Source organism: Lissotriton vulgaris, chromosome 5 (assembly GCF_964263255.1).
Source record: "Lissotriton vulgaris chromosome 5, aLisVul1.2, whole genome shotgun sequence".
Classification (NCBI taxonomy): domain Eukaryota; kingdom Metazoa; phylum Chordata; class Amphibia; order Caudata; family Salamandridae; genus Lissotriton; species Lissotriton vulgaris.
Genome location: NC_141693.1, coordinates 1,070,887,748 through 1,071,464,463, shown reverse-complemented (window position 1 = coordinate 1,071,464,463; position 576,716 = coordinate 1,070,887,748).

The window sequence follows — 576,716 nt, the reverse complement described above, 5'->3', positions numbered from 1 at the left end:
CAGTTACTGCCCAATTTGACAGGGACCCATCACTGAATGAACAGAGTGAGACATATGTGTTGTCTGTCACACTATTCCTCAATGAGCAATCTTAAGCCTGTAGATTGCAAAACACAGACTGTTGTAACCTCCCACTGGTATAGCCCTCCCCGGTTCCCCCCTCCTTCCCCTCCCTGGTTGGTACCACCTTGTAACGTCACTGAAGGTGGCATTAGAACGTTCCCTGAGAGAACTCAGTGTCTTACCCAGTGCCTGCAGCTGGGGATGTGCCTATCTTATTTTAATAAGAAAAACAATAAAGAAGTATTTCTACTTATCCCTTTGTGTAGTGTCACATTACTACACAATCTTACTGAATGCGAGGGAAAAAATTGAGTCCAAAACTAATGGAGGTGATGAGGCTGTGTGTAAAATTGGAAACAAAGGTAGAGAGGAAGTTAAGAAGAAGGTGGACGGATTACAATGCTTTAGGTGTGGCAGTGCCAGCTAATAATATGACCTGCAAAAAATGCAATAGAAAAGGGCGCTTTGCTAAGTTTTGTAACGTTTTTGGTCCAAAGGTGCATATGGTAGAAAATCCAGAAGAAGAATGGGCGGAAGGGAAAACCTTTATCTTCCAAATTAAAGATTCTGAAACTGAGGAGGATATTCTTTATCCTAGTTGTGAAATAGGCTTGGATGGCCAAAAATTTAAAGTGTATGCAGATTCATGTTCCCCTTTCACCTTAATAGACACAGAAAATGCTAGAGGAGAAATTTGGTGAGGGGAGATTAGAATTGGAGAAAGCTGACATTTGTCCTAAAGGTTATAATAAAGGTGAAATTAAATTGGAAGGTGTTGCAAGAATGAGGATAACATTTAAAGACAGGCACACAGTAGGCAAGGTGTATGTGGCAAGACAGGGTTCATGTTTGTTAGGCTGGAGGCATCAGAAGGAGTTGGGGATCAAACTAGATCCGAACAATCATGAACAGGTTATGTTGATAGAGCAACCGACCATAGGAACAGCCTTGTTGAAAGAATTTTCTGATGTTTTCAATGAGAATTTAGGTTTATTGAAGAACTATATGAACAGAATTGTTTTGAAGGAAGGGGCTGTCCCTGTTATGCATAAAACACGCTCCATTCCTTTGATGATGAGGGAGCCATTAAAAGTTGAAATTAATAAATTGATAACTCAAGAAGTTATACAGGAGGTTGAGTGTTCAACCTGGTTGGCGCCCATTGTTATCACAACTAAGGATGGGGGGCGGAGTCTTAGGTTGTGTGTGGACCTCAGGTCTTTAAATGCCAATATTCTAGTGGACAGGCACCCATTACCAAGAATAAATGAGATGTTGAGTACTATACATGGGGCAAAGTTCTTCACTGTTTTAGACTTATCCTCTGCGAATTACCAGATCAGGCTACATCCTGATTCTCAGCTATTGACTGCCTTTACCACCCCTTTTGGCAATTTAAAATTTTTGAGAATGCCATTTGGTTTGGCATCGGCAGCCTCAGCATTTCAGAGGGCAATGCAGCATGTGTTGAAAGATTGTCCTAAAACACTGTGCTTCAGGATGATGTATTGATCTATGGTTCCAACGAGTTGGAACACAACAGCAATGCACGCACTGTGTTAGAGGAGCTGAGGAAAGTAGGTTTCACGACAAAGAAAAGCAAATGCAAGATTGGTGTGTCATCAGTGGACTATCTGGGGCATACAATTTCAGAAGAAGGGATAAAACCTAAAATTGATCTTGTGGATGCTGTAAGGAGTGCTCCTGTTCCGTCTAATAAAGAAGAGATAATGGCGTTCATAGGGTTGGCAGAGTACATGTCAAAGTACATTAGGAACTTTGCGATGGTGTCACAACCTATCAGAGACTTGGTCAAGAAGGATGTTGAGTTTATTTGGGGTCAGGAACAGAGCACAGCTTTAGAGGAAATAAAGAAAGCAATAATTTCTGCGCCATACATAGGAAAATTTCAGGTGGATAAAGACACAATACTTTTCACTGATGCTAGTGGCAGAGGAGTTGGGGCCACGTTAGCTCAAAGACTTGGTTCTACAATCAATGTGGTGGCTTTCGCCTCAAGGACACTTACAGAGTCAGAGCAGAATTACTCAACATTGGAAAAAGAGGCCCTAGCTGTGTTTTGGGCAGTTAAACACTTCAAGTTCTATGTGTGGGGCATCCCTTTTGAGATACACACAGACCACAAACCTTTATTGTCGTTGTACAGTAAAAAAGAGATCGAGAGTATGACGCCCAGGATTGCCAAATGGTGTATAGGCCTACAAGGGTACAATTTCAAAATGGTGCATGTCCCAGGTCCTCAAAATAAAGTTGCGGACTATTTGTCAAGGGCCCCAGTAAGGGAGGAAAGGAAAGAAATCAAGGAAAAAGACTTTGTAATGGACTTAAGACAGCCAGCTATTGCGATGGATCTGTGGAACACTGAGATGGGTAAAGATGACGTAATACTAAAAGTCAAGAAATTGGTCGTCGAGGGTTGGCCAAGCAAATGTAAACATTTGTCAGAGGATCTGCAACCGTTTTGGAATGTTAAAGATGACCTGTCTACTGAATGTAATAACTTGTATAAGTCTGGGAAGATTGTTCCCCCTGCAAGTATGTTAAATCAAATTTTAGATCTTGCTCATGAAAGACACTTGGGCAGAAGTTTATGTAAGGCAAAATTGAGAGCTGAGTATTGGTTTCCGAAAATGGATCAGTTAATGGAAGAGAAGGTTAAGGAGTGTTATGCGTGTGGGCTCAGTGATAAGTCTAGGACAATCAGGCGAGCACCCCTCACGCCCGTGCAGGTTCCTGGAGTACCCTGGGACAAGTTGGGGTTGGACATCACAGGGCCCCTCCAAATTAAGAGTTCTCAAGATGCATACCTTCTAGTACTAATCGACTATTATTCAAATTGGATAACACATAAACTGGTTCACACCATTGACACTAAGGCTATAATTGGATTTTTAGGAGACACCTTCTGTAAAGAAGGGATTCCCTCCACGTTAATCACTGACAACGGTGTGTAATTGGTGTCGGAGGAAATGAAAGTCTTCCTTGCTGAACTGTCAGTCAACCATGTTCGTACAACCTTATACTGCCCTAAAGCCAATGGTAAAGTAGAAAGAGCCAATAGGATGTTGAAGGAGTGCATACAACTTGCTAGGAGGTCAGATTTATCAGTTAAACAGGCCTTAAAAGACATGCTTTGGTCATACCCTACCCGAACACCTAGTCTCAGCACAGCTTACTCCCCCTTCGAATTATTGAGAGGGAGAAAAGCGGGGTCCAAGTTGTCTCCCAACTGGTTATTCCCCAAAGAACCGGTCAGAGTGAACAAAGAGGATTTCGGAAGGGATGTTGGGTCACTTCAGGACAAGTACAAAAAATGGTACGACCGAAAGTGGGGAGCCAGGGAAAGGGTGCTGAGAGAGGGACAGTTGGTGCACATAAGGAAGCCGGATGGCTTGGGTAGAAAAGGAGATAAGTACTTTGCGCCTGAAAGAATAAGAGAGGTGCATAAAAACATGGTAACCTTGGAGAATGGAAAGAAATGGAGTATGGACAGAGTAGCCCCGGTGAAATCCAGTGCTGAACTTGGGGTTCACAACCGTGCTGAGGGGAGAGAAGAAGTGTGTGATCAGCACAGTTTGAGAAGAAGCACCAGGTTCCGCAAAACCCCAGAGTGGCATAAAGATTTTCAAAAAATATGTGTCTACACTCCAGAAGAGTTTTCCCTAGCCACGTATCTATGTTCTTATACTTGATTGTGTTTTCCTGGTGGGAGGAAGAGGTGTTGTAACCTCCCACTGGTATAGCCCTCCCCGGTTCCACCCTCCTTCCCCTCCCTGGTTGGTACCACCTTGTAACGTCACTGAAGGTGGCATTAGAACGTTCACTGAGAGAACTCAGTGTCTCACCCAGTGCCTGCAGCTGGGGATGTGCCTATCTTATTTTAATAAGAAAAACAATAAAGAAGTATTTCTACTTACCCCTTTGTGTAGTGTCACATTACTACACAATTCAGAAAAGGGGGTGGTGATGAACAGAGTGTCTGAATTAAGCAGACCACTCTTACCGAGTCCAAAGATCAGGGATTGATCCATCACCGTTATTTATCTCACTCCACCATCCCAGCTCAGAACCTGGCTATATGCAAATCAGTCTGTCCCTGGCCCAGTGCATCATGGGAACAGGGCAGACTAAACTTCCAAGCCAATTCTTCACCAGAAAGGAGACAAGCTACCGGGGACCGGTTTCTGGCATTTCAGCCGTCTTCGGCCCGGCTTGCTTGAATCCTGATGGTGCAGTGAGAAAGGGACTCATGTCTGAGTATACCCTGCCACACCTATAGTGGCCAAAAACGATTCAGAAAAGGGGGTGGTGATGAACAGAGTGTCTGAATTAAGCAGACCACTCTTACCCAGTCCAAAGATCAGGGCTTGATCCATCACCGTTATTTATCTCACTGCACCATCCCAGCTCAGAACCTGGCTATATGCAAATCAGTCTGTCCCTGGCCCAGTGCATCATGGGAACAGGGCAGACTAAACTACCAAGCCAATTCTTCACCAGAAAGGAGACAAGCTACTGGGGACCGGTTTCTGGCATTTCAGCCGTCTTCGGCCCGGCTTGCTTGAATCCTGATGGTGGAGTGAGAAAGGGACTCATGTCTGAGTATACCCTGCCACACCTATAGTGGCCAAAAACGATTCAGAAAAGGGGGTGGTGATGAACAGAGTGTCTGAATTAAGCAGACCACTCTTACCCAGTCCAAAGATCAGGGCTTGATCCATCACCGTTATTTATCTCACTGCACCATCCCAGCTCAGAACCTGGCTATATGCAAATCAGTCTGTCCCTGGCCCAGTGCATCATGGGAACAGGGCAGACTAAACTACCAAGCCAATTCTTCACCAGAAAGGAGACAAGCTACCGGGGACCGGTTTCTGGCATTTCAGCCGTCTTCGGCCCGGCTTGCTTGAATCCTGATGGTGCAGTGAGAAAGGGACTCATGTCTGAGTATACCCTGCCACACCTATAGTGGCCAAAAACGATTCAGAAAAGGGGGTGGTGATGAACAGAGTGTCTGAATTAAGCAGACCACTCTTACCCAGTCCAAAGATCAGGGCTTGATCCATCACCATTATTTATCTCACTGCACCATCCCAGCTCAGAACCTGGCTATATGCAAATCAGTCTGTCCCTGGCCCAGTGCATCATGGGAACAGGGCAGACTAAACTACCCAGCCAATTTTTCACCAGAAAGAGGACAAGCTACCGGGGACCGGTTTCTGGCATTTCAGCCGTCTTCGGCCCGGCTTGCTTGAATCCTGATGGTGCAGTGAGAAAGGGACTCATGTCTGAGTATACCCTGCCACGCCTATAGTGGCCAAAAACGATTCAGAAAAGGGGGTGGTAATGAACAGAGTGTCTGAATTAAGCAGACCACTCTTACCCAGTCCAAAGATCATGGCTTGATCCATCACCGTTATTTATCTCACTGCACCATCCCAGCTCAGAACCTGGCTATATGCAAATCAGTCTGTCCCTGGCCCAGTGCATCATGGGAACAGGGCAGACTAAACTACCAAGCCAATTCTTCACCAGAAAGGAGACAAGCTACCGGGGACCGGTTTCTGGCAATTCAGCCGTCTTCGGCCCGGCTTGCTTGAATCCTGATGTGCAGGAGAAAGGGACTCATGTCTGAGTATACCCTGCCACACCTATAGTGGCCAAAAACGATTCAGAAAAGGGGGTGGTGATGAACAGAGTGTCTGAATTAAGCAGACCACTCTTACCCAGTCCAAAGATCAGGGCTTGATCCATCACCGTTATTTATCTCACTGCACCATCCCAGCTCAGAACCTGGCTATATGCAAATCAGTCTGTCCCTGGCCCAGTGCATCATGGGAACAGGGCAGACTAAACTACCAAGCCAATTCTTCACCAGAAAGGAGACAAGCTACCGGGGACCGGTTTCTGGCATTTCAGCCGTCTTCGGCCCGGCTTGCTTGAATCCTGATGGTTCAGTGAGAAAGGGACTCATGTCTGAGTATACCCTGCCACACCTATAGTGGCCAAAAACGATTCAGAAAAGGGGGTGGTGATGAACAGAGTGTCTGAATTAAGCAGACCACTCTTACCCAGTCCAAAGATCAGGGCTTGATCCATCACCGTTATTTATCTCACTGCACCATCCCAGCTCAGAACCTGGCTATATGCAAATCAGTCTGTCCCTGGCCCAGTGCATCATGGTAACAGGGCAGACTAAACAACCAAGCCAATTCTTCACCAGAAAGGAGACAAGCTACCGGGGACCGGTTTCTGGCATTTCAGCCGTCTTCGGCCCGGCTTGCTTGAATCCTGATGGTGCAGTGAGAAAGGGACTCATGTCTGAGTATACCCTGCCACACCTATAGTGGCCAAAAACGATTCAGAAAAGGGGGTGGTGATGAACAGAGTGTCTGAATTAAGCAGACCACTCTTACCCAGTCCAAAGATGCTGAAATGCCAGAAACCGGTCCCCGGAAGCTTGTTTCCTTCCCAGTATAAGAATTGGCTTGGTAGTTTGGTCTGCCCTGTTCCCATGATGCACTGGGCCAGGGTCAGACTAATTTGCATATAGCCAGGTTCTGAGCTGGGATGGTGCAGTAGAAAATATTGCTGTTAAAAACTATAGATGTTAAAAATATTGATTTAAAAATATTAATGAAATAAAATATTATATATTAAATATATAAAATATTAATATATTCAATACAATTGATTATATTTAATATACATTTTAACTAAATATAAAAAATAAACGTAATTTAAAATATATATAAACATGCAAACATAATAATGTATTAATATAAATATATTTTCTTTAGAATAATTTATTAACCATTTTTTATTGATTTTTAATTTAAATTATATAAAAATAAAATATAGACACATATCGATAATTTGAAATATAAAAACATTCTATAATTAATTACAACATTAAACTATTAAACCAAAATTAAAACATACATTTCGCAATAGGGAAACTGTTGAATAGCAGAGGGATAACATTTACTATTCCCACTCCAGTCAGTGCACAGTAGGGAAAATATTAGATAGCAGATGGGTAAAAATGACTATTCCCACTTCAGTGAGTGCAACAGTAGGGAAAGTATTAGATAGTGGAGGGATAAAAATTACTATTCCCACTCCAGTGAATGCTCCAGTGATTGCAACAGTAGGAAAAGTGATGGATAGTGAAGGGGTAAAAATTACTATTCCCACTCCAAAGAGTGCAACAGCAGGGAAAGTGTTAGATAGCGGAGGGGTAAAATGTATTATTCCCACTCTAGTGAGTGCAAAAGTAGGAAATGTGCTGGATAGCAGAGGGCTACAAATTACTATTCCCACTCCAGTGAGTGCAACAGTAGGGAAAGTATTGGATAGCAGAGGGGTAAACATTACTATTCCCCCTCCAGTGAGCGCAACAGTAGGAAAAGTATTGGATAGCGGAGGGATAAACATTACTGTTCCCACTCTCGTGAGTGCAACAATAGGGAAAGTGCTGGGCAGCGGAGAGATATAAATGATTATTCCCCCTCCAGTGAGTGCAACAGTAGAGAAAGGGCTGGATAGCGGGGAGGTAAAAATGATTACTCCCACTTCAATGACTGAAACAGCAGGGAAAGTGCTGGATAGGGGAGGGGTAAACATTACTACTTCCACTCCAATGAGTGCAACAGTAGGAAGAATGCTGGTTAGAGGAAGGGTAAAAATTATTATTACCAAACCAGTGAGTGCAACAATAGGGAAAGTGTTGGATGGCAGAGAAACAAAAATTGAAAAACTATACAAAATCCTAAAAAGAATTAAACAAAATTTTAAAAATATATGATTAAATATATTAAACATATAAAAAAACACATCTTATAATATTAATTACATATAACAAAAAGGCACATATATTATATTATATAAAATAAATTAAGAAATACATTTATAAACAATATTTATTTAAAAGGAGAAAATATTAACCAACAAACAAATTATTTAAAACATACATTTATTCATTTTATTTCCTACCCTACAACACCATACCAATAAAAAAGACTTCTACATTTTTATTTAAACGTATTTCCATAATTAACATAATTATTAATGAATGTAAAAAATATTAATAAAAAATATTTTAAACATTCATTGAGTACACATTATTTAGCATTATATCCAAAACACACACCTAATATTAATTACACAATTACCATATTTAATTACTAATTAATTCATTTAAATTAATTCAAAACAAATTAATAATTCAGCAGTAAAAAATAAATTACTTCCCATCCTTCCCACCATTTACACCTATAAACACCACAACACACACCTAAATTTAATTATACAATTACCATCATTAATTAGTTAATTAATTTAAATTATTAACAACGAATTATTAATTATTCATAATACATTAATTTACACTTTTAACACTATAACATAACAATTAAAAAAATATTAATAAATAAAAAGTATTCAATACATTTTATATAATTAAATTACTTCCACCTAATTCCTCTATAAACCCAAAACCTGCTTCGGAACTAAAAATGCAAATTTCAAATAAAAAAATGATACCTACTAAAAATAGTCAATACATTTTATATAATTAAATGACTTCCCACCCTATTCCCCTATAAACCCTCAACCAGCTATGCAACAAAAGACGCAAAATTCAAATAAAAAAGAAATTAATAACTACAAAAATGTTACCACATGTAATAAAAATGCAAGCAATTCTTATACAAAAAAAAACATCACACACATATCAAATATATACTAAAATACATAACATTGATAAAAAGTCAATATTTTTAATAACCATATTTATGCAAATGATATTAAACACCTCGATATTTTTTAAATCAATCTTACTTACCTAAAATTAATATTCTTGACCACAAGAATTTGTCTGTCGATATTCCTGACATACATGCAGACAGGCCTCAGCAGAGATAACAAATTAATTGTTGTGGGCTGTGGTGTTGTGGGCTGGGCTCTATCTTCCAACAATAGGTCAGAGTATGTTTCAGTGTGGGCATAAAATATCGCCAATCAACTTCTTCAGGACCACACATGAGTATTGTAATTGCATCCAGGGGCGGGTATGGAGGGAATCAGAACCAACAAACACAATCCAAAAGTCTGGAGAAAAACTTTACATTTATGGTGGGTTCTAAGTGTGAGCGCAAAATTCGTTCCGCTCGCAGATTTCGCGGATTTTCGGTAAATCCGCAATCCGCGAACTCCTGCGAATTTACCGAAAATCCGCGAATCCGCGAGCGGCAGATCCGGGGGGCAAAACTTCAAGCCTTCAAGCTTGAAGTTGTTGTAACTATTTTAGGATGGCGACGACAAGCTGCCAGCGCCATCCTAAAATAGTTACTAGGTTAGCTTCAACAGGAAGCATTAATAGATAAAATAAAGCAGGTGCTAGAGCATCTGCTTTATTTTATCTATTAGTGCTTCCTGATGAAGCTAATTTAGTAACTATTTTGGATGGCGCTGGCAGCTTGCCGGCGCCATCCTAAAATAGTTACAGGATGATGGATGGCCAGCTCACTCAAGGGACCCCTGCGCACATCGGTGTGCATAGTAACACACACATGGCCGCTGGAACTAGTTGAAGCTCAAATTCAGTGACTCATTCATCAGCCCAAAAACAATCGTAAGCGTCGTCGAGGCTGGGAAGGTGTGCCTTCTTCCCAAATCTACAGTCGAAAATCAGCTGTGATGATGGATAGAGGCCTTTGTATCCTTGACTTTCACGAGCGCAATCCTCGTGCTGTTCCTGTGACCAGGAGCTTTTTTCTCTTGATCTGCTGCTCTGATCGGTCTCTGACCTTTTATACACACAAGAGGCATGTGAACTCGCATGGAAGCCCCGCCCATTTGGCCCCGCTCACACACTCGCGGTGTGCACCATCTTCCCGCCATTTACCCACTATGATGGACAGCTCACTCAAGGGACCCCTGCGCCCTTCGGGGCGATTGCATAGTAACACACACACATGGTCGCTGGAACTAGTTGATGCTCAAATTCAGTGACTCATTCATCAGCCCAAAAACAATCGTGAGCGTCGTCGAGGCTGGGAAGGTGTGCCTTCTTCCCAAATCTACCGTCGAAAATCAGCTGTGATGATGGATAGAGGCCTTTGTATCCTTGACTTTCACGAGCACAATCCTCGTGCTGTTCCTGTGACCAGGAGCTTTTTTCTCTTGATCTGCTGCTCTGATCGGTCTCTGACCTTTTATACACACAAGAGGCATGTGAACTCGCATGGAAGCCCCGCCCATTTGGCCCCGCTCACACACTCGCGGTGTGCACCATCTTCCCGCCATTTACCCACTATGATGGACAGCTCACTCAAGGGACCCCTGCGCCCTTCGGGGCGATTGCATAGTAACACACACACATGGTCGCTGGAACTAGTTGAAGCTCAAATTCAGTGACTCATTCATCAGCCCAAAAAAAATCGTGAGCGTCGTCGAGGCTGGGCAGGTGTGCCTTCTTCCCAAATCTACGGTCGAAAATCAGCTGTGATGCTGGATAGAGGCCTTTGTATCCTTGACTTTTACGAGCGCAATCCTCGTGCTGTTCCTGTGACCAGGAGCTTCTTTCTCTTCATCTGCTGCTCTGATCAGTCTCTGACCATTTATACACACACGAGGCACTTGAACTCGCACAGAAGACCCCCCCATTCAAAAAACCTGCAAAATCCGTGAATCCGCAAATTCGCAGATTTTGCAGATCCGCAAATCCGCAAATCCGCAAATTCGCGGATCGTGGATCCGCGAAATCCGCCCATGCTTAGTGGGTTCACATGTGTAGTGCCATAACACATAGTGGAAAATAAATAATGTGTGAAAAGGAGAGCTCCCTCTCCCAGAGAATCAATAGGCCAGTGCAAGGTGTGCTCTCTGTTCTATTTACAGTGCACAGAGTGATTTTAAACAAAGAATAAAAAGTAAATGATACAAAGAGATCAAGGAGAAAAAAGAGCATGTACCTCATGCTTTCTTGCAGTAACACTAGATCACCACATGCGCCAGTGCACTTAGCAGTGTAGAGGCACTTACTAAATTTCCACAAAAATGTCCTAGGTCCTTAGGTGTGCTTCTCCATATAGGTCATATCCAGATTCAGAGGCGCGGCCTCACTTTTGTTATAGTGCAATGTCTCCCTTGGGTGCATCTCCGCACCCAGTTTCATAGTTCAATTAGAAAAGAAAAAGATGCACTATTAGAGTTAGATCTTCTGGGTGTGACTTGCTGAATTATCAAGTAAGGCACTATATATCACCTTTATCAGGTTCAAAGTAAGTTGTAATCATATACTTGTAAATACCATAATTCTTGAGATTCATATCAACTTTACAGGCTCCTAGTTTAAATAGGGGATGTCCAGGTAGTTGAGAGAAATAATTATTTTTTTCAATGAATAAGAAGAAACAGAAACCGGTGGGTTACTAAGAGAGAGTATGGGCATGTATTATAAAATTCTCCCGATTCGTCAACATTAAGGGGCCGATTCAGATGTCCGACGGACTCAGGTCTGTCCGACATCGGTCAGGAGCCGTAACCGACCAACCTGCTATGGTCGAATACAGCCCTGCAAGTATAATGCGACCGAACCCTTTTCGATCGTACTCATATACTTCACAATGGGAACATGCATGCATCCATTTTGAAATGCAGGGGTGCAGTTCATCCCTGCACCCTGTGGCTGGCATACCAAGGTGCCTGCCACTGGGTGCAGGGATCAATGGAGCGGCACCATAGGCGGCCTCACACCCAGTTTTCGACTGCCTTTTCGTGCCTGACACACCGGCACGAAAAGGCAGTGAAAAAATGCCATCCAGAAATCCAAGTTGGATTCCATTCCGACTGAGCCCATCGGAATGGCTCGGTCGGAAAGGAATCCGGCCGACATGTTGTGATTCAGTCGGAAGGGCTCCGAACATGGTTCGGAGCCTTTCCAACCAAAATCAGAATTGGCTCCTATATGGGAACTCAGATTTGAAGGTCCAAGTAACTACTGCTGCTCCTAATTAAGATAGAGAACAAAGTTTATGTGCACCCCCTAAATATTGTCTCTGCTGTAACATGCAGAAAATGGGGAAAATATGTGTAAGTATTGTTAAAGTTTTCACATAATCAGTCAACGTATAGCTAGTAAAAAGAGACAAATGTAATGTAGGAGAGTACCATAGGTGCATCCCCCCATCCCCGTGGGGGCCCGCAACAGGCCCCCAAGCAAATCCCTGCCAGCAGTTCCATTGCGGCAAAGCCGCCATGGAAAGGCCTTTAAAACCATACATCCTAATATGGATTGCGGTGCCTGCTAGGCACCGCCACCATATTGCACCCCAGCTTTGCCCGGCCAATAATCAGAACGATTTCCGACCGGCAGAAAAGCGGATGATGCTCTGTGCATTCACCCCGATACCCCCTGCCATTATAATATGGCGGGGTAAATCGGGTTGCGTTGGTGGGCGGATCGGCACCGCCTGGCCGGTGGTGGTAATCCGCCCGCCATCCTAAGCAACCTTTATGTCTCAAGGAAGGGTATCGAAACGTGTCACTAACGAAAGATGGCATAACACTATGATATTTTTATTTACTGAGCCCATTTCAATGTAAAATGCTGTACTAGCAGCATCTCTCTACAGCATCATCTTACCTATTGCAGTATACAGATATATTCTTCTTTCACCGACAGAAAGCTCCACAGGGATAATGGTGACAGGTGTCTGGTGTTCACAGAAGTCTTAAAGACAGCTGGCATCCGAACTGACAGCTCTAAGCATGCAGTCAATCAATCAGGGATTTGAAGAGTGCACTACACACCCTGTAGGGTCTCAAGGCACTGGGGAGGGGGATTGGGCAGCTCTGAGGTCATCCGAAGAGCCAGGTCTTGAGATCTCTTCTGACGGTTTGCAGTGTAGGGCTTTGTCTGATGCTGAGGGGGAGTTCATTCCAGGGCTTGGCCGCAATGTAGGGGAAGGATCTGCCTCGCGTTCTGGCTCTGAGGATGCAGGTGACATCGGCCAGGGCTAGGGCAGCGGAGCACAGGTTTCTCTTGGAGCACGGAAGGAGATTGTTTCATTGAGGTATTTGGGTCCGGTGTTGTGGAGGGCATTGTAGGTGTGTGTGAGCAACTTGAAGTTCACACTTTTTTAGACGGGGAGCCAGTGGAGGTTTCTGAGGTGCTGAGTGATGTGGTTGTGTCGTAGGATGAGGAGGACTAGTCTGGCCACAATGTTCTGGACGGTCTGGAGTTTGTGAAGGAGAGATTTGTTGACTCTGGCGTAGAGGGTGTTTCCGTGGTCCAGTCTGTTGGTGATGAGTGCATGGTTGATGGTATTCCTGGATTTGGGAGAACCATTTGAAGGTCTTGCGGAATATGCAGCGGGTGTTGAAACATGTGGAGGATACGGCAATGATCTGTTGGTTCATGGTGAGAGAGGAGTTGTGTATGATGCTGAGGTTGCGGGCATGTACCGTGGGGGTAGGAGGGTTTCCGGGGGCAGGGGGCCACCAGGTGTTGTCCCACATGGAGAGGGTGGATCTGGGGAGAGGATATCCATTTTCTCAGAGTTGACCTTCAGGCAGCTGCTCCTCATCCAGGATGCAACATCCTTCATTCCTTCCTGGAAACTGGGCCTTGTGATGTTGGTTTCTTTGGTGATGGAGAGGATGAGCTGGGTGTTGTCGGCGTGGGATACTATCTTGAGTCTATATTAACTTACAATAGTTGCGAGGGGGACCATGTAGGTATTGAAGGGCATGGGGCTGAGGTAGGATATTTGGGGTACCACGCATCTGATCTCCGTGGGTTTGGAGAGGAAGGGCTGGAGTCTTATTCTCTGAGTTACGTCTGAGAGGAAGGAGCAGATCCAGTCTAAGGCAGTTCCCTGTATGCCGGTGTCATGGAGTCTGGCGGCTAGTGTGCGATGGGAGATGGTTTTGAAGGCTGATGAAAGGTCTAGTGCTATGAGGGCTGCAGTGTGACCTCGATCGAGGAGAGTGCGAATGTCGTCCGTGGTGGATCGGAGGGCAGTCTCATGTGGCACGTGCATGAGAAAGGGAAAGGGAAAGGGCCGTCACTAGGCAAATTTGATGCCATCTTAGAGTGGCCTCTAAAGATTCACCTGACAGGTCTAGATAAGATACATACTACTATGGCAGGATAAGAGATGATAGCTCCTATTCTCGTGAGTACTATAATTGATGAAAGACAAAATGTATATATTTGGATAAGGTTGTTGCATGTATTCAAACTTACATACAATTGAACAAATATCATCTGTTCAAATTAATGAAAAGTAGTACTGTATTGGTTTGTTAAGTCAACACATGACACCAACTAGTACTGGTACCACTAAGTGGAGGTACTGTGAGAGGTACTTTGTTTACCAACTATCATCCATAAACTTCTCATAACAAATTCGCAAAGTTCTAGTAGTACAATAGAAATCTGAGAGTGACCTGAGCAAGTCATCTAGTTGCTAGGGATGGTGTCAGATCAATGCAGTAAAACGTACAATATTTCTGCTCCAATGTCTCGTCTAAGAGTAGCTGTAGCTCCCATATACGGTAAATGCATTTCAAACTACCAGGTTAAGAGTTTGTCAATCAGACATCAGCATATGAGTTTCACCGATTCTAGTGTATGTGTCTACAAAAGGCAACATACTGTTGCCCCAAGTTTGTACATAACAGTAACATGACTCTACTCAACAGAGTAAATGTAATCTATCTAAAAGCACTGGGATCAAATGGTTTTGCAGAGATTTTATAATCTATCCTGCGATGGTAAAGTCCCCTGATCATGGTGAGTACTTATCTAACCTAACTAGATGTTGAAAGTCATGGGTTATGGGCCTTTCCTTATGATTTCTTCATTCAACCCTTCTTTGACTGTATTGAGGGAAAATATCCAAAAGGTCTCTCTTTCTTTGCACACTCCATCAAGGTGCGTTCTAATTTCTGTTTCACCTTTTCCAAAATCAGCCATTTAATGTCAATTTCTGAATGTTTTAGGGCCATGAAATGGACCAGTGGGTCCGGAGTCTTTTTGGTTCTAGTCGCAGATTGTGTTCTCCATTGCGAATACGGAATTCCCTCCCTGTCTTGCCTACGTAGCCCAAACCACAAGGGCATCTGAGAAGATAAACAATGTTTTTGCTTCTGCAGTTTTTCATATCTTTTAGTTGCCCAGAACGTTCATGATATTCCCATTGGGTTATGACTTGTGCTGTTTCACATGCGTGGCATGTGCCCCGTCTATGGTTCCTTTTCACCAGTTGGGCATCACCAATAGTCTTTTGTAGTTGTTCTGTTTTGGTACTTAGTCTTGAATGTATCAGTTTTTCACTCAGATTTGCATTGCACCTGAAGGCAAAAAAACGTTTTTCCAGTTCTGGATCCTCTTCATTGATGTTAAGTTTTTTCTAGATTCTTTTAATTTTGAAGTTAATGCTTGAGCGGTTAGTGTCACAAATTAGCTTTTCTACATTCTTTTTGATCTTTTCTTGTAAGAGACTATCTTCGTTATAATATCTTTCTCTCTTAAATGCTTGTTTTATCAGTTGTCTCGGAAATCGTCTCTGTAATAATCTAGTCATGAGTTCTTGTCCATTTTGAATATATGTCGCTATTGTGGTGCAATTATGTCTTATTCAAAGGAACCCACCAAATGGGATAGAGTCCGTTTGCCTATTGGGATGGTAATTAGCATATCGTAACACAGGATTGCGAGCAGTAGGTTTCCTGTACAGACTTACTTGAAAGAGACCTTGTTGTTTTGAGATTCAAATATCCAAAAATTCTACTCTGTGTTTATTGATGTTAGCAGTAAACTTCAGGTTGTTGTTACTAGAGTTTACCCATCCGAGGAATTTATCAAGTAATTCTTCTTCTCCTGACAATAAGAAAAATATATAATCTACGAACCGTGACCATCACCTCATGTTTTCACAGAAAGGTGCTACTTCATTGTTTTCTCTCACACTTATCCATAAATATATTTGCAATGTTGGGGGCACAAGATGCCCCCATACTGGTATCTTTGATTTGCCGATAGATGTTGCCATTAAATTCAAAATATTGTTGAAAGGGACAATTTCTAGGCAGTCACTAATGAACTGGTTAGGCCTACCCCCTGGTGTTCGTGTCATAACATCCTGTACAGCTTTTAATGCCTCCAGCTATGGGATATTAGTGTACCGTTGTTCTATGTCAAGTGTGACCAACATTTCTTGCTAGGGGTTAAATACTTTGTTCTCAATTTTCAAGATCAGATCTCCTGTGTCTCTAATGTAGGAAGCATATAGTTTAGTCAGAGGGCAAAGAAAAGTATCACCACATTTTGATAAGGGTTCCATGATGGAATGAATAGAGGAGATAATCAGACAGAGTGGTGGATCTACTATGTTTTTATGTGTTTTAGGAACTCCATAAAGCACTGTAGTCACCAGGTAATCTTTATTAAGGAACTCATACTCCTTCTTGCAGATTTCTCCATTCTGTAGCGCCCTAGAGGTCAGTTGTTCTATTCTAGTCTTCAGTTTCTCAAATTATTTAGTTGAAGCTCTCTTGTGGAATTCTGGAACTTCTAACATACATTGTATTTTAGTTATGTATTGTGCAGTGCCCATAACCATGATTCCTCCCCATGCCACGCTGTTTAAGCGTGACATGGTCTTTTTTTGCAGACTGTGTAGTGCTGTGGTCTAGACTTTTGTTAAATTTTCTAATGCTGGCGGGATGTGTTTGGTAATATTGTTAAGATCTTTCAAGTTTGCTTTTTCAGAGATAGATATTTCTCGGCTCACCATTTCAAGGGTGGATGTAAAGATGGATTTAGATTTGCATCCTGAGAAGTTTAGCTCTATATTCTCTATAGCATTATGCATGAAGTATTTTTTTAATTTGATATTTTTGAAGGATGAGAACACATTCTGATTAAGCTTAAACACGTTGTGTTAGTGCTAAGTAAAAAAGATAACCCCCTCATCAGCAGCACACCTTCTTCCTGGCCAATCTTAATAGATAATACATTAAAGATTGGAATAGGGATTATCTTTAGTTTTTTGGTGGCCTCCAGTATTGATGTTTTTGGGTCATCGGGCACTGACGTTGAGGGTCTGGGTGGAAATGTTTCCCCTGTCCTGTCTTTGATATCTGTTTCTCCCTCTGTTGCTGCCTCTAGCTAAAAAAGGGGACTGATTTGAATAATGTTGTTTTTGTCCTACTGGAGCCCTATATGTTGTGTATGGTCTACCAAATTCTAATGAGCAAGGGCTGTCATCTTCTGAACATGTGGAATAAGTGTCAGAGAAAGGGATCAAGGTTATCTTCTTCATCTTTGTTGAATCTGTTGGCCCAGCTTCTAGTCTCCATTCTTAATAGCAATTAGGTTTCAAGTAAGGGTATGCCTTCTCTTGTGTGTACCACCTAATGTCTTTTTTAAGTTTGTCTTTTTTTTTCTCCATCAAATATTCTTCAAAGTCGTATAATTCCCCATTAATCTCTTCTAGTTTATTTTTTGCTTCTTTTAGAGCTGGTGTACTTTTCAATTTTTCCTCTAACTCAAGAATTTCCTTGTTGAGTATGGCCGCCACTTCTCTAGCTGTTTCTACAATTAAGATAATCCATTCTCTTGCACATCTATTGACAATACGTAACCACCTTTCCAAGAATATTCAGATCTCTACAAAAAATGTTGGAGCATATCTGACTCTAGGGCCATATCGGATAACTCCTGCCCTGAGATACTCTAACATAAATTGTGCATGAAATTCTGTTCATGAGGCAATTTTCTTAAGGTTTACTATTACTCTACATTTGTTATAACCACTCTCTTTTCTATATTGGTATTTGTCCTATCAGCGCTTTGAAGTACTTATCTAGGATTTGCATAGGGTTCGCATCTCTATATATAAAAATGTGGTTTTCTTTTAATATTTAAAAAACTACTGAACAGATGAACATCAAATCACTAAAATCACCCTTTATGTGCCAGGAGCTAGCTTTCTGCCAATTTGGGGTAATTCTATTCAGCAGTTCTGGCTGTAGTCATATCTAAAATCCCTATGGGAATTAACCTGGGAATAAAACTTTTTATTACCCACCCAAAAAAGTTCCCATGCATAATAAGACCCACTGGAACAATTTTTGGAAAATTTTGTGAAGATTCGTCAACCAGCGCCAAAGATATAGGCAAGTCAAAAAATGCTTTTTCTATGGAAAGTAGGTCCGAACTATAGATACCTACCGGCGACCACTGAAAAAACAAAGGTTACAGGGATGTTATAGTTAGAAGACCAGAGACATTTCGCAGTTATAGTTACATGAGCTCGTTATAACTTACGCCGCCTCAATGCACTGCTTCTGACCTTACATATTACATCACTCATGACATGGTCAGTGAATGTCTATGTTTTTTAATGTTATTTCCTAACTCTAACATCTCTGTAACCTTTGATTTTTTAAGAGAATTTATAAAATGTTAAACATTTTATTTCCGAACTGTAACCTATAACCTTTGACAGTGAGTGTGTGAGTGATTGAGTGCTTGAGTATTGCAGTAGGTCTGTTAGTGTGTATAAGAGTGTCTTCATGGGTCTGTCAGTGGGTGTCTGAGTGTCTGAGTGGGTCTGGGAGTGGCTGCATAAGTGTCTCACTGAGTGTGTGAATAGGTGTGTGAGTGTTTGAGTATGTCTGTGAGTGGGTGTGTGAGTGTCTGAATAGCTGTCTGAGTGGGTGTGTGAGTATCTGAGTGGGTACCTGATTGGGTGCATGAGTATCTGAGTGGGTCTGGGAGTAGGTGTCAGAGTGTCTGAGCGGGTTTGTGAGTGACTACAAAAGTATTTGAGTATGTGTATGAGTGAGTGCATGGGTGTCTAAGTGGGTCTGTAATTGAGTCAACAAGCCTCTGAGTGAGTCTGTGAGTGGGTGTATGAGTCTGTGAGTGGGTCTGTGAGTTGGTCTGTGACTGAGTGCATGTGTCTGGGAATAGGTCCGCGACTGAGTGCGTGAGTCTCTGAGTGGGTCTGTGAGTGAGTGCATGAGTGTCTAAATGGGTCTGTGAGTGGGTACATAAGTCTCTGAGTGGGTCTGATAGTGAGTGAATGACTTCCCAAGGGGGTCGGTGAGTGAGTGCTAGAGTCTTTCCGTTGGTCTGTAAGTGTTGAGTCTCTGAGTGGGTCTTTGAGTTGGTGCGTGAGTCTGAGTGGGTCTGTGAGTGGGTGCATGCGTTTCTGAGTGGATCTGTGAGTGAGTGCATTAATCTCAAAGCAGGTCTGTGAGTGAGTGCTGTGTTTCTGGGTGGGTATTTGAGTGGGTGCATGAGTCTGACTGGGTCAGTGAGTGGGTGTGTGATTGTCTGAGTGGGTATGTGAGTGGGTACATGAGTCTCTGAGTGGGTTTATAGGTGGCTGTATGAGTGTCTCACTGGGTCTGTGAGTGGGTTTCTGAGTATATGCTCTGTGTTTTGCCCTCTTCTGCTCTGTTTTCTGCCCTCTTTTTTTGATTTTTTTCTGTTTGTCTTCTATCATCTGTTTTGCCTTTCATTCTCTTTTTTCCACCTTCTGCTCTGCCCTTTCTGCTCGATTGTCTGCCCTCAGTTTTGCCTTTTCTGCTAATTTGTCTGCTCATTTTTGGCCCCGGGGACCCATTCACCTGGGGTTCAGCCTTAACTGGCTGAAGGAGGGTGGCCACACGTCCCCCCCTCCTCAGGACAATATTGTCCCTGAGGATCCCATCTCCTGGGGCCGACATTAACATATATATATGTATGTATTGAATGGGGCAGAGGGACACACCCACCCCCCTCCTTGAGCTGATTTTGGCCGAAAGGACCCCATCCATGGGGCCTGGACTTAACCGAATGGGGGCATGGCCCAGACATGTGTTTCACGTGCCCTGGTTCCACCCAGAGCACCCAGTGTGCTGTGAGACCATGGGGGGCCTCAAGGCCCCCACAGTCCCAGTCTGCTCCCCGCCCCCAGCAAGAGCCAGAGCATGCAGGGAGCTTCTGGAAATACAGCTTCCTGTGTGCAAGAGCAATAGTTTCATCTCTTTACCTGCCCACAAGTCTGCGAGCATGGAAAGAGATGAAACCTCCACTTTCAGCAAGTGGGAGTACTTTGACAACTCCCACCCGCTTGAAGCAGAGTGTTTGATTTTGCTAGGTAGGAGCTGCCAAATCTCCCACCAAGCAAAAGCAAACAGCTATATCCCAGGAGTGGGCACCCTGGGATGTACCATGAACTGGCCATAGGGGCGGTGGTGATCCCCAGGCCCATAACTGGCCCAAGGTTGGGCGCTGTGCGCCCCCCTCCTTCTGTTTTCACGAGCCGGTCCCTGGAGGTTTTAGTCCCCAGGGCTTATATGGCCCATCATTTTTTATATTAGTGTGTGTCTTTGTGTTTGTTGCCACAGCCTAGTTGTGCTGCCTGGGCAATCTTTGATGAGGAGGTGGTGTCAGTTCGAAGCAGGCATTAAATTGTATCAGCCCTTGACACTGCTGACGTCTGACTCTTACGAGGACCAGGGGCACTACAGGCTTCCATAGTCTAAGGAATGCACCGAAAGGGCAGATAGAATTTGATGCCTGATGAGAAGAGAACTTCTGTGTGAACATATATATTTTATGGGATTGCCTAATTAGGGGATTAAAAGAGAGTGCAGGAAGGAACAAGATACAGCATTCAAAATTGATTGTGCTGTTGGTATGCCTAATAGGCATTGGATTTACAGAGGTGATATATGAGGTTTTAGTAGTGGACAATGATTGTTGAGTACCGAACTGGCAGTTGAAGATAAGACTTCCTGCGATTTTGAGTTCTGCCCTGAAGAAGTCCCATGTGGATAGGGACGAAACGTGTAGGCTGTTTTATTCTTGGATTTGTCATCCTATTTTATCGTAATATTTGAGTAATTCTTGAATAAAGATGATGAAAAACAATATGATTGTGTGCTATATGATTAATAGAAATCGTCTGCTGTCATTTGCTCTAGTACAGTGTATAAACTTTGTGATTTATAAAAGATCACTTTTGCCTCTTTTATGAAAAGTTTCACTGTGCTCCTCAGCATTGTGAAGTTATTTTATGTAATCAAAGTCTATGTCTGAAGTAGTTTGTTTTACTTTTACTTTGCACTGCTGCCTTCAGCTTTTACGCAGCCTGCTTATGTGCTTGTAAGAAAGAATATATCACTTAGTTATCAAGTTATACTTCTCTAACTATCTTGACCATTAGGGGGAATGCTGCCACGATCTACATTGTCTACAACAACCTAGATAAACAATAGTAGCAGGTAGTTACTAAGTTAACTAGTTCAGTTCACTACATACTAATTGTCTTACCTGAATATAGATGAAACATTAATAGGGAAGGTATCACAACTTCGCAACTGAGTTAGTGGGCTATATGTTATCAAAGATTTACAAAGAATTGGCACCTGAGTACTACAGGATGACACAACGAGAATGCCTGATAGGACTTAAACACAAAAAATAGCAATAATAATAAGTTTGGGCTAATGTCGAGCTAGTAGTATTAATTACCAAATCCTCGAGCTATAAAAAATGGATTCAAAGTTTATAGTGGACAAGCTTAGGTTAGGGGTTTACAGTTACCCAACACAAGGCCTGAATGATGATGTTGGTGACTGATGTTCTTCATTCTATATCTAAAATATGGATAACTTTTCATGCAAGGGTGGGTAAATGGGGCCAATATGGGCTATTGCTTAATAGATCTTGCAATAAGTTGGTATTTGATTTCTGTTTGCGTGGAGAGAGTAATTTCCTTTCCCTGATATTTTGCTCTTTAGCTGGCCGCCATCTTGCAAGGGATGACGTTCCAGCCTATTCCCTCTTACACCTCTGGGGGCTTCAAAAACAGATGCAGGTCAGAGTGAGCAGCAGATACTTGCTCTAGTAAGTCGCACTCCGACTTTTAAATATTACAGCACTTGCACTTTAGAGGTCGCTTTTAGTTTGTAAACTGTATTTTATTCTTACTTGTGGCCATTACCTGTTTGGCAGTCCAATTTGGAGCCCAATGCTTTTGCTGATTTGCTGCTTCCCAATTGGGAATTCCTGTCCTCCATCCCTTTCTACTGACTCTCCGGTCCGCCGCAGGCTTCCATTTGTGCGGAGAGAGTCATTTCCTTTCCCTGCTATTTTTACCTTTTGCTGGCAGCCATCTTGCGAGGGTGACAGTCCAGCCTTTTCCCACTTCCACCTCTGTGGGATTCAAAAACAGATGCAGGTCCAAGAGCTCAGCGGACATGCATAGCGGGCGCGCCAAAGGCAAGCTCGTCTGCACCTGTCCGTGATCGGACCGTGTTCAGCACCAGCCCCCCTACCAATTTATCCTTAGATATCCAAGCCCAAATGAGTTATTCCAGGGATACCCTGTTAACACCTAATTCCTCATGTGAGCATTGCACTGGCCTTCAATTGTACTCTCTGTGGTAATGATGGCATTAAATGTCCAATCTGTAACTTCTCTCTAACTTGTATGCCTATCACTCCCACACACTCAGCAAAGATAACTCCAAATACAAAGAAAATGAGCTACAGTTGCACTCTCATTATTACCAGATCACCTGCTTTAGAGTTTGCAGACTCCATCGAAATTCAGAGTATCAATCTAGCTTTTATCACTGAGACCTGTGCAGACTCAACATCTAACCCAGCCTTACTAGTAGCATTACCTGCAGGTTTCAGGATATACAGACATGACCGCCCTTTAAAAAAGAGGAGAGGTGTTGCAATTATATTGAGAGAACCTTTCAAAGCTATTTTTTACATTCTTTCTAATGTGCCTCTTTGCGAATATATTTATTTTAAAATTGAAGTAAACATCCACTATTCTTTTAACGGACTCCTTTATTCAATCCATTGGCAATCTTATAGAATATAAAGTGGACTCTATAGACTTCACTATTCTAGGTGATTTTCATTTTCATATGGAAAATTATCTAGATTCAGATTCCACAATTTTACTGGATCATATGGCTGGGGCAGGTCTAACACACATTGTCCAGGATCTCTCACATATAGCTGGTCATCTTTTAGATGGCATTTTCACAGACAACCCTCAGCTCCATTGGCTATTCTCCCTCTCCTTGACATGGTCTAACCATGAGGAAGTCATGTTTGAATTAAATTGGCTATCTAAGGTAGAATCAGTCTACCCAAAAATGTGGAGCATTACGAAGCATCAGTGGAGTATCATTGATGCTGAGCAGCATAATGCATCCCTTATCCATTCAACTCTTCTTGTCTGCCCTGATTTAGACATATCAGTTTGCAACTACCATCAATGGTTGTATACATCATTAACTCAAGTAGTCAGAGCAACAAAAAAAACCAAAGTCATAGGTCTAATCCCTTGATGCTTGGTTCAACGATGACCTTAGTCAGCTAAAACAGGAATGTAGAAGAGCAGAACTGTAAATAGAGACTTGAGTACAAATCAGCTGATAAAGAGTCTTATAAAATCAAGTTGCTGACTTATAAAAAGAGGATCCTTTTAGCAAAAAAGGAATACTTTGTAACCAACATAGAAGGAGCTAGGAATTCTTCTGAGGAGCTTTTCGCAACTGTCCAAAAATTATCAAAACTTCCAGACTCTAAGAACTCAAACACAAACCAACAATTTTGTAATAAGCTAGCACATCATTGTCAAGATAAAGTAAAATCTGTCGATGACTCTCTCCGACACTTTAATCAAACCGATAACATAAATGGCAGATTTCCTAAGAGCGCTCTCAATGTCACCACATTATCTCACTTTGGGCCATTGACGGTCGAACAGACACAAATGATACTGATACAGATCAAATCAGGCTCTCTAATGGACCCCTGTCCTGCCATAATTGTTCATCTGGTCCCGAGGGTGAAAGACACTCACCCCACGACCATTTTTAACAACTTTTTTGAAGCAGGTTATTATCCATAAGACTGGAAGGTAGGCTCCATTTTGCCATTATTAAAAAAGACCCATCTAAATAGGGATGACCTCAATAACTACCGACCTATCACTCGTTTACCATTTCCTGCTAAACTGGTTGAAAAATTGGGTAATAATGAACTGAGGACCTTCCTAGACAAATCCATGTGTCTAGACTCTACACAATTTGATTTTCGTAGTCACCATAGTACTGAGTTGGCACTGATCACAGCTACAGAAGAATTCAGGCAAACCATAGATAGCGGAGGCAATGCAGCTTTGATCCTTTTGGATCAGTCAGCCGCATTTGATACGGTCAACCACACTCTCCTAATTGATCTCCTTGAAACAGCAGGGATCAAAGGTAAAGGTTAAATGCAGCTCTTCTATCTCCAAAGACCGTATCCAGGCGGTCCCTCTTGGTGATTTTACCTCACAGCCCTTTTCTTTGTTCTATGGGGTCCCCCAGGGCTCATCTTTGAGCCCCACTTTGTTCAACTTGTATGTGACCTCACCTGCAGACCTGATCAGATAATTTGGCTTCTCCCTAGTCTCTTATGCAGATGATACACAGTTTGTTGTATCTATAACTGACAATCCTGGGGACATGGCAACTCAGTTTCACAACTGCATGCTCCACATCAGGAAGTGGATGAGCAGCAATTGTCTGACACTGAACTCCTCAAAGATTGAGGGGATGCTATTCAGCAGCAATCCATCTTTCTGGTCCAACAACTGGTGGACCCAGGAACTACGTATTTTGCCTACCCCCAGTGACAAAGCAAACAACCTTGGGATTTTTATTGACACTAACTTATCCTTTGAAGGACAGATAAATCATATCACTTTCTCATGCTTCTTCATCCTGAAAAGTCTAAGGAAAGTGTTGCCTTATATCCCAGCACCTTTACAGAAGAGGGTGGTTACAACTCTTGTCTCCTCCAAGGTCGACTATGGCAACGCTCTCTTCATCAATATCAGAAAGCGTTTTCTTCCTAAACATGAATCAGCGTCCCAAGCACAGATTCAACTACACTGGTTCCTTATTGATGAACATATTCAATTTAAGACACTCCAATTGGGCTGGGAAAGGCTTCATTGTTTACACATCTAGGCTGTGAAACTCTCATCCAACAGAACTTAAAATTAAGACAAACCTGTTGGATTGTAGGAAACATCTAAAAATCTGCAAATAACTGTCTTTTCCACATCCTCTTAGCTTTATTGTCCGCCTAGTGCCTAGATACCCATGGGTGATTGTTGCTTTTTATACATTTTACTTTCATTTAATTGATTTCACCACATCCGCCTCATCAAGTGTGTGATCCAATATTGGTGTAAATTAAGCCACCTAAATAAATAACACAGCCCTGGGAAGACAGCTAGGGATTTGATGAATGGATGGGAAGGGAGTTTTGGGGAACGGTTTGACAAAGACAAACACTGCACAAGGACAACAGTCATCCGGGTAATGAGCAATGAATGGATGGGAAGGGAGTTTTGGGGAACGGTTTGACAAAGACAAACACTGCACAAGGACAACAGTCATCGGGGTAATGAGCAAAACATCAGTCATCATCAATCTGTTGGGGAAGGAAACAAAGGAAAGATGATGACAGAGTACAGATAAATGCATTGCAAACAGTCCTTCTGCCCCAAAAACCCAAGTTAACAGATATCTAAATGTTCTTTCTTCTAGGTTGGAGAGTGAACCCACCGACCCAGTTCTCCAAATATGATTGTTCAAAGAAAAATGACACTGTATTGCAAAATTAGATGGTGCAATGCATTTTTCTTGGGAATGTCTATTCTTCTTTGGTGCCTGTCCGGACTGGTCCGGTAGTTAATTCTGTTGATCTCAGCTTTCACCTTTCTTCTGTGTAGGAGATTAGAAGAAGGCCTGTGGATTGTGAAAGGGAAAGTGTATTTTAGAGTCAAGGAGAAGGATAGAAGAAAGGTAAGCTTCAAAAGAAGTGTATCAAGGCTCAGAGGCAGACCAAAAAAAAACAAGTTTAACTTTTGCAACAAGTCCAACACACACAGACAGTCACAAAACACACACACACAGCAGCATTTCACAAACACACCTCTCTATAGTCCACATAGATGAGTACTAGGCCTCAGACTCTTGGTTTACCTTTGAATTGAAGTCAATAACATCTTTCTTATAGCTGATGATGTCGTAGTACTGCAGCTCCGGCCCTGATTCCTTCCATCTTCCTCCTGAGTCCTGACTCTGAGTAACTCTGAACCAGAACAGTCATCGTCATGACCCGAGCAAGATAGACATGTAGTGCACTGCTTTTGATGAACAAGCAAAGAAACAGAATTGCAGTGTTTTCCATAGGTGTTTGTTTGTTAACAAAAGTGACTGTTCTGCTCTCTGAAGAACCAGAAAAAAGGAGAGTACCCTGCAATTAAATCTGGCTAAGTGTGAAAGGACTGATCACTTCAAGAGAAAAACATGGTTTCCCATCATTCAGGCCCCAAACATTGCAAATCAATAATCTTCAAAAGAAATTTCCGGTATTAAGGTTCAACAAACCCTCCTTCACTGTCAGCTTCCACACCAATCATCATTCACAGTCACTCGATAATCTGATCACTTATTGGTGCAGTGGTTACCTGTTCCAATCTAAGCACAGAGATAGGTACACTATCTCCCCTTTAATGCAAGCAGCAGATTGGAACTTGTCAGTCTTGTAAATCAAAGGATTGTCTGGGGCACCCATCCTAGATCATGAAATAAATTGAAGGATCATAGGAGTGAACCCTAAAGGTTAATGAATTTTCGCTAAGCAGGTTTTTAAAGGCCAATCACATCCAGGGAAATAATGATTGCTCAGCACTTAGGCCGCAAACATTGCAAATCAATCATATCAGGCAAGTTCCCACATTACAGTTTAAGACCCTGCCTCACTGCCTGCCACCACATGAATCATCAATCATCACTCACACAATCACTCACACACCTTTGCAATAGGTGTAATTTCCTCTTCCAATCCAAGCATGGGTAGTTTAGGAATTAGGTATTAATTTTTGATGCAGCCAACACATTAGAATTTGGTGTCAGGCAGTCTTGTAAATCAACGATCTTCTGGGGCAGACCTTCTAGTGCTAACTGATGCACAAAGGCATAGGCAATAGGCATGCAAGGGGGGCAGGCATTGTCCTCAATGTCATGAAGGAATTGTGGAGGCTTCTTTAATGCACACTGGTCCAACTGCAATCCAGCAATCTATGTGTCTAAAAAAATGGTGGGGTAGCGTAAATCTGACATAAAAATAACAATGTTTCACTAGCTATTTTTGTTTTGCGTTTTAGAAGTTCAACAAGAAATCATTAAAAAAGTTTTATATGGACACTGGCATAGTTTTACATGGACACTTAGTACGGCAAGTAGAGTTTGTCCTCAAGCTCAGATGAGTTAACCAGAAGTTGATTAGCAAACGCATTTGACTCAATTTCGGACCAATTATCCTCTTTCTCCTCCTGTGCTACTGTTTCAGGAACGGTGTAATAGTGTGGTATAAAATGTTAGTTCATTTTGATCATAGTCATTCTATCCACGGTTTTAGGAGGAATACTGGTCCTTCTCACTGTAAAAACGACACCAGCTGCACTGACCACACTCTAGGCAGACACACTGGCAAAAGGACAAGCTGAAGGACTGGGTTCCTTTGGACCCAGCGGTGCCAGGGCACAACACCTGAAACCTTCGTGGGTAACCTGCTCCGGCGTACAAGTCACAGAGACACGGGACACTTCCTTCGGCGTCAAAGAGTCAAGGTTTATTTACTGCAGGGAACACAGAAGTCACAGGAAGTACATCGAGTGTAGTTCGGGGAGACTGCTTCAAATTGTATTTGTGGATCGCTCCTTTTATACAGTTTTTACCCATAGAATAACATGATACACAATAGTTTACAACCCGGTTCCCACAAGTCGCTCTCAGAGGGGTCGCTTTGGTCACTTTGAAACACATAAGGTCCGGAACATAAGTGCGGAAACATTTGGCGGTTCCCAACTGTAAAAACCCATCTTCCCACCATTAGCAAATTCCAATCAGCAGTAAAGTAGATCGAAATAAGAACGAAGACAGGTGTAGAGGAAGACGGAGACAGTGGGGAGATCGGAAAGGGTGTAAAAGGGGAGTGTCGAGAAGCACGAGATACAGGCATCAAAGGGACGTGCCTAATGAGATGCACGGCTGAGACAATAAGCCCGTGCGGCAAGATGAGCCTCGAGCGGCGCCATCTGCCTTACAGTAGCATCCCCCTCGTCATAAAGGCACTTACAAAGAACATGTGTCTTCCGCCATATCTTGGGAGTCCCAGGGTCGCGAAGCGGACAGCGTCCGTTCGCTGGCTACTTGAGGGCAAGAGACAAAATGGATGCCGTATCTAAGATGGAACCCGTGGGTACAGATGACAAACCCACGTAACAAACGAACGGTTTAAGTTAGCACAGCGAAACTGCGCACACTTACTAAACTCGCCATTTGCGGTTCATAGATACTAGACTCGACCATATCCGTGCGAGTCGAAAACACCACTTACAATTGTCACGGAACCTCAGACGCTCCTTTTGCCCTCATGTAGGCAAGCACTAGTCGGAATCATATTCGATATTCATCAGACCATCAAGATGTCGTTGTAGCATAGCTCTGTCCGATCGAGTCCCCTTGGTAACAGATGGTTGTCTTATACACGTTGTAGCACAAAGGCCACATAAGGCAGGACCACACTGCACACAAAGGCAACAGGTGAACAGGAACACTACCACAACCCCGATGATCATCAGAATCTTCCAACCCCAAGTCGACACCAGGCCCCAAAACCAACCGAGTAGCGTCCAATCCCCTACATCCACGTGTATGGATTCGGAGATCTTGTGCAACTTCGAGATGGCTTGATAGACAGTAGGAGCATTATCTGGGATGAAAATGCAACAGCTCGAATGGATCACTTTACATACCCCACCGCGATCTGCCAAGACAACATCTAAAACCATACGGTTTTGTAATGTCATAAGTCTCTCCGCCTGAAGTTCTGTGGTGATATTACCAAGGGCACTGGCAGTAATATTAGCTGTCGATTCTACCACTCGAGTCAAATGTCTCAGGTTCCTACTATTAACCATAGGTCCCCAAAACGGGAGGAAACCCTTGAAAAAGTCTCCTGCCTCTTGACCGGCAGTATCCTCTTCGCTAATTACGCCTCGTACAACTCTAGTCTTATGATAATCGGCATCTACAGTAAACGTCGGAGGCAACAGATTTGCAACGAAACATGAGCCCATGAAGTCTGCGGGCAACCATGTGTATGCACGATCATGACAGATAAAGTAGGTACCCTTGGCAGCCAGAAACACCGGGGTCGGGGACATTGGCAGAACGTAACTTTCAGTGCAAGCACTTGCTCCAAGTGAGGCTTGCGAGCCACGACCCACAAGACAAAGATTACCAGTGTGGGGTACGACCCATATTGGAAGCGAGCTTTTAAACTGCTTTTCATTACTGAACATACTATATTCCCCTCTACTTAGGACCCTATAGGCTTGTACCTCTTCTTTAGGGATGAGAAAAGGATCATGGATCTCATCTTCCATATCCTCTATTGCCATCGATAGCACCCACTGATACGAGGTAGGACCAGAGTTGGGGGAACGTTGTTCTGGAGTGGGGTGGAAACCCAGTGCGCTTCGAAGCATTGTTTGGAATGCTCGAGCTGACCCTTGGGAACTATACGGTAACACCAGATATGGAATTCCCTTACCCGTAGTATGTGGCATCAACCCACACACCCAACAATTAGTAGTGTTAACCACTAACTGATGCTGATGGAGGAGCTGGATAAAGGAATTATTGCGGAATTCTACACGTCTAGCCTGTTCGTGTTCCGGTAACATGTGAAAAGAATGGGGAGAAGCAGTAGAAGTAGTAGAAGTATGGTTAGGGTAAGGAGTAGGAGTAGGGGTAGGAAGTAGGAAGTAAGACATAGTGTAATACACCCCACCCGCCACAAATGCAGAAGCAGTTAAAAACAATAAAAACAATTGGAATACAAAACATTTAGTACGACTGAGTTTCTGTAGCTTGACTCTGTATGCCTGAGCTCCTTCCAAATCATTCAGCTTCGAAAATGCCATTTTCCTACGACCGTCCGCAACGTTTCTTGACGCACTTCGTTCTGTGCAGCAATAGTCAATCCCCAGGAGTTCCTAGGAACCGACGGTCTTTAACCTAGCGTCAAGACCTACTGTCCAGAAGGAAGTACGCGCGCGGCCCTACGGCCCTCAATACACAATATGTATATATTATTTAGCACAATATTTCTCAGCTGTGGAAGGAAAAAGATACAAGGAAGAAGCTTGATATATATATATATATACAAAACAATTTTCAATGATACGAATGTTCAAAATTGATCATGGGAAACGAAGATATTGCAGTTATCAATTTCAGCAAAGCAAGCAAATTTTATTTGTCCTTAGTATGAGATCTCAAAGAATATCGATGTTTCCCGGGACGTGTCTGCTCTTCAAACAAAGGATCCGTTGAAGAGACAGCGTCCTGCTGATCAATTCGTTGGTCTGGTCTTGAGTCTTTTGCTGACAAGTATTCAACAGTGGCTTTCTGCTGCGCTGAGGGTTCCTCAACAAGCTGTGCGTCGCTAAAAGGTACAAACGCCGGCAATGTTTCTGTTTCTGTTGACGCAATGCCTTTCCTTACCCACGGGTCTGCCGGCAAAGGAATAGGGACTCGCTTACAATGGGTAGCATGTACCCAATTCTTCCGCCCCTCAAGACGAACGGCAGTCCTCGTGGCCAGGAGCACCTGGTAAGGTCCGGTAAAGCGGGGGTCCAGATTGTTTTTGCGTGAAAAATTTCGGGCAACCACCCAATCCCCGGGCTGGAGCTGGTGGCCTGGACCCTCCGTCTGCGTCGGCAAGGCGTCGTAAACCTGTTGATGAATTAACCTCAGTTTAGCAGTCAAGTCATGTAAGTAATCAATCAACATCGGAAACTCAAGATCAGAGAATACACCTGGCCTAGGAACCCCCCACACATTCGCAGGACGGCCGAACACTATTTCATAGGGACTAAGCCCTATTCGGGAGTGTACAGTCGCCCTAGTTGACAGTAATGCTAGAGGCAAAGCATCAGGCCACGAAAGTCCAGTCGTAGCCTGAATCTTCGCTAGTTTTAATTTAAGGGTGCCATTGTATCCTTCAACCAATCCAGCTGACTGGGGATGATTGGCGCTATGGAATTTCTGATTAATTCCAAGGCCCTTACACACACTCTTCATTACACTACCAACAAACTCACTTCCGTTATCTGACCACACGACTCTAGGCATTCCGTACCGAGGAAAGTATTCCTTCAGTAGGATTTTCGCAGTAGACAAAGTAGTATTATCCTTGAGGGGATAGGCCTCGATCCATCGGGAGAATGCGCAAACCACAACCAAAACGTATTTTAGGTTATTGCATCGCTCCATATGGATGAAGTCCAACTGGATCACCTCAAAGGGATACGAAGGAGGAGCAAAACTGCCAGGAGGAGTTGGGGTTCCTTTGCCAGGATTGTACATTATACACACCATACAATTCTTCACCAGACGTTCAGCACACTTAGTAATTCCATCATTCTTCCACACATCAGCCAGCAACTTGCAAATACCTTTCGCGCTAATATGTGCTAACCCATGTGCCATTTGCACAACGGCCAGTACATACGCATCAGGCAACATCCATCTTTTCTGATCTGACAAATCAATCCAGCAACCATTCACATCCAACCTTCCCGTACTTTCTTTCCACTTCATTTTTTCAGTGTCGGTGGCCTCATTCTGAATTGCTTTCACACTCTCTATGGTATTTTCACACATACTCGATTCTGTAGGCCACCTAACCGAACTCGTCACATACATTCGAGTGCTAAGGTTCCGGGCAGTCTCCTTAGCAATCTCGTCTGCGAACGCATTACCACGACCAACATCATCCGTCACTTTACGATGCGCACTACACTTAACAATTGCAACCTGTGCAGGCAAAGTTAATGCATCCAAAAGATCGTTCACAAGCTGGCCATGCTGTATTTTCGTGCCATGCGACGTCAGGAAACCACGTTCTCGCCACAATCGTCCAAAACTATGCGCTACACCGAAAGCATACTGACTATCGGTGTACACATTCACACGTTTACCTTTTGCTAATACACATGCTCTAGTAAGAGCAATCAGCTCTGCAGCTTGGGCAGAATTCTGATTCAATCTTGCAGTCTCAACAACAGTATTCAATGTCACCACAGCATAAGCAGTAGTCACATCACCATTCGGCAATTTAAAACATGACCCATCCACATACAGGATGCCATCCGGGTCTTCCAATGGGGTGTTTTTAAGGTCCACACGACCTTTTGTTTCCTCCTCTGTCCGCAAGTAACAGTCATGTTCTGTTACTGCATCTGACTCTGCACTAATTGGTAACAAAGTTGCCGGATTGAGGACATTACAACGTTTTATCTGAATGTGGCTTGCCAAGAGCGTCAATTCGTACCCAGACAACCTCGCACTCGTCAAGTGCTGAGTTTTCGTACGATTCAACAGAGTATCGACTGCATGCGGAACCATCACCGTAAGCATATTATCCATGACCAATCCTGCTGATTGTCGGATGGAGACCGCAGCTGCCGCAGTTGCTCTCAAACAACTCGGTAATGCTCTAGCTACTGGGTCTAAGGTCGAGGAAAAATATGCACATGGACGTTGCTTACCACCAAAAGGTTGCGTTAAAACACTCAACGCACAACCTTCCCTCTCGTGAACATATAACGTGAACGGCTTACTGTAATCAGGGGTACCTAACACAGGAGCCGAACACAATGAATCACGCAGTTCAGAAAAACTGTTCTGACATTCTTCCGTCCATGGTAAAGGAGTAGAAACATCCTTACACGTAAGAGCCACCAATGGTTTCGCTAGCAATGAAAAATTAGGAATCCACTGCCTACAGTACGACGTGATACCTAGAAAGGCACGCACATCTCTTTGGGTTTGTGGCACAGCCATGCGCGCAATCGCTGCAATTCTCTCTGGGGTCAATCTCCTTCCCTCCTTTGACAATAAGTGACCTAGATAGGTTACTTCTTGACAACAATATTGGAGTTTAGAAGGTGACACCTTGTGATTCAACTCACAGAGATGTTGCAGCAACGACACTGTAGCAATTTTGCAAATGTCCTGAGTATCAGCAGCCACCAATAAGTCATCGACGTATTGGATTAAAGCCGCACCAACCGGCAACTTAAACGCATCTAGTTGACCCTTCAAAGCTTGACTGTAAATCGATGGACTTTCACAGTAGCCCTGAGGAGCGCGTTTGAACCGGAAGCTACGTCCACCAAGAGAGAAACCGAAAAGGTCCCTGCTCTCTTCGGCAATCGGGATGCTGAAAAACGCATTTTTCAAATCAATCACCGAAAACCACGAAGCAGTAGCTGGAATCAGAGTCAGTAGCGCCGTGATGTCAGGCACAACAGGGAATTGAGGAACCACAATTTTATTTACCTCCCGTAAATCGATAACAAAACGATAAACAGGCGGTTTGGTAGGATCAGTACGTTTAAGAATGGGCAGTACAGGACTATTGCACACGTTTCCCCGAGTTTCTTCAATGACATCTTTCTCGATCAAATCATAGATGATCGTTAACAAAGCTCGTTCACCATCAAGGGAGATACGGTATTGGGGAATACGTGGCAATCGCACATTAGATTTCAACTGAACAACATAAGGGGAGATATCAAGTAGGCCCACATCATTTGGACCCGTCGCCCACAAAGACGCAGGAAGAGAATCCAATTCCGGTGGAAGCTTATCGAGAGACAAGTACATGGGAGAGACTACTCTCTCTCCGAACGTAAGCTTTACACCCGCAGGAGAACAATACAAAGTTGCATACAAGCGTTTAAGCAAATCCAGACCCAAAAGATTTTCGCCACAACCAGTAGACAAAATCAATGGAGCTTCGAGCTCACGAGGCCCAATTTTAAGGGGCAAAGGGCGCGAAACTGGATTGCTAACGGGGGCGCCAGAGAATCCAACGGAAACATTTGTTAAGCCAGACAAAGGTGCGCCAGGGAGTTTCGAATGCATGATAGAACTTTTCGCTGCACCAGTGTCCAACAGAAAAGGCTCAACGACGCCCGATGTAGCAACTGCGACGTAAGGCCCTCTCTGATCAACCGGAACTGATACCACTCCCTCTCCTTGTCTTTGGCTGTCCTAGTAATTACTATCGTCAGTTCCCTGATCGACGTAATAATCGTCTACATTATACTGCGCAGATCGTCCTTGCGATGATCCACGTTGATCGAAACAGTTATTAGGATTTGATGAATTGTCAGAACGGTCGTTCTGAGCACCACGACCTCTACCACGTGATGCGTGCTGTGCACCACCACGGCCTCCTCTAGACGAATTACCACCACTACGGTCATTTAAAGCAGGACAATTGAATTTAATGTGTCCCTCCTGTCTACAATAAGCACATTGGTTGTACCCTAATGAAGATCTTTGGAAAGAAGAATCATTACGCGGCTGCGATCGATTCGATTGCGACTGCGATCTATTCTGCTGAGGCGCATTCTGATTAGAACGCGGCGGATATACTTGTTGTAACAACACTTTAGTTTTTAGCTCTTTTGTTTTTTTATCGGCACGGTCATTTTCCTCTTTTTCTCTATTTTCGTAATATTGTGCCGTAGCCAATATCTGAGCTGAGGTAGAAACAGCCCACGCACTTTCTGAATTTTTCAATTTATGGCTCAAGTCGGGCAATAAGTTCGACACGAATTTATCTACAAACAACCTCTGTCCACCCTCAGTACCCATATCCTGTCCACTATGATCAACGAATGTTTCCTCGAACCTCGTAAAGAAGTCTGAAACACTCTCATCTTTCTTCTGCTTACAGGCTGACAACTTGTCCCAATTTACCCTCATAGCTGGCATAAGCGTTTTCATTAATGTAATGATTCGCTGGGGAAGAAGTTCAATCAACTGATCGGGTTTAGTAGCAGCCACTTGTCCCGCGTCTGCCGCTGTAATGGCAGCCCAATCACCACCTAATTCATTCGCATGATCTTGGTGACGAATCTTGGCCCATACCGGTTGCGGTACGACATTGCCAAACAACATGTCGATATCGGCCAGATTCATTATCGTAGCGTCTACGAGCTGCGACAATTCCTTGTAATATCCAGCAGGATTTTTGCGAGGATCAGGCAAAGTTTGTTTCACCTGAAGCACTTCCGATCGTTTCCAAGGGAGGTGTATCCACACTCTCTGGAAATGCGCCGCCACTGGAGCATTAGCATTAGTATTATCAGCGGGTACCCAAACCGGCGGAACTTCACGCATAGGATATTGGCCAGACCCATCTCCTTTCTCAATGTCCTCAACAAACAATGCATGAGGAATAGGAGCGGGACGAAAAGATAGCAACCGCTCAATAGCGCGTCGGACATTAGTGTCGACTATCAGTCCAGTTGCGAACTGAAGCCGAAGTTCAGACAGGGCGGACAGCACCTCGTCAGGCGCAAAGGCCACTATCTGATCATGTAAGAACTTGCACATTTCATCAAACACATACCTCTGAGTTGGTATGTTGAATTGATCAAACGTTTCGAGGACAACACGTGGTGGATTTCTAACAGGGTTTATCATCCAACCCATCGCCATATTGTATAGCGCAACACGTTCTCTATTACCAGGAAGCTGGCTACGTCTCTGAGGACCATCAGAACCAGCAGAGCCAAAAACAGGTCCGAGCGACTGGAAGAAGTTTGTCGCAAGGGGAGAATCACGATTACGAGTAGAGGGAGAAGAGTAAGACACAGGACTAACAAGAGAAGGAGTAGAAACATTAGCAGCAACAGGGGTTAACAACACAGGAGCAGTAGCGTGAGCAGTAGCGGGAACAGGAGTATGTGGAAGCGGAGGAGCAGTAGGAATAGAACCAGGCAAAGGAGCAGGAACAGTCGGAAGAGCGGGTGCAGGTTGAGGAACTGGTGGAGGAATAACAGGTGGAAGAACAGGTACGGCAGGGACCACAGGAACTGCGATACCCTGTACGTACGGGGGTGGCGACTTCATAAGATAAGACATTAAAGAATCCTCAACTGCCTCTTCCTTCTTATCCGACTCCGTAGGCAAAGCAGGATAGCATTTATCTATGGACATACGCTGTAGCCTCTCAAACACTTCCTTATCCTTATCCTCCTTATCACGCTGAAACTGCTCAGCTTTCTTCACTATGGTAGCAACATTATCTCGCTCACCACGTTTATTCTGTCTGATCTCTTTCTGTCGGGCTTCTTTGCGCCACAACCGAAAGGCATCAAACATAGCCGGCCTAGACTTGCGTTCGAACAACTTTATTTCCAAATTATCTAAGATCGACGCTTCGAAGCTACCGTGAGGTGGCCAACGAAGATCGCCGTCTTTCTTTGTATATTTTATCCAATAATCGTTAAAAGCAATCGGGCCTAGCCCATGTTTGCTATACAAATCATAAGTAGGAGTTCCAACCGGAGGTATCGGACACGAGTCCTCCAGCAGGGAATCCGCACCACAAGGTCTAAAGCAACTGAACAAAGTACTGCGACCAGGCATCTTGCACACTAGCCGAGTTTCACAAACTTCAAGGGTTACGGGATTTCGGGATTTACCAAGTCCCAGTAAAGAACAAAACCCTCGGTCTTTGGCGGCTGCAGTCGTCAAACAAATACAACAACAACAAAGTACGCTAGCAAAGTGTCACCGACAAAAACACTCACACAGCGTGTACAACAAAGACACCCGCTAAAGTGTCTACAACAAAAACACTCGCTAAAGTGTTTACAACAAAGACACTCGCTAAAGTGTCTACAACCAAGAACTCTGGGAGCGACCCACAAATACTTAACTCAAAGATCAATGGCGTCCTCAGGAAGGCCCGTCAATCGTCTCGCTATACCAAGGTCTACGCCAGGCGCCAAAACAGGTCTACAGTCAGGGCAGCAGTCCGTCGCAGCCGTTAGGAGGCGGGAATCTTCGCGGGAAAAGTCTTCGGGCCACTTATTTCGACAACAAGATCGATGAAGCGGGGTGCACCTTCCCTCGGAGATTTCACACGAAGTTCCTCACGATCGTCGGGCTTGGACCGGTACCACTGATGCAGCCCCACGTTGGGCGCCAACCTGAAGGACTGGGTTCCTTTGGACCCAGCGGTGCCAGGGCACAACACCTGAAACCTTCGTGGGTAACCTGCTCCGGCGTACAAGTCACAGAGACACGGGACACTTCCTTCGGCGTCAAAGAGTCAAGGTTTATTTACTGCAGGGAACACAGAAGTCACAGGAAGTACATCGAGTGTAGTTCGGGGAGACTGCTTCAAATTGTATTTGTGGATCGCTCCTTTTATACAGTTTTTACCCATAGAATAACATGATACACAATAGTTTACAACCCGGTTCCCACAAGTCGCTCTCAGAGGGGTCGCTTTGGTCACTTTGAAACACATAAGGTCCGGAACATAAGTGCGGAAACATTTGGCGGTTCCCAACTGTAAAAACCCATCTTCCCACCATTAGCAAATTCCAATCAGCAGTAAAGTAGATCGAAATAAGAACGAAGACAGGTGTAGAGGAAGACGGAGACAGTGGGGAGATCGGAAAGGGTGTAAAAGGGGAGTGTCGAGAAGCACGAGATACAGGCATCAAAGGGACGTGCCTAATGAGATGCACGGCTGAGACAATAAGCCCGTGCGGCAAGATGAGCCTCGAGCGGCGCCATCTGCCTTACAGTAGCATCCCCCTCGTCATAAAGGCACTTACAAAGAACATGTGTCTTCCGCCATATCTTGGGAGTCCCAGGGTCGCGAAGCGGACAGCGTCCGTTCGCTGGCTACTTGAGGGCAAGAGACAAAATGGATGCCGTATCTAAGATGGAACCCGTGGGTACAGATGACAAACCCACGTAACAAACGAACGGTTTAAGTTAGCACAGCGAAACTGCGCACACTTACTAAACTCGCCATTTGCGGTTCATAGATACTAGACTCGACCATATCCGTGCGAGTCGAAAACACCACTTACAATTGTCACGGAACCTCAAAGCCAGGTACTTTATTGCCAGCCTGATGAACTCTGGCCATTTGTGCATATTCCTATAGTAATACATCAATGAATTTTGACCCACATACCTCTTTTGGATCAGCCAGATAATTCTGGAACATCCTTTGGATGGTCATTGGTGCTGCCTCTTGCGCAACCGGTTTTGCCATCACCTCTGCACTTGACTCTATTAAGTCTAAGTCTTTCTAAAACATTTCTTTTCTCTTGCTTCTCCTGTTGTCTTCTGGACTCTGGAGGGGCCCACTCCATGTCACTATCATCATAATGGAAGTGGTGCTTGGAAAAAGTGGTGGAGTAGTACCCTTCCTTTTCCTTGCTGGAGATCTGGGAGCCAAAAGAGGAGGTTCTTGCTCAGAAGGAAGTTCAACTTCTTGTTCTCCTCCAACATCAGGAAAATGTACTATTGTTGGCTGTGGCTGCTGTCCACTTTGCTCTGTTTCCTGAAGTGATTGTGTACTACTTTGTGAAAGGGAAAAATTATATTCGAAGTCACTACTCTCAGCTTCCTTGCTGGAGGTCGGTGAGGCAGGCACAACTTTGCCGAAAAAAGCTCTAGTAAGTACACCAGGAGAAGAAATCTGATTCTTCTCCTTCCCACTGGCCACTCACTTGGTAGCATATTTCTTTAGGGCCACCTTGAAGCTCTTAGTTGGCCGTGGCACTTAGATTCACAAGCTGAAGAAATGCCCGTGTTGCATAGTAGATCTCACATTACGTCATGCACAGGTCATCTGATGGGCTTTACTGTGGGTGATGTCTCTTCTCTTGTGCACCTAAAAGCTAACAATCAAGAAGAGCATCAGTGAAGCGAGGTTTTATTGCTGTTCAATTAGTAGTACAAACAAACAATATCATTTAGTGTGGTTACTTAAGTTATTATAAATAATTAGCAATACAGTGTAACTATCCATTTGTACAACCACACCAACATCAACTATTATGGTGTACACTCAGAAAGGATAAGAAAGAGCAACAACAACAACATACAGTTTAACTGTTTGCTTTATGTGCCTCAAGTTGGGATAAGGCACCCAGGGACATGCAGGTGACCATAGAATAAACAGTAGACAATGAATGTTGTTGTGCATCTAGAGCAAACATGGAGTTGATGTCAGATGTTAGGAAAATGTGGAAAAAAATGAAAATGTAAAATAAATTGTAAAATGTACATTAAAATCAATTTAAATAAAAAAAATATTTTACAAAGTTAAACAAATGAAAACAAAAAAACGAAAACAAGTTAAAAAATCCCTAAAATTTTAAAAATCTAATTTTGTTTTAATAAATAGGTGACATTATCCTCAAGCATGTAATTTTATTAAGCTGCTATATCAGCCATCCATGCAAGAAAACGGCTGCCAGAAAGTGCCACATGGTCAACGACAACGCTGAGCAAAAAGGAATGGGGAACAAAGAGAACACATGCAGGCCTATTGCAAAAGCACACTGGCTACCTACACAAAATGGCTGACAGCTGCATGGTCACAACAACAAGCAAGAAGGCATAGGGAACAAAGAACACATGTAGGCCTATGGCAAAAGCACACTGGCTGCCTACACAAAATGGCTGCCAGCCACATGGTCACAACAACAAGCAAGAAGACATGGGGAACAAAGAACACATGCAGGCCTATGGGCACTGACTGTACAAAATGGTCCCTAGCCATATGTCATGGGGAATAAAGACAAATGGTGGCCAATGGCAATCTCACTCATACCCTGGACACACAAGGGTTGCATGGATTGGTAACACAGAAAAAATACTATTTATTCAGCAATGCCAAACACAAAAACTAAATGAGCTAAGACATTTTCAGAAACACACATCTTCTAAAGGCATCAAATATAACTACCCCACATATACACTCCTAGCAGAAAAAACATGAAATACCCCCAAAAACAAATTTTACAATTGAATACAATGCCATCCATGACCTGACTGATGTTACGATTCAACAAATACCACAGAAACAGTTGTTTCATGCACCAATGATTAGTACTTGGCCTAGTGGCTGGAAGGCCCTTTGGCAGACTTGGCCACATAGTGAATTAATTCAAATTGCAAACTTATAAAAAATATGGAGAAGAAAATATACTGAACTGTGCAACATTTATCCTTTACAAAAGAAGATAAATTACATGCATAAAATAACTAGGCCCATACTAAAACTGTAGGCCATCCACCACAATACATTTTAAAAATCAAATAAAAGTACAAATGAATCGAGCACATGCCCTAAAACAAACAAACAACACCTCTATACACCATTTTTTCAACGTACTTGTGAAATCACAAATACAAAGCCCTTTAGTCCAATGGCATATATGCAGCAGACAAGGAGTGTGATCCATCCAGCTCCAAATCCCAATACAAAGTGACCAGGAGAGGGACAAAGCACTGGGTGGAGCCTGCTGGACAGTAACAGGCAGTTGGATTCTCTGGGCCACTTCCTTCTTGCTTGAAAAAAAAGTTTAAAAAAAAGGCTTCTCACACAAAAACAACACTCCAATGGCCAGTTGGAGAAGAAAGTCCTTTCCAAAACCCTCTCAGCTGCATCTAGAGCACAAAAGCTGTTCAAGCGCTCCTTTTGCGATTGGTACTAGAGTTGCGCCGCTGTTGCCAGAAGCCGTGCAAGCGAGCGATAAGTCATGGGAGCTCTCTAGTGGTACGAAGTCATGTGCACACTCGCAAGCAGCCCAAGAGTATCTTGGCTCTTGTGTGTGAGTGCCAAAACAAAACTCGAGGGCGCAAAAGGAAAAAAAAACTACGCTTCACACCCAACAGTTGGAATTCAGGAACTCCATGTTCCTCCGCAGAGCAATGGGTGGAGTTTAGAGATGTTAAGTGGTTTTAGGGGTTTACAGATGGGTGAAATTTAGATGTAGAAAGGTATTTTTAAGGTTCTGGAATGGTGGGAGGTGTTTAGTGTTCAGGGATGGGTAGATCAAATGGGTTTAAAGTGCATTTATCGAACAGGGATGGTGGACTTCAGGAGTGAGGGGGTTTTTAAAGGTCCGGGATGGATGGTGTTTAGGGGTGGTGTCTTTTTTTAAGGATCTGGCATGGGTGTTGTTTGGGGGTGAGGGGGACTTAGGGGGCAAAGTTGTGAAGGGGCAGGACTGAATGGTGTTTAGGCATGGTAAGGGGTCAGTGAATTAAAAGCACCAAAAGTAAATGTTTGACAATATAGAAGATATACATCTGAAGCAATGTCCCCTGTTGTAAAGCACTGAAATAAATACCTCAGACAAACATATTTCGGAATGTAGCCATTGCATTTATATCTAAAAAGTAGGCACACAAAAGCCAATTTAAAAAAAGACTTTCTATGAATTGATTTCTATAAAATGGTAAATGTCATTCATCCTGGAAATTTCCATTAAAAAGTTTTAATTAAATTGTTTCTCGGTAAAGGCATCCTATGAAATAGTTTTTCTTTGAAATCAAATGCAAAAAAAAGTATACACAACATAGTACATGCAAACTATATTATATACCCTAATACTGCAGCAGACAATACTTTTAACATTAATATTATAGTCAACAATATAAAATATATATTTTTTCAGCATTATGAAATATTTGTTATATTCTCCATATTTTGGTTTTTTTGGTCAAACTAAAATTTTGAGTTGATTTTCAGATACCCTGTCTTGAACCTGGGTTAACTCTTCTTTAAGGTCAATTTGATGAGAACTAACTCAAGTTTTTGCTGCCATCTCAAAAACTTTCATTATAGAGCTCATAGCCCACATCTTCTCGTCATGCCATGTAGACGAGGCTCTACTTTTCCCTATTTAGGCCTATTGTAATACTTTGAGCACACAGTTAACACTTTGGATTAGTTGAAGGAATGGTCACTATATTGTTTGGTGTGGATAGATATCCCAATTCTACCTTACATTGGATTTTTACAACATTGTACAAATGAGTACTGATGCAACTCTTGGCGTAGTGAGAGACACGTTGCTTAAGAGATTATAAGAAACCAGATTGTTAAACAGTAAAGAAGTACTGATGTTAGTTGTGACTGAACTTCAGCAAATCTAAATAATCAGTTTCTGTTGTGCTAACTACTTTCTGTGATGTATCACTGGCTTACGCCTGGTGGTTTGGTACATGCAACAAAGTATTCTTCAGAGAAAGCTGCAAGAGGTGTATCTGCCAACTAATCAATTTTACAGGTAAAAACTATATAATTTAAATATGTTACCAATTCTAAACCAACTTCGTTAGAGGGAAAAAGTGCAACTATTTAAATGACACTGAAATGAAGAAGCTAGGCTATTAGCAGTTAATAAAAAAACATTAAAACCGTCTCAAAAGAAACAGTGGGAACTTTCACATCTAAGTAAGTTAATGGTGTGGTTTGTTATAAGCTGGTGGGTCACCTTGGTCCAAAGTTAGGAAGGACAAAGAAAAAGGCACCGTTCCCAGCTGACCTGCAATGGAATAAGGTCAGGAAGAGCTGATGGTTACTCAAAATAAATGTTTATTCTTCCTTTGTATTTTTCTAGAGGTTGAAAATATTCAGTGAAACAAATTTGGCAGCTGGAGTTGGAGTCTCTGTCAAAAGTGTAAAGTTCTTTTGGATTTTACAGAAGTTTGGCTATCTCCAGTGGGTCAAAGCTGAAAGCTGTAGAGGAAAAGGGGGTCATAAGGCCATACATTTCGTTTCAAGCCCTGCAGTAGTATCAAATGTTACAGTAAAAATTTAATAGTGGGATAAATCTAAAATGTAATGAGCGCAGTCACTTCATTGTTGAGATGCTTCAGTGTCTTGTTCTGGTACTCCTGAGATGAAAGGATCTTACCGGACTAAGGCCATTGCTGGTATGGAAATCCATTTTCACCAAGATGGAAACTGCATTTACCAAAGATATCATCAAGGACTGTTTACTCTTGGATAAAGCTCTAAGTATTCCATGGTTAAAATATGTAGCTTCGACTGTCAAGGACCTGTTTGACATGGATTTAAGTAACGACCCCACCTGTTTGAATTCTCTAAGCAAACAGGAACTAAAAAATGACTATCTTAGGGCGAAATCGGATGTGCGAAGTTATGCTACTAGAGAATATTCCACACATATTTTTCACTTGTCATTGAAAGATGATAGCCGTGGTATTCCTATGTACCTTAATGTCATCCACAGACAGTCTCACCAGTTTGTTCTCTCAAGACTGAGATTAGGTATAGTACATAACCTGGTTGCCTTCCCAACAATGAAATCTCACCCAGTTACTCCTTGTCCGTGTGACGGTTCTACCAAACAAAGCACATCGCACTTTTTACTACTCTGTCCTTTGTATAAAGCGCAACGCATTTGTTACCTCAAGCCTATGTTCCTTAAATATTCTATGTATACCACCGGTAACGCCATGAGGCTTCTTTTTTCACTTTCAAGCCCTGATATATGTTTTTTTACTGCCACTTTTATTCTGAAATCTGTTAGAGCTAGACTTAGTATGGTTTTCCCGTAAATTTATGTGCAGCGACCCCCACACCATGTGACAAGGTTATCCCTGTTTATCATTTTGTGAATCCTGTATATGTAATGTTTTTAACTGTATACTTTTATGATGTTTTTTTTAAACATTCGAATAAAGTTATAAACTGAAACTGAAGTCTGTCATTTCATTTAAAAAAGGTCTGCAACTTACTCTCTGATTCTCCAAATACCCGAAACCTTAAGGAAAAGTCTTATTAGGAAAGACACCATGGGCTAAAATTGTGGGAATGCTTCAAACAACTCTGAATTAGCCCCGCAGCAAAATGTTTAGTTGTTTCTAGTTCCTGGGTTTTTCTGTAGCCAGCTCCAACTCCCTCAGGCTACAGTGCCTTTTTCACTACCCAGAGAAAGAAAGGATGCTTCATATTAGCTTGCCACTGGTCTATTGGCTCTCTCCCCAAACAGACACAGCCTTTTCTGTCTCAAGAACAGTCTACACTCACCAGATTCAGGACTCACGTGAAAGTACAAAAATAGGTTACGCCGGACTGGACCTGGAGCCCTTTGCCATTGTGGGTTAGTAATAGGCTATTGACCTAGGCACCTGAGCAGTGTTTCAGTCAGATTTTCAACTTAAAACTAGATACAAAGGGGCAGATCTACAAGTCCCTTGCGTCTCTTTTACGCCGCCTTCGCATAACTTTTGTGACGCAGCGGTGGCACAAATCCAGTACCATGGTGCGGGGTACTTACAACTTGATGCATCTGGGAGATGCGTCACGTCGCATCTGGGAGATCTGTCACGTTGTAAAGCCCTGCAGCACATGTAGGCGTTCCTGCACAGGGGGGAGGCGTTCCGGTGCAGGAACACCTCCTAAAAGTGGCTGAGTGAAATCTACAAGATTTCACTCAGCCACTTCATGCTGCGTCAAAACCCTGCGCCTGCTTGAAGCAGGCGTAAGGATTGATGCAGCATTTACAGGATAGGGCACCCCCACGCCTTGCTGGAGCTGCATCGTACTTGCGACGCAACTCCTGCAATGCGCCGCCTTTACAGCAGCAGATGCGTCACGTATCTGTCCATTTTTGCCCCATGGTGCGTCGCATTGTAAATGCGGCGCATCCATGGTGGCGGAGCCGTGACGCACAATAACTGGCGGATCCCTACCGATATGCAGGGATTAGCCAGTTATTGTAAATCTGCCCCAATATTCTCTCCACCTTTTGCTATTAGCCAGATGAACATTCTTTAATCTTCTTTTTTGTTTCTTGGCAGCTCCATCTCTGAGAGTGTATCTCAAAAAGCTTTAAAAGGCCTAACCAAGTTTGTGGTTGAGAACTGCCTCCAATCAAATAAGGTTTGTGCAACTGCTCATCTGATATTTACAACACAGTGGCCCACTTCTTGTTTCAGAAATGTTCTTTGTTATTACCCATGTTCCTGCATGATTTGTATTGTAGCATACCAAGATATCAGAAGCTTGTTTCCCACAGCTCTTTCCAAATGTCATCAAATGACCACCCCTCAAGACTCATCTCTCAAATAAACATTCTTCGAAGAGCTCTGCTGTTGCAGGCAGGATCCTCCTACACAAAAGGAGCGAGCGTGTGTGCCCTTTTTAGAGGAGGATCTATTCTTTTTGTGGAGAATGGGCTTTTTGAGTCAACTACGTGCACACCTTTGAAGAATGAGACTCGAGGAACAGGGATTAGCACTTTGCGAGCGCTTTCGCTAAAGTTCAGGCAAGCAGTATGGCGACTTATCAAACTGTACATATTTATCTGCAGCCTGTGCATTAGAGGTCAAAAATATATAGTTAGGCGAAAATGTTACACTTTATAAAATCCTGTCTGTTGGATGCTATGTACCCACATGAGCTTTTTAGGATCTACTGTCTTTTTAGATGCAAGTGGCTGAGTGATGGCCTTCAAACGTACACCTGCGATGTAAACATTGTGCAGCTGCCCATCATTTACACATATTTACAGGTGACTTTGCATTCTAAGTGCATGGCAATGGGTCTTCTGTAACAAAGTGTATTGATAAGCACATGTTCCATACGTTTTTACCTATAAGTGGGAAAACATTTCCTCCAAGCATGCATCAGAGATTTTAACTTTTTGTAGCTGTGTGAAATGTATGCACACCTGTGTAGCTGAATTAAAGTATGCAGCTGGGCTCACATTAGCAGTCCCAAGCTACTTCAGGGTTCAACACCAGACACCCAGAGCCCAAAAAGCAAAAATATGTATTTCTGTGAAAAATGTTGATACCATCTTAACTTTTTTTCTTTATTGAGCCTCGTCTTTACAGACTGTAACCATTATTTCTAATTCGACATGCATTATAGGTCTAAGGGAACACATCAGAGTTACTCTGTCTGCAAATTTGCTAAATCTGGGTTAATCTTCTACATGCGTGTTATATGCCACCTGGCAGTTCTGTGCCTCTGAGCCACCATAGTTTTGTAGGAAATTATTGTCATATTATTGCCACATGCAGCTTAGAGCCGATGTTTGTCTGAGTTAGTGCTTTATTTTCAGACAGCACAGCTCAGAAAGAGAAAGAGGCAAAACTAGCTAATTGTTTACCGAGCTTCACTACCTTCAAATAAAGCACTGAGAGAACTATCACGTTGAGAAAATTCACATATTTGCATAAAACAGGCGATCCGCTTTGAGCTGTGTCTGCAAAGCAGTGCTTAATTTGAGCTGGCGGTTTCCAGTGCTCAGCACCAGCACTTAATTGTCAACACTGGCACTTAAAACAACCTGCCAAATGGTGGTGCTGTTTGTATAACTTAGTGATGAACCGAAAAACAGTTGTTCATTAATTCAACATTTATTCAAAATGACTGATACCTGCCTCCCTTTCCATTTTTATAGCTTTTGAGTAGTCTACACTGTCACACATAGAGTGTGATGGTTAGAAATGTTGCCGGTTCCGTCACTGATGATGCTGGCTGAGAAAAGGGGTGGTGCAAACTACAGTGGCCTCTTGACGTGGGCCCTGGCACTTACTTATGTATATATTAATGCTGATGCAAAGTCCATCACGATACCACTCTTTGTATCACATTTTAATTTTAATTTAATTTTTTGGGGGCACTCGTTTTAATATCCCTTTTACATTATAATATTTGGCAGTGATAGCTTTATGTTGTTTACCAGAAGTGGAAGCCAGCCCCCTGCTTTCCCCATCAGTAAGGGTGTGAGAAGTTAAAGAGAGGGTTTCTGTGACTGACCACACAGTTTAGTAGGTTATCATTTTCCACAGGGAAGACCAAGTTACACTGAGCACCCTCTTTACAGTTCAAAGTCGAGGAACAGACATTCTTATTTGTTTCCAAATTCGAAAATAAACTTATGGTCGTTTTTCACCAATTTCAACAATCAATTAATTGGTAGTAAGGCTTCAAAGCATGGATCCAAAACCGTGTGTGATACTTTCAAAGTCTTTATTTTGAACACATTAAAACGTTTTTTTCCAGCTTGGCTCTGCCGACACGTGTTTCGCCCTCAGGGGGCTTTTTCAAGGCAATCTAGATAAAGAGGCACTTATTTTCAAACAGTTCTTGTTGGGCGTAGCCGGTGCGTTGTAATAAGAGTCCTATTGATTCCAATGCTGACAGCTAAGTAAATACAGGTGCAGGTTCCAGTTATATTGTCAAAAAGATCCCGTAAGTCACTGTGTGGAGATCAATTCTTTATGTCCATGTAGTTAGCGATCCCGTAGACCATGATAAGTCTTGCCAGTTCAGCTCATTTCTCCCCGATCTCCACTGCTGGACGCTCTCTCTGAGAAACGCTACCACCAACATTATTGTACTAGGTTATCATTTTCATTGAGAACGACTCAACTCTTTGGACTATTTAAATATGACTATTTCATTTACCAGTCTGAGCTCAAAGGTCAGGAAAGTTAGGCTTTGCTTGTCTCGTTTTCTCCGATTTTGTGCATTGATATGTATCTATAAACAACATTGCTTAATAATTTCTGAGAAGGAGGGACTTGATGAGACAGACACTTTGCTGTGATGACTTTTCCTATTGCATATGTGAGTGTGATAGTAGACGTGCATTTCAATTAGAGAGGAAGAGGGGAATCCATATATGTCTAATACCTTATTATGCAAAAGAGCGTAGGCAGCAGGTATTGAGCTGTCCCTTGGAGAGAGGCGAAACATTATTGGAAGTAGTCGGATTATATTGAAGTGAACCACCAGTGTCCTCAAATCATCGATCACACGTGACAAGCAAACTGCTCACAAAAAAGTAGGAACACACACAACTACCAATAAGAAATCTATAAGTATAGCAATAATTAATGGAATGTATCTAGCTGGGAGGAATAGAAAAACGACTTGCTAGCTTCTACCGGAATATATGTAAAAGCTTTGCCTTATTACTGATTAACTAATTGTTTGTTTGGAGATTCTCGTAGTTCTTATCCCAGGAATGCTGGAAAATGTTTGTTAGTGTTTGTGTTTTAATAGACTGCTGCACATTAACAAAACAAGAATAGGGTATTAAAGATTTGCACTAAAATTACATAAAGGGGGTAGCATATCAGCCATTTCTCATGCCATACCAAATTGTCTAACAGAAGCAGGCAGCATCTCCGTTTCCTACTCGGTCAGTGTCAGGTACTTTTATATTTTTAGGTATGCCGGGCTAGGAACAACATTCAAAGTTCTCCTTAAATACATTTCAGTCCATCCTGGTTTTTAGGGAGTAGGATGAGACCTGATGATGAAGCATTCCTCTACTAGAGTGGGTGAGGGTCTTCCAAAGAAAAAAGTATTCTTTCTTATTTCACTACAAGCAGTGATTCTTTTATGAAGTAAATCTGCACACAAGGCAGGGGAAACACGTTTGTGTTTTTGGTTTAAATAGCAAGACTGTACCCTCCTTCCAATATACTGAAGGTCTTTCTTCCCTTCCACAGAGTAGGATTTATTGTTCATTCTGCTGCAGGTTGTTTGGTCTGGGCCTGTTCCCTTTTCTAGGCTGCAGCACAAGCCGCAATAAAAAAGGGGATGTTTCCAACTACCTACATGGCGGTCACATCTTGGCGGGTGCAACTGCCGACTACATGTCAGTCAGTTTCCAACCAGCAGTGATGGCGGTAGGGCAATAGTCCAATCGCCATCATAATTAAGCCCAAACTCTAGTTCCATTAAAAATTCTTTAGTAAATGGCAACCTATTATTTTTCAGGTATCCTCTGACTTGACCTCATTGCCTAGGTCCTCTGCACATGCTGTAATAGAAAAAATGTGTGAATGCAAGATGATCAGGTGCACCTACAGATGACATGGTCTACAGTTTCGAAAATATGTGACCAAAGAACATATGTACAAAACGTTTCTTCCTGTTGGAAACTGTCCGAATCGCAGAATTGACCCATTTCTGACTACTAACAAACAATTTCGAATTTACATACCCAAATTGCGATTCCGTAACCCAATCGCAAAATGGTTTAGCAACTCAGTATTTGGAAGGTATCCATTCAGAATACAGAATTGCTGTGGTATGTATGGATGAATTACAATTGCAAAACATGCATATTTTAACAAGGCACGGGGGGCTGAAGAGCTAACGCCCGCCACACCGCCATGTCAAGACACCAGTACACCGCAGGCCGATATCACGCCGGATGGAGGTTGCCGACCGCCCGGCGGCTCTCCGTTTTTTCATGCTGTGAAGTCAGCTGCGATCAAATTGACAGGAAAAAACTGCAGATTGGAGTCGGACCATGGCTCGTAGATGAGCAGAAGTTGAAGTATTTATGGGCATGATCTCTCAGCAACTTGTGATGTCTATGAGGATCATGAAGCTGTGTGCTCGCTTTTCTTTGCCATTTCCCAGGATATCAGCAGCACCAAGACAAAGGAGGCCGAAAAGATTCATCTTCACCTGTGACGGCCTCCAGGTTTCCCACCGGGGGGGTAAGTGCGTGTGCTCTGCTTAATCTTTGGCAAAGTTGTAGCGCTATCTGGTAGAGGGATGCTGGGGATGGCACTTTGTCCAAGGCACTACTGATAAACTATTGATAGACTATAAAAAGTGGATTTTTCAGAGGGACTAAATTAGGGGAGTATGGTTTGTGCAATAAAAAAATACAAAGTAATTCCACAGTCTCTGGAACTGCTACAACTCATTTTGAGGTTCATGCCCCCACGCAACGGACTAAGAAAGTAGTGGGGCAAGCCACAGCACGAGCAATTCACACTGCATCAGCCTTGAAAAATGACACTCTCCCCTGTGATCTTGGAGACTGTGAAGAAGGTGCAAATATTAGTGAGGATCATCATCCCATGGAGGGGGGCATGGAGACAATAATTTTCAGTCCCAGGCAGAGTGCTAGCAGCACAGAATTTATTTCAGCTATGCTCACTAAGACCTTAATCCAAGAATCAAGGGAATCTATCTTGAAGCCAGAGACTGCTCCTTTAAAAGAAGTTTTGAAGTATCCCCTCTTCGCAAAAGTGAAACAAGGCGCAGGGCCAAATGCAGCTCCCGCGATTGATCAGCTCAAGAGGGCGGAGCCCCCGCAACCTTCACAGTCCCTGCAATCTCTGCAGCCACAATCCTATCTACCCGCTTTTTCCTCCGGAGGTAAAGTGATGGTGTTCCAACCTCTTATATCATTTAATGAGTCAGCTACAATTCAGGACAAATTAGTTCCCGAGCAGAAAGATTCAGGAGGTGGAAAGACGCAACAGGATCGTCCTCTTCCAGACAGTGAGACATTCAGGGGAGTCCCCCATCTACCATGCAATGGGATGGTAAGACCATATTAAATCATAACCGGGAGGAAATACGGGTTTTGAAAGCCTCACAGACCATGGATATTGCTGCCCCACATGCACGTCTTATAAAATTGAGGAGACGGTTGCCCAGATTCCGGAGAGGTTAAGAGACGCAAAAGGAAGGAACTTGCATTTAGAAGATCAAGTAGTGAGTCTACAGGAGAAGACAGCCCCTATTCAGAAACAGAAATCTTTGATGGAATAAAAGTTGGAGGAGATAGAAAATCATTCAAGACATGCTAACCTGTGCAGTGTGGGGGTCCCAGAAGGTTTGGAGGGACACCAAACGCTGCAATGGGCAAATACTTTCATAAAAACATATATGTCTTCCCAGAACACTCCAGTAATCTCACACTTACAAGAGTTCACCGTATATCTGCGCACCTGCCTCCAAATTTAAAATATCCACGTACAATCCTGGTGAAATTTGGAGACGACAGGGTGAAGGAGTTAGTGCTATCCATAGCTATCAAAGAGAAACAGTGCAGCACTCCTAAAAATACCTTTCTGTCGCATGTTCTCTGATATGTCTGCTGCAGCAGCTAGGAAGAGGAATGAATTCGTAAAGATGCTTCATCTCTTCAAGGCGCAAGGCGCTCGAGGAATGACTGCATAGCAGTCAAAACTGAAAATGCTAATAAAAGGACATGTATTCTGCGACGTCTCAGAGGCTCAGAAATTATTACAGAAAATAGTAGATAATCCATAAGTAAGGAGGGAGTGAATAGAAAGCAGACTATGAGATTTTTTGGCAATCCAAGTCTGAGAACAATGGTCATACTTGGGGATTCCCCCCCCCCCCCCCCTCCCCAACAGGGATTAAAGGGTTGAGGCGTACTGTATTATCTTATAAGGATCACAGAAAAGTGGATGTGCCCTACTCAGATAATTTCAAATTGGTGAGGGGGATTTAGTGCCATTAGCGTAAGTCTGTTTTCTAATGTTTTCAAGGGAGCTCTATCTTTTACCTGGTGTGACATGGGGGTAAGGAGTAGGCTGCTCAATCTGGGCACAAGATACAAGGTACTCTGGGGAGGGACGCATTTAAGGTGTTAGTGGGATGGTACACCACTCACCAAGGCTTAAGGGCGGGGTGATGGGCTAGAGTTTGGGGGCACATGTTAGGTGGAGGGTAAAGGTGGGAAGAATGATAATTATGGATCCAGGTTCAAAATCATTTAATTCATACAGTAAAGACGGTAGAACAGAATATTAGCCTCGACTAAGGGGGGGCCAATCAGCAGCAAGGATCTCTCTCCTCTATTAGTTTATTGCAAGCTATAAGTGTGGGGAAAAAAGGGGGGAAGTGTACTTTCACATTGTGTTAAAGGATACAATCTCACTGAAGTAGCTTCTAATGGAATATCATTATAAGTAATTCTCCAAAGGTATTGTCTTTCAATGCAAATGGGCTCAACAATGTTAAGAAACTTCAGGCAATAGAAAGCTGGATCTTTGCCGAGAACTGTGCAGTGATTTTGATCCAGGAGACTCACATCCAGGCTGCTTAGTTGTTGGGATTCTCGATGTTTAAAAACTGGGCAGGATATAGAGGATTCTAATCCTCCCAAGCCGCTCATTGCGGCACAGCTGTTTTTCTGTCAAAGTGGGTGGGTGGAGAAGTGTTTAACAGTGCCAGCTGTACAGAGGGTCGCTGGTGCTGGGTTAGCAGCCTGGTCAGGGGATACCTTTAAAAACTTGCTAGCTTTTATGCTCTGGTGGAAGATAACATTACTCCATATGTGAATTTGTTCCTATCGCTTATGCAAAACTCAGAGGGGGGTGATTATTGACAGAGATTTTCATCTGCTGCAGGACCCAAGAGGGGATTCCTTGGGCAAAACAAAAAAACAGGCAAAACCAAATTATCTGAGAATTATTAGGAACTTCAAGGATATCCTTGCTTTAATTTATCCCTGGAGGGCAGCATGCCCCGCAAAAGCTGCACATACTTGCTTCTCTGGGAGGTTTTGTACCACTTCTCACATAGATCTTTTTTTAATTTCTCAAACCTTTAAATATAAAATGCAAACCTCTGTCCCTAATTGTTTCTACAATCATGCAGTGCTCAGTCTCGAGTTCGAAGTGATTAAACCTCTGCTGGACCCTAAACAATGGGTGTTAAATAATCAATATTTGCAGGAGGAAGGGAGGATACAAATCCATAAAGAGGTTAGGGAATTTTGGGAAATCAATGATAAAACCGCATCCAAGGGTATTGTGTGGGATGCCCTGAACGCATTCATTGGATGGAGGATAATAAGCAAGGATGCAGAGAATAGCCTCAAAGGCAAAAAACAAAATCAGTTTTTAGAACAAAAGGTACAACAAAGCTATGGTAGGTTTTTGAGGAACTCATCTAGGGCTAATAAAAAGTGTTTGACGCTGCTAGACCCAATGAGTGACGCATTCTATGCTAAATGTGCAGCACTGAGTCAGATGCACCCTCAACAAGTGTATGAAGAAAGCAATTTTACTGGCATTTTTTTTTGCATGGCAGGCACAGGAAGAAGCAGCCAAGATTCGAATAGATGCCCTGAAATGATCAGTCAATGGAATTACAAGTAGGGATTCAGTGAAAGTGGGGGAAATTATGTTAACAATAAGCAAAAGGGTCCACCTCAAAGGGGGTTTATTTGTATGTATCCTGATGTTTCTGGAATACACACATTTGTTTAAAATACCCTTCACACACCAAAAGGGGCCCTTGGTGTCATGCTTCATCATCGTGGTCTTCCCCCCCGGCTGCCGGACGGGGCAGTGCTACGACAAGCGACTACGCTGGAGCACCTTTTTAATGTGGGTGCTATGTGAGTGAAATGGAGTGAGTGTCAGTGAGGTCAGGAGTGATAGGAAGGTGATGTTAAAAAATACCTCGCCTAGTGATACAAAAACTATTTAATAAACACTGGCTGGTATTGTTAAAAACGTGGAGTCGGAAAGGATAAGCGGGGTAATGAGCTTACTTTCCTATGTGGGTCGACATGTTTCGGGGCGCCATGCCCCTTCGTCAGGACCGGGGTTAAAGATTCCCCTGTCACTCACTAGAGAGTCGCCACAATGGGTGTATTTACAAAAAAAGTGAAGATAAAGGGAACTATGTGTATGGATATAAAATTAATATTCTAATACACATCCCTTACTAACAAGATACTCATGTAGTATGCTTATTATGATGAGGAACAGTGCCTCATGGGCCAACAGTAGATGGAAGGGTATAAGGGGATCCAGTCAACTCCCAGCCTCGTTGTGCTTCCTCCTCCGTCCGTGGCCTCGGACCTATATCCATACACATAGTTCCCTTTATCTTCACTTTTTTTGTAAATACACCCATTGTGGCGACTCTCTAGTGAGTGACAGGGGGATCTTTAACCCCGGTCCTGACGAAGGGGCATGGCGCCCCGAAACATGTCGACCCACATAGGAAAGTAAGCTCATTACCCCGCTTATCCTTTCCGACTCCACGTTTTTAACAATACCAGCCAGTGTTTATTAAATAGTTTTTGTATCACTAGGCCAGGTATTTTTTAACATCACCTTCCTATCACTCCTGACCTCACTGACACTCACTCCATTTCACTCACATAGCACCCACATTAAAAAGGTGCTCCAGCGTAGTCGCTTGTCGTAGCACTGCCCCGTCCGGCAGCCGGGCGGGAAGACCCCGATGATGAAGCATGACACCAAGGGCCCCTTTTGGTGTGTGAGGGGTATTTTAAACAAATGTGTGTATTCCAGAAACATCAGGATACATACAAATAAACCCCCTTTGAGGTGGACCCTTTTGATTATTGTTACATGTGCATGAGGAGGACGTGCCCACCTCTGTGCCACGCGGCACTACCTCTTCGTCCCTCCTTTTGATCTCCCTACTGGAAATTATGTTAAACCATTACAGACATATTTATTCAGTTGATTGATAGAGTCTCTTTTGAAAGATTTTTAAAAGATTGCGATATTACAGCCTTAACTATTGAAGAAAGAACTGATGTGACTCGGCCCTTCTCTAAAGAGGAACTGGTGGAGAATATTAAGAATTTTTCCAAATCGGAAAGCCTGTGGCCCAGAAGGATTTCCTATAGAATTTTTAAAACTTTTTTCAGATGTTTTAGTTAATCCTATTTTATCTTTACTAATTGAATGCTACAGGGAGATGATACACCACCTTCTTTCTTTAAAGGAAATGTTGTAAGTTTCCTGCAGAAAGATAAGAAGGCTGAGGATCCTAATTCGTATCACCTTATCACACTATTAGATAGAGATTATAAAATAGTGACAAAGCTGTTCACAAATAGATTTAGTTCAATAGCTGTGGGTTTGATTAATTTAGATCAAAATGGCTTTTTAGCAGGAAGACAGCTCGGGACAAGCACTCACTATTTGGCAGATACTTTGGATTACTTTGCGGTGAATATTATACAGGCCCTGGTGTTTCTTCTAGACGCTGACAAGGCTTTCGACCTCTTGGTCTGGGAAACTTTATTTAATATTCTTACGAGATTTGGTATTCTATCCCAGATCATTGGGCTTATATATAATATGTATTGTAAAGTGTAAGCTGGTGTCATCATCAATTCAGTAGAAGTGGGACAAACAAAGGTACTGAGTGGCACAAGGTAGCGCTGCCCATTGTCCCCCATACTTTTCGTCTTTTTATTGAGCCACTAGCTAGAGCAATCGGAGCAAATAAGAGCATCCCGCCTCCACTCCCACAAATGGATAAGATAAAATTATATGCTGATGACATCATGCTAATTTAGGATAGTCGGAAGGAGACTCAAGAAAAACTCTTTGAGATTTTCGCTCAATATGAGACACTAGGAGGGTATTGAATTAATAAGAGACAGACAGAAATAATAATGTGTGGGTGCACTCCCGATGTTGTACTTTTAATTTTAGCAGTATGTGTCAACTGCCAACCAAAGCGATATTTAGGCAAAAGGTTCTCTTTTAAAAGTGAGGATTTGTATGACCTTAATTTCTCTCCTCTACTTATAAAAGTACAACACTTATTCTCCCAGTGGATCTCTCTCCCTTTGACTATTCTAGGGAGAGATTCCCTAATCAAACTGTGGGTTCTCCCTTCATTTAATTCCCTATTCTTGGCTGTTCCTTGCGTCTCAACCACCTCTTTTTTAAAAATTGCTGAGTCCATGTTTTCATCTTTTATCTGGAAAAAAAAACACCTAGAATTGCGGGTAACACTTTATATGACTCACATGAGAATGGAGGGTTGGTGCTCCCCAATTTTAGAGATTACTACTCTGCATATTTTGCACAGTAAAAGGTACTCAAGGGTATTTTTATAACTAACTTCATGCAGTTGATTTTTAAAGAGTGTAATATTCGAGACGTACTATAGACAACTAAGTTATGCAAAAGAGTATGCTATAACAGCCTGTAGTGGCTGTTTTAGAAGCTTGGGATCTCTATAGAAGATACACGATTACCCAGATCAATGCAGTGACATACCTAGCTGCTTTGATATAGGACCAGCGGGGAAGCTCTCACCCGAACTTGTTCAAAAGTAGCGTAAAGCAGGAGATTGGAAAATATCTGACTTCCTCAGAGGAGATAGATGGCAAAACTCAGGGGAAGTAAGACTGTGTATACAGGATGACTTTCTCCTCTTTGGCTCGTTTAGAAAGTTATATTGGATTTGGATCTGGGTCAGATCCTTAACAACAGACAGGTGGCTTTTGCTTTAAGTGCTGATGGGGCTTTGAAAAGGCTAGTTGAATGGAAAATAATGCTTTTAGTGTGTAAGGATTCAGAAAAGGGGGTGGTGATGGACAGAGTTTCTGAATTAAGCAGAATACTCCTACCCAGTCAACAGATGAGGGCTTGATCCATCACCGTTTTTTAGCTCACTGCACCATCCCAGCTCAGAACCTGGCTACATGCAAATTAGTCTGTCCCTGTCCCAGTGCATCATGGGAACAGGGCAAACCAAACTACCAAGCCAATTCTTTCACTGGGAAGGAAACAAGCTTCCGGGGACTGGTTTCTGGCATTACAGCCATCATCGGCCCGGCTTGCTTGAATCCTGATGGTGCAATGAGCAAGGGACTCACATCTGAGTATACCCTTCCACGCTTATGGTGGACAAAACGATTCAGAAAAGGGGGTGGTGATGGACAGAGTTTCTGAATTAAGCAGAATACTCCTACCCAGTTAACAGATCAGGGCTTGATCCATCACCGTTTTTTAGCTCAATGCACCATCCCAGCTCAGAACCTGGCTACATGCAAATTAGTCTGTCCCTGTCCCAGTGCATCATGGGAACAGGGCAAACCAAACTACCAAGCCAATTCTTTCACTGGGAAGGAAACAAGCTTCTGGGGACCGGTTTCTGGCAATACAGCCGTCATCGGCTCGACTTGCTTGAATCCTGATGGTGCAATGAGCAAGGGACTCACATCTGAGTATACACTTCCACGCTTATGGTGGACAAAACGATTCAGAAAAGGGGGTGGTGATGGACAGAGTTTCTGAATTAAGCAGAATACTCCTACCCAGTCAACAGATCAGGGCTTGATCCATCACCGTTTTTTAGCTCACTGCACCATCCCAGCTCAGAACCTGGCTACATGCAAATTAGTCTGCCCCTGTCCCAGTGCATCATGGGAACAGGGCAAACCAAACTACCAAGCCATATTTTTCACTGGGAAGGAAACAAGCTTCCGGGGACCGGTTTCTGGCATTACAGCCGTCATCGGCCCGGCTTGCTTGAATCCTGATGGTGCAATGAGCAAGGGACTCACATCTGAGTACACCCTTCCACGCTTATTCTGGACAAAACGATTCAGAAAAGGGGGTGGTGATGGACAGAGTTTCTGAATTAAGCAGAATACTCCTACCCAGTCAACAGATCAGGGCTTGATCCATCACCGTTTTTAGCTCACTGCACCATCCCAGCTCAGAACCTGGCTACATGCAAATTAGTCTGTCCCTGTCCCAGTGCATCATGGGACCAGGGCAAACCAAACTACCAAGCCAAGTCTTTCACTGGGAAGGAAACAAGCTTCCGGGGACCGGTTTCTGGCATTACAGCCGTCATCGGCCCGGCTTGTTTGAATCCTGATGGTGCAATGAGCAAGGGACTCACATCTGAGTATACCCTTCCACGCTTATGGTGGACAAAACGATTCAGAAAAGGGGGTGGTGATGGACAGAGTTTCTGAATTAAGCAGAATACTCCTACCCAGTTAACAGATCAGGGCTTGATCCATCACCGTTTTTTAGCTCACTGCACCATCCCAGCTCAGAACCTGGCTACATGCAAATTAGTCTGTCCCTGTCCCAGTGCATCATGGGAACAGGGCAAACCAAACTACCAAGCCAATTCTTTCACTGGGATGGAAACAAGCTTCCGGGGACCGGTTTCTGGCATTACAGCCGTCATCGGCCCGGCTTGCTTGAATCGTGATGGTGCAATGAGCCGGGCTGACGACGGCTGAAATGCCAGAAACCGGTCCCCGGAAGCTTGTCTCCTTTCTGGTGAAGAATTGGCTTGGTAGTTTAGTCTGCCCTGTTCCCATGATGCACTGGGCCAGGGACAGACTGATTTGCATATAGCCAGGTTCTGAGCTGGGATGGTGCAGTGAGCTAAATAACGGTGATGGATCAAGCCCTGATCTTTGGACTGGGTAAGAGTGGTCTGCTTAATTCAGACACTCTGTTCATCACCACCCCCTTTTCTGAATCGTTTTTGGCCACTATAGGTGTGGCAGGGTATACTCAGACATGAGTCCCTTGCTCACTGCACCATCAGGGTTCAAGCAAGCCGGGCCGACGACGGCTGAAATGCCAGAAACCTGTCCCCGGAAGCTTGTCTCCTTTCTGGTGAAGAATTGGCTTGGTAGTTTAGTCTGCCCTGTTCCCATGATGCACTGGGCCAGGGACAGACTGATTTGCATATAGCCAGGTTCTGAGCTGGGATGGTGCAGTGAGCTAAATAACGGTGATGGATCAAGCCCTGATCTTAGGACTGGGTAACAGTGGTCTGCTTAATTCAGACACTCTGTTCAACACCACCCCCTTTTCTGAATCGTTTTTGGCCATTATAGGTGTGGCAGGGTATACTCAGACATGAGTCCCTTGCTCACTGCACCATCAGGATTCAAGCAAGCCGGGCCGACGACAGCTTAAATGCCAGAAACCAGTCCCCGAAAGCTTGTCTCCTTTCTGGTGAAGAATTGGCTTGGTAGTCTAGTCTGCCCTGTTCCCATGATGCACTGGGCCAGGGACAGACTGATTTGCATATAGACAGGCTCTGAGCTGGGATGGTGCAGGGAGCTAAATAACGGTGATGGATCAAGCCCTGATCTTTGGACTGGGTAAGAGTGGTCTGCTTGATTCAGATACTCTGTTCATCACCACCCCCTCTTCTGAATCGTTTTTGGCCACTATAGCTGTGGCAGGGTATACTCAGACATGAGTCCCTTGCTCACTGCACCATCAGGATTCAAGCAAGCCGGGCCGACGACGGCTGAAATGCCAGAAACCGGTCCCCAGAAGCTTGTCTCCTTTCTGGTGAAGAATTGGCTTGGTAGTTTAGTCTGCGCTGTTCCCATGATGCACTGGGCCAGGGACAGACTGATTTGCATATAGCCAGGTTCTGAGCTGGGATGGTGCAGTGAGCTAAATAACGGTGATGGATCAAGCCCTGATCTTTGGACTGGGTAAGAGTGGTCTGCTTAATTCAGACACTCTGTTCATCACCACCCCCTTTTCTGAATCGTTTAGTGTGTAAGGGCCCTATATCTACCCAAAAAGTGCTAAAAAAAATGGGAAAAACATGAAGGCTTTGGAATAGCAGACAACATGTGTGTTAGAGGGACCAATTGGCGATGGATGCTTTTCTTTTCTAAATTGCTTTTATATAGAACCCCAACTTTTTTAACATATTAACCCATATCTCCCAGGTAATTGTCCCCGGTGTACAGGACATTCCCTGGCAAACTTGAAGCATGTGTTCAGCCACTGTTCATCTATACAGGGATTCTGGACTGAAATATTTCAGTATCTTGTAGGTGTGGGGAAGGTCAATCTGTCTCCAACTACTTGTCTCAGAGCCTTGGGCTATGACCCGGGACTAGGCTTGCCCATTAAGTGGGTAAAATTTGAATATATTGCAACAGCCATAGCTTGATCCCTCTTACTCCAAAATTGGCAAACACAGATAATTCTGTTGTAAACGTATCTAGGACGCTAATTAAATATTCCCGATTTATGCCCTTATGTGGTTATAACAAATCATATCCTTATAAAGGCATAAGAATCATATCCATATTTAGTAATAGCCAATGCAGTCCAAATACGGCAAGGCTACTTTCTTAGACTCCTAGAAAGTACAACGAGTTCTTTAAACAAACCAAACCTCCAGCAACCTGGGAATTCCCCATGCTTTTGTTTTGATTTGTCCTAGAACTCCTGCGAGTCCTGAAAGAACTGCCAGTTCCTAGTGACGGTTCTTATTGACGTCTTATGTCGACCCTTACGTCAAAGACGGTACCTTCCAGGTATAAATATACCAGCATTTGCCTTAAGCAACACACGGTGGTTTGGAGCAGAGCGGCTATCTACTTACCCGAAGCCGAGCAGATGCGACTGCCGAAGGAAGCTGTCCCTCCCATTTGACGCACTGAGAAAGATGCCGTCTTTTCTCCTGCCGAGAAAATCCAGCTCCAGTGTTTCCAGTCACCCTTGCGGGTTACTGGGAGATCGAGTCCTGAGAACGAGATTCAAGACCTCCTTCATTCTAAAACCAAGGTACAGAGCTGATTAGACCCTTAGAGAATTCTTGATTCAGATTCTTGGCAAAACTAACTTAACTTAAACTGCAACTTCCTTACCCTTCCCACGTACTAGGCGTAGGGTAGGTACACTGGGGTAGGCGTATTTAGAAGCACCAGTTGAGTACGTTTAGTCAACTTTTATCATTGTATGTAATTGTATATATTTTATCCGTTGTAAGTATCATATGGCTCAGAAACCATATCAATGCTTTTACAGAATTTTTTCATAATACTCCTTTTACTGTACGCACTTTACTTTATGACAAGTATTGCAATTGTGGCGATTCATTTCTCTTGCATGAGAAAGAAGACTGCTCAATAAATAACACCTTTTATTGAAAACGCCCGTCTCTCTATTTCTCTGCACTCTGGTGAAACTAAGTATGCACAATTGACTGAGTGAAATAGCTATCCATTGTTTTCACACGACTCTGGAGATACACTCCTTATTCTGGAGGGAGCAAAGTTGTCATATTTATGCAGTTGTCAGAAGCTAATCCCTTCTTGTCTAATCAGGGAAGTTAACTTCTCCCTGTTCATTCGAGAACGTTTCTAGTGACCTCTGAGCTAGCTGGCATACCTAATTAAGTCTAACATATTCAGTAGAGACCTAGTCAACCTCAGTCCTACGCCTAAACTGCTGTTTATGTTATTCCAATGCGCAGAGCCTATTGGGAATATAGGAACTACACTACAATTCCATTAATGATGGATTGGCTACAAAAAATGTGACGAGTTAGAGCTAGTGAACAGCTATATGCAATACAAACCTGGGGAGTCAGGAAATTCGAGAAACTCTGGGGACAATTTTTTTAATCTGAAAATGTAGGAGTAGTTTGAAAAGGGGATGATCAAATAAGTCAAGCTTTTTCCCCCTGCCCCTCTGCGGGCAGTATATGAACTATTCCCCATCTCCTTTTTATTTTTTGGGGTTTTAAGTTAACTGCATTCATAGTATTTATAACATTCCCCTTTCTGATGATATTTTCCCATCATAAGATGGGATAGCCTGTGTATTTACTGTATTTATATAATATGAAATGATATCTGTATTGAAGATTTTTATCCTGATGAATGCTTACTGTACTTTATATCTACAATATTGCAACATCTGAATCCAAATAAAAAAATAAGAAAAAAAACATATTTTATCAACACCTCAAAGGAGGTGGTAACCCACCTCCAAAAATTCCTATTTGTGAATTTTGAAGCAAATATTTTTTTAAGGGAAGGCAATGGTCCTAATAACTTCTCCTTACTCATGAAAAATTAAACTTAAATGTTTATTTTTTGAAAGGTATTAAAAAAAGATTGCTTTTTTTTAAAAAGCAATCACAGACACAGTAGTCTGCTGACCCCAACAGACCACCATCCCTATAATGGCTGCACTTCCTAATGGGTCGCAAACAATGACCTACCTTATTATTATTCATGAGGTAGGTCGATTTATCACTATTTAATAGGAACACATATTTTTACATTAGGAAGTGTTATGTTCTGTTATGTTAAAGTGACTTGTAAAGTGCATGGCTACCCTGTCAGATTTCTCAGCGCTGGCCTCCTCACCAAACAAGATAGCTCAATCTATTAAATTGTATTATGCGGATGGAAACAGCCAGGTCTTGAAATTAAACCGAAACATCATATTATGCAGATGGAAATAGCCAAGTCTTCAGGTTCTTCCGAAATACTGTGAGCGATTTTGAAACTCTCCATGAAACTGGCAGACCATTCCACAATTAAGGGCCAAGATACGCAAAAGACCAACCACCCTGACTGGACTTCCTGAACTTGAGAATCATGGCCAGATCAAGATGGCTTGAACCCAGAGATCTTAAATACAGTGGCCCTGTATTATCATGGCAGATATGCATATATCATAAGGTCTTAAATTGGACCCATAGCTCAATATGTAGCCAATGCAGAGTACAAAGCAAACTAGCTGTAGAAGTAAGCCTAGGTGGACAAAGAAGCATACGGTCTTGTGATTTCCTAATTGCACTTTGGTAAGAATACAAAATGGGAAATCAACATCCCTAAATTTTGTACATATGGCATAATTAAATATATATATGTGGACAAATGCAGGCCTAATTATGAGTCTGTTGTGCCTCGTGGTGGGGGGGAGGGGCAGGTTTCGGAGCATCACATTACAACCTTGGTGATCCTGCTGCCCTGGAACCACCAATTCCGCCAGGGAACCACCGTTCCCTGGCGATAGCGTGGCAGTCAAGAGGTATCAATATGATTGGCGGGACCACCGCAGTTCCGTCAAGCATATTACGATTTTCCTCACTGCCACTGATTTCATGGTGGTCTTTCCTCCATAAAAAACAGGGGCTGTGAGGAAAGAAAGGGGGCTGTGCCTCATTCCATGTGGATGCGCACAGGGCGACACAACATGTGTACCCCTGTGTGCATGAATCCCCAGTTCAAGCATGGAATGGACTTCACAGTCATGCCGTGCTGGAACTTCCTTTGATGTTCCTGTTGTGGTGCCTATTTTATAGGCACCGCTGTGGGAATGCCAAAGAAGTCACCCGTAAATTACTAAAAAAAGGAATTATAAAACAGGCGGTTCTCATAAGGGTTTGACAGTACGGTGGCCGGGTGGTCCAGCCGCTGCACTGTAAAAATCATAATCTACCCCTAAGGGCATCATCTGCAACAACAATAATGCGATGGATGGAATGCTGAATTTAAAATATTAACCACTGGCAATCGCTCAGGCTGCACCCAAGTCCTGAGGTGGCATGATGGGCAAAATTCTTTCTGCCAGTGGCTTAGATTAATTCAAGCATTCCATGCATCACCTTTAAACATGACACACACTCAGCAAATCTTCAGTACTGTGAAGGATATAATGTATCGTAACATATCATAACATAAGGTAGCATGGCGTAACATAGCATAACGTAATGTAACATTACATAACATAACATATCCTTGAACTACCATATTTGGATAGCAGACAGATGCCAATATTCACAGTGCCACCAGTAGCACTTCTAATACAAATCAATCACAATAGGAGATTCCCTGATTTGGTTTCACCCCTGTGAAAACCAGGATTATTGTGTGAGTATGGACTTGCAAAATTACTGTAATGTAATATCTGCACCAAAATACAGTTCGATGAGAAAACATAGGTAAAAACCCTGGTGGCAATGCCAAAGAACAGTTGGCTTTTCGTGATATAAATGTGTGCAAAACATTTAAACAGCAGCATAAAACCAATATTTAAGTCAGAAGACGGGAAAATAAAATTCACAATCAAGATAAAAGGCGAAAATGTTCAAAAGAAAAAACTAAAAGTGAAATGGTCATTATCAGATTAAAGAAGCCGGATATAAGATTTGCATAGTTTTAAAGTCAAAATGTGCCAATAATTTGCAAGCCAACCACGGTGGAGTGAGAGGCAGGTTAAATATATACGTCCACCCCATTCTTAAGTTTTATTTTTCCGCTTTGAACAAATTATAGAGTCCAGTGTGTTCTGAGCAGCAGGTGATGGGGAGTTTTTCTTTAATGGGCTACTAGCCAGTCATTCTTGATTCCTCATTTAAATTCATCAAAATTGTCCTAATCATTTAAACCCTTATTTTTCAAGATTCGTGGCCCCTTAGAATGTTTATAGAACCTTGAATTCTTGAGAGACATGTTGTCACGCATGTCAGTGTTATAGACACATCAGTCATTGAGGCTGGTTGCAAGCCAAAAGACTCTAAGGTACTGACTCAGTAATTTATAACACTCTTGCTGCTGCTCTGCTGTCAAAGAGGCAGAGATTAGACTTCCATCCAATGAGTAATCTCTCGTTGAGTGACAGTTCAGGATGAGGCTCACTCTCCTTTTTTCTCACCTCCATCTGGCACCATCAACATGGTATTGACAGACCTGCAGCACTAGGTTTTTACTAGGAGCGTTCCTGTCAATTATAGTTGACATTTTTCATTATGTTATACATCACCTTTTGATGTTTGATTGGCATGGTTAGTATTGATTACATGTATGTGTGGAGTCTTACATACTACCTATGTAATGCTACCCTCTTTGACTGATTGCAGGACTTATTGACCTCCCGCACTCACAACTTATGTTTTCTTTGGCTGCACATGTTGGGTGTGGTGAATATTTTGATAGGATGTCGGTGTACATAGTCAGGTGGTTCACTGGAGAATGGTCTTCTGCATGTGTATGACTAGAGCAGCACATTATGGATGAAAACTGTTGTTTCACTTTTCTCTGTGTCTTGTGTTTCCCTAATGCAGGTGAACAACGATATGTGTATATTAATATCCCAGGTGGGAACCACTGGAGTTGTGTTTTATGTGTACTTCCTCACATTAGGAATTTTTGACAATTCCGCGTTCTCTGCGGAACGCAAAATTACCCAAATCCTGCAAATTCCGCGAGGAGAACGGAATTTACCGCCCAGGCCTAATAATTATTTTGCTTGATGCTGAATTTTAAGTACAGAAGGAATAGCAATAATGCTTGCCTCTGAATTTCATGACCTTAAACATTGGTGTGGGAAGTGACGGGAAGAGGGGCATGGATTGGGAGGATGCAGAGATCAAAGACATTTTGAGTAGGAATGCAGCAACACATTTAGCAGGGAGAGGACTAAAAGCAAAGCCTAACCAAGAAATATGGTAGCCAAATCATGATCAAGGACAGAAAAGTGAAAGTGCAATGCTCTCATTGGACAAGCACAGCTGCAGTTCACATCTTATACAATAGCAGGCGAAGCTGTTCAAGGCACGGCTCACCATAGCAGAAAGTCGTGACAGGGCAGCAGATTAATGCTTATACATTGTGGGTGCAACCATGTCCAACTGAAAGCGGCTAGTGCGGACACCTGCTCTTGTCTCTACTAGAATGAACACTGCGAAATCTCTACATATACGAATCCCATTAATGAGATATGAGACACTCAAGCTACATTGTAATTTTAAGATAGGTCACTACCTGTCTTAAAATATCTCTGAGTCACTCAGTGGTGCTGCCGACGCTTAGCAACAGCGGTTTCTTGGAAACATATGCAGAACGGGGACTAGACTTTACCGCACTTAAATACTGTGAATGTTACTAACATAGATTTCGTGACTTTGTTTTCGACTAAAGCGCATTAACGATTCATTCAAAGATGAAATTACATAGCACTATTTATGCAATATTATTGCATGAGAATAGAAAAGATAGTGGGAAAAAGGTGGTTTATTATATTTTTTTCATTACTTGTATGTAATATAACAGTGTTTCTGATCCCCGCGTCTGAAGCATGACAGATTCATCATGGCGGCGCCTTTACTTTAGTTAGACCGCACGTTCTAGGAAGAGAGATCTAAAAAGAGGCAAAACTGGGCGCGTATGTGGTCACTGGCCAGCATTTCGATTTCAGAAGCAGGCGCTTTTGCGGGTTAAACATCCCTAAGAGTCTAAATTAGCCCACCATACGTCAGGAAATTCCTTGTGATATAACTCATTGAAAACAACCCAGAATAATGTACCCTGGTAACTGGCCTCCTTTTCGCCATCCGCTGCTTCCCAGTTAAGTTTGCATTACATAGTTACTTACATGCAGATATCTTTTCCACTGTAGAATGTATGAAATTGGGGTTATTTACAAAGGTTTTGCAATGGCACAAATCATTGTTTCAATTTACTTAATTATATAAAAGGCAGCATTCACGGATCAAAAGTGAGCAACACTACTCAAGGCAACCTGCGCAACCTCTAGTAAATAGCCCCAAAAGTGTATGCCAACCGGCTATAACCAATGTTTGAAATGGAAAAATAGAAGTGCCTGTACTGATATCAGGGGTGCTGTGTTTACAAATAACTTATGGATTTAAAAGCACCAGCTGCAGCTTTCCTTGTGCGTCCAGCAGTTTTTAGGCAAAATAAAGACATCAAGATATGTCTGGTGATTAATGTTTTTGTTGGAGAGAGATGGAGTTCTGTCTAGTGGCAGTTTTGACTCATCAGAAAGTGGAGCAGAGGGTTAATGTGTCTGCAGCAAAGAACGTGTGCCATGAAGATCCCTGAATTGTATTTTATTTTGATAACTCAGTGGGTTACTGCTTTTGTCACATCTTTTTGTCACTTGCAGTTCATAAATTACAAATCTGATGTAGCACAGTGACATATGCAGGCCCAGCTCCTCCAATAGGGCGTAGGAGCGCCGCCCTACTGCTTTCTCGCAGTGCGAGAAAGCCAAAACATAAAATGGTAATAACGTTTGGTTATTACCATTTTATGTTTCTTTGTGCATCGCGGGCGAGCGGGTGGGCGTTGCTGCCCAGACAGGGCAGGAGTGGTTTCCCCACTCCCGGCCCTCTCTGGGCTCCCAAACCAGTCAAGCACACTCTGCACTTCTCAGCCTACACGGAGAACATGCTATCCCCTCGAGCCCCTGGCTTGGAGGCGTCCCGACCAATTACAGCACTCCACTGGAGCATTGTGATTAGCATAGGGGAGGGGAGGGAGGCTGCCTGCTTTCTGTTCCTGTTGGAGACAGGAAAGCAGGAGCAGTGAAGACTCAGGACCTGGGCCGGCAGAAAGGTAGGCTTTAATTTTTTTTTTATCATTGTCGCTCTCCACGCGCAATTCTTCCTCCCCTCGCGAACTCACACCAGCCCCCGCGAACCATGCTTGCCGCTGCTGGACATATGAACTGTTATCAAAGAGTAGCATGAAAACAGAGTGCTTTAGGTTAGAGCGTTATTTTTCCTCAATCTTTCATTATTTTAATGTTTGCACAAACGATTTGTTTGGAAAGAATATAAAATATATTCTTTATTCTTAAAGTGGACCCCAACCATTGTGGAACATTTTAAATCATGAGTTTGTGCTTCTCCAGACCAAACACTCTTAGCATATACTGCCTACTAGTATGGATGGAATGTTAATCCTACACCTTGTAATTCTCCTTGTCTTATGTAGCATGTCCTATAGACTGTTTTACACATAGTAGTCACTGTCTCAGTATAATGTGAGTGTGATGTATTGTGCTCTGATAAGCATAGCGCTCTGAAACAAACTAAATGCATGTGAGAGAGAAGCAATTGGGAGAGAGGGGCACTGTTGGAGAGTGGTATTGAGGGAATCAGTGGAAATTGAAATAATTTGGGCTGGTACCAAAAAATATTGCCGCACCAGGTGCCACCATCGCTAAGGTCAGCCCTGCTTATACCAGAGTACCTACTTGCTTCTGAAAAGTGTTGCTACTTTTCAGTTAAAAGTATTGCACCTCTGCTAAGAAGTGCAGGTACTCATCGTGTCAAAATAAAGTGCAAGTACTCATTACCTAATTGTACCAAACCATTTGTATAAATGAAAGTGTATGGGCAGCTCTAAACAAACACGTTTTGGCAATGTAAATAGGCCTGGATTATAAGTGAAGGTGTCTGGATGCTGCCATTCCCACTCTTAGTTATCCATCCCTCATTTCACTCAATCACTGGGTATCCATGCCCTCAAAGTTTTTTTTATGATGTTCATTCAGCATTTGGGCACCAGACCTTTCCATACAAAGAGAGTAAGTAACAACAAATATGTGCATTTTAGGGATAGCAAACAAAGGCACGAACTCCAAAAAGTGAAAATAAAGAAATTGTTTATTTTTAATGTTAACTCTGGCATGGAAAGAAAAATATGTTCTCTTTACTGTTGTAATGCAATAAATGCCTTCATGTTCAAACCAGCAGTACAATCCCGAAGTGAAAGCAATAGGTATCTGGCTTTTTTAAGGAATTCTAGAAGGTTGCCAGCAACGTGCCCAGTCACATAGCGTTCGGAGTAGGTGACATCACGTTACTCCAGAGGCAATCCTGAGAGACTCTTGTCTTGCAAGTCGAAGAATCTCATGATCACAAAGGTGTCATCAGTATGGGTGCCTTGGTGACCATGAGCTTCTTTTAACTGGTAATCAAAGGGCACTAAAAGGGCTGCATTTGTTATTGTGTTGGAGCCTGCAATATATCTAGCCTTCTAAATTCCTCTATGGAGACATCCAGTCTATGTGACCTTGCCAACCACTAAGGAAAGTGACAATGTACCCAGGTAGCTTTGACCACGGGGCTTTATAGTGTGCCTTTATTGAGAGACCAATATTCACTGCAGGGAGGGTTGGCTTCTGATTTGAGCTCCAGAGCACACATTACTCTTCCATGTGGACTTCCTAGTTTGCCTGTGCTCTTCTTCGGAATAAGCTTGCGATTCAAGTCTGATCCAACCAACAATTGAGGGGCAATGGATCAGCGATATAAAGGGATAAAAGACATGTGGCAGTACATCAGTCCTCTGATTTCACTCTGGGTCCTTCATCCTGAGAATAGGATGAAAACAAGCAGTGGCTAGTTCTTTGGAGACAGATTCATGTAACTTCTCCAACATTTTTTTCCAGGCTACTTGTGAAAGAAGAATGCATCCAGAGGTCATGCCCAGGTGCGACTCCACAATCCCAGCTGCTTTGCTTCACTGAACCGCTCATTAATACCACAACCCAGCATCAATCTGCAAGTGTGCAGACCTCCAGTGAAACCAATAGGCATCCAGGTGTGCATCTGTCTTTTCCTTCCATTAGGATGGGCTCAGTCACTCATCATTGCATTTATGTATCTGTTCATCCACACAGTCTTTCATTCTTGCATTCATGACAGTGCCTGTCCACAATACCAGGCATGTAAACACATTCACAATTTATGAAACAGGGTGCCTGATTTAGAGTCTGGTGGGCAGGTTACTCCGTCACAAACGTGGCCAATATCCCATGTGCCCTATTTCTATTGGCATTGGATACAATTTACTTGCAATATGAAGGACATTATATTTGTCATAGTTGTGATGGAGTAACCCATCACCAAACTTTAACCCATACCCATAATTAGTACACCCATTTAGCATTTGATCCTCAAGGTAGTGAACCATAATAACAAACCAATGCCCTGCCAGTGCTTCCACTTTTAAATATAAAGAGGATTTGACGGATGCCCTCTGTTATACTGTGTTTTAGTTCTCGTTTGTGTGACTTCATGGACTCTAAAACACAGCCAGCAGTATATCTTTGTAGACCTGGCAAGGCCCTTATTTAGAAATTTTCAGCAATTAAAAATATTAAGATTCATTGTGAATGTTGTAAATCTGTCATCTGCAGGATTACCACCAGTAATTATCACTGCTGTACTACTGCATGATGGTTGTGATCCACTTACTGAAATTCTGCATGTGGTAACCCCACTGATAGTGGAAATTGACACCAAGAACAACTTAACTTTCAAATAATCAGGCATCTGCTGAGTTATTAGCTCTACCAGTAGGGGAGATACAGATGCTTTTATGAGCCAACCTCTTCTACTGGAACCAGAAAAAACTCCCAAACAGACATCTGTGCCGTAGTAACTGGTGGTAGAGGGGAGATTTGAGCATCACCAGGGCTACTGCTTTAATTCTTTCTTTGTCACCTTGGCCTGTCTGTTATCCGTTTCAGTGAAAATATGAAGTTGTTATTGTTACATATATTGTGTGACTCTTTATGAAGTTCCTAAGATTTTTTCAGAGCACAACATGTGTGATGTCAGAAGGTCAAAGGTAATGTGATGTTTTCAGGGGATCAATGATTGAGAATCGCAGGATGCACAGTTAAGAAAAGGTAAGTGAACGATCCAATAATTTCAAACATTTTTCTCCACACTTTCTTATTCAATTTATGCTGTGACTGATCCAAGGTAATTCGTTTATTTCATCAAAATATTTCCATATTCGTTCTTTACACAAGTTCAATGAGTGACTGCACAGGCTTTACTCATGTTAATTACACATAGAGGAGCATAATTACGCATAATCCAATGAGAAATATTCTGTCCCAATGCATTTCAGGCATGGCTGCCCTTCCTCAGGCGTTACTACAATAAAACCATATGTGTCAAAATCACACGTTGCTAATAACGATTGATTAAACCATTTTTTTTAAACAACTTTACCACCATGTATTGCTGCACAGACACTCAATGAACATGTGTACAGAATGAATATGGAAATGTTTTGTTGAAAACATAGATTACCTTGGATTACTCATGGAATAAATCGTATAACATAGTGGACTTACTGACTGACTGACTGATTTGTCTTATAAAGAGCACGAATGCCTAGGCGTCTTGGCGCTGAGGTGAGAGGATGCCGAGGCCCATGCTGATTAGTCTGCGAGCTTAGGGAAAAGCCATGTCTTTATTTATTTTCTAAAGAGAATCCTGTTCGGCTGTATTCTAATCAATGTGGGAAGGGAGTTCCACAGTTTGGCTGCACGATAAGAGAAGACCTTTTCCCCCACCTCACTCTTTTTATCTTCGGGACTTGGATTGGTCCTGTATTTGCTGACCTAAGACAGCGTTGTGACGAGTATCGAGGGAATAGCTGTTGCACTTCTGCAGCTCCCCTTTCATACAAAGCCTTGAGTACGAGACAGAGGGCCTTGAAATCCACTCGCTGCCAAACTGGGAGTCAATGGAGCAGTTTAGTACTGACAGAGGTTGGGTGATGTTTAGGGAGATCAAGTAACCAAGTGAGAGAATGGACACTTGTAACTACGTAACCGTAGGTTGAATTGAATCACCTTCATAAACGCTATGTTAACTATGCGGTGTATATCGTTTTTCGCCCCACATATGCGTTATGGCATTATCATCAGCACACGACGTCGCTGCGGGTGTTGGTCAGGACGAGGGCTGTGGATGGGCGCCGGCCGATTTTGACTACAACGGCCTGCTGGGATACAGTGCCCACACCCTCCTCCAAAGGACTCATAGGACCTCCAGTCCAACATCATTGACACATCTAACTCAGCACTTGGACTGAGACAGTACTCACAGTAAGGGGGCACATTCAATCAAACCTCCGAAGAATTCCTAAGAAATCTGCATTGCTGTCGCCCGCTAGTACTTACATAATATCTTAATAGTGTCGGGAAGAACCTAAACAATAGGACATATTGTAGCTGGCAAGGTGATCCCAGGACCACGCTTCTATTCTCTTCTCCCAGGCACGCGACGTCCGACCAACTTGAAGCCCTGAAGAAGTCCCAGTTTGGGACGAAACGCGTCGGCTGTTTATGTTTGACTAAATGTTTTGAATAAAGGATTTGCAGAAGAACTCCAACATCTACGAGATTGATCATTATTATCACAACTGTTACAATTTCTGTGGTGCACCTTTGCTGTTGTTTGCATTATCATTGGGTGTCCAAATTTGTGCTGTATGCCAGCCTCAAGCCTGAGGCAACCTCTGGTATGATTAGTAGTGTCCAGAGATGTGAGGGCACCCCCAAAAAAAGCAGGAGGAAGAAAACATGTGTCTAAAAAGCAAGACTTCACTGCAAGAAACTTTTAATTAACAATGGTGAGGTTTTGTTATTAAAAGTAAGTGGGTATAAATGCAGATCGTGTTACTGGATCTCTTTATATCACTTTTTGACAGAGTCAACATGTTTCAGCTCCATTTCGCCCAGCCGGGTCTACGGAGCATTCGTCAGGACAGACAATATAAAAACAAATCAGTTACTTACACTACTTGTAAAGTACTCAGTGGTGTTATTATTATACACTCTGTTTCTAGATAGGCCAAGTTACCTGAAATAGAAGAAACAAACATAAAGATATGGGGGTATAGGTTCAGCACTCTGTATAAATCTCCATTTGAGATATCTCAAAATAATTGTGCCAATATTGTGCACTCAATTCATCAGAGCAGTCCCATTAAAGAGTCCCATTAAAGACTACCGTGTTTATTACTACACTTTGAGGCGATAAAAATATTGCAATCTAAAGATGGTGCATTTCGGTAGATAGGTTCTTATTATCTAGCAAGGTTCTCTTTGTGTGTCCCTATACGTGGTGTTCGCAAATTACGTTACTGGTCTAAGCGATTATAATTCTAATTGTGTTCCTCTATGCACATCTTGTGTTTAAATATCAATTGCTGTGTTGACAACGCGGTAATAATTCCGCGCAGGTAATGACGGCTCAAGGTGATTAGTAATGTCACCCTCTTTGCCCTCTTGGTTATTAATGTTGATCGATCGTGAGCTTCACGGGTTTGTTCTAAGTAAAGCCCTAGTCGGTTTCTCACTTAGGTCGCTTTGCGTGGTTGTAACTATCTACACTCTAACGCATGTGTGGCGCTAATAAAAAGAGCGTGTAATTTACCTTTTGTTAGAAATCTACGGGCTTCAGCAGGGAGCGTTAGGACACTCTAGTCCTCAGCTAGAAAAGGAGAAAAAAGTCGGCATTAATCTTACCGCTCGATAACAGAGCTGTGAGTGCTTTTTGATGCTGCCGTTCTCACCCGCATTCAGGAAAGTTTCCGCGTCTTGTGCTGGCTCTGCCCCTGGACGTCGGAGACTCGTTTCCTGTTCCTTATCTATTGATGACAATAGAAAGGGACTACGGGTGTTTTTCTATTTTCTAGATTGCAATATTTCTATCGCCTCAAAGTGTAGTAATAAACACGGTAGTCTTTAATCGGACTGCTCTGATGAATTGAGTGCACAATATTGGCACAATTTTTTTGAGATATCTCAAATGGAGATTTATACAGAGTGCTGAACCTGTACCCCCATATCTGTATGTTTGTTTCTTCTATTTCAGGTAACTTGACCTATCTAGAAACAGAGTGTTTAATAATAACACCACTGAGTACTTCACAAGTAGTGTAAGTAACTGATTTGTTTTTATATTGTCTGTCCTGACGAATGCTCCGTAGACCCGGCTGGGCGAAATGAAGCTGAAACATGTTGACTCTGTCAAAAAGTGATATAAAGAGATCCAGTAACATGATCTGCATTTATACCCACTTACTTTTAATAACAAAACCTCTCCATTGTTAAATAAAAGTTTCTTGAGGTGAAGTTGTGCTTTTTAGTCACATTTTTTCTTCCTCCTACTTTTTTTGGGGTTGCCCTCACATCTCTGGACACTATAACTCATACCAGAGGTTGCCTCAGGCTGGAGGCTGGCATACAGCACAAATTTGGACACCCAAAGATAATGCCATAACGCATATGTGGGGCGGAAAAACGATATACACCGCATAGTTAACATAGCGTTTATGAGGGTGATTCAATTCAACCTAGGGTTACGTAGTTACAAGTGTCCATTCTCTCGCTTGGCTATGTGGTATATTGAATTGGGGAACTGAATGGACTAGAATTCCTCCTCCCTACCTGTTGTTTATAGGAAGATCAAGTAGCACACGAGCCGCTGCATTTTGTAGGGACTGCAGTTTGGCAATCTGGCCTTTACCTGCGCCCAGGTATAGGGCATTGCCATAGTCGATTCTAGAGAGAACCAACGCCCCAACTGCCGTTTTCGTAATAGTTAATGGAATGAACGGCAGGATTTCTCACAGGATTTTTTACGTGAAGAAGCAAGCAGAAGATACCTGATTAATTTGTTGCGCAAACTTTAGATTGCTATCAAACAAAAAACCAAGGTTTCAGGCCTTGGTTACGGGAACAGGACAGTTCCCAGCCTCAGTGGGCCACCATAATTGGCTCCATACCGAAGGCTTCTGCCCAAAGTCAATAACCTCAGTCTTTTCAGTATTGAGCTTTAGAAAGTTTGAGTTCATCCATGCCATAACTTTGTTTAGACAGTTACAAAACCTGACAGCAGTGGTGTCCAGACTTTGAGTTACTGATACCACTATCTGCGTATCATCTGCGTACGAAACAAGTATTAGACCATGATCTTTTATTAGTCTTGCCAGAGGTGTAACATATATATTAAACAGTGTTGGAGACAACGCTGACCCCTATGGGACACCACAAGGGAGACAAAAATTTGCTGACTTAAGTCCATCCCAATATATCATTTGATCTCCAGAAGCCAAGAAAGATGTTAATTGGGTTGGAGCCGTCTCTCTAATGTCTGCTGTCCTCAGCCGCCGTGTCAATACCTTGTGGTTCACAGTATCAACCGTAGCTGATAGGTCAAGCATGATGAGGTCGGCTCTTCCCCCGTCCATCACTTTGCGGATCTCTTCAGTGGCCATGATGAGGGCTGACTTGGTGGAATGTCGGGATCTAAAACTGTGTTGAGTGCATTAAGAATATTATTGCCGTCTAGATAGTCAGTCAGTTCCAAATTAATGGCTTTTTCTAAAATTTTAGAAGGAATCGGAAGACAAGATTTTGGGCGATAATGTTTCTCTTCCATGGGGTCCAGAGTGGCTTTCTTCAGAATAGGCCTGATACAAGCCTTTTTCCATGGATATACCCCGGAGCGGATAACATCGTTTAGGAGGGGAGTCAGGTGAACACTGATTTTCTCGGGAACCGAGTGCAGTATATAAAGAGGGCAGGGATCCAGGGGTGAGCCGGACTTAGTCTGTGATAGCGGATCTGTGACTCGCTCTTTAGCTAATAAAGGGAATCAAACTAGACTGCAATGCATTAGAGTTTCCTCTGACTGAACCCCCCTTTCCCCTGCGGAGACAGACACTGTCTTACGAAGTTCGTCATAAACTATCTGAACTTTATTTTGGAAGACAACAATGTTTGATATTTATTTGATGGTGCATATACTTTTTCTTAGCTGTGCATCCTACGTTGGGATGCCGGTTGAGGTCCCAGTTGTTTAGGAATCATATCAACGTGCAATGACAGAGCGCACTTACCATGACGGCATGCACCAAACACTGCCTTGAGCCTCATACAAATATAGAAGAATGGTACCAGTGGAAGTGCACTAAACCCTTTCAGAGTAAATCTTTTGCCAGGCCCAAACCTTCCTTTTTAATACATTTAAGTCACTCCTAGTGTAGTAAGACTTGTAGTATCAAGCTTCAAAAGTCCCACTAGTAAAAAACTCCTAAATTCATTTTTCACTACTGCAAGGCCTACCTCTACCATAGGATAACATTGGAGTTACCTTATTACATTTTATAAGTGGAATTTAAAAATTGGAGTAGGTAAGCCCTTTATGTTTGGTGTCTCTTGATTCACGATTTACATTTCTAACTTATGGCAAAGTTGGATTTCAAAATCTAAAAATGCCACTTTTGGAAAGTTAGTATAAGAAAAAGTGAACAACCCAATATACCCCTGGAGGCCTGGCAGTATTATAGTGGGTGAGGGTGCCTACAAGGTATTTTCTAAAGCACACATAGTTTAAACATGCAATATACAAATGATGACAATCTTCATTCATGCAGTCACTTGCATTAAAATATTTTAGAAAATCAATTCAACTCATTTGTGCTTGAACTGAACTGTTAGAAAAAGATCTTACACAGGTGTAAGTGTTTTTAAAGAATTGAATTTATAATAAGAAATCTTTCAAAGGGTACAAAAAACGAATACAAATGTCCAAGTGAAACTACACATAGCAACTGAGGTTTCCAGATCATTTGATGTTACAAACACCTCTTGGTCACTAGTGCGGACACCTCTTTACAAAAATATAACAGGGAAATGTGACTGGTTCAACAGTCAACAGATCTTTGAAAACAACAGTTCAATGTGAAAGCCGGTTCAATTTTCGACGTTTCGGTCTCTATTGTAGACATCCACTAGTCCATCTTCAGGACATAAAATGTAAGTGTTGGATGACCCTTAACAGTTTGTGTGGACTGCTTCAAGTCATGCTCAAATCCATAAAGAATTTGATTTGAAATTGGGACAGGGGCTATCAAATAGCACCCACTGTGTTTAAACAATAAAAGCAGGCAACTTTGATTTAATCTGAGCCCGACGATTTCTTTATTAGGCTCTGATGTGCCCAGAAAAATAGCTTGTGTCTAGAAACTGGATGGGCCCAGCATCAAAGAACGTACCTCTGTGTTAACAAAGAACACAACAGTACGTTTAATGCTTTTATTGTTGAAACAGTTGGTGCAAATTGATATCACTTTTCCCAATTTTGAATTGTAGGCACTATCACCCACAATTCTGCTTTCAGAAAGTTGGCATTTTATTGCTTTAGCCATTTGGTACTTGCATGTCTCTGAGTCATATGACTGGATGTGGTTAACCGTTGGAGTTTGCGTATTTCTCCTAACAAGCCACATACGACGGGGAGTTTAGGTGAGACAAGATGGGCCATCACTGGCAGGATGGCAGAGAGGAGCTGGGCCCAGTCCCTTCCTACACATGAATAGGCTGTGTCCTGCTTCCAAAAAAAGGGCTGCAATCCCCCTGTAGATAGCCTGGAGCCAAGGCCAGTAATGAAGGGCATCTGTGCACTTCAAAGGCATGCCTCTTGAAGCTTCTCCCCACTTCAAAGGCACAACTGGGGATAAATACTGGACCTCAGACACCAACGCTTTAGCACACTTCTGGTCCTGTGGATACTCTGACAGAAAGAAGGACTGCAGTGCTGCTACAAGGACGGCTACTTTGCTGGACTGCTGCTTTGAACGAACTGCTGTCCTGCTGACCTGCTGTATGCTGCTCTCTTGCATGGATGAGAATATTGGTGTCTGCATCTCTTTAACCCAGAACCCAGAGTGACTCTAAGGGTTAACTGGCTGGCCTCCTGATCTGAAGCATTAGGGACATAACAGTCTGCCATCTGTGAGTCTATCCGGCCAAGTGGTGCCCCACTGCTGTCCGACACAACCCGGAGTAAAGCTGATGCATCTCCACTGCTGCATGGATTGGACACTTTGCAATGACCCACATTGCCTCCAGAGCCCACAGCGCCTATGCAACTCCTCTTGCTGGATGCAGCCTCAGCTTAGACCCTCACATCCCTCATTGAAAGCAGTCTCAACCATAACGCCTGATTGTGCATCGCAGTCTCACAGCTTTTTGTAACTGATGCATTGCTGCGACTGCGCACCACATCATCAAATTCGAATCCTTTCAATGCTCTGCAAACTAGGATTTAATGTACTTTGTTGAACTAATCTAACTGTGTAGCTATAGCTGGCCGATGCTCCATCACTGTTGATCTGAACTTGTGACTTTGTCCTTGTCCAGCCCGACCAGAAAGCCAAAGTTGGCACTTTGAGCTTTTTGGAGCTATTTTCAATCAAATATTTAAAATTGCATATCTCTGGTGCTGCTAATTGGAATTTTGACATTTTGATCCTGTTTTATTTATTGAGAAATACTCTATTTTTCTAACCTATTGTAGGAACCTTTTGTGTGGTGTTTTCACTTTGCTACTGTTTGAAGTTTTGCACAAATACTTTACACACTGCTGCAGGGTTAAGTATGATTCCTATGTGCAAATCTACATAGGGCTGGCTTGTGCCATGCCCTGAAAAGGATTGTGGTTGCCGCATGACAAGGGCTGTCACTCTAGTAAATGAACAACCACATTTCTCATAATCTACAAAAATTAATTCTCAATGGATTTAATAATAGAAAATGTACTCTCTGGGTTCGATATTTAGGACACACAATTCTTGTCTCTGGTATCTATGTGCATGAGATTCTTGTCAACATCCAGATGATTGAGATGTAAAGGCTTTGACTAGTTTTCTGTGCTGACAGACCGAACAACTAAAGCAAATTCACCCATTCCTGTATATGTTCATGCCTGGCCAGTTGATCAGCAGGTATGCTGGCCTAGGAGTCTTGCTGAAAGTGAGATCTTGTGAGGGGTTTTAACGGGGTGGACCCCAAGAACAAAACACCTTTACCATGTCCCTGACTCAAAACTTCATGCACTATCAATGTTTTGGAACTAGTGCATTGCAACCCATTAATGCTTTGATTGACAATCGCATTTTATGCAGGTTTTACCTATGGAAATTTCATTTCTGTGTTTGAATTTGTTTTGAATCTCGAGTGGTGAATTGTTTTCTGTTTTTTGGTAATTTTTATATGAAAAAGAACTACCTCGACCATTCTCTTCCAGAAAGTGAGATCTTGGGCAAGAAGTTGCAATAAAGTAACAAGATAGAGAGACAAAGGGACAGTTTATGCTCCCAGGCCTTTGCCTAATATGTGACTTCCCTTTCGTCCAAAAATGGATCCTAGTGAAGGTGTTCTTCCTCAGTGGAATTGCAGCTGAACTTCCTCCTTCATATTCTGTTATTCAGTTTAAGAAAAAAATTATAAGTTCATGCAGAAACTAGATGCCATAGGTCTTTTAAGCAGCCCTGGCGAAAGAGTTTGGGTACAGCAGTCACCAAGCTTAGTGTGCATCGTCCATTCGAGCAACATGGTACAAGACAATGTTTAGATAATTTAGATTTCTCTTTGAAAACAGTTTGACCCACAACTGTGATTAAAAAGATGCCATAGAATGGAAAAATCTTAGCCTATCACTATTTCCATTACTAATTATGTTATTATTGCAGCAGCCAAGGAAAGAGGACTGGTTGGCATTCAATATCAACATTTCTGTTACAAGGCAAGTTTATCAGGTCGTGATATTGCATTTATGATACATGACATGTTTGCCCAGAATGTTTTGATTACTTGCATTGGTACTCAGGGCAATCCTTCATAGTAACACTTTAGCTCTGCGATGCACTGATGGCTGACACCAAATAAAGTTACATTAAAAGTTCATGTATTGACAGTACTAAAACAAGTATTCTTGCTGGCACCCCCAGAGGGGACAATTTATCTATGGACCTACTTAAAATTTACATGCATGCCCAGATTTAGTGTTTAGCGGATTAGTTTCTTGATCACAAACATGATAGATACCCCCTTCACATTATTACAAGTGCCATAGAATATAGGCACTTGTAATAAGTTGGAAGGGATATCCGTCACGTTAGTGACGTACTACCATCAAACACTCTTTAAATCAGGCCCTTAGTCTTTTATCTGTTGACACTTGGTCATAACACAGATCATAATCGAGCTCTTCAATATTTGAGAAATCGATTTGCAATTCATTGTTAAGTCCTCAATAGGTTTTAATCCTTCAGCCCTTCAGTCCTCCCGTTTCTTTTTTTAATATTTATTTTTATTAACAAGAGGAATCAACGTCACAAGGCATATCACAGTACATTATTTTTCCCACCACAAATTCGTTAAAGTCCTCCCGTTTCTTAAAAGAGTGTGGGCTGGTTCTTAGTTGCTTTATCCTTGTCATCGCTCCAACTTATGACTTCTTGCTATAAGAAAAGTAGCAGTGTCCTCCAATGTCAGATTGTAGTTGAAACCGTTTTATTCTAATTTCCGTCATACTGTACAGCTTGTGCAACTATTTATTCGCCTAGATTTGAGTTTGTAGTGCCTAAAAGTGACTTACGAAGTTGAGATTTTCTCTAGTATATTATATGACTTGAGAAACAAGCCACAGAGACACATTCCCTCTGGTAAAGTGTAAAGATTAAGCAATTATTGGTGACGAGGGAAAACTGTCCTTCCTCTGTACTAAGGGTTTTATGATCATCCACATTGGACCTGTCTGACCACAGGGTAGCTAATCTCCCCAGTGACTTCTGAGTGGGGCTGTATCCCACAATTCAAACCCCCTTGATGTGCCCCAAAAGAATGGAATTATCAACCTTATCAAAGGCGGCTGAAAGGTCTAGCAGGTTCAATGCTCGGGTGTGACCTGATTCCAGGCTCAGCCTTAGCTCATGGAGGATAGAAACCCTCATCTGATTCTGTGCTATTTCAAGGACCGAAACAAGTTTGTGTCTCACTTAAACAATTATTAGCCTGTTGGTGTTCACAGAGGATCCTCGACACATACTTTTCCAGAACTTTCTCACAGTCAGCAATAAGTATATTATAGTATATTATATGACTATATAGTATGTAGTATGATATAGTATAATATATGACTTGAGAAACAAGCCACAGACACACATTCCCTCTGATAAAGAGTTGAGATTAAGCACTTGTTGGTGAAGAGAAAAAAACTGTCTTTCCTCTGTACTAAGGGTTTTATGATCATCCACATTGGACCTGTCTGACAAGAGGGTAGCTAATCCCCACCAGCAACTTCTGAGTGGGGCTGTATTCCCCTTCACCACATGTCTCCTGAGTTGGAGAGGATCCTCACATTAGAAGATCATTCAGCGTACCCTTCCCACACAAACAGAGCATATTCCTATAACTCACAGGTTCATGACAATCATATCAACTAAGTAGGTAAGGCACTTATTATATCTACAGCCATTCAACCAGTATAGAAGAACTCTCTTGCATGTGAAACCAATGCACATGCATCTTCATTCACACCATTGATAACATTGCCGCCCATTGCAGTGTCCCATGCTCTTTCCCTAACAATAGTGCACCATCCCCTGTGTGATCCTCAAGAGCTCAATAAGCCACTTGTGATTTAAATGACAAGGTCACAGAAGAGGCACTAAATGATTGACAGATATTTTGAAAAGCATGCCATGCCGAAATGCTGGTTTTGATCTCCTGTCTTTGATGGCCTATATGAACCACAAACTTCTTCGCAACCTAAAAATCTGCAAGCAGTGCCATATCTGTATCACGCTCCTCACCTGGCCAAGAGATCACATTTTCAGAATTTTTCCAAATCTTACCTAAAGATAATTCTCCCTCTCACAAGATCAGGGCTTTGAAACAAGAACCTCACATATACATTCACATTGGCCTTTGGAGCCCCGGACTCCTCGAGGGTCGTCTGCTGCCCTCTCCAGCCCGGGACTCCGCCGTCTCCACTGGCTCGTAACTGCTTGTCCAGCTGCCCACCACCGACCCGCAAGATCTCCTCGAGACGAAGCTGCCGCTCCCCTGACGCTGATGGGGACATTATCAACTGGGCACTGCACAGGAACATCAAGATAAGGGTGGCCCCCTGCCCCCGTCCCGTTACAGGGGAGACTGCCGCTGGAGGGGACTGCGTCAACGGGGCTCTGACTGCATGATGTACAAGGTAAGGGTGGCCCCCTGCCCCCCCGTCCCGCTATAAGCGGAGATTGCTGCCTGTCTGCGTCGCCTGAACTCGCCCGACCCCCACCTCTCCCCAGCATCTGGACCTCTCCTGATCGTTGCGGCGATCCTCGCCCGTGCCCCTGGGGCACCGCTGCCTTCTTCCGGGTGCTCGCCTCCCGCTCCGCTCAACCCCAACCTCACTGATCCTACCTGAGGTCCCGGGGAGCTTTCACCTAAAGGCGCCCCCAGCAGCTTTCTGGCTCCATACACCACGCGAGCTGAGCGGCTGCGAGGCATGCAAAAGAACTGCTCGGCTGCCAACTTGGAGCCCCTTATTGACCCTCGAGCACTGCATTATTGTGTATCTGCGACGTGCCGCAAATTGACACTCCTCAGCTGCCGTACCTCTTCATATTCCCTTAAGGCTGCCTCTACAACCTCGTGCGCCCGAACCCACCGAAATATAAAAAAAATATATATATACTTAAGCTATTAAATAAAAACAGATAAACCCTGCAAAATGCACTCAAAATGGCAGCCCCTGGTCAGTGTCCATAGAAAGGGGACTGCTTCCCTAAACTAACAAGGTCCCCTAACTGGACCTCAACCAAGCTTGCTCTCAATCAGCCACAATTAAAAGAGGACTACACAATTCCAGCCTCCAGAAACTGAAAGAGGACTGCGCAACCACTAGCTACGGAAACAGAAAGAGGAGTGCTCACCCCTATAATATTAGTGCGGCCATCTTGTAGTGGCACTGACTGTCTGCAGTAACTGTAAGAGGACTACGTAACCACTAGCTACTGAAACAGAAACAGGACTGCTCACTCCTTCAACCTTGGGGCGGCCATTTGGAAGTGGCACTGACTGTCTTCATTTGTTTAACAACCAAGACAAGCCATTACACTCCCATCAAGCACCGCTATCTTTATGGCCATGTCCACTATGACTGTCGCTCACTGATTCCCAGGTCTCCACGAGTGTGCCCACTCCAAGCCAACATGGTGGGCCCTGGTTTAACTGCCTTTGAGTCAATCGCTAACACCTTGGTCTTCCCTCCAAACCTCTCAAAAGGCGCCTCAAAAGCCTTCAAACATCTCACCCTGAAAAACCACCCCGAAACCCTGATCTCAGACCTTCGCTTCTGTGCGGATATAGGCCTCACCACTAATGACTTTGTTTTCTACTCCAGTAGAACACCCGCTTGGCGCAATACCTTTTCTATACTCCTTAATGTACGCTCTTCTAGGATCATCCCATATGGCACCAAGCTCACAATAGTCCCATCAGCAACCCTTCAAGCTGCCCTCACAATCACCCTCTACAAGAGCGGCATTGTACTGATCCAAGCCTCAACAAAAAATCTTGAAAAATTCTCAGATCTTTTTATCACTCTCCGTAACCATGTCACCGGTACACCAAACAACTCACGGCCCAACCTTACTCCAACACCCCTGCCCAACATGGAACACCGCAACCCCCTCACTACTCCTACCAACCTCCTTAACATCTCGGATCGGAGACCTGTGATCCCACCTGTCCATGATCCCCAACCCAACTTGGAACACCTCAACCCCCTCACTAATCCGTCCAACCTCCTTAACAACCCGGCCCTGAGACCCTTGATTCTACTCGTCCTCGATCCCCAATCGGATTCCACGGCTCCCATCTCAACACACCTCTTACACATCAAGTCTCCCACAACCACCCAAGTGAAATAAACCCTGGACCCTTGGTCTCCTCCCGCCATGCTCAACGCTCGGACGCTAAGACCACTACGTCATCTCCATCTTGTCCTGTGGCAAATCAAGCCAGTCCCGCTAACACCCAAGTCATCCTCTCTACGACCCCCAACACAGCCCTCCCTTGCCCTATAACAACCCCCTCCTCAGTGACTCCTCCTGTAGCAGTTCCAGCCAGCCCAGCTTACACCATAGCCCCCTTTCCATGGTGCCCAACACAGCCCACCTTTGCCCCCCTATCCCCCTCCCCAGCGACTCCCGCCGCTGCAGGTCATACCAGCCCCACTAACACTTGCCCTCCAACCCCCTCCTCCTCAGTGACTCTTCCTGTAGCAGGCCATGCCAGCCCCACTAAAACTATAGCCACCCCATCCACAGCCCCTAACACAGCCCACCCTTGCCCCCAACCCCCCCTACCCAGCGACTCCCGCTGCCGCAGACCATGCCAGCCCCGCTAACACTCAAGCCACCCCCCACGACCCATTGCACACCCTCCCTCACCCTCCAACCCCCCTATCCGCAGTGATCCACTCTCTGCACTCCAGAGCCTCCAAAATAATTCAGAGCTTCCACTCCTCCATCCTCGATCTTACAAACCTCCTCCACCTCGCCGAACTCTATCTCTCAAACCTCATGCCTCAGCTGTCCTCCCCTCCTATCCCAGAGCTTCCCAAACACCCTCTACCGACAGCCTTGAGACATCTCCGCCCCGCAAGCACACTAGCTGCCTATCTGATGAGGAAACCCTTGACCTCCCCCTCTCCTACAACCTTTCCCTCCCCATAACTAACTCACAAGACCTCATTGAAAAGGAAATCCAGGATCTTCTCAATGACCATAATGCAGCCACTACCCCTCTGTGCCTGCCTGTTGCGAGTGCCGCTTACCCCATCTGCACAGTCGCTATTGACCCATACAGATCAGCCCCCCTCCGCAATAGAAGGGCGATCACAAATAACCTTGCTCCCGTACCCCTATCCATCCCGACCTCTGCTACTACCCACCTCACTGATCTGTCTGGGCTCTTAATCAACTGCCGTTCCGCAGTGAAGCATGCAGCAGATGTCGCTGCTCTCATTCTGAACAACAACGCAGACGTAGCCATTCTAACAGGATCATGGCTTAATGAAGCATTATCCCCATGCCTCGATCTCTTAATCCCGCCCAACTTTAACATTACCAGACTAGACAGACCACAAAACAAAAAAGGTGGCGGAATCGCCTGCATCCATTCGCTCTAACCTCCTTGTCACAGAGCTTCTAACAGATTCCACTGGTTCCTGCGAATACCTAGCCCTCTCAGTCTGTAGTAACACCACCCACCTATGTAAGCTACACATTTTTTACCTCCCCCCAGGCACTAACGAATCCTTCACCGACTACACAATGGAAGTCATCACGACCAAGTACTCCCCCAACACTAAAGACATTTTCCTCAGCGACTTCAACCTGCACTGGAATGACCCCAATGACCCTCATGTCAACAACATCAAAGACCTCATGACTGATCTTGCCCTGACCCAAGCTTTCCCCCTCCCAACCCACTCGAAAGGGGCCACTCTAGACTGGATCATTTCCAAGGAGACAACCGTCAAACTCATATCGATCGACCCTTGCGACTGGTCAGACCACCATGCTATCACCTTACTGCTACCTGGCACACGCAGGACATGGACACCACAACCGTTGCTCCCTAAACGCTGGGCCAGAGACACTAAAAACCTCGACCTCATTGAACTTGAGATTCGCTGCAAAACCGACCCCACCCCACCACAACACCTTGGTCAGTGACCTAAATGATCATTACTCTGCTACAATGTCGAACATCTTGGATGACCTAGCCCCTCTTAAACTAAAAAGAACTCAAGCCAAAGCTAGAAACCCATGGTTCACTGGTTCCCTCAACGATGAGAGGAGATCCCTCTGACAAACCGAAAGAATATGGAGACAGCACCCCTCGGCAGATCACCTAAAACTTCTTCGCCAGGCCAGAAATACTTACAACAAGAATATCATCACCTCTAAAAAGGAGTTTTAAAGACCAGAATTAGGAAATGCCCAGAACAGAACTCGCAAACTCTTTGAGATGGTCAAACTGCAATCAAACAAACTGTCCAAAACAACAAAAGAAACCCCCAAGTCTCTCATCTCCTCCGAGGAGTTCTCCTCGTTTTTCGCAAACAAAAATAAAGCCCTAGATATCGAACTCAAGACCGCCTCACTTCCCCCTCAGAACCTGGACCTTCCAATGTCTCTCCCCTTGCCGCCATGGTCCACACCGAAGAATCTAGCACACTGGTCCGAATTCACACCCTATGATGAAGACGCTGTCGCTAAAATCCTCTCAACCCTGAACCCTAACAACCATTTCAACGACCCGCTCCCCTCAAACTGTCTCGCGACCGTTGCCAAATCCATTATTCCCAGCTGGACTGCGATAATCAACGCCTCTCTCCGACAGGGATCAATACCGGCCTCACTGAAAGCTGGCCAAGTCCTCCCCATTCTGAAAAAGCCGTCTTTGGACCCAGCCTCCCCAGACAACTTTAGACAAATTTTCAACATTCCTCTCTTGGCCAAAGTGCTGGAAAAGTGTGTCCAAACACAACTAAGTCACCACATCAACAACTTCCATCTACTCGACGACTGCCAATCTGGATTTAGACCGGGTCACAGTACTGAAACCACCATGCTCCACATTATCGATGATGCTCTCCTAGCCCTTGACCAAGATAAAACCTGTCTCCTGATCCTCCTCGATCTATCCTCCGCCTTCGACACGGTCAACCAGGAGATGCTACTCGAACGCCTTAAACTGAGAATGGGATTAGATGGTACAGTCTTCGACTGGTTTAGATCCTATATTCAAAACAGATCCCAGAGATTCTTAATCAACGGCGAACTATCCGCCCTGCCATGGTCACGGTGGGAGTCCCGCAAGGATCAACGTTGTCCCCCACCCTCTTCAATCTCTATCTTGAACCCCTTGCCGAAGTCCTTCGCATTGCAAATATCTTTTTCCATATGTACGCTGATGACACTCAGATCTACATAAAAATCTCTTCCCTTGCGGAGATCCTCACCTTGAATGAGGCCCTGAAGCTGACCGTCAGATGGCTATCCTCAAACCAACTTAAACTCAATGCTAAGAAAACCAAGTTCCTTTAAATCTCCCCGCCCAAGAACAACCCTGAGATCAAGACATGGATTAAAGCCATCACTGCCTTAAATTGTTCTCCAACCATTGTGGATTTGGCCAAATCTCTGGGAATTACCTTGGACCATAACCTGAACATGCGAGACCATGTCAACGCAATGGCCAAATCTGCCAGATTCCACTTGAGCTACCTATGGAAATTGAAACCCTTTCTGGATGCTCCTGACCTAAAACTCACAGTCCAATGATTAGTTATTTCTCGCCTGGAATTTGGTAGCTCCACCATCTCCGGCTTACCTAAGATCTCGCTAGCTCCCTTAAAAGCCTGCCTCAATGCAGCCGCCAGACTACTTACAGGCTCGAGAAAATTCGATCACATCTCTCCTCACTTGAAAGCTTTGAACTGGCTTCCCGTCGAGGCCAGGATCTACCTCAAACTGGCATGCATCACGCACAAGGCCTTACACTCTAACTCCCCTGCGTATCTTGCACAGAAGCTGTGATATCTGGAGGAAGCAGAAACTCACGATCGGCTAACACCCTCCTCCTACGGCCTGCACGCTTTAGGAAAACAAAAACCTACAATCGAGCCTTCGCCGGTTCTGCACCAAGAATCTGGAACTCCCTCCCTCCGGACATCAGATCAATCCCCTCTTTTGCACACTTCAAAAAAGAGGCTAAATCCTTCCTCATGGGAAAATTCCTCAGCTAAACCTGCTCCTCAGCTACCTAAGAGACTATTGGCTAAACTTGCTCCTCAGCTACCTAAGAGACTATTGCCTCATCCTGCGACCCTGCACAGTACTCTTATGATTTCCTGCCTATTGTATGACTTGTGTCCCTGTAAAATACCCCGATGTATAGTTTCTCGTATCCCAAATGTGCAGTATTTGTTGTAATCTCCTGCCCACCTTATGACCCCGCAATTCTGTAAGCTCTATGATGTACAGGTTCCTGTAATTTACTGCGCTCTATACTACCCTTTGAATATGTGAAGCGCTCTGATACTCTCACGGGTCAAGTTCGCGCTCTATAAAACCTTAAAATAAATAAATAAAATAAATAAATAAATAATAAATAGATCAAATTAACAGATTGTCACTGGTTTTGAGTGGCTCACATTTCCCAATATGAATGAAGTGGTGAAGCAGAAAAGCAGGTTTATGGCTTCTGTCCTGCGGAATCCATGAAGAAAATGTCTATAGATGTTTTAAACTTGGTCCTGAAGGACGGTGAATACTTCCAGACAGCCTTGCAAAGGACCACATTTGTTATTATTTATTTATTTAATTAAGAAGGAACAGAGAGCTTTTTAATCAGATATTTTATTACACAAGAGGCATGCTCTTACAAGAGGAGTATTACTGTCAAAAGACAACCCATGCATATGTTCCCTTATATCTCCTGAGTGCATGGATTATTGACAGTTCTTAATTTGAGCCGGGGCTTTCCGGTGCTCTGCACTGGCACTTAATTGTCAGCACCTTTGGTAATCTGCCACATGGTGGCATGGTTTATCTTATTTAGAGATGAGCGCAGCAGCAGTTGTTTTTACATTCAACATACATTGAAAATTATTAATACCCCTCACCCAAGCCCTTCTAATAGCTTTGGTGACCAGGAATAGTCTGAATTCTCACACTAGTAGGAGTATTATGACTCATAGGTGTGATTGTAATGTCACTGGTAGTGCTGGCTAAGGGGTAATGGTTAGGGCGAGCTGAAGTGGTTCCTTGACGAGGGACCTGGCATTTATTTCTTTGCAAATTAAGCACTGACGGGCATACATTAATTCCAGTACGGGTTCAGACATTCACCTGCACACAATTGCTGGCACCAACTAATATGGTTTTGCATACCTTTTAGGGCCTATTCATTTGTTTCTGTTGCAAATAAATTCAGGACCATAAAGAAAGATCGTGGCAAGCCCTACATTTTGTGTTTCTGCTCACCAAAAGATATCTGTTGTTGGTAGCTGGCCTCTGGTGGTCTTTTCAGCTGGTCAAAAGACCATGCTAATTATAATAATTCACACTTTTAGACAAACCTTTGAGTGGCAAAGGCAAATCAGCATATGTGTCCCTTGCAGTTGTATTGAATATAACAATACTTGTCAGGCACAGGTGTACATAATGACCTTGGCTCACACTTGCGATACTACTCCTGTTTTCCAGACGGTTTGAACATCATGGGGGATATTCTCAAGTAAGTGTGATAACCATCGCAAAATAAACTTAAACCAATTTTCAACATTGCGTTCTACCATCGGAAAATAATGCAGTGTTAACTAAGTATTCAGAACACAAAGGCTCGATGCGATAGGCCCCCGATAACGCGTCAAATGTCTGTGATAAAATCAACGCGACACCACAAAAATGCAAAACACAAATGCAGAAAAAGTAGTGATCAGGCCAAACGTGATACAAAAAGCAGCAAAAAGCAGCGAAAGGCTTGGAAATCCCATGTGTCAGGCAGGAAAATGCACCATAAAAGCAGAGTAAAAAAAAGTGAGATGACAACTTACGAGCACAACCCCACAGCTGTGACGCAGAACAAATGACCATTGTCCCACATTAGATAGGCATTTCCACACAAACAGCCACAATATACATTGACATGCATTCAGTATGTAACCTGTGCCAATGCGGAAACATACATGGAACACACTGTTAAATTGCATCTCCTCTTCACATTGCAGAGGGAAAATCAACACCCCTGCACATTGACGTGTCATGTCCATGATCAAATAATAATGAAAGCATGGACTAATGTAGGGGCAGTGACTCCTTCTTACGAACACGTGGCCCATGTCATGGGACTTGAGTCTCAGGGTGCATCCCTGCATCATGGTGGCACATATCAGAGCCCAAAAGAAAAACTGTTGTGACTTGTAGGCCACAAATGACATCCAAAATGGAATGAATTGAGACACATGTGAAACGCTGAATAGTGGGATACCATAACAACTGTGACACACAGACTTGGCAGTTCGAATAAGTGACACCCTAAACATCATCACTGCACAGAGGTGACACACCCACAATCCATTAACAAATTCCAAAATTGTCAGCACTACATGTCGCACCCACACTTGTCTGAGTGAAGGGCCTGTACAGATGATTAACATGCACGCAGGGAATGTGTCTTGGAATGCATGTATTTACACATGCTGTGCCTGTGATTAGTGATCGTATCGTATTGTCCTACTATTGCTAAAGACCGTTACAATGTGACGTCAACCAGAGAAGAAATTGTCAATGATATAGTCCCTATGGGCTATTCCTGTAGTTGCTGCAGTGGGGTGTGGTCCACCTGCCTCATCTTCATCATCATCATCCAATGCATCTGGCACTTGTATCCATGGGGCTTTGCTGCATACACATATGGTGTGCAACACACAACATTCAACGATCATCTTGCATACGATGTCTGGTCTGTACAGGAGCCTTCCACCTATGACGTCCAGGCACCTGATACATGACTTCAACGTGCCAAATGTGTGATCCACGATGCCCCAGGTACATTGGTGGGCCAAATTGTACTGCCTCAGGGCCTGTGTGTTCGGGGCTCAGAGGGTGTCATCATCCAAACGAAGAGTGCATATCCTTAGTCACCTGTGACGGTGCAGAGAGACATGAGTCAAGAGTACATACTGCATGATGTGTTGGCAGGCTCACTGGTTCATAGTTACGTGATTTGTGTGACTCAGTGATTTCTGTATGACATGAACTGTTTGTTGCAAATCAGCGGCATCAATGTGTCTTACGTAGCCTCACTGCTGCTCCTCCCTCCCCCCCAGGCATAGTCACTAGTGTGCGCAGCGTGGAGGTATCACTTGCACCTCTACGGCACACCGTTGTCATGACTGTCTGCACATGTCCACACGCCTGACTACGACACAGTGATGATGTGCGCAGAAGGTGGTCAGCCACGTGTGTGTAGGCCCTTTGTAAGGACAGGGCTGACACAGATGTAGAGCACCTGCCTTCCTGAACTCGACATGCAGTTGAGGGTAGATCTTTGGCTCATGCTGCGCTAACAGTGACACATACAACAGTTGGCATGTGTGATCCCTAACCCCAAGTGGGCATGCCCTCCCCCATGTATCCCTTTGGCCGAACACGCACACCGGGGGCATGCCACATAGCTACATTGTTGATTGTGGGACGGGTGGTGTAGACACTACAACAGAGACACACGCATCAGCCGCATCCTTGGCAAGGCCTACCCTTAACCAGACCTTGATCTACGTGTGGAGGATCCACACACCTACGCTGTACTGTCGTACGCCTGACTACCCAGCTTACGCTCACAGGGAGGTATGACACGGTTACATGTCCCAGGTCTAAACCACTGCCTGCGGTGACATGGTTGTGCCCGCTGTACACAGCACAATGTAATGTGGAATGGCCCCAGTCCCTCATGCATACATAATGACCACACAGACACATTGAGTGAGTTTGTGGATTGGCTATGGGCACATGCGCCCGGCCGCTTTTATTGCCAGGGTCACATGTCCAGTGACGCCTGTGCTGGATGGGCGTTGCGTAGTGTAAGCCACCACTCAGGGGTTGGTTGGTGCTGGCAACAGCCACAACAAAGATCAGACAATCCGCAGTACAAGGTATGAACAGCAAGGGTCCCTAACTTGAGCAGCACAGAGTTAGTGTCCCCGGATGCACTGCGGCCGGCACAGGCACTCCTTCACTGGACGGTGACTTGCGGTGCACTGAGGTAGGGCCACACAAGCTGAGCGGGTCCTTGTCGATGTCCAAAGAGAATGTCACAGAGGATTGTGGGGGACAGTGGAAGGGGTCCTTCCAGGGCATGATGATGAGGACATAAGCAAGCAGAAACAGGCAAATGGCGGAGTTGAACGCTACAGATTCCTTTTTTCCACCATGTCAGTATCAGCTGCATGAAGATGAAGACAACCCCCAGCCAGAGATTGACGATGAATTTCAGGGCACACAAACAGTAGCACCAAAGCTGAAAGGGGATGCAGTCTGCGATGAGGCCTGTACAATGACATGAACTCTACCATGAAGAGAGCAAGACTCAGTTCAAATTGTGTGATCTACTCCACCGCAGTGGTCAGCAGTGGCCAACAGCCACGCGTGGTAGGCCTGCCCTGCACAGAGTAAGTGGCACCAGTGAAGTTGTTGGTAGTGTCCCATCACCTCCATGAAGGTGAGCTTATTCTCCTCCTCCGGACTGAAGCGCATCTTTCTCTTACTCCTCTCGTTGCGTACTGTAACATGAACACTGCCATGCAGAAACCAAAACTCAGTTCAAAAAGTGTGACCTAATTGGCCACAGTGTCGGCCAGAGGCAGTGGTCAGTGCAGGTTAACTGCTGTGTATGCCGTTGGAGTATGTCAACGAGAAAGGAGTTGTGGGCCTGTGTGGCGGAGCCCGTGATGGTCTGAGGAGCCTGCCAAGGTCGGGGGCCTTTGGCTTGGAGCTTGCAGCGGCACTTGGTGGACCCTCTTTGGCCCATGCTGGTGTCGGCAGGTGAGCAGTGATGCCTGGATGCGCAGGGGTGGGCATGACGGCTTCGGGGATCAGCGGCCTGGGTTGCAGCAGGCGCACTGCATCGCAGGCACCAGAGCTCACAGCGTTGGTCTTGTGGCTGGGTGAGAGGTGCCGTCCTGGTTGGGATGTTGGCCATTCTGGAAGAGAACCACGCTCAGGGCTCCATGCTTTTTATTCACACCTCTATGCTAGCCTGGCGTACACCGGGCCAGCCCACTCCACACACACTTACAGGGGGGATGTAACAAGCTACATTTCCATGATCTCTCCCATTGGCTGGGGTGAAATGGTTGCGTCCACTGTCCACAACACTACCACCACCAGCAGTGTATGTTGACATGGATATATCGTGGTCTGCATACTCCAGTCCGTCCAGTACATCCATGCCACACTTGGCATTGTGCGCAGTCTCATTCATTGATCACATCACCTATTTCACAAAGGCCTGGTTCCCTCCTCTCCCCACATTCTGCTAATGTGTAGCTGAGGTGCCATGCCGTTGATGGCTCATGTACATCGTTAGCCCAGGTTCCCACAGTAAGTTGGCTGTCTTGTCTGGTGGGTGGGCATGTTGTTTGGCATGTTGTATGTGACTTTGTGACATGTGCATTCCCAGAGTTGTGAATTGCATGATTGTGTATTTGAGGTGTGTGGTGTGTTCATTTGGTACTTACCAATGAGTAATGCATTTCTGTAGGTTCCAGTGCTGGTTGATGATAGACTGTCGGAACATGTATGAATCATGCACACTGGCTGGATAGTTGGAGATGACATTGGTGAAGAGTCCCAAGTGGTCCACTATTGCCCGCATATTGATGGAATGTGTGTGCTTTCTGTTGCGGTAATTATGTGCAGTGTCGGCAGGGGGCACAACTAGGACATGTGTGCAGTCAATTGCCCCCAACACATGCAGGAAGGCAGCTATGGTGTAGAATCGTTGCTTGGTCTCCAGCTGTTGCTGCTCAGTGTGGGTGAAGTATAGGTACTGGGTTACCAAGCTAATGATGGCATCCAGGATAGGTTTGAAGAACTTTGATAGGGCTGGCTGTGAGACTCCTCTGATTCTGGCTGTTGTTGGTTGGAAGGTACCAGAGGCCAACAGATGCAGCACAGCCAGCAGCTTTGTCTGCGGAGGGATGTTGGTTGTTCTCTGTGTTGGACCATCAGCCTGTGGGCTATGATGTTTAGGATGCGGAGGATGGTTGTCCTTTTGTGCCTGTAGTTGGCAATGACATACTCTGGTGTTTTAATCTGTGAGGCTGGTGCATTTTCTGAAGGTTCGCGTTCTGTGTCTGCCTGCCTCTGTGGTGGTCCGGAGGGTGCAGGGGACCGGGGGTGTTGCCCTTTAGGTGTGGGTCTGGACTGAACTCCCTTGTCTGGTGCAAGCTGTCGTCCAACTTTACACCAGGTCAGGGCAGGTGTTAATTTCCTGCTGCTAACATGCCTTATCGCCTGTTTTATGTTCTTATCATCGATCTGGCTAGTCGTTGAAAATGTTGCGGAGAGGTGCTTTTGCGACTTTTTGCACAGGAACGCCTACTCTGCATCTCATTAGCGATAGTTGCTGTGGTCATCTGTGGTGATGTGTTTTTGCGGCTGTTATTGCAGGAAAACTGGTGATATGGGCTGGTATCACCAGCTTGTGAATGGGACTATAAATTTATCACCACTTTAGCTGTTATAAAGTGCCATTAACTTGGCCATAACTCCTTGAGAATATGTCCCCATAAGTAATCTATCAAGGATTTGAAGGATCTATTGCTTCTGCTTGACTAGCTAGGAGACCGTGAGGTTTCAAGTGTTTGATTAACAATACATGAACAAATGAGAATTACCATAACCCCCCATAGACTGGTGCACAGATAATGGTTTGCAAAATTGCAAATTTGAAAGGCCACAGCATGTTGTGCAGGTGGTATCCTTTATTTTAAATTTTTTTTGTTATTGAGAGTTCCCTTTACGGTATTCTATATACATAAAGTGCCTATATAATTCCATATTACTATAATGATCTTAACTCAAGTATACATAATTAATCAATGCCACGGAGGTCTGTCCCGCTGTCTCCCTGTATCACTGGCAGCTTCCTTCTGATTAGGACTAAGGTGCTGAGAGCTGCGAGGTGGGGCCTCCCGGAGACCGCAGAAGCCCCTGAGGCCGTTTAAGTTAAGTTTAAGTTCAAGAATTTGTATAGCGCACTACTCACTCAGAGGGTCTTAAGGCGCTTGAGAGAATGATCGGTGCGTTACTTATCAAAAAGCTAGGTTTTTAGATGTTTTCTAAAGGAGAGGTGGTTCTGTGTAAGACGGAGGTGAGTGGGGAGGGAATTCCAAGTCTTGGCCGCTAAGTAGGAGAGGGATCTTCCTTCCATGGTGGATCTATGGATGCGCGGAATTGCGGCGAGGGCTTGGTTGGATGATCGTAGTTGGCGGGTAGGTTTGTAGAAGGATAGTCGGGTGTTGAGGCATTCTGGTCCTAGGTCGTTGAGGGCTTTGTGTGCGTGGGTGAGGAGACGGAATGTGATTCTCTTGTTTACGGGAAGCCAGTGGAGGTCTTTCAGGAGACCGGAAATGTGGGTATGACGGGGGATGTCCAGTATGAGTCTGGCTGAGGCGTTTTGGATGCGTTGGAGTTTTTTCTGTAGTTTGGCTGTGGTTCCGGCGTAAAGGGTATTTCCATAATCCAGTCGACTAGTGACAGGTGCATGGGTGACTGTCTTTCTTGTTTCGGTGGGGATCCAACGGAATATTTTTTTGAGCATGCGTAGGATGTTGAAGCATGAAGATGAGACGGCGTTGACTTGTCTGGTCATCGAGAGGGAGGAGTCTAGGATGAAGCCCAGGTTACGTGTGTGATCTGTAGGTATGGGTGCTGTACCCAGGGCCGGTGGCCACCATGAGTCATCCCAGGCAGAGGGGGATGATCCTAAGATGAGGACTTCTGTTTTGTCCGAGTTTTAAGTGGCTGTTCTTCATCCAATCGGCTACTTCTTTCATTCCTTCGTGTAGATTGGTTTTGGCGGTGTTTGGGTCTTTGGTGAGGGAGAGGATCAGCTGGGTGTCGTCTGCGTAGGAGATGATGTTGAGGTTGTGTTGTTGCGCGATGGATGCGAGGGGACTCATGTATACGTTGAAGAGGGTGGGACTGAGCGATGATCCTTGTGGTACGCCGCAGATGACTTCAGTGGCCTCTGATTTGAATGGGGGGAGGCGGACTCTCTGGGTTCTTCCGGCGAGGAACGAGATGATCCAGTCCAGAGCTTTCTTTCCATTGTAGATCTTCAGCTTTTCCTCGTTCTGCCGCGGCTCAAGGCAAATGGATTACGTTGCATGCCGTCTCACCGGCCATTCTTCAGCAGCAGCTGTGTGTATTGCATCTCAGCCATGAGAGAGGATGCGTGCAGGAGGAGGGTGAGAGCTGGAGCACTAACAGATAAGTGCATGGGCTACGTCAGCAGACATCCACTGGCCAAGTGTGCAAGTGGTGTTCTTGGCATTTTTTTAAACTTTTGTTCTTTTGAAGATTCCCTGTGAAGATTTCCTGTGCCTTTTCATTTCTTATAACAGGTTCATAACTGAAGCACTGAGGTATTGAGCTCTTGAATAAAAGGAGAACAAAATCACATTTAGGAATGCTTTTAAATGAGAGAAAATTAAAATGAAGTGTTAACTTAATGATCAAGTTAAGTCTTCATTTATTTTTTTTTCCGTTTCAAAATGTCACATTTACAAACAGCAAGCATCTTGCTCCCAGTAGATGGTAGACACAGTGCCATATTTATAACTGAGTAATACAGTCATTTTCTTCTAAATGGGAGAAATTGAAAGTGAAGAAAATGTTTCTATAACACATTGTCCTACATTTGTTCTCTACTTTAAATTAAGCCAATGAAGTCCTAATTGTTTTATGATGCAGGTTTTTTCACATTCTTCCTCACATTTAAACAAATTACTGTATTTTCCTGTTATGAAAATGGCACTATGTCTGCAGGCCACTGGGAGTAATATGTCTACTTTTTGTAAAGACGTTTTGACATGGGAGAACATTTGAATCATTTTATTTAATGGATATAAACATAAAGTTAACTTCTCAGTTGAATTATATCTCATTTTATAAGTGTCACATTTACACATAGAAGGAGTCTTGCTTCCAGTGGCTGGTAGGCATGCTGCCATATTTATAACTGAAAAATACAGGCATTTTTTTAAATGTAAAAATTTGAAGTGCAGCAAAATGTTCCATCAAAAGCATACAAATATTCCATATTAGGAACAATTCTTCAGAACATTTTTCTGCACAGTAAATTTCTCCCATTTACAAAAAAAATGGTTTTATGTTTGTGTTGTACATTTAACTGTGTCACATATGGCGAAAGGAATGTCCTGTGCCACAAGTACATACGACGCGGGCTCTCAATCACCCATACACATATATCGCATTTATTCACACACATGTTCATACACCCCCACAGATCATGCACTCATTGACACACATGGCAGCCCTATCATAGTACCACAAGTCACAGTATTTTGTTCAAACTATAACATTGGGCTCCATGGACATCAGGTTTAAAGTCAATGAAGCTGGGTGATTGGGTCTGGTAACAGTGCACACATTACATGAGCTTCAATAGCTCACAACGATTTTCACTGATTAGAAGTAGCTTTCATTACAGAAAATGTTGAAGACTCCTGGGTTAGACACTCTCTAGAGTGAATACTGGTGCCCTAACGGTCACCATTTTGGTTAGATTAGTAAGTTGCTACTAGTAGCATAGAAAGCATGCCATGGGCCCTGGTGCAAGCGAACAAAATGATCCCTTCAACTGCTGTTGGTGTAGCAAAATACAGCATTATCAGGATTCAATGAGCACCTCAAGTACTGAGAAAAAACAGGTGGCAAACAAAATAAAAGAATTCAGAGCATTTTGGATGAAAAGGTGCAATGGTTGCATAGCATATTTAAAGCTGCTGGGCTCTCAATTAAGCAACTGCTGGCCTCCCCTTGCCAATCTACAACTTTTCTCTAGTGCTTCCCCTCATGGGGTTGAGTGCTAAGTCTCATGTGTTTTTCCTCTCGAATGTAAATTTCTCACTCACCCATCTCTCTTGCAGTCCTTGTCCTTTAATTTAACATTTTCCTTTGTTAGTATCGTCGTTAACATCATTTTTGCTAGATGTAGCACACCCATCAATAAGCATTTATTCAATGTACAAACTTCTAATCAGTTGGCATGCTGAGTACAAATAGATCTATGAGATTCCTTTCACTCAATTGCATTAGGTAAAGATTTACAGATGCAGCAAGCAAAGAATCTAACAAACTTGTCATCAGCATGACTGTGAATCACTTCGAGGGCAGCCAAATAATATTTACCAACAAGTGTGGGGGGTACTCCTAGTAGTTTAAAATGCGAGTGTGGTCTTTATAAAAACTGTAGCGTTAAAAGTTTAGGGCTCAGAAAGAATGGGATCCTGTTACATTTGGAGGGAATTCTGCAAGGCAGACAGAAAGTTTCCTTTTTACCAAAGGGCACTCAGCATTTCAACTCAAGAATAGCTCATGAAGAAAATCTGGCTTTGCTACTTGGTCACACAATATGTTTGCCTTTTGCTGGATTCCATGTTTTCGCTGGCTTTAGAACTCTGTGCACTAGCTTTACTAACCAGTGGTAAAGTGCCTGTGCTCCCCTTTAAACATAGATGGGAAAATGATGTTGACACTCAATTTGAATTGTAATTTAAAACCCTCTTTAAAGGTAAAGTTGGATTTTAAGTCACAATTCTGAAAATACCACTTTTAGAAAGTTGGTATTTTCTTGTCCTAACCATTTGATGCTTGTTCCTTGTGTCCTATGACTTTGAATAGCTTGGCAGTTACTCTTTGTGAATTACTCCCAGACAAAGATTTACACAAAGGAGGACTAGGTGTTGGCAGAGTGAGTCATCCTTCCAGGATGGTTGGGGTTGATCTGTTTCCTGACCCACTTTTTTTCAAAGTGCTGTCTCCAGCACACACACAAAGGGACTTGACACCAGCCTTTTGTCAGCACAGCATACTTGCAGCCTTGACAAGGGAACAGAAGAACTTTACAGAGCCAAATGTGGTGGTAGTGTAGGGAGTCCCCCACTTTAAAGAAGGGCATCAGGTATAATTATTGGATCTCTTGACCCGTTCATCGAGTCACTTCTGGACCTGTGGAAGACTCAGAGGATGGATTGTGCTGCTGCCCTGCTGCCCTGTTGATGGAAGGACTGCCCAGCTGTCTGAGGAAGGAAACATGGACCTGATCCTTGAATTCAGGATGACCAGAATGATTCCAAGGGTTAGCTGCATAGCCTCCTGTTCTGAGCTACATGGACACAACAAGCTCCAGAAGCCTCCCTGCAACTGCCCAGCTGACCTGATGCAACTAGACCTGCCTGAACCTGCAACTGGACCTTCCTGAGCCCTGCTGGCCTCTTTTATATCTAACTTATCCCCAAGAGGTGGGCCATTGGCTGGCATCAGAGTGCCCTCCTCTGAAAAAAGGCAGAAATTGTAAAGTTTTAGGCTGTATGTGACTGCAAATGAGCCCATTCACCGTGAGAATCTGTCCCCTGCGACGACCGCCATCTCAAAGCTCTGAAGAACTGGACTCTTCTCGCTACAGCGGCCTCCAGCAATGACCGGCAATGTGAGATCTGCACTTTGCACTACAGCAGTGACAGCCTATGGTGACAAACACAAAGCTCCAGCTATGACCATCCGTGACGCCCGACCAGACCTTCATGCTACAGCGATGACTATATGCAATGCTCTCCCTGCTCCTCGCAACCTCTTCCACTGTGAACTGGACACCTCACACCGCACTTTGAAAAGGTAACTTTTCAGTGGGACTAACCTTGCCTATTGCTGTTGGCCTGAACATATGACTGTTCTCCAGTGTAGCATAACCAGATGACCGTGAGTGGTGCTTTGTGCTTTTAGGCGCTATACTTTGCCAAAAGTTTGAAACTGCATATATCCGGTTCTACTGATTGGATTTTTGTTGTTCTGGTATCTTTATATTTATTAAAATTGACTCTATTTTTCTAAATTAGCATGACATTTTTCATGTGTTGTGCCTCACTGTATTACTGTTTGTGTGCTACATAGATACTTTACATATTGCTTCTAAGATAAGCCAGTCTGCTTTTGAGGGTTAAACACAGGTTAATTTAGTGACTTTTGTAGTTCACCCTAAAAGGGATTGCTGTTGCTGCTCACTCCCTCAATCAAAAAGCTAATTTCCTACAAGTACCAATTGGATTTGGGCTGGACTCTGCTGGTGTCCTCTACTGGAATGAGTCCTGGGCAGTAAATACTGTTCCTGAGGTACTGGGATCCTTAGAAGTGACCCAGAGGAGATGCTTCAGAAACTCTGAAATGTTGAGACTTAGACAATGTTTAGACTTCCAATACTCTAAGCATCAGTGGGACCTTGTGGCAAAGGTGTTCAAATTCGATGCAACTTCATTGTATACATCATCTGGCTTGCCCTACTGGAGAATTTTGAGCTCCCTAAAAAAGACTAGGGGTCTAATTATGAGATTGGCAATCCTTAGGACTGCCAAACCCACAGTGGTGTGGTAGCTATCGCCACACTGATGGCCCGACAGCCATATTACAACTTTGGCAGCTGGACTGCCATGGGACCCCCGCAACTTCCAGGGATCAATGATCCCTCGGCGGTGCAATGGCGGCCTGGTGCAGCAATATGCTGGTGGTAGAGATGTGGCACCACGCAGCATAAGATGACTTTACAGACCTCAAAACTTTTCATGGCAGTAATCCTGCCATGAAAAGTGTGCTGTTGAGGAAAGTAAGGGAGCCCTGCAAGGCACCCTGGTGCCCAGTGCATTAGGATGCATGCAGTGAGACAAATGGTGTGCTCCCCTGTGTGCATGCACCCCAGTTCCTGCACATTCGGGACTGGTCCATGCCATGCAGGGAATTGCTTTGGCGCTCCCTCAGCGCTGCTTTTCAAAGGCTTAATTACGAGCCTTAGAACTGCACCACTGGGGGACTGCCAAAGCACTGCCTGCCAGATCATAAGGAAACTCGTAATCTGGCAGGCGGTGGTCGAGTTTGGTGGTGTGGGCGATGGACGCTGGTGTGGCGGCCCACTCCTAAGTCAAAAGGGAACTTTTTTGATCTGGGCGAACCCACACTACATTGTGGTCGGCCTGAAATCGCCTAGGTTCCCATTGTTGGCTCTTAATGTTTTTTGGTGCTAGTCTTACTTAACACTTTAAAAGTTCATATCTCTGCTTCTCTTTGGGATTTTGGCTGTTTGGTGTTTTGACTTTATTTCTGTTTTAGTACTGAATACTTAACACATTGCCCTATGCTAAGCCTATCTACTGTGTACCATAGGTACCAGAGAGTTGAGCTCGGGTTAACACTGACAAGAGTTGTGATATTGATAATTCAGGTGTGGAAATACTGATGCAATATTTATATGCTCCTTATAATTGAACATCTGTGAGACTGGAACCTTGGCGTATGACACAAATCTTTGAGAAGATCAGCTAATTAACTTTCCATACCCAATATAACTAAAAGCAACATATTTCTGCATTACCTCACAGTAAGGACCTACAGTAATAAAAAAAAATCTAAAAATTGTTCTGCTTATTACAAAAAGACAGTTAAAAGGAAGTGTTTTAGGATCCATTTTATATAAAGAAGTAATAATCATTTGCTACCTTGATGCACTAAGTATGTCATTGGCCCATTAAAGGTGCAGGACTTGACGCATACATGCGTTTTTTAAGCAAATTCCTTCGTGCATCTTTCAAAGGAATTCGTTTTCCCATTCCTCATAGACTTTTCCGTGAGGATGAAAATGCGCAGTTTTATGCCTTCCCTTGGAAAATAAAAAGTGAAATCTCAGAAGTTCATGTGGATTGTCAATTGCCCCATCACCAGTGAATTTGTAACAAAGCAATCAGCTGTGAAGTATGTTTAGGGTGTAATGCACTGTAAAGTGAACATTATCTTCCAGGATGAAATAAGGCACAGTAGATTGTATAGCTTGTTTCTGCTGTGGAAGAAACAGCTAGGTATCAGCAGCCCGGATAAATGATCATGTTTGACTGTGGTGTCAGTGGTAGCTTTTCCGGTATTTGCGGCCATAAATAAAGCACGGTTTATGTATCGGATGTGAAGAAGTACGGTGGAGCACAGCTGTTTGTCTGCCATTTTGAGAGGCACCATGCTGAAGGGAACTATACAAGCGCATGGGCCGATGTAACCTTGTTTTGTGCTGGCAGCCTCTTAAGAAACTATCCATATTTTGTTTCCATTGTGTTGTAGCAGAGAGGGTGTGAGAACTACGAGATTACTTATGCCACCAAACCTCCCATTGGTACCTCATGTGCATTCATCATTTCATGCTTCACAGTCAAGTTGTTCACATGACAACATTAGCCCCCTCAGTGCATCCTAAGATGCGGGACGTCTATAAATGACCTCAGGAGCTTGTCCCCTCAACTTCTCGCTTATGGCAGCATTTAGTAGTGTTTGGGATGAAGTAGCTGCATGCTGGGGTTATGGCAACTAGACTGGGGTTATGGTTTCCAGTAATGATCTCAAATATCAAAATGATCTTTGGCAAAAGGCTGAGTGTAATCAACTTTGGAGGATTATTCTTAACTGACCTAAAACCGCAAATCCCTACATACACATTCACCATTTTATACAAAGAAACGATTTTAGGGCTGATAAGAATAATCCTACAAAGGTGATAGCAATCAGTCTTTTGCTAATGATTAGACAGATATTTGTGATCATTACGGGGAACTAATGTTTACGTGGTTCTTGATCATGTACACTCATGAAAACAGAAAAACTATTTGCGGATATTTTGCTGTGGGGCAAACAGCGACACACTCTGGACACCAGTGTTTGCCCAGCGGTGATTGCCATTTGTTTATGGTGTTCCCCTGCCCTGTACCCTCACTGCACGGCCCACCCTGCCCACTGGCATTTCACCACTGTGAACTGCAGGGCATGCCGCAAAATGCCTGTCGGCACAATAACGCTGTAAAATGTCTGCATTACGCATGGAGGCCCTCATCCAGCTCCAGGAGTTCAGAGAGGAAGTCTAAGAACCCTCAGGAATCTTGTAGTTAAGACGCTGGAGGCAAAACGTCTTTGAAGTAGGATTTATTCTTCAGGCTACGTGGTTGTGGAGTACGCAAGGAGCGTTGCCTCCACCAGCCACAGCTTCAGTAAAAACCAAAGTTTTGAAGCCTAACATTCTTTTCACACCTAGCAACATAGGAACATTCTAATAGAGCGTTCACCCTAAAAGTTCAACCTCAAAGTAATACTTAAAGTAGCATGCACAATGCATCAAAATACATTTTGAGACATCATGCCAATACTGCAAATCTTTACTTCTCACCAATGACTGGAGACAGTGTACACCAACCATACATCCTTCCACAAGTCTGAGTGGCAACTCTGGACCACAACCACGACCCTTCTCTTTGCCAATATTTGCCCAATTTTTGTTTCACCTTTAGGGGTCAAGATTCTTTCCAACTAGCCTTCACCCATCATGGTATGAGCCCTTGTGAGTCTCTGTCAGAAGAAGGGCCCACATGCCAAACCTGACGGTCCCCTTCTCCAAGGTGCATGAGTCTTGCACAGGAGTAGCTTTTAAACTGACTGTATTTAGAATACCTTGAAGAGGTCTTCTCTGTCAATAGTGTGTGCCAAGACCCTCATGTCTAGACATATCCATTTAACTAGGTATCAGCAAATCCCAACCTGAAACCAGTACACAAAGCTGTCATATACTGCCACCATAACGTTTCATTGAGACTGCTGGAACACTGGGCTTTACGCTGTTAGAATCTTGGGGCATATTACCAAGCAATAGCGATAATTATCGCTATTGCTTGGTTAGAGACAAAAATTTACCGCTGAGCTGCGGCGATTTTTACCGCAAATAAACCTTTGTATTACCAAGGTTTATCGCAAATGCGATAAAAATCGCCGCAATGCATGAATATCGCTGAAAAATCAGCGATATTCATGCATTACCGAGCTAATGCTCTTAGCCCCATGTTATCCACCTCCCATTGGATAACATGGCTAAGAACTGCTCAGGGCAGGTGTTAGCTTTTGGAGATATTCGCGCTTAGCGCAAATATCTCCAAAAGTTGGTAATAGGAGATAGCGATGTTAGCGACTGTTTTCAGTCGCTAACATCTTGGCACGCTCACTTTGCATATCATTAGTGATAAATATCACTGACATGCAAAGTGGGGCCCAGGATGGTCGCTATCTCCTACTAGCTGTCGCTAACTGGTGTTAGCGACAGCTAGGTAATAGGGAGATAATTTTATCTCCGCTTTCTTGGCTTTTAAAGCCAAAAAAGCGGAGATAAACCCCCTTGATAATATGCCCCCTTGTCTTCCTTCGTCACAGGTTATACTCTATATTTATTTTATTTATTGAAAGTGTTCTAATTGTTGCAGTTGATAAGATGTTATAAACAATATTTTAAAATTGAGCATTTTGAGGCGATGGCGAGCCTTTTGATCCTTTCTGTATTCTTTTTTAACCAATAGCACAGAAACCATAAACAATTAGTGATCCTTAACTACATATTGAGTAAAACATTGGCAGACCCATTTTACTGTGGTATGTTGTTGCTTTATTTGTTCTGTGTTTTGTGCATTGCATAATTGTAACTTTTACATTACATACATTTCCACAGTGTTCTTCTATTCTTTGTTCATGCCAAAAAACAACAACTCATGCTGGGTATTACATTGCAATGCAACTGTTATAATTTTGCTTTACATGGCTGGTCAGAATTGTTCTCTCATAGGTGGGAAAATGCGTCTGGTTACTTAATGAACATTAAAAAACATTGTTTTTTAGAATTAAAAAAATACTCACCTGGGTCCATCTTAGTTTTGATCCTAAAGTATTAAGGGGCATATTTATGTCAGACTTGCGACACGTTTACGCCGCTGTTGCGTCACGCAACGGCGCAGAAACATGGCGCATCCCTGCGACCTATTTACAACGTGGCGCATCTAGGCAGATGCGTCACGTTGTAAAGCCCTGCGCCACATGAAACCTGCGCCAGGTTTCATGTGGGCCTTCTGTCGCAGGGCGGGCGTTCCCTCGTAGGAAAGCCCCGTAAAACTGACGCAGTGAAATCTACAAGATTTCACTGAGTCAGCTTTATGACGCTGCTGGGTCAAATCCTCACGCCTGCTTGAAGCAGGCGTAAGGAGTGATGCACCACGTTATGTATGGGTGGCCTCTGTACATTGCAGGAGTTGCGTCGCGCTTGCGACGCTACTCCAGCAATGCGCCGCCCGTACACCACAAGATGCGTCACGCATCTGCCCTTCGTTGCACCATGGTGCGCCGCATTGTAAATGCGGCGCATCTGTGGTGCCGCAAGGAGGGAATTGCGTGACGCATCAGTTCTGGCGCATCCCTGCTGATTTGCAGAGATGCGCCAGAACTCATAAATCTGCCCCTAAATAGAGAACCTCTATACTCTGGGCGACGACTTGCAATGTTGTTGTATGTAGTTTAACAAAGAAGGAGCTCCCTCTTGACCTATAATTGCTTAGACCATAGGAGTTACCTCTCAAACATAGGGCATATACCAACAATCTACACAAGATGAAATTATTTTCTCATTTTATTTCATTTTTAGTTAAAAAGTCTTTTTTTCCCCTTTTTTTATATCATAGTTTTCAGTTTTGTCAATAATAAAAATATATACATTCTGCACAAAGGCTATAAAGAAAATATTTTGCAACACAATAAAGTTGTGAATATATGTTCTTAGTTCCTCAAATTCATGTAGAACACAAAATCAGGCTTCGTCCATTGTACTGCCTCACAAAGGGTAGAAATATTCTAATTTAAACATGGGTGCATTTAACTTTGGGTTTGGCAGAACGTAGAAGTCTGTATGTTAGCCCTGCACTTTCTCACTATGAAAGAGAACTAATATGTTGCTCCTAAATGCTTTATAATATTGGTTAGTGCATAAATAGTCACGGAGAGGGAGTTTTTAAACATCACTCCAGGAAACACTGGGTGTAATAACTTTTTATCCCAGGATTTCTGCAACATGTCTATTTTTACAAATGCAATGTATTTGCACAAAGAATTATATCTGACATGCAGAAATTCGCTGCATTGGGGATTGTAGGACTCTCCTTAATGTTGACATCGCAATTTTACAAGAGTTAGTTCCCCCTTATACATTCTACAAATGCTCTCGTTGTAGGCATCTACACTACTAAGATACACCGTTCTATGAGGACTGAGAACTGATTTTTTCCAAAAAAGACTTTTCTCTTTCTATCCTATTATTGGGTATCACACTGTGTCTTATGGGATATAAGGTTTCACTTGTTGGTGTCAAGTTGGATGTACCTTGTGTGTGTGTGGTGGTCCATACTGTTGTTTCAAATGTAAATTATTGCAGACTATGTATTATAGGGCATATTAGTAAATTATTTCTTTTCTCTGTGCATATTGTTCCAGATTCGCACCCCAGGTTCAGAGATCCTATATCGTTTTGTCTCTGTTTGGTCCTGATGAAGGTGGTCCCTAATGCGGCTTTGCCACCGAAACGCGTCGACCTTCCTTCTTCCTTTGAAATCTAAATGACTTTGGTCATTAATTGGACTTCAGTTTCAACACTATAGGAAACTTTTTTTGTGTTATTTCTGTGATAGGATGGATGCTTAGGAGTATGCATGTGGTGTATGTGTGGCTCTGTACCTGGATGTGCACATTCAATTGATTTTGTGTTCTACATGAATTTGAGGAACTAAGAACATATATTCACAACTTTATTGTGTTGCAAAATATTTTCTTTGTAGCCTTTGTGCAGAATGTATATATTTTTATAATTGACGAAATTGAAAACTATGATATAAAAAAAGGAAAAAACTGAAAAAAAGACTTTTTAACTGTAAAAATGAAATAAAATGAGAAAAAAAATTCATCTTGTGTAGAGTGTTGGTATATGCCCTATGATTGAGAGGTAACTCCTATGGTATAAGCAATTATAGGTCAAGAGGGAGCTCCTTCTTTGTTGTTCTTGATATTGTTTTCCCCTCTCCTCCCTGACCTGAAAGGAACTTCCAGAGGGGTTCCCCCTTCCTTACTATGTTGTATGTAGTTTATAAATTGTTTGCCACGCAATTATTTGACGTGTATTGTAAAGAACATTTGCACATTTAACTGATTTTGTGCATTTTCTCCGTAAGACAGTCCTTCGCTGTGGTATTCAGCGTAATGACTCTTTTCCAGGTTTCGAAGTCTATCTAATTCTTAAAGAAAGGTCTACCACTTCAGCTTCCTTAACAATTTGCACGAGAGAAAAATGATATTTCACAACATAGTGCGGCACTAAATCTTTTCCTGCATCGCAAATTTCCTTTTAGACTACAAGCAATGTACAATAGACTGTAATGTTCCAGAAAGTTTTTTTGTATGGGATGTTGGGGTCGATGTAGTAAAGGATTTTGCGATTGCAAAATCACCAGGGGGCATATTATCAAGGAACGGTTTTACAATTATCAACGCTTTAGCGCAGGAAACTGCTGCTAAAGTGGCGATAATGGACTTGATAATATGTCCTTGAGAATTCCATTAGAAGCCTATGTTCTGGTGTTAACATGGGCTTCTATTGGAATTCTCCACAGCATATTATCAAGCCCATTATCGCCGTTTTAGCGGCAGTTTTCTAAAGCGGCGATAATTGTAACGCCGCTCCTTGATAATATGCCCCTGAGTTTGCAACCTCAAAATTCCTTTTTGGAATGTATAAACCCTTTTTTATGTGTCGGAAAGTGTCTTTCCATTTCATGAAATGGATTTTGCCACCCATGTGGTATCGCAACTTAGAATGGGTGTGAACCGTTTTATGTCTGACCTATGGGTACCTTTATTTCAGGATTTTGGGCAACTTGTAATTTCTGAAACCATTCCATCATCATGTATAGAGACTTTCTTTAATTGATATGCTATTTTGGGGTGGCTCAGTTGCGACTCTTCTTAATCCTCGTTGGATGCAACAAATAATCTTATGATGGAAGAACAGGCAAAGCTGCTGTTGCTAACAATTTGGTTGCCACTTACTTGCATCAGTATTTGTCTATGTAAGGTTATTCGGACAGTTGTCACTCTGTTGAAGGATGAATAGTTTGCACTATAAGTGGTGCAAGTGGGTGGGGTAGTGTATTCTTTTTTAGTAGACAATGCATGCAAAATGAAAGGATTTAAGTTCTAGAACTATATAACAATTCTGCATCTAGTTCCTGATATCTTTGAGGCGCTTAAGATTCCCACATTGACCTTCCAACCCAACGCTTTCTATTAATGTTACAGAGTCATATGCGTGGTTTTGGAAATGCAAGCCCCATCTTTGGATGCTGGCAAAAAGTTGGCAAATATCCTCATTACATAGCTATGGGGAGGGATGAACAATCTGGAATGCAGAAACCAGCCAACTGGAGAAGAAAAAATGCCACATTTTCACTGTAGTACTCTGATTGCAGGAAAGCATTTAGAGTACTTCATAGACCTGCTTTCTGGTGCCATTGATGTCAGCCTTTCTGATATGGCTAGGTGGTTCACAGTCTCAACCTTGAGTCAGGTCAAAGTATAAATAGGAGCATTTTGCTCTGGTGCTGATGTCTGGCTCTGTCTGATATTTTCAAGGGTATCTACCATGCAGATTTTGCCCTGTGTTTAATTCAGCAAGTTATTCCTATCCAGGACCATTTGTAACTGCAAGAATATCAGACTCTCCGTTAATGTACTCGTTATGGGAAAATCCAAAATTGGATGTGGCCTGTTAATTTGAGTCACATTAAAGTTAGAGGTTGGTGTCATGACTGCTTTCTCGAAAGATCTTGCATTGGATTCCTGTTCAAGCGAAGCATTAATGAAGTTCATGATATATGGTACTAAGGAATCAGAAACAGAGTGCTCGCTAAACTGGGACTGGACCATACATAAATTCTGTAAGTTTATATTTTATTGTCTGACTAGAGACAGTTCTTTTAGGTCTTCATCAGTCACCAGATGCTGGCATCTCTTTTTTCTGTGGCAGGCCATCCACCAGAGCCTCCCTCTCCCAACCGGGATGGGAAGGACTCATCAGCACGTACCTTTGTGCTTAGTGGGCCCAGTAAGTTGGTCCTCTGACATAAACATTGAACTTATCTGGTTGTCCTTCGCCCTTTTCCTCCCTTTCCCGAGTCAACTCTGAGTCACCCCCCTTGACCACTCATCTAGCCAGTTCGCCATCCCTGTTTTATTAGAGAACCTACATCTGAGATCTATGTTCCTGACCCTCCTGATCTTGTGTGCCCATTCCATGAAGTTCGCGGGATGAAGAAACCCACTTCTTACGGAGCTCTCTTCTTGCTAACAACACCAAATACATTATTATTGATTTATGTTCTTTCCTTAGGCATATTGGGGTCTCATTCTCCCGCTCACTTCTGGAGCCCAAAGAATACCAGTGATGGCCTTAACTTGACTTCTCCATCCAGTACCTCAGAATGGACTTTATCCACATTTTGCCAGAAGTTCTGGATATTGGGACACTGCCAGATCATCTGAACATCATCTGGTTACTGTGAACCACATTTCTGTAAATTCTTCTTCACCCGGTTGTCCAATGCTGAGAGACTTTTCATGGTCCAGTACACTCTGTGTAGGACAAATAGATGGTTCTTCCTTAAGGGGGCAGATTTCACAGTTTTATACAAACTCCACATAGATACTTGCTATTTACATTTTATATTATATATCCTTGGCAGGTCCTTCTTCCAAACCTCCTCCGGCAGTCTAAAGTCACCATCTAGAGCATCTAGGAAGGCCCAATACCATCTCACCACCTCTTTTTTCTTAGGGGTGCCCTCAAGCAGTTGCCATTCCAGAAATGATTTTGCCCCACAACCCACCTTAAGACTTTTTGCCCATCTGGTTACCTGATAGTATTTAAATCTGGAGAGCATGTACCATGATTTCTCTAAATATCTTCCCATGACAAGCTGTTTCAACAAACAGTCCTGAGTGCCTGGGGAATCCTAAATGGGGGCCAGATCACTGTAATATGGTATCCTAAATATCGACCTGATTTGTGTCCAGAGCCTGACCACCATGCCAGCCACTTTCAGCTTCACCTTCTTAAAGTGCTTACCATCACATATACGACCTAGAACTGTAAAGCAACATATTGTTGTTTTTCCATTGAAAGGCCCAATTATATAGCTGAGTCCTTCTTGGCATCCCTTCTTCCTTTTCTTTCTCTGCTTTCTCCACACAATCCTAGCATCCCGTGAGGCAAATATATAAAACTGCTAATCTCGCTATATAGTTTATTGAACCAACATTTCTTAAAACGAGTCCCGGGGGCATGGCTTAGCACAGGCTGAAGATGGCCGTGCTGTGAGGGGGCTCCGCCAACCGTCCAAACCCACGACTATCCTGTTAATGATCCGGTGATACCCGTCAACAGTTTGTAGGACCAGAGCGCCAGCGGAGCCCATCCCGTCGGTTCCGGTGTCTGTAGTCTGTACCATCATGAGAAATCGTTCCCAGAAGCTTCGGCCTGCTCCAGGGCCTGAAGCCGGAAAATAAAGTGGAGAGCCCTGCCATGCAAGGAGCTCCGTCTTGCCCGTAGCCACCCCGCGGTGGTGAAGTGCCTGGGGAGCAACTGCGAGGATCCCTACCCTGAGTGCCTTGGGTGGGATCCAGGTGGCTGGACTGCAGGACTGCGACGGAGGCGGTCCCGACTGCGAAGCTGCCCTGGAGCAGAGCTCGAATTCCTGATGGCGGTGATATAGGACGCGCCCGCTGCGAGGAGCAAGATGGCGGCTTCGCGTCTTTACTGAGGGAGCCTCCTGTTATCCCCGCCCTGTCGGGACGTGCATTTGCTCCTGGGACAGTAAGTGCGAGCGTTGGGGACCGCGGCTTGCGCCCCCTGCCAGCTGCACTCCCCCCAGGCGAGATGCTCTGAAGTGAGTGGGGGCACATTGGCTCAGCACGCCCGAGACCTGCAGATGCAACCAGTGACTTTGCCTGCGAGTGCCCTGCCAGAGGATCCGGCGTGAGGGTTATCTGGTGTCTGGGGGCCCCGCACCTCAACCTTTGTACTTTGAGCAGGTGTTTCAGCCGGATTCAGCTGGTCAGTGTGGCTAGCAGCGCTCACCCATCCACCACATCTGGGGGCTGCGTCCTGTGTGGATAACTGGGGTGTGGGCACACTCCATTGTTGGCAGAATTGACTGTGGGTGCGGAGCTTCTGCTGCCCCCCCTCTGTCTGGGACTCTTGGATGGTGCCTGAGCTAGACACACCTTTGAGTTTGCCTACTGCCTGCCTTGACTATTGGATTTACTGTGGGCTGACACTTTTCCTGGGCCATGGCTCCATATCCCCTCATGCACTGACAGCTGCAGAACTAGTGTCAAACTCTCGGGAGGGGTCTGTGGGACTCACAGCAGAGGCAAGACAGGATCCTGCTGGGACGCACCGGAATAGCAGTGGGGTGCATGGTGGTATACCTGGTGGACGCGGATGCCGCGTGGTGGTCGCTGGGGGCTGCATGTTTCTAGAGGGGGTGCATCCCCCACCTGCTTTGTCCTTGCCCTCCTCGCCCGGCCGCAGATAAGACCTTGAAATGTTTTCCAGAGACGCTTCACCGCCTACTGTAACTTACCTGCTGGAATGGTGGGGCACAATCAATGATGGAGCGCAATAAGACTACGCGGAGCCTGTGGCCCCAAGACCATGCAGACAAATAAGCTGGACCGCTACACTACCCCCAAGGATGTGCAACAGACCCGGGCACCCAGGGACTCTAGATCAGGGGAACTGAGAGAGGAGGAGCAAAACATTTCGCTGAAGGATGTTATGGACGCCATCACTGGAGTCAAGTCTTCTTTAGACACTGTGGCAATCGAGGTCAACCTCATTAGGGCTGATATGGCAAACTGATCGAGAAGGTCAAGCAGGTGGAACTCACGACAGCTAGCCTTGTTGACGATGTCTCACAGCTCCAGGGGGCAGTTAGGGAACTCCAGGACTTTCGCAAATTTACCGACCTCAAGATGCATGACTATGAAGGCCATCTGCATCGGAATACCCTACCCATCCTTGGGGTTCTGGAGAAATTGGAGGGGCACCCACCAGACCTTTTCATTGAACATCTCATTCTAAAACATCTGCAACCCAAGGGCCTCAGTAAGTTCTTTGTAATCGAGCGCGCCCACAGGATCCCGGGTGGCTGTCCCAAACCGGGCGCTCCACCGCAGCCCATGTTGGCGCGGGTCTTGAACTTCCGCGACAGAGATGTTATCCTCCAAAACTCCAGGGCCGGTGCCCCCCTGCGCTATGAGAATTCTGACACTTCCTTTTTTCCGGACTTTACCCAACGTGTACAGCGACAAAGATGGTCGTTTATGTCAAGTAAGCGTGTCCTCAGAGACCAGAGAAAGAAGTATTCCATGCTGTTCCTTGCCCGTCTCCGGATTGAAGCAGATGGGCGAGTGTGGTTTTTAATCAACCCGAAGCAGTGGCGGACTGGATCGAGAGCAGAGGAGCGAGAACTTCGGTGGACCAGGGAGGGGGTGGCACCAAAAGTAGTCAAACGGCCTGAGAGGTTGCCACCACCGTGGCTGGGCTTGTACTTTTTTGCGCTGTGCAGTAGGGGAGGGGAATGGGTGGTGGGCTTTTGGCTTCTTCGTTGATTGGTAAATGAACTTATTTGAATGTGTAATGTGGGTATACTGTAGATTTGTTGGGCTGGGGCGGACTTTGTCTCCCCCCCTGGGTTTTCTTTTTCTCTCTTAAATCTTTTCCAGGGCGACAGACACTGTGCGCATTTTTCATGGGCAGTTCAAAGCCCGGAGGGCAGGGAAGCGGGCGGGGGGTTGTTGGGTGGGTTTGTTTCCCTTTTTGTTCGAAGTTTTGATTACGTCAGCGACTGCATTTGACACATTGAGTGGGGGAGCAATGTGGCACCCAGTGAATTCCTTAACATTTGAATATGGCACAAGTTGGGGTAAGTGGGGTTAAGCTGTTGAGTTGGAACATCAATGGGCTGGGGGACAAGATTAAGTGTAGTGTGATTCTCCAGTGTATTAAACGCCAGGACCCAGATATAGTCCTACTGCAAGAAACCCATCTAGTCAGAAATACATGTAGAACGTTACACATAGGGGGCTACGTCTCACTGGCTCATGCAGGAATCACCACGGGCTCCTGGGGGGTCGGTATATTGATGAAAAAATCCTTTCCCCAAGTGGTGCAGGACACCTGGTCGGATGCTAGAGGGATCATGGAAGGGTCACCCTGTCACCTTTCTTTCGTTTTATGTACCCCCGGGCCTCCAGGCGACCACGTCCAGGGACTTGGATGTACTGCTACTAGGGGTCCCGGAAAGTCTTTTAGTGGTGGAAGGGGACTTAAACTCAGTGGTTTCTGGGGGTCTAGATCAATACCCTCCACGTGACCTCCCTCGCTCGCAGAATTGGCTGCCCGACTTCCTGGACTCTATGGGACTTGTGGATGGGTGGAGAATCTTTCACCCTGACACATTTCAGTATACCTTCCACTCTGGGGCACACAGGAGTCTCTCCAGAATTGACAATTTTCTCTTACCCGCATCCCAGGTTCCTCATGTCCGGGAGGTTAAACACCTAGCTAGGGGTATCTCGGATCACTCACCGGTGTGGCTTCAGTTGACGCTCAGTCACCAACAGGTGGGGTTGGTGGCCCCCATCAATCCATGGTATTCGTATGATCCCCGTATTTGGTGAGAACTCCTCACTGCCATTGACAATAATTTCATTGAAAATGATGGCTCGGTAGAATCCCCCCAGGTGCTATGGGAAGCATTTAAGACAGTGATACAGGGTCAGGCCCTTTCCTTAATCTCTGGGAAAAAGAAGGAACAGCACAAGGAGTTGATGGCATTGGAGGCGGAGGTGGGAAGACTGGAAGCAAATTTGGAGATGACTTGAAAAAACTACACTGGCTCCCGGTGGGCAAAAGGATCCAGTTTAAGGCACTGTGTTTAGCCTTTAAAATCCTTTAAACCGCCTCTCCCCCAATGCTGTGCCCCCTCCTGTCGGAGCAAGTGAAAGAAAGGGTGGTGCACTGCGTAAATTCAATGGGGGGTATTGGTTTTTAAACAAAGTTCTGGGTGCGCTGCCAGGGTGGTGTTATCCGTCCAAACACCGATCTGTCATGGAATAAGTAGTGTATGCAGAAATCTGCCAGTACATCCCCTGATTAGGCACTCCGGGGGTGATCAATGATTTGATTCATAACATAATTGAACGTTTGATGCTTTTATTCAGCGTTGATTAATCAGATGTATTCAATATGATATTAGTTGCATATCAATAACAGCGTAAGTCCATACAGGTAGTTCTATGAACATTAGTCTCCAATGCATTTCGGGCAGGAATGCCCTTGGTCACGGAGCGCTGTGGAGGAAGGCAGAGTGGACTGGGTCAGCGAGTGTTCAACAAGTGGTGGTTCCAGTCTTACTAGTGCTATAAGTGAAGTAGTGCGACACCGGGTAGTTCAAGTGAGGTAACTAGTGCTCGGTATACTGCGTGAGGGTGGGGGTTGTGAAAGGAAAATTAACTCGTGCGATTACAAGTGACGCGCATATCAGTAGCGAGCTAGGTTGGGTGAAGGCGCAAAGCGGGGACTTACTTCATAGTATCGGGTGGCAGGGCTTGCCGTCCGTGTTTTTGTAGAAGATGCTGCAGGGAGTGTGGGTGAGTGAGGGCTGGTTAATGTAGCGCGTTGGTATGACGCGGGACAGATCACTAAAAATAAACAAGGGACTTATACCGGGACGGTAGAGGGGCGGCCATCTTGGAGTGTGGTGAAAGTGACGCGCGGATTGCAGCGTGGGGGAAGGTAAACCAAAGCGGAGCAAGTAGTAAAAAACAGTTACTACATTACATAAACAGATGCATAATCAAAACCATGAGTCAGTTGTTGGCATTACAGGTAACAGCTGTATTCAATACTGTCATTAAGGCCGTACGGCTTCAAAGTCTGTAAACAATAGATCCATTCCAATTCTCTTTTTAGCAAAAGTTTATGATTGTCAATGCCTTCACGTTTAGTTAGAATTTCAAGTACAATAAATTTCAGTTGTGCAATAGTATGACGTGACTCAGCAAAGTGCATAGCGACATTGGATTTCTCAACTTTCAACCTGATGTTGGACTTGTGTTCGTTAAGGCGAGTTTTTATTTTGCGTTCAGTTTTACCAATGTACAACTTCCCGCAGGGACATTTCAGCGCGTAAATCAAGTTCATGGAATCACAGGTAGCGTCAACTTGAAGCTTGATATTGTGACCTTTCATAGGATGCTGGATATTATTGCCTTTGATGACACTATTGCAGTGGTTGCAATTAAGACAAGGTTGAGTTCCACGGTGTTGAGTGGTTGTTTCCATTGGTTTAGAGAGGATCTCTTTGATGTTCCTACTTCTGGTGTGAGCAAATAAAGGTGGTTTCTGAAAAATGCCCCGAAAATCAGGTTCCATTTGTAAGATGGGCCAGTGTCTCCATATGATCTTTTTGTATGCAGGGCTAGCAGTGGAGAATTTAGAGACTAACACCATACGTTGTTCTTTCTCCTTATCTAATTTCAAAAGGCTGTCTCTTCTGGTGATTTGATCAACTCGGGTTTGGGCTTCACACAGGGTGTGCTCAGGATATCCTCTGTTGTGGAATCGTTCACGCATTTCATTAATGCGCATAGCATATGTACGTTCATCAGAAACAATGCGTTTGACACGCAGCATTTGTGAAAATGGCAGGTGTTGCTTCAAGGACCCTTGGTGGAAGCTAGAAAAGTGCAAGGTGTTGTTGCGATCTGTGTTTTTCCTATGTAGATCAGTGATTAACCCCTCGGGTGTGATCTTAATATGAACATCAAGGAAAGAAATCTCTGTGTCGCTGATTAGCCATGTAAGTTTGATTCGTGGATCTTTCGTGTTGACTTCTGTAAGTAGTTGGTTCAGTGAATCTTTAGTGTCGGACCACATAAAGAACAGATCATCAATGTACCTGACGTACATTTTGGCATGGTCTTTAAACTTGGAATTGGTGTATACGTATTGTTATTCAAAGTTCTCCATGTATACATTCGCATACGTTGGGGCAGCGCAGTTTCCCATCGCCATTCCGGATAGCTGTAAGAACCATTGGTTGTCTAGCTTAAAGTAACTGTGGTAAAGGATGAAAATCATAAGTTCCATAAGGAAGGCCTGCATGGGTGTGTTTATCTCGCTGTTAAGCAGGATCTGTTCAATGGCTTCAATGCCACCAAGGTGTGGTATCGAAGTGTAGAGAGAGCTCACATCTGCGGTGCAGAGAATCAGTGGTTGTGAATTGTGGACTTCGATAGTTGATAGTTTCACTAGAAATTCAGTAGTGTCTTTGATATAACTTGCTGTTTTGACAATGAGAGGTTGCAGATACTTGTCAAGAAATTTGCCTGTGGTCTCGTGTATTGATCCCTTCGTGGACGCGATCGGTCTAAAAGGTGGGTCCATGAGGTTCTTATGTATCTTGGGACACATGTGAATAGTGGGGCTTCTTGGATGTTCAAGTAACAGGTAGTTTTTGGTACGTTCTTCGATGGTACCAGCTTGGTGAGCTAGATTAACAATATCCTTAAGGATGTTCTGAAACTCCAAAGTGGGATTTTTGTCAAGTGCCATATAGGTCGTGGTGTCCTGTATGTGTTCCAGTAGTTTTTGTGTATACATACTAGTGTTCAAAATTACTAAAGCGCCTCCCTTATCGGCTTTGACACATTTTATCTTAGGGTTATTAGCCAGAGATTTGAGCGTGTCTCGATCTTTGTTGGTAAGGTTGAAGGCTCTCCTTGGTGCTTTGTAATTGATCTTCTGCAGGTTGTTACGCACTAGGGTTTCGAAAAGGTCAATACATTTGTGGCTGCTCGGAGCTTGATAAGTGCTGGGAGGTCGTAAACCTTTGAGTTCATCCTCTCTTGTGCTAGTTGTAACAGGTAGTACATTGTCAAAGAAATGCCGTAGTCTTAACTTTCTAGTGAACTTAAAAGTGCTTACTTCGAGTTCCAACAAGTTAGTGGTGGTAGTCGGAATGAAAGATGTGCCTCGTTCGAGTAGATTCATTTGGTAGGTAGAGATGTTAGTGTCTGAAATATTAATCACTAGACAGTCTTTTTTGGTTTGAGGTCCTTCTTGGCGACCGTGCTCCGGGTGTTGGGTGGACTCTTTTCTTTTTCTTTTTGCCTGGCTCCGCCTGAGTCTTCGAGTTCGTCCGTGTTCACCTCTAAAAAATGACTCGTTGAGGTTTGCTCTTGGCTGGTTGCTGACGTGCTAGCTCTTTCAGTGTTGGGTGTTGGTCTAGTATCAGTAGTGGGTTTTCTAGATGTTCGGCTGGTTGTATCGGAGTCTGAAGATGATGTGTCAGTCTGGGTGTTGAATGGTTTGTTGCGTCGTCTTTGGGCGTAGACATCAGCCCAGGAATAAACTTCATCAAGCTTGTAATCAAGCGTGTCCCGGCGGAACTTTCTAACTTTGCGCTCATTGATTTCTTTCGAGGGTGTTTTTGATATCATCTAGGGTTGAAGTCATCTCCTCAGGTGTGAGCAACTTTTCATTTCATTATCAATTTCTTTGATCTCCACTTCCAACTCTTTGAGTATTCCAGCCAGTTCTTCAACGATCAATAGTATTAGGTCAAGACTGCATTTGTTCAATATTCCGTTCCATTTGTCCAGAAAAGTCTTCGAATTTTTGCAGAGAGACGGCTTCAAAGCTATGCGTAATCCACGTGGGATTCTGAGTGTCCGGTGGTATCGAAGTAATGTGCTCGCATGGAGCTTTTGGTTAATGTGACGTTTGGATAAGTAAAGTAACTGTTTAATGCATTGCTCCTTATTACGACTGGTAGTGGTAGGGGTGATGTCTTCCTCAATCTGCGAGTAAATGCGTTGTTTTTCAGATTCATCATAGGCCAATGTGTGGGCTCTGGCTTCCGTGCTTTTACTTATTTCCTCGAATTGCATGTTTCAAGTCGTGCAATCCACCTGGGGGCGGAAAGTAGTAGACGCAAGTGAAAGAAAGGGTGGTGCACTGCGTAAATTCAATGGGGGGTATTGTTTTTTAAACAAAGTTCTGGGTGCGCTGCCAGGGTGGTGTTATCCGTCCAAACACCGATCTGTCATGGAATAAGTAGTGTATGCAGAAATCTGCCAGTACATCCCCTGATTAGGCACTCCGGGGGTGATCAATGATTTGATTCATAACATAATTGAACGTTTGATGCTTTTATTCAGCGTTGATTAATCAGATGTATTCAATATGATATTAGTTGCATATCAATAACAGCGTAAGTCCATACAGGTAGTTCTATGAACATTAGTCTCCAATGCATTTCGGGCAGGAATGCCCTTGGTCACGGAGCGCTGTGGAGGAAGGCAGAGTGGACTGGGTCAGCGAGTGTTCAACAAGTGGTGGTTCCAGTCTTACTAGTGCTATAAGTGAAGTAGTGCGACACCGGGTAGTTCAAGTGAGGTAACTAGTGCTCGGTATACTGCGTGAGGGTGGGGGTTGTGAAAGGAAACTTAACGCGTGCGATTACAAGTGACGCGCATATCAGCAGCGAGTACATTCCTAGGAGGTCGCTTCGCTCAGAGGGACAGCATCTCGCGATCATCCCTCGTATCAAACTGGCCAGAATAGGCGGCCGATCCTTTAGCTTCCTAGCTGCCAAGCTATGGAACAGTCTTCCGGAATCCATCCGTAGCCTGCAGGACCTTCTGGCCTTCAGAAAGGCCATCAAAACCCATCTCTTTCAGTAATTGCTTCTCTCTCTCTGTGCCCCTAACTCTCTGCTTCAGTCTTCTCGCAGCGCCAGGACGCCCCTTGGCTGGGGCAGCCGCGCGCTATATAAATTACTACAACTATAACATAACATGACGTCATGCCCGATAAGCTCCACCTTCTTAAACTCAAGCAACAGGAGTAGAGGGCACAAGCACCAGACAACGCAAAGGCCGTGGGTAGAGCGGTTCAGGGATGGCTGCACGAGGTGTGCGATAAGGCCGGGAAACTGCTGGCCTGGTTGGATAAGAAGGAGTGGGCAAGCAGACTAATACCTTGACTCCGAGGGCAAGAGGCCGACTCTCTGTCAGACCCGCAGGCTATTGTGGACTGTTTCGCGGCCCACTTTAGGGTAGTATACACCTCGGTAGCCCTGTACCCTATAGACGACTCCCCCTAGATGCTTACCGACATTACTCTGCCCAGACTGTCGGAGGTCAGCGACATGTCTAATGACTAAATAGCAATGGCAATACGGTCGCTCAAGCCGGGTAAAGCCACTGGCCCGAAGGGGCTACCAATTGAACTGTACAAGCTGAAAAACAGACAAATTGGCCCCATATCTGAGAATTATGTAGGGGGACTCGAGGCAAGCGGGCGTTTTGCCATTAGACCAGTGCATTGCCACAATAGTTAATATTCATAAGGAAGGGAAGCCCAGAACTGAGTGTGGTTCTTATCGACCGATATCCCTGTAAAATGCAGAGCCCAAGATCCTGGCTAAGCTCCTCGCTACTCGCCTCTTGACAGTGATTGGGACTTTGGTCCACCCGGACCAATCCGGTTTCATACAGCACCGCAACACAGCACTGAACCAGGCAGGGTCCACGGGGTCCTGGGCAGGGCAACTTCTATATTGGAACCGGCAGTGATAGTTTCTCTGGATGCAGCTATGGCCTTCGATACCATCGAGTGGCCGTATCTGTGGGCCGTTTTGGAGAAGCTGGGGTTTGGTCCTGAGTTCATTCAGTGGGTGCAGCTACTATATTCCCAACCTATGGCTCAAGTGGTGGTTAACAACAAGAAATCGTTCGTCTTCGGTCTGGGTAGAGGAACCTGCCAGGGCTGACCCCTGTACCCATTGTTGTTTGCCCTGGCGTTGGAACCGCTGGCTGCTTGGATACGTCAGGATCTAATGATCAGGGGTATGCGCTTGCCTTTGGACTGGGAAGACCGAATCTCCCTTTACGCGGACAATATCCTCCTGTATTTGAACTCTTCTAGGAGATCCTTGAAAGTCATCTTGGATATCTTCACGATATTTGGAAGATACTCCGGTTACTCCATAAACTGGTACAAATCCTCCTTGTTTGTGGTAGCGGGCGAACCAATAATCCCGGCACAAGGGGGCACACTACAAACCTGACCCGAAGGGTTTACATATTTAGGAATCTTCCTCTCTTTAGATTCCTCTCTTCGCTACTCCCGTAACCTCCAGCCCCCGCTGATCCAGCTGCGCAGGGATATCATCAGGTGGAAGTCGCTTCCACTTTTCCCTTTAAGGTAAGGCCACCGTTTTTAAAATGAGGTTCCCTACCCCGGTTCATTTACGTCCTTCAGAATTTCAATGGATCGATACCCGTGTCATATTTCCAAGAGGTTGAGGGTCTCCAACGGGACCTACTAAGGTCCAGTAAGCCATGTATCGCCCTCGGCAAACTGTCCCTGAAATGACAGAGGCATCAGCCTCCCAGATATCAAATTGTATTACTGGCCGTCTCACCTGTCCTCCATTAATCACTGTACCTATGCTCGGCCTTCCGACCTGGGCTATAATATGGATAGGGGACTCCTCCCCGGAGGTACCTTCAGCAGAGCCATTTACTCTAGGCCCCGGCACTATCCCCTTACAGGCCCCACTAAGCAGGCTGTACACATTTGGCATGCAGCTACTGCCCTCCTGGGTTGGAAACCTGTAACGACCGGATTTTCAGACCAGATATCACCAGCTCACCAAGACACCACCAATCCAGCCGAAACGTAACCCTCTCCCTCCCCAGAGCCTACTTACCACAGTGCCTAGGTACCTTCCTGGGGAAGGGTAATTAGCAATATACAAGCTCATATCATCAAAAACACCACTAAATCTATAGGATTACTAGGAATACTCACTGATTACTAAGGAATTCCATGTCACATCCTATGATCTCACCTTATAATCTCACGGCAATCTAGCCCAGACTATGCTACTCTCTTCCTCATGGTGGAGAGCAGTTCTAATGCATCTACCATTACACACCGACCACAATCGGTGCTCTTGCAAGCCACAATCATGCGGGTATACACATTGACCACAATCAATGCTCTCATTAATGCCACTCTCTCTAGCGGCAATCTCACTACACACCATATCCTCCCGGTGCTCTCACAAGCCACAGTCATGCGGGTATACACATTGATCACAATCAATGCTCTCACTAATGCCACTCTCTCTAGCGGCAATCTCTGTCCTATGAATACCTTCAGCGCTCTCTCTGTTGGGAAGTTTCTCTATATGTTTAATATCTACTGAGGGTGTCTCATACACAATAATATCCCTTATGTGGCGAATAGGAGATCCAATCCTCTCACACAAGAATGGCCAAATTTTAGCATTCAGAGGTTATCTCCTGACATGATCTACACACAATCTTCCATGCTCAATTATCTGCAGCGAAGGGAATGTCACATCCTTCTCCTGTCAGCATTTGGGTAAAAAGAAGGGTTAGCTCTGTCCTAGAAGATAACAACCAAATGTAATTACTATATGCAAAGGTTATTCTCTGATTTAGGCGCTCCTTCTCCCTTTTGATCCATCAGTTACCATTACAGCATCTGGCTAGTAGAAAGGTTAGTCTTATCATGAATAATAACACTTGCACAGCTGTTCACTAAGAACTGGGGTCCCTTTATAACACAATAGCAAATTATAATATCACAATAACTAGCAATCTAGACATAGCCTGAAAAGTAAAGGGAAATAGACACATCTAGGGAATACACAGATCTGCGGGGTCTCTTTATTAGAATGGCAAACAAGAAAGCTTTATTATCAGATTACTAACACATTCACATATAGTTGAAAGAATATTGCTGCAGATAGCCAAGAGAAAAACACATTCCTTCGATAAGAACCAGTCTCCGCTGGCTTTTCTCTAGCACACAACAGGCGTAACATTACCTTTACCCTGCAAGCGCCTCAGTCAGCAGAGGCAGAAAGCAAAATGGAGTCTCTCTGGTTCTGGGCCTTGTAGGCCCGAAAGGGATGAAATAGACACATAGCTCTATCAAAGTAGATACACAAACCCTACCAATAGATAATATAAAGTCAGAACTACAGGATCCACCCTCTGCTATAGGCCTTCAGGCCTGAAAATGATGAAAGGGCACATAATTATGTCAAAGCCAATAGGCAATAGATGGATTAGAGTCAGAAATAAGGGATCTATCATCATATAAAGCGGCTATCCTCTAGTTTATGCTTCTAGGTCTGAAAAGAGGCCTGAAAAGGACCAAAACAAGCTAAGAATAGGGATCTAGGATGGTAGCAAGCTAAAGTCACCATCACTCAGAAATAGAACCAAAAACCCGGTCACGACAAAACCAAAACTAACGCTTGCAACACCACTATGGGACTCCGAGCAACTTGGTGACCTGTGGACGAGTAAGGGTTTCCACAAGTGGGATCTCATAGGTATTGCATTTATAAGGGATCTGTGGGACAATTCTGACATCAAGTCTTTTATAGAACGGCAGCAACAATATAACATGGCCGATTCAGAGCGCTTCCGATACATACAGGTTCATCACTCACTTCGCACATACCTACAGCCCAGGACCGCACTCTGGATTCATCCCCATTGGAGGATAGACGGTTAGATGGTCATCTCCCTGACAGCACAATTTCTCTGATATATAAAAAATTGGTCAACAATCTCTCGGATCCTCTACTGATCCTCTGAGAGAAGCGGACAAGGGATGGCATAGAAATGGACGATGAAGAATGGCAGGAGGCAGTCTCTTCTCCCAAAGTCGTAGCAAAACCAGTCCACCTTCACCTGTTCTAACTAAAACTTCTCCACCGTATTTATGTGACAGGGCCTCAATTGGTACGAATGGGAAGGGTAGAGGAGGGTGCCTGTAGACAAGGATGTGGCCAGCTGGGGACTTTTTTTCATATAGTTTGGGAATGCGCACTGATTCAGCCCTACTGGTGCAATATCTACGATACTATCAATGCTGTCCTGTCGATGCAGCTCCGTGTGGAGGCCCGTCGGTGTCTCTTAACATTTGGGAGCCGACTGATTTAAATGTTTGCCTGACGCAGTGGGTAACACTGGGGCTTATGCTGGCCAAAAGGAACATCACCCAGCAGTGGGGGCTCAGGTCCCGCCTACAGTAAAGGAATGGGAAAAAGACTTGGACTGGGCAATGTTTAGAGAAAAGACTGTGTATGTAGCACGTGGTTGTCCCAAAAAATGGTCTTGTGTGTGGGCCCCGTCGAACTCCTATCGTGAGGAAATATGATCCCCCGTCACCCTAGACCTTCCATCACGTATTATTGTATTTTGCGATATCACCTACTGTACCATGTATACCTATCACGTCGCTCACTCTGTAGTGCCATGCAAGTGCTAATGTTTGTTTTTCTTAATGAAAATGTTTTACAAATAAAAAACTTTTCTTAAAAACATAGTTGGATTGAGTTACAGAGGAAAGTAAACTTGATTAAAATTCACTTCTTGACAACATTAGTTCTACCAGATGTGGTTAGGGAAAGATTCAGCAAGGTTCTCTTGATCTCTCTTGTCTCTGTCATCATTTTCTTAAAATGTACCTGTGCTAACTACTCCAAATCATATGTCACCTGGATCCCTAAACATCTGATCTCTTTCCACAATGTAATACCCTCCCATGGCATTTTCCATACAATAGTTTCAGTTTTGGTGTCATTAACCAAGTACCCCGATATCTCACCAAATGTCTTTATAATTCCCTGTATAATGGTATAGGAAATAGTCAGTTCCAACGTCAAAAAACATTAAATCATCTGCATACAGGGCCACTTTCTTCTCCCAAGCATTATATGGAAAAGGGGCCATGCTTAAACTGTCCCTCAACATCCTTTCCTATGGCTCTATGTACAAGTAAAATAGAAGTGGGAACAGTGCACAGCCTGTCTTGTGCCCCGTTTTTTGATCTCACTTGTCATTCTACTCAAACTTAGCATGCGTTCCCTATAAATCAATTCCACTGCCCTGCGGAACCTCTCTCCATGGGCATTCTTCCCAAATATTGTGTGTGAATACTGCCAGCTCACCCTGTCAAAAGCCTTGGTGCATCAAAGGTCAAAATAATCAATGGGAGGTTTCAGACAGTTGCCATACCGATGGATCCAATCAGCTCACATGTTAACTCATGCAGGTGCCGCCCACTGATTAATCCCTTCTGATCTTTGTGTACTAAACTGCCAATCACTTTATCTAGCCTTTTGCCAGGATTTGCTTAAAAAGATTATATTCACAGTTCAGCAGGGAGCATGGTCTGTAACATTCACAAAGCTTAGAATCCTTTTTTAGTTTTAGAATGACACTTATTATGGCTTCATTCCATAACTGTGGGCGGGACATTTCCTCCCATAAAAAAAACTCACCTTCACTTTGATGAAAAGCAAAAGTATCACATCTTCTAGCTCAATATTAAACTCATTAGGTAGGCCATCCGGGCCAGCCGTCTTACCACTTTTACCTTCCCTCAAAATCCTTCAGAAGTACCTCTTGATTCAGGAGATCTGAAGCTTATTTCCCTGCGCGCAATAGTAATTAATATGAAAAGTAAAGAAGATTTAATTTTCCCCAAACCATGTTTAGCTGCATTTAATGCCCCGAAAATAATTAGGGCTAGGCTTACCTCCATATTGGTCACATTAATTTTATTCAATACTTCTCCCACCTCTTGCCAGAAGGCCGGGATAGCTGGACATTGCCAAAAGAGATGTACGTCATAGGCATTCTCCAAGTTGCACTTCGGACAGCTTCTTCCCTTACTTCCTCTCATCTATCTTTGCCAATTTCATGGGTGACAAGTAGACCCTCAACAATGTAAATAAATGATTGATGAGCAGATTTTACTGATGCCCATAATGAGGTAGCCAATACTTGCCATACTTATGGGACATCGCAGCCTGGCATGTCCTGCTTCCAGATCTCTTCCAGAGGAATCAGGTGAGCCTTGCCACCCTGTACTAATGCCCAGTACCATTTGGGGACTTCTTTCCTGTATTTCTGTGTGTTTTGCAACTCCTTTTTGATTTCTGTTTCCAACCCCAAATTTAGCTGAGATCGTGCCCAGCTTGCCAACTGATAGTACTTGGATCGAGACAACTTATAGTTTGATGATTGCGATAAATAAATCCAAGGAGCCAAGCCATTTTGTTCAGTAAGTTGGCCCTACCTCACTAATCCAGACTTTAGCAATGGGGTTCCTGGGGATCTCCAAATTGGTGCCATATTACTGTAGTAGAGGTTCTCTAGTATTCTCCTAATTTGTGAAAAGTAAATTAAAAAAGAACTGGAGAGGGCCATTAAAGAAATACAGGATAAGATTGCACAAATAGATCACACATGCATGGTAACATAGATGGGCAGCTGGATAATAAACTAAGAAAAACAAAGGAGTCACTAGCAGCCAACATAGAAGTGAGAGTAAAAAAGAGATAGGAGGCTAACAAGCTAGCAAATTATGTATACAGTGAAGGTTGTGGAAAGATGCGAGCTTGGAAGGCGAGGCAGGACCAGGTTAGAAATCAGGTCAAGGAAGTGGTTAACAATACAACTAAAGATAGATGTACTGAAGATCAGACAGTCAGGGAGGATTTTCTGGTATTTTTAAAGACCTGTACATGACAGAAGATATAACAGTGTCACAATCAGAAATTAGGGAGTGGTTGCAGCAAGACAAACTTCCACGCCTAGATAAAAACCAACAGGAGTCCCTTAATCGGGAGATTATGATGCCAGAAATAGAGAACGTCATTAAGGTTTTAAAGAATGGGAAAGCTTCTGGTCCCGATAGTCTACCCAATAAATTGTATAAAGTTTTACGGGAAGAACTTACTCCCTTTTAGGGTAAATTAGTAAATAATATATCACTATTATGCCCCTACCTCACCCATGTGGAATGAAGCAGTGATAACTTTGATATGTAAGTCAGGGAAAGATAGTAAAAAATGTGAATCGTATAGGCCAGTTTCATTACTCTTCACAGACTATAAAATATATACAAAGATTCTGGTGAAAAAATTGGAAAAGGTATTGGAGGCGTTAACAAACATAAACCAGAAAGGTTTTATGAAGGGACTGCAGCTCTCAGACTTAACACAAGTCCTAGTGTGTGCAAGAGTCATAGCTACGGTTATGGGGGCTCCTTTGTTGGCCATAATTATAGACGCTGCCAAAGCCTTTGATCGAGTCAGTGGGCCGTACCTTTATGAGATAATTGAACTGAATTGTCCTGGTGGGAATTTTCTTTCAGCAATTAAAAGCATATACTCAGCACCCACAGCTAAGGTATTGGTCAAAGGTCTATTAACTTCACGTTTTTGGAGAAACATGGAAACCTGTCAGTGTTGTCCGCTGCCTCCGCTATTGTTTAATCTGTATATAGAGCCTCTCGCAAGGAAAATTAGAACAGAGCAAAGAATTCCACCATTCCAGTACAGGGACTGGCAAAAAAAGGAGGCTATGTATGCCAACGACTTAATAGTCTTTACGAGCAACTTGGAGGTTTTATTACTGGTAATTTTGGAAGTAATGGAAAGTTTCGGGAGAATTTCAGGATATTTGGTAAACTAAAACACAACTGAGGCTATGACATTCCAGAACATCCTAAACATCTAAATAAATCAGAAATCAGGTATTTAGGAATCCGTGCTACGAAGGATGTAGAAAAAAGGCCTCTCATTAACTTCAATTGACTAATGTAGGAGTAAAAAAAACTATTACAAATTTGGGCCTCTCTTCCAATTTCGATTTTTAGAGAGGGCTAATGTAATTAAAATGACGATTTTGTCAAAATGTACCTTCATGTTTAATGCTTCTCCACTATATTTTAAGCTAAGCGTGGTTTAAAAAATTACAATGTCAGCTTAGCAGTTTTATATGGGACTGCAAATCGGTGAGAATAGCATGGAAAAAAACTCAGAAAAAAAGATGGAGGGGGAATAGCGCTCCCTGATTTCCAGGTTTTTTATTGGGCCTTTTTTTAAAAAACTGCCAGATGTCTGCTGATGGATGTAAATGATATGCCGATATGGTACAAAGCCTTGGTATGGCACTCATCAGGAGAAGCAAATCACTTCTTATTTAAATTCGGTCACCCAAAGTTTTAAAATAAAATATAATTCAAGATCCTAATAGCAGCATGTAAAGTCAGGAGATCTGATAAGCTTGTTTCTAGTCTTGGGAGTGGGCCCTCCCATAACCAACCCTCTACAGCGTTTTCAGGAGCACCAGCTGTTCCCTGTACATGTCCTGCTAGAAAGTGGCAAATACCTCTTTAATAGGTTGTTCTCTGAGCACAATGTTTCGGTTATGCTATCTTTTATCTCCCCAATATGGTTTCTCATATTTGCCACCTACATTTTTCATGCAAGAAGATTTCCACACCCCTCCCCAATGCTCATAATGGGTTAGGTTCTTCGACTTTCATTTGCTCAGCCAGATCCCCTCCAGATGGCTGGCTAGGTCCTCTTTCACCTCTTGCAGTGTACCCATGCGTATAGTACTCTCTAAAGTATAATTCCCTGTTCCAAGTAACATACCCTGAGTTACAACTATTCTTGCCTCAAACTTCTCCAGCCTATTTTGACCTCGTAATTTTTATAGACCACTATACTCCTAATCTAACCCCTTATGCAAGCCTTAAATAAATTCCAGACTACTTAAGGGAGCGGACCCAACAGTCAACCTACAAAAACATTCTGGGTCCATCCTCAGCAGTTGAGTGATTTAGCAGTAACTTCCTGTCTAGTGTCCATCTCGGGGGTCCACTCTTCCCTTGGGACTATCTCTAACATGGCTGCAGAATGGCCTGGTAGATGTTCCGGTAAGTGTACCATCTTCTTGGTTTTGTTCACAATCTTGCTATCTACCAAAAAATAATCAATATCAGAGTGATGGCCGTATTTCCTATTGTAAATGTAAATTCTCTCTTGTTACCAACTATCTCTCTCCATATGTTGTTGAAACCAAGATATTTCATCATGAGTCTAACGGCGGAGCGATATTGGAACTCTCATAACTGTCCTAGCAGTGGATTTATCCTTTGCAGAATCTAGCAGAACATTAAAATTGCCCCCTAAAATTATAGGTATCTCTACCTCCAATAAATTGTATTATAGAACCTGCATGGCAATAGGGCCATCTAAATGTTTTCCATAAAAACTCTCAATTTGATACCAGGACCCCTGAATTGCCACTTATATCCATCACCTACCTTCCTCCATTATCTGCCTTATACTCCCCCACCCTTGCTTGGGCCAAAGTGTTAATTAAAATGGCAAACCCTATCTTGCAACATACTTGGTCCGCACACTCACGCACACTAATTCTTCTCTGATCCTTGAATATCTCAATACATTCCTTTCTCAGCAAACATGCTTTTTGTAGTATTATATTCTGAGCTCTCACCTGTCTTAAGCATTCTAAAATCTTCCTTCTTTTCCTTCAACCCTGAGACCATTAACAGTCCAATTCAGAATCCAAAGTGGATAATCTCCATTCCGGCCTGTCCTCTCCCTATCCTAGTTTGTTTCTTCCAGCAGTGCCTAAGAAATGAAAACAATGAGGAAAAGGTACTTTTTTCCCTATGTGCTCCGCAGCACATACCCCCAAGCTTCTAAGCCCCTCCCCACTCTTCCACATACCTACCCACTCCACCTCAAGTGTTTACCGTACCACCGAGTTAACCCATCCTGGGGAACCCTTCCTATTACTTTCCCTGGGTAACTCCTTGGTTCCCATCTGAGGTTCTCTCTTTCCTTTACGAAATTCTCTACTTGCACTGACTCTCTTAAATTGCGCACATCATTTTTAAGTATGACCCTTAGGGTTGCAGGAAAATTAGGTTTGGCAGAAGCACCAAATTATCGTAACTTGAATGAATTTACCCAACTCCCATTGCCTGTCCTGGGTGGCCCTTGAGACATCTGATCTGACCAATCGTCTACCTTCCTTTGCCCTCCTTTAACGCTGCTATCAGAATCTATTATCTGAGGAAGTAGGTATTAAAGCTTACTAATATCTTCCTTGGAGTTTTACTATTCAGGTCTCTCTTAAAGGGATCCTGATGCACTCTTTGAATGTCAGAGTCTAGATCTAGAGTAGAATTCAGGAAGGGAATAGCCTTCCTAATAAGATCTACCACAAATGCCCTTATGTCGCCTTCTGCTCCCTCTGGAACATACAGTAGTCTCAAATTATTGTGTCTGGCTTTATTTTCTAGTGATTTCAGCTTTTCTCAGATATCCCTATCCCTCAAATACAGGACCCATATTGACTTAAAGTCAGACTCTCCCTTACCCCTCATTGTTTCTAGTGAATCCTCCTTTTTTTTGTTTTCTGCATACGTGTATCTATCTTTCCTTCCAGCATTTTGCTTGCCCCCTGAATATTCTTAAGATTTCTCCTAGATATTGCACATTTTCATTTGACCTGCTCCATCATATTGGCCAGCAATCTTTCCTCATTACTCTGCATAATAGGTAGGTCAGTTTCAGGTGAGGGATCCTGTGTGCTAATACTTCCACTATGTTTAGGTGTTAATCTAACTCCAGTCTCCAACTCAGGTTCCAAGTGCCCCAGCAAGAACCCTCCAGAAATTCCCCATCTGATATCTCCGATGGTATTTTAAACCTATTTACCCTACCTGTTCCTTCAGTGGCCTTGTACTTCTCTCCTTAGTTTCGGGGACTCTCTCTCCTTGCTTCTTTTTCCTCTACTTTGATGTAAGTTGTGGGTGGTTCTATAATATCCTCCCCCTTTCTGCTGGCCTACAACTGCTCTGAAACTGCATTCCTGGCAATAGGTGAATCCTTTGCTGACAATCCTCAAATAGGATGTCAGTGAGTTTGCCTTTACTAGTGTTTTTAACTGGGTTATTCAAGCCCAATGCTGTAGTGTGGCTTGCACTCAGCAAGTGATCTGCTGCAGGTGGATCTAATGAATTCTCTGATGATGTCTCAGGGCAGATGTTAGTACCGTTACTGTTAGATGGCATACCAAAATCTGTTACATTATCTAATAAAGAAGCGGTATCTGAAGCATACCTCCTTGCCTTCTCAGAGCTTACAGTTTACCACCTAGCTAACCCTTGTTTCACCTTCTTTGACCTGTGCAGCTGGCCCAGACTATTTTCCCTGTCCAAATACTCTTAGTCCCTACTGAAGCCACTGACCTTTTACTTGTTTTTCTTCTAAATGAAACCATGGTGCCTCCAAGATCTTTATGCCTTTTCGATCTGGCCTACGTGAAGACTGAATGAGCCAGTCTGAACTCCTTGCTTTTCTCATTATTTTGAGCCATCTCCTAAGTTCCTGGCTTCTGGAGGGTGCTAGTAGGCAGCTGTTCTGTGCAGACAGTGCCTACAGAGCATGAGAAGGAGATGCAAGCCAATGCTCACTGATCCCTCCCCGGGCCCACCACCAACTCTCTCCACACTACTGCCACTTCATGTGCCTCTGCTGGACTTTCCTTGCCTGCTCGTCGGCTCACTCAGAAACATTTAGGAGGATGACACAAAGAACCTCGGCCATGGCCATTCCGAAAGGAGGAGAGTTATGCATGGGGCTAGCTACTCCACCTTGTAAAAAAATGCAAGCTACAGAAATGTCAATCCCAGCCTTGGAGAGAGAGGAATCTCCTTCACGGAGAGCTATGACACCTTGTGGTGAAAGCCAGAGATTCCTGGAAGCCACAAAGCAGATCCCCCTGCTTTTGACCGTAACAATAACCATCAAGACAAGGAATGTGAGGACCATGTACGAGACAGTCAAGACAGCCAAAGTGGCAGGGGGATTAAAAAAATTACAATCTTGACCTGTTTGGCATCAGCGAGACCAGATGGACGTAGTCCACACAGAAAAGGAGGAATGCTGTTGTATTATCGATGCAAGGAAGGTAACGCCCCACATACTCAGGAAGCAGCAGTGATGCTAAAACCAGAAGCCAGCAGAGCTCTGATTGGATGTGAAGCCCATGGTCCTAGAATTATCACAGCAACCTTCTGCTAAAAAAGAGAATGAACATTAATAATATCTAGTGCTATGCACCCACAAATTACATCAAGGAAGAGGAAAAAGAACAATTTTACAACAGGCTCCAATCCATCCTGGAGAAATGCTGTGAGAGAGACATCACCATACTTCTGGCAGACCTCAATGCCAAGAGTGGAAGTGACAACTCTGTGTACGAAGAAGTCATGGGCAACCATGGCTTTTGTGACCTGAACAACAATGGTGAAAGGCTTGCAGATCTCTGTACCCTGAACAGTCTGGTGATAGGTGGTATTGTATTCCCTCTGAAAAAATTTGCAAGCCAAGATGTGTGTCACTAGGCCATTCAACAGAGAATCAGATTGATTATGTCTGCATTGCCAAGATGTTCTGGAGGTCCTTGCAGGATGTGAAGGTGATGAGAGGAGTGGACATTGCGTCAGACTATCACCTTGTTGTGGCCAGGATTAAGCAAAACCTGAAGAAAGCATGGATGAAACCGACAAACCAACACCAGGGATATTACACCACCCTCCTCAAAGATGCACAGAAACTAAGTGAATACTCAGTCACCTGAAGTAACATGTTTCAAGTCCTACAAGAACTAGAGGATGACAGAGATCCAGTAGAAAGTTAGTGGGAGAAGATTAATTAAACAGTGACATCAACCCGTCATGATTCCAGAAACATCAGTATGAAGAATGAATCTGTTCTAAGACTCTCCACAAAATCCAAGTGAGAAAGGAAATGAAAGCTACACTCAACACCAGCCAAACAAGAGCAGAAAAAGCAAAAATTCAAGGCGATTACACCAAAAACAACAAGGAAGCAAGGAGAAGCTTAAGAACAGATGAGCAAAAATCCATCAATGGTTTTTCCACAGAAGTCCAGGAAGCAGTAAGCCATGGAAACTTGAAATAACTATAAGCCATCGCAAGGAAACTCTCTTGCAGATACCGCGGATGTATGACAGTACAACACGATCATTTTGATCGAGGTACTTTACATTGCGTATTTTACAACGCAAGTCGTTACAACGACTTGCGTTGGAGGGCGCTGGATTGAGGATTAATATGATTTTCTATTCCAACACCAGCCCACGTAACAGTAGGGAAGGTGTTGGAATAGAAAATCACAGTATTCTTTAACCAAGAGTACCATCCAGCGCAAGTCGTAGTAATGACTTGCGTTGAAATGGCTGCGTGGTAAAGGTTGTGCGGTATAGACACCGCATTGTAAACTATGTTTCCCGATACAGCAAGCCAGAAAGACCTGTAAAGCTTGGATGTAAATCATGGGTAACGAAGGACAACAACAAAGATGGGTGGCGCCCTTTGAAGAACTGCTGAACTAGCCTGTGCTGCTGTCTCCACCAGACATACAGTCAGCTGACAAGAACCTGCCAATCGACTGCAGCAGACCAGCCAAGATAGACATACAGCAAGTCATCAAACATTTGAGAAATGGGAAGGTAGCAGGACATGACAACATTCCTGCAGAGGCACTGAAGGCAGTCAATGAAACATTAGTAGACCTGCTCCACCTCATGTTGGGAAGGCTCTGGGAAGGGTGTCATCAGATTGGAAGGAGGGTTGTCTGATCAAGATCCCAAAGAAAGGTGACCTGAAAAAACTGCATAAACTACAGAGAGATAGCTCTTCTTTCAAACCTAGGGAAAGTGATAAACAGAGTCATCCTGAACAGAATGATGGAACAAGTTAATGCTCAATTATGAGGGGGAACACCTATCACAACGGATATATGACGGTACAACGCGTACCGTCACAACGCATACCTTTACAACGCGGCCGTGACAACGCAAGTCGTTACCACGACTTGCGTTGGGGGGGCGCGGATTTCGAATAGTTTAATTTACTATTCTGACACCAGTCCCCGTGGACCCTAGGGAAGGTGTTAGGATAGTAAATTAACTATTTTTAGACCTTGAGCGCCCTCCAGCGCAAGTCGTGGTAACGACTTGCGTTGTCACAGCCGCGGTGTAAAGGTACCGCGTTGTGAAAACATCGTTATAAACGATGTTTACCATCACAACGCATGCGTCACATTGCATGTGTTTACATCGCAAGCGTCCGACGCAGTCCATTACTACGCAGCCCCTTACATCGCATAGGCTTTTACAATGCATGCTTTTAAAACACATGTGCTGTAATTGTTGTGGAACGTGGGCTTTTGGGTGTTCTCCGGAGATTCAGGGCTGAGTCTCAAGAAAATTAATGCCAGGCACATTCACTCATTCATCCTTATAGAAAACTGTAGGGACAATATTGTGATTCTCAGGATGGCTTCTTGTCACCAGTTTGATGGCTTCTTGTCACCAGTTTCAGCTGTACACTGCAGAAGGAGAATGCGGGCAGGTCCCAAAACCGATTTAACAGAATAAACATCATTGTGGTTTTTAGGTCACAAAGTCCTCTTAAGACGGGGGCCTCCAGGGGATTGGAAGTGCAGTGGTTGCCTGGGGGGGGGGAGGGGGGGGGGGGGGAGGGAGATTCACGCATCTACAAAGCGTAATATTGGTGGATGCCCTGCACGTGCACATTTCCCATAACCTGAATGCACCGCAGTGCTCGCCCGGAACAGCAGCAGGGGGTGAAAGATGGCTGGTGTGGCTAGGGGTGGCCAGGCCCTGAATCCCTGGGTGGCTGCTTGCTATTAGAATGATGTTGAGTGACAGACACTCAACCCATTGTGGCCAGCTCTCCCGAACTGAATAGGTGGATGATACAGTGAAAGTATCATGCCCAACCCAGGCAATAATCCCCAATAACCAAGATTCCTGCAGCATCACACTATCAAAGTTTATAATTAAACTAATACCCAGGGTACTGGGCTGAAGGAGCCCCCTGTAGCTCGAGCCCCCCCCCCCCACATCGTAGGGGCTGCGGGGGCCTTTGTTACTCCCCTGGCACCAGGGCGACAGCTGGGTCACAGTCCTGCAAACAATGTTGCTGTGCTGGAAGCCCTGTGTGCGGGCTTTGCACAAGGGAGGCAGCTGGGTTCCCAGCCCTGCAAACTATGTTGCTGTGCTGGAAGCCCTGCATGCCCGCTTTGCACCAGAGAGGCAGGAGGGTTCCTAGAATAGCAAACGGTGTTGCTGTGCTGGAAGGCCAGAGTGCGTGCTTTGCACCAGAGAGGTAGCCGGAAAGACATAATTGGATATGACGTATGCAGTGGGGGCCGGTGTTTGGAGGCAGGATCACGCTTTTGACAAATAAAAAAAGAAACGGTGGTAGGGCGCACAAAGAACGACTTTCGTCGGACATTATGAGTTGTATTCACTTGCGCTTTTACATTCTGCGATATCATGTACTCGGCAATAGGAATCCCTGTTTCTGCGTTGCGTTGTTAAAATTCACGATGTAATAGTGGTTGCGATGCTTTACACGCGTGGTAAAAGCACGCGTTGTAATCGCATACATACATCCAATTATGAGACCAGCAAGCAGGTTTCTGCAAAGAATGATCCTGCACAGACCAGATTGCAACACTGCACTTCATCATTGAGTAGTCAATGGAATGGAACTTCCTCCCTATGTCAACTTCATTGACTATGACAAGGTATTTACAGCATAGACAAAGAGACCCTTTGGAAACTCCTCCACCTCTATAATGTGCCAGATACGTACATAAACATCATCAGGAACTCTTACAAGCGAATGAAATGCAAGATAGTGTGTGGAGAACAACTTACGGAAGCCTTCAAAGTGAGGACTGGAGTCCACTAGGGTTTTTTCTCACTCATTTTCTCATCTTGCTGGTCATAGATTGGATCATGAAGACATCCACAGCAGGAAAAAGAATTGGAATCCAGCGGACAACTTGGATGCAGCTCGATGAGCTGACTTTGCAGACAACCTGGCCCTGCTCCCCCATACCCATCTGCAGATGCAAGAGAAGACCGACAAAGTGGCAAACACATCAGCACAACTTGGCCTCAATATCCACATGGAAAAATCAAGGATCTGAAGACTAACACAGCCATCAAAACTGCAGTCATTCCTGCAGGAAATGCACTGGAAGAAGTTGTAGCCTTCACCTACCTGGGCAGTGACATGGACAAACAGGGTGGCACAGACGCCAATGTCAAGGCATCAATCAGCAAAGCATGGGCTTCCTTCATTCCGCTAAAGAAGATCTGGAGCTCCAATGACCTAACACGGCAAACCAAGATCAGACTTTTTAACACCAACGTAAAATTGGCCATTCTGTGTGGAACAGAAACTTGTTAGACAACAGTGACGAGCACCAACAAAGTCCAGACCTTCATCAATACCTGTCTGAGAAAAATTCTCTAAATACACTGGCCAAACACCATAATCTACAATGGTCTGTGGAAGCAGACTTTCCAACTCTCAGCTCATGGAGAAATTATGAAAAGACTCTGGGTCTGGATAGGACACACCCTCCACAAGCCTCATCAAACACCACCAGGTAACCCATCATCTGAACCCTTAAGGGAAAAAGAAAAGAGGAAAGCCAAGAAACACCCAGCACCGAGGCCTCAAGGTTGAATGCAAGGAGATGGGTTACACCTGGAGTCAGATTAAAAGATAAGCCCAGGACAGAGATGGCTAGAGGGGTAGTAGGAATAAGTAAAGTAAGCAAATAAGAACTAGGAAGGAGGAAAATACCCTTTCATAACATAAGTGAGCACTCAAAGCATGACATAGTTCCTGTGCTTTCCCTTTTGCCTTCACTAGATGAGCCTTCTCGACCAGCCACTCTAGCTAGCCACCATGTTCCCCTAGACTCTAGACATTCTTAGCTGTTTACCTGAGCTCATGAGATGAACACAAAATAATATATGCACAGGGTCAGTCTTTATTAGCCAGTGTTTTTTGTTTTGGTCAGCATCTTTTAGACACTACTTGAAGATAGATTCATTCACATCTTATGTATCAGTGCAATAGGGGGATAGCTCTTCACAGTAACTCTGCTGCTATTTCTGGCTAGGTACGAGTTGTATGGTGTCATCTAGTCTCCGGGTATGACAATAAGGAAGGCATCCTTCTTTATGCTCACACAGCGGCTGCACTCCTTGGCCAAACCTTGCTCCACTCAGAATCCTACTCCCCCACAGAGCTACTCTGCCTGAAGAATAACACCAGTGCCACTCACTACACAAATGGCCTATTTGGGGTGGGAGCTAACATGACAATATTAAAAAATACTTCAAAACCCCCCACAATTTTCTGTCACTGCTCCTTACATATCATCAGCACACAAGAACAGTGAAACTGTAGAATTCAAAGCGAAAGGGATCAAAATAGAGACTGGTTAGGCAGAAGGTGGGCCTGATTTCCAGAGTCAGCTTCAGTCAGCTGTTAAAGGCTAGCACATCAGGGGGCGGACAAATGAAAGACTCATTTATATCAGCCGCAGCCGGTGCAGGTTAGAGTGGTGGTGCGGTTCTGCTGGGTGGGGGGGATTTCGACGGATGATGATGATGATGAGGGAAACTATTTATTTAATTTTTGCTCATCATCGTTCGTCAATATCCCCCTCACCCAGCTTCGTTGACCCACCGCTCTTACTGTATGGGTCGCGGCTGATTTATATCCATTTCAGTGTTACTCTAGGTCCGGCTTTCTTTTTTGTTTAAATATGTTTTAATGTTCTTTATTTAAATGTTGTTAAACTACCGATAGAATATGCATTGATAGAAAGCGTTTAATTCTCGCCAATCTTAAATAAACATTGGTTCTCTTATGAGTGAGTGAGGTATTTATTCTCAGTTTACTTAGAATGTCTAGTTGTTTTACTTTTTTGATCAGTCTTCAGTCCATGGGCTGTGGCTGCATGACCACTCCTTCCATGTACCAGTGCTAGTGCACATGACTGCCTCCTTGTGTATGTATGTTGTGGAGGGGAGGGGGGGTATATTTTCAATCTAGCCTCTTCTGGATTTTCACCTTGTTACATAATATATGAGTGGTGCATGAAGAACAAACTCCTCTACCAGTAGACCGAGTATATCTATCAGATGGAGAGGGCTAGACCAGGGTAAGACAAAGAAGGCTGGTCTGCATTTGATGACATGGTGCTCGGATCTTGTGAGAAGAGACTTGGGTGGATGCTGAAATTTGTTTTCAAGTGTCTATCCGGTTCGGCCCCTAAGGCAAGACTACAAGGTTGGGACAGAAGCTACTAACTAGTCACAGCTTTTCTGTGTGCAGTATCTTCTTTAATGTGCCGGAATCTTCTGGAATCGGACTCTCTGCAGCGAATTGACCTGTATATGGAGGTATATTACTCTAGTATTCCTATGCCCTGTTCAGTAACCTTCTTGCACATGAGCATATATTTTCATGGGATCAGTTGAATTAATTAGACGTCTGCTGACAAGTACTCAAGAGCACTATACTTGCCCTCATTTTGCATTTTATATCAGTAGGTGAGAGCTTTTTTAGGAAGTGGTCGGGCAAGTGGATGAATACTAAAGCGATTTAGGTAGATGAATGTATCCAGTACTTCCATCCATGCACTCGCTCATTCGTTATCTATGCACCCAATAATACACCAGATCTGCTTTCAGTCACACATATTTTCACTCATGCATTCACTCATTCATCTATTAACTCATTCTTGCATTCACCCTCTTGCCCATTTTCAATATCGACCTAAATACAAACGCACACACATCCACTAAAGGAGAGGCACTTTTATTTGGGAGCCAGACCTAGGGCCCGATGTAGGTCACCATTTACCGGCCGGTATCGACCGAATCGGCCGTTACCGACCGGTAAATGGGTTTTCTTGATGTAGGGGGCCTATTTTACCAATTCGGTAAATTTACCGAATCTGTAAAATACCAAATCGGTATTTTTACCGAAACGGTAACTTCTATATGTAGGTGGGACTCTTATGAGTCCCAAAGGCCTGTCAGATTCCAATTGGGTGGTAAAATACCGAATCCAGGTGTGCATGCACATGTGTGCATGCACACCTATGCCATGTGACAGACAGACATGCCCTTAGGGCATGTCTGTGTGCCCCATGGCACACATGCCTGTATTTGGGGTGCTAGAGGGTGTCAAAGTGACACCCCCTACACCCTTGCTGCAATCGGTATTTACCGAATCGGTAAATACTGATTCGATAATGCCCATTGATTCCTATGGGCTGCAAAGCCCATAGGAATCAATGGGCATTACTGATTCGGTATTTGCAGAATCGGTAAATACCGAATCTCAACGATTCGGTATTTACCGAATCTGAAATACCTACATCCCTCCCCCTCCATTTTACCACTTCTTAAATACCGAATCGGTATGATTCGGTATTTAAGAAGTGGTAAAATGAATTTACCTACATCTAGCCCCTATTGACTTAAGGTTGTTGAAAGTGAGAGTGATTTTAAAACATGGAGCAATATTTCAAAGGAGATCAGGCTTAGATAGTCACCCATAAGAGGAGATCAGTGGCTTACTTTTTGCTACATAGGCGGATTTTTCAGGTCACAAGCCAAAAGCAAAGTGTCCTTTATGGGTAACATTTTGGTGAATGCTAGATTTCCCATCACCCCTGTTGGTAATTTAGACCAGAAGCACACTTGACTGAAAGGTACTTACCAGACTCCGCGAAAATGAGTATCTATGATATCTTGAGCATCATGAAAAGTCCTTACTCTCAAGTATTTAAATGAGCTTGCCTCCTATCGTAAAGGATGTCTACAAGGGATTTTGTTTGTAATATGTTTGTCCTTTTCTTTCAATTTGGTGAGTTAGTCATGTACAATCAAACTCAAAAGTCTCCACAGAGACAACCACACTAAATGTAAATTACAAATACACAGCACACGGAAGATCCTATTTGTACAAAATGAATTTATATATTTTTCAAATATCAAGGTTGGAAGGGGTACATTTAAAGGATCGAGGTATCAGCAAAACAGAATTATGAAAATATGCACAAATCAATTTAGACACACAGTTCATAACCTAAATCAGCACCTGAAATAGTAATAAAGCAAATATTATCCAAAAATGAATAAACATTACTGATGAAACAATGAATTTCTCTGGAGTTGACGGGGAAGTCGACGTTTCGGTCTGTGTGGCATCAGTCCATTAGACCATCATCAGGACAATTGTTTTTTTGCAAGATAAAACCCCTATATGGATGTAATACAATATGTTATAGTTTCTACACATTTAACATAAAAACATGCATTCTGGTGTCAAGAGATCACATTTGTGCAAAGCCCAAGTGAGTACATACAAACTAATGTATCACCACCTTCACCCTTGTGCCTTAACGAAAAAGGAAGACAAGAGAGGACGGTAAATTCTTACTTCTTAATGCAATATTTAAGCAAAAATCGATAGGTGTAGCCCTAGTTCAGGGTGGCAATCAAGACCGCGTTTCAGTCACTGATGAAACAAATCAAGAGAGTGATTATTAATCCACTGGTCGGTGGTATGTTATGAAGCTTAACAAGTGCTGTAAAAGCGCATACCTTATGGTCTAACCAAAGCAATTTATGGTTAGGGGAACCAGCATCAAGTCTTGGTATATTCTTCAAGTGTGGAGTTACTCAAAATTCTGTGAATAAGTAACAATAGAACGTCAATCAGAACACATTCATGGACTTCATCAATTACAATGGTCTAAATAGTACGGTCAATACTCTAAAAGAAGGTTTGTTGGCTAAATACCTAAAATACAAAGAGTATTGGGTGGCGCAAGGGTGAGACAAAAGATTAAAAATATTTACTACCAGGTGTGTCCATTGTCCTAATCCTGGCAAATCCTCCCTACGAAAAAGCTGCTATGATGACTTAGTTACACACATGCTGCTTACGCAAAGTCAATTTTCAACTCCAAACAACATTTGTGGAGATTTAGAACAGTGAATGCCATATATATAGTCAAGAAGACTGTTTGACACTTAGCCAAACATATATTATGGTCAGACAGTCTGATAAAGAGATGCAGCAAAGAGAGAACTTATCCATATCTCTTTAAAGACTTTTATCAACCTCAGGGCCCTCACCAGGGTTCCTATCAGGGTCCGAATCAAGGACAGAGAATAAGGGCGACCTTTTCTTTCACTGACTCGGATACTGATAGTGAGAGAGGGTCTGAACAACAGTATAGACAAGCCCAGGAACAATGGCCATCTACCTTTCGACAGGCTTTTTTAGGGCAGGACCGAAGATGCTTGGGCCAACCATCCAGACAAAGAACATCGAGGAGAGGATGGTCCCGCAACCAGTACACCCCGGGTTACCGGCGGACCCGCAACCAGTACTACGAATGGTAGAAAATAACAAAATCATTTCAATCTTCAATCTCTCTAAACATCATCTATCAGCGGTGGAAATGACAGTATTCACTGAGGGGCTTTACTTTGTTCCCAAGAATAAAAGTGATTTATTTCTAACTAAGTTAGAACTTTACAAGTACTTTCGATCAGTTAGATTCCCAAACAATTTTGCAAACAAAATTGCCCCAGCAAAATTTGACACTACAGTCTACATCAACGTTCAACTTTCTTTCCTCTTAATGGTATGGTGGCAAAAGAAATAATCATCTTCTAGAATGCTGTCCTTACAGAAATAGACAATCTATTTAAGAAATCCATCTATGCCAAATACAATCTTTACAAAGATCAACAGCTAGCTCTCAGACATTTACAGACTTTGACTGAAACTATTGTGAAGCCGGCTGATAAAGGTGGGGGAATTGTCCTATGGGATGAGATGCCTATAACACTGAGTTTCGTAAACAGATGTCAGTCGAAGCACATTACCGTAAGTTACCCTGCAATCTAACAATTCGTTTAGAGAAAATGATTGCTGAGCTTAGTAAATTTGGCTTTGATGGAGGGTGGCTTAGTGAAAAAGAGCCTATATTTTTGATTACTAAATCATCAACAGTACCGGTTATTTACATTATGCTGAAAGTACACAAAAATGCCTCCCGCCCACCAGGCAGACCAATAGTGTCTGAAGGCAATTCCATTTTAAAACCTCTAGCCCAGTATGCAGACTTTTTCATCTGTCCATTTGCTACCGAGGCAGAGAACTACATTAGGGACACTACCACCATTATCAATGTGGTAAAAACTCTTCCCTTTGATGCCTCTTGTGAACTCTTGGTGTCAATGGACATCGAGAGTCTGTATACTAATATCCCCCAATGTTAAGTTCTTGTCATCTTTGAAAGCCTTCTTGATAGTAGACCAAGACCACATGCAGTTCCAACAGAATTTATAATTGAGTGCATCAGGATATCACTATGTGAGAACTTCTTTCTCTGCGGGAAATCATTCTTTCAGCAGTTGAAAGGAGTAGCAATGGGTGCAGTGTATGCCCCGGACATAGCTAACATTTACGTGTCCAACTTTGAGAATAAATTCATTTATGATCATTCAAATCCATTCATGGCCAACGTGAGATTTTGGCTACAATATATAGATGATATTTTTTTCATATGGAGAGGCAATATCGAGCTCCTGACAGATTTCCATAAATGGATCAATTATTGATATTCGAATCTTCAGTTCACTCTAGTCCATGACAGAACCAGTATGTATTTTCTTGACATTTCCAATAAAGTGGGTGTAGACAATACATTATTTACCACCCTTTTCACCAAGCCGACAGCAAGAAATACTTTATTAAAGTACAATAGTCATCATCCTCAAGCTCTCAAGGATGGCCTCCCTTTTGGCCAATTCCTCCTGCTCCGGAGGAATTGTTCCAGAAGGGTAGACTATTTCATTGAAGCGAAAAAACTGAAGGATAAATTACATGCTCGTGGATATCCTAATACATTATTGAAAAAGTCTCTGAAGAGGGCTTGGTACAATGACTGTCAGGCTTTGCTTCAAGTTGAATCTAAAACATCCACACCCCAACTAGTATGAGTCACCACCTTTGGTACTGCCACTAATGAAATCAAGAAGCTAGTCAAAAAACATTGGTCATTACTTGCCAACCTACCAGAGTTGGTAGAAAAACCTATTTTTTCTTTTAAAAGAGGCTCCAATTTGCAAGATCGATTGGTCCACATCTATAGAAGTACAGAGAATAATTTGATTGATAATAGGGGACAGCTTAGCCCGGTGATTGGACATTACAAGTGCAATCACTGTACAGCTTGTCAGTGTACGAAGAACCTTAAATCCTTTCAATTGAATGGCAACAAGATTGTGCTTATATGTTTCTCCAATTGCAACACTTCCAATGTTGTTAATTGTATTCAGTGCCCTTGTGGCCTCAAATACTTTGGCAAAACGACCCAAACAGTCAAAAAGTGGATACTGCAACATCAGTCTAGGGTACAGTGCCAGACTGAAACTGCCCAAATAGTTGAACATTATGTTCAAATGAAACATACTGAGAACGAAATGCTGTGGTGGGTTGTGGAGGTGGTCAAACCCACAATCAGACAAACAAATGTAGATAGAATCATTACAATGAAAGAGCAATGCTGGATTTGTCGTGCGGACACTGTGAGAAATGGGTTGAACTCTTCTACGGAATGGCATACCCTAGCATGTTTAACTTGACTTCTGTGCTCCGTTTATGGACACGTTATCCAAAATCAGTAATGCATTCCTGTAACTACGTTGATTTAGGATTATGAAATGTTTGCATCTAACATCTCTGATTAAGTTGATACCTATACCATCTGTATTTTCTCTTTACGATGTATTTTCTCTCAAAATGTAATTTGGCTTCTCAAATGTAAGTATTTTTACTACGGTGTGAAATTGAAATCGTCATGAGTCGATTTTGTTAATCATTGAATATATTGTGCATGACTACAATACATTGAATAACAATGAACAAAATTATGTTAGACTTTATGCACTTCTTTGTTATGTGTAAACAAGTCCAGCAATTTAAATATCGAAATTCTCATCAGTTGATGCTGTGCCGCATTATAAAATATGTCTATACACTTCTGTTTTTGCCTCACGTGGTTAACCACAACTGGGCTAGTTGACTACTCAATCCATTAAGATTACGGATTGAAGTTAATTCAGAATCGATGTATAGGTGCTCTATCGCTTCTTTATATGTAAATATTGAAACTCCAATTGAATTGCCTATTATGGAAAATGTATGGATATTATCATTTGTGCATCTCTCAACTGACAATTTCACCACCTTTGTGTTTTTTAATCTGTTGCTAATTCGACAAACATTGCTTTAGTATGTAAGTTGACAAGCGGTATTTATACCTTTCTCAGCACTTCAAAATGGCCACCTTTGTCTCCTGAATTGGAAATAACTGATCCCGGTATTCTTCAGTGTTAGACCTTTTCCGCTTCCAGGTTAGTGTATTTAAAAAGGAAAGCGCTGGTTTTGGTACTTTACAGGTTTGGATTCTTCCTTTTGCTAGACCTTATCGTGTTTGAATTTCGCTTGAAAAATGTAAGTATATCCGGCGTTACGACTAATTATATGCGCTTGGTTGCTTTATCAAACTTGGTTGTTGTGTGACAACGAGGAGCTGTGCTTGTCTGGTTAAACTTTGACAATATTTTAAATGAATCACGCTTTACAGTTTGCTATGTGTTTTATCATTGCAACCTAGCTTAAACGCCTCTCTAACCTTGATTGAGTTTCCGTGAGTCTTTTTGGTTAAACTTCGACAATATTTTAAATTAATCACGCTGCATAGTTTGCTATGTGTTCTATCACTGCAACCTAGCATAGATGCCGCTTTAACCTTGTCAAGGAGAGTAGTCTCGAAGTGTTCTCTTGCCACGACTTGCACAGGAACAGATGGTTGCTTTTTTCCCAACTCCACCTCTAGGATACTCAGAGCCAGTTATATAAAACTTGGCCCTCAAGAAACCCAAAGAGGGAAAGGGGAAGTGGATAAAATAATAAATCAAGAAGAGACTGCTCTGGATCTGTTGTGTTCAGCTTCTTCTGTAGACGATGTCTTTTGATCTATCATTGAAGTCCTAATGCACATAAACAGGGAAAATGTAGACGTCTTCCTACTCTGACCAATCTACTCTATATCGTTACCTCTTTTCTTACCTAACAATCCAGATTCTAGCGCTACTCTTCTTCTTTATCTTCCTATCTTCTTAAGTTCTACTTTTGTGCTTCTGAAGATTTAATCTGTAATATTGATTTGATTAATTCTCTTTTAAACATCTAATTCTCTCTATCTGCAATTCTTATAATTTATCTTACCTCTTTTTTAAAGCACCTTAAATTATTAATTATATTGTAGAGCTTGCTCTGGTAATTACGTTTCTTTAGTTAACCTTGTCTTCTTATGTCTTTCAGGAATCTCCTGCAACTGTTAATATTGCTCTGGTAAGTATTTACCTTACTCTGTACTCTCTCTCTCTCTTGAACTAATTGAGGCTAGGTTGTCCTTGACTGTCTTTTTTATGAATTGCCTTTTTCCAGTGATAATTCTTATTAGTAACCTTTTTCCTTGTAAGCCTCTAGAACTCTGTAGCATTTAATGTTACACAGACAAAATATTGAGTTTTAAATTTCGATATACAATTATATCGAAGTTTAAATATCGATGGGACAAAATATCGAAGGTAAGTAATATCGACAGTCTTAATATCGATATTAGTATGATATCAGTAATATCGAAGTTTTAAATATCGATGTCAATAATATCGAAATAAATAACTTCGATGTTACTAATATCATTTTTTAAATAAATTTAGTGTATATTATATTGTATTTATTATGTTTTATTATTTATTTTTAATTTAATTTAATTAAATATTGTCTTTTACTACTGTATCGGGTAGTGGGTTTATAGGGGAATAGGGTGGGAAGTAATTTAATTATGTTAAATTAATTATTAATTAGTAGGAACTATTAATTAATTAATTGAGAATTAATTTTTAATTAATTTTAATTAATTGATTAATTGATAAATATGTTCTGTAGCGGGTTATGGGTTTATAGGGGAATAGGGTGGGAAGTAATTTAATAATAATTAATTAATTAATATATGTTTGTACATATTTTAATTAATAATTAATTGGTAATTAATTTATATTAATCAGTTAATTAATTAATATAATTTTGTATATATTTTTAATTATTAATTAGTTGGTAATTAATTAATATTAATTAGTTAATTACATTAATTAGAGTAAATATTTTTATATATAATTTTTTGTTATTCTTAATTAATTAATTGGGAAAAATAATATTAATTATTAAATTAAATTAATTACAGCTAATGTGCTAATATATTTACTTTATTGGTAATTAATAATTAATTGGTAATTAAATAATATTAATACATTTTGGGTAAAGGAGTATTTTTAGGGTTCAGGGTCAGTGTTCAGTTTTTGAGTAAAGGGGTATTTTTAGGGTTCAGGGTCAGTTTTCAGTTTTTGGGTAAAGGGGTATTTTTAGAGTTCAGGGTCAGTTTTCAGTTTTTGGGTAAAGGGGTATTTTTAGGGTTCAGGGTCAGTTTTCAGTTCTTGGGTAAAGGGGTATTTTTAGGGTTCAGGGTCAGTTTTCAGTTTTTGGGTAAAGGGGTATTTTTAGGGTTCAGGGTCAGTTTTCAGTTTTTGGGTAAAGGGGTATTTTTAGGGTTCAGGGTCAGTTTTCAGTTTTTGGGTAAAGGGGTTTTTTTATGGTTCAGGGTCAGTTTTCCGTGTTTGGGTAAAGGGGTATTTTTAGGGTTCAGGGTCAGTTTGGGGTTTTTGGGGTACAGGGATATTTTTAGGGTTCAGGGTCAGTTTTGGGTTTTTGGGGTACAGGGATATTTTTAGGGTTCAGGGTCAGTTTAGGGTTTTTGGGGTACAGGCGTACAGGGTAAAAATATTTTTTTTTACATTAAATCAATAAAATGAAATTAAAAAAAAAAAATCATTAAATTATTAAGTGTTTTATTTATTTTAAATGTATATGTATTAGTTTTAATTTTGTTTTAATATTTTTATTTGATATTTGTAAAATTATATGTATTTTAAAATTATTTTTACATTATTAATAATACATTTAAAAAAACGATATTTTTAATTTCGATATTTTTGTACTACGATATTATTTTTTCGATATTTTTGTACTTACCTTTATGAAGATATGACTCCGATATTTTTGATGTCGATATTTTTGTGCCGATATTTTTGTATTTCGATATTCTGTCTGTCGATATTATGTCAGACATTCGCATTTAATATTGTCGATTAACAACTGAATTCGAAAAGTATTCTTAGCTAGATATTTGCATGCATGCACTTATCTGTATCTTCTCTTTCTCCTTCTCACTAGGCGACTCGATATCCTGTAGGACTCTCCATCAACCTCGATGCTGTAAGTAGATACTCAAGACTTCTTCCTCTGTTGTTCTCACTCTGGTCGCATCTCTGGTAGCGCAAGATCGTCTAATTATTTAAGTCAGGAATTCTTTGGGGTTTAACTCTAAACTCTAGGGCCAGAACAGAATTTAAATGGCATTCCGAAAAAGCCAACCGTCTCCTTTACAGTATTTAGTGAAGTGTGCATTACAATCTGTACGCGCACTCCACCAAAGATCTTGCACCTGGAAAAACAAGCAATGACTAGACCGCTAACTCGTTATTCGAGTCGGCGGCCATCTTGCAATTCCGCTCGTGAACCGCGGAGCTCCAGCAGCTGTTCCGAGTGGTTCTTTTCTGGTTATTTTGGAAATGCTGATCTCCCAGGACACAAACTGCGTGATTTGGTTTCGTTAAGACCCCGACAGTTCTAACAAACCTTGATTAAGTGTTTGTGAGTCTTTTTGCTTAAACTTCGATAATATTCTAATTATTCACACTGCACAGTCCGCTCTGTGCTTTACCGCCGCAGCTGAGTGCAAACGCCTTTTTAACCTTGGCCCTTGTGGCAGCAAGCATCTCTAGATTCTAGATGCACATTAGGTAAAAACTGAGGTTTTTTCAATTATCCGTGAATGTTAAGTTTACCAATTTCTGTTATTTCAAGTAGGCTTTTCCCTCAACTATATTGTGTTCTATACATACATATAATGGTATTGGGAACAACATATGCTCAAAACTCAATGACATTCTGATATTTTGGCTGACTATAGTAGGCAGTTGTTCAGTTAACTTCCTGCCATTGATGTAAACATGAGCCCCACTGGTCTTTACAATTATGTTTTGACTTGACCTTTCAAGTCTACCTGAAATATTCTATTATATGACAAACAAACAGACTGTCTGACCATATTATATGCTTAGCTAAGTGTCAAACAGTCTTCTTCACTATATATAAGACATTCACTGTTCTAAATCTCCACAAATGGGGGGCGTGGCCAAGATGGCGGGCTGAGAGGTCGCACTCGCCGAGAGCTCCCGGACCCCTGAAATCCTGCGCCGCTTGTAACTGCTGATTCCCCCCCGGATCACGCGGTGACTGAGCCTGGAGCCCCCGGTGGAGGTGTGGACCGATTGTTGAGCCTTGTTTGCCCCGTCGGGGGTGAGATCCTGCCCGAAATAGCCTTGGTCGGAGCCCGCTGAGCGGCCTGTGGGTGAGCCGGGAGCCGCAAGACCCCCGGGCTTCGGACCCTGACGGAGCGCTCTGCCGCCTATGAGAGGCCCGCTGCAGTGCCTGTGCTGTCGAAGTGGGAGCCGTCGGTGACTTCGCGAGCGAAGCGGAGCCGGCCAGCGGCGGATGCAGGGAGCGGAGTTGAGCGGAGGGGATAGGCGGAGGCAGAGCCGGCATCGAACTGCTACGCTGGTCCGTGGTTTGAAGAGGCTCGTCCTGAGCGGTCGCTCCGGCCGGTCGTTGGTGGTGGAGTGGTGGCATTGTGCTCCGGGAGCGGATCTTTTCCCGGGATTGCTGATACCGGCAACCATCGCCTCGTGAGCCTGCCTACCGGCTGGATTTCTTGCTACCGGACCTGAGCGGAGGTTAGGCCTTCCATCTTGGGCGTTGGCCTATTGATATTGCAGGGCGGCCATTTTGTGCACCCCGGCCTGGCGGCTCGGCCTTCCTAGTGCTCTTGGTGTGGCGCTGTCCCCGTCTGGTGGATAGCTGCGACGGCACGGTTGCCCTCTGTACCGCACGGAAAACCTCGGCGTCCCCTACACAGCTGAAATGTCGAACGCTAGAGGACAGAGAAGGGGTGACCGGACCTTGCCGGACATGCTGGGGCGCGGCGCCCTGCGTAGTGGGGGCACTCAGCCCACCACGACCTCCCCGGCCCCGGCCAGGGGTGCAGATGGCGGAGAACCCCCGGTGACAAGATCATTTCTTGAGTCGCTCTTCAGTACCCTGCGGGAGGACTTTCAAACGCTGAAGCGTGAAGTGGCCGGGGAGGTCCGTGAAGTACGGAGAGAAATGGACTCCCTGGGGGAGCGTGTCAACACCGTGGAGGAAGCAGGCCACTCTAGAGACGAAGAGATCACCCATTTGCAGCAGGAGGTCCTGCGGCTGCGGGAACAACAGATTGAATTGCAAGCCCACGCCGAGGACCTCGAGAACCGGTCCAGGCGGAATAATATCAGGGTCCGTGGCGTGCCGTCCGGTGAGGAGGGTGAAGACGTGACTGCATACCTGGTGGCCCTCTTCCGTGCAATTCTGGGGGAGTCGGAAGACTTTCGGATCCGTGTGGATCGAGCACATCGGGTGGGTCGCCCCCGCAGAGCCACGGCGCCCGCCCCGGACATTTTGGCCTTCCTCCCGGACTTCCCCCTCAAGGAGCGAATCCTCCGAGAAGCGCGTGGCCAGCAGCCTTTCCGCTTCCGAGACCACCCGGTGGCCCTGTATCAGGACCTGTCTACGGTCACGCTGCAAAAGAGGAAATCATTCAAGATCGCTACCGACTTCCTCCGGGAGCAAGGGACACAGTACTCTTGGGGGCATCCTTTCCGATTGATTTTTCGATGGAACGGTACTTTGCACCAGCTCCGGTCCCTCCAGGATGTCTGCGCGGTGTTGGGCCTTACAGCATCTGATACGGACACCCCGGCACCACGTCGTAGACGAAGCACTCGTGACGGATGGCAGCAGGCGGGAGAGAGGAGCTCTCCGCCTCCGGAGCGACCGGGCTCACACACGATTCGGGCGGACATGGCGGCTGCCATCCAGGAGGCCTCCAGAGTGGTGGCGAATGGTGAAGTGGCCCTGACGGCCTGAACTTACTCCGGGGGGAGTCTGCTCTAGCTTTTTCTTCTTGCAGGTGCGGGGATTTGGGGGGAGGGCGGGGAGGAATGGCGTGTGCAGGAGGTGGTGGCTGGACGTCCACTAGACTGATTTACCACAGCCTTGTCCGACAAGGACCGGACTGGGACAATGTCTTTTCTGCAAAGTTTGAGAAGTGGGGTACGGGAATGGGACCGGCGGGGGGATGTTTTGCATTTGGGGACTAGCGGGGGGTTTGTTGTTGGGAGTGGTATGGATCTGGACGTGTGGGGTCCCGGGGGGAGGGGGGGGCTTTTCCAGTTGCGGGGTGTTGGGGTTCGGGGACTGTACTGTGCCATGGGGATGTTCGTAGATGCTCTGTGCTGAGGCCTTGTGTGGCGCCTTCCGTGTTTGCCCGCTGGGCTTTGCTTCTTGATGTGTGCTCCAGTGATCCCCCTCCTTGATGGCTCTTAAAGTGATTACTTTGAATGTGAAAGGGCTGAATAACCCGGTTAAAAGGCGGGCTGTGTTATCTTTGTTAGAGAACTCCCAGGCGGACGTCTGCCTGCTGCAGGAGACCCATTTGCTGGCTAGGGACTGCTCTAGGATGCGTACCCCCAAGTTCCCCATGCAGCTATTCTCCTCTAGCGCTTCTAAAACGGCAGGGGTGGCGATCCTGTTCTCTAGGGGGTTCAGGGGAGAGGCATTGCACAAAATAGCGGAACAGAAGGGGAGACTTCTGGCATATAGGATCAAGGTGGGGGGTTTAGTACTGACTGTTGGCACTCTCTACAGCCCCAATGACCGTCAGGACCAATTCTTGCACAGGGCACTAGATGACGTGGCGTCCACCTCTGATAGGCACATAGTATTGGGGGGTGATTTGAACCTAGTTTACGACGCGGCAATGGACAGGTCTGTGCAGCGGCGCCACCAGTTGGGTGAGCTCTCGAGCTCGATTCGCACTCGACTTGAGGAGCTGGACTTGCATGACATGTGGCGCCACCTCTACCCCACCACCCGCGCATACTCCTACTTTTCACATGCTCACAGGTCCTATGCGCGACTGGACCATCTACTCGTGTCGGGTCCAATGCTCCTTCTGGCTTTGAGCGCGCAGATATGGGGGTCCTCTCTCTTTCCGACCACGCACCGGTGGAGGGTGCTTTCACTCTCCCGCCGATGGTTCGGCCGAGAGGGGTCTGGCGGCTCCGAGACACGCTTTTGCATAGACGGTCGACAGTGGACCAGATCCGCGCGGCCATTTTGAATTTCCAGAGTGTGAACGATAACGAGGACACCTCTCGCGCGACACAGTGGGCAGCCCTGAAGGCCGTGCTCCGGGGCGAATTTATAGCTATCTCCTCGGCTGAGAATAAGGATTGACGGCTCAAAAGGGATGAGCTTACCCGGCAGGTGAAGGAGCTGGAACAGGTTCATCATAGGACAGGGGCCCCCAGGGTTTGGAGGCAGTTGAAGGCAGCCAGAAAACTTTTGGCCGCCCTAGACATGGACCGGGCGGAGTATGCGATGCTTCGTCTGAAGCACAAATACTACACGGGGGGGATCGATGCGGGCGGCTCTTGGCCAACAAACTCAGGGTGCAGCACCAACAGCACCGAGTGAAGGAACTGATTGACTCGACCGGAGGCTTGGTCACGGCTGATGAGCAAATAGCAGACGTCTTTCGTAGCTTTTACGCTGACCTCTACACTGGAGAGGCCCCCTCTGCCCAGGCTGAGGTGGACTATCTGGATTCGGTGCCGCTCCCGTCGTTAACGTCAGATCAGGCTCAGTATCTGGAACGTGACATCCGAGTCGAGGAGGTGATTACGGCGATATCCCGGCTCAAACAGGGCAAGGCCCCGGGACCGGATGGCTTTATCCCTCTGTTTTACAAGACCTTCTGTCAGGAGTTGGCACCTCTGCTGACCCGCCTTTTCAACACCTTTGCGGAACCGGGTGCGATCCCCTCCGAATTTCTTCAGGCCACGGTCTCCGTGATCCCGAAACCGGGCAAGGACAGGACCGCCTGTGGGTCCTACCACCCGATCTCGCTGCTGAACACGGATTTGAAAGTGTTCACCAGCATATTAGCGGCACGCCTGGCACTGCACCTCCCGGGCATGGTTGATCCAGATCAAGCGGGCTTCGTGCCTGGCAGGCAAACTGTAGACAATACAAAGAGGGTGACCCACATTCTCGAGAAGGCCTCCAGGATCCCAGGGGAGAGGATGCTCTTGTCTATTGACGCGGAGAAGGCTTTCGATAGGGTACACTGGCCCTACCTAGAGAAGGTCCTAGGCAAGTTTGGGATAGGTGAGAAGTTCCGTCATCTGATCTTCAACTGTTATCGGTTCCCATCTGCAGTGGTCCGAGTGAACGGAGGCAGCTCTCGGCCCTTTCCCATTGAACGGGGTACGAGAAAGGGGTGCCCACTGTCCCCTTTGCTCTTTGCCCTATACATGGAGCCATTTGCTCAAAGGGTTCGGCAGAATCCCAACATTGTCGGAGTCAAGATGGGTGAATTCCGTCATGCGATTAGCCTGTACGCAGATGATGTCATTCTGACATTAGATGACCCGCGGAGGTCGCTACCGGCTTGCATTGCGGAATTGGACTTATTCGCCGAGGTGGCGGGCTTCAAGGTAAACTTGGGGAAGTCAGCCGCCCTTGACATTTCCCTTGCTAGCGCTACCAGAGCGGAACTACAGAGGCTTTACCCTCTGAGCTGGTCCAGGGACCGGATTCCATATTTGGGGATCCTGTTGGCGCCTTCCCTCCCGGCAATGGTCACGGTCAATTATGCGGATTTGAGCACGAAAATCAGAGAGGAACTTGGCCGGTGGGACAAGGGCACGTTGTCGCTGCTAGGCAGGGTGGCGGCGGTGAAGATGACCCTCCTGCCTCAGGTGCTTTACCTCTTCAGGGCGTTGCCGCTTCAGCCCCCCACGGGGTGGCTCGCGGAGACCCAGTCGGCCATCGCGCGGTTTGTATGGCAGGGCCGTAGACCGCGGATTAAGAGGAGCATCCCTACGCTGGCGCCTGACTCTGGGGGGCTGGGGATACCGGACCTGCGGAAATATTTCCAGGCCGCCCAACTCCGCTATCTGGTGGAATGGAGCCGGTGGGAGTCTGATAAGCATTGGCTGTTCCAGGACCAAGCGGTGGCGGGTAGGACGCTACAGGAAGTACCATTCTTGAAGCGGGCCCATCGACCTCCCAACCTCTACGCGTCTTTGGTGACGCGGGTCCCGCTTCGGACGTGGGACTCGGTGGCCGTTAGGCATGAGCTTACTTCCTTCCCCTCTCCCTTTACGCCGCTCATTGGCAACCCGGACTTCGGCCCCGGGATGGAGAGCAGCGCTTATGAACGCTGGCGGGCGGCCCGCTGCTGCGCCTTGTATCATTTGTACAGCCCTGAGGGAGTTGTCCCCTTCCAGGATTTGCGGCGGTACTATGGCCTCCCAGAGACGGAGCGCATGCGATACATGCAGGCGCGTCACTGGGCACTCCAGCCCCAGGTGCGCGACTCGGCAAACCGGGAGATCACGGTATATGAGCGCTGGCTAATCACTCGCACGTCGGACGCTAAATTGATCTCAGATTTGTATAAAATGCTGCAGCCCCCCTCCTTCCATATTCACATATATTATGTAACTGTTTTGCAGTATTTGCTGTATCACACGCACCGATTGTGCGGATCCTGTGGTTTATCTTTTTTTTCCTATCCTGCTGTTTCCTACCCCTCCCTGCTTCAATAAAATACTTTAAACATAAATCTCCACAAATGTTGTTTGGAGTTGAAAATTGACTTTGCGTGAGCAGCGTGTGTGTAACTAAGTCATCATAGCAGCTTCACCGTAGGGAGGATTTGCCAGGATTAGGACAATGGACACGCATGGTAGTAAATATTTTTAAACTTTTGTCTCAGCATTGCGCCACCCAATACTCTTTGTATTCTAGGTATTTAGCCAACAAACCTTCTTTTAGAGTATTGACCGCACTATTTAGACCATTGTAATTTTTGAAGTCCATGAATGTGTTCTGATGGACATTCTATTGTTACTTATTCACAAAATTTTGAGTAACTCCACACTTGAAGAATATACCAAGACTTGATGCTGGTTCCCCTAACCATAAATCGCTTGGGTTAGACCGTAAGGTATGCGCTTTTACAGTAATTGTTAGGTTTCATAACATACCACTGACCAGTGGATTCATAATCACTCTCTTGATTTGTTTCATCAGTGACTGAAACACGGTCTTGATTGCCACCCAGAACTAATGCTACACCTATCATTTTTTGCTTAAATATTGCAATAAGAAGTAAGCATTTACCGTCCTCTCTTGTCGTCCTTTTTCGTTAAGGCACAAGGGTGAAGGTGGTGATACATTAGTTTGTATGTACTCACTTGGGCTTTGGACAAATGTGATCTCTTGACACCAGAATGCATGTCTTTGCAGTTCACAACTTTTTTAATGCACATGGATTCTTTTTTTTAATGTGATTATTTGAAAGTACAATTAAATGTGTAGAAACTATAACATATTGTATTACATCCATATAGGGGTTTTACCTTGCAAAAAAACAATTGTCCTGATGATGGTCTAATGGACTGATGCCACACAGACCAAAACGTCAACTTCCCCATCAACTTCAGAGCAATTCATTGTTTCATCAGTAATGTTTATTCATTTTTGGATAATATTTGCTTTATTACTATTTTAGGAGCTGATGTAGGTTATGAACTGTGAGTCTAAATTGATTTGTACATCTTTTCATAATTCTGTTTTGCTGATACCTCGTTCCTTTAAATGTACCTCTTCCAACCTTGATATTTGAAAAATATATAAATTCATTTTGTACAAATAGGATCTTCCGTGTGCTGTGTATTTGTAAGTTACATTTAGTGCGGTTGTCTCTGTGGACACTTTTGAGTTTGATTGTACATGACTAACTCACCAAATTGAAAGAAAAGGACAAAAATATTACAAACAAAACCCCTTGTAGACATCCTTTACCGTGAAATTGTTCATTGCCCAAGCGTGCAAGGGTATATTGGGTTTCCCAGCTCTCTAAACATGCCTCCTATCGTAGCTACAAAATTATCGGCTATACAGCTGGTTCTTATTTGTCCTGCCAGATAGGAAATGCACATGTTTTCCTCCAATTAGGTGTCAGGCCAGAGACCCAACTAAATTTCTCTGTTTAATGATCGCAGAGGGTAATTTCCTTTTCACTCCTATCAAATAGATCAGGATATTTTATTTTATTTATTTATTGTATTTATTTTATTTAAAGAGTTTTATATAGCACTGGCAAGACCCGAAGGTATCAGAGCGCTTTACATGAGAATCAACAATGTAACAGAAAAAGTTCAACAATTACACAATAAATCCCCCAAAATAGGCAATGCAATTAGGAGAGGAGAGAAAGGAGAGAGAAAAATAGTGGAGGGGGCAGGGGAGGTGAGAAAAGGAGGATAAGGGAAGAGACAATACGGAGAGATGAAAAGAAGTCTGTCTAAAGACTGACTGGGTAGGTGATGACCAAGGAGGGAATCCACAGCCCATCTCCCCTATAGCTTAACCAGGTAGCTCCATCGGGCATCAGACAAAATAGTTCAGTCTCAATACATTGAGACGGGGAGAAAGAGAGACATAAATAGAGGGAGGATGCGGGAGGAGATGACAGGAGGGACAAGAGGAAGTGCAACAATGTGGTTCAACAATATAACAGAAAAAGATCAACAATTACACATTACATCAAACAATCAGGAATACATTAGGAGAGGAGAGAAAGGAGAGAGAAAAGAAGTGGGGGGTAGGGGAGGTGAGAAGGTGAGGATAAGGGAAGAGACAACCGTAGAGACGAAAGGAAGTCTGTCTAAAGACCGACTGGGGCGGTGACGACCAAGGAGGGAATCCAAGGCCCATCTCCCCTATAACTTAATCAGGTAGCTCCATCGGGCATCAGACAAAATAGTTCAGTCTCAATACATTGAGAGAGGGGAGAAGGAGAGACAAAAATAGAGGGAGGATGCGGGAGGAGACGACAGGTGGGACAAGAGGAAGTGCAACAATGTGGTTCAACAATATAAAAGAAAAAGATCAACAATTACACATTACATCAAACAATCAGTAATACATTAGGAGAGGAGAGAAAGGAGAGAGAAAAGAGGTGGGGGTAGGGGAGGTGAGAAAGTGAGGATAAGGGAAGAGACAACCATAGAGACGAATGAAATCTGTCTAAAGTCCGACTGGGTAGGTGATGACCAAGGAGGGAATCCATTGCTCATCTCCCCTATAGCTAAACCATGTAGCTCCATCGGGCATCAGACAAAATAGTTCGGTCTCAAATGTCGAGGGAAGAGGTTCACAGAAAAACAGGGTGGGGACAAAGGGCGGGGCAGGTGAGGGCAGAGCACAGAAGCTGGAAAGAGTAGGAGTGGAGAGGGGGGAGGGCTGGGGAAGGGAGAGGGGGAAGATAAGGTCAGGAGAGACGCAGGAGCGTTTGCCAGAAGTCCGGCTGAGTAGGTGATAGTCAAAGGAGGTAGTCTAAAGTCAATCTTAGGGTGAGGGCTGGTTGCGGTCCGAACGGAGGCCAATGATTTAAGACCTGGGGAGGAAATAGTATTGTGGAAGGTCTCAATGAGGTGACCAATTTGAAATTTGTCAGGGGTGCCCCCAATCTTCCCCTCGGGGGGGGGGGGTGAAGCCCACTAGATGCCAGGGATTTTTTGACCAAATTTTAATTAGGGTGGGTGCATTGGCTTGCCCGTTTTGGGCAGCCGCCACCCTAGTTAAAATTTGCCCAAAAAAATCCCTGGCATCTAGTGGACTTTCTGCACCCCCTGAGGGGCAGATGGGGGCATTAGCCCCAAATCTGCACCCGGGGGGGGAAAGATCATTAGACGCAAGGGATTTTTGGGGGGCAAATTTTAATTAGGGTGGGGGCTGCCCAAAGCAGGCATGCCAATACCCCCTCCCACGCTAAAATTACAGCCTTTCTGCCACCCCTCAGGGGCAGAGGGGCAGTAGCCCCATATCTGCCCCCCGGGGGGAAAACAGACCACTAGACGACAGGGATTTATGGGGCAAATTTTAATTGGAGTGGGGTCATTGGCATGCTTTTTTGGGCAGCCCCCACCCTAATTAAAATCTGCCCCAAAAAATCCCCGGAATCTAGTAGGCTTTCTGCCCCCCTGCAGGGCAGATGGGGGCATTAGCCCCCAATCTGCCCCTTCGGGGAGTTAAAAAAGCCCACTAGTCGCCAACGATTACGCTGGCTTTTTTGTGCGTGGGGGTGATGGCTGCCGATAATGTGCATACCAATGCCCCCATCCCCCCAGAAACTAGCCACAGTGTTTCTGCCACCCTTGGGGGCATAATTGGGAAACCCCAGATGTCCCCCCCGGGCAGCAGAAAGCTGACTAGGCATGGAGTTGTGCATAGCAATATGCCTACCTGTGGATTTTGTGCCTTAGCGGCACATAGGGAAACCTAGCATACCTGTACATTTTGGAAAACTACACACCCAGGGAAATCCAGGATGGGGTGACCTGACTGGCTCTCACCAGGTTCTGTTACCCACAATCCCTTGCAAAACTTACAAATTTGTCAAAAAAACAAATTTTCATCATATTTCTGTGTTGGAAAGTTCTGGAATCTGCGTGGGTCTACAAAATCCCACCCACCCGTGTTCCCCAAAGTCTTCAGAGAAAAATGGTACCTCACTTGCGTGGGTAGGCCTATTGCCCGCGACAGGTAAGGGTCCAAAATCTATTGAGGCAACATCAAAATTACCTATCACAAACCAACCTGGTTTTCCAATGGTGGTACCATGAGTTTTTGGCCCGGGGCTTGGCTGCCATCTAGGGAAACCTACCTAACCCACACATTTCCAGAAACTAGACACCCGGGTGAGTCCAGCGAGGTATGGCTGACATGGGTCCCCAATCAGTCTCCTACCCAGAATCCCCTGCAAACATCAAATTTTGCCCACGATTTTACTTTTTTCTCACATTTCTGTGTGGGAAAGTTCTGGAATCTGCTTGGACCGACAAATTTCCTCCCACCCAGTGTTTCCCCAGGACTGCCGATAAAAATGGTACCTCACTTGTGTGGATAGGCATAGTGGCTGCAACAGGACCTGGCCCAAATCATACTGTGGAGAATTAAAAATTACCCATAGCAAAACTACCTGGTTGGGGGGGGCATGTGAGATTTTGGCGCGGGGCTCAGCTGCCATTTTTGGAAAGTACCAAACCCAAAATGTTTTATTAACTAGACTCCCGGGGGAGTCCAATGAGGTATGGCTTGCGTGGATCCCCCAACGTTTCCTTACCCAGAATCCCCTGCAAACCTCAATTTCAGCTGAAAAATTCACTTTTTTCACACATTTTTAGTTGGGAAAGTGTGGCATCACCGGGCTCACATAAATTTCCTACCACCCAGCGTTCCCCCAGGTCTCCCGATAAAAATGGTGCCTCACTTCTGTGGGCGGTCCAAGTACCCGCGACAGGGAAGGGCCCCAAACATAGTGAGGCAAAATCAAAATTGCCTATCTCAAAACCATCTGGTTTTGCAAGGGGGGTCACCTGGGTTTTTGGTCCCTGGCTCGGCGGCCATCTAGGGAAACCTACCAAACCCATACTTACCCAGAATCCCCTGCAAACCTCAATTTCAGCTGAGAAAATCACTTTTTTCACACATTTTTGGTTGGGAAAGTGTAGCATCACCGGGCTCACACAAATTTCCTACCACCCAGCGTTCCCCCAGGTCTCCCTCGATAAAGATGGTGCCTGACTTGTGTGGGAGGTGCGAGTACCCGCGACAGGCAAGGGCCCCAAACGTAGTGAAGCGACATCAAAATTGCCTATCTCAAAACCACCTGCTTTTGCAAGGGGGGTCCCCTGGGTTTATGGCCACGTGCTCGGCGGCCATCTAGTGAAACCTACCAAACCCACACTAGACACACACTAGGCACTAAAAATGCACTTTTTTCTCACATTATTGTGTGGGAAAGTATGGTATCACTGGGCTCACACAAATGTCCTATCACCCAGCATTTTCCAGGTCTCCTGATAAAAATGGTGCCTCACTTGTGTAGGAGGCCCAAGTACTCAAAACATGCAAAGGCACAAAACATTTTGAGGCAACATCCACATTGACTATCAAAAAATGCACAGGGCCAAAAACCCAGGTGACCCCCGTTGCTAAAGCAGGTGGTTTTGAGATAGGCAATTTTGATGTTGCCTCACTACGTTTGGGGCCCTTGCCTGTCGCGGGTACTTGGGCCTCCCACACAAGTGAGGCACCAATTTTATCGGTAGACCTGCGGGAACGCAGGGTGGAAGGAATTTTGTGTGAGCCCAGTGATGCCACACTTTCCCACACAAAAATGTGTGAAAAAACTGATCTTTTTGTTTGCAAGGGATTCTGGGTAAGTGAACGATGGGGAATCCACGTAAGCCATACCTCCTTGGAAGGCCCCAGGTGTCTAGCTTTCAGAAATGTGTGAGCTTGGTAGGTTTCCCTAGATGGCCGCTGAGCACGGGGCCAAAAACCTATGTGACCCTCCTTGCAAAAGCAGGTGGTTTTGAGATAGGCAATTTTGATGTCGCCTCACTATGTTTGGGGCCCTTGCCTGTTGCGGGTACTTGGGCCTCCCACACAAGTGAGGCACCAATTTTATCGGGAGACCTGCAGGAATGCTGGGTAGTAGGAATTTGTGTGAGCCCGGTGATGCCACACTTTCCCACACAAAAATGTGTGGAAAAAAAAGATTTTTTTCAGCTAAAATTGAGGTTTGCAAGGGATTCTGGGTAAGGGAACGTTGGGGTATCCACGCAAGCCATACCTCCTTGGAAGCCCCCGGGTGCCTAGTTTTCAGAAATGTGTGGGCTTGGTAGGTTTCCCTAAATGGCCGTCGAGCATGGGTTCAAAAACCCAGGTACTCCCCTTGCTAAAGCAGGTGGTTTTGAGATGGGTTTACCTAGGTGGCTACCGAGCCCTGGGCCAAAAAGTCATGGGACCACCCTTGCAAAACCAGGTCATTTTGTGATAGGCAATTTTGATGTTACCTCAATATGTTTTGGGACCTTGCCTGTCACGGGAACTTGCGCCTCCCACACAAGTGAGGCACCAATTTTATTGGGAGACCTGCAGGAATACTGGGTAGTAGGAATTTGTGTGAGCCCGGTGATGCCACACTTTCCCACTAAAAAATATGTGAAAAAACAGATTTTTCCAGCTAAAATTGAGGTTTGCAAGGAATTCTGGGTAAGGAAACGTTGGGGGATCCATGCACGCCATACCTCCTCAGAAGCCCCTGGGTGTCTATTTTCCAGAAATGTGTGGGTTTGGTAGGTTTCCCTAGGTGCCGGCAGAGCTAGGGTTCAAAAACTACAGCTAGGCACTTTGCAAAAAAAGTGTCATTTTTCACTGCGAAATTGAGGTGTGACCATGTTGCCTTTTGCGCCATTTCCTGTCGCAGGCAGTAGGCCGACCCACACAAGTGAGGTACCATTTTTCTCAGAAGACTTTGGGGAAAGCGGGGGTTGAAGGAAATTTGTGGATACACGCAGATTCGAGAACTTTCCACCACAGAAATGTGGGTAAAATGTGTTTTTTATGGTCAATTTTTTAGGTTTGCAAGGGTGTCTGGGTAACAGAACCTGGTGGAAGGCAGTCAAGTCACCCCATCCTGGATTTCCCTGGGTATCTAGTTTTCAAAAATGTATAAGTTTGCTAGGTTTCCTTAGGTGCCGGCAGAGCTACGGTTCAAAAACTACAGCTAGGCACTCTGCAAAAAAAGAGTCATTTTTCATTGTGAAATTGAGGTGTGACCACGTTGCGTTTTGCACCATTTCCTGTTGCAGGCACTATGCCGACCCACACAAGTGAGGTACCATTTTTCTTGGAAGACTTTGGGGAACGTGGGGTGGGTGGAAATTTGTGGATCCACGCAGATTCCAGAACTTTCCACCACTGAAATGTGGGGAAAATTGTTTTTTTGGACAATTGTTTAGGTTTGCAAGGTATTCTGGGTAACAGACCTGGTGGGAGGCATTCAAGTCTCCCCATCCTGGATTTCCCTGGCTGTCTAGGTTTCAAAAATGTATAGGTTTGCTAGGTTTCCATAGGTGCTGGCAGAGCTTGGGTTCAAAATCTACAGCTACTTTGCAAAAAAAAGGACATTTTTCACCGCAAAATTGAGGTGTGACCATGTTGCGTTTTGCGCTGTTTCCTGTTGCAGGCACTAGGCTGGCCCACACAAGTGAGGTACCATTTTTCTTGGAAAACTTTGGGGAACGCGGGATGGAAGGAAATTTGTGGATATACAAGATTCCGAAACTTTCCACCACAGAAATGTGGGGAAAATTTGTTTTTTTTTAAAAATGTTTAGGATTGCAAGGTATTCTGGGTAACAGAACCTAGTGGGAGACAGTCAAGTCCCCCCCTCCTGGATTCCCCAGGGTGTCTAGTTTTAAATAATGTATAGGTTTACTAGGTTTCCCAAGGTGCCGGAAGAACTAGGGTTCAAAAAGTACAGCTAGGCACTTTGCAAAAAAAAAGGTCATTTTTCACTGCGAAATTGAGGTGAGACCACGTTGCGTTTTGCGCCGTTCCCTGTCGCAGGCACTAGGCAGACCCAAACAATTGAGGTACCATTTTTCTCAGAAGACTTTGGGCAACGCGGGGTAAAAGGAAATTTTGGATCCCTGCAGATTCCAGTACTTTCCACCACAGCAATGTAGGGAAAATATGTATTTTTGGACAAATGTTTAGGTTTGCAAGGGATTCTGGGTAACAGAACCTGGTGGTAAGCAGGCAAGTCACCCCATCCTGGATTCCCCTGTGTATCTAGTTTTCAGAAATGTATAGGTTTGCTAGGTTTCTATAGGTGCCGGCAGAGCTAGGGTACAAAAACTACAGCTAGGCACTTTGATAAAAAGGGTCATTTTCACTGCGAGATTGAGGTGTGACAATGTTGGTTTTTGCGCTGTTTCCTGTCGTTGGCACTAGGCCGACCTACACAAGTGAGGTACCGTTTTACTCATAAGACTTTGGGGAATGCAGGGTCTGTAGAAATGTGTGGATCCACGCAGATTCCAACACTTTCCACCACAGAAATGTGGGGAAATGTGGCTTTTTTGACAATTTTATAGGTTTGCAAGGGATTCTGGGTAACAGAACCTGGTGGCAGGCAGTCAACTCACCCCATCCTGGATTCTTCTGGGTGTCTAGTTTTTGGAAAAGTATAGGTTTTCTAGGTTTCCCTAGGTGCTGGCAGAGCTAAGATTCAAATTCGACAGCTACACACGTCGCAAAAAAAGGGTAAATTTTCATTGTGAAAATGTGGTGTGTTCACATTGGGTTTTGAGCCCTTCCGGTCAAGGACACTATGCTTATCCACACAAGTGAGGTACCATTTTTATTGGACGACTTAGGGTAATTCAGATTTGTTAAGCTACTGTTATTACCTATTGAGTTTTTATGCATTTCTGACTTCCAAATAAAGACATTGTGTAAAAAATAAGTCATTTTGAAAAATGACCAATAATTCTCATGCCAGTATGAGTATTCCCAATTTTGAAAATGTGCAAATATGTACTGTTTCTAAACTTTCTAAACTGTTTCTAAACTTTATAATTTGTACCCATTTCAGAAATACATAGTGTCTTTCATACCGAATTTTCCATGTACATATTTTCACACAATAATTGCTATATACCTGGTACATAATAAAAAGCCATTGCAAGTTGCTACTCAGTTTTTGACTCTGAGTTCATCTGGTTCTTGGTGAACCTACAAGTCCTATAAATCCCCACAACCAGGAAGGTCCAGTGGATGTAACGGTATATTGCTTTCAAAGAACTGTCATAGTTACAAGAAGTTACAGATGAAAACGTTGACACAAAAGGCTGCTTTTTTCAACAAAATTTCAATTTTTCCAATATTTAACTGTTAGTTTCTACAAAGAACTCTTTATGGATCTACACAAAAGACCCCTTTCTGAATTCAGAATGTTGTCTACTTTTCTAAAATGTATAGCTTTCCAGGATCCATAATTACTTTCATACAAATTTTTACCATTAACTGGAAGGAGGTTGACAGCAGTAAAAATAGTAAAAACAGGCTATGTCCCAGAAAAATGCCAAACTGTGTAAAGAAATGTTGGTTTTCTGACAAAAGACTGTCATTTCCTAAAAGCTGGTAAAATGGTGACTTCAGCCCCACAAAACCTCAGCGCCTGGAACCCAATCACCACCGAAGACACCATCCGCCTAATGAACTCCATCCACTCTGGCTCGCCAACCGACCCCTGTCCCCACCACATCTTCAACAAAGCAAACTCCATCATCGCACCCCATCTCCGTGATGTCATCAACTGTTCCTTCGACTCTGCTACCTTCCCAGAAAGCTGGAAACACGCCAAAGTCAGCGCCCTCCTGAAGAAACCCACAGCAGACCCCTCTGAACTTAAAAACTATCGCCCCATATCCCTCCTCCCATTCCCTGCCAAAGTCATTGAGAAAGCCGTCAATAGCCAGCTCGCTGCCTTCCTTGAATCCAACAATTCCCTCGATCCCTCACAGTAAGGCTTTCGAGCCAAACACAGCACCGAAACCGCCCTCATCGCAGCTACAGACGACATCCGAACACTACTGGACAATGGAGAAACTGTGGCCCTCATTCTACTCGACCTCTCCGCCGCCTTCGACACTGTCTGTCACAGCACCCTCATACAACGCCTCAACAACATCGGCATACAAGGAAAAGCCTTGGACTGGATCATCTTGTTCCTAGCTGGGAGAACTCAAAGAGTCCGACTTCCCCCATTCAAATCAGAGGCCACCGAAGTCATCTGCGGTGTACCACAAGGATCTTCACTCAGTCCCACCCTCTTCAACGTTTACAAGAGTCCACTCGCATCCATCGCGCGTCAACACAACCTTAACATCATCCCCTACGTCGACGACACCCAGCTGATCCTTTCCCTCACCAAAGACCCTAGCACCGCCAAAACCAATCTTCACGAAGGCATGAAAGAAGTAGCCGTATGGATGAAAAACAGCCGCCTAAAACTTAACTCAGACAAAACGGAAGTGCTCATCCTAGGATCATCCCCCTCCGCCTGGGATGACTCATGGTGGCCTTCGGCTCTGGGCACAGCACCCATACCCACAGACCACGCACGTAACCTTGGCTTCATCCTAGACTCCGCACTCTCGATGACCAGACAAGTCAACGCCGTCTCATCCCCCTGCTTCAACGTACTCCGTATGCTCAAAGAAATCTTCCGCTGGATCCCCTCTGAGACAAGAAAGACTGTCACCCACGCACTGGTCACGATTCGACTAGATTACGGAAACACCCTCTACGCCGGAATCACAGCCAAACTACAAAAAAACTCCAACGCATCCAGAACGCATCAGCGAGACTCATTTTAGACATCCCTCGTCAAGATCACATTACCGGCCACCTGAAAGACCTCCACTGGCTTCCCGTCAACAAGAGAATAACATTCCGTCTCCTCACCCACGCACACAAGGCCCTCTACAAACTAGGTCCCGAATGCCTCAACACTCGACTATCCTTCTACACACCCACCCGCCAACTGAGATCCTCCAATCAAGCCCTCGCCGCTGTTCCGCGTATCCAAAGATCCACCATGGGAGGTAGATACTTCTCCTACTTAGCGGTCAAAACCTGGGACTCGCTCCCCACTCACCTCCGCCGTACACAGAACCACTTCACCTTCAGAAAATAACTCAAAACCTGGCTATTCGATTTTTAATGTACCCCCCCCCCCCCAAGCGCCTTGAGACCCTCTGGGTGAGTAGTGCGCTATATAAATTCTTGAACTTGAACTTGAACTTGAACCCTTGTTTGATAACATTTGCAGGGAAAAACCCAGACGCTTTCATTTGTGTTCCGTTTTTCCCATTTTTCTGAGAAAAAAAACATTTTGATGTATATTGGCTAATTTCTGGGACCCCTCCAAGGGAATCCACGAACCCTCGACTATCCTTCTACACACCCACCCGCCAACTGAGATCCTCCAATCAAGCCCTCGCCGCTGTTCCGCGTATCCAAAGATCCACCATGGGAGGTAGATACTTCTCCTACTTAGCGGCCAAAACCTGGAACTCGCTCCCCACTCACCTCCGCCATACACAGAACCACATCACCTTCAGAAAATAACTCAAAACCTGGGTATTCGATTTTTAATGTACCCCCCCCCCCCCAAGCGCCTTGAGACCCTCTGGGTGAGTAGTGCGCTATATAAATTCTTGAACTTGAACTTGAACTTGAACCCTTGTTTGATAACATTTGCAGGGAAAAACCCAGACGCTTTCATTTGTGTTCCGTTTTTCCCATTTTTCTGAGAAAAAAAACATTTTGATGTATATTGGCTAATTTCTGGGACCCCTCCAAGGAAATCCACAAACCCTGAGTACCTTAAGAATTCCCATGATGTTGGAAGAAAAGGACGCAAAATTGGCATGGATACCTTATGTGGTCAAAAAGTTACAGGGGCCTAAGCGCTCCCTACCCCAAATAGCCATAAAAAGGCTTAGCACAGGAGGGGAAAAGGCCTAGCAGCGAAGGGGTTAATTGGAGAAGTCACAGGGAGGCTTCAGGATACACTGAAAGGGGGGGAGGTAGGAGGGATGATAGTGTTAAAATGATCAGATAGGGAGTAGAGAGAGAGGAGAGAAAAGGAGCATGAGAATGGATGGATGGAAAGAGAGATATTGTGCAAGTAGACCAAAGTATCGGGGCAGATTTATGCATTTCTGCCAAGGCTGCCTCTGGTTCCTCAGTCCACACCAATACAACTGGGTCAAGTCTCGTTGGTTAGACTATTGTGGCTATGTGCTGGTCAGCCATTCAACATGGTGCAGTCCTGACCTTGCCCCAGCTCGCTCATCCGGCCACTAACAGTCTGCAATGAAATAGGGATGGCAACAATCTCATAGCTGTTTGTGTACTGCTGTGGGAGAGCCCCCTGAATTTTCTTTGCCCAAAGATGTGAAAGTGGCTCATGTCAATAGTAGATTCGGCATTGACACGCTCCTGCATCTCACTGATAGAAACTACAATATGTGTGCACACATACCACATTTCCCAGAAAACTGCAGCAGCCTGCCTCCTCCATACCCGTCTACCCCCTCCCACACACACACACACAAACACATATCTATCCTGCCTCCCATGACCTGGGCTGACCACTCCCCTCAGCTCACAGCTAACAGCTTACATAAGTCTTTCCTGCTCACATTAAAGGCAGGCAAGAGATTTTCGATTTCTCTCTCTTTTGCAGTATTACATATTTTATAACAAAATAAGAGGTGACAGTGAAACAGGGTCTGTTGAGTAATAATAGGCGAGGAAATTGGCATTCTGTATAGCTATTTGTGGTCCTAACGTGTAATCAATTTCTATTAATCTGGGCATGTGTTTGCATTACCGTTAGGGACTCAGCAGCCTCGATGGAAGTTATACGAAGCAATGTTAGTTTTAAAAAAGTATTAGAACAACGATTTCCATGTACCAAGGGCACAGTGGTATAATTAAATATCAACAGCACGCGCTCGTCGTTTCATTCTAATGATAAGGTTTGTAAAAATGAGAAGATGAAAACGTGCACTAGTTAGCTTGAGTATATAATTATCAAAAGCAGGAGCACCCAAACACGACTGCGATGCAATTAAGGTATGAGTGATTATTTTTCTCTCTTTTATTTCTACCTACCATCAGCATTAGCTTTCTGCCAGAACTCATGTGATAATTGCCAACAAATATACACAGAGGGCCTTTGAGTCTTTGGTTTATTTCAATCAGACTCCTTCATGGCTTCACGACAGCCACATTCACATTTGGAATCAGACGAGAGCAGTAGTTCATCTTCAATGTGCTGCTGCCATTGCAGTGGCCTGCTGTGCACCGTATGATATTGCCCAGCATCTTTAGACAGCAATGTGAGACGTTTCTGTAGGATTATATAGATGTCAAGAACCTGGGCCAGTCTTTGCTTCTGGCAGAGCCCTACCTGCTCTCCAAGCACAAACACGGGATTCTGCTGCTCAGCCCATGGCAGGGACCACTGCCGCTTGCTGAAAAAATGCCCAAGGCCGCTTGCCCTTGATATTTGCGGGCCATATGTACTGTGGTGCAACAATACGGAACGCCAGTTCGAGGGGGGCCCCTCTGACTTTGTGCAGGGGCAATGGGGCCCCTGGCCTTAAAGTTCCTGATTGAGTCTGGAGCGTGGTCAACCTCCTCTGTGAACTTTGCAGGGTAGACCTTCAAGTTTCAAAAAACCACTGCATATGTACTTTGCTTAGTTCAAATGGCCGAGGACATGAAGATATTGAAATCTTCCCTCACGTGCAATCACTCCAGTGGCACACGAGATCGTGTACATAGGAAATTGCCAAAATACACGTTGATGAGTTAGTAGAAGGTGAAAGTGATTCATCAAGTCAGCTGGATGTCCTCCTCCAAGGGCTGTCATTTTAGTGAGTCTTCGAGCAAGTCCTATTTTGACCTGTTTTCATAGTAGGCGCACAACGTGACATTCACTCCTCCCAAACTTCTGTCAACTTTCCTCCCCGCTGTGCCCAAGGACTCTCCGAATCAGGGTATGTTGTCCAAGTAAGCATGGGCGAATTTTGCGAATCTCGCGTTCGCGAATTTTGCGGATTTGCGAACTCGCAATCCGCAAAATCCGCGAATTCCCGCGAATGTGCGGATTTTTTTTTTTGTGTTCGCGCGTGTTTCTGCCAGTTCGCGAGGGTTTTTACAATTTCGCAATTTGCGAACTTACCTGTCGGGTCGCAAGTTTTGCGAACTTGTTGTTTCTACGTGTCCAGCCTGTTTGGGACACTCTTCTTCATCACTGCCACTCTCTGTCACCACTGCCACTCTCTGACTACTCATGCCACCCTCTGGCCCACCCATGCCACCCTCTGTTTCATCACCACACCCTCTGGTTGTCCAGTGTACATTATTTTCGGCAAAGCACACCTTCCCTGCCTCAAGTGACCTGAATTAATTTGGGGCTGATTAATGTGTCACAGAATATTTTTTTAGCTGGCACCTGCTTCCTTAGTGCTTCCTGATTAGTGATCTTTTGCACTTGCTAAGTGCTTTCATTGTTGCAAAATTAGTTACAACACCTGCCCTGCCCCAACTGACAATAATGAATTAGGGGCTGATTAATGGATTTTAACTTCCAGCCTGGCTCCTGCTTGTCTCCCTTAGCTGTAATTCAGGACCTTTGTGGCATATGTGTAACTATTCTGAGGTTCAGAGCAGGGTCACATAATAGTTGCAACTGGCAACTGAACTCTGGAGGGGCCCCTCAGGAAGCACTACAGGAAATGGCTACTAATGATGAGCCTGAACTTTTGAACCTGGTAAGTAGTTTCAGTTTTGCTAAGATCGTATTTCTGCAATTTAGCACTTACTCGCGGGGTGCGAAGTTGTACTGGCAAGCCGCGAACTCACGCGAACAGTGCGAGCAAGCCATAAAATCCGCTGCTCGCGGATTTGCGGATTTTGCGGGAGATTCGCGGATCTCGCGGATTGCGAATTTACCGAAAATCCGCAAAATCCGCGAGCGAAACGGATTTTCCGCCCATGCTTATGTCCAAGGCGTAGCTTTTTTGTTCACATCAAACCATGCAATCCACCACAAACCAATACGAGAGTAAAAGTATCCTACTTGGATATACAAAATTATTCACAGCATCAAACTTTAGCGGCATCAACATGTCAAAGGCAGTGAGGAAATGAGGCACAACATTACATTTGAACTTGAACTTTGCCGTACCCTTGAACTTGACCCTGGCCATTTTGCCCCACCAAGCACCCACTCTGCTGTGCACATTGTGACAGCAGGCGCCAACGCGCTGCAGTAAACAGTTGCACGACTTAAAATCCAGAGCACCGCATAGTGCACCGGCCCACCGTGGTACCAGAACACAGGCAGCCTCCCCAAGATTCTACTCAGTCCATATGTTGTGGGTTAGGGCAGTAGAGTCCAGGACCACCAGCAGTTCAGTCCCTCCTCCCCGCCTACCCTCTGCATACATCAATCCTAGCCCCTCCTGGGGTCCATCCAGTCGCTGAACCTCCATTGCTGTGCATCCCCCTTTCTTGTTAACTGTCAGTACTCCGCCACAGGGAGAGAAGCTCCGTGGCGCACTCCTCCTTCCCCCCTGGCGCTGACTGTCCTCCACAATATCCCCCAGTACAGTCTGGATAAAGAGCTCCTGCCCTTTTTTTCAATAGATGGACCCTCTTCTTATGGAACAGTTCCTTTTTCCCTAGCTGGAGCAAGTTGTATCGAATTGTACTCATCGTGGAACCAGCTAATATTCGTTTTATTCAATGGTTCAGCTTCTTTACAGATACTTTCATTGCCTTCACCGGAGCCCCCCCCCCCCCAGCCCATACCTCCCACGGTATTGCTTCCGACCATAACATTGATGTTGTCGGTAAGTATTGTCTAATCCTAGACATGGCTGCGAACATGGCCTCCCTCACCCCTCGCCTTCCCAGTGGCACCATATCATTCCGGCCAGCGTGAATGACTAAAATGACTGGGCGGGGAACTGCTTTTGATTCTATTGATTGTTCAAACCGACCAAACAGATCCTACAATCTTTGACCCCGCACCTGATCCAATGGTGTGCAAACCCAGTGGCCCCCTGTGCTTCTTCCAGACTGGATCCGCAGAATTACTACTCTGCTCTGCGAATAAAGGAATGCCCACACCAACGTACATGTACAGGACTGCACACATCAACTGAAAGAGAGAGAGAATTGCTGTTATGCCATGGTAGGCGGGACCCTGGGCATTGTTCCTCCCTCTACACAAGACTTGGTCGCACGTACCGCTCAAAAGATGCTGACCGCCATCGACCCACCCTTTTGATTGCTTGTGCTGGCAAGCCCATCAATGCCGCTGTGGTGGCTGCCCCTATGTAAAATGAGTTGGAGCTAAACTGTGCTGAATCCTTACCCAGGTAGGCCAGCGCCAGCATACACACCATAGTGAACTGGTATCTCGTCAGTGGTGCCCCATCCCTGTGTACTAGAAGCCTGGTTGAGGCCACTACAGGTCGTCCTCTTAGTTAATCCATTGCCAATGTCACTGAACAGTACGCGGTGTCATGCACAACATGTAATTTCACCCATGCACCTTTCCCTAGCCGGTCTGTTTTTGACCTCCTGACCCTGAGATGTATTGCCCCTATCTCCAGGACATGTGCCACACCGAGCCCCCTTCACACTTCTTTGACAATGCTACCAACTCTGAGATGCGCAGAGCACCAAAAACTGCCAGCACGTATGCAAACCTTAATAGCTCTACCTCATACTGAGACCGGCAAACCTGCTGTAAGACCCCTAACATCCCCCCCAGCCTCTCCATGTTTATAGGTCGCCAATTATCCTGTACGCACGGTACCATGCGTTCCTACCCTCTGATGTCCTTTTGTACACTAAAGTCCTTGGTGGGATCCCCCACCCCTTTTAACCCGGCAAAGAAGGCAATGTCGGACAGATGGTGGCGCACGATTTCCTCCATCCTTTTGTCCCACCAGAAAACCCAGAACTCCTTCCGGAGTGAACCTATCTGCTTCATCGTCATACATCCCCAACGCCTTCTCGTACATACGTATTGTCTAGGGGGCCAGCGATGTTGCAATTAGGTCTGTGGCAATGGGGCACCAAGCCTCCACAACTCCTCTGGGAACTCCACCATCACTTCGTCCACTTGTGGCTACCGTGCCCTGAACTCTGCCAACTTAGATTGAGGTAAAGCATCAGCCACTGCATTATCCCTACCCGGTACATGTTTGGCAGTAAAATGCACGTTATGCAAGAGACATAGGCGAATAAGAGTCTTAAGCAGTGTCAGCACCAAAAGGCATTTTGCGCTTTGATTATAGATTTTTTTTTTTTTTATTAATTTGTAGAGCGCTCTGTCACCTAACAGGCATCCTGGCGCTAGCCTACTCAGAGTGCAGTATAAAAGTGTGCCCAAAAAGCTGACAGCAAACTAAGCTTTAGGGAACAACCACGTTTTAGTCTCCTTCTAAAAGGAAGGAGGTCACTGACTTGTCTCAGCTCCAATGGGAGTTGATTCCAAAGTCTAGCAGATGCTATACCAAAGGTTCTGCCACCCTATTTAACTTTCCTGAACCTCGGTATCTTAACCAATCTCGCCGAAGAGGAGCGGAGGCTTCTAGCTGGAGTGTACCACTCAAACTTTCTCTGCATAGAAGCAGGCCCCAACCCATGCAGGGCTTTAAACACTAGACAAAGGGACTTAAACTGAATTCTCTGTCTAAACGGGAACTCGTGCAACTCTGCAAAGGCCGAAGAGGAGGAGGACCTTCTAGGCTAACCTAGGGCTAGCTTGGCTGCCGTTGACTGAATCCTCTGAAGTCTATCCAGAAGAAAATTAACTCTAACAGAAGGGCATTGCAGTAATCTGCTTAGAATGGTACTGCGTGCCACTAACGCCGTGCATGAGGAGGCACCAGGCGATGATTGCCATGACCGCTGACATGCTCTCTGACCCAAAAATCATCCTGGTGTTTGCTATTGGTGCCACCCAAATGTGTAAGGCGACAATGATGGAAAACAATTCTAGAAAGGTAACTTTGCGTTTGATCCCAGACGCAATCCATTCCCCTGACCAATGCTGCATGTACCATAACTCTGCCTCAAACCCAATGCTGCCTGCCACATCCATGTAAAGGATCCTTGCTGTTCTGTGCTGGTGGCTGCCACAATAGTGTTCCATTGAAATTATTTAGGAGCCTCCTCAACGTCTCTAAGACCTCTCTGACCTCTGCAGAGAGTCTTGTGTGGTGGTGCTTTGCTCGAAGGCCAGTCATTGCTTGTGCTATGTTCTTTGAAAAGACTCTCCCCATGGGAATCACTCTTGAGGTGAAGTTCAATTGCCCTACCAAGACTTGCAGCTGATGCAGAGTAACCTTTCTGGCCGATATACAGGTGTTAACCACATCCCTGAGCGCCCTCACCTTCTCCTGTGGCAACCTACACTCCCCTTCTACCATGTCTATCTCAATACCCAGTAAGCACAAACATGTTGTGGGACCTTCCATTTTGTCCTCGGCCAATGGAACCCCCAATGCCTGTGCCAGCTGCTGGAAGCCCTGCAGCGCCATCCCACATGCACAGTCACCTGGGGGACCCATGAACAAGAAGTCATCTAGGTTATGCACCACATCGTCCAAAGCCACCAAATCCCTCACTGCCCATTTCAGGAATCTGTCAAGTCTCAAACACTGAACATGCTTTGGAACACCCCATTGGCATGCACAAGTCAAGGAAGTACTGATCCTCAAAAGTGAAACCTAGCAAGCAAGCATCTTCCAGGTGGACAGGCAGAAGTTAGAAGGCTGCCTCAATGTCTGACTTGGCCAGTGGTGCCCCCCTGCCTAATCTCTGCAGTTTTGCAATGGCTTCGTTAAACGTGGTGTATCGCACTGTGCATAGTGTCTGGTCTAACCCATCATTTACGAATAGCCCAGTGGGGTAAGAGAGTTTGTGAATCAAGCAGAATTTGCCTGGCTCTTTCTTTGGAACCAGCCCTAGGGGCGAACACACCAAGGATGTGCACATTGGAGAATTAAAGGGCCCTGCCACCCTCCCTGCCCACATCTCTTTTTTTATAACCCTGTCCTGGACCAGCTCATGCTGTTGCACAACTGAGAATTGATTCTTGGCTGGGACTGAAGTAGGAGGTGCGTGGAAGGGCATGCGGAACCCGTCCTTGAAACCGCAGTACAGCATGTGTGCGACCTTGCTATTTTTATATTTGCTGAGTAGATGCGTGAGAACATGAAGGTGAATTGGGAAAGGGAGCTTCACAGTACTAATTGGGCTGTCAACCTTTAGGGGTTGTTGGCTCTCTCTGCTTCCCCTGATTTTTAAAACACTTAAACTCTGGGTGGCCTTGCCCTCTGCAGAAGGAGCAAATGTGTTTAAACTTACATGCTGTTCCCTTGCAACATTCCTTCTTGTTGTACTGCCAGCAGGCCAGTTTTTTCTCTCCCCAACTTCTGTTGAAGCGAAAGGACTGAGAATGCCAAAAATTGATCTCCCTCTGGTCCTATGCTATTTTTGGCAAACCTCTTTCATCTGCCTGAACTTAATGACGTACTGCATCCACGCTGACTCTTGGAACTCGGAGGCCGCCCCATGTATGAAGGACATGTACCCAAAAAATTGTGGGGCTAACGATGGGGATTTCTCAGTCAAAATTGCTGCATAACACCTGTCACCCAGTTCCTCTAGGACCACCCAATCCACACCGTTTTTGGCTTTAAATCACTCTCCTTTCCTACTCTGGGCCTACTTGTGACAACTCCTGCATTGATCAAGTCGAAGACGTTCACAAATTCCCCCTTGTGAATCCTCTCTTGCGTCTGCATAGGTATGTTCCATGTAATTGCTGAAGGAGGGGCCAGCACCAGGGAGGAAGACATAAATATCAATGGGGTCACAATGGGAGTGTCCCACACTCACCCCCAACGTCGCCACTATGGGATAAGGTTGAGCTGCCCCCAACCCCACAGTCACTGGCATCCCCCCAGACTGTGACCACACTTGTGCTGCCACTCCGGCTTGTGCTTCTGTCACCGTAAATAGTCTGGGTGGTGGTGGCACTGCGGCCCCCATCATTACCCGGAAACTGGTGGCCGGCTGTGCTCCCCGCTACTTGCAACCCCCCGACGCTCCTGCCAACAGTACCAGGGACTGGTGGGTCGCAGAGCTCCCTGACGCTTGTGTCACTGCTGGCGCTCCCTCTATCTGTGGTGAGCCCACAGATGCCGCTGTTGTTGAGATCGCCATTATGCTCTGCCCCACCGTGCCCACACTCATGTTAAGTACTGACCCCTGTACTGTGGTGAGCAGCCATGCCCTGACCAATTGACTCACCCACCACTGTGGCTACTGATTCAGGTTGTGTGCTGTGCTTGCCCTGTTACCCGTCCCTATAGCAAACTGGGACATTCCTCTGCCGTTTTGGTTCCCCGTTGTCTGGTCGTTGCTCAGGCTTGCGCAGCCAGTCAGTCAGAAAACTTTATTGGGTAAACATAAAAGTTGACCGTAAAAGTACAATGCACAATCCAACAAGTACTTAATCTTAAACTAATATACAAATGCGATGCTCGGATTTACAGAATAATGTTTTTACGGCCTTTAAAAATATATTTTAAAAAAGCAATTTTAAATTCATCATCTAAGATTTGTAACGCTAAAAATGCAGGTCGGCATTGTCTCAAGCCAAGTTTTTTCAGTACCGGATAATCCATTTTCTTCTTGGCATGGTATAAAATTTACAAAAAAACAATATATGTATAGTTGACTGTGCCGAGATATCATCGCAGGGCAGTTACATAAGATTTTTGACCAGTCATTCTGTTCCAGAAACCTTAGGTGTCTACTAAAATAATAAGTCTAAAACGTGATAGCAAAAATGTGTCATAGTCTCCAGATGCTAGCAAGATATATGGTTGTGTTGTTGGAGTTGCCATAATAATATAATATAATAATATAATGGTTTGAACTGTTGATTTACACCTTTCTATGATGGTTCTACCTTTGCCCAAAAAACGCAAAGTTCTTTCCTGGAGACTTCTCGGATAGAATCTGAGTTGCTAAAATATTCTGCATGTCCAAATGTAATAAAAAACATTTTTGCATACCCTAACCATCCTATATATTTAACCCCATCAATCCACAGGGCGTCCTTCAAAATGTGGCGATTAAAAAAGTTTCATCGGCAGACCATACTTAATGCCAAAGGATCTTAATAATGTCCTCTGAATAGGGCATACCTAATTCAAAGTGGCAAACATGTGTTGAGGTGCTATCTGGCATTGCCAAAAGAAACCTGAAAAACGTATTTTCTACCACTTGTAATGAGCCTACATTAGCATACCCCCATATTCCTGCGCCATAAGTGGCAATAGCTACACACTTGGCTCTATAGATCTGAAGCAGTTCAACCGGGGGACGTTTTCCCAATTTCTTCATGAAATTAGATAAAGCCATAAAAGATTTAATAAAAAGAAGCTTTCTTACTTTCACCGCCTGGACCCATGATTCTGTTGGCTCAAATAAAATTCCTAACTAGGAAAAAGTTTTAGTGCGCTCAATCGCCTTTGATTCTATAAAAAGAGTGTTAATTTTCTTATTGCTTCCGGCCCCACAGTTCATATTAAATGTTTTAGAACAATTTATAGTGAGGCCCAATTTTGACAGAAAGTTCGCAAACGAAGTAACCACCCTTTGGAGAGCTAACGGCGTACGGACCATTAATACTGCGTCATCCGCATACAACAAAGAGGGGTCTGGACGATTTGCTACTGTTGGCAGATCCTTGCACTCCTGGATCAAATTTGTTTTTAAACCTTTTATATGAAGTGTGAAAAGGAAAGGAGCAAGGATACATCTTTGCCTTACACCTTTCATCACTCTAAAGTGCTTGGTGTATTCTCCATCCAGCCCATACCGTACCCTTGCCTGGGCTTTTGAAAGAAGCTGTTTTACAAAAGAAACTATTAAAACATCCATCCCTAACCCCTCTAAAATATGCCACAGCTTGTCGTAAATCAGACAGTCGAATGCCGCAGTCAGATCAACAAATGTTAAAAATAACTTATCCCTTTTTTCCTTTAGTGTATTTATCTAAAAGAATATGTAAATTAAGACCCTGTTCAATTGTTCCGAGGCCTTTGCGGAAACCATGTTGTAGATCGCTTATTATTACATGCTCCTCCACCAAAACCTGTAGCCTATCCAATATAATTCCCACGTTGCAGGAACGCCATGAGGTCTTTCAAGCCCCTCCAGGGACTGGGGCTAAAGAGCAGGGAGCAGATTTGTCCAGGGACCAGCAACAAAGGTCCAGTGCTCCTTTCTCGGTCTCCCCAGCAAACTTCTGCAGCGCTGCCTCTATGCCCCTTTGTCACCTTCCAAAGTTCGCTCAGGGTGTGGAAATCCTCCTGGGTCGCGGACTTCCTGGGCTTTGAGTGTGCGCGTTTCATCGCCTTGTCTTGGAACCTGTTAGTCAGAAACAAAAGACATATATGTTAACACCCCGTCTGAACCCCCTGCGAACTCTGTGTCACATACAACCTGCCTTGTGATTAATGCTAAAAGAGTACACCCTTTCACCCACTGAAATGGTCCTCCGCCCCATCCACGCCGCACTCATAATCTGCACGAACCAACGTCACCTGTGTGCCTGGACATGCCCCTTTTCGCAGCCCTTCATACCGCAGCCCTCTCTCCACATGTTACAGCCCAGGCCCTAGTAATTAGCCCCGAAACCCCAAGCGTATCCCCCAGTTCTACATGCATCAGCGCGACTGGAGCCAAAACCACTGCGCTTTCATAAATCTCACCAGTGTGGCCGCTTCCCCCTGCATCGTTGTATCCCGGGCTGCCATCATCGCTGCGATCATTATATAGCCAAGGCCACAATAGATATCAAAAAAGAGTACCACAAATTAAATTTAACAGTAATCCAATACACTTGCATAGACAGGCATGGTTCACCGAACAAGCTGCTTTGAAGGCAAAGATTACAGCACAGTTAGGAGGAGCTAGGCAGTGGCACTCGTCCGCATAGCTTTCAAGCGACTTGCACCGCGAGCCACATCTCTCCTGTCCACGGGCTCGCCCCCCTCTAACGTGGCCCCCCTCACAGCTACAACATCACCTCTACGCCTCAATGAAAGCAACCGCACCTAGCCATTACCTCCGCCACTCACATACAAGTGCGGCCCGCTCTTGCAGCGTCCTTATTATCCTCTGTCTTCAGCTTCGGCCGCCTATTTTTTTTAAAAGGAGCCTGAACCCTCAATCTTCTGATTGACATACCGGCGGGAAAGTCAGATGCATAACAATCAGGCTACACTGTAACCAGATATCTAACCCAGGCCTCCCTTACCTGGCTTCCCTGCCTCTGTAAGGGGCCTTGCTACTCCAGTAAGGCAAATTTATCGCATAGCATTAAATCCTGCCTTAAATGTCTTGCTAACTGTTGGGCCATCATTACCACCGCTCTGAGAAAGAGGGTGCGCCCCCTCATATTGCAGCAAGACCTCACTTACTAACCAAATTACCGCCACGCCCACAGCATTTCATTACTGCGATTCTCGGAGCAATGTGAGTTAAGAAACGCCTGCTGGGTCTTTATTTCAGAGATGTGATTTTAAACTACTACCTATTACTAAACGTCCCATTATGTGGGCAACACACTACGCCTAGGCCCCCTCCAACCTACCATGCCACACTCCGCAAGCCACCAACTGGAAACCTCCCTCCTCGTAGACAACGTGCCCCTGCAGCTTGCCAGAGGTCGAAGGGGACAAAGGGGTTCAAACCCCTGGGGAGCAGCCTGAAATAAGCTACGAGGAATTTCCTGCAAACCCCAATGACTTCACCTGACGCCTTCTCTGTCCAGCCCCCCCTTCTATACTCCGGCAGAGGCTCAGCCCCGTGGCGCTACTAAGGGCGCCCCTCCCCTAGGCCCGGGGGCGACTGTTTAGAATAGCTGGCTCTCTCCTTCAAATTTATATGGTGCATATGGAGGCCTTCCAATTTTGTGATGTGTATTCATTGATGCAACTTGTCTTGTGCCATTGATCTATCTCGCTTCTCACAGATGTGTTCTCACAGTGTCAGTGGTTGCGCCTATGACTTTGAGATTGGGAAATCAGTGTAGCTAGCCTCGAATGCACATCATCTATGGCCACGAACCTCTTGTTGTACATCTGTCTCCACCCACTGGACCTTAGAAAATTCAGGGTCACATGTACTAAACTTTCACTCAACGCTGGGCAGCAAGCAACATTGCTGCGCTGCGTTGCGCGAAAAGGAGAGAGAAGACATGCTTCATATTTACAAAGATATGGAATAGAGCATTCATGGGCTCACCTTGAGCTGGTGCACTATGTTCAGCCCAGTGTCAACGCAGGCACTGTTGCACCATAGTGCGAGGCTGCCTGCACTACAGGTACAATTGTTTCTGCGCAGGAAGGGACACCTTCCTAATCAAAAACAACGTGTAGAGCATTTTCCTCTTTCCGTGCCTGCCTTAGAAAGCAGCCGGCATAGAAAGTGGAAGGAATGAGGAAATATAAAAATATTTCTCCTCATTACACCTCACTTGAGAGGGTGTAGCATTTTGACTTATTCCCAGGTTAACAAGTCTTAGTAAATCTGGTAATGTGTCAAAAATCCATGGGTGGAGCAGTGGAATGCCCATGCTCCACCCATGGAACACATACCAAGTTGAAATGTAACATAACATTGCAAGCATCTGCCTTGAGTTACATTTCTTTACAAAGCCACACAAGGCCACACAAATCAGATCCTGTGTGCCACTGAAGCCTTTGTACTGTCCATTAGGTCGCCTTGAATGATGCAAGGACAACACAAAGGCTTTAAAATTTGGGCCTCAGTCCCGAGCATAGCACTCCCACATCTATCCACAGGTGGGTGTTGAGGCTGCTTGTTTACTGGGAAAAATATATTTTGGCTGATCCCTCTGTAGTGCACCACGATTTGTTTAAATATTGTTCTCTTCTTCGAGGTTGGTGTGCTTTAAAACATGGGCATGCTTGCAATAGAAGGTTCCCTTTAAGGCTGGGTTAGAGAGTGTAACGTTGAACTTAGTCCTGGAACCTGGTGCAGGAAACAACCTTTTCCTGGATAACCTTCACTAAAAGCAATAATTAATGCAATTAGAACTCCGATACGTGTTGTTGTATGGGCTGTTTCATATATCTAAAGTAACCCCCATATATATTATGTACAAGGTTCCCTTCTATGCCCTCATTTCAAGAGGAACAGAGTGATCTCTGTTACTTTTCTGACCCAGAATTGCCCCTTACTGAGGGTCCAGATGATTCCAGATTAGGGGAAATAATGTAAATTCAAAGATTATGAGGAATATCGTGAAAATCCTCCCAGTAAAAATTAGATCAAGTTTGCAAAAAGTGTGTATGCAATTTGTGACCACTTTCTGCGGTCAGTAAATTAGTACATTTTGCCGTGTGTTCCATAGTTTATTTATTAGTACAACAAGTGTTAGTGTGTAAATGAGAAACCACACACGATCAAGTCGCGGCGTCCTTCGCTAGCTTCAACAGTCTGTCTATTGTTTAAAAGTAGTAACTTTTCTAAGGCTCTCTCAGATAAAACAATTGCAACTTAGCTGCTGAATTTTGCTATTCTTTTCTTTGAAGCTGCACTTGGCACTGAGTGTACTACATCCAATGCGACATAATGTGTAGAAACAACATTGGCAATTATTATAAGTGACTGAGTGGCTGTTGTGGGTGGGGTGCTTTTAGTTGGCAGTGAGTGTCCAATGGAAGGATTTCAATTCTAGATCTATTTACTACAAGCAGCCAATCATTCCGAATATTTTGCTGATATTCTTGAGACAAGCTAAGGGACTCCTAAGCTGACCTTCCAACCCAATGATTTCTATCAATATCTGAGTGTCATCTGCGTCTTTTTTTTAACTGCAAGCCCCATCCCTGGGTGGCAGCTAAAAGTGGATGAATAATTACATTAAATAGATATTGGAGGGATGAACACTTGGGAATGCAGGGCCCAGACAACTGGAGGAGAAACAGAAGTCCATTTTTCACTGTATTCTTCCGATTTCAAAGAAAGCGTTTAAAAATAGTTCCTAGAACGTCTTAGTGGTGCCATCGATATCAGCCTTTCCAAAAGGGCCAGGTGATCCACAACTTTATCTAATCACCAGAGCGGTAGCCTTCTATTGAAACATGCTCATAGTTGGCGATAACGATGGTAATCAAAAATATGGGGGCATATTATCAAAGACCGGTGTTAAAATTATCATCGTTTTAAAACGCCGATAATGGGCTTGATAATACGCCGTGTTAATTCCCATAAAAGCCCATGTTCTGATGTTAACATGGGCTTCTATGGGAATTAACAAGGACGTATTATCAAGCCCATTATCGCCGCTTTATCGGCAGTTTCATGCCGATAAAACGGCGATAATTTTAACACCGGTCCTGGATAATATGCCCTGTGGCTGCTTCTGAAATAATTTGTTGTTACGTGTACCTATATTCCTCCTCAAGAGGTAATCATTTTGTATAAAAAGGATTCTCACCACACATCATTGTGGCATGCTTTTCATTGAGCCCTTGTCCAGAATGTACACACATTAGGATGGGCACAACCTCATTTGAGGGAACAGTTAAGATATTGTTCTAGACTGGCGATCTATGGTGGTAAACTTTCCTCTGTGAATGCTTTATTTTAATTACATTAATCTTAGGGTCCTTTGGCAAGGATAAAAACAGAGTAAGATGCTCTTGGGGGGTCTACATGGGTCAGATGGTTTTATCTGCCCATCCGGGTCACACAGCCTTCAACAGGATCAAATAGGATCTCTATGGTAAATTGCATGGGCTAGCGGGAACCACCCACTAGAGTTTGGCACGTCAGGCTGTCTGCTTTAAAGTCCTGCTTTGCTTTATTCATGCCATTTTCAGTGCTGCTTTGGGTCTGGTTGTCTCACTTGTTTATTATGTTTTATTGATCAATAAAACAAAATTATTAAGCTACTTATGAAATATTTGTTTATAGAAACAGTAAATTATTTTCAATCTTAAACATTGCTTTCCTTATGAATTAATGGATTTTCTATGCTCAATACACGTAATAAATTGTCTAAGAGAGCTGTTTTACTTTTTTTGGTCCTCTTTCAGTCCGAAGACGGACCTTCTGGCAAGACTTCTTGGCAGGGACAGGATTGATTGGTCACAGCTTTACTGTGTGCATCATCTTCTTTCATGAGCCTGAGCTTTCCCAGAATACAAACCTTTGCAGGGAACTGAATTATGATCTGTATGTTTAGGTTCGTCGCTAGTATTCTTGCACCTGAGGATATATTTCCATGTAAGCAGTTCAATTTATTAGTAGTCTGCTGGCAAGTGATGAAGTGCGATGATGTTTTGTCATTTGTAGGGGTGCATCTCAATCATGGATACTCCGCACCCGCATATATTCTCATTTTGTATTAACTTTTGACCATTAGAAGGGGTTCAGTAATAACACGTGAAACTGTAAGTGGTAGGAAAAGTGTTGGGCTATGTAAAGAGACAACGTAGCCTTCATGTGAGCATAATGAGATTTATAGTATTTGAAGTCATTTGCCTAACAGAAATGCTAATATGTAATGTGTTGTATGATTTAAACATGCACCATATTCAAAATTGCACATAGTTGTGACTTAATTGCATTTATCTTTTAGACTTCAGTAAGAATGTTCGCAGTTAACAATGAATTTGATGTGCTTCTGTGAAGTGATGAGATGTAAAAGCCTAAATGAAATGTTCACCTACGCGTATTTGAGAGGCCTATGTGTTTCACTCTTATGTTGGCCGATTTCTGTAGGCCTGAAATGTATTTTCCCTGGGGGCTCAGTAGTGAGGGTTTCAGTGAAACCTCATGTGCATGTTGAATCTGTTCTGTTCTCATGCTTCTGTTGCAGGTGGAGAAAGTCTTCTTGTGAATGTAGATTGGTAGATTGGTAACTGGAATGTAAAAAAACCTTTCCAGCCCTAAAAATTCCTTACTACCCATTTCTGAGCTCTAAAAATGTTTTATTCCCCCTATCTACTTCCCTTCCCTAAGCCTAAATTACATCTTGCTACCCCCATCCACTACTTATCCTTGAATCCTAAAATATTTGTACTACCCCTGTAGAATATTTATTCCTGGATGCTAAAAGTTTCATACCACCTCTATGCGTTACCCATCACTAAAATGTAAAAAGTATTAACTACAATTATAAAATCCCCATATTTAATAATTTAATTAAAAATAAATAATCTTGTACATAAGTGACCAAAAAAGTATTTAGTAAACAACAATGTGGACAGACCCAATAGGGGATCCAAATGCAAGGATGACACAATGTCATACACAGGAATCGGGAAATAAACAGTGCTTTTTTAGAAGAACCCTCACCCACCAACCTAGTTGGTGGCATGCTTCATCATTGGTTCCCCAGCTGGGCTGCCGAATGCAACCCAGCTGTGCTGTGACACCTAAATTACAGCGGAGTGGTTTTTGGGTTTTTTGAGTGAGAAGAGGGTGCTAGAAGTGTGGTTTAAAAGTACCTCTAGGATGCCCAATAACTACCTTTATTCTCGAAGTTCTAGGGCATGGTATAATACAGAGCGGGGATGTTGATTCACTCTCGTCTCAGCTGATAGAGAATGGATACCCGGAAAAACTTATCTGCACAGCAAAAACAAGTGCCAGAAACCAAAACAGAGAAGGATTGCTGGAGGTAACGCAGAGGTCATCTGCATCCGTACCGCTTACATGTGTGATCACCTAAAACACAATCTCAAATCAAGTGTCCAAGATCATACACGCACATTGGAGGATTCTGGGAAGCACAAAACTTGACTGGGACAAACCCATGTTCTGCTATAAAAGAGCACGGAGCCTCAAGGACAGCCTGGGGACCACCAGTCCACAGACACAGGAACACCCCACCCGCACTGTTCTGAATGCATGGGGCTTACCCAACGTGACTGCCCATTTTCCCGGTGGTAACTGCAGTGTATGTTACCCTACAAAAACAGTGAAATCTCTAACCCTGGAACCACGAAAAACATGGCAGATTACTAAACATACAAATTGCCTATTCTGCAATGTGATCTACCTCATCACTTGCCCCTGCGGTCTCTGCTTTGTTGGCATGACCAGTCGCAAAAAAAAGTCTGCATCTGTGAACATAGGGGCAATATCAGATGTAAATGGAGTACAACCAGGATGACAGACCACTACTTGGAGACAGGACACACAACCACGGAGCTGAATTGACTGGTCATTGAACATCTGGACACCAGCATCCCCAATCTCCAGAACCATCTCTTTGAGAAAGAGCAATGGTCTACCGTCTGTCCACCAACAGAAACAGCCTCAAAGACAACATCCCCTGGAACACACTGGATAACCCATGAAATTAGGCCATCTTCAGCCTGTTGATTGCACCTCATATGGCACTTTTTAGGAAGCATCCACACACCTTGGATACAAGCATGACCCGTGCTTGTTTAGCTTTCTCAAAATTATATGCTGTACCTCAGAGCCCCGCACCAGTGCCCACATACACACACATCTTACATCCTATGAGACAGCAACCCCCTGGTTTAGGACATCGAACTATGTATACATTTTGGCTGCTGTCAGTTACGGCTCCATTGATTAGTCTAACACCTCTGTGGTTACCCTGATCAATACACCCACTGCCGCCTGTCATGACTTCTATCCTTAGTTTAACACCTTCAGTGATGTCCCTGGTCTTTGCTTATGTTATGTTATTGCTTTTTGTATAGCGCTCGACTCACCCGGGGGCATCTTGGCGCTGTCTAGCATTTTTTCTGTGACTGAAAGGGAGCAAATGAAACTAGAATAGGAAAGCTTTAAGCTGTTCCCTGAATGTGCTGTAAGTGTCCATTTTTCGAAGGAAATCCGTTAATTCATTCCAGTACCTTGGAGCTAGGTACGAGAAGGATTTTCCTCCAGAGCGACACAGCCTTATGCGTGGAATTTGAAGGAGATCTTGTGCCCCTGACCTCAGATTTCTATGAGGAACATATTTGTTAAGTCTCTTTTGGAGCTCTTTGGGGCCTCTTCCTTTAAGTGCTGTGTACGTGAGACAGCAGATCTTAAATTGTGATCTTTTTCTCACTGGAAGCCAATGGAGTTCACGCAAAAGTGGAGTCGATGCAGTGCCTGATGGGCAATTCAATACAATTCTAGCAGCAGTATTTTGAATCACCTGTAGTTTGTTCAGCAGGGTCTCTCCAATCCCTGCCAGCAAAGCGTTGCTATAGTCTAGACGGCTAACAACCATAGCCTGGACCAGGGTTTTACGATGAGTAGTCGGCATAAAGGGGACGATTTTGCGCAACAGACGCAGGCTGTAGTAGCATGCACTGGTTGTTGCAGCGATGTGGTCCTTCATGGATAGGGTCTGATCTAGTTTCAGCCCTAGGTTTTTAACACATTGGGTCGGGGCTGGGGCTGTTCCCAATTGGGCAGGCCACCAGTCATCCGACCAACTAGCGGTGGCTTTGCCCATTAGCATAATATCAGTCTTGCCCGGATTCAACTGGAGACACTTCTGCGTCATCCAGTCGGAGATTACAAGCATACCTTTGGCAAACGGTGCTTTCTCAGCTACTATGTCCATGCCGATCGGGAACATGAGCTGAATATCATCTGCATAAGAGATGATCTCAAAGCCCTGTTGTTCTGCAATCCTTGCTAGAGGAGACATATAAATGTTGAACAAGGTAGGGCTTAGACAGGAACACTGAGGGACCCCTCTGTCCAAGCTGATTGGGTTAGAAAGATGTGAGCCAAGCCAAGTTTGTGTTCTGCCGGACATGTTCCAACAGGTTGTGTGTTTTATCTATCAACCATCAGTTCTGCTCTGCTCTCTCTAAACATGGGCCTTTTTAAATGACTTGTTTACGCAGAGCCCCATTTTTCCATGCAGGCAGGGCTCATAATTGTGATAGATCAGTTTAGGTGACATCCATACTGCTTGTGGTTACAGCCTCCATGTGAATAGACTTTCAGTACCTCACTGCTCCCCCCCCAAACAAAATCAGGCCTTTTCAAATAACAGGTTTACGCAGAGCCGTGTTTGGCATACGGGCAGGGCTCATAATTGTAACAAATTGGTATTGGTGACATTGTAACAGATTGGTAGGGCATCGTTCCATACCACATGTGTTAACAGCCTTCATATGTGTGGGCTTTCTATGACGTTCTATACCCCAGTCATACACTGCCTTACATTCGCCATCTTAGTAAGAAGGCAGTTATACGCTCTAGTGCTCCCATTAGGAGCACCTTCTGATGCAGCTGCGTCACCTGACACTACGCAGGGCATGGCCACGTCCCCAGCCTCTTCCGAGCAGCTCTTAAACCGGGATGAAACTGCACTTTGATACCATCAGGATCCTGTGTAGGACCACAGTAGGTATCGCAGGTGTACGGACATTCCTGACAAAGTAAGTGTCTGAGCTTCTACAAGCTAATTCTACCACAGTCCTCCGACAAATTTCCTAACTCAAGGGCTCATTCTTCATACCTTTCTCTCTCGCAGTGTGTGACTACAGGTGTCTGCCCGCTCTGGGATCCTTATCAGCTGCATATTCCCTGTAGCCCTCGTAAGCCGCCTTTCTCCTGCCATTTGTTGTTTAGATAGGCCTACTTGTGCCGCATACTTTTTAACTAGATACGATTACCTCGACCATTAGCTCTAGATTTAGTTGGCATTTCTCCTTTTTGACAAACTGCACTTTTTTGTTTTCTAACTATAGGCTGATACATTATATTTTGGCCTCACCCAAAACAGCGTCAGTTGCCATCACGTTTGTTTCTCTTCACAATGAGGCATGTTTAAGTGCACTTCTCACTTAGTGTGATTTTGCATACACAAAGTGTATTTTGCATGCCTTGGCGTGAAGTGTTTTTTAGTGAATCTCTCATGTCGACTGGGTGGCTGCACTCGAATGATAACCACCAGCACCTTTTCACAACCCATAGAAAGTGACTGCACAACCTCAATCACACCCATTTTATTTGTATATATTTTGGATGTCTTTTTATGCTGGGCTTTGTTTTTCAAGATCTCATTCCTGATGGTGGAATCTGTAAGTACAGTAACTTCACTGCACCACAGAACACCTTAGCACGTGTGCTGAAATATACTATACACTTTTTCTGGTTCAGAAGAAAGCCTCAGCATCCCTGTCGAGGCTGAAACATGTCGACAGCTTAAAGGGGCATAAAGAAGACCAACTATATCTTCACAACATCCCCACTTTGTTTTTAACTGTGCCCTAGAGCCTTCCAGAATAAAGGTAGGTATTGAGCATCCTAGAGGTACTTTTAAACCACAATTCTAACACCCTCTTCTCACTCAAAAAAACAAAAACCCGGTCCGCTGTAATTCAGGCGTCGCAGCACAGCTGGGTTGCATTCGGCAGCCCAGCTGGGAACCCAATGATGAAGCATGTCACTAGCTAAGTTGGTGAGTGAGGGTTCTTCCAAAAACCCACTGTTTTGTCCCCATTCCTACGTATGACATTGTGTCATCCTTCCATTTGGATCCCCTATTGGGTCCGTCCACTATGTTGTTTACTGATTGAATCCAGGCAGAAGGATGTTCCCTTTGTTTTCCTTGCTCTCCCCTTGTTGTTACTTATAAAAATATTGATTTATATGGAATTATTAGTTCTCAGTAAATATTTACTTTTAATTTATAACTAACTTTAATTACTATTCATTTTTATAGAGCCATAACGTTTAAATATTAATTAATATTAGTCTGTATGTATAATGCATTTATATACATATACATAACAGCAATGGTGTGTGTTTGTGTGTGAAGGACCGCATATACAATAGAAACTTCTCAATCAAGAAAAAATTACTTACCCTCACAGCCATCAAATCTTCAAAAATCAAAGACACTCTGAGTTTCATTGAACAAAGGCCCTTCCCACATGCCTCCATGCTTGTTTTTTTCCTGTTCAGAGACTGGAAAGAGAATGCACTAGTTTTCTGTTCTATCTTAGACGTGATTGCATGTTTTTAACAGTCTTATTTTTTTTTTACCGTACTACACTTACCGAGGGAGGGTGTTTTGTGTGCTCTCTGCTCCCCCTGTGGCTGCGCTCCTCGTACATGTATTTGACTGGAGCAGGGAGCATTACCTGCAATTCGCGGAGGAAGAGCAGTTTCAGCAGCACTTGATCCCTGGTGGCTTTGTCTTCTGTGTACACTGCTGCAGGGAAGCCAGCAGCCCATTTTTGGATGGCTTTCAGAGTCTTATTTCTTGGGGCTTTGTTACTTCTATTTGGGTGTTCCTTTTGCAGTTGTGCTTTTAGCATGGCTCACTTTTGGCTTGGCTGGCTGGATGCCAGGGATGTTCCTTTGGGGCCTTGCTGATAGTTCTGCACTTGCACCTGATTGGGCTGCTTCTGCATAGACGCTATGCAAGGATTGGTGGAGTTGTACTGCTTTTAATGTGGTTCAAGTTGCTTTAATGTGCCTCAGACCACTAAGTGAAATAGGAGGGTATATGGGTTTATTCGACTCCCCTGTAGGTTCATTTCTGGTGTATATACTTATGGTGCTGTGTTTTGGTCCACCTTGTTTGGGTGTTTTTGACCTCTGTGTGGCATTCTCCAGGAACATTCTGGCTGAAGGTTGGAGGGATGTAGATGCCCATGGTATTTTGTGATTTTTGTTCGGACTCCCACTAACGTTCTTTCCGATGGGGTCCTAGATTTGTCTCTTTCTTGTTGTCTATGACTTTTTCCTCCAGGTTATACTGGGATGAAGCATTCTGGTTCATATCCTATAGTGCCACATGTTGGAGCTAATCTGTGGTGAGCTTCTGCAGCCTCTGCTTTTGATCTGGGCCAGTACATATTCAACCTCTGCCTCACATGACTTTCTTTCAGTCTTTGAGCCACTGTTGTCTGTCTTCCCACCTGGGGTCCATTCCACCTACGACTGACTCCTTGGTGGTGTTGGCATGGGTTCAATCAATCAATCTACCAATCAATCAATCAATATCTTTATTCGATTTTTTTTTTGTCCAGATCATAAAAGTACGTACAAATAAATACCATAAAACTTTTAAAATACATCTCAACACATTTTGTTCCTTGACTGTGCCCCCTTCTACACAGATATACAATAAATTCATGTGTGACACGTATAAGAAGAGACAATAAATTAAAATGTGTTTAAATATGGATTTTGTACAAATGTATAACATGTCTTAAAAAGTAATAAAAACAATGAACAGATAGTTGGTCCTACTGGTCCCTTGATTCATTAATTAATGCACCGCATATTTCCTTTTACGCATGCATGTCCATAAAAAGGATGCTACCGCAAAGCAGACAGATGGGTTCGGGAGTGATTTCAGAAAATGTAAAGCAACCCGGCAGTGACAAAATTGATGGTTCTTTAAAATTGGAACAATAAATAACTTACTTTCATGAGCATACATGCTACAGAGAAATACCAAGTGCAAATCATGTTGTGGTGACTTTGAGTCACAAGGCAGAATGGTAAATCGGAGTGCCCCAAAATTCTTCCCGGGTACCCCAACATCAACGGGATCAAATTTAATCGAAAGAGCAAAAGGATAAACTTGTGATGAGAGAATGAGACCCATACTAAATATGAGAACTCGGCCTCCTTGATTGGGGGAGTTAGTTTGTACATTATGACAATCTGTGCTCCATGGTTCTTCTCTCTACAGTCAAATTGGGCCCTTAACTTAAAAGTCTCAACCAGCCTCAGCTTGGAGAAGGTCGGATATGTCGTTGGTACCTTAAAAAGATTCAGCAAGCCCTGGGCACTAAATTCCTGCTCAACATAGTCTAGCTATTTTAAACAAAGAAGGGAGGTAGAGTACAAAGTAGGATTCCTACTCCACGGGCACTGATACATAAACAAGAAGAATCCTACTGCTAGTGAGAGGAAAGAAGGGGAGGGGAAGCACTCAGTGTTGTGTAAAATACCCCTCACACACCAACAGGCCCCTTGGTGTCATGCTTCATCATCGGGGTCTTCGCACCCCACTAGAGGGATGCGGCACGCTGCGACCTACGACTACGTGGGAGCGTTGACAGGTGTAAACTATGTGTGGTGTGTGTTGATTGTGAGTGATAAGAGGATTACATGTGAGTAGGAAACGTGGTGAGGAAATTAAAAAGTACCTGGCTAGTGGGAAAAATGAAAAAAACTTTATTTCGTACCCCTAGCTGGTGCTATTAAAAGGTGTGCAGAAAAAGACGAGGTTGGTTTGTCTTAATTACGGACAAAACCTCTGGTGTGCGTCGACATGTTTCGGTACGTGTGTACCTTCTTCAGGACGGGGCACAACTCCCAACCCTACTCACGTATTTCTAAAAAAAGGGGGGTAATTATATTTAATAAAAAGTGAAATCACTCCTTTCAAGTTGGCTACAATGTGCCTACAGCGGTTCTTGGGATCATGTATTTACATGTCCTGCAAAAAAGGAAAAAACCATTAGGTTTGGTTACCATGAGGTATTGGCTCAGACAGGTGCAGTCACCTGGAGCCCCAAACAAAGAACAATCTGTAAAGGAAAAGACATACTAGACACACAACACATAGGACACACTTAGGTTTTTGTACTTATTGTTTTTCAGACATACTCGTAGTTTTTGATGTCTACTGCATCATGAGCAAGTCCTGAGCATCAAGGTGGGTAGGTGGATCCACAATCTACAATGATAGAGAGGTGGACTCAGTGCTGTTACTTATATTTACTTCTTACCTCATCCATCTACCTAGCGAGGCTGGATTCTGTGTGGAGAGAATACTTACGAAATCCGCCTGTATCGGCCTCCTTCTACCACCCCGTGCTGCTCCGCCGTGAATGAATTGCGGACGTGTTTGGTGGTATTTAAAGAGAGGCTAGGTGTGTTGTCATTGGTTAATTGCCGGAAGTCACAGGGAACATGTATGAAGACTATCCGTTTTAATTAACTTCGACATGTGACCTATTGGTGTTTGTTCATTACCGGAATGTCCATGTATGGTCTTTCCGTTTCTTGGCCAATCATGTGCTATTCATGGGTCCGGCGCTGAGCAGTGAACAGAAAAGGGGAGCGCCGTTGTTTTACACGACTATGTATCATGTGTGCCTGCGCATGAGTTGTATCCCATTGGTGTCTATGCGCATGCGTAATAGCCGATTGGAGGTAGTGCATGTTTCAGAGATGTGATTTTTAGCGTTGGCCCTTGTGGGCAGAAACCAGCCGTAGTGGTCAAGTGATTTGGCTCCACGGTATGTCATCGTTTAGTCCCGTGATATGGGTACCAAGGCGGAACACCCAACATTGTTCCTTCTGGAACAGGCCTGATTCCGAAGGCAGTCGCTCAATGACAGTCCAGCGAAGATCATTTATGCAGTGCTGTAGTGACAGAAAATGTGATGCCATTTTGGTTGTTGATTTTTTACAGCGTATGTTTGACTTATGTTCACCAATTCTTGTTTTGACCGGTCGGGTGGTCATGCCTACATATTCCAATCCACATGGACAGTTGATCAAGTATACCACGTTTTTCGTGTTACAGTTTGAGAACTGGCGCTGTTCCCATGTCATGCCATTCCTGAAGGTGAGGTTCTTGCTTTTCTGAGTCTGGTGGCAGCAGCTGCAATCACCGCATGGGAAGTGGCCCTGTACATTGGTCGGATTCTGTCTCGCAGCCTGGTTTTCCCGTGGTCTGGTATGGACCACGATGTCTTTTATGTTCTTGCCCCTCCGATGCGCATGCATTGGCTTCTCAAAATTGAGGTTTCCACAGTTCAGGATGCCCCAATGTTTTTCGATCACCTTTGACACCTGGTTCGATATTGTGGAGTAGGTTGTCACGCAGATGGGTCTCCTGTTCATATCCTTCTCTTTGGGATTTTCCTCTATGAGAGCCTCCCTATGGTTGTTTTTTGCGCGTTTCCTCGCTTTTTCAATGGTCCTTGTTGGGTACTGCCTTTCCACGAGTTTCATTGTTAGGTCCTTTGCCTGACGGTTGAATTCACTTAGTTCCGTACAGTTCCTCCGTAATCTCAGAAACTGTCCGTACGGCAGATTTTCCCTCAGGTGTCTAGGGTGAAAGCTGTCATAGCGTAACAGGCAATTCCTGGCGGTTGGCTTGAAGTGGGTGTTACTTTTTAGCCTTCCATCCTCGCTGTAAATGTTCAAATCTAGGAAGACCATCGACTTATTTGAAAAGGTGCTAGTGAATTTCAGATATTGGTTCTGGTTATTTAGCCAGATCACAAAACTCTTAGCACTGTTGGCATCACCGTTCCAAATGATGAAAATGTCATCGATGTACCGTTTCCAGATGCCAATCTGGGAACGGTAAGGATTGTTCTCATGCAGGATTTTTTGTTCTTCAAGATGGTGGACGTATAGTCCTGCCAGGCTCGGCGCAAACGTGCTTCCCATACTTGTCCCATGGGTTTGTAGATACAGTGTCTCTTTATACTGAAAAAAATTGTGTTTCAGTGCCATACTGATACACTCCAGGACTAGATTTCTTGGTGTTTGGTATTTCCACGGTCGGCTAAAGAGTACCTCCTCGATTATCTCCAGTGTCTCCTCGTGGGGCAAGCTTGTGTATAAACTTTCCACGTCGAGACTTACTAGGAGCTGCATGGTTGGGTCAAAAGGTAGGTCCTCCAAGAGTTGTAGGACCGACTTGGTGTCCTTGAGGTATGTATTTGTGGCTTGTACCATAGGTCTGAGGAAAGCGTCAGAGAATTTTGATAAGGGTTCCAGGATAGACCCAATGCCAGACACAATAGGTCTCCCTGGTGGGTTGTCAAGATTTTTATGTATCTTGGGGATACAATAGAAATATGGAATCCTGGGATTGGGTTGCTGTAGGAAATCAGCTTCCTTCTTGCTGATCCAGTCGTGGGCAAGTCCTTCTTCCACCATGCCACCAATTCGTGTCCGTAGTCTTTCTGTTGGATCATTATCCAGTTTTCTGTAGTTCCGTGGGTCAGACAGAAGACGTAGGCATTCCTTGTCATATGCTTCAAGTGTTTGCAATACGATTGCTCCCCCCTTGTCGGCAGGTTTTATGACAAGTTCACTATTAGCTGTTAGTTCTCGAAGGGCTCTCTGCTCTTCTCCACTCGTATTGTGGAAGACATTTCTTCCTTCGATGTTCAGTTTGTTAACCTCTGTAACCACCGCTTTCTCGAAGGTTAGGATCTCCACCGGTATGCTTGTATCTGGAGGGGTGAAAGTTGATTTCAATCTCAGACCTGTATCGGTTTTGTCTTCAGGGAGAGGTTTATCCTTAAAAAAGGCCTGCAATTTCAATTTCCTGAAGAAATCTTGTAGCTCCACATTGAGTTTGAAGACGTCCGGTTTATGTGTGGGGACATATCCCAGTCCTTTATTCAGGATGTTTTTCTGCGTGGTGGTCAAAGTGATTGGTGTGAGGTTCACCACTAGGTCCCTTTCTTGCTGGTAGACGGTTGGTTCGGAAGTGACCCCGTCATGCGCCGGGTTGTTCGGGCGTTGGGCTGTTCTTGATCTTCCCACGCTACGTTGTTCCCTTTCCGGTTCTTCCCGCGTGAAATCTGGCGCGCCCCTAAAAAAGGCTGCTGTTGACCTCCATAGGGTTGTTGTTGTCCGTAGAAACCATCACTGTATTCCTGGTTCCACATTGGTCCGAACTGGAAAGGGTTGAATTGAGGTGGACCCATGAACGGTTGGTAATGGTTTGGCGGTTGGAAACCTCGCCATCCCCTTTGTCTAGGGAATTGTTGGCGTCTTTGTCTCCATCCACCCCTCCGTTGTTTGTTCCCCTTGTTTCCACTCGAGTTGGAACCTGATGAGCCGGTATCTGAAGTGTCGCTATCTGCGTCCCCAAGATACATAAGAATCTTGACAACCCACCAGGGAGACCTATTGTGTCTGGCATTGGGTCTATCCTGGAACCCTTATCAAAATTCTCTGACGCTTTCCTCAGACCTATGGTACAAGCCACAAATACATACCTCAAGGACACCAAGTCGGTCCTACAACTCTTGGAGGACCTACCTTTTGACCCAACCATGCAGCTCCTAGTAAGTCTCGACGTGGAAAGTTTATACACAAGCTTGCCCCATGAGGAGACACTGGAGATAATCGAGGAGGTACTCTTTAGCCGACCGTGGAAATACCAAACACCAAGAAATCTAGTCCTGGAGTGTATCAGTATGGCACTGAAACACAATTTTTTTCAGTATAAAGAGACACTGTATCTACAAACCCATGGGACAAGTATGGGAAGCACGTTTGCGCCGAGCCTGGCAGGACTATACGTCCACCATCTTGAAGAACAAAAAATCCTGCATGAGAACAATCCTTACCGTTCCCAGATTGGCATCTGGAAACGGTACATCGATGAAATTTTCATCATTTGGAACGGTGATGCCAACAGTGCTAAGAGTTTTGTGATCTGGCTAAATAACCAGAACCAATATCTGAAATTCACTAGCACCTTTTCAAATAAGTCGATGGTCTTCCTAGATTTGAACATTTACAGCGAGGATGGAAGGCTAAAAAGTAACACCCACTTCAAGCCAACCGCCAGGAATTGCCTGGTACGCTATGACAGCTTTCACCCTAGACACCTGAGGGAAAATCTGCCGTACGGACAGTTTCTGAGATTACGGAGGAACTGTACGGAACTAAGTGAATTCAACCGTCAGGCAAAGGACCTAACAATGAAACTCGTGGAAAGGCAGTACCCAACAAGGACCATTGAAAAAGCGAGGAAACGCGCAAAAAACAACCATAGGGAGGCTCTCATAGAGGAAAATCCCAAAGAGAAGGATATGAACAGGAGACCCATCTGCGTGACAACCTACTCCACAATATCGAACCAGGTGTCAAAGGTGATCAAAAAACATTGGGGCATCCTGAACTGTGGAAACCTCAATTTTGAGAAGCCAATGCATGCGCATCGGAGGGGCAAGAACATAAAAGACATCGTGGTCCATACCAGACCACGGGAAAACCAGGCTGCGAGACAGAATCCGACCAATGTACAGGGCCACTTCCCATGCGGTGATTGCAGCTGCTGCCACCAGACTCAGAAAAGCAAGAACCTCACCTTCAGGAATGGCATGACATGGGAACAGCGCCAGTTCTCAAACTGTAACACGAAAAACGTGGTATACTTGATCAACTGTCCATGTGGATTGGAATATGTAGGCATGACCACCCGACCGGTCAAAACAAGAATTGGTGAACATAAGTCAAACATACGCTGTAAAAAATCAACAACCAAAATGGCATCACATTTTCTGTCACTACAGCACTGCATAAATGATCTTCGCTGGACTGTCATTGAGCGACTGCCTTCGGAATCAGGCCTGTTCCAGAAGGAACAACGTTGGGTGTTCCGCCTTGGTACCCATATCACGGGACTAAACGATGACATACCGTGGAGCCAAATCACTTGACCACTACGGCTGGTTTCTGCCCACAAGGGCCAACGCTAAAAATCACATCTCTGAAACATGCACTACCTCCAATCGGCTATTACGCATGCGCATAGACACCAATGGGATACAACTCATGCGCAGGCACACATGATACATAGTCGTGTAAAACAACGGCGCTCCCCTTTTCTGTTCACTGCTCAGCGCCGGACCCATGAATAGCACATGATTGGCCAAGAAACGGAAAGACCATACATGGACATTCCGGTAATGAACAAACACCAATAGGTCACATGTCGAAGTTAATTAAAACGGATAGTCTTCATACATGTTCCCTGTGACTTCCGGCAATTAACCAATGACAACACACCTAGCCTCTCTTTAAATACCATCAAACACGTCCGCAATTCATTCACGGCGGAGCAGCACGGGGTGGTAGAAGGAGGCCGATACAGGCGGATTTCGTAAGTATTCTCTCCACACAGAATCCAGCCTCGCTAGGTAGATGGATGAGGTAAGAAGTAAATATAAGTAACAGCACTGAGTCCACCTCTCTATCATTGTAGATTGTGGATCCACCTACCCACCTTGATGCTCAGGACTTGCTCATGATGCAGTAGACATCAAAAACTACGAGTATGTCTGAAAAACAATAAGTACAAAAACCTAAGTGTGTCCTATGTGTTGTGTGTCTAGTATGTCTTTTCCTTTACAGATTGTTCTTTGTTTGGGGCTCCAGGTGACTGCACCTGTCTGAGCCAATACCTCATGGTAACCAAACCTAATGGTTTTTTCCTTTTTTGCAGGACATGTAAATACATGATCCCAAGAACCGCTGTAGGCACATTGTAGCCAACTTGAAAGGAGTGATTTCACTTTTTATTAAATATAATTACCCCCCTTTTTTTAGAAATACGTGAGTAGGGTTGGGAGTTGTGCCCCGTCCTGAAGAAGGTACACACGTACCGAAACATGTCGACGCACACCAGAGGTTTTGTCCGTAATTAAGACAAACCAACCTCTTCTTTTTCTGCACACCTTTTAATAGCACCAGCTAGGGGTACGAAATAAAGTTTTTTTCATTTTTCCCACTAGCCAGGTACTTTTTAATTTCCTCACCACGTTTCCCACTCACATGTAATCCTCTTATCACTCACAATCAACACACACCACACATAGTTTACACCTGTCAACGCTCCCACGTAGTCGTAGGTCGCAGCGTGCCGCATCCCTCTAGTGGGGTGCGAAGACCCCGATGATGAAGCATGACACCAAGGGGCCTGTTGGTGTGTGAGGGGTATTTTACACAACACTGAGTGCTTCCCCTCCCCTTCTTTCCTCTCACTAGCAGTAGGATTCTTCTTGTTTATGCAACATAGTCTAGCCACTGACTCCTACTGTGGTTATCCTTCTTGAGTAGGTCTGTAATAATCCTTTGGTTAAGAGGGACTGTATCCCTACACCAGATCCACCACCACAGCAGGAGGGGTGCTAGACATATTGAGTCAGTAATATAAGGACAGGCTAATTATATATGAGAAATGTGGTTTGAATACGATTGTGGAAGGGAAATTGGAGATTTCAGAAATTTGTTTTCTGCTGTTTGCAGGTGCTATCTGTTTTTTTTGGCGCCTGGTTATTTCCTCCTTAGCTGGGGCTGCTGGGTTGGGGTTCTGGAGAATCCAATTACAATTTTCACCAAAAAATCAATACCTTCTCAGATTCATCTGACCCTGACTCAGACGGAGAAGGCAGTCTGAGCTACCAAGAAGATGGACTGTACAACCCCCAAACTGGTCATATAAACACTCGCCAGTCTTTTTTAGGCCAGCGCAGTGCGAGACGGGGCCATCCAAAGGTCGGATTTCAGAATCAATCCAGGGACCACTACCAGAACCACCAGTAGCCCCAGGAACCTCATCAATACCTGGAAACCCGCAACAAACAATACTGGAGGCAAGGGATGTGATACCCATATTTAATGTATCCCCCCACAATTTGACAGCCACAGATATGTCCCTGTTAACCAAAGGACTCTCATTTGTCCCACATTCCAGGGTAGATCTTTTTGAACTATACTAGGACATTACTTCTTTCTTTAGAAAGATTAGATAAAAAAAATTCAAATATCGACCAATCAGAAGAAGATAGCAGAGTAAACAGTATAGTGTCTCTCCCATCTACTTTCACCCCGACATTGGATCAAATAGGCCCAGAAACTGCCATATTTTAAAAGGTAGTTTTGAATCGACTAGAACAAGCCCTCCGTTTTGTCCCAAAACCAAGATAAAACATCTAAAAAGAGGAATACATCTCTCTAAATGCACTAAAAAATAATAAGTCCATCATTGCAAAAAGTAGTGACAAAGGAGGCGGCATAGTTCTTCTAGACTCCATCAAATATGAAACTAATATGCTAAATATGCTAAATGATCCTGTCTTTTACAAAAAAATGAAATTAAACCCTACAGATAGGATCATTAAAACCATACAAAAAATGACCACTAAAGCTCTGCAGTTGGGAATCATAAATGAGAAAGAGCATGCCTTCCTGAATAAGTCTGAAAAGAAAGTATCCTGCATATATGGGGTGCCTAAAATACATAAAAACCAATGGGAGCCTCCATTTCGTCCCATTGTTTCTACAATAGGCACCCCACTTGAAGCAATTTCCAAATACCTTGACAATGTCTTGAGACCATACATTCCCCTAACATTCTCCTATATCAAAGATACAGGGGATATAATATCAAAGGTGGAAAATCTCCCATTCAACAAACATACAGATGTCTTAGTCTCCTTAGACATTGAATCATTGAACGGCAACATCCCCCAAGCTGGAGTTATTGAGGCGACTATGTGGTTCATTGATGAATACTGCATACCTTGCTCTAAACCTTTCATCCAGGAATGCCTCTCACTAGTCCCGAAAGACAACGTTTTTGAATTTGGAGCAAATATGTATCTTCCTCTCTAAGCGCCTATGGTTAGCCTGTCTCCCCTTTTGCGCTGTCACCAGATTTCTATTAGGAATACATGACCTCGCATGTAATACTACGCAGAGACCCTGTTCTACCCCTCGCTGTTATCTGTTTTACATATAGAAAAATGTGCAGACATTTTACAATGCACATCGCTATTTATTCCCATACAAATGTATGCTAGGTGGACCAAACATAGCCAATTTGATAGTAAGCATCTTTCCCTTTAAGAGAGGGAGTTCCTTATTCTCATACCCACTTATCAAGCCAGGTATATAAGCAAATCAGAATCGCCCTTACTAAATTTTTCGCGCTAGACGAGCTACCAGACGCCATCGCCGACACTCTCGCGAACTTCCAAACAGGTATGTGAATGATCACTGGACTATGCGCCTGTCCAATTAAGAGAATTTACCAGCCACACTAGTTTCTAACTGTGTATCATCACCTCCCCCTTTTTCTAGAATATCACAAACAGTTGGAATTGCGTACCCGTTGTCTTGTCTGAAGATATACTACACAGACAAACCTAAGCTATATGTCGTTGACGCAACCTGCTTTACATATCCCCAGGTAATATCTTGCGATAATACGCATATGAGTGTTTATTCAAAATTACTTTAATACTAGGCGGTAACACTCGATCATTATCCTGTTTTTAGAAAGTCAAGAGTACATAATTCGCCCTCAAGTTTGTTGCCTCATCACGGAAGCAAACGATAGCCGTGTACCGATAACGCTTTTCGTTTATCGTACTCCTAGGTAAAGCTTTACGACATCATGCAAATGAATGCTTTCTCATAACCATACTTATATCAGTATATAACACCTTATGACCATCTTTTTCAGGTAACTGAGAGTACGAAAATGTTTTTAAATTCATAGTCACGCCTTAAAGACAAACTTCAGCCACACGCCGGACACTTTTCTTGTTCGTTTCAACTCAGGTAAATCCCGCGGTATTATGCAAATGTCTGTGTATCCATTATCATTCTCCCGCGGGAACTACTCATGGTAGCCCTTTACTCTCATTTTAGAAAACTCTGACGGAAAGCCAAACGAGTTTGAAGGTGTTTCAAGCAGCAATTTTTCTTAATTTAAAGACGCTCTGAGGAAGAATAACCAGAATTAAGTAGGTATCTTCAAGTTTCAGCCTCAGAGACATTTGAAACCCAACTAAGCAATTTTAAAAACCATATGATCTCTAATTGCTAGTTTCTTTGTGAACAGGACTATAGACTACCCATTGAAAGCCCGTGACCCTGTCGTTTGTCCCCCAGCGTGAGATCAAATTTTCGCCTAATACTAAGGTAATCTCGGTAACGAAAAACAATGGGGTCCCAATTTATAAGTCTATACATTGACGAGTGAGGGCCTGCACTACATTCTAATGTTGACATCAGATAACCACAGTAAAGCATAGTAATTTGTACATACACTTACGCATATTAATAACTGTGATTTTTTTTTTTTTTTTTTAATTAAGTTCACATACAGTGATAGAAGTCTCATTTAAACTCCCTGTCCGGATCCACAACATTAAATTTCCTTCTCAAGTCAAAGTTAAGTCACAGTATTATAGATAAAGGCTTAACTAATTAAAAGAGAACGTTTTCCCTTCTTGTACTATAATATTGCCCAGGGACTCAATAAATTCACGAACAATACTCTATCCTATGCACCGAAATGCAATATAGGAATCTTATGATTTATAGCATCTAAATAGGCCACAATAGAAGCATTGGTTATAGAGAAGGGATAACTTTAAATTAGGATTAGATATAAAAACAGCACCAGCACCACCTGAACCTACTGCTCTCTCTTTGATCTTATTGTGTCACTTTTTCGCTTTCATGTGCTCATCGATATCTACACTTTAAAATGTATAATTTTAACATTATGCCTTGAAGAACTGTTTGTTAACTAGATAATATGTTAAACTATAGTGGTGTATCATGTTATTTTTATCAGACATCTAGCGAGAGATCCTAATACAACTATGATGTATTAAACACATTGCACTACGTAACACAAGGTTGGCATTTTTTAAAAACTATTATCTGTTTATTTTTAGAAAAATGTTGGTATCGTCCTCATGAAGACACAAAGCACGTGTCGAAACGCATAGAAGAAAACCATCTCCTCCGTTACATCTTTGAGAATAATTGATGTCCAAATATTCCTTGAATTTTATGTATCAACTAGAAGGAAAAATTACTTTTAAACATTTCTTTTAATAATTTAAAAAAATGCGTCAATGAATATGTTCATGCCAATTTTTAAATAATTCAAATTAAATCAATTATGCTATCGTAGTACTTTGTTGTTTCTCTCTTTATTGTATTTTTGCAAGATATTATATTTTGCCTGGGTTTATATTCTTGTTTCAAATTGGGTTGGGGTTCTGGTCCATGTGAGCTGGTTGTATGACGATCCCTCGGAAACAAAGACCGCAGGGGAGTTTTCATCGCGGTCATAACGGCAGTCACATCGGCAATTTTGTCATCGCACGTTGTTGCGACACAAATGCGGGCATTTAATTGGTTAGCGTGTCACATCTGCGACTTTACATCGCGCGACATGACAACGCGATGTTTGAGCCCACACGTTTAAAATATTGTCATCCAATGCGTGATGCTTCTGCCCTCTGTTTCAATTGTTTCCCCCTTTTTTTCGTGCCCTTCTGCCCTGTTTCCCTCGTTTTTCGTGCCCATCTGCCTTCTGTTGCACTCGTTTTTTGTGCCCTTCTGCCCTTTGTTTCCCTCGTTTTTCGTGCCCTTTAGCCCTCTGTTTCCCTCGTTTTTCGTGTCCTTCTGCCCTCTGTTGCACTCGTTTTTCGTGGCCTTCTGCCCTCTGTTTCAATTGTTTCCCCCTTTTTTTCATGCCCTTCTGCCCTGTTTCCCTCGTTTTTCATGCCCTAATGCCCTCTGTTGCACTCGTTTTTCGTGCCCTTTAGCCCTCTGTTTCCCTCGTTTTTCGTGCTCTTCTGCCCCCTGTTGCACTCATTTTTCGTGGCCTTCTGCCCTGTTTCCCTCTTTTTTGTGCCCTTCTGCCCCCATGTTGCACTCGTTTTTTGTGTCCTTCTGCCCTCTGTTTCCCTCGTTTTTCGTGCCCTTCTGCCCTCTGTTGCACTCGTTTTCATGGCCTTCTGCCCTCTGTATCAATTGTTTTCCCCTTTTTTTGTGCCCTTCTGCCCTCTGGTGCACTCGTTTTTCGTGTCCTTCTGCTTTCTGTTTCTATTGTTTTCCCCTTTTTTTTCGTGATAATTACGCATCACCAGGCCCGAGACAGAGAATGCTTTGCCTCCTTTGACCTTGCTACAGTCGATGCATAGTAGCATTTTTATTTTGAAGCCTTAATTCTTCGCTTGCACAGTTAGGAAAAACCGGATAAGCCAGCTAGTAGGGATAATGGTGGAGGACAAACCAATAATGCGCTTTTACATCTAGCAACTAAGTTTAGGTCCATTTCTGTCCCAAATGGGGAGTCAGTGAACATGATATGTTATGGAAAATCAATATAATTAATTGATCTGCAGCATCTCAAGCCCATTGGAAGCAATTTAGTTGAGTGGTTGCCAAACACGAATACGGTAAGCTGCTGGTTAATGTAGAAAAATATGTTTGCACTGGAAAAAAACTCCAGCTCTCTCTTTCAAGTAAGGCTATGCTTACCCTGCCGAGGTTTGTCTATGTATTGCATAAGACACCATATGAGGTACCGTGTATGTTCTTTGAAGAAGCTAGGTCACAGAACGCGTTCCCTATCATACAACAATGCAGCACCCAGGACTGCATCCATCCACCCATACAGCCATCCATTCATCCATCCGCCATCCATTCATCCACCCATCCATGCATCCATCCATACAGCCATCCATTTATCCATCCGGCATCCATTCATCCACCCACCCATGCATCCACCTATACAGCCATCCATTCATCCATCCACCATCCATCCATTCATCCAACCATCCATGCATCCATCCACACAGCCATCCATGCATCCACCCACCTATCCATGCAGCCATCCATACAGCCATCCATGCATCCATCCAGCCAGCCATACACCCACCCATGCATCCATCCGCCATCCATTCATCCATCCGCCATCCATTCATCCACCCATCCATCTGCCATCCATTCATCCACCCATCCATGCATCCATCCATACAGCCATCCATGCATCCATCCACCTATCCATGCATCCATCCATACAGCCATCCATGCATCCATCCACCTATCCATGCATCCATCCAGCCAGCCATACACCCATTCATGCATCTATCCGCCATCCATTCATCCATCCGCCATCCATTCGTCCACCCATCCATCTGCCTTCCGTTCATCCACCCATCCATGCATCCATCCATACAGCCATCCATTCATCCATACAGCCATCCATTCATCCATCTGCCATCCATTCATCCATCCATCCACCCACCCATCCACTCACCACACACACATCCTTCCATCCATCCTTCATCCATGCATCCATCCATACAGCCATCCATTCATCCATCCGCCATCCATTCATCCACCCATCCATGCATCCATCCATACAGCCATCCATTCATCCATCCGCCATCTATTCATCCATCCATCCACCTACCCACTCACCACACACACATCCTTCGACCCAGCCTTCATTCATGCATCCATCCACCCTGTCATCCGCCACCCATTCATTAAATCTGACATCTGCGCCATTATAACATATCTAGCTCTGCGTGGCTTTTCCGCATCCATGCATCCATCCAGCACCTACCCATGCATCCATCCACCCACCACACAGCATCCATCCACCCATCCATGCAGTAATAAAAATGTAATGTAGCGCTGCACTTTTAATTCTAGCGAGTTGATAGGAGGCTTGAACCCTGGTTGACAACACCTAAGTCGGCCGTGCTATTCGTCAGACCACATCCTCTCACTGTCCTCGATGCGGTCATTTGCAGATATATGTTAGCCCGTTTTTAGTAAAAGGCCATTTGCTTCTGTTCACTTTTTTTTAAAAGTTTTGTTTCACCCCTTTTCCGTTTTTTATATATATAATATTTATTAGCCCGTTTGTTACTGTTTCGTTTTGTATAATTGTAAATTATTGTAAATGAAAAATTTTGTGTCACCCCTTTTCCGTTTTGTATATATAATATGTATTAGCCCGTTTGTTACTGTTTCCGTTTTGTATAATTGCTAATTATTATAATTGTAACATAGATGTTCGCCCGTTTCCGTTTGCATCCTTAAAACCCGTTTCAGTTCTGTTTTTAGGAAAGTCGCATTTTCTTGCGTTGTAATGGCATGTTAACATCCCATGCGTTGTAATTGCATTCGATGTTAATGCCATCGCGCCGTTGTAGCATGCGCACTAAAAGGCTGCGATGCCAACGACAATGCGATATCGCACCGCGATGTATTTACATCTATGTAATGGGTGTTTCCATGTGAGCTTTCCCCATGGCATCTGGAAGTGGTGCTGAAATCATAGGTTGCCCTTCCGAATCCTGTGTTGTTTCGGGGTGATTTGCATGCTATGATGCCGCTTTTAGCTGTTACCAAGTAGTCTTTGGCTTAGTGGATAATGCATAAGCTGTAGGGGTCTGTGTTTGACCTCATGGTCACACGTTCAGATCCTGGCGGGTACCGTCAGCCTTTCATACTTCTGAGGTCAATAAATTAGGTACCATTACATTGGGTCCCTGTAAAACATAAGTCATCAGTGCAAAGATATCCTTCTGGGTGATCGTGTGCTTTAAAAATACACATTATGTTAAATTTCCAACACTCCCAATCTTAAAAAAATATTCTGTTTCCCCCTGCAACAGTTGCAGGGACTCTGCATGTTGTGTCAGCCTGACTCTGTGTTTCCATGGTCAGTAGTTCCAGCTGGGTTCGACCTGTGAGGCCATTCATCAGTCTGGCTGTCAGAATCTCTCTTATTGGGTGCCCGTGTTCTGCCCCAGTGTTGGTTTGAGGAAACACCATTCTCATTGGGTACCCACTACCGGGTTGCTTTAGTAACACTGATGGCAGTTCTGCTTCCCTCGTGGGCAATCACTAAAGTGCCACCTGCATAAGAGAGCTGGGGTGCTACTCTGTTAACATATTTGTCCGCTTACCTCATGGTTCCCTCCTGGCATTTTTGGGCTTTGGGGCTCTGCATGGATTACTGAACGTGTTGCCTCTTTGGTGACCACTTTGCAGTCCGTCATTCCTCTTGTCCTGGAGGCTGACTTTGGCTTGGTTGACCCGGTGGTTGTTTTTCTTCTTTGCGTCCTTTCCTTGCACCCAGTCATTTATTTCACTTGCTGCTCTATACTCTATTCTTTCCACATCCAGAGGTCATTTTTTAGTCTGTTGCCTGCTCCTTGCACCTTCTCTGGGTTTTGGCTGGGGCTGGTAAGCTGCTTCAGGGGTTCTCTGTGTTGCTAGTCCTGGCCAATTGTTTGACTTACACTTCAGCTCTTCCACAGTTTCTGCTGAGGGTGGAGGCGCTGGTTGCTCTGCCTTCACTGTTGTGTTTTGTACTGCTGCTTGCCCCATTTTAACTGGCCCGGTTGCAGTTTCTCAGAGTGCTATTCAGCGCTTGAGGTGGGGGGGAGGGGTTTTCTGCACTCACATCAGGGACTCTTGGGGCTTCTCTTGTCCCCGATATCGACTCCCCTCTGGGTAGGTTGAGATGCCAGGGGTTGAGGCTTCCACCATTGTGACGGTTCCTTGGGCTTGTTCCATCTGTGCTCTCTCTTCATTTTTCTGTTGTCCCATTGGGATTCCGCCTTTGCTGATTGGTCTCTCCATACCATTCTAATGGTCTGACTCAGGATTTGGGTTAGTGTCTGTTCAATCCCTCCTTGGTTTTGGGGGTTCAGTTTGACTCCCTCCTCTGTTGTTTTCTCTCACAGTTGATGGTCTGTTGGGTTGGGGCCCCGCGGGTTCTTCATTGGTGGTGGTGCACTGCTGATCCTTATGGGACAGGGTTTTTCCTCTTTGGCAGGGGTTACCTGCACTTTTAGGAGTCGGTTCTGGTGTTTAAGGTCCAGGTGCGGGGGTCAAATTGGCTTTTTCATCCCAGTCATCAGGGGGTGTTTGTTGCTTTTTGGAGGTACAAGGGGATACTTGGTGCAACCCTCTTTTTCATCTGGCATCCCTGAGGGCTGCTTCCCTTCGTGCTAACCTGTTTTCTCATACCAGCTACTTGTGCGGCAGTCTCCCCTTCTCTGTCCGACCCGCTCTAGCTAAGCCTTCTTCAGAACCATTCTATCTCCTATTTGGGGTTCGTAGATCAGTCTCTTTGCCTCTACCCCCTTTGCCCTGTTTCCAGGGTTCTTTTCTGAGGTTGTTTGTGTTCAGGCTTGGTTCCATTCTGTTCCCCTCCTCCAGAGCGGCTGGTGATTCAGGCAACAAGGATATCAGGGTTTTTTGACGGCCCCTTTTTTGGTTTTGCCGCTTTTCTTTCCTCTTTTGCTCCTGTTTTACATGGGGACCATTGTCGGATTCTCAGGGATCTCATCCCTGCTTTGATTTCCTGTGCTGTCTTTCCCCCATCTCCGTCCATTGAGTTGGCTGCTTGGCTGTTGGGCATTTTGCATTGGAGTTGTTGGGGTACACTTTCCTGTTGGCAACAGGTGTTCAGTGGTTTCATTGTATTCTAGTCTACATCTTTAGTTTCAATGGGGGCTCCATTGTGTGGTGGTTCATAGGGTGGTCCTGTTTGCAGGGAAACGGTCCTGCCTCTTAAAGTTTAGGGGTTGTTCTCTGTTGCCTCAGCCTCTCCATCTTGGCTCCTTTGTGGGCTGCTTTATGAGCTTACCCGGGATCTGGAACTCCTCTGGTTGGTTTGCTTTCCTCATGGGGCTATTGTTCTGGGGTCTTAGCTTCATTGCTCATTTCTCCAGTTGTTGTTTTGCCCTGGGACTTGCCTCCCATTCTTCTGGATCTCCAATTGTTTGCTTTTTGCATTTTGCTTGTGGTTGGCTCGCTGCTGTAGTCCACTCGCTGGCTTTCTGTTGGCCGGTCCTTCGCCTCAGGGTTTGGGGAAGTTGTAACTTCACTGGTGTCTTGTCCCCATTTACGGCTTCTGCCCAGTAGATTAGTTCTGATGTTGGATCCGGCCTGTGTTCTTCCAGTTTCTTGGTAGTCCTTTCCAACAGAAGCTCCTTCCTATTTTTCCTGGTGGGGGTGTTGGTCAGGTCTTCTCCTCTTTGGCTTTTCAACAGCCTCTTTGATTTCACCTTTCTCCTGTTCTGTTTGTCGTTTTTGGCAGGTTTTCTTCAGAGTCTGAGTAGCTCCTTCTCCTCTCCGTGAAGGGGTTGGCTGCCTTTTGTCAGTCTTGTGGATCCTTGGAACTGGTTCTTTCTGTCCAGGTTCGCTGGCACTTTCACTGATTAGTTTTACCTTCCTGATCTGAAGCTGCAGGAGTTTCTCTCCATGTATTCTGTTGGGTGGACTCTTGGTTGTCGCCTCACACTTTTGTTCAGCATTTTCTGCTGGATGTGTTGCATGCTTTGATTGATGCTTTCCCTGTGGGTGTTGTGTCGGCAGCAATTTCGTAAGCTTGTTTCTTGTAGTTGGATTTCCGACAGTCTTTGTGTTAAGCTTCTTTTTTGATTCAAGTTTGTTAAGTCCTCTTGGAAGTGGGGGTCCTTACTGCTTACCGCTGCCACCACATGCTCGAGGCGGGAGTCCCCATCCCCTCGCTTCAACGTTAGGCTAAGTAAGGACACTCTTTGAGATAGCCCTGCTCACCCCCTCAGTAGCTTGGCACAGGCAGCCATATCTACAAGGCATGAGTGTACAGTATGTGCAACCACGCTCAAAGTAACCCAATGATGTCGCCACAAATAGACTTCACACAAGTTTTTATAAAATGAGTATAAACTTTATATAAGAGGTTATACGATATGACCGCACAATACAAAATCAACATACAAGAATGGGTAAGTATTCTTTCTGGTGGTTTGGTAGGTTCTAATCCCAACCACTGCTTCTATTCAACAGTTAGGCTCACTTCTAACCGTTTCCAAAAGGTTAGGCCAGTCGTATTGCTAGAATCACACACGTTGCAAAAGAAAACAAATATTGCAATGCGTATCAATATGTACTGTGCAACAGAGAAACCATGCCATACATAGCGCCACCTTCATGTACTTTGCATTGCAATAGAAGGAATAATGCAATGCGTATAACTACCAGCATACCCTATACCAGGAAGAAACAAAGCTATACGTCACGCTACAATCCTGCACTGTGCAATGAAGAAATAATGCACTGCGCAACGTTATAATCAGATACTGTGCAATGAAGATTTAATGCAACGCACCACGTTACTATAAGGTAATCTGCAAGGGAAAAATAATGCAGTGCGTAGTGCACCAAGCATGTAGTTTGTCAGGCACAAAAGAGGTGCTTCCCACTCCTGCCCCAGTACTGGCCTTCATTGGGTCAGCACGGGCCGAGATCCGAGCCGAAGCAACAGGCTCGCACAGCTGACAGAGGCGAGAGGCCGAGAGAGTGTCCCTCCAGGCCTGCATCCCACCCCAGGTGGTGATCCACGTTACCTGGGGGGGCATGACCCTACTCTCCTCTCTGACATCAGCGACTTGGACCTTAATCCAGATCCCCGTCATGGGGTGTGGCTAGCTCGGATCGGCGGCTCAGCTCCTCTGGGGCTGCCTGTCTGGCCCGCTGCTGTTTTCCTGCGAGGACTCAATGACTTGGCCCTCCTTCCGGCGGTCTCAGTGAGAAACAAGACCCGCCCTCAGCACTGTGAAGACTTTTGTTCAAATTCGGTGCACACCCTACCGAGGCACTCCTCTCCAGCGCCTCAGGTTGCACCTCGACACGCACACTGCACGTCTGAGACTCGCCTCTTCTCTGGTGCTCATGATGACCCTGCGCTCTTCACCAGCACCTCTGCTTGCACCTCGACATGCACCCTGCGCGTCAAGTCTCTCCTCTTCTCCCGGTGCACGCGATGACCAGGCGCTCCTCACCAACACCATGGCTGCACCACGACACGCACTCCACGTGTCCGAGTCTCACCTCTTCTCCTGGTGCCCATGATGACCAGGCACTCCTCACCAACACACTGACTTCACCACAACATGCACGCTGCGCGCCTGAGACTCACTTCTTCTTTTGATGCACGCAACGACCAGACGCTCCTCACCAACGCCCTGGCCTGCACCACAACACACACACATCGCGTCTGAGTCTTACTTCGTCTCCCAGTGCACACCACGACCAGGCGCTCCTCACCAACGCCTTTGCCTGCACCACGACACGTACCCAGTGCGTCCGAGCCTCAGCTTACTCCTGAGTGCCAACGATCAAAAGGCACAACTTCTGAGGGTTTTAAGCTGCAAAAGCACACACACATCACATTGCTTGGGACTTCTCCGAAAACCTTTATGATCCTGTATTTCCAGACAGGGAGCCAGCTCACCTCGGGCCTTTGGGGTTACAAGACACAGCACAAAGCACATACTTCTTCTAGCAGGGGGATCCAGCACCTCCAAGCACAGTCCCAACAGCCTCTCCTTTGGTTAGAACAGCAAACTGCAGACCAGCCCCATATCACAAAGCAAGGATTGGTCTTTCCACAGCAGTCTCTTCAGTTGCTCCTTCTTTAGCAGAGGTTCTCATGACCACAGAATGGGTCCAATCCTTTTCAATCCCAATCAATTTCTGTTTCAGTTCAACATTCAGGGGGTTTGGCTCCTATAGTTATACCCCTTACTGTCTTTGAAGTTCATTTGTGCTAAGGGGTCCCTGACCCCTCTGTAAATCAGTTCTGGGTGTCTACCTCCCAGAGTCACCTCTCTCCCTTTGATACTGGGGGTCTGGATCCTTCATCACTCAGCAAGAGATGGGTCAATTGGTTTACAGCACCAGCCCAGGCCTTTTTACCTCCCTGGCTTCTCCTTCCTCTACTCTCCAGATGCAGGGCAGCCTGGTGCCATCTCAACCCCTCCCTGGGTCAAGACCTCTCCCAGCTCCTCTCACCTTTCAGATCCGGACAATCTACATTTCAGCACAGACACACAGAAATGCCTAAAGCACAAACCTCAGCCACTTTCTAAAAGAGTGGTTTCTGAACACACAGTGACAAAACCACCTTCACAGAAAGATGTGTTATGACACTGTGAGTTCATACATACTAAAATTCACCTCACCATAATAAACTTACAGGAAACTAGGCTAACAAACACAACACCCAGCCTCCCCCATTCCGTCCTATGGGTGGGATGGCCTTTCAGCAGTGAACAAGGAAATGGAGTGTTTTTCACTGTTAGGACATAATACACACCTTAGTATATATCCTGCCTTTTACCTACACTGCACCCTGCCCAGTGATTACCTGGGACCTACCACAGGGATGCCCAATGTGTATGCAAAAGGGAAAGTCAGGCCTGACAAGTGGTTGCACTTGTCAGGACAATATGCTAACTTAGCATTCTGCGCGCAGGCCCTACTCCGCAGGCCTGAATTAACTAGCCCTGGCACATACAGTGCACATCACTAGGGACTTTACTAGTAAGGCAAACATAACAATCATGTCCAACCATTTACCCTTACATTTTACATAGGGAACACTTGTACTTTGACACTGATCAGCAGTGGCAAAGTACCCAAAGCATCTAAATTGGTAACTCTGTCAGGAAAACGGTCTAGGGGGAAAGCAAAAAGTTTATGGAACCTTAGCCAAAAAGGCCAAGTCCTACAAGTCATCATATTGTAATGGCTGGGACGAGGAGGTGGTAATGTCCCATTACATACCAGTAATCTTCATTACCCCAATTAAGGTCCTCCTTGTCCTTGTCACTTCCTCACCTCCCCTCATTTTTGTTTTGTCTGGTCTTGTTACTGGCAGACATAGAGTAGGGTGGGAGGGGACTTTGTTCAATGAAAATAAAAAAATACTAGAGTGTTAGGGTGTCTGTTGGGAAGCTGGACCTCCTCATATTATAATGATTGGGACGATGAGGATCTTAATCTGTGTACTGAAGCTTTGATCATGGGTAAAGTGCCAGTAAATCGTGCTTCCCTATAACCAGGAACGTGTAAGCAACATAGACAAAGACGCAGAGCAGAATTTCACTGTAGTGGAGTTAGCAGGCATTTTAGAATATCATGGTAATGTTCACTGCCTATGCTAGAGTCAAGAATATCAATGTGTGACAGAAATCAACTTTGACCCATACATTTGCCATGTGGAAAGCTAATTCACAGAGTATTTTTACAACCTCATCACTATTATGACCAGTCAATCACATATTAGTGTAATCAATGTAACATAAAGATATTAGGCCCAAGTGTGTTCAAAGTCTTATCTTCAGTTGAGTCATGCCCACCAGACTTGCCGCACTCCCCATCTTCCTATATAAAAAATAAAATTGTTATAAGTGGCAAGCTTTCCAAAATACCAAAAAATACGTCTGCTAAAAACACAGTATATCCTGGAGGGGCGACAGAGTCTGAACACCAGGCAAGATGGCCGCTTCATCCAATCGCTCTGTATCACGTCAGAGCTTTCTCTTCATAAAGGTGGGGCATCGGAGATAGAGCAATATCTTCCTGCAGAGATTTCTTTCAGGAAGCTTGAAGAGGTGAGCAGGATGCCCTCCATGCAGCTAAAAAGAGTGGTATGTCAGTCTAATGTATATGCTTCTGTTCTCCACAATTAGAGAGAATGCAGCCGTCATTTTGCTTCCCCTCAGCATGTCCATGTGGACACACCTCTCTTCTTCACTTTCAGTGCAGTGTTTTGTAAGGATATTATTCTTTTTCTGATTTGCTACAAATATTTTCCTCAAATGATAGAGTATTCTCTTGTTTACCTCTTAGGTGTAATATTTTCCATACATTACTCACGTGACCAGATAAACATCTCACGACTTCTATGGTTTCGATTATTTTTTTTGTCTTTTTTTGCTTCTCTCTCTACATGAGTATAATTTACAGTGAGACTTGGTGTTTTCCTGAGGACAATGAAATATTGTGTGTTTTTTTTCAATGTACTCTATGTTTATCATATTTAGCCGATCTCTCAAGGGTGATGCGTAGTGGCTCTTCAATGGCTGAGAATCCCACTTCTATGAGCCTCATGCCTTCCAATATTCCTGAATTGTCCTCCACGGCTACACCCAAATTTGAAACCCTCAAATTTATTCAACAAACAAATTAGCCAAGCAGGATCCACCATCTTCTGTGAAATCGCACTCTCCCATTTCGATGGAGCTTTATTGGATGAAATAAGAGATTTGAGACCATTTGTGGAATAAACTGATACTCAAATTCAAGCCCTTGAGGACAAATTGTCCAACATAGAAGTGAGAGTTTATTCATTGCAACAGAAAATTTTACAACACATTCAAGCCGCAATAATTACAACCACAAAATAAGCTCATAGAAAGCTCAGCACTCCCAATTGTAGAGCAGAAGCTCATGTTTTGGGAGTGCTCACAAACATTGAGATCATTCTGTAGGGACCAAGATTCCTGACCCCGGCAGATATTAGGCCAGTCCTTATCAAAAAGTCTCAAGGGAGGGGAAGCTGCTGTTCTCCTGCAGCCCCCCATGCTTTCATTGTGTCTTTGGGGGTGACCAAGTCATCCTGGGGCCATAAAAAGGTAAGAAAATGAGGCAAATGAGGATGCTATGGGGCGCTTCTCCAGGAGCGGGCAATACTTAATGAAGGCTCTCACACTGCGCCAATGCTTTGTTTTTGCCATGCGGCAAATGAAAAGGTCACCATTCTTTAAAATGGCATAGCAGGGGTCCTCCTGGGCCAAACTTGACAATCATGGGCTCATTGTACTCCTAGTGGTGAGTTAAAGCCACCAGGGGCAGTTACAGCAGACTGCCTCACCTCAAAAGCTGTGTAATCCACACATAGCTGGTTCCCCTGGTTCCCTGCACCAGCCTTTCTCCTGGTATTTGACTCTAGGCACAGAAGTCCTGGGATTTCCCCCAACGGACTCTCAGGAGGTGTAAGGAGTCAGTGCCACTAATACCTGGGTTGACCCCCTGGCCCTGAAGTCAACTGGACAGAGACATTAGTCCTTTCTGGGCATCTGCAGTTTTCTTTCCAGTTGTCCATTGTGGCCCCAGGGGCTAGCAGCAAAGAGAGGGACTCCCCCTTGTGGAGAGGTTTTTAAAGGGGAGTTGAAGATTTCAAGAAGCTAGACATCTCTGGCCAATCCTAGGGTGTCATGTCTCCTATGCTTCCCTGTCCCAAACTTCCTGCACAGCTTGCTGGGATGGTTCAAAATGGCGTCATCCAGGAGTCCCTAGTTACATCTCCTCCAAGGGCCTCCTCTCCACCCCTCATTGATATCATTGCCAGGGCCTTTCTCGCTTAATTTTCAAATGGGAGCCCTCTCCTGTTTGACTCCAGAGGTCTGGGCTCTATCTTTTGTTCAGTGATCTCGGGCCAATCCATCCCTGGTGCAGTGTGACAGCTGATTGATTTATGCAGATCCTTCAGCCCCACCATATTCCTGCTCAGGAGCTGAGTGAAACATTGTTAATTGCTCCCTTTGTGTGGGGAGGCCTGTGTTCCTGCTACTGGAGAGCATTAACCTGGCACAACAGGGTGACAAAAGACCTGGTTTCTGATACTGAGCTGAGCCAGAGAAATATGACATTTCTGGGTGACCCCTAAATTGTGCAGATATATTTTTGGAAATTGGAAATTAGATTTTCTTGCACAGGTTATACCCCATTTCGATATGTTACTGGTCTCTGTAGGCCAAAGGGAAGCAAAACTGCACTTGAAGGCAGTTTTATCCGCATGTATATAATAAAGTTTCACTACAGACAAAATAGTAAATCACACTGACTTTCCCTATTAGTATACATTACCTTTATAAGGCCTCCCCTTTTGTCAATATCTAATCCGACAAAGTCCTGTCTGTGCCAGAATACCTGTTAACAAATTCCTGACTGCACACAACAGTAGTATTCCACGCGCAGCCAGCATGTATGTGCGTGCACACCAGTGTGTGGACATTCTCACGTGTAGCCAGTGAAATGCCCCTTATCCTTGCTGCGGCCTTATCTTAAAAGGGAAAGTCTGGCGGTAAACACACAGAGTCAATTTGCCATTTAATTACAGTGGATAAGAAACATGTAGTGAGACTCACCAACAGCAAAAAAAACAAAAAGCAAAATATCCAGTCGTACTGAATAGGCAGATCATAATTGTACCACAACACGTTTATGGTCTTCCGGAAGGTCTTGTGGGAAATTACTCTATTTTCTTATTCAAGTTGTTTTATACCTCAAATAGTGGATTAACCTCCATTAACCTTTCATAATACTGAAATAGCTCACCTTTTAGAGCATGTTCCCCAACTAAATGCTCCCTCAGCTAACAGCTCAAAGCACAACTACATGCTTCAAGTGCTCGTTTCAGCCTGATCCACCCATGCTTATTTAAGGTCACTTATCAAGATAAGACTACTGCATATGATAACCCTGCTGATCTCAAGAGCATTCTAAGACTTCACTCCTCGTCTAATATGGACACTTCTGGATCCTCTACTTGTTGATGTAGCCAGGTGTTTACTGATGTTAATTTGCTTAATTGGGCTCACACTCTCATTGTTTGTGTTGTTTACTTGCACTTACATTTTTGTTCCCATTACATTTATTCTGTTGACTGTCATATTCTAAGCTATCTACTATATTTCTTCACAGGTTAATTCTGTTTCTTTTCCGGATATTATCACTGTTTATGCTTTGTCTTCATCCCGTGCTGTCACCAAGCCATCCTTTTATTACAAGTCATAAGGTATGCTCTCTCAGTCGCCATTTACTTTACATGTACTGTCTTTTCTTTTTTGATCCTATTGCCACCTATCTCTCTATATAGCCAATTATGATCATGACTTAGTTTACTTGCAAGAGTCTTACTTATCAGAACAATACGCTTTAAAGCTCAAACATGGTTGGTTGGGCTCAGTTCTCGTTTCTCCAGCATTTCATAGGAAAAATATGTCGCAAACATTTTTAATATGCCATTGTATCCCAAGAATCTGATAAGGAAGGTAGATGGCTTGTAGTCAGACTTATTATTATTAATAATACCCCCAAACAGTTGTCAATGTTTATGGTCCTACCCAGACACATTACAATTTTTGACCTGAGAAGTCTAAAAAAGCTTTCAATACAATTGAGAATTTGTTGTTCTTCAGAATATCGATCCTTTTCTATACTGCCATTCGAAAGTTACACTTGTTCCAGAAATAATGCACAAACAATTTCATTCCACTATGATGCAGGGAGCCCTAATTGACTCTTGGCGACTTTGTAACCCCTTGGCACAAGCATTTCTTTTTTCTCTCCCGCACATGGTTCCCTTACTAGACTCTGTCACATTTTTGTTAGCAAACCACTATCTCAGAACATTGTTCAGCCTATTGGGATTTCAGATCATGCCCTAGTATTTACTGACTTTGACTTAATCCCTCTTCTTCTCAACTTGCACAGATGGAGATTTAATACTGTGCTAAAATACCCTGTATTTTCATACTCTTTTATTTACTTTGCTGAAGAGTTTATGTGCAACTCATAAGGATTCTCCAATTTCTCCTCAACTCCTTTTGGATACTTTTAAGGCTGCTGCCCGAGGATTTATTATTGATTTTGTTGCCTAAAAGCGGAAACAAACTGAAAAAGAACATAAATCTTTACTTTATGATATAAAACATTTAGAACATTAAAATTATTCTTCTAAATCTGGAACTGAATTAAAGAACCTCATTCAAGCAAAATCCCAATTCAAGAAATTGCCTACAGATAATGCTTCTTCTATGCCACCTTTATTACAGTGGGCGTCAAAAAACATGTAAACGTTTGGCTTATTTAAAAGTTAAAAGACAGCTTACCATATTGACCACACAGATCTACCTTTAGGTCAGCGCTTATTTAAAAATAGTAATATTCTAACTCAATTTGTCATTTTTTACCAAAATCTATATACTCCCGAGAATGATCCTCAACCTTCTCATAATGATTCTTATTTAAATGATACTCCTAGATATTTTCCTGCAGACCTTTCTTTTTCTCATTTGGTGACAGATATATCCCTATTGGAAATACTCCAAGCACTTTTCTCCCTTCAGAGATGCAGGACTCCAGGTCCTTATTGTCCCACAGTAGAATTCTTCCTTCATTTCTCTAATCTGTTAATGCCTACAGTATTATGACTTTTCAGTTTCTTTTTGACTAATAGAGCTGCTGGGGGCACTTCTCATGAGGGCACTCTTTGTCTCATACATAAAGAAGGAAATGACCCATGTTACTGTAAAAATTACAGATCTATCTCTCATTGATTATAAATTATTTGCCCAAACCTTAGCCTTATATCTAGATGCCCTTCTTCCCAAACTCATCAGTGAAGAACAATCAGGTTTCATCAAGGTTCAACCAGCTTAAGACACTACTTGATTTTCTGTTAATGTCCTAAAGAAATTGTTTTATCTTCCTAATTTGTTTGTAACCATCACCATTGATGCCGAAAAACATTTGAATGACTTAACTGGTTCTTCTTGCTTAAATCTTTAGCATGGCATGGTTTTGGTCCTAATAGTATTTCTCTTTTTTACTTCTTTATCAGACCCCAAGGGCTTTGATGAATGTTAATGGCAAAATGTCCCACTATTTTCCACTTCACTGTTGTGTTTATCAGGGCTGTCCTGTATCCCCAATTTAATTTATTCTAGCTAGTAAACCTTTTCTCACCCAAATTTGTACTACCTCCTTAATCTCTGTTTTTTCATTATGGGGGCCTGCAACTGAAATTTTTGGCTTAGGCTGATGATATCCTTTTTTTACTCTCTAATGTGGATCGTTCATTATGTAATTTGCTCAAGGAAAAATCATATTCTGTCTTGGGCTAGAAGGTCAATACAGATAAAAATGAAATTCTACCTCTCATTCTACCTCTCGCGAAATATTGTTTACGCCACTTCTTTGGCTCTCTTGGGTTCCAGTGCAACTCATCTAAGATTAAATATCTGGGTATCTAGTTTACAAACTCTATCAAGAAATCTGTATTGCTAAATATTAAACAAGACTTGGAAAAGGTTGAACATCTCCTTTTAACTTGGAACCTTTTTTTCTCCCTTGGCTGGTCTGACTAAACTCAATCAAAATGATGATTACCCCTATTATATTATATATTATTCACATGATCCAAGTGGAAATCCCAGATTCATTCTTAAAAATGTTTTTGTGGGGTTAGAAAACCCCAAGGATATCTTTATCACACCTCAAGAAAGTTAAATTATAAACTTTCTGGACTTTAGACTATATCATAAGGTGTTCTACTTAAAACAGGCAGTGTTGTGATTGTCTAATTCTAAACCGCAACTTGCACCCTTATTGCTTGATATTGAACGGTCCTTCTTGGCTCCTTTTTCCCCTTTGGTAGAAATTTATTTTTCCTCCAAATCCGTTCTAACTTTACCAATGTTTAACTACACCTGTTGTTTGTTGAAGTCATGTTTTCAATTGAACATTATCACCCATGATGAGTTCTTGCAGTCCCCTCTCTGGTACACCAAGCTCAGCATCAATAATAATAAAAAGGGCTCCCGTTTTTTTGGTGCTTATTTTTTTGACATTTCCATCTGTATTTATCCATATTTATTTTTTGCTAGTTTTGTCTATTTATCTATATTTAGTTTGGGTTTTGTGAAAAAATGAAGCTGAAGCTAGTATATTTCAACATTTACGTATCAGATGAGAGTGCTTGATCGCCTGGTTGGTGTTCTTGAGATGAACACCCAAACATAGTAAATCAATTCACTTACTGACAACATTTAGAATCACTCGAAAAAAGAACTCAATTTATGTTTTTATGCACATTTAAAAATAAATACAGAGAGGAAAATAGATGGCTTTCTGTCAGTAAAATGGAAAACAGAGAGCCTCGATAATCAACCGATATTTTGGAAATCCTGGAGACAAAAAGGTGTTATAAAAGTTGGAGACTTATTTTTGGATGATTCTTCTATGTCTTTCCTTCATTTTCAAACATCATGACATGCCACCCAGCTGATGTCCACCGGATCGCGACTCTCTGTCTCAGGTGGAAACTGTATGCGATGATTCCGGAGACATCGAGATCGGTGGCATACCAGTGTGCCAGAATTCGATCTGCGATGGTGTACTCCGATGGTGCCATCATTGTTGAACATGGAGTACTGCCTTGAGCACATTTGTCATCGGTATTTTGACCAAGTGTGATTCGGCTGCGACACAAAATGGAGGATTGAGAGCAACGGCCCCACTGACTCATTGGGAGGCACCTGGACCTTTGAGAACCCTTTTGAACACTTATTTCACAAGGATTTGCCTGGATACACCTTCCGGTTAGGCATTTGTACCAGTACTGCCCCATTTTAATGCTCTGCGGTGCTCTTGTTGTAATGAAGCCTTACTCTAAGATGGCCGCTTGAATGCAACTCTAGGACTGGCATTCCCGAGTGCAGCAAGGTTGCGAAGAGGTGACTGTGCTTTTGTGCATCCGTTGTTGATGCATAGCAAATGACTCACAAGGGGTGCCTCTTGGGGGGTCCGACTCCGGCTGCCTGAAGAATCATTTTGTATATGCTGCCTGATCCTAAGATGGCTGACTTGTGAAGACGAGACAATATTCCTGCCCCTGGTGATCCCCAGTGCTGCAGTTCTGATGAGGGTGCACTTGTACTGTGACAGCGCTTGAGTCACATGTGGAAAACCCCAACTCTGACCAAATGGATTCAAGTTACAACTCCAGGGTGAATTTTGAGGCTAATGTAGGCTGATTCTATGATGGCGCCGAAGGCTCAGCCCTGAGCATTGTCGAGGATTCATCCAGGCTCTATACAGGCGTACGGGAGCCTCCATTTGCTTGTGAGGCCCGGCCGCTGTGTAAAAAGAAGCTGCGGCTGCAAAGGGAAAACAGGACATGTTAGCCCAGAAACACTAGTAACGGAAAGCAGAAGTGAGCTGTCCCATTCCCCCCTGCCTCATCTTAGTTGTACGGTGCATTCAGGATGGCAACAGGGAGCAATTAAGGGTGGCTGTCTACACCTGGACCCCCCGCACCTGGTCCCGGACCCTCGGAGAAACAGTGTGGGGATGAAGGGGGTCAGGCGAGAATACACTCATGGAGGAGGATGCCTGACTCTAACATGGCGGCCAAGTGAGCCACAATCATGAGGAGGCAGCGGATGAGGGATCTCAGAATACCCAGGTTCCTGTCCTTGACATGGCCTCCACACAAACGGACTAAACAACTAGGCTCCAACCTACTATCCCTCACTCTGAAAAACCTTACATCACCCACCCCCTTCTTGATTCACCTGTCTGCAGCTAATAGAGATGCCCCTCCAACCACACCGGACTCCATGGACTGACTCATCTAGTTTACAACAGCGAGGTGAGGGGTGCTCCCCCCACCATCCTCCCCCTCCAGGCTCTCCCATAATGACATAAACTATGTGATCTTCTTCTGACTATTAAGACCTAGCTAGCTGACCAATGCCTGTGGAGCTACCTGTTAGCTAAAGAAGAGATGAATTGTGGACTTCACCCTCGGCCGTCACCTACCCAGCCGGACTTTGGGTAGCCTTTCATTTGTCTCTATGTTGTATCTCCCCCCTACCCCTTTAACCTCCCCCTACAATTCTACGCTCCATTTATATCACCTTCTTATGCTCTTTATATGTTTTTTAGCCGAGACCTTGCTATTTGGCCGATGCCCGGTGGAACAACCTGATAGCTAAAGAGGAGATGGGCCGTGGACTTCCCCCTAGGTCATCACTTACCTAGCCAGACTTGGGGAAGACTTTTCCTCGTCTCGCCATCGTATCTCCCCTTACCCCTTCACCCTACCCCCTTACCCTTACACGCTCCATTTATCTCATTTTCTATACTCTTTAAATGTTTTACTAGTAATCGGATATAACCTGTTTCCTGGTGTAATTTTTGTAACTTTGTGGAAAGTCATGTAAAGTGCTCTGATACCTTCGGGTCTAGCAAGCGCTATATAAAACTCATTAAATAAATAAATAAAAATAAATAAAGTATTTAATTGTCCTCGCTCCTTCCTAACCACGTTTTTCTTCTACTCAATATTATCTTAGATTCTATGCACTCAATGCAAGATGTTATGACTACTTGAAAAGATCAGTCAGATATTTCTGTTATTTTAACTTCCACTCAAAGGCCTGGATACTCCTTCCAGTTAGGCATTTGTACCGGTACAGCCACATTTTAGTGCCCTGTGGTGCTCTTGTTGTTATGAAGCCTGACTCTAAGATGGCTGCTTGAATGCAACGCTAGAACCAGAGTTCCCGATTGCGGCGAGGTTTACGAAGAAGTGATTGTGCTTTTGTGCATCCGTTGTTGATGCAGAGCGAGTGACTCACGAGGGGTGCCTCTTGGGGGGTCCGACTCCGGCTGCCTGAAGAATCCTTTTGTGTATGCTGCCTGACCCTAAGATGACTGACTTGTGAAGAAGAGACAGTATTCCTGCCCCTGGTGATCCTGAGTGCTGCAGTTCTGATGAGGGTGCACTTGTACTGTGACAGCGCTTGAGTCACATGTGGAAATCACCAAATCTGACCAAATGTATTCAAGTTACAACTTTAGGGCGAATTTTGAGGTTAATGTAGGCTGATTCTATGATGGCGCCAAAGGCTCAGCCTTGAGCATTGTCAAGGATTCATCCAGGCGCTATACATGCATATGGGAGCCTCTATCCACTTGTGAGGCCCGGCCGCTGTGTGTAAAAAGAAGCTGTGGCTGCAACGGGGATACCGGACATGTTCTCTTGAGCCGAGAAACACTTGTAATGGAAAGCAGAGGTGAGCAATCCCATTACCCCCTGCCTCCTGTTAGTTGTATGGTGCATTCAGGATGGCAAGAGGGAGTAACTCGGTGTGGCTGTCTACACCTGGACCCCCCCGCCCCTGGTCCCGGACCCCTTAGAGAAACAGTGTGTGGGTGAAGGGAGTCAGTCAAGAATACACTCATGGAGGAAGATGCCTGACTCTAACATGGGGGCCAGGAAAGCCACAATCATCAGGAGGCAGCGGATGAGGGATCTGAGAATACCCAGGTGCCTATCCATGACATGGCCTCCACACAAACGGACTAAACAACTAGGCTCCTACCTACAATCCCTCACTCTCAAAGCCCTTACAGCATCCACCCCCTCCTCGCTCCACCGGTCTGCAGCTAATAGAGAAGCCCCTCCAACCACACCGGACTCCAGAGACTGGCTCATCGAGTTTACTAGTGAGGTGAGGGGTGCTCCCCCACCATCCTCTCCCACCTGGCTCTCCCATAATGACATAAACCATGTGATCTTCTTCTGACTGTTAAGACCTAGCTAGCTGACCGATGCCTGGTGAGCTACCTGTTAGCTAAAGATGAGATGGGTTGTGGACTTCCCCCTCGACCGTCACCTACCCAGCCGTACTTTGGGCAGCCTTTCATTCATCTCTACGTTGTATCTCCCTATACCCCTTTAACCTTCCCCCTACCATTCTACGCTCCATTTATATTGCCTTTTTATGCTTTTTATATGTTTTTAGCCGAGACCTTGCTATTTGGGCGATGCCAGGTGGAGCTTCCTGATAGCTAAAGGGAAGATGGGCCTTGGACATCCCCCTAGGTCATCACTTACCCAGCCGGACTTGGGGAAGATTTTCCCTCATCTCGCCATCATATCTCCCCCTTACCCCTTCACCCTACCTCCGTACCCTTCTAAACTCCATTTTTCAAATTTTGTATACTCTTTAAATGTTTTACTAGTAATCTGATATAACCTGTTTCCTGATGTAATTTTTGTAACTTTGTGGAACGTCATGAAAAGTGCTCTGATACCTTCGGGTCTAACAAGCGGTATATAAAACTCATTAAATAAATAAATAAAAATAAATAAATCATTTAATTGTCCTCGGTGATGTCATCAGTGATGCCACTGACCATGTCATGAATGACGTAATATGTGACATCATCAGCAGTAGATTGCGGGTGTGCGAGTTACAGTTAGTACAACTAACTATAACGGAGGAATTTCAATGGTTTTGTACGAGTGAAATGTCCAGCTAACTATAACACCCCTGAAACCTATGGTTGTTTCAGTGAATTTCTAAGGTTTTTTAAATGCTAAATCCTAACTATAACATGTCTGAAACCTATGGTTTCTTCAGTGAATTTCAAAGGTTTTTTAAATGCTAATTCCTAACTATAACATATCTGAAACCAATGTTTTTTTCAGTGAATTACAAAGGGTTTTTCAATGACAATTTTTAAATGTATTCATTGTTATATTTATTTTTTTGATACTGATTTACTACATTTTTTTAAACTATTTATTTTTAGACATTTTTTTAAAATTACATTATGATTACATTATACACTACATTACAAAATATACTTTCTCAGATAAATTACTTTAGCTTAAATACTTTGCAAATAGGCAATAGACTTTTAAGTACAGTAGTAACAGTTGTTGCAATGGGCAACACAATTTCCAAACACAATGCAACATTGAGCTCATTTCTAGTTAAATGCAATTAGTTACTTTATGGATTACGTTTCTAACCACAGGACTGGATCCTACATTCAGTCCTGGGGCATCTTCTGTAAACAGTTGAGTAAAAGTGTTTTAGTTACAGTAGTGATTTTTTAGGAATATTTTTGTATTTAAAAAGTTGTATTTAAAATGTTTTCACATAGAATCACCAATATTAACCTATGGGAGGAAATTCACTTAGCAGGTAAGTAGTGTTATCGTTACTTTTTCTTACTCAGTGGTGGATCCTGGACAAAGTGACGCATCTACCTAGATGCGTCACTTTGTAAATATGACTGAATAAGGTTCATTTTTTACAGCACTGGTGCGTCACAAATAGTGACGCACCGGTGTCGTAAAAGTGACGCATGGCCTCATAAATGAGGCCTTCAGTCTTCTAGTCATGCATCATATTAAATATATGACGTATTATGTCGCAAGTACTTACAGATACATCAGTATTTCAGATGTATCTGTAAGCGCAAAAGTGATGCATTGCTGGAGTGATCACAAAAATTATGCAACTTCAGCAATGCATCCTTTCACATGGGGCCAGGCCCATGTGAAAGGGCCTGCATCAGTCTTACGCCTGCTGTGAAACAGGCGCAAGATTTGGACGCAACAGCGTCATAAAAGTGACGCAGTGATATCTCATAGATTTCACTGCGTCACCTCTATGACCCTTTCTTGCGTCAATATGTCACTTTTGCATACAATACACCTGACGTAGGTATAATGTGGCGCAGGGGTTTACAAAGTGACGCATCTACCTAGATGCGTCAATTTGTAAATATGACTGAATAAGGTGCATTTTTTACAGCACTGGTGCGTCACAAAAAGTGACGCACCGAAGGCGTAAAAGTGACGCATGGCCTCATAAATGAGGCCTTCAATCTTCTAGTCATGCGTCATATTAAATATATGACGTATTATGTCGCAAGTACTTACAGATACGTCAGTATTTCAGACGTATCTGTAAGCGCAAAAGTGATGCATTCCTGGAGTGTGTCACAAAAATGATGCAACTCCAGCAATGCATCCTTTCACATGGGGCCAGGCCCATGTGAAAGGGCCTGCATCAGTCTTACGCCTGCTGTGAAACAGGCGCAAGATTTGGACGCAACAGCGTCATAAAAGTGACGCAGTGATATCTCATAGATTTCACTGCGTCACCTCTACGACCCTTTCTTGCGTCAATACGTCCCTTTTGCATACATTACACCTGACGTAGGTATAATGTGGCGCAGGGGTTTACAAAGTGACGCATCTACCTAGATGCGTCACTTTGTAAATATGACTCAATAAGGACCTGAGAGCCCCGGACCTAATTTCAAGAAGTCCCAGGGGTGGAGGTCCCCGGGGCTGGGGGGGGTTTGAGAGTCCCCCGCACATAATTAAAAAAAGGCCGGGGGGTTGGCGGTCCCCGGGGCTCTTTACATAAATATTGCCCCCGGGATTTGGCCCCCCGGGGACCAATTACCAAAAAAGCACGGGAGCCCGCGCTTCGGGTGAGTTTTTTATTGGCAGGATCCACGCATCCTGCGCGGATTTTCCTGATTTTTGTAGAAAAAATAATAATTTTTTGGGGCCTTGGGGGTCCTTGTGGGACCTCCTGAACAGGCCTAGGGGATGAGGGTGTTTCTACCCTTCCCCCTTTTCGCGTTTTGCACATTTTTTATTGAGGTTTCTTGTGCCTCAGTTCTACCGAGGCACAAGATGACTGCCAACACTCCCTTCACTTTAAGTGTTGACAGCCAAAATACAGTTCATGCACGGCAGGGTGCACGGATCCTCCGAGGCCATAGATATATATGTACTTTTTTTAATTGTTATTTTCTCAGGAACTACTGAACGGATTTACACAATTTTAGCAAAAGGCGCGAGTCTTAACTGAAGATTACCTCTTTGCCAAATTTGGTGTAATTCAGTTCAGCAGTTCAGGCTGTAGCCGCGATAAACGGTTCCTATGGAAAATTGCATTGGGAAAACACGTTTTGGGACCCCCTTTTTTCTCGGCCCCCGCTTCATGACGTACCCCGAGACTTTCCTGATAGGAGCAGACAGGCGCGGCCCACCAGTTTTGAAAATTTTGCGAAGATTCGTCAACAGGCACGAAAGTTATTCCAAATAGAATGTTGCAGATTTCCTATGGAAAATAGGTCCTAACTAAAACTACCTACTGGCGACCGCCAGTAGGTAATATATACATATATATATATATATATATATACACATACACATATATTACCTACTGGCGACCACCAGCAGGTAATATATGACGAATCTTCGCGAAATTTTCAAAACTTATGGCCCGCTCTGGTCCGCTCCTATCCTGAAAATCTCGGGGTGATTCGACAAGCAGGGGCCGAGAAAAAGGGGATCCCAAAACATGTTTTCCCCATGCAATTTTCCATAGGAAACTTTAATCGCAACTACAGCCCGAACTGCTGAATAGAATTACACCAAATTTGGAAGAAGAGGTAGTCCTTGGTTCACACTCGTGCCTTTTGGTTAAATGGTGTAAATCTGTTCAGTAGTTTCTTAGATATTAAAGGAAATATATAAATATACATCTGGGGGGAGCATAACAACATATCTCATTGTGAGATCTGATTGGCTGTCAGCACTTTATCCAAGAAGTGTTGTCAGCCATCTTGGGACCAATATACATGATAGCACCTCATTAAAAAGCATTGCAGTTAATAGAAGGTTTTAAGACTTTAGTTACATTATAAATCATTTGTTGATGGTACCATACTCATTTTAGGAATTGCGTTGTGTTGTAGGGTAATTTTACCATGTGAAAAAAGCCTGCTGCTGGGATATCATGAATCATGTTTGAGAGAAATCTATTCTCTCACGCTTTTCCCACAGAGGTTTGGAAGGTGATCTATAAGCTAAACTGAGAGCATATTTTCTGTAAATTCACATCATCTTTCTCAGTCATACGAGAATGAAGTCTGGCATTCTCAGTAAAACATGTACATCCAACAAGGGCAGAGACTGACAGTATGATAAGTGCTGCAGAAAGACAAATTAGGTCACATTTTGAGTGACTTCTCAAATTCTCTTCTATTTCATTAAAAACAATTCTGACATGCAGACTGAAACATGTACTTTCAATACCAGCAGCAGACCTCCCTGGTGAGTACTAGCTTTACTACAGTGATCTAATGAGCAACTAGAGTGCTAACATTTAGAATTCATGGCAAATGTGTGACACACTGAAAGCATTTCCTACTGAGGAGACTGTAGTAAATGAGGAAATAAGGAAATTTCATAACAAAGAAGTCTCCCAAGATGGCCGCCAGAGACAAAAGACCCTAAATGTAGCACAAATATCACCCAGATGTAGCCCAAGTATAGCCCCATGACAGAATGTCCCAGAGTGTTCTAAAGAACAACTAGAGCGCTAAAAGTCTTACTTATGACAAAAGCAAAGGAACAAAATGAGGGGCTTCATTTTGCCATAAAAATTATGATTAGTGCTACAGAAAGAAAAATTAGGGCACATTTTGACTTCTCAAATCCTCTTCTATTTCATTAAAAAAATTCTAACATGCACTTATTATAGCCCACAACTCAGGACTCCATATCCACTGCAGCATCGGAATCTTCCGGTGCTGGAGGTCCTCTCTTGCAAGCGGCAGTGCGTTTCCGGGGCTGGGCAGAAGTTTGCAGAAGTAAGGTCTCCAGCCATCAAATAGCCCACATGGGTAAACTGAACTGTATTTTATTTTTACAATTGCTGTATGGCACCCACTTGGGTAATAGCACATGTGGAACTACGAGGCCTTTGGCACGCCAAAAAGCGCAGGACCTGGCAGCTTTATCACGGAGTCCGCATGAGCCAAGACTTTTGTAAGCCAGTGATCAAGGGTGAAGATGCTACCCGAAACACGTTTGGCATTTACTTTTATTTGAGGAAGGAGCTGACTCTGTTAACGTACCTGCTACAATAAATGGATTACAAAACTCGTTTGTGTGTGGCGATTCCATAGGGGCAAACGATATATAAAATATAAATCAACACTTATCCTTCCAGTCAGAATAACAAAGGTAGGGCAGTCAATGCTTTCCACAAAGGTTTATTTGCTCGGGTGAGCTCACACCAACAACTTCCGCCTTCTACAACTTAAATGAAAGCCATTTTGGAAACTGTATTTATATCCCCACACATATTCCTGGGCATGACTATATCATGGAAAGGAAAGAGTTACACATATAATGCCCAAGTGGGCTAGAGGTTACATATGACATGAAGTTCATTTTTCCCCGCCGGATCCAGAACACAAGTAAAAAATGTTTTTGGGAAAAATTAAAGAAAAATAAGCATGTTAACATTTAAACATACATTATAGGGTGATAAAGTCCTCACTCCAATTACACAAAATTAACTCAATGGGTTGGATACATTTAAGTATTACTATACCCATACTGTTTTTTGTAGACTACTTGATATATGTATGTCTGTATGTGTGTGTATATATTATATATATTCACTGAAAAAAGCATAAGTTTCAGAGACGTTATAGTTAGGTATTAGCATTTAAAAAACCTCTGAAATTCACTGAAAAAAACATAGGTTTCATAAGTGTTATAGTTAGATGGACATTTCACTCGTACAAAATCATAGAAATTCCTCCGTTATAGTTAGTTGTGCGCCCACAATGCGCTGCTGATGATGTCACATATTACATCATTCATGACATGGTCAGTGACATCACTGATGACATCACTGATGACATCATCCAGTGAATGTGATTTTGCTTGGAATTTAAATATCTATCATATATATATATACCAATCTGTATTGAAGATTGAGTGGATATATAACTGTCTGGATGGAGGATTTAGTAGCTGTCTGTTTGTTTAAGTGAGTAATTAAATGTGTCTCACTAAATATATGGGTTAGTAACCAAACTATGTGAATGTGTGTATCACTGTCTCTGTTGTCGTATAACCTGCTCCATCAATTGGTCACTAACTACCTGAGTGTCTATATTAGTTATTGATTAGTTGGCTGAGTATTTGTAAGGGAGACTTGGTGTATCTGTGGTTGGGCGGGGGAGTTGTAACTGTATGCATAGATGTGTGAGTGGTTGATTGTATAGGCATATGGGTTTAGGAGTTTTTATGGAAACAGTTGTTTTGTTGTCTGAGTGTGTTTTTTATTTGTGTGTTGGTAAGTGAATATATGTGTTAGAGGTACATCTCCAATAAAGTGGAAAAATAAAAGGCATTGTATACGAGAGTTGGTGTATATAAATAAGTATACATAAGAGTCAGTGATTGTGAGAGTAACTGTATGAATGAGTGTATAATTGTAATAGTGATTTTTTAACATAGTAACTATGATTTACTATGTGTATGTATATATCAGGTGTTGTGTGTATAACTGTGTAGGTGAGTAAATATAAGTATAATTAATTCTTTTCATGAGTGAGTAGCATCACTGCATAACCAGCTAGGATGACTGCTGATGTGTCAATGTCTATATAGGTGTATGAGTACATTTGATATTGTTACCATTGATCAGTGACTGCATGTATAAGTGATTCTGTGGGTGAATGGACAGTTGTGTGTAGACTTAGGAATCAGTGAGTGCGTATGTAGTAACTGGTATGTTTGTGTCAATGCTTTCAAATATGGTACTCTGTATTTTACAGCTAGTGATCAAAGGTTATACTAGTGTGTCATGAGGTGTATCAGATTGTCACGTGGATGATGTCATCAGTGATGTCATCAGTGATGTCATTTGAGATGTTATCAGTGATGTCATCAGCGATGTCACTGACCATGTCATGAATGATGTAATATGTGACATCAACAGTGCATTGTGGGCGCGCTAGTTATAGTTAGCACAACTAACTATAACGGAGGAATTTCTATGGTTTTGTAAGAGTGAAATGTCCAGCTAACTATAACACTCATGAAATCTATGTTTTTTTCAGTGAATATATATATATATATATATATATATATATATATATATATATATATATATATATATGTACTAGCAACCCGTCCCGACGTTGTCTGGGACCAATTAGGCTTCAGGGCCCCCGCCCGCCCCGACGTTGTCCGTGGGTCCCCCGGAGCCTTGCTCCATATATTGCAGTATTATACCTCTATTTTTACTTTGTATGCTTTTGTACCCTGCACACGTAACTTTTTCCTCCTGTGATGCACTGTTTGGCTCACTTTTTTAATGCTCCGTTTGCTTCCTCTTGCTACCTGCACACGTCACTTTTTCCTCCTATACCTCTATGTTTACTTCCTACGCTTTTGTAACCTGCACACGTAACTTTTTCCTCCTGTAATGCACCGTTTGGCTTACTTTTTTAATGCTCCATTTGCTTCCTCTTGCTACCTGCACACGTCACTTTTTCCTCCTATACCTCTATGTTTACTTTCTACACTTTTGTAACCTGCACACGTAACTTTTTCCTCCTGTAATGCACCGTTTGGCTCACTTTTGTAATGCTCCGTTTGCTTCCTCTTGCTCACGATGTACGCTTTTGTAACCTGCACACGTAACTTTTTCCTCCTGTAATGCACCGTTTGGCTCACTTTTGTAATGCTCCATTTGCTTCCTTTTGCTCACGATTTTAATTTTTGCTTAATTTTTCCACCGCTCACCGCTCCTAAATCAATAAATAAATAACCTACCTCATCTGCCGCTCACCATTCCTCCCCGCCTGTTCGCCGCTCCTCCACGCCTGTCCGCCGCTCCTCACCGCCTGTCCGCCGCTCCTCACCGCCTGTTCGCCGCTCCTCACTGCTCCTCCCCGCGCCATGTCCGTCGGTCCCCCTCGCGCTCTGGACGCCGCTCCTCCCCGCGCTCCTCACGTCGGGCACGCCCGTCACGGCCGGCGCTTCTTCCAAGGGACTACTTTTTTTTCTGTAAATTTTTCAAATAACGTATTTTTATTAACTTTATATAGCCTATGTCCATCTGCACACCCTGACGATTAGAACGATGTATCGGGTGTGTGGATTGGCGCTGCGGTTCCCGAATTTACCCGCCTCAAAGGTTCAAAGTTCTTACTTTATAATAGTAGTTTATAGGAAATTAAAACTAAGAAAGATGTTCCTGTTGAACAAACATAAAACGCATAAACCACCTAGCACTAACGCAGTGGATGGGGCTGAACCGATCATGATGTCAGTCAATGAGTATGAGCTGCAGTGTGACTTAGCAGACTTATTAAGAGAAGGTGATCTCAATGGTACCCAGGGGGAGGACAGTGTAATAAAGACCAATACCCCGGGGAACACTCCATTCAGGCCCAAGTCAACATATAATCCGGTGATGACACATGACAATATTGATGTCTTTAGTGACTTGGTATCAGCAGAATTTAAGAAGCTGCACAGATTAACGATGAACAAGAATAAGAACAATAAAACCAAAAATAATGATGCATTTGGAAGCCTAATGAAGAAACGTCAAAGTAACAACAATGTGGTGATTAGGCAATCAGATAAGGGAGGTAACATCGTCCTGTGGCCAATGCATCTTTATTTGGAGGAGGCGTTGAAACAACTCAATGACAGGCAATGCTACAGCAGGAGTGACTGGCAAACAACAAGAAGTGCCTGGGAAAAATTTAACACCACATTTTATGCTTGGAGAGGTCAGGGATACTCAGTGGAGATGAACTCAAATTTCTTAAGACCAATCACCCAATAATCCCGGTGTTTTATTTGATCCCGAAAATCCACAAAGACCGGATCAAGCCACCAGGGAGGCCCATTATCTCGGCTAGGGGAGGAACCTTTGAGAATGTGTCCCGCTATATTGATCACTTTCTCCAAGACTTTGTAAAAACGTTGCCATCCTATATAAAAGACACCATGGACTTCTTACAAAAAATCAGTACTATAGTGTGGGACAGTCAGTATTTGTTGATCACACTAGACGTGACTGCACTTTATACCAATATTAATCATGCTGACGGCATGAAGGCAGTGACACATTTTCTAAACAAGAGACCTGTGTGCATGTTGGAACACAACAGAATGATCAAGGAAATGTTGGAAATATGTCTAACTAACAACTACTTTTTATTTCAAAAGCAGGTGTTCCAACAATTGAGAGGAGTCGCGATGGGGGCCTGCTTCTCCCCCAGTTACTCATGTTTGCACATGGGGCTGTGGGAGGAGCAGGTCTTGGGGATCGCATTTGCAGAGGTCATGTCAAACAAAGTGGTGTCATGGTATAGATTCATAGACGACCTCTTTGTAATTTGGAGAGGGTCATACAGAGAAGCTGAACAATTCATCTCAGATATTAACATCAATGATTTGAATCTACATTTTACTGGTATGATTAGTGAGAACAGGGTCAATTTCCTGGATGTGGAAGTCTATGTGGAAGGTGGCAAACTCCAAACCAAATTACATTGCAAGGAAACTGCAGGGAACACAGTTCTCCATGCGTCTAGCCAGCACCCAGGGCATCTGATCCAAAGCATCCCCTATGGGGAGATGCTTAGGATCAGAAGGATATGCAGCACAGATGAAGCATGCCTGAGTTCACAACTAAACAGCAAACACAGGTTTATGGAACGAGGCTATTCAGAGGTCTTGGTCGATAAAGCGATGATGAGAGCCAACAAAACAAGTACTCTGCATGGCCTTGAAAATATAGGGGAAGAAAGAAACAAAGCGACAAATGGTGGAGGTGGGCAACCTAGATTGATTACTGGGTATAGCCTCCAACACAGTTCAATACAAAAAATTGTTCGCAAGAATTGGCCGATTATCATGGGGGATCCCGTGATAGGTGAAACATTGGCCAATCACCCAGCCATTACATATAGTCGGGCCAGGTCGATGAGCGACATGTTGGTCAAAAGCATCCCAGAGGTGGAAAATAAAAACAACTGGCTTGTGCAGAGTAAAGGCTTTATAAAATGTGCAGTGTGCAAGGCTTGCACTTTGGGGAAAAATAAAACCGTCTATATGTCCCCATTCAGTGAGGCACCGATTGTTATCTCTAAAAAGATAACATGCAAATTAGTTTTTGTCATCTATGTGTTGGAGTGCGTTTGTGGGCTCCGCTACGTGGGTAGCACCAAGCTACAGGTCCACAAGCGCATTCTCCAACACATGAGAGCAATTAGTAACAAAGATGAGACCTACCCTGTGGCAATACACATTAACTCATGTCACAAAGGAGATCTAAATTGCCTCAGCTATTATGCTGTAGTTATGGTGCAGCCACTCCGTAGAGGAGGTAACAGAGAAGCACAACTGAGGTTACTCAAGGCCAGATACATTCTGGAACTGGACACCAAGACCCCCAATGGCCTCAATGCGACTGAGGATCTGTACACAGGCCTGTAGAGGACACTAGTAAGAAGGCATGTGCGCATGATTATATTATTTAGTCCAGAAAGAACTAGTTGCAAGAGATAATGTTGTAAATTATCATTCAAAACAAACAGAAAGCTGCTGTAAGGAAACCATTTTAACTTTTAAGAGAATATTTTTTCACTACGGGGAACCACACTTTTTCCTATAAATGTACAGGTGCACAGGGTGTGACATGATTAATGGGCAGTATAGACGCAGTTATCCACATTCTAGTTCAGCCCACTTGGGCCTATATATGACCAATCCTCCCTCCGTGTCCATATGTTAAACCCAGTAGGAAGTAATATCTGTGGCGTAAAAACATTTTTTTGCACAATAGATGACAGAATTTGCACAGATGCTTTCATCAAAAAACTTTTTTAAGAAAATATCAATTTTAAGGTATTATTATTCATTATTTTCTGATGGTGGTGTGTATATATATATAAAATTACATTGTAACAGATATTATTTAATGTTTGTACATTTATATATACGTGTATTTATCTATCTATTTATTGCGGAAATTGCAGAGTACTTATTTATTCTGGGTGGTTGCAATCAGGAGGTTGGAAGTGTAAATATGATGAAATGTATACAGTTTTAAAGTAACAATGCTGAGTATACTGATGAGGATTTCTTTTAATAATGTGGAAAAGGCGGAAGTATGTTGTCTATGTCTATGGGCCCAGGGTCAGATGACCCCCTGTTTGCACTTTAAAGTCACAAGGTGAAATTGACCATGTCATGTGATGTGATCAAGGGCTCGAGGGCCCGAAACGCGTCATGGCGGACTAGAGGATGCATTGAAATAAAATAATTAAGCAAATTCACCTAACTGGGTCCGATTCGTTCTTTTCCACCCCCATGGAGAATAGATGGAGTTCTTGGAATATATATATATATATATATATTACCTACTGGCGGTCGCCAGTAGGTAGTTATAGTTAGGATTATTTTCAATAGGGAAATCGCAACATTCTATTGGGAATAACTTTGGCACCGGTTGAGGAATCTGCCTGAAAATGTCCTCAAATTTGCCTCGCGGCGCTCCGGTCCTTCCCTAACAGTTTGGGAGGGATTCATCAAGCGGGGGCCAAGATAAAAGGGGGGGTCCAAAAACGTGTTTTCCCCATGTTAATTTCCATAGGGCGGTCGACCTCACTTTTAGCCCGAATGGCTGAATGGATTTCCACAAAACTTGGCAAAACTGTAGGGACTGGTAGCCCGATGTGCCTTTGCTATGTCTCAAGATATGTGCTCCAGTGGATTTTGAGTAATTTTGGTTCAAAAAAATATATATATCTATAAGCGCGCCCCGGTACGCGCACCGGGCGCGCTACGTGAGTTCGCGAGCGGAGAGCTGATTGGCTCTCGAGTGTCTGTCAACATTCCGGAGCGGCCGCCATCTTGTGTCTCGGTAGGATCGAGACACAAGAGGTGGCAAAAACAAAGGGGGAAATTAGCAAAAGGGGGCAGGGTAGACCCCCCCTGACCCCCTAGGTTTGATGTGGGGGCCATAAAAGGGCCCCGCGGGGCAAAAAAAATATTTTTTTTTTCGATTTTCGCGGGGGGAGCACCCGGTACGCGCACCGGAGAGCGTACGGGGGAGCGTAGCATGGGGAAAACTCAGTTCATTCACTGCGTCACCTCTACGACCCTTTCTTGCGTCAATACGCCCCTTTTGCATACATTACACATGACGTAGGTATAATGTGGCGCAGGGGTGTACAAAGTGACGCATCTACCTAGATGCATCACTTTGTAAATATGACTCAATAAGGTGCATGTTTTACGCTGCTGATGCGTCACAAAAAGTGGCGTACCAGTGGCGTAAAAGTACAAAGTGACGCATCTACCAAGATGCATCACTTTGTAAATACGACTCAATAAGGTGCATTTTTAACAGCACTGGTGCGTCACAAAAAGTGACGTACCGGTGGCGTAAAAGTGACGCATTGCCTCATAAATGAGGCCTTCAGTCTTCTACTCATGCGTCATATTAAATATATGACGTATTATGTCGCAAGTACTTACAGATACGTCAGTATTTCAGACGTATCTGTAAGCGCAAAAGTGATGCATTGCTGGAGTGTGTCACAAAAATGATGCAACTCCAGTAATGCATCCTTTCACATAGGGCCAGGCCCATGTGAAAGGGCCTGCATCAGTCTTACGCTTGCTGTGAAACAGGCGCAAGATTTGGACGCAACAGCGTCATAAAAGTGACGCAGTGATATCTCATAGATTTCACTGCGTCACCTCTACGACCCTTTCTTGCCTCAATTCGTCCCTTTTGCATACATTACACCTGACGTAGGTATAATGTGGTGCAGGGGTTTACAAAGTGACGCATCTACCTAGATGCGTCACTTTGTAAATATGACTGAATAAGGTGCATTTTTTACAGAACTGGTGTGTCACAAAAAGTGACGCACCGGTGGCGTAAAAGTGACGCATGGCCTCATAAATGAGGCCTTCAGTCTTCTACTCATGCGTCATATTAAATATATGACGTATTATGTCGCAAGTACTTACAGATACATCAGTATTTCAGACGTATCTGTAAGCGCAAAAGTGATGCATTGCTGGATTGTGTCACAAAAATGATGCAACTCCAGCAATGCATCCTTTCACATGGGGCTAGGCCCATGTGAAAGGGCCTGCATCAGTCTTACGCCTGCTGTGAAACAGGCACAAGATTTGGACGCAACAGCGTCATAAAAGTGACGCAGTGATATCTCATAGATTTCACTGCGTCACCTCTACGACCCTTTCTTGCGTCAATACATCCCTTTTGCATACATTACACCTGACGTAGGTATAATGTGGCGCAGAGGTTTACAAAGTGACGCATCTACCTAGATGCGTCACTTTGTAAATATGACTGAATAAGGTGCATTTTTTACAGCACTGGTGCGTCACAAAAAGTGACGCACCAGTGGCGTAAAAGTGACGCATGGCCTTATAAATGAGGCCTTCAGTCTTCTAGTCATGCGTCATATTAAATATATGACGTATTATGTCGCAAGTACTTACAGATACGTCAGTATTTCAGACATGTCGGTAAGCCAAAAAGTGATGCATTGCTGGAGTGTGTCACAAAAATGATGCAACTCCAGCAATGCATCTTTCTTACCCTTCCACACTCCCGTTCCTTTTCTACATTTTCTTTGAATATCCACATTCCCCATGTTCACTCTCTTTCTCCTTACTTTCCTTCCCAACACTCACCTTCTTTCAATCCCCCTACTTCACTTCCTTTCTCCTCTCATACCTTTCTGTTCTTTCCTACTCATTTTCCTTTCCTTTATCAATGCACTCCACTTCACTTACTCTTTTTCATTTTTTTAAGAATATAGCTCTTTGATGAGAATTGGAGGTAGTTCTGAAAAGAACTTTTTTTTTCTTCTTTTTTCTTTTTTTAGAACAAAAACAAAAACAGGGAATTGGAAACTGCTCAACAGGAGCAAAAAAAAAGAAGATTAGGGCTGGGAATGGCAGCGATGGTTCTCCAATGCTCAAACCATGAGCAGAACACTTTGCTCCCCATAGCAAAGTAGCTGATCACAGTCTCTGCATTTAAGGACGCCTTTGTTAAATGCAGGCAGAATGTTCGGAACCAGCTCTTGTGATCTCCCCCTCACCGATGTTGTTGGTCCTCCGGTTGATGTAGAGGTCCCATCACTGGGAACTTCTTGTGCCAGAGCCCTGATACTTTCCCGGGCAAAATTCTGGGGGTGCCTCCTCTCCACATGGCGAATCATTGTGGAGTTCCCAAAAGAATATTTTTTAGTGGGGTCACCCCGTGATAGGACTGTGTGACAGATCCTGCACTCCACTTTTGGAGCATTTACCTTCTTCTGGTCATCAGGTATGGAAAAAAAATTCCAGATGAAATGTTCTTTGACTTTTGGCTGAGGAGGCTCTTCATCGTTTAATTCATTGGAGTCATCTTCACTGCTGGATGGTCTGGCAGCCAAGATATCCAACAAAGAACCGAGAGCAAAAAGGCAGGTCTTTCAGTCACAAAAGTGAGAGAAGAAGTGAAGGAAATGGGTGGGGATTTCATTCTTTGTAAAAAAAACTGTTAGCAACCAATGAAAAGTGTTATTTTAAGGTCACATGACTTGACGCGCTTACGCTGCGCGCACCGAAGCGCTTCCGGGGGCGCTAACGTGGCGCGAACGTAGGCGCTTCCGGGGGCGCATACGCGGCGCGAACGAAGGCGCTTCCGGGGGCGCTTACGCGGCGCGCCTAAGTGACGTTTTGATAGTTTCACGGAAATGCTAAATCATTTTCATTTCTTATTCAAAAATACTGCTTTTATATGTATGGTACTAAATGTCTTGCATTATTATTTACTTTTCATTCATATTTTTTTACACGAACGCAAGTAGTGCTCTGGGTGCGCTTTCCAGAGAGCTTACCGGTGCGCGCACCCAGAGCGCCCCAGGAAAACATGATTAAAAAAAACATAAAAAAATATTATTATAAAAAAAATAATAATAATTAATACTTACACAAAACAGCAAATTAAAAAAAAATCGTAGGTTAGAAACTCGATAAAGAAAGGAATTAGATTTTAAAAAACCTTTGAAATTCAGTGAAAAAACCAGAGGTTTCACAATCGTTATAGTTAGGAATTAGCATTTAAAAAACCTTTGAAATTCACTGAAAAAACCATAGGTTTCACACCAGTTATAGTTAGGAATTAGCATTTAAAAAACCTATTAAATTCACTGAGAAAACCACAGGTTTGACACCAGTTATAGTTAGCTGGAAATTTTACTGACATAAAACCATTGAAATTCCCACGTTATAGTTAGTTGGACTCACTATAACTTGCGCGCCTTCAATGCACTGCTGATGACGTCACATATTACATCACTCATGACATGGTCAGTGACATCACTCATGACATCACTGATGACACCATCCTTGTGACAGAGTGACAGACCTCCTTTCAGTGTAATGTAACCCTTGAAACACATATTCAAAAATAGAAACTAACATTTTCAAAAAAATGGAGATACCCATACCAGTTACAACAACCAATTCAGTAATTCAACCAACTATATACACATCCACTCATTCACCAACAGTTCTATATAGTCACTCATACATATACTCACTCATCATATGTAGTGATACACTTATACATCCTGTTACACACCGACAGTCATCCAAAAGTTACTCGCACACATACTCACACATGCAAATAAACTATTGAACATCCATTTATTTGCATATACAGCTATACACCCATTACCACCTTACTACTAAGGAAACTTACACATACTTACTCTCTAAAACAATCACTTATAGAAAGACATACTTATTTCAACGGGAACTCTTACAATCTCTTACTCTCACATATACTCACTTATACACATCAATACTCACATATACTAGATTAAAACAAATTTAGTTACTGATAAAGACACTAGTGAGACAGTCATTCACTCACTAACACACACATATACACACTCATCCACCCATACAGTCCTGCACATATGCTGTCTTCAAAACACATACAGTGAGTCAGTCATTGATGCATCTATGTGCTAAGTAATACCCCCACCAAACCATACAGACACTCATACTGATACTAAAAAAACATCTAATAACCCATATAGACACACATGCAGCTACTCACCAACCTATGCAGCCACTTATACACAAAGTGAAACACTGATACATATATTTAAATGTTTAAACATTACTCGCTAATATATGTATTCACTAAGATACACTTAATAAGCCAGTTAACCAATCATTTTCTTTAAAACATCCATTTAGACACTTACTTAAACATTTATTCTTACATCGACCTTTTTCATATAATATAGAAAAAATATTTATTTTTCAGAAAGACACACATTCACTGGATGGTGTCATCAGTGATGTCATGAGTGATGTCACTGACCATGTCATGAGTGATGTAATATGTGACGTCATCAGCAGTGCATTGCAGGCACCCAAGTTATAGTGAGTCCAACTAACTAACTATAACGTGGGAATTTCAATGGTTTTATGTCAGTAAAATTTCCAGCTAACTATACCTGGAGTCAAACCTATGTTTTTTTCAGTGAATTTAATAGGTTTTTTAATAGGTTTTTTAAAATGCTAATTCCTAACTATAACTGGTGTGAAACCTATGGTTTTTTCAGTGAATTTCAAAGGTTTTTTAAATGCTAATTCCTAACTATAACGATTGTGAAACCTCTGGTTTTTTCAGTAAATATATATATGTGACCAAGAGCCCGTGAGCTCGAAACGCGTCGTTTGTTTATGCCCAAATAAACAACCTTCTGAAGTACCTGATGGTGTGGCTTGTCATCCTTGTTCGGAACGAGAGGATTCTGTGGATATATATATATATATATATATATATATCTATATATATATATATATATATATAGATATATATATATATATCTCTATATATATATATATATATATATATATATATTTATATATACCCATATGTATTATACATTCACTGAAAAAACTAAAGGTTACAGGGCTGTTATACTTAGGAAACAGGATTAAAAAAACCTTAAATAGTCACTGAAATAAACCAAAGGTGACAGGGACGTTATAGTTAGGCTGACATTTCACTCACACAAGACCAGAGAAATTCAGCAGGTATAGTTAGCTGAGCTAACTATAACTCGCACCCCCGCAATGCACTGCTTAAGATCTCACATATTACATCACTCATGACATTACTGCATAGGTGATAGGTTTACTACAATGGTACTCTCTACTTAATTACATGAGTGCATGAGTAGAGCCTGAGAGTTTCCTCCGTGCACGCGTGTGCCTCAGTATTTCAATGACTGCATGGGTTGGAAGTGGGTGTTTTGATGGCTGCAAAGGTTCTAGACAAATGTTATAATGATTCCAAAGTAACAGCCTTGTTAATTGCATAAGTCAATAATTAGTACCTAGGTGATTAGATGAATGTATACGTAGTGCCTGCATACTTCAATAAGTACATAATTTCTGCCTGCCTGATTGCAAGAGTACATGTATACTTTCTGGAAAATTGAAATAGTCCATGGATAGTGACTCACTGATTTAATGACTGCTTAAGTAGTGGCTGGGTGATTCCATGAGTGCCTGAATACTGACTGACTGACTTATAAAGTACCTTCATTCCTGTTAGATACATATCAATTGTCACTATATCTCTTAATCATTGGTTATCTCCTTCTGTCATTGTCAAACTATCTGTTTTAATTTAAACATGCTTTTCTTCTGAGCTATGTGTCAGTGAAATCTAGGTATCAAACAAGGCCCTCTAGAAACATACATTGCTTTGCTAATGAGTGTGCAAATGCATCAGAAAGTTTCTAAAATGGAAAACAACATTTTGAAACTTTTCAAAGCACAAAACCTTTTGTGAATAGCATACCTACATCATTTCTAAAAATATGTCTTCTGCTTCTAAAACATATATTCAGCATATCTCAAACAAAAGTTGCACTCACAATGAACCTAGCACAAGAACTCTCAAGGCATTCTGCACTATTAATACCGTATTTTCTGGCATATAAGATGACATTTTAACCCATGAAAATCTTCTCAAAAGTCTGGGGTCGTCTTTTACGCCGGGGGTCGTCTTATAAGCTGGTATCATCAGTTCCAGTTTGGTTGACAGCTTAGAAAACAAACAGCATGGCAGCTCCCATGGGTTTATTATCTCATCCTTCCTTTCAGCTTTAGAGTGATTTAGGAAAAGTTTAATCCACTTGCACTGTTTTATGTTTACATGTTTGATGACAAACAGTCTTATGTTTATAAGTGACAGTTTTCCTACTAAGTACCTGCATGTCATAAGCACTTGAATTAAAATGACCATATTACAATCAAATCTGATGTGTTTTAGCTTTTATTTGCTGTGCGTTGGAAGAGGGGTAGTCTTATACGGCGAGTATAGCCCAAACCCTATATTTTAACAAGAAAAGTAGGGGGTTGTCTTATACGCCCAGTCATCTTATGCGTCAGACAATACGGTTACTTCTCAATTTTAAACAAACCATGTTTAAAGAAAAACACTGCTCTCACCATATACATGAGATTTTCATCAGCCTTACTGAACAGAGAACACCATGTAAACCTATATCAGATTTCTTAATTGATGTACAGCTTCAAGCCATCTTTCCCAAAATATATACCTCTCTGCATCTTTAAGCAAACTTAAAAGTCCCACCATATATATTGCTATGTGCAAGCACAAAAACTATATCTCACCATCTAAGCATATGCAAAGTGGTCATATAAGTTAAAAATCACATTGACAAACACTTCCCAATATATACCTAACAAGTATTTCTTCCTTCTAAAATATATACACGCAGACATCATGTTCTCATCTTTTATTTATCACTACACTATTCCAGTTTAATAATGTTACTAAAAGTACTACAACTCCCAGAATGCAAATGACAGATGTATCTATTCTTCACATGATGTTTAGACATTTAAAACATGCTTAGTTCCTCATTGCAACTTTCCACAAAACTATATAGTTATTTTTCAATAAAATACACAATGTAATAAACAGGAACTAATTCACTTTTCTTGTACTTCCCAAGGCCAAAATATTCACCACTAACCTCTTAAACACATACCTTCTAATAGATACAGATCACCTCATATATTTTTTCTCATCACTGTGATACTCCTTTTAATCAAATTGCCATAGACATCTTTATTTCTAATGTACATTTTTGAAACAATTGCAAAGTTATATGCATACCACAGAACTCAGTTAGTAGATTATATTATTGTTTTAACTCTTTCTGTATAGTTTGGAGACTGTTAAGAATTGTAAAAACTAAGCACAAGAATGGTACACATCTCTCATACAAAGCAAGTCTAAAACAGCAACCTCTTCAACTTTCCACTCTATCATCATGGGAAAGTCAGCAAATTAAATCATGTCTTTCATTTTAGACTAATGCAGCTCCACATGTGAATGGTTAGCATCTATGAACCTTTTCCTCTCTTTCGAAATTAGGTTTCTGTCGCTGTGTTTCCTGATGTTTTCGCGACTTGTGTGTAGACTACCTCATCCATTTATATTCTTCTATTGTAAAGCGCTCTGATACCCTCGTGGGTCACGTTTGCGCTATATAAAACTCTATAAATAAATAAATAAGATAAGATCATGTTCACAAGCTTTTAGGCCCTCTTGGTGCCTAATGAATGTATACAATGACTGTACATCCCATGTCACAACACTATATATTTTGTCCCATACAATCTAATCAATTGTTTGTAGAAAGTCTGACGATCATTCAGAAACAATGGCAATGAATCTATGAAGGGATAAAAATAATGATCAACATACATTGATGTGTGTTCCAGCAAACTTCCTATGACCTAAACTATAGGTCGACCTGGGGGATTGTCTATACCTTATACACCTTCGGCAATAAATAAGGGCTGGAAAAAATAAATTCTCACTTCTCAAACATATATATTTATCAGAACACTATGGTCCCTCATCTCTCCAATTCTTTAGCAGGTTCTGGTATCTCTAGTATGGTCCTTGTGGTATTCTTTGTTAATTTTCCTATAAGATTGGGTGTCCCCCAACTGTTTCTGAACTGCCTTCAGATTCTTCACCATACCCTAAAGCACCTAATCCATGTTTTCTGCCAACTGCCTTATTGCCTAATACTGAGACCTGGTTAAGAGTCTTCCTTTGTTTGTTAAAGGACTGTCTTCTCATGTGTTTGATTTCCTTATTTGTAGGTGATGCTTCAGTTAAAATGTGTGATTCTGAGCGACAGTAGGTTTCGTTTGCTTATTTTGACTTGCTTTTAAAACAGGACCCATATACAATGGTTTCAATATGTAGGAGCCTTTGTTTGTAGTGTCATCCCCTGACCATACCCCAAAGTGCTTCTCAGTGGACAAGAAGAAGGCTACTCTTGTCTTTGAGCTTGGCCCCTGCATGTTAGAACAGGCTTGCTGTTACTATTGTGTCTTGGTAAATTTGTCGCAGCGCTTCTAAATAACTTAAAGTGAAAAGAAGAAAGGATAGAACATTTTCAAAATGCATCCATCTGCTATGGACTACTGTTTCCATCGTGGGTAGGCAGACGTGGGCCAGCCCTGATTCTGCGGTACTAATTGAATAGGAGTTATAGAGCAACAAATAGACGAGCAACGTCTTTCAAAATATTCTACAAAATGTATATTATATAGTCCCGGTCATCTAAAATTCTTACTTTAATCTCATTTCATATTTCAGTGTTCATGTGAATAAAAACCGTAATCTATTTACATGATGAAAAAAACTCTTTTCCGCTGGAGTAGGAAGAAACCCCAAATTGCATTTACACTATTGCTCTGTTTCTGCATGCCTGCAGCCACTCTATAAATGATGTGTGCTTTATTTTCCCTCGCGATTGGTCCCACTGTATGAGCGGCAATGCCAGGGATGATTAAGCATTAATTTATATCTCTATATGAATTCCCTGCCAGTGTTAATCTGAACTTTTTAATAATAGGACTGTTTATTTCCTGGGGCTTATATAGATTCATTCCCATTGCTCGTTATTTATTAATCCAAAAGAATGTTTCCTAAACTGGTGTCTGAAAGTCAAATTCATTGGAAATGTAGTTTAATGGAAAGAATACGTGCGTTTCTGTGTGTTTTACAGTTGGCCATAGCCTGGAAATCAACCACAATGTACTGGTGCAGTGTTAAAGAATAAGGTCTAAATCAGCATTCCACTGTAGAAGCAAGAAAGGAAAGCTGGGTGACCTAGGCCCGGGATAAAGGACGTGTTACCTCTGACTTGAGTGATCAACAGAAAAAGAGCTTTAAAAAGCAGTACTAGAGAGAGGGGTTGGTTCCTCCTACATGTTCAAGACTTAAATACAGCATTTGAGTGGGTAGAAATTGTGTACCACTGCAGAAAAAGAATGCTTGTATTACACTTGTTGCTTTGTGGAAAAGCTCATGGAGCCTCATTTATGAACCCTTGCGTCACTTTTACGCCGCCGGTGCGTCACTTTTTGTGACGCACCAGTGGCGTAAAAAATGCGCCTTGTTGTGCCATATTTACAAAGTGACGCATCTAGGTAGATGCGGCACTTTGTAAACCCCTGCGCCACATTATACCTGCGCCAGGTATAATGTATGCAAGGGGGGCGTATTGATGCAAGAAAGGGTCGTAGAAGTGACGCAGTGAAATCTATGAGATTTCACTGCGTCACTTCTAGGACGCTGTTGCGTCAAAGTCTTGCGCCTGCCTCACAGCAGGCGTAGGACTGACGCAGGCCCTTTCACATGGGGCTTGCCCCATGTGAAAGCACGCATTGCTGGAGTTGCGTCACTTTTGTGACACACTCCAGCAATGCGTCACTTTTGTGCTTACAGATACGTCAGAAATACTGATGTATCTGTAACTCCTTGCGCATGAAAAGTGACGCATCGTTGTTTTCACGCAGCGATGCGTCACTTTTCATAAATGAGGCCCATGATCTTTACAGTAGACCGGACTTGGTTACGTACGGTAAAAAGCCAATGACATGATTTGCTGGAGACCATAGATCTGATTTCTTATTATGAACATGTATGACAGAAGTAGCAGACCTGTCTCATTTACCATGAAAAGCATATGTAAAAACAAATAGCCCTGTCAGAGGGCACTGTTATTATATTGTGGAAAGTGTGTGCTCAGGTATGTATTTTTTAGATGGAATCACAGAGATTGCAGTGGTGGATCTCTTCTTTGATCACAGTTCCCAGACATTACGGCAGCCATCATACACTAAAATGTATGGACTTTATAGACATTATGTGCGTTTGATAGGTGCTTGCTAACCCGGGCGTAGTTGGCGTAGCAGGACTATGCGGAGGTCCATGGAGTTGGGCGCAATCTCTGTGGAACTCTGCGCCGCTCCACCACCCGCCTTCACCCCCGCTATTAACAATTAATTCTACATTAATCAAAAGTAAAATAAAAAAAACACTTACCTGTACTGCGGTGTCCCGGGCTGCCCTTCTCCTCTTCCTCGCCGTCTTGGTAATCCTTGCGAAAACTGCACATGCACGCGCGCTCGCAACATGTGCATTTCTTCTTAATATGGGTGTTGGAGGGGGGGCTGGCCAACTCCCCTCCGCTGCGGAGTGTGTGGAGATTTGCCTACTCCGCATTCTCCGCGGAACAGGCAAATCTCCACACAATCCGCGGGCCCTTAGTCCTTGCTATAGAGCATGGGTACTCATAGTACGGCCCGCGGGCCGGTGTCGGCCTGCAAGCCTTCCCTGGCGGCCCGCGGACCTTGCAGACAATTTACACGTGTTAAAAAAATAAATAAAATTACAGTGTCTGCAAACACTGGGGGACGAGACTCTGCTGCTCCGTGGGGGCCCGGGCATTCTGTGATAGTCAGAGTGGAGCTGCAGGAGCAGAGGCGTTAAGAGGTGAAAGACAAAAGCCTCATTAACATACAAATGGTCTTTTAAAGACCTGTGAAGTGCTCCTGCGGCTGTGTGTGCGCCCTGAAGCTGTCTCAGCCCGGGCACAGACAGGCAGGGAGAGATGAAGAGGGTGACAGAGGGAGGAAGAGGGAGTGACAGAAAGGGAGGAAGACAGTGGGAGAGGGAGGGAGGGAGGGAAATGAGGGAGAAGGAGGGAGAGCGAGGGAGGGAGGGAAAGGGAGACAGACAGAGGGAGAGCGAGGAAGCGAAAAGGGGGCAGGTAGAGGGAGAGCAAGGGAGGGAAAGGGAGGCAGAGAGAGGGAGAGCGAGAGAGGGAGGGAAAGGGACGCAGACAGAGGGAGAGCGAGGGAGGGAAAGGGAGGCAGAGAGAGGGAGAACAAGGGAGGTAGGGAAAGGGAGTCAGACAGAAGGAGAGCGAGGGAGGGAGGGAAAAGGAGAGGGAGAGAGAGCGAGGGAGGGAGGGAAAGGGATGCAGAGAGAGGGAGAGCGAGGGAGGGAGGGAAAGGGAGACAGACAGAGGGAGAGTGAGGGAGGGAGGGAGGGAAAGGGACGCAGACAGAGGGAGAGCGATAGAGGGTGGGAAAGGGAGGCAGAGAGAGGGAGAGTGAGGGAGGGAGAGAAAGGGAGGCAGACAGAGGTAGAGCGAGGGAGGGAGGGAAAGGGAGGCAGACAGAGGGAGTGTGAGGGAAGGAAGGAAAGGAGGAAGGAAAAGGGAGGTAGACAGAGTGAGAGCAAGGGAGGGAGGGTAAAGGAGGGAGAGGGAGGGAGAGCGAGGGAGGGATGGAAAGGGAGGAAGAGAGAGGGAGAGCGAGGGAGGGAGGGAAAGGGAGACAAACAGAGGGAGAGCGAGGGAGGGAAGGAAAAGTAGGCAGAGAGAGGGAGAGCGAGGGAGGGAGGGAAAGGGAGACAGACAGAGGGCGAGCAAGGGAGGGAGGGAAATGGACACAGACAGAGGGAGAGCGAGGGAGGGAGAGAAAGGGAGGCAGACAGAGGGAGAGCGAGGGAGGGAAGGAAAGGGAGGCAGACAGAGGGAGAGCGAAGGAAGGACAGGAGGGAGGAAAGGGGAAGCAGACAGAGGGAGAGCGAGGGAGGGCAGGAAAGGGAGACAGAGAGAGAGAGAGACAGAGAAAGGGAGAGGGAGGGAGACAGAGGGAGACAGACGGAGACAGACAGAGGGAGGGAGACAGACAGAGGGAGGGAGACAGACAGAGGAAAGGAGACAGACAGAGGGAGACAAGCAGAGGGAGGGAGACAGACAGATGGAGACAGAGAGAGGGCGACAGCCAGAGGGAGGAGGAAGGCAGAGGGAGGAGGGATACAGAGGAAGGGAGACACAAGTGGGAGACAAAGAGAAGGAGAGGGAGGGAGACAGAGAAAGTGAGAGGGAGGGCGACAAGGAGAGGGAGGGAGCCAGAGAAAAGGGAGAGGGAGGGAGACAGAGAAAGGGAGGGAGACAGAGAAAGGGAGAGGGAGGGAGACAGAGAAAGGGAGAGGGAGGGAGACAAAGGGTGACAGACAGAGGGAGGGAGGAGGGTGACAGACAGAGGGTGGAGGGAGGGAGGCGGGTGACAGACAGAGGGAGGGAGGAGGGTGACAGACAGAGGGAGGGAGGAGGAAGGGGGAGGGTGACAGAAAGAGGGAGGGAGGAGGACGACAGAGTGAGGAGGGTGAGAGAGTGGGAGAGGTAAGGAGAGAGAGAGGGAGACAGAGAGGGAGAGGGAAGGAGAGAGGGAGACAGAGAGGGAGAGGGAAGGAGAGAGAGAGGGAGACAGAGAGGGAGAGGGAAGCAGAGAGAGAGAGACAGAGACAGAGAGAGGGAGTAAGACAGTCAGAGTGAGTGAGACATAGGGAGTCAGGGAGAGAGAGATAGGGAGAGAGAGGGAGTTAGAGGGAGTGCGAGGGAGTGAGACAGTCTGAGTAAGACAGAGGGAGAAATAGGGAGAGAGGTAGGGAGGGAGAGAAGTTGAGAGAGAGGTTGGGAGAGGGAGATAGAGGGAGAGAGAGAGATGTGTGTATGCCGGGTCTGGTGACTCAGTGGACGAAAGTGTCCGCTGCAGGGACCTGTGTTCAACCTCATAGTCACAGTTTTTTTGTTGCTCTAGCCCCGCCCCCTCCCCCACTGACCCTGCCCCCACCTGTAAATTTGGCCCCCGAGAGAAAGTTTGTGAGTACCCATGCTGTAGGGGAACCCTTGCTTTATACAATACTGCTCATTTAGCAATGGGTGCACCTGCCAATGGGACTTTTCTAACAAACATTTGTTTACAATATATTTTATAGACAAAATGTGTTTTGAATTCGTTTGATGTATCACCTTCCTTCTTTTGACTCTTATGTACTACAAATAATTTCAGGAAACGGTTCCAATTTGTCAAGTGGGGCTACGGTTATTTCCTCACGGCTGTTTCCCTTACTAAATCCCTTTGTTTTCAATTTTACGTTTTGGTATTTTTGTTTTTTGATTTTCGGGCATAAGCTGTTTTTCATTGAGTAATTTCCTCAACCGATTTAGGAGTTTCCTTATCCCGCCTACAGGCCTCAAAGTTTTTTTTTATGCAATTCAAGGTTTTTGATGGCGCTAAGCTATCTTCCCAAAATCCTTTTGTTTTCATTCTTTATGTTTATTATTGGTATTTCTGTTTTTTACATTTTGGGGATAGCCGATGATTCTTTGAATCATTTCCTCCTCTGACATATGAGTTTCCATACCCTGCTTAAATGCCCATAAGTATTTATTTCATGCCACTTACTACGTGGCGCAGAGAGGCCTTTTTAAATTCTGATATAGCACGCTGAGCGCCCTCACCGTTTTGTTCATCTTCTGACATTCTCTGACTCATGCAGAGGCCTTCTGGAGGGCACGCTCACTGCTAACAGGTCTCTAGCTCTCACCTGAATTTTTTAGATCTTTTTACGTACAACTCAATTGTTCCCTATGGGTGAGTTCAATCTATCCCTATTTTTCGATTAATTTGTCTTTGCCAATTGGTAAGTGCAATTCTCTTCATTATATTTTCCATTCCATAGATGGCTGATTGTCTATTTTTTCGTCACTGGTTTGTGGCCTTTTTCCTTAAATGTGTCATCTTTTCACAGATTACTTTTATCCAATCTGGCGTACTGTGAGTATTTATATTTCCTTTTGGTTAAGATTAATAGTTTGTTAATCATTCATTTTTTCAATTTTTACTTAAGCATATGTCCATTTTCTCTCCTGATTCCCTTTCATGATTGACGCTCCTACACATCTAAACTAATCTCTGTCCTGATGATGTCCCGTTCACATCTTTGGGTTGATGCACCGTTGACACTTCCGACATTAGGAATATAACTCTAATTTTGTCAGATTATTGAGATTTTGCCTCCAGGATTTAAAATAGTGTGCTTTTTCTTTGTTGTTTCTTGTCCAATTTAAATACATCTTGTACAGTTTTCTCCTTTCATTTACTGTGTGATCACTTAAGCACTGAGCACAGAGCACTGATTACATTGGAATATGATACATTTTTCATCAAATATATGTAATTATTTCGATAAATAGTGTTCCTACTATCATTTTGTTTGATAATTCATGCTGGGGTTTCCGTTGAATGCCTTCAATTTGATATTTATTTCATATGCATTTTCCTTGGGATACTCTTTTCTACATTTATACTGTATTGACCCTAGTTGCAGTTGCTCATTGGGCTGCCCCTGTTGTAACACTCTTTACTTTTGCCATGTTCTTCCCCGAACTATTTGGTGCCTGCTGCCTGTATCCTGGTTCACATGATTGTGAATAGCTTGGCAGTTTGCATTTATGTATTCCCTCCAGACAGTGAGACAAACGGGGACTAAATGTTGGCAGGATGGGCGCGTCTGCAAGGATGGGTGTTAAGGAGCTGTTCTCTGTCGCACTTACATTTCAAAGGGCTGCCTCCAGCACAGATACAAAAAAACCTGATGCCAGTTTTTGGTCACCCCAGACTCCTTGGATTGTTGGCAGGGGAAGGGAAGAACTAGCCAGAACTAGATGTGGGGTAGGTTGGATGCCACTTCCATTTTAAAGGCTGGCACAAGGCATAAAAATTAGACCTCCTGAACCTCCTCATCAGTACACAGGATACTACAGAAGAAGGACTGCCTTATGTCCTAGAGGACTGCCCTGCCCTGAGGCCTGATTTGTTTTTCAGAGACCTGGCCTGCTGCTATCAGGGGTCTACCATGTCCCCAGAGGACAGTCCTGCTCTCTGAGAAGGAATACAGGAACTGCTCCCTTCATTACATAATAACCTGAGTGTCTCCAAGGCAGTGGTGGCCGCCACATACAAAAATTCGTGGGGCAGGGGTGAGCAGGAGGAAGCACAGGGGAGGGGAGACCAAAGCAATAATAAAAATGTTTTTAAAAAAATAAACTTACCTGCTGCCGGCCGCTTACCGCATCTCGCCTTGGTGCTGGGACTTCCTTGTCCCAGCAGACACTGTGACTACGTCACAGACTCCCTGTCCAATCCCCACGCTGCACAGAAGCACGGGGAATGGCCTGAGTGGGCTAGAAAGGTGCTCCACTCAGGTCAGAGAGTCTGTGGAATTTCTCTAAACCGGGTGTTCAATACCTAAGTGAGCATTTGTGTTGTGGTTGGCATGCGACAGCCGGCCAAACACAAATTAGCACTTAGGGAGTACAAATAGCCCTACTCCTCCCATCCCAGGCCTCAGCCCTATCCCTCCTTGGATATGCTGGCTGAGCCAGCAGCTTAAAAATAAAACGATATGAAATATCGGGATTGGTTTATTTTGCTGCCCCTGCTCCAAGGATCAGTTGGCTTATCTCTGGTTCTGCGCTACAGAGGCAAACAAGATTCAGAGGCCTCCAAGCAACTGCCAAGCTGATATGCTGCAACTGGGCCTGCCAGGACCTGCCGGAGCCCTGCTTACCGCTGCTAGAGTGAATCCATGATTCCCAAGAAGTGTTTCCTCAGATCTTAGACCCTTGGCTAGCATCATAGTGCACTCCTCTGTGAAGAAAGGTGAAATCCTGAAGTTTGGGGAATTCTAAAGTGGGCCTGTTCACGTTGAGACTCGGTTGCCTGCGAAGTCTGCCAATGTGAAGTTCTTGTGAACCTGACTCTTCATGCTATTGCTATAGTGTAGTCCCGATATTCTCAATAGGCTCTGCGCATTGGAATAATATATCCTGCAGCTTAGACATAGGACTTAAGTCGAGTAGGTCTCTGCCGAATATATTAGACTTAATTTTGAGTGCCAGCTAGCTCAGAGGTCACTAGAAACTTTCTCGAAAGTACAAGAAGGGATTAGTCTCTGACAACCATATAACATGACAACTTTGTTTCCCTAGAATAAAACGTAACTCTAGAGTCGTGGAAACAATAGACAGTTCTTTCACTCAATCAGATGTGCATGCTTCGTTTCACCAGAGTTGCTCAGAAATAGAGAGATGGGCATTTTCAATAAAAGTATTTATTGAACAGTCTTATTTCTTAAGCATAAGAAATGCACTGCTACAATTGAAATGCTAGTTAAGAAGTACAATGCATATAATACAAATAGTATTATAAAATAGAACTGTAAAAGCATGATATGGTTTCTATGCCATAAACATAGAATACATAAAATGCATAAAATACATACAGTGATAAAATAGTGGCTAAAAGTACTCAACTGGTGCTTCTAAAATACGCCTACCCCGGTGTACCTAACCTATGTCTAGTACGAGGGAGGAGTAAGTGTGGTGTAGATTAAGTCTAGTAATTTTCTGCCAAGAATCTGTTCCAATAATTCTCTAAGGGTATAAGCCGTACCTTGGTTTTAGAATGGTAGAGCTCTTGTATCTCTCTCTCATGACTCAATCTCCCAGCAGCCCGCAAGGGCAGCCTGGAAACACCGGAGCTGGATTTCTCAGCAAGAGAAAAGACAACGTCTTGACTGGGCAAATGTAGGTATATTTATACTTTGAAGGTGCCGAGTTTGACGTAAGATTGGACATAATATCGTCACCTGTGCCTCAGTTCCTTGAAAACCCCAGGAGTTCTTGGATAAAATATTCAAGCAGGAGGAAGTCCATGACTGCTGACGGTGGGTTTTTCCAAGAAATCGTTGTGGATTCTCGGAGTTTAGTGGAAATAGCCATGACGTATTTGGGCTGCATAGGCTAAGACTAAATAAGGTAAGGATTCCTATGCCTATATAAGGAATGGGTGAATTATACCTATATATGGGCATGAATCGGGGAAAATTACACTAGGGTCCTAGATTCCTACATAACACCCACTCCACGATTATTAAGTTCAATAATACCTAAGCACTGAACATATCTAAAGCAAAGTGTTCACAATCCCACCCCAAAATAAAAAAAATGCATTTGAATAGGCTTGTTCACATGAAATGAGTATATACTGTATGCAAAAGTCATAGGCGTCATCTGAAATCAAGCATAAATCATGAGCATGTATTCTCTCATTAAATAAAACGAAAGTACATTTATCAATTGATACCTGAAATCTGTTCCATAGCATAAGTTTTTAACTGTGTTTGTTTTCGAGGTTGAAGCCAAATATTGTCATTTTAGGAAGTTCAAACACGAAATCTTGTTCTCTAAGAATAGTTCTACTTTAAGCAGATAATGCTGTGCCAAAAGTTCTATTTTAGGAAAAAAGTTCAATTGGTAGAAGGGTATGTTTTTCAAAGTGAAGCCCGAATTGCAGAGTTCAGGGAAAGTGGTGTGAATTTATCAAGAGTTATCTTCAGAGTCAGGAGAAAACATCAGATCGTCTAGGCTGGCAAAGAAACTATTCACCATTGTAGGTGAAAGTGGAACTACTTCAGTTAGCAGATCAAAACTGCAGAAGTGTGGATCATCGCCATCAGCGTTTGATGCATTAGCAATGTCCGTAGTAGATGTTACCTGTATGCCTGTAGTTTCTCATATCCCACCCTCAGTTATACTTGCCGGTGAGACCTCAATAAATGCTGTCATCAGAATAGGCAGCCATTGGGGGCAACACGATGCATGAGCCATTACTGGACCAAGCAAAGCGTCAACATCCGATGGCAGAACTGTTGGAAGTGTAAGACAAATGTCCAACATACATTCTTGTCCGTAAAGCAGGCATCGAAGAACAGGTAAGATGCAATCTTGCCAGATTGGTCTGAACGATAGAAACCAGGTTGTGTTCAGATCTCTTAAACGAGCCAAGCCAAGAATCCTCGAAATTCTTTAAGGATACCTCATGGAAAGGAGGCATTGTTCCATGGTAGTGTTTAAGATTTGACTTAACATTTCTGCGAAATGTACTGGGCAGTTTGTTGATAATAATGCATGTATCTCTGCAGAAGACCTTGCTACTCGCAGATCATTTGTTTTTTTAGACGAGGTCAGTGGAACATTTTTTTTTGTAACAGAATGGCTTTCATTCGGCTTAAAGTATCAATTTTTATAGAAGAAATATTCAGTGAAGGCCATAAAGCCGTCTCCCTTCCTGTCTCACTTTTTGGATACAATACTTGCATACAACAAGTGACTGTGGATGACACAGTTACAAGATAACTTTTTCCTGGCAACATGCCACAACAGCTGTGATCATTGAGCTTTACGTAGCTGCCATTGGATAGCTGCCTGAAAATCCGTACTATCGCTGTGGAGGGTGAACCGTGCTGGTGGCAAGAGAGGTTATTTGCAGAACCGTGCAAATTAATACCCTGGCACAAAAGTGTACCACTCAGTGAGATTTTACAATTCTTACCACTAAGGAATACTTCATGTCCCCCATTCCAACATTTGTGTTTGTATGGTAAAACCCAGGTCGACTTAATGTATTCTTTACCCAACCTTTAATACAGGCCCACTGGTATATGCTCCAGAAAATACTGAAATAGGAAAGACGTGACTGGTATTGTAATCGTACCATGAATTATCCATTCAATGACAGGTTTCTCAGAAACTGTTAATTGTAAACTTTTGAGTTTTTCAATGCTCAGCACCGTATAGTCTGCTCCTCTTTGTGCCAAAGAGATTTGTTTATCTGTAAGGTCAAATACAGCAAACAATGACGTGGTATAGGTCGATGGGTACAACTCTGTTCTCCCTTTTACCAGCAAGGGGAGGTAGTAAAACTGATCTTGTTCCGTGGATGGCCAAGACAGGTACTGCTTTTCTGTAAGAAGGCTAAGCGTGAGCGCAAAATCCGTTCCGCTTGCGGATTTCGCAGATTTTCGGTAAATCCGCAATCCGTGAACTCCCGCGAATTTACCGAAAATCCGCGAATCCGCGAGCGGCGGATTCGGGTAGCAAAAGTTCAAGCCTTCAAGCTTGAAGTTGGGGTAACTATTTTAGGATGGCGCCGGCAAGCTGCCAGCGCCATCCTAAAATAGTTTCAACGTTAGCTTCAACAGGAAGCACAGGAAGCACTAATAGATAAAATAAAGCAGGTGCTCGAGCACCTGCTTTATTTGATCTATTAGTGAAGCTAATTAGGTAACTATTTTAGGTTGGCGCTGGTAGCTTGTCGGCGCCATCCTAAAATAGTTACAGGAAGATGATGGATGGACAGGTCACTCAAGGGACCCCTGCGCACATCGGTGCAATTGGATAGTAACACACACATGGTCACAGGAACTAGTTGAAGCTCAAATTCAGTGACTCATTCATCAGCCCAAAAACAATCGTGAGCGTCCTCGAGGCTGGGCAGGTGTGCCTTCTTCCCAAATCTACCATCGAAAATCAGCTGTGATGCTGGATAGAGGCCTTTGTATCCTTATACATACAAGAGGCACTTGAACTCGCACAGAAGACCCCCCTCTTTAAAAAAACCTGAAAAATCCGCGAATCTGCAAATTTGTGGATTTTGCAGATCCGCGAATCCGCAAATCTGCAAATTCGCGGATCGTGGATCCGCGAATTCCGCCCATGCTTAAAGAAGGCCCAAATTCCTTCTTTACCACGATTTTCTCCCTGACCAGATCCCCAATCTTTGGAATCCAGACAGGCCTTGCTTGGACCGGTGGTTTTATTTCAGTGGGCGTTTGCTTCTGTATTGTATTACTCAGACTTCTTCTTGTTTCATTTAAGTCCTGTAAAACAGTCAAACGATCTTTAACATCAAAGGGTTTTAGTTCTACCACTTAGACTGACAATAGAGGTCTTCGATTATCATTCTAGTTCCAAACATTAGTTCATACGGAGTGACTCCACCCAGAGAATTTCTTGGTAGATTGTTAAGACTAAGTTGGACACTTATTAAATGTTTGACCAACCGATCACCCGGACCTAATACCTTAGCTGTTATGGATTGCTTTATGTCACGGTTTTTTCTTTCCACTGCCGCATTACCCTCAGGATGATAGAATACCGCAATGCCACGCCCAAGCTAGCCATGGCCTCCTTGTAAGCTTGAGGACCCTGGACAGAATGTAGCATGCCAATTGCGTATGTGCCGATAAAGACTCGCAAATCGTTTATAACAGTTCTGGCGTCAGCCGAGCGCTGGGGCCACATCCAAATAAATCTTGTGCAGGAATCCACTGTGACCATGATATATTTATAGTTACCATCCCTTTGTAAGGGACCACAGTGGTCCAGATAAACACACGCTAGCGGTTTATCTGAAATCAGGAGGGGCATCTGTGCAGGATGTTTCACTGTTGACACTTTTATTTTCTGGCAGATTTCACAATCTAGAACATAGTTTCTAGTTTGTTTCCTCATGCACGGCCACCAATATCTCTGTTTTAATAATGATACTGTGGCGGAAATGCCTGCGTGTGCAGATGCCAGTCCTTCATGTGCTGCTAAGATCAGTCCTAACCTATGTTCCATGTTTGGAATTGCCATATCCCCCACTACAGGGATTCGAGCAAAGGGAATATTATTCGCATCAGTTATATATGAGTTTTTTATTGGAAAGCCTTTCGGAAGTGTCTTACCACTGTCTTTAACTGAAGCAGTGACAGCTTGCATTATGTCACTCTCTATTTTTGTTTTTGACCGAGTAATCACAGCTATGGAAGCCGTTTGTACAGCAGTCTTCCTAGCTTCATCAGCCAATCAATTCCCTGCAACGTGAACGCCATCACCCTGATGACTCAGTGTATGAATCACGTGAGTCTTTTGAAGTTATTTCTGTAAAAGAACTATTTGTTCCCAAAGCATTTTGGGCCAGATGTAGGTAGGCTTTTACCGGTCGGTAAAAGCCTTTGCCTATGTAGGAGGCTATTTTACCGATTCGGTAAATAACAAATCGGTATTTACTGATTCGGAATTTACCGAATCATCATTTACCGATTTGGTATTTACTGAATCGGTAAGTGAGATGTAGGAAGCACATCAAACAGTGCTTCTGGGCTCAAAGGATTTGTTATTTACCACCAACTATTAGTTGGTGGTAAATAAGGAATTCCTATGTAACTGCATAAATATGCATTCACACCTGTGCCATGTGACAGACATACATGCCCTTAGGGCATACATGCATGCCACATGTGCACACCAGCACTAATCAGGGGTGCAACAGGGTGTCAAAGTGACACCCTGCCACCCTTGAATTTTTTCGTATTTACTGAATCGGTAAATACCGATTCGGTAATTGACATTCATTCCTATGGGCCTCCAGGCTATCTGGCTAGCATGCCTCCATTAAGCTAGCACAACAACTTGTACTCCAGAGTGCATAATGCCTTACTCATTAATGAGAAGTCATTTATTTTTATTTTTCCACTTAAAGTGCCTGTTTTGTTACTAGTAAAGCCTTTAAAAACAAAAAAATCAAATTAAAGTTTTAAAAAAAATCTGTTGTTATTCTGCCTTAATTCTTTTCTTCCCGACAGTCAGTGCCTTTTATGGGAGGCATGTGTACGTCCAAAATAAAATTAGCGCTGTGACTCTCCTAATTAAAATCACATCAAATTCCAGTTGTCCTAGAGGACCAGCAATGTACTGCTACTGTACCACCTATTACTTAATTTTAAATTTAAAGTGTTTGCATGTAGCATCGTTTACAATTTGCCTGTTTTCTTTCTGTTTTTCCCGATATAGCTACTCCTGCTGGTCCACCAGCACCCTCCTCTAGGCAGAAGAATGCGGCCCTGCTGCACTCGCAGAGGGTGGAGACTATCCACTCTGAATACCCGCGGCTGGTGGCCCTGGAGGATGAAGAGACAGATGTAGCTGCCTCTGACCAGGGACCCAGTTCAACAAGCTAGTCACAGCCTCAGCCTCCTGGCCACTACATTTCTGGCACCACTGCCAGCTGTCAGGGGCCCTGACTGTAACTGCTGCCACCCACTCCTGCTCATTCAGGCAATTTAAGCTTTGTGGCCTGCAGCTACTCAACTGCATTGAAAACCGGCTAGGGAGTATAGAGCCTGGACCAGCTCTAGACCCATATGGACAATACCCTCTTCTAAGCGATTTTAAAAAAAAGTTTGTTTGGTGGTAGGGACTTGTGGGTGGAGAGTGTGGGAAGGGAGTTGGGACTGGGTATTTTTTCTTGGACTTTTGCTTGGACATTGGTTGGGGATGGGTACATTTGTTTGAGGAAACAGGTAGGACTCTTGTGGGTTGCGACGGTGGGATTTTTGTAACATTAAAGGGGAACATTATTTTACACACTTTATGCCTGAAGTAGTCATTTTGTGTTTTACTTTTACTTTGCATTGCTGCCTTTTTGCCTTTTTGCAAAAAACACAGTTGATGGACAGAATGTAGAACAATGTCATACATTCACCCCAGTACAAGGATATGGGCCTAAATCCATCGTTTTTTTGCACTCCACACCACCCTGGGTTAGACACTGGCTAAATGCAAATCAGCTCTGACACTGTGCCTCATGGGAACAGTCCAGTCCGAACTACCAAGCCATGTCTTTCCCAGACCGGAATCAAGCATCCAAGGACCGGTTTCTGGCTATCAGCCTTCATCAGCCTGGACAGCTTGACTCCTTTTGTACCGCTTTTGCCCGCCATAAGTGTGGCAGGTTATACTCAGACGTGAGTCCCTTGCTCACTTTGCCACTGGATTCAAGCAAGCCGGGCTGAAGAAGGCTGGAATGCCAGAAACCGGTCCTTGGAAGCTTGTTTCTGGTCCAGGGAAGACATGGCTTGGCAGTTCGGGCTGCACTGTTCCCATGAGGCACAGGGTCAGACTGATTTGCATATAGCCATGTCTGAACTGGGGTGGCAGAGTGGGCTAAAGAACGGTGATGGATTAAACCGAGATCTCTTGACTGGGTGTGAGTGTCTGATTGATTCAGAGGCTCCGTCCATCACCAACCCCTTTTGTACCACTTTTGGCCGCCTTAAGTGTGATAGGGTATACTCAGACGTGAGTCCCTTGCTCACTTTGCCACTGGATTCAAGCAAGCCGGGCTGAAAAAGGCTGGAATGCCAGAAACCGGTCCTCGGAAGCTTGTTTCTGGTCCAGGGAAGACATGGCTTGGCAGTTCGGGCTGCACTGTTCCCATGAGGCACAGAGTCAGACTGATTTGCATGTAGCCATGTCTGAACTGGGGTGGCAGAGTGGGCTAAAGAACGGTGATGGATTAAACCCAGATCTCTTGACTGGGTGTGAGTGTCTGATTGATTCAGAGGCTCCGTCCATCACCAACCCCTTTTGTACCGTCTTTGCCTTTTTGTGCAGCTAAATCTGTTCATAAAAGAGTATACCTGTTAGTTATGGTTAGTTATATATCCTTGTTTTATTACCCTCTTTAACTATCTCTGTAACTGTCTTAACCATTAGGGGGATGCTGCCATGACCTATATTGCCTACAACAACCTAAATAAATGATTAGTTATCTGCAGTAACAGTTATTTAGTTACTTACTAAGTATGTTTTATGCAAGGGTAGGTAAATTGGGCCAGCCTGGGCTATAGATTATGTAATAGAAGATCCTGCAGTGAGTTGGTGTTGCTTTCATCACATCCGACTCATCAAGTGTTTGATCCATTTATCGTGCTATTTAAGTAACACTTCAATAAATCACACAGCCCAGGGAAAGAGGGTTAGGGGTTTGATGAATGGAGAAGAAAGTGGATTTGGAGAAAGTTGTGATGAAGACAAACACTACACAAGTTCAAGTGCAAAACGCAGCGGCGCGTTTAGTTCTAAGGCTCCCTAAGAGATCTCCCTCTAAAGCAGCGCTTCAGGCACTGCATTGGCTCCCTGTAGGTAAAAGGGTGGAGTTTAAAGCTCTTTCCACATGTCACCGCATTTTGAGCGGCAAAGCTCCGGTTCCGCTTCAGAGTCTGGTGACCTGGTACGAGCCTACGCGCAATCTTCGCTCCTCCCGTACTGGGCTACTGAAGGTTCCGAGAGTAAGGAAGGCCCGTATGGGAGGGAGGTCTTTCAGATACCTGGCTCCCAGGTGTTGGAATGCTTTGCCTCTGGAATTGCGCCTGGAACCATCTGAGACCACGTTCAGAAAAAAACTCAAAACCTATTTATACAGTAGGTAGACGTCTCTAAGGGTGGGTTGGGCGGCTGCTTCCACTTATCATAGCGCGGGGACACGCCGGTGCGCGTAACCAGGCGCTTTATAAATGTCCAATAATAATAATAATAATAATTTTTCTGGGCGATGAGAAGAACATCATTGTCATCAATCTGATGTGGAAGGAAACAATGGAATGAGAATAACACAATACAGTTAAACGCATTGCAAACAGTTCTTCGGCCCTAGAGACCCAAGTTATCAGATATCTAAATGTTCTGTCTTATAGGTTTGAAAAAATCTAATAATGCAGGAGTGAACCCACCCAGTTATACAAATATGATTGTTAAAAGAAAAATGATACTGTATTGTAAAATTGGGTGGTGCATATGCATTTTCCTCTGGAATGTCCATCACTCTTGGTTGACTGTCTGGACCAGTCTGGTAGGTAAGCAGGATTGTTGAGCTCAGCTTTTGTCTATCTTTCATGCATGTGATGAGAAGGCCTGCAGATTGTAAACAGAAACTGTATTGTAGAGGGAAGGAGAAGGACAAATGGAAGGTAATCTTCATGAGGAGTGTACTAAGAAGACTCAGAGGCAGAAAAAAACCAAAAGGACTCAGAGTTTCACTTTTGCCACCAGTTCAACTCACACACTCATAGGGATTTCCCAACTCAATGCACCTCTCACCATTCCACATAGCTGAGTACTAGCCCTCAGAGTCCTGATTTCCCTTTGATGAGGTAGTCCCACCCTGAGGTTTTCATCTTTCTCCTGACTCTGAGTAACTCTATCCCAGTCCATACTCGAGCAAGATATACATGTAGTGCACTGCTTTTGAAGATCAAGCAAAGAAACATAATTGCAGTATTTGATATAGGTTAATTAAAGTGACTGGTCTGGTCTCTGAAAAACGTACAAAAAAGGAGTGGGCACTGCAAGTGAATCTCGCTAAATGAGAAAGGGCCAATCACCTTATGGAAAAATGATCACCCAACATTCAGGCTCAAACTTTGCAAATCATCTCAATCAAGCTTACAAATTACAGCTGAACACCCTCCCTCATTGTCTGCCACCACCTGAATCATCAATCATCATCCACAATCACTCATTCACTGTTGCAAAAGTTGTAGTTACCTCTTCCAATCAGAGCACTGGTAGGTTAAGTCATAGGTTCACAATTGTATCTCTGACACAGGATGCACATTTGAATTTTGGTATTTGGCCTCTTGTAAATCAATGGTCTTCTGGGGCAGCCCTGCTAAATGATGGAACAACGATTAGGCATGCAAGGGAGACAATCATAATCTCTTCTTCACTGCACACAGGCCCAAATGCAATCTGGCTAAATATGAGATAAAAGAATGGTAGGGTGCATAAGTGTGACACAAACATAATGTTTCACTAGCTACTTTTTTTGCAAAGAAAGAGAAATTATAAAAAAATTAGATGGTGGCACTATCATACTCAGTTTGGGAAGTAGGGTTTGTCCTCAAACGCAGGTGGTTTAACCAGCAGTTGGTCAGCAAACACACTTGATTCTGACCAATCCTCTTCTTCCTCCTACTGTTCTGTTTCAGTAACGGTGAATTGTGTGGTATGAAATGTTGGTTCATTTTGATCATAGTCAATCTCTCCAGGTTTTGAGGCAAGAGACTGGTCCTTTTCACAGTAACACCTGTACTAGCTGCACTGAACACATGCTCAGCAGACACACAGGCTAAAGGACAAGCCATATCCTTTATTGACAGCCTGCTGAGCTCTGACCATTTGCGTATCTTCCCATACCAATACATCAATGGGTTTTGATGGTCGTTGGTGCTGCCACTTGCTCAACCTCCTTTGCCATCACCTCTGCACTGAATTATTTGGTGTTGTGTTAACCAGTAAGAGATTTTTTCCGAACAAAAGTTGATGGATTTAACACATCATTTGTTATAACAAAAAATTAAAAAATGATTTGATCATTTGATCACAGCGAGTCTAACATGTGATCTGGTAAAATAATTGTGGATTGATTATCAGTATTGGCACTTCCTATTGTTTCTGGCAATAAATATATTTGCCTAGCCCTGATGATTTAGTGCCAAAACCCTCTTTGGTTTAGCAAATTTAGAAAGGGGGCGTTTTCTTGTACCAACCATTTGGTGCATGCAGTCTGTATCCTGGGTTACATGGCTAGATGTAGCTTCCAGTTGGTCTTTGTGTATTGCTCTCAGACAGTGAGACAAAGGGGCATAGGTGTTGGTAGGATGGGCCATCTCTGACTTGATGAGAGGGAGGAGTTGTCACCTACCACAAGTTCACATCAGAGACATTCTGAGGGCAGAGCAGGGAGGCAGTACATCCAAGTGCCTCTGGGGGTTGAAACCTTCAGACCCTTTTACTTCAAAATGGGCACCAGGTATAAATAATGGACCCTTACTTCCAACTCTTCAATACACCCCTGTTTTGCGACCCTACGATTGAGTAGTTAAAGGTTTATTCAGCAAAGTAGGATGCAAACAAATGACGGCAAGCACCCAGCATCAACAGTGAACTTGAAATGTAGCTAAGTTTCCCGGGTAATAGAACCAGGAGAAAAGCAAGAAATACAGGTTGCATTCTTTAAATGAAGAGACCCGCTAAGCACATTTCTCTTTCGAAAACAACAAAGTAAAACAAAACTATTGAGGAACCAATGGTAACACATTGCATGCCACAGTCTGAATATCACAAGATATCCCATTGACTAGTAAGAATTATAGAAATATCACTTTACAAAAAATAAAATCACACATGTTAATTACAGATATATTCTGGCATAAACTTAGTTGGAACACTGCTCCTCAGCTATCCTTCAACTGCACACTTAAGGTCAGACTATTTACCATGTGAGGATTCATTGCCCTTGTTCCACATTCCCACTTTAACCTCAGAACACTTAGTAACTTTACACGTCTTCCACCAGTGCCACCTTCCACATACACGACATTGCCATACACCTACAACACTTTCTTAGGCTCCGGCCATTTATATGAATTCTTCTTGATGCCAGTTCTAATTCGTACTATAACCGTTTCCCCTCATTAAACTAATTACTTCTCAAACCTGCATTATGTTTGTGAGTATATTTCTCTTGGTATGTTCCACTTTCAATCTCAAACCACTCTTGTCAAGATTAACCATGTTTGCTGTGTTCATCATGCTGATACAATCACTGTGCACACCACTCTGTGAGAAATGGAGTCTCTTTGGTAACAGAATGAGGAGTTGTTCTGTAACTCCATTAGATTTTCCTTACTTCCTCCTTCCAAATTAAACCCTTTGCGAAAGCTAACTGGATGCACTCTCCCAACACTTGATTAAACCTCTCAACTAAACAATTGTTGGGAGGATAATACATATGGTTTTTATATGTTTCATTCCTACATGTTTTAGAAATAATTCTAAGTCATCTCAGGCAAACTGTGGACAGATGTCTGTGACCATTGTCTCCAGACACCCTTCTCTTAGAAATATATCCGTACAAAAGGTATGACATTGTAGGATTGAATGTCCTTGACAAATGCTACCTCTGGCTATTGTGAATGATAGTTCATTAACAGAAAGGAAAACATACTTTCGGGTTCAAACATTAAAGGGTTCACAAATAACTATTGCAACTTTATCCCAAGGCCTCTTAAGAAACTTCAGGGCATTAATGAGTGTTTATGACACTTTGTGTGTTTTGTCACTGCAGACACATGGTTCAAAATTTCGAACATATCTCTCAAACTGTTTGACCATACCAGGCCACCAGAAATACTCTCTGGCTTTCCTTTTCATTGCTGACATGCCCCCCATGTCCTGGATGCAACATTCTAAAGCATAAAGTTAATGGAACAACTAGTCTATCACATCCCATGACTACACACTCCACTACAGACAACTCATCCCACACTGGCAAATACTCACACAGTTCTTGCTAATCTTCTTGAGTCAACTTCTCCCAGTTTGGTAATTTGTCAATGAGCAATTTAAGTTTGCTTCATTAGCCAATTCTTTTGTCCACTCATCCTTCAATATGGCTCCCTACATGGAAAATCAATCTCCGCCAACACCCAGTCATCTTCGTTCCCTCTCATGTCATCCTCAAACAGCAAACGTGAAAAGCAATCTGAGTTTACATACTTGTGACCTGGGACAAACGTGACACTGAAAATATGTTCCTGCAGTCTATGTAACTACTTAGCAATGTGGGGAGTGGCCCTTTTCACACCATTTGTGGTGAATAAATCAATAAAGGGACGATATTGAGTCCTCAGATCGAAATGTGTTCCCCACACAAAAGTCCTGTAGTACTGCACCCCCACCAACCATGTTAAAGACTCTTTTTCTATAACACAATAGGACCCTTCAGCACCCATTAATGTATGTGATGCAAATGCAACAATTCATTCCTTTCCCTCATGCTCCTGCATTAATACACTAACTAGACCATAGTGACTAGTGTCTGTCAATAGAATGGACTTCTACGCTGGATGGAAGGGCACCAAAACATCAGTCCTCACTATTGCTGTTTTAATAGTGTAAAAAGCTAATGGGCAATCCTGTGACAAGTCAAATGCTATTCTCTTCTTCATCAGCATCTGCAACAAATGCGCTTTATCAGGAAAATGCTCTACTTATTTGGAGTAATACTCTGCGAGAACAAGGAAAGATCTTAACTGTTCCTTATCTCTTGGTGATGGGGTCTGTTTAATTGCCTCTATTAACTTCAGCTTCAGCTTGATCCTTTGTTAGACAGGGAATGCCCTAAATATTCTTCTTCTTCTTTCAGGAATTTACATTTACCTAGCTCCACAGTCAATCCTGTCTCTTCCAGCCGGCCCAGTACCTTTTGGAGCACTGTGTCATGCTGTACTTCAGCCTCACCCCACGGCATAATATCATCCTTGAATACCAATACCTTGGCTACCCCCTGCAGCACACTCTACCATGATCCCCAAAACACAGTGAATACAGAGGTTAGTCTGAAAGGCATGCATAAAAACTGATACGCACCCTCAGGTGTAATGAACAATATTAAGTGCTTGTATTCTGGGTGTAACTGTACCGGATGGTAAGCACTGCAGAGACCAATGTCATTAAGTACTTTGCCCCACTTACATTTTTCTGCATCTCACTGATATTTGGGAAGGGATGCCTATCCACCTGAATGTGTTTATTCACAAACCATAGATCCACACACATGCAATTCTTTCCATTCGCCTCCTTTGCCATCACTATCGGGCTCAGCCACTTGGATGCTTCTTTTGCTTCAAATGGTCCTTCAGAGCATGGACATTTCAACTCCTCAAATAACTGCTCCCTAAAGGTCTACGGCATATTTTGACATTATGTACCCTCAACACAGCCCCTTCCTTAGAAACTATGCAGTGTTTGAACTTCTTCAAACACCCCAACTTCTGGGAAAACAATCTTGGATATTCATTTTTCCATTGCTCAGAAGCCTCGCACAAAGAACATAGGCTGAGTAAGGATGCCGCAGTTGCCAGGGGTGCCTTGAGGAGACCCCAGTGAGGAGCCCTGTTGCTTTTTCTTTCCGGTGAGGAGCCCTGTTGCTTTTTCTTTCTTCCGCATTTCTGACATCGGTAGGGTTGCTGGAGTGGACAGTGTGTGTCCCTCCCGCCTTCATGGGCATTTGTGTGAAGGGAAATACATACTTGTTTGTTATTGGCTTGACCGGCCCCTTTGGCCCAAGTCCTCACTTTTGAAAAGGGCAGTGCGGGCGAGCCCAGGACGGGGTCCTAAGTGCATTATCGCCATTCCCAAAGGGGGGAGTGGAGATTCCTGCACTCCACGTTGAGTGGACAGTCACTGTCCACCTAGGGTGATGAGTACTTTTACAGGCCTTGCAGGATATGTACAGTGTTGGTAGAAAATGTGGTTATGCCTATGATCTTGCAACATGTGCACAGCTGCAAGTGTTTCCTATGGTACATTGTAGATGGTATTTTCTGCCTAAAGGTGATGTGCTAAGTGTACACTTACCAGTAGTTACTTGTTATCTCCACTACCTGTGAGTTGTGATGCTATGACAGTGGCCTGATTGGCCCTGTGGTGTTTTTAATCCCTGTAAAGTCATTTATGGATAATACAAAGGCTATTTTTACATAACCTTGTATGGAGTATCTTTTGTGCTGTGCCTAGTGTGTCAATGCTGTGTGAGTGTGTTAAGCAAATGCTTCATACATGTCCTCTGGGATAAGACTGACTGCTCATGCCAAGTTACCAAGGGGGTAAGCAGGGGCTATCTTCAGCATGTAACTCTCTTGCCCGGACTAGAGTGGTGGTTTCAGCCTGGCTTAGGCACATGCCCAAGCCAACCAGAAATCCCATTTCAAACCCCTCCCCTCTGCACTACATTCACATTACTTTCCTCTTACATGTTTTTGTCACAATTGTCACTTAATTCTTTCACATAATGGGATGCATTCTCAAAGGGACGCGTAATGGATATGGCTTTCTTCAAAGCAGAATCCTTCATTTGCAATAATTTCTCCTGAATCTTGGTGTTACTAGTCCTGTTTATCATCTGATCCATAATTATTTCTTCTTGCAAGTCCTTAAACTTGCACGAAACTGACAACATTCTCAACACAGCCCATACTGCTCACTGCTCAATAGATTTACGTGGTTGTTAAGCACATGAAAATAAACTTGTGACATTCCACTACTATGCCTAATGTTTCCCAAAATGTTCTTCCAATGCCTTCATGGCCATCATATATACGTCTTCGGAATCCTCATCAGCATCTGAACCTTCTCCACTTTCATTCTCATCAGCCTGAGGAATAGGTAACAATTTAAGGACTTTCCTACCTTGAAACCTAAGACTATGCTTTAACGTGGCAAACTTCCTCTTACTCACGGAAACGTCCCCACCTATTGCCTAATGCCTATAAATATATTTTGAGCTGCCCTTTCCAATCCTCCCACACTATTACCAGGAACACTGGATCCTGCAAGAACACAGGAGCTGTTACCATTTGCAAATCCATGTTGGAAGGGAAAATAAAAATAAACAACCAGAACCGTCAAAACACTATTAAGACTAATTATTCTCTTTTTCTCCATTTAAAAAAATAAGTAGATACCAATGTCAAAGGCACTACTGAACACAACAAAATAAATAATGGAGTCACCATTCCCAAACGCTCTTCTTAATCCCATAAAATAGACTTGTTTTCACATTTTGTCCATAAGAGCTGGCTTTCTGGTCCCTTCGGTTTTCAGAAGTAACACTCTAAGAAAAGTTCTCTGATCCTTTGCTATTATCTTTAAAAGAATCTGGGGGTGATGAGAATGGCTGGAGCAAACAAATTCTCCACTGAACTCTTTGTCCTTCTTCACTTTCGTTAGAAAGACAAAATGTAGTCATTCTTCCCTGTCAATGATATTCAATTATTTTGCTTTGTCCTTGTTAGGAATTGGATTTCTGGTTGGCTAAGGCTTGCGCCAAAGCCAGGCAGTAACTACCACTCTAGTCAGGGCAAAGGAGTTACACCCCCTTGGTAACTTGGCACGAGCAGTTAGGCTTATCCCAGAGGCAATGTGTAAAGCGTTTGCACAATACACACACACAGCAGCAACACACTAGACAAACCATAAAAAGGAACTCCACACAAGGTTATATAAACAATAGCTTTTGTATTATCATTAACACATTAGAAACATAATCACACATTTACACTGTGCCAACTGGCACTAGGTAATATTCACCGGGGATTATATACAGGGCCAGGCCAATCGGGCCACGGTCAGAAGCATCAAAATGCAGGTAGTAAATATAAGACACAGCCAGTAATTACTGATACAATAATGACCTAAGCATTATCATGTTAGCATTAGACATCATCCAAAAATACCATAGCATGACATTAGGCATAACCACATTAGGCCCAAACCTCATTAGCATAAACACATTACACATTATGGTATCACCAACATAAACAACACATAATGCAATCACCTCCTAAGCATAAACACATTATGCATTAGGGATCACATTAGGGCCTTGCTCCCTACGAACATAGAACTGACCCCAGGCCATCTGGCCTTTCGTTGGGGCTCAAATGCCCTCTGTCCAAAAATGTCAGAGCTTCTAGTGGGGCCTTCCATATGGCCTTTTTGCTGCCTATGCAGCCAAAGTAAAGTGCACACTGCGCTGGGGTGTGGGGTGCTGATCACCCCTTACTTAACACAGGAAAGGGCCTCTAAATGTCATAGCTTCCTGCGCTCTAGCAGGGCAGCTGGGAAAGCAGCACTGGCACTCACTGGGACTCTAAAACACAACGTACCCCCATGTTGCAGCTGCCCGCAGTTGCGGTGTAGCTATAAAGACCAACAAAGACTGGCACAACCATTGCAGCTGCTCACTCTCTATCGCGGTATGTCTGTGGCCAAAACATGAGCTAGGGCACCAACTGTGCCTGGGGAGCACAAGAAAAATGCTCCAGACTCAGTCCCCACTGGCAGGAAGAAGGCACAGCCCCCTCTGAGCCACACTCACCGAGGCTCTCTGGATTCGCCTCTCTCTATGAGGTGGCAAGGGAGCTCGTAAGGCTCCGACTCTTTTTGGCAAGCCGGGGGGCTCCCGCTCATACGGTTTGTCTGATTGCCCTGTTACGTTGCCTGCTCTCCGGCCGGTCGGCTGCTTCATGGATTGGCCCTGCCCACTGTCAGGCAGCAGGAGCCTGGCTTCCGGGTCGCCTGTCTCAGGTTGGGGAGGTGATTTTTGCAGTGGCTCCTTAGTGCGGGGTAGGCTTCCGCTTCTCAAAAGTCACTCTACAGGGGGTGGACTCCCGCTACTGGAGTGCACAAACAGTAGGTCTCCCATTATGAGATTAAGCATTGTGTGGGTGGGCTCCTGCAGAGAGCGCACCGTAATTCGTGGTAGGCTCCCGTCAGCAATGCATCCATGCGGGGTGAGCTTCCGCCTCTACCAGCAGCAGTAGTGCGGGGTGGGCTCCCACTCTTCTACAGGTGTGCCCAAAATGTGGGGGAATCCCCACCCAAATCGTCACAGCCCAGGGCTGCAAAACAAAATGCTCCCCTAATCCTGGAGCATTAAAATAAAGATGCTGTGCTCCTCTTCAGGATAAAACTTAAGAGCTCACAAGGTGCTAAGTCCAAAGTCCAGGGCATAGTTCTAGGGGCACAAGGATGGGCCCAGGCAGGCCCGCACAAAGGGCCCTTCAGCAGGGAGGCAGTCCCTCGTGGCGGTTCCTCCTGGAGTCCAGCAGCAGCAAGCCCCCAGCACATGAACAAGCACACCATTTCCATGGGGTCACAGTCCCAATATTTATACTAACATCTTCTTTGTCTGCCCTGGCATGCAGCTTGGTGGAGAACCAGCCTGAACTAGTTCTGGGTGGTCTTGAGCACTTTGTTGACAAGGCTCCTCTTTCTCTTTGTCAGTGGGAGGGGCTTGTCATCAGACACACCACAGGGGAGTGGAGACAGCATTCACATAGGCAGGCACAGACCCATTCAGGGTCAGGGGACTACTCCTCCCACAACACTAAATGCAGATGCCCTATTAAGCCTAGCGCTGACTCACCCTGCCCCTCCTGGAGCCACACACATTTCACCAGCCCCTGTCACTCCAAAGCCAGACATGCAATCCACATTAGGCAGACAGACACATAGCATACAGAAATGTGGCATTTCTAAAAAAGTTATAATAAATCAGCTCACACCATTGCCCAGCATTTATTATTCCTATTCCAACCATACCAAACTCCTCTCATATCAGGAATTACCACTGAAACACTTATCAGGGAATCCCCAATGCATTCCAATGGGAGGGAAGCCCCATAGCAGTGTGAAACCAAAATACCAGTTTGTCACTACCAGGACATGTCCCACACTTAAGGTAAATGTCCTACCTTCTACCTACAATACACCCTAGGAGAAAGGCAAAACGTGTAGGGATGACCCTGCAAAAAGGGCCAAGTCCAACAGTCCTATTTCATTTTCCACAGGCCAAGACAGTAATAAAGAGGAGGTTACGAAACAGTCGCTGGCTGGAAATTAAGCAGGTGGTTCCAGAGTCCAACAGCTCACTAACACATATACCTTGCTCCCTATACACAGCTTACTGTCACTTGTACCATGCTCTCTTCACCTGATACCAGGTAAACTAAAGCGATCTAGACGATGTGTACATCCCCATGTCCTCTGGCACCTAACACTGCAGCTTTACACTGCTTAGCACTTCCTGTGAATGCGCTTGCTGCATGCACTCCCGTTGATAGTCACGCTTGATTTCATGTCAGAAGCAGGCCATGGCAAGGCAAAATGAGGTACACCAGTTCTATGCACTCTGGTAGCGCATGTGGGGGCCTGAAATGTCTTGAGCAACTGCTGTAGAGTGCAGTGCAGCTGTTAGAAGCTGCACTTGTGCTGACTAGTCTATTGTGCTGACAAGGGGTATTTTGTAGTTAAATTAAAATGAAGCAGAAAAGGTTTTCCACCACGTTATGGAGCATTTACCTCAAATAGCGCAATACAGGCTCTCAAGCTTTACTCTCCTCATTGAAAGCATTGTTACCAGTGTCATGAAACATGTGCCCATGCAAATCACACCATTGCTCTCCCAAGAGCAACTCTGTGGGGTCAGAACTTCAGTGGTCATTTCACAGGTATCCCATCCTTGTCACCAGTTTTTGAGAGCACACGGTGGAGTAGTGAAAGATTTTTCAGCAAAGTAAGATACCCATGACTGACCTCAGGCAGAACGGCATCAACACTCAACTTGGAATGAAGCTACGTTTTCCAGGTAACAGAACCATGAGACAAGTAAGGAATGCAGGCTGCATTCTTTAAATGAAGAGATCTACTAAAAATAACACTTTTAACCTGTGGAAAACTCAGAAGGACTGCTATGCTGCCCTGCTGCCTGAGTGAAAGAACTAGACCTGCTTCTTGAACCCAAAACAACCCGAGTGACTCCAATGGCTAGTTGACTGGCCTCCTGATCAGTGACTCAGGGCCATAAAAGGCACTAATCACCTTAAACCCGGCGGATGTCGGGGTTAGTGCTGCAGTCTCTGGTGGGCGCTAGACTACTTAGGGCACAGAGCTAGCGCGAGGGCAGTGGATGTGGCAGGCGGTGTGAGTTAGACGCTGTCAGCTCCTTTTAATTTACAATAATTTTGTTTTTTAACATTGTATACTGTGTTTTTAGATCACAGCTTGCTCCTTACCTCATTGCCTGTAAATCTCCCGCAGCCAGGTCCGACACGGCTTGTGCCGTTTGTTCGGAGGGCTGGCATGGAAAACTCCTTCTACACTTCTGGCGGATGTCGGGGTTAGCGCTGCAGTCTCTGGTGGCAGCTAGACTACTTAAGGCACAGAACAAGCACACGTGCAGCGGACGCGTGCCAAAGGCAAGCCAAAGGCAAGCCCGTCTGCACCCATCCACGCCCAACCGGGCCCAGGGGCCATAACCCCTGCCCAAATTATCACAAAATGGACTGCCTACTCCTCATCCCAACTCAACGCTCTAAGGCCCCATGGGAACCAAGGTTGTCCTTGTCCCAGTTTTTGCCCCAATTGTAAATTTTTCTTGGATTCAACTCAAATGGGCCTTCACACTTGTGGGCTTTACAATTTGCCAATCTCGTGGCCCCATTATTCATGAACTCATCTAATTTCTCTATCTTGGGAGATCTAAATTTACATCTCGAAGACACTCAGAACTTGGCTAGCAGCAACCTTATAGCTGATTTAGCTGCCATGAATATCTTGTTCTGCAATTCAGGACCCACGCATAGAGCCGGCCATTTACTTGACCCTATCTTTTCTAACCTTCCCCATATTCACTGTTCTCCTGCACTCCCCCTACACTGGTCTGACCACTTTCTTTCTAGTTTTAGTATCACTCCCCCTGCAGCCTTAATGACCCCCAGCGCAATCTCGAACATTTACATAAGAGACTGGAAAAAGTTAGACATGAACACCTTCAAGCATGTCTTGGATGCTCTTCTTCCCCCAGATTTCACCAAAACTGGAGATGTAGAAAACGCATCCAGAATGATTGACGTCTGGCTTACAGATGCCATTAATGTCTGTCTCCCCCTGTCTCAAAAAAAATTTAATGACCATAAAATTCCAGCTCCCTGTTTCAATGAATCGTTAAGTGTAAGAGATTGGAACGCAGTTGGAGAAAAAATTACTCCCTTGAGTCAGGAATTAACTACAAAAAAGAATTAAAATTATATAATAAGGCATGCACCACTGCCAGGGCAAGCCATGTCGCCAAAACTATTTCTGAGGCCTCAAATAAATCTAAAACGCTTTTTGCACTGGTAAAAGAGCTTGGGGGCTCCAAAACCGTAGCAAAACCACCCCCCCTGAGCAGCAACCAACGTGAAGAACTTGCCCTATTCTTCACGCAAAAAAAAGAAAGCATCTATCAGGACATAGCCAAACAGCATTGCATCAAACCTCAGCTTTTACAATCTCCCACACTGAACATCACGAATTGCTTCACATCTCCTCAACCGTCTCACAAGCAAGAATGACTGAATGCATGGCCTTGTCTCAACCAGGAGACCCTAACCAAGGTTTTAGGCAGTTTAAAATCAGGTTCCCCTAATTATCCTCTTCCCATTTCAATGCTTAAACAACTGGACATCACCCAACTTGCTATGATCTGTAAAACCCTTGAACTCTCCTTATGTGACTCCATTGTCCCGGCCAGTTGGAAACATGCTATGGTTTCACCTCTACTGAAAAAACCCACAGGTGACCCTAATATCCCTTCCAATTTCCACCCATCTCTCTTTTGACAGTCTTCTCCAAGATTCTTGAGAGGCACATTCACTCCCATCTGGCCCAGTTTGTTGAGGCCAATTTCATACTTCACCCTTCACAATCTGGTTTCCGTCCCGGTTTCTCCACCGAGACAACTCTGCTGGGAGTCATGGAGAACGTACGCCAGCTCTTAGACAGAGAAGACACAGTGGCACTGATTTTACTCGATCTCAGTGCTGCATTTGATACCATCTCTCACACCATACTCATAGAGACACTAACCTCTATGGGTATAGGCGGATCTGCCCAGAGCTGGCTGGCTTTATTCCTCACTCACCGTACATTTCAAATTTTCTCCAACACAGCAACCTCCAAAACTCATGCTTCTCCTTATGGTGTACCCCAGGGCTCTGTACTCAGTCCCCTTCTTTTTAATTTATATGTCAAACCATTAGACTAAATAGCGGAACAAGAAGGTCTTATTCTTTTTGCCTATGCCGACAATTCCCGGATCGCATTCTCCCTCTCTAAAACTGACCAAGGCCCTACAACCCTCCTGCAGTCAGGTCTGAGAAAAATTGCCGACTGTATGAACCATAATGTACTAAAACTGAACAGAAGTAAAACAGAAGTTTTAATTCTGGGTCAAAAACATGATCTTTGGAGTTCCAAACATTGGCCTTCTGAGATGGGCACTCTCCCTCGGCCTTCCGACTTTGTCCGCAACCTAGGTTTTATCATTGACAATGCTTTGACTATGCAACATCAGGTAAACAAGGTTTCGTCCATCTGCTTTACAATACTGCGATGGGTTAAGAAAATTATCTGGATGTTGAAAGCGACACCCAAAAATCCGTGGTCCATGCCTTCATTACTTTGCGGCTGGACTATAGAAATGTTCTTTACCTTGGAGCTAACAAGACTGTGACAAGACGTCCAGATCCAGTCACATTTCAGGAGCCCTCTGTGACTACATTTACTCAGGGTGGAAAGTCGTATCAAATTCAAAACCCTGAGCTACATGTTCAAGATCAAATCGGGCACAGCTCCCCGGTCCCTTCAATCCCTTGTCCATACCTACACTCCCTCACGTAACCTGCGATCCTCTTTTCTAGGCTACTTTTTTGTGCCCAGAATCAGATTTGCTTGAATGGGAGGCAGGTATTTTGCGTACTTAGGCCCCACCCTTTGGAACTCCCTGCCCTCGAGCATACGGACTGAAACCAACTACGTCTGTTTCCTGAAAGCCATTAAGACCTGGCTTTTCGACCAATAATCCGCCAGCTAAAGGCTGTATTGGTGATTTTCGAGCACTCTGCCTGTCTAGCGCCGGGAAACCCTTCTTTTTTTTAACATAAATTTTTATTGAAATCATTGCAGAGTCAAAATCTGTGTACAATCGACATGGTCAAGCAAAGTCAAGGTACATTTACAATAAGAAAACATTGCACAATTCAGTCCAATAGTCTAGTCCGGTTCATGGCCAATTCTACTCTGGGGGATTCACAAAGTTCACCCCGGTAAATGTTCCAGTGGCCCCACTTCTTGTCCCACTTCGCAGGGCAGCCACGAAGCTTGTAGACAGTTTTTTCGGCCAACATGCACCTGTCCAGTTCAGCCATCCAACCCACCACCAGAGGTCTATCGGCAGCACCCCACTTCATTGCAATTGAACACTTAGCAATTAGAAAACTCAAAGCGGCCCATTGTGTCTCTAGATCGTTCAGGTCCGTGGCACCCCAGATATTGAGGACAATTTCTTTTGGCGACAGAGAAATGGGTTTTCCCTGTGAGTCTCTCATTTTTTGGACAACCGCCCCCCAAAAGCGTTGTATTTCTTGACATTCCCATAATATATGGTAGAAGGTGCCAGTTTGTCCGCAATCTCTTAGGCATCTATCATCCTCCCTCCTCCCGATTTTGGCTAACAGAGTTGCAGGCATGTAGGTCCTGTGTAGGATCTTCAGTTGGATCAGTCTGAGTCGGTGATTAATCGCCACTTCCCTGGGGGACATCAAGGCCGCCTGCACTCGTCCTCTTCCAGGTCACCTAGGTCTGTTTGCCATTTATCTCGTAGGGGCTGAAATGTATTTGGGAGGTTATTTCAGAGCTTACGGTATTTGGAGCAAATGGCCTTTGTCGGGAGGGGTTCTGAAAGTAATCTATCCTCCAGGGGGGAGGCCTCGGGCAAGGAGGAAAGATCAGGGACAGCGGAGAGGAGGGCATGTTTGATCTGGAGGTATCGGAAGGCCTCAGTTTGTGTGAGTGCGTATTTGGTTTGTAAGTCTGCAAACGTTAAGAGTTTGCCCTTGTGTATCAGGTCTCCTATTGTTGAGATGCCTATTAAGTGCCACTTGTCGAAACCCAGCTGGAAGCAGAGGGAACCAAGTTGTTGTGATGTCCACAGCGGGGTGGCTTTAGTGAGTTTGTTTGACCAGCCCAGGCGAGCCGTGGCTTGATGCCATATTGCGACTGTGTGCGCCATGGAGCCAATGTACCTGTTTTTTTTTGGGCTTACTGTATAGAGCCCCGAAATATCCCTCCCGTCCAGTCTGATATCTGTCAAGGTGGAAGGCTGGGTCATTGGGTGAGCCGTGTATCCAGTGGTTAGTAGCCACCAGTTGCGATGACCAGTAATAGAGGCGCAAGTTGGGGAGTGCGATGCCTCCGTCATACCAGCTCATTGTCAGCTTTTGAAGGGCAATACGGGCAGCCCTTCCATCCCACAGGAGAAGGCGGAGATCGCTCCCCACCGACCTGAAGTAGGAGTCGGGAATCGAAAAGGGGCAGTTTTGGAGGGCATACAGGAAGTGCGGGAGTGCCAACATTTTGAACAGGGCTGCTCTACCTGCGAGGGAGAGTGGTTGGGATCACCAGTGTGCCACGTCGTTGTGTAGTCTACGCAATGGGGCGAGTAGATTCCGATCGCGAAAGAGGGTGGGATCCGAAGTGACAAAAATGCCTAAATATTTGAAGCCCTCTTGAGCTACCAGTAAAGAGAATCCACGGGGCAGCAAGGGGGGGTGTGTAACATGTATAGAGCCGATTTAGCCCAATTGATTGATTAGCCTGAGTACTTCCCAAAGTTAGTAAAGACGTGGAACAGACTATTGATAGAAGATTTAGGGGAAGCTACATAAATTAGGATATCGTGTGCACAGAGGGAAATCTTGTCGGTCACTTCGTCGTTCCAGCGGAGGCCTATGATGGAGGCATCAGTGCGGATCCACTGGGCAAGAGGCTCCAAGGTCAAGGCAAATAACAGCGGCGACAGGGGGCATCCCTGACGGGTCCCTCTGTGGGGTTTAAATCTTCTGGACATATGATTGTTGACCCGTACTTGGCCCAGGAGGTCCGTGTATAAGAGACGCACCCATTGGACAAATTTAGGCACAAAGCCAAATCTAAAAAGGACCTCAAATAGATAGGACCACTCTATTGAGTCAAACGCCATCATGGCATCGAGGGACAAGATAGCAGCGTCTTCCTGGACATATCGTTGTCTACTCAGGACATTGTTGACTCGGCGCAAGTTTAGGGCTGTGTTTTGCCCTGGAAGAAACCCCGATTTGTCGGCGTGAATTAGAGAGGGAAGTATATCAAGGAGACGGTTGGCCAGTAATTTCGCCAGAACCTTGGCCTCTGAACTAATCAATGAAATCGGCTTATAGGAGCTACATTTGTTGGGTGGTTTATTTGGTTTAAGAATGACGACCACAGATGCCAGCCGCTGATCAAGTGGAAGGGAGCCAATGTCTCGTCCTTCCTAGAACATCTTTTGTAGGTGGAGGACGATTCCTGGGGACGTAGCTTTTAGGAATTCAATCGAGACCCCGTTGGGACCCATGGCTTTACCTTATTTGATGGAAAAGATCACTGATGTAAGCTCATCCGCTGTAATGTCTTCCGAGTTATAAATCGCCCCGGCCGTATAGATGTGTGCCAGGTGGTCTGAGAAGGTCTCCGCCACCTCCTGCGGGTCAGAGGTCACAGATCCATCTGGACGTGTGATAGAGGAAACCCATCTTGCCCCCTGTTTGCGATGTTCCAGCCAGGCCAGCATTTTCCCGGCTCGGTCACCGTGTTCATATATTCGATGGCGCGTGTTGAGCAGCCGAGCCTGCGCCTTTTCTTGTGCTAGAGCTCGATAGTTAAGCTGTTCCGTGCGGAGTAGGCGAGCCGACTCCGTCAAGGGGGACGCGTTGTGGGCCAACTCCATCTGGAGGAGGTCTGATTCGGCTTGTAGGATCCGCTCATTGTGTTGCCGGAGGTAACCTACTTTGAGCGATAGAGACCTGCCCTTAATGACCGCCAAATACGCCAACCATAGAGTTATTGCCAATTGAACCCAGCCTATGTTTTCAGTAAAGTAGAAGTCTTTATGTTCAATCAAGTCCTCTTTGATATCTGGAACTTGCAAGATCCAGGGATTAATGATTATGGGGCCACGGGTGATTTGATGATAATATGTCAGTTCTACGCTGATGGGAGAGTGGTCAGAGATACCACAGAGAAGACCTTTGGGATGGGTAAAGAATCCAATATCTGCTGTCAGGCAAAATAAGTAATCGATACAGGACATGCTATTGTGTGCAATAGAGTGGTATGTGAAGTAGGGAGAAGTGTGGCTCACTGGTTAGAGCAGGCAGACCCTGAAGCAGAGGTCAGACCCGGGACCAGGGTTCAATTCCCGACGCGGCAGGGTCTTGAGCTCAAATGTCCATGGACTCGATAATTCTCGCTTCGGTGCCTGACCTAATCATGGGTTCACACTCTGCAACTCTGGGCATTAAGCTTGCTTAATCTCCACAACGGCCCCCCCGCGGCGGGATGCCTGGCTTTCACCTTGGGGCTGCCCTGTAGGGGCTATCTCACAGGGAAAAGCCAGGACGGGTTCCCAAGGCAAGCGCGGAGATACCCCTTCGGGGGTCGATTCAGGCGCTATATAAGAAACATAATATAATATAATATAAGGGGATAGTGGGATGGTGGGATCTCCATATATCTTCTAAACCCATGGCATGAGCAAATTCAGAAAGGTCCATGGAGGATTTATGTGAGCGGCGTGTGGGTTTTCTGTCGAGGTGATCGTCCATCGTTATGTTGAAGTCGCCCCCTACGAGGAGCATGCCCATAGAGAAGGTTGCCAGGCAAATCCCTAAATCCCGGAGGGAGTCCTGGCACAAAGTCGGCGGGAGGTATACGGATATAAGATTCAGGGGACGCCCCTCCCAAGATGTCTCGACCGACACAAATCGGCCCAGAGGGTCAGAAAACATCTTTATGTCTGTAAGTGCCAGGGTTTTTCGAACCAGGATCCCAAAGCCGCGGGACCCAGATGAGAAACCTGCATGTACCAGCAGTCTATATCCCCCTCTTTGGAGTGCCTGGCATGTGTTGACCACCATATGCGCCTCCTGTAATATCACTATGTCGGGAGAGTGGCGTCGTAGGTATTGAAGGACTATACCACGTTTTATTTTATGTCCTAGCCCATTTACATGCCACAACATGATGGTGAGGGATCTAGACAGGGACTGTGGATTAGTGGTGGACGCCATGGTGGAGGTACATATGTAGCAAAAAAGGCAGGATGTTTCATCTCAAGTGAACGTGAGCAGTAGGGGCAAGAGGCATCCGGACCCCCAGGGGCCGTGAAGTCGCTAACTGTGGAGAGAAAGTGCGCCACGCCACCGCTAAGTCTGGCATAGAACCTGGACTGTTGCAAGAAAGGACTCTGCTAAGGACAAAAGTTACAACAAACAAAAACAAGAACAAACCCTCCCATCCCCCCAACCCCATCCCAACCCACCCTGCCCCCTGCCCGCGAACTTAGAACTATCCACTCCCCAACTAGGCAGAGTGCCTGTCGCCCTCCCAAACATGAAAGCGGTACTTGGTGAACCGTAGAGGCCCTCCCCATAGAGCATCATAGTATAACAAATATTAAATATCATTTCGAAACCAACCTGTATACTTTGATATAGCATAAAAGAACATAACATACGGTTTGGATGAGCGTCTCGTCCCGTGGAAACAACAGGACCACTTATAGAGTCTAGGAGCGAGAGTCCCAATGCATTGTCCACAGTGTTACCGTCCCAATCAGGCCAAAGGCAGCCCTAGGCAGTGTCTATCACAGAGATCGTCGTCCATCTCTCCTGTATGGATAGTCTCACTGATCAGCTGGTTCTCCCTCCGGTGGACCCCTCCTCGATCCTGGGGGCGGTTGCGACGTTCACTCGTTCCGGCGCCATCACGGTTGTTGTTCGGTTTTCCGGCTTGGTGCCAACCTTCTAGCCATTCCCAGGCCATCTCCGGAGACTCGAAAAATCAAGCCTTGCCTTCTGCTTCCACACCGAGTTTTGCGGGGAATAGCAAGGAGTATTTAATGTCATTATCACGCATGGCTTTTTTTACCTCAAGGAAGCTGCGTCGTCGGGCCTGCACCTTTACTGTGAAGTCTGGGAAGAACGTGATATGTGCATCCTCCAAGCGTAGAGGTCCTCCCTTGTGGGCCGTCTGGAGGATGGAATCCCTGTCACAAAAATTGAATACCCTTGCTATAATGGGGCGCGGTGGAGCTCCCGGCTTTGGGCGGCCTCCGGGGGCACGATGGGCCCGTTCGATGGAGAAGTATGTGGAGAGTCGTTTAGGTTTAAGGTGTTTTTGGACAAGGTCCTCAACGAAGAGGTCCGCCGCCTGCCCCTACATTCATTCCGGAACTCCTAGGATGCGAATATTGTTGCGTCTTGATCTACCTTCGTAGTGATCCAGGAGTTCTCCCATGAGGAGCTGTTGTTTTTGCATCTGGGCCATCTGTTGTTGAAGAGTCGACACGTCGTCAATAAGGGCGGTAGTTTTAACCTTCACATCTTTGACTTTAGAATCCATTTTGCGGAGGTCCGCACGCAGGAGAGTAACTTCAATGTTGACGGAGTCTATGCGCGTTTCCAGGGAGGTACGTATGCCAGCGATAGCCTCCATCACGTCTTCAAGCGTAAGGGATTTCGTCGCAGGGGAGGAAGGTGCACCTGGTTGGTCCCCCTCGGAAGGACGGTCTTTACTTTCTCCTTTGGACGCCCAGGTGAATTTGGTAATTTTGTTTCTGGGTGGTGGGTCGGTTACTCCTATTACCTGCCATCATGAGGTCTCAGGGTGTGGAGCCGGCCCTTGGGACCTATAGTGTTCAGTCGTTAATGGCCTCCCAGGTCTAGCCCAAACAGGAGCAAGGAACTCTCAAGATTAGGATGGCAGGGTGCCCACGTCGCCGTATGGACCGCGCTGGTCCTCCCCCGCCAGTTGATGTTGATCGATCAGGGTGGATGCGTGGTCCTCGACCGCGCGTCCAAGTTTCGCAGGACGACTGGTTTCAGAACCGACCAGGGGGTCAGTGGCGTGCAGCAGTACAGACAGTGTCCTTTGCCGTTGGAATCACACATACGACTGGGCACGCGTATCCTGCTTGGTAAAACACAGTCAGCGTCGTTATCACCGGCAAACAAGACTTATAGGGTTTCTCATCTGGCAACAATCTTATTTCACCGTCCACAACTGGGCAAGGCTGGTTTAGCAGGCTTCGGCACAGGCCCAAAATCTATATATGGGGCACCCAGGCAGATCACCACACAGTCCAGGGGGGCCACAGTCACGAACCAATGGCCACTCGGCGCACCCCAGGCAGCATGAGAATGTCTATTTAGGGTCTGGTGTTCTGCCCCATTGGAACCTATCCAGGAGAGTGCAGCGGACCCTAGCGCACCATCGGCCCGTGGTCTCTCGTGGGGCCCGAGTGTAGTCCCTGCAGCGCAATATCCATCAAGGCCCACATATTAATAGCGAAGGCACTAGAGGGGGGCCTCTTGTACAGCAATAGGGGCAGCAGGTGTTTCCTGCCGAGGTCATCCAGCCGGGGGTGGGAGAAGAGAGGCCTGCAGCAAAACTATTGGAACGAGTCCCGGCGGTAGGCCAAGAAGCCGGGGACTCCCGTACTCACTGCGGCCGTCTGCGTGGGCAAGTCAGGTCTCCCTGTCCCGAGGCGTCGCTGTGTGGTGTAGGGCAGGTGGGAGTAGCCCTGATCACGTCCGGGAGCCTCCTGAAGCACCGACAGCACACAGGACTCGCGGCACTCCGGTGAGCGGAGCAGCGCAGACATTTCTAGGCCCCTCGGCGGATCACAAACGGGCCGCCATCTTCACATGCGCCGGCGTGGGCTCCAAGACGGGAGCGATCTCCAGCAAGGCACGGCAAAGCAGCCGGGAACTGCGCTCGTTGCCAGGTCAGTTCTATCTTCGACCCCTTAGGTGGTCGCAGGGGTCGGAAAAACAGCAGTCGGAGTGATTTAGGGCAGATTTACTGGCGAGCGCGGAGGAGCCGGTCTAAAACACGGCCATTCCTCACGGCTGTAAGCCATGCCCCCCGGGAAACCCTTCTTGGGTAGCTGTCCCGCTCAATAAAATTGATTAATACATAAATAAATAAACCCAGCACCTGGACTCTGTCTTCTGGGAGTCCTATCCTCAAAGAGGTGCTACCACAGTCCTGGATTCTTGGAAGTTGGCCTGAAGGGGCTCTGTCAGCCCAGCTGTAGTCCTGTAGGCAGAACTGCAACAGCATGATATATCTCCTCTGAGCTACTCTTCTGACCTGCTGCATAAAAATGCATTTCCAAAGCTGGACCTCGCATCACAGCCTGCAGTCTCCTTGGAACCACCACTGTGCAATGCATCCTTGATACAGGCCTTAGCATCTCAAGACCCTCGTTGACGGATTGCAAATGGCAGCCCCTCAGCTTCTCTGGAACTGCCGGTGCACGATGCATCTTCAACACAAGACTTTGCATCTGAAGCCCCTCGTCAACAGCATCCTCAATGACAATGCAGGACTCAGCACTGTAGACCTGAAATTCCTAGAACCGCCACTACATGATGCATCCTAGACGCGGGGCATTGCAGCACTCCAAAACCCAGATTTAAGGTACTTTTTTTCAAGGGCCTAACTGAGTCCCTGTATCCAGCCCCTTCTTTATTGTGCTCGGCCTGAACTTGTGACTTTGTCTCAGTCTGGCATGACCAGATATCCACAGTTGGTGCTTTTTTGCTTCTAGACAGTATTTTCATTTAAAACTTTGAAATCTCAAATCTCCGGTTCTACTATTGGATTTTTTTTGTCATTTTGGCTTCAAATAATGTATTTAATTTTACACTTTTTTTGTAAATTAATGTGAGATTTTCCTTGTGTTGTGTTTTCACTTTATTACTGTTTGAAGTCCTGCATAAATACTTTACACATTGCTTGACTGCTTTTTCCAAAGATACCAGAGGGTTAAGCACAAGTGAATATTTGGGTTTGCTTGTGTTTCACCCTTACAAAGATTGTGTTTGCTGCTTGAGTGGAGTTTCACTAACCCAATTTCCTACAACTACCCATAGAATGTCTCTCTTCCTCCAATGCAAAACAGCTCCTATTGCTACCTTGCATTACTTTTAGGCAATTTTCCAGGGCGCTTTACGTTTTTTGCTTGAAAGTAAATAACAAATCAGCACTTGTTTTCATCGCTTTTGGTGACCTAACATGAGCTCAAAGTGTTGATAAGTCTGGCCCCCCATTTCTTCAGGGGAGGAAGAGTAACAGATTTGTTCATCTTGAAACATGAAAAGGAAAAATACTAAATAATGCATATGCACTTTTACCAAACCCCTACACTGGCGTCTTTTCACCTCTTCCATCAAGGCACAGTCTGAAAGTTAGATCCCACACATGTATGCCTTAGTAAATACGACAATCACGGACTTCTTCTGAAGTATGGTTAGAGGCACTGTAAAATAAAAAATTGAGAAGAAATTGTGCTGATCTTACTGTCATGCCTGTAGGAATATGATCTTCTGCATTTCTTGTGAATTAGAGATGTTTTTATGCATCATAGAAATAATAGTATTCAACAGACGTGAAGAGACAGAAAACAAAAAAAGCATCAAATAGACAGAGAAAGAAAAATGGAAAGTAATGAAGAATAAGGAAAATGATTACCTTTGGGAATGACAAGAGAAGAATTGAAAGGTAGAGGGTGCAACACAAAGGAAGGCTTAACCTAAGAGGGATGTGAGGAGAGAGGGGTAGAGAAAATGTAAGAAAAGGAAAAAAGTAAAAGAGAGAAGATGAGAAAAGAAATAGGATATAAAAAAAAATTGAGAAATGAGATAGGAAGGAGGAACAAGAAGAGACTATTGTGGAGGGAAAGGTTAGGGTGTTGGTAGAAACGATAAATGGAAGAAATGGAGAAGATAAATTAGAACTGGGTATAATAGAAAAGAAACAATAGAAATGATAAAATTATAGTGGGTAAAAATACAAACTATTAAGTGAATATAGATTTAAGGCTAAAGAACCGATGGGAATTGAGGGTGGTGACAAGTAGGAGATATGCGAGGAATGAAAGAATGGGAAAGAAAATAAATAACATGGTATATGAGAAAGGAAGTAAGAGCAAAAGCTGAAGAGAAACATTAGAAGAAAATGGAGAGGAAATTGAGAAAATACTAGATATAGGAGGTGATGAGTAAGAGAAGGTAAAGACAAACGAAAGAGAAGGAATGGGTGAAGAGGACGTGATAAGTTGAATAAAGCAATGAAAGTGAGTAAAGCAAAAATATGGTAGAGGGGAAACACAAGAGAAAACTAAGAGGATTCAGGAAGTTACATGTTAGAAACAACTAACTAATGTGTATGTGTGTCAAAAGATCTCTTTCCTTTGAGGCACTTGGAAAAGAATTTCTCCAAGGTCTAAAATGTCTCCTACATTTCAATAATTGTGGAGTTGTTAATTACACCCAATGATGCACCCAGAAAGTAAACCTTTTTATGCTTCTTTATACACTACAAGCCTTATTTTAAGTCTTGGCGAGGTCATTAGAAAGATAATTTCAAACCATAAAATGTGCTGTTTAATTCAGCGGCATTCAAGCCTCCTTCTTTAAATCAATAATGGATTCATGGCTGATAATTGTATTCCCGCTCTACAAAGCCAGCTCTGCTAAAGAAATTATTCTGGATTCCTGGAGATGCTTGCTATTGGTCCTTATACATAAAAAGAGTTCAAATCGATCGCCTCAGAATTTTCGTCTTATTGGATGTCGATGGCAAAGTACCATCAAAGTTACTCTTAAAAGTGAGCCACTGAGAAAAAATAAATTCCCTTTTTTCAAACAAGGGGGCATATTCTCAGGAAATTATCGCCGAGTTAACGGCACTTTATCGCAGCCAAAGTCGCGATTCAGTTATCACCCGAATCACAAGCTGGTGCCAACAGCCCAGAGCATGAGTTTACCCACGAAAGCAGCCGCAAAAAACATCACCACACACGACCCCAGCAACTATCACTAATGAGATGCAGAGTAGGCATTCTCGTGCAAAAAGCCGCAACAACACCACTCTGCAACATTCTCAATGACCAGCCAGATCGGCGATATGACCACAAAACAGTCGATATGGCGCGTTTGCAGCAGGAAACTAACACCTGCTCTGACCTGATGTAAAGTCGGACTACAGCCTGCACCACAAAAGAAAGCCCAGAGCCACACCTGAGGGGCAACAGATGCCATGGAGCCACTGATCATGCAGGCCGACACCCAAGAGAGCCACAACACCCAACGCCACCACCCCCAGGATCCCCCTCCCCTGGCCAAAGACATGCCACATCAACTACACAGTATCATGTACCAAATAATCCGCCTGATGTCGTACAATCAAATCTGGTGACATGCATGTGTCATCACAAAAATGAGCATCACACATTTACCTTTGAATCAACAAATGAAAATGTATTCAAATAAACACAGAACAGAAATGAAGACACATGGCGGCTTCCCTCAGGACAATCCGTAGGTCACAGCCTGCAAGACAAAAATCATGATGAGGTGTGTCCTGCGCACATCAAGGGACAGAGAGAGAGTGAAGGAGAGCGAGAGAAAGAGAGGAAGAGAGAGAAATAGACAGATAGAGAGGGGGAGAGAAAGATAGACGGACAGAGAGGGGTAGAGAGAGATAGACGGACAGAGAGGGGGAAAGAGTGAAAGACGGAAAAAGGAGGGGAGAGAAAGATGGACAGAGAGGGAGAGAGAAAAAGACAGACAGAGAGGGGGAGAGAGAAAGACAGACAGAGAGGGGGAGAGAGAAAAAGACGGACATAGAGGGGTAGAGATAGAAAGACGGACAGAGAGGGGGAGAGAGACACAGATAACAGAAGAGATGGACAGGGAGAGAGAGTGCTGACACTGCGCACCCAGGGCTCACTGCTCACCTGCTCACACTGGTGTGTCTCCAACCGCGTGCCGGTATGTAGTGCAGTTTACCAGGTCCCACATCTGAAACAGATCTATCATCTGAAACCGAGTCCGGATACATGAATTGCACAGGGCATACAATTGCACACAACTCAATCGCATCTCCGCCCCTGCGCACCCAGGCAGCTGGACTCAAGCCCCTCGCGCCATCCAGTGGTGCCTGCCCGCCCCTATGCACCCAGGCTGCTGCACCAGAGCCCCTCCTGCCACCCAGTGGTGCATGCCCACCCCTGCGTACCCAGGCAGCTGCACCCCAGCCCCTCCCGCCGCCCAGCAGTGCAGGCCGGCCCCTGTGCACCCAGGCCTCACTGCTCACCTTCCGCCACTGGCATGCAGAAAAGAGGGCCCACCGCGTGCCGCTGCAAGCCAAAAGCCCAGGCTCCATGTACATGGCACCCTCCACATCATGCAGCCCTACTCCGCATGCCACAAGGTCTTACTTTTGATGCTGCGTCTTGATTTTGCCATGGCAGAGGACATACCAGTGCCCCGGGCATCATCACTGGTTGCGCACCCGCTCAGCCCTTGAGGTGCCACTAACTCTGTGACCTGCTAGGAATGCCACGTGGTGGTAAGGCCTCGCTGTCTGCTGGCTCAGGCCTACACTGCCGTGCAGCAGGGCACACGAAGCCTGAGCAGTCCAGACCACCAGAAAGGTGCATTATCGCAGGCTCCACATCTGCTCAGCACTTAAGGTGCCCCTACCTTAGTGCACCTAAAGTCGACGTCGCAGCCAACCGCAGGGTATCCGGTGCCACCAAGTCTGTGCCTCGCAAGTCATGGACCCTCTATGATTGGGTATTGTGGTGCGGATTCCATCATGTCACCTCCGGACCAGGGGGAATGTGATTTTGCAGGCCCCTGTGCCCCCATGCCTACATGCACACTATACAGATTCACCCCGAAAGAGGTTGGAAATGGCATCGAGCACGTGCGCCTGGCCCTTTTTATTGACAGAGTCACATGTCCTGTGACTGGTCTGCTGGATGGGTGAGGTGTGGGTGTAAACCAGCTGTGAGGGAGTGGCTGTGGTATGCTGACAACGAGACCTGTGATTTGCAGATCACTACATGGAAGTCCGAGCAAATACAGCTTTGTCATCCCCCCTGTGTGATTAAGCGTAGTGGGCTGGCCTGTCGTATGCCAGTGCAGCGTAAGGGTATAAACCCTGACCCCGGGGCTCTGGGCGTTGTTCCATACAGGGCTGGAAAAGGAAGTAACGAATGCTTGTGTTGCTGTTGTCATGTCTGCGCAACCCAGACAACATTCAGCAATGTGTCACCCTGTGACCCAAGTCCAACGACATGAGCCAAATGGATGTAAGAGAAATCCCCGACCCTACCTTCATCCATACTACCACACTTGAAAGACCATAGTCACAACACATATGTGTGATTTAGAATGTTTAATGCACATTCAGTAGAGTGTTGCATCTGGAGCAGTACAAGGCAATGCAAAACCCACTTCACAATGTTGGCCCGTGGAGGGCCAGCCAGAATCCTTCAGGGAATGACAAGTCAGAAGGAAGAGGAAAAGTTCAGTCCGCATTCTGATTGCTGTGTCATTGGTGATCAAACAGAATATGGCAGTGCATTGCGAGGTCCCAGGTGAGTGTCGCAAAGTGCATCGGGGGACAGTGGAAGGTGATGATGCGAAGGGCAGAACCAAGCTGAAACCAGCCATATGGCAGAGATGAATGCTACTACGTCATTCTTACCACAAAGAAAGTTTCATACTTGTACATTATCAACTCACATTTCCTTGCAATGCCACTTGTGATTGTCCAGTGTCTACACCCAGTGGGCACCAGGTGTGTCCTGTGTTCTGTTGTGGATGTGTTGCGGTTTGTGCCACATTGTTGTCAGTGTTGATGTGCTCTGCATGTCATGTGTGTGTGCTGTATTTTGGGGGAGTGGCCCCTCCTGATCTTATTTTGCTGCCCCTAATCCCTTTCCTGCGATGTGCCTTTGACTTCTGTGCTTATACAGTACCGAAATGTTGCATACTTGGGTGCATTGGTCTCTTGGTGGTAGTTAAGGCCTGGGGCATGGTTTGTCCGCAGATGTGCTCAGCATAACTGTGCATGTGTGCCATTGTGCCCATATCCCCCGTCCTCGCAGTCCCTGGTCATTACTCACCCTGCTGCTGTTGTGTCCGGTCATGTTGAGCAGTGTCCGGTCCCCGGACTCCAGCCACCGTCTCCTCACTGATGACTGTAGACTCCATTTCCCCCATCTAGTCCAGCTCCTCCTGTGGCACAGGACGCCCAACACCAGTCTGCATTGCTGCCTTTAGGTTGTTGGCGAGTTTCAGATTGGTTTTGCGCTTGACGTCATTCCAGCAACTCTTGACCTCTTCCATTGGCCTCTTTAGCACTCCCACTGCATTCACCTTGTCCATGTTAGACTGCCATAGTCCATTTTTGGTTGCCAATGACACAGTGGAGGTGACAAACAGTTGTTGATGGTGTTCGACCACCTCCGTTATCAGGATCCTGTTTTCCTACAGACTGAAGCGCTTCTTCCTACTCTTCTTCTCCTTGGCCTTCCCTGACCCCGAGGTCCCAGGCAGGTCCTCTAGGGAGCTAGTTGGGGTTCTGGTTCTCCTTCGTACTTGCTCCAGCAACATCCATTGTGCTTCGCTGTTGTTTGGCATTTGTTTGTCAGTTTTTTTCTATTTTTATGGTGATTTTTGCCGCCTGACGCATGTGAATTGCAGGCCTGTAGCAGGTTTTAGCTGATTTTTGTATCGCGATTGGCCGCATCGCATCTTTTTTGTGTCATGCTTTGCATTTTTGCGGCGTGGCATTGATTTTAACGCGGACATTTGACGCATTATCGGGAGACTACCGCATGGTACCGCTGTGTTGAGAATTCTTTGTTAACACAGCGTAATTTTCCCGCAATAGACAGCGATGTTGGAAGTTGCGTTCAGTTACTTTTGCGATGGTTATCACACATTCTTGAGAATATGCCCCAAATTTGTTAAAGGATGTAGTATTGAGGACAATTTACTTACACTTGCAACTCTATTGGGGAATACTTTGGGTCAGATGTAGGAGCCCTAATACCGGTCGGAAACAGCCGATTTTGGCCGTTTCCGACCGGTATTCGGGTTTTCAGATGTAGGGGCATGTTATTTTAAGAATCGGTAATTTTACTGATTCGGTAAATATACCGATTCTGTAAAATACCGAATCGGTATATTTACCAAATCGGTAAATCCATATGTAGGTGACACTCCTAAGAGTGCCACAGGCCCTTAAGAGTCAGTATTTTACCACACAATCCTATTGTGTGGTAAAATACCGAATTCAGGTGTGCATGCACATCTGTGGATGCACACCTGTGCAATGTGACACACAGACATGCCCTAAGTGCCACATGGCACACATGCCTGTATTTGGGGTGCTAGAGGGTGTCAAAGTGACACCCCCTGCACCCTTGCTGGAATCGGTATTTACCGAATCGGTAAATACTGATTCGGTAATGCCCATTGATTCCTATGGGCTTCAATGCCCATAGGAATCAATGGGCATTACCGAATCGGTATTTACAGAATCTGTAAATACCTAATCTTAACAATTCGGTATTTACCGATTCTGTAATACCTACATCCCCCCGTCTATTTTACCACTTCTTAAATACCAAATCGGTAAAATTCGGTATTTAAGAAGTGGTAAAATAAAATTACCTACATCCAGGCCTTTATCTATTAAAGAGAACTTGCTTAGCGTGGCCTTTATTGATTTCTCCACAGCATCTTACAATGTCAATAGGGGTAAGCTTTGGGCAAACCTTAATGAGTGGAGCAATCTGCAACCCTTGCTGGAGGCTATCATTGGTTTATATTCAAGTAAGCATGGGCGAATTTTGCGTATCTGGCGTTCGCGAATTTGCGTATTTGCGAACTCGCAATCCGCAAAATCCACGAATTCTCGCGAATTTGCTTTTTTTTGTGTTCGCAAGGGTTTCTGCCAGTTCGCAAGGGTTTTGTACCAGTTCGCAATTGCGAACTTACTTGTAGGCTCGCAACGGTCGCGACTTTGTTGTTTCTACGTCTGGTTCATCATCACAGGTTTACAGCACCCTCTGTTTCACCACTGCCACCCTCTGATTCACCCATGCCACCCTCTGGTACATCACTGCCACCCTCTGATTCATCACTGTAGATTATGGGGGGGAAAAGCAAGCACACCTGCCCTGCTTCAACGGACATGAATTAATTTGGGGTTGATTAATGTGTCACTGAATTTAAACTTCCTGTCTGGCACCTGCTTCCTTATCTGTATTTTGCTTTCTGTTGCAGTGCAATTTTTTTTCCCAGGACCTTTGTGGCCCACTTGTAGCTATTCTATGAGCCTGCTATGAGGGTCAGAGCAGGGTCATAGAATAGTTGCAAGTAGGCAACTGAACTCTGGAGGGGCCCCTCAGGAAGCACTATAGGGAATGGTTACTAATGATGAGTTTGAACTTTTGCACCTGCCGAGTGCTTTCAGTTTTGCAAAACTCGTCTTTCTGCAGAACAGCAACTGTAATGCCCCAAACAAACATAGGCAACTGAACTCTGGAGGGGCCCCTCAGGAAGCACTACAGGGAATGGTTACTAATGATGATTTCTAATCCAAAAGTGATCCAAAGAAAGTCAAAAAGGCCTCAAATCCAAAAAAGTGCAGGCAAATGTCAACCTGAGGAGTTATTCTGATAAAAATCATCATTTTCCGAAGGTTTATGCTGCTTGCTAGTGGATTTCTTGTGCAGAATTGCAAATTTTGTAATTTCGCGAGTGCGAGATTGTTGCTGCCCGCCGCATCTACATGTTCGCAATTGCGAACTCTCGCGATGCGTCGCCCAACTCCCGCAGCAAGATCCAAAATGGCGCAGCACTCGCAAAAATATCGAGAAAAACAACTCGGCAAACGCTGAATGACGGTAAGTGAACGCTGCGTGCGAATTTGCGGATTTTCGGTAAATTTGCAAGAGTTCGCGGATTGCAAATTTACGGAAAATCCGCAAAATCCGCGAGCGGAACGGATTTTCCGCCCATGCTTATATTCAAGCAACTGAGGACTTATGTCCATATGAGGCAGCTCAGAGAACTTTTTTACAGACAAAGGGCTAAAGCAAGGTTGCTTACTGACCCTTCTTCTTTTTAGTCTATATTTTGTATGCCTCTATAAAACCCCTTTCCCAGAAAGAGTCTGTCCACCTAAGTAAACAGAAGAGAAGGTTATCATTTTACAGTATGTTGAAAATACTATTTTGTTTTTTTTAACTGGAGTGCGCCTCCAAAGGCAAGTAGATCATCTTACAAAATACTGTACGAGCAATGATGTTAAAATTAACAAGACTAAAACAAAGATCATTGTCTATGACAGAAAAAAATGCCACAGGCTAGTAGAAAATGAGTCCATTTACTTGCTGCAAGTATCCCGGGTGTGGTTTGAGGAGAGGGGAGGTGCAATACGGCACAAGACTTCAATTAGAAATGCTGCTGCCTTACTAAGCATAACATTATGCCATCTCCTGAAAATGTGTCATGTCTTGACACAAGTCAACTGTGTAAAGTAATGGAGTGCAAACTAATGCCAACAATTTTATATGAGATGGTTGTGTTTAAAGATAAACTGGGGGACTGGCATGAGATAATACATTGTAAGTGCCATCGCCAAGCATTCAGACACCCTCCTGCCTTCTCATAAGCCCAACTAAGATTAGAGTTCAGAGTGACATGTGTCAAAATCTTATTCAGGGGGGTTTATTTCCTATTGCTGTGTGTTAAGAGCTGACCCAGGTACTCTGAAGTTTCATCTATGTACCATGCTGAATAAAGGTAAAAACTGGAGTATTTATTTGGAAAGGGCTATAAAAGAAGAATTAGAAGCAAGGGACCTTTAGATGAAGAAGCTTACTGGTAAATATTGAAGATTTATGTAAAAAATAACTTAAGTTGCTTCCCACATTATATGAACAGCAGAGGGTTCCACATAATCTTAAGCAACCCTAGCCACTGGAATGGAAATAGCATTAATGAGGTACCATTTAGGGCTGATTCCATTAAGAGCATTCTGGTAGGGCAGGCTGGGGCAAGACTCAGACCGTTCCTGATGTTTGTGTGGAGAAAAACCATAGGCAGAGTCATGTTAATTAAAGTTTGCCCCTGCAAACTATATACCTCGGAAATAATGGCTGAAACCAATATTCAGATTCTTATCTATTAGACTTTCCAGATAGCAGTGGACACCTGTCTCATGGGTAAATCAGACCAGTTGATGTCCCGCTTCCTTATTAAATTTGTTTATAAAGAATTGGATAATTGCGACCAGGTACTGTCTTGATTTATAAACACAAATGTTTATATCAATTTATCTATGATGACCGTTTTAATGAATTTTGTGTATTTGATGGCACAACTGTTTCGGTCTGGTTTTTTGTGTAATTTTTTTTTATTGAAGCCGGAGTTTAAAAACATGAACATATACATACTGCACCATTATACTATAAAAGAAGAAACAACAACAAATCGCATCTAAGACAGTATAAGCAAACCAAATTCCAAATATGTCCCAGGACCACGAAAAACATTTACACAATAAAAGGCCATTGATCGAATCTAAGACCGCAACCTAATCCACAACAGCATAAAAACAGAGTCTTCCACCTCCCCTAGCTTTAAACAAAATAGGTAACCCCATATTTTATTAAATTTCTTAGTGCTTCCCATCTGTAGTGCAAAAATGTATTCACTTTTCTTAACCCATCTCATCTTCTGACCCCACTCCAGGACCGAGGGGATCAAATCTGTATGCCATTTTTGCAAAAACAGCGATCTTGCAACTGCCGTTGCTATATACAGTAACTTAATCATTGGGTCTCTGAAGGGGAGATCCGGATCAAAACCAAACAAAATTTGCCTATCGTTCACTTCCAGCTGGATGTTACATTCCTGTTTTAAATAGGCAAATAAGTCTACCCAATATTCTTTAACTTTTAGACAATTCAGCATAATATGTGACCAATTGGCAGATGGAAGGTTCATACAACGAAAACATTGAGAAGACTGGTTAACATACATCTTCAACAAGTAGCAGGGAGTTCGATACAATAACCATTTGCTGAAGAACAACATCCTACGCCAGTTTGCCCCTCTCAATGAGCTAAAATTAAGCCTATTGATGGTTAACCAGATATGGCGGGAAATATCACAATTCTCATGTTCTGCCCATTTTTTATTGCCTTTAACTAGAGATCCACCCCCTTTACGGTCGCTAGATATTTCTTCCAAGCACCTGGTTTCCTGTCCGATACTCTAACCAATAATTCATCAACTAGCTGGTTCTGGTCCAATAAAGAAGCAGCATATATTTCCCAAAAATATTTTTTAAAAATACCATAAGAATTAGTCAAGATAAAATCATTTGAGATTGATTGGGACATTTCTGCTACTGTCACTCAAATGCCTTTCCTCAAGAAATCCGACACTCTCCCCAGACGGCAGTGTGCACTGAGGATCCAGGGAAGATTGGAAGCATTATGCCTGCCCATTATGAGACTCTTTATGGTAAACTTCTGATGGTGGAGGACCGTTTACTTGAAACATTTCTCCATGAAAATCCACCCTGAAGCTTTCCGAAATGGAGAAAGGTTCTATGGTCAATCCCTTTTCACTTAAAGAGTTGGAGGAAGTAGTGAATAGTCTACCTAATGGTAAGGCTTGTGGTCCAGATGGACTTCCCTCTGAATTTTATAAAGTTTTTTTTGAGGCATTGTCAGAATGTTTTCTTTTTTGATTAATTCTTTGTTAGAAGGAGGGGGAGTTTCTGAATCTTTTAGACAGGGGAACATTGTAAGTTTTGTGGGGAAGGGTAAGAACAAGATGGACCCCAATTCTTATCGTCCGAATACGCTGTTAAATTCAGATTACAAAATTGTCACCAAACTTTTATCTCTGAGGTTTAACAGGTGTGCGGCGAAGCTGATCCATGTGGATCATAATGAGTTTCTAGCCGGCAGACTATTAGCCACCAATATCAATTTTTTATCAGAGGCTTTGGATTACTTTGAGATTCACAAGATACCTGCCTTAGTTTTATTATTGAACGCCGAGAAGGCTTTTGACCTTGTGGTTTGGGAGACATTGTTTTAAATTTTACAGTCTTTTAATATTCCGTTGCAAATTATATCTTTAATCCGGAATTTGTATGAGAATGCTGTAGCTAATGTAATCATCAATACGGCTGTGGCAGGATCCTTAAAAATTAAACGTGGCACAAAGCAAGGGTGCCTTTATCGCCAGTTCTGTTCGCCTTTTTCATCGAGCCCTTGGCAATAGCCATTCGGAACTGTGCTGATATTCGCCCCCAATTCCATCTATGCCAAAATTAAAATTATATGCAGATGACATCATGCTCATAATTAAACCAACAGTTGAGGTTCAAGCCAAAGTCTTCAAGTTGTTTGAGGACTTTGAAGCATTAGGCGGTTATCCGATAAATAGAGGAAAGACCGAAGTGTTACAATGTGGGAGGGTAGCCTTAGATCTGCACCCCAACATCTTCAATTAGGTTAGTACAAACTCAAAGAGATATCTGGGGATTTAATATTCCGAGTCAGTTGACGATTTATATAAATTGAATCTTGTTCCTCTTATTAAGAAAGTGCAGGGGCTGTTTTCTCGATGGAGTATGCTCCCTCTGTCCATCTTGGGACAAGTTGCTTTAATTAAAATGTCTGTTGTGCCGTTATTTAATTTTTTGTTTTCTTCAATACCATGCTCTTTATCAGGTTCTTTTTCTCTCAGTTTGAGTCCATGTTTACAGCTTTCCTCTGGACAAAGAAAACCCCATCTATAGCACTTAGCACTTTATATGAAGATTTGGACCAGGGAGGATTAGCACTTCCAAACCTTAGGGGTTATTATGACACCTATTTTGCACAGTATTTGAATAGATTTAAGCCTCCACCGCAACCACATTTTTATTGTAATAATTTCATGAACTTAATGTGTAAGGGCAGCCAAATCCATTCTCCCCTGCTAATGTTTAGATCTCCGAAGCTGGTACGCTATAAGTGTCTTCATTGGTTTTTAAAAAAACTGCAGGCTTTCTTCAAAAAATATTCTATCCCAGCAATTAACTCAGTTAATTTATTAGAAGGAATCCTGCCCTTGGCAGAGGTAAGACAGCCTTTCCATCTGACATCAAAATGGGCAATAGCTGGGTATACTAAACTGTTACGGTCTTTTGTCAAACAATTATTTTTGCCAATAATTAAATATTTTCTAATGTGCATTATCTAAGAGAAGGCCCTATTGCACTTTTTGTTCTCTGGCCTATCCAGCTGAAATCATGAATGCTATCTGTGATAGCTTTTTAAAATGATGTTTATGCATTTGAAATGATTGCACTTTTGGGGGCATATTCTCAAGCCCCTATCGTCATGGGAACTTCACTTTTTTTTTACGTTCCCACGGTGATAGGGCCAGCGCCCTATTCTCAAGGCAGCCTTAACCCACTTAGCGTGGCTTAAAGCCACATTAAGTGGCTTAACGCTGCCTTGAGAATAGGGTCCCTTTCACTGTAAATCTAGCGTGAAAGGGGGCGTGCAGTGGGTGTTGAGGTGGGCGTACCAAGGCAACACCCATTGAATTTGGCGCTGCCACCTATTATCAAGAGCGGCAATAATACGTTGTAGCTCCGAACTTAAGACCAGACAAATCCTGGTCTTAAGGTGGCGAAACAAGGAGAAATGCTTAATTTCTCCTCGCTTTTGCTATTTCCATGTGTGCTGCCTTGGGCAGCACACATGGAAATAGCAAAATGCCATGGTTTGTGTATGTACAGGAAGGTGTTGCACCATCGGTGGCGGAGCTGTGGCGCACTGTGGCGCATGTTAACTGGCACATCCCTGGGGATGTTAACATAAATCTGCCCCTAAGTGTTTAGGACATATTTTGGTTCTGTTTTTTGGTACCCCCGTGTAGTGGAAACACGATAGGAATTTTTCAACAAAGCATTATAAATGACTTCATGTTCAAATTTAGCATTTTAAAAAATCTATTTTTATGTAGCTCATACTTTGCCAAATGCTGAGACAGCACCGTACAACATAACAATATATAGTTCGAAAAAAGCAAACGATAACCTAACACAAATAATCAACAAAAAGTGGAACCATAATTTAAAAATAGAAAACAAAATACTTAGACAATTGCCTGTGGGGTAAAAACATGTTTAAGAAAAAAGTGCTCAGCTCTTTCCTGAAAGCTAAAAGAGAAGGAGCAAGTCTCATAGGGAGATGAAGTTATAAAAATTGAAAATATAATCAATACAAATGGAAGAAGACTGTAAAATAAAGCAAAATATCTCAAGGTTTATTATGTTAAAAAAGGGGTAAGGTGATCTGTCCATTTTCAGTGTCATCTTGCAAACAGAAACTCTGAAATAATATCTACACCTGTAATGTCCGTGGATCAAACGTGGAAACAAGGCTTTGGTGGCACATCACAAAATAGTTGAAAAGGTTCCACTGTAATGTCCAAAATGTGTTAAATTACCTTCATGCCTAAAACCTCCAGCCGGCATTTCAAAGGAAAGGAAGTGCTTTGACACTTTTTGCCCGCAGTTTGCTGGCATGTGAGTCTGTGCGTAGGTTTTGTATTTGGAGAATTTAAAAATCTATTTGTAGTTTTCTGGTCATTTTTTGCTAAAGGGATAATGGCAGTTCTCCTGAAAGCTCTTTCTGTTCCTGGAAACACTATGTTGCATTGAACCTTCAAAACCCATTAATCCAAATTATATTTTCTCACAAGACCAGCGCTGCTTGCAGATTGGTTTAGACATTATTTGCACCAAAGTATAGAGCCTAGTTAGAGGCAATAAAAGAAAAAAATACGATATTTCAAGAACCACCATTTAGGGAATTTTCGGTAAAATTTACCAATCTAACTGTAAAAAAAATGTGTCAAACATTCCTTGGCCGCCCAAATGAAATTGGAAGGGCAAAACGCAGTGAACATCAGACTGTCTTCATCTCAGTTGCAGGCAGCGTTTTTCGACTTTTTTACGTGGACTAACACGGTTATTATATTTCTTTTTAAATCCACACCATCCAACAGAGTGCAGCTTTCGAAGGTTTAACTAACAGTGGGACCTCTTTTTCATATGAATGGAAAAATATGTGAAAGTCAAGCTAACATTTATGTTGCATGAAATGAGGGCTTCATTTGCTAAATAATGAGGGCCTCATTTACAATGAATTCTCGTAGTGCAGCAGAGCAAGTGTTTTTTCTGCGCTCCCCAACGCCAGTTCGAAAGGGCCGGAATGCACTGTATTTACAAGATAGGGTGCATTCCTGTCCTTTCTGCCCTGCACCAGCGTACAATTGGTACCTAGCGCCAATGCAGGCAACTTTGCACCATGGTGCAAAGGGGTCTGTGTAGTTGGCAGGATACTTTTTATGCAAGAAGAGACACTTTTCTGCACAAAAATAATCCATGGAGGTTTTTTTCTCTTTCTATGTGTGTTGCAGAATGCAGCACACATAAAAAAAAGTACAAGCACCAAAAGCGAGTGACAGACGACCGCACCTGCAACCACCAGCTCGAATTAAGCACCCCTTAAATGGTTGAAGAGTTGGAGAAGCTATTCTACCACCTTAGAAATTGGTACATTGTTGTTTGTCACAGGAACTTGCAAGGCATGTGGTGCTTTCGGCTGCAAATATAGCAGCTTTTAACATATTTAAAGCAAACATCTAAAGAAAACACAATCGTATAGTCAAAAAAAATAAAAGATAACATGGTACATGATAATAAAACAGTCAAAGTGGAATGCAACACCAAAATTGCGGTACAGCAATAAAAAGCACTTTGAAATAATGCAGCACAATAAGAAATCACCACAAAAAAGCAAGAGAACACATCATCACCACAACACAGTGCCAAACAGCAAATGTGTACAAACGTTCTTGTCACACTAGAGCACCACTATGCTATGATTACGTTTGGTAATCCCCATGACTCTTAGTCCTACTCGTCCTCGACCCAGTCATACTTCATGTGTGATGACCGGGTCGAGGACGAGGGACGTAAAGGTAATAACATGCTTTCATAGTTTTGTGGTCAAAGGTGTTTCGAGCAATTACTATCTTCATACCACCAGTCAAACATGTTTTGAATCCAACCCCTATAGTCTGCCACTGCTAGCAAAGGAGTAGGGTATGTGGAGATCATGGACATTTATGGTCAAATTCTAAAGCAGTGTAATGTTCTCTTATCTAACCATAATGCCACACAGGTAAGGATTTAGGATATATTTGTAAATGATTGTCTTCAATGTAACTGCTACTCCCCCATTCTTGGTGTGTGGGAATAGGACTTATACGGTTATTTTCCCCAGCACACTTTGAAGGCCTGTTTTGTAACCAACATTTCTGTTCTTCTTGCTGGAACAATCATTCCAGGAGGAAGTGTCCAGAGTCAGTGCCCACCTTGAACACATTTGCAAGATATTTTCGGAGCCTACCAAAGTTGGACTGGTGTCATGTGTTCCAGAAATTCTATAGGATGATATTCGCGAGAATTGGGAGGGAGTAGGATGCACATTCAGCATTTCAACACACCTGTTGAACATCCCTGACTAGAATGCATAGTTCTTTCCCGCCCTATCAACAGAGCGCACATACTTTCTAGCTCTCACTAACAACCTCCCGATCCAAGAAAAGCAGTTCCACCAATTCTTATATCATTCACGAAGTACATCTAGCTCAAAACACCACTTGCGTCCATAATAGGACACTTCAGATATGTGTTGTAGATTGAGCTAACACCTTTCATGGCCTTCATGCCACTGCTGCAGACCTGAAGGCAAAAGGTGTCATCTTTTCAAAATTAAACTCTGTAACAGCTTCGGCCATAGCTCATGCAAAGAGCTGATGGCAGAGAGAGGGAAAGATGAACTGGGGAGAGGTTATGTAATGAAAATCAATGGCGTCTCTCTGTTAATAAACTGCAGCAAGCAAAGTTACGTTCCAAGGTGATGCCAGCTCTGAGTGTGCTAGTATACGCTTTAAGCTTTAGATAAGAACAGCATGACTCTGCTTTGTCGTCTCATCTCCCTGACCTCGAGGCGCTTTGAAGTGCGACCCATACCTCCTAATCATGTGCAAGACTAACCATAATGTGCTCACAAAGTGCAAGTCGCCCCGCGCCCGCCCTGCTGAAACTGCATTCCAGCCATTCACAGTCCCGAGAGTGACAGCTCCTGGCTATGGTGGTTTACCAGGACGTGCCGTTTTTATTTGCAAAGTTCCAAGAAACAATCAATAATGTAGTTGATGAAGCTCGACATCGTGATGGCCGCTCGGTAGCTCGGCTTCGCCGGCCTCCCTGCCCAAACTCATCTATCCTACCGCCCATCCTGCCCAAAAGCGATAACATTTTATTGATGAAGGTCTGCTGATACTTACCACCCGTTCTGGTGGCTCCGGCGTTCAGTGGGTCCGCAGCGGCGTCCTCCCAGGAAGTGCGGCCTCCGTGGGGTGGAGACCGGGGCCTTGCCTTCAGCGAGTAGCCGGCTAGACGGTGTCGGTGGCGGCCTCGGGTGGAGGATGGAGGCCGGCCGGAAGAGGCCATTGTGCGAAAAAGCCGCAGGCAACTGAACGCGCCTGGGACTACCGTCCGGTGATCCAGAGGTGAGGTGCAGCAAGTTGTGTGTGGGTGACGCCGTGTTGGTGGCTCCCCCCTTTGTTGCCTTGCCCGGCCATTCCGAACTTCATCGCTCGGTGGCGGAGAGTGGCTCCAGCGGAGCGGTGGCGCCGGCGGGTCCCCCTCTTTTGGCGACCCTCATTTCTGCATCGAGGTTGCTGTTTGGGTGCTTGAGGGGGATCCCGCGGGGGCCCTGCTTGTGAGCCCGCCCCAGGAGTTTGTTCCGAAAAGACGGCGCTGTAATCGCAAAATGGCGGCTGATGCCGTATGCTGTGGAACGCCCCGGGATGTCGATGCTGTACCTCTGTACTGTGCTGGGGCCTGCACTGGGGAGCGCGAACCCACGATTGGCGACGTCCTACGAGCGCTGAAGATTTGGCAAGTGACCTTGGCCGGGATTCTTGTGTGCAAGACAATGTGGTGACCGCCATTACTCCCGGGCCGTCCCTCAGAGATGCGGATGGGCCCGAGGTGGTTGCTGTTTGTTTCCCGCATTTTGTTGGGGGTAGCGATGTCTTGGTTCGCATGCGGAAACATTTGCTGCTGATCATTGACACTGGTGTACATGACTGCCGTAAACAGCTTTAGCACTACCGTCGGCGGAGGAGATCCCATGGGTTGCTTCCATTGGCCGTTCAGCGGCTGCTCCACGGCCTTTTCTCTCCGCTTTGTTTTATGCCCGCTATTTCGACATACATCGTGGCGATAGCCAAGAAAGGACTGTGGTGAGCCCGGTTCTTAATCCGGAGGACTGCTGTTCGGTGCACGGAGTTATGGACTGCCCCAAATTGAGATGATTTGTCGAATCCTTAATATGTATGGCTACCTGAAAACTTGACAGTTTCGTTTTGGGCTGCACTAATTGTTTGTATGGGCGGGGGGTGGGGGCCGTGCGCCTTGTTACATGGTATCCTCTCCCCTGGCTTTCCTTTTTCCCTTTTTATCTGTTTTCTTTCCCTTTCCCTATATTATCTCATTCTATATTTCGGGTTCATGTTTAGGGCGACAGACACGCTGCTGGGAGGGGTAGGCCATAGCCTTCTGCAGGGGTGCAGGGTGGGGCGGGTGGATTGGGGTCTATTAGATAGTTACTTGTTTCTATGGCTCTTTTGTGTCCTTTTCTTGGGTCTCCATGAATGTGCGTGATTCCCGCGGGGTGAGTGCCTGGGGGGGGGGGGGGGAGGATTGGGTATTCCTATATAATATGGTACTTTCAGGTTCTGCTTATCCTGACTTAGCCGCCCGCCCCTAAGAATGTTTGCTGTCTGGATTGTTGATCGCCATTATCGCCGTGGGGCGGGTACAGTTACGTGGAGTCCCCTTTTCCTTTTTTCTAGTATTTTCGTTTTCTTTTACTCTCCGGGTTGGGCTGTATAATGATTGCAACTTTATCCGTCTCACTGATAATTTGACTATTATGAGAGTGATGCTCTGCTTGTCTTTGGGCACATGAGGTTGCGGGTGGACACTGACCGAAGAAGAATTGCAAGGGCATCTATGGCTGGAACGCTTTCGACTATTCTGATGACAGATCTATGGATTCCCTATTATAATGTTGTTGGTTCTGTTCCCCGCCATGTGCACCAGGACGCTTATTATACAACCGATCCTTTATTCTTTTAACATAAAATTAACCTTCTGTGATACTGTGCCGGGGGTTACACTCAGTTAGCATTATGGACTCGCAGCATTGTGTAGTATTGCGTAACCACTCCGTACTTTTTATTGATATTGGTGCTTTCCAGTTTGTTCTGTGGCCGGCCTCTGGGTTGTAGGCCCGTATTTGTATGCAACCATCTACACAAATAAAGGTTTTCAAAAAATTTAAAAAAAAAATAATAATAATGTAGTTGTTTAGAAATAGGTTCTTTAGATAAGGGACTAGAGGGCACAAGGAAAGCGCACAGACTGTACAACAAATTCCTCAACCATTTTGAATTATACATTGCAGTGCAACCTTTACAAAATGCAAGGCCCCAATTCATATACATCACCCCTGCCTTCCCCAAGGACATCAGCGAGATTATTGGCAAAGTCATACACTTAATGTCAAATAACCCTCTCCAGCGTAGGGGGAAGGGGAAGACCAACAGTTTGATAACACCAGGGCACTGTTCCTGCAAAGGTACTGGACACTAGATGAGGTCCCCTTAACATCAACATCTAGGCATCTCAGGATTAGGGCAGAAATGTCCAGGACCGCCAGAAGGTCAGTCCCCACCTCCTACCAGCTCCATGCCACCTCAAATCCACACCTCGCCGAGGGGTCAGTCAATTTTGGGGTATCCGCCTTTTCTCTGCAGGTAGGAATTCCGCCGCAAGGCGATGAGGTAATTGGAAAACTCAACCCTCACTTCAGCTACTGGACTGCCTCAGCTGTGGCTCCTAAAATTGTGCTCATGAACAACTTGTGGCCCCGGGGAGACAGATGCACCCCATCCCTGTGAAACAGCTCCCCCTTTAGCTGGTGCCCCTCCGACCCATACCAACCACAGTATCTTCTGACCACAATATTGAATCTCCTGGGAGCCTCTTTCTCACCTTAGACAGAGCTGCAAATAGAGCTTTCTGCACTCCTTGCCTACCCAAAGGGACCATTTCATTGCCCCCGCCATGAATAACTCGAATGTCAGACGAGGGAATGCTCCCTGCATTGCGTGCCAATAGAAGGTGGTCAAACAGATTTTATAATTTGAGACCCCTGGTACTCAGCCAGTGATGCTTGACTCCTGCCACCTGCTGAGTCCTCTCCATCCCGGACCCTTGAAACTGCTCACCTGCCCGGTGGACAAAAGAATGACCGCACCAGCAAACGTGTACCAGCCTGTGATTTGGGGCTGTGACAAAAGACCAAAAACAGTTATTACAGGGATGAGCACCATGCTAGGCAAGGTGAGCATGGGATGGGGGTGAGGGGAAGGGAAGACAACATGAAGGAAGGGTCTTATCCTATTTTAGGCAAATGAGGCTTGACGCAGTGATCAAAGCACATGAATATCCATCGTCCTTCCCCCTTTATGGCCTGAGGTGAAAACCCCAATACCACTGCCATAATGGTCACCCCAATCTGGAAGGAATGGGAATTAAAGTGGTCTTTCACCTCCCCCAATGTGGTCAACGCACATTTGCACACCAGTGAAAACCGGAAGCAAGTGAGTGGGACCTCATATCCATGCAACAGCCGATCAGGATACCTGAGCAGGGGTTGCCAGCAGAGATAGTCCTGCATTTGTGCCACAGTACGATAGGACGTACCTGGAGCTGCAAAGAGGTGCACCCATACCCCCCTTGCCCAATGGATCTGTTTTGGACCTCTTTATCCTAAGCCCAAAGGAGTCACCTGCCAATGAGATGTCTGAGACACAAACCATCGACATCGGATCTCCCCTAGATGCTGCAACCAACTTTGCGATCCTGAGAGTCCAAAACAAAGCAAGCAAGTAGGCCAGGCTTAATTTCTGGGTCTTATATTGAGATGAGCATACCTTCGACAGTACACCAAGGATGTGGGACAGCTGTACCATGTCTATGAGGCTCCTTCAGTCCTAAGCCACTGGGGTCAAGTTCTTCCATCCCCTGATTGCCTTCCTTACCCTCACCCTCACATCCTTTGTAGGGTCCCTCACATCCTTTGTAGGGTCCCTCACACAGTTCAGCCCCGTTAAGAATGGCATATCTAAAATCTGACTCCTGACAAGGGCTACGGGTCTGTCCCGCTCCCTCTGTTTTGCTAAGAACTGCAACATGCCCTCAGAACAGAACCGCTTGGGCACTTATCTTGCATCAAAGGATGCATAATATGCTCACCATGCTGCCTCATGTGCTCGCTTTTGTGACGCTGCTATCAGGTCTGGGACAATGGGGCACCAAGCTTACACAAGTACTCTGGGAAGTCCATCATCACCATGTCCATTTGTGACCTTTGCTCTTTGAACTGCCAACTGAAAACGGGACAAGGCCTCAGCCACTGCATTTTGCATCCTAGGTACATGCTAGGCAAAGATATACACATTTGATTTAAGGGAACTACAGATGAGGGCATTAAGCAATGTTAGAACAAAGTGGCAGTTAGCACTTTGATTGTTAATAGCTGCTACCGCTGACATGCTATTAGACCAGAAGCTATCCTCCTGTTGGCCAAAAGTGCTACAATGATTGGAAAAAGTTCATGGAATATAATCTTCTTGGTGAGCCCGGAGGCCACCCAGTCTGCAGGGCAATGCAATATGCACCACTTACTGCCCAAGACTGCCCCAAAGCCCACAATTCCTGCTGCATCCGTGTACAGGGCCAGGTCTGTGTTGGATTGTGCTGGTTGACACCACAAGAGAGTACTTTAAAAGTCTACCAGGAAACCGTTTCAGATAAGCAAATATTTTCTGACCTCATGGGTGGGACAGTCTAATATGGTAGGGTGACCAGAATTTTAAAGCCAAAAACCGTGACATTTCTCAAAAATAGCTGAAGGACTACAGTTTTACTTCAAGCGAATGCATACAGTGACAGAAGTCCTCAGCAGAGAATTACAGAACAGGCAGTTAGAACATACATAAAATGCAATTTTTTAACCCAGTCGCTTGCCTGTCAATTAAATTGATTTCTTGAAACAACTGCTAACTATCCCTGCTTTGTAAAGTATAAAGTGAGCAAAGACAGTTCCCAACAGGTATTATGCGAAGACAGTTTTAGAAATGTATGCAACATGCATTACAAAGAAAGGAAAACCAAGGAGTCAAATGCTTTTCAGAAAGGGTAATCTTATTTACAAAAGCAAAAGGAAAAAACTTTCAAGGGTCAATACAGTTAAAGCAGCACTGTACAGAGTGGATCTTGTGACAACCCGGTGACACTTGGTGCAAGTGCTATATACAATCAGTGACAAGTGAGTGTGCAAGTGTTAAAAACAACAGCAAAGGCGATGCATTAGCCAGGGTATAAACATCAAATAATGGCTCCAACAGAGACAAGTTGCAATCACTTGAAACACAATAGCGCATTCAGTGCCTGCAGCCCGCTTGACAGCAGAGCCCCGGTTACGGCCTACAGCCCTGATTAAGTCAGGCCTTGCCAGTATTACTCGCTGCCCAGACGGAAGAAACAATCAGTAACTTTGGACCATTGAGTTTCTAAAACAGGATTTCAACTACGCCTTCCTGCCTGAGCTTAAGTCACTGTTCCCATCGACAACCCCGTCCTGATGACGATCCCGACTAAAGAGGATCGAAACGCCGTCGACTAGACAGCTTGAATTTTACGACGCATATCACGTCTTGTGCTCCCATATAAATAATTGTGTTTCAAGTGATTGCAACTTGACTCTGTTGGAGCCATTATTTGATGTTTATACCCTGGCTAATGCGTCACCTTTGCTGTTGTTTTTAACACTTGCACACTCACTTGTCACTGATTGTATATAGCACTTGCACCAAGTGTCACCGGGTTGTCACAAGATCCACTCTGTACAGTGCTGCTTTAACTGTATTGACCCTTGAAAGTTTTTTCCTTTTGCTTTTGTAAATAAGATTACCCTTTCTGAAAAGCATTTGACTCATTGGTTTTCCTTTCTTTGTAATGCATGTTGCATACATTTCTAAAACTGTCTTCGCATAATACCTGTTGGGAACTGTCTTTGCTCACATGATACACCCATCCCAACGAGGTTTATGGGTCTTCTCCTGTTGTTCTTACACTTGCAAAGTATAAAAGCACCTTACACAGTTTTCAGTCCCCCCTCTCTAAAAACCGGGACAAAAGCTACATTTCATGAAATCTGCCGGGACAGCAGGTGAAAAACCGGGACGGTCCGGGCATATCCAGGACGCCTGGTCACCCTATAGTATGGTGATGTTTGGCCCGGAGGCCGGACATGGCTCTAGATATATTTTTGTCGAAAGCCCTTCTTATGGGAATGACCCTGAGAGCAAAACTCAGCTGCCTCATCAAGACCTGCAGCTGGTGCAATGTGACGTTTTTGCCCGCCAGGCATGTATCAATGGACGCTCGAAAGTTGGGCACCTTATCTTAGGGTAGTCTACAAACCCTCCCTAGAGAGTCTATTTCTACACCCACGAAGAAAATTGTAGGTGCTGGACCCTTAGTCTTGTCCACTGCCATTGGCACCCCAAACGCATGTATTAGCTTGCTGAAACCCAGCAGGGCCTTCCCACAATCCAGAGAGTCAGGTGGTACCATGAACAAGAAATAATCCAAGTTGTGCCCTATGTCATCTTAATCCACCAGGTCCCTTACTTCCTACTCCAGAAAATGGTGAAATGCCTCAGTGAGTCCATAGGCATGCACATGCCCACATAGTATTGCCCTTGTAATGTAATGTAATGATGTCTTGAAAAGCGCATGAATCACCCCACATGGGGTATCTCCGCGCTGTAGACCGCTGGGGAACCCGTCCTGGCGTTTCCTGTGAGATGGTCCCTACTGGGTATCTCCAAGGTGAAGCCAGGCATCCCCGGCTTATGTGGGGGGCCGTTGTGAAGATGAGGCAATCTAATGCCCAGAGTTGCCGAGTGTGATCCCTGGCTAGAGTAGGCACAGAGGCGAGAATGATCAAGTCTGCTACCCAGGTCCACGACCCTGCCGCGTCGGGAATTGAACCCTGGTCCCGGGCCATCCTCTGCTTCCGGGTCTGCCGCCTCTAACCAGTGAGCCACACCACTCCCTTCAAAGGCGAACCCCACGAGGGTAGAGGCCAATGGCAAAAAGCAGCTTCAATGTCTAATTTTGCCATCAATGCTCCCTGCCCTAACTTCTGCAACTTTCCAACAGCCTCATCAAAAGAAGTGCACCTCCCACTCCAAGGCTCTTGCTCTAGGCCATCATTAACTGCTGTGAAGTATAGTCTGTGTATCAGACAGCACTTACCCAGCTCCCTCTTTGGAACCAGCCCTACTGGGGATCAGGCTAAACCTTGAACCAGTGGGGTATCAAATGGCCTTCCACAATTAAACTGCGGTGCTGTCGTGCTCAGTTACAAGCCACACAGCCCAAAAAATGTGCTGAGAGCATATTGGGAGTTTAAAGAGAAGCATGGGAGATAATTAAGTGAAGGCGTCACATAGCTGATTGTGGCGCTGTTATGTTGGAGAAGTGGATTGTAGTTGTAATTGCACTTGTTTGACGCTTGTTTTGGGTTTTTAGGCACACAGCTTAGCATAAGAGACTCACAAAAGTTACACTTTTTTCGCAGATTAAATCGTTCTTCGATTTTGGCTCATTTTGTAGTTAAAACGTTGGATAGGCGGTATTATTTAATGGGCTATATTCAGTTTAATTTTGTGCTTTTTAGGATTGTTTTTGGAATTCACATTAAGATACAGTAAAATGCCATGTAAGTACACCAGAACACTGATGGTTTGCTTTTATATCACAGCGACCCCTGACGAAGGGCACATTGCCCGAAATGCATTGGGTGAACAGGTGTATGGTTACTGAGGATGAAAAGTGGATTCTAACCTGCTATCATAAAAGGCCTGGATGGGCATTTATGCTGCATTTTAAAGTTTTTAATTACATTGCCTCCATTGTAAATATGAAGACTACAGCTGAATAAATATACATAAATATGGATTACTTTGCATTACAATGGTTACTTGGATTCATGCTGTGTTGATGCTATAGCAATTTTTTTTGGCTGTGTGGCTTGTAACTGAGCGTGATGGTGCAGCACTTTACTTGTGGAAATTTGATGCCATGCATTGGGACAGAGCATGGATCAAGCCTGCACTCCGGAAACAACACCTTTGAGCATGCCATAAATCTATTGAACTGAAACAAAAACGGGTGCGCACTCAATTACTCGTCTTTGGTATCAAATGGGCCTGCCACCCTCCCAGTCTGCACCTCCTTCAGTATCTTCTCCCTGGCTATCTCTGGCTACCGGGCCACAGACTGCTAGTTCCTCGGAGGGGTGAAGGCGGGTGAGGCACTTGAGGAAATGCATAATTGCGCCCTAAACCCGTAAGAAAGCAGGTGTAAATCGTGTCTATATTTGTATTTACTCAGTCGGTGTGTCAGTATGTGGAAACGAATAGGGGAATGGGCCTTGGCTAGTGGGTTGAGGGTGTAAGTGCCACTTGGGGTTGGAGTGATCTCTTTGCCTTCCTTGTTTTTTAAAACACTAAGGGGGTCATTAGGATGACCGGTATGCGGAGGTATTAGGATATGCCCGCCACAGTGGCGGGCACATCCTGCATGTAAAGCATTGTGGTGGGCGGTGCTCTCAGCACCGCCCACCACAATGCTTAAAAACACTTTAACATTTGCATAATCAAAGCGGCAGGCACCGCGCGGTGCCTGCAGCTTTGATTATGCAAATGCAGGGGGGTACCACAGGTACCCCCCCCGTGTGCACCCCCCTACTCTTCTTCACTCTGGGGGCCCATGCGGGCCCCCAGAGTGAAGTCCGCCTGCCTTCCGCCACGGAAAGACATTGCCTAAAGCACATATAGCAAACACAAAGTAGCTGTGGGTCAAACAAGCACACTCTATCGACTAGACATGTAACTGACTTGGGAGAATAATGACACTAGATCAGCTAGATACTTTCCGTTTGTGAAAAATACCCATCAGTTTACGACCGATACCGCCCTTCTCATCATCTGGGATCCTTCTCACCAGGAAGGGTAATAGCTCGTGCCCATTCAAACATTGATTTCGGTTATTGCAATGGGTATCCCAGTGAGCTAAAAGTATATGGGCAAGTGGAAGTAACTATACAGCAGTGCGTGAAAAAATGTGAAAATAAGAAAGATAGTGAATAAAGTTAAAATTGGAGAGAAAAGAGGAAAATATGTTTAATTAATACCTCTCTGCTTCCAAGACAATAAAACCAGTGCGATAATTTAGTAGTTTAAACAAATATCTACTATATAAAGTACAAGGTCAACATGTTTCTGCATTTAAGTGGACCCAAGTCGGCGTCCGCTGCATTCTTCAGGACCAAAAGGATCGCTACTGCTCAAAAGAGGTGAAAAACGAATTAAAATAAATGTCACCTGGGTATTTCATATGTTTCCATTCTCTTTCCTAATCATGTTTCATCCAGATGTGCAGGATGAACGAAGTCAGATACATGAAAAGACAGACAAAATATAAACATAAAATCATTAGTGTTTGGATGGCTGCTGTTTGCCAACTCTTTACCAACTTGGAGTGACTATATACCAATTATTGTTTCACCCAGGGTGTTGATTATTTAAACACCCATGTGTCATTCAAATAATGGCCTCTCGCTTACCTAATTTGTAGGAGAGAACAACTCCACCTCACCTGGCTGTGGCGCAGGTAAATGGAGCACTGCTCTAATAGAGAAATATAAAAAAGATGTAAAAAAAAGAGAGTTAGGCAATTACACTAGTAGTCACAGACTACACATCCACACTCACTGCCAGTGCACCTATACTGGCTTGTCCCCAGGTGTTCTGCCGTGTAATTACCCGGAGGTGTCCCTCAGTTGGTAATATTACACTGGTCCTATTACACTGGTCATCTAGTCGCGAGAACCAGTCAACTGGACTGAACTGATATCTATGGCCTCTCTGATGATGTAGAGCTGACCCCGTTATTGTACTCCACACAGGGCTGAAAGGAATACCTCTCCTGTCAATACTCAATCATCCCCCTGCATTCACTTAATCCAAGAGAACACGTTTCTTATTTCTTATTTCAGCATTGTGGTAGTTTTAGCCCGTCCATAAAGAACTTATTCATGATCGATGACAAATGGCTACATACCAGGGCGGTATTGTGGATTTGTATTTTATTGCCGTGATAGCCTCAAACCTGATGTCGGGAGCATTAGGTCGCTCCTCTACCGACACCCTTCTGTGCCCATGGGTCGCTCGTGCACCAAGCCTGCAACCACAATCTTACCGTGCAGTTAGAACTAATCCTGTAAGCTAGCTCACCTGGCCGTCAGTACTCCGGGCGTCCCTCTGGGCCGTCTCGGGGAGGTACCGGGTCAGCCACAAGCTTCATGTTAAATCCTGTGTTGTGGCGCCGTGTAATGACGTCACTCGCGACAATAGCGCGACCCGTCCCGAGGGATCATGGGACATGTAGTTGTAATGTCAGATTTGTTCGAGGATTTCGTGAAATTTTAAAATAATAGACTATCATGCCTCGTTGTGCTGAGCAGGTTTGTCTTTACTGTCATTCTTGATATTTAGCGATACTTCAGGGGCTTCAAGTTGTAATATATAAATTCAGATATGAAAAAATATATTAAAATAAATAAATACATGAATAAAAATGTGGATTTGAAAAAGGGGCTGCACTTATCCAAAGTACCATGAATAATAGCTCCCCGCTTTTTAGCCAACCTGTGGGAGACCCCAGAAGAGTTACCCGCATTCTGGCCTGATATAAATTTGATATTAAGCAGGCCATGTTTTTTTTAAAAAACATCAACAATGCGACCTGTCCCTGAGCCTCATGGGATCGAATCGTTAAATAAGTGCAAGTTATTAGTGTGGCATATATGCTCAGTGCTAGAGCACCGTTGAGTGTTATGAAATGACCCCTCATCCCAAAGGTTAGTAGATCATCAAGGGCCATCAAAACAGGATATGTGTGAATGTAGGTTAGTTGTTTATGATTTGAAAATACAGATTTCATGTGTCATGTGGACGGAACCACAGTCTCTTACTCACATAACATTTGATTCTGAAAATCATGACATGGTACTCGATAAATTGTGAGATAAATATAGAGAACTCTATTTATTCATTTATGGTGTCAACCTCTCATACCATGATGTTATATAAAGGGGAATCCCCTGTCTGTGGATTACAGGGACATCCAGGGGACGTCTTCGTTCAGTCCTGTTTTATCTGATCTCAACTTATATATCCATGTTTGTTATTTTTTTGAAAGAAATGTACTCACATCAGTGACCTGTTGTGGAATCAAGGGCTGCTCAATGACTGTCCATTCAAAATCGGTGTGTAGTGTAGTTCCTATATTCCCAATAGGCTCTGCGCATTGGAATAACATAAACAGCAGTATAGACGTAGGACTGAGGTCATCAAGGTCTCTACTGACTATGTTAGACTTAATTAGTTTTGCCAGCTAGCTCAGACGTCACTAGAAACTTTTTCAAATGTTCAGGAAAGGGTTACCCATCCTGATTTAGACAAGAAGGGATCAGCTTCTGACAACCAAATATCATGACAACTTTTCTCCCCCAGAATAAAAAGTGTATCTCCAGAGTCGTGTGAAAATATTAGACAACTATTTCACTGAGTCAGTCGTGCATGCTTAGTTCCACCAGATTGCAGAGAAATAGAGAGAAGGGCGTTTTCAATAAAAATATGTTATTTTACTGAGCAGTCTTCTTTCTCATGCAAGAGAAAAAATTTGCCACAATTGCAATACTTATTGAAAAGTAAAGTGCGTACAGTAAAAGGAGTATTATGAAATAATACTGCAAAAGCATTGATAAGGTTTCTTAGCCATATGATACTTAAAACCGGATAAAATATTTACATACATAAAAACATTGACTAACAAACTCAACTGGTGCTTCTAAGAGACGCCTACCCCGGTGTACCTGACCTAAGCCAGTTTTAGTTAAAGTTAAGTTATTTGCCAAGTATCGGAATCAAGAATTCTCTCTAAGGTTTCAATCAGCTCCGTACCTTGGTTATTGAATGAAGGAGGTCTTGTATCTTGCCTCTCAGGACTCAATCTCCCAGCAACCCGCGAGGGTAACTTGGGAACACCGGAGCTGGATTTTCTTGGCTGGAGAAAAAGACAGCGTCTCTCTCAGTGTGTCAAGGGGAGGGGCGGCTTCCTCTGGCTCTCGCATCAGCTGGGCTTCGGATAAGTAGATAGCCGCTCTGCACCACACCGCCGTGTGTTTGCTTAAGGCAACATTGGTATATTTATACCTGAAAGGTGCCGGGCTTGACGTAAGGTTGGACATAAGACGTCACTAAGAACTTACGGTTCTTTCTGGACTCCAGGAGTTCTTGTGCCAATCAAATCAAAAGAAGGGTTTTTTTCTGGGCTGCTGAAGACTTGGTTTGTTTAAAGAATGCGTTGTGCTTTCTAGGAGTCTAAGGGAGTAGCCTTGCTGTGTTTTGGACTGCATGGGCTATTACTAAATATGGATATGATTCTTATGCCTTTATAAGGATATTATTAATTATAACCACATAAGGGCATGAATCGGGAATATCGAATTAGGGTCCTAGATAGAAATACAACACCCACTCCACGTATTAATGTCCATCATTACTAAATAATAAGCAATATAAACATATAACGATGCATGTGTGTTTTCCAACCCACTCCAAAATACATAAATTGCATTTGAAATGGTGTATGGTTTATACACGAAATTGATTATTGGTACTGTACGCTTTTCAAGCAGGGGTATCATTCAGTTAAATGCATATATATATCAGCTGAATGAATTGCAAAATTACACATGAAATGGCTCTGCTTGCAGAAAAGAAGGTTGACACCACTTCATCACATATTTATACGATATTGTACATGTGTTAGAGGCTGAGGTAAATATTTTCTCTAACGTCTCTATTAATAGAAGCTCTGTTCTCTAAGAATAGTTCTACTTTAAGCAGAGTACCATGTGCCAGAAAAATAGTAAATGTTTTTGAAGTGAAAGAAAAAAAATTTTGCTTTCAGGGGAAGGGAGAAAAAAAATAGTCCCCAATGTTTTCAGTAGCATTGTTTAACAAAACTGAAGGCCGAATTCAGAGTTCAGGGAACACTGTGTGCTTGTTGTTTAAAAAAGTTATTCTCGTTGTTCAGGGGAGAACATCATATCAGACAGGCTTGCAAAAAATTGGTCAACAACATCAGGTGAAAGTTTGACCAAGTTCGAAAATACTGTAACTGTGCAGTTTGGAGCGTGATTGCTATCATCGATTTTTTTGGATCAGCAATGCTCATAGAAGGTTGTACCTGTTTGGTGCTGCTTTCCTCTCGTACTTCACCGCCACCTACTCATAATGGTGAAGTCTCAACGAATACCGTCATCAGAATAGGTAGCCGCTGGGGGCAACACGTTGCATGAGTCGTTACAGGGTTACAGGACAAAGCAAAGCGTCGATATCCATTGGTATTGCTGATGGTAGTGTAAGACAAAGTACAACACGCATTCTTCTCCGCATAGCAGACATCGAAGCACAGATAAGATGCGATCTTACCAGATAGGTCTGAATGAAAGAAACCAGGTTGTACTCAGATCTCTTAGCTGGGCCAATCCGAGGACCTTAGTGATACGGTCTCGGTATCGTATTACTAGGATCGTTTCTTCCATCGTTGCTGGAGTCTTGTCTGTGGATTGGCTTGCCATATCGGAGCAGAAGGAACAAAAATAAAATTCCTGCTACGAGTCCCCAAATTAAGGGTAGGCCGCCAAAGACAGAATGGACAAAATTCGGGAAGATGCCCAGAACTGTTTCAAAGTGTGCTAACAGTCCCAAAAAAATTGTCTTAAACACATGTGCGATGCAACTGGTATCAGACATGTTTAAAATTTGGCTTAACATTTCTATGAAATGCACGGGGCAATTTGTCGATAAAAGGGTATGTATCTCTGATGTTGTCCTTGCAACTTGCAGATCATACGTTTCTTTGGACGACGTCAGAGGCACAGTAGTCTATAAAAGAATAGACTTCATTCTGCTTAAAGTATCAATTCGAATAGAAGAATAAGGCCATATTGCCGCCTCCATGTCTGGATTGCTCTTTGGATACAATACTTGCATACAGCAAACGACCCTGGAAGTAACAGTAACGAGATAACATTCTCCTGGCACCATTCCACAACAGCTGTGGTCATTTATTAAAACGAAGCTTTGGTTGGAGAGTTGTCTGAAGAATGGCTCTATCTGTTTTGCAGGAGTGCCTTGCAGGTGACATGAAAGGTTATTTGAAGACCCTTCGCAGGCTCCATGCAAGTTAATACCTTGACACAAAAGTGTACCGCCTAGTGATTTTTTGCAATTATTGCCACTAAAGAATACCTCCTTTTTCCCTTCACTATAACATTTGTGTGTGTAAGGTAAATCCCAGGTTGATTTGATGTATCCTTTACCCAACCTTTCATACTGGCCTGCTGGTATATATTCTTGGCAATATTTAAACTGGAAAGTTGTTATCGGAATTGTAATTGTTCCGTGTATTATCCATTCAATGACAGGTCTCCCTGACATTGTCAATGGTAATCTCTCAAGTTTTTCAATGCTCATAATCGTATAATCTGCTCCTTTTTTTGCCAAACTGATTTGTTTATAAGTAAGGTTAAAGATAGAAAATAATGACGTTACGTTGATTAGACGCCATGGCACGTAGCCTGAACGTAGGTTTTGCAACGTCCAGCCAAGCTGTACAATAGAACGCAATTGGGACTGACCATGTTGTAACATTAGTAAGTATTGCTCTATTATATCAAAGGCAGATGACACAATACTGTCCAGTGAATATATTCTGGAAGACACAGTCATTAACCCATTGTCCACAACAGAAAGTGATTTTTCCAAATTTATTCGATCAATTTCTCGTATTTTTTCTGCTGTCTCAATTTGCATTACTTTCCAAGCTTTGTTGTATCCAGCGTATATACCGGCCGCTATGAAACGTTTTTGATGCTGTTTGCGAGGTCCCATTATGAAATCTCGCAAGTCAGCACCTTCTTTAAGTAAAGTCAAGTGTTGCTTCATTTCAGCCAGTGTGGATTTCTATAGCCATTCAAGGCATAATTTCCCTACACTGTATGTTATAACTATCTCTGGATGTTGTCTATTTTGAATCCCTGTCTTTTGTTCAGGAATCTATCTTGACTGTTGTTTGTGTCCGTGGGCCAGATCAACCATTTTTTCCAATCAGGATTTGTTCTGTTTTGGTGAAAAATATGGGATACTTCTATTTCCACATCTGTAGTGCTATTGCTATCAGGGTTGGGCTTTGCAATAGACAGTTTATTTAAGTCTATTGTCTTAGCGAAACCATGACAAGTAGTTTGTTGAATGGTATCATTCAGTGGAGAAGTGTGGCTTAGGGGTTAGAGGTGGCAGACCTGGAGCTTGAGTTTGGCCCGGGACCAGGGTTCATGTCCCCGCCTCGGCAGGTCTTGGGCTCAAAAATTCCACGGACTCGTTAATTCTCGCTCCGGTGCCTTCTCAACTCACGGGTTCACACTCTGCGGCTCTGGGCAATAGCTTGCTAAATCTCCACAAGGGCCCCTCGCGGTGGGATGCCTGGCTTTCACCTTGTGGATACCCTGCTAGGGTTATCTCACAGGGGAATACCAGGACGGGTTCCCTAAGCAAGCGCTGAGATGCCCCAGGGTAAGTTGTGTGCTATATAAGTTTCATTCATTTCATTTCATTTCATTCAGGAATATTATTTGTTTTGGGATCATGCTGGCTCTAAATAATGCTTCTAGACCTTGTACCTGCCAGTCTTTTGTACCCCAGATGGTTTTTGTTTCAATGTTATTTTTCCAAAATTCAAAACCAAATGTAGACATTTTGTCATAAAATGTCTCAGAATAAATCAATTTAGTATTTGTCAACATTGTTTTCATTCCTGTTTTGTTTAACATTTTAAAATAAAACGTTTCTGGATCACTATCGTTGAACCCTGAGAAGTATGGACATTTCTCATAGAATGTCTTCGAGCTGCCTACTGGCGGAGTTGGACAATGTTCCCATTGATTGTAATTAAAAACATTTCTAGGTTGCGCAGATTTATGCAAATAGTGATGACCATAGTGATTGTAACAGTATAATTCCTCATAATTTGATGAACCCGGTAAATAATCATGTTCTGTGAATTTAGCTGACATTACCAAATCTGACATCATATTATTAATATTTTCAAAGTCCCAATCATCAGAAAAAGAACTTGGTATCACAAAGTCACTTAAGGAAACCTTAAACTGGTGTAGATACTTCAAGAGCTCAATCGGGCCATAAATATCATAGTAAGTTTTGTCCCATGCTATACCACCAGGTATTGGATTGGCTGTGATGTTCACTGATGATAGTTCTCTTTTCTCGATGTGAGAGGATCTATGAGACTTTAGGACCAAGTTGATGTTCTGACTTGCTGTGTCCATTGTACTATATTTTCCATCAATGAATCAATCCCAAGCATAAAACCATGATAAACCAAAGCAGGAGGAAAAGTACACCTAACACAGTCCAAAATTCAATCCATGGTGAAATCAGATATGTTTCTTTTAGTTCGTGAAAAAGCTCGGTAATTTTTTCTTTGAAAGGTTTTGTTGCTGGCTTATCTCCATGTTCACTTGGATCATCGGAAAAGTCATCAAAGTTGATAAAATAGCCAGATGCTGTTCTGTCAATTGGTGGGATTGCTTCCGGATTTGCATTGATCTTTCCATTTTCCTTTGTTATGTTTGTACATTCTGATTCTACATCGTTGTAGATTGGTGTATCGTCACAAATTGTTGCAATTTGGGTTTCAAGAGGCACAAGTTCCATGGCTTTGTTGCATAGTCCCTTGTTATTTACTGCACATTTATCGAATGTAATTAGTCTCTAAGTTTGAACCTCTTGGATTGTAGCAACGTTTGGTCTTCTGCTATTTCTTGGTAGTCCACTGGGCCTGCTATTTATTATCGGCCACATGTTTGTGGTTTCACCAGGTCGATGGAAACAATTCTGTTTTTCTTTTTACCAGCAAGTGGCTGATCTTGTTCCGCTGACAGTTAAGACAGGTACTGCTTTTCTGTAAGAAGGCCCAAATTCCTTCTTTACGGCGATCTTCTCTCTGACCAGATCCCCAATCTTTGGAATCCAGACAGGTTTTGCTGGGACAGCTGGTTCTTCATTGGTTGTTGGCTTAGATTTTGTGTTACTTAGACTCTTTCTGGTTTCATTAAACTCCTGTAAAATAGCCCAACGATCTTTGAAATGAAAAGTGTTTTCTTCTACCACTGCAGACTGACGATCCAGATCCTGGATAGTCATTCTAGTACCAAACAAAAGTTCATACGGACTGAACATTTTTAGAGAATTTCTTGGCATGTTATTAAGACTACTTTGGACACTTATTAAATGTTTGACCCATCAATCACCCAAACCTAATACCCTTGCCGTTATAGATTGCTTTATGTCACAGTTTTTTCTTTCCACTACCGCATTTCCCTCAAGATGGAAGGAAAAAGAGTACCGTAATGCGATGCCCATGCTGGTCATGGCCTCTTTGTAAGCTCGAGAGCTAAACGCAGGACCCTGATCAGAATGTAGCATGCCAATTGCGTATGTGCCGATAAAGATTCACACATCTTTTATAACAGTTCTGGCGTCAGCCGAGCGCCGGTGGTCTACATTTTTAAGTTAATTTTGTCTTAATAATTATGGGGACGCATTTCTCTGGCTGGATTTCTGCATTATAGGTCGCCTGATGCTTTCTAATAAAGGTGTCCTGGGAATAGTTTGGTCCGGTTCACAACTGCATTCTCTGTTGCAGTCTGGACAATCCATTGCAAACTTGTAAATTTGCAAGCTCATTCCCGGCCACCAGTATTCTGATTGTAATTCTATTTGAGATTTCAAGATCTGTTGGTGCCTCGGACCCAGTCCCATGTGTGCGTCTTCAATCAAGAAAACCCTCCGGTTCATGTTTGGAATTACTCTATCCCCCACTCCAGGGATTTGAGCAAAAGGAACGGAGTTTGCATCAATTATGTATGTATTACTGAGTGGCTAGTTGAGAGGTAATGCTGCATAATCGCCTTTTAATGAGGCTTTTACCGCCAGCATGGTTTCTCCATCTATGTGTTTTTCTGAACGCTTTTTTGTGGCTACGGAAGCCGGTTGAACCGCTTCCGCTGTGGCTCTGTTAGCCAGTGAATTCCCTGCAACGTGAATGCCATCAGGTTGATGACTCAGTGTATGTATCACGTGAGTCTTTTGTAGTTCTTTCTTTAAAAGAACTACTTGTTCCCAAAGCTTTTTATGCTTTATTGTGGCACCTGTGTCTTCTTTGTAACCGTTTTCGCTCCATATCTGCATGTCATTGTTGTATGACTTGACGCAGTAATGTGCATCGCACACTATTATGGGGAATTCGCGATCGGCATTTTCAAGCGCCATCTTTAAAGTTCTTATTTCAGCTCGCTGAGCTGAACAGTTTCTGAGTGATTCAGTTTTGGAAATCATTGGTTTGAATTTACCAGAGCGCCAGCGACCTTTAACAATCGTGCACGCTGTATTGTAGGATTTTTTCTCTACATCGTAATGGTGTGCAAATCTGTCCATATAGATTATACAGGTATAATGTTCGAGAGACAGAATTTTGATTGACAGAGAATATTCTTGTTTGTATTCTAGATCATCTAGTTTTTCAGTTTCGGATCAAAATAGTATTTCAGGTCTTCTGTAGCAAGAGAATTTTCACATTGTATCCATTTTGGATCTAATGCAACTGTATTTAGATTGCGTGGACTTGTTAATGCCTCAAGGGCTGATTCTGCTGTATAAACAGTTATTCTTTTGCCTTGGGCTAGGGATCTTTCTCCTGCTACAGCAGTTTGAACGGCTGTCAGAATTTTTTCTGTAGAACTGAATTTCATTTCAGCTTTAGTGTACAAATGTGATTTGTATGCAATAGGTACCGTTTCTCCCTCATTAGAGGTCAGGTACGTGAATCCGCATCTTCCTGGGATGACTCAGTTTACAAGGTTGCGTACGTTGTCGCGAGTTTGCAATTTTGTTTTAGTTAACATGTCTGTTTGCAATGATCTCAAAATTTCTGTGTGTTTTTGAGTCCAATGTATTGGTTTGAAATCAGGTTTTATTAATTCATAGAGAGGTTTAACCCTCTCCGCATAATTTAAAATGTATGTCCTACCGAAATTCAGGAAGCCTAGTATTGATTGTAAATTTTTCAGCGTTTTTGGTGCGTGGAGTACTGCACACTTCTCTAGGAAGTTGTCTGCCAGGCTTTTGCCTTCACTTGATAATTCATATCCTAAAAATAGGACTGTTAGATGGGCAATTCTTGACTTTTTAAAGTTGAATTTGTAACCCTCTGATGCGAACCCAAGTATTATGGCGTTCACTCTCTTTAAGTGAGTCTCCAGGTCATCGTCTGTAAGATAGATGTCATCGACATATGATAATGCCTCATCATCATATATTTGTAGTAACTCTGTTACACTTGCTGAGAATAATCCTGGGCTATTCTTGAATCCCTGTGGGAGTCGGCAAAAACATTTTTGCGACCCCATTATTGAGAAAGCGGTTAAATACCTGCTTTCGGCTGCAATGTTTTGACAGAAGAATCCATTACAGATATCTAATGTTGTTTTATATTTTTTGCGCACAATGTTATTCATTAGTGCTGCACTGTGTGAGTTTTGTACTGCAAATGTTTTACAGCAGGAGTTTAGGTGTCTGTAGTCCAAAACTAGGTGATATGAATCGTCTGGCTTGGAGACAGGAAACAAAGGATTGTTCATTTGTGAGGTGCATGTTTCAATCACCCCTTGATATTCAAGTTGATCTAAGATATCCCTGACTTGCTTTTTAGCTTCTTGTCTAACCGGGTACTGCCTTTGTGCAGTAGGTTGATTTTTTTACCTGGATTTTGTGAGGAGGAGAGTCCTCATCCCATCCTACATGATTTTTGTATAATGCAGGGGCTTGTGCCACTGCCCATTTTCTTGCCAATGTGTATTTTTTGTGAATCGGAATATGATTTCAGAAGGCAGGCATAATCATTTCTTCGCCATGAGGGCATTCCCTGACAAACCCTGGTGGCCAGTCTTTTTTCTGCTAGAAGGATGTCATAGCCTTTAGAAAGTTTCTCCCAAAAGAGACCTTTTATTTTCCTTGTTTTATCTCCCTCTATGAGTAATGTTATTTCATATAGTTTATGGGGCACACTGACTCGTGTGTCTGCAGTTTCCACTTGAATGTATTCATTCGTGTCCACTGTCTCCAGAAGATTCATTAGGACCTTGCGAGCTATTGTCACTTCTGCTGCGCTGTCTAGCATTGTCTGGGCCCACTCTCCGTTTTTCAATTGTGTCCTCAGAATCCTCGGCATGTTTAATTTTAATACTTGCTACCTTCTTTCTCGGAAATTGTGATTTATTACTTTGATGAGCAGGTTCTTTGTCTTTGGACTTGACGTGCTCTTCCCTGTGTTCTGACCGTCCTCTTCTTTCCGATTTCTATGAGGAAGATCGAGAAAGATTTAGTGAGAAGGAACGAGAGGGACGTGTATCAATATCTTGATATCTATCAGGTTTTCTCAATTTATCCCTATCTCTGAGATTATATCTCTTTTCAGAGGGTTCCCTTTGGGGAGACTTGTCTCCTCCGTCAGGAGATCTTTCTCTCCGTTGAGGAGATCTTCCTCTGGACTGGAAACGTTTTTCCTTGGGAGTGGATTGTATGTTAACCTCCCAACCCTTTTTTGGATTATTTAGATTATTTTTAATAAATTGTTTTTTAGGATTTTCAGTTAATTGGAGTTTTACCGGTTTCCCGCCCAGACTTTCTCTTCCTAGCTCTTCATAGGATTTTTCTACGATTCTGGCAAGTTCAAATGGTTGGTCTGTTATATCTGTTTCCTTCAACTTCTGGAGGTACTCTATATCGTCCCTTGCCAATTGAACTAATCCTCTATATGCCTTTGTTAATTCTTTTAGGTTAACTAGGAGTTCTTAGCTTGACATGGTTTCATTGTCCAGGTGTGTTGCGTAGCTGGCTAGAACCAACCACGTGGCTCCTGGTCTACCTAGTGGACCGTGCCTGGTGATGTGATTTAGATGTTTTAGGGCGCCTTTAAACCAGAGCAGCTGCTCTTGGTATGTTAGTGGGATTTCAATGTCCACGAAAGAAGTGTATATATCCGGAGGTTCCTCTATTTTGTAATAGTGGAAGTCTTTTGTCACGGCTTGTGCTGCTGGAAAATGTATCCATGCATAGAATACCTCTGTCTGCCAAAACTCATGTGCCTCTATCACGAATATGACTGTACCACCTCTTGGTGATAGTTCATTTTTTATAAGTTTAAGAGTTATAGTTCTTCTTTTGTTGACCAGAATGAGTATAGCATTCGGATCATTTTCTTGGATGGTTGTGTCATCCGCTAGGAGTTGAGCTGCTAATGCTTCTCTATCTCTTTCTTCTTCACTTTCTCCCATTTTACTGACAGAAAGTTTTGTTGCAGATCAAGTTTCAAGGAGACAAAGATTAGGTGCACAATATTTTGGAACACTGTATCCTTCAACGTTGACTAAACCAAGAGCTAATACATAGGATTCTCATCCTACTAAGTTCAGGCGGATATTAACCTTTCACCCACTCCAGACGTCTATTGGAGTTTTTACGGGAGAAAGGGGTCTGTGTGAAAAGCACGACTGAGTTACTCTAGTGTCTTGCATTAGATTATTGCTTTACCAAACATTGGGCACCATGTAGTGTAGTTCCAATATTCCCAATAGGCTCTGCGCTTTGGAATAACATAAACAGCAGTGTAGACGTTGGACTGAGGTCATCTAGGTCTCTACTGACTATGTTAGACTTAATTAGTTTTGCCTACTAGCTCAGAGGTCACTAGAAACTTTCTCGAATGTTCAGGAAAGGGTTACCCGTCCTGATTTAGACAAGAAGGGATTAGCTTCTGACAACCATAAAACATGACAACTTTGCTCCCCCGGAATAAAGAGTGTATCTCCAGAGTCGTGTGAAAACAATAGACAACTATTTCACTCAGTCAGTCCTGTATGCTAAGTTCCACCAGATTGCAGAGAAATAGAGAGACGGGCGTTTTCAATAAAAGATGTTATTTTATTGAGCAGTCTTCTTTCTCATGCAAGAGAAATGAATTGGTACAATTGCAATACTTATTGTAAAGTAAAGTGCGTACAGTAAAAGGAGTATTATGAAATAATACTGTAAAAGCATTGATATGGTTTCTTAGCCATATGATACTCAAAAACGGATAACATATTTGCATACATAAAAACATTGACTAACAAACTCAACTGGTGCTTCTAAGATACGCCTACCCCGGTGTACCTGACCTAAGCCTAATACGTGGGAAGGAGTAAGTAAGTAGCAGCTTTAAGTTAAAGTTAAGTTATTTGCCAAGTATCGGAATCAAGAATTCTCTCTAAGGTTTCAATCAGCTCCGTACCTTGGTTATAGAATGAAGGAGGTCTTGTATCTCGCTTCTCGGGACTCAATCTCCCAGCAACCTGCGAGGGTAACTTGGGAACACCGGAGCTGGATTTTCTAGGCTGGAGCAAAAGACAGCGTCTCTCTCAGTGCGTCAAGGGGAGGGGCGGCTTCCTCTGGCTCTCGCATCAGCTGGGCTTCGGATAAGTATATAGCCGCTCTGCTCCAAACCACCGTGTGTTTGCTTAAGGCAAAGTTGGTATATTTATACCTGAAAGGTGCCGGGTTTGGCGTAAGGTTCGACATAAGATGTCACTAAGAACTAACAGTTCTTTCTGGACTCCAGGAGTTCTTGTGCAAATCAAAACAAAAGCAGGGGGTTTTCCCAGGCTGCTGGAGGCTTGGTTTGTTTAAAGAACGCGTTGTGCTTTCTAGGAGTCTATGGGAGTAGCCTTGCCGTGTTTTGGACTGCATGGGCTATTACTAAATATGGATATGATTCTTATGCCTTTATAAGGATATTATTAATTATAACCACATAAGGGCATGAATCACGAATATCGAATTAGGGTCCTAGATAGAAATACAACAGGTGGGTGCATGGTCTACTTCCAGAAAGTGGTTAGTCAAACGAGTAGCCTGTTTCCGGCATCCAATGGTGCTCTTATGCTCGGAAATGCGAGTCTTCATTTTTCTAGTTGTCAAACCCACATATTTTAGGTGACACGGACAGGTTATTAGATATATCAGGTTGATGCTGTTACAATTTGTGAAGCGTCTCTGCTGCCAAGGGCGGTCACTCCCTACATCAATGCTTGTAGACTTAGAGGTTTGTGGGCAAGCAGCACAGCTTCCACATGGATAATGTCCCTCTATGGCTGGCAGATCCCAAAAGGTACCCACTGCACGGGGAAGGCTGGTCTTGGGTCTAGTATGTAATAACTGGTCTTTCAAGTTCTGACCACGCTTGAAAGCGAACAATGGCATTGGCAAGTTGTCATTACCAGTATTGAGGATGGCCCAATGTTTTCTCACAATCTTTTGTATGCTTTTTGAACGTGTACAGAACGTATTGACGCATGTAATGTGATTCTGCTTCTCTTTTGGGACTGCTGGCTCTAACAGTGCTTCCCGGTTGTTATTGGAGGCTCTCTTCTTAGACCGACGCACCAGATGCTTAGGGTATCTTCTAGCCACTAGATGTTTCTCCAGGGTTTCTGCATGGTTTTGAAATGTATCTTTGGTGGAACAGTTCCGTTGTAGCCTCAAAAATTGCCCATAGAGCAGACTGTCCCTCAATGCCTTGGGATGGCAGCTGTCATAACTCAATAAAGAGTTACGGGCCATGGGTGTGCAATAAAGTTCTGATTGCAAACCCTTGGGAGTAACTGAAATGAGTAGATCGAGAAACGCCATGTGGTGTTTGTTAGATTCAACTGTGAATCGTAAGAAATCATTTCTATCATTCAGCCACTCGTGGAACTTGACAAGATTTTCCTCCGTCTCCAGCCACACCACCAAAATATTGTCAATGTAGCGTTTCCAAAGACGTAAGGAGCTGTAATGTGGGTTGGTGGGTGTGAGTATGTGGTCCTGTTCAAATTTATGCACGTAAAGGTTAGACAGGCTGCGGGCAAAAACCCTCCCCATACTGGTCCCAGGTGTTTGCAAGAATAGGGTGTCCTCAAATTGAAAGAAATTATATTTCATCGCCAGGCTGGCAAGACTCATGATCAGAGACACTGGGGTGATGGAATTCAGTTCTCTTGCTAACAAGAGATTTTCTATGACATCTAGAGTCTGGTTTTGTGGAATGGATGCATAAAGAGACTACATCGAACGACACTATCAGATCAGTGTCAATGTCAAATTTGATTTCTGGAAAAATCCTAAGGACGTCTTTGGTGTCCTGCAGGAGCGTTGGCATCTCTCTCACCATTGGTCTTAGGAAGAAATCCACGAAGGTGGAAAGTGGTTCTAAGAGAGAGCCTATCCCTGATATTATAGGGCGTTCTGGTGGTGGTCGTTGTGTTTTGTGCACTTTAGGGAGCACATAAAAGTACGGCATGGTGGGATGTCCAGCACATAAATATTGTGCTTCATTAGTTGTCACCCAGCCTTCAGACAATGCCTCTTCTACGATATTGCCTATGGTTTTAGAGAGCCTCTCTGTAGGATCCACAGCGAGTGGTTGATAAGATCTAATATCATTTAGTTGTCTCAGGCATTCCTCCCGGTAACTACTGGTGTCCATTAGAACTATTGTTCCACCCTTGTCAGCTGGTTTTATGGTTACGGAGTCATCACTGGTGAGGCTCCTGAGGGCATCCTGTTCTCTCTTGGGAAAGTTGACAAATGGTTTGTGGTTCTCTTGATAGAGTCACTTGATGTCATATTCAACGGCTTCTTCAAAGGTCAAGACCTTAGCTGGAAGTCCCGTCGCAGGTGGATTAAAAGTCGAGGGTCTCTTGAGTCCAGTGTTATTGTCAATGACATTATGATCAGATTCATCATTATCCTTTTTAGCAAAGAGGAAGTGTAGTCAAATTTTTCTAATGAATTTTACCATTTCAATTTGTGTGAGAAAAGGGTTCCCAGAGTTTGTACCAACAAAGCCTAGTCCCCTGTTCAGCACTTTCTCTTCTAGAACAGTTAATGTCCGAGTGCTCAGATTATTCACGAGCCTGCCCCTAAATCAATGTTTGAATGGGCACGAGCTATTACCCTTCCTGGTGAGAAGGATCCCAGATGATGACAAGGGCGGTATCGGTCGTAAACTGATGGGTATTTTTCACAAACGGAAAGTAACCAGCTAATCTAGTGTCATTATTCTCCTAAGTCAGTTACATGTCTAGTCGATAGAGTGTGCTTGTTTGACTTTGTATTTGCTATAAGTATTGTACTTGGGGGTTGTAGCTGTGGCCGGTCGGTAAACATCCCCTTGGACCCTTCTCTTCACTGTTTTGTTCACATTGCCTAAAGCACTTCATAATATGGCTGGCGGTGTCTAATAGACACCGCCACCATATTATTCCTTTTCCGCCCCGGCCGCAAGGCGACCGGAGCGGAAAAGTGGCGGGCGGTGTTTTACTCCGCTGCGGACCCCCACGATTGTAATATGGCGGGGGGATTAAGGGAAGGATGTCTGGTGGATTGCCCCCGCCAGGCTGGTGGTAGCTACTGCCAGCCTGGCGGGGGCAATCCGCCCGACATCCTAATGGGCCCCTTAGTTTCTGGATGACCCTGGGCTCCACAAAATGAGTATAAGTTCTTGAACTTACATGAAGCCCCTCTAAGGCATTCCTTCTTATTTTACTGGCAGCAGCACCACTTCTTGTTCCCAACATCTCTCTCTGCCCAAAAGAGCTGAGGTACCTCTCTTGCGGGTACCACCATGTTGAATTCTGCATGCCAAATATCGATCCCCTTCTGGTTCCACACTACCTTAGATCTGATCTCCTTTATTCGTCTGAATTTAGCATCATACTGTAACCAAGCCCTACCCTGGAATTCGGAGGTCGCACTGTGTATCAATCATATATGCCCTGATAATTGTGTTGCTAAGGAGTAAGATCTCCTCTGTGAGGATTTTTGTTTATATCAAGAAGCGTGTCACCCAGTTTTTCACGGACCACTCCATCCATACCCTCTTTGGTTTCTGCTGAGCCTTTCCCCCCGATTTTCCCTTCCCATGGACGACACCCACATTTGTTAAATCAAATAGGTCACAAATCTCCCCCTTTTGGTTCCTTCCCCTAGTCTCCACAGGTATGTGCAATGATATTGCTGATGGGGCGGGTATAGTGGGTGTGGCCGTGCCGTAGAGGAAAGGGCTGGATTTGAATAAAGCATATACCATGCTTCCGCACGCAGGGGCTGCAGTTGTCCCAGGTTGGACCCAATCCTGCACAGCTATTATGTTAGGCCCCCTCACCCACCACTATCCTGTCAGTCATCAATGCTGGTGCTGCCCCCGATACTGGCACAGATGACTACCAGGGCACTTGCACAGCTGAATCACTAACCATGTTTGAATTAGGCGGGAGGGGCGTGCTCCGAAATTTGATGTATTTATTAAATTGTTTACTTACCCCACATTACCCATATTCCAATGTTTAGCACCCCCCACCCTGCCCCTCCCCTGCTCTACCTTTCTGCCCCACAGAACTTCCTCCACGGGCCGCGGCTGGCCATGGCTACTTACACGGTGGTGGGAACGACTTTCTCACAGGGTTAGTATTTCCCTGAGGCGTCGAGAATATCACCACATTACATAGCAACACAACCTCTACATTAGCATTGTATACAGGCTCCATGGTACCCTGGCCTCCCAGGCCGGAGGTTGACAATCGCCCTGCAGACTCACCCTCTGCCGTGTGTACTGCTTGTGACTGGCTTCCAGCCCAGGCTGTTGGGGCTGGAAGGTCATTGTTGTACTGTGCTGGCACACTCCTATGCTGCTGATACCATGATGGTTGTAGCTACTGTTGCTTTCCTGGGTCATTCGACTCCATCTTTAGGGCTCAATCATTGCCATGAGTTTGTACCACCTTCCTTATCTCACCAAAATAGTGGAGTTACTCCTGTGCGGCCCAGTTATCTTCAGATGGACGCCCATGTTTTGGTGCCCGCTGCTCATGCTAGTCAGTCATCTGATTTGTACATTTAGTGGCGATGCTTCACGGTTTTGTTAAATTCACTCCTTAGTAAAAGTCATATTTGTTTCATTTCCAAGGGTTGATTTTCGTACAACAAACTTCATAGCGCAATATCAACCCAATGTCGTGACACAGAAACTGGCGTCTTAACAGTGCTTGCATATAAACCCATGCAAACTTTGTCTGTGCTAAAATTATAAGTTAGCTCTTTTTGTTTCTGCTGCCTTTGTGACCCAGTGTCCTTTGCTGTCAGTGATACTTAGCTAACAGCATGGTGCCAGTAACTATGGCGTCATCCCGCAACAAACGAATTTACTTCACTATTTCCCGGAGCACAGATTCATGGAATACCACAACTTACTACCTCGCCCTCTGTTATTTCATTGTTTCTTTCATTTCACATTAGAATGTTCTGGAATATATCCATCTATATAAGACAAGCAACCCTATTCTGAGAGATACGGTCAGGAAGAGCTCAACAACCACTAGGTCATCTACAGCTTGTCATTTTTCTGCACCCAATCTTCAATCTTTGATGTTTGCAATAGAGAATGATATACAAAAATGGCCCTTTCAAACATTTTTGTTTACAGTATTTTCCCTAGTGCTAATCCTTCACTAAAATGTCTGGGGCAGCAGAAGTGATATCACTCCCACTATGACTTCATGACTCCACATGAAGTGCAGTCATAAGATCTTTGATGACATCACAATCATTGAAGTTAATGAAGTTTAGAGAAATTTATATATATATATATGTGTCATCCTTGACGTTGTTTCCCTTGTCTTTTTGCCTCTACCTCCTATATTATTTGACTTTGTGCTGGATTTTGTTTTTGCTGGTTAGGTACTCTGGGCACTTTTTCACTGCTAGTCAGTACCACAGTGCAAGTGCTCCTTGTTTAAATTGTAATTTGGATTGCTGCTCCATAGCTGGCATATTTGCATTACTGCTAAGTCCCTAGTAAAATGTACTTTGTCTGCCCAGGGCCTGTAACTAAATGCTACTAGTGAGTCTGCAGCACTTATTGTGCCACCCACACAAGTAGCTCTTCAAATGTGTCTCAGACCTGCCACTGCAGTGTCTACATGCGCACTATTTAACTGCCATATAGACCTGGCAGGTGTGCCCACTTGCCAGGTCCTAAACTTCCCTTTCCTTCCATGTAAGGCACCCCTAAGGTAGGTGCAACGTGTGCCCCATAGGCATGGTGCAGTGTATTTGGAAGGTAGGACATGTACTAATGTGTTTTAGATGTCCTGATAATGCAATATGGTGAATTTAGTTTTCTCACTGTTGAAAGGATTAGCTCTCCTATAGGCTATCATTGGAGCTGCCTTGTTGCATTGTACAAGTGTCATTTAAAATTGGGAGCAGCTAAAGATTTAGAGTTTGGGGTGCCTGAGCTCAGAATTTCATAACACATCTTTTAGGAAAGGAAGTTTTTAAATTGTGTTTTTGAAAATGCCACTTTTAAAAAAGAGCATTTTCTTGTTTAAACATCCTGTGCTTCTACCTGCCTGCAGAATCAACATCTGGTTTAGACTGACAGGGTCTTTTTTGGCATTCACTCGAGACACTCACACAAAAGTAGCTGAGGTGTGCCCTGCTTATGCTGATGGGTATTCCTGGGCTAGAGTGGTGGTAGGAGTTGTCAATAAAACCTGAATAGGCTGTGGCTGCCTGGCACAATCATATCTCAACCCCCTGTGCTATGGCTGGACCAGGGAGTATAGAACTGGTTTTACTGAGCAAGAGAGACTTACAAAGACTTCAAATGAAAAAATTAAGTCTGGACTAAGAGGACCGTGCCAAGAAAAGAACTGAAGAGTTGCCAGGAGGACTACTGACCCTTTGCTGTGAGTTGCTTTGCTGGGTTGGCATGCAGTTGCTGCTCCTGTCTATGTGCACTGGCAAGGACTGGACTTTTGCCTTACTCTGGTATCTTGATAAACAAGATTCTCCAAGGGCTTGAAGTAGAGCTTTCCTCCTGTTAAGAAGTCTCAGGGACACAAAGACTTCACCTGCAGCATCCTTGAACTCCAGTGTCGGGAGTTCTGACCTGCCTTGTGGTGCTAAAGCCAGTTCAGGGCCGTTGGAGGTTGATCCTGCTGCAAAGGACTTCACAGAATTGAAGAAACCTACAAAAGCAACACTTGGCCCTTCTTGCAACTGCATTTCTCAACACAGCACTGCCGACTTGGAGAATATCTCAATGCACAGGCCCCTGTGGCCAAAGAAATCACTGCAGTACCTGTCAGCAGCTGGAAGAACCACTGCAGGCTGAGTTCAACACACTCCATTGGCTGCCAACACTTCAACCAGTAAGTGTTGGCAGCCATTTGGGACTCAGCTTCAAGCCGAGTCCCAGAAAAAATGTGAAAGAAATAAAAAAACAGGGGCAAGGTTGAAATACCCTGACCCTTTAGGCCTCTTGGGGGCGTCAAGGGCCAGAAAAAGCGTATTTATTTCTAAATATTTCTGTGGGGTGCACGTATCCCACCAACAATTAACAAAAAAAGAAGCATGGGCTTCCGCGCTTCATTTTGAATCGGCCCCCAGGTAGGCCAGGTCCCAGGGGGCATTGTAATAAAGGAGGGGGATGCACAGCCTCCTCCTGGGGCTAACTGATGCCGCGAGGACCAGCTAGGACCTATAGAAACAAAAATGGGGGCTGGCCTGTATGGACTCCCCTGACACCCTGGGGTACGCCATCTCCCCGGACTTTAAGTTTAAAGAATGTTGTGGGACGCGTGGAGCCCCGCAACCCCGGTAGCTGCCACCTCCCTGGTGCAAATGAAGAAATGCAGGGAGCCTGAGCTGCCCCTGCAAGCCCAGGGACTGCCACCTTCTTGCAGCAAATATAACAAAAGAATACAGGGGGCCTGTTGCAAACCCCCGGGGACCACCAGCACCAACAGGGCTTTAAATAAACACATTGTGTGGGGGACACGTGGATGCCCCAGCATTCCTGGGGACTGCACATGGCAAATAATTTAAAGAGATGCCAGGTCCCATGCAGCCCCCCACAGCTCCAGAGACCGTATCCTTGCCTCCTGGGTCTAAAGAAAACATGGGAGGGGGGCCAGGTAGACCCCCCTCGGAACAACACATGACCCTGGGGGCTGCCACCTCCTGGGGCATTAACTCAATGAACTTAATACAATGTGGGGCCCGCACGGGACCTCCATGCAGCCCTGAGGACTGTTACCTCCACAGGGCAAATAATTTAAAGAAATACAGAGAGGTCCACATGGTCCCACGTAGGCCCAGGGACTGTAACCTCCCTGGGGCAAATATAACAAACAAATGAAGGGGGTCCATCATGGACTCCCTTTCCAGGGGGTCACCATTTCTCCGGGGCTAAAGAAAACATCAGAGGGTTGCCATGAGGCACCCCTTCTGGAGCCTTCCATGGCCCTCGGGTCCGCCAATCCCCAGGGCTGGCTCCTGCAAAGTCCTGGGAAGCCATCACTGGGACATTGCAGTTTGCTCTGGCTTGGTGGGAGCATCCCACCAAACCTCAGCAAAATGCTCCACTTTCAGCAAGCGAGAGCTCACAAATGCTCCCGCTTTCTGAAAGCAAAGCATTTGTATGTTTCCCTGACTGCTGCCAAACAAGCAGAGCAACATACAAATTGCTTTGAGATCTAGGGAGCTGCATGTTTACCATCTCCCTGGATCTCAAAGCAATGGCGGCTCCCCAGAAGGCAGCGAGCTGGCAGCGATTTTGGGAGCTTTGAGGATCCCCCGACAATCCCCAACAGAGAGGCCATGCTCTGGGGGATGGGATCCCTGGGGAGGAAGTCAGCTCATAGAGGGGGGTGTGCGGCTCCACTCCCCATTCTAAAAAGGCCTGGCACCTCCCCTAATGAAATAAATTAATAATAAAAAAAGACCAGAAAGTCGCTGGAGGCCAGCCCCTTGTCTCCACCACTCTCGAAATGCGCCTCCTGATGCACCTCTGGTTGGGGGATGAAGTCCCCTTGGCTGCTGAGGCTCCTTGGGGCTAACAAGCCCCTTGTTAACTCCAGTACGCCCCACAAATGGGGTTTCTGAGATGCCTTGGGAGGCCATGCCCACTTTCTCCACCACTCTGTAAACTCACTTCCTGTCACACTGCTGGTTGGGGGACGAAGTCCGCTTGGCCCCAAACGGTCCTTGGGGGCCAGCAAGTCCTCCTGTTTTCTCCAGTAAGACCAACACAGCATGATTGCTGAGAGGACTTCAGAGGCCATGTCGCCTTTCTTCAGAATTCTGGAAATGCACCTCCTAGTGCACTGCTGGTTGAGGGATGAAGTACCCTTGGGTGCTGAGGGTCCTTGGGAGCCAAAAAGCCCTCCTGTTTCCTCCAGTAAGTCTAACACAGCATCATTGCTGAGAGGACTTCAGAGGCCATGTCTCCTTTCTTCAGCATTCTGGAAATGCACCTGCTGGTGCACTGCTGGTTGGGGGACGAAGTAATCTTGGATGCTGAGGGTCCTTGGGTGCCAACAGGCCCTCCTGTTACCTCCACTAAGTCCCACAGACTGCGATTGCTGAAAGGACTTTGGAGGCTATCCCTCTTTCTACCCCAATCAGCATACGTGCCTTCTGGTGCACTGCTGGTTGGGGGGTGTAGTTCTGGTGGATCTAGAATGTCCCAGGTGGGCCAATAAACCCTCCTGTTACCTCCAGTAAGTCCCACATAGCGGAATTGCTAAGAGGTCTTCGAAGGCCATGTCCGCATTCTCCACCACTCTGCAAACGTGCCTTTTGGTGCACTGCTGGTTGGGGATAAAGTCAGCTTGAATGATTGGGGGCCCAGAAGCCCTCCTGGTACCTCCAGGACGTCCAACACAGCAGGATTCCTTAGAGCTGGTCGGAGGCCCGCCCCCTTCCTCCACCACTCTGCAAACACGACTACTAGTTATAAAACTATAGAAATTCACTTGAAAAACCAAATGGACATTCTAGTTATGCTCAGATTTCACTCGTACAAAACCAATGAAATTCAGCAGTTATAGTTACCTGAGTTAACAATAGCTTATTCCTCCTGCACTGCACTGGTTATGACCTCACATATTACATCACTCATGACGTGGTCAGTGACATCACTTATGACATGACTGATGGTATCTCAAATTACATCAATGATGATATTACTGATGACATCATCCACAGAACCACTCAGACACCCACTCACACTCCCATACAACCTCTTATATTCCAACTCACATACCCACACATTCACTTATATACCCATTCACAGACTCATACCAGTATTCAAATACCTGCTCACTCATCTATAGAGCTGCTCTTGCACTCACGCACTCACTCACTCACTCACTCACTCACTCACTCACTCACTCACTCGTACAGTCACTCAAGCAACCATTCACTCATTCATATAGCTACTGATGCAACCAGCCACTAACTGATACAGACACTCATACAGCCACACACTCAGCCATAAGGCTACTTACATACCCTCTTATTCACTTATACAGTCACTCACACACCCACTCACTCTTCCATGCAGCATCTCAATACACCCACTCACTCACCCATACAAGCGCGCACACACTAACTCACACACCCACATAATCACTTACATACCCATTCACACATCCATACAAGTACTCACACATCCGCTCACTCACCCATACAACTATACACACAGACACTCACTCTCCAATACAGCCATTCACACACCAACTCACTTAATCAAACACCCATTCAAACAACCACTCACTCACCCATACAGCCACTTACACACCCAGTCACTTACTCATACAGCCATGCAGACACACACTAACTCACCTATACAGTCCCTACACAACTAGCTACCCATCCAGTGAGTCAATCGCACTGCTACTCACTCTCCCATACAGCTACTGACACACCCACTCACTCACCAATGCTGTCACTCACACACAATCTCACTCACCCACACAGCTATTCACACACCCACTTATTCATATCCCATACAGAAACTCAAACACCCCTACAGACAAGGATACATATAGTCACACAGCCACTCACATAATAAACACTTACTCACATGATGATGTCATCAGTGATGTCAAATGAGATGTCTTTAGTGATGTCATCACTAACGTCACTGACCATGTCATGAGTAGTGAAATATGTTAGGTCATAAGCAGTTGATTGTGTAAGTTATAGTTAGCTCAGGTCATTAATGAATCAATCGGTAATCTTATAAAGCGCGACCACTCACTCATGAAGGTTTCAAGGTCCTTCCTGAATTGCGGCAGTGATGGTGATTGTCTGAGGTACAGAGGCAGGGAGTTCCAGATCTTTGCAGCAATGTAGGAGAAGGATCTTTCTCCAGCTGTGGTCTTGCCGATCTTTGGGATGGTTGACAGGGCCAGTTGGGGGCGTTAAGCTGTCTCGTGGGAGTGTAGCAGGAGAGGCGGTGGTTGAGGTTTGCAGGTCCAGCATTGTGGAGGGTTTTATAGGCATGCATTAGAAGCTTGAAGGGGATTCTTTTGTTGGCCTGTTGCCAGTGAAGGTCTCTCAGGTGGCTGGTGATCTGGATGGTCTGCAGTTTTTGGGGGAATTTTTGTGTGATGCCGGCATAGAGAGCATTGCCGCAGTCGAGCCGGCTGCTGAGGAGCAAATTATGATTTTCCTGGACCAAGTGGGAATCCACTTGAAGAGCTTACAAAGGAGGCAGAGCATGTTTGTACATGGAGAACGAGGAGTCCAGGATGATGCTGAGGTTTCTTGCAAGCTCAGTGGGTCTGGGGGGAATTCTGAGCACAGCGGGCTGCCACGAATCATCCCAGGTGGAGAGGGAGTAGCCCAGGATGAAGACTTCAGTGTTATCTGAGTTAAGCTTGAGGCAGCTGTCCTTCATCCATGTGGTGACTGCCTTGATGCTGTTGTGGAAGTTGCTCTTGGCAGCTGTGGGTTTGTCATTGTCTGAGTTAAGCTTGAGGCAGCTGTCCTTCATCCATGCGGTGATTGCCTTCATCCTGTTGTTGAAGTTGGTCTTGGCAGCTGTGTGTTTGTCAATGAGGAAGAGAATCAGCTGGGTGTCATCGGCATAGGAGACGATGTTGAGTCCATGGCTTCTGACAATGGCTGCAAGTGGGGCCAAGTAGATGTTGAAGAGGGTGAGGCTCAGGGAGGATCCCTGTGGCACTCCACAGCTGATCTATGCGTGTTCTGAGTTGAGCAATGTAAGTCTGACTCTCTGCATTCTCCCAGTGAGGAAGGAGTAGATCCATTCTATGGCTTTGTCATGGATGCCCGCATCGGGGAGTCTTGAGCAGAGGGTGTGGTGGGAGACGGTGTTGAAGGCGGGTGAGAGGTCCAGGAGGATAAGGGCTTCAGGTTCTCCTTGGTTGCAGTGGGTGTGAATGTCATCTGTAGTGGCAAGGAGAGTGCTGTGGTTAGTTCTGAAACCTGATCATTTCTACAAACTCAGAGAGTTGGGCTTTGAAGGCTTTCTCAATGATTGAGACTAGGGTGTCGCTGTCTCTGTGCTGGAATTAGTGAATTCTTTAACTATGTCAAAAAGTTCTTTGCTGTTATGTGTGTTGGGATTGATGCATTCTTCATTGGCTGCTTTTTTTGTTGTTCTGATGAGGCTGTGGTGTGCAGTGATGGAGTAAGTAAGTAATCTTTATTTAGCATAGTTACTTAAAACCATTGCAGTGTAAAAATGATTTAAGAACAGAAAGGATAAAACTACAGTTTTAAAAGACTCAAGATTTTAAAATTTAAAATGTTCACATTTCCTTATGACCGATGTGCTTGTAATTGGACTTAATATTTGTAAGTTGTTGCTCAGTGTCCTCATGAGCTCATAAGGTCAGTGAAACAGTCAGCAAAGTTATGTCAAGTCGGTTGGATTGGGGCAGTTATGGATTGAGTTTTTTGGCATCTTTTTCCCAACTGCCTTCAGGAATTTTACAAAGCTGCAGTTCAAGCCAGGGTCATTAGGATGAAAACATGCAAGGACCGCTGCCCTTCTAGTGCGGATCCCTTGCAGATTGAAGTGATGTTTTAGCCAGCGTTTCCGTTCGTCTCGTAGTTTTTCACAAGAGCATATCAAATGCAGCATGTCCTCCTGTGCCAAGCCGCATAGCCGACAGAGGGGGTCAGCTTTGATTTTGAGCCAGCGTGGGAGGTTTTGAGTACAAGGTAGCAGGCCCAACCTGTGCCTTAGAAAGCACATCTTGACACTTTTGGAATAACCCTCTGCCAGATAGCGCTGTTGTGCATTAGTTGTGTACGAATTCAGAGTCAACCAGCCGTGTGTTCTCTTCGAGAGGGTTTCCTTATCTTGCAACCATGATTGTAATTTGATTGATTTTTTTACCAGTTTTTTAAAATTTGTATGACTTGTTGGAGTATTCCAGAGCTGTTCTAGACCTGTATTCGTCAGGCTGCCCGTGAGGTACTTAGCTGCTGCTGAGGAAGGATGCTGTTCTAACTCCTTCCACAGATGTTCATTCAGGGTTCCTTGTTTTGATTTCCTCACTTTGTCCCAGGCTATCACGTTGGCTCCCTGCCTTGCCAGGAGTTGTTGGTCGATGCCAAATTCGAGCCTGATTTGAGCGGGTGAGGTTTGCTTGGGTAGACTGAAAATAGTTCTGTAAACTGCTGTTATAGTATTATCAAGGATCTTGGCATCCCTTCCTCTAAGTGCCTCACTCCCGTAAGTAATTGTTGGAAGAAGTTTAGCACGAATTACTTGCGTCAGGGGTAACAGGGATGGGCCGGAGAGTTTGTGATTTAGCGCCTTCAACGAAATTGCTAACGAAAGACCTTTCCCTCGTATGCTTGATCTCTGAACCGAGAACTGCCCACCGTTATCGATCTTCACTCCTAGGTATTTGTATGTTGGAGTTTCTTCGATTCTTGTCATGTTCCAATGCCATGATGTTGGTTTCCTTTTTTTCCTGCTAATGGTTATTGTTTGGGTTTTCCCCAGATTTATTGTAAGATCGTTCTTACTTGAGTACCTTTGTGTTGCGTCTAAAAGATGTTGAAGTCCTACCTTAGTGTGGCTTATTAAGACGATATCGTCTGCGTATAGTAGACAAGGTAGCTGGAGCCCTCCTAGTTTAGGGGTGTGGGAATTGCAGCCATTTAGTATTGGGACAAGGTCACCTAGGAATAGGTTAAAAAGCGTGGGGGCCAGGACGCAGCCTTGCTTTAGGCCCTTATTGGTCTGTATGGGCCTTGACAAGGCGGATCCATCCCCTATTTTTATCTGTACCCAGGTCTCTGTGTGCAGGTTGATGAGCAGATCCAGCAGGGGTCTCGAGATCCCCCAGTCGTTCAATTTAGACCACAAAAGCTTCCGATTTACGTTATCGAAAGCGGCCTTGTAGTCGATGAAGCAGAAATGGATGGGCATTTTGTTAGATTCTGCTTTGTCTATGAGCATACCCATGCTCAGGATGTTCGTCATCGTGCCTACTGACTTAGCGAAGCCTGTCTGGTTGGCAGGGATTTAGGATCTCTCTGTAGCCCAGGCTGTCAGCTCTTCAAGAAGGGTACCTGCAAAGTATTTTGCCTCGTTGTCAATTAAAGCCACCAGTCGGTAGTTGTTTGGGGCAGCCTTATCTCCTGCCTTATAGATTGGGGAGATGATAGAGCCCCTCCAGGACCTTGGAATGATGTTGAATTGTCGTATTTCCAGAAAGAGGGGTTCCAGGGCTGCTGCCCAGCCTGGCACATCTTGTTTGTAGAGAATAGTAGGTATGCCATTTGGCCCTGGCGCTCCCTCCTTTCTTCCTTTTTTGATTTGGTGCTGGATGGTGCTTTGTAAGTTCGACAAGTTCACAATATCATTTGGAGTAAAGCATTCTGTGGGCCTTGTGTCAATAATTGATGTATACTTTTTATAGATGTCAGGCTCGTAATGTTGCTTGTTCCCTTCAGTCTGACTAAAATGGGTGCCAAGGAAGCTAACCCAGATTTCCTCCGAGATGTTTGAGGAAACCCCGTGATGCGCGGGTCTTATGAATGCATTTATTGATTTCCAGAATCTTGCTCCATCGTTCCGTTTAGTATCGGAATGAAGTCTCGCCCATAAATTATCCTCAGCTGATTTGTTTGCTTCCCATTTTTATTTTTTTTGTGTTGATTTTAGTTCTCGTAAATGATTTTGCTTTACGTTATCCATGGGTTTCCGCTGGAGTTCTCTCATTGTGCGGTAGATTAGAGTCTTTATGTCTTTATTTTCCCTTGGTCTTCTCTAGAGAATTTGCAGAAACTTGCGTCCTCCAGTTGTGACTGAAACTTGGGTCTTGTAGCATACTTAGACATGGTGCTTGTAAAATATTCCCATTTTGTTATTTCACTATCCCCAGAGTGACTCTCGAAGTGCTGTTTTGCCCTTTCCACTAGCGTTCCATCCATTGCTGATGAGTATTTGATTTTTTTAAAGTTGATGGTTTGGATTGACTCTTTAGGCGCTTTTGATCGCTCAAAGTTTGGCTTTATGATCTTGATGATAATTTCTTGGGGACAGTGATCACTTTCCCCGCTACAGCCAATCCAGTATGATGTTAAAAACTGGAAAAAGGGTAATGATATAAAAGTATAGTCTAGAATACTGCTCGTTTTTGTTGAGTGAAAGGTTGCGACTGGGGGATTATCTCCAGAGGTCCTACCGTTGAGGGCCCTAATATTAAATTTTTCCAGATCTTCTAGTGTCCTGTTACCTAGCTTGGTTTTTTTGGATCACTGAGAGGTTGCTTGTGTTGGGATGTCCCAAGTTGCGTTTTGTATTAGTTGTTCATCTTCCTGCGTCTCGCCCATGAGGTTAAGGGTAAAGTCCCCGGTAAGAACAACATTTGGTATGGATCTTTCCCTTATATGTGTCTCCATGAGGCTACAGAGGTCTTTAATTGCTTTCCCTTTCCTTCTTGGGTTGATGTAGGCATTTATTAGAAGGAAATCGGTTTCAGTATTGCCTTGTTTGAGTGGCATGCAGATTTTTACAGCCAGTGCGGCTGTAGAGGATGGTCCATCTTCTGTTGCTGTCAGTACACTTGTGACCAGTATATAGGTTACTAGGCCGCCTTTGGAATGCCCATATTTAGCCGTCCTACTTGAAGCTGCGTGAAAACGTAAGTAGCCATGGAGGTTGGGGGGGTCTGCGAGCCATGTCTCTTGGAGTGCCACTATGTCAAATTTTCTGATGTAATTAATAAAATCTGAGTCAGTTATTTTGGAAGCCAGGCCATTGATGTTCCATGAGCATATTTTTAATGAGCCGTATACGACTTCCTTTGGCTTGTGGCCAATTTGTCATTCGTTGTTATTTAGAGTTCTGGCAATCCATCCTAAGTCGAACATTTGTGTGTGTTCATCTACAGTGGCTCCAGTGCTATTGATGTGTAGATCGATTTTGTTGCTCCCTGGTCCTACCGCTCCTCTGAGGACCGAGTTTTTTAGAGTATTCATGATAGCTGGAGCTGCCGCTTTTTCCACCGGGACAAGTATGTCAGGGTACCTTGGTTTGACATAAGGCTCTATTGTGATCCCCCAGTTTCCAAAGATGTCAGCCTCGGCAATTATTTTTTGTGAAATTGCCAGGGTTCTCCAGGTTGCTTTTGTTTTTTCTTTGCCTGTAGCCTCATCGACTACAAATTCAATGGATTCCAGGTCAGAGCTTTTTAATTCTGTCAAGGATGGAATGTGGGATAGCAGCCTTAAGATGTTACCTCTATTGAGAGTGTCGTGTCTTCCTTGCGATGTGTAGTCCGGGTTAAACCAGACAGTGCCAGTTGAGTTTTTTCGTTCTCCCGCTGTTGCACTCTTTGTTGTTGGTTGGCTAGGTCCCATGAATTCTACTTGTCGTGTTGAAGTTGTTTCCAGTTGGCTGGTGGTGGGTGCAGTGACTCTTAGCCGTTGGCCGAGTAAAAGTTCATTTGGTACGAACGGTTCAGCATATGATCGTTCGTCAGGCCGTCCCTTAACCTCTACTAGTCGTGCTGCAGTGGTTTTGACGTCATTTGAATTACTTGTAGTTATTCTTAGTTCTTGGGCAGAGATGTGATCGTTCCTTATTACTGACCCGTCTAGATGGGGAATTTCACAAGGTCTAGAGATATTGCACGTAGGGCCCGATGTCCCCATAATAGCCGAGTCTGCTTCTCTTCTTGTAGTCAGTACACCTTCCATAGTCATAGCTGGAAAGCATTCTAGCAGCTGATTGCCTATCTCAACAATAGCCGGTCCTCGATTGAGCCCAAACTGTGTTCCCTTGGTGGGTCCATAATTTTTTATTTGCTGGCCTGCCGAGCTAGGCTGCATACTGCTTGTTTGTGCTTGTATCGCACAGGAGGCAGGGGTTATGTTACTAGTTTCATTGTATTGGAGACATGAGTTTTGTGTTCCTCTTCCGGGTTCTTTTTGAGTGCAGATGCTATGTAGTTCTGGATTTGTTTTTGTTTTGTTGTTACCCCCCATCCCTTTGGTGGTTGTTGCCTTGATCGGGGGCTCAGGTGTGCCGATGACTTCGTCAGATTCTGGTGGGTACGTGGCTCCCTCAGGGTGTGCTGCGCTTTGTTCCCTGTTCGGTATGTTCCCAAAAAGTTGTTGGAATCCGTTGCGTTGCAGATCTATTTTATGTTTCCTGCCTTTGCGTTTTTTTGCTCGTCTTTGTTTGGCGTTCATTTTTACATTTGTTGTTTCTTCTTCCGTGTTTTCGGGGAATTGAGGTTCTGAGTTTCCTGTATCGCTGGCCGCTGGACTTGGTGGTTTTGTGGGTGTGGGGGCCCTTGGAATAGGGTTGCTTTGTCCCTTGCTCCCCAGCGCTTCTTTGGTCATTGGATGGGTTATCACCGCCACGACAGGGCTGGTACAGGAGTTTCTTTGCCTGCACTTGGGTGTTCTTCTAAGTTCTGTACACAAATCGCTCATTATTGTTGGTAGACTCGACAACTTGTCGATTATTGGGCCGCATCCGCAGCCTTCATTATAAGACCCAGATGCCTGGTCCGACAATGGCGGTTTATTCTGAAGAAGCGTATTAAGCGTGCCCAGCTTCCCGTCAATGGCCACCACAAATACAGCCAATGTATTAAGTAGCGATAGTTGAATGTCCATTTTGTCAGATTGATAGTTGAGGGCATCTACCAGGAGTTGTGTTGTTTTGAGCAGGCTATTCCACGCGTCTCCCTGATTTGTTTGATTCGAGGTATTGACCAGATTATCCTCAGACGAGGGGCTTTTTTGGGCCAGCTCTGGAGTCCCCATGTCCATTACTGGGTGATCCAATGAGGCATCATTTATGATGATCGTTAAAGACATATTCGTGCTTGTTTCACTGCTGCTTTTGTCTTGGGTGTATGCTGCTACGAGGTCTTCCCACTCTTCCTTACCCAGGTATGAGGATATTTCTATCACATCTAGGGGTGAGTTTGGTGACCTGTGTGTGTCTGCTGCATCCTTTCCTGGCCCCATCGTGCTGTTGTGGTCATTTGTACATTCGGTATGTGTTAAGGTTGGATCCCCAAGAGTTAAGACATTCTCTTCCCAACACTCCTTTGTGTCTTTTCCACTTGCCCCGTTGTGGTATGTTGGGTCTTTGTTTGGTGCTTGGATTTTTGACGTACAGTTCGTAATGCGATGGGGAGGTTTGTCGGCATCGCTACCCTTGCCAGATGCCGTCCTCTCACATAGTTTATTGCTAGCAGTTTTGCAGGGGTCTGTAAGGCATTTGGGTGAAATATGTGCAGGCCGGCTTATATTATTGTCGATTGCTCTGTGCACTTGAATAAGATTTGGTTCTAAAACGATTTTCGTACCGGATATTGGCCCTTGAGTTGTAGCAGCCATTGTGAAATTACCTTTCTCTCCCTGAGGGGTTGATATCACTTGTAGTGATTCTCTGGCTGTAGAGATAGGGCTTCTCTGACTTTTGTCGTTGGTTGCTGAACCTGTATTGTGCACAGACACTAACTGGCAAGTCTGGGAAGGTTCAATAGGTTCCTGAAGGCCTGAAGATTCATTGGTGTTGGAGGGTGATGTGTCCCCCGTGTTTTTTAGGAAATGAAATTTTGTGAAAATTTTTGGTTGGAGCATTGCAAGGTTGGATTTAGTTTTTTTACTGCTCTTCTCTCTATTTGCCGGTTGTTCACTGTTCGCACAGATAAGATCAAGTTTGTCGGTTGCTATGTCAATTAATGAGCCTTCGCTCTGAGTTAATTGCCTGGATTTTCTTGTTAGATCTTCCCTTGCCCCCTCGTCTGCCTTCGGAGATCTTTTTCGTTTGTTTGACCGATTGTTTGTCCCTCCTTTACTAGTGGTACATCCACGAACTCGCCCTGATCTCATGTCGCCTTGCCTTGCCTTGCCTTGCCTTACCCTGCGACCTGCACTAACCCCACGCTAGCTCCTCAGCGTGCTCCCAAGCCCGTCTACCCCTTACAGGAAGGGCGGCTGCTGTCAGGGAGGGTGTGGAGCGGTAACGAAGAGTAAGACATTATCCAAAACTTCGGTAGGTACAGGTAGGTACAGGTTCTGGCTAGGGCAGGGTCCGGGACCGCGCAGGCTCTGCGCCGCAACCTCCACTTTAGGTAGTTCTATAGTTCTAGGCCGGCCTCCTATACTTCAGTGCTCTAACCCTGGTCAGAGCTGGCTCAGCCCCTTTCCTGCTGAGGTGTCAGGCCCCTATGGGAGGGTGGGGTGTCTTGCCACCCCAATGCACAGTGTTTGACCGTGGGATGAGCTGCTGGCTGTCGGGCGGGCAGGGCGAGCGGGCGATGGCTGGGCCGGCTGTAACGGTGACTTGACCACCCCCTAGGCACCCTTGCTGGTTTCACTCACCATTGCGATGCTTGCTTTGCCGCTTACTGCCGCTTACTGCTTACTGCTTCACAGCTCACGTCTCTTTGTGAGCCCGAGCTGCTCGTCCCAAGTGCAGCCGCAGCTTTTTGTCTTCCCTTTGCCTTTGCAGCTTTTTATGGCTTTTGAGCGTGATGGTATAGCTGCGGATTGATGGAGGATTGATGATAAAATGACAAAACTGTTCGTCCCGAAATGCTGCTACTGCCTGATCAGATGCTGGCTCTCCAATGATTGCTCCACCCCTTGCAGGCAAGCAGGCAAGCCACTCGAGTGTCTCTGAAGGTTTGCAGAGTGTCTTTGTCTCTGTCTCTTTTTTTGTTTTATTTTCGGAACCCGCCCTGCTCCGCCGTCCCAGCCGCCTGAAATGAGCCTGGAATGAGCCCTTGCCCTCGCAGTGGTTCCCGCCGCCACCGGGCGGCTCCCGCTTGTCTCCCGGTGCAGCTGCGAGCGCCGAGAGCTCCGGCTCTGATTGCTGGCAGCCTCCCGCGCCCGTGCTCCCCCCGCATTTCAACACCTCGCTGCGCGGGGGGGGGCAGGTTTCAGCAGAAATCCGGTGTAGCCGGTGTAGCCGGTGGAGACGGTGCGCTTTCCTCTCACTCCTTGATGCACTGTGCTCTGCTCCGCGCTCTGTGCAGTGATGGTAGATTTGAAGGCTGCATGGTCTGCAGAGATCTTGCTGCTCTTCCATCTTCTCTCGAGCAGTCTGCAGGTGTGCCTGGACTCTTGGAGGGCGGGGAGAACCAGCTGGCTTTCTTGGAGGGCTGCTTGCTTCGAGGTTTCCTGAGGGGTCTAGTGTGCTGGCGCAGTCGGAGATCCAGTACTGGACGTTGTGTGATGAAGTGTTGGTGTCTGTGGATGTCTGAGGTGGGGTATTACTGACAGAGGTGGTGAGCTGGTCTTTGGTGACTTTTTCCCAGGTTCTGTGAGGATTGTAGTGGGCTTGGTGCCATACAGTGGGTTTGGTGAAGAAGAAATGGACGCTATGGTGGTCAGTCCAGTGCGGATAGGGGCTGATGGGGATGTTGTTTCTTGCAGAGAAGATGGGGTTGAGCGTTTGTCCTGCTGAGTTGGTTTGGTGTTGTGGCCAGTAGTTTAGTCTAATGGTGGCAATGTTCTCCAGTAGGGATGAGGTGTTGTGGTCTTTGAGGTTGTCCAGTTGGAAATTGAGGTAACTGAGGAGGATAAAGGTCATTGAGGCAAGAGCGTGGTGAGCGATGAAGTCAGTAATGGCTTCACTGAAGTGGGAGTCGAGTACAGGAGGTCTGTTGACAAAGGTGCTGCATAGGATGGCGTTTGGGTTGGTCTGGATCTGGAAGTGGAGGTGGAGGTGCTCCATGTCCGGTGAGTAGTCGTCGGAACTGGTTGTGAGGCAGAAGGTATCTTTGTGTACGATGGCCATGCCTTCTCCCGGTCAGTTGACGCGGTCCTTGTGGATGATTTTGTATCCATCAGTGGTGGTTGCAATGTCCAGGGCTGAGCTGGAGTTCATCATCCAGGTTTCTATGAAGAAGGCGATGTCGGGGGAGATGGAGTTGAACAGGTCCCCCATCTCCACGGCGTGTCTTAGAGGGAAAGCGTGTTGAGAAGTATGCATCTGAGAGGGTTGCGTCTGGTTCTTGAGGGTTGTGCCATTAGTGGGTCTAGTGTGCAGAGGCCAGCAAAGGTGCAGTTGCAGTTACTGTAGGAGAAAAGGCCCTGGCTGTCATTTGGCAGTGCGAGTTGACAGGCAGAGTGGTGTCCAGTGTTGAGGGCGTGAAGGGTGCTGGTGTTGTAGTGGTAAATGCTCTGAGGACCAGGATCTGTGGCACTAGGTGCGGTCCAGGCATGAACGGGTGCAGATGGGCTTGCCATTGGCGTGCTTTCAGCGCACCAGCAGCTTGCTTACTAGGCGCGGCCACCATTAAGTTGTGTGAGGGGAAGGGCTGGACAGCTGGGAGGTGGGACAGCAGGGAGCTGGAAAGCAGTGCTAGAAGGGGTGGGGCTGAGGGAGATGAGCAACAGCAGGAACATGGAGTGAAAAAAGGCGTAAAAAGAGAAAAAGTGAAAGAAAGTGACAAAAAGATGAAAGGAAGATAAAAAGAGATAAGAGACGAAAAAGGCAGAACACAGAGAGACAGAGGGCAGAGAAGCAGCAGAGCCAAGATGCTCCCCACTGGACCACGAGGGATGAGGCACAGCAGGTGACTGCGGGTGGAGGAGGGCCTCAACCACACATACATGCAAGGGTCAGGGGAAGCAGCTATTAGGCGGAACTGTGTCAGAAGGGAACCAGTTCACTGACAAGGTCAGTGAGATTGCTCCTTTTACTGTGCAGCAGCCACCATTAAGTAGTGTGAGGGGGAGTGCTGGACAGCTCGGAGTTGGGAAAGTGGAGAGCGGGAAAGTGGCGCTGGAGGGGGTGGGCCACGATGGATGAACAGGGACAGGGACACTGAGAAAAAATGCGCAAAAAGAGAAAAAGTGAAAAAAGTGAAAGAAAGTGACAAAAAGCAGAAAAGATTAAAGGAAGGCGAAAAAGAGATCAGAGGACAAAAAGGCAGAAAGCAGAAAGGCTAAGGGCAGGGCAGCAGCAGAGCAGAGAGGTTCCCTATGGGATCACCAGGGATGAGGCGCTGGTGCGTGACTGCAGGTGGAGATGGACCTCGAACACACAGACCAGCATGGGTCAGGTATAGCAGCTGCCAGGCAGAGCTGTGCAGGAAGGGAAGCAGTTGTCTAGGACTATAAGTGAATTCTTACCACGACTTGCACAGGAACAGGTAGCTGCTTTTTTCCCAACTCTACCTCCAAGATACCGAGAGTCCGTTATATAAAACTTGACCCTCTAGGACAGAGGTCTTCAATCTGTGGGGCGCGACCCCCAGGGGGGTCGTGGAGTCCTGGGAAGGGGGTCGCCGATTCTGTCAGAGTGCAGTTCCTGGCGTCGGGCTGATTGAGGGTGCTCACGGCGGAGGCCTTATTCACACCAAGGTGTGAAAAACATTAAAGCCTCATTAACAAGTAAAGGTCTTTTGAAGACCTGTGAAGTACTCTGGTGTGCCTTTGTATATGTCCCTGAGTCTGTTTCAGCAGGGCTCACATACACGAGCTGGGGGGGGCTGGGGGAGGAGGCTGTAGCACTTTGAGTTCAATGGACTTCGCTCTGGAGTTTATTTTAATTTGTAACGTTTTATATAGCGCTAGTTTAACCTGTAGCTATCTTAGTGTGCCAGTGGAATGGTGGCTGCTGTCTCGCCTGCTTTCTGCCACCTCTCCTGGGTCCCCACCCCTCGCACTCCGTTGTCTGTGCATTTTCGCACACCCCTGCCCGCATTCTGCTGTCCTTGGATGGATTTCGCACCACCCTCCCCCTGCCAGCACTCCGCTGTCCGTGATTTTTTGCCCCCGCCCGCATGATAATTGGGATTTCTGTGTGAGAATGACAACACTCGTTTGAAACAAACAGACATGGAGAAAACCTTTCAATCATCCTTTGGATTGTCTGTTGCATGACATTACCTGCAAAAGGGGTGAGGGAAACATGTGTGGTCCATTTGCAAGCCTCTCCGCATTATAACTGGGGGGTGTTCAAAGTCTGCTTAACTTCCTTTGCACAATTATGCGAAATTTCAGCAATTATGTTCGGAATTCAAAACTGGCATTTGATGATGTTTGTAGCTTTAGACAGGAAGATGCATTTTGTGCATAAAAAAGTGTTAAATAAACACGCACAACAGCTGCCCGCACTCTGTCATTCGGGTTGTTCACATGCATACATGTGTGTGTGTGTACATGTGTGTGTGTGTGTGTGTGTGTGTGTGTGTATGTATGTATGTATGTATGTATGTATGTATGTATATATATATATATATATATATATTTTTTTTTTTTCGAGGGGGCAGGGGGGTCTGCCAAATAAACCATCCTGGTAGCAACATTGACTTGGAGTGCCGTCTTTTTTGTTCTTCCGACAATTTTGAAGGTCTATGGTAACATATATATATATATATATATATATATATATATATATATATATATATATATATATATATATATATATATATATATATATATATATATATATATGGATAGATGTGTGAAAAGGTGGGTGGGTGGAGGATGAATGGATGGATGAAAGGGTGGATGGATGGATAAAAGGTTGCATGGATGGATGTGTGAAAAGGTGGGGGATGAATGGTGGGTGGATGGATGGATGAAAGGGTGAAAGGATGAAGGATGAATGTATGTAAGGATTGAAGGATGAAAGGGTGGGTGGATGGATGTATGGATGGAATGAAGGATGGATGGAAGGATGAAAGGATGGATGGATGTGTGAAAAGGTGGGTGGATGAATGATGAGTGGATGGATGTAAAGATGAAAGGGTAGATGGATGAAGGATGGATGGATGTGTGAAAAGGTGGATTGAGGATGGATGGATGGATGGATGAATGGGTGGATGGATGAAATGGTGGATGGATGAAGGATGGATGGAAGGATGAAAGGGTAGATGGATGTATGGATGGAAGGAAGGAAGGATGAAGGAAGGATGGATGGATGTAAGGATGAAAGGATGGATGTGTGAAAAGGTGGGTGGATGAATGATGAGTGGATGGATGAATGATGAGTGGATGGATGAATGATGAGTGGATGGATGTAAAGATGAGTGGATAGATGTAAAGATGAAAGGGTGGATGGATGGATGAAGGATGGATGGATGTGTGAAAAGGTGGATGGAGGATGGATGGATGAATGGATGGATGAAAGGGTGGATGGATGAAGGATGGATAAAAGGTTGCATGGATGAATGATGGATGGATGTGTGAAAAGGTGGGTGGATGGATGGACGGGTGGATAGGTAAAGGATGGATGTATGGATGGAAGGATGAAAGGGTGGATGGATGTATGGAAGGATAAAAGGTTGCATGGATGAATGATGGATGGATGTGTGAAAAGGCGGGTGGATGAATAATGGGTGGATGGATGGACGGGTGGATAGGTAAAGGATGGATGCATGGATGGAAGGATGAAAGGATGGATGGATGTATGGATGGAAGGAAGGATGAAAGGGTGGATGGGTGAAGGATGGATGGATGTGTGGAAGTGTGGGTGGATGAATGATGGATGAATGATGGATGGATGGATGTGATGAGGTCTAACAGGCGCATTTATGGTTGTAGATCGTTGATGATGAGGAGTACCAGTTTCTAAAATCTTTTGTCGGAAGGGGGTCCTTATGCCTAAAAAGGTTTTACAAGGGGGTCCTGGCATCAAAAAGTTTGAAGACCTCTGCTCTAGGACCTCAAAGGGGGAAGGGGGGATGGAGAAAATAACAAACAAAGAAGAGACTGCTCCAGAATGTTCTTGTTCTGCTTCCTAGGTCTCATCTATTGCATGACACATCTTAAGGAATCCTAATGCATTAAAAGATAAACATTAACGCATTTTATTTTCTTACTTTCTTTACTTTCTTGTCTATAGATGATTTCTTTCTAGAGCTTACCTAACATTCCAGAACTTGCGCTACTCTTCTGTCTTTTTCTGATAGCTTGTCTCTGAGAACTATATCTGCAAAATAGTTACATATATATATGTCAACCATATCTTCTTCTCGATATATCTGTCTATATTCTCTTACTTTTCCTACTCTTACCTTCTAAAGAGAACCGTAGCTCATTCTGTTTAATTTACATTTACTCCTTCCACTTTGATATGTTTTCTAAATTCTCCTTCTTTCTCTTGCAGGTTTGCTGGAGGGAAACCTGTCAATCGGGTAAGTACTGTTCCTTATTTTAATTGTTTTCTTTAACTTTTCATTGTAGTTACTCTCTATTAACTCCAAATACTTAACAAGTTCAATTGCTATGCTCTTTGTCACTTAGCTGTATTTTTTCTTATTCTTTTCATCAGGAAACAGAGATGCGCTGACTCCGACTGGGTAGAAGCTCTTCAAACTCTGAATAGGACCGAAACCTTGAATGCGAAGCTCCAGTTATTCTCTTCACCTTCTCCCTTGTTGTTTGGGAATCTCACGAATGGGATTATCAGGTAGGGGAAAAAATAGGGGCAAGATAAGGAGTTGGAATTTACGGACCAAAAAGGGGAAAAAACGCGACGCTGTATATAGAAAAATGGAACAGGGCAAAAACGCTACTATCGCCCCAGAAACTTTGGTGAAGTGCACATTTTCGTTAGCGCTCACGCTTCACCAGCTGTCAGGAATTGTTAGCGGACAACAACTAGACCGCCGACTCGTCTTCCGAGTCGGTGGCCATCTTGGAATTCCGCTCGCGAGTTAGAGAACTCCATCGGCGGATCCAAGGTGAGCTCGCAGTTCCCAATATACATGCAGAATGTTTCCATCTTATCGGAATTCTGGTAGGCCTGACAGTAACCCCCAACAAAGGAGGTTCTTTTTCATTTGGCTTTGTTGGAAATCTCTTGTGAAAAGATCGCACCAAACGAGGAGCATGAACATCCAAAGCCACCTCCCATGATCTTTCCTCAGGGCCATAGCCCTTCCAGTCCACCAAATAGTATACTTTTCCATTTGATTGCTTTGAATCTAGAATTTCCTTCACTTCATACTCCAAACCTGACTCTAACAAAATGGGTTTAGGTGGTGACTCTTTCAGTAACTCTGGACAAGCTCTCTTTAACAAAGAGACGTGAAAGACTGGATGAATCTTCATCTTAACTGGCAATTTCAAACGATAGGTTACTGGGTTAATTTGTTTTTCAATTGGATAGGGCCCTATGAATCTTGGTAAAAACTTTCTGTTACCCTTCAACCTCAAATTTCTTGTATTTAGCCACACTTCGTCTCCTTCTTTCAGATCTGGACCCTCTCTTCTTCTTTTATCTGCATGGGTTTTATAATTCTTTTAGCTTGCTCTAAATTCTGGTGAGCAGTTTGCTGAACCTGTTTCAAATGATCAACTAAATCCTTTATTGCTGGAACAATAAGTTCAGTGTTCTTAACAGTAAAATGTGGGTGTCTGCCATATTTTAAGTAAAATGGGGAGTAACCTGTCGACACATTTTTTGCATTGTTGTTTGCAAACTTAGCAGCCCATAAATAATCTGACCACTCTCCTCCCTGATTCAGTAGGAATAGCCGCAAATACTGTTCAAGTTCTTGATTAACCCTTTCAGTTTGCCCGTCTGTCTCTGGATAAAAACTAGTAGAGTATCTAGCCTTAATTCCTAACCCATTCAAAAAGGCCTTTTAGAAAAAGGAAATAAACTATGAACCTCGGTCTGTTATTATAATCTTGGGAATTCCATGGACTCTGACTATGTGTGCACTAAAGTGATTTGTTAACTGTTTTTATGTTGGTACCCTGTTCAATGCTAAGAAGTGTGCCATTTTAGTAAATGCATCCACCACCACCCAGATAGTGTTATAACCCTGACTGGAAGGTAAGTCCACTATAAGGTCCATAGTGATGGTGTGCCAAGGACCGGGAATGGTGGGGATTGGTTGTAACAACCCTTTTTGTGCTTGCCGTTCTGATTTTCCCTGTGCGTAGATTTCGCAAGTCTTCACATAGTTCTCGATATCAGTGTTCATATGCGGCCAACAATAGTGTCTTTTAACTAATTCCTTGGTTTTTGTTTCTCCTTTGTGGCCTGCCAAGAGGCTATCATGACACTCGTGTAGAACTTGATTCTGTAGTTCCTTAGTTGGTATGTACAAGGCTCCCTGGTGATAAGGTAGTTGATCACAAACTTCTCTTCCTTCTTCTTTATTTACCCATTTCTGTATGTCTTCAAAACTCATGACTCGTGCGATCTGTTCTCCAAAGGTAACTAATGAAGTGGCACTGACAATTCTTGAAGTTGGTATGATGGTTTGACCTTCTTCCAAATTTCTCTTCTCCTCCGTGCCAATTCGGGACATGGCATCCGCCTTTCCATTTAGAGCCCCTGGTCTGTAAGTGATTACAAAATCATATTCCGCAAAATACAGCGACCATCTCAACTGTCTCGGCGTTAGAATTTTGGCAGATTTCAAAACCTTAAGATTTTTATGATCCGTAAAGACCGTTACTTGATGTCTGGCTCCCATTAAGTAGTATTGCCACTCCTTGAAGGCATCCTTTATTGCTAGTAATTCTTTTTCCATAATCGTGTAATTCTGTTCTGTAGATGTTAGTTTTCTTGATCTGTAAGCGATTGGGTGTAATTGGCCAGTTTCTCTGTGTCGTTGAGATAGTACTCCACCAATAGCCTGAACGGAAGCGTCTGTTTCCATATAGAATGGTTCAGATGGATCAGCATGCAGCAGCACTGGAGCTGAAGTAAAACTTCTCTTTAACAATTTAAAAGCCTCTTCAGCTTCTTTGGTCCATTCAAATTTAACACCTTTTCTCAATAACTTGGTGAGAGGCAAGATTTTCTTAGAGAACTCTTCAATAAATCTCCTATAAAAGTTTGCAAAACCAATAAAGCTCTGCACTTCTTTTACACTGGTGGGAGATTTCCAATCGATCACTGCTTGAATCTTATGTTCATCCATATTCATGTTGGTTGGAGAAAAGACAAATCCCCAAAATTCTACCTTCAAAACGCCAAAGGCACATGTCTCCAGTTTTACAAACAGTCGGTTCTCTCGCAGACTTTGCAAAATTCCTCTTACTTGCTCCTTGTGTTTCTGAGTATCATTTGAGTAGATCAGGATGTCGTCAATGTAAACGATTGCACACTGGTCTATAAATTCTCTCAGTATGTCATTGATAAAATATTGGAAAGCTGCTGGAGCAATACACAGGCCACATGGCATGACCTGATATTCAAATAACCCAAACTTAGTCCTGAAAGTTGTCTTCCACTCATCACCCTCTTTCATTCTGATCAAATGGTAGGCCCATTGAAGATTTGGTATAGGTTCTTGCATTCTTTACCTGATCTAATAAATCTGAAATGAGGGGAGGAGGATATTGATTCTTCTTTGTAATCTTGTTTATTGCGCAGTAGTCTATACAAGTTCTTAGATCACCCTCCTTCTTTGGCACAAAAAACAGGGGCGAAGATACAGGAGATTTGGACGGCCGGATGAAGCCATTTGCCAAATACTTGTCCACATATTCCATTAAATGTTGATGTTCTTTTTCAGTCAGAGCGTAAACTCTACTGCAGGGTAAATTTGTGCCAGGCTCCAATTCAAATGCACAGTCATAGGTCTGATGCGGAGGTAATTGTTCAGCCACCTTCTCACTGAATACATCTTCGAAATCTTGATATTCTCTGGGTATTTCTTGCGAGTTGATAACGCACACTGATGCGCCCATCATACACAACAAATGAGCGGGGTTAAGTTCATGGTCTTCTTCTTTTCTTCTGAAACAATTCTCATTACAGTATTTCGACTCCATTGCTATCGTTCTGGCACTCCAATCGATGGTAGGATTGTGTTCTGTCAACCATGGCAAACCTAATATGAGCTGGAATTGGGGTGCGTCAATTAAATTAAAATTGAATAACTTCTTCATGTCCGTCGCTTGATTTCATCAATACAGGCTCAGTATGACTTACAATCGGTCCAGAAGAAAGGTTTGTGCCGTCTACAGCTCGCACTGGCTCACTGTTCAGTTTTTGTATGGCCTTCAAACCTACACTTGCTGCAAACTTTAGGTCACAGAAATTTCCTGTGGCTCCAGAATCCACCATCACCGACACGTCCGCAAGGGTTGTTTGTCGAAACTTGATTATCATAGACAGAACCAAATGAGGTGAAGACGACTGAAGTGTATTCGCCAGCTGGTGTTCCTTCGGAGTTGATTCTTGATTCGCATCCACCCGTCCAACTCCCTCTACAGGTGGTGCTGCAAGTTTTCCTTCCGATTAAACAAGGTCTTCATTTTTTTCGGACAACCTCTCACAAAGTGTCCGTTTGAGCCACAGTACATACATGAATTTCCCACTCTTCTTTTATCTTTCTCTACTTTAGTCAATGGACCCCTTATAGTCCCAATTTGCATTGGTTCTGGGTTCGTTGGTCCTTCAATTGCTCGATTATAATCAGACCGGGCTCTATCAAATCAGGGCACGACGGGTCTTTGATCCTTTCTTCTTTCACCTTTTCGTTCTCCTTGACGGAAGTCTATCTCTAACACCAGATCTACCAATTCTGATATCTCTGCGGGTCGGTTAGGTATCTGTGCTAGTACATTCTTCAATTCATCTCGCAATCCACAATAAAAAAAAAGCGACCCTCTTGCTCTCCGGCCAATATGTCTCCAAGACCAGCTTATTGAATTGGGCTAAGTAAGCAACCAAGTCCCGATTGCCCTGTCACAACTCCAATAATTCATTATCTACTGCTTGTGAAATTCTCCTTCTGTCAACGATTCTGAGAAATTCCTTCTCAAAGTCGTCATAATTCTGTAGGATTGGGTCATCTCTAGTGACTAAAGGCATCGACCATGCTGCTGCATCACCACTCAAGTATGAAAAAGTGAACGCAACCTGCGACTGCGCATCTGGGAAAAGGGAAGGGCCGCACATAAAGTGGAGAGAGCATTGTGTAAGGAAGATTTGTGCCTTCTGAGGGTCCCCACTAAATCGCTCGGGAGGGGGCCATTGGAATTACTGGGGACAAGGAATGGATAACTTGTGTTGTTAATCTGTTCGAACTTTCTGGCGAAGTTCCTAAAACCTCCCTACTTGCACTGAAAGGTTGCCCCATCTTTTGAGCTAATTCTCTTGTTTCTTTTCTTGATTTTACTACCTCTAGTTTGAGGATTGGTTTTTCCAAAATGGCTATTAGTTCTTTTTGAATGGCTTCCAAAACTGGACCTAAGTTCTGTATATTTATTCCCTCAGCCATCCTGCTCAGGTGCAATAAATAAACGTGGGCACGTCACTCTGTCAAGGACTATAAGTGAAATCTTACCACGACTTGCACAGGAACAGGTAGCTGCCTTTTTCCCAACTCCACTTCCAAGATACCGAGAGACCGTTATATAAAACCTGACCCTCTAGGACCTCAAACGGGGAAGGGGGAATGGAGAAAATAACAAACAAAGAAGAGACTGCTCCATAATGTTCTTGTTCGGCTTCCTAGGTCTCCTAGGTCAACTAGACCGCCGACTCGTCTTCCCAGTAGGCGGCCATCTTGGAATTCCGCTCGCGAGTTAGTGAACTCCATCGGCGGTTCCAAGGTGAGCTTGCAGTTCCCAATATACATGCAGAATGTTTCCATCTTGTCGGAATTCTGGTAGGCCTGACAGTAATTCACTGACAAGGTCAGTGCGATTGCTAGCCAAATATAGATAACTATAACTGCTGAATTTCCCTGGATTTTGTACAACTAAAATCTAATCATAACTATAATGTCCCCTTAACCTTTGATTTTTCAGTGAATTCCAACGTTTAAAAAAAATTCTATTTCCTAAGTATAATGACTCTGTAACCTTTGTTTTTTTAAGCGAATTTATAAGGTTTTTCAAATTCTATTTTCTAACTAAAATGACCCTGTAACCTTTGTTGTTTAAGTGAACATATAAATATATGCCTCTTTTTCTGCATAATTTATGCTTCACTCTATGCCTGAAAGGATATTGTTTTGACTTATACTGGGTGCTCCCTTGTGCCTGGACAAAGCTATACCTCTCTGAAGAGCTCTAATGAGAGCAAAACATGTGTCAGGGGTTGCTTTTATTAATTTCAGGTTAGCTTGATTGGTATTTTACCTATTCAAACTTGTAATACTGTGCCTGGATTGGTAAAAAACGTTTGTAATTTATAGCTCGGCATGGATAGCACTGTGCTAGTGCTGTGCTGAAAGGCTTTGTTGTAGAAATGACAAAAGACTTTGTCCCTTTTTATATCGGTGTGGATGGCACTGTGCTAATCCTATGCTGAAAAAATAGAAGAGCAGACATTTGAGGTGAGCAGATCTAGATCTGGCTGGTTTTGAGGGTGCTCTATACAAGAGCTGATTTTCCCCTAAACTTGAGAACTACCCAGAGTTCTCTACTTCTTTTGTCTAGTAGTGCACCAGGAGGTGTGTTTGCAGAGTGGTAGAGAAAGAGGGCATGGCCTCCTACCAAGTCTTAGCAATCCTGCTGTGCGGGGCTTACTGGAGGTAACAGGAGGGATAGTTGTCCTCAAAAGATATCCTTGGGGGCCAATTACCACTCCTGTTATCTCCAATAAGTCCCATACAGTAGGATTGCTAAGAGGTCTTTGGTGACCACGTCACTTTTCTCCACCATGCTGCAAACACAGCTCTTGGTACACTACTGGTTGGAGCATGAAGTCCACTTTACTGCTGAAGGACCTTGGGGGCCAATAAGCTCTCTTGGTACCTTCTGTAAGTCCTATACAGCAGGATTTTTGAAGGCTGGTTGGAGGCCCGGCCCCTCTTTCTCCACCTCTCTGCAAACAAGACTACTAGTTAAATAATCTTAGAAATGTACTGAAAAAAGGTTACAGGGATATTATAGTTGGGAATTGGCATTTTCAAAACCTTAGAATTTCACTGAAAAAAGTAAAGGTTACAGGGACGGTATAGTGACGATCAGATTTCACTTGTACAAAACAAGCGAAATTTAGCAGTTACTGTTAGCTGAGCTAACTATAACTCATGCCCCTGCAATGCACTGCTTATGGCTGCATTTATTACATCACTAATGACATGGTCAGTGACATCACTGATGACATCACTGATGACATCTCAAATGACATCACTGATCACATTACTCATGGCATCATCTGCAACATTACTAATGCACCTACTCACACCCCTTTAAAACCTTTCATACACCCACCCCACACAACCATTCATGAAAGCCATTCACAGATCCATACCAGTACTTGCACACCCAGTAACTGAGTCATAGATCTACAAACAAATGCACTCACTCACCAATACAGCCACTCATACACCCACTCACTAACTAATACAACCACTGACTTATCTCCTCATACAGCCATTCACACACTGAGTCAGTCACCCATAGAGGTACTCGCACACCTACGTCTCACCCATTGAGTCAATCACACAGCCACTTACTCACCCATATAGTTGCACACCTTTACCCACTTACTTACTGATACAGATACTAACACTTACTCACTCACCTACACAGCCACTGACGCAAGCACACACTCACCTATGCAGCCACTCACATTCACTTACTCACCCATACAGTCACTCATATATCCCATCACTCACCTATGTTGCCTTTCACATACCAAGTTACTCACCCATACACCACTGACAAATCCCCTCACCCACACAGCCATACATACACACACTCCCTCACCCATACAGCCCCTCACAAAAACACTCACTAACCCGCACAGCCACTGACTCACCCACTCAGTCTTCCATACAGATAGTCACACACCCCTCACCCACCTACTCAGACAGTCAGAAATCCAAACAGGGACTCAGATAACCAAATAATCACCCATATAGCCAATCATGTACCCACTCACGCACCCATACAGACACTTAGACATCAACTACAGACTGATACAAAATTCAAAGAACCAGTCACTCACCCATGCATTCACTGAGACACATAATCACTCAGCTATAGTCAGTCACACACCTACTGAATCATCTATACACCCGCTTATTCACCAGTACACCTTGGTATATATATATATTAAACACTCATAAACTTTACAAACACTCACAATCACTGGATGATGTCATCAGTGATGTCACCAATGATTTAATTTGATATGTCATTAGTGATGTCACTAACCATGTCATGAGTGATGTAATGTGAGGTCATAAGCAGTGCATTGCGGGGGCATGAGTTATAGTTAGCTGCTGAATTTCTGAATTTCGCTGGTTTTGTATAAGCTCAATCTGACCCTAATTATAACATCCTTGTAACCTTTGTATTTATCGGAGAACGTATCTATATATGTAAATACCCTCATATATAAATATATATACATATATGCCATCAGTGATGTTACTGACCATGTCATGAGTGATGTAATATGTGATGTCATCAGCAGTGCATTGTGAGGTTATTAGTTATAGTTAGCTCCCTGAAACCTGTGGTTTTTTCAATGAATAGCTAAGGTTTTTAATACTAATTTTTAATTATAACGTCGTTGAAACCTGTGGTTTTTTTCAGTGAATTTTATATATATGTATGCAATCTCCTCTCACTCTTACAAGGAAGGAATCTGCTCTCAGGTTGTGGTTTGGAAGCATTTAATCTGCAAAGGAAGGAATCCACGTGTTTCGGCTCGTCCAAACCTTGATAATCATACAAGACGTCATTGTAGCTTCCTTATTTAAATGTACAAATGCCTCCAGATGCCAACTTTAACAAAGGACTACATATTACATTAATCCAAAAAGCTGGGAGCCATATTGGACTGGTCACAATGCGAAGATTCAGGAATTAATACAATAAAGAAAAGAAAACGAGTGTTGTTATGCACACAATGTAATTTCAGCATATCTTGCCCCGTGACCTCCATACCTGTATTTTCAGTCTACATGACCTGTTCCTAATAAACATATTTATGATTGCAAACATCAACTAAAACATTGGACTACACATTACTTTAAAGTGAAAGGCTATCGGCCATATTGATCTGGACACTGCATAATATAACAAAAGAAAAGAAAAAAAAGGGGGTGTTGGTATACTCACAGTATCCCTAAATAAAGTTCTTGCGATTATAGTTCCATTCCATTCACATCTTATTTGAGATGTCATGAGTGATGTCACTGATCATTTCATGAATGATGCAATGTCTGACGTCATAAGCAGTGCATTGTGGAGGTGTAAGTTATAGTTAGCTCAGGTAACTATAACTGCTGAATGTCACTGGTTTTGTATGAGTGAAATCTGAGTTGCTCTATAACGTCCCTTTAATCTTTGTTTTTTGAGTGAATTTCTAGTTTTTATTTTAAACGTTAAATAAGATGCCTTACAATGGATGGTGGGTGGTTGGAAGCAGGGCCTGGCATTGTGCTGTCCCTACCCAAGCTTGCTGCTCCTACCTCCCCTCTTCCTTGCCATACAATATCCAAGTCCATGCCCCTGCTCCCTCATTACAGCCCTGTGGGGCCGTTGTTCTGCCTCTGGCCTTCCCAACTTCTCTGACCAGTTAGCTTGCCAATCCATGCACTAGCCTCCTCCCTCCTGCCATGCATAGTCTGATGTGCAGCCACTGCCCTCTACTTAGCATGATGTCCCAGTCCACTCCTCCTGCCCTCCATTGCCCAATTCTATGCCCCACCATCGACCTTCTGCTTAGCCTCTGTGCTTAGCCTGCTACCCCTACTCTCTTTCTCCCTGCCCTCTGATGTCTGTGAGAATGCCCCTGCTCCAACCTGTTTGCCCTCCATGTGCCATGGACCTTCCCTTGCTATCTACTCTGAGTGTTCTGTTGAGCTGCCACTCCCCTCCTACCTGCCTAGCATTGTCTGATGACTGTAACCTTTCCCTGCCACCTCCACCCTGCCTGTCCACATTCCATGACCCTAATCTTTCCTCCTGTCCTGCATGGTCCATTTTACTGTCACACTCTTCTGCCCTCCCTGGTCTGTTGGGCTGCAACTGCTTCTCCTGCCTGCCTTTTTCAGTCTGTTGTAAGGCCCCTTTCCCTGAAGTCTCTTGTCTGTCCCCAGCTCCTACCCCTCCCTTCTATCCCCCATGATCTTTTGAGCATGTTCCTGCCCCTCCTTCTTGCTCATCATAGCCATTGTCCTGCCACTAACCCTCCTGCTTGTCATGCATGGTTTCTGTGCTACCACCTGGCTGAACGAAACCTCCTCCCCAGACATCGCAGTGGCCATTCCCGATGGATACAAGATCTCCCACAGAGACCGTGCCAACGGAGCCGGAGGAGGAATCGCCATCGTCCACAAGAACACCATCAGGGTCTCCACGAACACCGACGACTCCCTCACCGCCACCGAACACATGCACTTCAAGATCCACACGGACTCCAAAACCATCCTCAGAGGTACCCTCATCTACACACCACCCGGCCCACGCCCCCAATTCAGCAACTCCATCGCCGACCTCATCAGCACGCACGCACTGACCTCCGCCAATTACATCCTGCTCTGCGACCTGAACTTCCATCTGGAAAACAACATCAACAGCAACTCCTCCACCCTGGTCGACAACCTCGCCACCCTCGGACTGAAACAGATCATCACTACCCCTGCTCACATCGCCGGCCACACGCTCGATGCCATCTTCTCCTCGAGCTCACCTGGACCGACCACCACTGCGTCCACTTCACCTTCCAAAAACCCGTCACCCACCACCGCACCCCACAGATCCCCCGCCGACGCTGGGGCAAAGTTACCAAAGAACAGCATGAAACCCACCTCGCTCTCGACCCCCCGATCAGCCCCACCGACCCAGAGGACGGGGCCCGTTCACTCAGACTCTGGATGGAAAACTGTGCCAACACCATTGCACCAGTACGACAACCCACCGACAGAGACACCAGCCTGAGAGCCAGCTGGTTCACCCCAGAGCTCCTGGCCTCCAAACGCACATGCCGAAAACTCAAAAACTCCTGGCGCAGCGACAGAACACCCGCCAACCACGCAGCACACAAAGACGCCATCCGCAACCACCACCACCTCATCAGCACCACCAAAAGAGCCTCATTCAAAGACCGCCTGGACAACAACGCACAAAACAGCAAAGAGCTCTTTAGCATCGTGAAAGAACTCTCCAGCCCCAGCCCCTGCACCAACGACATCCCGCCATCGCAAGCCTTGTGCGACGCCCTCGCCACCTTCTTCCACCACAAAATCACCAACATCCACAACAGCTTCAACCCCCGAATGAACTCAACGTACCCTACCACTACAAACACACCCAACCCCAACGACCACGTCTCTCTGACCACATGGACCAACGTAAGCACCGAGGACATATTCAACACCATGAGCACCATCTACTCAGGCACCCCGTCGGACCCTCTCCCCCACCACATCACCAACAAAGTCAACAGCCTCATCACACCCCACCTACGCAACGTCGTCAACATCTCCTTCGAAACCGCCACCTTTCCCGAGGCCTGGAAGCACGCCAAGATCAACGCCCTACTTAAAAAGCCCAAGGCGGACCCGAGCGACCTCAAGAACTTCTGGCCCATCTCCCTGCTTCCGTTTCCAGCTAAAGTCATCCAAAAAAATGTCAACACCCTACTCACCCGCTACCTAGAAGACAACAACATCCTGGACCCCTCCCAATCTGGTTTCCACAGCAACCACAGCACCGAGACTGCCCTCATCGCCGCCACAGACGACATCAGAATCCTACTCGACAATGGCGAGACAGCAGCCCTCCTCCTCCTCGACCTCTTGGCCGCCTTCGACACCGTCTGCCATCACAAACTTCGCACATGTCTCTACGACGCAGGGATCAGAGACAAGGCCCTGTACAGGACCACCTCCTTCCTCACCAACGGAACCCAGAGAGTCCTCCTCCCCCCGTTCCAATCCGGAAGCACCAAAAACATCTGCGGCGTCCCTCAGGGAGCCTCCCTCAGTCAAACGCTGTTCAACGTCTACATGGCTCCCCTCGCTCGCATCACCAGACTACACCGCCTCAACATAATCCCCTACGCCAACAACACCCAACTCATCCCCTCCCTGACCAAAGACCCCCTCACCGCCAAATCCAACCTGCACCTGGGAATGAAGGCCGTTGCAGACTGGATGGAAGCAAGCCGGCTCAAGTTGAACACAGACAAGACGGAGATCCTCATCCTTGGGCCCAACCCCTCAGCATGGGCCGACTCCTGGTGGCCCCCATCTCCGGGACCCCCCCAAGCACCCACCAACCACGCACGCAACCTGGGGGTCATCCTCGACTCCAAGCTCAGCATGACCCGCCAATTCAACGCAGTCTCCTCCGCCTGCTTCCACACCCTGCGCATGCTCCGCAAGATCTACAGATGGATCCCGACGAACACTCGGAAAACCGTCACCCACGCCCTCATCAGCAGCCTTCTCAACTATGGAAACACCCTCTACGCCGGAGCCGCGGCCAAACTCATCAGCAGACTCCAAAGAATCCAGAACGCTTCCGCAGGACTGCTCCTAGACGTCCCACGCAGAGACCACATCACCTCGCACCTCAGAGAGCTGCACTGACTCCCCGCCGACAAAAGAATGTCTTTGAAACTCATGATCCACGCACACAAAGCACTCCACCAGACCGGACCCTCAACAGCAGACTCTCCTTCCACGTACCTAACAGGAAACTCTGCTCCACCGACCTATCCCTGGCCGCAGTCCCACGCATCCACAGAACCGCTTCCGGAGGTAGATCCTTCTCCCACTGCACCGCCAAGCGCTGGAACACTCTCCCCCTCCACCTACGACAGACCACAAACCTCCCGGCATTCAGAAGACTGCTCAAAACCTGGCTTTTTGACCACTAGCTGCAGCCCCCTTTCCCCCAGCGCCTTGAGACCCTAGTGGGTATGTAGCGCGGTCTACACATTACTTGATTAATTGATTGATTGATTGACCACGGCCCCTCCCACCTTCCCTGTGTGGTCAGCTAGCTGCCCCTGACCCCCTCTCACTTTCCCTCTATGGTCTGAGTATATGCCATTATAGTATCTAGCTGCCCCTGACCCACTCTCACCTTCCCTCAATGGTCTGAGTATATGCCTTTATAGTCTCACTGTTGTCCTCCATGGTGTGTTGTGCTTCTAGTGCCCATCCTGCCTGAACTACATGGTCAGCTTCCTGCTCCTTCCCTGCCCCCTTGCCCCCTGCCCTCTATTTTCCATGTGCTATCTCCTATTCCCTCCCTCCTGGTTTGTCTTTTCCATTGTAATGTCCCTGTTCCCTCCCTCCTACCCTTTATGGTCTGTTATGCTGAAGATTTCTCTCCTGTTTGTCCATTATGATCAGCTTGCTGCCATTGCCTCTTTCCCCTCGGTTCTCTGTTGTCCGTGTGCATGGTCCTGTCCCCTCCCTATTGCTTTCCATGGACTGTTGTGCTGCACTGCCATCCGGCATGCACTATGTGGTGTATTGTGCTGCTGCAAACCCTGATGCCTGCCTTGGAAGGTAATTTTGGTGCACCTGTCCATGTCCCTTCTGTCCTCGGTTATCCTAGTCCATGTCCCTACTCCAATTCCTCCTGCCTTTCATGATAAAATGTACCATACTTGCTAACATTTTGAATTTGGTAAGAGGAAGATTTTGAAATAAAACTGGGGAATTGATTTTTCCCATTGATTTACATTTAAAATGAGGAGATTGTAGACTGGAGATAGATAAATAAAGCCCATTTGGGCTTAAAAACATTGGGTGTTTCCTGGCTGAATTGGGTATGGTTGTACTACCACTGCCTCTTCCTTCAGCCCACAATGGTCTAATATATTGCCACAGCCTCTCTTGCCTGTCCTGCATTGTTGGTATGTTACCCCTGCCCCCCTTTCTACTGCCCTCCACAGCCTTCAATTTTCCGAGTCCGTGCCCCTGACATCTGCCTCTCAACCGAATGAACAACTAGATTGCAAACATTCTATATTTATTACAAAAGTGTGGCACACCTGACGTCATCTTGATGTAATCAAAACTGTAATACCTAAAGCATTTCCTTTAGCAATTATAGAAAGGAGAGGTTCTTATTTGCATCAAAATTGTGTTTAGTGCTCTAAAAAACTAAAATGAGGACATATTTTCTCAGTACTCAAATAGCGACAAAGCACTTTTAAATTAATTGTTATCTTTATGTTTCTTTATCCAGTTACCCACTTGATTAAATGTTGCACTTAGGGGAGAGGATGTAGTGTTACTTACAGAGCTGCAACTGGGGAACCAGGTTGGAGTTTCTGCTTCAGCTCGACATTCTGAGGTTCTGGTCAAATCAATTAATATCCCATGCCTACAACAAAAATGAATTTGTCCCTGTGTGATGTAACCAATGCTCATGTAAAACACTTCAATGCCTGACCAGTCTGCACTATATAAAACTGCAAAAAAAACAAAAAATAAAAAGCGTTTTCCACACTTCTGTCATTGGGCTATGCATGGGCTACATCTGGGTGATATTTGTGCTACATTTGGAATCCTTTTTCTCTGGTGGCCATCTTGGTGGACTTCAATTCAATTCAATAAACTTTATTCAATCTGATTTAGAAACATAGATCATAAAAGTGCACATAAAAACAGTAAATCCTCTTTCTTAATGCAATACAATGAGAATTCATTAAAATCAGTAGGTAAAAACGGGTGTTACAAAGCCCAGCTCAGAGCAACTTCAGTTTAACAGAATATGTTATGTTATGTTATATTATTTTTATATAGCGCAAATCACCAACCGGTCTCTAAGCGCTTCTACAGAAAGTGAGCAAATCATTAGAGCAGAAGTAACTAGCGGCAACAGAAGCAAAGAGATTATGCAGGTGTTAGTGCCTCTCTAAAAAGATAAGTCTTTAAGAGATTCCTAAAGGTAAGCAAAACCGGTTCCTTTCGCAAGTACTCCGGTAGATCATTCCAGACCTGTGGGAGGAGGATAAAGAACGCTCTACCCCCTTTGGTTTTGAGGCTATACCTGGACAAGGCTAACCTACAAGCCTCAGATAATCGTAAAACCCGGCCAGGAACATACTTGATCACACCATCTTTTATATATTTAGGTGCCTCACCATAAATTGCCTTATGGGCTATGCAAAGACTCTTGAACTGCACTCGCTGTTCAATGGGAAACCAGTGCAATTTATGTAACAGAGGGGTGGCTTGTGTCCTCCTAGGGAGTCTAAAAATGAGCCTAGCTGCATCATTTTGTACAACTTGCAGTCTCCTGAGGAGCTTCTGGAGAAGGCCAAGGTAAAGGGCATTCCCATAGTCCAGCCGAGAGATGACAGTGGCGGAAACAATTGACTGCAGCACAGATATGGAAAGGAGGGGAAAAAGTCTCTGTAGCTACCTAAGTACACCCGTACAGGTTCCCACAACAGAGGAGACTTGGCAAGACATGGACAATTCAGAGTCAATTTCCAGTCCCAGGCTTTTTACCACTGGGACTGACAGGAGTTATTAAGCCGGACAAGAAGTTGAGTGTCGTCAGCATAATTAAAAACCTGGCAGTCCATAAGTGTCAAGGCCTCCACCAAGGGCTGCAAATAGATGTTAAAAATAAGCGGAGATAATGCAGAGCCCTGAGGTACTACGCAGGTCAGGGAACCCAGATCCGATAGCTGCTCACCCAACTGAACTCTCTGAGTGCGATCCGACAGAAAAGATCTTAGCTGTTGATGTACTTGCCCCATTATACCCAGATTTGTAAGACGGTTCAGCAGTATGTTATAGCTGACCATGTCAAATGCTGCTGACAGATCTAATAAAATCAGGGCATTCGGCTGTTTAGTATCAGCCCTAACTCTGAGATCGTCCAAAACGGACACCATCACAAGCTCTGTGCTATGATGAGCTCTGAAGCCCGCCTGTCTAGTATGGAGCAATTGATGATCGTCTAGGTATCTTGCAAGGGTTTTCAGAACATGCTGCTCCTAGATTTTTGCTAGAAAGGGGAGCTGCAATATAGGCCTATAGTTTTTTAAGGCTGAAGATTAGTTCGTAAATGGCCCAGATCTAAAGAATCATTAAGTAATCCCAAGACCTGCTTTTCCAACCCTGGCAGAGCCATTTGAAAAAGCCTCGGAGGGCAAGGGTCCCCTCGAGAACCTGATTTAATGTGCTTTGCTAGTGTTACCAAATTAGCTGAATTGAGGCTTGGGAATTTAGACAGCTGACTGCTAGGACAGGGGGGTCTGGTCTGGTCCAGTGAACTAAAGTCAATAGGAGTTCTGGAGAAAGAACTCCTGGAAGGTATCACAGTTTGGAGATACAATTGTGGACTTTTTTTTCCGCTTTTTGACTCAGCTCCTTCAAGATGGCAAAGGTCTCTTTTTGCTTATTTCCTGCCAAAGCAATCCTTTCTTCGTAAAATGCTGCTTTCCTAACTAGGATAGCTGATTTATATGTGGCAAAAAGGGCTTTATAAGTTTTTAACTCTGATGGCTCATAGCTTCTTTTCCCTTAATGTATCCTCAAACCATGGGGCCCCCTTTCCTTTGTCTCTAACCCTTGTTTTGCGTTCTGGTGCCACTATATCAATGAACAATACAAAATGAGACCCAGTCCAATGGCGTACGCATACATCAGTGACTCAAGGGGGGTCCAAAAAGTCCTACTCCCCACTACTCTCTTATCCACATTATAAAGAGGTAATGCACTGTACTCCGCCGTGTTTAAAATACCTGTTCTCCTGGGCAACACAACAGAACACCCACTCAAAATGAACCAAAATATAATGGTTCACAATAGTCCACACCAGACATTGGACCTTACTCTAAATAGAGGAAAAAATGTGCGAGAAGCAAATGACCCCTCACGGAAACACCACCATCGGGGTAACTGGTATGCAATTTCCAGACAGGCCCCTGTCTCATCATCGGTGGTCACTTGCTTCTCAAAGGAAAATAAGATGAAAGGAAAGAAGTGTCTACTGTATTGTTCTGCTGACTTTCAATGTGCCCTGTAGTACCTCATGTATAATACACAGGTACCATATGCAAAGCACACAATGGCATGCTCACTCAGCGCTGCCCCTGCAAAGCAATACATGGGAGTGCTGCCCCCTCGAAAGGTAAACAATTGTAGCGCTGTTGTTAATAACACAGTACAGCACACCTTACATACTGTCCCCAACGAATGCTAGACAGTACAGCACAGGAGGTCAAGACCCCCTCAAATCAATCGTGACCGGCTTTGCTATGGAAATGTAAAACTACACTGAGCCTGTACCCACGGCAACAAACATACTCCATTTAGCACACAAACAGAGGTCCACTTGGTACTTCCCTGGCGCGTGACTAACGAACACCGCCTCACCATGACAAGCCCGGAAGATGCCTTTCCTCAGCCGTGCCGGTGGCCAGCTCACGGAGCATTCAAATGCGAGGCGCCGGCAGAGCCACGCCCATGGCGTTACACCACGTGATCGCGCCATCGGGCGCGGCGGACATCTTAGCCTAGTCAAAGGGCCGGATCTTTAGGTCAGACTAAGGGCGTTATAGCTAGCTTATTCCCACACAGGACCCCAGGCGCCATACTATTGAAACAGAGCAAAGAAAGGGTCATGGGTGGTAAAATAAGACTCAGGAAAACGGGCACAGAACTATTAGCTGCCGGCAAAACAACACATAGGCAGTGTAAAAAACACCAGTGACTCTTGTGTGACACATGGGCAGAACAATACAGTATACAAGCTCATGTATGTTTCCTCCTTCTGCAGATATAACATTTTTATCAAGGAACAAGGGTCACACTTACGTTAGAAGTACCCAGTGACCTTGTTGATACCGGAGCGGCGGGTATGCATAGCTTTGCTGCTTCCGGGTAATACTCCACACGTTACCACACTTATTATCCCCTAAGAGCATGTTTTCTGGCCACCCTGAAGTCTACATGTTTTTAATTATGTTCTTCTTACCTGTTCTCTCTTGGCAGCACGTTACAGAACTAGTGTCCAAAAAAAGTGAGGTGGCAGCACTTGAGTGCAGCCCTGATGAAACTGCTCTATGCAATATAACAGTGAAACATGTTGGCACTGGCAGTAGGTAATGGTATGCATGATTAGCTACCAGCCTTTTTAATAATCAACAGCACACGATCACCACCCTACGAATAAAATTGGCTAAGGGATTGGTATAATGTGTGTGTTTTTAGGCACTCAATTATTTTTATGTGTGTTTGTCACCAGCAGATTTTTTTCTGCACTTCACTTTGTCACTTTATATGTTGTTTGTTTTGGACACTTCTTTCCTTTCATCTTATTTTCCTTTGAGAAGCAAGTGACCACCGATGATGAGATAGGGGCCTGTCTGGAAATTGCATACCAGTTACCCCGATGGTGGTGTTTCCGTGAGGGGTCATTTGCTTCTCGCACATTTTTTCCTCTATTTAGAGTAAGGTCCAATGTCTGGTGTGGACTATTGTGAACCATTATATTTTGGTTCATTTTGAGTGGGTGTTCTGTTGTGTTGCCCAGGAGAACAGGTATTTTAAACACGGCGGAGTACAGTGCATTACCTCTTTATAATGTGGATAAGAGAGTAGTGGTGAGTAGGACTTTTTGGACCCCCCTTGAGTCACTGATATATGCGTACGCCATTGGACTGGGTCTCATTTTGTATTGTTGATTTTGAGTGGAGGGTGACCCTTTCCGTATTCCCTCTGAGCTCCTATATTGTTTGAGCCACTATATCAATGGCCTGCTGTAAACGAGTAAATAAGGCTTCACTTTTGTGATCTAAATTGTCCTCTCCCACCTCAGAGGAAGGAATTGTTCAAGTTTCAAGTTTATTTTATTTAGCAGAGTTACTTAAAACCATTGCTACAAATAAGTCATTGCAAGTTCAAAAGTTAAAATCGATTAAAAGACATTATCATATTTACAGTCCATTAAAAAAAGCAAGTAATTATTCTAGCAGCGTCAGTCTCTTTCCTTGTCAGCTGCAGTGCTGATCAGATTTAGCATTTTCTTCTCCACTTTTCATAAAAATTTCACAAACCTGCAGTTGAGCTGCGTGTCCCCAGGTGGAAAGCACGCTAACACGGCCTGTCTCCGTGTACGGATGCCTCTCTGATTGAAAAGTGGTTTTAAAAGCTGTCTCCTTTCCTCGGTTAGATCTTTGCACTTACAGGTGAGATGCAGCATATCTTCTTGCGCTGTCCCACACAGATGGCAGTTAGAATCAGATTGGTTTTTCAGCCAATGTGGAAAGTGCTTTGTGCAAGGCAGCAAGCCTAATCTGTATTGTATTTGAATTTTTTTTATATGTTTGGCGAAGCCAAGAGCTAAGTACTTTTGTGCAAACCGAGAAGAGTAGGTGCCCAGGCTCATTCAGCCATGCAACCTCTTTGTTAGGGCTGCCTTATCTTCAATCCAAGATTCAATTTTTACAATTTTCTTTGTAGCTTTTTTGAGAAGACAGTGGCTTGTCGGAGTTGCCCAGACTTCGGTATGGCCAAGGATTGACACACTAGTAGTTAAATATTTTGCTGTTGGAGATGACTTTTTCAGTTGTAGCTCAGTCCATAAGTGCCAATTTAAGGTACCCGGTTTAGATTTCCTTACTCTGTCCGAGAAAATACCTGTTGCACCTTTCCTTGCAATGGTCAGTTTTTGAACGCCAAACTCGAGCCTGATTGGTGCTGGAGAGACTCGTGTAGGGAGACCTAAGACCATTCTATATACTTTAGCAACTACGGTGTCCAAGAGCTTTGAATCCCTTCCTCTCTGTGCCTCGCTCCCGTCGGTTATTGTTGGAAGAAGTTGTGCTCGTAAAACTTCAACCAAAGTGGCGAGTGAGGGGCCCGTTAATCTGGAGTTTAGGTTTCTCATTGAGACGGCTAAGGCTATGCCTTTCCTTTTAATTTTTATCTCTTTGGGTTACAAAATGCCTGCCTTTATCGATGGTCACCCCCAGGTATTTATACTCTGAGAATGAATTTATTTGGATCTTATCCCAAATCCAGACAGGTATTTTCTTCAGGCTCTTTTTGATTGTCATGGTTTTGGTTTTCTCCAAGCTGATGATTAAGTCATTAGCCTCGGAGTATTGGGATGTGATGTCTAGAAGACGCTGTAGACCCACCTTCGTTTGACTAATCAATACTAGGTCATCAGCGTAAAGTAGACATGGTAGTATTAGATTCCCAATGTTTGTGGAGTGTGTGTTGCAGGCATTTAATAGTGGAATCAAATCTGCAAGAAACAGGTTGAATAACGTTGGGGCCAGTACACAGCCTTGCTTAAGGCCTTTTGTTGTTGGAATTTTCCTGGATAACGTTTACCCGTCGCCGAGCTTTACTTGCACCCAAGTTTCAGTGTGAAGTTGACTCCTTCAGGGGAAGGAATTGAGTGTAACGTAGTTAATAAATGATCTGCCACAACATTTTTCCAAATTTTGACCTTCCTCCAGAAAGGTGGGGGCTGCGAAAGTAGACTATCACTTGGGACCCAACATCTTAGCAGTGAGTGGTCCGACCAGGCACAGGGACTGATATCAGTTATCTGCGCCCGCGGTTGTGAAGACCAAATGAGGTCTAAAGTGTGACCTTTTACGTGAGTGGGACTGTTGCTGCAAGTCCATTGAGAGCATATTAGTCTCAAATAGACTCTCTGCAAGCTCTCTCTGCGTCTTGCCCCAAAGATATCTGAAGTCCCCCACTATTAGGGGACGTTTATACCTGGAACATAGGTCAGTAGTAAGCTCCAGAAAAAATTAATTGAAACCCGGGGGTGGATTTAGGGGGCCGATACACTACCATAAGTACAATGCAGGATGATTTCAAGGAAGTTTCTATCCCCAAAACATCCGCCTTATCACAGCTTTCTGCCATTATTTTTGTAACCATGAGGCTCTTATAAAATAGGGACGCCACCCTCCTCCCCTGGAGTCCCCTGATCTATTGTGCCACACAGCATCAAATTCCATTGGCAGGACTGCCATGATATCAGGGGTAGATGTATCCCCCAACCAAGTTTCAGTAAGTGCCAGAATATCTATATCTCCCTCTTGCAGTAAGGAAAAGACTTCAATATGGTGCTTCTGTAGAGACCGAGTATTAAGCATACCTACCTTCAACCCACATGCAGTGGGGACTTGGGTCTGGCCCTGAGTTCTCAGAGACCCCTCAGCCTCTATTTTGTTAGCCTTCAATAAGTTTTCGTCTCGCAACCTTGCCTGCACACTCTCCTCTAACAAATAGTTACCCAAATTGAGGATCCATAGTGTTTCTGCTGCATAAATCAGTGGAGGGGCAGGGGTTCTGACTCCTGGTCCCGTCCGGGCACGGACAGGCACAGACAGGCTTGCCTTTGGCGCGCCCTCGGCGTGCCACCGGTGCGCCCATTGCGTGCGCCCGATGCGCGCGTCCCCTGCGCGTCGGCCCCATCAGCTGTTTTCAAAGCAGCCGCGGTGGACTAGACCGCGACCCAAAATAGCTGCGTAAACTCTGCAGCCGGCAGATGATTAATGCCCCCAACAGTTCAGGTATGGCAACTAAGAAGTGCCCTTAAAGATTTAAAACAAACTATTCATGTAGCTCAGGCAATTTCCAACGATTTCGCAAAGTAAACACAAAAAGATAAAATCGATTTTAGTTCAAAAGTTAAAATCGATTAAAAGACATTATCATATTTACAGTCCATTAAAAAAAGCAAGTAATTATTCTAGCAGCGTCAGTCTCTTTCCTTGTCAGCTGCAGTGCTGATCAGATTTAGCATTTTCTTCTCCACTTTTCATAAAAATTTCACAAACCTGCAGTTGAGCTGCGTGTCCCCAGGTGGAAAGCACGCTAACACGGCCTGTCTCCGTGTACGGATGCCTCTCTGATTGAAAAGTGGTTTTAAAAGCTGTCTCCTTTCCTCGGTTAGATCTTTGCACTTACAGGTGAGATGCAGCATATCTTCTTGCGCTGTCCCACACAGATGGCAGTTAGAATCAGATTGGTTTTTCAGCCAATGTGGAAAGTGCTTTGTGCAAGGCAGCAAGCCTAATCTGTATTGTATTTGAATTTTTTTTATATGTTTGGCGAAGCCAAGAGCTAAGTACTTTTGTGCAAACCGAGAAGAGTAGGTGCCCAGGCTCATTCAGCCATGCAACCTCTTTGTTAGGGCTGCCTTATCTTCAATCCAAGATTCAATTTTTACAATTTTCTTTGTAGCTTTTTTGAGAAGACAGTGGCTTGTCGGAGTTGCCCAGACTTCGGTATGGCCAAGGATTGACACACTAGTAGTTAAATATTTTGCTGTTGGAGATGACTTTTTCAGTTGTAGCTCAGTCCATAAGTGCCAATTTAAGGTACCCGGTTTAGATTTCCTTACTCTGTCCGAGAAAATACCTGTTGCACCTTTCCTTGCAATGGTCAGTTTTTGAACGCCAAACTCGAGCCTGATTGGTGCTGGAGAGACTCGTGTAGGGAGACCTAAGACCATTCTATATACTTTAGCAACTACGGTGTCCAAGAGCTTTGAATCCCTTCCTCTCTGTGCCTCGCTCCCGTCGGTTATTGTTGGAAGAAGTTGTGCTCGTAAAATTTCAACCAAAGTGGCGAGTGAGGGGCCCGTTAATCTGGAGTTTAGGTTTCTCATTGAGACGGCTAAGGCTATGCCTTTCCTTTTAATTTTTATCTCTTTGGGTTACAAAATGCCTGCCTTTATCGATGGTCACCCCCAGGTATTTATACTCTGAGAATGAATTTATTTGGATCTTATCCCAAATCCAGACAGGTATTTTCTTCAGGCTCTTTTTGATTGTCATGGTTTTGGTTTTCTCCAAGCTGATGATTAAGTCATTAGCCTCGGAGTATTGGGATGTGATGTCTAGAAGACGCTGTAGACCCACCTTCGTTTGACTAATCAATACTAGGTCATCAGCGTAAAGTAGACATGGTAGTATTAGATTCCCAATGTTTGTGGAGTGTGTGTTGCAGGCATTTAATAGTGGAATCAAATCTGCAAGAAACAGGTTGAATAACGTTGGGGCCAGTACACAGCCTTGCTTAAGGCCTTTTGTTGTTGGAATTTTCCTGGATAACGTTTACCCGTCGCCGAGCTTTACTTGCACCCAAGTTTCAGTGTGAAGTTGACTCCTTCAGGGGAAGGAATTGAGTGTAACGTAGTTAATAAATGATCTGCCACAACATTTTTCCAAATTTTGACCTTCCTCCAGAAAGGTGGGGGCTGCGAAAGTAGACTATCACTTGGGACCCAACATCTTAGCAGTGAGTGGTCCGACCAGGCACAGGGACTGATATCAGTTATCTGCGCCCGCGGTTGTGAAGACCAAATGAGGTCTAAAGTGTGACCTTTTACGTGAGTGGGACTGTTGCTGCAAGTCCATTGAGAGCATATTAGTCTCAAATAGACTCTCTGCAAGCTCTCTCTGCGTCTTGCCCCAAAGATATCTGAAGTCCCCCACTATTAGGGGACGTTTATACCTGGAACATAGGTCAGTAGTAAGCTCCAGAAAAAATTAATTGAAACCCGGGGGTGGATTTAGGGGGCCGATACACTACCATAAGTACAATGCAGGATGATTTCAAGGAAGTTTCTATCCCCAAAACATCCGCCTTATCACAGCTTTCTGCCATTATTTTTGTAACCATGAGGCTCTTATAAAATAGGGACGCCACCCTCCTCCCCTGGAGTCCCCTGATCTATTGTGCCACACAGCATCAAATTCCATTGGCAGGACTGCCATGATATCAGGGGTAGATGTATCCCCCAACCAAGTTTCAGTAAGTGCCAGAATATCTATATCTCCCTCTTGCAGTAAGGAAAAGACTTCAATATGGTGCTTCTGTAGAGACCGAGTATTAAGCATACCTACCTTCAACCCACATGCAGTGGGGACTTGGGTCTGGCCCTGAGTTCTCAGAGACCCCTCAGCCTCTATTTTGTTAGCCTTCAATAAGTTTTCGTCTCGCAACCTTGCCTGCACACTCTCCTCTAACAAATAGTTACCCAAATTGAGGATCCATAGTGTTTCTGCTGCATAAATCAGTGGAGGGGCAGGGGTTCTGACTCCTGGTCCCGTCCGGGCACGGACAGGCACAGACAGGCTTGCCTTTGGCGCGCCCTCGGCGTGCCACCGGTGCGCCCATTGCGTGCGCCCGATGCGCGCGTCCCCTGCGCGTCGGCCCCATCAGCTGTTTTCAAAGCAGCCGCGGTGGACTAGACCGCGACCCAAAATAGCTGCGTAAACTCTGCAGCCGGCAGATGATTAATGCCCCCAACAGTTCAGGTATGGCAACTAAGAAGTGCCCTTAAAGATTTAAAACAAACTATTCATGTAGCTCAGGCAATTTCCAACGATTTCGCAAAGTAAACACAAAAAGATAAAATAGGACTAGTTGTTGTTCTTTAACACCTTAGATGCGGCGCAAATATCCCTCCCCAGTGCTGCGCTGCCCATTGGAACTAGTGCTGAATGGACGTCCAATGGTCGTGCGCAGCACTGGGGAGGTAGTGCTGCCATCGGCCAACGCCCCGACGCAGCACTTAAGAGGATAAAGAGCGCACACCTACAAGCCGTCAGCGTGTTCTGCTTTCAACGCTACCTGCTCTTCTCTATGCTGCGCCTCGGCCCCATCAGCTGTTTTTAAAGCAGCTGAGGTGGACTAGACCGTGAATGGCGGCATAAACTGTGCACCTGGAAGTAAGAAGAAACAACCGCAGCCATCACCCTAAGCTCCCTCCACACAATCAGCACTTAGAGCTGCGGTGGACCGGGGAGAAGTGATTGGAATACGGCAGATGATTAATGGCCCCAACAGTTCAGGTACAGCAACTAGGAAGTGCCCTTAAGGATTTAAAACCAACTATTTATGTAGCTAGTAGAGGTCAATGTTTCACAAGATCAATCTCAAGTACTTTGTGCGAAATACGCAATAAGGGGTCCGAGTAATCTGCAACGCTCCAATACTTGACCAGCCTGCACTATAAAAAACTGCAAAAAAACAAACAAAAAAGTGTGTTGCACACATCTGTCATTGGGCTATGTGTGGGCTACAACTGGTTGATATTTGTGCTAAGTCTGGGCTCTTTTTCTCTGGTGGCCATCTTTGGAGACTTATTTGTTATGAAGTTTCCTAATTTCCTCATTTACTGCTCAATAGGAAATGCTTTCAGTTTTTTACTTTGATTCCATCTAGAAGGCATTCAGATGTGTCATACGTTTGCCATAAATTCAGAATGTTAGCACTTTATTTGCTCATTAGATCACTGCAGTAAAGCTACTGCTCATCAGGGAGTTAACCGGAAGTCTGCTGCTGGTATTGAAAGTGCATGCTTCAGTCTGCGTGTCAGAATTTATTCATGAAATAGAATAGTATTTGAGAAGTCACTCAAAATGTGCCCTCATTTTCCTTTCAGTTTGTCCAACCTAGCAATTTATTATGCTAGGCTGCGCACTACTGCATAAACTCAAACTGCTCGGCTACTGTTTTGTTTATTTCATAGTAGTGGTCCAGGCCGGACGGTGACAGGACCCAAGCCTTTCCCAGTTTTCCCCTCATTTTCCTTTCTGCAGCACTAATCATAATTTCTATGGCAAAATGAACCCCCACATTCTGTTCCTTTTTAAATTAAAAAGTGATACCATTTCATTTCAATCAAGACGGGTTCAGGTGTGCCATAAGTTTGTCATAAGTAAGACTGTTAGTGCTCTAGTTGTTCTTTAGAACACTCTGGGAAGCTGCAGTAGAAAACAAAGGAATCAACTGACAGGCTCTGCCCTTGTTGGATGCACATGATTTACTGAGGATGTCAGACTTCATTCTCAAATGACTGAGAAAGATAATGTGAATTTACAGAAAATATACTCTTATTTTAGCTTCTGGAGCACCTTTCAAACGACTTAAAAAAATGCATGAGAAAATAGTTTTCTCTCAAACATGATTCATGATATACCAGCAGAAGTCTTTTTCATAGGGTAAAATCACCTTAGAACACACCAAAATTCCTAAAATTTGTATGGTACCATCTACAAATGATTTATAGTGTAACTAACGTCTGTTATTTCCCTTTATACGTTCTCCTTTTGGTGACCCTCAAAACCTTCCATTCATTACAATGCATTTTAATGGGGTGCTATCTTATATATTGGTCCCAAAATGGCTGCCAACACTTCTTGGATGAAGTGCTGGCAGTCAATCAGATCTCATGATGAGATGTGTGATTAGGCTCTGCCAAGCTATATGCATTTCTTTTTCCTTTAATATAGAACATTCTACTGAATGGATTTACACCATTCAAAGCAAAGAGTGCACTCTGGAGCAAGAGCTACCTTCCTGTCAAATTTGGTGTAATTCCGTCCAGCAGTACGGGCTGTAGCAGCGACAAAAGTTCCCAAAGCAAATTAATATGGAGAAAACAAGTTTTGGGACAACCATTTGTTCTCGGCCCCTGCTAGATTAATCACCCCAAAGCATTCAAGGCAGGAGGTGACCGGATCACCCCATTAGTTTTGAAAATGTCGCGAAGATTCGTCAAATGGCGCCAAAGATATTGACAAACAAAAAAACATTTTTTGAATAGAAACAAGGTCCTAACTATAATTACCTACTGGCGATGTATGTGTTAAACAATTTATCCCCAGTTCGAAGACCACTCTAGAACAGGCAAATTCCTAGATTTCAAGTGCAGGCAACCATCATTCTTTAATCAGACAAATTGCAAGAATTACGCGTTTCGGAGTGAGAACTCCTTGCTCACAGGCATTTCATGAGGCTGCGCAGTGTTAATGAAAAAGGCATTGAAAAGCATGACCAAACCCACTGAAGGGAAACAAGCTTAGACTGCATGTCCCAGCATGCAACAAATGTTGTACTCACCTGTGAAGCCCACTAATTGGAATAAATAACATGCTGAGAGACAGCCTTTCAAAGAACACTGCTCAGCATCAAGAAATGCCTGTGACCAAGGGGCTGCTGCTCCGAAACACATAAGGCTTTGAACAATTTCTGAAATAAAGAATGCCAGTTTGCTTAAATTATTCTGTTTCAGAGTGTCCAGTCGTGAAGACAGCACCATCCCTCAAGGTGGAAAGGGGGCCACAAGGACACAGAACAAATCAGAGCCTGTTGGTGGAGAAACAGAGATGCATAATCACAAAACAGTTCTTTCTTCAGACACCCAGTAAAGGGCTAGAAAAACAAAGTGAATAGCTTGGGAAAGCACTAACCTACTAAAGGGAATAATTTTATTGAAAAGCACGACAAAACCCACTGAAGGGAAACAAGCTTAGACTACATGTCCCAGCATGCAACTCATGTTGTACTCACCTGTGAAGCCCACTACTTGGAATAAATCAAATGCTGTGAGAAATCCTTTCAAGGAACACTGCGCAGCCTCATGAAATGCCTATGACCAAGGGGTTGCTGCCCCCGTAAATGGGTAAGGCATCGAACAATTTCTGAAATAAAGAATGCCGGTTTGCTTTAATTAATCTGTTTCAGGGTGCGTCTTCAAACAGAGGATAATTTGTAAGCATATATATATCGATTGATAAAGGCTGCTGCGCAGCAGAAACACATATCTCCTATAAATGCGGGATCGAGGGACACTTGAAAGAGAATAAATGAGCCCTATTCATACCAACCTCGTGTACGTGCCTCTTTCGGAGCAGGATTTTTATATATACATATATATATATATATATATATATATATATATATATATATATATATATATATATATATATATATATATATATATATATATATATATATATATATATATATATATCCCCTACCATTTCCGAGTCTCCAGCACTTGCTCGACCAGAAAAAAACACAGCAATCCAAAGGTTAGTTATCTCCAACTTTTAATTCCTCATTTCAGGCTATTATGCGTTTTGACAGAATCCCCTGACTTGATCACACACTGAGCCAGAATACAACACTTTTTTTTATATCCCCCTATATGTGAAAAACAAAAGCAGAGAACTCTGGGTAGATCCAAAGTTTAGCTGGAGAACAGCTCATGTACACATCACCCTACAGCACCAGCAACACCGCATATGTGTGCTTTTCTTTCAAAGTTTTTAGGGGCCAGAAAAAAGTATCCGAGAGCTAGTGGTGAGCTTCTTTCAAAAAGATCCAGACGATGCCCCAATCCTGGCGGGCAACAAAGTGCTGACACTTCTATTTGCTGACAACACCTTGTTGGTGTCAAAGACCCCAGTTGGGCTACAAAACTAATGAATAGATACCAATCTTTCTGTGACTCCCAGGGCTTAGTTATCGACACCTCAAAGACAGAACGTATATCTTTTAACCCCCACAAATCTTTTGGGAACAACCTCACACTGAATGGTACCCCCTTGGAGAGAGTCGGCACATTTGAATATCTTGGCATTCGACTCTCAGACAAAATGCTTTGGAGGCCCCATCTAGCCTGGGACAATTCACCCCATCGCTTATTGGTCACTCTAACTGCGTGGCAGCTGTAGTCCTTTGTACCTGCACACCACCGCCAGGGACTTCGCGCCAAAAGGTTGCGGTCCCAATTGTAACTGCCAACGTCAACCTCACTGCATCTGCGGCATGTGTACTCGTTCAGTGCTCATGGTCCCATATTAGTCCTGATGAAGTTGCCGGAACGAGAGTAGGCAACAAAACATGTTGGCCTGTATTTGTGTGAATGGCCATATAGACGCCGTTTTTATCTGGGGACGCCTGCCTCATTTAATAAAGTTTCCTGTGCAAGTAAGCAGTACCTCTTTTTAATTGAGGATTGCATCTTCTCACTTTATTGTTTCTTGGGACCTAGGGGCACTCGTGAGTCTTGAACTGATAGTGCTGTCTTTTCACTGACTTTGTTCTCCTTGATTTCTCACCTTGGAGGAATCCTTTCACCTTCTCTCTTTCACCTTTTCTTTTGAGAGGAAAGTTACCGAGGATGACAAGTGTGGGCATACTGGTAAATATTTGCTATCAGCCCTTTTGGTGTTACTAATGTGAGGTGCTTTCCCAAACTCTTAAACATTTTTCGCACAAGGTCAATTTTACTGTGGTACATAACGATGTGTAATGAAAACTGAACAGTGGGGCATACAGGCAAGTTACTTTTGTACTGTCCTATCAGGGTAGCGCTTTGAAGAAAATGTACCCCTGTTCCTTTAAACTATAATATACTGTTCCTAGTATGTCAGGTCTTGGTGAGATGTACCGTATAGCTCACCAAATATGCCACAGCTCTAACGGAGGTGAGAAACCTAGACGTGGACCATAGGGTCAGTTGGATATCTAATATATAGAAAAGAATGAAACTACTTGGCCTTAAAGAATCATGGGACACCCAAAAACCCCCGAGCAAGGCAGAGTTCAAGCGCCTATACTGGAATTGGATTGATAGCCAGGAGCTCAGTAAGCTGAATATGGGGAGAGTAACAGATGAATTCCTTTCCTTCAAGCAGACTAGAAGTCTCGTGTCTTACCTAGATGTAATCCAGGACCCTCGGGATACAGCTCTGTACACCCAATTTAGATTTGGCTTGCTCCATGTTAATGCTTTAACATCAAAGTGGCACTCAGCCCAGAACACAACAGAAGGCTGCCCTTGTTGTGGAGCCCCACTGGAGTGTGTTGCCCCTGTCTTGTTTGCTTGCCCAGCTTACAACGTAAGGTCTAAATGGCTAAAACCTATCTGCAGAGGCTTGGGCACCGGGGATCACCAGGTTGCTCTGCGTATCTTGAAATCTGACCCTAGAGTCCTTTTTTCTTGCGGAGTGGCTACGTTTTTAAGCCATGCTTGGTTAGTCAGGCATAAAGCCCTGTGTGGGGTGACCTAATCATAAGCCTTGGGCGACATCGGAGACAGGCAAAAAGCCATGTGATGCTGCACTCACCAAAATCTTAGATTAGACCAGGATGTCACCACAAACCAAGAAAGACTCTTTAGATTGACAAAGCACCTGCACTTTATCTGACACCGTTGTGATTAACTGTTATTTTTTACTCATTCTTTCTATACCTCTTTTTAATTCATGTGCACATTCTAAGGAATGCATTTGCAGAAACCAGTAGGTAAACTTTGTAGATAATTGTTTTTAATGATAACAATTTACACTGTGTTAGTACAATTTTAGCCAACTTATGTATTCAAGAATTTAATACCATAGAGTACTAGTTTTTTATTGTACAACTGCCTAATAATGCTTTTCTGATACATGTTATCAAAAGAAAGCTATTGATTGATTGAGTGATTGATTGACTTGTGCCCTAGAATCCTCACCCACCTTTACAAACTATGCTACAAGTTTGGCTTCATCATAGACAGCAAGCTCCCCATGAAAATCCAGATCAACGCAGTCTCCTATGCCTCCTTCCTCGCTCTTTGCATGCTCCATAAGATCTTCAAATGATTTTCTATTAACACCAGATGAACCTTCACTCGAACCCTAGTCACCAGCCAGCTGGAGTTCAGAGACACACTCTACATTGGAATCACCTCCCTCCTCCTCAAGAGACTGCAGACCATACAGAATTCAGTGGCTCGACTCATTCTCAACCTCCCAAAGTTGGCCCACATCACTACCCACCTCATGCAGCTCCACTGGCTTCCCATCCAGAATTAATGTCTATTCAAGATGCTGATCCACTCCTCCAAACACAATCAATGACCAGTACACATCATCCACCACCTGTACCTTTACCAACTCTCCAGACACCTCCCAGCCCTCGCTCACACCTTGCATCAACTGAAGCAACAGTGGAGGACACTCCTTCTCCTACCTTGCTGCAAGGTCTGGGAACATCCCTCCCTTTCACCTGTGGACTTCATCCTTTATGTTGGACTCAAGGAAAGGACTCAAGACCTGGCTGTTCAACTGAACCCTCCCTTAGCAGCTGGGTTGTCATCACCTGGATACCTCACAGGATATTAGCTGCACTTTATACTTCCTGTTTGATTGATTGATTAACTTGTTTTAATTGATTTGGCTCCACATTTAGGCGGCATGTGTGAGAAACTGGGTTGTTGGCTGAGTGGAGAGCTAACCCTGCTCAAGCAAGAGCCACAATATCCATCACGATGAACCACAATAGGTATTACATTAACCTGTGCTTAAACCTCTGGCAGCTTGACACAAAAGCAGTCAGGGATAACTTAGAGGAAATGTGTAAAGTATTTATGCAACACACAAACAGTACTAAAGTGAAACCACAATACAAGAAAATCCCACACCAATTTAGAAAACCTGAGCATATTTTAATAAACCATTTCATTCCAAAACTACAACAATCCAACAAGTAGCACCAAAATTACAAATTTTTAAAGTGTAAAGTGGAAACTAGTGCTTAAAAGATCAAAGCTCCAACTGCGGACTTCTAGCTGCATGAGACCAGGACAACGCTGGATGTAATCATGGTGAAGATTGCTACACTCTTAGGACCTGATTTAGATATTGGAGGACAGGTTACTCTGTCATAATAGTGGCGGATATCCCGTCCACTGAAATCTAACCGCCTGATTCATCAAGCTAAATTGCACTCGCAAAGGGCAAGATTCTCAGAATTTTGCCTTTTGCGAGTGCAATTTTTGCATTTGGGATTCATCATCCCAAATGCAAATTTCGCTATTTAAGAATTCGCACATTTGCGAAGAATTGAATTTAAGGAATCTCTATTTGAGATTCCTTAAATGCAATTCATGAAGCATTTTAAAATTGTGAAATGGCAATTTTGGGCCGCTATTTACCGAGAGGTCAGACCTCTCGGTAAATAGCAAAAACTTAGAAAAATGCATTTAAATGCATTTTTCTAAGTTGCATGTTACACACACACATGTCCTTTGGACATGTGTGTGCGCAACACCAATGTAGATTACATTTCAGGGGCGCTACAGGGTGTCCTTTGGACACCCCTGCACCCTTGAAATCGCATCCTTATTTGCGATTAGCTAATTGCTAATCGCAAATAAGGAATAACTCCCCATGCATTCCTATGGGCCTGTAGGCCCATAGGAATGCATGGGGAGTTATTCCTTATTAGCGATTAGCAATTAGCTAATCGCAAATAAGGAACATGTAGGAATCGCAATAATTATTGCAATTCCTACATGAATCCCGTTTTGCAAGTCCTTAATAGCGATTCGTTATGAATCGCTATTAGGGGCTCGCAAAACGGGAGAATGATGAATCAGGCGGTAAATCCCATAATAGCCTACTGGATTTAGATTTCAGCAGTTGGGATTTCTGTCCCTGTTGTGAAGGAGTAACCCGTCTGTCGATATCTACATCAGGTCCTTAGTCTCTTTTTTGGAAGTCAAAAATCTCATGGCAAGAGGAAGCTGCAGCTTGTAACTGACAAGGCCTCAACCAGGCCAGGCACCCCTTCTGTGAAGAACTGTTGAACAGTATTTGCTGCTGAGGAGAAGAACATAACGGGCCGGAGTGAAGTTAGACCAACAAGTGATGCACCTTGGCCAGATCAATGAGCAGAGAGGTCCTGGTCTTCTCTCAGTTCTCAAAGTACTTTTTACCCAAAACCTTTCTATATGCCAGGTTTGGGGTTTTGGATATCTGGGCACATTTAGCACCACTTCCAATTATCCAGGACTGAAGATGCCCCACTTGTAGAGTTAGGACTCACTCCAGCTAGGTCCAGGGTGGGTTCAAGATAGTTGGAGCCTATTCTGTACCTGAGGCTATGACCAGGTGGCCAGCCAATCAGCCCTTGGCCTCACTCTGGTGGTTTTGGTTTCAAGAGGTGGAATAGGGAGTCAAACAGGGTGGTTTAAGGCAGGCTCCAGGCAGCAGAGCTGTCCTTCCAGTTGTAGTAAAGCAGTCTCCTGAATTACACAACAGGCCACAGAATCAGGCAGTCCTCTGAGAATCCTTCCGCAAGTCCAGAAAATGAACTGGCAATTGGGTCTCTGGGGTAACAATGTTATACCTGGTACTGGCTTTAAATTAGGAAAACCTTCTAGAGGTTCCCTTTGAAAATTGGTTAGAAATAGAATTTCCAGCCTCCCTGCCCAGGCTCTCCCCTAGCTGCAGGCAAAATGGCCCAATTTGAAGTATTTTGTGTGAAGGCATGGTACAGCCTATTGATTTAGAAGTGGAGCTGTGCCCAGCCACGCCCTCCATCCTGCCACTGAATGGCCCATCCATGGCACCTAGTATATATGTATGGGAGGAATATACAAAGATCAACGGCCTACACCCAGTCATGTGACGCAGAAACAGGTAGCCGGCACAAAAAAGGACAAGAAAATTTGATTTTTCTAAAAACAGCATTTTCTAAATTGTGACTTTAAATCCAACTTTACTATTAAAGAGGATTTTAAATGACAATTTACCAGATACCAAAAATGAGTTTTGTAATTGTTCCAAATCCAGAATTAGCCCATATTAAAAGTAATAAAGTAACCCAATATTATCCTATAGGGGAGGTAGACCTCACAGTAGTGAAAATGAATGAGTTTTTCACTGCCAGCACATAAAAACATAAAAATACATGTCCAACCTTTCAATTATAATGCAGCCTTCCCCATGGGCTGCCTACGGCCTACTATAGGTGTGGCCTATATGTAATAAAATGTGAGTTTAAGGATTCACAATGGTTTTTTTTTGCCGAGTCCAATTGGCAGCTTAAAACTGTATACATGCTAGAATGTCATACTCAGAAAAATTTTCAAAGGACAACTTCAGTGGGTGGCATAATGAGTGCTGCAGGCCCACTAGTAGCATTTCATTTACAGGCCCTGGGTATGGGGGAATACAAATTTACTAGTGACCCATACATAAGTTAAATAGCCTAACAAGGTCAGTAAACTTTAGGCAAAGTGCACTTTGACATCATGGGAGTCAAGACTCACACTAACAGATGGGTCCAGGGCAAGTCCAGTCGGAACTGGTCACCTGGACAGTTGCAGGAAAGGCCTTTCATAGCTTGTTGTGTCCCTGTGGCTCAAACAGAAGGTCAGCTGTTTGACTTTTAGAGTCGATTCTGGGTCCTTGGTTCAAGGCAAACAAGTCCAGTCTTCCTTCGGTTTCGAACCAAGTTAACTAGGAGGAAAAATGGGGGCAGACCAAGGTGTGAGTTACATCTGCCAGAAGGGTATGCATCATTTGAAGCTCAGGAAAAGGCTGATCAAAACCTCCAAGGCCAACCTGCACAAGGAAGAAAAACACCTCACCACACCCAACCCATATGTCCACTATCTGGGATGAATACACATAACATTACAGTTGGACCATTAACAGTCAGGTAACAGTGGACTCTAGCAGAAAGGTGCATTTGGCTTAGGTAGGAATTACAAAAACTTTCTCATAGTGTCATTTCTAAAATAGTAATAAAAATCTGACTTAAACCTTCATTAGGTTTTTAAATTACAATTAAAACAAGCCATTTTATCATGGTTCTAGATTCTCCCAAACTAAAGCCAAACATTATAAAGTGTTATGATGTAACCCAGTGTTTTACTATGGGAGGGCCAGCCTTGCCACGGGAAAAAATTACTTTGTAGGTTTTTTTAACTGCCAGGACTTTACTATGCACGCTCTAATTTTTAAATACTATGCACCCTGCCCTTTGGACATTAAGGGCTAGATGTAGGTAATTTTATTTTACCACTTCTTAAATACCGAATTTTACCGATTCGGTATTTAAGAAGTGGTAAAATAGAGGGGGAGGGGGGATGTAGGTATTACAGAATTGGTAAATACCAAATCGTTAAGATTCGGTATTTACCGATTCTGTAAATACCAATTCGGTAATGCCCATTGATTCCTATGGGCATTGAAGCCCATAGGAATCAATGGGCATTACCGAATCGGTATTTACCGATTCGGTAAATACCGATTCCAGCAAGGGTGCAGGGGGTATCACTTTGACACCCTCTAGCACCCCAAATACAGGCATGTATGCCATGTGTTACACAGACATGCCCTAAGGGCATGTCTGTCTGTCACATGGCATAGGTGTGCATGCACACCTGGATTCGGTATTTTACCACCCAATTGGATTGGGTGGTAAAATACCGAATCTGAAAGGCCTTTGGGACTCAGAAGAGTCCCACCTACATCTGGAAGTTACCAAATCGGTAAAAATACCGATTCGGTATTTTACAGATTCAGTAAATTTACAGATTCGGTAAATTTAACGAATCGGTAACATTGGCCCCCTACATCCCAAAAAACCATTAACCGGTCGGTAACGGCCAAAATCGGCCGTTACCGGCCGGTAAATGGCCACCTACATCGGGCCCTTAGGGTCTACCATAAGGGTGACTTTCAAGAACTAAAAGGAAAGGTTTAGATCAGGCATAAGGTTTTTTTTACCAGGCATAAGTGGCAATTTAAATCTACACACGTAGGCTACAACGCCAGCCCTGGAGAAATGTTTTACAGTGCTAATTTAGTGGGTGGCAAAATTAGTGCTGCAGCCAACTTGTACCTATTAATTTACAGACCCTAGGTACATGAAGTACCATATGTTATGGACTTAAAAGGTAATTAAATGTGGCAATTAGGCATATGTCAGTTTTGCTATATTTAAAGGAGAGAGCACAAGCACTTTACCACTGGCCAGCAAGATTAAAGTGTGCAGAGTCCTACGGCCAACAAAAACAGGTTTAGGTAAAGAGGGCAAAACCCTGAATGGATGTCATGCAAAAGATGGTACTTTCCTACAAGTCATGACGATGGTAGCTTCCAATGTGCGGAAATGACTGTTGGACTGTTGATCCTCTGAAAATTTGACAGAAGGTAGTCTGTCATGATGGCAGAGGTAATGTCCTTTGCAACTCTGATGGAATGCCATATGTCAAATTATAAATAAGGCCAAACGTCAGTGTTGTTAGCCAATGGTTTAATGCAATTCCAAAATTCATAATGCTATTGGATGCTCTATAGATTGAATGTGAGCATATTGAAATCATATGCTACTAATCTATGACTTGTTTTCACTTTTATAGAGATAAGAGAAATTGTTGTCAAATTACTGATACAGTAGACTCTCTTTTAACACTGAAAATCTCAATGGTACTTGTTCCTGTCCTTCTTGTCGATAATGGACACCTCATTGGTGAAGCTCTTCATTCCGATGTTATACAATAGGGTACAATTGTGACTTATCTATTTAGGTAGGTCTTTGCTCATTATTACCGATTTTGCGGCATAATTAATTATTGCAGAAACAAAATGTCTATGATATCAAAGATCTATATGAAATCTACTGAGGCCCACAGTTTTCATGTCTTCTGGGACTCCATTTGACAGGAGTATGGTTTCTTCAAATCTATAAGGGGATATGGCCCTTTACAACAAATGCTTTCGCTACGCTTGCCATTACAACACGGTTGTTACATCAACCACATTGTTCCTAAGCGATCCATTACATTGCAAGATGTTTCAACGACTTGCTGTAGGGGGTGCGCTGAACTTAGGAATAGTATAATTTACTATTCCAACTCAAGCCTGCACAAAAGTAGGGAAGGTGTTGGAATAGTAAATTATATTATTCTATTGGTTAGAGCGCCCCCTACAGCAAGTCGTTGAAACAACTCGCAATGTAATAGATCATGTAGGTACAATGCAGTCGTTGTAATGACCACATTGTAATGGAAGCATGTTGTGTTAACAGCGTTGTAAATGCTGTTTCCCCTATAAGGGTGATATAATCAGTTTTGTTTAAATTTTAAACCTTGAATGTAGGGAAGCAGTTATTAAAACAAGCAGAACAAAGGCCAGAGGCTTGATATGAGCTGGGGCTGCACTTTCCTAAATCAATAATAACTAGTTTCTTTCAAACAAAATGCTTTGAGTGAGAAAATCCATGCTTAGCCAACTCATACTGGGACAGCCAGCAAGACATTCCTCAAAGAAAACTGAACGCAGTATATGAGCAGAAATATCATAACAACATTAATGTTAGGTAAGTAATATGTGCTATTAAGTGAAAATCCACAAAACAATTTAGGTACAAGTAAGACAATATAATACTTACTATGGCACCAAAATCACTGAAATACGATGTAGAGATCATAAGTTATAAATGTCCCTCAAAGGGGATATCGAAATAAATTTATGTATAAGCAGAAATCCTTAGAAAGCTATAAATCCAGTGTGATACAAAGTTGTGTGGTTGAGTGGGTCCTAAGCTCTGTCCATGGCCAACAAGGTATGTAGGAAGTCATATAGAATCTGCTGGATCACTCAGGTCATACGCTATGGGGGACTATTACTTAGACAGCCTTTGTGGTCAAAGGTTTTACGATCTGACACAGAGTGCCATTCAGAGATTGCTTAAGCTATGCATTAGCCATAACACTGTGGACACTCCTTTCTGCCAAAGTTGAAGCTTCCTCACCACATTTACAGGTGGTGCAATAGCAGAGTTGTTGACAGTGCAGTCTTATTTGGATTCCCCATCAATAATTTCTGAACTGATGGCCCATCTACCGCAGAGCCACCCAGTCACAGTGATGGTTTCCCAATTTTATTTAGGGGAGAGCAGCAATCACTAATCTTCCTTACTTGGGACCACCATTTTAGATAAACTGCATAATGCCCAACTCCCCGCACTCCCTCCATATCTGGCCATTATATATATTATTTTTTTGCAAGAACAGAACTCCCACTTCAAATTTGGCATCCGCTCAGCAAATTTTGAGTACCTTTAATGGAGACACCATCAATATGCCCTTTGAATTTTTCTACACATAGGCTCCATATGAGACACACAACTCCATTTCTGTGGTTTCTGATATATTGTGACCTCTGGATCCACACTTTACAATGCATTTTTTTAACAGAACAAATAGGTTTAACACTATTGCAAACATAATCAGTATCAGAGCAAAATATTGCACCAAAACATTTGATATATCGGTCCAATGTCAAAATAAAAAAAAAATGTTAAGATGTCTAAAAGTGATACAAAAGCTAAGCAGCATTTTGACTGTGGACATTTCCCAGATGATATTGCTTGGGTACTATTTGATGTGTATGGTGTCCTGCTCCATTTGAGCATATATTTCCTGTTTCTCACTCTATCTTATTGCATCTATGTATTTAAGTTGTGGTGTTCAGAATGAACAAAGATATCTTTGAGAAGCAAAAGATTGGTGTATGTAGAAAACAGAAAGATACAATAGAATTCAGTTCATGCTGGTTCCAAGCCGTATGTTCCAGATATCAATGACATGAAATATTTAGGCATTTCAGGTAACATTCACAAAATAGAAAACAGGAGAATAATGGAATAAATGGAGGCAGTTGTAAAAAATTAAACACAACTCATAGGGAAGCTAAAGTCCAAACAGTGTTCAATGCAAAGTAGTAGGCAGCAAATAAAAATATAAAAGACAACTATAATTTCAAATGATGGACTCACTCTAGAAAAACGGTCAGTTGGAACAATGCAATAAGGGAAGTTGCACAAGCATGTCGAGCAAAATGACCTCCTCCTGTGGAGCCACAGAGGAGATTCCCATTCATAGATGAATTCCATGAAAAATTAGCCTAGCCTTACCTCTTTTGTTGAGACATGGAGGCTTCCTTTGTTCAGCACTTTCTGGTTGTGTGCTTCTTGTGCCTTTCCTTGCCGGGAGGGAGGAGCATTTGCAGTGGAGTGTCCACTGGTGATTTCAGTGCAAGTACTGACAACTCTTCATGTCAGGAAGGGAGAGTGACTTCGAGGAAAGAGTGCTGCTGTGGCCTTGGCCACTCCCGCAGTTGGTCTTGGCTGCTGCACAGCCCATTTTGAGGTAGATTTTTATTCCTGCTTACTTGTTTCTCAGGTAATATTGTGACATACTTTTTATTTCTTTGTTTGGGATATGGATGGCAAGAATGCTCAAGCTATGTCTACTAAACGCAAACAAAATATTTCTCCTCCAAGAGTTAAAATTGCTGAATATAATAAGCCATCATCGTCCACTTTACTGGAAGAATTACAAGCTGTTCATTCAAATACAGATAACATTGTGTCCGAAAATAAAAATGTACAAAAGGATATGGCTGGCATTTCTATGAAATTTCTGACAAGGCTTTTAAAATCCAGGATAAAAAAATCTACAATTAATCACCTTAAGCATATTGCAGCTGAAATAGTACCAATTAATACGTTATTACTGGACTTAGTAAACTGCAATTGACAATATAATCTGTGAATTTTTAATTTACCAGAGGGTGTGGAAGGTAATGACTGCAGGTTAAATTTAAAAATCTTTTTACCTGGTCTTTTACATATAAAGTTTTCTGAAAAACTTGAGATTGATAATGCACATAGAATTCCTTCTCTTCGTAATCCAAGACAGGATAAGCCTTGTCAAGTGATATTTAACGTTTTGCATCATCAACATTTAGTTTTGATACAAAAATCAGCCAGAGACAATCCTTTTTTAATGGACAATGAGAATTACATTTGTATTCATTAGTACTTTGCTAAGGAAACAGCAAAGAATTCACTGATCTTCAACCAAGAATGAGAAATGCTGGTTATAAGTATGGTTTATTTGATCAGTCCACTATGTGAATATGGAGAAATTGGTACTCTGAGTCTTTTCAACATCCAGATGAACTTTGTTGTTTTTTGATCAACAGTCACTGTTCTCCATGGAAACAAATGAGATGGATACCTAAAATCAATTATAATTGAGTTCTGTTTTGCTAACCTTTTGATTAAAGTATTTTATAAGGGCATGTAGGGTAAGGTCATTCTTGACATGCGTTTGTGTGATTAAAGAGTTCAATTTATGTTTCTTTGTTGTCTAGTCTTTATTTTTGTCTTTCTTTTCTTCTCCTTATTGAAATTAGAGTTACATTTCTTTTTTTCATTCTATCTGAATCTTTTATCTATCTTTTTTCTTCCCTCATTATGTCGAATATTAATGGTATTAAAATTGTTTCATTTAATGTTAAAGGTTCACGGCACCCTGTTAAACATACTAAGGATTTTGATTATTCAGCTAGGCATAAAGCAAATATATATTTAGTTCAGGAGACTAATGTAGTTTTATCTTACATGAATAAAAAGTGGGTGGTTTCTATTATTTCTTCTCCTGCTCTTAATAGGAAAAATGAAGTTGCTATTATTTTACCGAAAAAGTACATGTTCAGATTTTGCATGAATTTTGCTGGTCCTTTCATTATAGCAATAATGTATTATATCTAATTAATGCATATGGGCCCACAAACGATGATCCAGCTATTTGGTCCTGATTTTCCTTCAAAAGTACTCAAATTGGGTAATGTTCCTCTTATTATTGGAGGTGATTCTAATCTTATTTGTAATCCATTGTTGGATAGAATTTCCCAAACAAATTTACCATCCTCCAAAAGCTTTTTTCAATCTTAAATCCTTCTTTAGAACTACCAAAATGGTAGATGTTTGGCATCTACATAATCCTGCAGACAAGCAGTTTACTTTTATTCTAACCCACATTATTCTTATCCTAGACTTCATTATTTATTAAGATCTCATGGCCCAATATCCTCAAATTGTAATCCCACTATTCACAATATAGATATTTCTGACCATGCCTTCATATTGTGTATGTTATGTTTTAACTCCCGTCAGCATGTTCACAGTTGATGGTGCATGAATACCAACATTGATCTTAATGAGAAAAATAAGCCAAAGCTTTTGTCTGCAATTCATGATTATTTTTCATTTAATGATGTAGGTTCAATGTCTATTATTAATCGATGGGACACATTATAAGCATACACCAGAAGAGAAGCTATGTCTATTATGGCACATGATGATAAATCATTTAATTCTATAATTAAATATTTGAATAAATAAATAGCTAATTATGAATGTCTCTTTATTACTTCTAATCACATCAAGTATAAGGTACAATTGCAAAAACTGTGTTATGAATTGAAGTATATATTTTGTAATAGAGCAGGCATACAAATTTCCAATAAAAAATCTACATTTTGTTTATTGCTAATAGATCTGGTAGACTCCTGCCTAAATATCTCCATATTAAAAAAGATAAAAATCACGTTAATGCTATTCACACTCCAAATGGTTCAATTGCTCTAACCCATGATGACATAATTAATGAGTTTGTGAAATATTATTCTGACATATAAAAAACCTCCTTCTAATGATTTATTGCATATTGATACATTTTTGGAAGGATGTGGCTTAACTTAAATGTTGCTAGCAGGCAGATCTAAATTGTATCTTCCAATACCTTCAACAATTAAATCTCTGAAGGTACATAAATATCCAGGCCCAGATGTTCTGGTGGCACAATAGTGCCAGTAGGACGTGATCATGAGGCCCTCTATGTCCCTTATTATTGTGATGGAGCGTATGACCAGTAAACACCCCTAACAGAATCAGACTGTTGACCAAACATAATAGTCACAATAATCAATGTGTGTACATAATTCAACAATTTATGTTGAGACCTCCAAGGTTTCCACATATTCCATGCCTTTCTGTTTTAGATCCCAATGAGCATTGGGCTACAGTACTGCTAACCCTGAGAGCCATATATTCATGAATACAGCATTTCCTATGAACTACAGAGTTGCCCTGGTTTTAGTAGTATACCGACCCATATAAGACCAATCCTAAAGTAGCTGGGACTGCACACAAAGAAAAAAGGTTCAATATTTTAACAGACCAACTCCTGAATACCACTACATTAATTCATCACTGGCTAATAACCAAGATTCTTGGCCATTTAAAAAAAAATCTTAAAACTGCCAATTTAAATAGCCTTTTCTAAATACTATTGGCTTTTAATCTTGAGAGGAGTATGAGTCTGCTTTCGTTCAGCATCAAAGACTAAAGAACTGCTTCTCTTTCATGGCTGTTTTTGAGGACATCATTCTGGACTTTGCTATTTATTGCTTTGGTTGCACAACGTCACCGATCAGTACCTTTAGCCACAGCTGTAGGAGGGGCCAACCCGAGCATCCACTCAGCACTAGAGCTTAAAATCACTCTTCAACTCCTGCAGCATGGGACATCATTATGGACTTTCCAGTGCCTTGCTACTCCCTTGATACCTACTCCAGGCCCCACGTTGGATGATTAATTGCAGCGGGCAGTTGGAGTGATTCACAAGGAAATTGATCTTGCAGAGCGGCACCTATCCTTGTTCTCTCTATCCAATTTTGAGTCTCTGTGGATCCCGTCTGAGGTATGTATGTCTGACATGGGCTCCAACTCAATGGCACAAGCTGAGAGTCCTGGTGACTCAAATACTCAAATTGGTCTTATTGGTCATGGCGTCACCACAGTCGCAGAGCCCATTGGCAACGCTGAAGGGACACAGCTCATAACCCAACACCTGTCAATGAGCACAGCAGGGGCAAATTAAAGAGCCAAGGGGGAGAGGAAGAGAGCAGATGGGGGGACAAATTTCAGAGACAATGTCCCAGACCCTCAACACCCTTGCCTACCCATCCTTAAAAGCGATAACATGAGAAAAGCAGGGGAGACAGTGCCTGACATAGTTGAGGAAATGTACAAGTGTGTGCTAACTTACTTCACATTTGCATTGGGTGTGATTTTGGTATGCCTTGAGAAAATTGAGAAAACATTGACAAGTCTGCCGCTCTCTTTCATGGAACATTGTTCTGCAGGACCACTACCATCTGCTTCCATGTTCCCTCTTCCAACCTCTCCTACCACCCAGTCACATATACCAGCCCTCCTGGCCAGCACTTCTACAGGGAGGGTTGACCACTCTAGAGGGGGCAGAATAAATTGTGCAGAGAATGACCTTTGTTCGCAAGGCAGACTGGCTGGGTGAGGTAGGGTCTTGTAACTCGTTGAACAATAGATCTGGTTGCATTCAAGAGCCCTTGTTTTTAAAGCTCCCCATGCTACAACTACCACCCCAAGCAACCCCTTTGTCTTGATCCTGAAAGGCATTTGAGGTACGACACACAAGAGGACCATGATCAATTGACAGATAAATTGGTGCATTGGGTTAATGGGAGATTGGGAGGGCCAGATCTAATCCATAGTCAGATTAACCTTGTCTGGAGAGTTTCATGGGTGGGAAATACCCTAAAGCCTGATACCAATGCATTGTCATTAATTTCAAGGACAGAGTGGTGACAAAGAATATTTTGAACAGGCTTAACTTCACTAAGTCAACTTCCTTTATAATTGAATCACTTCAGCTAGGTTATTTCTACAGACCAATTGGCAGAATGATATCTGTCCCTACACACACAACTTACTTTATTACTATGTCGAAAAGGTTTGTACACATCTCGAAGTTGGATCAACTGAATTGACCCTCTGCCAAAGCTGCCACTTCCAGACAAACCAGCACACAGGACAGTCATGAGATGGCAAGGCCGAGTGCAAGTCCAGCAAACTCTTCTACCTTCTGTAAAAGTATTACATTGTGAAATTGCCCTGGCAATGGTGCAGTCAAGTCGCCATTGATAGCTTCTTGGAACGTGGTTGGGTTGGCAAATATGCTGGGCAACCCATATTGGTGTAAATTCATTGAATGCTTTGCAGTCATTTGACTGGAGGAGACTTGGCTAATGGACATTGCATCCATTGTCAGGTTTGCCACTTACATCACACAGCAATTCCAGGCCCCATGAGCAGGGCAAAGGGAGGTCTCATTACTTTTATTTCCCTCACATTCCTGGCTCCGGTTACATGGTCGAGTCTTTGTTCAGCTTACTGCCAACTTGCTTTGCTACAAACAAAGCAGATGCTACTATAATATTTATAACTATGTTTTTGACTCAACTAATGTGGAAATGACAAGATCACGGGGATGAGTAATCTATGGGTGCGGAATTTCCATCGAAAAAGTCCTACAGAGCAGCATATTGGGAGTTGGTTAAAATTAAGAGATTCTCTTCCCATACAAGTCAGTTATTGTAGAGGGACTTACTTGATATTAAGGATGAACCCCTCTTGGAAGATTATTGGGATCTTATTACCAAGCCTCATGATCTAAAGCTATGGTTTACAAGTAAATGGAACCCTACTAGTAGTGACAAGTGCGTTTTCTGTCAAGATCATAGTGAGGATTTAGATCACTTCTTATTTGTATGCCCTGCTTACCACCAGCCTAGGAGAATCTGGCTAAAACCAGTATGCTTGCCCATGAATTCAAGATCGGCGCTGGTTGCAAGCAGAATTTTAAAATCAGACACTTCCAACCTCGTGGTAATTGGTGTATCAAAGTTCTTGAGCTGGTCATGGACCATAACAGTGTACACAAGTGTCCCTATAGGAATTATTCAAACAGCATTCAATGAATCACAAATAGCCACAAGCGCGGTCAATTATTTCACAGGAAGCAAGGAAAACAGAATTAAACTGTTTTATTATTCAAAATATATTTTTAGTCTTTTATCTTTCTTTGTACTTTTTCCATATAAACAACTCAAATATGGCAACAGAAATACTACGATATTGGCAAACAAAGTTCTCAGTAGTATACGGCAACTTTTGTTATACACATGGAACAATAGATATATACCATGTCCAAGACAGTGTTAGTCACTGAATAGTCATTTAACAGTCAAATAATGAGACAGAAAGTAAACAAAACGTTGCCAAGTGTCAACGTTTCGGTCCTTAATCGGTTAAAATAATCCATAGGACCATCTTCAGGACCACACGTTGCACATATTCATCCAGGACCTCCAGCCTAAAGCCAAAGCGTTATGCACTGCATAAGCCTAATGTCTACAGGAGAGATCAATATCTCAAGTAGACACGTCTTTTGCACCAGAAAGAAATAAATCTACGAAGTACACACGTCACTGAAAGGCGTGGAACATGCACCGCAGTTGCAACTCGATCCGCAATAGCGTCCGAACAGAGCAATAAAAATGGAGGGGGCACAGTAGTTGTATAAAGACCAAAGATGGGTCCTATTAGGAAGGGGTTTGAGTCGATATGTTAATACCCTGTTGTGGTTTGGAAGATGACCCGCCCCTTGTAAAACAATTGATGTAGAATTAAGTCTCTATGCTGGTTTATATATGTAATCCTTTTTAAAAAAAATTTAACATGTATATGTATATATATTTATTTATTAATTTATAATGATGTGGTATAGTATAAAGATTTACATTTTTTAATACGATGGTGTGTTTTAAGTGAAGGAACATTTGTATTAATTTTGGATGTCATTGTCTTTGATGATGAATAATCGCAATGAAGACTTAATGAAATGAAAATGAATGACAAGATCACTGTATGAAGACATTAGAAGTTGTATAGGAAACATAACAGACAGCTATTTAGTCTCATTTTTGGGGGATTTCATCATGAGGTAATGCGAGCTCTCTTCAATCAAGTCTTGTGGGTTGGTGGATGGTGCAGGGGATCCTATTACCCATTTAGCCCATAGCCCACAAGGTGACAAACTCAATCTTGTGCTGATGAAATATGAAATACAACTAGAGTTTGCCTTTTAGTGCCTGAGCGTTGACCTTGTCATCTCGTCCACTTTTATTGGAAAGGGTAGCTATAGCCAAATTGATTTTATTTTATTCTCACCAAACTTGAAAGATTTGTAGTGGACTGTATTCTAACAGATTATCCCTTAAGCAATCATTGGCTCCATCAATCTGTAATGGAGCAAACCTGGAGCTCTCATAAAGAAATGTATTTCTTCACGAGAGCACGTGGTATATACAGAGACGTGGTACAGCCATGGGCTCCTGGTTTGCTCCATCTTATGCAAACCTATTTATGGGTTTGTATGAGATGGAGCATGCCTGGGGCCGTGGCGCGAGGGATTGGATTGAACATATTCTTTTTTATGTTCGTTACATTGACAACATTTTTTTAATTTGGAAGGGAGGTGAGGATGATCTCCACCAGTACTTCAACTTTCTTAATTCAAATGAACGTAAAATCCAACTGACAATGGTTAGCTCCAAACAAGAGATTGTTTTCTTTGATTTGAGGCTATATGCCAAAAATGGCATAATTCACAGTGATATGTATAAAAAACCCACCTCATGCAATAGTGTTCTGCATGCGGCTAGCTGCCATCCAAAAAATACGATTGCTGCCATTCCCTTTGGAGAAATGGTACGTGTACGCCGCAATTGCAGTGAAGAAACTAATTTTGAGAAGGGTTTGCTCAAAGTGGCTAGTGATTTCAAAAGAAGAGGTTATGATCCAAGCATAGTCAAAACTGCGGAGGACAAAATAAGGAAAACACGTAGAAGTGATACCCTTATTAGTCAACCAAAAAAAAGGGACACTGATTTCTGTAATCAGTGTATCTGTGTGACTGAATATGGTGAATATAGCAGCCACATTTATAACATGCTTCGTAAACACTGGCATTTGTTACAGTCAGATACCATGCCAAAGGACATAGTGTCAACACGGCCTAGAGTTGTGTACAGAAAAGGCTCAACAATAAAAAATCTAATTTGTCATAGATACATCAAATCTACGGAGAAAAAAACATCCACTTGGTTGCAAGAGAAACCAGATGGTTTCCATATATGTGGCAATTGCTCGGTATGCAAGTTTGGCTGCAATAAAACTAAAACATTCAAGTACAATGGTCCAAAAAATTATACCATAAGGGGTTTTATTATTTGCAATATGACCCATGTGGTATATGTACTTATTTGCCATTGCAAAAAGATATATGTAGGTAGGCAGCAGCATTAGAAATCTGAAAATAAGAATTCAGGAGCACCTCCGGACCATCAGAAATCGAGATGTACATAGTCCAGTAGTACAACACATTTTGTATTGTCACCCCCATGATGAAACCATTAGTTTCCATGCAATTGATCATGTGGAAATCAATGCCAGAGGTGGGGATAGGACTCTATCCATGAGACAATGGGAATCCCGCTGGATTTGTAGATTGAGGTTGGTTCATCAGGGTATTAATACCAATACAGAATATCACTAATCTCTGTAGGGATCTACAGCTTATAGCTTTAAACCCTGAGACTTACAGCACAAATGATTCTGTCTTTTGATGAACAAAATAATTTTTTTCTGTTCTGTACAATTTGATTCTTCTGTCTGATGAACAGGAAATTGTTTCTGTTCTGTAAAATTTGATGAGACCTTACTGTACCAATCATGTTCATGTACTATTTTTGGAACTATGGGCTTCTATTGCATCTAGAAAATAATTGCTAAAACTAGATTTAGGTTACTTCTGAAGGCCACAATATATGACTCGAGGTATGATATTACTGCCTTTTATAGCATGCTCAATCAATACTTTTTTGGAACTTATTACTTTGAAATTCGCTATATCTGGACACCTATTACAGACTATCTCATTTAATATATTTTGCGTTTTCTATTTTGACTGTGCTTCCTGTAAACCTTTAACATTGGTTCTTCGAAACATTCATGTATCGACTTACTTGTTGTAAGATGGCGCCGATACTCTGTCACTCTCTTACCTTTCCCAACATGTCGCCGACATTTTAGTTGTCTTTTATAGTAATGCTTCCTATGTAATACCTTCTTCCAGATAGTATTTACATACCACCATCTATTTATTCATTTTAGATGCATAGACCTATACATTGAACTGCGCTGTATCACATATAATATTCTGTTCTAGCATGAGATCGCGTCTGTTATAATTCTAAAACAAATATACGTGAACTACTCATGTTTTGCTTTTTGTGTCCCAACATGGTGCATTTATTTAGGTAGTTTTTGTACCGTTTTCTTTACGTCACCGTTTTTCGTCGGTTGCTTACAAATTGTTCTCATACGGCAGCGCTATCTTGCTAAGATTCACATACTCGTTCCAATATGGCCCTGCTATTTTGTGAATTTCTTTACCTGTTTCAATGTGTCGCCGATATTTTGGCTGTTCAATACAGAACGTTTCTATACGATATTGTCATTTTAACAATATCCACACACTGTACTTGGTTTATTTAAGGATATGTAGATCAGCACACTGAGCTGCGCCGTATCACATAAAACATCTTGTTTTATTATGTGAGCGCGCCTGTTTTAAAATTTAAACAGTGGTTCGCGAATCATTTATGTTTTGCCTATATTTTTTATAATATGGTGTAAATCTTTTTTACTCAGTCAGTTCCCTTACCGCCTTTAATATGTTGATGATTTTTGAAGATTCCTACACATTGTTCGTATATGATAACGCTGCTTTGATAGGACCTATGTACATTCAAACAGGGCGCCGCTATAGCGATAGTTCTTTAACCAATTCAATATGGCTTGGCACTACTTTATCACTACGCCCGCGCGTCTTATTAGATCATTAACTATCAATTATTCAATTATATGTTTACCGCTTTTTGTATAAAAGCAGGGCCCTCTGGGTTCTTTAGTTGAACCAGAAGACCTGTTACTATGCTCGTTGTTGCGGTGTTCTTGGTAAGTGGGGCTTGCCACCTTTCCCTCTTTTTCTTTACAAAACCTGGATTATCTTGGGGAACTAATATATTGCGCGTGTGTATTTTTTTATGGTTATGCTATCACTGGGCTCACTAATATATCACTGGGCAGGAAACTGATCACTATTCTGTCAATCCTCGACCTATCTAAGATGGCGCCGCTCATTGCCCTTTTCAACACTCTAGTTCACTGGTTGAGCAAGTAGCTTGTTAACCTCCCACCTATCTTAGATGGTGCCGCACATTGTCTTACCCAATAATTTGGATGGGGTTGGCAAGAAAAACTTTAAATTTGCTTGTTTGATCATATGCCAATGACTGTGATAATATTGGACCATCGATAAATTGGTTGTTTAATATTTCATCTTCATACTTTATTTTTTTAATACATTTTTCTTCTCTGATTACATTACAAAGCCGTAATATTGCACTTTCCTTATAAACTTTGTAAATTTTTAAATACCACTATTATTTTATATTTTTGATCACCATATTGCAGGTACTTTTCTAACAAATATTTTGCAATATGGTGATTAGAAAAAAGGCTCTCTATTATCTCGCCTTTTGCTTTATCTATTCAACCATGGCATCGATCGTTCAGAGGAACATGGGAACATGCTCCTATTACTGGGTGCATAGTCTTTATATTGCCCTGTGCCTTAACGATTGTAGTTTTCTGGCCACTTTGACATCAACATACGCCATCTGTGGCATTTGACATTGTGTCTTAGCGATTGCCCCATTATGGACTTTATATTCCATTCACTGCTTTTAAGATGTGTGATCTTCACATTAGATTTCTTTACTGTTTATCTACCCCATTTCCTAAATTCAAATGGGACTGTATGTGTAGAACGTGCCTATGAACCACTATAAGCTGACCTATTTCTTAGCTTACAAGTATCTTTGTGTGTGTTTTAATATTTAAAAAAAAAAATCCTTTCTTTTTAATATGAAAAAACAACATATATTATCTTTATATTCCTTTAGGGCTTCCCTTGGCCTGACTAAAATCGTTGCCACATCTTTCCATGACCTCATCTTGAATTACCAATACTCCTTAATAAGAAAGGATTTCCTTAGATATTTTGTGAGTATGATGGAGTCGCACAAACTATTTAGATTAGACACCTGTATATAATATATTGTGTTGCAATATTTATTGGTTACTATTACCTCTGCAGATGAACTGTTGGACGTTTAATGATGCAGCATCTATGAATTTGAAAACTATACGTTATATTCAGGTATTTCTTCATGTATTTCTCTTGACTGTCACATTAGAACTTATTAACATGTCATTTACATTTTTGACAATGTAATTGTAAGATATAGGAACCTTTTTATATCATGTTTAAATCAGGCTTTATGAAATTCTTTTACTGTTACATTATAATTTACCAACATGTCTTTTGTAACATTAATAAAGTAATTGTAGGTATAGGAACCTGTGCATATTATGTTTAAATCGGGTTTTACAGATGCACCTCTTTGGATATTAGTTCAGAACCCGACACAATGTTATCAGCTTCATCAAAAATACATTTGAGGGTTTATGAACTTCATGTCTTCTCTCTATTATCCAGTATCTTCATTCATGTGAATGTTTTCCCAAAAGATTGTCTAAATGTTTGGAAAGTTGTCTGTATTTACTAAAAAATTCTGGTTCTCTGTCTCCTTAGACAAAGCTTGTGGATTGCATTTTGTAAATATGTGTTTTTGTATCTTTTTTATTATGTATAGCCCTGAAGAAGTCCGGTGACGGACGAAACGCGTTGGCTCTTTGGCTATCAGCGATTATTTTAAGGAAAATGAAAAACTGAATAAACAAAAGAAATTGAAGATCCTAAGTCTCTTGTCTATATATTCGTTGGGAAAACAACCATGACAATGTTATATGTGACTTAACAAATACTGAGACATCATTTACCGTAAACTGCATATTTAAACTCGAAGGTTGCTGTTCATTTTCTAAAGACTATCCAACACTTACCCTACTGTTGCACCCCCTGGAGTTAGAATAGTAATTTTTACCCCTACACTATCCAATACTTACCCTACTGTTGCACCCCCTGGAGTTAGAATAGTAATTTTTATCCGTACACTATCCAACACTTACCATACTGTTGCACCCCCCTGGAGTTAGAATAGTAATTTTTACCCCTACACTATCCAATACTTACCATACATGCAATGTAATGGAATGCGTTGTAAATGTACTATGCGTTGTAGTGGAATGCGTTGTAAAGGTAGTTTCAAAGAATTCGTTGTAATGGCATGCGTTGTAATGGAATGCGTTGAAATGGATGTTGCGGTGTAAAAAATGCCTTGTAAAGGTGTGCGTTGTAAAAGTATGCGGTGTAACGACATACATCCACAAATCGGTATTTGCAATTGATTCCTATGAGCTTCAAAGCCCATAGGAATCAATGGCAAATACCGATTCGGTAGTCACCGAATCGGTAAATACCGAATCCTACCGATTCGGTATTTGTTACCGAATAATTACCTACATCAGATGTACCGATTCATGAATTCCGAATCGGTAAAATTCGGTATTTATGAATTGGTTAATCTGATTTACCTACATCTAGCCCCAAGATACTTAATGGCTATGATTAAATCTGTAATATAGCATACATCCTGCTCATGGTCCTAAATAAACCCATACATGGAAAGCAAGCCAAGTGGCTTTATGCCAACTGCAATATGGCCAAAGATCAGCTGTTGGCAGCCCTTAAAGAAGTTCCTAGAAACGTGGAGATGGTGCTCAGCTAAAAGGGCATGTACAAGAAAGTTTTGAAGGCCCTGAAGAAAACCATTATGAGGAAGCTTATCACTCAATAGCGCTGCCTCTTAGCTAAAGGAAACTAAAGCCTTCTGAATGACTGTGAATAATAATTGATTTGAGAATACTCAGGAATCTGATCTTAATACATTGATCCCACCTGAAGACTGGGTTGCTCACTTCACACACCTTTGTTCTGACTAGGCCTAGGTGGTGAACTTCGCTCTGTTTGCAGTGTTTGCAGAGTTTTCTGCACTCTGCACTCCACGGAGCTCGTGGAGTACAGAAAACTGTTTTTTTCCCACTCGCAGTCGTGAACAGCAAATTTGTGAGCACGAGCTGCCGCTTGGGTAGAATTTCTACCCGCGTGGCAGGAATACCAGCACAAACTGCAGTTCTCACTGCACTCCACGACTCGCAGAACTTCACAAAGCTTTTTTGTAACTTTGTGGAGTTCCGCGTAGCAAAACTCCGCGAACTACACCCAGGCCTAATTCTGACCCTATCTCTGGGGGCCTTACTCCTGCAGACGCTAATGCTGTTTCAACTCCAGCAGCCCCAGTTGCTTCTTCTTCTGTTAAGCCCTTGGCTATGCAATCTTCTGGACTGGAGTGTGACTTGAGTAAGGTAATATCAGTAAAAGTTGGTTGCCCGGTAAGGAAAGCTCCTGGCCCAGCTGGGATACCAACTGACCTTTTTAAGATTAACATATCATTGTGGGCTCCTCTACTGACAAATGTTTTCAAGAGCATATTATTAACAGGTCCACCGTAGGACTGGTCCCATGCAACCACTTTGACTATCTTTAAAAAAGGCTACAGGGGGAAACCTGCAGTGCTACTACCCGATATTTTTGATTAACTCAACTTTCAAGATAATGGGAGGAATTTTGCTTGAGCGTTTGCGAATCTGGGCTAGTGAGCACAATGCACTCTAGCCCAGATTCGCAAACGCTCTAATTTGGTTTTCACCCTGGCTTAGAGACAGGTGGGCAGTCCCTCAATTTATATCTCCTAATGAGCAAATATTCTGTGGGTAAGAAGCGTACTTAGCATTCATAGACCTGAGCTCAGCTTTTGACTCTGTAAATAGAACTAGGGTGCGGTGCATTATGTTAGATCTAGGGGTAGACAGAAATATTGTCAAATTCCTGAGAGAACTTCATATTGAGGTGACTGCCAGATGAGGCATGTCCCGGGGTGGAAGGGGGAGACAATTGAAGTTTTCAAACTACGCCAAGAATGCTTCCTGGCCCCCTTTCTCATCTCTCTGTATGTAAATGACCTATAATAGCAACTACTGGAGATTGGTGTTGACTGCCCACGAATCAGCAATCACAGTGTTCCTGCACTGAATTATGCTGACAATACAGCCCTAATAACCAAGATGGCAATAGCCTTACAGCACTTGCTTGACTGTTTTTGCACTTCTATGACTAGTTTGGATCTCATGGTATACCAGGCTAAAACTCATGATATGGTCTTTGGGCCCAGGAAGAAAAGCATTGCCTTCAAAGTGAAAAATAATAAAGTTAGCACTGTTCCCACATTATCTTATCTTGAAACATCATTCAATGCTCTCACGAAAACCATGTAGGCAGTTCTTAACTTTGCAACCTGATCAGGTAAAAAGCCCATTAGGGAGCTTATGGCTATATATAAATCAAAATGCTGTACAAGCGCCAGCTATGGGCTGGCATTTGGGGATTCAATGTCCAAACTGGATTGGAAAGATTGAGAATGTCCTTGTTAGGAGGTTATTGGATGTCCCAAAATATGCTAACGCCTTCGTCTGTCATTCTGAAATTGGGCTAGGGTTCATCAATGATGTTATAAAAATGCAGCCACTCCTTTTGTGGATCAAGATCTGGATAAAAAGCCAAACTTCAGTCAACTGGGCGATTCCTCCTGACAGTTTGAAGTTGGATCATTGTCTAGAAACCCCCTGGATTTGGTTCATTCACAATACATTCACAATACTAGCAATGGTCTGGACCTGGAAGATTCTTTTATAAACCCCGGCAATTTTATGGTTAGTTTTCTGAGCACTCTAAAGAATTTATTTTAACTAAATGTACAGACAAGAGAGTGTGGATGGAGGCTGACAAGCCCACTGTTCAGGCATTTGTTAAGATTTGCACAAGTAATGGTATTGAGTCATACTTAACCTTGGTCAGAAGTCTGCATCATAGTTTTCTACTAGACCTGGGCTGTAAACTCCACTCCGCTCGTGGAGTTTGCAGACTCTGCACTCCATGGAGCCTGTGGAGTTCCAAAAAATTCTGCTTGCCAAGATCGAGTGCAATTTTGTCACTCGTGCATGCCAACTTGATGTTAGAGAGCCCGAGTGACAAAAACCCAACTCCCAGCGAGATTTCTCAACACTGGCGTATGGTTGCAACTACTCGTTTTGAGAAACATTCAGTTTGCCTTCAAAAAGCTGCTGCTCAGGTAGAAAATCTACTTGTGGGGCAAGAACAGAAGAAGTGACGTTTTGCGCTGTACATGGTGCCATTCACACTGATTTTACAGCGCGGGACAGACACTCGGCACTGAAAATCAACACGAATGGCATGACCAAAGTCACCCACCACTTGCAGAACTCGCATAGCACGACAGAGTTTTTTTGTCAATTTGCGGAGTTCTGCTGAGTGGAACTCTGCAAACTCCGCCCAGGCCTAGTTTCTACTGTTCCTACAGTGAAGTTTGAATAATGTGCACTTTCTAGTGGCTTAACCTACACAAGGTTCCTGTATTGCTAATTTTGCCCCGTCTCCTTGTGATGGATGCTCCATACAAAGCACATTTTACTTTATGGTTTTTTGTAAATATTTTGTATAATTGAGAAAGCTGAACATTTTACCTTTTTTAAAACAGGCCAACATTAGATACAGTTGGGCGGCTTTAGCATTTTTGCTATCACTGACAATGGCGACAATTTGCTTTTTAACTGCAACTTATTATCGACATACTATACGGCAGAGCGCATCAGAATATATTGTATTGGGGTTTCTTTTAGACATTTCCTCAAATTCAGATATAGGAGGGGGAACATGGCGGCCATGAGCTAGATGGTCATGGCTACGGGCGCCATTAGGGGACAACATTATGAGAAGAGAGCTGTGAAGAGAGCCGTCGCCGGAAAATAACTGCCTTTAACTTACCACATTGCGGGATGCCACAGATGCGGGTGACAGGCGGACCTGTTTCGAGCTGGGGGATGATTCATGGACCCTTGGAGATGCGATGGAAGGAGGCAGCAGCAGAATCTGACGTTCCTGGGAGGCTGGCGTTAGGACTGGAGGCAGAGACAGAACAAGTCGAGCATGCCAGAAGCCCTCTGAGGAAGTGGAGAAGACAGCTGGGGATCTTAAAACCATATTGGGAGCGTAGAGGTGGGGAGAGATGACTGAGAGAGCGGGGCACCTCTTGCATATGGAGACAGATACTGTAAAGGAAGGTGAGACACCCTCCAGGCACACTTTGAGGACCAGGAACACTTGAGGAGATATGACGATTTTTATACCTATTTCCTCAGACCTACTTCCAGGATCAGGGCAAGGAACTAAAATCAGTTAAGGTGAGGTGAGGTCAGCAGGGAGGAGGGAGTCTCCAGAGTAGGGGAGCAGGAAAATCACCAGGAAAAAACAACGAGGTGAAAAATAAAAATAAAACTGTAAAAGCTCCCACTAAAATAAAAATTACTCCCTCACTTAAATCTTTCTTTCGTGTGCTACCAAGAAAAATGCCGCAGGTGGTACAGGCCAAAATATGAGTGTGATTACTCCCGGTATTAGAGCTAATTCTGAGGAAATTGCAATAAGCATAAATAAGGGTACAAATGGCGGTGATGGTTCCCCAAAATTGAAGGAGCCTAGCTGTAATTCCATGGCATCCCAAGAAGAAGCTATTACAATCCCCGTGAGAAACAGGTTTGCTGTGTTGGGATTATCTGATGTCCCAGGAGCCTCTGTGCAAGCTGAGAATGAATACAGACAGAGCAGTGCAGATGCAGGAGTTCCTGAAATGACCCAGAGAAACGCAGAAGATTCGCTGGCAAGCATTTTACTGGGTCTGAAAAGTGAAATTAGGCACCAATTTGAGGTCTCAGAAGCAAATCAGTTAGGAATACAAGCTTCCTACCTGGAGATAACCCAAAAACAGGATGAAGTAAAGAAGTTAGAGGAAGAGGTGGTCATGGTAAAGCAGGATATGGAAAAGAATGTTTCTGAGATTTCTAAGTTAGCCAGGCAAAACCAAACCTTAAGGGAAGATCTTGAGAGAGTGGAAAATCATTCCAGAAGGAATAATTTGAGATTTCAGAACGTCCCGGAAGCTGAGGAAGGGTTGGATATGTAGGCTTTCATCATCAAGTTGCTACAGAACACGATCTTGAAGGGCAAGGAAGATATTAATCTTGAGTACGAAATCCAAAGTGTGCATAGAGAGCCTTTCCTTCGCAACCCCCAAAGGGTTAAACGTCAGGAGGATACTTGTGAATTTTATTCCTCCAAAGAAGATATTCTTAGTGGGGCTCTAAAAAACGGTCCATACTTAGTAGATGGCTATTCACTGCTAGTTAGTTCGGACTTATGCAAATCTACAGCCAGAGGCAGTGGGAGCTAGGAAACAAGATGGAGGAGCTACTGAAGTTAGGAGCTAAGGTTCCGCTAAAATTGCCCGCAATGCTGCGCATTATGTGGGATAATCAAATGTACAATTTTCGGTCAGTAGAAGATGTTGAGTCACTAATTGATACAATTTAAAAGAAGAGAGATAGCGCTAAGCGACCAACATTGGACTACCGGGACAGTATGCTCTTGTGTATGTTTTGAATTAGTTCAAATTTCCCTATTCGTGTACCCACTAGGCATTGATATGCCTAAAAAGAGAGGGAGCGTTGCCCGGGTTGGATAAGGGGGAGGGGTGGGATGGTGATGGTGGGTTATGGGCACATGTGGGGAGCAGTGGGTTAAAAAACAAAAAAAGTCCTCAGAACCTTTAATGCCGGAGAGTCTTAATAAGCTAGTGATGAAGTAGGAGGGGGAGTTTGAGAGGAAGTACTATGGCTAGCATCAAAAGTATTGATATACTCTCATGGAGTGTGAACAGTCTTAGGTCCAAACCCAGACAGAGGAAAGTGCTGAGTTATTTGGGAGACAGTCAGGCACAAATTATGATTTTAAAGGATACACACTTGTTAACAAACGAAAGCAAGGAGTTGTTTGGCAGGTGTGGCTGGGTCCAAAATTTCATATTCTCTGATCAAGCACTATGTTGCAAGAGGGTTGTAATCTTAATTAGAAGTGGCAGTGGGATTGAGCTTAAGTTGGCAACGGACAGCTCCAGTAGATGGGTCCTAGCTCATATGAGATGGGTAGATAGTGATTTTATACGTGCCGGGTTTTATGGACCCAATGAGGACGATCCACAGCACATTATAGAATTGGAACTGAGATTGATGGATATTTCAGGTCCTACGAATATGGGTGGGGATTTTAATGTACTGTTGGATCCTATAATGGATCGTTCTACATGAAGGGCTAGTGCCCCTGTCCCCAGAATGAGCAATGCATTGAAATGTTTGATACAGGATCAAGACTTAGTACATGTTTGGAGGCATTTGAGAGGGAAGGTGAGAGGGTGTACTTACCATAGTAAAAAAATACCATCACTTTTCAAGATTAGATTACTTTCTGGTCAATATATGCTTTGCAAATAATATTAAAAAGATCAAGCATCTCCCAGCCCACATCTCGGACCATTCTGCAGTCATTATGACCATACAGGCTCCAGGATCACAGCCCTGCAAGAGATGGACAATAAAGCTCGCCCTTCTCTTCGATGAGGGAGCGGAGATACCTTTGAAAAAGGCTGCCCCCGGTCGTCCTCAGCAAACACCCACCGTGACTCCGGACGGACGGGGGCCTTTCCTAGCACTGAAGAGGTTAAATATGTATTGAAATTGAATGTTTATAGGTGTCCTATTGGGTTTATGATTATTTTATGATAACATATTGATCGAAAAAATGAAATGAGAAACACAACCCATACATTGGTTTTATTACATTTGTTCTTTTAAAGACTGCTTTTAATTCAGCACGGGTTACCAATTCCCTTTTAATAACTTCACACCTATTCTTCAATGCTACAGTATTTTTGTGTCATTTTTATCATTCACAGTTACTCATATCAACTGGTATGGTCTGGTAATTTGAACGTTTTTATAAATGTAACTGTGATGGTGCTTTGGTGTTGCTGCACATATACCAGATGATGTTTTCTGAAATAAAGGCCTTGCTGCTTGTTCAGGCTACTATGGGTAAGCAAGGAATTCATCTTATATGCCTATCAATATATATTTTTTATTTCAGTCACAATTTATATCAAGACTTAGGTTTCTCTCCCACGTAGTCTGACAAGTCAGCACCTTCCATTAAACATATTTTAATAGAATAATATAAGGGAAATACCATAGTGATGTGGTGAGTACTGTTAAACTAGCAAGTGCAAATTCAGAAATAAATTTCCATAGTGTAAAAGTGGTGCGACATGTACTGGACATCAAACAACTAAATTAACCAACTATTTCAACATTATTATTGCATGGAATAGCGTGTGCCACAATGGTGCCGCTTGAGATGCTAAGAAGGAAATAAACTTAAGCTAGTCAGTGCAATCCCTGTACTCCAATTAGAATTGGGACTGTGGGATTTAGTAAGTATGGTATGTAGGGAACTGATTAAAACCTGCCTATCACTTAGGACTGAATAATACAGATCAGCAGTCAAAGGAAGGTTAATCAATATCGTAGGTTCAATGTTTTCACTAATATAAAAATAGCCACTCCAAAAGCATAACAAGTCTTTTCAGAGCTCTTACTGTGGACCAGCTTAGCAATTGTAAAGACCACCTTCAATGAAGTGGGAACTGCAAGCTTTAAGAAAGGATACTACTTCATTCATCCGATAAACCAGTCTGCTAGGCGTTTGCAGAACAGCAAGGATCAAAGAAGCGTATTGACACTGACCTATGTAGAGCCTTTCCTTTTAAAATAGGACTTACAATATTTATCACCAGAGAGAGCATGTTCAAAACTCTCACACGTTGACTGGATCGTCTTTTTGTGCAGAAAATCTATTTAATTTCTCTACAATCTTTTTGACAAGATTTTATTTGCTGAATTGGTGATTTGTGAAAGGTCCTATAAAAAGCAATAGTTTTCTTAATCAACGTATTTAAAGAATTTTTCAACTACAGGTGCCAGGTAAAATGCTAACTTTTGTAGAGATATGGATTTATATTTGGACAAAGGAAAAAGAACATGAATTAAAGATCAACTTCATTTTTCACTCAAGCAAAAGGTTTGTGAATTGTATATGATTGTGCACCTGGCTCAATGTAGGCCGCTCTCTCTTGTATAAGTTGAACTGACAGCTAAGCCAGTGGACTGGCATCAATTTACAGAAAATATGATCACTTTAACAGGAATGAAGAACACTTTACTGACCTTATTCACAGTTCTCGGTGAAGCTCTGAGATAGATTGCCCTACTGTTAAATAAAAAGTATAAAGGTTTCTCTGGGAAGAGGTTCATTTAATTTATTCCTGCTTACGTCCCCCTGAAAAGAATGGAAGGCTAGAGGCTAGCGTTTAGTTTGATATACAGCTTTTTCTTCTTTATTTTCAAAGACAGTAGATATTCGATCAGGCATAAGAAGAGGATCATCCACTCTTCTATGTTTCAGCTTCCAATAACTCACATGATACATGAAGATTAATAAATCGTGGTCTAGTTAATTTAACAAAGACATTTGCATATTTTCTATCTGAGTGCTGCTGACATTTTCTGTAATGCAGTTCTGAAAAGCAGTGCGAATATGACCGCTCCCACTATCCAGTGAGTTGACATTTCTCAGATCTCTGCTATCTGTCATTTGTGAGAATTCTCAAAAGTATGTCTCCGCCACCTTGCCATGAATAATTAAGAACCTAACACCAGCTGTGGATTCAGCAGAGACTAAGGCCGAGCACATTTTTAGGGAGCAGGAAATTCCCTCATCACTATTACAACTCCCATTGATCTTACTTGAACCAACCAATCACATGATGAGAAGCTTTGTGTAGGCCCCGCCTTCCTCTCTCAATGTAGGTCTATTTTTACACTGCATTGTTTCGCTAAGAAAATTGCAAGATAGGTGACCCCGAAACTTCACAAACGTATTTATTGCCCTCAAACTGCCTCTCCCAATAGTTTTATTGTTGGCCTTGACATTGGCACATTTGGTCATGAATTTGTGTTCAGACACATGCAACCTGCTTCTGACATTGATGCTGTTGCACAGAACTAGGTGACAACACTTCATGACTGGAATGGCACAGTCTTAATTGGGAACCCTTCTGATTTAGGAGGTTCGTTCCAGCGATTTACCACACTGTAGACCCTTTAACATTCATCTATGCTTCGGACATGTAGGGGGGGCTGCTTTGAGAGATCGACATCTGCTTCAGGAGAGGGTTTGATCTGGGAGTTGTGGCACCCTGAGGACTACGGGTAAGAAACAAACATGGATTATGGTGAGTCAACATTCCTATTGGTTTTTCCTAGAAGAAGGGATAACAAACTTTCATTACCCTCTTTTTTTGTAGAAGATTATCTCCTGATGAAGGACCTCTGGTCCGAAATGCATTGAGGATCATTATAAACATATTGTTCGAATTTAATATTGAAGAACGCAACATTTCATTATGAAAATCCAAAAGAAACAATTAATTAAATGTGAAGGAACAAACTCGGTAATCAAATAATGATTTTTCAATACAATTTTAATCGAGACTTATTTGGCTAATAGAAGGTTTAAAATGTTGTAACCCTTTGGGATGCACCAGGCGAGCAAAGGGAGACACAACGCCAGGAAGGCAAAGTGCAGTCATTGATACTAGTTTACACTCTGGATCAGAGGGTGATACCTTCTTGCTCCCTAAAAACATTGATGTTTTGGTGACCTATTCAATAACTGTAAAGTGCACTTAATAAATATTTGGTCTAAAATTAAGGAGCAAAACATTGTGCTGTCACTTGTCTCCAAATGTTGGTAATACTTGTTAGCATTTTTAATAACATTTCTAAAAAGTTGACCTTACTCAAAAGGCAAAGTGTTACTTGTTTTCTTGAATAACTGTACTATAATAATTAAATTGCACATTGCAGTAAATACCGCAGAAGTACAGGTCTCATGCCTTCAGTGGCACCCTCAGGACCCTGGCCACCATGTTGATAAATCACATTTGAGCACTGTAATAAAATGTTTGTCAATTTTTTACTTTCCCCTAAATATTTCACTACTGAAGCTAAAATAGTGAATAGTAGTAAATAAAGCTTCTACCTTATTTGGGGAAATTTAAATTCCACCCAATTTGTAGGCCAGAAAAAGAATAGTAAATTGGCCTTCCCACCATCCACACAATTCTTAGGTGCAACAGCAGCAACTGAAGAAAACAGTGGTTCCTGTGGAATGGTATACACATATATAGATATTGTGAAGCGCAATCGCGATAAAAGTGTTAGGGTGATGTCAGAAAGTAAGAACCATAAACACCAAAGGTCTCATTGAACACATATGAATGTATTACTCAAATAATATACAAAAACAATAGACAGTTGTGCGAAGTGTTCCAAGTGCTACACTATTTCACTATTCCTCACGGTTGGCACCTTTCTCTTCACTCAGCTGAGCAACTGAATATTCAGATGTCCCTATAATCATAGGTCCTGATGAGTCCCTACACTATGCACAGGTGGAGTCGCGCAGGTGGGGGATTGCGCAGGGGGGGGTTCACGCAGGGGGGGTTCACGCAGGGGGGTTCACGCAGGGGGGTTCGCGCAGGGGGGGTTCGTGCGGCGGCCGGCGCTCCTCCTCATGAGTGTCTGCGGTGTCGGTGCTGGCTGCATCTCTCCCGGATGTGGCCTGCCTGTCCGGCACTGTACTCCGGGCTGCAGACAGTCCAGAAACAACAGCGGTTCAGTTACGGTGAATGCTGCAGCCCTGGACCCTGTCAGCCCCGCCCCGCCTTCAAGGACACTAGTTCAGTGCGTGGACGCCGGTGCTGCACCTCCGAGTACGGTGCGCGCCAAAAGAGGCAAATGAAAAGTGAAAAAAAAAGAGAAATGATTACATTCACTAAGCCAACTTGTCACTGAATATATACTTTTATGTAGCGCTGCCACAGTATTTGTTGTAATTAGCAAGTATCACTGACTTCCAAATAGAATTAGTCAGTGAGGAGCTATTTTACGATTTTTGGAGCCTTTTACTATCCTCTAAAGCTATGTAGTGCCATTTAGAGCTATCCTTTTCCTAAAACCAACGGTATAGACTTAAGCAAAATGCAGACTTATAGGATTTAGAGTAACAGAGCATTTTCAACATTTAAATAAAAAAAATGCAGCCCATGATTTTCTCAATCTGCAAGTTTTAAAAATTGGTTATTGACTGGGGGTTACGTTTTGCTCTGCATTTAATCAAAATATAATCCAGCAAACATGTCATAACCAAATCAATTCTTTTTAGGGGTGTTCAGCATTACAGAGTTTTCCTCTGAAATATTGTGAAGTTTTTCTTCAAAATTTCCCAAATTTCGTGCACTTCACAAAAGTTTAGAAGATTTCAAAGATCGGGAGTTACTTCATAGGTTTATATTGGTATAATATGGTATATATTTGTATATACGGCAGGTGTTAACATTTTTTACAGTAATGAAAATGTAATTATTTTTTGCAGAAAGGTTTAAAGCACTGTTGCTAGCGGATATTGTATGTCTCTCGGTGCAATGGGTGCATTTATGGTGCAGATTATCTAATGGGGTTTAGATGTGCCTTGGTATGGCAGAGGCTGAGAGGTTTTGTCTCTTCTGGTGCATGTGTTGTCATGGACTTTATTTAACATGCCCAGTGAGCGGTCGACCCATCATTGCGATATATGACTCCATTTACTGGTTGGTACACATTAAGTTCTGAAAAACAGGATAATGCCAGCCTTCCTGCTGCTGCCAATTCTCTCACCCACAGTGCTGGCATGGCATGTCTTGCCTAGACTCACCTGACCTCGGGTGCCTGCCCTTGCAGGTGCCAGAGGTACATACTGCAGCCAGGCGAGCCAGGGTGCAGCAGAAGTGATGATGTTTACAAGGACATTCCTGTCACTTCTAGATAAAGGGCTGTCCCAGGGCTTGAGGTTCATTTTGCAGCCAGTGTCCTTTAAAAGTGCCCATGGACTGATTTGGAACCTCCATCTAGTTGCCCTTTCAGGTCATTTTATATATTAACGCCCAAATGCTTCTTTTCTTAAAGTGTCAGTTTACTTAGGGCTCCCACAGCAGTCTCAGCATGGGCGGGTCAATGGGGCCTGATTGCACTAGATGATGTGGTCTCAGTTAATCCCACTCTCTACCGCCTGACCGGACTCAGAAGGAATTCTGCGGTGGAGCAGTGGAGCGGGCGCAGATGGACCAAAGATGTGCTCTTAAACTCCAGCCACAGGCGTGGCTCATCAGAGAGTACCATTACTCTCCACGTAGACTTGTCTGTAAATTTTAGAACCTTCCAGAACAGTGCAATCACTGCCCATGACATGGAGGCTTGGAAACTGAGAACTTTCACTACAGAAAAGGATGTTTCTAAACAGGCACTGAGGACAATACAGTGTGAAAACGAGGCTAGCCTCCTGGTGGTACCTGCGATCTCCCCTGAAGATATCCAAACAGAGCAAAACACAGAATCTGGATTGAAACAAACTAGAAGGACAGATTTAACAAAAGAATATTTACAATACACCTAAAGAACTCCAGTGGACCTGAATGTGAGGACATTCATTACCACGTGAGCTTGAATGTAACATAGAGCAGTCGACCTCGAATCTGGGGGAACCGGGTTTGAGTCTCCGCAACAACGCTCCACATCCTGTGAATCTGGGCAAATCACTTAATCTCCCTGTGCCTAACAAAAATGAATGTGTCCATTTGTAATGAAACTGATGCTCATGTAAAGCGCTCTGATACCCGATGACTCGGGTCTGATTCACGCTATATTTAAAACTCTCAACACACACACATTGGGCCTAAAGTATGTGGCAACAAACCCCATCCCTGGGTATAATTGTTATAGGTATAAGTGTGAGGACATGAATTACCACGTGAGTTGGAATGATTACAACACATTGTGCCTTAAGTATGTGGTGATACACCCAATCTCTAGGTATGCGTATTATATGTACCAGGATGACTCCAGAATATGTAACTACAAAGTCCAATATGAAATGGTAGGCGAGAAAGAGAGTAGGACCGTGATTGTGAAACAGTAACTAGGTAATCTGGGCATCACCTTTGACACAGGCCTGCCTTTTGGCCCTCCCGTGAATTCAGTCATTGAGTCTTCCTTCGGCGATGCCTCGCCCTTCAAGATGCTATGTGAGAGGGGAGCACTTACCCTCAGTTGATATCCACACTAGGTTTTGCAGGGGTTTTACAGGAACCTGCCTCCTTTGGTACTGAACATTATTCAGATCCTTGCCTCCCGTCTTCTCATCAGCCTCACGTGGACTGCACTACCCCGCCGCTCGCTTGGTGTAAACCAATCAGTGAATTCACGACTTTGCACGTGACGTACCTTGTGCACTAAGCAGTGCATGACCCACTTCCTCTCTGATATCTTCCAGGTGCTTCCCAGAGTTATCCGGTAACTTAGGTGGGCTTCTGGCTCCACCGGCTGCAGTGCGACCATTTTGGGGTTCTAAATAAACCCTGAATTCGCTCATTTCCCATTTCAGACTGAAATTCCGAAAGACGCTGAAGATCCCACAGTGTTACCCAGCCAGCAGTGTTCGCTCTTGCCCTCCACTCACCCCCTGTACTCTCCGTCACCCCCATCCCGAATGGGTTTACAGGTGGAGTTCTAACCCTCCCTAGTAACCGCCTCCCTGTCCATGTTCTTTCCAGGTGAAGTGACTGCCCCCTCACGCCCCAAGCCATCAGCCCCTTCCTCTCCTGTCGGCACTGTGGGAGCCTCAGGCATTCCCAGGATGGACAAGACTGTCTCATATTTGGTTGATTCAAACTTCATCTGATCAATAGCCAATATCCCCATCGACAGAGTTGTGTTGTGAAGCAATTAAAGCATTACAAAGGAAAAGAAAATGACATCCTTACTGATTTTCAAGCAGGCTTCCGATCTAGCTGCAGTCTTCCATGTTATAAATATTGGATTATGCTCTGCTCATCCTTGACAAACGCAAATTATGTCTACTCATTCTTCTTGACCTTTTAGGTAAAAGTTGCAAGGTCAATTGTGCCAAACTTTGGAAATCTATGAAACAGTGGATGGTAATCAGTTGCAAAATCCTCAGGTGGTTTGCCTCATATCTAACCAATGGTCATTGAAGAAAATTACATTGGCATACTCTCTATTTAACCCTCCACTATTTTCCAAGGAGTTTGGGAAGGTTCTACACTATTCTAGAAAATCTTCTATCTATTCATTGGGTCTCTCAGCTCTCCCGTATGGCATTCTAACATCTCTTTTCACCTCTTTGCTGAGGGTACTGTGCCTCAAGGGAAAGTCATCTCTTCAAGATGACATAGTTACCCTTGTTACTCTAATAATCTTCCAAGCAGGTGTCACATTATGAGGAAAACCCCTCATCGATCTTCCCTGATAGTGAGTTTCCCGCTCTACCTGACCCGTGGGTGCCTTACGGTTTACCTTTTGACGAGGAAAATGCGCCCACCGACCAGAATTTCCAAGTAATCCAGGGTATTTCTTCTAACTCACAGATCAGGGAGCCTAACCCGGAAGTGATTCAGCCCCCGGAAGTGAGTCAACCCGGGAAAGGCGGAGAAGGAAGTCCGAACCACCAATCAGGGCAGGCGAGTTTGTCCCCGGAGAATCTGAAAAAGGAAGGCAGGGACATACCAAGGCTGTCAGCTGACCGCAGAATGCGATACAGCGGAGGAGGCATTACGGAACCGGAGGAAGACGCAGAGGACCTCGAGAGCCGGAGGGAGAGCCAAATCCAAGACGGAGAGGACGGAGACCAGGATACTCCGGGCGAGTGGACCGAAGACTGGTGGCTCCCAGAGAAGGCTGATGAGCGGCCGCAATCCAGGAGGATTGCGGCGGAGTGCGGTATGTTATTTGGGCAGAGGGTGGGGCGGGAAGAAGGGTGGGTTTTATGCGTTTCCCTGACTGACCATTGCCCCCCCTGTTCCCTGGGTGCATACCGCTTTCTTTTTCTCTTTCTTTTACACAAGTTCAACCCCCCCCTCTTGAGCTAGGATTCAGCTCCGCTTCTATTGTTTCTTCACCTGTGCTAAACCCTCACCTCCCTCCCTTTTGAAGACCTGCACTGGGTGTGGTGGAGGCGATATAATACCATATACAGTAGTACTGACCGCCGTCTTCCATCTCTATTTCCTTCGAGTGCCCCTCAGTACTACGGGAGCCCGACCAGCTATGAAGAGCAAAGGAAGCCTACTTTCACCGAATCACTCAGGAACCTATCATCACAACCATCCCTGACTACAGTTTTGGCAGACTAAACAGACTTTTTTTCTTTCTACTCCTTGTTTTACCTCAAACCTTGAATTGTCACCTAATAAAATCCTCACAATATAGAGCACATACGGCCTCCTCGCTTCTGTTTGCGACCCTCACTCCGACACACATCATCACGTGAAACTGAACTAGTTAAAGTCTGAGTTCCTTGTGATACTGTCTCATTAGGGTGACATAATAAATTATGCAAAAAAGTGATGGGTGTAATGTTTGAATTAATCTCATCCACTGGTAATTACTTAGGGCTTAATCCCAATCTGTTATTTTTTTGCACACCTTGTCCCCTCACATTAGACCCAGCTATATGCAAATCAGTCCTGACCTTACTCCAGTGGGAGCAGTCTAGCCCAAACTGCCAAGCCTGGTCCTTCTTGAACCAGTATTCAAGCAACCCAGGACTGGTTTTGCCCTTATTATGGGCTCATTAGCCGGTATAGTTTGGTTCCAGTGATACAAAGGACCTTGCTTGGCAGTTCTAGCTGGACTGTTCCCAGTGGAGCAGGGTCAACACTGACTTGAAAAGTTGCATGATGGGCTAAAAATTTTGGATTGGGATATTGGATTAGTGATTGCCATTTGCTGAGGTTAATTGAAGCATTCCATACATCACCTTGTTTTGTTGCAGTCGATTCCCGAAGTGCAATGGGTTTCCCAGAAGTGGGGCCTGTGCTAATTATGTAATGGAATTAAGCTATACTGGTTAATGAGCCCTTATCAAGGTGAGACCAGTACTAGGTTGCTTCTAATCAGGTCAAAGAGGACATTGGCAGTTTGGTATGGACTGCTCCCATTGGAGCAGGGTCAAGATAAATTTACATACGGCTGGGTCCAAACAGAGGTTGAATGGTGGGTGAACAACAGTGGTATGAGATGCGGCCTTAGCGATTGCCAGTGGCTGTGATTTTTTCAAGCATTGCATCGATCATCTTGTTGTTGCAGTTGATGCCCGAAGTGTGACGGGCATGCCCAGGCATGGGTCCTGTGCTCACTGTACCAAAGGAATCACGCTATACCTGGCTGATAAGCCATTATCAGGGTGAAACTGGTCCCATGTTCTTGGATTCCAGTTTAGGATTGACCTGTCTTGGCAGTTCTTCTGGCTGGCTGCTCCAATTGAAGTAGAGTCAATACTGATTTGCAAATAGATGGGTCCAAAATGAGGTGGCATGGTGGGTGAAAAATGATTGATCGGGATGTGGCCCGAGTGATTGCCAGTGGCTTAGATTATTTCAAGCATTCCATCAATCACCCTGTTGTTTTTGTGTCAGTTAAAAACCTAATTGGGATAGGCATTCCCAGATGTGCGTCCCAGGCTCTCTAAGACAATAGAGACACACTTTGCTTGCCTAATGAGCCCTTATCTGGGCAAAACCTGTCCTAAGTTGCTTGTATTCCCATTCCTGTAGAACCAGACTTGGCAGTTCAGGCTGGACTGTTCGCATTGAGCAGGGTCTAGACTGATTTGCATATGACTGGGTCCAAACTGTGGTGACATAGTGGGTAACAAATGAAGGATTGGAATTCTGAAGTGAGTGATTGCCAGTGTTTGAAATTAATTCAAGTTTTCCATCCAGCACCTTGTTGCTGTTGCAGTTGAGGACATAGGTGTGATGGTTATGCCTAGACATGTGTCTCATGCTCAGTGTGCCAATGGATTCAAGCTATACCTGGCTGATGAGCCCATATCAGGGTACAATCAGTTCAAAGTTGTTTGTATTCTTTTTCAGGATTAACCTGGCTTGGCAGTTCAAGCTGGACTGTTCCTATTGGAACATGGTCAAGACTGCTTTGCATACAGCTTAGTCCAAATTGAGGTGGCATGGTGGGTAAAGAATTATTAATTAGGATGCGGCCTACCTGATTGCTAGTGGCTGAGATTAATTCAAGCCTTCCTTCAATAATCTTGTTGTTGTTGTAGGTGACTCTCTAAGTGCGATGGATATGAACAGACGTGTGTTCTGTTCTCTCTGTGTAAATGGAATTAAGGTATGCCTGGCTGATGAGCCATTCTCAGGGCAAAACCAGTCCTACGTTTCTTGTGTTCCTGTTCAGGGAGGACCTGGCATGGCAGTTCGGGCTGGACTGTTCCTATTGGAGCAGGGTCAAGACTAATTTCCATATGGCTGGTTCCAAAATTTAGTTGGCATGGTGGATGGAAATGATGGATTGGGATGTGGTCAGATCAATTGGCAGGTGTTGAGATTAATTCAAGCATTCCATCAATCACTTTGTTGTTTTTTCATCTGATGCCTTAAGTGCAATGGGTATGCCCATGCAAGGTGTCCTGTGATAACTGTGTCAATGGAATTATGCTACATTTGGCTGATTAGTCCTTATCAGGGTGAAACTATCCTAGGTTGCTTGTATTCCAATTCAGGAATGAACTAGCTTGGCAGTTCGGGCTGGACGGTTCTGATTGGATCAGGGTCAAGACTAATTTGCATATGCCTGGGTCCAAACTGAGGTGGCATGATGGGTGAAAAACGATGGATTGGAATGCAGCCCGAGTGAATGCCAGTGGCTGAGATTAAGTGATGCATTCTATCTACGATTTAGAAAGGGGGGTGGTGATGAACAGAGTGTCTGAGTTAAGCAGACCACTCTTACCCAGTCCAAAGATCAGGGCTTGATCCATCACCGTTATTTATCTCACTGCCCCATCCCAGCTCAGAACCTGGCTATATGCAAATCAGTCTGTCCCTGGCCCAGTGCATCATGGGAACAGGGCAGACTAAACTACCAAGCCAATTCTTCACCAGAAAGGAGACAAGCTACCGGGGACCAGTTTCTGGCATTTCAGCCTTCTTCGGCCCGGCTTGCTTGAATCCTGATGGAGCAGTGAGAAAGGGACTCATGTCTGAGTATAGCCTGCCACGCCTATAGTGGCCAAAAACCATTTAGAAAAGGGGGTGGTGATGAACAGAGTGTCTGAGTTAAGCAGACCACTCTTACCCAGTCCAAAGATCAGGACTTGATCCATCACCGTTATTTATCTCACTGACCCATCCCAGCTCAGAACCTGGCTATATGCAAATCAGTCTGTCCCTGGCCCAGTGCATCATGGGAACAGGGCAGACTAAACTACCAAACCAATTCTTCACCAGAAAGGAGACAAGCTACCGGGGACCGGTTTCTGGCATTTCAGCCTTCTTCGGCCCGGCTTGCTTGAATCCTGAAGGAGCAGTGAGAAAGGGACTCATGTCTGAGTATACCCTGCCACACCTATAGTGGCCAAAAACGATTTAGAAAAGGGGGTGGTGATGAACAGAGTGTCTGAGTTAAGCAGACCACTCTTACCCAGTCCAAAGATCAGGGCTTGATCCATCACCGTTATTTATCTCACTGCCCCATCCCAGCTCAGAACCTGGCTATATGCAAATCAGTCTGTCCCTGGCCCAGTGCATCATGGGAACAGGGCAGACTAAACTACCAAGCAAATTCTTCACCAGAAAGGAGACAAGCTACCGGGGACCGGTTTCTGGCATTTCAGCCTTCTTCGGCCCGGCTTGCTTGAATCCTGATGGAGCAGTGAGAAAGGGACTCATGTCTGAGTATACCCTGCCACACCTATAGTGGCCCTAAGCGTGGAAGGGTATTCTCAGATGTGAGACCCTTGCTCATTGCACCATCAGGATTCAAGCAAACCGGGCCGAAGACGGCTGTAATGCCAGAAACCGGTCCCCGGGAGCTTGTTTCCTTCCCAGTGTAAGATTGGCTTTTGTAGTTTGGTTTGCCCTGTTCCCATCATGCACTGGGACAGCAACAGACTAATTTGCATACAGCCAGGTTCTGAAACTGGGATGGTGCAGTGAGCTAAAAAACGGTGTTGGATCTAGCCCTGATCTCTTGACTGGGTGAGAGCTTTCTGCTTAATTCAGAGACTCTGTCCCTCACCACCCCTTGTTGTAAATATTTTTGTCCACCCTAAGCGTGGAAGGGTATTCTCAGATGTGAGACCCTTGCTCATTGCACCATCAGGATTCAAGCAAACCGGGCCGAAGACGGCTGTAATGCCAGAACCCGGTCCCCGGGAGCTTGTTTCCTTCCCAGTGTAAGAATTGGCTTTTGTAGTTTGGTTTGCCCTGTTCCCATCATGCACTGGGACAGCAACAGACTAATTTGCATACAGCCAGGTTCTGAAACTGGGATGGTGCAGTGAGCTAAAAAACGGTGTTGGATCTAGCCCTGATCTCTTGACTGGGTGAGAGCTTTCTGCTTAATTCAGAGACTCTGTCCCTCACCACCCCTTGTTGTAAATATTTTTGTCCACCCTAAGCGTGGAAGGGTATTCTCAGATGTGAGACCCTTGCTCATTGCACCATCAGGATTCAAGCAAACCGGGCCGAAGACGGCTGTAATGCCAGAAACCGGTCCCCGGGAGCTTGTTTCCTTCCCAGTGTAAGAATTGGCTTTTGTAGTTTGGTTTGCCCTGTTCCCATCATGCACTGGAACAGCAACAGACTAATTTGCATACAGCCAGGTTCTGAAACTGGGAAGGTGCAGTGAGCTAAAAAACGGTGTTGGATCTAGCCCTGATCTCTTGACTGGGTGAGAGCTTTCTGCTTAATTCAGAGACTCTGTCCCTCACCACCCCTTGTTGTAAATATTTTTGTCCACCCTAAGCGTGGAAGGGTATTCTCAGATGTGAGACCCTTGCTCATTGCACCATCAGGATTCAAGCAAACCGGGCCGAAGACGGCTGTAATGCCAGAAACCGGTCCCCGGGAGCTTGTTTCCTTCCCAGTGTAAGGATTGGCTTTTGTAGTTTGGTTTGCCCTGTTCCCATCGTGCACTGGGACAGCAACAGACTAATTTGCATACAGCCAGGTTCTGAAACTGGGATGGTGCAGTGAGCTAAAATACTGTGTTGGATCTAGCCCTGATCTCTTGACTGGGTGAGAGCTTTCTGCTTAATTCAGAGACTCTGTCCCTCACCACCCCTTGTAAATATTTTTGTCCACCCTAAGCGTGGAAGGGTATTCTCAGATGTGAGACCCTTGCTCATTGCACCATCAGGATTCAAGCAAACCGGGCCGAAGACGGCTGTAATGCCAGAAACCGGTCCCCGGGAGCTTGTTTCCTTCCCAGTGTAAGAATTGGCTTTTGTAGTTTGGTTTGCCCTGTTCCCATCATGCACTGGGACAGCAACAGACTAATTTGCATACAGCCAGGTTCTGAAACTGGGATGGTGCAGTGAGCTAAAAAACGGTGTTGGATCTAGCCCTGATCTCTTGACTGGGTGAGAGCTTTCTGCTTAATTCAGAGACTCTGTCCCTCACCACCCCTTGTTGTAAATATTTCTGTCCACCCTAAGCGTGGAAGGGTATTCTCAGATGTGAGACCCATGCTCATTGCACCATCAGGATTCAAGCAAACCGGGCCGAAGACGGCTGTAATGCCAGAAACCGGTCCCCGGGAGCTTGTTTCCTTCCCAGTGTAAGAATTGGCTTTTGTAGTTTGGTTTGCCCTGTTCCCATCATGCACTGGGACAGCAACAGACTAATTTGCATACAGCCAGGTTCTGAAACTGGGATGGTGCAGTGAGCTAAAAAACGGTGTTGGATCTAGCCCTGATCTCTTGACTGGGTGAGAGCTTTCTGCTTAATTCAGAGACTCTGTCCCTCACCACCCCTTGTTGTAAATATTTTTGTCCACCCTAAGCGTGGAAGGGTATTCTCAGATGTGAGACCCTTGCTCATTGCACCATCAGGATTCAAGCAAACCGGGCAGAAGACGGCTGTAATGCCAGAAACCGGTCCCCGGGAGCTTGCTTCCTTCCCAGTGTAAGAATTGGCTTTTGTAGTTTGGTTTGCCCTGTTCCCATCATGCACTGGGACAGCAACACACTAATTTGCATACAGCCAGGTTCTGAAACTGGGATGGTGCAGTGAGCTAAAAAACGGTGTTGGATCTAGCCCTGATCTCTTGACTGGGTGAGAGCTTTCTGCTTAATTCAGAGACTCTGTCCCTCACCACCCCTTGTTGTAAATAGCATTCTATCTAAGCATGGGCGAATTCTGCGAATTCGCGATCTGCGAATTTGCAGATTTGCGAATTTGCGATCCGCAAAATTCGCGAATTTGTGCGAATTTGCGGATTTTTGTTTTTTGTGTGTTCGCGGGGTTTTTTGCGTGTTCGCAGGGTTTTTTGCGTGTTCGCGGGGCTTTTTGCGTCTTCGCGAGCCGCTTGCATAGCGAAGTTACCCATGCAGTCGTTTATGGGAGAGGGAGGGAGAGATAGATAGATAGATAGATAGATAGATAGATAGATAGATAGATAGATAGATAGATAGATAGACAGACAGACAGACAGATAGATAGATAGATAGATAGATAGATAGATAGATAGATAGATAGATAGATAGATAGATAGATAGATAGATAGATAGATAGATAGATAGATAGATAGATAGATAGATAGATAGATAGATAGATAGATAGATAGATAGATAGATAGATAGAGAGAAAGAGAGGGAAAGAGAGAGGGAGAGAGAGAACAAGAGAAAGAAAGAGAGGCCGGATCTCTGAAGGGCCAGATTCCTGAGTTGCCCCTACAGAACTTACAGCTTTTTATTTTTAGCAAAATGCATATGAAAATTGTGTTGTAAAGGTCTCTTTTAGTTTAACCCCTCCTGACAACTCAAAATGGGTGTATTTGCCATCCTCTCCCTTCTTCCTGTTTTTTATATCTGTAAGTGCTTCCTGATGAGGTTTAATTCCTTGGACAGGTGCCTCGTTGCCTACTTGTAACTATTCTCTGACCCTGCTTCAAGGGTCAGAGCAGGGTCAGAGAATAGTTGCAAGTAGGCAATGAGGCGCCAGGAAGCAATTAGCAGCAGGTGTCCAAGTTGAAGTTAATTTGTTTGTAACCCTTTTGTAAAAGGTTACAAAGAAATTAGGTTCAACTTTTGCACCTGCTGCTGTAACCCTTGCTTGGCTGAAAATTCGTCCCCGCTGATTCGCGGATTTTACCGCGATTTCGCGAGATTCGTGGATCGCGAAATCGCGGAAAATCCGCAAATTCGCCCGCGAAACGGATTTTACGCCCACCCTTAATTCCATTCATCCCCTTGTTATTGTTGTTGCAGTTGATGACCTAAGTGTAATGGGTATGACCAGATGGGGTTGGGTGCTCATTGTGACAATAGAATCAAGCTATTCTTGACTGATGAGCTGTTATTTGGCCAAAACCAGACCTAGGTTACTAGTATTCCTGTTCAGGGAGGATCTTGCTTGGCAGTTCGGGTTGGACTGCTCTCATTGGAGCGGGCCAATACTGAACTGAAATCGGCCGGGTACAAACTGTGGTGGCATGGTTGGGCGAAAAAGGATGGATTGGGATTCAGTGCTTAGTGATGAACAGTGGTAGAGATTAATTCAACTTTTACATCCATCACCTTGCTGTTGTTGCAGTTAATGGCCAAAGTGTGCTGGGTGTTGTGGTCCGTTAGCCCTTACCGTATCCTTGGGTGTGTGGTGCTCCAGCTTGTGCAGTGCGGATTTGCCGTTTTCTCCTTGTTGGTCTGTTTTGTGGGTGTGGTTGGGTTTTCATTTTCCTTTCTCCCTTGCACAGGGGTTGTGCTGACCTTGCTTTTTCCTGCGTTGGGCGTAGGAGGCGGGACGGGCATATTTAGAGCCCTCTTCCTTCTTCCTCATCGCTTGGCTTTGTTTCCGGTTCCTTGCTCCGGAAGGAGTTGACTTTGGTGTATTTGCGCCTGGCTGAAGTTTGAAGTGCTCGTTACCTGGAGATGTCCTTGCCTGTTTTGACCCTTGGAGGATTCGGTTTGTTTCCGGCTGGAGCAATCAGACTGAACTTCTTGTTTTCTGGACTTTGGAACGCTAGCACTCTGGTCAGGTTGCCGAGGAGTTGTTTATCCTTGTTTTATCGTTCTGGATTGCCTTCCTTTTTTTTTGCTTTTCCATTGCATTGGTTGTTATTCCTATATATGCTCTCCCATTCTGGTTGGTAAATAGCGGAGAGGCTTAACATCAGATTTTTTTACTTTCGTATTTTTCCCTCTATATTGGCCATTTCAGACCTTTCTTCTGGGCACAATTGCGGATGTCTTGGAGTACATACAATTATTGCTTGCTTGCATGACTGAGTGAATACTTACATTCCAATACTTATGGAGGCCATTACTCAACAAGCAAGAGGTGAGCCAGGGAATTGTGATAATATGATTTAGGTTACTTTGAGGTCTTTTGTTTATTAAATGTCTATATCTTTTTTCTATTGCATTTCCCTGTAGATGCTTGTGGAGTGCCTGCAGTCCCAGTGAGACCCCAGGAGAAGCGTAGCAGTCTCATCAAATCCTTCCTTGTTTTCTTTTCCTTCCTACCTCCCCCCCAGTGCGTTGACCACTCATGCTGGTTCAGTTTAGCACAGAGGGTCAAGGCGCTGGGCAGGGGTGAATGGGATTATCTCTGTTCTCGCATTACCTGTACTTCAGGTGAGTGGGGCTGGAACAGTGGGCATGCCCAGACGAGTTTCCTGTTTTGACTGTGCAAATTAAATCAATCTGTACCTATCTGATGAGCCCTCATCAGGGTGAAAATGGCTCTAGATGCTTGTATTCAGGTTCAGGATTGACCTGGCTTGGCAGTTCAGGCTGGACTGTCTCGATTGGAGCAGGTTTAAGACTGATGTGCATATGGCTGTGTTCAAACTGAGGCATTGTGGGTAAAAAATGATTAACATGAGGCCCGCGCGATTGCCAGCGGCTGAGATTTTTTTAATCATTCTATCAATCATCTTGTTGTTGCTGCATTTGACGTCCTAAGTGTGATGAGTGGTTTCTGTGCTCTCTGTGATAATGCAATCAAACTATACCTGACTGATGAACCCTTATCTGAGCAAAACCTGTCCTAGATTGCTTGTATTCCTGTTCATGGAGGAACTGGCTTGGCAGTTTGGGCCAGACTGCCCCCTTTGAAGCACGGTCAAGACTAGCTTGCATATGGCTTGGTCCAAATTGTGGTTGCATGGTGAGCAAAAGTTGATGGATTGGGATTCAGTGCTGAATGATAGACAGTTGTTAAGATAAATTCAAGTTTTCCATCCATAATCTCGTTGTTGTTGCAGTTGATGCCCAAAGTGCGTTGGGTATGCCCAGATGTGGGTCTTGTGTTGACTGTGCAAATGGAATCAAGCTGTCACTGTCTGATGAGCCCGCATCAAGTTGAAACCAGTCTTGGTTTACTTGTATCTCAGTTCAGAGAGAACCTGGCTCGGGAATTCGAGCTGGATTGCTCCGTTGGGGCAGGGTCAACACCAATTTGCATTTGGGTGTGTCCAAACTGAGGTGGCATGGTGGGTGAAATATGATGGATTGGCATGCTGCCCGAGCAATTGCCAGTGGTTGAGATTAATTTAAGCATTCCATCCATCACATTGTTATTTTTCCAGCTGATACCCTAAGTGCGATGAGTATACCCAAACGTGGGTCCTGTGGTCACTGTGTCAATAGAGTCAAGCTATACCTGGCTGATGAGTCATCATCAGTGCGAAACTGGTCCTGTATTGCTTTTATTCTGGTTTGGGGATGAACCTGGCTTAGCAGTTCAGGCTGGACTGTTCCCATTGGAGCAGGGTCAAGACTGGGCATATTACTGGGTCTACACTGAGGTAGCATAGTGAATGAAAAATGATTGCTTGGGGATGTGGCCACGGCGATTGCCTGTGGCCAAGATTAATTCAAGCATTCCATCCATCACCTTTTCATTGTTCCAATTTGTTTCACTGCCATGAAACCTATGCTGCAGTCCACATAACAGGCGGACACTGCAGATCAGAAACTATGAGTACCTTTTGAATATTCTATTTTATAATGTAATCTCTGTTTGTAACAATTTTCTACCATCACATTATATACTGAATTGCATCTATTCTCCTGAAAAGCACTTTTGTTATCCCAATGGTTCTTGTTTGCAATTTACAAAACTACAAGAAATAAATACTCAGTACGAAAATCCCATCTATGTGCGGCAGTGAAGTGTATTGGTTTCGTCCTGTACTGTGCTCGCTCGCTCAGCATTTTGACATGGTACCTCACCAAATCCTCTCTTCAATGATTAGATCCAGTACCCCCCAAAAAAACCTTCATACTAAGAAGTGGCTGTATTCTAACATTGAAAGCCCTTCCATCCTGCTAAAATGTGCTGCTCCATTTCCCTTCAAATAAAATAATAGCAGGAACTGAGGGGATGAGAGAATACTTGTAATTGCCGTTTAATGCAAAGGGTGTGAGTATCCTGCACCCCTGTACTCCTCAGTCACACAATTGGATGGCTCAGGAACCTCTGTGAAATCAAGGGAGCGATCAAGTCCCTCTGACAGTCCTTACTTTTTATGGAGGGACCACATTTGCCTAAGGCCAAATTCACTTTAAAGTGCTTAATCTTTGCAATGTGCAATTGTGCTTGCATATTGCAATGTCTGTGGGTGGTCATAGACACCTGATGCAGAATAAAGAAAATTGCACACGGCAGCAAGGAAAAATGTGTGTTTCTCAGGGCCCACAAATGGGCTGGTTTAGATGGAGTTGCGGGTGTTCTGCTGGTACAGAACGGGAATATCGTCGTAAAAATATCGACTAACATAAATATCGCTGCAAAAAAATCTACAGGAAGAAATATCGATGACAAAAATATAGTCTGAACAGAATATCGACAGACAGGTAAGTAATATTGATAACATTAATATAGTTGTAATAAATATCGTTTACAAAAACATAGTTTACAAAAATATCGTTTTTTAAATAATTATAAGTAATGTAGTGTTTTTAATGAGTATTTGTTGTCAAAGTAGTATTTTTTGTAGTATTTTATTAGTTATTAATGTATTTTATGTTTAATTTAGTAATAATAGTTCCATATTGGGTTGTGGGTTTATAGGGGAGTAGGGTGGGAAGTAATTTAAATATAATAAAATAATAGATTAATTAATGTTTTAAATGAATATAAATAGTGTAATAAATAATAGTTAATTAATTTCAATTAGTTAATTGATTAATAATTATGTAATAAATTATGTTAATTGTTTAATACATTTTAGGTGTGTGTACTGGAATTTATTAGTGAAAATGTAGTAAATTAATTACATTTTAATTGAATAAATATTTAATTAATGATTTATTAAATACAAATAAAGATTTGGTTTTTTTAAATGACTAAATACATTTAGTAATTTTTACACCTACACTATCCAACGCTTTCCCTACTGATGCACCTTCTGGAGTGGGAATAGTAATTTTTACCCCTACGCTATCCAATGCTTTCCCTACTGTTGCACCCTCTGCAGTGGGAATAGTAATTTTTACCCCTACGCTATGCAACGATTTCCCTACTGTTGCACCCTCTGGAGTTGGAATAGTAATTTTTACCCCTACGCTATCCAACGCTTTCCCTTCTGTTGCACCCTCTGGAGTGGGAATATTATTTTTTACCCCTACATTATCCAACGCTTTCCCTACTGTTGCACCCTCTGGAGTGTGAATAGTAATTTTTACCCCTACGCTATCCAACGGTTTCCCTACTGTTGCACCCTCTGGAATGGGAATAGTAATTTTTACCCCTACGCTATCCAACGCTTTCCCTACTGTTGCACCCTCTGGAGTGGGAATAGTAATTTTTACTGCTACGCTATCCAACACTTTCCCTACTGTTGCACCCTCTGGAGTGGGAATAGTAATTTTTACCCCTACGCTATCCAACGCTTTCCCTACTGTTGCACCCTCTGGAGTGGGAATAGTAATTTTTACCCCTACGCTATCCAACGCTTTCCCTACTGTTGCACCCTCTGGAGCGGGAATAGTAATTTTTACTCCTACGCTATCCAACGCTTTCCCTACTGTTGCACCCTCTGGAGTGGGAATAGTAATTTTTACCCCTACGCTATCCAACGCTTTCCCTACTGTTGCACCCTCTGGAGTGGGAATAGTAATTTTTACCACTACGCTATCCAACGCTTTCCCTACTGTTGCACCCTCTGGAGTGGGAATAGTAATTTTTACCCCTACGCTATCCAACGCTTTCCCTACTGTTGCACCCTCTGGAGTGGGAATAGTAATTTTTACTCCTACGCTATCCAACGCTTTCCCTACTGTTGCACCCTCTGGAGTGGGAATAGTAATTTTTACCCCTACGCTATCCAACGCTTTCCCTACTGTTGCACCCTCTGGAGTGGGAATAGTAATTTTTACCACTACGCTATCCAACGCTTTCCCTACAGTTGCACCCTCTGGAGTGGGAATAGTAATTTTTAACCCTACGCTATCCAACGCTTTTCCTACTGTTGCACCCTCTGGAGTGGGAATAGTAATTTTTACTCCTACGCTATCCAACGCTTTCCCTATTGTTGCACCCTCTGGAGTGGGAATAGTAATTTTTACCCCTACGCTATCCAACGCTTTCCCTACTGTTGCACCCTCTGGAGTGGGAATAGTAATTTTTACCACTACGCTATCCAACGCTTTCCCTACTGTTGCACCCTCTGGAGTGGGAATAGTAATTTTTACCCCTACGCTATCCAACGCTTTCCCTACTGTTGCACCCTCTGGAGTGGGAATAGTAATTTTTACCCCTACGCTATCCAACACTTTCCCTACTGTTGCACCCTCTGGAGTGGGAATAGTAATTTTTACCCCTACGCTATCCAACGCTTTCCCTACTGTTGCACCCTCTGGAGTGGGAATAGTAATTTTTACTACTACGCTATCCAACGCTTTCCCTACTGTTGCACCCTCTGGAGTGGGAATAGTAATTTTTACCCCTACGCTATCCAACGCTTTCCCTACTGTTGCACCCTCTGGAGTGGGAATAGTAATTTTTACTCCTACGCTATCCAACGCTTTCCCTACTGTTGCACCCTCTGGAGTGGGAATAGTAATTTTTACCCCTACACTATCCAACGCTTTCCCTACTGTTGCACCCTCTGGAGTGGGAATAGTAATTTTTACCACTACGCTATCCAACGCTTTCCCTACAGTTGCACCCTCTGGAGTGGGAATAGTAATTTTTACCCCTACGCTATCCAACGCTTTTCCTACTGTTGCACCCTCTGGAGTGGGAATAGTAATTTTTACTCCTACGCTATCCAACGCTTTCCCTATTGTTGCACCCTCTGGAGTGGGAATAGTAATTTTTACCCCTACGCTATCCAACGCTTTCCCTACTGTTGCACCCTCTGGAGTGGGAATAGTAATTTTTACCACTACGCTATCCAACGCTTTCCCTACTGTTGCCCCCTCTGGAGTGGGAATAGTAATTTTTACCCCTACGCTATCCAACGCTTTCCCTACTGTTGCACCCTCTGGAGTGGGAATAGTAATTTTTACTCCTACGCTATCCAACGCTTTCCCTACTGTTGCACCCCGGGGAGTGGGAATAGTAATTTTTACCCCTACGCTATCCAACGCTTTCCCTACTGTTGCACCCTCTGGAGTGGGAATAGTAATTTTTAACCCTACGCTATCCAACGCTTTCCCTACTGTTGCACCCTCTGGAGTGGGAATAGTAATTTTTACCCCTACGCTATCCAACGCTTTCCCTACTGTTGCACCCTCTGGAGTGGGAATAGTAATTTTTACTCCTACGCTATCCAACGCTTTCCCTACTGTTGCACCCTCTGGAGTGGGAATAGTAATGTTTACCCCTACGCTATCCAACGCTTTCCCTACTGTTGCACCCTCTGGAGTGGGAATAGTAATTTTTACACCTACGATATCAAATGTTTTAACTATTAATATATTGTATATTTTAATTATATGTATGTATTATTATTGTCATATAAAGTAATGTGTTAAATATATGTATATGTACACATTTATTAAGTTTATAATGAAAAAGTGTAGTTAATTTGTTTTAAATAGTTAAAAAATAAAAGTAATGTAATGTATTTTGTTAATAGTACTTATATTTATTCATTATTTAATGTAATTTTAAAAGTCAATATTTTTTACTTCTATATTTATTACAACGATATTTTTGAGTAGATATTTATGTACTTACCTGTTTAAGTATAGGGTGTCGATATTTTTGTAAACGATATTTTTACAACTATATTTATGTCAACTATATTTTAGTAATCGATATTTCAACACCCTACCGTTCTGCTTCTGCTGGAAGGTGCAAGCCTCCAATCCTTCCCCTTCAGAGTCTTTAGACCCCCAGATTCCTTCCCTCCACTTTGTCTTCCTCTTTGCAGTGGTGACTTAGCAGCAAGAGCTCTGGGCTTTCCCTCCTGTACATCTCTAATGTACATAATAGCAGACCACTATCCTTGCCTTTACTCCCAGCCACTGAGTCCTACAGCTTCTTGAGGGGGACCAAGGTGACAGCAAGAGTCAGCAGTGCCCACTCTTGAAAGCACAGTTGCCAGATCTGTCTAACAGCTGTCCACAGGCACCACTCCTTCACGATCCCCTTACAACAGAGATAAGAAGTGGGTGTCACCAGCTCTGGAGAGAATCTACTTAATTCAGAGTACAAATCAGGAGACAATGTAACCCCAAACTGCTGACAGTGGTTCACCAGCTAAGCTAGTCATTCCTCTGTTCTCCCAGGCTCCTTCCTACCCCTCTTCGTCTGTGTGGGGGCTTAATAAGGTAAGAGGGGGCTTCTGTGATTGGTTGGGCACGCACCCAAGTTAGTGGTGCCACATCGTCTCTCCAACTCTTACTGTCATCCAAGAAACAGCTTACTGCCTATCTCATTCATGTGAAACATTCTGGGTAAAATTAGAAATTACCTCACCTTCCAAACCTACAACACATCTCCTTCTGAATTAATCTCCTCCTCTCCAAGTGTAGCTGCCTCATAGAAATATGCTTTTTGATAAAGGATGTTAATCAATCTAGCAATCTCAAAACTAACCTCACAATTTATACTCAACATGAACATACAAAACACAAGGGAAAGCATTACATTGTACCCAAAAGGAATGTTGCAGTTTTAATTGATTTCTTATTGAATTTTATTAGTTCAGACTGGGACCCATCTGCCACAGTGCTACTTGTGCACAGATGTGAGGCTGAGCCAGATAACAGACTTTTTTGCTTATCCTTCCTTTTTGCACGCAAGTATATGTCTCATTTAGAACTTGCTCACAGCACATTACCCAGATATACTTAGCTGCTGACCTTATCTAAAAAAAAGTGGACACTGGAGGTTGCAATACAATCCATTTTACACAGAACATTGCAGTAGATGAGACTTTTGTTACATGCTTTTCCCAACACAGAAGAGGTCCAAAGGCCAGAGGTACAAAATTGAAAGAAACTGGCTCTTTTTTTCAGGTACAACTCACTCTGTTGGACACTCCAAATAGGTAACAAAGCTGCTTTTTTTGGGGCATTGATTCTTTACGAGTAGCAATGTTGGACAGTCAATCTTTAATCCAGGAGATAGTGAGAGTTTATAACTCTGATACCTCTTGACAGACATATCCACTCTGATCTGCAAGTCAAAGAAAAAAGTTCATTTTATTAAGAGGTAGGTGAAACAGAGAAGTTATAATGAACACATTTACAAAATACAGAGATTGCTATCTATTTCCGGAGGCAAGTTCCAGCCCACATCACTTAAAACCATGTGAACATTGGTATATGATTTGTAAATAATACTTAGGCCTATTTCTAAGGGGCTGTCTTTGTTTCTTTATGTCAGTTTCAGGATTCTGAGAGTTTATTACAGTACCAGTAAACAGATCTTAGTCAATGGGACAGTGATCCAGACAAAACCGGCCAATGTAGTGAGTGAATTTTATGACTCCGATTCACAAACTGCATTTCGTAGTAGGTAAAGTAGTACAACATTAGTACTACTTACTTATTACAATAGGCACGTCACACACCTACGAGTGTACATCACTTCTGCCTCTCTTTTCTTTTCTATGGTGAGATACTCACACATATAAGTTTACTACTTAATAGTACAAATTGAGGAAACTTGGGGAGTGGGTGAAAAAACTGGCATACTTACCACCAAACGGGAGAGGTTTGGGAAGGAGTTTAGGGAGGGCTAATGAGGGAATAAGGGAGGTACTGACACCCACCCACAAAAGAGTTAACCATTGTTATTTACAACCTGCACTTTTAAAATTACTATAGGCAAAAAGGACCCACACTGTGGTGTGTCCAGTTTCACACATGGCCAATAACAGTGCTGCAACACCTTCCCATGCATGTAGGTATACAAATTAAAACCACACAGGACATTATGCAAGAATAAAAAAACACATTTATTTAAACAACTTAAAAATATACATACACATAATTTAATGCTAAATAAATAAAATAGAATAGATTTATTATTTTTGTAAAATATTATAATGACATTTTCTACATTTAAAAATATTGCAACATTATGTTCATTAAAATATAATTAAATACTTTTTAATTAATTTTATATCACTTTAAATTGTTTCATACATATGTGATATTATTTTAATTAAAACCTCAGAACAATTATTTGTATTACATTTTATATATTCATTTTACATCAAAATTAATTTATCAGTTCTTTAGCAGTAAAAACAAACGTTGTTCTACATTTAAATCAACACATAAAAGTGATTCAATTTCATAATGTTTTTTTTCAACTTTTAAAAAACTTTTTTACTTTTTTCTATACTTTACCATAACCATAGGGAAAGCAATGCCACTTGGGTGGAGAGCTCCCTATGGTACAGTAAAGGGAAAAGTTATAAGTGTAGAACATAAAAATGCTCCAGCATGTTTAGCTTCATTTTGAATTAAATTTTTTTAGGATTTATTAAAACAATCCAATCTAAATTGAAATATTTGTATTTATTTTACATTAGAAAATGACAAATAGTTATGTATAGAATGTATTTAAAATAATGAAAGTTACATCTATTTGTAAATTAAAAAGGTTATTACAATATTTTTAATAAGATATGTAATTTCATATACATATTGAAAATGTCAAAATATATTAAATTAACTTAATGTTATTTACTTTGAGATTCTATTTTAAATCCCAGTCTTCATTATTTACTACTATCTTACCCGTCGCGCGTTGCTGCGATCTCATAAGAAAGGAAATTTAAGGAAACTTGTTATGATAACATTCAATTTACATTGTGTCATTTTTATTGAAACTTATTCATTTTAATATGGAAAACATTTTAAAGTGTTGATTTAATTCTGTTTATTTATTCGAGTGCTTATGGATACACAGTATTTTTTGTTTTTCCGTCTGGTGCGTCCACGAATAAATCAGAAGGTTTTCCGATGCGTTAGCTAGCCACATACAGTTGCCCATGTGAGAAGCACGGATTCTCCAAATCTAGTCCACACACTTGCAGCGATTGTCCTTGTGCTTTGTTGATGGTCATTGCAAAAGCGAGTCACACCGTAAACTGTAAATGTTCAGTATTGGAAAGATTATGAGGGCCCTGGGAGGCCGGGGGCCGATATTTAACATATTTTTCTTTCTTTTTTTTTTTTTGCCAGACACCTTCGCGGGAGTGCACTCAACAAATTCCCAAACTTTCATGCGGATCGGATGAATGGTGTAGTAATGCATAAAGGACAAACAGACATACTTTCGTTTTTATATATATAGATTGAGGGAGATCCAATATCAGTGATCTAGTGGTTGGCCATGTGTACTGCTGAAATTACTACTGCTCTCTTTTGGCAGGAGTAAGTTTTACTCGTAAATTTGGATCCACTCCCTGTTTCAGGGAATGGAAAACCTTAAGTCTATACTTATGAGTACCTTTACACTTATAAATGGTGAATAGCCAAAAGTAGTAATGTTACTCAAAAGTGTGAGAATAAACGTACACAATTAACTTTTTTCTTAAACAAATTTGTATTATTATTGTCTTGTATCATATCATTGATGCATTACATGAAAAAATGGGATATGATATACATTATAATGAAGCTACGACAGGAATGACTATTTATGACCTCGTCTGGTAGGTAAGTACATTACAAACATTGTATGTTGGCTATAAGTACACTCCTGAGCCGGAGGAGTTTACTCCTGAGGCGGAAAGCCAGAAGTTAGGACCTTTGCACGCCGCACTTTTAAAATTGATTGTATTTGGCATATTGTTGATTTTTTAGCAACCTACCTAACTTGACAGCACGAATCCTTTGCTCCACCGACTAGGCGCAGAGGTCTCCACCCGCTCACAGAGGCTGCCGGCTCACTCTACGCCCACCTCGCAGGCGGTACATTGGGGGTGCGCTCTGCGTCACCATAAAGGGAGCAGCGCATGCGGGCAGCGGGCGTGCCTTTGGCTCGCCGAAGGTGCACCAAAGGTAAGCCCGTCTGCGCCCGTCCGAGCCACGACGAGCCCACAGGATACGACCCCTGCTCAGATGCAGGTTGAATTGATCACTTTAAAAACATTAGTCTATTCCTCAGCTGAGCTTTACAACATCCTGAAGACAGCCTCTGATACGCACGGCGCTTTGCTAAATTGTCCTAAAAAGTTTCCCGAGCAACTAGAAGGTCCGGTAGCCTGTAGATGCTGCACCTTCCAGGGAAACCAACTTATTAGCCATGTTCCGCTAACACATTCATTTAGGATCTCTCCTCCGGAGTGTTTAACCTACATTCTTTGTAATGTAAGTTCCCTAGACAGACACCCTTTCGAAATAAGGGATCTGATCAATTCACACTCCCCCGAGATCTGCTTCCTTACTGAAACATGGCTGACCCCCACCAACCACCCGGTTATTAATATAGCTATCCCAGATAATTACAAACTCATTCATCTGGATAGTGTGGGGAAAATTGGCAGGGGAATAGCCATTGTGTTTAAAGAGCATATTAATATCTCCTGGATCAATTCGTTAATAGACGAAAACATGGAATTGGGCATTTTTAAGTAACTTTCTCACCATCTGAAAACTGGACAGGAGCGTTAGTATACCGGCCTCCCAGCCTGAAAGCAGACTTTGCAGACAAGCTAGTAGATCAGATTGTTACTCACGCCCTTGCAGCCAGCAAGTTTTTGCTGTTGGGCGATTTTAATTTCCACAGGGAACTGCACTCATTACCTGAGATGAATAAGCTCCTTACGGACATGGAGCAGTTGGGTCTCTTCCAAAGAGTGCAAGGACCAACTCATAATGGGGGTCGTACACTTGACTTAATATTCACTAATATCGACTCGCTCACATATGACTCTCCCTGGCCTCTTACCTGGACGGATCATTCTATGATCAAGTTCATGTTGCCATCCAGCTTGCAGATACTTAGCGGGCAGCATGCCGGTAGATGTCAAACTGTGCAGTGGCCATGGACCAAGCTAACCCCTCAGGCTTTAGAGGAAGTGTTTTTGACACTTCCACTTATAAAGGATCAGGATGTAGCCACCGCTCTGATAGCATTTAAGGAAGGGCTGGTGAAAGTGCTAGATGTAATTATTCCAACTAATACAAAATCCCGACTCACCTTAAATCGACGCTCAGCCCAATGGTACACCGCCGAACTAAGGCAGGAAAAGTCTTCCTGCAAAAGATTGGAAAGACACTGGTGGCGGAGTAAATCTTCGCAGTCGAAACTGCTTTTTAAATCTGCTCTGACAGCCTATCATCGCAATCTAAAGGCAACTAGATGTCTGTATATTGTGAACCAAATTGAGAACTCTAACAGCTCATCAAAGGCCTTATTCGACATTGTTAAAGACTTTGTGACCCCAATTGCATGCAAGCAACCACCTATTGAGTCCCAAGATTTATGTGATTCATTGACTAGGTTTTTCCAGGAGAAAATTGATAAAATGTATTCCAACTTTTTATCACCTGACCTGGAAAGTCTACCCACCATTTCCAATCCAACCCTATTATACGGTTAAACTGTTCTCTCGAATGCTTTATGTCGTTCTCATTGGTAGAGACCCAACAAGCCTTAGAGATCCCTAAATGCGGTTACCCTGCGGATGCCTGCCCCCAAAAGGTCATGTCACTCTTGTCCCACATTTTAGCTCCTACTTTTCAAAAGATCTTCAACCTTTCGATTTTGGAAGGGGTAATCCCAACCCCCTGGAAGGACGCAGTTGTTCGTCCCATTCTAAAAAAGCCTTCGGCCAATCCACTAGATCTGGGCAACTATCGCCCCATATCTCTGCTTCCTCTTTTAAGGAAAATGCTTCAAAGCATTATTAACAAGCAACTGAACAGCTATCTTGAGTCGAATTGTATTTTAGACCCCTCACAATCCGGATTCTGTGGGGTTTTAGTACCGAAACGGCTCTCTTAGTGGTGACCGACTCCCTGAGGATGACTGTGGATGCCGGAGGATCAGCAATTCTGATTCTTCTTGACCTCTCCAAAGGCCTTTGATACAATCTCACATGCCAGGCTCATGGAGAGGTTAGGATCCTTCAGTGTTCATGGTTTGGCTGCAAAACTTCCTGACGGACAGATCTCAAACAGTCATCATGGGTCCTTTTCAGTCTGAGAAAATACCACTGGACAAAGGCGTCCCCCAGGGCTCCTGCGTTAGCCCTACCCTTTTTAACATCTATATGGCACCTTTGTCTAAGGTGGTGGAAGCCCTGGAGTTCGAAACTATTTCGTACGCCGATGACACTCGGCTGCTGTTCAACATCGGCCCAAACCTGGCAGACAGACTATGTTTTGCCAGAGGAATTCGTGAAATCTCAAACTGGATGACCAACAACTGTCTTCAGTTGAAACCTGGTGACACGGAAGTCATGCTTCTAGGGAAGGCCGCAGCAGCTTGGTCCAAGGACTGGTGACCTACGCAGTCGGGCCCCCTTCCAACGCCAAAACAGTGTGTCAATAATCTCGGCATTAAGATAAATCAATCTCTCTCAATGCTGGACCATGTAACCGCTGTCTCGGGGGCCTGTTATTATAGGCTTAGACTACTGCTGAAAATCTTCCCTTTCATTTCTATGGAGCACCGCAGAACGCTGACCCAAGCAATGGTTATTAGCCGTTTGGATTACGGGAATGCCCTACTAGCAGAAGTTGGAGTAACTTCTTTAAACAAACTGCAGGTAATCCAAAATACGGCGGCCAGGCTGGTCCTGAACATGCAGGCGGGCTCCCAATCGCTGCCTTTGTTGAGAAACCTCCATTGGCTACCCATAAAACAAAGATCCTTTTTTAAAATTTGTTGTTTGACATTCAATGCACTTCAGGGTCAGGGCCCAATGTACTTACAAAATAAACTGAAAAAACATGTCCCGAGCCATCCATTGAGGGCTAGCTTGAGGCTGTTACTTCGGGTACCCCGTATTAGACTCCATAGGTCAGGTGGTATGGATTTTTCCTATCTCGCCTCCAAATATTGGAACAGCCTCCCAATATCTTTGCGAGAGATCCCCTCTTACCGTGTTTTCAGGAAACATCTAAAGGCATTCCAGTATTAAGGCTCCCATCCTCCTAGTTGTCCCTTCCCGGATTGTACTCTGAGTAAAGCGCCGAGATGCCCCACGGAGATTTGAGCGCTATACAAAACATAACATAACATAAATGATATACGCACCTCATAACAACTATCTTGTCTCGATTATATACCTCCCAACATTTGTTTCACATTCGAGTCTACCAACCCTCATGCTTCTATTTGCAATAAACAAGTAAACCCCCCAAACAAAACCCCTCCACCCGCCTCCCTGCAGTCCTACTGTTCACAATTATAGCTTTCAAATATATATGTCAAACATAATGTAGCATACACCAGCTCTTTTGAAAAATCCTTTCGCTGGAATTTTACACCTATAACTCGACCTTGTCTATAATACATGATCACACATTTGTAATCACTGCGTTTGTGGTGTTACAGTAATTTACTCAGCCTGCTTTACTATGAAACAGAAGGGGTGGTAGTAGAGTTTAAGTCTTGCGCTTTCAGGGCCTCTAACATGGCATCCCAGTCCATTGCTATTGGGTTTTTACGTTGCCCCCTGGCCTCCTCTCTCCGTATTTCCGCACTTTCTGCTTCCCCATCGGATCAGGTCTCTGTGCCACACATGTGCTAATGGGGGGTTCTTGGATTTCAAACGCATGGCAATTGCCCGTGTTGCCAGGAGCAATGACAGGTTCACAAATTTGTATTGTATTTTATGCTTGTTGTATGATTTATGTAGGCCCAGTAAACACTCCTCTGTAGTATCAGAAATGTCCCTATGTGCGGCAGGCTGCGTGTAGCACCTAACTGCATCCCAAAACCCAAGGAGGCGCGGGCATGACCACACCATATGGATTAGGTCAGCCCCCTTACATTGGCATCTCAGACAGTGATGTTGGGTCTGTGGGAATATTTTGTCCAATCTGTTTGGGGTACGATAGGCCCTTTGTACGATCATGGATTGAATGAACTTGAATTTGGTATTTCTAGAGGGTTTTCTAGGGTGTTTTATGATTGTCTCCCATTCCTTGTCCTCTAATGCTCACTCTGTGTCATCGGACCATGCATTGCGCAATGGTAGAAGGGCGATCTCCGGATAAGCTCGGATCCCCACGTAAAGCCATCTTATCAAGTGTCTCCCACAGCCCATGTAATAGAGTGTTTTATTAAATTTGTGGGTGGTGGGTTCTTGCCGATGCGGAGCCCAGTGCATCTTGACATAGTGGATTAGTACCACGTGCACCATATACAAATGCCCCGGCGCCCCCATTTCCCTAACAAAGTTATTGTGATCCAGTATCTGCCCATCATTAAACAGATCCGACACAGTGCTAATCCCTACTTCTAGCCAGGGAGCAATTGTGTGTTCTTTGATCCACCCAGCCAACAGTGGTATCCCCAGTAGAGGGATGTTGCCTGCATAGCCAGGGTGCAAGCTTGTGTAGTGTAACACTACTCTCCAGCATTGCAGCGCTGTGCGCAATAAGGGTGGAAGGTGGTGAGGGGGCCTGCTACTCGGTAATAACAGCAACGCTCCTCTACTTATATCTCGCTATGTAAACCCTATTTCCTGCAGGTTACGCCCTGCTGTCCAATAAGATAGCCATTGCAATTGACAGGCGTAATAATATGCTTTGAGATCCGGCACTCCCAGACCTCCCCTTCTAGTACTCAGTTGGAACTTCTTGAGGATTATCCTTCGCGTGCCATTCCCCCAGACTAGGTCTACCTACATGGACAAGTAACTTGCTATAATTTACATTTGTGCGTAGCCCTGAATGTGTCTGCCCTCTGCTTTAGTGGTTCTAAATCTGTAGGCGAAACTGGACAACTTAATAGGATTGGAACCATGCTGTTTTTGTTACAGCAAACCCAGTCCAAAATGTTTCTGCCATAGAAATTCCAGCAACCAACCTGAACATGGACCCACCAAAGTCAATGGTGGAGGTTTAGCTTTTTAGAGGTAATTCCAACACATGTTGTTGTAAAGCTATGGGGAGCTACCAGGAAACTGGAACACAGTGTGCAGTAGGAGACAGTGCAGATTGAGATGATAAATTAAAGTATTTCAATGTGTTTAAAAGAGTGATGTACAAAAGTTTTAATTACTTTGGAGTTCTATTTATCGGTGCAGGTTTACTTGTGACTAATAGAAGTCACTATGCAGAATGGCTTTTTTAAACAGGAAACAAATGAGGTAATACAGGCAATTTGAGCCCAGAATGTGAGTATGATATCTTACCAGTCATTCTCAGTTAATGTATAAATAATTATGTTTTGAGACTTTTTTCACATAGTCATCGAGGTTCTAGTTTCAGAGCTGGATTTGGACGTGTTAAAACTTATAGAATTTGGTCACGAAAGGACCAATTAGCTAGCATAATACTCATGTTCAGGGAACAGTTGAACACCTTCATAAACAGATTTAGCACAGTTTAGGAAGAATACATTTCTCCTTATCCAATTGTGAACATAGCCAATCTAGTGTAATGTGGATTGAAGTAGTGTAGATAGCATGTGAAAATGCGCCATAATGCAGTGGAGTGACTGCACCTTCCAAGTTGTTCCCTAAAATGCCAAACATTAGTGTTTTGATAAATGTCTCCTATAGTCAGCGCTTTCTAATGTTGGGTTACCCAATGGACTGGGGTAGTCACAGGTGCAAAAGATCAAGGCAGTTAAAACTGGGCAGTAGAATTTAGTGTTAAGGATGCTTCAGAGGCAATTTGCGCCAGACACATTCTATAAGCAATTCTAAAATGACTGGCCACAAGCAAAAAATACAACACTAAGCAGAAGGGAAATATTATCTGTGTCTCTCTGGGGTTGGATGGAGGAACATATAGGCAGTCCCAAAGTAGTGGAAATTTTGTGGATCCTGCACACTCGCCAAAATATAATTATTATGTTTGTGGTTGTCACTTATTGCCATAAGGAAATGCTTTGACTTGGATCACATATTCTTGCCAGTTTGGATAGAAAAACTATAAGGCTTCCAGGTTAATTAGACCATTGAGATAGTTTGTACATATACTGATCTGCTACTCTGGGCAAAGTAGCAAGATTCTCTTAGACCAATGCTTATTGCCAGCCAAAAAGAAGGCAGCTAAATTAAAGCATCTTGAAACTTGCAAACTTTATCTCAGCACTAATGTGCAGAACTCTCATAAAATGCAGTGCAGTAGAGAATTTGTCTTACTTTGGTAAGCACACTGAAAGCCTGAGTCAAGCAAAATACAGGCGTAGGACAAAGTTCAAAATCTTCTATAATTAAGATAAAGTTCTTCTTTGCCTTTAGTTATTTTCTACTCTCCTGATCCTCCCAGGCATCCTGTTACACCTCTAAAGAGCATCCAGCATTCAGAAGCAAAACTCATTGAGCAACAGAGAAAGTATGACTGAATAACAACCAGACTCTTAGAGCTACATTGGATACCCATGTTAGCCCAAATCACTTTCAAGACCTCCCTCATATTCAATATTGTCACATCCAAATCACCACCCTATTTATTTAAAAGATATGATTAAGATCTTCAGTGGTGAAAACAACAGTCACAGTCAGAACATTAGCAGGCCTCCTCTTGGTATCTACCAAGAACTAGTAACTCCATCCCAAAATGGATCTTCCACTCAGGAAGACTCTACTATGAGGAACACTGTAGTAGTTTTCCCTGTCTTCCTTGTGACATATATGATGCATTGTCAAAACCTCAATTTAAAAAGAGGGTCCAAGGGCAAGTTTAACGACCCAAGCTAGATATGTACCCCAACATAAATACCATAACAACGAGTATATCTAGGAGTCAAAGAAAAAAAGAAACTCACTGTGAAAGACAAAGCCTCAAGGCGGAAAGACAATAAGTAGATTAACTAAAAGTGGAGAACCAGGTGTGCAACCAAGTGTGACAAGAATATAAATGTGAGCTAAAGCTCGAGGGCATGGGTACGTTTTCCCATCAGTAACCACTCTGTACCGCCCTTTTTTACATCATTTGGGTTCTCCTTGCCCAGGTGATAAAGGAACACAGCCTACTGATGTTATCAAAGCTGTGTAAGAACCTTTGGCGTGATGTAATTTAGTACTAGATGTTATAGATGGTGTTTTGAATATAAGTGGCGACTGAATAAGCAGTGCAAAAAAAGAAGTGTGTGTGAAAAAATTAAAATTGGGTAATACTGAGTAGATGTTGAACTTTTATATTGTCTCTCAGTTTTTCAAATCTAAAAATAACGTGCAAAAACAGATTTAACATGATATCTGTGAGCAATGATGGTCGACATGTTTCAGCATTCTAATGGTAAATTACCAATGCTTTCTTCAGGACCCGATGTTAGCTACTGCTAGTATAATATGAAGTTAAAAATGTCCCCTGCAAAATCCAGGTCATGTAATTCCACCACAGATCATTAGTTGTGGTGATGGCGCGTCACTCCACCTGGCTGCAGCTCAGGTATAGAGGAGCATAGCTCTGCCCGTCGGTGTCTCCGGACTGGCTTCTGTGCTGTCTGGGAAGGCCATATATGATGCATTGCCAAGACAATGGATTGTGTTTGTTTGAATGTCAGGAATCTGTGAGTTTCTGGGAGTTGTGGAGGCAAATGGTCAATAAATACGAAGTCTGTAAACCTACCTGCTCCAGTGTGATCATTTCAAACATCTTATGCAGAATTAATCGCTTTGATTTCTCCCCACACAATGCCAATGAAGAGATTTCTCTTGTTTGAAGCATGTCTTAATCAATATGGTTTTCCATCTACATTTGATTGTACAGTATCCCATTGCATGTAGAGCAGCTTACATTGGTCAAATCTAGCCAAGGTGTTTTGTACTAGGGCCAGAATGTTTAAACCAACAAGACCAGACTGCTAGGCTACAGGCTGTACAATCCAGGGAAAACTAGAGAGCAGGGAAGCTACAATGGAATTAATGTTATTTTCCCCCCAGCCCACTAGACAGATCTCATGTCTATAGGAAGGCCCTGAACAAAGGAAGGAGCAGCATGCCATATCCACATTGGCCAAGACAGGTCTTTAGGCAACAGTAGCTCCTACACACAGTGTTTCAAATGTATGCCAGCGCCAGTACACATTCCAAGTGCACAGGACCTTGGACATGCATATACAAATACTTACAAAATTCACAAGAAAAGGCAAGGACTTCAGTTATGGGGAATTGATCAGACCTTTATTGAACGGGGCTAGTGGGATAATTCCACCAGAGTTGCTGCTAAACAGCCTGAACCCTGAAAAATATTCTGTTGCCACCACCTCATAGTCTGGTGTTAGTGGGTACAGTAACATTTACCCTGGTTAAGGATAAACTTTGGGTTAAGCTTCATTTAATAGATCTAAGCTCTGTTGTAGTGTTTCCTGTGTTGAAAAGGAGCATCTCGAGTGGCTCTGTAGAGTTTTGAGTTTACTATGGAAAAACATGGAGCAGGTCATCAAAAATGAACAGCACTCCATAGAATACCCTTTTTACATAATGGATATTGGTGCCTTTAAAACAGTGTCAGTTTCAAGACTCTTAAATCAGAGAAGATAGGGAATAACTTCTACTCTGACAGCTCAATGATTTGACAGGTTCCAATACTTGCCCTTGAGTTCTTTACCATCAATAGGCTGACACTCTTTGCAAGGGACAATACCGTTATTTTGGCTTAAATATTTTTTAGAATTTCTGCTCATGCTACATTGATTGGTTTCGTTCCCTACAATCAGATTATTCTGTATTTCAATTTATATTGGAGCTTTTGGATCGTCTAAATTGTTGACATTTGTTTTGAATATTGGTTGCTACCTGTACTTTTTCCTGAGGATGACCTTTTCTTTTTAATGATGCTGTGGGTCAAAACATTGACCGTTTAGTTTCTCTTGGTCACATATGAACTGTGTACCACGTTTCCTCAAACTTAAATAAAGCCAGTGCGGAAAAAGACCAGTGATAATATTCTTGGTAGATGCATCAATAACTCTCTCACTTACAGCTTGCACAGCGTATTCACTTAAAGTGCCTATATACAGCTTTCATTGATGGTTTATTCTTTTGCTCATCATACATGTTTTACAAATATACTCTGTGCTGTTCATTAATTGTGAGTAAAGAGTTTTTGCCTGGACTTACATGGCTCCCCAAACAATGTATGTGCTTGAATGAATCTGGGTTAACACTATGGGCCCGATGATGTCGGGCGGATTGCCACCCACAGGCCGTCGGTGGTCGTCCATCTGACATTTGAGCCTGCTGTCTGACAACCACATAATGATGTGGAGGGACCGACCGATGTCTCCGACAGGCTCAAGTAACCCATCAGAGCGTCATTTGGAGCGTAATACCTACAATAGGGTGGTGCCTGGGGAGGCACCGCCGTAGGGATTACAATGTTCCTATTCCCTCTGTCTTTACATGGCGGTGCTTGTGGCTTGTGCTGCAACCCTTTCCTTGACTGCAGCACAAGCGGCGATTGAAAAAGGCATGTATTTGACCGCCTTCACGGTGCTCGGATCGAGGTGGGTGGAGACATTGACTACTTGTTCGGTGGTCTCTATCCCAATGCGATGGCGGTCGAACACTCGTCCGACCGCCATCGTAATGAGGGCCATTTGTCATGGTTAGCCTCAGCCAGGCCTAATTATGCTAGGGGTTTGCCCTTCTCTGCACAAGTCCTCAGACTAATAGGAAAGAAGTCGGCACAGAAACTGCAATATAAAACAGAGCCTTTATTAACCTCAAGAGGTGGAACTACATTCACACAACACCCTTCGGTAGTGTATGAAGTAGCACACTGAACAAAAGGAACATGCTCCTTTTTTACCCACAAAGGGGCTCAAAAGAAGGCGGTACAAGTACAGTAGGGAAGGTTTACATACATAAAAGGTTATACAGAAATGCACAGTCAACAAGTGGGAGGAGTAAAAAGATCCAAGGATGCATAAATTGATTTTCATGGAAAGGATTTATTGATCAGATGGTAGTTGAAGCACAGCACATCTAAACAGGTTCAGGTAGAGATCTAATACATCAGTTGGTCTGGAATCTGGAACCCAGGATGTAAGATGCAGGCACGCATCATACATTCCAGGCAGCAGATCCAGACAGGGAAAGACAAGGCAGAAAGAAATGTACAACAAAATGCAACACATCTTACCCCAAAAAAAAAAAAAAAATTAATCCAGATACCTGCTGGGAACACACTTTTGCCTATTGGACACTTTAACCCTGGAGGCAACTGAGGAATCCAGATGAACAGAACTGGGAGAAGGTAAAACAGGAATAGCATCAGGTGTCTTCTGGCAAAAGCCCTGAGTAGAGGAAGGAGAGTAACGTACATTTTCAGGATTGCAATATTTAGCAACCCTGCGGACATTCCATACTCTACCATCCTGTGTGGCAACACTATTTTTGAAGACTTTAACAATTTTGATAGGAGGGTAAAATTTGGAAAGGCCCTTGACCAGAAAACCGGGTTTTCTAATCCGTACCCAATCCCCCACCACAAAGTCATTATCTTTGGTTTTCATTTTGGAATCAAACAGGGTTTTCATTTGTAGTTGTTTGTTCTCAACCCGTTTGGCCACAGTGGCAAGATCACAAACAGAATTATTTACATCAAGTTTTACATCAAGTTTTTTTATCCACCAGGGACATATATCAGAGGGAGGCTCCCTACCCTTAAGGAGTCTGAAGGGACTAACACCAGTAACAGAGTGAGGGGTGATGCGATATGTCCACAATCTTTTCCTCACAACATCCACCCAACAATCATCTGAAGTCTGTACAAGATTCAAACACTCCTTGAGGACACGGTTAAAGCGTTCAACTTGGCCGTTTTCCCTAGGCTCATAGAGAGAGGTGGTGTAGTGCTTGATTCCACATGCACTGAGGAATTTCTCAAACTCATCTGACACAAGTTGAACACCATTATCAGTGACGCAGGTTTCAGGAAATCCCTCCCTAGCAAAGACTTCCTTAAGGAAAAGAATGACTGATTGGGAAGAGACGGAGCTGACAAACTTTACTTCGGGCCACTTGGAGTGGTAGTCTACCAGAACTAAGGCATACCGAGCATTATAAGGTAACTGCTTAAATGGACCAGATATATCAAAACCCACTTTCTGCCAGGGAAAGGTGGGCCAAGACACAGGCTTGAGGGGAGCAGAGGTCACATGAAGCATTTTGTCACTGTTAACACAATGCGAACAATCTCTCACCAGCCTATCCACCATTTTGTCCACACCCGGCCACCAAAAGCTCTCTCTAATAAGACGTTTCATTGACGACATGCCAATGTGACTCTGGTGAGCGAGAAGAAGAATCTTCTCTTGTAAGGATTGAGGTGGAATTAATTTACCAGCCTTGAAAAGTAAACCAGAAAACTCTTCAATTTCCGATGAAACCTGGCAAAAGGGAGCTATATCCGGAGAAACACCCCTATGGGGTGGCCAACCATTCCTAACAAAATCAAACAGATGTTGGCAAATCACATCCTTGCCAAGTTCAAGAAACCATTCCTCCTCCGACAATGAAATGAACTCCTTGGAAACACAATCTCCAACAGAGGCAACAACATCGATGTCATTATTCATCTTTGAAGAGTCCTCACAAGGAAACCTTGAAAGAAAATCAGCAGTCACGTTACATTTACCAGGAACATATACAATATCAAAATCATACTCTTGAAGGCGTGAAGATAAACGAGCTATACGCGCAGTGGAGTTCCATCCACCTCCAGGAGATAAGATCCCCACTAAGGGTTTATGGTCGGTACGTAGAACAAAACGATTTCCCCAAACATAATTCCTGAAGTGCTCAACAGCCCAAATGCAGGCCAGAAGTTCCTTTTCGATTACGGAGTACCTTCTCTCCGTGGGAGACAAAGTCCTTGAGGAGAAGGCAACACACCATTCATCCTTCCCTGATGACTGACTTAACACACTACCAATGCCATAAAGGCTGGCGTCAACCGTAATGATGCACTTCTTGTTGACACAAAAGGACTTTAAAGTAGGAGCATTAACTATCTCCTCTTTGATCTGTTTAAAAGCTTGTTCCTGCTTCTCCGACCAAATAAACTTGGCTGAACTCCTTGTAAGTTCTCTGAGAGGCTCCATTTTGTTTGCAAAATTTTTGATAAATTTGCTATAATATTCGCAGAGCCCTGCAAAAGATAGCAACTTTTCCTTGTTGTCTGGAGAAGGGGCCTTGACAATAGCATCCACAAGACTTTTTTTAGGTACAACTCCATCCCCTGAAAGTGAATGTCCTAAATAATCTACTGTCTTACAAAAAAACTTGCACTTACTAGCTTTGATGGTCAAGCCAAACTCCTCCAACCTGGAACAAACCTCCCTAAGGTGACCATCATGCTCAGAGATGTTTTTTGAAAAGATGAGGATGTCATCTTGAAAGCATTTGACGTAGACACTCAGATCCCTGAAAATGTGATACATTGCCCTCTGGAAAACAGAAGCGGCTGACGCTAGGCCGAAAGGCATTCTTTTAAATTGAAACAAACCATGGGGAGTGACGAAAGCGGTGAAGTGTTTTGAGTCTTCTGTGAGCTCTATCTGGTGGTATGCAGACCTAAGGTCTAATGTGGAGAACACACAGGCACCGTCAAGCATGCACAACATTTCATTTATGTTAGGTAACGGGTGACAATCTATAACCAAACATTTATTTAACGCTCTCAGGTCTACACATAACCTAATTGTTTTGTCGGGTTTAATCGCCAAAACAATAGGCGAAACCCATTCAGAGGATTCTACCTCCTCTATGACACCATCCTTAACCATGTTGTCAAGCATGACTCTGAGCTCCTCTCTGATACTGATGGGAACACCTCTCAACTTCTGCTTTAGAGGCACCGTATTAGGTTTGACTTTGATTTTATGCGTAAAACCATTCAATCTCCCCAGTTTCTCAGAAAAGACATTAGGAAAGGAGATGGATATCTCTTTAGACATGGACGCCAGGTCATAGTCCCCATCAGCTATAGCAAGGACACACACTGGATCTTTCAACCTAGGATTTAACGAGATCCCCAACTTAGCTTGGTCCCGCCAACCTAGAACATTCACACCTTTAGATGCTACATACATCTTAATAATAGCTGAATTGTTTTTTACAATAATAGGAACTTCTTTAAAACCTATAAAACTGATCTTGGAGGTATCAAAATTATATGCATCAATATCAGGTTCACATAAGGAATTCACATCAATTAGGTTACCAAATGACTCTATACAGTAATCACGAGTGATTATAGTCCACGGTGAACAGGAGTCCACCATGAGTTCCAGAGTTTTACCTAATATGTTCACTGAACTCTTTGGAGAAGGCAGAGTATCTGCTAGTGTCATGTCAAACGAAGACTGTATAGAAATTACAATGCCCGACTCTCTAACCAGCGGATCATTACCCTCTCTCTCAGCAACATAAGATACATTACTATTAGTTCGTCTGGAAGTACTATAAGAAGGTTTTTTGTAATCATTAACTGGTTTAACAGAAGTTTTGCAATATTTTGAAAAATGACCAGTGCGATTACACTTATTACATTGTCTATTCAGAGCAGGACATTGTGGAAAAGAAGCTATGTGATCCGGACTTCCACATCTAAAACAATAAAATTGTTTGCTTTTGCCCTCGTATTTGTTAGAATTTTGGGTTTTAACATTCACAGTGCTAACCTCACCAGTGGAAGTAGAGGGAGTAGGTTGAGTAGAGACTTTGTCTAAGGATTTGATCCATTTGTCAGACTGTTCTAATGCTTTAGCTGTACTAATGGCAGTCTCCAAACTGGGATCCCCTAAAATCCATAACTGCTCTTGCACTTTCTTGCTTTTCACATGCACCACAATTTGATCTCTAATCATTTCGTCGGTCATCAGACCAAAATTGCAATGAAGAGAAAGTGCACGTAAAGCAGTTAAAAAATCGTCAAAGCACTCATTCTCATCTTGTACCCTGGTATAAAACTTAAACCTGTTTAAGGCTACACTGGTTACAGGTTTGAACCTTCCCTCTATTCTGTGTACAGCCTCATCATAAACATTTGAATCACCACCAGATCTCACAGGAGGTAAAGTTCTAAATACAAGTTGTCCTTCCGAGCCAAGACAATGTAAGAAAATGTTCTTTTTTCTTTCTGCTGACATCCTTTCGCCATCCATGGCTTTAAGGTAAGTAAAGAATTCCTCCTTCCACCTAGTCCAAGGGATGGGTGGGTCTCCTTTGGTTTGCAAAAACTTTGAAGGTGGATCAAACTGCATAATGGTTAGAGAAGATAAGGATACTTCCTCTTATCTTTGAATAATAAAAAAAAATATCTCCAAAATAATAATGTACACAAAGTGAATAAAGTCAAATGGGTTTTAACATTTGTTTTTAAATGGAGAAATAGCAGTCACCAGTTCGGAGAGAGGAGAGAAACCTCTTAATATCCTTTCCTTTGAACTGAATGTAAATCAACAACAGTACTTGAAAATGAAAATGGAATAAAAACGATAACAAAGTTAATTCTGTTGTTATTTTCTCATCCGGCGTGTATAAACAGTTTATTTTACCTTCCGGCGTGTGGAAAACGTTTAGAAAGCCTCGACGTCTGTTCTTCAGCGTTACCGGAGAGTGTGTACCTCGTGAAGATAAACGAGCTATACGCGCAGTGGAGTTCCATCCACCTCCAGGAGATAAGATCCCCACTAAGGGTTTATGGTCGGTACGTAGAACAAAACGATTTCCCCAAACATAATTCCTGAAGTGCTCTTGTGTTGCATTTTGTTGTACATTTCTTTCTGCCTTGTCTTTCCCTGTCTGGATCTGCTGCCTGGAATGTATGATGCGTGCCTGCATCTTACATCCTGGGTTCCAGATTCCAGACCAACTGATGTATTAGATCTCTACCTGAACCTGTTTAGATGTGCTGTGCTTCAACTACCATCTGATCAATAAATCCTTTCCATGAAAATCAAGTAGGGAAGGTTTACATACATAAAAGGTTATACAGAAATGCACAGTCAACAAGTGGGAGGAGCTAACAGTTTGCTGGTTCCAACAGAAATAGCCTGACAGTTACAAACTATAGACAAGTGCACAGAAAGTCACAGTCTCTTCTACGCATGTGCAGAGTAGCAGAGCCTAACTATAGTCTGTCTCTGGGCAGAATACAAGAGGAAATGACAGCAAGGTAGGACTGAGGACATGGTGAGCACATAGCAGACAAGATGGCTGCCGAATCCAAGATGGCTTCAGCTAAATGCTAACCCCGATCGCTGCCAAATTACAACACTTTGTGGTATTATACTTTCAATTACCCTGGTTCCTTGGAATACTGGATATATCCCTGATCTTTTGGGATTTTTAAAGTCACTTCCGCAACAGCTTTGTTTGAAGATCATGTAGGTTTGAATTTGCCTAGAATTTCTTAAATGTAGCTCAAAACTTACCTTCCTGTGGAGAGACCCCCAGCAAGAAGTAAAAGCGTATGCTAATGCGTACTGATGTGACCTTCCGTGTATCTCAGTGGCATATTAGTTTGAAACAACAGGACTGATAAATTGAGCAATGTGGCAGTCTATATCCTTGGGTCCTTCTTACTGATGCAGCTTTGCAGAATTGCTGCCTCAGCAGCTCTTTTGATTGTCTCCATTTAATGAAACTTTGAGCGGGTCATTTCTGTTGTATGTGGTGCTTCTGCAATTCAGTGCACAAAATGAACACATCCATGCCTGACGTTAAGCACCATTGCTCTGGTATGACATTCTCATTTGACTGGACAGGAAAATCCATACAATGTGTTTATTTACTCATTAGCTTCTTCCTTTGCTTGAGAGAAATTGCCAATTGCTACATTGATCAACTTTGATAAACAAAATTATCCTTACAAACTATTATCCCAAGAACCATTAACCAAAGCTTATTTTTTTTCTAAAGGCTTCAAGCGTGGCTTTCTAACTTTCCCCTTTATGACTGTAGACTTAAATACTTAATGTTTTCACATGAGAAAAAGTAACATCCTAAAAGTGCAAGATGTTTTAAATGTTTTCGATAGGTCAAAGTCTGTCGAAAGTAGCCGGCCTGTCAAACTGACTCACAATTTCAACTTTCAGCTGACATGGGTGCTTATTTTTCAGGTTAAGGTTATATGAGCAGGTTATAAAAATGTGAAGTGGGAACGGTTTGTGCGAGAGAAATACAGTAAAGGTACAAGATTAACTATAGTAATTGCTTTCAACATTAAACTAACAAAAACACGGTGGGCCCTATTCATTTAGGCGATAAAGAAAAAAATGTTTGAAAGAATTCATTCCACAAGCCAGCACTGGTGCAGATCTGCAGAAATGGGAGAGGGGTATTCACGTGTCTCCGTGGCGTTGGGGTCGCTTTTCAACATGCAGTGAACACCCACAAACCTAAAGTTTGTGACCATTCCAGACAATGTGGAATTAGCTTCCAACCCCTGAAATACAAATCTTCTCCTGTGAATGGCAGGCATAGGACCCGGACCCCCCAGCATGTCCCCGCCACCGCCCATCAACACTTAAACCCACACATGCATATCGAAGATAGAGATTTGTGTGGATTTAAAAAGGCCATGTTTAATCAACATACCACATAAACATGACAAGGAAGTACAATTGCATAACTAGCAAACTTAATAACACTTTTAAAATTGACATTTAAATTTGTACCAGACCACCAGCACAACGGGGGGGGGGGCGTCCTGCACCCTAGAGTGGTGGGCCCCATCTCTGATCCTTGTCCGCCAATCCGGGGCCCACCCCCCGACCACCAGGCTGCCCAGGAACCCGGAGGCTCGAAACCTGTCACCCTAGCCTCTGCAGCCGGTGGTCACCTTTCTCCAAGCGGAGAGCTTACCGTCTCCCCCCCCCCTCAGTGCTGGCCTAGGTAGTACGCAGGGCCGACTCCCATCCATCTTGTGAGTAAATGTCAGTGTTCGCAGGTCTCTTTACTGCCACAAGAGTGACCAAGGGCCTTAGGTCTGTCACCCTCCCCACCTGCGTTCAGTACAAACAACCACAATCCATTGATCCAGGCATCAGTGCCCAAGTCTGACAGATGTACACTATTCTGGTGGTACATTGCCTCTCCAGAGATCATCCTGTGTGGAATCAGACACAAGCGGCCCTTCACTGAGCACAACTTGGCCAACTCCCCGTTGAGTCTCCTAACTGAAACGTTCAGTGCTCTAGCCCGCACTCCGGGGCCCCAGGTCCTGCGTGGAATCATGCAAGACCATGCAATTTTGGCCAAAGGAAAGATCCGCCCTAACCATGTAAACTCGGTTAGCAATGCCTCCTTGACCGCCAGGCGCCCCTGGTCGACCATGTCATTTCCTCCCAGGAGGATGATTACCAAATCCGGGGTCTTCTGCCCCTCCTGCTCTCTGAGCTCCTCCACAAGATGTCTTAGGTGCCACATTCGCAAGCCCCCGATGCCCCTCCACAGGAATTCCGTCCCGCTTAAGCCCGCCGGCTTCACGGCTCGCCTCTGCTGCAACCGCACCGTGGCGCGCCGCACGAACGAGTGCCCCAGTACCCACACCACCTTCGCGGTCATCTTACTGGATAGGATGGAAATGGAAAAGTTAACAACCAGCTTTAACAACATATACACCGTCAGTCACAACAGGTCTGGTCTGATGTACCTCCTGAAGCAATTAGATGCCCAGCACCCCACCTGTTTCAGGGTGCCAGTTGGTAAGCCTGCCCCTGCCGCCAAGGTGGCCGCCCCAATCCTGAATGAGTGAGAGGTGTACCCCGCTCCCTCTAGACCTAACTCTCTTAAAGCCAGATCCCGGACTGCCCTAAATTGGTATTGGGACAGACAGTGGGCCTGTTCATGTATGAACAAGGCCGGCCCCCCATGAGAAGGGCGCAATGCTAAATATGCCCGCAACTGGGCCACGAGACAAGCTATAACTCCCGGGGCCGCGCTCTATTTGATGGTAGATCCCTTCCCACCCTGGTCAGTTTTGGACCTCCTCAGGATGACTTCCAGGCCCCCCAGGGAAAAGGAGGTTTCCCGGAACTGCAAGCCCCTCCCTTGGTCAGACCTAGAGGACCCTACCAGTTCGCTCAGTCTGAAGGCCAAATAAAAAGCCAAAGAGAAGGCGGCCCTGAATAACGCATATTCTAAGTGGGAACTACAGACTTTAGGCAGAGCTACCAAGATGCTAGATAAGGTTGCTACGTCTAGGGGCCTCCGGTAATCCCGCCTAGGCATCTCCAACCTGGCCCATCCTGTCAGGGCCTTCCTCACCACAAAGGAGGCACTAGGGTCACTCTGCCCCACCAGTCTAGCAAAGAAACCCACAGCTGAAACATGTGCCCTCGCATAAGACACCGCCCTGCCCTGGTCCCTTAAGAGCTGAAGGAAGCCATATACCGCTTCCTGAGAGAACAAGTCTGGGATGCCTGCTCGCAGTACAAACAACCTGTAAGAATTGAAATGCTGTTGATAAGTTTTCCTAGTGCTGTCGCTCAGTGAGGCACCTACCAGCCACGCTAACGCGGGGTTCCAATCAACCACAGCGATGAAAGGAACACTGTCATTCGCTCCTCAGCTTGCGGGTGAAATCTCCGGAAGTCCTGCAACTTGGAATGAGGCAGAGCGTCAGCAGCGTGATTATCAACCCCAGGTATGTGAGCAGCCTTAAAATTTAAGTTCAATCTCAAACATTCCAACACCAGATGCTTTAACAGTCTCAAATGTGCTTGCACGAGGCACCCTGTCTGTTGATGGCTTCTACCACTGCCATGTTGTCTGACCAAAAAAGCACAGACCTGTTCCTAAATCGGTCAGCCCATATTGCCACCGCTACCACAATTGGAAAAAGTAAGTTCCAGGAAGGCTATGTTTTTAGTCAAACCGATATCATGCCACTCTGAATGTCACTGCGCCCCGCACCATGAGTGTCCCAGTATGGCCCCAAAACCACTGCTGCCGGCAGAGTCGGTAAACAAGCCCAGTTCTGCACTAGACACCTGTGGCCAGGGCCACACCACCTTTCCATTGAAGTCTTTCAAGAAGTCGCGCCCAACTCTGAGATTCTCTCTCACCTCTGCCCTCAGGCGCACACGATGATGCTTGTGTGACAGTCCGCCCACGGCTCTGGCGATTGACCTAGAGAAGGCACGCCCCATGGGAATGATTCTCAGTGCAAAATTGAGCTGACCCACCAGCACCTGCAACTGATGTAAGGTCACTTTTGGTGCTACCAGCGCTGCCTCAATGGCCCGGGAGAAGGCCTGTACTTTGTCAAAGGGGGAGCCTGCACTCTCCTGCCACTGTGTCAATCTCTATGCCCAGGAATGTCATGCACGTGTCCAGGCCCACAGTCTTTCCAGGTGCCAAGGGGACCCCGAGCTCTTGGAAGAAGGCCACTAGCCTCCCCAGAGCCCAGGTGCAGGCCTCAGAGGCGGCCGGGCCCATGACCATGAAGTCATCCAGGTAGTGGACCACTTCCTCATAACCTGTTCTAAATGTAAATACCCACTGAAGCATGGAGCTGAAGGTCTCAAAGTACTTACATGAAATGGCACACCCCATAGGCATACACCTATCATAATAGAATTGGTGGTCCAGTTGGAAACCCAAAAGATGATAATCCCCCGGGTGCACTGGTAACAGGCGGAAAGCAGATTCGATATCTGTCTTGGCCAAAATGACCCCAGGCCCCAGGTCCCTCACCTTCTGTAAGGCTGAATCGAAGGAAGAGTATATCACCGAACACAGGGAGGGGTCAATGGCGTCATTTACTGATGCTCCCCGAGGAGCTGAGAGATAGTGTATCATCCTAAACTGTCCCTGCTCCTTTAGGCACTACTCCCAGAGGGGAGCACACAACCCCCTCCAAAGGGGGGGAAGGAAAGGGACCTGCCACCCGGCCCAAGGTACGCTCCTTCTCTACTTTCTGTGCCACTACCGTGGGATGCCTGCGCGCTGAAAGCAAATTGTTGCATTGCCTAACTGGAGCCACGCCTTGCGCTGTATGCGAAAACCCTCAGAAAAACCTAAAAAGAGAACTTTGCCTGCTGTCCTGTCTGGATACTGATTAAGCCAAAAAAACAGTCTCCCAATGTCCACGGGCGTGGGCAGCTTAAGGCTGCGGGGGGTTGATATCCTTGCCTCCAGCCCCTCCCCGTTCTTTTGACTTCTTGACACATTTAAACTCTGGGTGGGAGGGATGACCACAGAAGGAACATGCATGCCTAAATCTACACTGCCCAGTGGGCCAGGTGCACATCTTTTTGTTGTAAATACATTAAACCCACTCAGCCAATTAGTAAAAGACTCTTCGACCCTTAGTTTCCTGTCTCGGAAAGACCCTTCTTTTCCTTCTCTCTCTTTGTACTCCACATCTCACCTTTTTGGTCGAATTAGCGCAAAAATTTCCACATATTCGCCCTTCCAGATTTTTTCTCTCAGGTCGCTAGGTACGTGGGTGGCTAGAGCCCCAGGCTGAGACAACACATTGCCCAGAACAACTCCCACACTGCCAACACCCTCCAGAGGTTTGTTTGACTCGCCCCCGTCTTACCTCCTATGGGTGTTGCCGGGCCTGCTACCGCTGGGGGAAGAGGTTCTGATGCCAAGGTGGCCTTGCCCCGCGCTTCAACCAGGAGAGCTAACTGTTTCTGAATATTACCCAGCGCCTCCTGCTCTGCCGATCTCAGGGGGACCCAGGGCGCTACTGCTACATTATCCGCTATCGAATGAGTCGTAGGAGCTGCAAGCTGACTAACCAGGGTGGCCACTGTAGCCAAAATCTCTGCTGTGGGATCCTGTGACGCCCTTTGCTGATGGGATGAAGGAGGATTGGGTGATGCCATCTTTGGCGGCTGCTCCGGAGTCTGGACTGGGGCTAATACCTTTAGAGCTTCCCTAATTTCAGCTAGAGCTGATCCTACTGGGTCCACTAGGAGAACCGCAACATTACTCGATTGGTCTGCGCATGGCGTGACTGTAGGAGAAGGCACTAAGCTTATGGGAAGCGGGGGGTGGGACCTACTGGACTCTCGCCCCCGTCCGCTGGCCTGCCTAGATCGCTAGCCCTGTCCCTCTTTGGTTTGCCCCCTTTCTTTGCCTTGCCCTGAACCCTAGGTTTCTTAATCAACGGTGGGAAAGCAGCCCTGGGTGATACCCCCTACCTACGCGGGCGCTCTATGGCCCCTGGTGCTGGTTGCTCCGGCACTGATCCCTCCTCATCACTACTTTCGTTGTTATTGTTGCCAAGTTTTGCCAAAATCATTTTTAACATTTGGGCGATTTCAGGCTCTCTATCCTTTCTTTTATGGCTCGATCTTTTGAGCGGCATCCTCCACTACTCTCGCCGACTGGGGCTGTGTATTACCACTCGGTGCTGCCTGTGGCCAAGAATCCCGCCCAAACAGTGCGATGTGCTCGCGCCTCACCCGCTGGCCTTCCCCCAGCGCCCAACCCAGCCGGAAGGAGAAAAACGTGTACCCAAAGGCCCCCGCCCGCAGCCACAAGAGATCGGGGCCGCTTAACTTAACTTAAAGCGCTTGTGATGCCCTGCCGCTCCAGCTCCCTGCAGCCACGAACAGGACCCCCCAGCCACACGCACCCCTTACCTGACCTGCCGGGTCACCGAAGGAAGGACGACCACCACCAGCCTTTGTCTCCGCGCTCCCCGCCGGCTCGCCTCCACCGCCGACCACGCCTCCTCACACGATCCGGACCCAATTCAAAGCAGGGGCTAAACTAGTTTAAAACTTAAGCTAGGGATAGAGGGGGGAGGCGCAGATCGCAGGCGAGCCCAGCAGTCCGATGTGGGGAGAAGGGGGACAAAGAGACCGAGGTCACTGACCCGGGCCCCTAAATAGGCCCCAGTCTCCGCACCCCTCTCCCCCCACCGGAAGTGCGTCACGCCGTGACCCGGAAGGACTTGGGCGGTCGGAGGCCTCGCGGCGATCCGCCCGCCCAATGACTGATGCGGGAGGGGGCGGGAACCGGGGGGGCCGGGTCCTAGGGGCGCGCTCCCTTAATGTCGCGCTGGACAAAGTTGCTTTCCCACAGTGGGAAAGGGTAAAATGGTATGAAATTAAAAGATTACTTTCTTGTCAATCTGCAGTGACAGGAAAAAATGCAGCTACACCTACGTCCAAACTTAAATTGGACAGATGAGATTATTTAAAGAGTTGGTCTATCACAGTGTCTAAATATAAGACTTCTGATTCCTGTAATTGCACTGTAAAGGGCATCATTCATATAGTATGTATTTGTTCCGCCCTTACTGAAGTTAGAAACCAATATTTATTGCCAATGGTTTTTACTTATTAAATTATAGCAATTTCTAATGCTATGAAATTAGTGCACAATCGAATGTCTGTTTTAGGCATTTACATTTTTTTGAGGGAGTTTTTAATTTTGTGAATTGTTTTCTCTCCAGATTTTGCCAATCTGCCAAAAAGCTGTGAATGTCCCAACCACCCTATGGTGAAAGATATTTCTACACTATAAGGTCATGATTCCGAGTCATGTGATATGTGAGAACCACATGTGTCACACAATTCATTGAAAAACAAGACTCCCCTCACCTCACACTTCTCAAAACCCATCCCTTGAACTCAAGGAGATGAGTCAGGCGGTAGTGCTTTACTAGCTGAACCTCATAGACATCTCCTTGTTGCCTGCATCAGTCCCAGACAGTCTAAACTAGGCCCTTCTAAAAAATACAAGGACCTAAACAATTTCGGCCTGATTTCCAGTTCCTTGTCAAAGTACTTTGAAAGTGTGTGTAACTGCATTGCATATTGTACCTTGATGGGAATAGACTAGCAAATGAACTACAATCCAGCTTTAGATGAAAACTAGCACCAGTAGTATTACCCTGAAGACAGTAGATGACACCTTCAAAATACTGGACAATGGAGACTCATGCCTCCTCATCCTTTCCATGGCCTTCAACATGGTAAACCACTCATTACTTCTAAAGGCACCCAAGATCAGGATGGCCCTTAGTCGAGCAGCTCTCAGCTGTTTTGCATCCGTTCGGGACAACCAGGTAATGCATCAAAATAGCTAACTTTATCTCCAGAACTGCCAAACTATATGTGGGAGTCCCATAGGCTCCATCCACTCACCCACAATATTCAATATCAATTCTGAAAATGTTGCATTGATTCCTAATGAATTGAGCAAAGCGGAGAAGCGTGGCTCAGTGGTTAGAGGCGGCAGACCCGGAAGCTGAGATTGGCCGAGGACTAGGGTTCGATTCCCCGCCTCGGCGGGTCTCAGGCTCAAAAATTCCACAGAGTTGACAATTCTCGCTCCGGTGCCTACTCGACTCACGGGGTCACACTCTGCGACTCTGGGCAATAGCTTGCTTAATCTCCACTACGGCCCCTCGCGGCGGGATGCCTGGCTTTCACCTTGTGGATACCCAGCCAGGGTATCTCACAGGGGAATGCCAGGACGGGTTCCCTAAGCAAGCGCCTTGAGACCCCTGGGTTAAAGTGCGCTATATAAATCGAAACACATTTGCATTCACTGATGACACTCAGCTGTATTTAAAAATCCCACCTCCATAATTTGTCTCCTTGGCATCACAAACACTCATTGATATTAGAGCTATAGCCAGTAAATGCAGAATTCTTGTTGATCTCCCTGCTCCTTTGCCAATACCTGCCCAGACATGGCTTTGAGGAATGTTCAATGCTTGACAGAATACCAAACGTTCTACACTGCGAAATTCCCAACTTTCATTCCAGATAATCACCTATGCCTGCCTGCCCGCATCAATAACATGACGAAGCGAGGCCAATTTCAACTCAAAATCTTGTGACTTCAAAGTTATTCAGACCCTATCCCTATTAATGGTATATGATAGCAACACAATGCTAATTCTCAGAATTTACATCAGACTTTTTCAAGTAGCATTACCTTTAGCCCCTAGATTATTCAAAGGATCTGCAAAAGTTGACCACATCACACTAATTCTTATCTCCCTGAATTGGCTTTCAGAAAAAGGAAGGTGAATCTTCAAACTTGCTTGCAACACTCATAAGTCACTATGTGGGAACACCACTAAATATCTCAATCAGAAACTTTGGATCTCTGAGGGGAAATGCTAACTGAGAAGCACTGCCACTCTCCTAGAAACCGTCACCAAGGAGAAATCAATTAAACTTATTTTTCAGAAAGTGTACCCAGATTTTGGAACTTCCTGCCTCCAAACAGAACTATCAAAAAAGGAACTGGAGAAATTACTATTCCAATGCCACTTCCAACCACAACCACTAGATCCCCTCAATGTTGAAATCTACCTGCCATCCAGACCTAACATCCTATGAGCCATATTTACAATGATAGTGACTGAGTGTGTTCCGCAAGCTATTCGACTGTGCCACACTGAGTCACTTTCAAAGCACAGGGAGGCAACATATTTATCACAATATCTTTCATCCCTGTCCCATGCACCAATGTTGCACCCTTGCACCATGGTGCAAGCATGCCTGCATCGTGGGGAGATTGTTTTATGTAGGAAGAGACACCTTCCTGCAAAACAATCAACCACTTTAGTTGATTTTCTCTTTCCATCCATGCTGTAGATTGCAGCAGGATTACAGTTAGGGGGTCAACCCGGTAGTCAGAGGGACCTGGGTGGTTAAGTGATATAGAAAGAGTGGTCCCTGACCAAATAAGAGTAACTTAGAGTTTAATAACAAACATTCATTGACAGATATATTCGCAGCACACTATTGTTTATTCACATAGTGTCAATACGTGTTTCACTGTATTTTTTCATTTTTAGTTTATATACACATATAAATACCATCTTAACAGTGCCCACTGTACAGGGAAGGGAGAGGGTAGTGCAGTGTTCAGGAAATGGTGTGGGTGGGTGTAGTGACAAATCAATTGTAAATTGCTTTCAACAATTGAAAATGGCCTCTCAGGGGAGCCTTGTCGGAATTAATCCAAAATCAAGTTTAGCATTATTGTATCATCATAAGTAACAGGTGTACAAAATCACACTCTGATTATGTGTTCTAGTTGGTAGTCAACATTTCGACCCTCGTTATAGGGATACCACCCCTTACATAGCGGGTCTTCTTCAGGACAGTGAGAGGGGGTGGGTAATGGCTCATGACATACCCTTAGCAGGAAATCTGGGGCAGGGCAAGAGCTATTCTGCACTTGTCACCTACTTCTATTAGACCTGGACAAAGACAGCCTTAGATGCATTCTGCAGGTCATGTCCTACCTTCCAGGCAAGTTGGAAAACAGGGAAAAAATTCAAAGCTCCCCTGGTTTCCATACCTGTCATTTGATTCTTCCTTTGAAATGGTATGCCTCAACATTGTCGGACCTCTGACCTCAAAATTGTGTTAGGCAACAGCCTTATCCTGGTTTTGGTGGGAGGGCGCCTACTAGGTTCACCTCAAGACAAACAGAAAGCCCTTAATGGTCTCCAAATTAAAGTGAGGCCTTCCTGGGTGTCACGGTATACTATTGGAGGTTTGTTGAGGGCTATGGCACCATTGTTGCTCCCTTGACTTAACTGATTTCCAAGAAGGAGCCCTAAACAGAGGCCTCCTTAAAATCCTTAACCACCCTCAATGAAATCATGTATACTGGACCTGTACTCAAGACCCCTGATGTCTCCCAAGAATTCATTGTGCAGGCTGATGCTGCAGAGCATGGCATAGGAGGTGGACAGCCACATTTAAAAGAGGAGGGTCGAGAACAACCTGTAACCTTGATCAGTTGTAGGTTACTTCCCAGGGAACTGGTGTGGAGTGCTATTGAGGGAGAGGCTTTTGTTGTGGCCTGTGCACTGAAGAAGCTGAGATCACACCTATTTGAGGCTCACTTATGAGTTCAGACAGACCACTGGCCCCTTAGATGGCTCATGCAAATGAGAGGTGAAAATCCCAAACTGTTGAGGTCACCCTAAAGGGAATGGATTTTACGGTGGAAAACTGCCCTGGGTCAGAAGATTCCAATGCTGATTTCTGCTCTTGTTCTTCATCCTTAGTGATGAGAACTCCCAGGAGGTTGGGTAGATCTCCCTACTTTCAGCTGGAGGGCAACAAGCTAGACCCGTCTGCCTTAGGGTGGTCTTCCCTCAAATGTTTTGCCTTCTTCCCTCTTGTTTTACTAAATTTGTTTGTTTTGGCTTTTGGGCTGGAACATTAAATGCTACTTGTAGGCCTGCAGCCCTTATTGTGCCACCCACTCAAGTAGCCCCTTAAAACATGCCCCAGGCCTGCCATTGCAGCCTGTATGAAGTTGTCAACTGTAATGCAACATAGAAAAATAAACCCCTTACCAGGCCTAAATCTCATTGTATTTCAAAATTTGGACATTTACTTTTACATTTTACTTGTCCTGGTAGTGAAAAACTCTCCAATGTGTTGTTCACTACTGTAAGGCCCACCTCTATGATAGGATAGCATTGAGTTCTCCCATTACTTTTAATAAGTAGTAACTTTTGTTAGGGAGCAGGTAGAATATAATGTTTGGTGTGTATGGAATTGTAATTTAAAATCCTCTTTAATTGTGAAGCTGTATTTTAAATCATAATTCTGAAAATGACACTTTTAGAAAGCTGGCATTTTATTCTCTAGCCATTTGCTTCTCCCAACCTGTTTCTAGGGCTACATGACTAGATGTAGTTGGCCTTTGTATATAATCCTCCCAGACAGCCAAACAATAGAGGGATTCGGTGTTGGCAGGATGGGCCATCCAAGGCTGGATGTGGTGGCTGAGCTGTGTACTGCCCTACTTGAACTTTAAAGACACTACCGCAGCTCTCACACAAAGAACTTCACACTAGTATATTGTGTCTGCAAACAAACTGGGAACAGGGCAGGGATGCCAGTAATTCCTGACAACTCTGTGGGGGAATAAATCCAGAAGTTTCTCCCACTTCAAAGCTGGCATCAGGTATAAAAATAGGATCCTCAGGCCAACACTTCGGTTCACTTCTGGAACTGTGTAAGGGCTCTCAGAGGACTTCCATGCTGTCTGCGGCATGCTGTGTACTTCAGAGGGCTGATCTGCTGCACCGAGTGGACTGCCCAGCTGCCTGAAGCCTTCCCTGAGCCCTGGTGCTTGAGACCTATTTTTCTGCTCAAAGCCAAGACTTTCAGAGTAACTCCAAGGGCTTATTTGCTGGCCTCCTGATCTGAGCCTCAGTGACAAATAAGGCTCCAACCAGCTTGAACTCATACCTGGATCTAGTGTGTCCTAGCCCTCAAAGTGGTACCCACCAGTCCTGGACCCCAGATAGACCATATAGACTATATTCAAAACTTGGGACTTGAAATGTTTTCTGCTAAACTGTGCCTTGAGAACTGATTGGAGACCAGAATCCACCTGCACACAAATCTACCCAAGGGGCATCAGCGGTCATTTTGATTTAATTGCAACTTTTGATTCATTTTTCTTCGCACAAGCAAATACTGCTCCTCGCAGTGGGGGATATAGTCTGCATGTTTATCTTGCGGGAGATTTTCAATTTCCAAAAAGGATACAAAGTCCGAACATAAAAACCTTCACAGGGTCGTCATGCAGCAGCTCCCGAATGACAATGCTTCCTCCTCAGATACTGCCCATCAATGTGGTGAACTGAACTTTCCCTTCTTGGACATTATTGTTATTCGCTATTGCTTGGTAATATGCCCCTGAGTCCCAAGTTCCTCATGTACAGAGTAAGCTGGGGGTCCCTGGGATACTTTTAAAATCCGTCTTAAAAATTTATTTTGCGATGTCTATAATTTGCTGACTGCCATGTACCCCCAGATCTCACTCCGGTACAGGAACTTGGAAATACAAATGGATTGATATAATGTTAAGATCACACCCAGGGACCATATGACCAATCTATGTGCATAGTTTGCAAAAGCTCCCAGGGATTTTCTCATGTCTCTTAGCTTCTCTGCCTTCAGGTTAATCTAATTTAGTTTGGCATCAAATAAAACACAAAGGTATGTGAAAGCCGGGACCTTGGGTAAACTAAAAGTGCCTGCCTTGTAAGTTTTCAAGCTAGTCCCTAGGCAACCTAGCTCCATCACAAATGATTTGGTGAAATTCGGAGACAAATTCAGTCCATTCATGAAGTAAACAACCCATCATTAGGACTTGCAGCTCATACAGTAGAACTGGCACCGATCTACTGTCTATTCTCCGGGTATCGGCCTGCAAGGATATCAGGGCAGATTCTAACCCATTGATGTATAAGGTGAATAAAAAAAGAGCAAGAATACACCAAAGGCGCACTCCTCTTGAACATTTAAAATTGTTAGTGAGTCCCCCTCTTAGGTAAAATCTGACTGCTGCTGTTGTATGGGCATAAAGACTCATTAGAACATTTATTATTGCTCACTCTACTCCTAACTCATCTAGTAACAACCACAATTTACTGCAGTTGACTATATTGAATGCTGCAGTAGGGTCCATAAAACCTAAATAGATAGAACGCGCTTTGGCAATTGTATATTTAGATATCAAAAGATAAAGGTTCAGACATTGATCTACTGTTGATTTACCTATGCGGAAGCCATATTAAACCTCCAAAATGATTTGATTTTTAGCTGCCCACTCTGATAGCCTATTTAATAGGACCCTACTCATAACATTTACAATGGAGTCGACCAGAGATATGGGGCGGTAACAGTGAGGGTTATCCCTGTCACCCTTCTTGAAGATCAGCACAATAATGGCAGTAGGCCACGGCGGGGACCTGGATGATAACACTGCTGCATTTAATACCCTAGTCAGGACCAGAGCCCACACATCTATATTATTCCCAAAAAATTCCAGGGGAATCCCATCCAGGCCTGGGGCCTTATTCCGGGACAATCCCTCAATGCCAAATCTAACCTCTTCAAGAAGAAAGTTAATAGGCGCCTCACATGGGAAGGGCTCTGGATCATTAGTACATTGCTCTCTTTCCCAATGATTATAAACTGCCTGGAAGTGATCCTTTCACAGGAGTGATATGACGACATAAATTTGGCTTATCCGGTTCAGAAAAACAAGGACAAGGAAAAAGGCCTGAAGACAAATGTGCCCAGTTATGAAGGATTTAATAGTGTGATCAGTTATGTTGTCTATTTGTCCAAAAATGTATTTTTAGGAGATCCAACACTGTGCCCTCTATCCCCAGGCCTCGCATGCGGTCAGCCAGGATCTCATGTCTGACCATATCAAAGGCAGCGGAGAGATCCAGCAAGATCAACACCGCCGTCCCCCCTCTGTCAAGTACTTCTCGTATATCTTCAGTCGCTATCACTAGTGCAGACCCTCTGCTATAATTTTTTTCTAAAACCATGTTGTGTGTCGTCCAGCAGAGAGTTTTCCTCTATATATTCTTATATTCTGAGATCTGTTGTTGCAGAATTTTCTCTGCCAACTTCGCGGCAAAAGGGAGTCTTGAAATAGGGTGATAGTCGTTGGGGTCCAGAGTTTACAAATTGTCTTTTTTTAATAGTGGGAGGATCGAGGCAAGTTTCCACTGAGACGAAAAGAGCCCTACGACAAACATGTTATTGAAGATTTGTCCCAGGGATTGTGCCACTTGAGCAGGTATCTTGTGCATTATACCAGGGAGGGCAGGGATCTTGCGGAGTGTTGTAAATCAACGGCGATTAGGTTAAGCAATAGCAGAAGACATGTTTCGTTTAACCATTATCGCAACAAATGTACCGACTCCATCTTGAATTTGTAGCGGCCATTTTGTATGCCACATATTTCCATGTGCTCGCCCTGCGTTTGGTCTTACCTCCTTGTTCATTGCGCCTGGAGTCTGCCCGGCAACAGGCTATTTTTAGCAGTCTCCGCTTCCAACATGTTCAGACATGTGCAGTAGGATCAGTCACCATTACTTAATTGGTTCCAGACAGGAATGTGATCGGAGACTGTTAGCTCCATCCATCTATCGATTGTGCCTTCTAATATGTCCTTGTATGGTCATAAATCTGCTCTTGTCTTTTGTACCGCCTTTTTATCAGCCCCCTTACTGTGTATAAAAGGGGCCATGTGCTTCAGTTTTTTGTACTACTCGATACAATACTGAAGAGTGTTGTGTGGACTGCAGTACCACCTTTAAAGGTTTAATAAACTTTGTTTTTTGTATTTCCAGTTTCATTGCCAACTTCTTCCTAAGGTCCGAGGACTCTGTGCAGAGAAGGGTGAACCCTTGCGAACCCTTGCACTAAGTAGGCCTAGCTGAGGTTTGCTTACTACAGGAGCACCTGATTTATTTAGAGGTATTCACTCTGTGAGTTGGTCCACAGAGGGGCCCTTAAAAGTGGAGAAGCTGATTGTAATTTGGGAGGGTGGAGCCAAACCTCAGTGATTGATTATATATTCATTGAAGCTAGGCACAGGGATAGGCTGCTCGAATTTAGGGTCTTTGATAGGCACGATAGCGATCACAATGCTCTAGTTTTGTCCCTCAAACCGGGGAGTTTTGGGCTGGCAAATCCACCACCTGCCCAAAAAAGTGCTTCGCAACCATTAATAATAGCTAATTGTAGAAGAAGGGTGAAATGGCCAGACTTCCAAAACTCCCCAACCAAACTTGCTGAATTATATGAGATCATTATTCCATTTATTGTAGAAATGGAGAATCTTGGTTCCAGGGGAAGGGCCACCGATATACATAACCAAATGGTTGCCATTTTAAAGGATGCCCTTTGTCCTGTGAGAAGGGTAAATCTGCCCCGGATGAAGACGCATCCATGGTTTAACGCCTCCTGCCGAAAGTCCAAAAAAGCCTTGTTGTCAGTAGTAAAAACAAAGGACACTGGAGCTATTAGGGTCCAACGCTCTCTGTACAAAAAGGCAATCTATGACGCTAAGAAGGAATGGGAGGAGCTAGGATCTGCATTAAGGTGTAGGGATTCCAAACTATTTTGGTCCATTGTTGCATCCGGCCTCAGCGGGCTTACCCCTGTGCTTGCCCCTAATATTGCTCCTGCAATATGGGAAAAGCACTTTGGTGTATTATACCGTATTCCTGATATTGACATCTTAACTCATGAAACCCCTGGACCCCAACAAACCCAAAGTGTCCCTGGGGTTGCAGATTGTGAAAAGATAACCGTAGTTCCTATCTGTCTCCCCCAGGTTGAACTTATCACACTGAGAGAGGTTGAGGTAGCAAGAGGAAAATTGCTCCCTAATAAGGCCCCCGGACTGGATAAATTGCCTGGGGATTTGTTTCGTACACAACCTAAAATTTGGGCACCTTACTTGGCCGTTTTATTTAATGAGATCCTGCAGGGAGCCAATTTGCCCCCAACTTGGTTGGGAGCTGAGATTGTGCCAATTCTTAAAAAGGGCTGCCCACTTACTCCCTCAAATTATAGACCCATTAGCTTAATAGATACATCACAAAAGCTAATGGGGAGGATCGTTCTCGATAGGATCCTTGGGTGGATTGATGAGAACGGGATTTTAACCACACTTCAGGCAGGCTTTAGGTCTGGCACCTCTACCCTAGACCAAATATTTCGCATGCCGGTCCTGTACTGGAAAACAACAAGTGTGGAGGGTGACAGCCTCTACCTTGTGTTTGTGGACCAGCATTTGACGTAGTCCCTCGAGCGAAATTGTGGAAGGTGTTGGCAGACCTGGGACTCCCGCCCTATCTATTGGCTATTCTATCTAGGCTCCATACAAACAAATATGCGCAGGTCAGGTGTGGAAGGTACGGCGACCTTACGGATCAATTTTCTGTCCAGAAAGGTGTGCGTCAAGGGTGCGTCTTGGCGCCCACACTATTCAGTCTCTACATTAATGGACTTGTGGATCATCTGAATGGTGTGGTGGACAACGATCCCCCAAAATTGGCCACAGGGAGAGTGCCCGCTCTGATGTTTGCAGACGACACTCTCCTGTTGTCTAAAACATCATCGGGCATTCAAAAAACACTCAACGGATTTGTAGCGTTTTGCGCGTTGCGGGGATTGGAAATCAACCTGGAAAAAACAAAGTTCATGATTTTCAACCCCCCCGAAGCGAACACGCCCAAACCCGGTCTTAAACAGTATTTCCCTCGAGAGGGTCAAGACTTTTCTATATTTGGGTGTTACCCTGACAGAGAGCCTTGAGTGGAACACGCAGATTGCCAAGTCGGCACTCAAATTATCGCAGTTAGCGGGGGTATAAGTAAAGTATTTAGGGGGTCAGCCTTTAAGCCGGTGTCTCCGGTATTGGAAATGTATTGTCGCCAGGCCAGAACTGCTGCAATTTATGGTGCTGAACTTTGGGGGCATAAACAGATATTGTACCTCAAAAGGGTGGAACAAAGCTTCATGAGGAATCTACTTGGATTACCGGCAAGTACTCCATTGATCCCTCTTAGAATAGACCTTGGGATAGAGCCAATAGAGGAGATCACAAGTGCAAGACCAATTATGTATTGGAAGAGGTTCTGGTCAGTCCCAGAACTGGCCGCCTACAGAGCAGAATTATCTGAGGTTTGGACCTCCCTTAAATGCAAAAAGATCCCATGGCTGCAGCACATAAGGGCTGTTAGTATCCGGATAGGCCTTTCGGAACTTTTGGAAACACCCGAGACTTATTGCCCTGGGATATCAAAAAGGGAACTCCACACTCAGATACGTAGGCAGAATTTTCTAACATTACAGAGCTCTGCAACTATGGGTAGGGTAACGACAGAGTTCCTCTTAGTTAAATCAGAATCTAAAATTGAGGAATTCCTGGATGTAATTGAACCTCCGCTTGCTAGAAAGTTGTATCTTCAGCTAAGGCATGGCACTTTACCTATTAGGTAATTTACATGTAAATGGTTAAAATCTAACAATGAAGCTTGCCCTGCATGTGATTTTAAAACCGAAAATGTATCACATCTACTGCTTCTTTGCCCTGCCTATTCTGCAATTAGAAACTGTTGGCTGATTCCAATTTGCAAGAACCTCAAACTCCTGCATTTCACTCAGGCTTGCAGGATACTGACCTATGATACTCATCCTCCTATTGTGTTTGCTGTATCCCGTTAATTATTTAGTATGTGGCGTAGAAGACAAACTTTCTTAACCTAACTGTAGCAAATATGACACTGTCTATTTCCCCCGCTCTTGATAACTCATAGTTTAATTCTCTTCTTAACAATTTGATGATTATTTATTGTTTTAATATTTTGTGCTTGTATGTATTTTATGTGCACTTTTATGGTCTTTGACCAAAATAAAGTTATCAATTGATTATACCCGGCTGGTCAATTGGAGCATGCTCATCCTGATGATTGGCTGCTTTTTGCAGTGAAAATATTGTAAATATTACCAACTTTCTCTTGAAAAAAGCCTGCCAGTGTGTCACAAAAATCTTGATTTATGACTGCATGACTTGGGCTTGTTGGTGTTCACAATTTTTTCATTACAAAGAAAAGGGTTTTGTTTGCATTACAGGCTGCTTTTATATGCTCCAATTAGTATGTGATCTTTGCTGCCAGGATAACCTCTTTATGCTTGGCTAATTTAGCTTTATAGATATTTTTCTCCTCCACCTCGTAATTTGTCTGCCATTTTTGTTCTTGTCTACGACAATCCTGCTTTGATAGCCTGAGGTTGTCATTGCACCAGGGCTGGGATAATTGTTTTACTGTGGTTTTATGAGTGATTGGTGCTACAGTGTCCAATGCAGAGTTTAGTCAGCGTGAAATACTGTTCAACATACTCTCCACTTTACCAAGTGTGTATTCGGAGTCTGATAATATTTGATCTAGTTTGTCCCAAAGTTGCGATAGCAGATCCCCCAGCGAATCTGTAAATAATTTTCTTAGGAGGTTCCGAAAATCCCCCATATTTGTCAAGATAATTGATGTTACTGGTTCGTCCTCTCTCCACTGGGCCTCATTTCTCTTCTTTGCATTCCGCGATCTCTTTTGGGGGCTGGTGATGCCTGTGGATCCAATACCTCTTTAGTGGCTAAGGTCAGCACACAGCCATTCTCCACTGGACCAGGAGAGGAAATACTAGGGCACTGATCTCCCACTACAGGCATTAAAGCACATATAGCGGAGTCCTGTGGATTATTAGAGGTAGTGGCTTGGGAATTTTGAGCTACCGTGTCTGAGGTTTTGCCAGGCAAAAGTATTGGGGGACCATCAGAGCCCAAAGAAAGTCTCCTCTCTGCTTTATCAATCTCCTTTGAAATAGTCCCCACCGCTTTCACCAAGAAGGAGTCAATGGTAGTAATTATTGCTATGAGGGTGATCAGTGTGAGCAGCCTTCCTCTTCCCCATGGTGGCTGACTAATGGGGGACTCTTCCTGTTAAAGTGAAAAAGTCAAAACACAAAAACAAAACAACTCACTGTCAAGTCAATATTCACAATAGAATGTAGACATTTCATAGTCTTCACTAACCAGCAATGGTGATGTAAGGACTCCTCCCCAGATGAAAAGGTAGTGTATCCCTCACACTGCATCCGCTCCAATATCTTCCAGCCAAAAGAGTGGTCCCAGCCCAGCTTCAATCAGCTGCAGACGGGCGCAGTGGTGCCCGCTCTTGACCTGGACTTTGCCCGGACGGGCCTGCGCACGTTCTGCGCTGCAGTGGCTGGTGGCTGGTTTTATGCGCCTCCAGGCGCCTGGCAGATTGTCAGTGGCTGCAAGGGAGCCTGGGGGATGTAGTCCATGCCCCAACTCCCTACCGAAACAAAGAAATTAAGTTCCATGCTGTGGTGACTGATGACCGGTTTTATGCACCTCCAGGCCCCTGGCAGATTGTCAGTGGCTGCAAGGGAGTCTTGGGGATGTGGTCCGTGCCCCAGCTACCTGCCGAAACAAAGAAAGTAAGACCTGCATTGCGGTGACTGTTGTCCAGTTTATGTACCTCCGGGCGCCTGGCAGATTGTGGGTGGCTGCAAGGGAGCATGACGAATGTGGTATGTGCCACAGCTCCCTGCCAAAGCAAAGAAAGTAAGTCCGGGTAGGTGGTCACCACGGAGCCAGTGAGATGCCACGAGCTGCCCGCATGACGTCTGCTGTACCTCCGCTGCGTATTTGTCCCAACAGCAGCAAGGTGTGACCCAGGGCAGGGGAGGGTGAGGGAGACATTGGCTCGCATTCCAGCGAAACTGACAGTGTGATGTTTGAAAGCCATGTGTGCTCAAGATGCGAGCCCAGCTCGGTTTCTCTGACTAGCACACTTCACCCAAGGGCAACCACCGTGACTCACAGACACTGCCGTGCTGCGAAGCCTCAATGCGGACTGGGCACCGAGCAGACAGCAAGCAATTAAGAATGACTGGGCTGGGGCGTGGGAGGACGCTGTTCCCACCTGAATGTGTTATGCTCATAAGATGTTATAAGTGAAAGTCCTAGTCTTTCCTATGGGACAGATAACCTATTGTGGTGAAAAACGAAGGACATGTCACACACACCAGTACATGTCCTACCTTTAACATACACAGCACCCTGCTCATAAGCGTACTATGGGCCTACCTTAGGGGTGACATATGTAAGAAAAGAAAAGGTTGGAGCCTGGAAAGTTGACATGGAAGTTACAAACTTCCTGCAGACCCTGCAGTGGCATGTCTGAGGTACATTTTCAGGAATACTTATGTGGGTGGCACAATCAGTGCTGCTAGCCCACTAGTAGCATTTGATTTACAAGCCCTGGCACACTCAGTACACTTTACTAGGGACCTACTGGTAAAACAAATATGCCAATCATGGAAACATTAATCAATAATAACAATTTACACAGCGAGCATATGGACATAAGCACTGATTATGAGTGGTAAACTGTCCAGAGTCCTAAAGGCAACAAAGACAGGTCAGAAAGAAATAGGAGGAAGAAGCTAAAGGTTTGGGGATTACCCTGTAAAAAGGGCCATTTCCAAAAATGTACACAATATTTTGAAGGACACATTGCAACAATATGCATGAAGAAAGATGCATTTAATAAATAACCAAACACAAAGCACAAGTTCTTAGGAAATACATTTGTTTCTGTGAAATGCAAAATGGAAAAACCTTTTTCTTTTATTGTTGCCATGTCTTACGCAGCAGCAGGCAGATATACAGTTCTAGGTAATCTCCTGTTAGGCAATGCTTGTGAGGACCAGAATGGTGGTGATAAGAGGATGTGGTACTGTACCTTGATGCAAAATACCCCCGCTATTACATTGACACCTCCTGGAGCTCCAGAAACTTCCCTAAGGGATCCATGGAAGTTTCAAATGCTCTTTGGCCTTTTACATTCTGCCAGCTATTAGTAGGAATGGAGACAGTCAGCATTTTGAGTGCACATGTGTTAGACCCTGCCTGATGTTTTTTCTGTTATTGTAATTGGAAAGCCAGAGGGGCTCCTGGTTGATAAACTGTAGCAGAGAGAGCAGGCATAGGCTGTGCTGTTTCTATATACATTGCAAGCAGACCTATTTGCCTGCCTTCACATCAGAGATCTTGTCTCCTAAATCTTTGAGTACCTCTGCAATGTGTCCTGATGGCACTCAGATAGGACAACTCCATGCTCATCAGACTGAGATGAGGGGGACTCCTGGTGTTCTGTGTGCTGCGTCTCCATTTTGCCACTTTCCACAGCTTGTAGAACAAAGCTGGCAATGTATTATCGTTCATTGTGGGAAACAACTTGTTTGTTCACCTACACAACTGCAATGGATCGGGGCACAGATGTGGCTTATGTGTTTCTGCTGTTACAATGGGTTCTGAAGCAGATGAAGGATGCATGGCACGAGGATTACAGGCATTTTTGCATAACATTGCTCAGCTATCACATTTGCAGATGTTTCTTCACTGATTTTCCTCTAGAAGGAGCTGAGTCATCAACATAACATGGATGCTATTCACAGATTCCATGGGCAGGGGTCAAGGTGAGTGGTGTTATAAGGGGTGTCCATTGATGAATGGAGTGCTACTGTATCCATTGCCATTGTGACAGAAGGGGCTCTGTGTACTATGAGTAATTAAACTTTTTCAGGTCTGGGTATGAGAGCTTTACTTACCATAGTTATGAATACTTCACTTACCAAAGCCACTGGTCAGCTATCAACCATGTTTGCTGAGGGATAGGCAGTGCTTAATTTGAGCAGGTGGTTTCCAGTGCTCAGCATGAGTACATAATTGTCAACTTAGGCTATTATGACAGTCTCACTGGAAAGGGTAGGGGGTCGAAGGAGAGCATGTGTTTGGAAAAAAGAGCATGATTGAGAGAAATGTAAGTAGATTTATCCAGCAAAAAGGAGAAAGAAGGAACGGAAGAAAAAGAATAATAATGAGAAGATGGCTTTTGGTATTCAGAATCAAATTTTACTAGATTGGCTTGATGGTGCAAAATATTAACATAATTAATGCAATGTAAACGGATACCAACAACGAAAGGTCTCAAACAAGACTGTGAACTGGCCCCGGCCCTAACCTGTTCCTTGCAGACCTTATCCCACTAAAAAATGCTAGCAACTCACACTCTCCAAGGTTAGGGAACCTAGCACTACCATGTCTACCTTATATAGATGAATTAGTTTTAATTTGTCAAACAAAGGTGGCTTTACAGCATCTTCTTAATACCACATTCGACTACTCCAAGGCAAACAACGTGAACATCAACTTGGAAAAAGCCAAAACCATATCAATCAAAAAGAACTCTAAGAAAACATCTGTCTGGTTCTGGGGTCACACCCACATAGACTCAGCAACAGAATACAAATATTTAGGAGTGATTATTGATAAAGGCAAAGGGACTCAATCAAGAGGAAGGGAACAGCACTGGCAGTCTCGATTAGAAATCTTAACTCTAAGCTGAGCGGCCCATCACTTGCCCGTTTAGCTGAAGTAATACAGGGCATACTCCTACAGTGGGTAGGAGTATGCTCATGGGAGTGAGGTACAGAGGGGCAGGGACTCCAAGCTCCTAGATGGCATGGATGTAGAAGTGTACAGAATAATCTTTGGCTTACCAAAAAAAGTTTCTCCAGCACAGATCAGGCTCGAGTTCGGTGTCCAGAAACAGACCCTTGCAAGACAAGGTGTGATAGCCATCTTTTGGGACAAAGTATGGAAATCAAAATCAGGAACCCTAAATTGGTTCTTGTGGTTAGAATTACCTGCTGCAAAATATTTACAAGCAAGTCTGACCAGCCTGGGGCTTATCGAGCTCTGGGAAACACCTACCAGTCACTGTCTTTTAAAAAAAAATAGTATAGAAAACAGTAAAGTGTCTATTCTGGCTTGAGGACAAAGCAGCCCTATCCAAGAGGTCACATGGCTGTATGACTTTGAGCACCTACTCCACCCTCCCCCCACTGCTCAAACATACCTAGCCCTGGGGTTTGCTAGAACTACTAAAATCCAATTCTTAAAGTACCGACTTGGCCTGCTACCATGCACAAAGCACTTTTCACACTGGCTGAAAAGCCAATTCGACTCCACCTGCCGCTTGTGCGGCACAGCACAGGAAACATGCTGTACCTTCTCTGCATTTGTAAAGAACTGACACAAGAACGGAAACAGCTTTTAAAACTACTTTTTAATCATAGAGGCATCCGTACATGGAGGCAAGCGGTGCTGGCGTGCTTTGCACCCGAGGACAAGCAGCTGAACAGTCACTTGGTAAATTTTTTTAGGCAGGTGGAGAAGAAAATGCCACAACAGCAACAGGCACATCGCAACACCAACTTCGGCTAGAGCAATATTACTGCCAAAATGAAAAAAGCTTAAAAGCTGTTAAGTTAATTAATTAATTACTTTATCCTGCACAGATCAACTGACTGGAATTGATTTAAACTGATTAGTAGCAAATTCCTTTTTACCTTTCTCTTAAAATTGCAATTTATAATGAAAATGTTATGCTATATTCTGTAGCAATGGTTTTAGGAAACCATGCTAATAAAATAAACTTGTAAACATGCAATGCTAATGGATTGCTAAGCAAACGGAAATATGGTGCCAAATGAATTGGCTGTCTTCACTTGAGCCTGATATGTATTCTTTTGCATAAGAAACATCTTCAGAGCAATAACTCCAATTTTTCATATTCCTAGAAGGCTTTTCCATGCATACTTTGCAACTTCAGGAGCATCTTTTGAGGGGTGGGGATTTGCTTGGAAAATACTGTCAATTGGGATGTGAGGTACGTATCAAGGGATAAAAAATGGAGATGGTTACGGGTTAAGGTGATTGCCCTCTGCATGGGACTGAATCTTGTGAATTATTATGGTGCCATCACAAATTGTGTGGAACCATTAAAACAACTTCACAGCCTTGCCATGGATACTGAAGGACTTCTGATTTATGGAGTTTATTTTAACTTTTTCACTTTTAAAGGATTTAACCCCTTCGCTGCTGGCCCGTTTCCGCCGCTGTGCGGTAAACAAACGAACAGGGCGGGCCGTGACGAACCCCAGCCGTCATCAGCACACGAGCACCCTGGAGCATGACGGCTGGGGTTCGTCACCAGCATACAAGGGGTTAAAATTAGATGCTTCTAAGAGAGCTAGAAAAAAGCTAAAGCCAAAGGCATCAAGAGTTCAGGCAGCTATGAAGCAGAATTATGCCTTAGTTGATCCTTGGCGTATAGATCTTTCAAACCTGAAGCAGTATACCAATTTTTCACACCAATTCAACTTTGCTTCAGGCCAATATTTTCTTTGGTAACATGTTTAATCAAGTAGAACACAGTTTTTATCTGGGCAAACGCCTTCTCAGAGAATTCAATAGTGTCATTACAATTAGCAACAGACTTCTTGTCAAAAGGAAGTCCTAGATGGAAATTTGATTAATCACTTCTATCTGACCAGACTTGGCTTAACGAAATGAGAACTTGTTTATTTAGATTAAACATAGTCCTGCCTCCGAATTTGCAGAATGAGAGGCCTTTAAGGCCACTTTTTGAGGGCAGTTGACAGCATATCAGGCTAATGCACAGAATGTATGAATAAATAGAGTTCGGATGCTGCAAGCTGCCGTAGACCTCGCATCAAATGTGTGTTCAGCTTTGGAGGGCTCGATCAGTATAGTCCAAGGAAAAACTAAAAGGAAGCACGTGCTTAAAGATTTTTTTATGGTAGAGGAAATTCAGGGCCATAGGGTATATTAAGAGAAGATGTTTGAAATGAGTCAACAATTTGAAAAATTCCTTGCATGGTCCTCCAGGATCAAGATATATAAGCAGGGCATTGGCTCAATTGAGAATCCGGATATCCATGCATTAACAGATGAGAACAATGGGTCACTAAAGTCTTCTTGGAGCATTATAGGCATCTATACTCAACAGCAGATTCAGTTCCTATATCTAGGTTGGAGCAATATTTCAGATTTTTTTCCTTTGCGAGAAGCGAGTAGGTTAAAGAAAAAGAATTTTCTAGTTAAAATAGAGGTAGCAAAAGTAGCCCAAAGTCTCAAAAATATGTTTAACGCAAAAACCTCTGGCAATGACGACATTCCCCCTGTTATTTTCAAGATATTTGCAAAGGAGTTGCTCCCTTTTGTAACTCATTTATTTAATCAGATCAGGGAGGGAATGGATATTCTCAATTCCTTCAAACAATCCATTATAGTTGGCCTTCTTATAAAGGTTAAATCACATACGAATGCCAATTCTTACAGACCAATCAGTCATCTGGACTCTGATTATAACCTATTCACTAAAATATGGGCATCACAAAATTTTCCCACAGCTCAGTCTATGATACATAAGGACCAGGTGGGCTTTTTGCTCAATAAACAAATCATTACAAACACAAATCTTTTGGTACAAGATATTGATTAACGTTATGATTAATATGGATGTGCAATTTGCAGATTGCGTTTTTTTTGCACTAATCATTTAAAAGATTTGCTCTAAGCACTTGTGCTCTTTTCTCATGAATCCCAATTTAAAGAATATAGCTGTATTTGTTCAAATTTCACTGCACAGTGTTTGTTCATTGCTAGGGTTGGCTACATACAGCTTGAATCATATTTTAGATCTGAAGCTTTTTTACGATTTAGCACTTTTTCACTGCAGCACTTTAATATCTTAAAGTTTTGTGGGGCAGATTTATGTTGCCTGACGCATCTCTGTAAATCAGCAGAGATGCGCCAGGAAAGATATGGCACGCACGTTTATCCTTGCGCCACCCATGATACGCCGCATTTACAATACGGCGCACCATGGCGCAGGAATAAACTGATGCGTGTCGTATCTAGTGCGTGAAGTTGGCGCAGTGCTGAAGTTGTGTTGCGTGCGGCATGCAACTTCAGCACTTTTCTAACTTTGCCCTATCTGTAACGTGGTGCGTCAAGCCTTACCCCTGCTACAAGCAAGCGCAGGGTTTTGACAAATCTTTTCCTGCGACGGAACGCCCCCCCTGCGTGGAAACGCCCACATGAAACCTGACACCGGTTTCATGTGGCGCAGGGCCTTACACCGTGACGCATCTCCACAGATGGGTCACGATGTAAGTAGGTCGCAACGTGGCGCAGGGTTTACGCAGCTGTTGCATCACAGAAGTGACGCACCGGGTGCGCAAAAGTACCGCAAGTCCGATATAAATCTGCCCCTGTGTATTTTTTAATTTGCTGCAAATGTTTATTGCATGTGTTAACATTTAAATGAGTATTATCAGGTGATGTATTTGTAGTGGCTGGCTTTCTTATGCTTCTTTCCCTTTGAAATTCTTCTCAATAAAAAAAAGACTTGTAAACATCTAGAGTTCAACTTTGCTAACTATAAAGCGGCATCTGTCATTGGGAAAAGATTAATTTGAATGTCATGTGTGCATACTTTAAACCGAAAATGATGTTGTGCTGCATGGAAGCCTGCCATATGTGTGCAAAACCCAATCTCATTATTGTCTAGTTGTGACATTGCTAGTAAACTGTAATGAAAAGAATATTCTGCCAGTGCTCTTCTGCAGAGGAAAAATTATGGCTGGTCCCCAAAATTTAGTGCTGGTGGCCCCCACTCACTACTGACTCAAATTAACCACTGACAGACAGTAAGAAAGGCTGGTCAAAAGTACATTAACAGCTGCAACATAACCAGTTAAATATAAGAAATAGCTTTTCAGCTCTTCGGAGTCAATTTTCACAGAAAATTAACATTCATTGATAGAGAGGAGACTTATGACCATATGTTATTTTTTTAAATGGTAAATCAGAAGCAAGAGTCTCTCATCATGTTACACCTTTATCATACACAGTGATGTAATCAATTATGTCATTTCACTTGTCATCAACGATGCCATAAATGATTTCATAGAACATGTCATGAGTGTTGTAATATGTGAGTTAACTATAACTGGTGAATTCTGGTGTTTTTTTTCACTGACGTTTTCACTTAACTATAACATAATTTTATTCTTTGTTTTTTCTGTGAATTTATAGGATTTTGTTAAGATACAAAAATGTATTAGCATGCCAAATATAAGGAAATGCCTCTTCTTGCATGTTCACCCTTCATTTTTGGACTGATGCTGCTGATTTGTCAACACTGAGAATGCTAAGCAGACCTCAGTGCCAGTGTGCTAACCATATAGAAAAGATATGGTGAATTGGCAAGTTCTGACTTATTATACATTCCTTGTATATAGTAGCAAGGGTACCCAGGGCATGTAAGGCAGAGTGTTCACATAGGGCTGCAGCACTGTTGGTGCCACCCTGCATGTGGCAAGGAAAACATGGACCTCCGCTGAACACTGCAGACTGAAAGAGCAGTCTTTACACTGCTAGTTTGACTTTGCTATTACAACTAATGGCAAATCCCCCACTTTCCTTAACCCCTAGCGCCATGCACACATTCCCCCGCAGTGCAGGTGAATTAATGAGTAGGTGGGTTTTGGACGGCCCGACTGTCCTCCGCACACGCCCACTGTGACATCAGACAGCCAGGAGCCATCTGAAGCACACAAGGGGTTAATGTTATAAGTATGTCTCACCCACAGAAGGACTACAGAGCCCTACGAGAGGGAGCTCTATATTATTAAGTTGGTCTGGTATTTTTCATATGTCTTAACATCTACACTTCCAAATTATCATTTTGCTATGGAAAGGTAAGAAGCCAATTGGCTAACAAAGAGGTACCAGTTGCCATCCCAGCCTAGCTAACCTCTGAATGGACATACCTAGTCACATAAGGTATCAAATTAATTGTGGCATTAAATCCAACCTGATGTCCAGGTTGAATTTAATGTCTTATTAGAGAAAGCTGCCACACTGCACTCCAGCTTGTCCAGTGGCCTCACAAAGACTCTGATAGATAGATAGATTTTTCAACAGCTGGGGAGACATGTGAATGACTTCCCAGCCCTGGATCAAAGGCAGTTGTCCCAGAGCAAGGTGTTACTTCCTCTTCTAGGATGGCCACTCTGGGTGTTAGACCAAAAGGTCAGTTTCAAAGGGGTAGCTCCCTCTTAAGTGCTGACTGCAGCAACACCCCTGAGCAGGATGCCTTTTGTTCCTGAAGACCATTAGGAGACAAATCCAGAGATGAGCAAGGAAGGACTTCCCAGCTGCTCCTAGCCTATACAAAGAGATGCTGCACCATCAAGTGACCTGCATCTGCTGCTCATTTGGACTTGTGGTATTGGGACTGTACCTAAAACTCCTGATTCAGGCAAAAGTTTGTTCCCTACTTTCAATCACAAAAGTAACTCCAGGAATCAGTCGGCTGATCCCCTGGAACCAGCTCCAGGGACACTAGGGCTAAAAGTGCCCAAATGGACAAGTTGGTAACCTCTGCAGACGTGTTGCTGTTACCAGTTGTCAGGCGCCCAAAAGGACATATCTGAGATAGCCAAAAGTTGCATCCTTGTCTGATGTGCTATCAAAGTCCTGATTCATTGTACTAGAGGGACACTAGCCTCCGCCTAAGGATTTTCCCCAACCGCGGTGCAGGACGACCAATAGCACAGCATTGGCTGGCGAGCTAATGCAGCGTAGAGGACAGTGGCGGCTCCTCTGCTAGGGTGGAGGAGCATCATCCTACTGCTCTTTAGCAGTGCAAAGAAGGAAAAATAAAATGATAACAACTCAATGTTGTTATTGTTTTATTTTTCCATTCTGAAGCAGGTTTTGGGGTGGGGTGGGGCTTGGCTGTCAACACAGCTAGTAGGGGGGGGGGAAATATTTGCACTTAAGTGTGCATGATGGTTTGCCCGGCCGTCTTGGGCCGGCCAAACAGTCATCTGCACTTAGCATGTTCACCACTGGGCTGTGATGCACAGCCTAGGTGGAGAACATGCATAGGCACCCACTACCTGTCTGAGTGATGAACCATGGCACTGAGGCCAATCATGATGCTGTTGTTATGGTGACAGCAGTGTTATGATTGGCTTGGGGAGCCTGTGTGCTTTCTGACTCTGAAAGAGAAGTGGACAAGAGACGAAGAGAGTCAGCGGCCTTACTAAAGGTAAGTGTTCTTTATTGTTTAACCCTCTCTCCCCACCACGCTACACCATTCAATATACCAGCTGCAACTGGTAGAGGACTTCTGTGGACCCCGATCTCCGTGGGCAAAGTCACCAATAATCACTCATAGACCAAAGTACTCCGAGAGAGGCACACTTGTTGGCCGCACCACAACTGCATCCCCTAAATAAGGACTAATCAATTGATAATTGATGTCTATGGTGGTTGTTCTGTAAAATTTGGAACATGCTTTAAAATGCTCCGGTGGCCAGGAAAGTGTCCAAAGTATCGTCTCTGGCCAACTAGACATTTTCCCTGCTTGATCTGGTCACCCAACCAGGGCCGGAGTACCCAGACTAATTCTTTCAAACTGTTTTAAAGTTTACAAACTTTTTGTAGGCCATAGCTTGATTGTGGTTGCATTCAAAAGTGATAAAATCTTCTAAAACCTGTGTCTCATGAACCCTCTGGTGGATTTTGATGGTCAACGTCTCTAAAAATTCATTAAAATATGCTCTATTTTATCAATTGTTTTCTTGTCTCTTTATTGGTGTGGTAATTTCTCATTCCGTTGTGTGGTGCTGTGAAAAGTTTTAAACTAAGTTACTTTGCCAAACCTAACTGCTCGTGGCCACAGCTATCCAGGGTTGAACTAAGGCTAAGTAAACAATACTGACTGGACTCAGGATGGTATTTGCAAGTGTACTCCATGAAATTCCCCACATCCCTATCATATACTACAGACAAATGCTCACACATATATACACCAATCCCAGCCGTGGAAGTCTTGCAGTCATGCGTGGTGTGGGGTTGGGACTAGAGCCTGGCTGCAGGACCAGGACCTGCCTCCAACCCCCCATCCGAACAGACAAATCCCAACCCCAACAGACCACACACCCCTTTTTTATTTTTCCTAACAGTCCAGGGCTAATGCTGGCTTCTATGGGACTCCTAATGAACGACAACACCCCCAAAAAATATTTATTTCATCTGACCCTAGGGGGCTCCTCTGGGACTCCCAACCACAAGGTCCAGTAGGTCAGGGTACCCCCCTTTTTTCATATATTCTCTTTTCAGGACACAGCGCCCCTGCTCAAGTCCTGTAATGGTAAAAGTATTACATGATATGGCTAGTGGACCTTATCATGAAATACTAACACAATAACTAATAGTGGACCTCACATTCACCCTTAGCAGCCCTACCTCAATCCTGGTAGAGTGGCACAGAGCAGTCAAGCGTACTTACAGGAACATGTGTTAAGCGTTTCACAGTACTAGCATTGACAATAAGTAAGTGACACAACTCTAAAGAAACCTTGACATCAACTTATAGAAATAGATTGTATTTTTTTTAATTAATATTAACACCAAAATGAGCTTAATACATTGCAGATTACCAGAGTTATCGATTTTTAAAGTATTAATGAAAAATGCAATGAAAGCTGTCAAGTGTTCACCATTAAAGTCAATGGGAGAAAATACACTTAGCAAAACGAACGTTGCAGGGCGAGTTCAAATGAACCCTCTCATGATTAAGGTTCTGCGGACCCTAGAACATGACTCGACAGTCACTACTTCATTACTTTGCCTAGGATGCAGAGGTTACTTGGCTGTCCTTGGTGCCACTGACGCTGTCAGAAAATGCAGCACTTAGTAAAACTACACTTTGCGATGAAGTTACACACTGCCCTCAAGAAATAGAGGCCTTTGGGATTCCAATTTGTTGGGACATAGCATTACGATTGTTCTGCAGGTGTCAGGGGACTGGTTCCACCAGTCAGAGAAATCTGCTTTGGATTTCTGGAGTCCACTGGAGTCCCTCTTGCTGGAGAAATGAGCTGTCACCAATTATGAAATTGATGGTGGATGTCAACACTCATAGGGGTCTTGACTTCACACATTCTATTACCCCTACCAGCCACATGTATATACGTTTTAATATAGCAAGTATGAACTTTTTATTCACCATATATCACCCTCACTGCACGCTCACCATTTAGGAGCACCTTTTTTCTAAAAAAAACAAATATTGTATTATACTGCTAAATTTCTTTATATTTAATAATGGGATATGTATAATTAAATGCACTAAAAGCATAACTGAAACTCATTCGATTGAGAGGTTTTCTTCTATCCCTGGTGTAATACTATTGTATAGGATGACAAAGGCCACGCTTCCACCATAGGGACCATTTTTTATGAATAATTATTGTCCAGCCTTGGTCCCTGGGTTACTAAGTTGCCCCTTTTGTTCTGTAGAAATCCTTTCTGCCCAGGCCTTTGTCCATGTCCTGGGGAAGTGAAAGCACATCCCACCAGGAGGGTAGAGTCTTGTCTTGGTGGCAAATAGCTATGGGAAAGCCAAGTCACTGGAGCTTTGTATCCAAAGGGGATACCCAAGTAGGGTGGTAGTCCTGTGCATGCTTGATCGCCCTTAACACAAGAATTGTGTAGGGGGTTAAAAAGCATAGTGTTTGGTACCAAACACCACACAATTCGTCCATTACATAATGGAACTGGCTTTCTTGCCTTTCCGCGGTATTCAGTTACTCTATGGATCGCTTGTCACTTACAGTAAAACCTTGCATTGCAGAGTTACTGTAGTGATATATATGTATAAACATATATATTAACACCTTTAAAATAATGCATTCTACCTCCTAGGATTAGGAGGGCAACCTTAAGAACGACATAAGTATATTAAGGCAGTGGTGTGGCTCTGCAGCACACAGTGTGTGCAGAGTACTCTCGAGCTATGGCAGGCCTCCATATGTACTTTTGCTCTTGGTCATCTAGGGAAGAACAACAAAGTGCTGCAGCCTTGAACACCCCTCTTATCACCCTTGCCCTTGGTACCATTGGTACCATCTACTATGGGCCTACAAGGAGTCATAAGTGCTTGCCAAATGGATGTACCAATTCAACAGTTACAGTTTAAGGGAAAAATCACTGGCACTGGGTCCTATTTAGCATGTCCCTGTGCACTTCGAAACCTAAAAAGACAGTGTCTAGAGCGAAAAGTGGGGTGTGACCATGACAAAAAAGGCACTTTTTAACAAGCCTTATTTTTCAGATTGCGGCCAGGCAATGAGAGTGCAAACTCCTGTGGGGAGGCGACTGTGAGGAAAAAAAGCACCCTTCAGCCAAACAAATCTCTTAATGTTTTAAAGTTGCATGTCTGCTGGTCTCCCACGAGAGTAAAGCAAACACAACCATGCAGATATCTAAACATTTTGAGCCTTAATTTATCGAAAAATACTGAGCACACACACACCAAGTCACAAAATGTTTGCTGCCTGAATACATATCTAGGTTTCAGCCAAGGTTGCTGTAATTCTGTTCAGCTATTTTGGCTGTGGCACTGTTCAAAACACCCCAGTGAAATTGCAAGCAGAAACTGGGTTTTGGGATCCCCTTTTTTCTTAGCCCCTGCTTGATGGATCGCCCCAAAACCTTCCAGTTCCAGCAGCTGAGGCAGATGAACTTTTTTGTTTTGGAACGTTTTGTGAAGATTCGTCAAACAGAACCAAAATTATTAGCAATACAAAAAATCAATTTCTTATGTTAACTAGGTCTTAACTATAACTACTCAGTGGTGGCCATCACTGTGTAATATATATGCATACATGTACATAATCTGTACAGAGATTGGTAACCTAAATAGGTCTGGTGACCTTTTTAAATTCCAACATTTATGGTCATGTTTCTGTGCTGAAATAAAGTTTTAAGTGAATACAATTGCATGAAAAGCACAATTTTTTAGGATGCTGTCTGTTGCTGGTCTAAAGGTTTACAGGCCTGCCAGTCCGGGGATATTTAAGAGGTAATATATATATAGTGGGCACAGAGGCCTCCGATCGAGATTGCGTTATATTGAGCAAATAACAAATGGGATCTTTAGCAGCATTTGCCTAGGAGAGTCAATACTCGTCTTTGCCCAAAATGCACAAGCTGCATCCTGCCTCTATTCATTATCATTAGTCTCAAATGTATTTGTGTCTTTTCTTCAGAAACGGATTTCTGCCAGACGACCTTCATTTCAGTGGCTGACCCTGTGGTGAAGCGTTGATTTGCCAAGGGACATGTCACAAACAATATCTGCCTGATGGTAGGTGATGTTGTTGATTTATCTCCTGCCAGCTTCACCTCTCTGCCAAACCTGCTTAGGCTGCCTGACGTGCCAATATTAAAGAGTGAAGCGTTGAAGTTTAAGGTTTCAGAGCAAAAACAGAAGAAATCACTTTAAATAAATCATCCCTCATAGAAACAAGAACTCTGTTAAGGTTAAGCTTTGTCTGCGGTATGTTAACGAGATCCACAACTTGGAATTGTCAATGTTTCTGAAAGAGTAATTTATAAAAAAATAGATAAATATTCACGTTCCTCTGAACGCATTGTTTTCACAAATTCAGGTTGACACGTGACACATACACAAACATATAGGTGTGTAAGGGTATTCTTGCAGATGAGCAGAGGTTTCATATGCTAGGTATTAACATTCTTGCGTAGCACTGAGTGTACAATGATGCCCTGCTCTCCTCAGTGTCGCATATCTCATGCATTGTTTATGCTTTTTGTTCCCTGCAGATGTTTTAAATACATGTGTTAGCGAAAAACAAGATCACACTGGGTTGAATCTGTGCAGTGACATAAATTCTCATGATTCAGTCAAAGTAGCATGGTTCAATTTTCTTATCTGTATATTGATTGCTGAGAATCAGTGGCTTCTCAACTTAGTCTTTACTATGGTAATAAATCAGAAATTGACCTATACACTTAGTAGAGTAGTGAATGTGAGATTCTAGTACTCAATACCTTATTCCATCCCCTCTAAGACACCCACCTTCTCCCAGGACCCAACCCATTTACCGCATTCTGATTCAAAGAAAAGAGATTCATGTGTGAAACTTGAAATTTCCTCAACCTTGAATATACAAAATGTATGAGCAAGTGATCATATCCATGAAATATGCTTATCTCTGTATGGAATGGCAGAGAACAAAGGATCCGGTTTAGAGTTTGGAGTACAGGGTATTTCATCACAAACATGATGGGATACCCTGTCTGTTAATCTCTAGGTCCACCAGCCCTAATTAGAGTGCAGACTCCAGAGGATCATGTTTCCCATCAGTGGTGCTCCAATTGACTCCATTGATGGAAAGCTCCCTGCACTGGCCTGACAGAGTGCTGAACTTTGGAGTAAGACCATCACACTGTCCTCCATATTCAGGGCTGACATTCTGATGTCAAATTGATGATGGCCATCCACCAAACTTTTTAGGGGCTGATTACGAGTTTGGGATTCCATTGACCGCCAAATCCGTGGGGTCGTGGTGATCTCCCCACCACCCTATTACATGATGAGTGGTGAGACCACCACAGCCCGCCACAAGGGAACCACCATTCCCTGATGGTGTTGCAGCAGTGAAGAAGCATCCATATGCTTGGCGGCACCACCATGATCCTGCAATACTTATTAGGAGTTTCCTCTCTGCCAGGGTTTTCATGGTGGCACAGAGGAACCAAAGGGGGGCCCTACAGTGCTTCCTGGTGCCTCTGCATAATGTGCACAAAGGGGGGCACAACATGTGCCATTTGTGTGCATGCACACAAGTTCCTGCATAGACTTTTCAGTCCATGCCCTGTAGGAACTGTTTTTGGCATTTTCATTGTGGTGCCTGCTTTTTGAGGCACCGCCATGGGAACGCCAGACTGGAACTAACACCTAATCTGGCGAGTGGCCTCACCATGGGTTTTGGAGGTGTGGCAGTAGGGAGGACCAGGCTCTGCAACATCAAACTCATAATCAGGTCCTTTGTATCATTAGAAGAACAGCCTCCAAAGGTACAAATTTGGCTGCAAGGCAGGAATTGATCTCTAAGTATGGCAGTCCTCGCTCCATCAGGGTGGTGGAAGTATTGTACCCCGCCACCTTGTAAGACATAGTAAAGACCGCCTTTGTCTAAACCAGGGCCAAAGCTGTGACTGTGTTCTAAAAGGCAGACATTTGATTAAGTGTATTGCTTTGAGTTTAAAATGTTCAACACAGCACTTACATTCAAATATTTGTAATGAAGCTTGATAATGGAGTTCCATAGGAAAGTCCATTTCACTTAAAGCTTTGGTCCCCTTCACTAATCTGTACACAACTTTTAAAATAAAGTTGGTATAGAATGGTTTAGGACGGAATAGATGGGTAAGTGGGGACAGAGTACCATTTACTAAAGAAACTCTCCTATAGAAATGTCTCTTAATGGTACCCTGGTGAGGAGCTGGCCGTGCTCGCCGTGACGTCCTCAGCAGGACTGAATGCCGATGCGGAGCAGCCCTCCGCCCGCATCTGATGCCGAGTTTGGTGCCGAAGTTTCCGCCTGCCTCTGTCGCCTGTTAAGCCAGTCTCTACAGTGTCAAGCTTTGAGCATTTAAAGTAATTTGTGCCTGATGTTTGATGCCGGCTTGAGCCCGCCTTCCTGTGGTGCTGAGTGGGACCGGAGCTAGATGCCGGTGTCGAGCATGTCTTCCACTTGCCTCTGATGCCGCTTTTTCTTCACGGCACTCCATTGTAGAGCCGAGCCCGCTTCCCGCCTGCCTGTAATTGCGGTTTGACACCGGAGTTGGATGCTGGTGGTCGGCCCGCCATCCAACCGCCTCTGATGCCGTTTTCCTCACATCGCTAGAGAAGCTTAATTGCCACCCATAATCCCACCAATCGGAAAAATTAGATGATCTAAAATGGCGGACAAGGAACAACATCAACAATGGCATTACCAATGATACTGAAATGAGGCCGATTGCCATTCTGGGTGCCCATTACCTGAAGATCAATGCAACCTCACTTTTCTTCCCTAAAGGTACAATATTCACTGCAGCCTTGCAAAATTATCTTAACGTTACAGGGTTCATTAGTTTAAGTGGCCTGACCCTAACATGGTGACTATATAAGAAGTATGGGGAGTGCTTCGCCTTCTCCTGTGGGGCTGCGCTGTACAACCTTGTAATCTGAGTTAGTATTTCTAATGCAGTGCCTGTTACTTATGAGGAGTGTGTTATAGCTGATCCTTTCAACGCAGGGATTCTCATGAGCCTGACCTTAAGATGGCACCCGTGTTTTAGAACTTGGCGTAGTTAATGAGCGATATGTTCGTCTGAAACTGCTTGATGACTGTCACTGACTATTGATGATGCGATACCACCATGACAAACTTTATGAGAGCTTTACCTGTCCCCAAAATGGTGCCTGTGACTCAGTTCTTAGCACATTCAATCAGTGATATGGTTCTCTGATAATGCTGTATTGCTGATTTTGGATCAATCATTTTCTACTACACGTAGCTGGGGGACTTTTCATCAACATTTCCAGTGCCTTATTAGTTTAACCTGCAAAGTGCTGAAACCCTTTTCAACCCTCACACAGCTAATATGGAACTCAGCCTCCTAAGGTGTTATCGCCAATCTATTAAAGCTATTCAAGGATTTACATATGCCCGGTCCTGACATGCCTGACTTTAAAATGGCGGCGTCCACTGCCTTTGTTTCTCCGGTAGCCACTATGACAGACCCCAGTTCCTTCTCAGATACCAGGCTGGACTACACCAAGATTCTCCATCTCCACCTACACGTTGATTTCAGCAGCAACCTCATCCGGCGGGGATGTTTCCCTGAGCGTGGAGTCCCAGCAGGGTGGCCTCTCCTCTATCCTCTATTGGGGACTTGGTATTCTATGTTTGACTATGTAACTGTAGCTAATACCCCTACTCAAAAGTGATTATTTCTGTCTTCACAACCGCTGAGACCTGAGCAACATGGCTGATGCCCGTTGGAGCTGTTAGACAGCTGTTGAGGAGATTGGCCCTGGTTCCCCCCATGGACCATCACCTACCCAGCCAGACATTAGGCATAGTTCATTTGTCTCCCCGCTGTGTCTCAACTCCCTCTCAGGCTTGTTTCTATGCCCTCCCCCCCACCTTCTTCTTTTACTTCTATCCTTGTAGCCTATACATCTATTCTAAACTGTTTTTCCCGAATGTTGAGACCTGAGCAACTTGGCTGAAGACCGATGGAGTTGTTAGACAACTATTGAGGAGATTGTCCCTGGTTTCTTCCTCGACCGTCACCTACCCAGCCATATATTGGGCACAGTTCTTCCAATTCAATTCGATATAGCTTTATTTCGATATAATTCTCATATCTTAAAAAGCATTACAAAACAATAAAAACAGTAAAAAGTTCAATGCATAGATAAAAACATACATTTCATATTTAGAAGAAGCAAGGGATTGCACATAGGAACAAGCTGAAATAGTTATTTATACAAGATACAGAAGCCTAGAAGATCTAACTCGCCATGCCCAACCAAGAAATGTGGCCAGGCCACAAGCAAACAAGAGGCAAGGGTCTGATCTTAAGATACGTAAGGCCTCTTTGTGTGATCTAGTTCCAAGGCTCCTACAGAGTGGCTTCAGCCATTTGCGGCGGGGAGCTGCATATGCTGGACATTCGAACAGTAGGTGAGAAACTGACTCGGGCCTATTCGCACAGAAGGGGCAAAAGGGAGTCGTCTGTGCCGGAACCTTCCAGCTGGCAGTCAGTTTCCCTACTGGAAGTGAGCCCACCCTAAATTTAAAATATAGTGCCCTGTCCCAGGTTTTTGTGATCATGTCCAAATATGGTTCACAAAAGGGAACCTCCTTAACCATCAGAAATTCTACAGACATTCTGCACAGATTGGCATTGCCATTTCTGAAATTGGTCACCCAGTCCCAGTATAGTTTCTTCAAAATCGACTTGGGCGGGGCAGATCTGTTAGACCAAGCATCTTCGAGGCCCAGATCAAAAAGGAGGCACTTGACTTCCTTTAACCATCGAACCTTGTGCCAGCCAGATGTTTGAAGAAGTTCCCTTAAGCCTTCTGCATAACTGGTCAGTTCTGGGACCCTCCAAATACGTGCCCATAAAAGAAGGGGGCGCAGCCTCGCAAGATCGCTAATTGGGCGCGTACCTGCATCTAAGAGGAGTGGAAGAGATGGCGTACTATACGGGAGGCCCATAAGGTCTTTATGAAATGTATTTTCTGAACGGGTCAAAGAATCTACGTTCTGCACGCCCCATAATTCTGACCCATACAAAGCTGCACTCACCCCTCTTGCCCTGTAGATGTCCAGTATAGGAGCAATAGGTTTTAATGAAGAAGCACGTTGTTCCTTAAGAAGGGCCCCCACCACCCTCTTGTGGGTCAGCAACATCTTTTGGTGGTGGGATATCCAGCTCATAATATCACATAGGCGAATGCCTAAGTAATCGAACTCCTTAACCCTCTCAAGTGGGACAGAGTTCAAAGAAGGTGGGTTAACAGTCTTTCTCGGGGGGTTTAGAACCAGGAACTTAGTTTTCCCTACGTTGATAGCAAGTCCCCTGCAATCACAAAAGTTCTTAAAACTGGAAAGGAGATTTGCAGGCCTACTGGGGTTTTTGAGATCAGGAGGGTGTCATCCGCAAATAGGAGGGTAGGAATTTTCCTACCAGCCAGGGAAGGTGCATCTGCTGGATGTTTTAGTAAGTGCTCCACCACTCAGTTAACATATAATGAAAAGAGAGTGGGGGCTAGCACGCATCCCTGGTGCACACCCCTATTTACGGGGATACGTGGTGTTTTTGTCCCTGGTCACCCCACCTGATCTGCGCAAAGTTGTCTTCATGCAGCTTAATGAGCATATTAAGTAGATATGGGCGGATACCCTGTGCATCAAGGACACTCCAGAGTTGGCCATGTGGGACCAGGTCAAAGGCAGTCCGCAAATCTATGAATGCAAGGTACAGACTGCCCTTGCCCAGTACAACCACTTTCCAGTAAATCATTAATAGCCGGAATGTCTGTTCAATGGTCCCGTGCCAGTTCTAAAACCAGCCTGGTAGTCTGAGAGAATTTTTTGCTCCTCAACCCACTGTAAGATCCTTCCTAGGACTACCTTGCCAGCCACCTTCTGTGTGGAGTCTAACAAGCTGATAGGGCGATAGTTAGCGTGGTCGTCCTGACTTCCTTTCTTAAAGATTGGGACGACCTCCACGCCCTTCCATGAGTCCGGGAGAGTCCCACCATACAATTCAGCATTCAAAAGGGAGGCAATAAGTCTCCCCCACTCTTCTGGGTTAACCCGAAGTAGATCGCCTGGAATGCCGTCAGGGCCCGCAGCCTTGTTTGGAACCAGGCACTTAATCGCCCCCTCCACTTCCTTGGGCAAGAAGAGGTTGGCCTAAATGTGATCGGTACATTCAGTAAGGGGCTGATCCATCAGGCTAGCAGTAGGACCCACAGATAGGGAATAGAGCTGGGAAAAGTGGTTGAACCACACCTCACCGGTTATATTACATGTTATTAGAGAATCTGGGGGTTTGTCCCTTGCTCTCAACAATTCCCAAAAGCTCTTGGAATCTTTCCTAGAATTAGCCGCCTTTAGATTGATCCAAAAATGGGTCTCATGCTCAGCCCTTGCCGTAGCTAAAGCCCTTCTGTACATTTTCCTGGCAAGGCTAATCTGGCCGCTATCCTTAGTTTTCACTGCTTTAATTAACTCCCGTTTGGAGGAACGACAGGCGGAGGAAAACCAGCTCACACTGCCCTTATGTCCACCTCTTGGCTTGTTCCTCGTGCCTGCTGGGTGAACAGTAAACAATTCGCCTAGCGCATTGATAGTTTCGAAGAACAGGGTCGGGACATCGTGCTCACTAAGCCCCATAGAATCTAGACGCGTCATTGCATTAAACATTATAGATTTTACTTCTGTGATTTTTCCCTCATTGGCAGCAACTTTATTCCATTTCAACCGCCTGCCACAATTGGAAGGGCACACTTCATGTGTTGTTTTCCATGTATGTGAAGTTTGGGCTGGAGTCATACCCTTCAAGAGAGAGGACAAGGTCAAAGCTAGTGGATTGTGGTCACTATCAATAGATGACAAGACCACCATATCTATCAGATGTGCCCAAAGCCTATAATTCAGGAGTATATAGTCAATCCGTGAGGAGTGGCCCACCCTGTTAATTGTGTGTGCCCCAAGGGAGTCGGACTTACATCTGCCATTAGTTGCCCTAAGACCAAATTCCAAGCAGAGGGCATTAAGGTCTATAGCACTTTGGGTCCAGCTTCTGATGGGAGTGAGAGTGAGGGGGTTAATGCCTCTCCTAGCATCGTCATCCCTGGTGCCTAATATGTCCTCGCGAGCGAGTGGTTTGAATGAACAATTAAAGTCCCCAGCTAATAAAACGAGGGAATCAGCATTACAAGAACCGAGTTCCTCCTCAATTCCTGTGAGTGGCAGCATAGATGCACTACCCCTTGCCCCTCTTACATAGATGTTAAAAACTTCTAGCTTCTTCCCCCAAGAGCCTTTAACTGATACTCTCTACAGGTCAGGTGATTTTGTTGGTATGGACCTGAAGTTTAAACCCAGGGAGATACTAGCCCAGATTAGTAGGCCGCTAGACGGGCAGCCTTTGCCACCAGGTGGTTGTGCCGCAGGCACAAAGCAGGTGGAATAACCCACCTTGTGGCGTGGTTAGAAGCACCAGGTTTCCTGGAAAAGGCAGATCCCGAAGGATTCAACAAATGAATTCCATTCGGGTAAATCGATGTTCCGTGCAAGACCCGCTACATTCCAGCTAAGCACCTTCAGTGCTGCACCACCAACACCCCCTGACCCTGACATAAAGGCAGACGCAAGGGGGTCAGGAGTGAAGCTAGGCTTCCTAGCCATGAGTGGCGGCAGTAAATCCGCCTCAGTTACCTCCAGGGATGGTTGGATAGCCTCCGCCCCTGAGGGTAGCATTGGTGAAGGATCAAAATCACTGCCAGGAGTGTTTTTATGACGGATTTCTGCATCCAGTGGCGGTGGTAGCGGGGAAGTAAAGGGCATACTACATGAAGCATGCGCCGCCCTTTGGGAGGGCTGGCTCGGCGCACACTGCACAACTAAATCCTCCAAGGCTGTTTTGTCAATGGAGTTTTTTGTAGCTGGGTTAGGATCAAAAACACTGGTCCCTATCCTTCCTGTGTCTGTATCTATTTTTGCAAGTGGACTACTCCTTCCTGTGTTGCACTTGATAGACATAGGTTCAGTGTTCAGCACAGGCGGTATATCCTTGGAACCAGTCGGGGGTGTCAATAACGTGGGGAGTCAATCTACCTCGTCTAGGCAACCAAACCTATTAAAGGTTGGTGCCCCATTCCACCGTCTATTGGTCCCTCGCCAACCATCTCTGTCTCCTCCCCGAATGGGGTGTCGGGCCAATGACCAGTTCCCCCCATAATTTAGGGTGGGCCGTGGAGGGTAGAAAAAGGTGAGTGGTCTAACTACAATGGATGAGTTCTCACTACATGTGTTCCAAGAACATATGTGTTGTGCCGTGTGTGGATCTTCAAATGAAACTACAATGCAATCGCCTAAGATGGATTTGCATGACGGACCTATCCAAGGAACCCTTCGCACCATTAAGATTTTGCTCCTTAAGTGATTAGGTAGCGGTCTATTTACATTCAGCCAGTGAATGACCTTATTTTTGAGAGACCAGAAATTTTCTTGGCAATATGTCTCAATTTCAGGAACTCCCGCTAACACCACCACGTATGACCTTACATCTGGGGGGAGATCTATATAGCCCCCACAAAAGTTCTCTATGATTTGTGGCCCCTGTAAGTTGGTTCAATGTGCCTTAATTTCTTTCGTCCTCGGGGCAACAATTTCTTTTTGTGGTAGTATTGGTTGTGAAGGGAGTTGTTTCGAGATCTACGAAGGGGATTTAGTATCTTTATGATCAACGGCCTTTGTATCTAGTTTGGATTTTGGTTTGATTAGGGGCGGTATTAGTGAAGCAGCAGATGGTGCCAGTGCAATTTTATCAGCTTCCAATGGAGGATTTGTTTTGTTTTCCTTACAGCTAAGGCTTGCTAGTGTTAGAATGCTCTTTTCTACCTCTAGGAGATGGTTTTCTCTACGTGAGAGCCTGAGTTGTAGGGGGGTTAGGAGCTTTTTTAAGGTTTCCCATACTAATTTTAAAAATTCCTCATCTTTTCCCTCTACCACACATGTAGGTACCCCTTTATGTTGATCAATCTCCCCCTCTATAATATCTGACTTAGGGACATCTATGACCGGGTAATTCTCATCAATGCCAGGAAGCATCTGCACTGGGACTTCGTCCCTATCTACCCCACTTTCTACAATGGGCTTTCTATCATTAAAGTGATGTGCCCTAGCAACTTTAGCCTTCTTCCTCGAGTAGGCAGATCTTAGGATGCGTTTCCTTTTATGACCTACAGCCTTATTGCTAGCGCACAGATTATTCCCATATACCTCATTAGTTGGAGAAGTTTTTTCAGAAGGGGTGCCCGGTTCTGAGTCAGGTACAATCAAGGTAGGACTCTGGTTGGTATAAGAATGGGCGAGCTCTGGAGTAGTAGCTGCCACAGGTGAGGTTGTGGTTAGGGTATGGTGGACATCAGCCTGTGTGGTAATTAGTCGTTGGATCAGAAAAACGCTTGGTTGTTTTAACAGTTGCTATGTGGCCCAGGGATGATTTCTTGGACATAGCAATATCCTGAGACAATCTTCTAGCTGCGTTTAGTTCTATAGATACTCTTTTTTGTATTTTAGTAATTTCACTATCTATGGCTGTGTTGGTCCTAGTTATAAAATCATCGAGAGTCCCATTCATCATCTTCCCTCCTTTAGCAGCCCTGCTATGGCTTGCACGCGAACACATGATTCCTAGGGGACCCGCCGGAAGCTAGAGACAAAATAACAGTACCAAAAGGGCAGGGATGACGACAAGGGTATGGCCCAGTCCAGTCCCTCCAGTCCTCGAACGGCCTGAAACGGCCCACCCTTTGCCCGGGCTTCGCCCCGGGCTGTGTCCCGCGCGCGTCCCGCGTTCGCGTTACTGGTGAACCCAATGTACACGGAGCCTCTGAGGGTGGCGGGAAGAGGACCAGCTGTGGCCGATCAGCGGCGCTGGGCAGTCTGGTCCTCGCAGTCCCGCCTCAAGTCCGTAGGTGTTTCAGGCAGTAGGAGCAAATTCCTCCGGTTCCACTGTCATTAGGGCCAGCAAAGTTCCAATCCGACGAGCGGCTCCCGCGAAGCGGGGGCCCCGAGAAGTAGCGCGATGCCCAGAAGGAGAAGCACAATGGAAAGTCCTGCGGGAGCAGCAATCAGATGAGGAAACCGTTCTTCCTGGTCTCCCTGCTATGGCTCCTTCCTCCCCTCCTTTCCTATAAATGCTCTCAACCTTGTTGTTTGTTTACTGTACATTATTACATTAATGCAACTGATGCAATTTGTAACGCATTGTTCCTCTGTTATAGCGCTCTGATACCTACGGATCTAGCCAGTACTTTATAATAACTTTGATGTACCTTCTAATGCAATGTTCCCCTGGTTAAGTGCTCTGATACCTCTGGGTCTAGATAGCGCTATATGACCATCGCAATTCAACGGAACTAAACACTTGTTTTTCCTGAACGCTGAGACCTGTGTAACATGGCTGATGACCGTTGGAGCTGCTAGACAGCTAATGAGGAGATTGGCCCTGGCATCCCACTTGACCATCACCTACCCAGCTGGACATTAGGCATAATTCCTCCTCATCTTCCCGCTATAACTCCTTCCTCCTCTCCATCCTATGAATTATTGAAACATTGTTTAAGTGCACTGTACCTTACTATGCTCTTGTATCTGATGTAACATGTCATGCAACAATCCTAAATGTAAAGCGCTCCGATACCCTCTTGGGTCAAGTTCGCGCTATGTAAAACTTTATAAATAAAAAAAAATAATAATTAAAGATCTAGAAAAGGATTGAATGAAAGAGCACTGAACTTAGCTTGCCTCAATTTTGTGCTTTTTATTTTTGGGTATTTCTGTTCAGCTGATAGAGAAACATTAAAGGACGTATTAGTGTGGAATGTTTCAGTTATTAATGCTGCTATTATTCAGCTTGATGAAACAAGGAAATTCCCAAAAACTAAACAATCTATTTGTCTGTATAACTTTACTATATATTCGCCAGAAGGAACACAAATGATTGGCTGTAAATAAAGTGCAGAAAAATGTATAAGGATAACCGTTATTCTCACTCCCACTTGATCTGAAATACTAACATTTCCATAATCATATGGAATAAAGGAACCGGGACAGCATTGACTGCAGAAAAAATGGTACACCCTTAAATAATTGTGAGCATGGTGTAGAATGTTGGTGTTTTTAGGTACATATTCCCACTTTCTCACAAATCCTCCGAATGTTCACAAACATCTAAATGAGTAAAAGTATATATGCTGCAGAACAGATGTAGATCCACACATGCATAATACACAAATGAGTTGGATTATTAATCTTCACTTTTGCTTTTTCTCTTTAGATTGTGGGTGTTATTAATATAAAAAACATGAATTGAAATAAAATTATATTTGAATTCAATTGTATGTTGGGCAATTTCGACTTTCAATTACCTCTGTTCAACAGATTTTTAACATTTCTTAACATGTTTTTCTGTACACAGGTTCAACATTATTTAACAGACATGTTTTCAATATATAATACATCATTGTGTATATTTTATACCATTATTTAATTTATACTTTAAAGATATTTCACATTTTATTACAAATGTTTTGACATCTTTTTACATGTTTAATAATTTTTTATATTTTGTTATATATTTATTCAACATTTATACAATATTTCACATTCATTTCTATGGCGATATAGCATTTTTTTGTTTCATTTAGCAGCTTTTATTACAGCTACCTTCTATTTTGTATTCTATTTGTTATTTTTAGTCTATTTTCCCAGACCCATGCGCTTCATCAGAACAAGTCTGGCCTTTTTTAATGTTCTTTTAAGGGTTTTTAAGATAGAGGGTATAGGGGTGAGGTTTAGAAGTTAGTTTTAATGTTTTTAATTTTTGGTTTTCGTTCACTATTTTAGTAATGTATCAATATACTATTCTAAATTGTGTTATGTTTGTTTTCAATCTGCTGTTTAACTGTTACGTGTATATATTTTTGGGAATGTAATGTGTTTTGCTGGTGTTTTTTTTTTATTTACTTCATCAGGTTTTTGTCTATGATTGTGTCCTATGGGCAGTGGGAGTTTATTTCTTTATGGGTAATCATTTTTGGATTATAATAAACCAATGCTTTTTTCTTTGATTTCTTTTTTTCCAATTTTTCTGGAGTGTTTCTCTTTTTTAAAACACTTCTCATGTATGATTGGTAGATACTTTGGATTGCTTTGAGGGATTTCTATCAAATTCATTTCAGTTTGCATTTTGTGGGGATTTTTCGACAATATTTTTCTCATTGACTTCTCATTGACTTCATTTGGAGCCTGTGTTTCGACCGACAACACAGGCTCCCACTGAAAAAGGGGTGGTTGTGGAAAACCTTGCACCCTGTGGTGGGCACCCCATGGTGCCTGCCACACTGTGCATTGTTGGACCTCTGGGTGAAGAGGGTCCTGCTACTGAATCCCAAAGTCAGTTTGGGATCCATGTTGAACAAACTAATTCAGAAAGGCTGTCCGAATCTGACATCGTAAGATGCGGGTCAGAAACGTAGTGGGTAGACCTGTGCACATCAGCTCCAACCAACTCGGTTTCTCCGAATGCCAGTCAGAACTGAGTTGGAAAGGGGCGTGGTTAAGGCGGCGATCAAAATGGCCACCTAGAGGGTTTGCTCCGCCGCACCGGGAGGCTCTTCGGACCCGCAAATGTACTTTTCTTCATTTATCCTGGAACGTGTTACCCGCATTATACATCGGAATGACTGGAGCTTCAGGTGAGACTTTTTCCAGATAACTAGCACCTCGCTCTCTTTCACTTTTTCACCGCAGCTCTTTTACTTCATATCGGCCGCCATTTTAAATGTGTGCGTTTGAATAATTACGGGCTTAGCACGTCTATGGTAATGCTTTTTACACGCTGGTTCCTGGCTCCCTGGGTTAATGAATATTAATGTTCTGCTTCAAAAACACACCAAATGAATAAGGAGGTTTACTCTGCCTTACTTCAGAATGCTCTTCTTGCTTTCATTTTAGTACTATGATAACTTCTTCAAGAATGCCGCCATTTTAGATGCGAGTCACCTCAGCTTCATAAATGCTGACATGCTTCACAACTCTGCACACCTGCCTTGTTGACAATCTTATGAGTCTCAATATTAATACTGCTGCATAACCCTCTTACCATCTGGTGGTTTCTTTGACTATATCTCTCTTCTGTCACCTAATACATCTTGCACTTGGGTGATTTACTCTGGATTTTTGTCACTACCTGCTAGTAGAGTGTTTCTTTATATCTTTGACGCAGCCTTCAATCTTCGTTTCTTCAAAGGTCTCTGACTTACTTTCTTATACAAGCTCAACAGCTGTTTATTAAATAAGTTGGTTTGTCTTTTTTTACGATTTTTTCTCTCCTGCTTCGCCAAGTTCACCAGGAATGCACCTTGCTTGCTATAGAAATGGAAGATTTTTTACTTGGTAAGCTTAATACCTATGTGCAATATTTATGGGCAAATTGTGCAAGCCGAAGTTTGTTTATATTCCTGGAACAGCTGTTCCTGCGGTAACGTCTTCATCCTCATCACCATCAGGCTCATCTTCTGCCTCAACCCAAATGGCGGGTGTTGCTTCTAATCGCTCTTCCTCGATGACATCCATGCCAAACAAGTCTACTCCACCTACGACATCCTCTAAATGCCTGAAGCATGATCCTCCCTCTCCTGATAAAACACCATCTCCAATTTCTATGGAATTGCTCTTGGAGGAAGTACACACCTTGCGACCATTTGTTGAAGAAACCAATAATAAGCTGCAATTCCTCGAGGAGAAATGGTCATCTATGGATAACAGAGGAACAGTTGTGGAGCAGCAAGTGACAGAGATACAGATTAACTTGCAACGCATCTCTTCTTTGGAAAAATCTGTTTGCACTCTTCAACAACATACTGAGGACTTAGAAAACAGGAACAGGAGGAACAATACCATCTGACGGAATCCTTGGAAGGGGACGAGCCTGTATCATTCTTCACTTCCTTCCTTCCGAAACTTCTGGATATGCCAACCACCACTTCTCTTAGCATGCAAAGAGCTCACAGACTTGGTCCTCATTCCTCTGCCTTCGCTAAACCACGTGGTGTCATCATCCTTTTCTTGAAATTTACGGACCTTCTTTCAGTCCTCTCTGCAGCAAGATCTAAGCGCCAAATTTCCTGGTTGGGTCAGAGGATATTTCTTTCTCAAGATGTCTCCAATGCTACTGCGTCTAGAAGAAAATAATTTCTGAACCTTCATGCCCCGCTAAGCTTTCTTGGTGCTAGATATGGACTGTTTCATCCGTGCGTTTTTAAAGTCACACATCAAAACCAAACATGGACCTTTCAAGACCCAGCAGAACTGAAGAACTTTATTCACATTCAAACTAACAGCAGAATGGATATTTCCACCACCTCAAATGGTTGATTGCTGATCTAATCTTTCTTTTTCCTTACAGGATATTGGTATTGCTCCCTGCTCCTCTTTCTCCAGTATGTTGTTTTATTGCCTTTTTGATGTTTATTCAACGGTTTTGGTATGGTTCCTCTTGTTGCTTATTTACTCCTGTTTATCTCCCTTAAACGTTACAGGCTCTTAAGAATTCTTGTATTTCTTCACATTGCTTGTTGATTTGTTGTATATTTTCTCATGTATTCTCCCGATGTTAACGCTTTTTTTCTTCTTTATTCAATCAGATTATTTGGTGTTCATCCCTTCAATTTTTATGGCTCCCTTACTACATTCCTTCGTCATCCTAGTACGGTTTGCTCTCCCATCCTTGGTAGGCTTGTCTTGTTGAGTGTCACCATCGCCCCATTGTATCGTCTTATGTTCTCCTCAGGTATGTACCTCTCAGTCGTCCTTTTTGGATATGTACTGTCTTTTCTTGTATTTCTCTTCCTCCTCCTTCCCTTCTTTTCCTTCTCTTTCCCTTTTTTCAACTGGATAAGTTCCTATCTCCTTTGTCTTTTCCTATTTCCTCCTTTTCTTTATGTGCAGGTTTACATTTCCCCTTTTTTCTCCCTCTTCAGCTTCTTCTTTAAACCTCTCGAACTATTTCATCAGATCTCCCTTATTCTTATAGGCATCTTCTTTTCTTTGATTGTCATTGTATTCTTTGTTTGTATAAGAATTATTGCTGTTTTTTAATTCAAAGTTATTTCTTGGAATGTAAAAGGTTTTATTAACCCTTTTAAATGACAGAGAATCCTTTCCCACCTAGCTTCCTATAATCCGGACATTATTCTCTTACAAGAGACACATCTCACAGAAGCCGAATCTCTTAAATTGAAAAGAAGCTGGGTGGGTACGGTCTTATTCTCACCTACCACCAATAAACAAAAAATGGTGTGGCTATCCTTTATCACAAGAAATGAAAATGTAAAGTTATCTCACAAGAAAATGAGCTTGATGACAGATGGATTTTTGCTAAGTTATTAATTAATTCTGTTCCCTTAATGGTTTTTATTGTATATGGACCTACACAACCTGATTGGTTTGTCTGGCCTTTAATTACAAGGAAATGTATTCAACATCAGGATGATCTGTTTATTTCAGGAGGTGATTGTTCTCAAATTGCTGATCCGTTTCTTGATCGCGAATCGACTGTTGACTTCACACCTCACAAGACACACAAACAATTCCTTGATACTATTTCTCAATCACACCTTATTGTTTCCTGGAGACTCTCACACCCTCATACTCTTGATTACTCCTTTTTTCCCCGTCCGCATGCTTCTTTCTCTTGTCTGGACTATATCTTTCTCTCTCAATCTCTATCCGTAATAATGATTTCATTTCTGGTTTTCCTTATGGTGAAAACCAGTTGAAGCTCTCTGCATATGCAGATGATAGCTTCCTATTTATCTCTGACCCAGAAACATCTATTCCCCCTTTATTATCTGCAATTAACTCTTTTTTACAAGTCTCCGGGTACAAAATTAATTCAGATAAGACTGAAATCCTTCCTCTTACTAAATTCTGTCTCCCTCAGTTCTTCTCCTCCACTGGGTTTGCTTGGAACAGCACACAAATTAAATATCTAGGTATTTGGTTCTCTAACTCCATTGCTTCCTCAATTAATTTGAATATATCTGCAGTCCTATTTCGTATTGAAAAATCTTTCTCTTCTTGGAATCCTCTTTTTCTTTCTTGGGGGGTGGCTGGATTCAATTAAAATGATGATAGCTCCTAATCTCATATACGTTCTCTCTATGTTTCCGGGCCATATCCCTGCTATCCACTTCAAATGTATTGACTCATGCCTTTCAAAATTTCTCTGGAAATACAAAAAATCTAGAACTGCTTTATCCTCTCTTCGCCAAACCTAATGGTCGAGTCAATTTCCCAGATTTTCATCTTTACCATAAATCTTTCCCATTACGTCAGGCTTCAACGTGGCTTGCTCCGGAATCCTCTCCCTTTTTCCCCTTTGGCTATCCATCGAATACATATTATTATTACCCTTTTCCTTTAATGAAGCTATCTATTTCTCCGCTAAAACACCCTTTACTTCACCTTCTTTATTTAGCCATATCTCTTCCCTTTTATCGGCCTTGATTCACCCTCCTACTATTACTCGGGAGTCTTTCTTAGATGCCCCTATTTGTTATAACTCGCTTATTCTTATACACAACAGGCCCATTTTTTGGAGAAATTGGCGACCCTGCTCCTTCCCTCAATTTCAACTTTTATTTCATTGTCCACGCTCTTTTTTACATAAATTTACCACTCTTATGGCACTAATCCTTGATATATACTACTCTTACTTCCTTGTCTTCCTCTACTGCCCAAAACCCTCTTCTTAAAATACTTCTTACCCTACCCAAAGCTTCTCTCATTTTAAATTCTTTCTAGCTCCCAATCCAGTTTGTGTTAAGTCTAGACTGGAACTCTCTTGGGAATCGGATTTGGTCTGTCGCTCTTTTGGGATAAACTTTGGTCCAAGTCCCTAAAAGTTTTTCATTCTGCTTCTCTAACCCAATCTTTATTCTTTGTCCCGTTTCTCCATTTCTTCTGATTCTAGTTGCTGGACTTGTGGCTCTCCTAACGCTGATCTTCTTCATCTTTTCTTTCTCAGTCCTACTGTTTCCAAATTCTGGTGTAAGATCTGCCTATATATCTCTCGTATATTTTCAATCTCCTCATTCCTTACTCAATACCTCTTCTCTTTTTGGCTAGTCTTTCTGATTCTTTAGACCATCCCCCACACTCTCATGGTCTACTTGATCTCATGCTTGCTCTTGCATTCCAACACATTTAATTTAATTGGAAATCTCTCACTAATAAGTTGGTGGAATACTCTTTGTCATTTTCATAGACTCAATGTTGACTTTGCTTCTTCATGTAAACCAGCTCATAACAGAGAATTGTTCTGGCTCCCACTTACCACATATTTGGTCCGTATGACCCTAAAGAAAATTCCACATACCAATTCGGAAAATGTTAAACCCCCTTGAAGGATATTGACTCTGTCCCTCTTTTGATCTCTTTTTTACATGCTTTTACTGTTATATGTTTTTCCAAGCTGTACAATATGTATTGCTGTATGTAGAATGTTGTATTTGTATGCCATGTTCTGCACTTAGTGAAACTGCAGTGGTAATACTCCCTTTCCTTCTTCTTTATTTAATCTGTCTTCTTCTGTCTTCCCTCTTCCCTTCCTCCCCCTTCCTTATAAAACCTCGAAAAATGTTATCTCTCTATCTTTATATCAGCCTAGTTATTGTTTAACAAATGTTTAGAATTTTTCTTCTGTATCTACTGATCTCTTTACGTACAAACTTTCTTATTCAAATAAAGCTTGACATGAGTTGGAAAGACCAAACGGTTTCCGACTATCAGAATCACTAAGTCGGATATGTTGATGAGTAGATCTGAAAAGCGGGTTCCGAAAAGGATTCGGACAAACCGAAATTTTTTTGGAGCCTTTCTGACTGACATCATTATGAGGCCCTCAGTATAGATTGTTGGAGGTGTCTTCATATATTTTAATTGAAAAAATAATAACAGCCTTGCATGGATGTGTGGGTAAATGTTTAGAACAGTTTGAATCATGGCTTGCTCAAAGTGCATGATTATTTTTGGGGGGAGAAGTTGTTTGTCCTATGTTTTATATGATTTAAGAGGTTGTGGTAAAAGCTGCTTTGTTTATTTGGTAGCAGGCCATATATAGAAGGGATATTTGTGTTTTGATATTACCCATGTTTGGTGTATATCTGAGTGAATGATTTGGGACACATTTTGAAGGGCCCATCCATCATCCATCTTTGGCATTGGCTAAGTCTTGTGAAGTTATCTGATGTAGAGAATATTATAATTTGTTTCTCATTATTTAGGTTGTCATGTAAAAGGAAAGGTTCGTTGTTATGTGTAACTGTTAAATTTTTAGGTATGTGTATGTTCTGGTATCTGTGAAGGGCAATTAGTGTATCACTGTTGACTCTTTTAGTTCTTGCAATTAGACGTTTCAAAGTGGGTATGAGTGGTAGTTGGCCTGTTATGTGTTTGGGGAGTTTAGGTTGTATATCTTTAAGGATTTTGGTTGTGGGCTCCTGGGAGCTAGTACTTGCTTCACCTATTTCCTGCAATATCTCCTTTACTTCTATTTCAGTCATATGGGGGAGGGTTTGGTTATGCTCTCTTACATGAATACAACATCATGGGCCAGATGTATCAAGAATCCGTTTTGCGAATCCTAAATAGCGATTTTTTGCGAATCGCTATTTAGAATTCGCAAAACGGTATGTATGTCCAAAATCACAATTTATTTGCGATTCCTTATAATTCTTTATTTGCAAATTCGCATTTTGCGAATCGCAATTTGAGAATTATTTCAAGGGTGCAGAGGTGTCTCAAAGACACCCTACTGCACTCCTGAAATCTACATGTGTGTGCATGTGGCACACATACATGCCCTATGGGCATGTATGTGTGTCACATGCCACCCTGAAAAATGCCAAATAGGGCATTTTTAAAAGAAATCGCAAATTACCACCAAGTACAAGTTGGTGGTAATTTGCGATTCCTTAACTTAAAATCGCAATATAAAAATGTGTCATACATATCATTTAAGGAATCGCAAAATTTGCGATTCCTTAAATGCTATGGCAAGATAAGGAATCGTAAATAATTGCGATTCCTTAAATTGCGATTTTTTTCATACATCAGAAAAAATGCAAAACGGCCGTTTGCGAGTCGCAAAGGCCGAAATTCTGTGAATTTCAGCCTTTGCGAGTCGCAAAAGCCTTGATACATCTGGCCCCATATTTTGTAGCTGGTTTCCCATAGCATGCATTAGAATAATATTTGGTTCATTTCCAGTTTATATTTTTTACTGATGAATTTTCTTGGCTTTAGGTGTAGAGTATGTGATTTAGTAACTGACTTTCTTTTGTGAAGTGATATACTTTGGAGCCTCTTTCAATGAATTTGAAACTAGTGTAATAGTATATATATATATATATATATATATATATATTTATATATATATACATATATATATATATATATATATATATATATATATATTACCTACTGGCGGTCGCCAGTAGGTATATATAGTTAGGATTTTTTTGATTTGGGATTTCTGAAAATTCTATGTTGAGTAACTTTGGCGTTGATGGACGGAATTGGCTGAAATTTTCAGAAAAATAGCAAATTTTGTTTCTGAGCGTCCTCTGAAAGTTTGGGGGGGTTTCGTCAAGTGGGGGCCGAGAAAAAAGGGGGTCCCAAAACGTGTTTTTAACATTGAGTTTTCCATAGGGCGGTTGGACTCACTTTTAGCTCGAACGGCTGAATGGATTTCTATGAAACTTGGCAAAATTGTAGAGACTGTTTGCCCGATGTGCCTTTGCTAGGTCTCAAGATATGTGCTCCAGTGGATTTTGAGAAATTAACTTTCAAAAAAATATATATATCTGTGACAGCGTCCCGGTTAGCGCCCCGGTTCGCATACCAGACGCGTAACGGAACTTCGCGAGGAGAAGCGGATTGGCTCTCCGGTGACTCTCAACATTCTAAAAAGTCCGGAGCGGCCGCCATCTTGTCTCTCGGTAGGATCGAGAGACAAGAGGTGGAAATAAACGAAGGGGGAAATGAATGAAAGGGGCAAGGTAGACCCCTCCTGACCCCCTAGGATTGATGTGGGGGCTATTAAAGGGCCCGTGGGGCAAACAAATAAAATACATTTTTTTTCGATTTTCGCAGTGGAAGCGCTACCCCGTACGCGAACCGGGTAGCTCACCGGTAGCGTAACAGGAGTCCGCCATCTTGTGTTTCAGACGAATTTAGTCACAAGATGGAGGATAAACAATGTTGGGAATGGGTATAAGGGGGCACGGGAGACATATCCTGACCCCCTAGGTTTTCTGAGGGTGGCTGAGGAGGCCCATATACGTAAAAAGAAACCACGTTTTTTTTCAAATTTTCGCACGGTTAGCGCCCGGTCCGCGCACCGGGTAGCGTTCCGGAAAGCGTAACAAGGGGAAAACCAAGGGAAATAGTAAAATAATATTTTAGAGTGCTTTGAGGTAGGGTAGCTCTGAATAGAGCTGTTGTGTTGTGTGGGTGATGTAAGTACCAACATGTAGGTACCAATGAAGAGTCTAAAATTCAATGTACACCGTCTCCTCTGTAGATATTTTGTATGTTCTAATATGGGTTATTTAAATGTAAATGTGTGGAAAAGCACTTCATGCTTTAAACCAATTGCATTTTTTGAACTGATTGTTCTTTCCTCTTAGTCCTCCTCTTTGTTTTTTTTCCCCACACTCTTCTTCAGCATGATAGTTGATAAATTCGTTCCCTCAAAAAATGTATATACATAAAAAAATTATATTAAATACATATAAAATATATTTTTCCTTTAAAAGAAGAATACATTTTACAGCTTTTGATATTTGCTATTAAAAAACCATTGAAATTCACTGAAAAAACCATAGGTTATAGACCATATATAGTTAGGAATTAGCATTTACAAAACCTTGAAAATTCACTGAAAAAATCATAGGTTATAGACCATATATAGTTAGGAATTAGCATTTACAAAACCTTATTTTACTCACACAAAACCATTGAAATTCGCATATATAGTTAGTTGCACTAACTATATATCGCGCACCCGCAATCCACTGCTGATCATGTCACATATTACATCATTCATGACATGGTCAGTGACATCACTGATTACATCACTGATGACATCTCAAATGACATCACTGATGACATCACTGATGACAATATCCAGTGACTGTATGTTTCTGTAAAGTTAAAATATGTCTTACATATTGAAGAATGAGTGGATGTATAAGTGTCTGGATGAAGGATTTAGTAGGTGCATGACTGACTGTATGAGTGAGTGATTAAATGTGTCTCACTGAGTGCATGGGTTAGTGACTAAACTATCTTAATGTGTGCATCATTATGTCTGTTGTTCTGTAAACTGCTGCATGTGTTGATCAGTAGCTATATGAGTAACTATATGGGTTATTGATTTGTTGCCCAAGTATTTGTATGGGAGACTGAGTGTGTGTGTGGGTGGCTGGGAGGTGTATGACTCTGTGCATAGATGTGTGAGCAGTTGATTCACTAGATGTATGGGTTCAAAAGTGCATGTGGAAACAGCTGTATGGGCGGTTGACTGTGTGCATGAGTGTATTGGTGAGTGAATGGATATCTCAGTGCTACGTGTCAAAGTAAGTACATATGTAAAGCACAGTACATGTGAGAGTTGACATATATAAATAACTGTGCATAAGAGCCAGTGAATGTGTGAGTGGCTGTATGGATCATTGTGAACTTGTATCAGGGATTGTATAAGAGAGTAAATATGTGTTAGTATATGTTTGAATAAGTAAGGTGTGTATAACTGTATAGTTGAGGAAATGGAGGTGTGATTGATTCTTTGCATGACTGACTAGGTGTGTGAGTAACTACATGGATGAGTGACAGTCTGTGAGTGTCTGTTTACACTGAGTGTATCTAAGGTTATATTAGAGTCTGAAGAGGTTCATCGAATTATCACATGAATGATGTCATCAGTGATGTGATCAGTAATGTCAAATGAGATGTCATCAGTGATGTCATTTGAGATGTCATCAGTGATGTCATTTGAGATGTCATCAGTGATGTCATCAGTGATGTCATTTGAGATGTCATCAGTGTTGTCATCAGTGATGTCACTGACCATGTCATGAATGATGTAATATGTGGCATGATCAGCTTTGGATTGCGGGTGCGCGATATATAGTTAGTGCAACTAACTATATATGCAAATTTCAATGGTTTTGTGTGAGTAAAATAAGGTTTTGTAAATGCTAATTCCTAACTATATATGGTCTATAACCTATGTTTTTTTCAGTGAATTTTCAAGGTTTTGCAAATTTTAATCCTAACTATATATGGTCAATAACCTATGGCTTTTCCAGTGAATATATATATAAACACGATCTCAGTTTTCTCTCGCCAGGAGCCCAATTTCCGGATACCAGCGGCGCAGAAGAAGAGAAGGAGACCCAAGTGCAGGTGAGCAGTGATTTATTCAATCAAGTGGAAGGCGCACCTCAGCATAAAGTTTCGGCCTTCACGGAGGCCTTGGTCACATGACGCATGTAGAGGGAAGGCAGAATTTAAAGTGCAAGTGCCATTAAATTTGAATTGTGATTGGTTGAAAATAGTCACATGCTATTTACAAGAGTAATGAACATAGACAATATCCTGCTCAGCTACTTCGAAATTTGCGGGGTAATCCCCATTAAAATAGCTGTTCATGTGCAAATAACAAGGTATAAGCAATTTCATCCAGACATACTACTGTATACTCATTAAATAACAATAAATATATTATTCAACTAAAGATTTAAATTTCATATACAAAAATATATAATACCATCAACAATAAATATATTTACATTAAATACATATCACTATATACAGACTGGATAAAAAGAGTTGTTTATGTCAATTATAACTGCATGAATGCAATTACTAAAACAGTAGAAAAATGCTCCCTGATTGCTCCCTGATTACAAATAAATATATTGCACATTGATAGAAGTCTATTATTACTATTGGACAGTAGTGGGGAGGAGATAATATCTGTTTCAATACATTATCGCAGCCTCCCCTTACATACTATGGTAGAATGTATTAGACTACTCTACCCATAAGGCATGTGATATTACAACACTAGTGACAGTGAACCAGTGATACGTGAATCTCATTGTTTTTTTTCTTTCTCTTTTTATTTAATAAATTGACCAATCATTCCTTTATTTGTAACGCATAGCCTAAGCCTAGGCTATGCAACTCAGCTGGGTTGTCCACAATGCGCATCAGATCTGGGGCTTTTGTTTTTGGAACAGTATATAGCCCCGTTGGTACCCAAGACATTTTCAATCTTCATGACACTGATAAGCCGTAAGCTATAGAGTTGTAGCTGAGATGTAATCGCTACTCAAGGGGATCAATCGGACCTTTAACTATTCAGAGGCAGGTATAAAAATCTTCCGTGGAGTTTACCTCTCCCGGGGATCTGCTGTCCATCTCTAATATATACTTTGTCTCTAGTTTTCTCAATGTCCCCTTCCTGTCACCTCCTCTTCTCAATGGACCTACACAATCTATGGCATAGTATTTCAGTAGAGCACTGTTGTTGTTATGGCATTCTTTGAAATGGCGTGCTACTGGATACGCGGAATCATTGGTGTTGATGGCCCTTATGTGCTGGAGTATCCTTTTAAGCACCTGCAGTTTGGTACTACCAATATACCGCAGGCCACAAGGACACTCCAGCACATACACCACCTATTCGCTTTTGCAAGTCAGTTGTTTGTTGATCTTGCGTGCAGTAGCAGCGAAGGGAACTGAATATTCAGATTTGTTGACCCCATGAAGGCAGGCCTTACAGTTCGCACATTTCCTAAAGCCTTTACTTTTATCCAGCCAGTTTTTGTGCGTCACCAACTCAGGACTGGACTTAACCAGAGCATCCTGCATTGAGTATGCTTTCCTAAAGGTGATTGACGGTTTAACCGGAATTTTATCACCTATGATGGGGTCACATTTGATTAGGTCCCAATGCTTAGTTATGATCTTTCTAAGCGCGCCATGTTGCCTATTGTAGGCCCAAATCAGTCTACCTGATTGGTCTTGAGTGGCTGAGGGTCTAGGTTTGACTTTACGCTCTAGGGTCTGATTGCGAGATAAAGCATTAGCTTTAGATATAGCTTTATCATTCTGACCCGGCTTGTACCCTCTAGCAAGGAATCTGATTTTACTGGCCTCCTGCGCCAATTGGCACTGAAAATCCGTGCTACTCAACCGTCTTATACGCAGCATCTCCCCATAGGGGATGCTGGGTATAAGATGGGAGGGATGATGGCTACTGGCATGGAGTACCGTATTCCCTGCCGTGGGCTTCCTGTATAACCTAGTCTCTAGCTTACCCTGGCAGATCTCAATGGTCATGTCGAGAAAATGTACCTGCTCCTGACTGATGTCTGATGTGAACGCAAGATTGAAATTATTGCAATTAAGCGTCTCAATAAAATGCTCTGCTTCTGTGCGTGTACCTCTCCAAATAAAAAACACATAGTCAATATAACGATACCAGTGCACAATTGACCGTGTTGCTATGTCAGAAAGTTCACCATGGAGGACCTGTCTCTCCCAATAGCCCATATGCAGACAGGCATAACTGGGAGAGAAACAGGCCCCCATGGCTACACCCCTGACCTACTGATAGTATCTGTTATTAAACATGAAAAAGTTGTGATTCAAACAGAAAGCAATCATAGATAGAAGCATGCGGTTGTGTTCTGCCATCATAACCGGTCTCTGTCCCAAATAAAACTCTATGGCTCTTATGCCATCTTGGTGGATTATGCTGGTGTACAAAGATGTAACGTCTAGCGTTACCAAGAGCCACCCAGGATCCCAATCAATGTCCTCGATTTTACGCAGAAAATAACTGGAATCCTGGACAAATGATGGTAAACTTTGTACATGTTCTTGCAGTAAAGAATCCACATAAACAGTTGTTTTTTCCAGTAGTCCCCCACACGCTGCAATGATAGGTCTTCCCGGGGGGTTAGCTGGGTTCTTGTGAACTTTTGGGATCAAATACAGAACTGGCATGATCGGATTATCATTTTTCAAAACCTTTAGTTCATCCATGCTATTCAGTCCATAAGACCTCCATCCCATCAATATTGAGTAGAAATCTGTCTGGGTTCTTCTAACTGAACTAACATCACAATGTCTATAACAATCAGAATTGTTCAGTTGAGAAAGGGCTCTCTCCAAATATAGTTGTCTCGGCCATAACACTATATTGCCCCCTTTGTCCGATTGCCTGACAATGATGTTGTCATTCTGCTGAATTTTCTTTATCAGTTTCTGATATTGATCATTTTGTTGGTGTTTCTGTTGTTTAGTACTGAACATTTTAGAGTAAAGCACCTTAATTTCCTTAATTGCCGCCTCATGGAAAATATCAATATTGTCATATACCATCACAGGAGTGAATGTTGAACGAGGTTTAAAAGATGTTAGGCCCCCTGTGTTGGTAGTCGTTTGTGCCGGTATGTCCTGTGACACTGATTGTTCCAATCTGAGTGATTCCATATCTTTTAAAAGCGGAGCATCACATGCCAGGAGCCCCTGGTTATCTATCTCTGCTCGCACCAATGTTGTGCGTGTTTTACTCCCTGCGAAATGTTTCTGAAGTTTCAACTTGCGGACAAATTTATATAAATCTATCCTGGTGTTAACATAGTTGAAATCACTGGGAGGGCAAAAAGTGAGTCCCATTGATAGAATTCGTAATTCAGACTGAGAAAAAACAGTATCAGTGAGATTTAAAACAGAGAGGGCAGTACCTGATGTAGCTGACAAGTCACTCACTTCTTGTTCCATCTCCTGGTGTGTTTCTTCTTTTTTGGCAGATTTTTTCCTTGTGTTGGCTCTTCGGCGCTGGCAGCGTTTGGAGTTGCGGATTTTGTTTCTGTGGGCACCAGAATTCTGTGACGTAAGGTTTCGCGTCTGTCTTTCCGTAGACACTCCAGCTCCTCGGCCAGTGTAAGCTTTGTAAACCCTGACTGTGATTCCACCTGTGAGATATTAGAGTCTGAGTCGCTGTTCATACTGGAGCTTAAATTAGATTCAGAGGTATTGTCAAGTTGTGCCGATCCCGGCATGGATTTATGCGTGGGAGGACCAGGAATGGATGCAGACTTGAATTTTCTGCTGGCTTTGATTGCTTCATATTTTTTAGCAAATGTAAAAATTCGCCCCTTAGCATAGTCTGCTGTATCTCATTGAAATTTAAAAGTTTTTCTTTTCCTGATTGTTTCCTCTTCCTTTTGTAGTCTTGCCATCATCTCACCTCTCAACTTGGTGCATTCAGTTGTTTCTTCACTGCATGTAGACTCTATCTCCATGTTAAGCTCATCTATTTTATATATATATAACAGTTTAAAGTGTGGGCGTTTGTTATTTACATGTAAATGTATGGAACTACTTCTATTTTGTATCCTTACATGTATGTTCTATTTAGATGTTTCACACGGTTAAGCAGCTTTTCTATTGGGGGTGATGTTATGTGGAGCAGGTGTTTTCTTTTCTATTGGATGAATACAAAATTGAAGTTCCTTTTTAAATGTTTTTGGGTGATTTTAGTTTTTTAAATTAATTTATGTATACTTGCTTTCTTATATCTTCTTGCTGGTTTGTGTTAGCTGGTATTTTCCGTCAGTCTATTGGTTTTCAAGCCATAGTTTTTACTTTTAGGAAGTCAATTAAAGAGATAGAAGTTCAACCGTGTTTTTCATATTTATTTGCTATTTTACGTTGATAAGTTTAATAGCAATTATGTTGTAGTTTAAATATAAGTTTTACTTACTTCATTAGGTATTTGTTTAGATGTATATATTCTTTTCTTTAATGGTCTGGAGAGAGAATCTGGAAGAGTTTCCTCATCTTACAGCATTTGACGTTTTGCAGTATTTAGTTATTTAAATTAGTTCGCTTTTTATGTTGTTGATTTCATTGTTTGTTCAATTTTATTGGTTAAGGTTGTTTATAGTTTTATTTGATTGGTAGTTTTAGTTTGAATTTCTTTAGCAGTTAAATCCATCTATGGTAAATGCTAATTTAGGTTCTATTGTTTTATGTATGATGTATAGTTTGATAGGTTTTAACATAAATGTATTTATATATATTTACGCTGTGTGCAAATGTTTCTACTTGATGCTAATATTTTTAGGTGTTCAATTGTTAATATTTTAGTTATATAATTTATTGGGGTAAATGGTAAATATTTTATTGAGTGCTTTTTATTTCTTTATTAATGACTATTTCATTGTTTTGGCAATAAACTTGTAGTTGCTATTGTGTAAAATTATATTTTTGACATACACTTTTATCCAAAGGTAACAATATTTTTGTTTCTGATATTTTTGTTATCAATATAACTAAAAAACAAGAATATTGACAACAAGATTTGTGTTCTCAATATTTGTTGTTTTATTAGTTTAGTGTAGGAAGTCGATTTTTATGTTATCACTATTTAATTTACAGTAATTTTATGTTGTGATATTGTATCCATCAATATTATGTCAGTGATCTCATTATAGAATTTGTATTTAGTAAAAAAGTGTGCATATAGGAGGTGCATAGCTCCTGAGGAAGTCCAGACTAATTATTAATATTGTAGCAGCCCTGTTCATGGAGGCTGAAACTATATGCATTTCCATGAACAGTCAAAATGTTCAGTCAATCAGGGAGCCTGAATATGGTGGAAGTATTTGTAAAAAGAGTTAAAACAACCTATCCAAGTGAAGGGCTTATTATTCTGCAATTAACATATCACTTAAGTTACCTCTTCTACCCAGATGGGAACATTTACAGCACAGCTCACATATTTTCTGAGTCAGGACAAGGTATTCATAGCCATGAAGCTCTCAATATTACACTTATCTGTCTGTTCTCTTTTGTGTAGCTTCTCATAGAGGACTTTGAAAGATTCCTTTTGTATGCTTTCCCCTGGTTGAAGGAGATCTAAGAGTATTTGACAAATGGTATCCTATGTTTGGCCTACACTTACTGGAGTCACATAGCCATCAGCAGTGGTCGGCACAGGTAAACGTGGTGGGGCAGGGGGGAGGTGGGGTGGGAGGGGGGAGTTGATAGACTACAAAATAGGCATATTTAAATAAATAAATAAGTAACACCTATTCTTTTGGCTTCCCCTATGCCGCGCCCTGCCCCATCCAAACGCCCTACCATGCTTTCATGTGCCGACTACCGCTGATATCCAGAAGTGGATCCACATCATTAGCTTTTTAAAAGAACCTCTGTTTCACCTTTAATAAGGTCCTTCCCAATCTCTCCATGGGCAATAAGATTATTTGGCCTTTAAGGGTCATCACTTTATTTAATGCCTATAGATCTCCCTTCTCTCTACAATTGACATTCAGGTGAATTAAGAAAAGCATCCAAACGTCTTCTCTTCTACTCCCGTTTACACCATTGATCTGCCTTTGCTGTGATAAACTTACCAATAACTACTGCCATAAAAGCATTCCATATTGTACACTATTCCACTTGCCCCCCATCATTGAGAATTGTGTTAAACTTTCACATACCATTCCTTTCGAAAGCATTACCTAAATCCACATCCCAAATTACTTCAAATAGTTATAATTCCAATATCAGCATCAGTGGTAGCTTGCAGTATAGGGGACAATCCCCACACAGTGTAGTGTAGGTCCTATATTCCCAATAGGCTCTACGCATTGGAATAACATATCCTATATATTTAACATAGGACTTAGGTCGACTAGGTCTCTATCGAATATATTAACTTAATTGTGAGTACCAGCTATCTCATAGGTCACTAGAAACTTTCTTGACTAAACAAGAAGGGATAAGTTTCTGAAAACCACATAAACATGACAACTTTGTTTCCCAAGAATAAGAAGTATCTCTTGAGTCGCGCAAACAATAGATAGATATTTCACTTAGTCAATCGTGCATGCTTCGTTTCAACAGAGTTGCCGAGAAATAGAGAGACGGGCGTTTTCAATAAAAGGATTTATTGAACAGTCTTCTTTTTCATGCAAGTAAAGTGAACTGCTACAATGGTTATGCAGGTTGCAAAGTATAATGCGTACAACAAGAATAGTATTATAAAATAATACTGTAAAAGCAAAAGCATTGTTTGGTTTCTAAGCCATAGATAAATACATACATAAATAACAGAGACTAAAAGTACTCAACTGGTGGTTCTAAAGTACGCCTAGCCCAATGTACCTAACCTAAGTCTAGTATGAGGGAAGAAGTAAGTATGGTGTAGCATGGGTTTAATTTGTTTCTTTGCCAAGAATCTAACCAGGATTTCTCTTTGGGTCTAATCAGCTTCATACCTTGGTTTCAGAATGAAGGAGGTCTGGTATCTCTCTGTCTCTCGGACTCGATTTCCCAACACCCCGCAAGGGGAGCTTGGAAAAACTGAAACTGGATATTCAGTGAGAGAAAGGCAGCCTCTCGGACAGTGCGTCAGCTGGAGGGTTGGCTTCCTTCGGCACTTGCTGTAGCGCGCTGCGTCGGGCAAGTAGATAGTCAAACTGCTCCTGATCCACCGTGTGTTTGCTAGGGCAAATGTAGGCATATTTATACCTTAAAGGTGCCTTGTTTGATGTAAAGTTGGACATAATAATGTCACCAAAGAACCCCAAGGAAATGGTAGTTCTTTGAAAACTCCATGATTTCTAGGACAAATCAATATTCAAGAAAGGGGTTATCCAAGACTGCTGAAGCCGAGTTTTCCTAGAAATCGTTGTGCCTTTTTGGAACTAGTGGAAGTAGCCATGCCTGTATTTGGACTGGATGGGTAATTCTAAACATGGGCATGATTTCTATGCCTGTATAAGGGCAATATGAATTGTACCTATATAAGGGCATGAATCAGTAATTTAGTTCAAATTCTAAAATGCTACACAACAACAGGATATCATCTAGAGCAGGATCAGTGTGCATGCAAAAAGAAGTTAAAACCTTTGTCACTATGTGAATCTCCTTCCACAAATCAATCAGTCGCAACTCAGAGAAAATGCTGTCCAACGTCTTTGACATCCCTCCTACTGCATATCTTTCATGAGAATAGTAATCCCCATCAGGAACAATATTAAAGTTGTCCATCCACAATAAGACCCCCTGTGCCTAATTATCTATATTACCAATCAGGGTCCTGAAGGAGTTTTTCTATCACACATTTGAGATGTACGTGGCCATTGAGGAAAGATCTCTGCCATATGTTCATCCAGTAAGGATTACAATCAAGCATCTTTCAGATCTATTTTTATTTCATGTACCTCTATTGGTAAATATTTATGGACTGCTAGCCAAACCTCAAATACCCTCCTAGATATTACCAAATTAAATTGTGTTGGGTATTGTTTGTGTGCCAAACGCTAAATGAGTATCCTGTTTGCATAATAAATATGGGGGACACTGTCTATGGGGTGTCTACTGCCCACCATATCTTATTCCTATTTACAGGCAAATTCATTCCCCTGACGTTCAATTCGAAAATTCTTACCATAATGCTACCAGCTGAGCAAAACTATATTCTCCACCCCCATGTGCTTAGCCAGTAAGTGGTGACTAATTTCACCCTGTCTATGCAAACTGTTCCCAAGTTAATCCCTAGATAGTTGTCCCTCACAACCAAAACAGAAACTTTTAGATCATAACTAATAACCATAATCAAAACATTCCTGGTGGTGGTAGGAACCGGAAATGCCTCAACCATGAGGATAAAATATACCCGTTTTCAAATACCACCGTCTGCATTCCCCTTAGATTCACAACACATATCTTTTTCAGAATAGTAACAGTTCCGATATCACCAAAGGACATTCACAACTGCATTTAACTCTGTTAAACTAAGCATTCTGAGTAGATAAAGCTACATCACTTATCCTACATAGTATTACTCCTCTCCATGATATTCTCAACATTGTTATGTTATGTTATGTTATAACAATTTATTGTGCACACTGCTACCCGAAGGTGTCTAGACGCTTGCCGTCTCCAAGGGAACTGAGAAGAAGAACTAGTATATAAAAAGCCAAGTTTTGAGCAGCTTCCTGAAACTTAAGCAAGGAGGAGGACTTCCTAGGAGGGAGTGGAAGGGCATTCCACTCCTTAAAAGTATTATATATGAAACTCCTTCCTCTTCAAATAGACCTTTTAATTCTGGGGGTGACCATCAGGAAGGCATTGGCTGAAAGAAGCAATCTGTTGATCTTTGATTGTCTTTGTCTTGGACAACTAAGGTCTGTCCTTATGACCTCTGTGGTGAGCCAGGTGTGTCCTGCTGATGGCCACCTAATCAAAGGTTATTTGACTCTCATCCAGACTCTGCTCATTCTATTGGAAGTGAATAATGAATGGGACTGCCCAGCAATCGAAGAGTTGACTGTTTTGTAGTTCTTTGCCTATGGGTTTCAGAACTCTCATTCAGGATTACGCTGTGAAGCAATCTCTAAATGGTGAAACTTTCTACAGATATTGGCTTCTGACATAATTAACAATGGAAATTCTATGAACAACCCACTATCTCATTTAATGCTGATTCTAAACATATGAAAATCAAAAACACTGCTTTATATCGGATACATTCATACACTTGAAATCATTAAGATTTATTATAGGGATCAGTGTGGATAGCTAGAAACATATTAGTCCATAAGAATCATGAAGTACAACTGACTGAAAAAGAACATTTTAAATTACTTCATGAAATTAACTCACTGGGGGCATGTGCCATACATATCCAATCATATTAAGAGCTTTCTCAAGCTCTGCCTGCCAGTTTTCATCTACGATATTTAGTTTATACAAGCATAATTAATCTATAATTGATCCACTGTGCATAACATCAATCATTTAATCCAATTAGAAAACCTTCTCATTTTGATCCCATAAAATCCTTCTTCAGGCAGTAGAATAATACTATCCTATTTTAATTCAACTTGACCAGCTAATACAACAGAGCAAGTAATTCGGCTCACCTGAACAACTCCTGTCTTCCCCCTTACAGCTTCATCTTACATATTCTTTTATCAACTCCACTCTAAAACTGTGAGCCCCATGAATTTAAATTCCCCAACTTAAACCTCTATGAAATTGGCTCTCAATTTAACATCAATTACAAAAAACACCTTTAATAAATAAATTCTAGACTGCATAGTAAACAGCGAACTGCAGGGGGAAACAGACTTTACACGCAGTGAGTGTGAGTGAATGACTGTCTCAGTAGGTCTGTGACTGTGTGTGAGAGTGTCTGAGTGGATCTGACAGTGGATGTGTGAGTGTCTGAGTGGGTCTGTGACTTAGTACAGGAGTCTCTGAGTGGGTCTGTGAGTGATTGCATGAGTCTATGAGTGTATGAGTCTCTTAGTGGGTGTGTAGGTCTCTGAATAGATCAGTGAGTGGGTGAATGAGTTTGAGTAGGTCTCTGACAGGGTATGTGAGCCTGAGTGGGTCTGTGAGTGGGTGCATGAACGTATGAACGGGTCTGGGACTGGGTGTTTAAATGTATGAGTGGGTCTGGGAGTGTGTGCATGAGTCTCTGAGTGTGTCTGTGAGTGAGTGCATGAGTCTCTGAGTGGGTTTGTGAATTGGTGCAAGAGTTTCTGAGTGGGTCTGTGAGTGGGCGCATTATTCTCAGACTGGGTCTGTGAGTATCGCATGAATGTCTAAGTGGGTCTGTGAGTAGGTGCATGCAGTTGCTGAGTGGGTCTGTGAGTGGGTGCATGAGCATGAGTGAGTCTGTGAGTGGACACGTGAGTCTCTGAGTCCGTGATTGGGTGTGTGAGTGTCTAAGTGGATCTGTTAGTGGGTACGTAAGTGCCTGATTGTTGTAACCCGAGCTGAATGATGAATGTAGTGGATTACCCTTTATAATAATTCAAAGCAGGTGTTGTGACATGATTTGGATTGGTATTAGTTGTTTTTTGGTTATTGACATAGCTTCAATATAAATGAGAGCTCAGTTTATCGAATAATGAGATAGATGCACATTCCAAGATGGCGCCTATTACTTTTGGAAAAATAGATGACGGTAAAAACATGGCACAAAAATGTATTGGGTACGATAGGACTGCGATTTAATTGTTGGTAAATGAGTGGAATATTGACAATATTAGTTTCTACCTAAGATTAATTTAAATCAGGTTCGCGATTTATATTGAGGTTGCTGAGTTAATTTATGTTCTCTGACAGAACCACAGTGTAAACGAGAGCTCTGTGAGACCGGCAACGTGTTAATTGCACTTTCTAAGATGGCACCCGTCACATTCTGATATATATGGCAGTGACAATATGGCGCCCGAGTAGAACGCCGGTTTCCCGTTACGATTGTGGGGTTTACAACGGAGATTGGGTGAGTGGGGGCTGGTATGTTTTGTAGACGTTTAACTAGTTTGTGAAAAGTGAACACTTAACCTATTAATTTGGGGTCTTTTTTATAGACCACATACACGTGGGTTTTGGACACTTTCGGAAGATTTAGAATATTGAAGATGTGGATACTAAGGAGGAAGGGTGAGATTCTCTTTCGATTTATTGAATGGATCTAATATCAGGGATATATTCTTTTGTAGTCTCTGTATGCAATTGTGTAAGAATACACAACATGAATTAATGTATGTTATAGAATTGGCCTATTTAACGGTTTTTTTTAAAAATAAGGGAGCTGTTATATATTTAAATAGTACTTCTGATGTTTTTGTTATTTTTAGGGACCGCAACTCTCTACCATACAGATATTCTTTTCAGTGGGATTACCACTTGTGAAAACGATATTGATAATATGCGGAGCTTTGACAGAGGATTTGGATTATATTAAGAGAGAAAGGGTAAATGCCAAGAGTGGTTTATTACTTTGATTGTGAACAATATTTTTTCATCCTTGTGGGTGTCAGAACATTGTGATATCCTACAGGGTTGGCTATGAATTTTGGATACTTTTTTGGATTTTGGATATGAGGAGTGTTTGTTATTTGTAGACATCAAAAGTCACTTACAAATTATTTGTTAAAATCTCTTCGCCTAATAGAATAAACAGGGGTTAGAATTTGTGATGGGGTGTTTATCTGATTTTGATTAGAGTTCTTCTAATTTGGGTTAACGTATGTGATGTATGAATTTTGATTTTACAGATAGAGAGTTGTGCGTTTTTCACCGATACGGACAAATTTATAAGTTATGTATCTTGGAATCTGAATTTCAGGTGATTTTACGCTTATAATTTCAAAATAATCTTCAATAAAAACGTTGTTTTTGCTCTTGGGCTTTCACAACTCTGGGTAAAGAAATAGGAGATATTTGGTGCTATGACTTTTAATAGCTTTCCTTGGGACTTTATTCTATGTCACACTGGATGATGGTTTACTATGACGCCTTGAATGCTATTCTGTCATTTCTTAATAATTAGACAAGGACTAACGAGGTATGAGGTGTCTGTAACATTGTGTAAGATACAATTCTTTGCTGTGTTTATACTTTGTTTATTTGGGTTTACAGCCCTGAAGAAGTCAAGGATTCTTGATCTAGCATGAAGAAAAATGTGTTGGCGGCTTAGGATTTGGTTTACATTGAAGAAATACCTTATTGAATGCTTTGGATGTACCGACAGGAGAAGTCTGCTGTACCAACAGAAGAATACTTGATTGAAGGACAAGAAGAATACATTTATGGACATTGAAACCCATATTTGTGTATTATATATATTTGTGTGCTCGCGGAGGATTTTTCTTCTAGTTTTGTTATCCGCACAAGCGGGTAGGGGCAGGGTTGTGTAGGTAACCAACCCTTCTTCCCCTGCGAGCACCGTTATATACAAATTGCGATTTGATACTTTGTCCCAGATGTGCAGTTGAGCGCCCTTTCGTCAACCTCGTTACCTGGTGTTCATTTAGCAAGAAACAATACCTGTTTTCAAATAAAAAACACAGCTATGCTCCACAAAGTAACTCGACCTACCACATATCTCACTGGACTGTGACAAGGAAAAGAACAAATGAATGAAGGTTTAGAGTAAGTAATTCGTGGATTTCCAACTCAGGTGTCGAACATCATCACAGAAAGCATGTTGTGTCATCCACAATGAAAGCATGCTCACCTATTTGTCGTCACATAATGAAGAAGGAAATTACAGTACCGCTGTGTCCAAAAACGCTTAAGCAAAATTGTCCACCACCCATGGCCAAACAAAAAGTGTGCATAAAGGTGGACAAGCAAAAATCACAGGGGATTGATTCTGTTAAGGTGATCAGAGGCTGGAATCAAGGTAAATACTATTAAGTGTACATTGCCTCTGACACCATAGATCTCACAAATTATTTATTTTCAAAGTCCTATTTATTGACAATGACTGCTTAAATACTTTTAGCACATTATTTTACGAAGAGTTCAAAGAGGTACACACTGGGTGTAAACAAATCGTTTGTGATTATCTCCTTATATCATAAAGCACATTCAACATATATTACAACAAATAACTTGCTGACATCAAAGTAAATCAACGTGAGACAATTAAACAGTACACAGTGATAAAATTAATAAGTTCATATATCAACATTATCTTTACAAATTGATATATCAGGGTCCTACTAGGAATCTAGGAAAGATTTTATGAGTATCCTAGGGGTATGGTATCAGTTTTTCCCTCAAAGGAGTAATTAATTGTCCTGTATCTAGCCAGGGAAAGTCACTTGTTTCAAGAAGAGTTTTATGCCTTAGTGTGAGATACGTCTCTCACTGTATGTCCTATTATTTATGGATCATAGGGCATGCATTTCTCCTGGCTCTGGAGTTGAGCCTACGCGTTTCGACCTTTTTAATCTTGATAGGAGAAGTTGTTTGGACAGGTCTTCATCAGGGCTCGCTGTAGGTGCTGTGGGACATCATGTTACACCTGGGGAGGGTTGTAAGGGGCATGTTTTAGTACTTGGATCTGAAATATAGGACCAAGAGCAGTGCTTTTTTTGGTATTTTCAGGTGCTGGTTAGTACATATTTAGATCACGTACCCAATTTCAGTGGAGGCGATTCTGCATGTCGTGTTTACATGTTAGTCGCAGAAGGCAATGTGGCGATGATTCCCACGGGGGCGTTGTGGAACTGTGGACCCGCAGTCTGAATGTACTGCGGAAAAAGTGAGGAAATGAATTCAGTGTCATAGTGTGTCAATGGCGTCCTGTAGACATATATCATGTTGCATTGGGGAGCCTAATGCATGGTTCTTGGGAAATAGCGGAAATGCCTGTTTTTTATGTCTTTAAAATGCGTGGAAAGGTTACACTTTGTTATTCAATATGATTCTCAAAGATACTTAATGAGTCTGGGGCCCGCCATGGGCATCGCGTACCTGGGGGTGATCGGAGTGATCGGTGTCCGCTTTTCCTTTTTCTTTAGATTCAGCACGGCGTCCTCTCGCGGAGCAGTCTATCCGCGGGGTAGAGGCCCGAGGGGGAATGCCTTTCTTTGGTTTCAGCGTCTCCTCGCAAAGCGTGTCGCTCCTCTGCCGGCTCTCGCTGTGTTAGTTTTAAACAGCGCGCGTCCGGCGTGGAATCTTTCACCGGGGGTGTGAAAGAAAGAGGCGTTCTCATTGGTGGGTTCGCCGGCTTGTGTGCAATGGCGCTCCTGATTGGTCAATGTCTTCGCGTCGTGGGCATGTGATCTCGGTGCTATGAGATCGGGACGCTTTTTGCGATCGACATAGATGAAGGCTGAGGTTATTGCACTTGGTTTTGTGTTATGGTTAACACGTGAAGCTGGATATTTCCGCTAATTCATTTAATCCGTGGTTTACAGTGTCAAGATACATGATGGTTTTAGCTTCTTGCTTTGACAAGTTATTGGCCACATTTTTACCTTTAACATGTTTTACCACTGTCCATTTGAAGTCGTCTGGTCCATGATGTTTTTCAATACAGTGGGGGACCATGGGTGCATTTTCTTTCTTACATCGAATCCTGGAACGGTGTTGGGATATTCTTGTTTTTATGGGTTGGCTCGTTTTGCCAACGTACGCAAATCCACAAGGGCATATGACACAATAGATAACGTTACAAGTGTTACAGTTTGTGAACACGTCGTGTTTGATTTGTTTCTGGCCGTATGAGAATATTGATCCTTCTATAGTGCTGTCGCAGGAAATGCAGTTTCCACATTTGTGGTGTCCTCTGACAGGTGGAAGGTTCAGAAGTGACTGAATGGAACTTTCTTGCCTTGGCAGTGATGTATCTGCTCGGACCAGTTTATTTCTCACACTCTCGTTCTTTTTCAGTGCGAAGATAGGTGGGACATCAAAAGGTTTCAGGCTCCGTACTGTGTTCCAATTTTTGGAGACTATTTTCTTGATTTCTGTGGTTGCTCCAGAAAAGGTTGTCACGCATACAATTGGGGTGTCTTCCTTGTTCTTTTCTTTGAGAATTAAGAGGGAGTCTCTAGGGATGTACCAAGTTCTCTTCATGGTTCTCTTCAATAACTTCTTGGGATATCCTCTCTCGCTCAACTTATGTATCAGCTCCTGGGCATGGTAGAAGTAGTCGGTTTTCTTTGTACAATTCCTACGCAATCTCATGAATTGACTTAGTGGTAGATTTTCACGGAGATTGCGTTGGTGGAAGCTGGAGAAGTGTAGGAAAGTGTTCCGGTCAGTCTCTTTGGTATATAAGGTGGTATACATGATGCCATATTCGTGTTTAACCATCAGGTCCAAAAAATTGATTTGTGTTTTATTGTATGCCAAGGTGAATTGGATGTTGGGATTGCGGTCATTTAGCCAGACAACGAATTCTTTTAGTTGATGTTCTTCGCCTCTCCATAGCATGAAGACGTCGTCTATATAGCGACGCCAAACTTTTATATGCCCATCAAATGGATTGTTGTTGTAAATCCAAGAGGCTTCGTATAAGGCCATGTACATGATGGCCATTTCTGGCGCAAATGGACATCCCATGGCCGTCCCCATAGTTTGGAGGTATTGGACGTTGTTGAATTTGAAAAAATTGAATTTCAAGCAGATTTCCGCTAGTTTCAGTAAGAAATCTGTGGGGACATTGTGTGGTCTTTCTCTCTTTTCGAGGAAGAATTCTAGGGCTTCCAAGCCATCTTCTTGGGGGATATTGGAGTATAAACTCACAATGTCCATGGTGACCATAATTTCCATTGACTCTTCAAATGGTTGGCCATCTAGAAAATTTATCGCTTCCATCGTGTCTTTAATGAAGCTTGTGGTCTGGCCAACAAGGGGTTTAAGAAAGGTGTCGACATATTTGGCTGGTCGTTCCAGGATTGAGTTGACTCCCGAAATAATTGGACGGCCAGGAGGATTCCTGGGGTCCTTATGGATTTTGGGTAGAATATACATCAAAGGTGTTCGTGGGTTCTTGTTTATCAGATATTCTCCCTCCTTTTTGGATAGCCAGCCTTCCTTCCGACCTTGATTTACTAGAGTTTCCAGACGATGTGTCAGTTTATCGTTCCAGTTGTCATTCGTTTTTTTATAGTACTTCTCATCCGCAACTTGCCGTTGGACTTCAGCTTCATACATTTCACGTGGGAGGATGACAATCCCCCCACCTTTGTCCGCCGGCTTGATGATGAGACTTTTGTTGTCCTGGAGTCCCTGTAATGCAATTTTTTCATCCATTTTGAGATTCCATTTGATGTATCTTTTCTTCCTCTTTTCCAGCGTGTCGAGATCACGCAACACGTTCTTTTCGAATGTTACCAGTTCCACAGGCATCTGACTGGAATGTGGGAAAAAGGTGGCGGGTTTTTTTAGTCCAGAGTAATTCCTAATCGTTAGGTCTTGCTGGTTTTCGAAGAATATTTTTAGTCTCATTTTTCTGAAAAGTTGGATTATTTCCAATTTGGTCTGGCAGATATCTGGGCGTACTGTCGGAATGAATGTTAGTCCTTTCTGTAACACACTCATTTCACTCTCGGACAGAATGTGATTGGACAGGTTGAAGACTGCGCTTTTATTCGAGTTTACCATCGGTAAACTCATCTCCTCGTTGTGATTTCTCCTTGGTATTGTTTGTTTGGACGGTTGAACCACCTGTTGCCTCTCGGACGGCCACGAGATCTGCCTCTGCCTCTGTCGGAAAAAGGTGCCTGTTGGTAAAATTGGCGGGCTTGGTCGTCTCTATTGCTGGTGGAGGCGTCGGCGTCACTTGAGTTGGTTGATGCAGAGGAGTCTTCTGAGAATGTTACAAATTGTCTTCTGCTTCTGCATAATGTACATGGCCTTATACGAAGCCACTTGGATTTACAACAACAATCCATTTGATGGGCATATAAAAGTTTGGCGTCGCTATATAGACGACGTCTTCATGCTATGGAGAGGCGAAAAACATCAACTAAAAGAATTCGTTGTCTGGCTAAATGACCGCAATCCCAACATCCAATTCACCTTGGCATACAATAAAACACAAATCAATTTTTTTGACCTGATGGTTAAACACGAAGATGGCATCATGTATACCACCTTATATACCAAAGAGACTGACCGGAACACTTTCCTACACTTCTCCAGCTTCCACCAACGCAATCTCCGTGAAAATCTACCACTAAGTCAATTCATGAGATTGCGTAGGAATTGTACAAAGAAAACCGACTACTTCTACCATGCCCAGGAGCTGATGCATAAGTTGAGCGAGAGAGGATATCCCAAGAAGTTATTGAAGAGAACCATGAAGAGAACTTGGTACATCCCTAGAGACACCCTCTTAATTCCCAAAGAAAAGAACAAGGAAGACACCCCAATTGTATGCGTGACAACCTTTTCTGGAGCAACCACAGAAATCAAGAAAATAGTCTCCAAAAATTGGAACACAGTACGGAGCCTGAAACCTTTTGATGTCCCACCTATCTTCGCACTGAAAAAGAACGAGAGTGTGAGAAATAAACTGGTCCGAGCAGATACATCACTGCCAAGGCAAGAAAGTTCCATTCAGTCACTTCTGAACCTTCCACCTGTCAGAGGACACCACAAATGTGGAAACTGCATTTCCTGCGACAGCACTATAGAAGGATCAATATTCTCATACGGCCAGAAACAAATCAAACACGACGTGTTCACAAATTGTAACACTTGTAACGTTATCTATTGTGTCATATGCCCTTGTGGATTTGCGTACGTTGGCAAAACGAGCCAACCCATAAAAACAAGAATATCCCAACACCGTTCCAGGATTCGATGTAAGAAAGAAAATGCACCCATGGTCCCCCACTGTATTGAAAAACATCATGGACCAGACGACTTCAAATGGACAGTGGTAAAACATGTTAAAGGTAAAAATGTGGCCAATAACTTGTCAAAGCAAGAAGCTAAAACCATCATGTATCTTCACACTGTAAACCACCGATTAAATGAATTAGCGGAAATATCCAGCTTCACGTGTTAACCATAACACAAAACCAAGTGCAATAACCTCAGCCTTCATCTATGTCGATCGCAAAAAGCGTCCCGATCTCATAGCAACAAGATCACATGCCCACGACGCGAAGACATTGACCAATCAGGAGCGCCGTTGCACACAAGCCGGCGAACCCACCAATGAGAACGCCTCTTTCTTTCACACCCCCGGTGAAAGATTCCACGCCGGACGCGCGCTGTTTAAAACTAACACAGCGAGAGCTGGCAGAGGAGCGACACGCTTTGCGAGGAGACGCTGAAACCAAAGAAAGGCATTCCCCCTCGGGCCTCTACCCGGCGGATAGACTGCTCCGCGAGAGGACGCCGTGCCGAATCTAAAGAAAAAGGAAAAGCGGACACCGATCACTCCGATCACCCCCAGGTACGCGATGCCCATGGCGGGCCCCAGACTCATTATGTATCTTTGAGAATCATATTGAATAACAAAGTGTAACCTTTCCACGCATTTTAAAGACATAAAAAACAGGCATTTCCGCTGTTTCCCACGAACCATGCATTAGGCTCCCCAATGCAACATGATATATGTCTACAGAACGCCATTGACACACTATGACACTGAATTCATTTCCTCACTTTTTCCGCAGTACATTCAGACTGCGGGTCCACAGTTCCACAACGCCCCCGTGGGAATCATCACCACATTGCCTTCTGCGACTAACATGTAAACACGACATGCAGAATCGCCTCCACTGAAATTGGGTACGTGATCTTAATATGTACTAACCAGCACCTGAAAATACCAAAAAAAGCACTGCTCTTGGTCCTATATTTCAGATCCAAGTACTAAAACATGCCCCTTACAACCCTCCCCAGGTGTAACATGATGTCCCACAGCACCTACAGCGAGCCCTGATGAAGACCTGTCCAAACAACTTCTCCTATCAAGATTAAAAAGGTCGAAACGCGTAGGCTCAACTCCAGAGCCAGGAGAAATGCATGCCCTATGATCCATAAATAATAGGACATACAGTGAGAGACGTATCTCACACTAAGGCATAAAACTCTTCTTGAAACAAGTGACTTTCCCTGGCTAGATACAGGACAATTAATTACTCCTTTGAGGGAAAAACTGATACCATACCCCTAGGATACTCATAAAATCTTTCCTAGATTCCTAGTAGGACCCTGATATATCAATTTGTAAAGATAATGTTGATATATGAACTTATTAATTTTATCACTGTGTACTGTTTAATTGTCTCACGTTGATTTACTTTGATGTCAGCAAGTTATTTGTTGTAATATATGTTGAATGTGCTTAATGATATAAGGAGATAATCACAAACGATTTGTTTACGCCCAGTGTGTACCTCTTTGAACTCTTCGTAAAATAATGTGCTAAAAGTATTTAAGCAGTCATTGTCAATAAATAGGACTTTGAAAATAAATAATTTGTGAGATCTATGGTGTCAGAGACAATGTACACTTAATAGTATTTACCTTGATTCCAGCCTCTGATCACCTTAACAGAATCAATCCCCTGTGATTTTTGCTAAATATAGTGTAGACACCCGTCTACGAGGGACTATTTGGAAATCCATTTTCCCCATCGAGCGTCACGCTCCACTCAGCAGAATCATAATCTCATCTTCTGCCAAAATCCGCCCATGGTACCCTGGTGTGACACTTGAACAAACTTAACATTTCATGAACTTATCCCTTACACCTGTGCTACTTAATAATTTCACGTACCCGCGAACACAAAAGAGAAGATTAGTCATATCAGTACCCTTCCGGTATCTAAATGTCAGAACCAAAAACTTTGAGCATTAGAGAGGAAGATATTGAAACACTATTGAAGAGACCATCAACATTGAACCCTGGAAACACAGCAATTCAAGCTGGCCAATCCACAGAATTGGAGAAAATTGCCCGCCTGAAGAAAAAGCAAATCAGAACATCCCTCCATGGGGAGGTATTACTAGAACACTTACGAGCAGGAACCACTCCGGTTGGATTGCAAGTAAAAAATGTGCCGGTAATCTTTACTGATGACCCCGAGTACTTGGAAGGATTTAGTCACATTGGCACCAAATGCTCAAGAGATTGGATGTTCCATTCGATCAAAACTGCTGAACGACTAGGACTTAAAGAACAGGAGCTAATTAAGGAACTGGAAGAAGCTTTTAAGAATAACAAAGCAATTGAGAACGCCCAGGCACTCCTAAGTAAATTAGAAAAAGAAAATCAAATCTTCCAGAAAACAACAGAAGACTTCAAAAAACAAAAACTATTGAAAGACATCACAAACTACTCTGAGAAAAAAACATATCCGTATCTGGAAAAGGACTACTACAAACAACAACAAAATACTAGTGCCCTAAGTACATACGGAGGCAGAAGCAGAAGACAATTTGTAACATTCTCAGAAGACTCCTCTGCATCAACCAACTCAAGTGACGCCGACGCCTCCACCAGCAATAGAGACGACCAAGCCCGCCAATTTTACCAACAGGCACCTTTTTCCGACAGAGGCAGAGGCAGATCTCGTGGCCGTCCGAGAGGCAACAGGTGGTTCAACCGTCCAAACAAACAATACCAAGGAGAAATCACAACGAGGAGACGAGTTTACCGATGGTAAACTCGAATAAAAGCGCAGTCTTCAACCTGTCCAATCACATTCTGTCCGAGAGTGAAATGAGTGTGTTACAGAAAGGACTAACATTCATTCCGACAGTACGCCCAGATATCTGCCAGACCAAATTGGAAATAATCCAACTTTTCAGAAAAATGAGACTAAAAATATTCTTCGAAAACCAGCAAGACCTAACGATTAGGAATTACTCTGGACTAAAAAAACCCTCCACCTTTATCCCACATTCCAGTCAGATGCCTGTGGAACTGTTAACGTTCGAAAAGAACATGTTGCGTGATCTCGACACGCTGGAAAAGAGGAAGAAAAGATACATCAAATGGAATCTCAAAATGGATGAAAAAATTGCATTACAGGGACTCCAGGACAACAAAAGTCTCATCATCAAGCCGGCGGAAAAAGGTGGGGGGATTGTCATCCTCCCACGTGAAATGTATGAAGCTGAAGTCCAACGGCAAGTTGCGGATGAGAAGTACTATAAAAAAACGAATGACAACTGAAACGATAAACTGACACATCGTCTGGAAACTCTAGTAAATCAAGGTCGGAAGGAAGGCTGGCTATCCAAAAAGGAGGGAGAATATCTGATAAACAAGAACCCACGAACACCTTTGATGTATATTCTACCCAAAATCCATAAGGACCCCAGGAACCCTCCTGGCCGTCCAATTATTTTGGGAGTCAACTCAATCCTGGAACGACCAGCCAAATATGTCGACACCTTTCTTAAACCCCTTGTTGGCCAGACCACAAGCTTCATTAAAGACACGATGGAAGCAATAAATTTTCTAGATGGCCAACCATTTGAAGAGTCAATGGAAATTATGGTCACCATGGACATTGTGAGTTTATACTCCAATATCCCCCAAGAGGATGGCTTGGAAGCCCTAGAATTCTTCCTCGAAAAGAGAGAAAGACCACACAATGTCCCCACAGATTTCTTACTGAAACTAGCGGAAATCTGCTTGAAATTCAATTTTTTCAAATTCAACAACGTCCAATACCTCCAAACTAGGGGGACGGCCATGGGATGTCCATTTGCGCCAGAAATGGCCATCATGTACATGGCCTTATACGAAGCCACTTGGATTTACAACAACAATCCATTTGATGGGCATATAAAAATTTGGCGTCGCTATATAGACGACGTCTTCATGCTATGGAGAGGCGAAGAACATCAACTAAAAGAATTCGTTGTCTGGCTAAATGACCGCAATCCCAACATCCAATTCACCTTGGCATACAATAAAACACAAATCAATTTTTTGGACCTGATGGTTAAACACGAAGATGGCATCATGTATACCACCTTATATACCAAAGAGACTGACCGGAACACTTTCCTACACTTCTCCAGCTTCCACCAACGCAATCTCCGTGAAAATCTACCACTAAGTCAATTCATGAGATTGCGTAGGAATTGTAAAAAGAAAACCGACTACTTCTACCATGCCCAGGAGCTGATGCATAAGTTGAGCGAGAGAGGAGATCCCAAGAAGTTATTGAAGAGAACCATGAAGAGAACTTGGTACATCCCTAGAGACACCCTCTTAATTCCCAAAGAAAAGAACAAGGAAGACACCCCAATTGTATGCGTGACAACCTTTTCTGGAGCAACCACAGAAATCAAGAAAATAGTCTCCAAAAATTGGAACACAGTACGGAGCCTGAAACCTTTTGATGTCCCACCTATCTTCGCACTGAAAAAGAACGAGAGTGTGAGAAATAAACTGGTCCGAGCAGATACATCACTGCCAAGGCAAGAAAGTTCCATTCAGTCACTTCTGAACCTTCCACCTGTCAGAGGACACCACAAATGTGGAAACTGCATTTCCTGCTACAGCACTATAGAAGGATCAATATTCTCATACGGCCAGAAACAAATCAAACACGACGTGTTCACAAACTGTAACACTTGTAACGTTATCTATTGTGTCATATGCCCTTGTGGATTTGCGTACGTTGGCAAAACGAGCCAACCCATAAAAACAAGAATATCCCAACACCGTTCCAGGATTCGATGTAAGAAAGAAAATGCACCCTTGGTCCCCCACTGTATTGAAAAACATCATGGACCAGACGACTTCAAATGGACAGTGGTAAAACATGTTAAAGGTAAAAATGTGGCCAATAACTTGTCAAAGCAAGAAGCTAAAACCATCATGTATCTTGACACTGTAAACCACGGATTAAATGAATTAGCGGAAATATCCAGCTTCACGTGTTAACCATAACACAAAACCAAGTGCAATAACCTCAGCCTTCATCTATGTCGATCGCAAAAAGCGTCCCGATCTCATAGCAACGAGATCACATGCCCACGACGCGAAGACATTGACCAATCAGGAGCGCCGTTGCACACAAGCCGGCGAACCCACCAATGAGAACGCCTCTTTCTTTCACACCCCCGGTGAAAGATTCCACGCCGGACGCGCGCTGTTTAAAACTAACACAGCGAGAGCCGGCAGAGGAGCGACACGCTTTGCGAGGAGACGCTGAAACCAAAGAAAGGCATTCCCCCTCGGGCCTCTACCCCGCGGATAGACTGCTCCGCGAGAGGACGCCGTGCCGAATCTAAAGAAAAAGGAAAAGCGGACACCGATCACTCCGATCACCCCCAGGTACACGATGCCCATGGCGGGCCCCAGACTCATATGGCTGAGATACCCGCCACCCCCTCTCAACACAATCCCCAAGGATGGGACACCGGAAACGGTTCTGAACTTTTGGAAGACGGGAGGGAGTGACCCTCCCGGCCGTATTTATTAAAATATGAAACAAAATTAAAACATTAAAATAACAGTTTCATATTAATGTACAATTTCATTTCCACATTGCGATGTTTGGCTAACCTTAACATATTCTCTAATACAAAGGTTCTCCTAGCCGAACTAACATCCTACAAAACATTTAACTTGAAATTGTACATCCTAACGTTTAAGGGCCAACGGCAAGGTCGTAACCGGTGTCAGTTTATACTCCAATATCCCCCAAGAGGATGGCTTGGAAGCCCTAGAATTCTTCCTCGAAAAGAGAGAAAGACCACACAATGTCCCCACAGATTTCTTACTGAAACTAGCGGAAATCTGCTTGAAATTCAATTTTTTCAAATTCAACAACGTCCAATACCTCCAAACTATGGGGACGGCCATGGGATGTCCATTTGCGCCAGAAATGGCCATCATGTACATGGCCTTATACGAAGCCACTTGGATTTACAACAACAATCCATTTGATGGGCATATAAAAATTTGGCGTCGCTATATAGACGACGTCTTCATGCTATGGAGAGGCGAAGAACATCAACTAAAAGAATTCGTTGTCTGGCTAAATGACCGCAATCCCAACATCCAATTCACCTTGGCATACAATAAAACACAAATCAATTTTTTGGACCTGATGGTTAAACACGAAGATGGCATCATGTATACCACCTTATATACCAAAGAGACTGACCGGAACACTTTCCTACACTTCTCCAGCTTCCACCAACGCAATCTCTGTGAAAATCTACCACTAAGTCAATTCATGAGATTGCGTAGGAATTGTAAAAAGAAAACCGACTACTTCTACCATGCCCAGGAGCTGATGCATAAGTTGAGCGAGAGAGGAGATCCCAAGAAGTTATTGAAGAGAACCATGAAGAGAACTTGGTACATCCCTAGAGACACCCTCTTAATTCCCAAAGAAAAGAACAAGGAAGACACCCCAATTGTATGCGTGACAACCTTTTCTGGAGCAACCACAGAAATCAAGAAAATAGTCTCCAAAAATTGGAACACAGTACGGAGCCTGAAACCTTTTGATGTCCCACCTATCTTCGCACTGAAAAAGAACGAGAGTGTGAGAAATAAACTGGTCCGAGCAGATACATCACTGCCAAGGCAAGAAAGTTCCATTCAGTCACTTCTGAACCTTCCACCTGTCAGAGGACACCACAAATGTGGAAACTGCATTTCCTGCGACAGCACTATAGAAGGATCAATATTCTCATACGGCCAGAAACAAATCAAACACGACGTGTTCACAAACTGTAACACTTGTAACGTTATCTATTGTGTCATATGCCCTTGTGGATTTGCGTACGTTGGCAAAACGAGCCAACCCATAAAAACAAGAATATCCCAACACCGTTCCAGGATTCGATGTAAGAAAGAAAATGCACCCTTGGTCCCCTACTGTATTGAAAAACATCATGGACCAGACGACTTCAAATGGACAGTGGTAAAACATGTTAAAGGTAAAAATGTGGCCAATAACTTGTCAAAGCAAGAAGCTAAAACCATCATGTATCTTGACACTGTAAACCACGGATTAAATGAATTAGCGGAAATATCCAGCTTCACGTGTTAACCATAACACAAAACCAAGTGCAATAACCTCAGCCTTCATCTATGTCGATCGCAAAAAGCGTCCCGATCTCATAGCAACGAGATCACATGCCCACGACGCGAAGACATTGACCAATCAGGAGCGCCGTTGCACACAAGCCGGCGAACCCACCAATGAGAACGCCTCTTTCTTTCACACCCCCGGTGAAAGATTCCACGCCGGACGCGCGCTGTTTAAAACTAACACAGCGAGAGCCGGCAGAGGAGCGACACGCTTTGCGAGGAGACGCTGAAACCAAAGAAAGGCATTCCCCCTCGGGCCTCTACCCCGCGGATAGACTGCTCCGCGAGAGGACGCCGTGCCGAATCTAAAGAAAAAGGAAAAGCGGACACCGATCACTCCGATCACCCCCAGGTACACGATGCCCATGGCGGGCCCCAGACTCATATGGCTGAGATACCCGCCACCCCCTCTCAACACAATCCCCAAGGATGGGACACCGGAAACGGTTCTGAACTTTTGGAAGACGGGAGGGAGTGACCCTCCCGGCCGTATTTATTAAAATATGAAACAAAATTAAAACATTAAAATAACAGTTTCATATTAATGTACAATTTCATTTCCACATTGCGATGTTTGGCTAACCTTAACATATTCTCTAATACAAAGGTTCTCCTAGCCGAACTAACATCCTACAAAACATTTAACTTGAAATTGTACATCCTAACGTTTAAGGGCCAACGGCAAGGTCGTAACCGGTGTCAGGATCCCTAAACCAGACATATCCCCCTCACTTGTGAGGGGCGACCGCACAGAGGTGTACCTCAAGTGCATTTACCAATTTCCCTTGACTTGACGGGGGCCCCAATAAACTCGACGCCATTTAAAGGTCGTCCGAGGACACGTGTGAGGTATCTAGAAGGTAGCGTAGACCCCCTCCCAAACCCCACACAACTTACCACATCTGCCGTCGCAGATGTCCTGGCCCCGGGAAATTCCCCAGGAGGGGGCTGTAGCCCCTCCTACCCAGGAAGGGGCCTTGACCGCCTTTCCTTTTCTTTCGGCGGCCCATCCTTAGAAGGTACCGCCTCCCCGTTGAGGGGCCAATGGCCACCTCCCTTGAGCGCTCCCATCCGTAATGGGTGACGCCCACCCATAGGGATCCTCCAATTACTGCTCACCGATCATGACCTTACCGCCCGACCAAAATAAATACGACAATTCTAACTAAACTACTAAATTACTAAATTACTAAAAGACAGTAACAATTACCACTTATTAAAAGGCATGATTACTGATCAACACTAGTGCATCATTACTTTATTTGCAAAAACAAACTACAATTTGACCATTCTTTATTGCATATTCAAAGTTATCACGACAATCATCACAACCTGCAAAAAATTAGCGTTACCACATCAAATTTTATTCAAAACCACTTGCTGTCCTCAGGGGCTGGTGGGTGGGTCAAAATTGGCTCTTCGTTCTGTCTCGAGCTCACGTGCAGCGAGGAGGTGCAGCTTTAGAGCACAGGAACAAGAGGATGCTTTCTTGGCTTGTTGCTCCTTTTATCCGTCTTCAGGGCGGGCGTAAACCCGCCCCTGCCTGCCCCCAAGGGCGTGGCCGGCCGTGTCAGTGTCTAGGCCAGCCCACTCCAGGGCGGGAAAAGAGCGCGCCCCGGCTACGCCGCTTCGGGCATACCAGCCGAGACGCGCCTCCCGCCCAAGATGGCTTCCCGGGGGGATCGTGGTACTCCGCCATACGTTCGGGGGGACCGAATGGTCGCCCCTTTCCATATGGCTGAGATACCCGCCACCCCCTCTCAACACAATCCCCAAGGATGGAACACCGGAAACGGTTCTGAACTTTTGGAAGACGGGAGGGAGTGACCCTCCCGGCCGTATTTATTAAAATATGAAACAAAATTAAAACATTAAAATAACAGTTTCATATTAATGTACAATTTCATTTCCACATTGCGATGTTTGGCTAACCTTAACATATTCTCTAATACAAAGGTTCTCCTAGCCGAACTAACATCCTACAAAACATTTAACTTGAAATTGTACATCCTAACGTTTAAGGGCCAACGGCAAGGTCGTAACCGGTGTCAGGATCCCTAAACCAGACATATCCCCCTCACTTGTGAGGGGCGACCGCACAGAGGTGTACCTCAAGTGCATTTACCAATTTCCCTTGACTTGACGGGGGCCCCAATAAACTCGACGCCATTTAAAGGTCGTCCGAGGACACTTGTGAGGTATCTAGAAGGTAGCGTAGACCCCCTCCCAAACCCCACACAACTTACCACATCTGCCGTCGCAGATGTCCTGGCCCCGGGAAATTCCCCAGGAGGGGGCTGTAGCCCCTCCTACCCAGGAAGGGGCCTTGACCGCCTTTCCTTTTCTTTCGGCGGCCCATCCTTAGAAGGTACCGCCTCCCCGTTGAGGGGCCAATGGCCACCTCCCTTGAGCGCTCCCATCCGTAATGGGTGACGCCCACCCATAGGGATCCTCCAATTACTGCTCACCGATCATGACCTTACCGCCACAGGCCGGATAGTTGACCGGCTATCCGGACCCCCCACAACACTCCTGCCTAAAGGTCATGTATTAAAGTTTTCAACCAAGCTATCAGGTCTCCTATGAGTAACTCATTCCCCATTCGAGACAAATGAACACCATCCCCCAAATACATACTGTCCCCTTTAATACAACCATGCGAAATAGAATGCAGTGTACTTGAACAGAACAGTCTACTCACTTTATTATTAATTTTCCTTACTGAATGATTCAGAGCAGAGACCGAAAGAGCCCCCCGCCACACTTTCCGTGGGATCATATGGGACCATGCAATTGTGCACCCTGGAACTCTTCTCGCTAACCAACTTACCGTGGAAAGCATCGCCTCAAGAAGAAGTCGTCTACCAGTGGTCACCAAATCATTGCCCCCAAGATGTACTATGACTACAGACGGCGGTGACCTTGTCCGCCCTAACAAACCCTCGAAAAATGATCGAAACTGGTCAATACAGAGCCCGCCCTTTCCGTAGAAGGACACACTGTACCCGTATTCCCCAGCCACGTGAATCATGTCACCTGCTTTGAATACGTCCGCGGCACGCCTCACGTATGAGTGGCCCACGACCCACACCTCCTTTTTCGCAGCCGGTGATGTCTGACCGCTGACCCGGTGTTGGGTTGACTGCACAGTTCGCCCCGCCTCGTAGGCTCGCGTAACTGAAACCAAACAAAAACAAGAAGCGTGAGTACATCATTACAGCTTCACAACATGTGCAACCGCACATATCTTTTATAACAATTCGAGGACCAACGCCCCACACGTTTTACTTGATCGACATTCAGACCCCTGGCTGTAGCCTCGGTAGCAGCCCTTATCCGAAAGGAATGGGTCCCAAACTCGCCGGGGTTCATGCCCGCGGCAGAAATCGACATCGCAAGCACCCGCTGAAACTGAAACCTCGTCAGTGGGGTGGCGTCAGCGTGTCTCAACAAGGTCCCCCCCCATGATGCCACCCTTTGCGCTAAATATTCCTCAACGCAACCCACCGGGCACATGGACGACCCGGGAATCCTTCGTATCATTATGCAGTCCCCCATCGAACCCTGATCGGTCTTGGACTTGACAAATGAGACAGTCATTGTCTCCCCCCTGACTTGGACGTGCTCTCGGCACAGTCCCCCCATGGTATCCTGCTTGTTCCTTGCCACTAGTTCGCTCACCCGCATAGCCCCATGGAATGCTAGCACAAAAGCGGCTCGGAATAACACTGCTTCATACCGGGATGAACAGGTTGCAGGAAGTACAGATAACAACAAAGCCAACCTATCCAGACCTATCGGGCGCCTTTCATCTACTCTGCGACCCTCAAGGCGTTGCCACCCACGTAGCGCTTTTTGCACAACGAAAGACGCAGTCGGGTCCTGGATCCCATGAGCCCTTGCCATAAAGGAAATGGCGGCCCGATGCCTCTGGGCCGTAGCCACTGATTTGCCTGCCTGATGTAAGGACAGCAGAAAATCCACTACCACTTCCTCCTGGCCCCAAAGCTCCCTCCTAGCATCCCCCACAAAGGCCCAGTAGGATCGGAACGCCCCTTGGTATGCCTTCCTCGTCCTGGGTGCTAAACTCTCTCCCACGAGGTTCTGTAATTCGGGGCACCGAGAGACCAGAGAGCTTCGGGGAAGGGTGCCGCCACCGGGTCCGCTGTGGGCAGAAAACCCCAGAAGGCCTGCATACGAAAACGAGAAAGCGCATCAGCCGCTTTATTCATTACCCCTGGCACATGTCTTGCTTTGAATAGTACATTCAACTGCATACAAAATAACACAATTTCTTTGAGCAATCTCAGAATCCATTTGCATCGTGCTGCCTGGCTGTTGATACACTCAACCACGGTCATGTTATCAGACCAAAACACTACAGAGTGATCTCTGAACCCTTCGGGCCAAGTTTTCAGGGCCACAAGAATGGGAAAAAGTTCCAAAAAGGCAATGTTACTAGTCAGTCCACACTCATGCCACCATAACGGCCATTTTTGAGCCGACCATCGTGTGCCGAATATGGCACCAAAACCAGTGTTCCCTGCCGAATCTGTCCACAGCCCCAGCTCCTCGGAGGACACCGCCGGTTTGTTCCAGACAATTCGACCATTGAAATCCGCCAGAAATGCCAACCAAATGCGCATGTCCTGACGAACCTCTGCCGATAACCGTGTGCGATGATGACCCTCCTTCAGGCCGACCATGGCTTGAGCGATCGAGCGGGAAAAGGGGCGGGCCATCGGCATGACTCTCAGGGCAAAATTCAGCTGTCCCACCAATTGTTGCAACTGATGCAGCCTGACCTTGGACTCGCTAATACAAGCTTCCAGGGCAGCCCTGAATCTTATCACCTTCTCTTTAGGTAATCTAAAACAACCTTCCACAGAGTCGAGTTCGATCCCCAGGAACTCGAGGCAAGTCGAGGGACCCACAGTCTTACCTGGTGCCAATGGCACACCGAAATGCTTCATTAAAATACAAAATTCATTCAAAGCCTGTCCACATTCGGGACCCCCGGCCGCCCCCAGAAACAAGAAATCATCGAGGTAATGCATGACATGCTGTAAACCCGTCTTCCTTGTGAAGACCCATTGCAGAAAACAACTGAACTGTTCAAAATATGCACAAGAAATAGAGCAACCCATTGGCATACATCTATCCATGTAATACTGACCCTGAAACATGAAACCAAGGAGACGCTGATCGTCTGGGTGTACCGGGAGCAACCGGAACGCTGACTCAATATCTGACTTTGCCATCAGCGCCCCGGGCCCTAGGCGATTCAACATGGCCACGGCCTCATCGAAAGATGCGTACCGCACCGAACACACATCCGGGTCTATTGCTTCATTTACGGACAGACCACGTGGGGCTGATAAGTTATGTATCAGTCGGAACTCACCCGGGTCCTTCTTAGGGACCACCCCCAAAGGAGAACAAACAAAGTTAGCACACGGTGGCTCATCAAATGGACCGGCGACTCGACCTCGAGTAACCTCTTTCCCAATCTTTTCCTGTACCACGGTCGTATGTTGCAAGACCGATATTTGATTTTTACATTTTCTTACACCCCGAAACTCCCCCACTGGGATGCGGAAACCATATGAAAACCCGTTCCTCAACACCCCAGCGGAAGAGTGATCCGGGTATTCGCTGAGCCAAGGAATCATTGCCATGGTATCAACCGGAGTAGGTAAAGGCGCCCCTCGGACTATTTTAGACCTGTTTGGCGCCTCCTCTCCCCCCGTTAACACCCGTTTTGGCTCTGCACATGGACTCCGGATGGGATGGCTGCCCACACCCTCCACATTCATGACGGAATTTACATGACCCCTGGGGCGTCGTACATTTACCTCTGTTGAAGTTCCAACAAATCCCCCTTTTACCTGTGTTGCCGTTTGGCCTTGAGTTGTACTCGTTACCTGTACCTGATCGAAAGGGGGTCCCGGCATATTGGCGGGAGGATTCACCCCCGCTACTCCCTACTAATGGTACTTTTAACATACCAGTACTCTCCATTTTTGACCATGAAACAGAATCATAACAATCCCAATGTTTTCATCAACTTTAAAGGCGGCCATCTTTGCGCGCCAAACACTCGGATGCATGAGCTCCTTTTGGCTCTTAACATGCTCCATCTCATAATGATCGGTAAGCAACGAGAAGATGTTTACATATTCATCTGCCCATATCTTCTCCTTAATAGCCAGAGGGACATGTTGACCCAACTTTTCCCTTCGTGAAGGTGCAGACTCGTCCCTCGCAATCGGCAATGGCCGCTTACCTGAACCGGAAGCTGTATCTGCGGCTGGACCTGTTCCTGGTGGTTTTTCTATTGCCGCAGCCGGCGTGATAACTGGCGATGATGCCTTCGCCGCCTCCCTCGTTTCACGCAGTTGCTTCATCAACACCCGTGCGTCGTCAGCCGTGGCGCCCTCGCTTTCTTTTCCCAACCACGCTGCTAATTGTGCTGCCAGCTCGGGCGGCATATCCCCCCCGGACGCGGGGGTGATCACCACGGGAATCGGATTCCCCTCTGCCGGCACCGGAGTTGGCTCTTCGAGTGGGGCACAGGGAACCGGGATGTCCCCCCCAGCTGCTCCCCTTCTGGGCCTCTTGCCTTTTCCTCCCGGAGCAGCTCCTGCCAAGGGTCGTTTCGGTCCCCCTTCCCCGTCTCTATCCGCCATCCGTTTCTTCAGATCGGTCACTTCTTTCATGAGTACACGCAGCATCTGGTCGGTAGTCATTCGTTTTCCGACTTTCTTAGGCATTCTCCGACAGAGTATCTGTAAGACAAAAGAAAGATTACCACGCTCAAAATTGGCTCTTCGTTCCGTCTCGAGCTCACGTGCAGCGAGGAGGTGCAGCTTTAGAGCACAGGAACAAGAGGATGCTTTCTTGGCTTGTTGCTCCTTTTATCCGTCTTCAGGGCGGGCGTAAACCCGCCCCTGCCTGCCCCCAAGGGCGTGGCCGGCCGCGTCAGTGTCTAGGCCAGCCCACTCCAGGGCGGGAAAAGAGCGCGCCCCGGCTACGCCGCTTCGGGCATACCAGCCGAGACGCGCCTCCCGCCCAAGATGGCTTCCCGGGGGGATCGTGGTACTCCGCCATACGTTCGGGGGGACCGAATGGTCGCCCCTTTCCATTAAGTATCTTTGAGAATCATATTGAATAACAAAGTGTAACCTTTCCACGCATTTTAAAGACATAAAAAACAGGCATTTTCGCTATTTCCCACGAACCATGCATTAGGCTCCCCAATGCAACATGATATATGTCTACAGAACGCCATTGACACACTATGACACTGCATTCATTTCCTCACTTTTTCCGCAGTACATTCAGACTGCGGGTCCACAGTTCCACAACGCCCCCGTGGGAATCATCACCACATTGCCTTCTGCGACTAACATGTAAACACGACATGCAGAATCGCCTCCACTGAAATTGGGTACGTGATCTTAATATGTACTAACCAGCACCTGAAAATACCAAAAAAAGCACTGCTCTTGGTCCTATATTTCAGATCCAAGTACTAAAACATGCCCCTTACAACCCTCCCCAGGTGTAACATGATGTCCCACAGCACCTACAGCGAGCCCTGATGAAGACCTGTCCAAACAACTTCTCCTGTCAAGATTAAAAAGGTCGAAACGCGTAGGCTCAACTCCAGAGCCAGGAGAAATGCATGCCCTATGATCCATAAATAATAGGACATACAGTGAGAGACGTATCTCACACTAAGGCATAAAACTCTTCTTGAAACAAGTGACTTTCCCTGGCTAGATACAGGACAATTAATTACTCCTTTGAGGGAAAAACTGATGAAGATAAATAATTTGTGAGATCTATGGTGTCAGAGGCAATGTACACTTAATAGTAAAGGTGGACGGTGCCATCCAATCAACAGCACTGCTAATATCTGCAGTGGATACGCTGTTCATGTCTGCCCTTTAAGTTGCCATACCTCCCACCAGATGGCCTTTGACACCATCAGGCAGCAGCAGATCAGCTACTGCACAGGTGGTAGACATGATCGACTAGTCCACTGGTTGAGCACTGCCTCAGATGGCTTGTGACCAGAAGGACCTACCCATAGTTCAGAAAGAGAGTGCAGAAATTCGGAAATCTGTCATGCACTGTAAATAGCACAACAGAGTACCACTGAAGCTGCAATTGCTGAACTTCAGGGGAATCAATTTATATTTTTGTTTGTAAATGGTTTTGTAGGGACCAACATGCACCGGAAGGCGTCTTCAAGGCATCATAGACATGCCGATGGGCGCAGGAAGTGCAAATATGCATATTGGGTTTACATTCGGGATCAGAGCTTATTATAACTGTCATAGGAAATACAAAAAGGCAAGGTTCCTGAGTAAAGACGTCACCATAGAAATCAGTAGAGGATAAATCCAAAAAGATATTATTCCCCAGAAAAATGGCAAAAACGCTGCATTCAAAGGCTTAAATGGTGGCTCTTGGAGGACTTGGTGAGCCCTAGAAAATCCGAGCCTACAAAAAAATGATTACTTTCGAATTTTAAGGCAGACCCAGCCAAGGCCAGCCAACGAATAACATACAGCACAGATGACACAGTTTGACATTAGCAACCCAAAACGTGCCCATTGAACTCTCAAACTAGAATGTGCCAAAAGTAAAATATACCATTTATAAGGAGTTCCTTTTTTACTTCTAAGCAATGGGAAGAGCAATAAAGGAAGCCTAGTGACTGGCAGAGGATGACTTGAGAGGAAGATTCCTGGCACACTGACAAGTAATTATTATGTGTGCGAAAAGTATTATGGAACCTTCTTGAAGTTAGGGAAAAACTTCACAAAGGTTGAATAAATGTTCCTTTTGTCTTGTTTGAATCAAAAACATGACTTGTGGGAATTTATGTTGCACATAACTGTATTTAGCTCTAACAAAATGATTCTGCGCAGAATATGCTTCGCAGACAACAGGGATCTGTCCTATGCCACTGTGCATAAAAAAGATCTGCGAAAGGTAAACTTACAGAGAAACATTCTGAATTCAATTACCACAGAGCATAGACAAACCTTACAAAAGGAAAACGAGGCCAGATATTTCATGCATACATTTCCATCTTGGCTGAATTTGATCGCAGTGAAAAGTGTCTTGCAATTCAGAAAAAACTGTCAAGGCAAAGATAAACTGTGAAGTTTTCCTGAACTGTTTAAATTGCAAAAAACTCAACTTTGATCATACCTAGGCATTACTTCCTCATAATTACCCTGTCTCTGGACCACCAAGAACTCAGGGGCTTATTTATGAGAGGCTTACACCACCTGATCACATTTTTTGATGCTCTGGCAGTGCAAGCCTCTCAATCATAATTATGAGGTGGCGCAAAGCAACTCCGCGTGGCTTTGAATGCCCTCATAGATATGGATTAAGATAAAGCAGCGCAAGTCACTGCCTTGCCGTACTCTACATCATGGAGGCGTACCTTGGGCATTGCGGTGGGTGCTCCCACAAAACACCCATGAATTTTGATGCAGATTTAAATATTCACAGAAAGGACAGAAATGCACCATATTTCATAAATATGGTGCATTCCTGCCCTATCACATTGGCACAGGGCAGGGCAGCAAGAAGACTTGTGGAACGGCCCTATGCCAATTCCTCATAAAGGAGGGCCTCAATCTATAATCCACCAGATGCATCAACTGGAGCACATAAAATAGTCTAATGAATTAGGGGACGATGGCAGCAACCACAGTACCGATGGGCAGAGAGACTGAATGCAAATGACTGCATCACGCGCCAACTGGGAGCTACAAGAGCACTTCTGAACATTGTGATTACATTTTGTGCAGGACCTTTGGAATCAGTGGGCAGTGTCGAAAAGCAACAGCAGCACCCTGGGCCATTGGCTTGGGAGAGCATCCATCCTTTGAGTGACAGATGGAAGGACCAACTACATTTTGCGGGAGAGTGATGAACTGTGAATACCGTAACAGATGTAGATGTAGAGCCATGTAAAAAAAATAGATTGTCTCTTTAGGGACTGAAACTAGTCTAGAGAATGTATTTCCCTCACACAGCAGGCCCTTACTGATGATTATTGAATAAATAAAAAAAGAGCATGTTTAGCGTAAAATTAGTTATCTAAATGATGTCTTCACATAAACAATCGCTGGGTGTTTTAAAAACACCTCTTTAGCTTCCAGTTGAATGTGTATTTTCATGTATATACTAGTCACCACTGCAATATTAACCCTCAATCACACTCGGGCACGGGCACGGACACAACTCAAGTGTGGCATGAATTTCTTCTCCATGAGTGAACGTTCTTCATTATGTGAACAAACTGGAGTCCAGGAATCCGCATTGGCAATTTTAATCCATTCTTTTATTTACTGCCAGTACCTGAATAACTACACCCTGAGAACAGGCTACAATATTTGATCGGCATCTTCTTTGCATACTATGCTCAATGTGATGATATTCTTTGTTGTGGGTCATGACTTTCTTTACATTTTTAAGTGGTCAGTCAATTTGGTTGCAAGTATAAAAAATTAATAGGCAGTTTTGCTTCAGCCATCGTCGGAGGTTACAATTTCAGGTTACTATAAGGACCAACCTTATTCCACCATCCCACCCCCAGAGTATCTACAGCTTCCAAATCCATAGCAGTCACATGAAAAAAATGCAGAAAAGTCAAAGAATAAATCGTGGCTACCCAATGGACGTTACTACTTCAAGGTTCCTTGCAGACACCCAGGAACATTACCAGAGAATAAAGGGAAGCGTCAGCCACTCTCTAGGGGCCGCCATCACCCCCAACAAAACTGTGGAATATATGAAGAATTAAAAGCATATATATTTGGCTACCCCTGGGCACTAACATTCCCAGAACCTCACTTGGCATCCTGAGAAATGCTGAACAATTAATCAAAATATATGTAGCCACTCCAGGGCCTCTAAAACTCTCAAAAACACCATAGCGAAAATGCATGAAGGTCAAGGAAAGGAGTTTCCACCTCTGGGACTGTCCCCATTCTACCTCTTTCTCAAGCACAGTGGAAATATGCATAAAGATGTATTAATAGTTCGTTAGACCAGTGATTACTAGTACTTCCAAAACTGCAACAGACACATGAAAAATAATGCAGGAAGATTAAAGAAGAGATCTGTGAATCTTGAAAGGATCAACTGCACAAAGGATTCAAGAAAACACGTGGCTAAAATGGAGAGAACTCAAAGAAAGTGTATTTGGCAACCCCAAAGCCCGTAACGATCATGGGACATTAGAGTGGAAATTAAAAAAATACAGAGAAGAGAAGATAAGAATCAGGCCTACACCAGACAATATTAGGTACCTAAATTGGCTGACTGGTCATGCAGACTAAATAAAAAAAATCATACCCAGCAAATCCATGAAGAACTGCAAGAAAGATTAATATGGATGCGAGCTCAGGCATGAACAGTGCCTTAGCTTCTGAAACAAAACCATCGTTATAGTGTTTGAGTGTAAAATCTTAAAGCTAGGCCCCATACGGGACCCCAGCAGAGACAATGAAAAAACGCGTACAATTTAAATATATATTTTTATCCACTACAGTAACCCATGCCACTCACAGGAACCAAACAAGCACAATCTACCACATTTCCCGTAGAAATGTACCTTAGGCCACTACAAGCATTATCCTCGATCTGGACACCCCACCCCACAGACACAATGTAAACATTGGAAAGTTGCATACGTGGCTACCACATCCTCACCAAATCCAGACTCCAGAAGACAAAGTCAAAGCATTTTATTTCGATTATTAAAAATCATAAAAAGACAATCATGAACATATATACATATATACAATTATATACACATAGTAGATTTCAAGAAACAAACGTGATTTTAAGGTACAATGTAAAATGTAGAAAAATCTCAATACATTCAGATGTCCGATTGCGTAAAACACAATTACATTAAAATTCAGACTAAAAAATAATATTTACACTAGAGGTAGTTCATAAGGACATAATACACATATCATCACTTAATGCATCTGGGAGGCCTGCTCTCGTCATATATGTCCAAATTGCAAAGTGCCAGGTAAACAAGAGAAGGCACATCAATAAGAGAATTTTATCCCCTACATAGCATTTACCAGTCTATCTAATGTATTCTTTTTCCGAACAGCAGCCACCAGAAAGCTCGCAACACAAAACATGACCAAAGGACAACTTAGCATTTGTAAATATAAGAGAGCTGGTCTGACTTGTATGAAGCCGGCCTCTTTCAACAGTGGTAGCAGATATTTTTTTCTCATTTCTTGATAAAAGTCACTAAACATGACGAAATGCAACGTGTCCTGGTTTGAAAAATTATCACATTTGCAAGGGTTACAGTCTTCCGGCTTGCACCAAGTTGGGAATTCACCCAAAGTTAAGTGTATCATATTAAAACGGAACCTCGTTAAAAGCTGTCTATGGAAAGGGCGATTCACAATAGTCAAATAAGGTTCAGTTAACCCCTTCGATGCTGATGACGAGCTCAGCTCGTCATCACCCACGGGTGTCGTGTGCTGATGACGAGCTGAGCTCGTCATGGTGCCACTAAAATGGCATTTTCCAGCACAGGGGGGGGAAACGCCTAGCAGCCAATTGGTTAAAGGGGATTTTGACTTTGACTCCAGAAGACAGAATGGAAAAAAGATTACCTTATGAAGAAAATCTGAAGAAGCTCACATTCCAAGTTACACAAAATAGGTTGATAAACTGCTTTACTGGCACAACAGATACAATCATGGAAAAAATGCCTGTCTGACCATTTACAACATCAAATCAGCATCATGGAATCTACAATACAAACATTGAAAATCAGTTTACAGACTTTCCCAGGCCTAGGCTTCTGGCAGACACAGTAAGTTGTGAAAAAACTCAGGGGCAGATTTACAATTACTGGTGCATCCCTGCATATCGGCAGGGATGCGCCAGTAATTGTGCGCCGCAGCTCCCCCACCCATGATGCGCTGCATTTACAATGCGGCGCACCATGGGGAAAAAACGGCACAGATGCGTCACGCATCTGTGTCGTAAAAGTGGCGCATAGTTTGAGTTGCGTCGCAAGCGCGATGGAGCTCCAGCAATGATCAGCGGGGCCCTATGTGCACAATGCTGCGTCAATCCATATGCCTGCTTCAAGCAGGCGCAGGGTTTTGACGCAGCATGGGCCCAAAAGTGACTAAGTGAAATCCTGCGCCGGAACGCCTCCCACTGCGATGATACGCCTCTTCTGGCGCAGGTCTTTACAAAGTGAAGCATCTGGGAGATGCGTCACGTTGTAAATACCCCGCACCATGGCGCATCTTTTGCGCCACAGCTGCATCATAAAAGTGACACAACAGCGGTGTAAAAGCGGCGCAAGGGGCTTGTAAATCTGCCCCTCAACCTTTTGTATTTTAGTAAAATACTTTGGAGGCCTTCACAAGGACTACAGGGACCCTGCCTCCCAAGCAACTAGCATATGCAGCAGCAAAATGCCCAGATTCCAAAGGGGATATATAAAGGAAGCACCAGGTGGACAACATTTTACGGAACTTATATCACCCACAATCAAATAGGCCTAAACATTTACTATGAAAAGGCAGCACCAAGTCTCCAAAAATGAAAAGTCTGACAAAGGAAGTGCAGAATGTGGTGCATGGAAGCCTACTTGCATTTTGTGCAATATAAATGAAAAACAGCACAGTGTCCATAATAACACTACAGTGCCATGATGAGAAAATAAAAATAAAACGTGTATGTGTGTGTGTGTGTGTGTGTGTGTGAGCTGGTTGTGTGTGTGTCTGAGAAGCGCTCCACTCCTCAACACCAAGACCATCTGTGCAGGTAATTTTACATGCCTGTGAAACAAACTAGCAGTTTCTTCTCTGAGCCATTTGCTATCCCTGCACATTGTTTACCGTATATCACTGTACAAGGCTGAACCATGAAATATTTCAATAACAAACATTTACAGAGCACGGCATTCACAATTACAACCTCACTGCCGTTTTTCATATCTACATAATGCACTGATGCCTTTGCTGATTGGTCCGGGGCTCCCTTCACTTATGCCTGGTTCTTTTTTTTTTAAAGAGCCACGTTTTTAAGTTTTTCTAAAACCGTTCAAGTTTTTACTAGCTCTGTGGTGGATTCGACATCTGGGCAGCCTTAATCTGCAAAGTACTCCAACTGCCCTAGTTTTCCAAAATTTCTGTATAGAGACCAAATTTGGCTTGGCCTGTAGTAAAAAAAATGTTTTGTAATGTTAATGGTTCAAATCCTTTCAGGGTCTTATATACAATGCATAAGCTTTGAAACTGATTCTTTCTCTCACCGGCAGCCTGTGTAGGATTTCAGCGCAGCTGAGGAAGAATCAGTTCTTGATTTATTCAAGGCCAGTTTTGCAGCAAATTTCTGTACCCTGAACAGCCTATTGATTATATAATCCGAAGGTCCCAAAAGGAGCATGTTACAATAGTCTAACCAGCTCAAGCTTTCCCCTTGTACAGCCTGCTTTTTTTCTGGCTGGGACAATAGAGAGACAACTTTCCTCAAGTTCCTCAATTGACCAAAACATGTAGCTACTCTTTTATTAATGTGTATTTCTAAGGAGAGTTTTTCATCAACTTACACTCCAAGGTTTCGTACAACCTGTAATTTTTCTTAGCCCTTTGTATTGGTCCAGGGGCAGAAATTTTCAGGAGAGTGCTGGAGTTTTTGGAAGGAGAACAACATAACAACTCTGTTTTACCTTTGTTAAATTTTAGGCAGGTGCTTTTTTTAAGCCAACTGGCCATTCCTTGCATGCAGGCGTGGAAGTAACCTGTCGAGATAGGGAAGTTTTTCTAGAGAGACACAATTAGCTGCGTATCATCTGCGTAATTAACAAAAGAGATCCCAAAGGATCTAATCAAGGTCAGCAATGGATATATGCCTATTTTAAAGTAAATGGGGCTCAGGGCTGAGCCTTGAGGCACCCCGTGTTGTATTTTCCAAAACTTTGACCTGAAAAGAGGGAGTGAGATAGCTTAATATCTATTTGACAGGAATGATTCAATACACTCTAGGAAAGATCCTTCCACTTCTATTTCTTTCATTTTTCTGAAGCAGCATTGGTTGTTGACAGTGTCACATGAAGCAGACAGTTCTAAAAGTATCAAACTTGCTATTATGTTTTGGGAAACTAGAACTGTTTCTAATTGCCGGAAGACTTTCTTAAATTATGGTGCACACCTCTTAAGCAGCTAAATAATATGTTTCTACAAGCCTCCTCTTATGGGGAACTTGATGACCTCTGGCCATGGTAATTTAGACACATACTGCCTTTTCTGTCTCAAGAAAAGTCTGGTGACTGATGCTCCCCATCGGTCAACATACTACCTCAGTACATTCACGTATATGTGTATTCTGGTATTACCTGAGTAGTTTTTTTCCTTCTACAGCTCTTACAAGTATTATAGTAAGAAACCAAATATAGCTCAAAGTTATGTTCTAAAAATGCACCTTGGTCTTGCATCATTGTCCTAAACGTACACACATACATGCATGCATCTCATCCATAATCAAGAGATAAATATACCAAGAAGAGAAAAAGTATCATTAGGATCTGCTTTACCAGATGTACGACCACTTCATTTCGCAGGTCGCAAAGTGTGATTTTTTGAGACTCACAATTTGCGACTAGCAAAATGGAATGGGGTTGCAAATTACCTGCCTCATCAATATTCATGAGGCTGGGCGCAATTTGCGACCTATTGGGAATGTCTACAATCACAGGGAAGAAGGCCTGCTGTGGAAAGCAGACCACCATGTCTCTGATTGCTTTTTTTAAATACAGCACCTTTTTTTAAAAAATGCAGCCTGTTTTCCCTAATGGGAAAATGGGATGTGCCTAAAATAATAAAAAGAAAATGTTTCCTTTCTTTTTTCAAGGGAATGCAGTGGTCCGTTGAACACTTCCTAACCCCTTCCTGTTTGCGACTGGCTTACCACCTACTTGAAGTAGGTGGTAACTGTAATTGTTTTGCAACCACATTTGCAGGTCGCAAAACAATCATACAAACAGTGCGATTCTATTTTAGGAAGAGATGCCCTTGGCACTCCCCTTCCTAATAGTGACATGCAAACCCTATTTTGTGAGCCAGTATTAAGTTTCTGACTTGCAAAATAGTTTTTCTACATACTACAACCCTTTTAGCGGTTGCAAACAACCTGATTATTTGTTTATGACCACTAAAACGTTTGTACATCTGCCCCGTTATGCCTTAATTGTCACACCATGGAAGAGAAATATCTAAAAAATAAACAAGTATCATCCCAAAAAACACAGGCGGTGATGCAGACAAGGATTCTGCAATGCCTTCCTTCCATTATTCAACTTACAAAAATGAATTGGTAGTTCCTAACACAAAGGAGAAGTCTGGTGAGCATCAAAAGGAAGTTAATACTGTCTGTAAAGTGAGTGTCTGTGAAGTTGCAACATGTGTATGGATCTTTCTTTGGTAAAAAAATAAATATCATAGTATCATTTGCATGAATCACAATTTACAATTTGTGTTTTGAAACGGCAATTGAAGTCAGAAATTCTAATTTTGTAGATATTGCAAAGGCAAATTGTTTACCGCCTTCTCTTTTCAAAGCCACAAGGCGAACATAGCATCGGGTTTCGCATCAAAATTCTTTTGACAATAGTAAGTCGCATGAGAAAAGGAACATCTGGTTTCAGAGCAAACTGAATACTTACAAGAAAATAATATGCACATATTGTTCAACCCCAATACTCTTGGCAGAAATAGCTAAACCTTCAGCGCACAGATGCATAGTAAAAACATTCAGTCAGCTCAGTGCTTAAGCCCGAGGGTCGAACTGTCTTACAATCCCATTATTTATCCATAATATATCTCACAAAGGGAAAGCAATCAAGAATCAGTTCAGTTCATCACAATTAATGATAAGTGCATTAAAATGGGCAACATTTCAAATGTCCATGTTGCTGAGGAAATGTTATTAATTGTGTGTGATCCAATAAGAAGACTTAGGGCCTTATTTAGATCTTGACAGATGAGAAACGCGGATCACAAACATCACAGATATCCCATCGCCAAATTAAGATCTGCATAGGATATAATGGGATCGTAATACGGCATACGGAATCTCTGTCAAGTTTGTGACTGAGTATTCCCCTCCATCAAGATCTAAATTAGGCCCTTAGATGTCAGGTGGGATGGTATGATATGATCCAGCAATGATTATTTGTAGGGATATTGGCTGAGGAGTTGGAAGATGGATTACTAGTAGGGGTTAGTATGCACCTACCAATAGCAATAAGGCCACCAATGAAATGTAAGGTCCAGCAAGGTCTCAATAAATGATTCCCTTGCTCAACCCTTGGGAGTTGGCAACAAGCAGGCAGGCTTAACGTAGGAAACAGGAGCGTGAAGCACTTAAAAACACTAATACATTAAATAAGTAAGACTCAACACAAAATAAAAATCCTCAACCAATTTATAAAACTAGGAAATATGTTTATGATTAAAAATTTAATGACAAAACTCCACTATAGGGAACCAGAGATATGAATTTTTAAAGAATAAGCCCTTTCTAGTGCTTAAAAACATAGAGGACCAACTTGGGACATCTGGTCACGCTTGACCAGGACAAAGTCAAAGTTTCTCTCGATGTCATGCAGACATCTCTAGGAGGCCGGATTCGCAGCAGCTTCGTTAGATTGATTCAGCAGGATCCCTCGGTCAACTCCTGGAAGTCCTGAACTCTGGAGCTTTCAGCGGAATGAACCTGAAATCCAGGCAGGGTCACTGGGTGAGATAGCCTGCTTGACTCTCGAAGCTGGGTTGCTCACATTTTGGAGCTTTTTCTAAAAGCTACTCAGAACTTCTTCAAACTCCGAAACGTCTTCCTCAAGTTCCTCTTGGGGATTTAAACTGTCCACAACACAGATCCCCGGTTCAAGAGTCTCTGAGTTGCTCCTTGGAAATTGGGACTACAGTTCCCACAATGCACCTGGTCAAATCCCTAAAAGTCCATTGGACGCACTACAGAGTGGGAACTTCTTGGGGGAGATGGTGTATGGATGCTCCCTTAACCTGTTGCTTTCAGGAAGACCACTCCTTAATACTTTTTGAAGCAAGGCAAAGTCCTCAGGTCCTCAAGTGGGCAGCAGACACATTCCTTCAGAGTGTAATCCTTTTGGGTGCAGACAAGGATTCCAACAGGGCAGTCCTTCTTTTGCTTGTAGTTTGAGGCAGCAGATTGGACTTTGTATACAGCTCTCACATATTTATCCAGCATTCTGGGGTGACAAGTAGGAGGCATCCCTGACTAATGGGGTACAGGGTGCCATCCAAAAGCATGACAGCTTCCTCCAAGGTGTGCCATTTTCTTGTCCCAAAAGGCACTACACTTTAAAATTCAAGATGCAGGTTTTCTTTCCTTGGGATTATGAGCTGACTAAACCAACCTACTAGTTCAGCTATTTTCCCTTAACACTCCCTTTCCAGTCTTCCTGTAAATTCCATTCCTGGGGCTGCCATCTGGATGAGGGGTATGGGAAGATGGAATAGACCTGGCTAGCATTCCTTACTGTCTTGCTCTCTTTGAAGCCCATTTTGATTACCCAGCCCCCATCCCGGCCTTGTCTCTGCAGCTGCAGAGCTCCCCTCATCAGATAACATCTGACTCTGTTCGGGCCACCTATCACCTCATCAAAGCAGTTTGGCTAAGCCTGATAAAGTTGTCCAATCAAGAGCAGCTGCTGGAAAGCTTGATTTTGACTCACAGAAAAGCAAGTTGTATAACTTTTTTTCTGTATTAGCTATGATAAATTCAACAGGGCCATGTTGTTGGTTTTTAATCATTACCAGTCTTTTAAGTCTTTAAAATATTATTTTAGCTCACTCCTGTTTAAAAATACAATGCATTACAGTATTCCAATGTTAGCCTACGAATTTAAAAGGCTACAAGGGGGGGAATTAAATTGGTACTTCTGCCCTTACCAGGGCATATAAACCTTTTTTTTAATGTCGCTGCTTATTTGTACATAGCACCCTATCTTGGGGGAACCTAGACTAGACCTTAGGTGTCACATATATTTAAAAACAAATTCGGTTAATACTTTGAAAGTACCTTTAAATCCAAATTCAGATTTACTTAAATTTAAAAGCTGCTTGCAAAGCAGGGCTGACTGTTAAGATGACTGCAGGTACCACAGCATCAAAGCTGCTGAGCCTCCAAACCTACATCTTCTACCATATACTAGGGACTTACTGATAGGTTGTCAGTGCGAATTGTAATTACACCTAATTACCATATATATTTTTAATCAGAGCACAGGGCCTGGCTAGCAGAGCCCAGGGCCCAATCAGGGTCAGTGCCACAAGTCTCAGTCGAAATTTGGGGGTGATCAGGGCAGAAAGGAAGACTTTCGTACATCAGGATATTGAAGATTAATGAGTGAATGATTGAAGACAACATGCACAAAAGAGTACGCTTATTATTGTCCCTGAAGAATTCCCTAGTGGGATCGAAAAGCATTAACTGGGCTGTTGCAGATTGTTTTTAAATCAATCAATCAATCAATCAAAGACATTTATAACGCGCACTACTCACCCGGAGGGTCTCAAGGCGCTGGGGGGGGGGCTGGGTATTGAGGGTGGTGGTAGTTTTTAAGTGTTGGGGTAATTTTCAGGGGTGCGAAGATCAGGGGAAATGTTTTGGGCTTGGTGGGGTCAAGGAAGTTTATAGGGCTGGGGGGTCAGGGAAGATTTAGGAATCTGTGGCAGTGTAGCTTTTAGGGCTTAGGTGGTGTTGGGGAAGTTTCAGTAGGGAGGGGGTAGTTTTAGGACTTAGGGAGGAGAGGAAGAGGTTATTTTTTGGCGTGGGGGCCATTTTAGGGCTCAGGGCGGTGCCAGGGATCATGGTTTTTTAGGGGCTTGAGAGCTGTTTTAGGGCACAGGGGGCCAGGGGTTGGGTTAGTTTTTGGGGCATGGGACCCGTTTTAGGGCTCAGGGCGGGGTGCTGGGATAGATTTTTGCCCAGGGGGTGTTTTAGGGCTTAGGGCAGGGGGTCAGGGGATGTGGGATGGGTTCAGAGAAGATTTTTGCCCTGGGGCCATTTTAGGTCTCAGGAAGGGTGCAGTGGTCTGGGTATATAGGTTCGATTTAACCACTCATATGTCTTTGCCATACGTGCCTTAACAACACATATTGTGTTGTAAAGACATGCGTGGTAAAGTCGTATGCTTGTTTAAGGCTTGCATGGTTAAGACTGTGTTGAAATGGCATGTGTGGTAATGGCATGTGTGGTTCCGTCACACAATCTTCTTGTTGAATCATGCATGATAGATAACATTGCCTAAGCAACACGTACATTTGACCCTTTGCTCATTTCAATACACTTATGATTCACTGATGAATGGAATTGAATTCTCGAGTGCTTTCCATTTGTAAGATTTAATATGCACATTCAGTTGAAACATAAATCATTGCTCCAGCAATTGCTCTGACAAAATTGCACACTCATTGTCAATGACAAATTGTTCAGATAAACTTGTTGAAAGTGCTGAAACTTTAAACCTTACAACCAGTAAGTGTGGGAATAAAAACCTTTAGTCAGACAAATGTAAAGTGAGTGAGTAACACTTTACAATGCAACTGAAGCTCAGTAATCAAGATTTTGCCCCCCAAAAAGGCCAGTTAAGGAAAACTATTGCAGACTTTGATATGGTGTGAGAGAAAAGTAGATTATAATGGCAACTTTGTTTGCAAGTCATTGCACTCCAATCTGGTTCCTATTTGGTTCTGCACATCTTGCACTGATGCCTTTAGTTTAGTCTGACCCTGATAAGATGGTTGATTTAATACAGTTCTTCTGACAGATGTTCCTTTAACTACCAAGCAAAGGGCAAATCAATAATACACTTTATTCGCTCTGAAGTGAATGCCATCTCTAGTACATTCCTCACGAGTACCTCCTAAATCACTACTCTTATTACCAAGCACTGGGTTTTCTATGACCAGGGGTTCCAGTCGTTCTGGGGTGGGGAAATAACAGGAATTATGAATTGTTGTGGGATAACATGCTGAAATATGACTTACTACGCCAATGTACACATGTTCCCCTCCAGTATTTCACATGGAGCATTCACCTGCTTGAAGCAGAAGAAATCTTCAGGTAGTATACCGATTAACAGCAGCGTTTCTGCTGAACTCAATATTCCGTTATCAGCCCATCACTATTAAAAGGCCACTCATAAATATTCACAATTCTCTTAGCTTTGAGGGCCTCATGTGCTAACATTCTAATTACGAAATCATAAATTGCGACAAATACTGATTTGCAGTTTGTAATCTTTTATTAGGACTATATTATAATGGATATGGTACAAGTATTTGCAATTTGCACAATGACTTCTACTGACTCCATTAATATTTTGCAGCCCAACCTATGCATTAATAGGTCGGTTCACAAAAGACTGGATGGTAGAGGTTCACAGTTCGACCTACTTCATTAATAAGCATGACGTGGATCATAATTATGCCTCTCTACGATTGGCTAGAGTCACATCCATGGTGGCCTGCTGGGGTCAACAGACTACCATGATTTTAAATAAAACAATGTTTGGCATGCTCCTAAGAGCATTTAACACCCCCTTCTAAAAGCCAATTGGGTATATATTCGCAAACAGGAATTGTGATTCACTAACATTTACCAAATCACAATTTGGGTTTTGTGAATACAAAAATGCCATTTTGTGGTTGCAAAGGCTCCGATTTTTATAAAATCAGAGCCTTTGCAATCGTAATATTGCTCAGTGTATAATGATATACTCAGGGGGGGCTCCTCCATTTGTATGGAGGAGCATCGCCCAACAAGCCATACAGCGAAAAAAAGAAAATGGTATTAAAGTTATTACTGTTTTGTTTTTTAGCAACCCATTCTGAACTAAGTGTCAGGACAGGGCGCTGCCAGGTCTGCTGAGTGGCAGCAGCAGATAGCTATGTGCTTTAAAATGCACTTTTCTCTTTGGCCGGCCTTCTTAGGCTGGGCAATGAGACACTCGCATTTTAAACTTCTCTAACCTAGCTGTCATAGATAGCTAGGTTAGACAAAGTGCAGGCCTCCAGTACTCCTAGGAGCACTGGGAGAGGCTGCTTTATTCATTCCTGGCGCTGCTTTCATGCTGTGAAAGCCGCGCCAGGCATTGGCGGCTGGCAGGGAACGGCGGCTGGGGTGACAACATTTATTTTTTTAAATCACTTACTTCCTTGCGCTGTGGCCACCTCTCTCTCTCCTCCGTCCTTGCAGAAGAGTCCGGAAGCACACAGGCTCCCCTAAGCCAATCACAACTCTGCATGCAGCATTGTGATTTGTCTGAGCACTGTAATCGGTGCACAGATGGTGACTGGGGGGCTGGGCATGTTCCCCATCAGGCTGCGTAATGCAGCCTGGTAAGGAACATGCAAAGTGCGCATGAAGGTTTGGCTGGCCCGATAGAGCTAGGCAAGCAGTCATGCGCACTTAGTGTGCATAGTCCACTCCTCCTCCCTGAGCCACCAGCCTAGCCCCACCCCACCCTAATCCAGCCCAGCAGCAACTAAAAATAAAATGATGATAACCTTGTTATTAATTTTTTTTATTTTTCCCTTCTCCACCGCTCTGAGAGCAGTGGGGCGATGCTCCTGCGCCCCCGCAGAGACGATGCCCCTGGCATCAGGATTGGTTAGTGCAGTTTCCTGCATTGGGAGCTTCGGTGAGGAGAGAAGACACTAGAAGGAGGAGGACGTTGCCCTGCAAGAAAGTAAGTCTATTTTAATTATTCTTTTTTGATGTGTGCCCCCCCTGCCACACCACCCTCGGTACAAGCCAGCCGCCACTATTTATACTTACTTCTCAACACACACTTAAATCAATTTTTTTGTGGCAGTTGCACTTATTTCTTATCTGCCCGTGCCCTAACTTTCTTCTTTTGCCGCCCAAAACTGTTTTTCTGGGCCCAGTGTGAGTCTCAATTTTAAATATCCTAAGTAGATCATGGAGACCTCTGTAGAGGATGTTCTGGTTCGGTTTTTGTGCTGCATGATGCTTAGTGCATTGTGCAAATGTTGCATTTGCATTTTAAACCCAATTACACTGCAAAATAGGGCAGTCTCGGTATCTCTTTCTGGAGATTAAAAGAATAACAGAGACAGATCCAAAATCATTGAAACATAAAGAGAGGTTTTGTTTGAATATGCTTGAATAATTGCATCTAATAATGTGTTCTCTTTTATTGTGAATCCTACACGCCAATGGAAATGTATTGACTCAGGGAATGCTCACAAAGGAAATGCCATTTATCAGCCTCCCGCTGTGCTCTTTTCATGCCAGCAGCCACAAAATGCGGTTGTCAGAGTAGATAATAACACTTGCAACTTCATTACAAGTTTTCCAGTTATGAGAACGAATAGAAGCAGCAGGCCAAAAGCAGTATTTTAAAGATGGAACAGACCATATAAATTCATTGCGTTAATAGACATTGACTTTCCATGCAGCAAGGAATGGGAGATTAAACCCTTCATAGTATAGCTTCAGCTTGCTGGACAAGTTATCTATATCGTATTATTTTGTATGTTACATCATAGGATGGCATGCGATTACTATAGATAAAAGTTGCACCTGGTGCATTGGTGTTACCGATGTAGATCTGCTATTGTCAGGAATTCTTTACAGACTATATTCAGGGTAGGAAAAGGATGGCAAAAAAGCTATGTACCACAAGACCTTCAGTTTGTAGATGTTCTCAAACGTTCTAGGAAAACTCTGGACAGGAGGCCTAATCCTCGCACAGCGGGTGGGATTAATGCATACCTAATATTGCACCAATGTGGGGTAAATTTACAGGAGTAACAGGATTTATAAGTGCAATGTCACCTTGTACGAATGTCTGCCACTCCTACATTCAGCCATCTATGCATGTAAAACAGATTTACATGCATAAATGGCTTTCTGAAAGTATTACTAGGGCCTTTGGGCTAGATGTAGGTAAATAGGATTTACCGATTCTAAAATACCGAATTTTACCGATTCGGTATTTCAGAATCGGTAAATCCTATGTAGCTAATAATTCGGTAAAAATTACCGTTAAGAGGCCCATAGGAATTAATGTCAATTACCGAATTGGTAATTACCGATTCGGTAAAGTAGGGAACGAGTCAAGGGTGGCAGGGTGTCACTTTGACACTGTGTAGCACCCCTGAATAGTGCTTGTGTGCACATGTGGCACACATACATGCCCAAAGGGCATGTATGTCTTTCCCATGGCACAGGTGTAAAAGCACAGATTTGCATTTACAGAGGTAATCGGTATTTACCACCAACTAATAGTTGGTGGTAAATAACGAATCCTTAAAGCACAGAAGCACTCTTCAAAGTGCTTCCTACATGTCATTTACCGATTCGGTAAATAACGAATCTGTAAATGATGATTCGGTAAATGCCGAATTGGTAAATACCGATTCATTATTTACCGAATGCTCCCCTACATCTCAAATACCCAATACCGATCGGTAACGGCCGAAATTCGGTAATTTCAGCCATTGCCGACCGGTATTGGGCCACCTACATCTGGCCGAAAGTCTTTAATTCTGCACGTTTTTCACAAACACTACACTACTCTACTCCAAATTGCATGCCTGAATTATGAGTTCCCACAACTGCAAATAAGAATTACTTGTTGTCCTTTATCCTGCCGCTCTGAACATTGGTGTCAGCAAGGATGTTTCCAATCCCATAAAACAGGGACAAAAATAAAGATTCTCTACATTTATGGTAAGTACAGTCCCATGACAAAAACCTCAGTGTCTGTCTGTAGGCATCCAGGGAGCAGTCCAATACTTTGACATTTCAAAATGTGTATTTCTGTTTTATGCAAATACACAAAAACAAGATTTAAAAAAACATACTCGAATGTTTAAATTCATGTATGAACCCAGGTAGAATATTGATTTAAACATAAAAAGAAGAAACAGAAAGAATAAACCCCTGCATTAAATATTAACATCGGTCTGGCTATTAGATGAGATTAAAAATCACTTATATCTCATGTGTCGTGCAGAAATACCTTACAAAAGAAAACAGAACATGAATGGCTGTGTCATTTTGCAAATCCAGCTGAGCACTTCAGAGGTCTAATAGCAAACACTTTAAAGATGATGAAGCAGAACCAATACATACAGAACTGATGTTAAATGTAGGCTCGGCCGCAATTATAAATCGAATTTTGTAACTCTGCGTTACGCTTGTAACACAAAGTTGTTGCCAAATTCCACCAATAGGTGAGTGGCAGAATTATCCTGCAATGCGAGCAGCACAATGTTCACTGGAACAATGCAGGACTCCAGCAATGCGCACTTCAGGTGAAATTTTGTAACGACGATGGTAAAGCTGACTTGGCTGCTTCTCGAGTAGATTGTCTACTCAAAAAGCAGCAAAATCAACTTCTAAATACCTTTTCAAGTGCATATTCTACTTGAACTGATGATTCAGTTACTTTTTTAGCACAAGGCACATTTTTATTTACTTTACTTTATTGTTTAGCACGTAGGTAGCACCACAGAGACTCCAACTTCCTCTTCCTGTCTGGAAGGCTCCTCCCAATGCTTTGTCGAGCTCCCCATCACTTTTCCACCATCAGATTTTGAGGTGAAAGGATCATCCCTCTCTTCGTCTGCAATTCCTGCTGCATATACCATATATACATTTTTGAATTTCACATTTGTTTTTCTGCACAAATGTGTATTTTGGTTGGTAATATTTTGGTGTCTTGGGAGGACATGGGTTATTGGAATTTTTTTATAGCTGCCTTAATTTTAGTTTTTGGCATTGCTGAATTATTGGTAGTGTTTTCTTCATTGTTTACTGTCGTGTCTACGAGGTTGGCACTGCGCAGCACAAACGCTCACGGACACAGGTAGGTGCAATCACGATTCTTTATTTGGATATTGTATACAGCTAGTCACGTGCACGTCCTTCTTCTTGGTCGCCCTGGTCGAATCTGTCCTCTTCCTGTCCCCTGACCGGATGTGGTGTCCGGTGACCTGGTCACCTCCCTCACGACCCACAGGGTCCTAGTGTCTGCTGTCCCTACTGTCCTGTCGCCTTGTCCGTCGTCTTTCTGTCAGGTCATGACATCTCCCCCCTTGTTGCAAACAACTGTTCGTGTCCCAGTTCTACTAATCACTCCGTGTCACCACCCTTTACATTATTGCTCGTCGTTACAGTGAGAGAGAGAGAGAGAGAGAGAGAGAGAGAGAGAGAGAGAGAGAGAGAGAGAGAGAGAGAGAGAGAGAGAGAGAGAGAGATTGTCAGTCTCGTCAGGTCTTCTCCCCAGTCTGTATTTCCTACTTCTTTCTACGTAGTCTCTTTGTCCCTTTCCATCCCTTTCTTGGTCGTCGTTTTCTGCCGCCATCTTTCTTTCTGCTCTTCAGTTGTTCTCCGTCCTTTCTCATTTTGCCAGTCGCTCTTTCTCTTTGTCGTTGTTCTCTCCTCTTGCTCTTCTTTCTGTCCTTCCATTGTCCTTCTTCTGCTCTCTCTTTGCCGGCCTCTCGTCGCTTTGATCGTTGTTCTTTTATCTCCGTTTTGTTTCTTGCTCCTCTCTTTCTACAGCCGCCTTCTGTTGTATGTGTTCTCTCCATTGTTCTTTTTTGTTCTCTTCCTCTTTCTTTGTTCCCTGAGTCTTCTCTTTGCTTGTTCTCAACAGAGCTGTTGTCTTTTTTATATGTCATTGTTATAAGGCCCATCGTTTGGGCTGTGCTGCTGCTCATCAGGCATGGCCCTGGTACATCACCTTGTAGAACATGAATGTCCTCCGTGTTCATCTTGTCATTGTATCTCAGTTCCTCTGTGAACTTCCCCAAGTTGGTTACTTCTTTCCTTGCCCCCCAAGTAAAGATCTTTACCTTGGACGCTCTCAGGGTCGGCTTGACTTCCATTTTCTCATACTCCGATGCACACATGACATTGCAAGTTGCACCACTGTCCAGTACAAAGTCTGTTTCATACACACCTACTCTTATCTTTGCATGGTCTGTCTTTCCTCGGGTGCTTCTGTCTGCTGGCTGTGTTGTTTCTCCTGTTTCTTCTTCCTTGCTCTGCTCAGTGTGCACCTCCGACATGTGATATAGTCTTTCTACTTTCTCTGTTTCCTCTTCTTCACCTGACCCTCGTGATGAACTCCTCCTTTCGTTGTCAACATACCTGACATGTCTTGTCGTCGATTCCTGTGGTCTTCCTGTTCTCACATTGTCGTCTCTTGATGGGGCACTTTGGCACATACTGGCGTAGTGATTTCTTCCACCACATCTTTTGCACGTCTGGCCAAAGGCGGGGCATTGACCCCTGTGTGGAAATTCCATTCCGCACTTGTAGCATGTCCTTTCAGGTCGTCTCCTCTCTTTTTGTTCCCTCCAGTCATTTCTTCGTTGGTCTGTGCGATATCTGCTTGTCGTAAAATGTGCGTTTTCTGTTTCAACGCTCTTCCCTCTTTCCATTTCCTTGGCATGTTCCTCTGCTCTCGCCTCTGCTCTCGCTAGTGACAGGATGTTCTCCAATGACGTTGGTTCCTTAAGTATCCTTGCTCTGAATCCTGTGTCACGACAGCCTTCTATGATCCGTAGCCTGATTGCTTGCTCGTTATCAAATTTATCAAATTCACAATGTGTCACCAATTTCCTCAGCCGTGTCGCAAAGTCGTCTAGTGTTTCGCCGACTTGTTGACATGCGATGGTAAAAGTATACCGTTCGAAATCAATGTTTCGTTGCGGGTCGAATTTGGCTGTTAGACATTTCTTTAGTTGGTCATATGTTTTTGTTTCATCAGTCGGCAGTGTCACCAGAAGTTCTTCTGCGTCGTCCCCTGCCAAATTCAATAGTAGTCCCAGTTTCTTTCCAGCTACTACATCTGTGTTGTCTACATATCTTTCGAACCGTCTGATCCACTTTTCCCACCTTATTCCTATTTGTGGCTCCGATAGGTTAAACGGTAGTGGTCTCCTGTATTGTGCGTTAGGCTTTGGATCTGCCATTTTTCCTTCTTTGTTTATCTGTTCGTTCCTCTTTTATTTCCTCCTTTTCTTCTTCTTCTTTTGTTCTCTTGCTTTTTCCTTTGTTTTCTTCTCCTTTTGTTTTGTTTTATTGTAATCTTTCTACTTTCCTTTTTCTTATGTGTCTCTTTTATTGTTTTCTTCTCTCTTTCTTTGTTTATTTCTTCTTTGTCTTCTATTTTTGCTCTCTCTACTTTCCTTTTTCTTATGTGTCTCTTTATTATCTCCTTTTCTCTTTCTTTGTTTATTTCTTCTTTGTCTTCTGTTTCTGTTCTTTTCTTTTCGTTTTTTTTTTTTAGCCTTTCTATGCTTTTCTTCTCTTTCCTTTATTGTTTTCTGCTCCTTTTTCCTTATTGCCTGACTCCTTGATGGCCACTCTCCTTATTTCTATGCCTTTTTCGCTTTTGTCCTTTTTCCTAAAATGGCCGCCGCTCTTCTCGCGAGATTTCGCGTTCAAAATCTCGCTTGCCTGGCCCCAAAATGGCCGCTTCCCCGTTCTCGCCTCTGATTGGCCTAGCCGCCTGATCTCAAAATGGCCGCCGCTCTTCTCGCGAGAGCTCGCGCCTATTTTGAGATTTCGCGCTTACCCCAGTTTTGCCGGATTGTTCGTCAGAGGCGGTCGGGTGGGCTCCGATGTCGCTTCTTTTTGCTCTTCTTCTTCACTCTTCTTCTTTTGGGCACATCCAGGGTGGGCACCTGGTTCTTCCAATGTCGATGGCGCCAAGATGCACGTCGGTTCCCTTCACACCCTCGTCGCCAGTTGTCGTGTCTACGAGGTTGGCACTGCGCAGCACAAACGCTCACGGACACAGGTAGGTGCAATCACGATTCTTTATTTGGATATTGTATACAGCTAGTCACGTGCACGTCCTTCTTCTTGGTCGCCCTGGTCGAATCTGTCCTCTTCCTGTCCCCTGACCGGATGTGGTGTCCGGTGACCTGGTCACCTCCCTCACGACCCACAGGGTCCTAGTGTCTGCTGTCCCTACTGTCCTGTCGCCTTGTCCGTCGTCTTTCTGTCAGGTCATGACATTTACCATGCCTCCTTTGTTTGCTGTCCAAGTGGAAATGTGTTCTTGTCTGGCTGGCATCTGTGGGTGTGTGTGTTTCCGTAGGCTACTATTTTGTCTTTGCTCACAATGCCATGTGGCTGGTGGCCATAATGTGTGGTCAGTGCCCATAATCTGCATGTATTCTATGTTATCTATGCCTTCTTTTTTGTTGTTGTTTGAATATGTGGCCGGCAGCCACTTCTCATAGGAATCAGTGTGCTTTTGCCAAAGGCTTATATGTGTTCTTTGATGTCCATGCCTTCTTACTTCTTTTTTTTTTAAACATGTGCCATTTAGTATAGCCAGCCAGTGATCTTTTGCCATACGCCTGCATGTGTTCTTTCTTGTCTATGCTTTCTTGCTTGTTGTTGTTTGAACTTCCGGCGATGGCCATTTTGTGTTGCAACTAGTGTACTTTTGCCATAGGCTTGCATTTGTTCTTTGCTGTCCATGCCTTATTAATTGTTGTTCTTTGAACATGTGGCCTGCAGCCAAATTTTATAAAGATTACGGTGACATGTCACACAGACCGCTTTTAAAGGCTTTTGAAGTTATGATCCCCCCACAAGTGCTTTATGGAGCAGAGGTGCTTTACCCGAGTGGTAAAAGAGGGTTGGACCGGGAAAAAGGTAAAATTCAGAAAATGTTGCTGTCCTTACCAAATAGCTCCATGATTCAAGCTATTAGAATGGAGGTGGGATTGCCATCATGGGATGTAAAGACTCAAATGTCATTAATTAGATTTTGGAACCGACAGGAGTCTGGTGGTGAAGAGAAGGTTTCAATTTGGTGTAGAGAGGAAATTCAAGTAAGCAGCTTACGCTGGGCAGGAGATGTGAAGAAAACCCTCCAGACGGTAGCCGCGCACTTGAAATTGAGCCTCTCCCCACCATTGTTGAATATAGTCTGTAATAAAAAAATGCTTAGAGACCAAGGGCTCGAATACTCCAGATCACAAGACATGGACTATCTGAGGCTAAAAAAATCGGTGAATTGGGTAAAGAATGAATGGGAAAAGGAGGTCTGGTTCCCATACCTGGATTTACTACCCAATAGATGGTTAAGACATGAAATCTTGAAGGTTCGGGTGGGCCTAAATCCATGGAAGATTGAAAGAAAAATAGGAGTGGCCCTGATCCAACTGGATGGTACTTGTAAATGTGGCCTAGGAGTAAGAAATTATATTTTACATATACTGTTCTGATTGTACATGGATTTTAGCAATTCGGAAAGCTTTTTTACGTCCAATGTTTTTAAAATATGAGGTGACCTCTCGTGCTGACGCCATTGACCTCCTTACAGAAATGTCATTTTTGGGTATTACAATTGCGTTGGGGAAATTTCTGAAAGCAAGACGAGAATATGTAATGGAGGCAACAAAGGAGAGCGGGAGAGTTTAAAATTACAGAGTATCCCAATTTTATGTTTTATGGTTTTACAAGTGTTGTAAATTTGTAAAATGAATTGTGGGTTTAAATATTTTATCACTATGTGTGATCCATTGTTCTATGTATGGTTTATAGACTATTGTCTAAATAAACTTTGTTATCAATCAATCAATCATTTTGTGTAGCCAGCCAGTATGTTTTTGTGCCATCAGCCTGCATATGCTTTGTTGTTCATGCCTTGTGTTAAGTCTTTTTTTCTAGTTTTCAAACCTATTTTCTAGGGATATTGATAGAAAAGAGCTATGCTATTTTGTTCATTTTTTTAACTTTTTTCTCTGATATTAGTTTAATGTGCTTGAGGATGATTGTGGTATGTATGTACAGTGCTTATATAATATTATATGCATGTTTTCGATTTCCCTTGTACTTCCTTGCCTCCCAAAGTATTTCTCATTGTCCCTAGAGAGACATCAGCAATTACTTGGTTTACAATCTTTGACTTTTCCCTGCATCACCTGCTGCTATAGGTCTCTTAGACCATAGGTCCTCACCAGAATCTATTTTTTAAGTATTATTGAATTTTTTCCTTAGGCTATAGGCGCATCCCCCTCCTGCCTGCCATAGGCAGACACCAGCATGAGCTTTTTTTTAAGGATTATTCCATCATCCCCTGCAACCCCTGCCTGCCATAAGTGCACACCAGCATTAATGTTTTAAGGATTATTCAATCATCCCCTGTACCATCTGCCTGCCATAGGCAAACACCAACATTCATTTTTTAAGGATTAATCAATTTTCATCTGCATCCCCTGCCTGCCATAGGCGCACACCACCATTCAATTTTTTAATGATTATTTCATTTGCCTTGCACCACCTGCCTATCACAGGTGTCTCATATGCCTTAGAGGTACACAAAGGAACATTTTAAATCCTTATGTTTTTATTGAAGAATTATGTTATGGCTTTGATTTTAATGGATACATTATTGTTAATTAATTGGGATATCCTGACTAAATTATATTGTCTGTATGAATTTAATTCAAACTGCAAAAATGTCACATTTCACTAAATATCTTTCTTTTTTGTTTGCTTTTAGGTGCACAAGAGACATCACCCACAGTACTGCCGGACAGAAGGCCGGCACAAAGTGACACCCCATTAGTCCTCCTCTGCTTTCGCTTGTGAACTGAAAGAGCTTAAAGATGGCCAAAAAGAAACATGTTCTTGCCTGTTAAGTGTCCAGTGATGAGGAGAAGAAAGAGATTGCCATCACTGGTGTGCTGCCCTCCACCTTTTTCAGGAAATGTCGTCTGCCTGCTGTGTAATACAACAAGAAAAACGGTGGGTCTATAGGGAAGAATGTCTATGTGTGTCTAGGTGACTCTATGTGTACCTAAGATTTGAGGCATACAACAGGATATTACACAGTGTGAAAGAATATCCATTAGTTACTTTTTCTGTACCGCCCTTCCATCATCTAGACCACTTCACAAAATTGGGGAGTCCATATTGTAACCACCTCAAAAAGATTTAATATTGAAATGGCTAACACCAGTCATATTAGGACTCACAAGGTCAATAGGTGGTGTGTATTTGTAACTGAAAGCAGTGCATAGAAAAATTAGTATAGAAAAGAAAAGTGCTCTTTTTAAAATTGGAGAGTGAAGGCAATCGTCACTTTATTCTGGAGCCGTCCACTTCCAAAAGGATAAAAACAATGAGTGCAAATAGGTCAGTAGGTTGAACAAATGACTACTGACTAGATATTCTGGTCGACATGTTTCTGCGGAAATTAAAGATCCAGAAAGGTATCTACCGCTTCATCAGGACCCATTTAAATATTTGCTAAAAGTACAGTGAACACAAAAAATTATATAAATATCACCTGTTCACTCCTGGCAATCCTCCTCGAATGCGAGAGGACCGTGCTTCTCCTCACCTGGCATGCAGCTCAGGACAATGGGGCACCGCTCTGTCCATCGGTACTCCTAGCAGCCAACTGGGCTGTACCTGCTGTACCTTCCTTTTAGCAGCAAATAGATGGGAGCCGCACTCCCACACCAATGGCACCACCCCAACCTAAGCAGAAGCCCATGCCGCTCAGTTAGGCAGCCATTGCAGTTATGGCAACGAGCAGTGAGTCCGAATTGGATTTGTATCAGCTGCAGAGTACCAAATCGTCACAGGAAACTGAGCAAAATGGACAACAGGAGCCAGAGTCAGCAACGGTTTTTCCAAGAGTATGTGCAAAACAGAAAGTTGAGCTTTATGCTTAGCAATTAATTAATCAATCAGGATTTAGGAAGCCCGGCTACTCTCCCATGAGGGCCTCAAAGTGCTGGGGGTTGGGGGAGAGCTGCTGGACAGTCTGAGCACTGGCGGTCAGTCGAAGAGCCAGGTCTTAAGATCCATCCTGAATTGGGTCAGCGACAGAGATTGTCTGAGGTGGAGAGATAGGGTGTTCCAGGTCTTGGTTGCGAGGTAGAAGAAAGATCTTCCTCCGGTTTTAGTCTTGTGGATCTGAGGGATGGTGGCCAGAGCCAGCCGGGCAGAGCGAAGGTGTCTGGTGTGTACATAGAATTAGAGGCAGTGGTTCAGGTAATGCTGGTTAAGCATGGGCGAATTTTGCGAATCTCGCGTTCGCGAATTTTGCGAATTTGCGAACTCGCAATTCGCAAAATCCGCGAATTCTCACGAATTATTTTTTTTGTGTGTTCGCGCGGGTTTCTGCCAGTTCGCGAGGGTTTTGTACAATTTCGCAAACGCGAACTTACCTGTCGGGTCGCAAGTTTCGCGAACTTGTTGTTTCTACGTGTCCAGCCTGTTTGGGACACTCTTCTTCATCACTGCCACTCTCTGTCACCACTGCCACTCTCTGACTACTCATGCCACCCTCTGGCCCACCCATGCCACCCTCTGTTTCATCACAGCACCCTCTGGTTGTCCAGTCAGTGTACATTATTGTGGCAACGCAAGCACACCTTCCCTGCCTCAAGTGACCTGAATTAATTTGGGGCTGATTAATGTGTCACAGAATATTTTTTTAGCTGGCACCTGCTTCCTTAGTGCTTCCTGATTAGTGATCTTTTGCACTTGCTAAGTGCTTTCATTGTTGCAAAATTAGTTACAACACCTGCCCTGCCCCAACTGACAATAATGAATTAGGGGCTGATTAATGGATTTGAACTTCCAGCCTGGCTCCTGCTTGTCTCCCTTAGCTGTAATTCAGGACCTTTGTGGCATATGTGTAACTATTCTGAGGTTCAGAGCAGGGTCACATAATAGTTGCAACTGGCAACTGAACTCTGGAGGGGCCCCTCAGGAAGCACTACAGGAAATGGCTACTAATGATGAGCCTGAACTTTTGAACCTGGTAAGTAGTTTCAGTTTTGCTAAGATCGTATTTCTGCAATTTTGCGCTTATTCGCGGGGCGCGAAGTTGTACTGGGAAGCCGCGAACTCACGTGAACAGTGCGAGCAAGCCATAAAATCCGCTGCTCGCGGATTTGCGGATTTTGCGGGAGATTCGCGAATCTCGCGGATTGCGAATTTACCGAAAATCCGCAAAATCCGCGAGCCAAACGAATTTTCCGCCCATACTTAATGCTGGTCCTGATTCATGGAGGGCTTTGCAGGCATGTGTGAGGAGCTTTAATGTAATTCTTTTGTGACTGGAAGCCATTTGAGTTCTCTGAGGTGTTCTGTGATATGGCTTCGGCAGAGGATGTCTGGCTGCGGCATTTTGAATGTTCTGTAGTTTCCTGAGGAGATTCTGGGTGATGCTGGCATAAAGTGCATTGCCGTGGTTGAGTCTTCTGCTGATAAGTGCATGAGTGACAGTTTTTCAGAATTCAGTGTGGGATCTATCTGAATGTCTTTTGAAGCAGGTGAGGGGGTGTGGAAACAAGATGAGGAGACAGCGTTGATCAGACAGTTCATTGTGAGAGAAGAGTCCTGTATGATGATGAGGTTTTGTGCATGGTCTGTGGGGGTAGGTGTGGTTCCCATGCGGAGGGCAACGAGGAGTCGTCCCATGCTGAGGGGGTGGGTTTCAGGATGAGGACTTCGGTCTTGTCTGAGTTGAGTTGGAAACTACTGTTTTTCATCCTGGTGGCAACAGCCTGCATCCGACTGTGGAAGTTGTTTCTGGCAGTTGTGGGTTCATTGGTAAGGGAGAGGATCAGTTGGGTGTTGTCGCTATAGGAGACGATGTTGAGTCTGTAGTTCCTGACGATGGCCATGAGAGGGGCCATGTAGATGTTGACGAGGGTGGGACTCAGGGACAAGCAGTGAGGTGCACCACAGCTAATCTCCATTAGTTCGGATAGGAAAGGAGGTAGTCTGATTTTCTGTGTTCGACGGGTGAGGAAGGAGTAAATCCAGTCCAGGACCTTGTCGCAGTTGCCGGCATTGTGGAGTTTTGTGATTAGGGTGCGGTGGGAGCCGGTGTCAACGGTGGTGAAGAGGTCCAGAAGGATGAGGGCTGCAGTTTTGTCCCTATCTAGGAGGGAGCAGATGTCATCAGTGGTGGTGAGAAGTGCAGTATTTGTGCTGTGGTTGCTTCTAGAACCAAATTGGGAGATGTCTAGGATGCAGTGTGCTTGTTGGGCGTTAATGGCCTTCTTAATGACCTTGGCTGGGAAGGGGAGCAGTGAGATGGGTCTGAATTTCTTGAGGTCTGTTGGGTCGGCGGATGGTTTCTTTAGCAGAGGGTTGATCTCAACATGTTTCCAGTCATCGGGGAAGGTGGCGGAGTCGATGGAGCTGTTGATGGTGCGGCGGAGTTCAGGGGCAATGGCGGTGGCTGCTCTATGGAACAAATGGTGCAGGAATGGGTCCCAGAGAGATCCAGATTGGATGCCCTTCATGCTCTTGAGAGTGTTGTTTGTGGTGAGCGGGGCCCAGTTGAGCAGGATCTGTTGGGGTGAGTGTGGTTGGGTACAGTGGTGTCGGACATGGTGGGAGGTGTCAAAGTTTTCATAGATTTGCCTGATCTTGTGATGGAAGTGTAGCGTAGTTCCTATATTCCCAATAGGCTCTGCGCATTGGAATAACGTAAACGATAGCTTAGACGTAGGACTGAGGTTGACTAGGTCTCTATTGAATATGTTAGACTTAATTGTGTGTGCCAGCTAGCTCAGAGGTCACTAGAAACTTTCTCGAATAAACAAGAAGACGTTTAGCTTTCCTGAATAGACAAGAAGGGATTAGCTTCTGATAACCATATCACATGACAACTTTGTTCCCCTTGCAATAAGGAATATATCTCTAGAGTCGCGGAAACAATAGACAGCTATTTTACTCAGTCAATCGTGCATGCTTCGTTTCACCAGAAATGCAGAAAAATAGAGAGATGGGCGTTTTCAAAAAAAGGGTTATTTATTGAGCAGTCTTCTTTCTCATGCAAGAGAAATGAATTGCCACAATTGCAATACTTGTCATAAAGTAAAGTACGTACAGTAAAAGTTGTTTTATGAAATAATACTGTAAAAGCATTTATATGGTTTCTAAGCCTTAAGATACTTACAATGGATAAAATACATACAATGATAAAATAATGACTAAACGTACTCAATTGGTGTTTCTAAGATAGGCCCACCCCAGTGTACCTAACCTAAGCCTAGTACGTGGGAAGGAGTAGATGAGTAACAGTTTTTGCCAAGAGTCTAAATCAAGAATTCTCTATGGGTCTAATCAGCTCCGTACCTGAGGTATAGAATGAAGGAGGTCTTGTATCTCTCTCTCTCAGGACTCGATCTCTCAGCAACCTGCAAGGGTGACCGAAAAACACTGGAGCTGGATTTCTCAGCAGGAGAAAAGACAGCGTCTCTCTCAGTGTGTCAGCAGGGAGGGTCGGCATCCTTCGGCATTGGCATAAACTGGGCGTCGGGCAAGTAGATAGCCGATCTGCTCTAAACCACCGTGTGTTGCTTAAGGCAGATGCTGGTATATTTATACCTGGAAGGTGCCGAGTTTGACGTAAGGTTGGACATAAGACGTCACTAAGAACTGGCAGTTCTTTCAGGACTCTCAGGAGTTCTAGGACAAATCAAAACAGAAGCAGGGGGAATTCCCGGGTTGCTGAAGGCTTGGTGTGTTTAAGAATGCGGTGTACTTTTTCGGAGTCTATGGGAGTAGCCTTGCCGTATTTGGACTGCATTGGCTATGACTTAATATGGATATGATTCTTATGCCTTTATAAGGACATGATTTAATATAACCGCATAAGGGCATAAATCGGGAATATCTAATTAGGGTCCTAGATACATTCACAACAGAAGAAGGCACCAAATGTGTTGCAGAGGCCTTGGAAGTGTGGGATGTCCATGGTCTTACTATTGGGCCTGACAGACTCCTTGACGATGGCGAAGAGTTCTTTACTGTTGTGTGTGTTGGCACTTATTCTGTCCTGGAGGGCTGTTTTCGTTTTAATTTAATTAATTTATTTATTTGAAAAGTTTTATATAGTGCTGGCTAGACCCGGAGGTATCCGAGCGCTTCACATGAGTTACAGCGAGTTACAGGTTACATAGTAACATCACTTAAATCAGAGTCACAGGGGGAGGAGGAGGGGGAGGGAGGAAATACACAATGGGAGAAACGAGGAAAACAGTGTCAGATATCCGACTGGGTAGTTGACGGTAAAGGGGGTGAAACCAGGTCCAGACTCCTCTTTAGCTGCATGTGGAAGCTCTACCGGGCATCGACCAAGGTTGCTTTTGCATCGAGGTGAGTACAAAGAGTTTTGATGTGTCGTCAAAGGTCCAACAGAAGTTCAGAGGAACATTATTTAGGGGTTATATATAGTCTTGGCTAGACCCGTAGGTATCAGAGCACTTTACATTAGGCTACACAATGTTACAGAGAATGAAAACAAATTGACATTACGTCAAAAATTAAGCAACAAATTGGGAGAGGCAAGAAAGGTGAGACAAATAGAAAGGAGGGGAGAAGTGTGAACTGGAGGATGAGGGAAAAGATGGCAGGAGAGATGAAAGGAAGTCTGCCCAAAGACTGACTGGGTAGGTGACGTCCAAGGAGGGAATCCACAGCCCATCACCCCAATAGCTAAACAGGTAGCTCCATTGGCAGGCATCAGTCAGATAGATAGGTCTCAACGGACGAGGGAAAGTTCCCAGAAGAAAGTTCAGTGGATAGGCAGGGTGGGAACTATGAGCAAGGACGGGTGAGGGCAAAAGTCAATAGCAGGAAAAAGGCGAAGAGAAGAGAGGAGGTGGGTAGGGGGTATGGTGAAGAGGACAAGGGAGAAATGTCCAGTAGAGAGACACAGAAGAGTTTGTCCAAAGACCGGCTGGGTAGGGTATGATCAAGGAGGGAAATCCATAGTCCATCTTCCCTTTAGGTCGCGAGGTAGCTCTACCCAGCAACAGTCAAAATGTCTAGGTCTCAGCTGCCGATGGAAAGATCTCCGAGTCAAGTGTCATGGAGGGTGAGCAGGAGCCGGGTCAGGTGAGGGCTGATCCAGAACAGGATGATGACCAATGATTTTAGATCATTGGTCTAATTTTAGATCAGGAGAGATACTTGATCCCGTGGAACGTCCCACTAGCTCAGTTTGAGAGTTCATCAGTACCTTTAGGAGTCCCCCGCGGCGGTAGTCAGGACTGGCACCAGTCGCCATCTTGGGGACAAGCACTGCAGCATACTGCAAGCATTGTGAAAGGCAGAGGGGAGGGGGGCTAAGAAATCACGGTAGCCTTTCCACCATGATAGGAGAAGTGGAAGAGACAGCTCTTAAATGTGCAGATCTTCACCATTCCCAAAAGCAGTAGTGAGTGTTGGGCAATTGTCCAGGAACACAGTGATAGGGTGCCATGGGCACCTCTCGGTCAAAAAGTGATGCTCGGACAGTGGTAGGACACTGAACAGAGCCTTATAGCCTCAACCAGGAAACTGGGGTCTCCAAGCTACCAAAGGAGATAGGGAGAGATTGCTGGCGGCAGTAAAGGAAAGAAGGTTCCCTGGTGGTGATAGCACAGCCTTCCCATAGAGCACTGTTCTAGAGGCTCATGTGCTGCATTCACCCAGATCTTACATATGCCCAAAATGCCTCAGCCCCTCATTTCCTTGCAGCCACAAAGTCCAGAATAAACCACACCATCTTGGCACAGCTCTGTAAAGCCCAGCGTGGGAACAAGATCAGTTTTGCAGTGAACCGCTACCCACAAGACACAGACGTTTCACCGCTCTATATTTTTCTAATACATCATGCAAAGTGAAGCAGGTCGTGTTGTTTTATATGGTCGCCATTTTTAAGTCAGGCACCGTTCCTCCGGAGGTTGTCATGAGACTACAGTTGGATATGAGACATCAACAGAAAATTCAAATCGTAGGCATTGCTTCTTTACACTTGATTGTTTTCTTACTGGTTTTGAAGAGGAGGTGGTGTGTGGTGGTTGCAGCTTTAGAGGTTGTGTGGGTTTCTGGGGTTTTGTTATTCCTCCATTTCTTCTCTAGTCATCTGCAGGTGCCTCTGTCCTCATGGAGGGTGGGAGTGAGCCAGCTGTCTTTCTTGGAGTGTTGCTTGCCGGGTGCCTTCTTAAGGGGAGCCATGGTTTCAGAGCAGTTGGAGATCCATCTGTGGAGGTTGTGAGATGTGGTATTGGTGTTGGTGGCCGTTGGCAGTGTGGTAGTGCTGAGAGAAGTGGTGAGCTGTTCTTCGGTGACCTTGTTCCAGCTGTGGCCGGGGTTGCTGTGAGGACGTTGATATATGATGGATGTGGTGAAGGCGAAGTGCCTGCAGTGGTTGTCGGTCCAGCGGAGTTTGGTAGTGTGGTTGCAGGTGATGTTTCCACTGGCAGTGAGGATGGGGTTGAGCGTGTGTCCTGCTGTGTGGGTTGGAGCGGTGATTAGCTGCTTGAGTCCAATGTTGACAAGGTTCTCCAGAAGGGATTTGGTGTTCTGCTCATTGGGGTTGTCCCGGTAAAGTTGAGGTCATAAAGTAGCATGAAATCAGTGAATGAGAGAGCCTAGGGGAAATGAAACTGACGATCGCTTTGGTACAGGTTGGGTGCTGGGCCCAGTGATCTGTAGATGATGGTGCAGTGGAGGGTGGTATTGGGGTTGGTCTGGATCTGGAAGTGGCAGTGTTCCATCGTTGTTTTTAGATCGTCTGAGTGGATGGGCAGGCAGAGGGTGTTTTTGTGGATGATGGCGATGCCACCTCCTGGTCGGTTGGCACAGTCCTTGTAGGTGATTCAGCAGCCATTGGGGATGGCAGTGGCGATGTCTGGGCCAGAGCTGGGGTTTGTCCAGGTTTCCGTGAGGACAGCGATGTCGGAAGCAAGATATAGCTTTAAACCATTGGCTTTACGATCTCCGGCAAGTAAAAGAGAATTTACTCCACCATCTTCTCCAATCCCCACTTCTGATGATTTGGATTTGAATTGGACCCTGGCTGAGTCCGAACACCGCAACTAGAGACATGGAAAAGGAAAGTTCCTGAAACCCCTAGAATAATGGAAAGTGACAGTGATGAAGACGAGCCAGTGTTGTCAGTATGGAGACCACACAGGAGGACACCAAGATGGCCTCTTTGATTGAATCTGCTGAGAAGGGGCACTGGTTCCCTCACTGCCAGCTTCCATATTTGTAAGGCCCCCGCCGAGACCTGCACCCACCACTACCTCAGTCGAAGTACTCAACTCAGAGAAGCAAACACCATACCCACCTACCTCCAGCTCTTTGGTCATGGGCATTGGCACATTAAGAAAGTTCTCCACCCCAGCTTGGGACTTCTTTAAAATTAGCAAGCAGAAGAATAACATTGCTATATGCTCCATTTTCCATGCAGGCATTCACTGTGATAAGCCAGGTTCACACTATGGTCCTGGAGTCCAAACATCCCATATGAAAAAACATCATGCAATCCAATGGGAGGAGAACATTAAAAAGGCAGTGCTGGTGGTGATGAGAGAGGGAAAGCAGCTCTGTTCAAGGTGATAGAAGTAGGTGACAATGAAGAAGCGGATAATAGCTTTACACAAAGCAGCGCTGTCCTCTGCAGTATATCAGCATCACCTGCATCAGCAATCTCCAAGTAGCACAACATTTAGATGCAGAAACAATCGCATACATTGATTCCTCCTACAGGTACATTGAGTGTACCACCTCCTGATTCTCTCCGGATGTCACCTGTGTCAGTGGCACTACAAAAGATAAAAATCCAAGCTACTATTATTGGGCATGTTTAGGCAGAAGGGCCCTATGAACGCAACCTCCCAAAAGCACATTTGTACAACAAGAAACTAACTAAAATGTTATTGATGGACCTCCTTCCTCTTTCTTTTGTGCAAGCAATGGGATTTTTTGAATTTGTGGCAGCAATCTGCTCAAAATGGAAGGTTCTCAGCCAGACGTATTTTGCCAGAGATGCTGTTCCAGTGCTCCATTATGATGTCCTGCATTTGGTTCACAGAGCTATGGAGCAAAGTGCTGTCCATACTATCCATCTGTCAACAGACATGTGGAACTGTTTTCAAACAACTAACTACATGTGCATCACTGTACACTGGATCTCTATGAGGGGGGAAGGGAATAGCTGTCGGCAGGTCTCAGTGCTGAAGAAAATTTTAAAGGTCTTTGGCGGCATGCAACAGTAAGGATGTTTCCTTTGGAGAAATCACATACACCTTCAAACATCTTGGAAGACCTTAGCATCAAGGATTTTGAATGGCTTACCCAGAGGTCTCATTTTGGATTTTGCTGCAACAGACAATGGCAGTAACTTAGACAAGGATATGGCAGATGGTGGGAATTTAAGGGTCTGGTGTTTGGCACATTGCATCAACCTGATTATGCTGGACTTTCTCAAAAAAGAAGACATAGTCAGCAACATACATGCAACCTGTAGAAGAATCTGTCCTCATGTCAGTCTTTGTTACAAAGCCCAGAAGTTGAAGATCGTTCAGTATGCTAATAGAGTACCAGTTAAACTGCCAAACTCCCTCACATCTATAGAGCCAGAGCAGGAGGAAGAGACTTCTCTTACATCGCAGCCAGGACCTGGAAGAAACTCCCCCTCAGCATCAGATGAACCCCCACACTGCAATCATTCAGGAAGAGCCTCAAAAGCAAGCTTTTCAAATTACTCAGAGCTGCCCAATTCCCCCACCAACATCTGAGACCCTCACAGGTGAGTAGTGCGCCTCACAAATCCCGGATTGATTGATTGAATGAATAATGCAAAATATTCACCCCAGTCACTAGGATCTGCATTTAATCCATTGTTCTTTTGCTCACCATGTCACCCTACTTTAGACCCAGCCATATGCAAATCAGCCTTGACCCTGCTCCTCATTGGAATAGTCCAGTCCACACTGCTAGGCCAGGTCCTCCCTTGACTGGAAACAAGAATCCTGGGACCGGTTTTGGTGTATCACCTCTCATCAGCCAGGCTAGCTTGAATGCAGTGGCACAGTGAGCACATTGGTTGAATGGAAGTGTTTTTGATTCCGGTAGACTGGTTAACTGGCATGTGGTGACACTAAGGCAATGTGTTCCATCAATTGCTTTAACCATATTTTGTAGGAGACTAAACCATGGAAATCACCCTTCACATTCACAAAATACTCATGTTGTGGAAATTGGATAAAGCTGTTGATGTGTCTCATCGTTGACGAAAGAAATTGTTGCAGCACACCACTGAAAGTTGGTTGTGACATCCCATCAGATACTGCCACAGTGTTTTGGAATGATCCTGGGGCCACAAAATGAAGTACTGCCATGATTTTGATGACTGGTGTAATAGATGTGGAATATCTGTTGTGAGGCAGAAGATCTGGCTCCAGGTCCTGACATAAATCAAGTATTGTTTGCCTATTCAATTTGAACTGTTTGATAATATCCTGTTCCTCCATGACGACAAGGTCTGGAAATAGGTGGTACACTTGATGCGGTCTTCTCTTCACTCTCCCACAGTTCTAATGTTTGATTGCAACACTTTTAACATTTTCTACATATAATATTTTTGTTTATTAACACAAATGTAATGTTGTGAAAAATACATATGGTTTCCCACACATTTTAAGCTAACATTTCTTTGGTCATTTTTAATTCACAAATGCAATTTTGTAACTCTAAGGGCCCGATGTAGGTACCAAATACCGGTCGGAAATGGCCGATTTCGGCCGTTTCCGACCGGTATTTGGCCTACTGAGATGTAGGGGACCTTTTTTTGTCCGATTCGGTATTTTACCGATTCGGTAAAATTACCGAATCCCAAAAATACAGAATCGGTAATTTTACCGATTTTTTAAATTTGGGATGTAGGTGGGACTACTTTCAGTCCCACAGGCCCTTCAGATTCGGTATTTTAACACCCAATACAATTGGGTGTTAAAATACCGAATCCAGGTGTGCATGCACATGTGTGCATGCACACCTATGCCATGTGACAGACAGACATGCCCTTAGGGCATGTCTGTGTGCCACATGGCTCACATGCCTTTTTTTGGGGTGCTGGAGGGTGTCAAAGTGACACCCCCTGCACCCTTGCACAAATCGGTAATTACCGAATCGGTAATTACCGATTCGGTAATGCCCATTGATTCCTATGGGATTCAAGGCACATAGGAAGCAATGGGGGATACCGAATCGGTATTTACAGAATCGGTAAATACCGAATCTTTACCGAATCTGAAATGCCTACATCTCCCCCCCTCTAATTTACCACTTCATAAATACCGATTCGGTATGATTCGGTATTTATGAAGTGGTAAATGTAGATTTACCTACATCGGGCTCCAAATATTTTAAATATGTAAGAATTTTTAAATAATACATTACTAATGTATTGTTTACACATTAGTTTATTTACATTTTTTGAGACCTAAATACCATCATCGGAGATGTATACAACACCGAGCAAATATCGCATTTAACTACAGTAATGCACTACATAAACATGTGTGTCCATCAAAGTATGAATATGTAAACAAAGTGGAAACCAATATGAGGGTTGGTGGTGCACTTCACAGTCACAAGCACACTATTTGACCTTAGAAAATGGCAGGCACCTGACCTCACCGTCAAGACATTTGTAATCAGATGCCTGTGGCAGAAGTTGACCGTGTATTGGGTGTTCAACTCCATCTCAGACACAACCACAGGCTAACATGTGAAAGCAATGTATGATGGTCAATGGCTGTGTCCATCTCCACTGATGATCGTGTATGCTACATACATGTATGCAGCAGTTTGGATAAAGTTCATTTACTGCCTAACATTGCAGCCATCAAGACCTCCTCCACTTTTGCTGTGATTTACGATCTCTGGAAGCAACTGTACCAGGTCAAGCAGGTGAGAGGGCCATTGCCTTCTCACCAGATGAGCTGTGATTGCTGTCACAGGAGGTCCTCTCCCTGTATAGGTAGCTCTGTGACTCACCAAAGGAACAGATACATGTATGAAATGTGTATGCAAATCTTTCTAACTAGTTATCTGTCCAACAACACAGGCTACAATGTCCCTTTAACCTCCTGAATGAAGTATAGTGATTGATGTGAAGAGTCATATATTTTGTTCCTTACATAGGACAATGATGTTGGGGATTTGTAAGCACTTAACAATGTTAGAAAAACAATAACATTTGCATGTGTTGTGTGTTTAAATCCCTAGATTCTATATGGTGTGTATGTAGAGATATATCTATTTAAATGTGTGAATTACATGTGAAATGTAGATATCTCACATCATGTAAATTAGAAAATACATTAAATAGACTTTATAACTGTACATATATATGTTTTCTGTTAAACCAAATAAAAAATATGTTAGCTACATGTATTGCTCCACTAATCACTCAGCATAGATAAGAGGCTCCAAACAATTGATTGGGAGCTAACAATACCTCCCAGACCCTTCCAGAGTAGCACACAACCTTTAGGTCATTTATTAGATTGACACAAGGTAATTTTTTCATTTAAGGTTTAGGGAAGGCTATGTTCCTTTGACATCATGATCACCAGGCTGCAAATAGCAGGGCTTTAAAATGAGCAGTGCTCAGTCAGAATCATGGACCAGGCCGGGGCTGAGTCACTGGGACAAAGAACTGAAATATTGATGTAGAACTGTCATACAAACATTTCCTTGTCAACTCAGATTTGGAGATGCAAGTACAAATATGCCCCTGAATGATTTGAAATGGTTGAAAATTGAAGTTGAGAGTTACCTAATGTCTTGCGCTAACACTTCATGTATGTTTGTATCATGGATGTAACGCTGCCACAAATATCAAAAGTTGTGGGCTATGCTACAAGTACGTACCTCAAAGACTCTGTCACCCATACAATTACATCTCATTAATATGCACACATTTTCATAGGTGCTGACCTGGGATTCACGCGGGCCTAGACGCCATCTCAGGAGGATTTTGGGGTGGCGGTACAGTTGTTCTGAGACTCCCGCCCTCTAAGCTACTTAAACTGTGCTGTGACTCCGCGCGCCTGTTAGATATGTTTGGTACTTTCCTGAGGCTCAGCCGGGAAAGTTAGGACTGTAGTTAATTTATATTTGTCTGTTTTTAAAATCACTTTTATTTTTAGTGCCCTTACACGTACTTCGCGCGGTGCTTGTTTTCACCCGCAGTGCTACCGCGAACCCTTGCAGCAGAATAGGTCCTGTTCTGGGATTCACGTGGGCCTAGACGCCATCTTGGGAGGATTTTGCAGTGGCGGTATAGTTGTTCTGAGACTCCCGCCCTCCTCTCATCTCTACATATGGCCATCACTAAACATCCGCGTAGCCGGCGGGCGCGGCGGCGGCGCGCCAAAGGCGTGCCAAAGGCAAGCCCGTCTGCGCCCGTCATCACCAGAACATCGCCTCACACCAGTACCCCTGGCCGAGGTCTGCGGGAGCCCCTGCTCTATGACAGAGAGGTACGCTTAGCTCTAAAGCCAGGTGGCGGGATTTGTGGGGAATTGCCTTCCCAAATAGGTGATTCAGGTCTGAACTGTGATACTTGTGATTTCACCACTCCTGCACCTTGTCGGGTGGGACGAGAAATGAGATTAGACAAACAATCGAAGCTTAGGTTCTCCAACTAAATGTAAGGTCACTCGCTAAACCCCATATGGAGATGCAAACGCTCATTGTGGAGGAATCCCCTGATGTTCTCTTCATCTGTGAGACATGGCTGCGAGATGACATGACAGGGATACTTAGCCTCACTCTCCCTGCTGGCTACTTAATCAATACCCTAAATAGGGACGCAATACCCATGCTCCTTTATCAAGGAAAACGTATGGGGCTTTGAGGGTGCTCGTTTTAGAATAGAAATAAGCTTGCATTTCACATTCTCAGGATTATATATATATCGTCCCGCGGGGCCTGCTGCTAAGTTTATTGAGGCACTATTAGAGACTGTTAGTTCTTTGGTGGTGGGGTCTGCCAATTTTACGATTCTAGGGGATCTGAATCTTCATTTTGATCAGGCCCAGGATACCACCATCTGTAACCTGTTGGCGGATCTAGCGGCCCTACAGTTAGATGAATTAATACTAGATGCTACCCATACGGCCGGGCATATACTGGATCCGTTTTTTTCCAATATTCCGGCCATGAGTACAGCTATACCCAAGCCTATGGGATGGACAGACCATTACCTGATAGAAGCCAGGCTGGAGATAACTGAGCCATTTAGGGCTGACAGGCGGAACCCGGTCCTTAAGAGGCCCTGGCACAAACTTAAACTAGAGGACTTTCATTCCTTTCTAGGGGGTTTTTCCTTGGCAGACACTGTGGATCCTGAGGTGGCGTACACTGCCTTCTGTGACCGGATTGTAGGGGGTCTTGACACCTTCATCCCGGCTAAATGGACCAAGGGGCGTATGTCCAACTTATGTCCATGGTACAGCGAGTCCCTGAGAGCCCTGAGAAAGGAATGCAAAAGAGCAGAGCGGGCATGGAGAAGGGATTACAAAGGTGGTGATAAAGTAATCTACTTGGCTAAACTAAAGTGTTATCATAAAGCTATCTGCTCTGCACGTGCCACATTCTATGCTGAAGAAATTAAAGCTAGCGCTAACCCCACTAAATGTATTTTTAAAATTGTTCAGGAGCTCAAGAGCAATAGAGCCACTGCATCCAGTATTACATCTACGCAGCAGTGTGAGGAACTCGCAATCATTTTTGTAGAAAAAGTGCAAACAATCTACAAATCATTTCCAAAGCGTTCCCCAGGTTTAGCTGTCCCTGCAAGTGCTAAGGTGAGCGGGTCCCATCTTAGCAGCTCTACCGGAGATTTCCAGTGAAGAGCTTGCCAGATTATGTGGCAAAGTTAATTCTGGGACGCCCTCGGACCCTATGAGGCCGTCAAAATTCATCAAATCTCTGGCGCTCTTTCAGCAGACACTAGGGCGTATACTCAACCTGTCTTTTTCTAGGGGCAGAGTTCCTATGGCCTGGAAACAGGCTTGGATTTCTCCCATCATTAAGAAACCCACGCTGTATCCTTCTAAATCGCAGAACTTTAGACCAATCTCCCTTCTCCCGTGGGTAGCTAAGATTGCAGAGGCCCATGTAAATAATGTTCTATCTCAAAACATGAGCCACAATGACATTCTGGATCCATCCCAAAACGGCTTCAGGCCGGGCCACAGTACAGAGTCCGCCCTACTAGCCACGACTGAACATCTGCGGACGATCCTTGATGCCGGTCAGAGTGCAGCGCTGATCCTGTTGGATCTCAGCGCTGCCTTCGACACGGTGTCTCATGACATTCTCCTGTATCGTCTTAAGGCAGTAGGGATCAGGGGAACCCCCCTAGAGTGGTGCAGATCATTTCTGAATGAAAAATCCTTCAGGGTTCGGCGCCGCCGTTCCTCTCTCAATCCCATTCCATCGGTCAGGGAGTCCCTCAGGGCTCGGCATTAAGCCCGTCTCTGTTCAATCTATATGTTCAGCCACTCGTGGCTGTGGCAAAGGAGTGGGACCTAACGATGGTATCATATGATGATGATACCCAGCTTGTTATTACCTTAGCTGAAGGGCCATCTACATCGGCCACTAGGTTCAGAGACGGAATGGCAGCAGTAGCCCAATGGATGGGAGACAACTGTCTACAGCTTAATGCGAGCAAAACTGCGGTCCTACTGGTAGGGAAGAACATCTCCCACTGGAACGAGCAGTGGTGGCCGGCCTCGCTGGGGATTTTGCCAACGCCAAAGACTCTAGTTAAGAACTTAGGAGTCTGGATGGAATCCGCGCTTGTCTTTCAGACCTACACTAAGAGAGTGGCAGCCACTTGTGTTGGCTTGTTAAGAGGTCTTCATCCTCTCCTGAAGTTCTTCGATCCAGCAGTCCGGCAGCTCATTGTCCAATCCACTATACCATCGCTCCTGGACTATGCCAGTGTGCTACTTTTAGGGGCTAACAAAGCTGAGATACAGCGACTCCAGCAAGAACTCTGGTTGGACTTCCTCGTCGATGCTCGGCTAGAGCTATGATCAGAAGGCTGCACTGGCTTCCGATCAATGCCCGGATCCAGTTCAAAGCTCTTTGTCTGGCGTTTAAGATTCTAAAATCCAGGAGTCCGGAACTTTTGTGCCCACTTCTGATCCCGTATGTTCCCCAGCGAAGCTTGCGCTCACTGGGACAACACTTGGTGATCGTACCACGGACCAAACTCTGCCGAATCGGTGGTCGTTCTTTTCGGGTCATGGCAGCCAAGCTGTGGAATTCCTTGCCGGTCCATACTCGCGGATTGGAGGATCTGCTTGCCTTCCGGAAATCCATTAAAACCTTCCTCTTTCCGTTAACATAGTGTTTGCGACCATGGTAGGCTCGATTTCAGTTGATTCTGTACCATTTAGATATAGCAGCGCCGGGACGCCTCTTTGCTGGGGCAGCTGTTGTGCTTTAGAAAACACTTAACATAACATAACGTACATCCCCAGAGAGCACCCTCTCACTTACACACATGGCAGCACTTTCATAGTGCCCTAAGCTATAGTATAGTTCAAACCATGGGGAATCATTGTGATGCCAGAAAGTCGGAAAGCCGTCTGACACCCTGGCAGTCTGGGATCCGCCCTAGAGGCAGGTGGTGGTCTGACCCCCCAATTATGAGGTGTCCACTGGGATGGGGGGGTGGAAAAGTGCTTTATAACACTGTGGCTTGAGTCACAGCCCTGGAAAAAGGCTGCAGCACAAGCTGCAGTGTTGCAGAACACTTTGTGCACATTCATGCACCGTGTGTCAGGCACCATGTGGTGCCTGGTACACAGTGCTTGTATGTGCATGGGGGCACTATATGTATCCCCAGGGCCACTGAAAAGTGGCCTACAGGGGACGGGGCCCAGCTTGGGGTCTCCTAATTCCTATTCACTCTGCCTCTTTATGGCAGTGAGACTGCCACAAGAAGGCAGTCATAAAAAGACATCCTAATCCCTACAGTGGTGCCGGTTCAGGCACCGCCTCCATTGTAGGGTTAGCATTGCAACTGCCACCACAATGGGATCTTGGATCCTGTCGGAGGTGGTGGTCCTATCCCCTGGCCTCTGGGGTCCGACCAACTGCATCTTAATGCAGCCGTCGAACCGATGAACTTGAATGTCAAGTGGACCTCCACCGACGGCCTGTTGGTGGCGATCTGCCTGACATCATAATAAGGGCCATAGTATCAGGTTCTATTGACTTTTGGCATCAAGTCAATGAAGCTGGCCGCCAGGTTGCATGGTAACTAATGACAAGTTGTTAAGCCTTCATTAGTTCACAATGGTTTGCATTGATCTGAAGTAGCTCACTTCACAAAAAATGTAGGCGCCCCCTGGGCTAGATGATGTCACTGGCTTAGATTAGTGAGTGTAGGATATGACTAGGGATGAGGGTAGTCAACATGTCACTATAAAAGTGTGTATTAATATAAATGTTTTGGTCACCATGTGAAAATACACATGTTTTATGCTAACGTATGAGTACTGCTTGTGCTAGTCATAGTAAATTGTGTTACATCAATACACACAAACAAAATGTCAGAAAACCATTTTTTTGGCTTCCATTTCTTGTGTCCATACAGGTCAATGCCCATCGGAAGTGAGAGATCTGGAAGGCTGTTGCCAGGAAAGTGTGGACCCTTGGGGTCTACAGGTGGCAAAGCCTCCATTGCAGGAAGAGGTAGAAGGATCTACAACACTGGATCAGAAAGTCCACTGAAGCCCAGTTCTGGCAATACTCCCAACGTGGGAAGCGTGTGTGCTGCACCCTGACCACCCTAAAGGCAGCGTTCTTGCAGTGACCTATCCCCAACTTGATGGGCAGTTGAGAGTCCAAACGCAGAAAAAAGGAGGTAGGTTCTTATTTGAATTTCACATATTGCTTACCTAATTTTTTTTACAGGAAGGATTTTTCAAATTAACATTAAAACTACCAATGTCTAATGCACAAGAAGAGTTCTTGAAGGTGTAAGTTTAGCACAATGTGTATGATGATGTGCTTTGTATACTAATTTGTTGGAAAGGTTTCCACCTGATTCCTGTCCACTACCAAAGGACTTTTCTGAGTTTTCACATGGCTGCCTAAACTACACATATACATAAGGATGTTTGATGTCATGTGGGCCAGTTGTAACAAACAGGCCAATAGTCTTTTTTGTGCCTGGTATGATGCTCCTTCACTATTGTGGATGATGCAATGGTAGCCCTATTATATGTGACATAGCATGATATGCAATTATGATGCAGTGGATGTGCAAAATGTCACATTGGTAAGTTGTTAACTCTTGTCACTTTCTGAACCAAAGCTACCCTTTTGCCAAATTTGATTTAATTCTGTTCAGAAGTTTGGGCTGTAGCCTGTTCCAAAAATCCCGATGGAAATTAACATGGGAAAAACACGTTTTGGTACCACCCTTTTTTCTAGGCCCCCGCTTGATGAATCACTCCGAAACTTTCAAGACAGGAGCTGACTTGAGTTAACCATTAGTTTAAAAAGGCTTGCGAAGATTCATCAAACGGCACTAAAGATATTGGCAAATCTAAAAATGCTTTTCCTATGGATAATAGGTCCTAACTATAACTACCTATTGGCGACCATCAGTAGATTATATTTTATATATATATTCCTTGAAAAAAACATAGGTTTCAGGCACATTACAGTTAGGAATTAGCTTTTAAAAACCTTAGAAATTCACTGAAAAAACCATAGGTTTCACCCATGTTATAGTTAGCTGGACATTTCTCTCATACAAAACCATTGAAATTCCTCCGTTATAGTTAGTTCAGCTAACTAAAACTCGCGCGCCGGCAATGCACTGCTGATGACGTCACATATTACATCACTCATGACATGGTCAGTGACATCACTTATGACATCACTGATGACATGTCAAATGACATCACCGATGACATCACTGATGACATTATCCTTGTAAAAGAGTGGCAGACCTCCTCTCAGCGGAATACAACCTTTGGTACATTGAAAAATAGAAACTAAAAATTTTAAAAAAATGGAGATACCAGTTACAACAACCTGTTCAGTAATTCCAACATCTGCATACACATCCACTCATTCACCAACAGTTCTATATAGTCACACATACATGTACTGACTCATCATATGTACTCATTACACCTAAACCTCCTGTTACACATGATACTCATCCATAGAGTTACTCACACACATACTCACACATGCAAATAAACTATCAAACATCCATTTATTTGCATTTATAGCTATACACACACCACTACATTTACTTCTACAGAAACATGCACATACTTATTCTCTTAAACAATCACTTATAGTAACACATACTTATTTATATAGGAACTCTTCCAATCTCACACTCCCACACATACTCACTTATATACATCAATACTCACATATACTAGATTAAAACATATGTAGTTACTCATAAAGATACTATTAAGACAGTCATTAACTCACTAACACACCCATACACACACTCATCCACCCATATAGTCCGGCACACATGCTGTCTTCAAAACACATACAGTGAGTCACTCATTCATGCATCTATACGTTAAGTAATATCCCCCACCGAACCATACAGACACTCATATTGATACTCAAAAAACAAACTAATAACCCATATACACACTCATGTAGCTACTCACCAACCCATGCAGCCACTTATAGACAAAGTGAGACACTGATACAGATATTTACATATATAAACATTACTCACTAATACATGTATTCACTAAGATACACTTAATAGGTCAGTTATGCAATCATTTTTACAAAAAAAACATCCATTCAGACACTTATTTACCCATTTATTCTTCCATCGACCTTTAGATATACATATATAAAAAATGTTTATTTTTCAGAAAGACACACATTCACTGGATGATGTCATCAGTGATGTCATCAGTGATGTCATCAGTGATGTCACTGACCATGTCATGAGTAATGTCATATGTGACGTCATCAGCAGTGCATTGCGGGCGCGCGAGTTATAGTTGGCTGAACTAACTATAACGGAGGAATTTCAATGGTTTTGTATGAGAGAAATGTCCAGCTAACTAAAACATGGGTGAAACCTATGGTTTTTTCAGTGAATTTCTAAGGTTTTTTAAATGCTAATTCCTAACTATAACGTGGCTGAAACCTATGGTTTTTTCAGTGAATTTCTAAGGTTTTTTAAATGCTAATTCCTAACTATAACGTGCCTGAAACCTATGGTTTTTTCAGTGAATTTCTAACGTTTTTAAATGCTAATTCCTAACTATAACGTGCCTGAAACCTATGTTTTTTTCAGTGAGTTTCTAAGGTTTTGTAAATGATAATTTTAAAATATACTAATTATTATATTTATTTCTTTTTATAGTAATTTCCTACATTTTTATTATAAATACTTATATTTATTTTATTTTTTAAGTTACATTTCATATTTTTAATGAAAAATATTAAAAAAAGTAAATTCAAAATGAATGCACTGCTAGTGAAACTGCCTGGGTGAATTTGTAAGTGTTTGTTAGAGGCAGATTTACAACACCCCTGTGCCTCTTTTACACCGCCGTTGCATCACTTTTCTGATGAAGCGGTGGTGCAAAAGATGCACTATGGTATGTGGTATTTAGAATGTGATGTATCTGGGAGGTGCGTAGCATTGTAAAACCCTGTACCAGAAGGAGACATTCCTGCATGGGGGGGGGGGGGGTGTTTCTGAGCAGGAACACCTCCTAAAAGTGGCTGACTGAAATATACAAGATTTCACTTTGTCACTTTTGAGCTCATGCTGTGTCAAAACCCTGCACTACCTTGAAGCAGGTGTAAGGATTGACACAGCAGTCTGAGCATAGGGCCCCCAGAGCATTGCTGGAGATACGTTCAACTTGCAACACAACTAAAACAAAGAACCACCTTTACAGCAAAGATACATCACATATCTGTGCCATTTTTGTCCCATGGTACACCGCATTGTAAATACAGCACATCCATTGTGGTGGTGTCACGGAGCACAATAGCTGACATATTCCTGGGGATATGCCAATTATTGTATATGTGCCCATTATTGTTTTATTGTAGTGAATGAATTACTACATACCGATGAATGAGTCACTACAAAACTAAAACAAAAGTGACAGAGTGTTTGGTGGAAGTGTAAGGATACAAACTGGTAAATTGAACGTATAAAAGACAAATTTGCAAGTACATAGAAAACTGCATACATCGTCTATAAGGGTTTGAAGCAATCTATGCCTTGAGGCCTATTTTAATGCATGACTACTTAGGTAGTGACTGGATGATTACAGTTCTGCAAGGAAAGATCCTAATTGAATTTATAACAGCCTCAGTTTTACCACAGAATACAAATAAACACATACTGCTGAATGGCTCGCTATAATATTGAAACACTAGTGTGAGAATGTTTACTGGAAGTATAAGGATACACATTGAGGAATTGAACGTATAAAACAACAAGTTTGCTGGTGCATAGAACAATGCATGCACAATCTATAGAGGTTTGAAACAGCCTATGGACTAAGGCCTCTTTTAATCCATGAGTATCTAGATACTGACTGGCTCATTACACTTCTGCAAAGAAAGTTGCTCACTAAATTTATTACAGCTTCAGTTTTACCACGGTACAATGGAAAAGAACGTACTGCTGACTGGCTCACTACAATACTAAAACAGCAGTGTCAGAGTGTTTGGAGGAAGTAGAAGGATACAGACTGGGGAATTGAAGGCACAAAACACAAGTTTACAGGTGCATACAAGACTGCTTGTACACTCCATACGGATTTTAAGCAATCCATACCCTCAGACCCACTTTGCATATTTTAAATCAATACAAACAGTTAAAGAATATGTAACTGAATCTATAAGCGCTTCACTTTTAGTACAATAAATACATTAGTAGATAGTACCCAAACCTTTAATATGTTTAAAGAATAAATGTATTAAATTAATATCTCATAATTTAACACACATTCCAATAGAAGTTCATAAGATATGTCATACAGATCAATTCTTTCGTTAGCAGTTTCTGAATTAATTTGTGCTAAACTTTTGACATAATTTAATACTTCCAGAAGTTCTCCATCCAAGCTTTCCTCTTCGAAATCACACCTCATGTCTCCAGCACTAATTTTCCCTTCTTCACTCTCATTACCTATGACAGATATGATTAGTTCTTCAATTATACTAAGGAAATATCCAAAATGTCCTCGGTATGAGGCTGCTCTCTTTCCATAATTTTTCCTTTATGTTCTCGCTCCTTGTAGAAAAATATAAACAGTTAATTGTATCATTTTCCGTAATATATAATACAAAACTACTGTTTTCACCTATTTTGGCCTCCAAAAAATACTATATAAATACTATTATCTAATAACATTCCATTAGTAGAGTTTTAGTCCTTCGCAAATTTATGTAAATATAATTAATTATAAGGATATTCTGTTCTTAGCTTTTCTTAAATTTTGAAACAAGTCACTCCTTATGATTATATGAAAAGACTCAGGCTGTTATAGTAAAATACACAACTAAAAAATTTAGAATAAGTCTATTCACCCTACCCATTCCAAAATACTACATATGTTTTACTAAAATGCAAAAGATACTATTCATTGTCCAGAATAACACTGTGTATCTGTGTATATTTAGACATCATTATCACACTACTTTGTGAATACGTCATGTGTTTACTCTATCTCTATTCCTCATCTATAACTTAGTCTAACCCTACTAATTACCTACCCCTTTGACTTTCGAACTAGCCTCCCTTCAATTATTTATCTGCAACCTTGTAGCTTGCGGTTCTTTATTTTTCTCATTGCTTATAACCTATAATTACCTAACATTCATTAACCTAGGCCTCTTAGTTTATTGTCTAAGTTTTTATACTATTAATTTCCTTGTGTTCTTCTACTAACCTTTCTTTATGCAGTTGCTTGTTATCTATTCTATCAATCCTTGAATATCTTGTGTTTTTCACTAATGTTCCTTCTTAATTCAAAAGTCTGTCCACTATTCCTTACTCAATGTGTTCTTTTCCCTTAAGACCTTGCTTAACACAAATGTTATCGTTTCTTGTTTTAAGTTATAGAAAATACATTGACTGAATACATTCAATATTGTCTATAATGTCAGGTAAGTTTACTTACTCACTAACTTGTCATACTACGTTCTTTAACTCTCTCAGAAATATTTGTACTTTCTCTTTAGGAATGTCTAAGGAGCAATTGAAAACAAGTTTGAACTCCGCAACGTCTTCGGTGAAGTGCGCACTCGTTAGTGAGCGCGCGCCTCACCAAGGATTCCCCACAAGTCTGTGGTAAATGACAAGGTCGCTACCGCGTCTTTCAGCCGCGGCCCGTGGAGGGAGTTGCGGTGGGGCAGGCAGGTGGGGCGGGGGAGGGGCAGGGCAGGGTGTGATAAACAACATAATCTGTATGATTCCAGGTAAGTAAAAAATTTAATTATTTAAACGAATTTCGTTCCGTGCCCTGCATAAAAGGCTCAACAAAGGCCATCAAAGATTTTGACCTTGGGGATAATTGTAAATTCCCCTAAGCAGTCCTACGGGATCAGGAAGTCCTATAGCAGATAGCAAACTTTTCCGATCAATCTACACACTCAATCTACACACATATACAAAAAAATAAAAAATCACATTTATTCCCACATTAAATTAAAAAAGAAACACACTTTTATATTGCTTGAACTTTTACACACTTTCCAACTGACAAAACTTTCAACTCTTCGCCCATTCCACAATCTGCCAGTTACCATAGAAACACTTCAGGGAACACCTAACTCAGCACACAGGTGAAAAGTTCATCATACATTTTTGCAAATTAAATCAGCAATTATGCTTGACTTGAGAATATACCAGCTTATCTTATGTAACGTTCTGTTCTATCACTTTTTCTTAACCAATTAAAATAATGCTTTTAAAAAACAGAAACATGCACCCCAGTTTTCTGTAAAATGTTGTCAAACAACCAATCATTTCTTTTCTTTTTTCAAAACTGCATGTTGTCCACCATTTTAGAAAAATTTAAGTTTTCAAACTGCCATTTCATTTACAGAGACCATCAGAGTGCATCCAGACCTCTCTTCAAAATGCTTACAGTGTGGATTGTGGGACACAGCTATATTTTCTGGAGTCAAAGGTACGCACAACAGAAAATATTTCACAAAGACCTACGTTTACCAAATGTAGACATTAAATAGATTGGACAGAGAGGATTAAAGGGGCATCAATTGATGCCATTGGTGGAATCCTTTTTACATCTCCAAAGCCCTGACCTCATAATTGTGCACTGTAGTGGCAATGACCTAGGCACTTTGACTCGGGTAGGTCTGGAAATGCTTATGAAGGTCACCTTTAGAGAATTGATGGCACTTTTCCCCCAAACTGCCTTTGTCTATTCTAATATATGCCAAAGGCAGAAATGGAACTGGTCCAACCACTATTGTCCACAGATTGAAAAAGCTAGGAAGCATGTGAATAAATCTGTTTCTGCCTTTCTCCAAGACTATCGAATGGGGTCCATCTACTACAACAATTTGCGTTTCAATATGCATGACATCTATAGGAGAGATGGTGTACATTTTACAGATGAGGGGAACAGAGTCTTCCTCATAAACTTAAGACTCTCCATCGGTACTTACTTGTAGGTACTAAAATCTTGAAATAAACACAAGGGTTTTTTTAGAGCCACCTAACATTTAAAACATAAACTTGATAAATATCTAAAATTATTTTTATTTTTCTTGCTTACTTACGCTTACTGGACGACTTCCAATATTCCAGCTGCCCGTCGTTCATACGTGCTCGGTAT